This window comes from Vicugna pacos, chromosome 6 (genome assembly GCF_048564905.1).
Source record: "Vicugna pacos chromosome 6, VicPac4, whole genome shotgun sequence".
In the NCBI taxonomy this organism is placed as follows: domain Eukaryota; kingdom Metazoa; phylum Chordata; class Mammalia; order Artiodactyla; family Camelidae; genus Vicugna; species Vicugna pacos.
The window spans coordinates 17,212,365-17,675,651 of NC_132992.1; the positions used below are offsets into that span (position 1 = coordinate 17,212,365).

The 463,287-nt window shown below is 40.7% G+C and overlaps 2 protein-coding genes and 2 long non-coding RNA genes across 10 annotated transcripts; 2 read left to right on the forward strand and 2 right to left on the reverse strand.

Moving 5' to 3' along the window:
• Positions 1–1,572: 1,572 nt before the first annotated feature.
• On the forward strand, positions 1,573–107,386 carry CEP152 (centrosomal protein 152). Of its 6 annotated transcripts, none has more exons than XM_031672801.2 (27): positions 1,573–1,959; positions 7,843–7,936; positions 16,274–16,377; positions 16,603–16,675; positions 16,754–17,032; positions 18,076–18,241; positions 21,018–21,161; positions 22,803–22,942; positions 25,739–25,939; positions 31,326–31,473; positions 32,982–33,073; positions 33,774–33,937; positions 47,351–47,546; positions 52,701–52,823; positions 53,418–53,527; positions 54,250–54,378; positions 54,463–54,598; positions 58,667–58,852; positions 60,425–60,706; positions 62,926–63,057; positions 66,838–67,488; positions 70,556–70,682; positions 77,852–77,948; positions 78,506–78,609; positions 85,458–85,614; positions 85,826–85,929; positions 88,297–89,637. In XM_031672801.2, the coding sequence occupies exons 2-27, from the start codon at positions 7,850–7,852 to the stop codon at positions 89,322–89,324; spliced, it is 5,160 nt and encodes a 1,719-aa protein (XP_031528661.1). In that variant the 5' UTR covers positions 1,573–1,959; positions 7,843–7,849; the 3' UTR covers positions 89,325–89,637. The 6 variants fall into 6 exon arrangements, with proteins under 6 accessions (XP_031528661.1, XP_031528662.1, XP_072818589.1 ...); XM_031672802.2 differs by having other exon boundaries at positions 21,021–21,161; XM_072962487.1 differs by lacking the exon at positions 1,573–1,959 and adding an exon at positions 2,340–2,413.
• Positions 107,387–162,494: 55,108 nt separating this feature from the next.
• Positions 162,495–173,800, reverse strand: LOC116278010 (uncharacterized). 2 transcript variants are annotated; one of them, XR_012073328.1, is made up of 3 exons: positions 173,633–173,800; positions 165,261–165,388; positions 162,495–162,636 (listed from the first exon to the last, which is right to left on the reverse strand). It is a non-coding gene; the product is annotated as an uncharacterized lncRNA (long non-coding RNA). The 2 variants fall into 2 exon arrangements; XR_012073327.1 differs by lacking the exon at positions 162,495–162,636 and adding an exon at positions 164,333–164,880.
• Positions 173,801–173,921: 121 nt separating this feature from the next.
• On the forward strand, positions 173,922–412,468 carry FBN1 (fibrillin 1). The gene is made up of 65 exons (XM_072962489.1): positions 173,922–174,097; positions 204,388–204,470; positions 206,547–206,645; positions 215,908–216,003; positions 219,417–219,512; positions 279,558–279,755; positions 283,861–283,986; positions 291,277–291,402; positions 296,599–296,757; positions 301,144–301,323; positions 301,958–302,098; positions 303,955–304,074; positions 307,049–307,174; positions 308,761–308,883; positions 311,971–312,093; positions 313,181–313,333; positions 316,951–317,004; positions 318,536–318,661; positions 321,052–321,177; positions 321,742–321,861; positions 322,095–322,232; positions 323,096–323,146; positions 324,785–324,910; positions 326,964–327,191; positions 328,863–328,988; positions 329,124–329,252; positions 330,305–330,430; positions 330,717–330,842; positions 332,011–332,133; positions 333,264–333,389; positions 335,392–335,517; positions 343,070–343,192; positions 343,350–343,472; positions 344,952–345,077; positions 346,985–347,107; positions 348,815–348,937; positions 349,242–349,406; positions 351,679–351,747; positions 351,844–351,969; positions 353,181–353,303; positions 353,962–354,120; positions 356,832–356,903; positions 360,197–360,322; positions 363,164–363,286; positions 366,970–367,095; positions 369,026–369,142; positions 369,985–370,113; positions 370,733–370,852; positions 373,268–373,393; positions 377,219–377,368; positions 377,729–377,794; positions 378,073–378,189; positions 379,984–380,103; positions 381,554–381,676; positions 382,926–383,057; positions 384,885–385,010; positions 385,568–385,774; positions 387,437–387,562; positions 387,818–387,940; positions 390,507–390,623; positions 390,854–390,982; positions 391,629–391,748; positions 406,979–407,210; positions 409,793–409,967; positions 411,169–412,468. The coding sequence occupies exons 1-65, from the start codon at positions 173,934–173,936 to the stop codon at positions 411,556–411,558; spliced, it is 8,616 nt and encodes a 2,871-aa protein (XP_072818590.1). The 5' UTR covers positions 173,922–173,933; the 3' UTR covers positions 411,559–412,468.
• LOC140696801 (uncharacterized) lies at positions 368,541–373,998 on the reverse strand. Its single transcript, XR_012073329.1, has 2 exons — positions 373,584–373,998; positions 368,541–370,202 (listed from the first exon to the last, which is right to left on the reverse strand). It is a non-coding gene; the product is annotated as an uncharacterized lncRNA (long non-coding RNA).
• Positions 412,469–463,287: the final 50,819 nt, after the last annotated feature.

The window sequence follows — 463,287 nt, forward strand, 5'->3', positions numbered from 1 at the left end:
TTCTTCTTCTTCTTCTTCTTCTTCTTCTTCTTCTTCTTCTTCTTCTTCTTCTTCTTCTTCTTCTTCTTCTTCTTCTTCTTCTTCTTCTTCTTCTTCTTCTTCCTCTTCCTCTTCCTCTTCTTCCTCTTCTTCTTCTTCTTCTTCTTCTCCTCCTTCTCCTTCTCCTTCCTCTTCCTCTTCCTCTTCTCCTTCTTCTTCTTCTTTTGCTTTCATTCCTCTAAGACGCTCTAAGAAGCAGCTGTTTGTGGGCAGGGATTGCTTAGCAGTTTGCTGTAGCATTTCATCTTAACCCTTAGCATAGCACACCACACACAGCCTGCTGATGGTCTGCAGTGAGATGTGGAAAGCCCCCTGAGCCTAGATCTCATTCACAGACACCTTGGCTCAGATTTCAACTGCCTTTTACCTGAATGTCTTTTATTTGTTTTTTTTTTTTCGGGCACAAAAACCCTTCATTTGATTTGTTCATTCATTTACTCATTTATCAAATTTGTTCTGAGTGCCTACCAGGGACCACAAAGCATGCTAGGTGTCCACGAAGCAAAGTTAGTGCCTCAAGATAGTAACATTGGACTGAGTGTAACAATCACACAGCAACTAACTGCAGCAGATAATAAAGACTACAATAAGATACGCACACTGTGTCCAGAGGGAAGAAAGATCATGTCTAACAAGGGAGGGGGGTGTGTGTCATGAAAGGCTTCAGAGGAGGTGCTCATTTGTCTTGAAGACTGAGCAGCTGGGTAAATCAAGCAGGATAGTACAGATGAAAGAAATAGCTTGAGCAAAACAAAAAGGCACTCTGGGAACCACGAGCAGCCCTGTCAGAGATTTCACTCATCTATTGTTATGGATTAAGTACCTATTATGTGTCGGACCCTTATGCTAAGTGGATGGGGTTACAGGGATCAGTATAGCCATCCAGGGGTGGCATAATGAGGTAGCAAAGGAAAAGTCGCCAAATTATGAACAAACTTAAACAACCATTTTAATCTATACTAGTATATATGGGAAGTGGTTAAAAGGATGTTTGAACGTGGTGCTACCAACTCCCTGAAATTCGCTGGAACCCTTTTACCCCAGGAAGATAGATGCAATAATGGACTTTACCAGAGACTGGGCAGTGCTGTCTTCAAGGACAAGTTAACGTATACCTAAGCGACAAGAACATTCACACTCGAGAAAATTCAAGTAGTGAATAAACATGTGGAAAATGTGTCATCTCATCAATAATTAAAGAAACACAAATTCAAACATGGCGGGACCTAGTAAGCATGAAGACAGAGTGAAACAACCTCTGAAGCTGTTCAGGTGATGGGGAAACAGGCACCTTAGAGAATCAGAAGCGCAAAGAGAAAAACCTCCAAGGTAAGGGTTCGGTGGGGCAAGTGTGGGTTCTGTGTGCTGCAGCTGAGAACTGGGGCTTAGGAGCGGGGAGCGCAGGGGGGATGAGTCACCACGCCTTGTGGTGGGAGGCGGGGCCGGGGGCTCGGGCAAAACCGGAGAGTCAGCAAAAGCAGGAGGCCAGGTGTTTGGGCTTCCTCATGCAACCGATAAACCCGCCCCTCTGGAGTCGACCCTTTCGTAATTGGCTGACGAATCCACCAATGGGCGCCCAGGAGGAACTTCCCGCCACCGCTGGCGCCCGCTTTTAAACAGCCTTGTAGTATTTGCAACTGCAGGCGACTTCTCAACCTAGCTTGAGGAAGGCGGAGACTTCCGCCTTCATGCCCGGCCCCGAGCCGGCATGGCCTCGCCCACCGGGCCAGTTTCTAGCCAGCGATTGGAGGCGGCGGCTGCTCCTCAGTGCCCTCGGGGCCCCGTGGTTCGGCTGTGATTAGGAAGGAGCTAGCGGATTAGCGCCAGGTGCGGGGGATCCGCCAGGTGCGGGGGTTTGCTACCACTTGGTCTTCGGCCGGAGCTGGGGAGTCTCCGCGGTGTCAGCGTCCGTGGCGTCCGGTGAGTTTCACTTCGCGGCTGGGCTTGGGCCTGGGGTAGGAGGAGGTGCGGGGTCCTTGGGATTCTGGCTGAGGCTTCCCGGAGGACTGACCTGCCCCCTCCCCAAATCCCGCCGTGGGGGACTGCTCGCGAGCGGGGGTGGGGGTGGGGGCTCAGCCTTTGACTTTGAAGTGCCGTCCAGACCCCAACCCTACTTAGAAGTGGCGTCTGGGAAGCCCTCCTCGCCTCCTGCAGGCTGCTAGAGCAGCCCTGAGACCCTACCGTGGGGACCCCCGCCGCGGTCACCGTGGCCCCGTGCCTGGCTCACAGTGGGTGCTCTGTGCACGTGTGTTGACCGGGTGCACGTGACGCTGGCAGCCCAAGCCAGCAGCCGCAGGCATCCTGGGCTCCGTGCAACTTCGGCCTCGCGGTACCTGTTTGTTGTGCTATAGTTGACGCCAAACGGAGTTCCTTGGTAAGGTCATTGGTTTATTCTTCGTTCAGCCTGTGGGTGCCTACTCACTGCATTCTCTGGGTACCCTGGAACTATTTGTCCAAGCTGCTGTCAGTAGCACTGATCACAGACTCTTGTCATCATTTTTTAATACGTCTATTTTCTTTCCCTCCACCACACCCCGGTGAACTTTGTAATCTTGAACAGGGCTTGGCAAGTAATTGTTAAATGAATAAATAGGCCTCCTAAACCAGGTTATTGAAAATCTGAAACAGGCTAGTGTGCTCCGGCCATTTCCATTCGGGAAAGGAAGCTAGTATGTAAGTAGAATTTCCTAACTCCCAGGGTACTTAAAGACGACCCCTCTTTCCTTCCCCGCTTTGTGGCGCTTAACCTTTTCTATCTTACAGCCATAAACTTGAGTCTAATTTAAACTGAATTTCGCCATATCCTTCACAATGTGTGACAATTTATATGCACTTCCTAGATGTGAATGCACTCAATAAGAGGCCGAAATTGAAGCCATATAAAAGTATAAAAAATGTCGCCTGAAGGTATGAAAGAGTGATTAATTTCACAGAGGGAACAGAATTGGGAGGGCATCTTGAAGAAAGTGGCATTTTCATCCCAGAAAAACTTGCATTATTTAAAGGAAGGTTTCCCACAGGCTGCACGTTCACCTTTGTTTCTTGAACCTGTTTTGTAGCTGGCAGATTTCTCTTCATCAGTAACCATATCATAATAATAACGAAACTAAAATGTATTAATTGGTACGCAGTCCTAAGCACTTTATATACACTAATCTTGTATATAACCAGTCTTTGAGGTGGGCCCTGTTTTGACCCCCCATTTTATTAATGAAGAAATGGAAACAGTTTGTGCAAGTTTGCACAGCTGATAAACGGGAGAGCCAGAATTGAGCCCAGGTTGTCTGAATGAGTGCACTCATTCTTAACTACTTACAGCTGTGTTGTGTCCTTTACGCTCTATTCCTAATCTTAAATCAGTCTTTCTGTGAAACTTGTCAGCGTTTTCTTTTTAGGCATAGTTAATTTGTGCTTTATACTTTCCTCTATAACAGAATGTATTACAAGGTATCATTGTAACTATTAATTTATATCATTGTTTCCCTAAGAGACTATAAGCTTCCCATGGCTGGTGCCATATGTATGATACATTTAGGATATGCCTTGGCACACAGTAGGTGCTCGGTAAAATTTTATTGAAATAATGAATCTGTATAGAGCAAAGGGAATGTATTCATTCAGCAAATATTTGTTGTGTGCCTACTGTGTGCAAAGTGTGAGGGAGTTATATATTTTAATTCTGCTCCAGAGTGCTTATAGATGAGACAAAACAATGTTACTTTTGCTTTTTAAATACCCATCTTCTTTCTCATTGCAAGGAGGGCAAAGAAAACATAACCGGGCACAATAAGATGAGTACTGAGACTGAGCCCTTCCCATGTGAGTGTAACAAAATGACAGAACATAGTTTTTTTTTAATAGGTTCAGAAAAAGTTATCTATCCAAGAAGAAAGCATTAACCAGCTTGTTATTTTTGTACACTTATTCTGCATCTTGATTTTTTAATCAGTCAATATACATAGAAATGTTTCATTATCTTTATTAGTGACATAGTATTGCCAAATTTATTCAGAAGTACTTTTAATAGGGTAAATTTTTTTTGATATTTCAGCTTTAATAGTTTTCAAGATGGTTTTCCCAGTTCATACTTTCATCAGTAATTCATGAAGATGCCTGTTTCCTATAAAAGAGCCACCACTAGGTGTTAACCAATTTTTTTTTCAAATTTAGTGGTTGAAAGTCATGTTTCGTTGTTTAAATGACACTTTGAATTCTTTGTGAGCTTATGGTTCTTTTCAAGTTCATTGAGCATTTACATTTCTTTTTTTTTAATGAAACATCATATAAGCTGCCCATTTTAAACTGAGTTGCCTTTTTCTCATTTCTTTGTGAGAATTGTACATTGGGACTTTGTCCTGAGTTTTGCAAATATTTTTCTCATTATTATTTATATTTTTTTTAATTGAAGTACAGTCAGTTTACAATGTATCAACTTCTGGTGTATAGCATAATGCTGTTCTACATGAACATACATATATTCATTTTCATATTTTTTTCACTGTATAAGTTACTACAAGATACTGAATATTGTTCCCTGTGCTATACAATATAAACTTGTTATTTGTCTTCATTGTTTGTTATTATTTTATCTTTTAACTTTGTTAGTGATGTAGTGATGCTCTTTTTTATACATCTTATTTGACATGTTAATGATGACTTGCCTTATCCAGATTTTATTTTATTTTTTTTGTGGTTAAGTTTCTGTCATGTTTTTCCTTTATGGCTTCTGGGTTTATTGTCTTGCTTTTTTTTTTTTTTTTCAAGAATTTTCTAGACATTTATTTAACAATGTTTAGCTTTTTTCATCATATGAAATATAGACATGTATTATACACTCATTACTGTATTTTTTTAACTTTTTTTATTGATTTATAATCACTTTACAATGTTGTGTCAAATTCCAGTGTTCAGCACAATTGTTCAGTCATTCATGGACATATACACACTCATTGTCACATTTTTTTCTTTGTGAGTTATCATAACATTTTATGTATATTTCCCTGTGCTATATGCTGTAATCTTGTTTATCTATTCTACAATTTTGAAATCCCAGTCTATCCCTTCCCACCCTCCACCCCCCTGGCAACCACAAGTCTGTATTCTCTGTCTATGAGTCTATTTCTGTCCTGTATTTACGCTTTGTTTTTGTTTGTTTGTTTTCTTGCCTTTTTTTTAAGCAGCCTCTTCTACTGTTCTGAATATTATAGTAAAGTCTCTGCTAGCAGTGGTAATTAGTGATTAATAAGCAGAAGAAAAGTATTAGCTTTTAAGTTTTAGTTAATTACCTTTTTAGTATTTTTTTTAAATCCACAGTAAGTTTATCAAATTTCCCTTTATGCCTAAATAGTTTCTTAAGGCCTCTGGTAGTTTGTACTTTTCAGAAGGAAAGCCAGTTTGTACCTTTTCTTCCGCAGTGGAAAGAGATTTTGTTCTTCAGATATTTTCAGATTTCTTCCTTAATGACATGGTTTGGATTTAAAATGCCATTCAAAAAAAGATACAGTTTGATCTTTTACACTCTCTTAAAATGTAAAAAATACATTCACTTGAAAATGAAAATACCTTGTAGAATTCATTATTCTCTGAAAAAAAGTAGTTCTTTATTGAAAATAGCTATATTTAGCAAAAGGCTCTTGTAAATCTTAATATTCTTTTTTTTTTTTTAAAACAGGAATTGATGGCAGGTTAGTGAAGGGTTGGAAAAAAAAAAACCCTCCCTTCTTTTACCTAATAAAAGAAAGTAACCCAAATTCCATATTCTGGCTTTAACTATAAAATGTAGGGAAAGACAGAGAATATCATGAGAATTGAAAGCAGGAAAGATTATTTCTGCCTGGAGTATTCAAGGATGTTTTTAAGATCCAGCTTAATTGCATTTCTTTTAAGGAGCCAGGATTTAAATCGGCTAGTATTTTCATTATCTGTAGATTCTGTAGACTTGACGTTCACTTGCAATAATGAAAAAACCCTAGAGACATGAGCTTGTGTGAGTGTTTTCCCCTCACCATTTTAGCTACATCATATATAGGCTCTTTACCGCATTCAGATCTCCATCGTATGCTGGTAATCAAGAGGGTTCTAATAGTTGCAGGGAGAGACAATGTTTAGATTCCCCAAGCTCCTCTATTTTCCCTCTCGGTGAAAGTACATGTGTCCCTTCCTCCATGTAGCCCCGCCACAGGAACAGAAAGGAGCAGGTCTTATCTAAGAAGCAGAGGCTGCAAGGGTTTAGTTGATGTGAGGAGTCTGAATTCATAAAGTTGAAAGGGATGGGCTGGGTGTAGGGACCTGAGAGGGAGGGATAAAGAAGGTGGATTGCAAATTAGAGTTTGACCAGGAAACATAATTCAGTCTTTGGAATAAACAAACAAAAACTTGACATATGGGGATTTTCAGCAATGAAATTCATATTTATGTTAATCTGTAATACCATATTTCATCAATTCACTTTCTTTTCAAATTTTTTTTTTTATTTTTCTTAATGGAGGTACTGGGGACTGAACCCAGGAACTCATACATGCTAAGCATGTGCTCTGCCACTGAGCTATATATCCACCCCTGGCCTTTTCACATTCTAACATGGACAAAATTGGGCTGCGTTTTAAAATTAATGATGTGTCATGCTTTAATTGGCCACATCTTTTGCTTAGAGTGATACAAACAACTGTCATACAATCATGGGCACCTTACATGTGATGAAGCGGAATATCTTTTGCTATAGAGCCACTGGCTTACATAAAAGTGTGTGCTCTTAGTTCTTGACTGTTAACACGAGGAAGCGAAGTCCTTTATGGTAAAATGTGTTTGGATTGCCGGTCTTAGCTGATTTCACTTGCAATTTAATGACATTTTAGAGCCTGAAAAGTGAGTGGCTGAGTTGTGGCCTGGGCTTACATCAAAGTGCACGTGATTCGCATGCGGCATAGTGGACTGGATAGAGGGCAGTATTCGGCTGTGTAATTGACGACACCTGCCTACTTTTTTGGGTCAGGTTTGTTCAGAGCTTTTGAAATTCTGGGTATTTTCTGTGTAGTGTCAGGATCCCTACCTGTAACTCAAATCATCCACAGTCTCTTGACTGTGAGTACTTGGAACCCATCTCTGACTGCCAACTGTACCACAGCGGTGACTGTTCTCCAGGGAAGTCTCGCTGTTGCTTTTGGACAGTGATATAGCTTCACATCCTCTACTTTTGTTTGTCCTGAGTATTTTTTGCTAGAACCTGATTTTATCAAGTATAGGAGCAGGGCATTTAGCACATAGTTTTCTTGTGTGCCCTGTGGAGTTTACCAGGTTGTAAATGTTTTTTGGGCAGCAGTCATTAACTCAGGATTTAGTGACTCTCCTTTCTGTAAAACATGACTTGGATTTGTGATATTTAAAAGATGAAGCAAATTGTGGAGGATGCTACCTGTGCCATATTTAATACATCAAATTAGGAACTTTGCGGATTCTTAAAAATTTTTGTTTTGGCACGTTTTTAGATTATTCTTATATTTTGTGTGGACAAAAATCTTAAGTTTTAGGTTATACTTTCCCAGACTGCTAGAAAGGTCTAGTCCTAGGTTTATCAGCTTTTGGCATTATTTTCATTGTCATGAATTGATGTCATACAGCTATTTTCTGTGAATCACCATTACTTTGTAAGGACTCTCATTATATTTGGAATACTAACCATTTGTTCTACATGAGTTGCCTATTCTCCCCAACTGCTTTTGTCTTTTTTGTATGGCATCTCTTGTGTCGTTGAGTCTGGGAAATTCTATGGCATATGTAGAAACCAAACATCTTTTGCTCCCGCAGGAAGAGCATGTCCCTGGACTTCGGCAGTGTGGCACTGCAGACACAAAATGAAGACGAAGTGTATGACCAAGAAGACTATGAAAGGGAGAAAGAGGTAGGTTACTCAGAAAAAAAGATTCTAAACCCAATCTTAATCTTATTTCCTGACTCAAATTATATCATTTTGTGTCATTTTGAAACCCCTAAAACTTGGTCAGCATTTGGACTTCTAAAAAGTGGGTAAGTGGACTGCTCCCTTTTTTTGTGACCAGAGTGAAGCAACTGTGTGTGATGCCATCAGATAACTGGTTAGATTTTTTAAGGCTTTTTCACTTCTGACGTAGTGGTTAGCCTTGGAGGCAGAGGCCTGCGTGTGTGGAACTTGGCCTTGACCGAGTCCGGCAAGGTTCTCTGCTCCGGGTACCTTACACCCCAGTGGAGGCAGATGAGAAACAAGCAAAGCACATGAAGGAAAATAAAGGCTTTTGAGTGAGTGGCGATTTAGCACTGATAAATGATAGGGGAACAAAATAGGGTGACATTAAAGCAACCAGTAGGGAGCTGGCAGGGGAAGGTCTCTTGGAGTAGGAAATGTTTGCGCTGAGACGACCCATGAGAAGGAGCGCCACACAGAAGATCTGGGAGGAATATTCGAGGCCACCACCTGAGTGTAGAGCCTGGAAGTTAGGAAGAGACCTTAAGTATCTGCGAAACAGCCGGAAGGCAATGGTGTTGGGGTTGTGTTAGCAAGGGGTGCGTGGTGGAGGCAGGGGAAGAGGTGCTCTGGACCAGATCGTGGTATGTCACAGGAAGAGGCTGGTATTTTATTCCAGGAGCAGCAGGAAACTGGTGGAGGATTTTAGGCAGGGAAGTTTTCTGCTCACATATTTGAAAGGTCTTTCTGAATGCTGTGTTGTGTAAGTAGACTAAAGGAGAAAAGGAGTGTGAGGAGGAGATTGTATTATTTATGTGTGTGTGTGTTTAACAGAATTCTTAGCTCCATAGTAATAGTGGCAGTTGGTGGAAGTCCATCTGCTTGTTATGATTGTTTTTAGTTTGAATAAAATTTTTTTTTTTTTAAATTGAAGTACCATCAGTTACAATGTGTCAATTTCTGGTGTACAGCACCATGTTCCAGTCATGCATATACATACATATATCTGCTTTCATATTTTTTTCATTAAAGGTTATTATAAGATATTGAACATAGTTCCCTGTGCTATACAGAAGAAACTTTAAAATCTACTTTTATATATAGTGGCTAACATTTGTAAATTGAGTAAAATTTCTTGATTGACTGTGATAACAGGTTTTTGTACTGGGACTATGCTTGATAGGAACCATTTTCTAATATATAAAATAATCCTTTTTAATAGTTGGTGTGGATCATTTGTCTTAATAGGAAGCAAGGAATAGGGTCAGTTGCCCAAAAGGCTGGCAGTAGAGTTAGGGTCAAGACAAAGCTGGCAGCTTGGTGGATTTTGTCCATAGACATGTATTACTTGGTTGCACAGTGTTGTTAAAAACATTGAATCTCTATTTAAAGATTAAAACATTTCATATAACAATCCAGAGTTTCTGGCCTGTCTTGAAGTGTCCTAAGCCTGGTCTGCACGTGGCCTGTCTGCATGTGGCAGCAGGCGGGCTGGAGCTGAGCACTGGCTTTCCCTTCCCAGCTGGCCACAGTCCCCACCCCCAGACATGGGCTTGTGCACTTGGACCTGCCAGCTTCCCTCTTGTAAATTCTCTGCCAGATCACTGAGGGCACTGGGGTTTGTGACCCTTTCCAGGGTTTCCGGATTTTGACAGGGGCCTTCACAACAACTGCTGTGGCAAGGATTGGGGTGAGGGTTTTCTTTTACTTTGTGAACTCACAGCTTGAGGTTTTCATGACCCTGATGGCTTTGGATAGTTTGCCGGAATTTAGCTACTGGGATTCTTGAGAGGATCAGTTTAAGTGATTATTATAGTAGACTTTAAAAAAGAAGAAAATATAATCTGACAGGTGATTTTTTCACTGGAAAAGATGGGTAGGGTATTAGAACTTACTGCCAGGCGTATAGTGGGGTGAAAATTCTAAAGGAGGGTACTTAAGGAGGCAGTTAATTCTAGATGATCTACAAAGTAGCCATTGGGATTACTTCTTGCTAGATTATCTGCTGGGGTAGGGGATTTCCAGAGGAAAAGGCACTTTTAAGAGATGAAGTATCTGAGAATGAGCATTTGTAGCAAAGTGGAAGAAAAGAACATTTAGCTAACTTGACTAACATGAAGATTATGGTTCCTGTTAATAAAAAGTGTTCCATGGTAATAAGTGTTTTTACCTATTTTAAAAAGAAACTGCTACAAGGGAAGATGTGAGATCAGAGGTTAGAGAGTTTCAGCAACAAAATTCCAGATTATAAGAATTCAGCTGTATTTATATTTTGTCACTGCAAGTTAAAATAATAAATTGGCTGATCAAACCTAAGTTTGTTTTCCTGTCCAGGAGCCTGTTCAACTTCCTCAATCTCCCTGACCCTGTGATAGCAGAATAGTTTACAGCCTTAAGAGGTTAAAGGAAAGAATGGTGTTTTCATGCCAGCCTGGTTGGTAGCTTTGGGCTTGCCAGGTAGATTGGCATGTTAGCAGTGGGCTAATGCGTACTGCTTTCTCTACTTACTGGATCACTTTATATTCAGTTCATTTATATAGGAGGAATGCCTGCATCCCAGGGATGTGCTGTAGAGCTGGCCAAGCAGGCCATGTCTGACTCTTGGTCTACCCTGCTAAGGATTTGAGATCCCGTTTCTGTAAATGGCAGAATAATCCTGATTTTGACCGTCTAGTATGAACGGCGCATTGCTATACAACATGCTTTACTGAGGTGTTTGATTTTGGTGCTTCGGGGTCAGTTGGGACTATGTCCATAAGTCATTGAGTAAGCCAAGATCACATTCCAGCCTACGTACCATCCTAAATTAGCAGCTCTGCAGTGATGATGGTGCCTTTTCCTTCTGTTCCCTCTATTGTTTGCACTGAAGAATAAATGGAGAAAGTGCATTTAATCTTCAGAAAAGGAAAGGATATAATAATGTGATGCAACATTCAGAGGACATTTAGACCAGTGGAATCTCCAGCCACAGACCACCACAAAGAGACCCAGATTTTGAAACAAACCTCCAGGAATTTTGCAGAAAAGCAAGGCGCTATAATCATTTCTAAATTGCTACAGTTGTAAATGGTGTATTGGTAAAAGTTTCACATTGTGTGCCAAGGCACAGCAGAGGAGTGCATAACACACAGCCTCACCCCATGTTTCACCGGAAACTCCATCTCCTACGCGGTGAACAGAGCAGAATAGGGTGCAGGTGAGGGAGGGTGGTCATACCGTGGAGATATGGTATCATATCAATTAATATTCATATCACGTGTAGTCCTCACAACTTACTGGAGCACATTACTTTCTGTACCGTCTGAGAACTACTGGTGTCCTTGTCCTTCTTGCTGCTAGGTAGACCTCATCCAGAGCATTCTAGGCAAACTTTTGCTTGTAAAGCTGGCCCAGAGGAGTTCAAAAGTTCTTTTATTAACTCATCCGTAGTGTAACAATGTGATTTTTGCAAAATATTTTTCACCTAAAGTCACTGTACTTTGGGAGTTCATCACTGGCTGTTTTGTTACACAGAGTTGTTGTCGTTGTGGTTGCTGTAAGCATCAAAGTTATTGGTAAAGACACAGCTTAAGGCAGGGTTGTCATTTGGGATCTCACGGTTTGCTGGAGCATACATATACTCTCTGCACTGTCACCAGAAGTGGCTCTGTGATTATTGCTTGGTTCTAGATAGTAAAATCATGTATAAATGTATATATATTTTGGAGCCGGCAGATTGGGGTAGAAGTACTTAGTAATCTGTGGTATCAAGGTAATACTTGCTGATGGTCATTTATTTAGTGATGATAAATTTGAAACTTGGGAAATGATCTTAAGTAGAAAGGTAAGTGGTTTGAGTAGCAGTTGGCAGACAGAAACTTGGGCCTGGGAATACTGGTCCGAGTCCCTCTTAGTTTTGATATTATTTCTCTAATAAAATAATAAGCTCAGCTGAGCTTGGAATCGTGTTTTAGGGGTTAAGTTTGGATTGCATAGCCTTTCTTCCACTTTTAGCTGCCTTGTTTGATGTACTTAGGAAACATTTTGCTACTTTGTCCCCACTAGAGGGAGTTGTACAGTTAGTACTTGTTTACATTGTGTATTATTTGACTTATTTAGTGAAATTTCCTTGTTATCACCGAAGAAAAGCAAAGATGCAAATGGTTGAGTGTTCATATTACATATTTTTTTGATTTTTTTAGCATCTTCTTATACTTTATCTAGATTGTGCCTTTGAAATATTTTCCATAATATACAGGTTTTTTGCTTTTTGTTTTGTTTTGTTTTGGGAACTGCCACAGTGGGAACAAAAACACTGAACTCCAGCAGACTGATGCTTGACCATATACAAGCAGGTAGAAATAAGTGTCCTTCCCGTGACCACTAAATGTCATGTAGAAGCAAACAGGAGTCGGGATGGAGAGAGGCAGGCTCCGGGGCTGGGCCCTGGGCCGGGAAGGCTCACTTTTCGTGGACGTGCCCCTTGCCTTCCCTGGGCCCTGGCTTGCACACCTTTAGAGCGAGAGGTTTGGCTTGGAGGACTGCCAGTGTTCCTCCTGGGCCAGAGCTGTGTTACGTGTCACCTGCTGCATAGCCGGTACTGGCCTAATAAATGTTGCTCCATTTCTTTTTCAGATGTGTGGCAATCGAGGCAGAGTCTTCCCTACTAACATTATAAAATTTGTTTCAACAATGGAATGCATTTAAAAATATCTGCACATAGTATAATTCATAGACTAAGCTCTAGCTGCCAAGTTATTTGACCCTTTATCAATCCCATGTTGGGCCTTTTCAGGGGTGTTTTTAACTTGGCTCTTAGGCTCAAATGGAGATTCTACTAAGCGTGTATCCATGAAAGCATTATTTAATGATTCATATTTTTTATTTTTTATTTTTACTTTTTATTGAAGTACAATCAGTTACAATGTGTCAGTTTCTGGTCTACAGCATAATGTCCCAGTCATGCATACACATACATATATTCATTTTCATATTCTTTTTCATTAAAGGTTATTACAAGATATTGAGTATAGTTCACTGTGCTAGACAGAAGAAATTTTTTAAATCTATTTTTATATATAGTGGTTAATAATTGCAAACCTCAAACTCCCAATTTATCGCTTCCCACACCCTTTCCCCCGCCGGTAACCATAAGATTGTTCACTATGTCTATGAGTCTGTTTTAATAATTCATGTTTTTAAATATCAGAATCTTTTTAGTGTTCTTATGGGATAACCATTTCAAAAGGCAGATGAACGTTGGCCACTCCATTTGCTACTCTTCTCTGGGGAGAAGACGGACTGTATGGTTTGTAACCTGAGAGCTCTTGCTTTCATGACTTTCAAGGATTATAGACTCTGAAGACAATCTGTTTGATTAATTTAAGCCGAAAAACGCTAATGAAAGGTTTACCTGTTCTGTTTTACATTCCCCCTACACTAGGCTTTTTGGATATTCTATTTGGGTTATTGTAAAGTGTTTTGTTGCTGAGATTCTTTGAGTAAAATACCCTAATTTTCTTCTTTACTTTTCGGGAGCAAACCTGTGATAGTGAAGGGAGAACAGCTTATTGAAGAGTTTTGAATGCCTTTCGGTAGCAGACTTAGGAATGGCAAATGATCTTCTTTCTAGGGGAGAGATCTGTGATTATTAAACTCAGTTGATACTCAGTACTGTTCTGCTGAGAAGATTGCATCTGCAACCAGAAAGCAGTATGATGAATTTGGAAGTAATGAGTGGGATTAACTCTTGCCATTTATAAGGAGTGTTTTCTTTGTCTTTGAATCAGTATTTGGCAGTTGGGTGGATCTTTAATGAGGAAAATACAGTTTTTAAAATTCTCTGTTTGGTAGCATGTCTAAGTTGATAAGGTAATTTTGTGTTTTATGGCATAAGGCTCAATGACCAAGAGCAAAATCTATTTGACAGTAGACCTGAGGAGGGTGCACTCTGATCCTGGAAGTGGAAGCCTAGCGGGTGGGCTTTTGTTCCTGAAAGGCTTTATTAGGAGGACTCAGCTCGCTTAGCCTCTCTCTGCCCTCAGAGTTGGTGGAAGCCAAGGAATATGGCCCAGCTATGCCACAGAATTTGATGGAGAAATTTTTTGAAGGTGAATGAAATGATTTAAAAATGTTAGTATAGCTGTAAATATTTTTATAAAACACTAAATACAATTGAGATGAGCTTGCTAGTTGATAAGTTGGCCTGTGGTTCCAGGAGCATTTTGATGAATTTATTGCTTAAGCTCAAATTAATTTTCCTCCGTGGATGCCAGTTTTGTTAATTTTGTGGTGTCACAAAGAAAGCTGCAAAGAATTGCTTAATTAATGTGTAGCTTTTTCTATCTTTGTGAGGCGGGGAATGTATTTAAAAAAATGTTTAGATGTCCCTATCAAGGTTCCCTTGAGTTATACAGCTATGTACTTGAACCTCACTGACAGTTTAGAAGAAAATATTTCTTCTGTACAGGAGTCCTTACTTGATGTGAGTATAAAATATCTATGTTGTTCTTTTTCCCTGTGTTACATGTGGGTATAGTCTTTTTCCTTAAGGCAGAGATATGTAATTATAGACAAAATAGGTTAGACTACTTTTAAAAGACCTCATAGGTGTTTTTTTCTTAGTGAATTTTGTGTCTTTGTAAAATCACTTCGCTACCTTTCTCTTGAGTTACACATGTGGTATCCTGACGTGTTGATGTGTTCTGTTTTGTTTTTAGTGTTGTTTCTTATTCATTATGTCTTTGGGTCAATTCTGATATGGCTAATTCTCAAAATGATTTTTAAATTGCCTGCGTGAGCAGTTAGCCAGTAAGTCAGGGCCTTGGTTGTTAATATCAGTATCAAGATTACTTTTCATTGGAATAGAATATTTTCCTCTTGTTTCATTTTTAAAGAACCAAATAGATCAAGAACACCTTTAAAAAATAATCTGGTGAATATTAGAAACTGATTTATATGTATAGAAATATATATATGATTTGTATATCCCCCTTCCCCACCTCACGTACCCCATTTCCACTCCCAAATTTGATTTCACTAAAACTCAGTTAACAATTGGGGCATTCCTTTCAGACATTTCTTCGAATATTTTAATTTAACTTTCACCATATGTATTTTGTTTAAGGAAGTTTTTTGACTATAGATATAATACTCAGATGTGTTTAATAGCTGCATTTCATTTCTTTTATTCTAATAGCAGAAAAATGGGGTGGGGGGGGCGGAAACCTGCCAAAGACTAAGGAGCTTCTCATTTTTTCCCTCCAAGTTTTCATAGAGTATTTGATATCTTTAAAATTCACTCATCGCATAATTTTATGGGACTGATTTATGTACTTGGAGGGACTCAGTCAACTTGCTAATTTAACTGGTGCTTAATTTTAAAGAGAAGTCATCATAAGCAGTCCCCTGAATATTTAGGAAAATGTTTGAATCTTCTGATTGTTACAAATTTTAAGTCAACATATTGGGATTTGAAGAAAGATATTTACAGATGGATATTGAAATTCAACAAATTAGGCAATTCATTTATCTCTTTATCACAGTTTATCTTGAAACTTGAGTGAATTTTTTCTATGTAGTTTTTATAAGGCAAAATGCTAAAAATGTGAGTTTTTTTCTAGAAAAAAATTGGAGAACAAAGTCAGATGCTTTTATGTCAGTTTTCGAGTTAAGCTTTTGAGAGTGCTGTGTCTGTAAAAACCTGAATCTTACAGCTTTCTTTTTAGTCAGCTGTTTATATAAGATCCAAGTATTGTGTATCTTTTCGTCTTTGGAATTAGATGCTTGTTTACTAATTCGTCACTCCCCAAAAGCTTTCTATCCTATTGTTAGAGCTTTTGAGGGCTTCCAGGCCACCTGCTGCTGCTGCTGGTCTCACCACCTGGGCAAAGTGCATCTGGCTCCTCACATTCCCTGGGGGATGTCTGATTGTCAAGTCTTCCAGGTCTGGTTACTGGCAGAACAGGAGGATTCTGAGACTCAAATCTGCCCTGTGATAACATGATACAGTGATTGTACCATTATTATGACTTGCTGTGTTTGCATAAAGAAGTTTTAAAATACTGTTGTATGTGCACTTAAATCTAATACCTTTGTAGGAGAAAGTAAAGCCTTCTAATGTAAATCCTACTATTTCAGTATTCCTCTTTCCCCAAGTGCAATGATGAACATAATTCCTGTGGAATTTAAGACATTTATTAAATGCAGAAATTGGGAACTTATTTGACTTCTGGAGTCAAAATCACTCGTTCCAAGGCAGCTTTGGTTTGGCATCTTGTGTTCGAGTCGGTGAGATACTGACTGACTTTCCTGTCCCAGTTGCAGCAGTTACTCACAGACCTGCCTCACGACATGCTGGATGATGACCTGTCCTCCCCCGAGCTCCACTATTCGGACTGCAGTGAGGATGGCAGAGAGGAAAGGTAAGGACCTGACATCCCCTTCGCCTGCAAATCACAATTCTAGAAGTCTGTTTCTTTTGATTCTCTACAGGCAGTGATAATGTATGTGATTATAAAATTGTAGACCAGTTCTTAAACTTTAAGGTGAAGTTTGGAGGGAAAACATGTTAAAATCTTGGGGTTCTTTGGGATGTCTCTGTCCAAATAAATGATAGATTCTGATCTAAAGTACTGACTTTTTGTAAGGCCACATCATTCTGAGCAATCGGAGATGAACTGGAATGAGCATCAAGTGCTGCCTAAATCTCAGAGTGTAAATGTAAGTATCTGGTGTGGTAATGGCTTCGAGGGTGGGAGCAGGTCTCAGTGCTTTTCCTTTACTATTGCTCTCCAATAGGACTATAATGAAATTCGGGATATATATGTTGGAGAGAAGAGTGGCAATGTTTGGGAAGAGAATCAAAGCCGACCTGAAGACCAGCACCCCGGGTACCATCCTGAAGGAGGTGGAGACGAAGGTGGAAGTGGTTATAGTCCCCCGAGTAAATACGAACAGACTGATTTATATCACCTTCCTGAAAACTTTAGGCCATATACCAACGGTCAGAAGCAGGAATTTAATAGCCAGCCAACCAAAGTAATTACATTTTCGGATCCTCAAAGGAATCATTTTCAGGTATTGTAAGAACTTGACTTTCAAGAATTTGTGTCTGTGTGTGTTTAAGAAATGTATGTATGTGCAATGGTCAGATTTAAGTACAGACATTTCAGAGAATGCATTTATTCAGGCTCGTGCTAAATTAGTCATGCTGTTTTCTGTTGAGCTAATTAAATCATCTTAAATGAGAATTTTAAAATAGAAACTTGGTGGGAACAGTTAACTAAACATTAAAAGTTAAGACTGCCAAAGAGTAGCCATCTTACTGCTGCTTCTGGCTTCTTCCATTCTCTGTACTCAGGTGAGAAGCTGCTTTCAGGTATCCGGATACAGTTTGAAAGCAGTGTTATCACCTAGATGACACCATTCAGTTACCTTGATTGTCTAGCTCACTGCCCTCATCACAAATTTAAGGTCAAATACGTCAAAGCTGATCTCTCTTTTGTGATGATATAGTAGTAGACAGGATGAATGTTGAGGAAAGAACCCCCCCCCCCCCCCCGGGAAGAGTTTACTGAAGTAAGACCTTAGCATACAGTTCGCTGCTTCTTTGACTTTCTCAGTGACAATGAATGCCTCTTTTTGCCCATAGCTATTCTGTGTCACCGAGTGACACGATGGTGGTCATTTTCTTTTACTACCAGCTCTGTAAAATGTTATTCTTTCCACAAAAGTTACTGAATATTTATTCCACATGAGGCGAGTATCACATGTTCTTGTTACTACATCTGTGCATTTTTATGTTTCTATGATAGTGGTATCATCTAAATCATTCTTAAATATTTATATACAATCTTATTGCAATTCTTGAGTGTTATGTATGGAATTGGCCCCATTATATGCTCAAAAGTTCAGTTAAGTTTTGTGAAATTATATATTGCAGACTTTCAATGAGCAGTGGTAAATAACAATCAGTACTGTTTTTAAGGAAAGATGTGTGTTTAAAATTTGTAATTGTACCACAGTTAAGTTCTATAGCAAAATTAAGTTGTTTAGTTCAGATAATTTTTGAAGAAAAGGCCAAATCCTAATTGCCAATTTCATTTATCATCTTGTAATAGCAATTTGGTACGTCACAAGGTCCCAGTTGTCAACCTTTGGAATCGTATAAAGTAACATATAAACCTTATCAGTCTTCTGCCCAGAATAATGGCTTGCCAGCTCAGGACGTTGCAGGAAGTGACACGTTTGAAGACCTGCAACAACAGTTTTTAGGAGCTAATGAAAGTATGTATTAAGTCTATGTTTATTTCTTAATAACATAATTGGAGAATTTTGAGCACATGGAACATGTTCAATAATTTGTTTTTTAAGTATAATGGAATTTTTTTTTTTGGAATCCTATTTTGAGAGCTATGACTTGAAGTATTTATAAATAAACTGAAAAGAAGTCTAGAATTTACATCAAATATCATGTTGTTGGGGGCTGATGTTGGGTGAGGATATAGACAAAGCAGGACTGGCCGTGAGTTGACAGTTGCTGAGTCCAGGTGACAGGTTACTGGGATTCACTGTACTCTTCTTTCTACCTTCTCGTGTATCTGAAATTTTCCTGAAGTATTAAATTTTTTCAGCTGAATATTTAGTCGTTCTAGTTGGTTAAAACTTTATTAGCTTTTTTTTTAAACTGAAGTCTAATTTGGAAAATGAAATATAGTTTTCTTTTCAATCTTAGATTTTTGACTGTATAGAAATGTAATTTAGTAGGTCAGCCATTATCTTAAGTTTTTCTTTTGGTTTTTTAGGGTTCTAGTGGAATAAGTAGGCAACTATGACGTTAATTACTTTATACTCAGAGTTAAAACTGGACTTACATCTCAGGTTTAGTCATGTGACACTTGCCAAAAAAATTCCTTTTATATAGTATATATATATATAAATATGAATGAGAAAAGTGCTGCTAGAGAATTTTGAGGTGATCCAAACATTCAAAACCAAAAACCAAACTTGTACCTGACTGATCTGAATCAGTGTTTTAATATGTCCCACTTTTATTGTCATACTTTCTGGCACATGAAATAGCTTCTAGTTATTGTGCATATATATTTTTTAATTTGAGATATAGTTGATTTACAATGTTGTGTTAGTGTCAGGTGTACAGCATAGTGATTCAGTTATACATGTATTTTTTCATATTCTTTTTCATTACAGGTTATTACAAGCTATTGAATATAGTTCCCTGTGCTGTACTGTAGGACCTTATTTATGTATTTTGTATATAGTAGTTTGTATCTGCTAATTGCAAACTCCTAATTTACACCCCCCCCACCAGTTATTGTGTGTCTTGAAGAGCCAGTGTGATTCTAGAGTGTGACAGCAAGTTTTTTCTTTGTTTGATTTTTAAGAAGCGGAGGGAAAGTCCTGTTGGATATTCTGGGTTTCCTGGGATATGCCAGGGAGGAAACTGGACTTAGTGGCTTCACTTCATAGTCCTGCTTCCATCCTATACTCAGGCTGCAGGAAGCCTATGGGGGAGACCAAAACTCACTTTCCCCTGAAGACTCAACAGCAAATATGGGGGCAGCCTCTCTTTGTTCCTAAGTCTTTGTGGAGTGAAGAGATGAGGAAGTGGGCCGTGTGTGGGGCATAAGTGATTTGGGGTTGAGTAAATGAGCATCATGATGGTGGCCTGACATCCTGGCGTTATTTCATTTCTACTGTGTTATTACGTTGTATCTCCTGGTCTTTTTGCAAACATAACCTTGCATCACTTTCTTAAGGATCTGTATTTTATCAAGTTGATTTTTTCCTTGTCCAAGTCATTACACATTTGCCCAAATTTGATATTTGGAAGTTAATTAAATAACTTAACGGTTGTGCCAAATTTAGTGATTATAGCTTCTTAGTAACAGTAGTTTAAAAAAAGTTTGAAGAGAGGTGTGGCTTGTACACTGTTTATTCCTGGGTGAGCCCTACTCTAAGGCCCAAGCAGAGTTGACTTGTAATAAAGTTTTCAGTCTTCATTTTTTGGAGCTTAACCATATCTTTTAAAAAAAGAGGACTGTTTTATTCATTAGTAAGTAGAAGCATTGTTCTTGTAGGAAATGAAAAATATTGGTCATTGTATAGTTGAAGGATTATGCTTCTCCTGTGAATCACTTTTTTCTTTTATTCCCCTCAATGATTTTTTAAGTGGTCCTTAAAATGACTTTGTTTCTGAAAGAAGACCTCAAAATTCTTTACTAATCTATTCATTAATTCATTAATTCAGCAGTTATGTACCAGTATAAATATCAGTTCATTCCTGCTTAAAATAAAATATTTTGAGAAGGATATCTAGAAATTTTCTTTGACAATGGTTTTATAGAAGTTGATGCACTTTTAAAAAAAATTTTATGAGAGCATGGAGCTCTTTTCCATTGTAATTGGTATATGCTTATTTTTCATCAGCCAGAATGGTAGTGATTCAGGGTTAAACACTTAAATAGTGACTTTTCCAATTTTTCTGGCAGTGACCGTTGTAAGAAGTACATTTTTTACCTTGTGATATTCTCTGCAATACTTATCTATATAAATACAGAAATGAAACAGACATTTTACATAATAATATTTATACTACATGATGCATGGTGAAATATTCTATTATATCCTGTCTTGTTGTTACCAAACCAAAACCTGGGTCTGCTCACCAGCGCTCGGTAAAGCTAATCTACTTACACTGGGTTGTGGCCAAGGAAAGTGCCACATTGATTTTAAGGTGCCAGGTGAGGAGTCCGGGACAGCTAATAGTCAAAAAGCCCCAACTTTTTGTATGGTGCCGTACAATAAACACTGCACTCTCCTTCACCATAACTGAGTACTTTGGCTTTACTGCGTGCGGGTGAGCAGACCGAAGTCTTGGTTCAGTAACATTGTTCTTTAAAATACACTAGTCACAGTCCGCTGAATTGATCTCATGCTACTCTAATGAGTTGTGTTCACAGTTTAAAAAACACTGCCCTAAATGACCACAAGTTTATATTTTGATGTGCTCTTCTCTAATAAATTGTCTTTAATTCCAAAGCAGACTCTGTGGAAAATATGCAGATTATTCAACTTCAGGTTCTTAACAAAGCAAAAGAGAGACAACTAGACAATTTAGTTGAAAAGTTAAATGAAAGTGAACGTCAAATTAGATATCTGAATCACCAGCTTCTGATGATCCAAGGTAAGCTAGTAACTGTTGGGTGCTGCCAATTATGAGGTACACAAGAGCTCAATATCTTGTTTCCAGTAACGTCATTTTAGATACGAGACTTAGGGAGTTGATGCGCTTGGGCAGAGGGCTCATAGTGAATCAACCAAGAATGAAACAAAAACCCAAGGCATTGGACACCTTGCCTTGGATTTCTCTTCAGAACATACTATTTCAGGTCCTCATTTTCTCCCTTTTCTTCTTTCTCTTCTTTTTATTACAGTGTTAGTCAACGAACAGTATTTTAAAATGCTGATAGCATTCTGTTCTAAAAAGTTGTTGATTCCTTATGGAATTTACCTTGGACGAACTATTCCAATTCCCAGAGAGACTTGTGTTTAGTTGGCAATCCGTTTTCTGAGCTTACAAATTAGCACAGTGTTTTAATCCAAGTAGAAGTTAGTGACCCTGAACTGCGGTAGGTGTGCCAGGGGGAAAACGCAGCCATCTCCGGGAGCAGCACACTGAGTAAACACAGATTTCAAGTTACGATTGCTTACCCTTCGTGCTTTCTGTAGGTTTGGTTAATGTTGAAATTTCATTTGTAAAACAATTTTGTGACTGAACTCCAGCTCATTTCCAGCTTAATTGATAATGGAAAGGTCTCTTTCTGTAATGGTCCTAAAATTTGTTATTAGAGAAGAGCTTGTGAACTGTTACAGTAAAGTATGTGGGAAAAATTTAAGATTAGGTGAATTTAAGAGTTCACTGCAGGTATATATAAAAAGTAATTTGTCCTCGGACTCCTTCTTTGATTAGCAGGGGTTTGTCACAGCTATGTAGCTTCTCAAGTAACAAATGCTGAAATGATTGTTAGGGGCTCTTTTGGTCCCCAAAGGCATGCAATAAGATAAAAAATTTTTTTTCTTAATTGAAATTTTCTTTCTTTCAATTTATTTGTATTAGTTTTTTTAATTGAAGTATAGTCAGTTTATAATGTTGGCTCCATTTCTGGTGTACAGCATAATGTTTCAGTCATACATATACTTACATATATTCGTTTTCATATTCTTTTTCATTATAGGTTGCTATAAGGTACTGAATATAGTTCCCTGTGCTCTACAGTATAACCTTGTTGTTTATCTATTTTATATACAGTAGTTAATGTCTGCAAATCTTGAACTCCCGATTTATTCCTTCCTACTCTCTTCCCTCCCGGTGACCATAAGTTTTTTTTCTGTGTCTGTGAGTCTGTTCCTGTTTTGTAAATGAGTTCATTTGTGTCTTTTTTTTTTAGATTCCACATATAAGTGATATCATATGGTATTTTTCTTTCTCTTTCTGGCTTACTTCATTTAGAATGACGATCTCCAGGTCCACCCACGTTTCAGCAAAGGGCATTATTTTGTTCTTTTTTTTTTATGACTGAGTAGTATTCCATACAATACGATTTTTGAAGGGAGTGGTTCTGGTTCTCTAAAATTTTTCTGGTGTTACTCACACATTCTTTTTTGGAACTTTTCTAATTTTCTCCAAATCAAGTGAAGTTCATTATCTGAATGGAATTGAATGTGACAACATTTATGTGTGATGTAGATCTGATATTTGATAGAGATTGTGACAGGATCCCTCTACAGTAATGTATTATTTATATAAATTTGTTTAATATTCTAGATGAAAAGGATGGTTTGACCCTCAGCCTTCGAGAATCACAGAAACTCTTTCAGAATGGAAAAGAAAGAGAAATACAGCTTGAAGCACAAATAAAAGCATTGGAGACCCAAATACAAGCATTAAAAGTTAATGAAGAGCAGGTAAATATTTGGCCTTATTGATGATAAAAAGTTATTTTTTACAATGAAAAGTTAGTTCCTTAACGTTTGGTGTTGTGGGACTAAATTTAGAAGAACTTAGAACACCTTCTTCTCCCATAAGCCTACATTTCTCTCCCTTTCCTTGGAGGAGTGGGTCTCCCATCTACATAGTCATGTGTACACCAGAAATCTGGAGGAGACCTCACCTCCTCTGTTCCTCGTCATCCAGTCGCTGCTGTGTTCTGTTGAGTCTCCTCATTTCGGTCCACATGGCCCTAATTCAGGATTGTACTATATTTTTCAGAAGTCTCTTAACCAGTCTCTAATCTTCTTACCCCTTCTCCTAATTCTCTTTTATGGCCATCTGAGTAATCTTTCTAAAGTACAGCTCTAATTATGTCTTTCCCTTGCTTTAAGCTTTTCAGTGACCCTGCTTTACTTACAGGGCAAAGTATGGCATCAAGATGACCATCTGATCCCTGCCTTTCTCTTCTCTTACTCTCCTCAACCTCAACAGCTTACTTGTTGTTTTTATGTACGTTTATGTACTGTCTCCTCTCTCTGGAATGCCCTTTCCACAACACACTGCTATTTGACTAACAAGCCCCTGCTCAAGGGTTTGCTTTTCCTGCGTCTCCCTGCTTTCCTCCCCAAGCCAGACGATCACATCTGCTATAACAGACTGGGAACATCTTGAAGGCAAGAACGGGTTGCCCTCATCTTAGCCCTACCATGTAAGCCCAGTGCCTGGCACATAATAGGTGGTCTGTATTTTTCTCTTTTTGTATATATTTCTGTATTCCTGCTTTGATACTATCACAACTATAGCTTATGTTGTGTTTTGAAATTTGGTAAATAAGGGCTACCCTTACTATTCTTTAAAAAAATGTTACAGCACTTTTTCACGTTTTCCCTTCTAGATCTTGCAAATCAACTTATGTGCTTTGTTAAAAAAAAAAAAAAAAGCTTGTTGGGATTTTGATTATTCAGGCATTGTGCTTACCATTTTATAGATGAGTTAACCAAGTCTTGGAGAGGCTAAATTAACTTGCCCAGGGTTACAGAGCCAGTTACTGACAAAGCATCAGGACCTCAATTTTCTGACCCCAGTAGACTTGTCTTTAAAGTGGTGGCACATTCTTTGATTAAGGAAACAGGCAGCCGCTTGATTCCGGGAAATAGTCCCACAGTCACTGGTAGCCCAGCTGGGTGGTGGGTGGTTCATGAAAATAATACCATGTTGGAGGAAAGGAAGGTAGTTAACAATGAAGGTGACTCGGTTTTAGGTGAGGTTTGTGGCCTGTTCTGAAGACGGTTAAATGGAAGAGTTTAAGCAATGTTGTCTCATGTCTGGTTCCTTCTCATCCTTCAGATCTTTTTCAGAGAGGACTTCCCATCCACCTCCCATCTAAAGTAGCCGATAGCGTCACATTCCCACTCCCCTTCATCAGCTACGTTTGATCACTCTGTTTCAAAACCATCTGAAATCATCTCATTTGTTTACTTGTTGTTGTCTGTCTCTTCTCACCAGAAAGCGATAGGACTTCAAACCTCGGCCGGCTTGTCGTCCTGTCCTGAAGTACACACAGTGTCCACATTATTGAGCAAATGGATGCATGTCTTAGGCAGTTAAAGCAGTGTTGGGAGAAATAGGCAATCTCTGGAATAGAATGAAGAATAGGCCTTGTTTGAAATTTTAATTTTTGTGTGGAATAGATTATTATTTTCCAAAAAGTTAAAAATGATAATAGTTATTACAGGGTTGAATTGCTTTTCTGTGGTGAAAAGTTACAACTTTGTAATCTTTTTATCAGTTAGAAGTTGCATTTATAAAAAATAAAGTCGCATAAATGAAAAAATAAAAGCAACAGAATCACCACATATAGTAGTTTCCTGTTGCTGCTGTAACAAATTACCACAAATTTAATGGCTTAAAATGGCACAAAGTCATTGCAGTACAGGTAGAGGTCCGAAGTCTGACATGGATCTCGCTGGGCTAAGATCAAGGTGTCCACAGGGCTGCATTGCTTGTCAGAGGCTCCAGGGGAGGACCCATTTTTTTTGCCTTTTCTAGCTTCTTGTAGAGACTACTTGTGTTCCTTGGCAATGGCCCATTTCCATCTTCAGGGCCGGGAGTCATTGGTTCTGACTTTTCTGCCTCACTTTTCCTCATTTAAGGACCCTTCTGGATTGGGTCTGCTTGGTAATCCAGGATAATCTCCTTATTTTAAGGTCATCTGATTAGCAACTTTAATTTGGTCACAACATTACTTTTCCCTTGACACATAACACAACAGATTCACGGGTTTCGGGGATTGGGACGTGGGTGTCTTTTGGGAGCCATTATTTAACCTACCACACTGTTACTTTGCAACGACTACCGTTATAGCTTTCAAAACTGTTTTTAGTAAATGACTATTCACAGGTTTCATCAGTCTTTAACGAAACAGTTGTCATTTTCCTATGACCTAACAATTGGATTTCCAGAGAACGATGCAAACAGCACTGGGACTGGTGTAGTAGCAGCGGGTTCCTAGCCTGGTACCCACACTGTGGTACCCACAGTGCCATCACGTTGCACAAAATCGTCTTGCACTCTCCTTGAATAACTACAGACTTTTTTCTCCGTGAAGTGTTTCCAGCAACCATGGGCCTTGTAGGTCCCAGCTAGGGAAATCTTGAGGAACTAGAGCCCTGATGGGGAGACCTTTTCTTTACTCCTATTTAAGCATGGTTGGTTTTTAGAGTCAAAACTCAGAGTCCTGTAAACATCAGCATCTTGTGTGCATTTACTAGATGGTGAAGAAGTGCAGAACAACCGAAATGGCCCTGGACAGCCTGAAGCAGCAGCTGCTGGACCTCCGGCATTCGGAGTCACTTCAGCGTGCCAGAGAGCAGCACGAGAGCATCGTTACAGGCCTCACGAAGAAATACGAAGAGCAGGTGTCGTCCTTACAAAGGAAGCTGGATGCCACAGTTACTGCACTTAAAGAACAGGTTGGGATGATTTCACATGAGCCACTCTTACAAACAAGTAAAACTGGTTATTTTTTATAACTGACATTTTGTGGTTCGTCGTGTGGAAATTGTGGATGTTTGCAATAGGTGTTCAAGTATGAGTAAATGTAAAAGCCCAGAGAGGTTTATCTGTGAATATCCCCAGAAGGCAGAATTTTGGAAATCTTTCCTCTTGTCGGGTTGGTTAGCACCTTCTCGGTTCTCACGTTGCTAGTTCTTTACTTGTAAAGTATTTATCTTATGCATATTGCTCGTGTGTCCTAGGACAATTCAGACGGAAAGAAATGAGTGGTCTGGGAGCCAGCCTGGACTTGAGAGGCTGTCCTGGGAGTTTAACCAGTAGAAAGCCCTTCTTGGGTCTCCCAGAGTTTGGTTATTAACCTGTCAATAAAGATTGTCTAGAAATGATTCTTGAGAGAAGAGTTGATTTTGAGAATAGTATAATAAATAAAATAGGGAAGAGAGTCTGATCGAAAGTTAGTTAGATATGAAACTTGAGCATATTTCGCTGTTTCTGTTATGTTTGCCCCCAAAGGGAATAAAATGTTGTGGGCTGAGGGTAAGTCAGGTGATGGGTTTGCTTGTGCTTCAAAGCCCCAGGTAATCATTTGAATGAATAAAATTTCAGAGATCATTTTTCTTAATGTAATTTCAGAGTTTATGTAACCCAGGGAAAAAAGAGAAGAAAAATAAGATGTGAGGGTATGGAAAATCCTACCACACTGAAAAGTCACCCTGATTGTTATTTCTTATTTATACAGCTGACCCTAAATGTTTCCATGATTTAGGTAGAGCTATATTAGATGGCATGACTGGCAGTAATAATTGTTTGTATACCATTTCATTTTATTTTACTTTTGTATGTGTTTTTATTAGATTTATTTTCCTATCTGGCTTTTTATTCTTTTTATATAGAGAAATATTGTGAATTTGATCAGTGTGAAGGTTATATAGGAATGGGGAAAGACAGGAGCTGTGACAAATTATTGAAAACTCTACTTTATATAATATTGAAACAAATGGAATTTGAGCTATGGTTTTGTTAACCTTGGCTGTGTTTGGGTAGCAGCATGAAAGTTGGCTGTGGAGAGAAAGGAGGCTTGCATGATGGGAGGGGTGAAGCCTGGGGGCTTTTCCATGCAGGGTTGAGTTCTCCCCATTCTCTGCTGACTTAGGCACCATTACACAGGGGAGGGCTGGGAGCAGTTCTTCATCTGTTCAAGACTCCTGTGCCCACTCCATTCTCCTTCTCTCCTCCCCAGCTCCCTCAATAGAAGAATCCTAGACTAGAACACAGAACTAAGTCTTAATTCTGTGCTGAGTTGGCTTCAGACTCTGAACCATAAATTGAAGGTGTTGATTAAGGTCTTTTCCACTGTTATACTCTGTGAGTTTTTTTTTTTTTTTTTTTTTAGCAGAGCAGAGCATTGATGTTAGCTTCTACATATAATTGCATAACTGCTTTGCAAAGTGGTGATTCCAGAGTACCTGCAGTCTTTTGTTTCTGGGAATGTTTCTTCTGGTATCTCTTTTGTGCTGTCAGTTTGCTATGAGCTGTTGTTTTTTGGGGGGAGGGAGCCTTTATTTTTTAATTTCTTTTTTTTTTAATATATTTTTATTGAAGGTACAGTCAGTTTACAGTGTTGTCAATTTCTGGTGTACAGCACAATACTTCAGCCATATAGGAACAAGCATATATTCATTTTCATATTGTTTTAAACTATAAGTTACTACAAATATTGAATATAGTTCCCTGTGCTATAAAGTATAAATTTATTAGCAGTTTTTTAAATAAAAGGTCGATCTTTTTTTTTTTGTGGTGAAGGGAAGTGCAGCATTTATTGTAGGCGCCATACGTGGAGAATGGGTGGGTCATGCTCAAAAACCCCGAACTCCAAAGGTCAATCTGTATTACCTCGGAATCCAAACTGAGATTCCTGCTAGGAGAGGTGCTGTAAAGATCAACCAGGAGCTAGGGAGATGCCTGCCTATAATCGGAAAAATGCATGGGTGTGTTCTCCCCAGAGATGGTTGATTTAGATTTTCTTACAATAACTGGTAACCATACATACATACTGCATTTTGCCCTTTGCCCTCTTTTTCTTTGTAAAAGTTATTGAAGAGGAGCAAAATATTTCCCTTTCAGATAAACCTTTTCCTGTTCCACCCCGCTCAGCAGTTGACAAACATAAAGCAAATCCTGGAGAAGAGTAGTAAGGTACAGATAACTGGGTAATTTAGCAGATGAACTCGAATAAGTTTGCTATTGTCTGGATTCTGAGTGGCTCTCTTGTTAGTCACGCACAACTGTGTAGCTTTGTACTTGACCGTGTTAGCAGAGTAGATGCTCACATGTTGTAAGTTTGGCTAGTTACAGAGATTCTTCACCTCGCATCTCCTAAGGCAGTCCACGACTAGGCCCCCAGGAGGTGATGAGTCCTCTGAAATTGTGGGTGTGATTTTCTATAGGGTGTCAGTATATGCAGCTTTTTTTGGGGGGCGGGGTGCATTTCATTATTTAAATAATTTACTGAGGCGAAATTCACAATCTAGAAATTAACCATTTTAAAATGAACAATTCAGTACATTCACAATGTAATGCAAACACCTCTTCTATCTAGTTCCAAAACATTTCCATCACCCAAAATAAAATCTCTTACACATTAAGCACTTTCCCTCTGTTGGCACCCTCCTCCCAGCCCCTGTATATGCAGTTTTTGTGAGAAGACGCATGAGCTTATTCAGATTTTCCAAGAGATTCAGGTCTCCCTTTGCAAAAAGTTGAAAAAAATCACTTCTTTGTGAACAACTTGTTCTTGGGAGAAAAGGACTGTGGTTGGAAACTAATCCTATTACTTCATTTGTTCAGCAAACTTTTACTGAAAAACAGCTAAACATCAGGATGTAAACAGGTTTTATGTAGACTTAAGTATATTTTGAGAGACAGAACTCAACACAGGGGCTGTCTAGTTCCATGTGATGGGAGGAGTAGCAATCTGTTGTACAATTTTTTAAAAAAATTTCTATGTAGCTAATATTTTGAGAAATACATGGCTTGTAAAATTATATTTTTAATTTAGTGTTTTCCTTAAAACCATCAGCTTTTCTGGTAGAAAGGACTACACATCCTCCGCATATAGAGGTTCTTGTTACTTTGGCTGAATTCTTCTGAAGTCTTTTAGTGTAGTAGAGAAGATGAGAAGAAATGAGCTTCTTGGAGCTCATGGTGTTCCTTCACCGACAGAACTCTCTCACTGCAGACTGTCTCCTAAGCTCTCTCCTCTCATCTGTCTCTCCCACTCATAGACGTGTCATAGTGTAAGATCTCTGGTTATCTGTCCAAACTGTCTTCTACTTCCTCCCATTCGTATGAGTATCAGGTGAAGATCTCTGATTATCTCCTTGAAGGTATAAAACCTTTCTTCAGTCTGGTCTTCTTGAAATCTTCAGCTTTTGGTGAAGTCATAGACTTTGGTTTCTGTGATAAGACTTTCACCGGATCAATTTTCTAAATTTTTAAAAAATGTACTGAAGTACTTCCAGTTGGCTGAGAGACTCCCACAGACCTCTGTGTGCACATGTGGCCTAATCCTTATTTTTCTGTGTACTCGGGGTCTCTTCAGTTCTACTTGCTCTTGTGGACTCACCTGTTCTATCACTGCACTTGTCTCATTTAGTCTTAAAAGATGCCTGCCTTTATCGGTCTTGAACTGAGTGTTCTCACTTACGCTAATCATGGAAAAGATGGAACCATTTATTTTGTTTTCTTTCTTGGTATTTAAACTGCATAGTTTTATGAGTATAATCTGTTTGCTTGAACTTGTCACCAGGACACAGCATAGTGTAATTGACAGTTGCATATAGACAAATTATGGCCGCAGTCTGCCTTTTCTTTATAATGATCTTCATAGCTATCTTTCCTGGAACTTTTTTTGGCCAGTTCTCAGGCTCCTGTAAAAGCTGTTGTGACCTCCCCAGCACATAAATGTAAGCTGTCTCCCCACCTCCATGCACACACGCTCACACCGTCATTACCATTAGCTCATTTGCTGCATTTGCCATGTTACTTGGGTGCTTTTGAACTATGCTTTTTAAGCTGGCCTGGGAATCAGCAGCCGTGTGCCAAGAGGTTTGCACTGTTGAATAAACATGGACCAGTTTCCAGAAGCTTCATTTTGCTCAAAAATTTGGTAGAAAAACTTTAAAGCAAACATGGCTGTGTTATGAAATAGAATACAAAATCCACATAAATTTTTAAGCTAAAATAGGAGACTTCAGAGTCCCTTTCCTCCACTTAAGGATATGCTAGTATCCTCCTGAGGTGTACCTTCTATTTGTACCCCTAAGGCGTTGGGCTTTAGATTATGCTCTAAATCAGGCCTCAAATGTCCTCTATGCTTCAGAGTCCTTTCTTGATATTGCTCTTACTACTTATTTTCCCAGGCTTTTCCAGGTAACTTCAACCAGTTACCTTAATTTACTTCTCTGCCTCTCTCATGCTCTGCTGTTGGTCTGGAATTCAGCCTGTGCAGCCTTTTTTGAAGGGGAGGTGATGATTTCTTCTACCTGAGCTTGGAATTCCCATGGCTCATTACTTCCAAACACATTCTCTTTTTGTAGACATGTGAATATATCATATGCATGCCTTAAGTTTTCTGTAAATTCCCATGCAATTACACACACACACACACACACACATACACATATACACATTTATCCTGTTTATCTTTGTCATTTATTTTTCAAGTGTTTTTTTGTAGCACTGTGTATAAGGCACCTTCAGAGAGACTATTAAGAGAAATGACATGTAAAAGGTAGGGGGAAAAACATAGGAGAGAAGCAGATCAAGTTTAAGAGAAGTTCAGAAGAGGGAGAGATGATTTTTGGCTGCTCAGAATAGAATGTGTTTTTGGCTCTTCTGAGTAGAGTGAGTTTCCATGTGTTTGTCTGCATCTTTGCTGTCTTGGGATACAAATCTTATGGTTCAAAGTGGTGCTTAAATTTGAATACATATATTCATACTGAGAGCGTAAAATGCAAATAGGGGTGTAATACATGAATAAAATCTAATTTTAGAATAACAGTGTCTTGTGAATATAGAGCAGAAAGGGACTTTAGAAACCATCAAATTCAACCTTTATTAGCGTAATTACAAAAGAAAAAGCATACTGAGAACTTGATGGCTTGGTCATGTAAGTTTGTTCTTCTGACTCAGTCCTGTGTACTTGACCTTATAAAAGAGGCGATCCTGCCATGGGATGGTTTTATATTGGATTTAAAATCCAGTTATGTAAAATCATATTTGTTAGCTTCATAATTAATAACTGATCATGAAAATGACTTCTTGAATACTTTTTCTTTGTAGGAGGACATTTGCTGTCATTTGAAAGAACAGGTTAAACAACTGGAGAGGAATCAAGAAGCAACCAAATTAGAAAAGACTGAGATCATTAACAGGTTGACCAGAAGCCTGGAGGAGAGTCAGAAGCAGTGTGCCAACTTGTTGCACTCAGGTGGGTGTCCGGGTGGGCGGTGGCTCCCCAGAAGGCTAATGTCTGCAGAGAGAACATGGTAGGATTTTTGAATTACCATATAAATCCAGAAAAGACGGGAAAGATAATCAGTGGCAAATATTTTTTTAATCATGTATTTCCTTCAAGTGAAATGAACACATACATAGAGACAGTTCCCTGCTTCTGTGCATGGTGCATTTGTGAATACAAGTCCAAGCTGAATGTGCTAAAAGTGAACAATAAAATATGTATTATCAAGTTCTCTCCCTGAAAGCTGAAGATGATGGTGAAATCCCATTGTATTTTGCCTTTTACACTTGATCTTCGATCATAGAGTTCTGTCCTTTTGTATAGCTTCTTTAATTTTTCTTTTCCTCTCACAGTGGAATAGCCGCTTACCTGCTCAGCTGAAGCCAGTGAGTCACATCCTTGTCATGCTTAAGGTTTCTTGTGTGGTCTCCATACTGATAAGTGTGAGACATATGCTTCTTGTCAGTTCCAACAGTACTTCTACTTCTTATTTAATAAGATGACATTGGAGTAAAAGGCAATAAAAGACTTAAATGTTTATACAAACACTATAGTACCGACAAAACTGCCTGGCTTGTTGGTGAGGAGCCCTCACTGAGAACAAACAGCTCAATGGCTAATCGTCACCTGATACTTGAAAGTCAGACCTTGGCATATGAAGTCAATTCAGACTATTGGGTACAGCGTGTGTAAGAGTGGGCTATTCAAAAGTTGAAAAAACTGTGTAAATGTGTGTGTGTATTTTGGTGGAAGCAAAATTTTTATCCTGCTCCATTTAGGTGCCCGCTCTGTTCAGATCTGTATCCTTTTGTTCCACATGGCATTACTTACTGAGCCTTTTTTCTTGCCATTAAAGGCTTTGAAAATATGATTTTCTTTAGTTGCATAATATACCATCATTACTTTGCTTAACCATTTCCCAGATGCTCATTTTCTTTTGAGGAAACCCAGTAAAGTCCCTTTTAAATGGGAACCTTTTAACCATTTAAAATACTAGGTTTCAGAAGCACAGTGCTAATAGGCTGCTTTCACATGTGGAGGTGAGAGTGGTGGAAATAAAAGCCTTTAGAACAAAAGCTAAAGGCAGCAAGATGTAGTTTTCTTATTAGAGTGTAGAAATGGGTTCCAAAGAATTTTTGCTTTGGCTTTCTGTGAGCTGGAATGTTCTGTTCCTATTAAAGGACTTGCGGAGTGTTAAGGTCTGTAGACGTGGCTGATTTGATTCGTAGCAAGGTCACAGTAGCCCGTGTCTTCAACCTCCCAGGGATCTGTGGGGAGCCGTACTAAATCCTGGAAATGTCTGCACCAGACCTATGCCTTCTGGGCCCACTGGCTATACTTTTGTGCTCCTAAAATGATAGTTAAAAGGTCATAAAGCAGAACTCCTTCTGTCACCTCAGTTGACTCAAGTTCTTCTGTCCACGATCGGTACTTTGTTCCTTTCTGTTTGGCGTTGTCTATGGTTCTTTCTCCCGTAGGCTCAGTACAGGAGGTGGCTCAGCTCCGGCTCCAGCTGCAGCAGGCACAGAAGGCTCATGCTGTGAGTGAGAACATGAACAAGGCTCTGCAAGTGAGTGTTGCCCCGTGGAAGAGACTCTGGGTAACTCAGCTAGGCGGCGGTCACCTCGCCTTGCTGAACGTTGGATTTCCCTGTATAAAAGAGGTGGCCAGACCACCTCCAAACCCTGGGAGTTGTTCACAGCCTCACCCACACAGCTGGGTGGTCAAGCCCAGGTCGGGCTAACTGCAGAGCCAGGGCCCCGCCCCCTCCTGCACCTGAGATCAACAGGTGCGGGAAGCCTGCAGTTTAGCTGTGATTCTCTCACATCCTCCTCCAGCACTGCCTACGTTTTCTGTCGGAGGAAGACTTCCAGTATCACCTCCACCGGAAGGAGGTATTTTGCCTCTTCATCGCTGGCAGATGGAACTGCAGCACTTTCTTAGCAAGCCAGCCTACTCAGTCCTCTGCTTTAGGAAACCAAAATGTGCTCCACCAGCTTCTCGGCTCAAGGGGTGCTGGTCACGGAGGACATGTGTAAGGGAGGGCGGTGTGCGAGAGACTACCGACGGCCGCTTTCTCCTTCACTTACTTGTTCATTCAGTTCACTCGAAACCTGTATGTGCTGGCCTTTATATTTTTAATGTGTGCTAAAAAGATATGTGAAGAAGAGTTTCTGCCTTCTACTGATCATTAAAATGAATTTTTAAGAACAGATTTTTCTTTCTTATAAAAAATAATGAAAATAACTTTCAATAATTTTGTGTTTTAGGAAGAATTAACAGAACTAAAAGATGAAATTTCTCTCTATGAATCTGCTGCAAAACTAGAAATACTTCCAAGTGGCTCAGAAGGAGAATTAAATATAGAACTCACTGAATCATATGTGGATTTGGGGATCAAGAAAGCCAACTGGAAAAAATCCAAAGTTAAGAGGTATTGGGAAAATACTTTACTATAGAAGAATTTCCATTAATAATATTGATGGTGCACAGCAGACTGGTGGCACTAGGCATGAGGTGATGAGCTGCTTAGGGCTTCTTGAATGTGGGACCGTGTGTTTTAGTAATTTCTGATGAAGTGTAAGGGTCTGAAATCAGGAGGAACAGAAACCTCAAGTCTTGATACTGTGCGGTCTCGATACCAACAGGGCACATCAGTTTCAATAAGGTAAGAATGATCAATTTAGTTAAAATGTACAAATTAAATTCTACAACTTAGATTACGTGTCTGTTTTACTATTAAGGTGAGAGTGAATTGTTTTTTTTATTATGTTAACACTGTATGCTAAAAGCAGGCATTCGTCAATGGTATATGAGAAAATGAGCATTAATTTTCCCTAGGAACCTTATTGTGACCTTCTTTTTAGAATAGGGATTCTGTCTTTTATGCCACTGCTTAGCACAGATATTTTTAGCAGTCTTACGGAAGAGAGTGCTTTATTGTCCCTCCCAGGGACCAATAGGCGAGGGCTGGTAGTGGTACAAGAGACAGCACATTTAGATACCATTGAACACTTCAAAGATGAAGGAAGGAAAGGATGTATATTCTGAGGCACATGCTATTTGGAAAGGGCTGTGCAAGGCTCTGGGAGTAGAGTACAAAAGGAAGTTTACATTTTGTCTGATGGGGAGAGGGAGACACACTTGTAAGCAACTAAGTGCTACGTGCTAGCTTGCTGTGCAAAGGGGTGTTTATCCATTCCTCCTACTGGTCTAGGGAGAGGATGAACGATGGGGTATTTGGAAGAGATTGCATGCAGGCTAAGGAAAGCCTTTATTGAAGGCATTCTTTTTAAAAAATTTTTTTAATTGTCTTTTTTCTTGAGGGGGTAATTAGGTTTATTCATTCATTTGTTTTTAGAGAAACTACTGGGGAATGAACCCAGGACCTTGAGCAGGCTAAGCATGCGCTCCACCACTTGAGCTATACCCTACCCACTTGAATACATTCTTGAGTGAAGCCACCACTATCTGGTTTATAGTTTAAGACTAAGGTTACCATCATTACTGTTTAGTGAAAGTGTTTACTACCTGTTGTGTTTCGGGCATCATGCAACTAAATACAAATATATAAATCTCCTGAAGGGTTTGTTTGTTCCACAGTGCGTTTTAGAACTTACGTATTTTAGTACTGTGATTCTATTTTCAAAACAGTAAGATGAGACTCAGTAGGTGAAAATCTCAAATCAGGTAATATTGTGAAACAAGATGCTATGTTACTTTATTAAGATTCCATTTGTTACTGAACCAGACTTGCCTGTGTGCAATAAATCAATGTACTAACATTGGGTTGTGGTGAAAGAAAGTGCAGCATTTATTGTAGGGCACCAGACAATAATGCTCTGGGACAGCTAATGCTCAGAAAACCCAAACACCCTGATGGGTTTCAGGGAAGAAGTTTTTATAGGCAAAATTTGGAGGGAGGGCTGCAGGGTGTGTAACCCTCCTCTCATTGGTTGATGGGGAGGTAACAGGGTGGTATTCCAGGAATCTCAGTCATCGGCCTTCTGGTTCCAACCAGTCTGGTGTCCATGTGCTTATGCTCAGCCTGAAGTTACCATCCTCCACCTGGGTGAGGGTCCTAGTTCCAGTAGAAGAATTCAGAGATTTGTATCAGGTTGTTATGCACATTCCCCCAAGGGGGCACCAGGACCAGGCCTCCCCCACCTCCCCCCGGCTTCCCTATTGTTTCTTTCTGCATTCCCTCACTCCCCTAATTAGTAACTGTTTTAATCTGCCCTTTGGAACTCAGGGAAGGTCCAGAAGGCTGACATGTTTTTCCTATAAACAAGAAATGAGAGATGGGAAAAGGGTTTTGTGTCTTGGGGGGGGGGCCCATGGGGTCCTGTTGGGTTTCACACTTACCTGGAAGTCAGTCTTTAGGGACTGCATCTCAACAGGTCACAACTACGGTCCCGAAAGTGAAGCAAAGAGGCAAATAGCAGAACTAGATTATGGGATGGACGTACTAGGAGCCACCTTGCGGCTCTTATCCCAGGGCCATGTTGACTTAGATTTGTTGGTACCCCATGAGTTACCCGATTTTCTGCCTGGTCACAGAGGAACTGGGTCGGGTTGTTGGGAGAGGTACTGCCAGTGCTGCAGCCAGACAGCTTAGCCTCAGCAGGGAGAGAGGAACAGGAACCTGCGGTGCCGGGGCTGCCGAGCACCAGGGTACACAGCTTTGTAGATGCAGGCACCGTTGTCGCCCACATCAGAATGTCCACAATCGCGATCCGGAGTTGTCGAAGAAAGCCTTCAGCTTTGGTTAGTTAATTAAAGCAAAAGAGGATGAATGTGCTCTAAAACAGATTTACATAAAAATTTAAAGTTAAAATGTAGTCGTCTGGAAAATTTACTGCTGTGAGTGCCTCATTTCCTGTTAATGCCAGATTAATTCTAAGGGGCTAGTGAAAGGAGCATGGTCTTTAGATCCAGATTTGTTTTGATTCATAGTTTTGCGATTTATTACTAACTTTATGACCTTGGGCAAGTTTCTTGACTTTTCTGAGCCCGGTTTCTTATCAGGCTTTTTCTGTCAGGTAGATTATAGCATATCCCTTGGGGAAATTAAAATGAAGATTAAAATAGAAAATGAATGTAAAGGTAAAGGACCTCATGTAATAAGTTCTAGCAGTTATTAGGCACTTAATTAGTAATAATAATAGCTACCACTGATTAAGAGATCCTTGGTCAAAATATACCATCGATCAGATTTTATATTAATCCACATCTGATTCAACACATATTTTACAAATAGTTCTTGATCCTCATTTAAATCTTGGGGAAAACGTCGGATCCGTATTATCGTTTTAGAGTTGGGAAAACTGGAGCTCAGATCACCAAGCTTGTTAGCTCAAGAGGAAAGACCCTTAGCAACATAAATGGTACTTGAACCCAGAACTTTACTGTCACGTAAACCTGTTGGTTCATATTTACATGGCAGTCAGACCTTTTCGCCTTAAACTTCATTTTTTCTTTGCCTTGTATTTTAGAGGATTGAAGAGTTAGTTCTTGCCAAAAAAAAGATTTCCCTCCAACTCATTACTTAATTTGTGCCATAATTAGCCAGGGAATTGGGTAGAGAATACAGGTATATGTGTATAGGTTTATCTTTTCAAGTAGACTTACTCCATCACGGAGTTTACTAAAATGTATTGTCTTCCCTGCCCTTTCTGTTTAACTAGCACTCAAAACCAAAACCCGACAGTAATTTAAAGTACATTCTGATAGATAATAAACTTGAGACATCACGTGGTTATCGTAGTAAAAGGAGTGCCAGCCATGTTCACCAGGGAAAGTGGGGAGTAACTAAAGCGGGTGGGTAGTCATTGAGGCTCAGGAGGAAGATGGTCAGTGGAGTGCAGGACCAGCGAAGAAAGGTTAGCTTATGGTCATCCCTCCCACCAGCACTTTAATGGGTAAGTATTCAGCTTTGAGGAAAAAGTAAAAATATTTATTCTTAGTTCAAAGTGAAAGGAGATAAAAGAGAGATTAGGTTTGTACCTTTCCTCTGCTGGATTGTGGTTCTTAGAACAAAAGGGAGCGAGAGTTTTAGTTCTTTGTTGACTTGAGCTGCTTTCAAATCACTGACCCAAATATTAGCGGCTCCAAGTTTTCATTCCCAACTACCACCTCTCTCCAGCTACTGCCTAGTAAACTTGAAGGGTTTAGCCTCAGTGTTCTATTTCACATGCATGGAATCCGAGGAGCTAAGTCTGCGTGCAGCCTGCAGACAGCTTCCCCTCTCCCTTATTATACTTGGCTGCGAAGCTCAAGTCATAAACATTTAACAAGTGGAATGCCTTTCCCCTTTGGTCTTCTCAGCAGGCTTTGTAAGGGACTACAGTTTATTTGGATTCAGAGGAACCAACTTCCACAGGTCTCACTAGTGAGCCCAATACAGGGCTGGTCACCACTGCTGACTTTTCCCTTTTGGGAAAGAAGGGAAAATTATTTTAGCAAGCACTTTTTTTGCTCTCTGACTTGGCTCCCTCTAGGAGAACATGATGTGCTATTTCAGTGGTCAGTGTTGAGTAAGAAAAATTCGGGATGCATAATTTGTTAGCTGAGCAGAAAAAGTTAGTTCACCATGTCTTACAGCACAGGAAAGATGTGCTGTAATATAGCTTACATTTCTTATACAATTTCTGTTTCTTATATTTCTATATAATTAGAAGTGGTTTAAGCTGGTGAGATCTACTCATATTTCCACTATATTACACATCCAAAAGTTGTGTATATTGATAAATATGTACTGTATTGCCAGAGATTCCTTATATAATGTTAAAAAAAACCCATAATGTTTTGTTCATCCCCTTTCTCTCTATATATGTGTGTGTGTGTGTGTGTGTGTGTATACATTTTACTTCCCATGAAGAAAACCACTATTAACATTTTGATATATAACTTGTACATTATCTGTTTTGTGTGTTTCTAAAAGATAAAAATAATATTGAATGTACTACTTAATAATGTGTCTTGACTTTGTATATTATGAGATCTTTAGATGTCAGTAAATATTGTAAATACTTACTAGTGGATATGTAGATGAATGAACTATATTTTAGTAATGCATTTGTTTAAATTTTTTAAAACTGTAAGTTATGCAGTATTATTATTATAAGCATATCTGTAGTCGAATCTTTATTCAAATCTTTGGTTATTTCTATAAGGCGATATTCTTGTTAAAGAGTATGCATGTATTTGAGGCTTTTGGTACATGTTGCTAAGCTGCCTTGCAGTTTGCATTATCACCCACACCGTGTGATAGTACCTGTTTCCTGTATCCTGGCCAGTGTTGAGGGATATCACTTTTCCTGTTTCAAAATTTTATGTAGTTAGATCCAGCACTTTTTTCCCTTATGATTTCTTGATGGTATTTTTCTAGTACTTTTTTTTTTTAACATTTTTTATTGATTTGTAATCATTTTACAATGTTGTGTCAAATTCCAGTGTAGAACACAATTTTTCAGCTATACGTGAACATATATATATTCATTGTCACATTTTTTTTCTCTGTGAGCTACCATAAGATCCTGTACACATTTCCCTGGGTAGTACTTTTTATAGTTTTATTTTACTTTTTAAACTTTTTAAAATTGTGAAATATAACCCATAAAGGGAACGTAAGTGTACAACTTGATGATTTTAAAGTGAATTCCCGTGGAACCACTGCCTAGGTCAAGAAATAAACATTGCCAGCAGCTGCCCATATCCCTCTTTCCAGGCGTAACCTGGAGGCTACTACTTTCTTAACTGTTAATGGCAGTTATTTTCTGGGTTTTTTTGTTGTTGTTATCTTTTAAAATCTAATTATCCATGCCTACATACTGTAGATTAGCTTCGCCTTTATACAGAAGGAACTCATACATTAGGTGTGTCTTTTTCTCTTCCACAGCTTTATTGAGATATACAGTTGACTTGAACAACGTGGGTTTGAACTGCAGGGGTTCCACTTATACGTGATATAGTACCTGTATTTTTACAAATCTGTAATTTAAATGTGGGGGAAAAGTTTGTGTTCTACCAGAGCTCATATTGTAACATCAGAAGGACTAGGATTTGAGTCCTGATTCTGTCCACACTGTTTGAGCTTTCTGCCCTTGGCTGAGTGAGTTTTTGATTCAGAAACAACAGGGATACCAGTAGGTGGGTTTTTCAACTTGCAGGAGGCGGTGGGGGCGGGGAGTCGGTACCCCCGACCCCCTATGTTATTCAAGGGTCGGCTGTATTTCAAATACCAAAAAATCACACATTTGAAGTGTATAGTTAAGTGTGTTTAATATATTCCCAGGGTTGTGTATCCATCACCACAACCCAATTTTAGAACATTTTGATATCCCCCAAAAGAAATCCAGTACTCATCATCGGGCATTCCCCATTATTACAGCTCCAGATAAACACTACTTTCTATCTCTGTGGATTTGTTCTGTACATTTTACATAAATGGATTCATATACTATGTGGTCTTTTGCGATTGGCTTCTGTTACTTAGCATAATGCTTTCAAGGTTCATCCGTGTTGTAGCATGTGTCAGTGCTTCATTCCGTTTTATAGCCAAATAATATTCCGTTGTATGAATATACTACATTTTGCTTATTTATTCATCACCCGATTGACATTTACTTAGATTGTTTCTACCTTTTGGCTGTTGTTGAGTACTGCATATTTTTTAGTGGACATATGTTTTCAGTTCTTTTAGATGTGTATCTAGGAGTGGAATTCCTGGGTCATATGGTAACTTAACATTCAGCATTTTGAAAAGAGATCAAACTGTTTTCCAAAGTGGCTACATCACTTTACATTGTCACCAGCGATGAATGAGTGTTTCATTTTTTTTTGATTTGCTAATGATATGGTTTTTATTTGATGGCTCATTATGTTCAACATCTTTTCATGTATTTATTGGCCATTTGTATGTCTTTTCCTCATTTTTAAATTGGGTTGTCTTTTTGTTTAGTTTTAAGAGCTTTTTATATATTCTGAATACAAGTCTCTGGTCAGATATATTATTTGTAAGTATTTTCTCTTATTTAGTGGGTTGTCTTTTCACTTTCTTAATAGCATCCTTTGAAGCACAAAAGTCTAATCTTATGAAGTGCAGCTTCTGTATTTTTTTCTTTAGTAGCTTGTTCTTTTGGTGTCTAAGAAACCGTTCTCTAATCCAGTGTTCTGAAGATTTACTCCTATGATTTCTCCTAAGAATTTTATCTTTCACGTTAGGTCTTGAGATCCATTTTGAATTAATTTTTGCATATGATATGAGGTGGGAATCTAACTTCATTCTTTTGCATTTAGATATCCAGTTATTCCTTACCATTTATTGAAAAGACTATTCTCCATTTAGTTGTTTTGGCACCCTTAAATCAATTGACTCTAAGTATGAGGGCTTATTTCTGGGCTCTTAATTTTGTTCCAGTGAGCTACATGTCCTGATGCCAGTACCATACTGCCTAGATTGCTTTATCTTTGTAGTATTTGAAATTGAAAAGTGAGTCTTCCAACTTTGTTCTTCTTTTCCAAGATTTTCTTTGGCTAATCTGGATCTCTTGCATTTCCATATGAATTTTTGGATCGGTTTGTCAATTTCTGCAAAGAAAGCAGGTCAGATTTTGATAGGCATTGCATGGCTGTTTTTGCATTTGCATGGAATCTGTAGAACAATTTGGAGAAGTATTGCCATCTTAATGATACTGTGTTCTGATCCCCGAACACAGGATATTTTCCCACTTATTTAGGTCTTTAATTTCTTTCAGTGTACCATTCATATACTTTTATAGTTTTGTGGCTTTCAGTGTGCTAGTCATATACTTTTGTTAAATTTACTCCTGTTAAGTATTTTATTCTCTTGGCTATTATTTTTGCTGGATTGTTTTATTTTTAGGTGGTTCACTACTAATGTATAGAAATAGAATTGATACTGTATATTGATCTTGTATCATGCCATGTTGCTGAACTTGTTAATTAGTTCAAATAGTTTTTTTTTTTTTTTCTTTAGTGGATTCCTTAGGATCTTTTATATTCAAGATCATGTCATCAGAAACTAGAGATAGCTTTACTTCCTTCTTTCCAGTCTGGATGCTTTTCACTGCTTTTTTCTTGACTAATTGCTCTAGCTAGAATTTCTAGTACAAATGTTGAATAGAGGTGGCAGGAACAGGCATCCTTGTCAGGAGGCAATCAGTCATTCTCCATTAAGCATGAATTCTGGCCGTGGGTTTTTCATAGATACAGGTATTCTTTAGTTTTCTTTTTTCACCAACATTCTGTTTGTGACACTTATGTTGCAGCATGTAGCTGTAGCTCATTCACTTATATATGTAAATATGTGTATGTGTCTTTATTTGTATGACTATTCCACAGTTTATCTTCCATCCTACTGTCCATAGATTCTTAATGTCATTTCCAGTACAATGGGCATACATTTCTGTTGGGCGTATAGTTAGAAGTGAAATTTCTTGCAGTACTTGTGTTTCAACTTTAATAGGTAATGCCAAACTATTTTCCAAAGTAGTCGTGCCAATTTACATCCCCACCGGAGGTATATGAAAGTTGTAGTTGCTCTTTCTTCTTGTTAACACTTCATATTGTCAGTCTTTTAGTTTTAGCCATTTAATGTGTAGTGATATTTTATTGTGGTTTTTATTTGCATTATCCTGGAGTATTAAAGAGATGGAGCTCCGTTTAAAAAAAAGTCTATTGTGTTTATTGGCTTCTTGGGTGTGGTATGTATATGTGTTTTTGTGTTTCCCTCTGTGTGTGTGTGTATGTGAAGGACTTATCTCTCTTCTTAGTTTTTATGTGATTTTTTTGTATATGCATGTGTTCTGTTGATTTGTAGGAGTTTTTTGTTTTTTAGTATCTGTTCTAGATAAGAGCTATTTGGCTGTGTGTGTTGCAAGTATCTTCTCTCTGTGGCTTGCCTTTTTAACCTTTTAATGTGTCTCTTGATGAATGGAAGTTTTTAAACTTTAATTTAGTCAAATTTATCAAGCTTCATGGTTAGTGCTTTTTATAATCCTTTTAAGAAACCTTTCCTTCAGGGTCACGAAGCTTTACACTTACGCTGTCTTCTAAAAGCGTTACTGCTTTGTCTTATACTTTAGTTTTACCACCTATTTAGAATTGCTTTTCTTGTTGAAATATTTCTGATTATTCTCACTCATTTACACTTCGAAATGAACTTTATGATTAACTTGTTCTGTTCCAGGACAAAAATCCTAATAATATTTTTTTTACCAGGATTGCATTAAGTATATACATTAACCCAAGAAGAATTAATATCTTTATGACATTGAATTTACTTATTCAAGAATATAGCATGTCTTTTTATTTGCTTAAATCTATTTTTGTCTTTCAAGAGTGTTTTTTGTTTGTTTGTTTTATTTTTTAGTGGAGGTACTAGGGACTGAACCCAGGACTTTGTGCATGCTAAGCATGTGCTCTACCACTGAGCTACACTCCACACTTCCCACGGAGTATTTTGAAGTTTTTCAAATTTAGATTTTGCACAATTTTTGTTAAATTGGTGCCTAGATATTCTGTTTTTCAGTAGTGAATTAGGTGTTCTTTTCCATGATTTCTTCTGAGTATTGTTTATGATTTCTGTATTTTGTGTTATAACCTGTTGCCTTGTAATTCTCTAATTTTTTGAAGTAGTTTTTCCCATGAGATTTTGTTTTTTAAATATATCATCTGCTAATGGAGGTAATTTCTTCCTTTCAACTTAATTTCTTCCTTTCAACTTACGCTCCAATTGTTTTTCCTCTATGGTTGCTTTAAAGTTTCTCTAATAAACTTTATTTAGGTATTGATAGTATAAATGCTCTTTTCCAAAGTGGTCATACATTTTGCATTCCCAGAAGCAGTGTTGGAGAGTTTCGGTTGTTCTACACCATTGTTACAACTTGATAGTGTTAATCTTTTAAAATTTGAGCACTTCTAGTATGTGTATAGTGATATCTCATTGTGGTTTTAATTAGTGTTTCCCTAATGACTAATAATGTTAAGCACCTTTTGGTGTGCTTTGCTTTCTTTTTTTTTTTCTTGATGTGCTTAATTGCTGTTTGTATATGTTGTTTGATCTTTATATATGCCAGGATACAAGTCCTTTCTTTGTCTGGTAACTGAATATTTTCTTCCACTCCCTGGTTTACCTTATCATTTTCTTAAACTTTTGCTCTTTAAAAGATACCATTAAGTTTTAATGAATTCAAATTTAGTCTTATTTATAGTTCATGTTTTTTGTGTATTATTGTTACTCAGTGTTACAAAATTTTCTCTTATAATTTTAGAAATTTGATAGCTTTAGCTTTTATATCTACATCTGTGATCCATTAGGAGTTAGCTCTTTAGTACGGTGTGAGAGAAAGATTGATGTTCATTTTCTTCATTCCAATATCCAATTGATCTAATCCCGTTTGTCAGAAAAACTTTTCTTTCCCAATTGAGTTGTCTTGGTATCTTTGCTGATGATCAGTTGACCGTATGTTTGTGGGCCTGTTTCTGTAATCTCCATTCAGTTCCAGTGATCTTGTTGGTAGTAACAGTCTCCATACTGTAGCTTTATAGTCTTGAAATGGGTTGAACAAGTCCTTCAACTTTGTTGTTTTCAAAATTGTTCTGGCTATTCTAAATCCTTTGCATTTCAAAATAAATTTTACTCTTAGCTTGTTAATTTCTACAAAAAAGTCCTCTGGAATTTTAATTTAAAATGTTGAATCTATAGATCAATCTATAGACATCTCAAGAAATTGCTGTTTGTCAGTTATACCTCAATAAAGCCGGGGGAAATAAAGAATTGAGTCTTCTAATTATGAACATGCATGCTATGCTTCTTCCTTTATTTAGGGCTTTTCAGTTTCTCTCATTAATGTTTAGTAGTTTTCAGTGTAGAGATTTCCCTTTGATAGATACCATTTCCAGTTAGCTAAAGAATTTCTTTTAGCATTTCTCCCAGAGTATGTCTGTTGGCAGCAAATTCTTAGTTTCCTTATATGAAAATGCACTTAACGTTTGCTGATTATAGAATCTGGATCAACTGTTCTTTTATTTCAGTGCTTTAAAGATATGCTCTTCCACTGTTTCTGGCCTCAGTCATTTCTAAAAAGATATCTATGGTTATTTGAGTCATTGTTTCTGTGTATAATGTAGTTTCTGTGTATAATGTAAAGTGTAGTTTTTCTCGTGCTGTTTTTAGGATTTTTTTCCCCTCAGTTTTCAGCACGTTGAATATGATGTGTCTACGTGTGTTTTTCTTTTAGTTTATTCCATTTGGGGTTCACTGAGCTTCTTGAAAATGTAAATTTATTATATCTTTTGCCCAATTTGTGAAAATATTGACTACTATTATTTCAAATTTTTTTTGCCTCTATCTCCTTCTCCTTTCCTTCTGGGTCTCCAATTACACGTAATGTTAAATCTTTTTATATTGTCCCACAGTTCCGAGACACTTGATTTTTTTTCTTTTTCCTGTTTTCATATTAGATGATTGCTATTGAACAATTTTTAAGTTCACTCCTTCCTTCCTCTGTCATTTCCATTCTATAGAGCCTGTCCAGTGAGGTTTTTTTTTAAAACTTTTAGATATATTTTTCAATGATAAAAAAATTTGGTTCTTTTGAAGTTTTTATTTCTCTGTTGAGAATTCCTATCTTTTCATTTATTTCGATTATGTTTCCTTTACCTCATAAAGCATAGATACTAGCTGCTTTAAATTTTTAAAGCTCTTTGTGATAGTTCTAGTATTTGGGTTTTCCTTGTTAGTTTTATGTTGAGTATTTTTAGATTGTATATTAGACATTGTGATTTTTGTGTTGTATGGAGACTTGTGTGTGTTTCAAATCTTAGTTCATTTTTCTAAGCCTTGCCACATTGGTTTGAATCTGTCCTGTGTATGCACCCTTCAGGGATCAGTCTTTGTGAGACGTGGGTGTGTGGTTCAAATTTGAGTTAAATTCTCCAAATCTTTGTTGGTTTGAGGGTCTGTTTAATGCATGCATAGTTCAGGGCTTAGACTGAGGCTTGTTTATACACAGAATCCAGAATTCCTTTCTGGTCGTCTCCACCCCAGGAATCTCCCTGCACCCTTTCTTTATCATTGGTTTAAGGAGTTTGATGTTGGTATAACTTTGCTGGTTTTCTTCATGTTTTTGTTCTTGAGATTCATTGAGCTTCTAAGATTTTATGGGGTTTTACTTTTCATTAAGTAGAAAAGTTTTGGTCATTATTTTTTCAAATATTTTTCCTTTCCCCCTCCCCACTTTTCTTCTGGGGCTTCAACTACAATTAGGTTAGAAAACTTAATAAGCTGTGTCTTTCTGGTCCTCTTTCCCTGTGTGTTTAAATGTGCTATGTCTTTATGTCCATGGGTCTTTTCTTCTGCTGTATTAAATATGCTGTTAATCTCATCCTCTAGCTTTTTTATTTCAGATATTTAAATTTTTTTGTCTCTTCAAGTCTAATTTGGGACATATAGTCTTTCATTTCCCTTCTTGTTTTCACGTTTTTTTCCTCCACCTTCTTGAACATATGGAATATATTGAATTCTACTACCTTTTTCATTCCTGGGTCAGTTTCTACTGATTGATTTTTCTCCTGTTATGATTCCTATTTTCTTTCCTGCTTGCTTGAATGCTTGGTAAATTTTGATTGGATGCTGGACATTTTGAATTGTATGCTTTCGATGTTGGATTTTATTGTATTTTTAAAAATATCATTATCTTTTTTCTGTGACACACGTAAGTCACCCGAAATTCATTTGATCCTTTCAAGGCTTCTGTGTAGGCTCTGTTAGATCAGATTTAGAGCAGCCTTTAATCTGGGGCTAATTTGGCCTCATTTCTAAGGCCATATTTGATGCCCTGTGAATGAGGAAGCCTTTCTACTATGGTTCATTAAAGTACAAAACATTCCCAGTCCTGTTGTTTTCCTGTGGTTTTCCCCATGGCCTTGAGGTAATTTCTTCACATGCTTCCCAGATCTCTGGAGCTGTCTTTCTGTATAGCTATCTTTCCCACAGTATTTTTCCTCAAATTCTAGCCATTTTGGTCTCCCCATACTCGATTGGGCAACTCATTGACATTACTGAACTCTCTCTGGGTTTCCTCTTTCTCTGCCACAGGCTGGAAACTCCCCAGGCAGAAAGCTGCAGCAGTGAGAAGGCTCATCCGGTTTGTTACCCTTTTCTCAGGGTCGCTGTTGTCTACTGATTGAAAACCACTATTTTATATATTCTATTTGGTTTTCTCAATTTTTAAGACAGATTTTTAAAATCTGGTCTCTTTTAATCCATTATGGCAAGGAACAGAAATACTCATTCCACGTCTAAAATTTATTGACACACTCAAGTTGGGATTGAATTAGCATGGTGTTTGTTATTGTTACTTTTTTCCCCAGTTGCTTACATATCCACCCAGACCTGTGTTTTAGTGAAAGAGATACAGAAATTGTGGGTTAGGATAACTAGTGTTTTACGATTCATTTCCTCCTTTATTTTCAGATTGTTTCTCTTGGAGTAGTAAAGGACACACATACACAGCACGCAATTTACCAAAAATAAAAAGCGTGTGCCATATTGAAGTTCCCATGGTTGAACTCCTCTCAGTGAGGTCGCAGTTCTAAACTTAAGAATGGTCTTCGTGTGAATAAACTTACTTCTGTCTATGGGGACATGTCAGAGGCAATATCCTGGTGTACGAGTAAGCTTAAAATTGTTTCTGAAATACTAGCATACAGTTGTATATGTCACAAAACACGGTCACCACTGCAGTTAGTTGCTTTTAGGGAACAGCCGTGCTTGATTTGTTATTTGATTTAATACTAAATATAATCGTGTCTCCATTAGCGTTGTACAGCAGGAAGCCCCGAGTGAAGAGCTTTCCAAAGACGAGGTCATTCTGAGGCTGAAAGCGGAGGTGCAGCATTTGCTGGGCAGCAACTCGGTGAAGCGGCATCTGGTGTCTCAGTTACAAAATGATCTCAAAGATTGTCGTAAGAAAATCGAAGATCTCCAAGTGCAGAAGGATGAAAAAAGCATTGAGGTAGAGTTTGTAAGGCTAAAAATCATTTTAAAAAGACTTAATAAAGAAAAGACTTAAAATTTTCACATTTCAGTTAAACCTTTGTCTTTCAGGGATTCATTGGAGTTTTATTCTTACATTTGCACAGGGAACTATATTCAATGTCTTGTAGTAATCATTTGACTTTTTTATAAGTAAAGTTTAAAGAAGGAAATGCTACTTAAAAGAATATGCTTTCTAGTTACTCTTGGCACTGAGTAAATGAGAGGCAGTTAGGTAAAATTCCTTTACCATAAAGCCAAGGAAGCATCCTACGTAATAAGGTGTCTGCATTTCTTCAAGATTGGCTTGTACCAATAGCAGTCTAAAATTTGGTTAAGTTTTCCACGAAAAAATCCTGTAGCTTTTTGTCTGAGATTTCTCTAGCCCATGTTCTTAAAACAAGTCGTCTGTATGCAAAAAAAATTAATTACATGGTGGTGGTGTTACAGGTGGGAAAGGCACCAAGTCAGGTATGTCAGAGTCAATCTACCTTTATATCCTTTGGTTAGCATCCTTGCTTTATAGATGAGGAAAATGAAGCTGGAGGAATTTGTGGCCCTTCTGAGGTTAGAGCCAGTCTTTGGGCAAATTGAAACTAAAACAGTGGACTAATAAGTAGGTCGGAGTTATTTCCCCAAGAACGTGCTGTCGGAGATCTTTCGGGCTGCCCTCCTTTACCAGCTAAGCTGCCTTTTTCACCCTTTCCTATTTTCAAATCTCAACTCATCTCTATTCCCAACAGAAAGTCATACATAAAAGACCTAGTAACTAAAAGGAAAGGGAAGGTGAAAAATGAATGTAGTGTATTCCTTTTCCTTTTAGATGGAAATAACATTTTACTTCCTACTTTTATCTCCTGATCCTTTAAGCCAGGAGTTGTATCCATTAAAACAGTCCTATTAGAGCAAAATGTGCAAGATGTTCCCTGGTGCTTCTTCTTAATGGAGTTTTAATTGCATCTAGTTTATTTTCCAGAAATAATGCTGTGTTTTCACTGGGAAAGCCCTGCCTGCTGTGGTTCTTCCCTCTGAGTTACTGCATTTGATGAGCATGCTGATTCGAATGTTAACGATCAGATGAGAAATGGGACAGTGTGCTTCCCTCCAGCATGCTGAACATTTTTAAATCAAGCTGTTTCCTTATGTTCTTTAAAAGGATGGGAATGAAAGTTTGTGTCTCAATTTGTGTTAGAGTTGACTAGTTGAAGCATTTCGGTGAGACTGTGCTACGACCTAGGAGAGTAAGAGGCTGAGCTGGAGTCTGCACCTTAGCTCGGGTATTTTGGTACCTTGTGCAGTATTGAAATCACCAGCGGCCTGTGCTGGTAAGATTCACTTTCATGTGTGTGACGGTTGCTGGGAGCCATGCCTTATGTTGTGTTTCTAGCCTTTGCCGGTGCCTCTGTAGTCTGTTTCATCAGCAGAGCGAGGGGAGCGCTCTCATCTCTGAACCCTCTTTTTGTCCAGCTAGCCTTCTGCCGCAGTGATTTCTCAGCAGTCTACATGTAGCTTTTTTCTTGAAGTGTGCCGTCAGCCCTTGCGGCCATGTCTGTTCCACTTCACCTGATGATGCCGGGCTCTCTTGGGAGTATTGTCTTCATAACCCTCTGCATATTTGCTCAGTAAATATTTGTTGAATTACTACACATATTGGCTCACTTCCTGGGTGGGGAAAAGGGAGAGGAAGTAGTAATTTAATCAATAGGTGTTTTGTTTGTTGTTGCTTTTTAAATAGACACTCTAGTTCACAGCCATCTAATTAGCCCATGGACACCTTCAGACTTTTCCTTTTGCCTCCTATTTCCCACGTCTTCTCTGATGGAGCTTTCTCTTCAGTCTGTAAAGTCAGAAAGCGGGGTTAGGAGGTATGTAGAGGGAAAGTTTATTATTCAGTAAGCTTTTTTTTTTAAGCTGCTCTGTGCAATGTCTTGTGGGATTCAGTGATGAAGGAAACAACGGCCATTCCATGAAGGAACTTAGAATCTAGAGCATCACTGTCCAATGGAAACATAGTGGTGCCACATACATAATTGAAATCTCCAGTAGCCGCAGTAAAGTAAAATAGGTGAAATTGATTTGAATAATATGTTTTGTTTAACCCAGTATATAAAAAATATTATCTAATCAATCTGTGATTAGTATAAAATCATTAATGAAATGGTTTACGTATTTTTGTGGGTGTGCTAAGTCTTTGAAATCTGGCATGTGTTTGCTACTTACTGCTCATTTGTGTTTGGACAAGTCACATTTCAAGTGCTCAATAACCATATGTGGTTAATGGCTACCATATTCACTAGTACAGATCTATAAGGAGGTGGACATTCGTAACTCTGTATAGTTAGGAAGCTGCTGGTTGCAAAGTGCCATGAGAAGGAATAACTAACTGGGCTTGGGAATGGTAAAGCAGCCCTAGTGAAGTCTGCAAGGAGGGAACATTTAATCTCTGTCCTGAAGGATAAATCCATGGGAGACGGTGGAAGGGAACATTTCAGCCTGGAGCAGAAGTATATAAAAGGATGTAACAAACAAGCTAGAATTCTATATTACGTAAATTCAGTCTTTCTGAAATCTTTAATGAGGCCAAAGTCATTTAAAGGTCTCAGTGTCAACTTTTAGAAAGAATGATCATCGCTCGCTAGCATCAGATCCTGAGCTTCAAGAGATGGTGTTGAACTTCTGTCCTTGCTACAGGGATGTTAAGAGAAAGAAATCGTTAATATAAACTTCCTGAATGACTTTTTAGAGAGAAAGAGGCCATCAAAATCCTCCCTTAAAGCCTTTCTTCATATTAAGAAGGGCAGCAAAAGTATTTACTGTGTAGTTGTATTTGACATGATTCTCTCGTAAGTGTTTTAAAGGTACTGATACATTTATTGCTTTATATACATACCTTGTAGTACATTTTATATTCACTTCTCTCCCTCTTATATAGAACAGTTTCAAGTTATTGCAGAGTCAGTGGTTTTGTTTTGTTTTCATGTCATGTGACTACTCATAGCAGAGCTACTTTATGGCATTTCCAGGATAATACGTAGTGAAAATGAGGAGTCTGCCCATTCTGTGCAGACTGTGCGATGATCAGAGGTGGATCAAATACTGTGCTGTTCATTCCAGTTGAACAACTGGGCCATTAAGGTAGAATGTGGCAAAGGCCATAGGAAAACCAGACTGGCTTACTAGCAGTCAGGAACCACATCTACACTGAATTTTTTGTAAGCTTAATAAATAAAACACAGAAGTCTTTCTGTGTCTGATACTTAATAGAGATCGTTACCTTACCACAAGCTGTGGTTAAAGCTGTACTCTGATTCCAAGGGGCTTGATAGGCAATATTCAGTAACCAGCTCGGAAGGGTCCTAGCTAGAATCTTTTTAGATGTAGAAATTAGGAAGATAGTATGAGAGTTGTTATATTACATTTCTTGTTTTCTTGAAGATAATGTCTTCAGTATTCCTGCTTTAGAGAGAAATTTTATTGTGACGTTCAAATGGTCCTTCTCTTTGAAAGGTGTTCATAAGAGTTTTGCGCTAACAAGTACAAGTACCTCGTCCCTGTGTGCCTGCAGTGTGAAAATATGTCAGGACTGAGTGTAATAGATACCATGGAGGTTGTTTTTCAGGGTATCGGTAGGATGTTACTTTGATTCCTAGTATAAAAACTCACCAGTGGGGAAGCACAAATGAGTATCATAAATCCTCCATCAAGTGGAGGCCAGGTTAGAAAAAAATGAAAGCCATTCTAGTGAGTCAGTAAAGTCCATTGAAGCCTTATTAGCAGCCCCAAGTCTGGAGGCAAGCTAACAGGGTAGGTGTTCTTGGCTCTCCCCTCTCCTGCCTGGGCTAGGAGCAGTGGCTTCTGGGAAATGACGGCAGGTGGGAAGGGGAAGGCCAGCAGCTGGAGCCGGCTCCCTGTGGAGGAAGTGAAGAGGGAACTGGAAGACTGAGCCAAAGCCTTGGCGTTCTGTCACCCCCTGTAGGAATGAGATGCACATACCTCCCTCTCCTGCAATGAGTAGAATGAGCCTTGGTCGAGGGCATTCTTTTAAAATTGAAGAAGAGAAGTCAGAGTTGAGATAAACACAAAACCAACAAATAAAAATAGAGTAGATATTTCAAAAAAATTTTTGTGACCCCTTCAGTGAACAAAGAACTCATAAAAGTGGACAAAACCCGTAAGTAGTAAGAGGAAAAAGCAAAGGTATATGTATCTGGGAAGATGAAAAACAGATGAACAGCTGAAGGCAGGTAGGAGGTTCCCTCTGATGGGAGTACAAGAGATGCAAGTGAAAGAACTGTTAGAGACCCTCCCCCATCAAACACAGTAATTGTTTAAAAGCATCACTGCCATTGGCGGTAACGAGGGTTGGACAGACTTGCACTACCTGACAGTGTACGTTTGTATGAACTTTCTGGAAACAACTTACCAAAGTCTATAATGAGTACCTGCTGCATAAAATGTATGAGTTCATATTGATTAAATACAGAATTAGAGTCTGTGCCACACCTAGTGGGTGAGGGTATGAGGAAATAGAATATTTGCATAGTCTCAAAATACTTACTGTTAATTACAAGTGGCAAAATAATAACGTTGTAGTGGAGGTGCCTGCAGACATGACCTTCGACCCTTATCGGTTGATCACCAGTGATGAGACGTAGTGATGTCGTGTGTCTCCTGAAAAGCACACGCATCAGTTCTGTGGCATTTGTGCCAAGAATGCAGAACCTGAATTTAATAATGAAGAAACGTCAGAAAAACTCAAATGGAGGGACATCCTACAAAATAACTGATGGGTACAGGTACTCTTTAAGAACATCACGGCCTTGAAAGACAAAGACTGAAGAACTGTCCTAGATTGCAGGAAACTAGTGAGACGTGACAGTTAAAGGTAACATGGAATTGTAGACTGGATCCTGAACCAGGAAAATACTGTGTAAAGTCTGTGGATTATTAATAGTACTGCATCCTAGTTAATTTCCTTGTTTTGATAATTGTCCTGTGGTTATATTTGGGGACAGTAATAAAGGTGTATGGAAATTATTTGTACTGTTTCTGCAATTTCTTTGTAAGTATGAAATTCGTTCAAAACTAGTACTTAAATTTTTTAAAAACCTGAAAAACTCGTTTTTACTTTTAGACCAAAACAGATACCTCAGAAAAACCAACTAATGAATTATGGCCTGACTCTTCTGATGTGATTGCCAGAGATGATATTCTGCAACTTAAAAATGAAATTCAAGTTTTACAACAACAAAATCAGGTGATTAAGCTTTACTATGTTTTGTGAGAATTTTCATGGCCTCTTTAAAAGGCTATAACGGACTTTCAAAAATACAGAGGCAATATGAGTTAGTAGACATGGACATTAACAGATGATTAAGGACATTAGCAGGTGATTAAGGATTACTACTGGTCATGGGGCAGAGTCTTCTTTGGAAGGTAAGTATAATCCCAGTTTCCTGTCTGTGTGGTAGCATGGCTAATAGACGTGTTCTTTCCCCCCTAGCGAGCTCCTGACCAAAAAGTAAAATTGCCTTATTTATGTGGTTGGGAAGACTATTGCATCTAAGACTTATTTTAAAGCATCAGTTAGCCAATGCTTCTCGGCTGAATGTTTTCATGTATTTCAAAGTAAATACAAAATTTTAACTTTTACTCCTATCAGGAAGCTACTTGATACATAAATGAATCTGTTCTTACAAGGCGTGAGGAGACTTTATAGAATTATGAAAATGATGTTATGTCAAATAATGTTATAGGGAAGGAAAGCACAGAGGATGCCAGAACATGAGATTAGACTAATCAATTAAGATGGTGTTTATTTCCTCTAAGTGCCTTATTCTTTTGTATCCAGCAACTTAAAGAAACTGAAGAAAAATTAAGAAATACAAATCAAGACTTATGCAATCAAATGAGACAAATGGTACATGATTTTGACCGTGATAAACAAGAAGCTGTGGACAGGTGAGGTCTAGCAGAGGCCTGAAGCCTGTCCTCTGGGCTCCCTTCCCCTTCCCTCTGCCCCTAACCCACCCTCCTCTCCTGGCCAAAAAAATTCAAGAGAAACAATGGCATGGACCCTCCCTGTTGAAATCTTAGGTTGCAGAAGGTGAGTCCCTGGCTTCTCAGATTAGAATTTGGAACACATTTTCCATAGAAATAATGTTATATAGTAGGTTGCGTTCTATAGAACCATCAAAACTGTGGTTCATTGAAATAGTATAGCTTAATGGCTTAACTATTTTTTATATAGAAGGAATCTGTGGGAGGAAATATGTCTTCTAAATACGAAATCATAAACTTGGAGACAGACTTTTGGAACATAACTTACGTGTGAGTTGGGTACTTCAGTATTTGTGTTTAATATAGATGACTTGGAGTTTTAGAACCACACTCTCTATTTAATTTTTTTTTTTAACGTAGACTATTACCAGTTTGAAGGATTGGAGCATTCTCACATCCCAGGTTTCTAACTTTTCTGTAGACACATTTGAAGAAAGAACATTTTGAAGATTCTCATAGGATCAGCTGTTGAAAGTTAATTATTCCCACTTTTGGTTGGGGAAGTCGAATCTGACCTTAACTGTGATTTGCTTTAGAGGGAAGGAGTGTGGAGGCAGGAGAGGTGTTTCCGGTAATCTGGGTACTTACTGCCTTAGATTTCGCTGCCCTCCGTCTGTTTCTAGGTGTGAGAGGACTTACCAGCAGCACCACGAAGCCATGAAAGCCCAGATACGTGAAAGCCTGTTGGCAAAGCATGCTTTGGAGAAACAGCAGCTCTTCGAGGTTTATGAGGGGACTCGCTTGCAACTTAGGTGAGAATGAAAGAGTTTAGCTGCTCTTTAAGCTAAACTTAGGTGTTTTTGTGGTCATTTAATTGCTGGTTTTGTGTATCCAAGGTCCGACTTAGATAAGGTGAATAAGGAGATGGTGGCCGTGCAGGAAAGTTACCTGGAAGTGTGCAGAGAGAAGGATAATCTGGAAGCGACCCTCAGGAAGACCATGGAAAAGGAGCAGCAGGCTCAGGAGACAAAGGTACAGGACAGGTTCATGTTGTGTTCAGTTCATTTCATTTCTCACTGAAACCAGTACACTCGCTCTCCCGGGGAACAGGGAAGGCATCTGTATTAGCCTCTCGACTTGGGGCTCATTCACAATCATACAGCCCACAGAGTGCCGTAAATATTGAAATGATAATTAAAGCCCTCTTTGAAAGTGGCATACCCATAGGGGAAAGTGGTTCTTCCTTAGAGATGTATTCCAAGGGACAAAAGAGAGATCTAAAGATAAGCAAGAGTGGACACCAGTCACGTTGAGTCTGAAACCCAGGGATCCTCCCTGTGCGTGTGTTTGTCGGCTGCTCCCGTGCTTCTGCACAGCCTTGTGAGCACTGCACAGAGCATCCGCTCAGAGGCGTCTGCTTCTGACCTGCTGCTCTCAGTACCTAAGCATCCTTCTATTCTGGGAAAAGGGCGGGAGTTTGAACTTGGGTGTCATGATAGGGAAGGTGGTGACGTGGAGCTGTGGAGGGGAAGGTCACTGGGAGTGTGACCTCTTTCTGCGGCGCTCTCATGTTCCAGGGGGAGCTGGAGGGGCTGCAGTATCCTCTCTTCTCCTGCCTCAGTCCTCCGAGTTGCCCCTGGTGAGTGTCCAGGAGGAAAGTCACATGTAAATAGCCGCCCCTCCTCTCTCCTTCCCTGTCCTGGCCCGAGCCTCCTCCAGAAACACGTCTGGCTCTCCCTTCCACTTTGGACCAGTCTGCAGACCACAATTTGAAAGCCACCTGCGTCCAGATTAGAAAATATTTTTCAAGGCTTGAGCAAATGTTCTATACAGAGGTTTCTGAGTAAGTTATAGTAAAGCTGGCTCTTGCTACCACAGACAAAAAGAATGGTAAACAGCAGGTGGGGAATTCAGTTCATTTAATATTTTGATTATTTTTGAATAGGTTAATAAGGTTAAAAAAAATGCCATGTATACATACCATCTAGTGGAAAAACAACAAAAAGCAGCTGTTTGAGTTAGAGCTGGCAATGTAAAAGTTAGAAGGGCTCTTAAATTTCCAAGAAATTAAAGATGTAGCTCGGTGATGTTTAAAAAAATTAAAATAGGGAGAAGACCCAGTGTGAGTCTTTTCTTTCTTTCCTTCTTCTTAAATATATAAATTGGCAAGAACCTCAGAGCATTCTCTCAAAGAGGTCATTCTTTTCAGACATATTTTTGGGTACTTTTAAAAGAATCAATTTGGCTGCAAGGCTGAACCTCATATAATTAGTCAGTAGTAATTAATGGCTGGCACTGACTGATGTCCTGGCTCACGAATGCTTGTACATTGGGGCAAGAGGAGGGGTAAAACTGCTATTTGGCCCTCCCCCCAAAGCTTATAGATTAAAACTGTTTTTTAATTTTTAAATTGTCATACAGTAAAAATGGACTCGTTTTCATTTGGTGTACAGTTTCATAAATTTTTAACCCAGGTATGAAACAGAACAGTTTCATCAGCCTAAAAAAATCTGCCTTGTGCTCTCCCCTTGTAGTTTATGCTCATCCCCCACTTAAAGGGCCAGTGTACTTGAAGCATTAAAAACTTCCTTCCTTCCTTTCCTGGGAGTTCTTTAGTTTTCTGTGTAAACTTACACAGGCCTTTATAAAGCCTGGTAGTCTTCATAAGCCAGTCGGAACAGAACTTTAAGTGTAAGAGACTTTATCTAATCTTTTCCTATCCCCTAGAGGTGGGCAAATAGGTCTATACCAATGTGTTTTCCTAGAAAACGTTTCACACTCACATATGGGAGAATCTTAGTAACCTCAGGCAAGCTAGGGAACTGTAGGGTAGTCCTTCTCTGCAAGATGTAAGCCGTTTTCCCTGCAGTTGACCTTCAGGTCGGGAGCTTTACCTGGATACTGAATACATCAGACAGATGACACTGAGAGTCCCAGGATGTATTTTCCTGTTTCATATGTGCTCTTTCTTGAAATACTTTGTTGAGTCAGGCTGCAGGTTAAGTACAAGCTCAATTCCAAGTTTAATGTTTTATTAACACAAATTTTCCTCACATGTTAACCTGGCTTATTCAGAGAAAGGGAAAAAAAGTCATATACATGGGACCCTTCGGATTGGGTAGTAATCAGTAGAGACTACGAATCTGTAGACAAGGCAAAGATGAACAATATTCCCATTCATAATGCCAGTCCTGCACACACGAAGGCTCATTTATACAGTTGTAATCCACATTAAGTCAGTCCTTAAGAGTGTTTTAGCTATCTGAGACATGCAAGCAAGTTTTAATGTTTTAAAACTATCAATATTTGCTTCCCTTTACTGATAAAACCTTTTGAATTAGATATTCCTGAAGGATGTTCAAATGGCAGATCCCCATGGTCAATATACTTACTGCTTTTCTTTAGTGAAGAGAGGGAAACAGGGTTTTCTTCACTGTGCTGCCTCGTAAAAATGGCCACACATTCTTGCCATCCCTGCATGTGTGTCCACTTGCAATGTCACTTTGTAGCTATTCTCAGTAACAGGTGGTCTGTGTCTCATCCCCTGAATCTGACTTTGGCCACATGACTGACTTTGGCTAATGGAACATTAGTAAACATTATATAAAAAGACAGTTCAAAAGCATTTATGAGTTGGTCCTTGCAAGCTTGATCCTCATTGGGACCCTGTGACCAAGCACCATATGAAGGATCTGGGACAACCTTCTGGGTGGTGACACATGTGACCAAATCATTGCCATCTTCCTGGCAGACTTTGAGCAATGCCATCTTAGACCATGTAGCCCCAGTGGCCTGCAGAGATCAGCTGAGTTGGCTTAGACCAGAGCTACGTCCAACTGAACCACAGAATCATGAGAAATAATAGATGTTGTTTTAAGTCTGTGCACTGGCTGGTTTATTGTGTAATAAAGCTAACTGATAGACTCACAGACATACACACAGAAAATTGGTAGCAATTTCCTGCTGTTGGTCAAAAGGAGATGCAGATACATACAGAAACAACTCCTGAAGGACAGACATGCACAGATAAGACAATTTGGAGATTCTTTCTACAGTCACACAAAAATAGTAACAGTGATGTATGATATGACAGTGGACAACTTTCTCAATGACGTGGAAGAGACTGTCCTGTAGACTCAGTGCAACTGCAGTCCCCATGACCTGACTGAAGAAATGGGTCCCTCAGTTACTGGAGATTTTCCAGAATCATACAACCCTGAACAAACATGGCATGTGCCAGTGGTGGAGGGGGCTTGCATGACAGTTAAGAAATAAGCCAGGTCAGCTGTGAACCAGAAAAAAACCCAGACAAACCAGGTAGTCATGAGTCAGAAATAATGCCAAAGAGACACAGAGCAAAAGCTCTGTTGCCATGTGGGGGAGGTTTGGGAGGTATACCTCCTGGTGTTGCAGTTGGTGAGCTTTGGTGTGTGTCTTCTCGTGGCATCTCGGTGGGACCTCCCGAAAATCGTTTCAAACAGAAACTCTCATGTATCATTTTGATTTCTGAGGGGGGTTTTATTAGAGTTTTCAGATCAGCTGGGTTCCTGGAATAGAGAATATTGTATGAATAGTTCAAATTCTTAAATTTTACCTGACACTTGACAGTTCTTATTCGATAACACTTCAGCTAATTTTGATAAGAAATCTTGTTTTTGATACTGAAAAAAATACCAATCTGGATTTACCACAGGATTCATAGCTTTTAGAGTAGAGCAATAAGTTTTGGCTTATCTTGGCATACAGGTCTTTCAGAAATGCAAATCTTTCTGGGTTCTGATACCTGATGGGTCCCATGATGGATGGGGTGTCAATGTAAATGTCAGTTTCATTTTTAAAAAAGCATTTGGTGTTCTGAGAATGTATTTATTGTCTTAGATGCCTTTTCTTTTAATCTAGCCATCTGTAAATTTTTAATCCAAATATTTGAGATGTAAGCAGGTTTTTACAAGACAATTTATTCAACTGATTGAGTTAGCATATGGAAGATCACTTGTCTCTGGTGCTCTTGTCTGTTACATGCATATAACTTTTATCTTATAAATCTGACTTGGAGAATGTTAGTGTTGTATGAGGTATTTATTTGAATTTTGTTTAAAGAGACAGCTATTGGAGGAAAGAGAAGAATATGTAAGGAAACTGCAGGTGGAATTTGAAGAGAAGTACCAAGATACCCTTGTGATGGAAAAGGACAAGTGGCTGAAAGAACAAGAAAGTGATATTAAACAGCAGGTTGAAAATGAAGTCATGCTAGCCAAAGCTCACTGGGATAAGGAGCAGAAGGAGGTGTGGGTTAAAATTTCTTTGTAGTCACTATGTTTAAAAAATGTATTAACTGTTGAGAGACAGCTCTTCCTGAAATGACATTATTTTTAATTGCCAAGTATGTACATTATTACTCATTTTATGAGAATTGGACTATTACTCACACCTCTTGACTCTTCAGCCCAATTCAGGATACAATGAGTTTTGGGGGATACTTTTTTGATTCCTCGGAAATGAAACCATGATCGAATTACGTACTGTGAAATGATTCTGATAACTCTAGATTGATCCATAGTTGACAAATAAATAACCCACATTGTGGTTTAGAAGAAAGAAGTGATGACTGGGTAGGCTCAGAAGCACAAAACTACCTCTGTTACCTGAGGAGCAAGGGAGATTAGGAAATGCTCATGGCCACCAAGAAAACTAAGAACCAAATTATAATCCTAAAGACTTAGTTGGAAGTGAAATAGATTCGCAAACTTATTTAAACTCAATTTTCTTACCTATAAGGTTGCTATTAATTGGGGGGTGGGGTGTCTACCTCAAGATGAAATAGTAGACCATGGTCCTGTCTCCTGACCTCCCTACTAATCTCTCGTCCCCTCCTCACCCCAAATTGTATTTCTTCAGTCTAGTGCTGGCCCCTGAAATTCTTTCACTGGTCACTTTTTAATATAAAAGTATGTATTCTGGAATATCTCTATATAGCAATAAAAAATCTGGATGGCACAGAGCAAATCCCCTATTTTTACATTGTTGCAAGTTGTTTTTCAGTTGGATTTGCTATTAGTTATTTACCAGGGGGATGAGAGAGACAGCTAATGTTCTTGTGAGAACGTCAGGAAAGCATGAAGTGCCATACAAGATGGCCCTTTCTGGTGAAGCAACAAAGCCAGGGGCTGTGATAGCCAGGGAAGCAGTCTGAGAACTCTGGATACCCAGGAGGCGGCAAACAGGAAAAGGGAAAAGCAAATTTTGCTATTTCCCAGTTTTGCCCAGGACTGATTGTGTTTGGATCTATCCTGTGACACTGTTGAAAGTAGAATCGTTAAGACGTTCTTCCAATAATGTCCTCCTCTTGAATGCACAGTTAACTCAGTAGAATTTAGTATCACAACAAACAAGATTCTAATGTGTTTGAAGAAGTAAAACTGTTTTTTAAATTGTTCAATTACAGATTCATTAGTTATACTTACCCAGTGTCTACTTTGTGGAAAGCCTGGTATTGATGGAAAAACACATTAATAGCAGATGTTTTCTTTTTTTTTTTTTTAAATCATGCCATCTTTGTAGTCAATGCTGTCAAAGCTTCCAGAAAGGTGCATCTTGAGAGCAAGGTGGACTGATCTTAACACAATATACTTAAATCTTCCACGTGACTTATGTCATGTAAATAAGGTCAAAGAGTAACTTTCAGGAGTTCCTTGAGAATATATTCATTGACTAAATTTCTAAACCTCACATCGTTACTACAACAATGTCTAGATGGTTTTCAAACACTGCTGTGGTTGCTTTTTTGGCTAGCGATTAATTCTAGTTTTCTCTTATTTGAATATTTTTCTTTTCATACGATTTTTCTTCTGAAAACAGATCAAACAAGAAGTTACTCAACAGCTTGAAAAGGAGTGGCAGTCTAAGCTGGATCAAACTATAAAGGCAGCGAAAAAGAAGACCTCAGATTGTTGCAGCCAAACTGACCGAGAAACCACCATTGATGTTATTTCCAAGAAAGAGATGGCAATCATGATAGAAGAGCAGAAGCGAAAGATCCAGCAAAACTTAGAGCAGGAGAAGGAAGTAGCTATCAAGGGGGGCTTGAAGAAGCTTGAGGTTGAATTGGAGCTCAAATACTGTGAAAATATTGCCAAACAGGTAATAGGCAGATTTACTCCAGGACAGTTATTGGAACTGCTTGTCTGTTAATGAAAACTTGTGAAGTACTCCTGTTAAACTTGCTCATAACTTTATACTTAAAAACATAATGCATCCTAGTGTAGGATAGCAATCTTTTTTGGGAGGTGGGGGGAGGTAATTAGGCTTGCTTGCTTGCTTATTCATTCATTCATTCATTCATTTATAGTGGAGATGCTGGGGATTGACCCCAGGTAGGCATGCGCTCTACCACTGAGCTACATACCCTTTCCCCCAGATAACAGTCTTACATTGTCCTAAAACTTTCTTCATTCTGTTTCTGTCACAAAGCTGTCACCTCTCAGTTTTTCTATATATTCTTTCAGTTTACAAAATGGTTGCTCCTCTGAGGCCAAAGCATAAAGCCCAACTGAATTATGCATCTCTCATATCTAACTTTATAGAAAATATTCCACTGAAGTAGTTCTAGACAAGTGAGCTTAAGGTGAACAAGGTATTTAACAGTATTTGTGTGGAGACCTGAGGGTTGAATCTGCAGGCATGCCCCTTAAATGGAACTTTGTAAGTCTTGTGCACTGCCAAAAAGTGGTGCCATCACCTCCCCTTGGAAGCACTGAAACAGCTGGCTCGCTTGTAACTGGGACATGTTACTGGGTTTTAAGAAATGTCATGCAGAGAAAAGTGTAGCTTAGTGTCTACAGAATAAAGATGAATTGTTTGTTTTACCGATACTATGTATTGCAGCAGTTCTTGAATTTTTTTGTTCTCAGGATGCCTTTACAGTTTTAAAGATTGAAGACTTGAAGGAGTTTTTTTTTTGTTGTTGGTTGTATGTCTATTTACTGGAAAAAATCTAAGAAGTTAAAAAAGAAAAGCAAGAATCTTCAAGCACACTTGCTATTGGCTGTCAGAGCAGAGACATGTCACATGGCACGTAGCCTCTGGAAAAACTGTACTATTTACATGAAAGAATGGGAGTAAAAATGACAGATATGGTCTGAATATTATTTTGAAAATAGTTTGACCTCACAGACCACCTGACAGGGTTTCTAGCCCTCAGAGGTCCCCAGACATTAGTGTAATATTATTATTGTGTCGCTGTTATCTTAGACCTGTTACTTATTATAAAATCTTAAAATAATACCTGAAGTTTTAAAAATATCTACTCTGCTTTTGATAAATACTTGAAATTCTGCCTATTTAAGTTGTACGCGATTTTATAAGGAATCCTTAAAGTATGGAAGCAGGCAAATAGATGTAATTGTATCAAGGACATTTTCAGTCAGTTAAAAAAATAATTTTCTGAACTGTTTAAGGTTTGAACAGAGTTAAGAAAACGTTCTATAGACAAAGACGTGTTTTAAGGGTGCTGCTTTGGTATTTATACAAATACAGATCTTGTGAAGAAAAACAAATAGCATGATAGAGTAGAAAGGACATGTCCGTAATAACTTCTAAAGGAATATAAATTTTGATGAGAGCTTTATCTTTTCCCCATATTTTTAACTCCCTGGAATTTACCTATCAATGTATTCATCATTTTAGTGAGAAATTCAGCCCCTTACGTCAACTCTGCTTTGGGGTATATGTATGTGTATCTGTATATTTCAAACAAAAATATGGAAAGATTACTTAATAAGTGATCTGTGGTAACCTGTAACAGATTTTTAACCAGTAAATTCATTAAGTCTTTAATTTTTGCCTGAGTTGATGTATCTCCCTCATTCTACAGTCACTGACTCCTCGACAGCAGGGAAATTTGCTAGGTATGAGGTTCTAAACCATGTCGGTGCATGTGTGCATGTGTTTATACGTGGGGCAGGGGGACCGGGGAGGTGACGGGTATAGTGATTGGACAGCATCTGACAGCAAGCAGCCTTCCTACACGTCTTCTCCTTTTTCCCTAAGATAAATAGGAGTTTGTTGAAAATGACAATTGGTATTGTGTGTAAAGCTTTCTAATAATAGTAGTAGCCATCAAACGTGTATGGATTTCTACTTCCTGAGTTGGTATTTGCGTGGGACAGTATGGTAAGTTCAGAACAGAAGGATTAGAGTCTACAGTTTGGGATGAGGTGGGGTGCTGGAAGTCAGTGTAACCCATGTAATACAATACAGTGTAAAATACACATGAAATCATAGTGGCTATTTGCAAATGGGATCTTTCTGAAATTTTATACCTTACTTTCCCTCTTTCTCTTGCAATCACTATCCTGCAGGTAGAAACGGCTGTGCAAAATGCTCGCCACCGATGGCTGGAAGAGCTGCCCAAGCTCGCAGAGTATAAAGCGCTTGTAAGAGCAGAGCAGAAGAAGTGGGAAGAGCTGCAAGAGCAGTCTGTGGCCAAACGGGTAAGAGCCCTCCTGGGAAGAGGCTTCGGGAGGGCCGCATCTCAGTCCCGGGAACGTGTACCTGCTCACAGCATTGTGGAAGGACTAGACGTGATGATGCACGCTAAGCCTTAGCTCAGGGTCTGACTAGTGGTATCTGTTCTCATCTCATCAAATGATTGAGGGAGAGAGGATGTATTTCAGGGTCTTGAAACTCTGAGAATCTGGAAGATAAACTTACCCGTGGAACTGAATCCTGTTCTGTCTTGCCCTATTTTTAGGAGAAATTGAGAACAATTAGCTGTACGGTATCCTTTCACATGCTTGACAGTTGTTTTCTGTCCTATGTCAGTAGTCTTGTATTTTTTTTTGGGTAAATAACCAGCTCTCTTTCCTAGAGATGTCATGTTCCTTGACTAGAAACATCAGCTATTATAACCATTTGTATTCTCGTAACTTCATTTATTAGTGTAGACCAATTCTAATCACAATGCCAATAAACTGAACATAGTTTTGAAATTTGACACGATAATTCTAAAGTTTATTTGGAAAAATGAAAGGACTGGAAACTTTTTCAATGTTCTGGAAAAGAAATGGTAGTCCAGCACTAACACTTAATAGAATATGTTTGAAAACAATAATTCAGACAGTATTGTGCCACAAAAATAGAATTCTTTTTCATTTAGTGCTGTACAGACTTCAGAGATAGGCCCAACTGTGAAAAAAAGCTTAATAAGTTGTTTCAAAACAGGGGAATGAGGACTTATCCCATAATAGTCTTATGACAGCCAAATAGCACTTTGAAAGAGTTGTTTTCCCACCCTACGCAGCACAATAAACTCTACGTTGATTCCGAAGTTAAACATTTTAAAATGAAAGTATAGGGAAATCAGAAGAAATAGAATATCTCAGATTTGTATTGTAGTAATTATGAGGCAACAGGCATAATAGCGAAGATAGGTAAAGTGATAGCATAAAATACGCACAGACATTAAAACTTTTTTTGTTTTTGTAATAAACAAAAGTGAGGGGATAATAAAAATAAGGAAAGTAAATGAATCAAACAGAAACATTAATACTAATATATGATAAAAACAGTACAAATTTGTAAGAGGAACAATCTATAAATAAGTACATGTTTTATGCCGTATGTATATGTCCTCCCTTGATTGTAATACACAGAATATAATAGATGGCAGCGTTAGGCATATGCTGTTCTTCTGTTGTCACAGCCATTTTGGAAAATAGTGTGTGTAACAGACATTGTGAGTCAAACGTTGTATTCATAATCTTATTCCACAACTTACTTACGGAAATAATTCAGCATAAGTAAGAAATCTATTTGAACATTTTTCTCAAGTTATGTGGTAGTTCATAGGTGTTCATTACAATATTCTCTCTACTTTCTAGTATGTTGAAATATTTAAAAAGGAAATTTAAGAGGGACAGAGGAAGAGGAAACAGTATAATAGTGTGCATGTGTGTCTTAAGGTCAAAAGTTAAGGAGAAGAATAAAGCTGATCTTTCCTTAAGAACACAGAAGTGTTGCTTCTCAAACTTTAGCGGGCATGAGAATCACCTGGAGGGTTTGTTGAAGCAGATTCCTGGACTTCACTCCTAGAGATTCTGATCTGATGGCTCTAGAGTGAGTCCCGAGGATTTGTATTTCTAAGCAGCTCCTAGGTGACTGACACTACTGGTCTCTGGACCACACTTGGGTGTGAGGAGCACTATTCTTGCTGATTATTCAGCCACAAAACATAACAGTTAACATGTTACAAATCCTTCTTCCAAGCCAATGGGGTGAGCAGGAGCCAGTTTCATAGTCTTGGCAGAAGAGTTCTTTAAGGTTAGAGTGATCTTTTAAGATCTGTGGAAATTGAACGCCAGCTTCCAGAGTCCAAAAGTAGTCAAGTTGATTCAGTGGTTCCTAAACTTTGCCGCATACTGGAGAAACTTGGGGATCTTTAAAAAAAAAAAAATAGTGTTGCTTGGCTTCCCCCCAGAGTTTTATGTTTTAATTAGTACAGGGGGTGGCCTGGGCATCAGGATTTTTAAAAGCTCCTCAGGTGACTCTAAAGTGCAGCAGCATCAGGAAACACTGACTCAGTTAATACTGGCAAGTTCTCCTTGTACACTTTTAGTGAGATTGGGTGGGTCATCCAAAGTCCCTGGGATCTGCCCCCTCCACCCAAGTTACTTGGTAATAATTTCCAGGCATCTATTGTGACACAACCTCTTTTCCCTAAAGGCACTCTTCAAACATGTTTCACATCACTTCTGAATTATTTTGCTGGTAGCAAAAGAATCCTGCTGTGAATTCCTCTGTAGAGCTCATCTTAAATAGTGGGTTCCTTTAGTAAACTTAAAGTACAGTTCAAAATTTTTGGTTTATAACCAGCTATTCAGGAACATTATTGAATAAAGGTATACAACATGTGTCTAAGAATCCTAGAAACAGTTGAAGATGTTTGTTAAAATTATATAATAGCTGAGAATCTCAAAAGCCGGAGCATATACGTATGGGACGGGATCATAGCAGTCACCACTAACTAGGCCAAGCCTTTAGAGATGCACAATTTTTCTTTTAACTTTTGCATCCTTGTGACTTCTTTGAGTTTAGTCACTGAATATTAGAAGAGAAAGGGACTCGAGGTCATCATCCAGTCTGCTTATTATTTAGAAGCAAACTCTACGTGCAAAAGAGAGTAAGTTACTTTTCTAAGTGTGTGCAGCTAAAAGTAACAGTAATTACATAACATTTTTTGAGTCTTATTGTCTGCCAGGCTCTGGACTAAGTCCCCTAAATGAGTTATTTCCTTTAGTCATTTAATCCTTTAAAAAAAGCTGTATCAGGTAGGCATTGTAATTATCTCCATTTTATAGATGAGGAAACTGAGGCTCAAAGAGATTGAGGAATGGGCTGTGGTCCCACAGCCGGTGGGTTGCCTCCGGAGCCTGTTCTGTTAAGCACCGGCTGCCTCTGCAGTCAAAGGCAGGATTGGAGGCAGAGCTCAGGCTTTTGGATTCCCTATTACTTTTCGGTTATGTACTATTAGTTTCTATGATCTACTAGTCTTGTTAGCCTATTATAAAAGAAAATTGGATTAATGAAAAAAATGACCTTTTCTGTTTGGAACTGTCATTTAATGAACTGTTTTAACCACTAATTTTGCATAAAAATATGATTATGTTTGTCAGTGAGTTATTATAGGGGTATGTGTTATGTTTCCTTATGAGGTTGCTTTTGCTTCATATAGATAGATGATTCATTTGTTGGGGTCTTAGATCAAATTTGAGACAACATCTATATAAGAAAAACAAATATGAATTTTTTTCTAAAATAGTTTTGGAGAATTATTTTTTAGTCAATTTAAATTTCTAGTTATGCATACAGAAGCTGATGTTTTATTTTTTAAATAACATAAAACATAATATTAGGTGATTTAAAATAAAGGAAATAGGCGGGGAGGTTATGGCTCAGTGGTAGAGCTCAGGCCTAGCATGCATGAGGTCCTGGGTTCAATTCCCAGTACTGCCATTAAAAATAAATAAATAAACCTAATTACCCACCCCCCAAAAATAAATAAATAAAATGAAGGAAAAGATCCTTAAGTTTAGTGTAAGTACATTTTAGGACCAGCCAATGTCTTACCTAAATTTACTTTTTATGTTTAATTTTGATTTTAAATCTTATATTAATACATTCAGAAATTAAGCCAAAGATTACTTCAGTTTAACTTTTTTTTTATTAATGAGGAGAATCATAGAGTTTTCAGTGTCCGTTGTTATGCCCTTTAGATATCATTCGCTGTTTCTGAAGCTAAAGAGAAATGGAAAAGCGAGACTGCAAATATGAAGAAAAACGTCATACCTGGAAAGGAATTGGAAGAGAAGATTCATTCTCTGCAGAAGGAGCTTGAGTTAAAGAACGAGGAAGTCCCCGTGGTTGTCAGGGCTGAATTGGCAAAGGCCCGGAGTGAATGGAACAAAGAGAAGCAAGAAGAAATCCACAGAATTCAAGAACAAAATGAAGAAGATTACCGGCAATTTTTAGATGATCATCGAAATAAAATTAACGAGGTGCTTGCGGCAGCTAAGGAAGACTTTATGAAACAAAAAACTGAACTGCTTCTCCAGAAGGAAACAGAATTACAAGCGTGTCTAGACCAGAGTCGCAGAGAATGGACCATGCAGGAAGCCAGGCGGATCCAACTGGAAATCCGTCAGTATGAGGAGGACATCCTAACTGTGCTCGAGTTTCTCTTAAAGGACACCCGGAAGGAGCAAGCCAGTGGTTCAGAAAACAAGCACCTGGTGGAACTCGTGTCCACTTGCTCTTCGAAATGGGTGTCTGTGCAATATTTTGAAAAACTGAAGACCTGCATACAGAAAGCATTTCAAGATACACTCTCCCTACTTACAAAAACTGTCGACTCAGAATGGGGAAAGGTATGTTCCTGACAAGTGAAAAGAGCTATGATTCAACATTAAGGATGATTGTAGAAGTTGCATTTGGTGTTTTTTTCCCTTCTTCATTTTCTAGTTTAATAGATGTGTAAGACTCGTGTTTTTACGAGTGATTTAAAAAAGTTTTTGTAGCAAATTCAAGGGATTGCAATTTTTTTTTTTTGCCCCCAAAACTTTACTCCTTCATAGTGCCACAAATATGAGGCAGAGCTTTTAGCCTCTAGACATCTTTTTCCTAAAAAAATATATGCTGTTCTTTGTAAGGGCCTGAGATTTCAGAAACTGAATAACTTTCATTCCTATTTTTGTTTTTGGGGCATGACCACTTCAAGAAATATGCATTGTATTAAACTAGTGTTTCTTAAGAGCTTCTGAAGAGTTTGGAAGCCTATTTCTTGCCCTCCAGGAATTTATATCTCATGTTAGGCAAGAAATGCCAACCAAGTACGAAGAATACCGGTATCGAAACAAGCAAATAGAGGTATAGATAGCTCACTCACATAAGACTCTGAAGCCCAGTTTTGTTGGTGAACTGGATATGTGCATGTAGAATGAATTGGTTGTATTCTTTTAGTTGTGTAAGTCCTCTCTGACCCAGCTTTTACTTTGTGTGGAAGATCTGCTAAAGCCAAAGTCTTTGCCTTATGATTAAAGGAATTAGGTATGCATGAAAAATCCAGAATCATACTGTAGGCATTGTGACCAGCCAACTTCAGCATTTGGAATTTGAGGTACAAAAAAATGCCAATATTATAAGGTCTGTCTGATAGAAGAACTGAGACATAAGAGTTAAGTTTCGTTAAAATATTGTGATTAAAGATTTTCAAGGCCAGGGTTGAGTATTCGGTATTAATACCACTGGAAAGAGTTACAAGCTAGGAAAAAAAAAATCTGAGTTCCAGTCCCATACTTAGGGATAACTAGCTTATTACCTTGGTTGGTCATAAATTATAGTTGCTCATCTGAAAAATAAAATACAAATCCCTGGTCTAATTCCTTGGATTTTGGTAGGATACAAATAACACAGCCTGGTCTTTCTGCATCTTGCATTTGAAACAGCACAGAATTTTAAAGCCAAAGGAACCTGAAAGATCAGTCCACCCCATCCCAGTTCAACTCAGTTGTTATTTTTATTCTTGATTTCACAAAGATGTTACTGCTTAATGTAAAAATTACTGGGAAGATCACTTCCCATGAATACTGCTTATAATACTATTTACTGAGAATTTTTGGAAAAAGTAGGTAGCGAGGAAGAATTATTTATAGCAGACTTTAAGGATAAGAAGTGATGGGAAAATCATGTATCCTTTCAAGTTTGCTTTTCTGAACTAGAAAGGAAATTTTTCTCTGCTGTAAAAGTCAAGAAAATACAACATCTTTTTCCTACAGTTAATATACAACCCCGGGGTCTTTTTCTATGACTTTTAATTGTGCAGACACTGTAAGATCCTCTGAATGACTTTGTGTCTCACGTCTGTGGAGACAGAATCATACTATTTGGCTAAAACTTAGACTTTTGCAGCTTTTATTGGGTGAGATCAGATTCTGTTCCTGAGAAGAGGTTGGCTACAAAATACCTAATCTGGCATTTGTCACAGGAGATGAATACTTGACCTTCTGCTGTCTCAGAGCTAACTCAGCTGTGGACCTTGAGATAAAGCAATGATTATAAAGGATTGATTAGAAATTTGCAGTATAGGTGCCAGAAATGTGAAGGACTATGATTTATAATTGATTAAAGGCATAGTTTTTAGAACTGTTCATGAAAATTAAAACTGGAAAAAATAATACATAAAAAACAAGTCCTCACTGAAGTACCTTAGATGATCAAATTTTTTTTAGATGGAGAGGATACAATGAATTAAGAATACAGTTTCCAATAAAATGAATGCCTTATCAAATATATAATTCTATTCATATACTGAATATATTAATATAAGTTTGTAATGGATAAAAGAAAACAGAAATATTACTTGGAGCAAAATTTTCAAGCAAATTTAAGGATGTGTGTTTTGTCTTTTCTTACCACCGATGTCAAGTTAAAACTAAGACAAAAAGGTTGCTGCTCCTGCCTTTTTTTGCCATCTTGGCTTTTCTCCAGTTTTTAAGTAGAAACTGGAAACATTGGCTATCTTTGGGTTCAGTTTTATTACTTCTTTTGCCCTGAACCTCATACCATCTTGATTTCCTGGAGTTTGCATTGTCTCTGTACCTACTAACCTCTGCTTCTGTTGGGTTGTGTGGGTAGGTTTCTGACAGTGAAATGAGTTTCTCATAATCAAGGCTTCTAGAATCAAGCGTATATAATGTGTTTTAAGTAATTTAACAGGATCATTTTCTCAAGATCACTTACTTGTTCTGTTTGGGATTTAGTAGTTGTCAATAATATGAAAATATTGCCTTAAAGGAATGTCCCACCATTAATGAATTGAGTAGCTGCATTGCCAAAACAGAAACTAGTATGCAGAAAGTGTTCAATTAATATTAGGAAATGGTCTTGTGCAAGATGTTTCACTTAGATGAGCCTCATTGTCTCTCTTTAATACTGTCTCTCAATTCAACTGGCTTCCCTTGCAAAATTACAATATATATTGCAGTATTTAGAAATACAGTATACTCTGTAGGTTTTAAAAACTGTTTTTACTGTTGTTACATTTAATTCCTGGAAGGCAAAAGATTGGTATTATAGTTTCTAATGAATTTGATTCCTGCTGCAGTGAAAATGTTCTGGATTTTTAGGAACAATCCTGATTTCACATAGTCTGTCCCATGGTTTGATGACATAAACCATTAAAATATCTTAAAAGTACAAACTGTATCTCGTGTCTGTCCCTTAGCTGGCCCATCTTTGTTGGATAATGTTCTAATTTGACAAATACCTCATAGGAGTCTAGTTCATCTTAATGACAGCATTCACATAACACTGTAAAAAAGTGATTTTTTTCCAGGCAGTGTTTTCTTTTTATATTTTTAATATGAGCCTTTTAAATAGAGAAGTGTGTAAAGATGTTTTATACTAGACATTAACTATGAAGATAATCTGTTTCAGCAAAATATGACCAAGATCCCTAAGGATCCTGCCACAGGGGTCACTGGCAGGGGAGTCCCGGCGACCCTTCCTGCACCCACTTGTGGACGCCACGCTCAGCCCTTGGCCGTACGAGAAGCAGAAGCCGGTAATGGGATTTTGTTCCTACTGGTCTTTGCAACATCCATAATCATAGTTCCAGAGGGTTGCTTTGAGGATAGAAGGAAACCAAAGATGTGTACGGTTTTTGTGACTGAACAAATACGTGATGGTACCGTTACGTAGCCTGTGTCCTCTTCCCACGTTTCATTTTGCGTTAGAAGACAGGGTTGCTTTAGGCCCCCTTACTCTCGTCTTTTCATGGTCTTCCCTCCACTCGTAAGTGACTCTTATGAGAATTTTAGTAGAGCAGTCATGTTTTTACCCCTTGGCTTTGTTGAGAAATCAAGCGTGACACTGTCAAATCACTGAGACCTTTCCATTCAGTTTATTGAAGCTTACTTCAGCCATTTTTAATAGGAATCTTTCTGAAATGTATTAGGTATTTTCTGACGTATTTGTAGGTTTCTTGAGATTGGGAGCAGTGTTTTTAATGTCTTCCTCTCCACCACCCGGCACGATGAATAGCACATAGTTTGTGTTCCTTGAATATTTGATGAATTAATAATTTAATTTAGTGACTTAGAGTTGTCAGTATGAAGAAGAATTACTGCTCTGTGCTACAGCCCCCTGAGGTGCTCAGAGCACACTGCGCCGTGTGGGGCTTATGCTGGGATTTTGAACTGGGAATGGTCATGCCCTTTATAAGCTCCAGTTCTTTTAGGACACTGACCCCTTACAGTCTGCCCCCTCCCTCCACATACAAACCATGCAGATTCTTTCTGTTTCTTGTCTGCTGTCTGCCTTGTAACCTGGAAAAAAACCTAAGAATTGCTGGAGCAAATCATATGTATGAGGTCAGTAACCTTAGTTTCCACACATTTCTAATCCAGTAGGCATGTGACCAGAGCCGAGAGGCTGCCTTTCCTCAGAAGTCAGGTGATAGTTATTTTTCTCATTGTCCAGAGACCCTTTCCCCTTACCTCTAGGTTCCAGATGGCTGAGAATATCTGTTTGCCAATTAGGTGCAGGGTAATATTACTTTAATTGGTATTTTGCTTCCTACTTTTCAATGTCATTTTATATCTGTTGCTATATTTGGAATAACCTGAGAATTATTTTCTAAATTGTGAAATGCATAGAGATGAGTTTTAGATATTATTTGGCTTTGAGAAATCCAGTCAGTAGGAAAGAAATTAATTTGACTTAGGACAAATCAGACTATAAAATGATTTACTTTTCTTTCTTTAATCTTTTTTCCCTAAAAAAAAAAAAGAATAAATTCATGAATCAGAAAGGATTAAATAATCCAAAATGTGTATTAAGTGATAAAGTCCTTTACCATCCTACAGTCAGAGACCAGTACTATTAGTGGTTTGGCTAAATTCTCCTAATAGCTTACCATTTAAAAAAGTAGTTTAGACATTAATTATGAAATCCTGGATACATGCAGAGAATATACGTAATGCACATGGAAGTTATGAACCTAACAACCAGGAAGCCACTATCTGACTTAGGAATAGAGCATCACCAGTACTGCTCAAGGCCCCTGTGTGTTTCACCACAACTCCATTCCTCTGACTTCCCCATAATCCTACATAATAAATACTCTGATTTTAAAAAATTATTTCTCACTTTTCTTTATGTTTTGACCAAATATAGGTATCCTCAAAAAGCTTTTGCTTTATTTTGCTTATCTTTTTAACATTAGAAAAATAGTTTAATACTTGTTATAGTCTTTGTAACTCATTTTTTCCCCACTGAATATCAAATTTCTAAGATTTGTCTTTGTTAGTGTATATAGCTCTGGTTCATTTATTTTCACTGCTGTATAGTATTCCATTTGAAGAATGTACTATAATTTTATATCTATTGTCTTGTCAATGGGCATTTGCCTGGTTCCCAGTTTTACAAAGCAGTATCTTAAATTAAATATATTGCTGCCATGTATGGTACCAGTGGGATGCTTCATTAATCCTTTGATGCTTGTAAACATAAATGGCACCATTTAAATGAAACTAAAGTCAGATGAGAGCTAAGAATAATTTTGCTGGACCAATGTTTTTACATCAGTATTTTGGATATTGGCCTCTGAAACTGTACCAATTTGTATTTGTACTTTATTATATCAGTTATATTAATTGTAATAATCTACTTCTGTATTATTTTTGTATATTATTCAAATTTGATAAATTCTATGTGTTACTAATAATAGCAATAGCTATTACTAGCTCTATGCCAGGTACAGTGCCAAACAATTTTTATACATTTATACCTCCTGATAGTTTTAAATCTTTTCATTTGAGATTATTTCAAGCTTACAGAAAAGTTGCAAAAATAGAGTTGCAAAGAACGTTTATATACCCTTTGCCTAGATACACCTGTTGATGGCATTTGACCCACATGTGTGCTCCTCTGTGTGTATGTTTGTGAACAATTCATTTTTTTCCTAAACCATTTGAAGATAAGTTATACACATGAGGCCCTTTTACCCTAAAATACTTCAGGGTATATTTCCCCCAAAATAGGGATTTTTCTTGTATATCCCAGTACAGTAAATTTAACGTTAGATGAAAATATGTATTGTAGTGATCTACTGTTGTATTCTGATTTTGCCAGTTGACCCATTAAAGTCTTTTACAGCATTTTTTTTTCCCTCCAGTACAGCAGTTTGTCCAGGATCAGATATTTCACTCAGATGTCATGTCTCCTTTAATCTGGGATATTTCTGCAGCCTCTCTCTGCCTTACATGACATTGGTGTTTTTGAGAGACATATTCTTCACTCTCTCCAATATGCCCCAACCCCCGGCTTTTAATAGAACTTTCTTTATTTTGGTTTTGTCTAGTACTTCTTCATGGTTTGATTCAGGTTGTGTTTTCTTGGCTGGAACACTGCCTAGGGGATGTGTTACATCTGAAGGTGCACAATGTCCATTTGTCTTTTGTTGGTGAGGTTCATTTGAGCACCTGGTCAAGGTGTTGTCCAGTTTCTTCACTGTGTAATTACTATGTTTTCCACCCTTCACAAATAATAAGCAGTCTGTGAGGAGACACTTTCAAGACCATGAAAATATCCTCCTCGTAAAACCTTCCCTTATGCTTAGCAATCATTGATGATGCTTGTCTGATCCAGTCTTTACTGCGGTGGTTGCAAAATTATTTTTCCAAGTCCAGACCTCCCTCTACTTTTACCATTTGGCATTTGGTATGTTGTTATCATTGAGAATCTGCCTCTCTAGTTTGTCTGTATAGTTATTTACCTATTTATCCATCTGTCCATCTACCTGTGTACCTGCCAACTAACTTACCTATCCATCTGTCCCTCCATCCATCTTGTTATTGGTAGGATTTTTGGTAGGACTCGAGTTCCTATTTCTTCAGTATTTTTTAATTCATTACTGTACGTAGTGTGAAATTGTCCCAGATTCACCTAGTGAATCTGGCTCCTATGTCCTTGTGACATGCCTGTATTTTTGAGTAATTTCTTACTTTCTGGCACAGCAAAATATCCTAGTCTCATCTTGTATGTACCCTGTCTCAGTACCAGAGGCTGCTGTTCCTTGAAGATCCCTTATTCCTTTTAGTGGGGAATTGTATTCAGTATCAAAATCTGAACACTGTTTCATAGCAATTTAAAAAACAGATAGTATTATTCAGTTTTACATATTAAGTCTCAGAGAGGTTAAGTAATACACTCTGAGTCACACAGCCAGTAAATAGTGGATACAGGATTTAAATTCAGGTCTCTCTCTTAGACATCATGCTCTTTTCAGTTACATTGTAGCCTTTAGTCATGTCATCTGGTTTCCTTCCTTCCTTCCTTCCTGGTAGTTCCCAGTCGAAATTGATAGAAAAGTTTGCTGTCATTAATTTTTGCAGATAAGAAAAATATCCTTGCAATTAAAGATTCATGCTGTGGACCCTGCTTCCAAGAACTTGCAAAGGCAAAGCAGGAATGTCAAGATCTGAAAAGAAAACTGTAGAAATGCTGTAGGCATCTTCAGCATTTAGAAAGGAAGCAGAAAGCTGTAGTGAAAAGAATCAGAGGTCAGCATGTAACAGCACTGCTCCCAGTCTAAATCTCTTTGATCCTTGTTGAAATGTTCAAATGTGACATTTTAGTTACTGTAGGCACTGAATTCTCTTTGGGGATTAATATAAACTAATTTGGACCTATTTTTACTAATCAAATTATTATTACTGAACTCAAGAGGAAAATTGGAGCTCTGATTAAAGGGTCACATTCCTTTTTTGACTGAGTAGCTTTTGAGCGCTCAGTATTTGTCAAGCAGTGTTCTAGGCACTGGGGTTATAGCAATACAGACATCAGACAGAATTCTACTTCTGATGGAGATGTACAAGACCCTGTTCTCTTCCTTCAAGAAGCTTATCATTAAACAAGGAGAACTAAAAATGATGAATAAGTAATTCAGGATGAAAGAAAGGATGTTAATTAACTCTTCCTCCTTTTAAAGTTAAGGAAGCCTTGAAAGATGAAGGCATTTGCCAAAGAGAACAGCATTCTAGGCAAAGGGAGAAGACATAGACGAAGGCACGTGGGTCTGATGTGGCCTCCTTTCAGTCCATTCTTCGCAACACTGTCAGGGAAGTTATCTCAGAGGGATGTCTTCTGCCATTCCTACCGCGCTTTTGAAGAAGGGAGGCTCTTGGGCTCATGAGGCTGCACCTGCTTCCCTTTTTCAGTCTTCACTCCTACCCTGTGCTCCTCCATACTCTTCATATTCACAGTATTTCAGGTTCCTGAGCTGGTCAGGAGTTGTCTTTTCTGCTGGACCTTGCATACAGTGTTGTCACTGTGTCCTGCACATTCTCATTTCGGCCTCACTCTACCCCATCCTTTAGGATTCACCTGAGAAGATACCTGCAGAGCCCTCCTTGGTTGTCCCCCATCTGGGTTGGAAGGGCTGCTTCTGTTTGGCCCCAGAGCACTTGGCTCCTCCTCTGTTAACGTTCTGTATGTAACTTTTTGGTTACTTTCCTGATATCTTTTCTAACCTGTAAATTCCTTGAGAATAAGTGATATGTCTTGTGCCCATCACATACCAGACAGTCATGAATGTTTGAATGAATGAAGGACTGAAGGCAAGGGCCCTAAATAATGCACCATCCAGAAAGGACCAGGCGGAAAGGTTTGCTTTTCTTCTGCGTTCACCTGTATCACTTGCCTGCACAATAGTCATCTCTTTCTGCTTCCAATCTTGCCCTTTCAATCTGTTCTCCATCAGGCAGCTAGAGTGACCTTTTAAAAAAGCAAGCTGGATCATGATACTCTCTTATTTAAAGCCTGTCTACGGCTTGTCTGGCTCTCAGTATGAAATCTAAACACTTTAATGTAGTTTAAGAAGCCTTTCATGATGCAGCTTCTGCCAGCCCCTCAGCCTCACTCCCCAGCCCTCATTCTCTCCCGGAGCCGTGGTGTGGATTTCATCATCTCTTTCCTCTGGACCTCTGAGCATCTCTCCCTTTACCACAACATCCGTCTTCCCCTCCTGACCACATCGCCTGGCTAACTCCTACTCATCTGAGCCTCGGCACATGACTTCTCAGAGAGGCTCTCCTCAACTGCCCCGGACTCCGTTAGGTTCTTCCCTTCGACATCCCCCACAGCTCCTATGAGTTTTATAACATGCATCATCCTTGCAGGTTATTTATTGTCTGTATTCTTCTTTGGAGTCTGATGGTGACAAGGGTCAAATCTTGTCCCAGCCCTTAGCACAGTACCTGGCATCAGAGCACACTCAGTAGTCCGTTGTCTAAGAGAAGCCACCTACTTCCCCTACTGCTTCCCAGGTCTGTTAGAGATAGATCATGATTACTGTAAGGCTAGAAAGGGTTTTAGGAATTCTGAGAAAAAAATTTTTAACAACTGCCATTCCCATGGTGATTCCTTAATTTTTTAGCAGAAGCCAGGAGAGTAAGTGGGGGTAAATTTATCCAACTGTGGATGTAGATATAATGTAGCTATTGTGAAATTTGATAAAAATCAAGAGAAATTGTTTTATATAATAAAATGACCAGGGCAGTTACATATGATTATTATTTATAAATAATATTTAGCACCATACATCGTGATCATACAATAGTTTTCTATATAGTGCTTTTTGAGGCCGAAAACTTCTGTAATTTGTGGACTTAGAAATAATCCAAGAAAGTTGATACTTAGCTGAAAACAGCAAGCTGATAAAAGAGGTCAGGATCAGAATTTAAGTCATTTGATAGTTTGATTTCAGTGTTTTGTCTTAATATAGGTCCGTTAATAATCTAGTTACTATTGTGGTTGCTTCTGTTTTGCTTGTTAAATTCCATTTTCCACTGTCGTGGTAGCATTTATTGAAAAGTGATGAAGTAGGTGAGTGGTTTAAAAATATACAGGCTATATCCATCACTGGGGGAACAGAATGATTCATTCTCCAACTTACGAGGTGTGTAGAGAGGGTGGCATAGTAGGAAACATGGGGTGCCACGGTCATATTTATTAAACATTGATGTTGCCAGGCCTTGTATAAGATGCTGTGCATTTACTATTTTATTTCTATTATAACCTTCAAGGTAGGTAGCACTATCCCCATTTGACATGTGAAAAAACTCATGTTCAGAAGGATTAAGTACTTTACCTAAACACATCCAACTGGTAAGAAGCAGAGCTAGGATTTAAACCTGTGTCTCCCTGACTCTGAAGTTCATGCTTTGTTCTCTGTACCACTTGCATTCCACCAGTCTGCTTGTTTTCTTTTTAAAAGTTCAAAGAATTGAAGATCTTACCTTATTTCTGAAAATGGCACCTACTTAAGCTTCATTTTCTTTTCATTTTATATTGAGGTGCTTGTTCGGTGATCATTTACATGAGCAAAGACTGTATACCAGGGTCCACCAAGGGCACAGAATTAGAAAACCTACTGTGTTCCTCAGGGCTTCAGTCTAACTGGAAAACAGGACACATGCATATGAAACAATTGGAAGCCTATTCCAGGACAGTGTGTAACCGAAAACAGGATGGAAATGGAAGACAGATTTAAAGTGCTGAGAAAACAGAGCGGGGAGTGGTCAGATTAGGGCTTATCAGGGAACAAATGACACAAGAAGCAACTGGAAATTGCAGTTCCTCTGTAAACATTTATGCTGGGAATTTAAGGAAAAGAAAGACTGAGAGAAAAAGAGGTTAATTGACAAATATACTATAAACTTTCTTTTTTAGGAGAGAATAGTAAAGTTGTTGAAGAATTAATAGAAGAAAACAATGGCATGAAGAATAAATTGGGAGAACTGAGAACACTTTGTAAAACGCCACCAAGGTAGACTTTCACTATTTCAAAGAAATTGTTTCTAAGTATCTTTACTTAAAAAAAAAAATCAGTTGTATCCGTAGTATCATACCAAGAATATCAGTTATATTATATAGCAAAAAAGTATGAACAAGAAAATTTTTCTAAAATCCTTCCCCCAGGAGACACCCTTTATTAACTTCTTGTTTTATATCATTTAAGTGCCTTTATATACACACATGTGCACGTGTTTTAAAAATTGAGATTATTATATAAGCTATTTTGTAAACTTTCATTAATATTATAAGATAAATACTTCCCCTATGTCATTAGATAGGCTCCTATAATGTGCTTTTCAGGAGATGTCTGTGTTTTCAATATGTAGATTTATCATGGTTTATTTAAGTAGCCATAGCATTTAAGTTGTTTGCGTTTTTCTACTATCCTAAATAACTATAGTAAAAATCCTCATGTGAGAATTTTTTAGCACATTGCAGTTTATCTTATTGGAATATATAGATTTTTTTTTTTCTTGAATGAAGTTTTTCACTTAGAATCTGTTTTTGCAATCTTTGGTTTGTTTTTAGGTCATTGTCAGAAGGGGCCATTGAAAATGCTTGCCTGCCTTGTAGTGGGGGCGCCCTGGAAGAACTTCGTGGGCAGTACATTAAAGCTGTAAAAAAAATTAAGCGTAAGTACCTAAAAGGATTCCCGAGATTTTAAGGTGGTTTGAGTCTTTTTTGGAAACTAGCAGCAGTAATTTTGGGGTATTTTTCTGAACTATCTTGTTCAAAGATCTTACCTGCTTTTAGAAGAGATCACTGATAGCTTTTTAAAATTACGTAGTAAAGGGTGATTCTGCCTGAGTTAATTTGGTATTTTCCCCTCAAATTTTGGACGTGGCATGAGGATAGCAGTATTTTTATATTGTTAATTTTCCTGGGGTTTTTTTTAGACACTAATATATATATATATGTAAAGTATAATTGATACATACCACCATGTTAGTGTCAGATACACAATATAATAATTCAATATTTGTATATGCTGTGAGGTGATCACCAGAGTAAGTCTAATTTCCCCATCACCATACAAAGTTGCAAAGTATACAATACAGTAGCTCCCTCTTATCTTCAGTTTTACTCTCCATGGTTTCAGTTACCTGTGGTCAACTGCAGTCTGAAAACATTAAGTGGAAAATTCCAGAAATAAATAGTAAGTTTTAAATTGCTGGCTGTTCTGAGCAGTGTGATGAAATCTTGCGCCGCCCTGCTGTGTCCATTCCAGACGTGAATCATCCCTTGGTCCAGCATATCCTGCCTGTTAGTGACTCAGTGGCCACCTCGATTGTCAGATCCACTGTCATGGTATCATGGTGCTTGTGTTCATGTCACCCTTATTTGACTTAACAACAGCCCAGAGCACGAGAGTAGTGATGCTGGTGATTTGGAGATGCCAAAGAGAAGCCGTCAAGTGCTTCCTTTTAAGTGAAAATGTGAAAGCTCTCGATTTAATAAGGAAAAAAAAATCATATGCTGAGGTTGCTGAGATCTACAGTAAGAATAAATCTCCTATCCATGAAGTTGTGAAGAAAAAGAGATTTGTGCTAGTTTTGCTATCACACCTCAAACTGCAAAAGTTAAAGGCACAGTGGATGAGTGCTTAGTTAAAATGGCAAAGGCATTAAATAGGTACAGTAAGATATTTTGAGAGAGAGGGATCACATTCAAATAGCTTTATAACAATACAGTTATAATTGCTCTATTTTATTATTATTGTTAATGTCTCACTGTGCCTAACTTATAAATTAAACTATCATAAGCATGTATATATAGGAATAAATCATAGTATGTATGGGGTGCAGTATCTGTGGTTTCAGGCACAGGGCCTTGGAATGTATCCCCTATGGATAAAGGTGGACTACTGTACAATATTGTTCAGTATAGTCACCATGCTTTATGTTACATCCCCATGACTTATTTTGTGACTGAAAATTTGTACCTATTACCCTCTTATTTTGCCCAGCTTCCAATCCTCTTCCTTCTGGCAACTACTAGTCTGTTCTGTTCTTTTTTTTTTAAGATTCCACATATAAGTGACATCATACTGTATTTGTCTTTCTGTCTGACTTAGTTCACTTAGCATAATGCTCTCAAGATCCACCCATGTCATCACAAATGGCAACATTTCATTCTTTTTAATGGCTGAGTAATACTCCATTGTGTGTGTGTGTGTGTGTGTGTGTGTGTGTGTGTGTGTGTGTAAAACATCATCTTTATCCAGTCATCCATTGATGGACATTTAGGTTGTTTGCGTATCTTGGCCATTGTAAATAATGCTGCAATGAACAGAGGCATGCATACATCTCTTTGAATTAGTGTTTTGTTTTCTTTTGAGAAATACGCAGAAGTAGAATTGCTGGATCATATACTAGTCTTATTTTTCATTTTTTTGAGGACCCTCTGTACCATTTTCCATAGTGGCTGTGTCAATTTACATTCCTACCAACAATGTACAAGTTTTCCCTTTTCTCCAGATCCTCACCAACACTTCTTGGTCTTTTTGATAACATCCATTGTAATAAGTGTGAGGTGATATCTCATTGTGGTTCTGATTTGCATTCACTTGGTAGTTAGTGATGTTGAGCATCTTTTCACATACCTGTTGTCCATCTGTATGTCTTCTTTGGAAACATGTCTATTCAGATCCTTTGCTACTTGGTTAAATTTCTCCCTAGGTATTTTATTCTTTTTGATGCAATTATAAATGGGATTTTCTTAATTTCTCTATCTGATAGTTTGTTGTTAGTTTTTAAAAAATGCAACAGATTTTTGTATATTGATTTTTGTACCTTGTAACTTTATTAGATTTGTTTAATAGTTCTAACAATTTTTTTGTCTTTCACAAATAGTCACATTTTACTTCTCCCTTTTCAATTTGGGTGCCTTTTATTTTTTTCGTGCCTAACTGCTTGCCTTGAACTTCCAATAGTATGTTGAATAAAAGTTGTGGAAGTAGGCATCTTTGTCTTGTTCCTTAGAAGAAAAGCTCTCAGCTCTTTGCCATTGAATATGATGCTAACTGTGGGTTTGTGATATTATACAGAGATATGTTTTGGATATACCACTTTGAGAGTTTTTGTCATAAAAGGATGTTGAATTTTTCAAATGTTTTTCCTGCATCTATTAATATGCTCATATGGTTTTATCCTTCATTTTGTTTATGTTTCATACCATTCTAATTGATTTGTGGGTGTTGAACCATCCTTGCATCCCTGGGCTAAATTCCACTTGATCATGGTGTATGAGCCTTTTGATGTATTGCTGAATTTGGTTTGCTGGTATTTTGAGGATTTTTGTATCTGTGTTCATCAGTGTTATTGGCCTGTAATTTTCTCTTTTTGTGATGTTCTTGCCTGGTTTTGGTATCAGGGTAATGCTGGCCTTGTAAAACGTGTTTGGGAGTATTCTCTGGTTTTTTGAAAGAATTCGAGGAGGACAGGCTTTATGTCTTCTTTGAATGTTTGATAGAATTCACTAGTGAAGCTGCCTGGACTTTTGTTTGTTGGGAATTGATTACTGATTCAATCTTCTTACCAGTAATGGGTCTGTTCGGATTTTCTATTTCTTCCTGATTCAGTCTTGGAAGAGTATGTGTTTCTAGGAATTTATCCATTATTGCTAGGTCGTCCAGTTTGTTGGCATATAATTTTTCATAGAATTCTCTTATAAGCTTTCTTATTTATTTGATATCAGTTGTAATTTCTCCTTTTTCTTTTCTGATTTTGTTTATCTGAGCTCTCTTTTTATCTTAGTGAGTCTGGCTAAAAGTTTGTCAGTATTGCTCGTCTTTTCAAAGAACCAGCTTTTACTTTTTTAAATCTTTTTTTTTTCTCTATTTCATTTCTTTCTGCTCTGGTAGTTATAATTTCCTTCCTTTTACTAATTTTGTGCTTTATGTGTTCTTTTTCTAGTTCCCTTAGTTGTAAAGTTAGATTTTTTTGAGGTTTTTCTTTCCCAAAGTAGGCCTGTATTGCTATGAACTTCCCTTTTAAGACTACTTTGGCCATATCCCAAAGATTTTGGTATATTATATCTCCATTTTTATTTGTCTCCAGATTTTTAATTTTTTAAAAATTTCTCCTTTGACTTCTTTGTTGACTCATTGATTGTTTTGTAGCATGTTGTTTGATCTCTACATATTTGTGCTTTTTCTAGTTTTCTTTTTGCGATTGATTTTTAGTATCATGCCATTGTGATCAGAAAAGATACTTGCTGTAGTTTCAGTTCTTTAAAATATATTGAGACTTGTTTTGTGGCCTACCTTGTGCCCTATACTGGAGAATGTTCATGTGCACTTGAGAAGGATGTGTATTCTTCTATTTTTGACTAGAATGTTCTGTATGTATCTACTAAATTCATCTAGTCTACTGTCTCATTAACGGCCCATGTTTCCTTATTGATTTTCTGTCTAAATGGTCTATCCAGTGATATAATTGAGGTATTAAATTCTCCTGTGGTTACTGTATTGCTGTTGATTTCTCTCTCTACATCTTTTAATATTGTTTTATATGTTTTAGGACTCCTCTGTTGGGTGCATAAATATTAACAGATGTTATATCTTGTTGGTTTGATCCTTTTATCATTATGTAGGGCCCACCTTTGTTTTATTACTTAGTATATGTTTTATTATTTAGTATAGCTACTCCAGCTTTCTTTGGTTTCCATTTGAGTGAAACATTTTTTCATCCCTTCACTTTTAGTCTGTGTGCGTCCTTTCATCTGAAATGAGTCTTTTTTAACATTTCTTGTATATTCTAAACTTTTGTTGTTGAAGTTCTCTCTGTGTCATTCATGCTTATCAGTGAGCATCTTTATGACTACTCTGAACTCTATCAGTTAAATTACTTATCTTCATCTCATTAAGATTTTTTTTTTCTGGGGTTTTGTTTGGTTCTTTAATTTGGAACATATTTCTCCGTTTACCCATTTTGCTTGACTTACTGTATTTTTGTCTATGTATTGGGTGAAACAGCTACCTCTCCCAATCTTGAAGAAGTGGTCACAGGAAGACCGGGAGTGTGTTTCACTCTGCTGTCTGTGCAGTGCCCTGGGGTTTGCAGCCTGCCAGGAATTGTCTCTCCAGTTGTTTCAGTCCTGTGGGGCCCAGAAACACAAGCCCTCTAGCCACCCAAGCCAGGTGTTCAAGGGATGTCCTCTGTGTGGACCATGTATACCTGCCAGGTTTGAAGTGGTGAAACCACACTGGAGTGCCAGGCTGGGTTTGGCATGGTGGGACTGCTGGGAAGTGCAGAGGTGGGGCAGATGACTCTAGCAAGGCAGAAGGAGAGTGTACAAATGGTAACTGCAAGGGCCAGCACTAGTAAGGTAGAACATGAGTGCAGAAGTGGCCCCTACCAGCATCTCTGTTCCCTGGGAGACTTCTGACAGATCCTGCCTTTCTGGGAGATGCTTTAAGATTGGCAAGTGCATCTCCTTCACAGAAGGTCTAGGCTGTTTTCATGTTACTGTTTTTGCACTGGATTCCTGAGGTGAACGAGTCTGTGTGTGAGCTCTGTGAGAGTGGAATCGGTTTCCTATAGCACTTTGTGCGTCCTGGATGTAAGCTCCATTGGTTTTTAAAGCCAGGCGTTTTGGCGGCTCATCTCTAGTGCAGGTCCAAAGGGATAGGACATCTAATGTGGGGCTCAAACCCCTTGCTCCTAAGAGAGAAGCTTTGTTTTTGTGATATCCATCCTGATTGTGGGATGCTGCACCAAGGGTGAAAGTTTTGGCGAGATTGTCTCTCTACTCTCCTACTCATCTTGACATGTCCCCTTTATCCTTTGCTGTGGAGGGGCTGTTCTGCTAGATCTCAAGTCGTCTTCAGAGATGGTTATTCCATATATAGCTGTAGACTTACTATGTCCATGGGAGGATATGAGTTCAGGATTTTCTATACCACCATTTTGAGCCACTGCCATGATTTTTCTTGGATGCTAATATTAAACTGAAAATTTCATAATCTTACAACTTAAATAACTGGTGCCAAAGAAAAATGTCATATGACTTTAAAATGAGCAATTATTACTTCCTTCCATAAAGTTTTAAGGAGCATGGAAAATGGACGTAGTTAGGAATTGTTCTGTTTCCACAATGGATTATGTCATAGATCTAAATTTGTTAATCAAGTCCTTTGTGGTACTAGGTGGTGCAGTATAACCTACAGAGTATTTCTATGGTTTATTTTTTACTAGTAGGATGTCTACTGGTTTTTAATTGCAGCAGACATAGATAGTATGTATGTCCAAGAACAATACCAGTGTTTGTATACAAGAAGTGTGTATTTACCTCCTAAAGTTGCATTCATTTTTAACAAAATGAGTGGGAAAGGTCTCAAGTTCCAAATATAATTGGTAGGTCATCAGAATCATGTGTATCAATATAGAGAATGTGCTTCTTAGTTGTTGCTGGTGCCAACAGAGGCCATACTCCTAGAAACAAATTAACTTTTTGTTAATGATTATATTAATTGGAAAGTGAAATTTGAAGCTTTATTTTTTTTCATTCTAGCATGATAGCTTGTGTGTTTGTGTGTACTGTTTTACATTTTGGAAGTTGGTAGGATGTTTTGTATAGACATGTTAAAATTTTTAAAATTTACCCACTTGAAATAATGAAAAACAGTCTTTCATTAAGCATTTTTGCATAGAGTGTATAGTTTTCAGGAAAGAGCTTATTGATATTGAGGGAGATTCCTTCATGAATGGAATCCTTAATATAACAGGGATGGTGAAATTCTAAAAGTGGAGTGTAGCCCTAGATTTAGGACAAAATGTTGACCCTAAAAAATGGTAGTCCCAGTCAAAGCACATTGAGTGAAAGACAAAAGGAAGACTTAAACTGTGACCTATTTTTAAATGTAAATTTCAGGAGGCAACAGAAGTCTCACCCCTCTTCCTGCAGTGTCATTTGTACATACTTTTGATGGACTGTATTATTTTATTTAGTTGGATACTCATAAGTGCTGCTGAAAGAATTGAATAAATAATGAAACATGGATTTTTAGAGCCCATGTAAACAGAAGAATATGAGTCTCTCTAGCTTGTATTGCCTGCTTCTTTCTTCCTGCCTTCCTGCCTTCCTTTCTTTCTTCCTTTCTGCTTTACTCTTTCTGTATATTTTTCCTCTTTCCTTAACTAGACATAATATATTGAAGTGCATACATTTCTGTGCCTCATAGTAATGGTATTTTCTTGCCTCAGTATTTCAAAATATGACAGTTTCCCTGGGGGATATGCTGTGTTTCCTTACCATCTGTGCCTGTCATCATTGTAAAAGGACTTGTAGATTTCTCCTCCTTTGAGTCTACCAAAATGGCGGCCTGAAATATTCCATTTTAATCATTGTGGAAAGCTGTAACATTTAAACTATACCTCCAGTCGCTTCATCTCGTGAGAAATTGGTCTGAAGTCTACCTCTCCTGTTTTGGAAAAACTGCTAATAAACATGCATTTTGTGGGGATCCCCCCGCCTCCAGGTGATATGCTTCGTTATATTCAGGAGAGTAAGGAACGAGCCGCAGAAATGGTAAAAGCGGAGGTGTTGCGAGAACGTCAAGAAACCGCCCGAAAGATGCGCAAATATTATTTGATTTGCCTCCAACAGATTTTGCAGGATAATGGAAAACAGGAAGGGTAAGTTCTGTCTAAACAGTGTGTCCTGAGAGTACCAGGACAGCATGTTGTCATTTCCTAAGCATTTACCTTAGCTACAAAATTAAGTATATCTACATGATCAGCCATGGGGGGCTAAGAGGCTTAATGTCTGTGCTACCCTAAATGGTGGCAGAGCATATAGGAAAACAGGAATCCTGTCTCCTTTAAACATTCTGAAATTCTCCCACAGGGCTGAGAAGAAGATCATTAATGCTGCTAGCAAACTCGTCATGATGGCAAAGTTGCTGGAAACGCCCATTTCTGATAGATCCCAGAGCAAAACTACACAGCCGGGTATGTCAAAATGAGTTACTTTGAAGAATTTTTCTCTCCCTCTTTTTTAAATATATAATATTTTTAGTATGATAGTGGGGAATGTGAAGAGTGACAGTTACTTTATCGAATTGTATGCACGTTTTACTTAAACTGGAAACTTAACACGGAAGAGGGTGGAGCTTCCAGTTCAAGCAGGTGGACTGAGGACACCCACCAGCTTCCTATTGCTGCTTTCACCCCTAGAAATGTTAGAAAAAGATTTTAAACAACAAATACAGGAGAAAAAGGAAGAAATTACAACTGAGCTTTTAAAAGTTACAATTGATAAATCAGAAATCATGAGAAATCCCTGAAGGGAAGAAGATAGTGTAAGACTGAGGAATGAGGATGGAAAACTCAGTTCGAGATGATGCTGCCAGAAGATGGCTAGTTACAAGTAGAAGCAATATCAGAACTGTTCCGCATATGAAGGTGGTATGTTCCAGGAGAAGTAGTAAGCCTAGAGATGCCAGTGGGGTAATTAGTTGGTATTCTGGAGCAACTGTAACCAGATGGGGTCACCCTCTTGATATCTTCTCCTCTCCCTTCCCTAAGCCCAGTGTTGGGCTGGGTAAGAGCAGCAGGGGCAGGGAGTCTGGGAACAGGGCAGTGCTCCCGGTGGCAGCCACACCAAGGAGGAGCTGAGAGCCCACATGCCCCGAGTACCAGCTGTTAGGTCCTTCTACACTGCTGCTCATTCCTTCCCACTCCACTTCCAGCTCCTTTGAACAAGTAGCACAGACACTGTACTCAGGACATGTAAGAACAAGCATTCAACCAAGAATTATATATTTATAGAAAGCCAGCACCATGAAAAAAGACATCAAACTCAAGACAATGAAAAAGCCAACAGACTTTATACCTGAAGAAATAGAATTAATAAAACAAACAACAGGAGCATGTTAGAGAAGTACAGTATTCTCAGAAAGATGTACGAGGATAAAGTAGAGGAAACTCACAACATGCTAAGATTTATGCTGTTTTCAAGGAGATGATATAGATACTGGTAACTCTAGAGACTGCTAGAAAAATACACGTTTAAGTATGTATATTAAAATTTAAAGCTAATGAATAGAGAAATAGAATATATGACTTTCAAAGTAGTAAGGGAAAAACTTGGAAGAAAACGTTTTCAATCTAACAATCAAGAAAGAGGAGAAAAACACCTAGCACACATGGGTAAATAGAAACTAATAGTAGGTTCACACATCAGCAGTCACACTAAACATGAATTGGTTAAGATTGCTTATTAAAAGGCAACAGTTTTCAGTTTTTTAAAATTCTAGGCATATGTTATTCCAGATAAGAACATCATCAAAAATTCAAAATAAAGGGCTGGAGAGTGATATACCAAGCAATGCAGTGTTGATATTAGATAAATAATAGTATTAAATACGATATTCGGTAAGTTAGAGCTAGCATTAAACTGACCAAAGTGATAGTTCATAATAAAGAAACAGCCCTCCAGGGAGCTATAAATGAGTTCTTTCTGTTCATAGTAAAATAGCTTTAGAATATATATAAAGCAAAAGCTAATGGAAATACATGGAAAAATTGGTAAATTCCCAGTCACATGGGGAGGGGTGGGGTTTGGACATATCTGTGAGGAAATGGGGTTTTTGGACTTCTGGAAAGCTTGAAGCAAAGGTTGTTCAGGAATCCCCGAGTTTGACATTGGGAAACACTCTTCAAGTAGAAGCATACAGATTATTTGTGTAAATATTGGGATGGTGATGTGAACCTTGTTATATGCAGTGGCATATAACAAGAAAAGAGTTTTCTAGATTGGGGTCAACTGTGCAAATAATGTCCCCAGCAGAAGCAGAGCCTTTTCAGGGATGTTAGGGACCATGGTTCCCTACTTTGAGACATGATGCCTTTGATTCTATGCTATGTGGCTTCTCTGCCTCTGATCAGATTTAGAGTCTTAGCTAATTAAATTAGAGGCTATTTTAGCTTTGAGAGAATATGTGTGTGTATGTTGGATGGAGGATTCTTGCAGCAAACTTTCTTCATCAGACTCCATACTTGACATCAGAGCACAACTGGAAATAATTGCAATTAGCTCTTGAAATGCTGTACCATCTATTGCAGAAAGTACTAGATCAGGTGGATAGTGATAATTGTATATCAGATTTCAATAATTTCAATCAGACTTCAGAATTACCTGGCTTTATCTAATAGATATATGTAAAAGAATATTTTTAACTGTCCGACATTGATGTATTTTCTTTGACAATGATTAAAATATCTGTGCATCTCTTGGAAATATATAAAAACATAAATTTTTTCCTCTTCTTTCAATGTTAACTTTCTCCTAATTTTGTGTTGCCCTGTACATAACAGTACTGCCTCTGACTTCAGAGATGCTGACTGGAGTTGAAAAATCAAAAAGAAATGATGTGAATCAGAATATACCATGTCGCGTTGAAAGCAAATCAAACAGTATAAAAACTAACCCCAGAAGTACGTGCGACCAAGTCCCCAAGAGGAGGGCTGCTTGTAACTTACAAAGGCGGTTGGAGGACGCCGAGCACGGGGACGGAAAGCATGAGGGTCCCAAAGAGCCACATTCAGACTCTCAGTTTGGGAGTAACAGTTACAAACACCCAGACATTTTATCAAGGAAGGTTTCTCCTGAGTTTGTTCCTTATGAAGGTGAACGAGGCTTTGTTTTGCACAAGAAGAAAGACCTCCTCGGTGATACTGGCTCTGAGTCACTCCAACATTCAGCCACACACCCCTTTGGATCCTTTGGAAGTAAACCTTCATCTAAGTATACCCCTAGTCTTTCTGAATCCGAATCCACACATGCAACCTTTCGAGGTCCTAATGAAAGACTTGGTTTAAAAGTATACAAGTGTAATCCACTAATGGAAAGTGAAAATGCTGCATCTGAGAAAAGTCAAAGTTTGGGGGTTAAGGAAACTCCAGTAAAGGATGGAGGGGACTCTGGAGGCTGGCGTTTCAACAGTGCCACTCTACCCTGCCACTGTCGTGAAGTGTCACTTCTGCATGGTAAGCCGCGAGAAACTCTGGATACCCTCGGCGAATCTGTTAATTTCCAACAGTTTTCAGCAGCCACTTGTCTTTCAGATTCTGAGAAGAATGATATAATTCATCAACCTATGAAATGTCAGAGTGGTCACGTTCCAGACCTGTCAGATGAAACTATGTATTCCCAGTCAGGGAAGGTCAGCATGACTCTTGGACACCCACCTCATCATAAGGCTGATACGTCAAAGTCAGATTTCAAAGAACTGAGCAGTACGGCACCATCTGCAGCGTGTTGGCAGCCTTCGAGGAAGTTAATCGCTCCTCTGTCTGGCCAACAAGATAGTGGCTTTGATAGCCCATTTGTCAATCTAGACTGATTGCGGTGCAGTATTTAAGAAGAATCATAAATATATTGACAAGAAAACCAGAAGGGAAGACTTCAAACAGAAAAATTTGTGGGCTCTGCATATTCTCAGATGTTTAAATAACGTCTATCACATAAGTAAAGTATCTTCACAAAATTACTTGAGATATTAATGTTGCCTTAATCTTCCAAAGACTTAATGGTATATATGTAATCTGCTTCTGTGTGGTGTTTATATTTGTTCACTAAACCATCTATTTTTATACATATAAATAAACTCTGTGTGCAGTGTTAAATTATTTAAATAAAGTTGCATATAGTCTGTAGAATTGTTATGGATTATTTTTTAATTCATAATGTGGAAATGTTACATTGACACATTTGAAATTCATCCAGAAAAATGTATAAACTTTGATTTGTATGTCTGATCAGCCAGATTTAATTTTGGAAATCAGCCATGTTTAATGAGGCTATAGATTTACTCCACACATACTTTTCCTGGAAGTATCTACTTAAAATTTTGATCTTTGCTTTCAGTTAGTGGAAAAGAAGTATTGCAAGAATTACCGCAAAATATGTATCTGTGTCCTGGTTTCATTATTTCAGATATTAGTCTGAATCTTTTTAGTTGGCATGTCTGTTATTTCAAATCTCCTGTGACACCCATAGAATTTCTTTGTCTTTTATGGTTTCACAGTCTCTCTTTCATCTCAATTATTACTTCTTTTTAAATGGAAATAATAAGCTTTGTCATACAGCAAAAAATTTTAAACTATTAGATTTTTGTATTTGTTTATAGTACAGAACTGGCTAACTTATTAATGCTGTGGGTTGAAGATTGTATTCTAAATCATGCGGAAATGAATGACCACCTAAATATGGTTCTTTTTTTTTTTTTTTCTTTGGATTCCTAGAGATGGATATGCAAGTGCTTCCGGAAAGCACTGTATTTGTCCACCAGGCTAACTTGGGTAGTAGTGGTTGGATGGGTGGCAAGATGTGTCATCCCTCTGCTGATAACCATCTTTAAAAGCAAGAGCCTAGAAGTGAACCTTCTAGGGCTTGGAAAGCTCTGTCAGCTTAACTGGTGGCCTAAAAATCAGCACTTGAGTTGACGTGCAGCTGAAGAAAGGCACACACCATCTCTTCTTTCTTGTATTCCTAAAGACGTGATGCCTCTTCTCCAACAATTAGAGTGTCATTTCTCACTCTAGAAAAACCCCTAATCCAGCTGAATTTGTCTTGAACACATGGATCTGATTGATGTGTCATCATTTTAAGCCCTGGATGTAACTGAACTGAGAATCTAGCTCATTACTCTCCTACCTTTTCATTTTTCTTTTGTTTTAAAGCCTTGTCAGATATTTAAACCCTCAGCATCAAGGCTGAAAATGTAAATCTTGCTTTCTGCTTTTATGGTACCCTTAACTTCTTTTTGATATCCATAATTTCCATCGGATTAGGTTACTTTATTTCATATACCTGACACATAATCACCAAGGAAGAGCTACATTGATCAGTGTGTTACTGAAGGGGTTGCACAGCCAAACAACTGCAATTTAAACCACAATTTTCACAATTTAAATCTGATGGATGATGTCAGAACAGAAAGGAGTTAGGAGCCCCATAGATGTGGTCACATAAGTCTTCCTTCATCATGGTGTTCAATCTTTTTTATTTGTTGCTGGGTTTCATTTGCTAATATTGTGTTGATTTTTATGTGTATGCTCACAAGGGATTTTGGTCTCTAGTTTTGTTGTGATATCTGTCTTACTTTGACAAAAAGGTAATACTGGTCCTATAGGATGAGTTGGAAAGTTCCCCTGCCTCTATTTTCTGAAAGAATTTGCATAGGATTGCTATTATTTCTTCTTAAATTATTGTATAGAATTCACTAGATGAAGCCATCTAGCTTGGGCTTGTGTTTAGGGGTGTGGGGGGGAGGGAGGGTCAGATTTTTGAATAGTAATTCACTTTTTTTTTCTTGTTATACAGCTATTTCAATTTTCTATTTTTTCCTTAGTTAGTCTTGGTAGTTTATGGGTTTTAAGATATTTGTTTATTTTGTCTAATTTGTTAATATAAAGTTGGTCATATTATTCTCTTACAGTCCTTTTAATTCCTGTAGGGTTGGATCATCCCTGGTTTTAGTATTCTGTGTCATCCCTTAGTCAGCCTAGCTAAAAGTTGATTAATTTTGTTGAATTTTTTTTCCTCCAAAGAACTTTCGGTTTCTTTGATTTTTCTCTGTTTTTGTTTCCTATTTCATTGATATTTCCCTCCTCTGATCTTTTTATTTCCTTCCTTCTGCTTTGCCTTTGGTTTAATCCACTCTGTCTGTTCTTAAAATGGAAGCTTGGATTATTGATATGAAACCTGTCATTTCTAATGTAGGCACTAATATAGATCCTTAAACCTCTGAATTTTCTTCTAAGCACTGTTTAGGCCATAACCTCATAAATTCTGATCTGTTGTGTATTTGTTTTCATTTAGTTCAAAATATTTTCTAATTTCCTATGTGATTTTTTTGTTTGTTTTTGACCCATGGGTTATTTAGAAATAAGTCACTTACATCCCAAGTATTGGGGACTTTACAAATTTCTTTGTTTATTTGTTGTTGGAGAATTGTCCTTTTAAACTAGAAGCTTGTTTTATGGCCTCACATTTAATCTGTCCTGGAGAATGTTTCACATGTATTTGAAAATAATGCATATTCTGCTCTCATTTGATGAAGTGTCAAAAACTCAGTTAGGTCAAGTTGTTTGATAGTGGTGTTCAAATCTGCTATAGCCTTGTTGATTTTTGGCTTATTCTGTTGGTTTTTAAGAGTGGGACATTTTTACTTTTAACTACAATTGTTAAATTTTCTATTTCTCCTTTTGATGCTGTCAAGTTTTACTTCATGTATTTTGAGACTCTGTTTTCAGGTGTATATAACTTTGTTGTATCTTTTTGATATATTGACCTTTTATCATTATAAAATAGCCTTCTTTTTGTCTAGTAATATTTCTTATCATAAAGTTAATTTTGTTAAATATTAATACAGCCACTCTAACTCTCTTATGATTACTATTTGCAAGGCATTTTCTTTTTCTGTCCTTTTTCTTTTAATCTGTTTGCGTTTTTTGATTTGAAGTGGGTCTCTGAAAGACAGGACATTGTTGGATCTTGCTTTTTTTAATTACAATCAATGTTTGCTTTTGGATTGGAGTTTTTAGTCCATAAAATGTAACACAATTATGGTTGGACTTACATCTGCCATTTTGGTTTTTTGCTTTCTCTCTTTTTTGCTGCTTCTGTGTTCCCCCTGTGGCATGTGTCTGCTTTCTCTGTATCTTAATCCTTTTTTATTACTGGGTTGCTCCTTTACTGCCTTCCTTTGTGCTAGAAATAATTATTAGTGTACCATTTTAATTACTCTTGCATTTTTACTATTTTTGAGTTATTTTGTAAGTGTTTTCTCTGCATGTTACAATAGGCACCTAACTTAGATTGTACTTCAGATTAAAATTCACTGAGTTCTGGTAGAATATAGCAATTTTGTTCCAGTATAGCTTTCTTTCCCCTTTGTGCTATGAATTGCCATATATATTACATCTACATGCATTATATATATGTGGCAACAATACTATTGCAACTATTGTTTTATACAATGTCTTCTAAAGAATTTAAGAGAAAAAAAGAATACATACGTATATTTCTTTATATTTACCCACATGTTTACAGTTTCTGCTGCTCTTCATTTTCTCCTGTGGGTTTGAGTTACCAAGTCAGTTGTCATTTCCTGTCATCTTAAGGACTTTCTTTAATATTTCATGTAAGGCAAATATGCCAGCAACAAATTCTATTTTTATCTTATAATATATCTCAAATTAATTTTTGAAGGATAGAGTTTGATAGATTCAGAATTCTCTGTTGGCATTCCTCACTCCCCAGACATTTGAACATGTCATTCCACTGCCTTACAGCCAACTGTACTCTTGAATCTATCTAGGACTTTTCATTTCAATTATTTTACTTTCTGATTTTAGAAATTTTCATGATTCTTTTTTATAGTTGCAGTTTTTTTTGAGATTCCCTGTTTTAGTCGTTGTTTGAGTCATTGTCATAATTCCCTTTAGTTCTTTATTGTTTCCTTTAATTTTTGTAAGCAAATTTGCAATTGCTGCTCTGTAACCTTTTATTATTATTGTAGTATGTACACTTAACATGAGATTTTAAACAAAATTTTAAGTACATAACACAGTATTGTTAACTATAGGCACACTGTTGTACAGCAGATCTCCAGAGCTTATTAATCTTGCATAGTTAGCATTTTATACCCTTTAAACCCAACTCCCCATTTACTCCTCCCCCTAGCAATCACCATTCTACTCTCTCCATGACTTTGATTATTTCAGAATCATGCAGTATTTGTCCTTCTCTGAGTTGTAGTCTTCGTTTATTAAATTCAACGTCTGAGCACACATGTAGTTTTTCTTGGCAGCTTTTTGTCTTACGTATGCGCCTCACCTTCCTATTTCTTTACATACTTCATGATTCACTGTAAAATGGAGATTTTATGTAATATATTGTAGCAACTCTGGACTGATATTTTTTCCTTTGAGGGTTGTTGCTTCTATGTTGTTGTTGATTTGTTAGCTTTGAAATTTGTCTGGACTTAATCTGAAAAATCTCTCCCCTGTGGTATGTGTTTGCTGATTTTTCTGCTCCATTAATTTAATTTGTATTTTTAGTTTTTAAGCCTGGCTTTTTAAGGGATGCCCCTGCATCTGTATAGTTCAGTGGTCATCCAATAGGTAAGAGATTGTGCTCAAAAACCTTGAGTCCATAGGTCTGTCTCTTAAGCCAAAATGGCATAAAGTGAGAAAGCAACTAACTGCCTTAGCAGTTACCTTACCATCTTGCCAACCAATGCACAAAATAAATTGAAATAAAGCACAGATGTTCACAGACACTGTTCAAAGCTATGGCAGTTTGATGGTGAGGTTCTGAGTGTAGTTCCTATGGAAGGAGGTTGTATCTTTCTCACTACTTGGGGTGCCTACTGCCCTTATAAGGCCTCACTGCAAAAAAAAAAAATGTTGAATGCTATTTTTGCTTTTCACCTGTTTTCATGAAAGAAATCCTCTTTGGATTTCTTTTGGTTAAACAGAAACAGGTACTAACCTGGGTCTTCTGTAAAAACGAAGTGGGTAAAGCAAAGTTTCTGAAAAGCAGGAGATATGCATGCAGCCTCCCCACTCAAGCAAGATGTATAGAGAGCATATTTAGCCTTCCATTTGCAGGCTTTCTCCCTGCAGAATTTTAAATTAGTCTGACAATGTCTTGTCCCAAATTAGACCACAATCTCAGGTAAGCAGAACGATAGACCTTCCTTGTTTTTCTCTCGCTAACTGTTCTTTTTACTAATGATTACCACTGAGCCTGGGCTCTTTGCCTTCTACTCCAGATCAAGTCAGCCCGCCCTGGCAGAGAGCCTGTTGGTTTTCACTGCCATCCTGCCGCTTAGCACTTCCTCACCCGTCGAGCTGGGGAGAAGATTGGGAGGAACCCAGGTAAGAATCGGAGTCCCACTGATCTTCCAAAGTTCAGCAGCTTCTCAGTATATTCCACTTTGGTTTATTTCCAGAGCCTTGAAATGGTTGTGGTTGTTTTGGACAGTTTTTTTCCATTGTGAGAGTTATTTTGGGGGGAGGAGAGGAACTGCTGACCTCTTCACTCTATCAGAAGTTCTCTTATTTTTATTTATTCTAAGTATTGGTATTCAATCTCAAAATATTTATTTTTCTTCTTTTTTCCCCCAATATTCTATCCTGAAAAACTTCATAATTTATAGAAAATAAACACCTGTATACCATTCATTTAGATTTATCAATTGTTAAATTTTTACGTATGCTTTATATTGGTTTGTAAATATGCATATGTATACATATGCTTATGTGTAATACATGAATGTTTTTCCTTGGCCGTGAAATGTTAGTTGCAGATGCCATGACAATGTATTCTCAAGTGCTTTAGCATGCTTCTCCTAAGAACAAAAGAAGCATTTTTTCCATTAATACAATCATCATAAGGAGATTAAATATTGATCAGTATAGACACAGTCTATATTCAAATTGCACCAATTGTCACAATAATGGGTTATAAGTGTTCTTAGATTTTGGCTGTTTGCCTTCAAACTGAGGACTCATTGCTTTCTTCCATTATGAAAACTATTCAGCCATTAATTTTCATTCAAATATTTATGAAGTGTAACAATTGCTTGTTAATGTTCTAGGGGATACAGCAGTTGTCAAAACAGATGAGTTTATCCTCATGGCTCTCACATTCTCAGTTGGAGGAGAAAGTAAATGCACAAAATTTATGTAGCACTTTAGAAGCTGGTAAGTGCTATGGAGAGAACTAAGGCCGAATAAAGGGAAGAAATAGTGGGGAGGGGCAGAGGTGGTCACAATTTTAAGTGGAGTAGAGGGGTTGGATTACATGGATATGTAAACATTGGGGTAAAGGTTTGAAAGAGATGACTTGCTTCACCATTTTTTAGATTCTCTGCTTCTGAACTCTTACACGTATGATTCCATCCTAATTGTTCTTTTGTATATTTTTATCTTTCTCTGTGCTGCTTTGTGGAATGCTCAGTGTCATCTTCCAGTTTGCTAATTCTGTCTTTGTTTATTCCATTTACTGAGTGTTTAATTTCACTTCCAGGGTTTCTAGTTAGTGCGTTTCTACTTACACTTTTACTGCTTTTGCTTAGTACCTGTTTTTTAAAAACAGATTCTATTTCCTTATATTTTTAAAGACTTAAAAATATTTTAAAGTTGCTTCTAGAGTAATTATTGATGTCACTGGGGAGTGAGGTCATATCCAAATTGTTGCTTTTGTTGCCCTTAGTAGAATTAGTTCCCCCATGTGTATGGAATTTTAGCTTGCAGTCTTCATAGTGAAGAGGACTTTTTTTTTTCCCCTTCTGATTTATGTCTCTCCAACCTGTCTAGATTTTTGTGGTTGCTTCCACCTTGACTCCTGGGTCCCCAGTCCAAGATCAGGTCTTGTATAGGTGGTTTCTGACCCATGAGGGTTATTCTAAATCTAGTCACCGAGCAGCAGCAGCTTGGCCGAGGTCCTGGCTGCAAGGCTCTGCCCGTATCCTCCAGGCTCTCCGGGTGCACAGTTTATGTATAAACGGGGACCTCAGGTAGTGAGTGTAGTTTTTCGGTCTCCCTGGGGTGAGGGAGCTCTACTCGGGTTTTTAGTTTTAAACAGTTTTCTTGTCCTGTGTGCTCTTCAAGTGCAGTGCTTGCTGTTCTGAGGATTTCCTGGCCACTTCTGCTGCTTTTGGATCCAGAGCAGGTAGTAACATACTTTTCAAATTCTCAGTGACATCTTGTTTTGTAATGTCTTTTTTCCCTTTGTATTTTTTTCCATCATTGCTATGTTGGCAGATGTTGGGTTCACCCCAGCATTAACTTACAGTGCCATCAGTGATCTAAAATCTGCTTTGCCACGAACTCTGTGATCTTTGGCTATTTTCTTAGCATCTCTGAGCCCCAGTGTCTCTGTCATTAAAGTTGAGGCGTATCTCGCAACTAGCTAAAGATTCAGGTGAACCAGATCTAAGAGTGCATGAAGGAGAGTAGTGGGAAATACAGCTGGAAAGGTAAATTGAGACTAGGTCATGGGTGGCCTTGAATCCCAAGGCCAAAGAATGAGAGATTGAGTTCATAGAAAATGGAGAGTTGTTGAAAGTTAGGCAGCATGGTTTAGAGAGATTAGTGAGGCCATGCTGTAAGTAAGGAGCCTGCGAGGAGCAGAGGAAATAGAGAGGCGAGGAGGACAACGTCTTGGTATATTTAGGCAGGAACGAGACCAGAGCCAGGGTAGAGGTGGTCAGAATGAAAAAGTGACAAGATTGAGAACGTTACCGCGACAGGTTTAACAGGGTCTGCTGCCTGATCGAATACGAGGTCAAAGGAAAGGGGAGCACTAGAAGGGGTTTAGAGCCTGGGTGGCAGTGAAGATTACTGTACTATCAACAAGTATTGGGAAGTCAAGACATGGTGAGTTTAAGAGGCTGTGCCTTCCACTGAATACTGCAATGCTCACTCCTTTGGTGGGTACTAATATACAACTAATTTACAGACACTAACTTCATGTTTAGCATTGTACCAAGCACTTTGTTAGCTCATCTCATTCTTACAACACTTCTGAAGTAGGCTCCATGTGGGCAAATTTTTTTTAATTGAAGTATAGTTGGTTTACAATATTGCATTAGTTTCAGCTGTACAGTATAGTGATTCAGGTTTTTTATTTTTTGCAGATTATATTCTATTACATAGAATCTATTATATAGGTCATCATGAGATATTGGGTATTATGTATTATAATTATATTTTATAATATTATTATTATTATAAGATATTGAGATATAAGATATTAAGCTATATAGTAAATTCTTATTGATTATCTATTTTATGTATACTAGTTTGTATCTATTAATCCCATACCCCTTATTTGCCCCTCCCACCCCCTCCCCTTTGGTAACCATAAGTCTGTCTTCTGTTAGTTTGTTTTGTATATACATTCATTTCATTTTTTTTTAGATTCCACATATAAGTGATATTATACACTATTTGTCTATCTCTGACTTATTTCACTAAGCATAATAATCTCTAGGTCCATCCACGTTGCTGCACATGGCAATATTTCATTCTTTTTTATAGCTGAGTAATATTCCAGTATATATATATTTACCACATCTTCTTAAGCCAGTCATCTCTTGTTGGGCACTTGGGTTCCTTTCATGTCTTGGCTGTTGTAAGTAGTGCTGCTACAAACATTGGGGTGCACGTATGTTTTTGAATTAGTGTCTTTGTTTTTTTCCGGATGTATACCTAGGAGTGGAGTTGCTGGATCCTATGTTAGTTCTATTTATAGTTTTTTAAGGGACCTCCATACTGTTTTCCATATTGGCTGCACCAATTTACATTCCCACCAATAGTGTATGAGGGTTCCCTTTTCTGCACATCCTCGCCAACATTTGTTATTTGTAGACTTTTTGGTGACAGCCATTCTGACAAGTATGAGGTGATACCTCATTGTGGTTTCGATTTGCATTTCTCTAATTAATTAGCAACGTTGAACATCTTTTCATGTGCCCATTAGCCATCCGTATCGTATGTCTTCTTTGGAGAAGTGTCTATTCAAGTCTTCTGTGCATTTTCTGATTGTTTGGTTTTTTTCTTGATATTGAGTTGTATGAGATATTTGTATAGTTTGGATTTTAACCACTTATTGGTTGCATCATTTGCAAATATTTTCTCCCATTCCATAGGTTGTCTTTTTCTTTTGTTGATTTTTTAAATTTCTGCATTAAAAACTTAGGTTTTATAAGGTGCCATTTATTTGTTTATCTTTGCTTTTATTTCTTTTGCCTTGGAAAACTGATCTAACAAAATATTGCTACCATTTATGTGATACAGTTTTTAGCCTATGTTCTCTTCTAGAAGTTTTATGGTGTCATGTCTTACATTTAAGTCTTTAAACCATTTTGAGTTTATTTTTGTGTATGGTGTGAGGGAATATTTTAATTTCATTGATTTATATGTAACTGACCAGCTTTCCCAGCACCACTTGTTGAAGAGACTGTCTTCTCTCCATTGTATATTATTGCCTCTTTTGTTGTAGATTAATTGACCAGAGATGTATGGGTTTATTTCTGGGCTCTTTATTCTGTTCCATTGATTTATGTCTTTTTGTGTCATTACCACAATATTTTGATTACTGTAGCTCTGATCTGAAGTCTGAAAGGTTTTGCCTCCAGCTTTGTTCTTTTTCCTCAGGCTTGCCTTGGCAATTCTGGGCCTTTTGGGGTTCCATATAAACTTTAGGATTATTTGTTCTAGTTCTGTGAAAAATGTCATGGGTATTTTGATAGAAATTACATTAAATCTGTAGATTGAGTAGTACGGCCATTTTAACAATATTGATTCTTCTAATCCAGAGCATGGGATATCTTTCCATTTCTTTGAATCATCTTCAGTTTCCTTAATTAATGTTTATAGTTTTCAGCATATAGGTCTTTCACGTCCTTGGTTAAGCTTACTCCTAGGTATTTTATTTTTTAATATAATCTTACATGAATTTTTTATTTTCTGGTTTTGATATTTCATTGTTAGTGTATAAAAATGCAACTGATTTCTATGTATTAGTCTTGTATCCTGCAGTCTTGCTGAATGCATATTAGTTCTAACAGTTGTTCAGTGTATCACTGCAAATAGTGACAGTTTTACCTCTTAACTTCCAATTGGGGTACCTTTTATTTCTTTCTTTTGTCTTATTTCTGTAATTAGGACTTCCAATACTGTGTTAAATGGAAGCAATGAGAGTGAGTATCCATGTCTTGTCCCTGAATGTAGTGGGAAGGCTTTTCAGCTTTTCACCATTGAGTATTACTTTTTGGATAAATGAATTGAGGCTTAGAGGGGTTAAACAATAATTTGCTCAAGATTAACACAGCTAACACTTGGCAGAGCCAGAAGTCACACCCAGGGTGGTGGGTTTTTTTTTTTCTTTAATAAACTTGTGGCTTCAAATAATTTTAGATTTACAAAAACTTTACAAAGATAATGCAGAGTCTCCATACACCTCTCACGCAGATTCCCCTGTTGTTACTATGTTACGTCAGTATGATGTATTTGCCGCAACTAAGGAACCAATTTCATCTGCCCCCAGCCCCAGCTCTTGTTTTACTCTAGACTGGGGGTCTTAATCCCTATTCTGTCTTTCTTTGGCTTGGTTTATAGGTGAATTAGAATTCATTTTAAAGGGGAGTTCTTTCTTTTGTCCTCTCCTCCTAATTTTCAGCCCATGCTTCCATGATGGAAAATGAGTTCAGCAGGTTTCTCCACATGTGAAATTGGTTTAAGTTGCTTTCTTGGTAGGATGTAGGAAAAAACCAGGTCTTACTCTTCTTCAGTGGAAGTCTATGGACTAGGACAGTATATGGAGGTTATGTTGCAACTAGAAATTTACCAATACAGCCGGAAACCCCATAATGCAATAGAACCATCTTACGTAATTTTAAAATTCAGCCAGTAATGATTCATCTAAATAGGAAAATTGAAAGACATTTAGAAATTCCCTAGCAGTAAATACGCCATTCTAAATCTTCTTGATGTTATTATAATAATAACATTTTTCCTTAAGGACTAGAACAGAAAATTAATTACAAATCAAAATGGTAAATGTCATTAAAGAGAAACTTGTTTATTTTTAAAAGTAACAATGACATGGCTTCTTCCATGAAGTTCAGGAATAATATGGAAACTTTGAGATCACATTCAGTCTTATGCTCTTAAAAATAATTGTCTGATGAGTAAATTGATCAGAACTAACAGAAAATAGGGCTTTAAAATTTGTTTTGTTTCGATTCAGGCAGAGTCTTTGAATTTTTTCACAGTAAATTTGATTTTGCAGTTTTATTAATCATGTTGCGTACATTATGTCCTGCACCAAATTCTGCTTTCCATACTTCTCTGACCTTATGAAATACAGTTCATTTGTGTGAGAACATAGGGTGACAGCAGTTCATACATTATCACAATGGCCCTATAGATTACTGGTTACACTGGCTGCCAATGAGTTTTTCTGGAGATTTTTAAAAATGTAGTGTGGTTTCACAATCTTCTCTGCAAAGTCTCCAAGAATTTTATTATTCATTGAATGGTTACTTTGATTCTTGGATGCTCAAGTATTCATATAGTAATGGTTTCTAACCTTCCCATGAATGAATTCAAATTTCTGTTTTAATTGGCTAAAAGCTTTTCACAATTTTACCCATTAGGTTCCTTGAGGCTTAGCCCATGTATAAACACAAAATAATAGCTTATGCTTTTGGGGGTACTTGTAACGGTACCAGTTATCGTATTAAGCTCCGTACATACAATTTTTTACCAATCCTTCCAACGGTGTTTCAAAGTACACCTTATTATCCTCATTTGTTAGATGAGAAAGGAGGCTGAAAGAGGTGAAGGGATTAGCAAGGACTCTCATCATGTGGCTGAGCAGGTATCCAAAGTGGCCACAGAGTTACAGCAAGGTGGATATGAATCCATATGCTCACCAAGCGTTGTCTGTAAACCCAAACCATGTCTCTCTAGCATTGATATTGCTTCTTTTCCCCCAATATATGGAGATGCTACTGTGTCATAAATAAGGGGCCTCCATACTAAAAATGGTTAGGAGTTGCTGCACTGTCCCCCAGAAATGCCTTCCTAAAGCCAGATTAGGTCTGTGCTGAGTAGCTCCAATGCAGTTAATACAAAACAGACTTTTCTCAGGTTAGGAAACTGAAGGAATGATGAGGATCAGACTTTGGAATCAAAAATGATTTGAGTCTTTATTGTATCACTTACTAGTGAGCCTAGATTCCACATCTGAAAATGGGGATATGTGGCTGACACTTGATTGTGCACCCAACACTACTGTCTACTTCTTCTTTTCTGGCAAAGCCCAGAGGGGGCTGTCTGTTCCTTCCCTTCATAACTCAGTCCCAGCTCTGGAGCTGACTCCTGTTTGGTGTCAGCTAATCACAGTGGCCCCAGATCCTCTTGTCAGTGACTGGTGTACAGGTGAACATATGACTCAGTTCTGGGCACTATGATACAAGGGATGGCCAGAGGGCTTCTGGAAAATGTTTCTCCTTAAATAGTGTCCTCTCCACACTAGAAAGGAGAATTGACCTACAATGACAAGTGTATAGCTTCTAGGTCAGTGGTGTGAGCGACTTTCTAGATTTCTCACCTATTAAAAGGAAATTAGCATCTTCAAGTTGCCTTCTGAATAAATGTAGGAAGTTTACTTTTAAAAGGTCTTTTCCATGGAGCAAATTGAATTATTTACTCATATTTGCCCAGTCTGAAGCAAAAATGAACACCAATTGAAATTCTGAACTTGCTCAAAATGAAAACATGGAAGATTAACCAAGGGGCTTCCTTAGGAGAAATGAAAAGTTCTGTTGTACTTGGAAGAAGTCTTCAAAGATTATAGAGCCAAACACATATGGGTATGGGTACCATAAGATAAAAAAAAGGTCTCTAGAAATGATGTTTGTCTCTAAGTTCCTCAGAGTAATTAACATGTTGCTGTAGCTGGCAGAGTCCATGGCCAAATAGATAGAAACTTGCAAGTTGAAAAATTTGGAATCCTCTGACGTACCCCTCTGCCCGAGACCGTGAGCAAACGGCTCTCTTCCCCTTCCATCAGTCTGCCCAGGGTCACAGACTCCCGGAGAAGGTGCAGGGCTAAATGGCAGAGGGGCCAAAGCCCAGTGCCAGACTTGGCTTTCAGAATGTTCCCTGTGAGGGAGGCTCAACTCAGAACACCCCCTTGGCCAGAAAAAGTCTTTTGGAAACGGCAGAGTGACTAATGTTCTTCATTCTTTGGTGCTCATTTTCCAGCAGGGACAAACATTTGATTATATAATGAAGAAGTTATGTCTCCTGGCACCCAAAGAACTGACCTACAATGACAAATGTGCAACTTATTAAGCAAATTCCACTGAGCCTACAACACGTACTAGTCGTTTCCTCAAGACACGTAGCTGCTTTACCACCAAGAGCTTTTCCCAGTGCTTCCAGCTGGCAAGCCTCACTCTCATTCGGACCCACTACTTGGTAATCACACAAAGCTTCTCTGTGGGTTTTTTTAAAATCGAAAATAACTTGTAGTGCTCGCCTTCCCTTTGGCTGCCATGATTCTAGAGACCATAGATAATCATTTAAGCCCAAACCCATCATGTGCATGTCTATTGGAGAAAAACTGAAGAAACAGAGAGCCCCTCCATGACGTCACTCCTAGATTGCTGTGGGTGCAGCTTTGTTTTCTTCATCAAGATGCCCATCCTAAGCAGAGATGCCAGGATTCCATTTCAATGGCTACACAATGTATTCCCTTTGTTCTGGACCGCTCACTAAAGCTAGTCCAGAAACGTTGGCTCTGTATGTTATTGGGGTTTCTCTTTTTCCATCAAATCACGTGGGATGGGTGGTTGTGCCAATGGTGAGCGTAATCACTGAGCTCATTAAGTGAGCTGGCACAAATCATGTGTTTGCTGAGGAGGAATAGAATCGTGGGCGGAAATACCTCTGTGGGGTGTATCGCGGAGCTGTCATAACAAGTTAAGCTTTGGAGAGGCTTAGGAAAGAGATAAGGATTGCAGTAGCTGCCGGCTCTGTGCATTTTACTTCTATCCAAGGATGTGTTGCAGGTACAGTAGATAGAACGAGAAATTGTTCATAAGCCAGTTTATACTGTTTTAAAAATATCAGTGCACACAAACGGTAGGTTGAACATTGCAAGATGTATAGTGAAGAGCCTCCTTTCCAGCTCTGATCCTCAGCTCCCTCGTTCTCCACCGCTGAAGCAGAATCTGTTACTCTTAGCCTATGGACATAGATACACGTGCATATGGAGTCTCATTTTACATGGTAGCATGTTATATTCACTATTCTACATCTTCCTTTTATATCGAAACATTTAAATCAAGCATGTAAACAACAAATTGTCATGCTTTTTCAATGCTAAAAAATGATGAAAACCTGAAAATAGTGAAAAACTTGATTAAAAAAAAAGATCAGTCACAGAAGTATGGGTTTGTCCATCACAGATAATTTATGACTGAAGTGTAGGGTGACTTTCCAATGGGGACAGCCATTTTTACCCCAAGGTGGGATGGAAGCAACCTGGCAAAGGAGGACAAAGCTAAACACAGGTGTCCTCTGCTAGCCTTTTCCTCCTTGCTGTCCCACTCTGTGTCTTCCTCGAGACCTTCCCCTCTGCGCCTTTTCCAGACCCCCCCATCCAAAATCCCCAGTCCTCGCTAAGTCAGACTCATCCTAGAACTTGCAGCTATTTTTTTTTGCTTCACTGCTGCTTTTGTGGCGCCCTTCAGGAATGGCACAGGCAGAAGCAGGGCATTCCTTACCCTTTCTCTGACTTCCAGTTGGGTTTGGCCAATGGGTGGTGCTGGCAGGCGATAGGAGGGAAGAAGAGTGAAGTCCAAATGGTGGAATTCCCTGGCTCCAGCCCTTGGATTACCTCAGGATGCCTGTGTTCCTTAACTAAAGGGAAAGCTCACCTCAAGGCATTCTTTTCTACACCAGCACTCCTCAGGCCATACCTGGTAAAGGACCAGGTTTTGTAGTTTTCGTTTTCGTTTTCATTTCATCATAGACTGATCTTGTTTATCTTTTATAATAAGATATCACGGGCTTGGATGTCTCAGTGATGTTCAATTGTTACAAAAGTTTAAGACTATATACTTTGAATTGTTATCCTCTCCTCCCATTGTAGACCATTAATTTTGCAAACTGGAACCAGTTCACAGGCCACGCTTTGAGTAGCCCTGCTTTCTATGACTCACTTTCTCTGGGTCGGAATAATCTCTCCCTGCTCTTATCTCTTAGAGCTTGTGGGTGGTATCGATCCAGTGACTAGCGCTTGGCCTCCTGCATTAGCTCTTCTGCTTACCCCACATCTACACCTTTGTAACTAAACCATTCTCGCATCATCCTGTGTTGATTATTACATGTTTCCTGTTACAGATACAGTGCTCTAATTTTTAGAGCATATGAAATGGTCAGCCCTTTTACCACCATCTACTAATTGATCAGTTCAACTTATTTTTCATTTAACTGATACGGCTCATTAAAATGTTGATGTAGTTTTCTTAATTTATGCATGTGTCATTGAGTTATTTAGATCGTAAACTTTGGAATGCTAAGCTAATGCTTTGAATCTAGAGGATTTGAGTCCTATGGTATCCTAATGAGTCTGAGCTCTCTCTGGAGGATTAGTGGCTTTCTGGAAATCTGTTTGCAAGAGGGACCTTGCCTCCTAGGAGATAACTCATCCTGATGGAAGAGAGTCCTTGTAGTGGAAGAGAAATTCTGAATGTGGCTTGGTGTTCGCCTCTCAGATTAGTCTGTGGTTTAGTTCCTGAGGCCTTTGGATGACAGTGAGTTGTAAGTAGTCTCTGAAAGCTGGTTCATGAAAACCTTTTCAAAAATCGGCAGTACAAGATAGCCCATCTGACTGCTCCCTCTAACAATATGCAAAGCAAAGGAGATGGGAGGTGGCCAGCAGAGGCAGTGGCGCTAGGGACGTCTACGATGTCCTGTGGATGTGGTACAAACTGGAGGTATCAGGACATCATACAGAAACTTGCCTGACATACATGTGACTATCTGGGCTTTCTTATGTTGGCTCACATGCAGGTCAGATGAGTATGTCCCAAATAGTACATGGGGACAATTAGAATTTAAATTTGAATTTCAGATAAGCAGTAAATACTTGTTTAATATAGCTATGTCCTAAATATTGCATGGGACTGACACTACAAAATTACTCCGATTCAATAAGGCATCCTGTATTTTAGCTGGCAATCCTAGTCACTAATCTCTCCTTGGCCATAAAGATAGGCGCATGACTTAGGCCTGGATAGGGATGGGCACAAGACTCAAGCTCAGGCAATTAGAGTCTCCCTCTAGGATTTTATATATAGTTGTTGAAAGGAGGAGATGCTAGTCTTCCTGGGGTGATGTCAGTTCTGAGATGCTCCCCCATTAGCCAAATGATGGAAGCAGATGCTGTTAGACTGCAATACAGGGACTCTAGAATCACATGACAGAGAGAGAGAGAGAGAGAGAGAGAGAGTGAGGGGCAGACCTGATGACACTGTACACTTAACATCATTTGGGTTGGATTTCTGCCCCTGGTAACTGAAGTCTTGCTTTGTGTTCTGTGACTCAGGAAAGGTGACCTAAATAGCACCAGGTCACACAGTTAGAAGTCAGTTCATCTTTCTAAAATTTGTCCAACTGACTCCAAAGTTAATGCCCTCTCTACTTTATCATTCTGCAACTACTAAGAAAGTAATAAAAATTAAGAAAACCCCCTAGAAATAGAACTCGAAGAAAAGTGTGTGACTGGATTCTCCTAACACTTGGTCCTCTGAGCTGAATCTCCGGTGGAGCCCCACCAGGGCACCACCTTCCTTCTCCTGCCTCTGTCCCTCCTTCCTGTCCCCTGAAAATGGCTTCCTGATAATCAGAGCCAGAGGCCCAGGTCTCCTTCTAAAACTGAAAGTTGAATAAATTATATTAAAATTATAATTCTTCAAAGTAAAAGTATCAAGCCAATAGGCCAGGGGTCGCTAATCAGCTTAAGGTGAGGGGACCCCCTCCCTCACCCTCTGACATGAGGAAACTTCTTCGACCTTCGAGGTGCAAAGGACTAGGAACACATAAAATGTTCTGAGGTCTCTTTAAACATTGAACTACCCAAATGTCAGGAACACTGGAGTTGCTCTGACTTTCATTAAGAATTAGTTGTCTAGATGAAGCGTCCCTTCTGAATGAAGGATTAGGGAATGTTTCGGCCACTGTAACTCAGTTGTAAATAAAAAGAAACTAGAACAGGCACCCAAGTTCTAAGGAACCGCTCCGGTTCCATTAGCAAAAGTACAGAGAAGACCTAGACCCAGGCGGGGGGCTTCATTCCACAAAGCAGAGGACTTCCACATGGAAACTGTGATTCCCTCACATCTTTGTATTTTTAAAGCAATTAAGTCAGATTGATCAGCAACAATTGACATTAGGTACCACTCGCAAATATAATTTATGCAGGATACCCAACCTGAGTTGTGGTATCCTCTCATCTAATGTTTTACTCCCCTCTAGTGGATTTTTATATAGCACATAATATCCTAAGTATGGTATAGAATAGCTGATTTTAGAGGAAAAAATAATTTTTAAATGTATTTAAGGCATGTTTATGTTCTATAGAATTTCTATGCAATTCTACAGAATTACAAAAGTAAAAAAGATCAAACTTAAAGTTCTGTTCACTCTCTTCAATTTGCAGGTGAAGAAACTAAGACCCGGAAAGAGGAAATGACTCACCCAAGATCACACAGTTGGTTCCTAATAGGTCCTCTCATCATTAATGGCCATATTGAGTGTATAAGCCTGTGGTTTCCATGGAAATAAAAAGCCTACACATGTCCGCTCAGATGCTTACCAACTGAGGAAAGAATCATGTCTTGGAGTAAATTGGAAATCAAATTCAGTAAGTGTATTATGGGATCTGGGCTCTGGAGGGGAGGGAGAGTGTTAACAAGGATACCTGGAGATGAAAGTACGGACCAGGTGAGCTCTGTTTGGCTTCCTCTTTGCTACTGCTGATGGGTGCAGTACCTGCTCAGTGGTGTCCTTTGGCTTAAAGGCATTCCTGTTTCATAGTCTGCATTCTGACTGTAATTTTCAACTCTGCTTCATTCTACTAAAACTTCCATTATCATTCTCCAAAGAATTTCTGCTTCCCCCCTGCTCTCTATATAAATGTGAAGTTTCATTTTTTTTGTATGATAAGTTTTCATTTAAGATACAATACTAATAATTTTTAAAACTTCTTGATCGTAAAAGTAGTTCTTGTACTAGTGGTTATCAGTGGGGGGGAAGGGTGCAATAAAGAGGAGAGGGAGTGGGAGGCACAAACTATTGGGTGTAAGACAGGCTCAAGGATGTACTGTACAACACAGGGAGCATAGTCAATATTTTGTAATAACTGTAAATGAGAAGTAACCTACAAAAATTTTAAAAATTTAAACAAAAAAATTTAAAAAGTAATTCTTGCTCAATGTGGGCAATGTATTCAAGTATTAAAAAGAACATGAAATTCTCCCAGAATGGTGGTTCACTTCAAGAATGTCTGACTAAGATCCTAATAGACTTGTCTTGCCACAGATAACAACTATAAACTCTGGGCAAAATAAAATAAACAAATGAAAAAAAAAAAACCAAAACTACCTGAAGGCAATGGAGGTTGAACAAAATTAAACAAATTATGGTAAGAAATTAGCATTTGGAAGAAGGAAATGGTAAAAGGGTGAGCTTTCTTTTTATAGCTTTTAGCCTCAAGGCAGACTGCATTTGGTCACGTGTGACAGTTAAAATGCCTGTAGAAAACCAGTAGTCTTTCTGGCCTGAAGAACCAGAGAACAGAGATTAAGGCAACCACAGCCCCTAGAAAGTGAGGGAAGAATCAAAGCAATGAGAAAGCCAGACAGGGAACCAAAAATTCTGTGTAAAAATTGTGCTATGTAAAAAAAAAAAAAAAATCTCTGCTGATCCCAGATTCTGCATGAGTGAGCCAGATTCTCAGTGGCTTAAATAAGGATAGACTGAACTGAAATTTGGGTTAGTGAACAAGACATTAGAGTTTGCAGTTCAGGTCTGTCTAAGTTACTTACTTGTTAAATCGAAACCAACAAACAAAAACAAGAAAAGTAATACTTTTCCAAGGAATGTAGCGGAGTGCAGTTTCCCTAGATAATGTTCACAAACATCCAGGATACAACCTCAAATTACTGAACATAATAGAAACAAAAAATATGAAGGGAGGGACAGAGGGAGGGAGGAAGGAAGAAAGAAAAGAACAAAGGAAGAAATAGAACCTCAGGGATTTGTGGCACAATATCAAAAGTTTAATATGTATATTTGGAGGCCCAGAAGGCAGAAGAAAGGCAAATGAGACACAAAGAAACATTTTAAATGATAATGGCCAAAATACCCCTAGTTTTGTATGAATTATAAATTTATAGTTTAAAAAAGCCCAGCAAACCCCAAGTCAGAGCACCATCAAACTGCTGAAAACTAAGGATAAAGACAAAATCCTGAAGCAGCCAGAGAAAAACAGTGTTCCATATAGGGGAACAATGATTTGAATGATCACTGAAATCTCAGAAACAGTGAGGACAGGAGACTGTTAACCAACATCTTTAAAGAAATGCAACAAGGAAAACAACCTGTCAGCCCCAAATTCTGTAACAAAAATATTCTTCAATAAATGAAGGCAAATAAAGACATGTCCCATAGAAGAAACCTAAGGAAATTCAAAGAACTTGTCATCATAACTACACTAAAGAAATGCTGAAAGAGTTCTTTAGGCTATAGGGAAATCAGATGGAAACCTGGAAGGAAGGAAAGATATCAGAACTGGTAAATAAAAAATATTTTTTCTCTTAATTAAAAAAAAATTCGTGACAGTTTTAAGCAAAACTTGTAACACTGTCTCAGGGGTCTTATAATATACATTTGACCCTTGAACAACATGGTTTTGAACTGCAAGGGCCCATTTATTTGCAGATTGTTTTCAATAAATATATTGGAAAAATTTTGGAGATTTTTGCGATAGTTTGAAAATACGCACAGGTGAACTGCACAGCCTAGAAATATAAAAAAATTAAGTTAGGTATGTCACAAATGCATAAAATATATGTAGATACTAGTCTATCCTTACAAAAGCATAAGGTGAGTGATGTACTGTATGCCTCTCTATCTTGTAAGTGGAGAAACTGAGTATCAGTCTGTCATCACAGGTAAATTTTGTTTTTTTTTAAGTAATAATGTTTTCCAATACTGTATTGGACTAATATGACATGCCATAAATTTTTATAATGAGTTATTCATTAGTGTAGAGGCTAGGCTAGTATGAAACAATTATATCGGCTATTCTAGGCTGCCATAAAGCTGCTATAAATAATATTGCTGCTGCTTTGTTATAAAACCTTTAAGTAAATATGCATTTCTTTTTCACATTATCTTTTGATTTTTGACTTCTAGTTAGGAATACATACAATATCTACAGTGTTATGTATCATATAAGACGATATTGATGTAGGTACTGACAGACAATAGTTCATCTTATAAATAGATGGTGGAAACTTACAGTATCAATAAATATTGATGCAGTGCTATGAATGTATTTTCTCTACCTTATGTTTTCTTAATAAAATTTTCTCAAGGCTACTTTATTGTAAGAATACAGTATATAACATATATAACATACAACGATTTATGTTATCGGTGAGGCTTCTGGTCAACAGTAGGCTATTAGTAGTTAAGTTTTGAGGGGGAGTCAAAGTTACAGATTTTTGGCTGCACAGGGGGGTCACATTGTTGAAGGGTCAAGTGTATATACACGTAATACATACAACAATTTCAGCATAAATGGTGGAGGTGGCTGATAGCTAGACCTGTATGGCTACAAGGGTTTTACATTTTACATGAAGAGATATGGTGATGTATCTTGATAGCAGTTTGGGTTACACAGATGTGTGCATTTTTCAAAACTCAAAGAACGTACATTTCAGATGTGTACATTTTACTCTATATAAATTTTACCTCAAAAGAAAAGTACTACAAGCAATACTGAGCTCTAGTTAATAATATACATGCTGCAACATTTAAAGAGTTGTCTACTGATGCCTGCTATTTTGAAATGCATACAAAATTAAGAGAGACTAATGTATGGCTAGAGGAATGGATAGATGGATAGATATGTGATAAAGCAAGTAGAGTAAAATATTACCAGTATAGTCTACGTAGTAGGTGTACTGTTGTTCACTGACAATTTCATTTAACTTTGCTATATGTTAACTATTTATTTAAAATACTGGAAATATGAGATTAAAATGACTTTATAAAGGTTTATATTAATATACTCCTTTATTGATTTTTCCAATGTTATGATGGTATTTATTACTGGTTTAAAGAGGACTCTTTATTGAAGTATAGTCAGTTACAATGTATCAGTTTCTGGTGTACTGTGTAATGTCCCAGTCATGCATATATATACATATATTCATTTTCATATTCTTTTTCACTGAAGGTTATTATAAGATATTGAATATAGTTCCTTGTGCTATACAGAAGAAATTTGGTTTTTTATATATTTTTATATATAGTGGTTAACATTTGCAAATCTCAAACTCCCAAATTTATTCTCTACCCCCTACCCCTGCCTTTTTCCCCGATAACCGTAAGATTGTTTACTGTGACTGCAAGTCTGTTTCTATTTTGTGGATGAGTTCATTTGTTTCCTCTTTTTATGTTTTTTTTTTTTTTAGATTCCACATATGAGTGCTATCATAGGGTATTTTTCTTTCTCTTTCTGGCTTACTTCACTTAGAATGACAATCACTAGGACCATCCATGTTGATGCAAATGGGATTATTATATTCTTTTTTATGGCTGAGTAGTATTCCATTGTATAAATATACCACAGGTTCTTTTTTCATTTTCTATATTCTGTATTCCATATTCTATATTTCGTATTCTGTATTCTATATTCTATATTCTGGGTTCTGTATTCTGTATTCTAATTCTACATTCTGTATTCTGTATTCTATATTCTATATTCTGTATTCTACATTCTGTATTCTGTGTTCTATATTCTGTATTCTATATTCTATATTCTGTGTTCTGAATTTCATGTTCTAAATTCTGGGTTCTGTATTCTAAGTCTACATTCTGTATTCTATATTCTACATTCTGTTTTCTGTATTCTAATTCTACATTCTGTATTCTATATTCTATATTCTGTATTCTGTATTCCATGTTCTATATTCTGGGTTCTGTGTTCTGTATTCTAATTCTACATTCTGTATTCTATATTCTACATTCTGTATTCTGCAGTCTATGTTCTATATTCTGTATTCTCTATTCTGAATTCTATATTCTATATTCTGTATTCTGTGTTCTGTATTCTATGTTCTGTGTTCAGTATTCTATATTCTATATTCTGTATTCTAAATTATGAATTCTATATTCTATATTCTGTATTCTTATTCTATATTCTATGTTCTGTTTTCTGTGTTCTATATTCTACATTGTGTATTCTAAATTCTACATTCTGTATTCTGTATTCTATATTCTATGTTCTGTATTCTGTGTTCTATATTCTACATTCTGTATTCTAAATTCTACATTCTGTTTATACATTCTTTGTTCTGTGATCTGTATTCTACATTCTGTGTTCTGTATTCTATATTCTGTATTCTGTTTTCTGTATTCTATATTTTGTGTTCTGCATTCTGTATTCTGTATTCTAAATTCTGTTTTCTATATTCTACATTCCATGTCTGTATTCTGTATTCTATATTCTGTATTCTGTAATCTGTATTCTATGTTCTGTGTACTGTATTCTATGTCCTGTGTTCCGTATTCTATATTCTACATTCTGTATTCTATATTCTGAATTCTATATTCTATATTCTGTATTCTGTGTTCTGTATTCTATGTTCTGTGTTCGGTATACTATATTCTATATTCTGTGTTCTATATTCTATATTCTGTGTTCTGTATTGTATATTCTGAGTTCTGTATTCCATATTGTAAATTCTCGATTCTGTATTCTGTATTCTAATTCTACATTCTGTATTCTATATTCTATGTTCTACATTCTATATTCTGTATTCTGTGTTCTGTATTCTATGTTCTGTGTTCGGTATTCCATATTCTATATTCTGTATTCCAAATTCTGAATTCTATATTCTATATTCTGTATTCTGTATTCTATATTCTGTGTTCTGTTTTCTGTATTCTATATTCTACATTCTGTATTCTATGTTCTATATTCTGTATTCTGTGTTCTGTACTCTATATTCTGTATTCTGTGTTCTGTATTCTATGTTCTGTGTTCGATATTCTATATTCTACATTCTGTATTCTAAATTCTACGTTCTGTTTCTACATTCTGTGTTCTGTGATCTGTAGTCTACATTCTGCGTTGTGTATTCTATATTCTGTATTCTGTTTTCTATATTCTATATTTTGTGTTCTGCATTCTGTATTCTGTATTCTAAATTCTGTTTTCTATATTCTACATTCCATGTTCTGTATTCTGTAATCTGTATTCTATGTTCTGTGTTCCATATTCTATATTCTACATTCTGAATTCTGCATTCTGTATTCTGTATTCTGTATTCTAAATTCTGTTTTCTATATTCTACATTCCATGTTCTGTATTCTGTATTCTGTAATCTGTATTCTATGTTCTGTGTTCCATATTCTATATTCTGAATTCTGCATTCTGTATTCTGTATTCTGTATTCTAAATTCTGTTTTCTATATTCTACATTCCATGTTCTGTATTCTGTATTCTGTAATCTGTATTCTATGTTCTGTGTTCCATATTCTATATTCTATATTCTGAATTCTGTATTCTGTATTCTGTGTTCTGTGTTCTGTACTCTATATTCTGTATTGTGTGTTCTGTATTCTATGTTCTTTTTTTAACATTTTTTATTGATTTATAATCATTTTACAATGTGTCAAATTCCAGTGTTCAGCACAATTTTTCAGTCATTCATGGACATATACACACTCATTGTCACATTTTTTTCTCTGTGATTTATCATAACATTTTGTGTCTATTTCCCTGTGCTATACAGTGTAATCTTGTTTATCTATTCTACAATTTTGAAATCCCAGTCTATCCCTTCCCACCCTCCACCCCCTGGTAACCACAAGTCTGTATTCTCTGTCCATGAGTCTATTTCTGTCCTGTATTTATGCTTTGTTTTTGTTTGTTTGTTTGTTTTTGTTTTTGAACCACAGGTTCTTTATCCAGTCATCTGTTGATGGACATTTAGGCTGTTTCCATGTCTTGGCTATTGTATATAGTACTGCTATGAATATAGTGTGTGTATTTACTATTGTATATAGTGCATGTATCTTTTCAAGTTAGAGTTCCCTCCGGATATATGCCCAGGAGTGGGATTGCTGGATCATATGGTACGTCTATTTTTAGTTTTTTTGAGGGATCTCTATATTGTTTCCCATAATGGCTGCAGCAAACTACATTCCCACCAACAGGGTTCCCGTCTCTCCACAGCCTCTTCAGCATTTATCGTTTGTGGACTTCTTAATGATGGCCATTCTGACTGGTGTCAGGTGGTTTTGATTTGTATTTCTCTGATAATTACTGATATTGAGCATTTTTTCATGTGTTTACTGGCCATTTGTATGTCCTCATTGGAGAATTGCTTATTTAGGTCTTCTGCGCATTTTTGGATTGGGTTATTTGATTTTTTTGTTACTAAGTTTTATCAGCTGTTTATATAGTCTGGAAATTATGCCTTTGTCAGTCACATTATTTGCAGATATTTTCTCCCATTCTGTAGGTCGTCGTTTTATTTTGCTTATGGTTTCCTTTGCTGTGCAAAAGCTTTTAAGTTTAGTTAGTTCCCATTTATTTGTTTTTGCTTTTATTTCTATTGCCTGGATAGATTGCCCTAGGAGAACATTGTTAAGATTTATGTCAGAGAATGTTTTGCCTATGTTTTCTTCTAGAAAGTTTATAATGTCTTGTCTTATATTTAAGTCTTTAAGCCATTTGGAGTTTGTTTTTGTGTTTGGTGTGAGGGACTTCATTGATTTACATTCTGCTGTCCAGTTTTCCCAACACTACTTGCTGAAGAGACTGTCTTTTCTCCATTGTATATTCTTGCTTTCTTTGTCGAAGATTCGTTGACCAAAGGTCTGTGGGTTTACTTCTGGGCTCTCTATTTGGTTCCATTGATCCATATGTCTGTTTTTGTGCCAATACCATGCTGTTTTACTATTTTTTTTATTGAGGTATTGTCAGTTTATAATGTGTCAATTTCTAGTGTACAGCATAATGCTTCAGTCATACATGGATATACATATATTCATTTTCATAATCTTTTTCACCATAAGCTATTACAAGATATTGAATATGTTTCCCTGTTCTATACAGTATAAACTTGCTTATTTATTTTATATATACCAATCAGTATCTGCATATCTCGAACTCCCAATTTAACCCTTCCCACCCCTTTCCCTGCTGGCAACCACAAGTCTGTATTCTATGTCTGAGTCTGTTTCTGTCTTACATATAAGTTCATCTGTCTTTTGTTAGATTCCACATATGAATGATATCATATGGTATTTTTCTTTCTCTTTCTGGCTTACTTCACTTAGAATGACATTCTCCAGGGCCATCCATGTTGCTGCAAATGGCATTATTTTATCATTTTTATGGTTGAGTAGTTTTCCATTGTATAAATATACCACATCTTCTTTACTCAGTCATCTGTTGATGGACATCTAGGTTGTTTCCATGTCTTGGCTGTTGTAAATAGTGCTGCTGTGAACATTGGGGTGCATGTATCTTTTCAAATTAGAGTTCCCTCCAGATATATGCCAAGGAGTGGGATTACTGGATCACATGGTAAGTCTGTTTTTAGTCTTTTGAGGAATCTCCATACTGTTTTCCACAACGACTGCACCAAACTACCATGCTATTTTGATTACTGGCTCTGTAGTATTGTCTGACGTCTGGGAGGGTTATTCCTCCAGCTTCATTCTTTTTCTTCAGTATTGATTTGGGTCTTCTGTGATTCCATATACATTTTAAGATTATTTGTTCTAGTTCTGTGAAAAATGTCATGAGTAGTTTGATAGGGATCACACTACATCTGTAGACTGCTTTGAGCGGTATGGCCATTTTAACAATATTGATTTTTCCAATCCAAGAACATGGGATATCTTTCCATTTCTTTAAGTTATCTTTAATTTCCTTAATCAGTGTTTTGTAGTTCTCCATGTATAAGTCTTTCACTAATGGTCAGATTTATTCCTAAGTATTTTATTGTTTTGAATGTCTTGTTAAAAGGGATTGTTTCTTTACTTTCTTTTCCTGCTATTTCATTGTTAGTGTAAAGAAATGCAGCTGATTTCTGTATGTTAATCTTCTATCCTGCTACCTTGCTGAATTTAAAGAGGCCTTCTAAGGACATCTTATCAAACCCACTGTAAAAATAAACACAGATTCCAAAGATGTATTTAATATAGAAGTATCTCACAGATGGGGTGGTTAAAAAAATATTTATTTCTAATTTTCTGGAGACTGGGAAGTCCAAGATTAAGGTGTTGGTGGATTTGGTTCCTGGTGAGAACCTGGTTCCTGATTGGCAGACAGTTGCCTTCTGTGTGTTCTCACAGGTCATTGGGAGAAAGCTCTAGTCTCCTTTTCTGTTCTTATAAGGAAACTAATCTCATTATGGGGGCTCTACCCTCATGATCTCATCTAAACCTAATTAACTTCCCAAGACCCAGACTCCAAATACCATTACATAGGGGTTTAGAGCTTCAACATATTAATTTTAAGGGGAACAGAAACACAGTCCATAACAAGGAGTTACTAAAAAAAGGAAGGTCCACAAATTTCATCATACAGCAGTGTCACTTTTAGTATTTTTGTGAATTATCTTTCAGTATTTTAGAACGTTAATATATTCTCTCTTTATCAAGGTGATTTTATTATGATGTTAAATGTTTTTCTAAAATTTGATTTTCATGGTTAAATTATATGATGCTATCAAACTAAATTCATAATATTCCTGTTGTTTGACTTATAGTTATTGAATTTTTACATAAATGTTCACATAAAAAGAGATTGCAGAATAAGAATCAAGAATCAGAAAGGCATGAGACTTCTCTGTTGCAGTGAATAAAAATTAGAAGACAGTGAAACAATGCCTTTAAAATTCTGATGGAAAAGGGATTTTTCGATTCGTATTTCAGTACTCAGCCTGTTAATAAGATGAATAAGGCAAATTTACCTTGAAAAAACACTATGGGATGTGCTTCACCAAAACAAGGTGGCAAACAAAGTGAAAGACACTGAACCCAGAGAACAAGGAGCCAATGTAAATACAGTGGGAAAGGAAGGAAATCCCCAGGGTGGTTGTGAAGGGAAGTTCCAGTGGCACTTCAAGCCCCGAGTGGAGTCGGTCTGGAATAATGAAAAGGATGGACAGGGAGGGAGAGGAAGAGAGATCTTGGAGAAAAATGAAATGTAAGAATATCTGATGAATTTGAACTTGAGAGGGTGTGTTTAGTTCTATTGAAGAATTGTGGATGAAATAGGAGAGGTACATTAGTAAAAATGAAGCAGTATAATAGAGTAATATTTCCTTTAGAGAAAACAGAAAGGTGCATATGGAAAGAAGTCTTTTATAGGCTCATTCCTGAATAATATTTATTATAATAACGTCAACACTTTATACTGATTTAAGCAAGAAGAGTAAAAAGTTACATTGAGACTATCAGGGAGGAAAAGTAAATATATGTAAGGACAGGTAGGGTATGTATGAGCTAAAACTTTATTTTCTATAGTTGGAAATAAGTAGATAAACTATAAAAGGAAACAAATTAAGACAATCAATATAAACTTGTTTTTAGAAATAGGGGGGTAAACATTGAAAGACAGTTAAAGGAACTGAAAATTGGAGGACAATAATTAGAAGTAGGAAAGGATGGGGCACAGTTTTGCTCTTTTTCGCCATATGTGTTTTTCTTTATCAGTTTTCAAAAGCTCCTAGTGGGAGATGTGTATGCACTCTGCTAGTCCAAAAGTTGAGTTCCTCGTGTTCCAGGTTCCAAGAAGTTCTGAAGAGGGCATACAAAGCCTAACCACGTTATTCTGAACTCCACGTAATTGCCTTGCATGGTTATACGATGGCTTTAGTAGGTCCTGTCCCCTACATCTAACATCTGGGTTCTGGGTAGAATTTCTTAAATCATCACCAGACCCATACTGTGACATTGTCCACAGACTAAGATAATGGCTAGTATCTCAGAGGTACAGCTGAGTTGCTGCTGTGAAAGAATGACTCAATTGCAGGCATGCCAACTGGTTAAAGACTGGGAGGGGCTCCCAAGGTAGTGCTGGCCAGGGACCACCACAGTTCCCCGTCATGGAGGAGTTTAAACAAAAGCTAGATTAAGGCTTTAAGGCAGTGTTGTGGTGGCTTTTATATTAAGCATAGAATTGGAGTAGACAACTCTAAAGTGCCTTCACCCTGAGATTCTGTGAAGTTTTATTCTTATTTAGAATGGCTACTAGTTACTCTTTAGGGCAAAGATTAGAACCTAGTACGAGGTGTTAGTTACCTCTTTTATAACAGCATTGATTTATACTCAATATCTTGTGATTTTCTGTCAAGATGTTTCTTGTGTGTTTTAAAAGAATGTATAGAAGTCCACACTCCATATGTGATCATTTGATTAAGCTTGACATACATGTTTGTTTAAATTCTCTATGCCCTTATAATACTTTGTTCACTCAATATGTGACCTATTGATTATAATTTCTTCAAAATACTGCCTCTCTCTATTACCTCCTTCTGAAGCTGATTCATTGTTGTTCAAATTTCTCAATCCATGATCTATATGACTTCTTTTTTATATTTTCTATTTCTATATCCCTTAAGTTACATTCTAGTTAATTTCTTCAGCCCTATTACTCATGTCACAGTCTTTTTTTAACTGTGTCTAATATGCTGTTTAACTTGTCATTGAATTTCCAATTTCAGCTTCTAAACATTTTATGTGGTTTTTTAAAAAATGACTTCTATATTTTTGATAAATTTTTATTCCTTGCCATATTTTTGATTACTTTCATTTTTTTCTTTAAGTATATTAATCTAAGTTATTTTATTTTAGTTTTTGATTATTCTAAATATCCAGTCTTTGTAGGTGTATTTACGAAGTCTGTTGTTTCTTTTGCTTCTGACTCATTGTGTTTTGTTACTTTATGTGTTCGGTGATATGTTTTGAGAGCTCAAGTGCCTTAGAACTTTATCCTTAGAAATTTACGGAAGCCTGGGTTTAATCAATGTGTGCTACTTTGTAAAGAATTGTGTTTGCTTCTCAACATCTCTGTGGGGCCTTTCCAACCTGAGAATAGTTTAAATTAAAAAAAACAAAAACAAAACCTCTTTTTTTGCACCCAGTAGAAATTCAACTGCAAACTATGACTTGGGTTAGAAATTTCAAGAGAGAATTGTTATTTCCTTTTACCTGAGACAAGTATGATAAAATCAAGTTTCCTTTATAATTTACCTCCTTGGGGCTCTTGTTTCTTGGTTTTTCTATTTTGCCCACTAAGAGTGTTATCTTCCAGGGTTCTCACTTTATGTGGGAGTCTCTGATCTGACTCACCTTGCATGAACTCACCTGTGCTTTTTCTTCTATACCCCCTGCCCCATAGGCCACCAGGGATTGACAGATGGTTTTAGTGCAACATTTGGTTTCAGTGCTGGCTTACTCTCTCAATTCATGCTTTCTTGTCATTTTGGACCTCTGAAGATTTTTCCTAACTTTCTTTCCATATCAACTATTCATTTAATGACTTGTGGGTTTTTTAAAATACGTGTATCTTTTATCTAATATTTTGAAGTGTATTGTACTAGGAAAAAAATCTATGACTGTTTAGTTCAGCATATTGAAGGGAATATAAATACTTTGTTTCCTTTCATTCTCCATTTCTTTTTTGACTTTCCTCCCCTCTCTTTCTTCTCTGTTGCCTTTATTGTTTTATGTTCCCTTTTCATTATTCTATTTTTTTGTCATTCTAATTTTCACTTGTCTCTTTTTTCTTTCTTTTTATTCTGATTTTTTTTGTCATCCTTCTTGTCCTTCCATTCTTTTCCTTTTCTTTTTTTTCTATTGTTCATGTAATTTTTCAACAAAGGCCATAGAATTATTCTTGATTTAACACCGAATAATACTTTAATAATCTCTCTTTAGAAAATTAGCTTAGCCATCACTAATTAGAACAACAAAGTCCTATGTCATTGGAATGAGGTCAAATTTATAGGACCTTTCACATAGTAAGTGCTCAGTAAATGTTTGTTTTTGAGTAAAACTTCATTAAAGGTTCTAACTCCACTATGGTGAGCACATTGTGAAATCACAATGTTGCCAAGCAAACTGTACCTGTGACTCAGTCAAGCCTAACCCAGACTGACAGAGAAATTGATGGAATGTTAATTGATAGCAGCTGGATGACTGGCATGACTGCAGCCCCAGCAAAGGGCCAAGGATCTCTCAGGGAGTATAAAATGTACATTTATCCAAGACCCCAGAGGCTTTTTAATGAGAATGACCTCTGGTTAAAATTAGAGTGAAAGGGAAATAGAGATAGTAATTTGGAGACTTTTGGTCTTAGCATATTTTCCACTTAATAGCCATTGACTTAGAAAAGGAAACGCATGGAATTCTCCTGATAGTAATGACCTGGCCTTAATGATCTCGAAAACCCCATGAGATGGGTGCATGACTTGTTGGTTAGCAACCCTGGGAAATACACTAAGTGGAGAAAACAGGGATAAGTCCCAGATTTTAAATAGTCTTATCAGTGTCTTGGCTGATAGAAAACAGGCTGTGGTGATTGGTGTTGTCTCTTAGAGCAGCCTGAGAGAGATTGCTTACTCCCTGGAATTGAAAGAAACTCTAGATGGGTGTGAAGGAAGTAAGAGTGGGGTTTTTGTGGATTACTAACTGTAAGGACCTCCCGCTGGAGAAGAAGTCTTCATTTGATACTGGAATAAAGTCACAAGGCCAAACCTCAGTACAGATTCGAAGATATGTTTTGATGGGGGATCCGGGGCATCAATAGCACACAGTGTTGTAGTTCAGATGACTTTAAAATTAACTTGCATATCTGATAAGGGAGTTCTGCATCACACTTCCTCAGAGCGTTCTGAAAAATTCTGATTCCCAGGCACATTCCAGACCTACTTAATCAGACTCTCAGGAGAAAAAGTCCAAGAATATGTATTTTCAGAAACCTCCCCCCTGGTGATTCTGATGTTCAGCCAGTTAATACAGACCGATACCACAATATTTACCGGCTGTATAATATCCATTATATGGGCGTGTGTTTTATTGCTGTTATAAACAATATCATAACACACATTCATAGACATCTGCCCAACTATCTACCTAGAGTCAATTCCTAGAAATAAATTTTCTGACCCAAAGAATGTGCATATTTTTATGCATTTTGATGCCTAAGTTCTATTGGTCGTCTAGAGCTATTTAACACTCCCCCGTGTTATTGTAGAAGAGCACCCAGTACCTATGTCCTTCCCAGTTCTGAGCATTATATTTAATCTTTGCTAAATGTACAAAGACTATCTTACTGTAGTTTTAATTTGCATTTTATTGTATATATTTATGTGTGATGGATATCATTTTTAGATTGAACTCTAGAAAAATTATTTCTTTTGGGGAGAGGTGTATCTGTGTGAATTGAGACTAGAAGGTGTCAGGAAGAATGAGGAGGACGAAGCATGTCTTGAACTCATGTTGGAGTGTAACTCTGGGGGAAGTGGATTTGCAGCAATGATATGGTTGTGCTGTCTTCCGAAATCCCTGTTTGTGGGGGGAAAAGTTCTAGAAATTACTGAGGTTATTATCCTGGGGTGGGGTGGTCCTGAGGGAGGAGATCCTGTGTCTAAGAGGTGGAATTTTCTGTAAACACATGGACATCAGACGGTGGTTCTGGAATGGGAGAGGCCACCTAGGAGAAAACACAGGTGAGAGTTTGGAGTGGAGTTGGCAAACAACCAGGAAAAAGTAAGACTGTCCTAAAAATTCCAAGAAATATCAAATAGGAGACTAGATTTCTTACAATTACCTAAGATGGAGGTTTGAATTATTTTATTTACCTTTTTTTTTCAACATCTCAAGTGTTTATCCCTGTGTCAGATATGTTGCAGACATTTTCCTCAATCTGTTGTATCCCTTTTTGGTATTTATGGTGGCTTTTGTTTTTTGATATATAGACATGTTTTTTTTTTTCTTTTATAGTTTCCATCTTTGGTGCCTGGCTATTATTCATATTATTTTCCAGATGAAAATTTTAATCATTTGGATTAAGTTTTTAAAACAGCATTGGAATTCTGTGAAGTTGATTAATTTAGATAACACTGACATTTTTGCAGTATTGAATTTTTCAATTTGAGACATATTACATGTGTCCTTTTAATTTTTTATGTTTTCCAGAAAATTTTTGTGTATTGCTTGTTTCCTTTATGGAGGTCCTGCATATTCCTTAAGTTTATTCCTAGATATTTTATATTTTTTGTTCTATATTGTAATGTCTAATGGACTAATATTGGAATATAAGAAAGTGATTGATTTTTATGCATTAATTAGTAAAAACCTGGTTTCTTACTAGTTTTAATAGTCTTCCGGTTGTTTTTCTTGTTTGTCCAGAAGGGAGTCATCAACAGTAAACAATAATGATTTTGCCTTTTCCTTTTCAAAAAATGATTTTCTGATTGTATTAGCTAGCACTTCTAGAATGATTTTAAATCATAGTAGTAACAGAATCCATTTTTGTCTTGTACCTACTTAAAAAGAGAATGTCTTTTAGCACTGTTTCTTAAAGTCCCAACTGCTATTCTTTAAAAAAGAGCTCAGTAGTCAAATGTGTTTTGGAAACATATATTAGCATATTTAAGGCTCTGAAATATCTGTAGTGAATACACTTGTTGAAATTTGCTTAATATATATCTATCATTTTGTAGAAGTATTTAATAATGAGCCATAAACCCCTTATCACTTTTTTAAAACACAATAACTATAATCTTATCCAACCAGTGCTTGGCTTATTTAAGCATGCTATTGGATTTGGTTTGAAACAATTTTAAGCCCACTTTACATAAATGCATTTGATTCCTATTTTACTAGTAATTGAATGATAAATCTTACAAAATATATTTTAGTATATACTTAAGAGGGTTGAAACACATTCTTCCTTTGAGCAATATGATAATTCATATTGATAGATTTTTTATATTAAACTATCTTTGAATTCCCCAAATAAACCATTTCATGAGGGTGGGGTTCCATATCTTTGGTATTCTTCTCTATTTTATTTGCTAATAGTTTATTTAATATTTTTGGATCTATTATCACAGATGACATTGATCTCTAGTTTTCTTTGACATCCTGGTATCATGTCAGCTTCATAAAATGAATTAAAGTCTTTCCTACTTTCTCTATACCCCAGGCCAGTATTGTTGCATAAAAATTCTCTGTTCCTCAAAGACTTGAAAAAACTTTCTAGTGGAACACATAGGGTCAGGTGCATATTGTGGAAGCAGTTCTTTGACGGCCCTTTCAGTGTCCATCACAGTATATCCAGATTTTCTCTTTAATCGGTTTTGGTGGCAGTTTGGTTGCTTCAGAGGACCAAAATTAATGGCCTCCTTGTTCTTTACAGTGTGGCTATGCGGCTCTTCCCATCAAGATATGAATTCCTTCTCTGCATCTTAAATCTGGGCTGACCTTGTGACTTGCTTTGGCCAATAAAATCTGATGGAAGTGACAGTGTGTCATTTCCAAGCTCAGATGGACTTGTGTAATTCTGCTCTTGCTCTTAGAACCCTGACACCTCTGTGTAAATAAGCCCAAACTAGCCTGCCATGTCCCATCCCACCATCCTAGACCAGCCTGTCGCCAGTCATCCCCTAAACATGGGCAGGATCCCAGGCAAGATTAGCAGACGACTGCAAAGTAATGAATGAGCCTGAAAGCTCAGGGGGATGACACACTGACACACAGACTCACAAGCACTGCTAAATGCTTATTGTCTTAAGCTACTGACTTTATTATGCAGCAATAATTAGTTAATAGTTATATTTCCTTAGAAAATTATCCTTTACGAGGATATTTAAAAATTTATTACAAGAGTTTTATCTGGAATTCTCTTATGAATTTCCTGTATTTCCTTACTGATCTTCATTCTTAACCTTAAGGTTTTTCCTTGTTTCCTTTTGTGTGCAACTATGTGTTTAGTTAATTTTGCCAAAGTTTTGTCTATTTTATCAGACTTTTCAAATAATATATTTCTAAACATACTTAACTGTATTTGTGTTCTAGTATATAATTCTCTTATTCTCATATTTTCTTCTTTGTACTTTCCTGGAATTTGTTCTGTTGCTATTTTTTCCCTATGTTTTGGGGTTAAATTCTTACTTAATTTTTTTTTATTTAATGAAAAATGCTTTAAGCCCTTTTCTCTCAGTTCAGCTTTGTTTCTGTTTTTGTTGTTGTTTTGTTTTCAGAATCTCATGTTTTAAGGTATAATATTGTCATCCTTGTTACATCTTATATACCTACATTAGTAATTATAATCACTTTTATTTCTTGTTTCACCACAAAATTATATAGAAAATTAATTTTTAGTTTTTAAGTGTCTTTGAATTTTCCTACTTAACCTTTAGTTACAAATGCCAATTTTATGGCACTATGATCAGAAAATATGGTCATTACGATTTTGACGACTTGAGATTTTTTGGTGTGTGTGTGGCTTGGGATCGTATTACTTTCTGAAAATAAACCCCTTGATTTTCAACCAAAATAAACCCCTTGATTTTGCTTGTGGATTAGTAAAATGTGAGACTCTTTATAGGCTGGGTGTTCACTAATGCGTTGGGTAGTTAATATAATTTTATAGAAGAGAATTATAAAACTTGAAAGAGGTAATAGGAAATGAGCACAAGAAATGTTGATGGAATTGCCAGGATAAACAGGAAGGGAAAGAAGTCCTGGATAGCCCTGGTCTTCACTGGTAATGTTGCCTTACTGTTTTAGTTTAGTTAAAAAGGAGGTGAGAGCATGTTCGTTTTTCACCGAGTGGGCCTGTATTCAGTGAACAAAGACTCAGGGTGTGTGGATCAAGACACCCTGAATGTTGTCGCATTCCCTATCCCCTCTCATCCCTAGTCCGTGGGGATATAATTTTTATCACTTGGGGAGAAATAGCAATTTTGCCAGCAGGTACCAATAGGTATAGCCGTCATGGTGTGGACCTGTGTGTGGGCTGTATTGCCTAACTTGCCCTGGGGAGAAAGCTGTGGGTTTCCCACCTGGGCAGCTAACTAGGAAGTCGTGGTTCATAGTGAGAATATCCCACCACTAATGATGTAGGATGCCTGGATACAAGTAACTGCCAACCCTTGTGAATGATGTTACCAACAATATCTGTGCCTACATTCACACTGCTGCATTATGTTCAAGTTTCATTCTCGGTATATATGAATATGATCCTACGTCATTTTGTTTTTATTCACATCTTTGTCAATGAAAGACTGGATGTGAATTCTGATTAGAAAATCAAAAATAATTTCAGTTCTTTTAATTATCAAAATGCAATTATTTTCTTCCTTTTACCTCTGAGATTAAAAAAAATATGATTTCATCCAGTTTTGTTAGTTCTTAAAAATTAAAGAATCGAAGAAAAGAAGGGAATTAGTTATGGTCTGTTAATCAACTGGGGCAAACCATGCTTGTCAAAATGATGATTTAAAGAAGGAAAAGTACTTTGGGAAAAATAAGTCTTATGCAACAGTAAGTCTTGATTAGGCTCTGAAATAGATAAACAGGAAGTAAAATTATTCAGGTCTCTTTTTTAGAGGAAGAAATGTTTCTTTGCACATCAGACAGGAAACCACCAGGGGGCCCAGTAGTGCATAGGCTTGGTGAGCTGATGTTCCTGGTTAATATGGCTACATCCTCCACCATGTGCTGAGGTGCCCAGATCCCTTAGCAACTGCAAATGTCAGTGTTTTTATTGTCTTCTTTTTTCTTGCTAAATGTTTGTGAAAATCAAAACAAAACAAATCCAACACATTTAAACAAAATTCTATATCTGAGATAGAAGACCTGAAGTCCAAAGGGTTGAATCTAGATCTTCACTTAATAATTATTACATACATGAGGACAATTCTGAAAACAAATCTGTTTTAGTTGCAGGTTCAACTTTGGTAGCATTTTTAGTGGGGGTAATTAGGGGGTAACTACATGACAACGAGTATGAGTGAATCACCAGGAACTTGTGAATTTTGTTGCTGATTATCTATCTGGGTTTGATACAAGTCCCAGAAATCCCCATGTAGATGACCCTGTCCTCCATGTACCTCCGAGGCCCACGTTTAATGTTTCTGTGTGTCATTCCCCCAGTTTCCATAGGCTTTTGCTTTTAACTACCCACACCTCTCCAGAGGACTGCCCTTGTGTTCCTGGAGTCACTTTATTTGCAAGGACAGGGCATCCCAGTGCCCCCGCTGTGGACCCAGAGCCAGCAACAGATGGCATGAGGGTCTGAAAGCCCAGCTGCCTTGCCTCAGCTTAGGTTGCCTTCAGAGGTAAAACTGGTCACCAGGGCACTTCAGTGACATCTGGCTGAGACTAGAGCTATGCTAAAATCGTACCCTAACTTGGCTTCTTCCCTTTCCCAGTCCTACTCTCCTAACCCCTTAATGGTTTCTCCTAGAAGCACTTCCTTAATAAATTACTTGTATACAAATCCTCATCTCAGGCCTACTTCTAGGAAACCTGACCCAAGACACAGCTGAAGTAGTTTAAGAAGAAAGGGATTTAATACAGGGAGCTAAGTGCTTTCAAAATCATTGAAAGGGAGCAGAAATCAGAAGTCATCAGTAAGTTTAAGAATATATTACCATAGTCATAATCCAAGGGAAGCTGCCACTACCAGAGGCATGACTACCTCTCAGCAGCCAAAGCTGCTAACTGGACTTGAGAGTATTGTGCCTGGCTGTTGTCACGTAGATGCCATGTCTTTAAGACTGTGCATCCAGTTGGAACTACCTAAAATCTAGAGCAATTTGAGTCTGACTCAACTCCAACTTCCAACTCATGTTACTGAAGCTAACTTGCGGAGCCTGTTTTAAATATAGAACCTAGCTGCAAGGGAGTCTGGGAAATGTAGTTTTTACTTCCCAGTGTCAGCAGTGCCAGAAGACACCCCAGAAGTAAGTAGAAACAGAAGCTGGTGGCTAATGGATCCTAATCACCACTCTAGGGGTGACAGGAAATGAATCGACATGCATTAACTTCAGGGACCTTGTGCATAGCAAGGGATGTGGACATGTGTCTGCTGCTCTTTATCCCCACTGTACCCCAGGGCTGGCTAGTTGGTACTCATCTTTAGTGTCTGCTTTAGATCAGTGTTTTTCAAACTGTAGGTTATCACTAAGTAAAGGATCATTCTTAGCAAGTGGAAAAAAGTATAGAATTAAATGAAATAGAACATGAAAATTGTATTGTTTCATGGATGTCGGGGTTGGTTTTGTGTGAATATGTATGTGTGAGTTGGGTTGCACTCTAGATGGTATTTCTTAGTGTAGGTCATGGTCAAAAGGCTTGAAAAACAGTCCCTTAAGTGTAACTCCCTCAATTCCCTGGTATTTAAAGTCTGGGTGTGGTACCTCCTGTGTATTGCAGAGAACTGTGATTCACTCATTACAGTTCTTACTGCACACGCGCACACACACACACACGCACACACACACACATTCAATGCCTGTGCTCCTCATTAGACTCCAGCTCCCAGAGGAGAGGTCAGATACTGTGTTGTCTTGTTTTCTTTTACTTTGGCATGAGGTCTGTGACACAGCAGCTTTTTACACGTCTGTTGAATGAATAAAGGGGAAAGGGATTGTTATGGACTCTTCCATCCCTTAGTTACTCCTAGGATTAATAAGAAGATTTAAGACTCATAGTAGACTTTGAAGATGTGCATACACTAGGAATAATATTAATAACAGGAGAATTGAAGCAAAGCAAAAGATATCCCAGCACAGATCAACCAGTACTGTAGAGCAGGAGCGTCATGGTTCCTCTCCACAGAGGAAAAACTCTGACCAGATCAGCATAGAGAGTCCTCCTCTAGCCTCACTGAAAGGCTAGTCACCAGCTCTTTAGTGCAGGCAAATTGGAAGCATGTGGAAAACACATTCCAGTTGGGTGTGTGTAATTCATTGACTAGAGTTCTCATCTGAGTGTGGGTTCTGTGATTCTCAAAAAGTCTTTATGTATCCCTAGTAAGCCTTGAATTAATGATCCCTTAATGGTGAGATATGTAGATCCCTGTGCTAGGTGTACCTGCCTGACCACAGAGTGAAGAATCTTGTGAGTCAAGCCAGTAAACAGTCCCTTACTCCTTGGAGGAGCCTGCTGGAGGGCTGGTCTGTGCAGCTGCTGTGTTATGTAAGTGAAATGGGCTGATGGTGAGTTGGGTCATAGTATAACAATGTAGTAAAAATAATAAATGAATAAAGCCGGCCTATAGCAAATGCTCCTTCTGTGCCAGGGACTGTGTTAAGAACGCTATGTCAGGTCATTCTTAGAGCTCTTGGAGGGCTTAGCCATTTTACAGATCAGGGAACCCAGCCTCAGAGGGAGTAACTAACTTGCTCAAGGTGGCGGAGCAGGGGCGTGGCAGTGAGGACTCAAACCCAGATCCGTCTCACTCCTGTGCCCTTGCTCTCACCACTCTGGCAAAGCAAGTGATACCTAATTGTCTGATCCTTTTTCTAGCCCTTAATTACTGCTTTCATTTTCTTTGTGGCCTGAGATTTATTTTAATTTTTCCTGTGGTGGATGGCCCATGACATAAGATTCCACATTCATATACTATAATTGCAAAAAAGGCTTATGTGGATGGCCAAGAAAAACTTCCCCTTCAGATTGTAATCACTTGAAAATGCTTGCTTTTCCTGTCTAAGCTTCCATTTACGGTTGGAATGCATGAGCATTCCTAGTTATTCTGCTTGTTCACTTATCTAAAAACAAATTTGTTGAGTGCTTACTATGTGTCAGGCAGAACTCTAGACTTTGGAGATACTGACAAAGTCCCTGCTCTGACAAAGTTTACATTGCCACATAGACATGATCTTACTGGAGGAGACAGACAAATTTAAATTTGATGTGTATAATATAAAAAGTGGTAGGGGAGGGGCCATACAGGGGCAGGGGATTACAAGATACAAACTCTTCTGTATAAAATAAGCTACAAGGACATGTTGTACAATACAGGGAATATAGCCCATATTTTATAATAACTAAAATTGAGTATAACCTTTAAAAATTGCGAATCACTATGTTGTACACCTGTAACTTATACAATATACATCAACTATACGTCAAAAACAAAGTGATAATAAGTACTAATAAAATCAGTATTGGAAGTGGGGAGAGTACAGCTCAGTGGTAGAGCACATGCTTAGCATGCATGAGGTCCTGGGCTCGATCTCCAGTACCCCCCATTATAAATAAATAAATAAAGATCTAATTACTCCCACCTCCAAAAACAGTACTGGGAGATAGTGGCAGCTGTGTATGTGTGTGACTGTGTAATGTATTTTTTTCTAGAGTCGTCAGGGGAGAGGCTTTTATGATAAGATGACACTTGAGCAGGGACATGAAAAAAATGAGAGGGAGAGTCCTGTGGATATGGGAGGTAGCACTTTCCAGGCAGAGGACCAGCAGGTGTAAAGGCCCTGGAGTAGAAGTACATTTGGCTAGTTTGAAAAACAGCAAGGAGGTGGCTTTCGCTGCACTTAAGTGAGGTGGAAATGGGACAGATAAAGATAAGATGATATTTGGTCTTATGGGCTCTCACAGGGACTTTGGCTTTACTCAGAGTGAGACATTATACATTTATCAGGAGAGTGATATGATCTGAGTTACTTCTGTTCAGCAGGATCACTCCTGTTGCTGGGTGAAGGCTAATAAAGGAAGGCAACCATGGAGGCTGGAAGCCAGACAAAAGAGGAGGCTATGGGAGTACCCCGGGTGTGACAGGACTGGACTTGTGTGGCAGTGATGGAGCTGGAGAAAAGAGGTGGGAACCCGGATATAATCTGAAGATAAACTTATAGGATGTAGAGTTCAGGTGAGTGGACAGAGCTGGAGCTTTATCAGGGGAGTTGTTAGCATAGAGGTGGGACTGAATGAGACATCTGAAGAGGGAAGGTAGGTAGAGGGAACAAGAGGTTCCAGGACTAAACTCTGGGACCCCACAGTGTTCAGAGGTCAGGAAGGTAAGGAGGAGCCAGCCAGAACGACTGAGAAGGAGTAGGCAGTGACGGACAAGGAAACCCAGAAAGTGTGGCGTTCTGGCCAGAACCAAGTTCAGTGTTGCGTGGAGTGAGGGATCAGATGCTGCTGAGATTGAGTACTGGTGATGTATTAAAGTCATTTATTTTTCTTATTCTTCATTGTTCCAAAAGATAGCTGTTTGTTTATTACCATTTTAATTAATGGTAATGCCGATGCACTGGGTGACTGTGTGGTATGGGTAAGTGAAGGGAAGGACAGCGGTGTCGTAAGGGACAGGCGGAGGAGGTGGGGTCCTCTGCTATGAGGTGCCTGCACTGCATTGGAAGTGGAAGAGTGTTATTTGAAGGTGGACTGAAAGTAATCATAAATGTGTATTGCAAACTCTGGGCCAAACATTCATATTTCTTTTAAAAGAAGTAGAATTGAGAAGAGAGAAAATGGAATTGTATAAAATGTTCAATTAATACCTGGGAAGGCAAAAAAAAAAGAAGCAAAAAAGAAACAAAGAAATACAATGAACAGAAAACAGTTACAAACATGTAAGTTTGCTTTACACGTCTTTGGGTAAAGTGAAAGGTCTAGGACTTGGACGTACCATTGCCAGTTTTAAGGGACTTTTTCTTTAATCCAGCTCTCAGTTCCAGACAGGTCAGGTGTGAGGGCACCAGCTGCATTTGTGGGACATGGGGCAGCAGTGCCCTCAGGTTTGGGTTCTCTTGCCTATTCCTGGGCTGCTTTTGCCTTTGCCGCCTCCTTTGTGCAACTGGCTGGAATGGCACCCAGGGAATCTTGGACCAGGGCAAAACCCTGGACCAATCTTGGGGAACAGTTGTTTCTGCCAAAAGGAGCCTTGCTCATTTGCCTTCCCCATAGAGCTCTCAGGAAAGATGTCTCACTGAGAGTTTTCTGCTACGCTAATGTAGGTAGGAATGACAATTATTTCCCCCAAAACCCTTGGGGAAATAATCATACAACTTAAATCCTGGAATTCCATGACACCATCAACTCATGAGAACAATAAGCAGGTTCTGGCTCTCCACGCCCCACGCTGGAATAGTCTAATTTTCAGGTGCATTTGTCATATGTTAGTTTTGCCATAAGGCGTGTACCGTGAAGCTTCAAGACTCAATATTGATCTAATAAGTAGTCATTCGATGAATATACTCAGTTGACATAATGTTCAATTTGGGGATTCATGTGGAATAAGTCGAAGGGCTCTTGCCAGTTCAGGGGCTTCAGAAGGATGGCCATGTTTTTTCTCATCAAGCATATCCTTCCCACGATGCCTTCCCACCTCCTCTTCCCCTATTAAAATCCAATTTAATCTTTACTTTGATTGAAAAATTAAAATATGCTCATTTGGTCACATTAAAAAATGTGCAAGTGATTCACTGTTGTATTTAGTGGTCACTGAATTGAGTCCAGTCTATATTTTATATGGAATTAAGTTGATCACGATAAATGTGCTTTCTAGTACATTAGATGCCCAAGGATTACAACATTCCTGAGTGACCAAAGAGCCAGTTCTCACTATTCAGTTTTTCCTAGGGATTCCAAGAATATCTGTTAGAAAAAAAAAAAAAAGAACCTGCCTTTATTTTCCACACTCAACAAATACTGATCGGTTTATTTGCCTTCAGAGGCCTGTCAAATGTTTATCATTGTAAATTACCATTGCAAATGACTACAGCTTCAAGTTCCCAAGAGGACATTTAAAATATTTCCCATATTTTAATGTAGTCAAATGCTTTCATACAATTAGACCCACATTTCCTGAATTGGTGTTCCACGGGTGTTAATAGCTTGCGCAAAAGTTTTTCTCTGAAATATTTTTGAGGAATTGTACTAAAGTAATTTAAAAAAATTTTAATATACTATTTTACATAATGAATTTCTCAAAAGTTGTATGTTATTAAATACTTGGACAGTGTTTCATAGGACAGTTTTTAGAACTCCCTGCCCGAAGAATTTAGCAGTGAAAAGGAAGTTTTCTTTGTCATATTAATTTTTAGTAAACTTTTTCAAGGGAAACCATGATGATATTAAAACAGTTCAGGCAGGCTTCTCAAGAAACTCACACACAAAACTATCTTAGTAACCTTGTTTGTGTTTATTTTTGTGCATGAAGCAATCACTAATCAGGTAGAGACCAGGCTTGAAGATAAGATAAGGTATATGATACAGCCAATATTCTGGCTTAGTTGAAGAGATGTAGAAGATTCTTAGGACAGATCAAATACTTAGAGTAGGAAGCTGGAGGTGGGGGTGGAGGGAGATTCTTAATAAAGAACTTGGAAGTTGGAAATAGGTCAGGGGATTGGTGAAAGGAAGAAAAGAAATAACATCCCGAAAGTAATATAAAAGATCAGAGAACCTGGATCTGTTGACAGAACACCCAGAGATGAAGCAGTAGTGTCCACTTCTTGCTCCAGAGTGTTAAGGAGCCTTCTCAAGTGTTGGCAGCTTATGGAATCCTTTTATCCTCACCTGAGGAGGAAGAGACACATCCATGGCAGTTGATACTTATTCCTTGATGAGAAGAATAGAGGCGTCCAGAGAGAGCTCAGACGTGGTGAATAGAGAATAATGCATTTCTCCTGGTTATGTTTCCAAAACAAGATGTCTAGTACCAACCTGAGTAGCTGCCATGCACTTCTGCAGGTTAATGTAGAAGGAATTACCTTGCCTCGGGGAACACCGACTATCCAGTGGGTACACTCCTGAGAAGGAAGCTAAAGGGCATGTAACAGAAAATAATGAGCTTCGGAGTAAAAAAATCTGGGTCACAATATGGTCTGTCACTCACGAGTAGTGTGATTTAGAACAAGTTACTTAAGCTTCCTAAATCTGTGGATTTTATTTTTTTTTTCCATTTCTAAAATGGGGATGGTGTCTGCTTATTCAGAATGTAGTAAGATGTCTAGAATAGAATTTTGCACATAGAAACCACTTATATGGATACATTTTAAAATTTCCAAATATCTTTTTTTAATTGAAGTACAGTCAGTTACAATGTGTCAATTTCTGGTGTACAGCACAATGTCCCAGTCATGCATATACATACATATATTTGTTTTCACATTCTTTTCCATTAAAAGATATTACAAAATATTGAATATAGTTCCCTGTGCTATACAGAAGATATTTGGTTTTTTAAAATCTATTTTTATATATAGTGGCTAACATTTGTAAATCTCAAACTTGCAAGTTTATCCCTTCCCACCCTCTTTCCCCCAGTAACTGTAAGTTTGTTTACTGTGTCTGTGAGTCTGTTTCTGTTTTGTAGATGAGCTCATTAGTGTTCTCTGTTTTTCTTTTTTTTAGATTTCATATGAGTAATATTATATGGTATTTTTCTTTCTCTTTGTGGCCTGTTTCACTTAGAATGACTATCTCCACTTCCATCCATGTTGCTGCAAATGGCATTAATTTTTCTTTTTCACGACTGAGTAGTATTCCATTGTATAAATATACCACAGCTTCTTTATCCAGTCATTTGTCAATGGACAATTAGGTTGCTTCCATGTCTTGGCTATTGTAAATAGTGCTGCTATGAACATCGGGGTGCATGTATCTTTTCAAATTAGAGTTCCCTCCAGATATAAACCTAGGACTGGGATTGATAGAGCATAGGGTAAGTCTATTTTTAGTTTTTTGAGGAACCTCCATACTGTTTTCCATAGTGACTGCACCAAATTACATTCTCACCAACAGTGTAGGAGTGTTCCCTTTTCTCCTCATCCTTTCCAGCACTTACCATTTATGGACTTTTGAATGATGGCCATTCTGACTGGTGGGAGGTGATACCTCATTGTAGTTTTGATTTGCATTTCTCTGATAATTAGTATAAAATCTTGAAATATCTTTAATTAAGCTTTGATTAAAATGAAAACAAGAGGCCCATAAGTTATTTCAAATAAGAAACTTTAGAGACTAAGAAGCAGCATGTTTTTTAAAAGAATCAAAACATGACATTTTGGAAAAGAGGAAACTATGGAGAGAGGTTTAAAATCTGTGATTGCCAAGGGTTGTGGGGCAGGGGATGAACAGGTGGAGCAAAGAGAATTTTTAGGGCATGAAAATTCTCTGTGTGACACCATAATGATGGCTACATGTCATTATAAATTAGTCCAAACCTCTAGGCTGTACAGCACCAACAGTGAACCCTGATGTAAACTGTTGACTTTAGGTGATAATGATGTGTCATTGTGGTTTCATCAGTTGTAACAAATGTACCATTTGGCAGGGGTAGGGGGATGTTGATAGTCGGGGAGGCTATGCATGTGTGGGGATATGTGGTACGTGGGAAATCTCTGTATCTTCTTCTCAATTTTGCCGTGAACTTAAAACTGCCCTTAAAAAAAAAATATTTCAATTAAAAAAAAAACCCCAGAGCACTAGGTTAGTCATTAGACTTTGTTTAGATGGAGAAAAGATAGCAAATATTTATATACCAATTACCTTAAAGTTTAATTTAAATCTGTATCTTTTCATCATGAAGTTGAATTTCTATTTATTTACAAAAATATTTTTGTTTTAATCCTTTAAGGACTGCTGAATTGTGATTATGGATGCTGGTTATAGGAAACTACATTCATGAAAATATTTATGTGGAAAACTGTTCACTTAAAATATTAACCATACTTTAAGAGGCTGATTTCACTGAACAACCTAGTGAAAATTAACCCACTAGCTATGCATTGACTGGTTTAGTGTATGAACTAACCAGCATGAAAAGCCTGTACAGACTCTCTTAGAATTTATAGAGAGATCTAAAGGGCCACCTTTATTAAAAAATATATCTTAGATATAAAATAGAAGTGGCTAAAGCACATTAACTTTAAAATACAATGAAGAAACTCAGTTATCCCCAACACATGTAACACACTTGTCCTGGTAAGTCAAATCTGCAGCTTCTTTCTTATTCCTTGAAAGCTTGTATTCCACACGGTGCATGGTCCGGCCAGTCCTCAAAAACTCTACGTTAAATATTTTAAATTTGAGACGGGGGAGGACAACCCTACCTTTCCTCATTATGACCTTGCTTCTAAGAGGTTACAACCTAGGCAGCTGGCATGTTTTCTGTATTAAGAGAGCCATTCTAATTTAGCTGGGAAAGGAGGGACAAGGGGGAGCCGATATGCAGATTCTGGGCAGTCACAGCCATCCTACCTTTACGTAAAGTTTCCATTATCTCTGGGTTTGCAGCTGCCTCTGTTTTGATGGGAATCTTCTATACTGGGGTGTATGTATGGAGAAAGAGAGAAAATGATAAAGCATATTGGACAAAATATTAACAATTGCTAAATCTAATGTTTTGTGGGGTTTTTTTGTACTATTCTTATAAATTTTTTTTCATTTAAAATTATTTCACAATAAAAAGCTAAAAACAAAAAAGAGGCATGCCCCAAATTCCGTGTTAAGAGTCTCCCCAAACATCTCATGCTTGTTGGAGATTGATCTGCATGTGGATGGCCTCTAAGATAAGAGGTGGAATTGCCTCGCTTCCTTCTGTCAGAGCTGACGCCCCACGTTAGGTGTAGATCAGGGATTAGTAACCTAGGAAGGAAGGCGACTTGCCTAAGAAGACATACTGTGTCTCTAGTTCCTAAAAAAGCTGGGGGACATAATCTAGGCTCCTTGATCCTGGCTCTGTGAAGGTAATGACTGACTAGAAAGGTCTGAGGAAGGGCCTCTGCCATCCAACCTCAAACCTTAGTGAAGTTTTCTTACAAGAAGAGAAGAATAGTTTGTGTGTGTGTGTGTGTGTGTGTGTGTGTGTGTGTGTGTGTATAAGAGGGTGGCCTGGACCATTTTCCCACAACTCCAGCTTCATTCTATTAGTTCGTAGTCCTGGTGCTCACTTTCCCTCCCAGTCGCCCTCATCCCTGCCACACTTTTCTTTTAGGAAGGATTTCTAGCTTTGGAGGACTCCACAGCAACATGGCTCAGGTCCTTAGACTGAGTAGCCACAACATTTCACTTAGGAGCCTGGGCCCAGAAGGGGAACACATATGGCAGCAGCCCTGAAGCTGGAGCCTGGGCACAAGGAGTGAGATGACAGGACAGCCGCAGGCAGCCTGATGGGCGGTATGGATGTTCTTGCCGTCCACATCCTTCTCAGCGCCCTGTCCAGGGAACTTTAGGCAGGACCACTTCCTTTCCTTAGGCAAGTCCATTGATTGGCAATCAAACTTGAGCTCCAGTTGGCCCAATGCTTTAAAATATAGTGTATTAATAGGAAACTTGTGATACAGTGAGATCAACCTATCAGGAAGCAACTGCCATTGAAAAGATGCATTATTATTCACAGTTCCCAAAAGGAGGGGGTCAGCCATGCTGTGGCAGGGGTGGGAAGTGGGGACACTTGAGGAAGCACTGGGGTGTTTAAGAGGCAGAAGGAAAGGGAGAGCTGTTGGCAAGAGCCTTTATGTGTTTTCTGCAGGGATGGAATTTATAATTTGCATCCAAAGCATTGTCATACCCTCCATCTAACTGGACAAATTGTGTTACACTGTCATTCCATCATTGGTTTCTTGATGCACCCTAATGTTAAAAATAATGTAAAATATTCTAATTAGAATAGTTATCAGCATACTCAGAGGCAAGGGAAACTTCTATGTGAAGGTAGGATGGTTTTGACTGTTTGGAATCTGCACAGCAGCTGACTATGAGGAGAATTCTGAGCTTTCAGTGTAGTTGCAAAGCAGGTAGAGTTCGGAGACTTAAGACCATTTGTGGTCCCCGGAGAGTCAGCTCTGTGTGAATGGGAGTTTGAACTAAATGAATTCAATAGCCTGTCCTTCTACAGAAGCCATAAAATAACAGAGGGAGCAGCTCTAAGAGAGAAGACAGTAGGCCAGCAGCATCCATGGTCCACATCTTGGCTGTCATCTCATGAGTGCTAGACCACAAGGAGCTAGGCACCGCCTCTGGTCACAGTAGAGCCATAATATTTGCTGTGTCTCCATAGAGATAAGTTGCCGCTGACCTCAACCCCAACATGTCTTAAATAGGGTGGCCAGAGGACCCCCGGGCAGGGCTCGCTGGGAAACTGCATGTGGAATGAGCCACACTAGGAAGTGAACAGAGGCAATTTCATAATAGATCAGAGGATCCTGAAACAATGGAGAAGATGGACATGTTAGTGTCCCTAACCTAGGCATTTCTCCATGGTTTTTGGGTATTTGTTACTGCTTATTTTTCTGCAGCACTGTATAATAAACTGAAGGCTGACTGGGGTGGTGAGTAGCAGTCTAAGGGCCCTCAGGGACGACTTCTTACTTTTGACTTTGTGAATCTTTGCCTTGGATCCATGTCCTTTTTGTCTCCCTTGGCTACCCACTAATCCCTCCCAGTTCACGTGTTTCCCTAACAAACATCTGACTCATAACTGGCCCTCTAGAGAGTTGAAGGAACATTTTATACTACGTGCCTGCATCAGTCACCTCTGTGAAATCAGCTGGGGGCTTTGCACTATTGGATCATTTGTTTTTATCCCGGGCCACCTAAGAGGACATCGGCTTTACCGATATCTAAGTTTTGCCTTTCCCCTATGGTGTCTGGCTCCAACCTTCTTGTGATACCTCAGAGTATATCCCCCTTACACTTGTTTTGACCACCCAACTGCCAGCTAGAACCGAGGTGGCAAGATTTAATGAGTAGATTTTATTAATTCCTAGATAATAAAATTTAAGTCTTCAGATGCATTTAAAAAATGTCATGTATTATTTTAGGCATGTGAGCTGTGAAATAATGGCAATAATGATGTGTTTAAACCTATTAAATCATGGAGCTGGCTGAAAATGTTCCATAAAATAGAGTGGGAGTAATAGCCGTAGGTCAAATTGAATTCTGAAAGATGACCACACAGGGACTAGGCAGGCACAAGAACATGAGTAGACTCTGAGGCAGAAATCATTTTAATGGAATTTCCTGAGGTCCACAGGGAACACATGTAGTTTATGAGACAAGGTATGAAGGTCCAGACATTCAGTAACTGATGCAGAGGTCAAATAGGATGGCCTGCTGGGCTAGTCCTGCCATGGGTCAATGCTCCACACGCCCTCTGTGTGAAGGGATCTGGGAGGCACTGAGGAATCCACAGGTGATTTCTTCTAAGGTGACTTTATTGCATCCCATGCAGTTCTCTCATGAATCCTAGTGAGCTGGGCAAGTATGTCTCCCCATCTCACGGATGAAGAAATTGAACCCACTGATACCTCTTAAATGTTAACGCACATCTGAAGCAACTGGAGTGTCTGTTTAAATGCAGAGTCTGCTGCTGTAGGTCTAGAGTGGGGCCTGACATTTTGCCTTTCTAACAAGTTTCCAGAGGATACTGATGCTGCTGTGGGTGGTGAGATCTTACAGGGCATGGGTGATTCCAGTTAATCTGGCCAGGAAAAGTCAGAATGTTTCAAGGCAGAGTGGAGAAGGACACGGGCATCCTGCTAAGTGAGTTCTATTCTGAAGCTCTTGGCTAATAGTTAAAAGAATGTTCATTGCAGACCTCCAGAACAGAGCTTATCATGATGAACTGTATCTTACTGAATGCTGAGCTGCTTCCTTGAGCAGCCTGTAGGTCCCTTGAAGAGAAGTAATGGCAGTGGTATTGGTGTTCAGGGGGTGAGGTGGTAATAATTAACGACACAGATGACAGTCCTGACAACAATGGCTAAAGTCTATTGATCACTTACCTGATGTCAGACACTGTGCTAAGTCCTTCCCATTATTGTGCTCAGTGGTCATCACAGTCTTTACCACAGGGTAAGGACTATCGTATTCCCAACCGAAAAAGAGGTATTTAAAGGCTAGAGAAGATGCATAGCTTAGAGCTGATCTTCAAACCCACGACTGTCTAGTTCAAGACAAGGGCCAAGTCTTACTGGTCTTTGTCTTTTGACAGCTGGCATGGAGCTGGAGAGGGGTGCTTTTGCTTTTGTGAAATGGATATTTTGGGCCAAGAAGAGGTTGGGCTTCCTTATAACTGTCATGGCAATGGAATAGGCTGCCCTAAGGGAGTGAGTGCCCTGATGGAGTGAGCGCCCTGATTCTAGGGATTTTTGAACTGGGTGGGTGATTGGACTAACTCAGTAGTTTTACAACTGTGTTTTTACAGCATTGCTTCCAAGTGACCTGAGTGGAGTCTGAACTATAGACCTGAAGGGTAGGCTCTGGGCTCTCCTCTTCTTTTCCCAGAGTAGCACTGTTTATCTAATTTGTACATACAGGTCTGTGTGAAGTTGTGTTTGAATAAGGGTTTCCGATGCTGTGAAAGTCTTCAGACCAGTTGATCTCTAAGATCTTGTCTAAAATTAATGTTGCATAATGTCGCCAAGGTCTCATGTCCATGAGTGGCAGAGCTTGGACTAGAATTCAGGTCAACTGGGTCTTTCGTCTAATCTGTACTCTCCCGATGCCCAGACCTAGCACCCTCCTTCCTCACACAATTCACTGGAAGAGTTACTGCTCCAAGGCTCAGTCGTTTAGGAAAAAGAACTGAAAGTTGAGTAACCTTGGTAACAAAACCTGTCTCTTCCATTCATTAGCTGTGGAATCGTAAGCAGTCACGTATTTAGCCATCAAATATTTATTCTGTCTTCCTGTAGACCAGGCACTGTTTGGTGCACTGGGAATATAATGGTGAACAAGGCAGACAGAGTCCCTGCTCTCATCAAACTCACATTTAAAGGGTGATACAGAGGGGAGGGTATAGCTCAGTGGTAGAGTGCGTGCTTAGCATGCATGAGGTCCTGGGTTTAATCCCCAGGGTCCCCATTAAATACATAAATAAATGAATAAACCTAATCACCCTCCAAAACCCCACAAAACAACCCCCCCAAAACAACATAAAAAAAAGAGTGATACAGAGAATAAAAAGTAGATAGATAAACCAGATATTTCCTACTAGTAAGGACCACCACACACACACAAATAAAATAAAATGAACCAGATCAGACAGTGGCAGTGAGAACCCTAGAATGAGGGTTTCCCTTGGGCTGTAGCAGAGGCTCATGAAGAGCTCTTTACTTTTTCACCTTTCAGCACGGTGGAAGATTCTTAAAAAAAAAAAAACAAAAAAGAAAGAAAGAAAAAAACACAAGATCCATGTCTCTTCCTAGTTGGATCCATCCTTTCGGTGTTGGCTGACCATACTCACTGGGATGGAGCAGACAAGCTCAGATCTTCTGAGACCCCATTTTTAGAAGGCCTGCCCTGGGACCCTGAACAGATGCTCAGGTAGGAACAAGAAAGCCCCGGGTGTGGCTGCAGAGTGTTCTGGGTCTCCTCCCCGCTTGGTTCTCACAGCCAGCCTAAGCTGTGAGCAAATGTCGTAAGAAGCAGACGTCGGTTTCCAGGTGATTATGCTGTTTCCTCCTTCTGCCTTGTCTTGGCAGGAAGTTTGCTTTTGTAAAAAAAGAACACTCTGCCAGGAGACCTGAGCTCCAGCTACAGGTCTGTCAGTAACTAGTCGAGTGGCCTTGGGGAGTCCTAAAATTGTAGAGCACAGAAAGATCTTAGGGAAATTCTGTATTTTACAGATAAGGAAGTGAGATTCCAAGAGGTTGACCACCGTTCAAGGTCATTTGGTATGTGCAGTCAGGCCTAGACCCTTAGGTGTCATGATTTCCAGGGTGATATTCTTTTTATCGTAACATGTTCTTGTCCCTTCTCTGGGCCTCAGGTACCTCATCAGTAAGACAAAGGGACGGACTTGACTCATGGCCCTGAACAGTGCACAGATGTGTTTTGTCCGGACAGCATGGCATTGTAAAATCCTTTAATGGGAGTCCTTGGGGTAGATCGTCAAGTCTCCACTTTGACACGGACCCCGTCACTCCCATTCACCATTGTCATCGGCCCAGCCCCTGTTTGCAAGACTTTAGGACCTAGACCAGAGGATCTCTAAGATCCCTTTTAATCTTGAATGTGTCTGATCCCACGTCTTCTCCCTTCACATTTTTAGACAGCAGACAGGATTTCTGATGAGAAAAGAGAATCTTTTGGATGGACTTTGTCCCTTTCTGGCAAAAATACCACCCATCAAATCAGAGAGGAGTGAGAAATTACAAAAGTTGAGTCATCTCAACCCAGAGAGGCCAAAGTCTGACTAAAGACAGCCTCGACTTAATAAGTTTAACTCGTAGAAAACCACCCGGCAAGATCAAGGGGGTGAACTCCTTCGGGTTTAGGAATAAAGGGCCCCTTATAGCTAAAGCTCCACCCTTTCAGGGAGACCCCTGCATCACACGTGCAGAAAGTATGTGAAGCTGGAACACCGTGTTTTCTCGGATGGCAGGGTCCCAGTGGGTCCGATCTGAGGCTTAGTGCTGGGAGGAGTGATGTTGGCTGCAGACACTGGCCTCGAATGAAACAATGACTATGCATGCTTCAGGGAATTCTGCTAAGTATGAGATCACCCCGGCTGCGCCGGGCTTTCTTCACACAGCCTGTTATCTCTGAGAGCGGAGTTAGAAAAGGCAATGAGTTTAAATACCCCAGGGAGCCTCTCCCCTGCCCCACAGAGTAAACCCTCCTCTGGCCCTGCCGTACCCCTGCCCGCAGAACACCGGCCTCAGACACGGGGTGGGGGGTTTTATCTCACGTCTCTCCGCAGTAGAAATGCCAGCTGCAGCCTGGTTTGCTCTGTCAAAGGACCGTCCATCCATGTACTCATTTATTCAGCACTTACTGCCCACTCTGCCTGCTGGCTTACTGTGTAGCAGACATGCCAGTTCTTGGGGTCTGGGAGTGAAGAAATCAAGAAACAGTTTTTGTGCTCATAGTGCTTATGTTCTGTCTGTGAAACAGGTGGCTGTTCTGTATGGATCCTAAAAAGGTCCGGAGTTTTTACGAGTATCTTAACTGCCTGGCAGTGTCTTTGATGGCGTTTTATGGGATACTAAGGTCTAACACAGTTTTTCGCTCACTTTTCTCCTTGTACCCACAGTGACCGTGAGAAGCAAACATGATTTCCTAGATTCTATGCCTTTTTTTCTTCCTCAGTTTTACAACTGTTAGAAAGCCTCAAGCCTTAATTATCGTAGCCTCCACTCCCTCCCTAGATTTCTGAATGCCAAAAAGGGGTTTTTAACACCCTGCTTTATACGTAGAGTTTAAAGACGCTTCTTCGATGTCCATGTGGAAACTCAAGCTGTCTGGAAATGAGCTGGTCTCTCCACAACCAGCTATTCATCCTGGTTTCCATATCTCCGTCATCAACACCAGTTTTTTTTTGTTTTTTCCTCTCTCATTTTCCAGGTTTGAAACCTTGTCTCCAGTCACTTCTGACATCTCAAAACTAAGTTGGCTAATCTTTTGCCTTCTTTCATCTTGTTCCTGTGGCTGTTCCAGTCTCTTTGTTGTCACTGCACACCCCCACCCCACCCCAGTTCCTCTCCAGCTCATTCTTGGATCAGTACATCAACTCGTAGGGAACCTCCCTGACTTCAGACTCTCCTGCCCCCACTCCAGTCTCTCTGGCACGTGGACACCAGATGAATGTTCCTTAAACATTGCTTTCATCTCACCATTCCCTACACCCATCAAATTAAATCCCTTGCCAGGTTTCTGAGGCCCCTCATGGTCTGACTCCCCTTTCTGGACCTGACAGCCTTTTGCATTTTCCTCCACGCATCCTCTCTGCTCTTAGTCAGGTGGGTTTCTTAATGTCCCTCAAACACACAAAGCTCCTTCCATTTGTGATCATGCTTTTTAACCCCAGCCTGGGGAACCTTCTCCACTTTCCTTATAGATCACACACCTGTCGTTTGGCGTACAACTCAGGGGTCACCTCCTCCATGGATCCTTCACTGACCAGCTAAGAACCCCCTTCCTGTGAGCTTCCACAAGTCTGCAGTTTAACCACGGTGTTTAGCAGTGATTTACATTAGTCTTTAATAGTTTGTCCATTGTTTCACATTTTAATCACGTCTCCCGAAAGGAATCAAATCTCGTTGGCCAGGAACTGTAGACTCTACTTTGACACATATAGTCTGCTGTCTCCACTGAATCACACTGCGTTACACTGCATTATACTATACAATTTTGTACCCAAGCTTTTGAGCCTAAGTGTTTTGGTTGGTTGTATTTAGGTAGACTCTGCCCCACCCTATATTTCTCCATGACCTAGAATGCTATTGCACTTCATCGTCTGCGCAAAGGTAAATACCATGTCAAAGGTAATTAATTTATTTTTATTAAAAAAAATGTATATATAACTAGCCATGTTTATCCCATCTTATAGAATCCTCATTTATGTACACAGATATTTTATGAATTTTCAGGCACATGGTTTATTCTGGTGTTCTTGGTCATATCTTTTTAGATTTGTTTGAAAAAATTAATCAAATAAGAGTTAATTAAACCCCTCACTTTTTTACCCTCTAGTCATCTGATCTCAAAGGGGAAAAACAATTTTTTGACTGTACTGTTAGAAAGATTCGCTCATCTTCAGTAAGGTGTTTTCTTGTCAAAGAACTAAGGTTTTATAATCATTTACATTGAAGTCACTTGATGCCTGTCAACGTGAAAAATAATTTGCTTAGAAAAAAATGGGGATATGGTTATTTATCCTTTTGCCAGTATATGCAACTTCAAACTCAATGAGCTAAAAATCTGTTCCTTTCAGAATATAAATTGACTGTCAGGAATCTGTGTACCAAATGATTATGTGCTGCATGTTTCTCTCTTAATTCATGCACACCATGTATTGTATAGCATTACCTCATATGCCGTAATCATCATGTGTCACATGCGAGATACATAAAATACATCATGAATGTCCCACTAGATATCAAAGGCATCCAAGTCTAATTAACTTATTTTTACAGACTTTTGTAGTTCTTGTCCCAGAACATATAAACATCAGAAATCAGAAGTCAGTCTAAATGTTTGAATACTCTCTTGTATTAAATTGTAATAACTTCGTTTGCTATTCTTTGGTGATCTGTACATTTAGTCTGGATTTCTTTCCAGCATCCTTCTTGATTTTTTTTTTTAATATCGCTTTGGAGCAATTTAAAAGAGGACTCAAACAGGAACTCCTTTTCATTATTAAATAGGCTCAAGCACTGTGAATTATGGCATGTGGGTTGGTCACCATATTAACCCACTGTAGGTTTTTTCCAGAGTTAAAAGACTCTGTCTCGCTTCATTGCAGAGCAAAACTTATATTCTTTTTAATTTAGGAGAGTCCATAGGGGATAGAAGAATCTACAGAAGGGAGTAAAGCTGGTTTTCCTCGGAAATCTCAAGGACATATTGAGGTTTCTGGCCATTTGGGATCTGCACTACCTTACAGGAGGGTAATACCTGGAACTTAGAGGACACAGAAGGAAGATGCGTGGTGTGCCTTGGCCTCCATTGTCTTTTCATTGCAGGGTGATTGTGTCCACAGAACTCAGACAGAAGAGCATGTGAGCTCTGGCCTGTGACTCTGTGCCTGCCCCTTACTCACCAAGGGCGCGAGTCCTATAAACACATTCCTCCACCCCACTCCATTCCCTTCTTCTGACCCACGCCTCATGTACCCTTTGCTTTTCCATATACATCAGGGTCTGGAACAGCATAGGGGTAACACAGGCCAGGCAGGTTGGGGAGACTCTATGTCAAGGACAGTTATGTGCCCCTTTTCTGCCTTGTAGGAAATCGAAGTTTTTCCTCTCAAGAAAATTTGCTGCATTCAAACAAAAAGAAGTGAGAATTAGCAGTAGTCCTTATTCTTGAAAGGTCCTCACCCATTCCCGTTTTAAAAAGCAGGACCTTAAACTTCTTGAAACAAAACCCTCAGGCCAAGGGTTAAAACCTGTGGGCTCAGGCAGGCTGAAGTTCAGAAGTCCCCTCAGATACCTGTTGTCAGGCAGGAATCTGTGGCTGTGTGTTGGGGTTCACCAGCCATCCAGCCTGGAGTGGCTGGCTGTCTCCATGTTACCCCTGGTAAGTCTGCTACAGAGATCCCTAATCTCAGGGTGGAGGAAGCCCCGAGCCTTCCCAGAAGACCGCAAAGGAAAGGAAAACTCTAAGAAATCTGGCCAACTTGGATTGTAATTTCAGCACTTTTATGACAAATTCTTGTAATGTTTACTCATTTTCCCATTTTTTTTTTCCCAGAAAAGGGTACACTTTGCCTCCCAGGGTTTTGTAAGTAATGCTGACACATTTTTGTAGCAACTGTCATTGAATGATACTTACTTTTCTCCTAGTTTTCATCATGAAGTCAGAATTCATTGATGTGAGACATATGAAATATTTTTTCTGTGGTTTTGAGACCATCTTGGGGCGGCAGCACTAAAGGAAATGGGTGGAGAATTGTTATTAACTCTATTGAACTTGAGTTCTCCCAAATCGAACACATTATCTTTCTAGAAATTTATTCCGAGCTCCTTAAATACCAAATTCCTTTCTTTTGCTCATTCCAATGTTATATCCTCTCTTTTGAACTAATCTGAAATGTGAATTATTTTCTCTCCTAGTAGATGACATAGAATAACTGTGGAACAGAGCATTGCAAATAATAAGTAGTCAATAAATTGTTCCAGAATGAGAGAAATTCAGTTGTGGTTTTAACTGTCATGCTTAGGAGAGATGAATTCCCACAAATCATTCTTTTCCTGCCCTTTAAAATAATATTAAAATAATGTTTTCTAATGCATAGCCTTTGTAGTAAATTACAGGTAGTGTAAATGAGAAAACAAAAGATCACCACCCATAATGTCCTCATTACAATGATATTTTGATGTGTATTTTTGTATTTTATATATGTAAAATATATTAAAATATGTAATATCATATATATATTCACACACATACGTACCTACATACAGAGAGAGAGATTCTATTGAGGTAACGTTGGTTTATACTACTACATAATTTTCATGTGTACAACGTATTTCTGCTTCTGTATACCCTGCAGCATGATACCCCCTTTTCATTTTGGTCTCCCTCTGACCCCTTCCCTTCTGGTAACCGCTACTCTATTCTCTGTATCTGTGTGTTTATTTTTCTTTGGTATGTTTTGTTCATTTATTTGGGGGTTTTTGGCTTATTTTTTCTATTCCACATACACATGAAATCATGCAGTATTTGTTGTTCTCTGTCTGACTTATTTCACTTAGCATAATACTCTCAAGGTCCATCCATGTTGTTGCACATGGCAAGATTTCATTCTTTTTTATGGCTGAGTAATATTCCATTGTGTATATTTATACACATCTTTTTGATTCTCATCTATTGATGGACACTTAGGTTGTTTCAGTATCTTGGCTATTATAAATAATGCTGCAGTAAACATAGGGGTACATGTATCTTTTCAAATTATTGTTTTTGTTTTCTTTGGACAAATTCTCAAAAGTGGAATTGGTGGATCTATGGTAGTTCTATTTTTAATTTTTTGAGAAATCTCCATGCTATTTTCCATAGTGGCGACACCAATTTATATTCTCACCAATAGTACCTAAGGGTTCCCTTTTATTCACATGCTTAATGACACTTGATTTTTTTTAAACCTTTTTTTTATTGAGTTATAGTCATTTTGCAATGTTGTGACTGTTGATTTTTGACATCTGTTTGATAGTAGCCATTCTGAGGGTTGTGAGGTGGTATTTCATTGTGGTTTTGGTCTGCATTTCCCTGATGATTGCTGAGGGTAAGCATGTTTTCATATGTCTTTTGGCCATATGCTTGGAAGAAACGTCTATTCAGGTCTTCTGCCCATTTTTTAATTGGATTTTTAAAAATACTGACCTGTGTGAGTTCTTTATGTTTTGTATATTAGCCCTTTATTGAATATTTGCAAATATATTCTCCCATTCAGTAGGTTGCTTTTTCATTTTGTTAATGATTTCCTTTGCTGTGCAAAAGCGCTTTAGTTTGATATAGTCCCACTTGTGTATTTTTGCTTTTGTTGCCCTTGTTTGAGGAGATACACTGCTAAGACTAATGTCAAAGAGCATACTACCTATATGTTCTTCTAGGAGTTTTGTGGTTTCTAAAGTAGATTAGAGATATATCTAAGTCTCTAATCTACTTTGAGTTTATTTTTGTATAAGATGCAAGAGGGTGGTCCAGTCTAATTCTTTTGCATATAGCTATCCAGTTATCCAACACCATTTTTTTTGAAGTCAGGGAAGCAATTTAATCTATGTGCCATGAATCAGTCTAGTGATGACCAGGGTACAAAAGCACCTTGATAGATGCTGAACCACAAACATACCTTGTGCCTGTGGAGTCTGTGGATCTATTCTTTAATATTTAAAAAAATGAGCCAGGGTGAATGACTCCTCAGAAAGCATATTTTCATAGACTTCTGTGTGGTGATTGCTTTGTGTGAAATCATGTTTGGGTGATAATAGGGAAAATCAGGAGCATGTTTACTGCATTTCCAACAAAGCGCCTGCCTGCTGCCTCCAAAGGCTCCTGATCCTCCCATGCTGAGCTGTTCGCACAGAGTGGCAAATAATCGCTTAGCAACATCAGGGGGACAATTTGCACGCATCACATTTGTTATTCCAATTGCACTCGGCAACATGAGGCTACTGATTGTTTAATGCTCTGTGGACACTTGCCTAACACCATTTACTGAAGAGCCTGTCTTTTCCCCATTGTATATTTTTGCCTCCTTTGTCATGGATTAATTGGCCATGTAAGTGTGAATTTGTTTCTGAGCTCTCTTTTCTGTTCTATTGATCTGGTAGGTCCATACCGTTTTGATTACTATAGCTTTGTAGTATAGTTTGAAATCAGGGATCCTGGTACCTCTAGCTTTGTTCTTTCTTGTAATTGCTTTGGCTATTGGTGATCTTTTGTGTTTCCATATAAATTTTAGGATTATCTGTTCCAATACTGTGAAAAATGCCATGGGTATTTTGAGAAAGATTACCTTGACTCTGTACATTGCTTTGTGTAGTGTGGACATTTTACCAATAGTAATCCTCCTAATTCATGAGCATGGTATATTTTTCCACTTATTTGTGTTGTCATCAATTTCTTTCATTATTGTAATAGAGTTTTCAGAGTACAGGTCATTCACATCCTTGGTTAAATTTATTCAAATGTGTTTTATTCTTTTTGATGCAATTTTTTTCTGCATTTCTGCTTCTGGTAGTTTATTGTTGTATATAAACACAATAGATTTCTGTGTAGTAGTTTTGGATGCTGCAACTTTACTGAATTCATTTATTAGTTCTGATCATTTTTTGGTGGTGTCTTTAGGATTTTCTATATACAGTATCAGGTCATTGGTAAACAATGACAGTTTTTCCTTTTTCATTCCAATTTGGATACATTTCTTTTTCTTTTCTGATTTCTGTGATTTCTAAAACTGTTGAATAAAAGTGGCAAGAGTGGTCATCCTTGTCTTGCTCCTGATCTTAGAGGAAAAGCTTTCAGCTTTTCACTGTGAAGTATTATGTTAGCTGCGGGTTTATCATATATGGCCTTTGTTATGTTGATTTGTGTTCCCTCTATAAACACTATGTAGGAAATTTTTTACCATAAACGGGTGTTGGATTTTCTCAAATGCTTTTATTTTTTTGCATCCATTGAGATAATTATATGATTTTTAGCCTTTGTTTTATTACTATGGTACATTATGTTGGTTGATTTGCAGATATTGAACCCTCCTTGCATCCTTAAATTACACTTGATCATGCTGTATGTGCCTTTTAATGTATTCTTGAATTGGGTTTGCTAATATTTTGTTGACGATTTTTTGCAACTATGTTCATCAGTGGTATTGCCTGTAATTTTTCTTTTTCTGTGTGTGGTGTCTTTGTCTGGTTTTAATATCAGAGTGATTCTGTCCTTGAAGAATGAGTTCAGAAGTGTTCCTTCCTTTTCAAATTTTTGTAATAGTTTGAGAAGGATAGGTGTTAATTCGTCTTTAAATGTTTAGTAGCATTCATCTGTGAAACTGCCTGGTCTTGGATCTTTGTTTGTTGGGAATTTTTTATTTCTGATTCATTTCATTACTGGCAATTGGAATGTTCATATTTTGTATTTCTTCCTGATTCAATGTTGGGAGATTGTACATAGGAATCTAAGAATTTATCCTTTTCTTCCCGGTTATCTATTTTATATTATTGGCATATAATTGTTCTTGGTAATTATTTATGATTCTTTGCATTTTTGTTGTGTTTGTTGTAGCTTCTCCTTTTTTGTTTCTGGTTTTATTTATTTGGGCCCTTTCTCTTTTTTCCTTGAATAATCTGGCTAAAGATTTATCAAATTTTTTGTCTTTTCAAGGAAAGCGCTCTTAGTTTTATCCGTTTTTTCTATCATTTTTAAAGTCTCTATTTCATTTATTTCTACTCTGATCTGTATTATATCCTTTCTTCTACTGACTTTGGGCTTTGTTCTTCTTTTTCTAGTTTGTTTAGGTGTGGTGTTAGATTATTTGAGATTTTTCTTGGTTTTTAGGTAGGTCTGTATTGCTGTAAACTTCCTTCTTAGAACTGCTTTTGCTTCATCCCATAGATTTTGGAATGTTGGGTTTCCATTTTCATTCATTTCAAGGTATTTTTTTAATGCCCTCTTTGATTTATTTGTTGACTCATTGGTTTGTTCAGTAGCATATTGTTTAGACTCGATGTGTTTGTTTTTCCCAGTTTTCTTGAAGTTGATTTCTAGTTTCATATAGTTGTAGTCAGAAAAGATACTTGGTATGATTTCAGTCTTCTTAAATTTATTGAGACTTGTTTTGTGGCCTATCATGTGATCTACGCTGGAGAAAGCTCTATGTGCTCTTGAGAAAAATGTGTGATGTGCTTTTTTTGGATAGAGTGTTCTTTACATATATTAAATCCATTCTATCTAATATGTCATTTAAAGCCAATGTTTCCTTATTGATTTTCTATCTGGATGATCTATCCATTGATGTAAGTGGGGTGTTACAGTCCCCTACTATTATTATGTTACTGTCAGTATTTATGTATGTTAATATTTGGCTTCTGTACTTGGGGAATTCTCTGTTGGGTGCATATCCTCTTGTTGGATTGATTCCTTTATTATTATGTAATGCCCCTTTTTGTCTCTTGTTATAGTCTTTGTTTTAAGTCTGTTTTGTCTGATATAAGTATTGCTACACCAGCTTTCTTTTTATTTCCATTTGCATGGAGTATCTTTTTCCATTCCTGTACTCTCTGTGTGTATCTTTAGATCTGAAGTGTGTCCCTTGTAGGCTTTGGGTTTGGGTTTTTTTTTTTTTAACCCATTCAACTACCCTGTCTTTTTATTGGAGCATTTAGTTCATTTACATTTAAATTAATTATTCATAAGTATGTACTTATTGCCATTTTTGTTAACTGTTTTTTGGTTATTTTTGTAGTTCTTGTCTGTTTCTTTCTTCTTCTCTTGTTCTATCCCCTTGTGATTTGATGACTTTGTTTAGTGTTATGTTTTTAATCCTTCCTCATTGTATTTTCTGTATTTGTTATGGATTTTTGTTTTGTGGTTAGCATAACAGCCTATGCATATAACAGTCTATTTAACTTGATGGCCACTTAAGTTTGAGCATGCTTTAAAAGCATTACATTTTTACAACCTCCTAATGTTATGTTTTTGATGTCATATTTTACATCTTTTATTCTGTGTATTGCTTGACTAATTATATTAGATACAGATGTTATTACTACTGTTTTCCTTTAACTTACATATGAATTTTGTAGGTGTTTGATCCATTACCTTTACTATACGTTTGCCTTTACCAGTGAATTTTTTTCCCCAGAATTTTCTTGTTTCTACCTATGGCCTTTTCTTTTACATTTAAGAGGTCCTGTTAACACTTCTTGTAGGGTTGGTTTAGTGGTGATGAACTCCTTTAGCTTTTGCTCATCTGGAAAACTCTTTTTCTCTCCTTCAGTTCTGAGTGATAACCTTTCTGAATACAGTATTCTTGATTCTAAGTTTTTTCCTTTCATTCATTTGACTGTATCTTGCCAATCTCTTCTGGCCTATAGAATTTTTGCTAAAAAATCAGCTTATTTAGTATTATGAACATTATACATAACTAGTTTTTTTTTTTTTTTGCTCCTTTAATGTTCTCTCTTTAACTTTTGACATTGTAATTATGATGTATCCTGTTGTGGGTTTCTTTGTGTTCATTTTGTTTGGGACTCTCTGTGCTTCTTGGACTAGGATATCTGTTTCCTTTACTAGATTGGGGAAATTTCAGACATTATTTTTTCAGGTATGTTTTCTGTTCCTTTCTCTGTCTCTTCTCCTTTTGATACCTCTATAATGAAAGTGCTGCTATGATTAGTGTTGCCCCAGAGATACCTTAAGCTACCTTCAATTAAAAAAATTATTTCCCTTTGCTTTTTTTCAATTGGATGATTTCCATTACCCTGTCTTTCAGATAGGCTGATCCATTCTACCACATCCCTCAGTCTGGTGTTGTTTCCCTCTAGTGTATTTTTCATTTCAGTTATTGTATTCTTCACTTCTCATTGGTTCCTTTTTATATTTTCTATCTCTTTGTTGAAGTTCTCACTGAGTTCATCCATTCTCCTGAATTCAGTGAACGTCTTTCTGACTATTACTTTGAACTCTTTATCTGGTAAATTGCTTATCTCTATTTCATTTAGTTCTTTTGCTTAGGTTTTAGCTTGTCCTTTAATATGGAAGGTATTCTTTTGTCTCCTCATTATGCCTAACTTTCTGTGTTTGTTTCTATATATTAGGAAAATCAGCCACATCTCTCCATCTTGAAAATGTGGCCATATATAGAATGTGTCCTGTGTAGCCTGGTGAGTCAATGCCCTTGAAATCAGTTCTCTAGATATATCCTCTGTGTGGGCTATGTGTGCCCTCCTGATGTGGTTTGGCCACAGTTGCTGTGGATGTGCTAGTAGTTGTGGTTGGCCCCCAGGCCAGCTAGCTGGTAGTCCTGAGAGCAACTGTTACAGTTGTCTAATGGGTGGGGCTGGCCCCCAGCCTGGTTAGCTGAGATGTTGACTGCAACTGCTATGGGTCTTATGATATACAGAGCTGGCCCCCTGAAGAGGGAGCTGCTTTGGAGGAGTTCTGGTGCCAGCTAGGGCTGCCCACTGGGTTGGGCAGGGTGGGAGCTGCTTTGGAGTGGGGTCAGTGCTGGCCCATACAGGCAGGTTGGGCAAGGCTGGTCCTCAGGGTAATGCCAGGGCAGGGCACATGGTATTAGCTAGATTGATTCATAGTGGCGGAAATGGTACCCTCCAGCACTGGGCCAGCTAGGTGGAAGGAAAGTAAAAAGGAAATGGTTCCTGCCAGTGCTTCCACCCTTAGAGAAATTTCCACCAGCTCCCTGCCCCTCTGGCACACACCCTGAAATGAGTCAACGAATCTCCTTCTAATATGACCCAGGTGCTTTGCAGGGTCCTGCCCCTGCACTGGGACTTGGAGCTAGTGAGTCTGTGCATGAACCCTTCAAGAACTGAGTCTTGATTTCACGCAGCCCTCTAGCTCTCCTGGACATAAACCCTGCTGGTGTTCAAAGCCACACATTAGAGAGGCTCATTTTCTCAATGCTGGTCTCCTGTCCTGGGGGAAATGGGGTGGGGCTCAGACCTCTTGATCCTCAGGGGGAAACTCTGAGGTTATGACATCCCTCCTGATTGTGAGTCACTGCACCCTGGGTGTGGGTTATGACAGGACTATGTCTCTGCCCCTCCTTCCCGTCTTAATGTGTTCTTTTCTTTATATTTTTAGTTGTAGAAAATCTGTTCTGCTAGTCTTCAGGCTGTTCTCAGAGTTAGTTTTCTATATGTAGGTATGGTTTCGGTGTGTTGTGGGGAGGAGGTGAACTCAGGATCTTCCTACTTCTCATCTGGATCAGGACCCTCAGACAGCTCTTATGATACACTTCTGATCTTTTTGTCTCACCAATCTGTGTGGCAACCAACTCGACACAGACTTCCTCCAGCATCATTCAGGTGCGGTGGTGTAGCCCCTCCCTCAGGACAGCCCCATGGCTGATTCACATGCCTCTCACCCTTGCACACATCTGCCTCCCAGGAAAGCCTGCTCTAAGCCCATGCTTGAAAGAGTGAAAGTTAATGCCTTGTGGGGTAAAACGTTACTAGGTAAATGTTACTTCCTTTCTTTGCCAAGACGAAGTTCAAAGAAGCATTTAGTAGTGCTCTGGGTCCACTTGCTAACATGTCCTGTACTGAGTCTCCATCTGTCCCCATGCTGTGCCCCCCACTCCTCCTGTAGTAGGCAGTCTCTAAATGGCCCCCAGGGTTCTGCCTCATGGTATTCATGCCCTTGGGTAGTCCTCTCTCCTTGAGCGGGCTGGACCTAGGGATTCTTCTGAAAACAGAATATGGCAACAGTGGTAAGTTGTCATTTCTGAGGTTAGGTTATAAAAAGACTCTGACTTCCAACTTGTTTGCCCTCTCTTGTTCTCTCTCTCCCTCCTGGAACCCAGTTTTTGGGGAGGGCCACCTGCCGTGCTGTAGAGGCCCTTATGTCAGGGAACAGATGCCACTGACCAGTGGCCAGTGAGGATGTGAAGGCTGCCAGCACTGACCTAGCTGAGTTGGGAGCAGGTCCTACCCCTTAAGGTGACCACAGCCCCAGTAGGTGCCTTGACTACAACCTTGTGAGAGACCCTGAGTGAGAGGCACTCAGCGAAGCTGCTCCTGGATTTCCAACCCACAGAAACTGTGAGTTATTAAGTGCATCATTTTAAAATCTAAGGTTTGGGGCAAAGCACGTGTAATACAGCAGTACCTAATGAGTGCATCCTAATGAGTACATCAGCCCTATCCTTCACTCCTGCTCCCTGGGGTCACATTCCACAAGGAAGTGCTCACGTACTGGATTTTGTCTCATGCTGAGCTTTCTGGGAAACCTTGACTAAGACGTATTTTGTTCACGTTCTCTGGTATTTATTTGTTCGTCAACTCATTCTTTATGTTACATGCAAACCTATTTATTTATTTCTTTATCTTAGAGTGAGATAAATCCTTTTGATTTGCTCACTCTCCTCTTCTCAGCACAGCATCATTTTCCTTGGTGGTGTTTCTGGCTGTTGTTTCTGTACTACGGTTTGCTCATTTCTCTCTTGGGAATGCTTACAAGTTTTTGCCATGCGTCTCCCTTCCCTACCTGTTACCTTCTCTTTCCCTCTGTCTCATTTTAACTTTGCATTCTGAGATACATTCTCATGTTGGTTTTTCACATCTCTGATTCAGTTTTTGACTAAGTTAGTTATTTTCATTACCAGCTTCAAATGATAGTGACTTACAGAACTGATAAAGATGTCTTTTATGAAAAGCCATTAGCTATTTCTAATTAGGTTTTATATTGCCTTTTGTTTGGTTGATGATACTTTTGAGATGTGGGAGATTATGATAAAAGCCTAGAACCTTGGGGAACTCACGAGAGGATAAGTCAGTGCAGGACTGGGTGGCGATGGCTTGAGGAGAGAGAGTGAAGGGGATGCTGTGCGTGTGCTTTAGTGACAAGCACAGCTCTATCATGACCAGCCTACGTTTCCCAGGAGATTTCACCGCGAGAAGTGCCAGCCAGACAACGTCATCCTCTTACGTGTTCCTTTGAGGCTGCAGGTAGCCTTTCTATGATTTCTAGTCTCCTTCAAAGTGACACTTGATATTCATTGGAATTAGATTTCATTTATATCCAAATATTTAGGGTGGGACCACACTACTATGGTTTATTCCGAGTTCCACCCTCTCCCAGGAATGGCCTTGGCAGTAAGCAGGCAGTGTCTTTATTTCACAGCTGGGAAAAACTGTTTCATAGAGAAGTTAAGGAATTTATCCAAGATCAGAAATTTAGGAGAATGGCAGAGAACTTTATAACATTCTCCTATATGCAGAAATTATTCATTTTAACAATTGTACTGTTTTGAAATTAAATATACTGGAAAGTTTTTTTTTAAATTTAAATAGGGATGGCTTTTGGTGAAGTTCTCAAAATTCATCTTCAGTATGTCCTGTTTTACACTTCTATATTCTTTTCCTCCTTCCCTCTTTTTTCTATCTCTGCCTGTCTGTGATGTTTCAACACGTGGTTCCTTATCAAAATCTGGCCTCAGCAAAGGAGCTGAATCTATATCCTCATATAAGAGAATTATTTATTAATGTTTTAAGGTACTACTTCTCCCTAAGAATCACAAATAAGATTCCTAAAAATCTCCCTAAGATTCCACAAATCGCTAATTGTGGAATTTGAGAACTCCAAAAGCTGGGATAGAGGATTAGAGAACTGAGGTGGACAGTAGGGAAAGAAGTTTGGAAGAAATTTCTTGGTTTTTGGAACTTACCATGTAAGTGCCACTTACTTCTCCTGTTGTTGGAATACACCTTATAGTGACTAGCAGGATGCCCCAAGCAGACGACGTTAGAAATAGTTATCTTACTTGCTCAGGCTTATGCATTTAAAAAAAATAGATTTTATTTTTTAGATTAGTTTTAGGTTCACACAAAAAAAGAAGAGAAAGTACAGAGTCTCCATGTATCCTCTAACTGCCTCCGCCACAGGCTCCCCCACTATCAACATTCTGCACCAGAGAGGGAGAGTTGTTACAACTGATGACCCTGCACTGTCTGACTGACACACTGTCTTCACCCCAAGTCCACAGTTTACATGCGGGTTCACTGTCGGTGTTGTATGTTCTCTGCATCTGGGCAAATATATAATGACGTGTCCCCCATTATCATTGCACACAGAATAGTTTCACTCTCCTAAAATCCTCTAGCTCTGTCTGTTCATCTCTCCTTCCCCCAACTCCTGGCAACCGATTTTTTAACTGTCTCCATAGTTTTACCTTTTCCAGAATGTCGTATATTTGGAATCATACAGCACGTAGTCTTCAGATTGTCCTCCCTCACATGGTAATAATAAAGTTCCTTATATCTTTGAATGGCTTGATAGCCCATTTCTTTTTAGTGATGAATAATATTCCATTGTCTGGATGTATCACAGTTTATATATCTTATTTACCCACTGAAGGCCATTTGTTGCTTCCAAGTTTTGGTAATTATGAATAAAGCTGCTTTAAACATCCAGGTGCAGGTTTTTGTGTGGATAAAGTTTTCAAGTAGAATATGATTATTGGATTGTCTGGTATGAGTATGTTTAGTTTTGTAAGAAAAACTGCCAAACTGTCTTCCAAAGTGGCTGTATCATTTTGCATTCCCACCTGCAAAAAATGAGAGTTCCTGTTGCTTCACATTCTTATCAACATTTGGTATTGTCAGTCTTTTGGATTTTGGCCATTCTAATAAGTGTACAGTGGTACCTTGTTGTTTTACTTTGTAATTCCTGAATTACATATGATACAGAGCATCTTTTTATATGCTTATTAGCCGTCTGTATGTCTTTGGTGGAATATCTGTTCAGGACTTTTGCCCATTAAAAAAAATGTAGTGTACATTTTCTTACTGTGAAATTTTAAGAGTTCTTTGTGTATTTTGAATAACAATTCTTTACTGGCACTGTCTTTTGCAAATATTTTCTCCCAGACTGGCTTATGTTTTCATTCTCCTGAGAATTACACTTCTATGTATGAAAAATAGTTTCTTTTTCATGATCATTTACTTCCTGGTTCCTGAGAAGTAGCCAACAGAGCCGAAGTGAAGTGAAAAGGACATTATGTTCTGGCATCCATAGGGTATGAGAACCTGAAATGCACAATTTATTTCTTGCCTGTTTTCAGCTGCTGAATTCCATACATCTCATCACTAGCAGCTTATATAGAGGGACCAAGTAATGGGGTATGTGACTTCTGGGACTGAAGTTATCCCTGGGGATTCCTGCTGTATTCCTTGGAACTTCAGGACCTTGTTGTCTTGGCATTTTCAGATTCCAAACCTGTGTTTATGTGCCATATTCCCTGTCTCACACACCTACTTATCAAGAAAATGAATTAGTTCTCCAGTATGTACTGTATCATCATGGTTTTTATTTGCAGTTCCCTAATAACTAATGATATTGAACACCTTTTTATGTGTTGTTTTTATGTCGTCTTTTGTAAAATTTCAACTTTCGATCTTATAGTAACCTATAATGAAAAAGAATATGAAAATGAATATATGTATGTATATGTATGACTGAAATGTTACGCTGTATATCAGAAATTGACACAACAGTGTAAACTGACTATTTTCAATTGAAAAAACAGGTTGTTCTCTTATTGAGTTGTAGGAGTTCATTATATATTCTGATATAAGTCCTATGTCAGATACACACACACATATATAAAACACATAAATACATAGACCTAAAACAACCATTTATTCTTTTACATTTGCATTTTCTTAATAGTATCTTTGGTAAGCAAAAGATTTTAATTTTGATGAAGTTCAGCTTACCAATTTTTCCCTTTTATGATTAATGCTTTTGTTTTTCCTGTCTCAAAAATCTTTGCCTACCCAAAGTTCACAAGGCTATTACCCTATATTTTTATGTAAAAATTAAAAATTTTTATTTTTCACGTCTTTTCTGAGTTAATTTTTTTATTGAGGTATAGTCAGTTTACAATGTTGTCTCAATTTCTGGTGTACAGCACAATGCTTCAGTCATACATGGATATACATATATTCATTTTCAATTCTTTTTCACCATAAGCTATTACAAGATACTGAATATATTTCCCTGTGCTATACGGTATAAACTTGCTTATCTATTTTATACATACCAGTCTGTATCTGCAAATCTTGAACTCCCAGTTTATCCCTTCCCACCTGCCTCCTCTGAGTTAAATTTTTTGTATGGTATGAGAAAAATGTCAAGGCTCACTTTTATCCATGTGACTATTAGTTTTCCAGCATCGTTTATTGACAAGACTGTCTTTTCTTCATTGACTTACCTTGGCACTTGTATAAAAATCAATGGCTCAAATACGTGTGTGTCTACTTCTGGACTCTCTTATTAATTCCATTGATCTATGGAATATCCTTTCGCCAGTACCACGCTGTCTTGATTACTGTTCTGATTACTTAATCGTAGTAGAAGTCCTGTAACTGTGAGGTTTATGTTTCAAAAATGGGGAAATTCTTGTTCACCCCAGATTGCACAGCCCCATCCCGCCCAGCTCCTTCTCTTTACAACTAAAGATCCCTGGACCAAAGCACAATTACGAGTATAGGAATTCTCTAAAAGGTGGAAAAATGAAGGTGGACTACCTAGAGACTTTAGGACTTAAGGAAGAATGGGTGGTGAGTTTCTGAATTTCCCTATAACCTCTCATATATCTTGAACAGGGAGCTGCAGAAACCTCCAACCCAGAAGCCACCAACAGGCACAGGCAAAAAGCTCCCCCAAGTCCCCAAATAACACATAACTCTCTTCCTCCTTGTCAAAGAATGGGGAGAAGTGTGGCCTAACAACAAAAGACATTTCTGGCAACACTCGCCCTACTGCATCTAAACACCAATGGAAAAATCACAGCCCCCTCTCCCACCCTACAGAAACGGACTGTGTGTTCTAATCCCCTAGTCTGTCAGCTGGGCTGAGTTCTCCACTCCCTGCTCCGATTTTCACATCAGGGTAGTGTCTGCAGAATCCAGTGGTAAACTGAGCCTCTATGCAACAAAAATTAGAGGCAGTGCTAATCACCACTAGGTTGGAAGGAGAGATAGATGAATCCACAGTTATAGTTGAGGAATCTTCAATACCTCATTCTTAGCAATTGATAGAATTATTAAACAGAAAACTATTTTGGGTATCCTAGCTCTTTTGTATTTTCCCTATAAATTTTGAATCAGTTTTTCAATCTGCATAAAAGCCTACTGGGATTTCAACTGGGATTATGTTTCTCTATAGGTTGCAGATCTATAGGCCAATTTAGGAAGAATTGACTTCTTGGTATTAAGTCTTTTGATCTGTAACCTGTTACCTCTTTCTATTTATTTAGGTTTTAAATTCTTTTAGCAATGTTTTATAATTTTATTGTACTGATCTTGCACATATTTTATTAAATTTCTTTTTTTTTTTGTTAACACAATAGGAATTTATTCTCTCACAGTGCTGGAGGCTAAATGTCTGAGAGCAATGTGTGGCGAGAGCTGGGAACCTTTCCTTTTATTTATTTATTTTTTGATTGTATTTTAAATAATGCCTTTTTAAAATGAAAATGCCCTTTAAAAATTTTTTTCACTTTTATTGTGATACGGTTCCTGTACAGTAAACTACACATATTTCAGGTGTACAATTTGATGAATTTTGATAGATGTGTACACCAATGGAACCACCACCACAATCAAGATAGCTAACATTTCGATCACTCCCCAGGAGGTGCAAATTTCAAATTCCCTTTTTATCCCTTCCCACCCCCTTTACCCCTTGGTAACCAGAAATTTGTTCTATGTCTGTGAGTCTGTTTCCGTTTTGCAGATAAGTTCATTGGAGTCTTTTTTTTTTTAAAGACTCCACATACAAGCAATATCAAAGGATATTTTTCTTTCTCTTCTGGCTTACTTCACTTAGGATGACAATCTCCAAGTCCATCCATGTTGTTGCAAGTGGCATTATAAACTGAAAATGTCTTTCCTTAGCCTTCAGGATATTTTTGCTGGATATAGATTTTGGGGGATGACTTTTTTTTTTTGTTGTTTCAACTCTCTAAAGATACTGTTTCATATTTTTTCTTGCTTCCATTGTTTCTGATGAGTTTAATATTCATTTGTGTCATTGTTCCATTTCACTGTCTCTTTTCAGGCTTTTCTCTTTCTCTTTGGTTTCCAGCAACATCAGCATATTTTTCTTCGTATTTATTTTTCTTGCAGTTTACTGAGCACTTTCAATCTGTAAATATAATTTTCCCCCAAATAGGAACATTTTTGGTCACTATTTTTCAAAACATTTTATGTTCTTAGCTCTTTCTCTCCTCTCTATATGTCAAATACATGCGTGTTATATCTTGATGTGTTTCCATAAGTCCTTGAGGTCCTGTTAATTTTTTTCTTAGTCTTTTTTTCCTGTGTTCTTCCTCTTGGATAATTTCTACTGATTGATAGTCAGGTTTCCTGACTCTTTTCTTCGTCATCTCAATTCTACTGTTAAGCTCATCCAGGATATTTTTAAATTTCAGATATCATATTTATTGGTTCTAGAATTTCTCTTTGATTCTTTTTTATAATTCCTGTTTTTCTATCTTTTCATTCATTTAGGGCATATTTTCCTTTACTTCATTGATCAGAATTACATAATACCTACTTTAAAAATTCTTGTCTGCTAACTTCAGCATCTGGATCACCACCTGAGGGTTTGTCTCTATTGATTGTTTTTCCTCCTGAAAATTACTTGCATTTTTCTCTTTCTTTGTATCTTAAATATATGAATTGTATCCCCAACATTGTGAATTTTAAGTTGCGAAGACTTTTGATTTTGTTGTATTTCTCCAAAGATAGTTATGGTTTTGTTTTCTTTAGTAGGCAATTAATTTATTGGACTCAAATATGAACTCCTGTTTCTTTGGCAGTAGACCAAATTACAGTTCATCCTTAACTGGGTACGTTGCAGTCTGTCCACCTATGCAAATTTAAGGGTTAGGCAGATATTTGGGATGAATGTATACAGAAAATTTATGGCTCCCCTTTCCTCGTGTTCTCCTTTTTAGTATTACATCCTCACTTTCCGGCAGCTGTGTTGCCCTACACTTTGTACTCTATTTCTTAAGTCCAGAAAGTTTTAGCCAGAGTTTTAGTCCTCCCGCACAATGCTGGTCGCTGCTTCTCTTCAAACTTCAAGCCATGAAAAATGGGATATGCACCCCCTGCCACATTCTTCCTTTAGGTATCAACTCCCATCCATAATCTGGCTGCTTTTGTTCATACTCTAGTCTTTTAGATAATTTGTTGTTGTTGTTATTTGTTTTGCTTTTATATTTTTTCCAGATTTTCTTGTTATTATTTGTGGAAGGGTCAGTCTAGGAGGAGCCTATTCAGCCAAACTAAAAGTAGACTACCTGATGGTACTGTTTAAAAATTTGAAAATCCATTCTACATTATTTTTTATGCTAGCAAATAGAATTATGATAGCTTTTATAATAATGATCTGTGTGCTGTATCTTTGCTGAATTTATAGTTCTAGTCGCTTTTTAATAGATTCTTAGTGTATTCTATATACACCATCATTTAGAATATATAGAATGCACCATCATACTATTCCTTAACCTTTTAATGTCTGTAGAATTTTTAATAATGCCCCTTCTTTTATTCCTGATAGTGGTAATTAGTGTCTTCATTCACTTTATCTTGAAGAGTACTGAACTTACATTATCCGTAACAGGCTATTAGGAATGTTGAAAATATTGGACCACACCCTGAGAGAGGGTGTCACTTTGGGCTAGGCAGTTCCCTGTGGCCAAAGGCAACTTTCAGTTAGGGACACAGCTGTGAGCTGTTAGCAGTTAACATTCCCAGCAACTGGGGGGTGGGTGCATTGGTCCAGAAGAAGAGATCTTGGCAGAGAACTGCATTATCCACTTTGGAAGGGAAAGCACATTTTGAGTGTGAGATAAGTTTGAGCAAAAGCAGGGTGTTAAATAGCAAGAGATTGCAGACATGATACCGAATTTGGCTTGATGAGGGCCAAGGAGCAGAGAAGTAAATGTGGAAAGGGTCCAGAACAATGCCCAGCAACTTGGGTTCCCTGGGCCCCCAGGGCCTTGGAAGTTAGAAATGTCTGTCCTAGAAACAGTGAGTTTGCCCAACTAGCGGTAGCTTTTCTTTCTAATGCAGGTGGTCACGGTTAGCTTGTGCTGATTGGCACCTAGACTAATGGAAACGGATATGTAATTTTACTCAGTAAATCCAGAATAAAATCTTTCAAAGCATGGGTCCCTGGTGAAAAATTAATAAAGGGAGACGTTGGTGGTAAAAAGTTGGAGGTTATTGGCTTGGAGCATCAGGTGAAAGCATTTTGGTTTAAAATCAGCAGCAGGAATATACGTCTAGGTTTCTGACCAAGACATTAATTCTAATGTCCTTTCAAATCTGAAGTCCAGAGCTGCAAATATAATTCTGAAAACGTAAATTTGTCGTTACATGTTGTAGAAAGATTGTAAACAAGGAATGCTCTTCTCCTAAAAGAATGAAACACACTTTTTAAAGCTTTCTTGAATTGATATCATTTGAGTATTCACGTGCAATTATAATATTTATGTATTATCCATCCAGAAGTGAATGAGATACATGAATGTAGTTTCTTAACTATCTCCCGAAACTCCAACTACCGTTCCAAATGGAGGTGTGTAGGTCTGTTTTCTCCTGGTGTTTGCTAGGGGCAGAGTCCATTTCTGGTGTCCCAACTTTCCTCTTTTAATTACTCAAAATTCTCAGCCTGCTTGCCTTCAGAGTCTCTTTCTAGGAATGTGTCTGAAACTCAGAAAACAAATACTGCTTAACAAGAGGGCTATCCGTTCCAGATCCATTTGTAGGCTTATTAGGAATCAAAACTCTCAACTTTATGAAAATGTAATTTTAATTTAGCTGGTGAATATGATTTCTTCCAGATGCTCACAAATCTAAGCCCCAAATCTCTCCTCTGCGTCTCCTTTGCCTACTGGCTCCTCTGCCTTGGTCGAGCTGCCTTCAGAATTGCAACATGCAGCAAGAGTCAAACTCACCGTCTTCTCCCTTCTGCATTCCCAGTCTCTCTCCTCCTCCACCTCTCAAGTCTCTTCATCCGCCGTCCATCCAGCTTCAAGTCTCAGTGTCATCCCTGGTTTTCCGTCATCATCATCTCTCATATCCAATCGTTTACCCAGCCGCGATGGTCCTACAGTGAAATCACACAGTAATTTTTCTATTGGGTGTCATGGGTGCTGCCACATCCCTGGAGCACACCCTCGTCACCAAGGCCCAGAGGCTGCATTAGCCTCCTGAGCTGCTTTCATAAAGATTTCTGTTCTTCAGTCTTTCTAGCATGGTGACAAAAAAATTAATTTCCTAAATCATGTCACCCCCGTGCTCTAAGTTCTTTCATGAGGGGTATTTCCCTACAGTCCTCTATCTTCTGGCCCCAACCCATTTCCTAATCTTCTCTTTCACTCTCCTTCCCCTTTATACAGCCCACCTGGTTTTGTCCACCTTCTAAACAGGTCACATGCTTCCCTATTTTGTCTTTGGCCTTCCCCTGTACAAGAATCCCCCACCCCATAGGAGAGGAGGGCTCCACAATTTGCCTGTAAAAGATTTTTCCAATTTTCAGCACTTGGCTAATCTCTTTTTGCCATGACCTTTCTGGCTCTACTGTCTCTCGTCTGAACACCTACAACTCCAGTTGGCTGTCTACTTAGTATTTAAGCATATATTGCTTCATTTTGTGGGTTCCATTTTCTTAGTGTAGAGGGTTAAACATATAATATTAGACATAGCAGTGACTCTGGGTCTCCCTTCAACTGAAGGTGGATCCCAGGCTGATTATTTTCTTTTGTGGAACACATGGGAGAAGCCGAGAAAGGAGGGGAAAACTCTGCCTCCCCAAGGGCTGTGGTTGCAAGGGGAGGCTGCAGAATCCTAGGAGAAAGGGTAGGGGAGGAGAGGAAGAGAACCAGGGTGAAAACAGGTCCAGTAGTTGATCTGGGAGATTTGGCAAGAGTGAAATAGATTTCGAGGGAGAATTTCTGCAGTAGAGGAAGTCTTGCTGTGTACAATGTGGAACAAAATTCCCTTTATACCTCTTCATGACACCTTCAGTAAAGACTTACCTTATTTTTTAACTGACTAGTGTATCAGATGTTTTCTCATGAAGTCAGATTCTATTTCTGTGCTATGGACTGAATGCATCCTGCTCCAATTCATATGTTGATGCCCTAATCCCTAATGTGATTATTTAGAGATGGGGTCCTTGGGAAGTAATTAGAGTCTGATGAGCTCATGAGGGTAGGGTATGCATGATGGGATTAGTGGCTTTGTAAGACAAGGAAGAGCGAGAGATTGCTTGCTGTCATGTGAAGACTCAGAGAAAAGACCATCAGTGGCAAAGCAGGAACATGGCCCTTACCAGGAACTGCATTGGCCAGCGCTTTGATCTTGGATTTCCAGCTTCTGGAACTGTGGGAAGTATTGTCTGTTGCATAAGCCCCCCTGTCTGTGGTGTTTTGTTATGGCAGCATGAACAGACTAATACAGTGTGACACTGTGTTGGGACAGGCTTTCAGGTGAGGACACGAAGGGCTAACTGTGCACGCACATGTTCTCACCTTGTCTCTAAATTCTCTTGGAGCAATATCTTTGACTTTGCAGTATCTCGGACAATGCCCAGCAGTACCGTGAATATAAGAATCCTATTTGCTAACCAGGCTGTTTGTCTTTGGTAATCCTGGACTTTTGTGCCCCTCTTCGCCCAATTCCAATTCCAAGTAAGTCTCCCGGGGAGGTACACAGGTCCCAGTGACTATGCAGAAAGGTACATTAGGGTTTGGGAAGAAAATAAACTGAAAACACACACACACATACTCACGCACACAAAATCATCCTTTAGAACTGTAATTTTTTGTATGTTTTTATAATGTACATGCAAAGTAGAATAGGCAAAAATGGAAACGTCTTGATAATTACAGTATGAAAATGGAAATATCCTTCGAGAGGACGTAGTTCAGGATTCCCATTCCTGGATGAACCTCCGGGAGCCAGTCACTTTAGAAATACAGATTCCAAGGCCCCACCTCTGGCCTCCTGCCCCGGCCTGGGGTGAGTGTTAGGGGCAGGAATGCGAAGAGCAGTAAGCTCTGTGGTTCATCCCGAAGCAGCCCACTCATGGCTCGGTTTCCCACGGAAGTCTAGCCCCCTCATGCTCTTGATAGAGGAAAGTGACTCTTGGAGAAGTAACATGACTTGCTGAGGGCGCAGCCGATGAGTAGCAGAGCCCAGACCCGCATCCCTGCCTCTGGGTCCCAGGATTGTTCTATCCTACGTCAAGTGTGGTGGATTTTCAAGCCACAGGCGTAGTTTCCCAGCATTTCCCAGACTCTCCCTTCTCCCGTCCTGTCACTCTGGATACTTCCTAAGGGCTTATTATCTGTGGAAAGATATCCAACATGAGGTCATTAATATCACTGCTCGCAGAGTCAGGCAGAAACTGAGAAAGTTCAAGCTGCAGCCTGTTATGTTGCACAAATGACTTTGGTTTCCAGATGGAACTCACAGGAAGCAAATTTTAAGCCTCCTAAGTCACGTTGATTGGGATTCGAAAATACAACAGCATGTGAGCTTTCATAGATGTAAGAAACATGAAAGGAGGACCCATAGGTAAGGGGATGCAGGGTGGCCCCGGCAATTAAAATAGAGAATTTAGAGGAAGGAGCAGGTTTAGGGAGTTTCCTGATATGTTAGTTATCTATTTCTGTGGAACAAATTACCTCAAAATGTAGTGGCTTTAAAACACCACACTTTTATTACCTCGTAGTTTCTGTGGGTCACCAGTTGGGCACTGCTTAGCTGGGTGCCCCAGGCTCATTGTCTCTCCCAGCTGCTATCAAGGTGTTGGCTGGCGTTGTGGTCTCAGCTGAAGACTTCCAAGCTCACTCCTGTGGGTGTTAGCAGAATTCAGTTCATCCAAGGCTGTTGGCCTGAGGCCTCCCTCGGGTCCTTGCCACGGGGCCTCTCCTAGGGCAGCTCAGAGCATGGCGGCAGGCTTCCAGCAGCATGAGCAAGGAGAGCGCCAGAAAGGGCAAACAAGACAGAATCCAGAGTCTTCTTGTAATTTAATATGGGAAATGACATCCCCTTACCCCTGCCACTCACTGGGTCCAGCCTGCACTCAAGGGGAGGGGATTACCCAAGGGTGGGAGTTCAAGAGGTGGGGAGCATTGGGGGCCGTCTTGGAGGCTGCCAAGCACGCCTCGGGGAGGACTAGGTGGGGATACCCAGCAGGAACATGGACATCTGAATGTGGATCTCCTGGGAGCTATCTGGGCTAGAGATACAGATCTGGGAGTGAGACGCTTTTTATGAGCAGGAGGTGAAATCATGGGAATAGATAAAGCCAGCCAAGAAGAACTTTTTTTTTAAGGTATCCACTCATTGCTAGTATCCACTAATTGTTAACTTCTCCAAGAAACTTCAGATTGAAAGTAAAAACAAAAACATGTAGAAAATGATGTCACTAACCAAAGCGACTTGTCACTCCTAATGTGGTTAAAGCTTTCAGATTGGCCATGAAAAATCTGGGTTAGGGCATGTGGCACTTCCTGGTATGATTAGAATAGTATTAAGATTCTGAGAAAAGGCTCATTCCCCACAAAAATTCCATAAAGTAGGTGACTAATTGAAACCTGGAAAGTCTCCTGATGAAGAAAAATAGCCCAGTTTGTTCTCCATCAGTTTTGAACTAGAGTTCCGATGGATCTCAGGGTTTCCAAGTCCTGGGTGAGGAAGATTATAAATATTCATACCGTATGATTAATTGTAGTTGTTTAAAGGCCTCCTCCCACAGGCCCACGGTATGCGTCGCCTTCATAAACAGGCAGCCCAGGGCGTGTCACTGAAGCCCTGGAGAGCTAGCAGTGTGTCACAGTGAAGGATGGGGAAACACCGCATAGGTCACCTTTGGCCCATGGTCTTTCCTCCCTCTGTGACTGCCTCATGCTCACTGCTTCTGCCTGGAATCCTCTCCCCAGACTGTTCTAAGCAGCTAAATCCTACCCTCCCTTCAAGGCTCTGCTCAAATCCCATTTCTTCCATTAAGGCTTCCTGACTGGACCACCCCATCCCACCCCACCCCACCCCCTCCCTGGACTCCTTTCTTGATGCCACTTGTTATGGAGATTAATGGCCGGGAGCCATTTTCTGGGCTTGCTTTTTATCTTATTCATCAGGGTTTGACAAACCGTGGCAGGGGGGTGGGGGTGAGGGGGGCAAATCTGCTCCCACTGTCTGTTTTTATATGACCTGCAGGCTAAGAATGGTTACTGTGTTTTTAAGTTGTTGAAAACACTCAAAAGAAGAATAGCGTCTTGTTACCTGTGAAAATTATATTAAATTGAAATTCAATGTCCATAAATGTTTTATTTTGGTCACTAAAATGCTGGTGGAAATTGGCTTGCTTTTGCCTCTCGGCCCACCAAGCCTGAAATATTCAGTATCTCACTTTATGAGAAGTTTGCTGAGCTCTGCTACAGGCACTCAGTTCCTTTCCTCCTGAGAGGGGGTGTCGCCCTCCTGGGAGGACACAGTTTTGACACTTTCTGGTCACTTCTGCTGGGTCTACCATGGCCTGGAGCACAGAGCTGGTGTTCGGTAAATCCTGCTGAATGGAGCTGAGAGAGAATGTGTTTTTAATTTGTGATGGATACAATGTTATGTCCTTTCTTGCTGTCCAGGCCTTTTCTTTATTCCTTTCTGCTGTTGGGCTGGTATCTGTTATGTCTGGTAGACAAAAAAAAAGGGAATACCAGGGTGGGTCATAGAACTCATGGAAAACACAAACGAAATGAAGTCTGGGAACCAGGGCTTTTGTTTTGGGTGGAGAGGAACTGTTTGCTTTGGGGGATTGAGGTAATGAAAGTTATTTCAATAACATAATTGAACACTTGTACATGCTTTCTGCCAGAGTACAGCTGGGCAGACCTCACCCAGGGACCCCATCTGCAAAGTGCAAAGGTTAAACACTGAACGAATTCTCCTCCCTGTTCAGCAGAACATGAAACTATATACATACCTTGGTTATGCTATCTAAAATACACCATATGGTCAAAGACTAGAGGGGAACTGGAAAAATACAAATCGTTGTGTTAGGGTAGTAGGATTATGGGAAAATAGTTTAAAAAAAACAACAGTTTTCTTTGAGTAGCTAAAATATTTCTACAATTAATCTAAAAATGATTAAGCTGAAAAAAATTCTTTTTAAAAATTTATTTTTATTGAAGTATAGTTGATTTGCAAATTAGGTTAGTTTCAGGTGTACAACATAGTGATTTAATTAAAATGAAAAAAAAATCTGATTCCTTCTCTAGCATGTAAAATTTTTACCTGTTTTTTTTCCCTCTGTTTTTCACCTTTTCCCAACACAAAACCAGAATCTTACATTGAAGTGGGAATTTCTTAGGATCCTCAGTATACAGCCACAGATATGTACAAATTTTCCCTAAGAAATATCTGTTTGTGTCATTTTAAGCCATTCTCCCTTAAACCTTAATCTTTCTAAAAGATTAAGTAGGGGGAAATTACTAACCTGCTACTTAACAGAGTACCTGCATGACCAAGGCTTAATGATAGTTGTCACTGAAAGGCCCTCTTCCAAAGCCCTAGACCTTGTGATTCTTCCAGGCAGAAACGGCATCTCCTCACAGTTGAATCCTCAGCTTCTGACATTATGTCTGGCACATAGTGCTTGGCTCTCTATTAAAATGGTTAAGTGAATAAATTAAATAATACTTTTTTTAAAGGGGGGAAGAGGACATATAGGAAGGTATTCTGCAAGCAAGCAGGCATCTTAATTCTACCTTCAGTTCTTTTTCAAAGCCAAGACCCATTCATTCATGTCACATCCCAAGAGGGAGTGATGGACATGGAAACACAGCCAGGAGATGTGACATACCTGGGCTCCATCACAGGCTGGAGAGGTTTAGGCCTTTCCTTAACACACAGAGTGATAAGGAAGAATGATAAGGAAGGTGAGGTTTTAAAGTTGCCATGATTATCATCATCTTGAAAGGAAGTTAATGCATTCATCTGTTCATTCAACAGATATTCACTGAGCGGCTCTTTTGTACAGGGGATTGTGTTCTGTGTGATGGGGATGTGACTAGGGGCTAGAAACTGAGGCAGAGAAGCAGGGAAATTGACTACAGCAGTTCTCATGACCCCGTCGTTTCTGGACTATCTCAGTGACTGCAGCATGGAATAAATGGAGCTCTCAAATACGGTGAAATGCAGATTCAGATTGCAATGAAGCTCCAGAGATGAAACCTTAGCATAGCAGGGAAGTGTTATGGATACAGGGAGTGGCTCTAGCCCACAGCCGACCAAGATCTTGAGCAAGATTTTTGTGGCAGATGGACGAGACAGCGTGAGGAAATGAAAAGTACCTTTAACTTGTTGTCTAAGGCATGGTTTTGAATCCATCCCCGACTCTAGTTCTAGTTCTGTGAACTTAAGAGTGTTTCTCAGTGTTTCTGAAATGTGAGTTTATTCGTCTATAAAACTGAGACAACTATTTTCCCTCTGATGTTTGTATTAGTTACCTATTCCTGTGTACCCTAATAATTAAGTAGCTTAAAACTACCATGATACTGTGTATTTATTCTGTGGATTCCCTGGGCAATTTTTCTGCTGATCTGCTGGGCTCACACGTATGGCTACATTTAGTTGGTGGCTTGGTGAGGGTCTCAGATTAGCTAAGGCATACTTTTTCATCCTGGACTTCTTCAGGCCATGGCCATTTCAGGGCAACATCTAAGAGGGTGAGGGAGGACACTGCAAGATCTCTTAAGGCCTAGCCTTGGAAGTCACAGTGTCACTTCTACCCTATTGCCATTGGTCAGAGGAGGTCACAAGACCAGCTCAGATTCAAAGGGTTGGGAGAGAGACTCCACTTCTTGATGAAAGATAATAAATATTGAGCCATATTTTTCAATCTCCCATAAAGTGGTGGTGAGGGCTAAATGAGATTATGTATGGGAAAGCATTGTTTTGCTGCTATGCATATGGATGGTTCCTGGTAGCACTGTATACGTGTTGTCCTTTGTAACTGCAAAACTCTACAGTACTCACTCAGTTCAGTTTGATGATGTAGCTGGTTGTATTATGAATGATTCCCAAGTCAGGGTCAGTGAGCCATCTTGTAACCTGATAATACTTCAAGCAATTTTTTTTAATTTTGCTTAAATTGTCCAGAGTTAGTTTTCTTGTTGTAGATAGAAAACCCTACTGACAACATGTATTTATTCATGAGCTAGAAAGTGAAGAGAACGGCCTTGAAGCAAAAATATCAGAAGATTCCAACTGATCAAAAACAGCCAACAAACTGGTTGTTTTTTGGTAACATTTTCAGGACACTGTACACATTTCCTTGAATAAGGAATGCAAACTTGGCCTTAAGGATCCATAACCCACCTAGGGAGAATAAGTACAATGATAAAAAATATATATATAGTTCACCATAACAGTATAATAAATATCCCAATTGTCAGTGCCCAAAATGGTGCTTGGCACATAGTAGACACAATGACGTACTACAATTAACAAATTACTAAATGAATGATTCAGGTAGTAAGTGCAATGAAGTCTGAACAAAAGGGAGATGACATGAGAAAAACTCCTCATGAACAAGGAGGAATTTGAGCAGATTCTCTTAGGATGGGTAGAGTTTTTTGAAATGAGGAGAAATAAAGGAATTCTAGCCCCAAGGACTTATTTTGCAAAGTGTGATAAATTTAAAAACAAGTGGCTTCTGAATCACCTGGCATCAAGAAAATCTTATTGCAAAGACATAATTTTCTTTATTGCTACTGAATTTTGTTACTGGTAGCACACTGCTCTAATATATGTTGATTGCTTAGGTAATGGCCATATTGCTTACATATTTAAAAGTGCATTTCTGTTTCAGAAATTAGGTTTTTCCCCTTCTCCTTCCAACACTATGGTTAAGCCATGAGACTTACTGCCCAAAGAGGGGAGTATGTGGCTTAGAGCTCCCACCCAATATGAAGAGGAACTAGAAAGTCTTTCCTCTATTGGAGGAAGGGGAAGGATAAAAGAGAAGGAAGAAAGGACCAAGGCCAGACCTATGCATTTAATGTAAATCTCTCCTTTAGAGGTGAAACCCTGTAAAACAGGTTAGGGTTGGGGTACGAGGTAATAGAAATGTTCAGAAATGCTGAAATGGGGGACTTGCAGGGCTTCAACTCTTTGCTTCGTGGGCAAAAGCCTTAGAAAAGTGCTTTGTTCAGTTGCTGCTGTCCAACACGTCAGTGAGTGGAAGATTCTAAGCAAGAGTACAGTGTCTCATGTGCTGTTGGAGTGTAGAGAAAGAGGCAATTTCCAGATTCCCCAGAGGGTACGGAACAGTCCTGAAAACTGGTGGGCAGGACGAGGCCTTCGTGGGTCTCCAGCAGCCCTGCTTCTCCTGAACCATGGTCCCTCTGCTCAGACTCTTTTCCCAGTCTGAACATGCCCCTTACCTCTCCCTACCTGGGGAGCTTCTAAAAATGCCTGTGTCAAGGCTTCACTCCAGACTATTGAAATCAGAACCTCTGGGGGTTGAGTTCTGGTGTCAGGTTTGTGTTAAGTTCCCAGGTCATACTACTGTATAGCCAGGGTTGAGAACCACTACCCTCGGTAAAGTCTGCGTCTGGACTTCAGTATCGCTTCCTCAGGAAAGCCTTACCTGATCGGTCCCAACCTAGGTCAAGCACCCCTGTTATATATCCTTGAAGCAAGCAACCAGGATTTCTCCCTCTGGGCATTTAAAAGTTGGCTCATCATTTTGTTTCAAGTATGTCTTTCAGGTCTGGGAGTCTGCCTACTAGGTGAGGGGAGAAACATTTCTGCCTCACTCACCCAGGAGAGTGATTCAACATGCACCAGCTGGTACACAACTGGTGTTCAGTAAGTGCATCTCGAACAAAGGATCTCCTTTACTCAACCATGGGTGTGTGATCAAGGCTCCAATTCATGAATCTGCTAGGAGAATTTATGCAGGTGAGAGCTCATACTAGACCACACACTTACAGAGCTATGATCATTAGGCTCGTATTTTTGATAGTTTCAGTTTTCATCTTAGAGCACAGCAGTTCATTAGGCTTATCATCACCATTAAAACCCTGTGTGGTCAACATTATTATTCCCATCTTGCAACTGGAAAGAAAGTAAAGAACTTGCTTAGGTCCCTGTACCCTATTATCTAGGCACAAACAATTGCAAATAAGGAAACCCCCCTTCTACAGGATTCCTGCTTGTGCTGAGCTCTTATTTCTTGCTTGACAATTGGTGGCCACTACACGAGGATTTTCTGGGGGTCTCTAGTTCCAGTGGCCAGGGCCGGGAGTGCAATTTCCTGCCTTCCTAAACCACTATAGGGTACAGGCAACACAGGGCCTTATCCATATAAGGATATCATAAATACTGTATTTCCGGAGTCTCTGTGCCCTGCTTGTCTATAGGCACAATACTCAACAAGGTATTTTATAAAGAAGGGAGAGAGAGGGAGAGAGGGAGGGAGGAAGGGAGGAGAGAAGAAGAGAGAGGGAGGGAGGGAGGAGAGAGGAAGAGAGAGGGAGAGAAAATATGAATGTTTGGGCTTGGGAAGGTGAAATAGGATCGTCCAGGAGAAGCCCAATCTTAGCTATGGACTGGGAAGGAGGACCGTCCCTTCCCCGCCTCCATCCCAAATCCCAGGTTGCAACATTCACAGGCCTCTGAGTCGCAGAATCCCACCCAGATCCTCGGAGCATCTTGGGTTCAGCCTGGGTGGCTTGAATCGAGGCTCAGAAGAGCCGCGCCTCGAGTGTGCTCTCCACGCCAGGGGCAGAGCGGAGCCCCTCCCCCGCCCGCACAGCAGCCCCGGCCGCTGCCGCAGCCCCGCGACGCGCCCTGCCCCCGCGGCCTCCAGGCTTCTGGTCTCTGCCCCGTGCCCGGCCCGAGACACGCGGTGAGGCGCCGGCGCCGGGGGAGGCGTGGGCAACCCGAATGCGTCTCCTCTCGCCCGGGCCGCTGGGGCCGCTGGGGCCTCCGGGGCCGCCGTCTCCAGCGCGCGTTCTTGGTGCAGGTGGCACAGCTTTCCTCGCCCGCCGGGCTTCCCAGATCGCAACAGGCTAATCTTGGGTCTAGACCTCCCAGCCGCAGAGCGGGCGAAACCGCTACTCCACTTCTTCCCACTCCCTCAACTCCTCACCCTCAAATGCAAAATCCCAGGCCGGCAGGACCCGATCACCTCCGCCTCCTCCCACTGCGCTAATTCTGCGAGCGAGGGAGGCCCCCGCGCCGAGGCGGTGGCTGGCAAAGGGGAGTGGAAAGGGAGGATGGATGGGGCCGAGGGGTGGGGTGGTGATGAGGGGGATTTAGGAGGGGGTGTCATTTTCTTTTTCTTTCTTTTTTTAAAAAAAGTATTTCTCTCGCGAGAAACCGCTGCGCAGACGATACTTGAAGAGGTGGGGAAAGGAGGGGGCCGCGGGAGCAGCGGCAGAGACTGTGGGTGCCACAGGCGGACAGGCGGCCACAGCTGGGACAGCTGCGGGCGGAGCGGGGCAGCAGCTGCCGCGGCCAGGACCGAGGAACAGCCACCGCCGCCTCGGAGTCAGAACCGCCGCTTCTCCAGTGGGTGCAGCCGGGGTCCCGACAGGGGTCGGGCGGCCACCGGTGCTGGAGCTCCAGCCACGGAGGCTTTTGCGTTTGCGCCGCGCGGAGGGCAGGGGCAGGGACAGGGACTGGGGTGAGGGGCTGTCCCGGAACGTCCACAGCTGGTGCTGGCCCTCCCCTGCCTGACAGCTTCCTGGCCCGGGGCTCCTGGTGCCGGGCTCGGCGTCAGATGCTCCGGGGGCGGTGGCAGCGCCCGGAGCCGGCCCGGGACGGCGCGGCGGGCTTCCAGCCCCGCGGCTTGGCGGAGAGGACAGGCTGGGGAGCTGGGGCGTCAGAGCGCGCATCGCGCGCAATTCGTGCCAGTAAAAAATAAACCCAGCGAGCTCGCCCTGGGGTTTAAAACCGCTCGGGACATGGGGACTTTAAGGCGCTCTTTTCAGGCGGCGCCCGGGAGGCCGAGGGGTTGGCTGGAGCCGCTGCCGCCGGGGGCCTGGGCTTTTCAGCCAGCTGTGGATCAAACGGTCTGCACTTACCCAAAGTAACTGCGCCACGCGCAGGCGGCGCGCGGGTTGGGCTCGGGAATGGGGACCCCGAGGCTTCAGCATCCCGATTCCCTGAATGTCTCCCCCGCCTCGGCGATTTGTCTGTTGCAGCTGGCAGGGGCCGCCTGAAGTGGGAGCAGCGCCTGGAGAAGGCGGGAGGAGCCCGGCCCGGGGGACGGGCGGCGGGAGAGCAGGACCCCGGCGGCGCGGCGCGCTTAAGGGCGCAGCGGCGGCCGCGGACTGAGCCCGGGGCGCGGTGAGAGGCGGCGGGAGCCGGCGGCCGCTCGGCATCATGCGGCGAGGGGGGCTGCTGGAGGTCGCCCTGGGATTTACCGTGCTCTTAGCGTCTTACACGAGCCATGGGGCGGACGCCAATTTGGAGGCTGGGAACGTGAAGGAAACCAGAGCCAGCCGGGCCAAGAGAAGAGGCGGCGGAGGACACGACGCGCTTAAAGGGTAATGGAACGGGCCAGCTCCTTTGGTGTGGGTGTCCCCTCCCTCTTCTCCCGAGTATCAAGATCCAGAGGTACTGATAGAGTTGATTCTCGACGGTAGAAGAATCGTTGACAAGACCTCCTGGGGGCACCTTAGAGATGCAGGGGTTATCCAGTCCTCGCCGAGTTCGAGGCTAAACCACATTGCTTCTTCCCTTTAAGGATTTCTGCCCCAGAGGAGAGGTCATGGCTAAAAGGAATCTTGGGCCATTGTCGAGGCAGAATTTGGGAGGCGAGAGGGTTCTTGAGGAAGAAGGGGAGGAGCTGCAACTGAGAAGAGGAGCAGCCCGTCCTTTCCCTTCACACCAATTCCGGTTGTGTTTAGGGAAAGTACTTGCCCTGTGGGCATCTTTGTAGATGCTCTGTGTGTAAGGGAGCAAAGAAAGGAAGGGATTCCAAGGTCAGAGAAGACACACAGTTAATGGTTGGTTCTCCTCTTAAGTCATGCTTATTCAAGTTAAGGACTGAGTTTTCCCTTCAGATGTCTACACTGGAAGCCGAGCGGGCTAGTGTTTCTGAGAACTTGTTTCGGCGTTGTAGGAACCTCTTTATTTCACCTGGGCAGTAGTGCTGCTGTGGCCGGCCTTGAATGAGTGTTTTTAACCTGTTGTGTATGTGTTACGCACATGCAATTGAGCATTTCACCAACTTCCTATGCCCTTAGTACAGAATATGTTTCAGCAGGAAATATTTAAATTAAGCAGGTTGACGGTATGAGAATTGTCAGTTTCCTGAATTGAAGCAGGTTGGGAGTACACTTCCCTTAAAATTGGTCAGGTTGAGAGAGAAGTATTTCTTTCTGAGCGTGTTTAAATTCAGGCCTCCATAGGAGCAGCGGGATGGATTGTGAATGACCCATTTTGTCTGCTTGGAGGAGCCTGTAATGAATCCAGATAGTAAATACACAGAAGTTGCTATTAACTTCTTATGATTCTGATTGTTGCTCTTTTGATTAGGTTTATAGTTTGATTATATGACCCTGAGTGAACAAGTGATGGTACCACTTGGATACGTGGCTGAACGTTCCACATATTCTTTTTTGTTAAGGGCTGTTTTAATTATATATATGTAGTGAAATTTGTGTTTGTAGGGGCCAGGTACGGGAAGAAAAAAGTACCGTAAACTGAACGGTCCAGTTTTTGAGTCCTGGTCTCGATCTGGGACAACACAATTGTCAGAGCCAAACACTTAGGCTGTGGTGAAATCTGCATGATTTTCTGACCCTAGGAAATAGTTATGATTAGTTTAGTTCCATCTTGGCCTTTGTAGAAAATAAATCCAGGATTCCAACAGTGTTAGAAAGGAAATTTGCTTATCATGTTAAGCCTGATACTGATCAGGCCGCAGGCATTTCTTCCCCTATGTGCATGGCCCCTGGCAAGTTCAGTAGATGGAAACTCAAATTTTCACCCGTTCTCAAAAGGATTTGATTTAGTCTAGAATTTTTTCTTCAAAAAATATATCTCTGCTATATATATTATCTGAATAGCCTAGCTTGATGGCATTGCTCCTACGGAGAGAGCAGAGGTGGGGGTTTAATTCTGTGGATGGAGGTCCACAGGGAGACATTAGGCCTGGCCCCACGTTTGCCTCTTCTCTGTGTGCCATCACCAACCAGCGCGTTTCCTCGGCAGGCACAAAGTCAACGTGAAAACAGAAACTCAGCCTTACTTTGTAGCGTAACAGGATGTCCATGCTTTTACTCACACCAGCACTGCTTTTGGAGGGTTTTATTTTTCTTTAAGATTATGAAGAAACACCGCTCTGTGTTCCTCACAGTATTCGGTCACTGACGCGGATGTTCCCCTGTTGCAAGCTATTCATAAAGCCTTCCCCGAAAGATGATATTAATAGAACAGTAATTATGAGTGTTCCTAATTCTCATAAGACATCTATAAGATTTTGCATGTGTAAGAAAAGTTTAAAAAAATAATTATAATTAACCTTTGTAGTGTAATGTATCATAATAAACCTTTATAATATAAAGGTTTTTATTTTTATAATTATGTTATCTATAATGTTACATATATTGCATGCATATATATATATATATTTGGAGTAAAAGTAGTCATTTAAAAGAATAGACAGTTCAAAGTAAATCCCTCCTACCTCTGAGACTATTTTCTTATGAATTTCTCTAGAAATATTATAGACATATATATACATATGAATGTGTATACATATAGAAATATATACATAATGTATATATGTATGTATATATACACACACGCAGATGTGTAGGTGTCCTTTTTAATACATGGGATAGAGCACAAGACTGTTCTGAACCTTGCTTGCTTTTGTGTATCTTTAGTGCATCCACCTACTAACATATAGATCTACCTCATCTATATGCCACTCTCTCAGCGTATAGAATCCATAACGTGACTGGAACAACTCACTGATGATGGCTCCATAGATTATATTTCCTTTTGTTGCTACTATCAGCATTCTTCTACATGGCTGCTTGTGTTCCTGTGAAAACATGTAGGTAGTATAACAATAAAGGAAAGAAGAATTGCTGGGTCGAAGGTTTTCCCATAGATTTTACACAAATACCAATTCTGACTTTAAACTTGGCTAGCATTGGAAATGTATTCTCTCTGCTTATTGCTATTACAGTCTCACATGAATAAGTCTTTCACCCACGTCGGGCTGTGTAACTCATCAGAAAGAGCAGTCGTGTGTTCCATTTTTCCAGTTATTGCTTAAAATGGCTATTTTTGCTCGTTAAAATATTACCAGCCTCAAAACTAACCTCTCTGACGACAGTACAACCTGTTTACCGTTTTGATGGAAATGCACAGTTTATGAAGTGAAAGTGATTTGTAACCCCTAAGTCTGCCTGATGCCCAGTTGGTGGCAGCAACTTTCAGCACCTCACTAATATTTCCTCTAGTTAAAAGGTGCTTTAAACTCATCAGTGTCTGCTGGGCATTGGTCTGGGCTCTCCCACAAATTACTGCCTTCTTGTCTTTCTCTGATGTGACAGGTGACTTACAGGCTTTGCTTCTTGGGATATGTATTTCTTTCCTGTCAGCAGCTTTGCTTTGCAGACCAGGGACCTGCATAGTTTTTCCCTCTCTGGGTGTGTAGTCCTAGCTTGTCTTCCTTTCCTCCCATCCTGTTGCAGGTGTTTTTTTTTTTTTTTTTCCTTCCCACTGGGCAGCAGAAGTTGTTCCACAGTGGAAATTTAAGCATCCTCAAGTTTCTTCCCAGCTCTCGCTGTGTTTTCTTAGAGTAAATCGCCAATTTCTGTTTTTACAGGAAATCCTTTTTTTTTTTTAATGGAATGAGTGTGGTCCCCATTCACTCTGCAAAAATTGCGTGTCTCTCTATTTTGAAAAGAGACCTTTGCAAGTTTCAAAAAAGTTTTAAAATAATAAATGTATAGCACTTTTGGTCTGCCTAGGCATTGCTTGACATGTGTGAAACGACTTTATGAGAAATAATAAAATCCTAGCTTTATTGTTTAAATTTCAGTTCGCAAGAATTTTTCTCAGCTAACCTCTTAACTTCCGTGATTAGGCAAAAAGTACGGGAGAAAATCCAATTAAAAAAAACACGTAACGCTACTTGAATAGCAGTAGTTATGCACCGTTTATTTATGTTTGCCTTATTGCTTTAGCTCCCCAAAAGGGACATGTTACAGTTTCCTGTCAAAGGGAAAAATTCTTTGGAGTGAAACCCCCCTTTCCCAAATCTCTGATAAGATGGATTGAGAACTTCTGTCCTTGTGGGTTGGTTTATGAGTGTATGAGACTGGTTGTACCTCACACAATCTGTCCCCTTGTACGGGATTCCTTTTGGTCTTTGTTTATTTGTTTATTTTTTTCCAGGGGTCTTGTTACCAGAAAAATACCCATGGAACAGTTCATACACAGGATAGATTATGTGACGGTGAACTCTGAGGGATTAATTACACAGGAGTCTGTTATTAAAGTAAGGAGCTTTAACAGGGAACACAGAAAAAGTTCTGTGGACTTCATGAAATCCATTTTACTTTATAAAGAGAACTTTTAAGACTTCATCCGAAGTCAGATAGGCTAATAATTAACTATGGGGGAAAACTGCAAGTGGTATGGTTTGTCTTTTTATTTATTGAATAGATTAAGCTGAAATAGTGCAACACCGTTAAAAAAAAGGAGAGATTCTTAAATAGAAATTTTCAGCAATTCCACATTTTAAACAAGAAGATGGGGACAAAATATTTATTTGACTCATTTGGTAACATTTAAGACCATAGAAATTATTTACAAAAATAAGTAAGTTGCTGGTATCACAAATTGATTAAAACATACATCCGCTTACAGTGAAATGAGTTAGGGCTGATGGCAGTGGAACTGTAGACATTCAGGTAAGCTTATTTGGAATTTAAAAAAAAATAGTGAGATATTCCTTTGTCATCTTATACAGCAGATACTTAAAAAGATTATAATATTATGCCACTGACTCTAATCAAGCAAAATACTGGACAAATTATTAGGATATTCGCACATAGTTTATTTGCTTTTCCTACAATAAACCAAGCAACAAGCCTCACCAATTTGTGAATTTTGGCCTTAATATTCAAAGTGAAAATACAATTTTAATTTTTTTTTCTTGAAATAGAAATGAACTGTATCAACCACTTCTTTGTCTCTAGACCCAACTAATCCAACACATAGGCCTCTGCTAGAAACTTGGAATTATTTTCCCTGAGATTTTTAAAGAAAACTGTAATTAGTGATATATCGGGCCTGGGTTTTGTGGCAGGCGTACGAGAGTTTACTGCTTCAAGTTTGTTAAGCTTGATTGTCCCGTTACATTGTAAAATGATCAAAGGCAAGAATCCTCTCATCAACATTGTAATACTAACTTGTCTAAGATGGGATTCAAAGAGTTTGTTAATTCAAGGAGCCTTGATGAATGCTAACTTGAATTTAGCTTTGTGGAATGCCAGAGACTTATCGCCCACAGCCTGGAGGGGCTTAGTATTTGGTAGGAGAATCAGGTGTATTTACAGGAACCAGAAGGCAACAGAAAGACAGGAGAGGGCATGGGGTCTTGGATTAAGTAAAAACAAAGAATAACATTTGTAGCAGTGGTAGGTGACGTTTAGATGACATTGATGTGCCAGGCACCGCTGTCAGTGTTTTACATGTGATAGCTCATTTGATGCTTGTAACGTCTCTACTGGGGTGGATCCTTTTGTCAGCTTCCTTTTGCCGTTGTGAGAGCTGAGGTACGGAAAGGTTAAGTTTTAAAGACAAATTCTTAATATCAAATTTTCTTTCTCCATTAATTTTCGTTATGGTTTTGGTTTCCATTCCTCTGGACAAAAATGCAGGGCTCAGACATTGGTAAAATTCCACTTAAAATTCCTAATATTCCTTCGTGCTAGTTCACAAATCCCAGGTAGAGTTAATAACATAGCAATATTTTGTCAAACAAGAAATTTTCTCTGGTATTTCTGCTAAGACACTTGTGAGACCTAGAAGGACGTGTAGACTGTCAGAGCTGCGGGATCTTTGGCTAGCACGTGTGTTTTAGTATGACACTTCCATTGAGGTGGGAGGTGACCCTCAGAGGCACCCTCCTTCTGCACTGCCTACGGATCTGAGCTGGACATGTGCCTCCTGATGTCATTCAGGATCTCTTGCTCTCACGTCCCACGTGGGAAGTTTCTCTCGGACTAGAGTTGCAAGCGATGTTTCTCTTTCCAGGGATAACAGGTTTGTGTCTTAAGTTTTTATCAGTATGGTGAATTAATTCTTTGTTTTCATTTTTTTCACCTTGGTTGCCTGTAAGCTCAGAGCCATTAATGTAGTGTAATTTTTACATTAAATTACAGCAATAATGGTAAAAAAAAATAGCAGCTGTAGTATATCACTTACTGTTGCACTGTGCATCGATTCATTGAACACACAACTCTTTCAGAGGAAGATTGAACCTACTTGCCCATTTAACAGAGGAGGAAACTGAGGGATGCCGTTTTTCAGTAATTTCAGTTATTTCTTCAGGGGACATAAACTAGTAAAAGAGTTGGGAAATCTGGCTTCCAAGTCAGTAAGTCAATATTTTACTGAGTCTCAATTACAATAAGTCCTGTACCTGGCAACTTTCGTTCTTTCTTCCATATTCTTGCTATTTTCATTTCCCCAGAATCTTCTCCTTCTGTTGCCGTGGAGAATGACTCAACGTTTATTGGAGGCAGATGCGGTCCCACAATGAGGGAAGCATCGTTGTGGGCATGGGATTAATCAGAAAAGACTTCACAGTGAAAGTCTCTCAGGGGTCGGCAAACTGTAGACCAAGCTGCCTGCTTTGTAAATAAAATTTTTATTGAGACACAGTCATGCCCATTTGTTTACGTGTTATCTACGTCTGCTTTCACACTTCAGTGACAGGGTGGGAATAGTTGCAATAAAGACAGAAGGACCTGGCAAAACTGAATTATTTGCTATTTGGCCCTTTTCAGTAAAAGTTTGCTAACCTCTGATCTATCTGTGTGATAAAAAAAGTGACCAGTAGGACTGAGAACTTCTCGAGGACTGAGATTTTGTTTGTTTTATCACTAGGGAGACCTAGAAACTGGGTACTTAGTATGTGTTCAATAGACAATTTTTGATTGACCAATTTTAATTGGGTAAGTTAAGTGTATAAATTAGAGCTTGGAGGAAGGATAGGAGAGAAATAAGGACAACTCTGAGGGAAAAAGGCATGAAACAAAAAGGATATAAAGGGGGAAGGGTATATAGCTCAGTGGTAGAGTGCGTGCTTAGCATGTATGAGGTCCTGGGTTCAATTCCCCAGTACCTCCATTAAAAAAAAAAAAAGATACAAAGTGTTGGAGATAGAAGGAATTGAGGACAGTGGGCAGGGTCTGTACTGCACGGTTCATGGTGTAGCCTGTGGAAGTGGTGCCCCCTAGCGTTGTGCAGTATGCAACGGTGTGTGTCTTTCCATAGGTCCTGGTAGCAGAGGGACTAAAGGACACAAGATATTACTGTCTGATCGCTGTGAAAGCTGAGGATGGCGAGCTATTACAGGATTCTAAGCTGGGAATGAGATCAGACCTTTGCCAGTTGCGCTGAGGTGTGAAAGGTGCATGGTTTTGCGAGTAGGGAGACTAGAGGCAGAGACATATGAGAGGCTCATAGAGGAGTCAGGGTGAGAGTGAATGATGGCCAGCACAACAAGCAGTGGAAGGAGTGAAGAGGAGGCTCCAGTGGTGTTCCAGAAGTAATGCGAGCAGTGCTTGACCACTTGGTTGTGAGAGGCAAAGGGGAGGAGGCCAGGATGCTCCCACCTCCATATACATTAAAACTTACTACATGTAAAAACATTATAGCATCATCAATGAGAAACTCGAGAGACAGAGTCATTCCTAGTCCCTCCACTACAAGGAAACAAACTTTTTATTTGTGAGTGTTCTGGTTTCTTACTGCTATGTGACAAATTACCCCAAACTTGGTGACTTTAAAACAACAGCAATTTTTATTATTCCTTATGATTCTGCAGCCCAGGAATTTGGACAGTGGGGAATCTTGTCTCTGCTTCCCTCAATGTCTGTTGGGTCTGGAATGAGTAAGATGACTTCTCCACGTGTGTTTCTGGTTCTCTGATCGTGGGCTGGCGCCGGAAGCCCTGTTTACTTGGGTGTGGTTGATCTCAATGGATGGACAGAGGAAGGGAAGAAAGGAAGCAAAGAGCCACTTGTCTGGCTCTGCTGGGAGCCTTCCAGGTTTCAAAGCTCTCTCCTCTGTGATCTCCTGCCTGGACCTGCCCCTGGGGATGGGGCCACTGAGTGTGTTTTTGCAAATGGGGAAACTGAGCCCCAGGTGCAGCTATGAGGCCTGGCTCAGGGGAAGTGTCTGTTGGGGCTGGATCTTGAACAATTGCCTCTTCATCTCAGGTCACAGGTTTTAAAACCCCATATGTTGACCACAGACTGAGTTGAATGGCGAAGAGCTGGCTGGAAGGGCTTGAATGGGTTCATGTGTTATCAAGGTTGGCCGAGTTCCTTGGTTTTCCTCCATATAGTCTCAGATTGTCCCCCTCTCCACATGGACCGTCCAGCAGCATAGCCAGGTGTTTTTCCAAGGCAGCTCAGGATACCAGGAAAACAAAAGTGGAAGCTGTCAGACTTTTTTCAAACTTAGCCTGCTCCGAAATTCTGTGCTGGTCAGAGACCTTGCTTAGGTTCACAGGCATGGACTGGTGAGCTCTGCCTCTGGATGGATGTGAGGACTAGCCTGCGTCTGCAGGGAGCGGAGGGCTTTGGGGCCACATCTTAGGAGATTAGCTATCACCGTGCGGCCATGGGTGTATGAGCAGGATAATCAGATGTTTTAATTCTAACTCGATCCAGTCTGATTGACTTAGTTTCCTTTGAAGATGCTTCATTGTGTTTTGCTTCCTGTGACCTCAGAATGAAAAATGCTACATGAATAATGTATCTCCGTGATCTTTTACATTAAGGTTAAGAGCTTTGTTCTTACCTTGCCTGTAGTTCCGCATTTAAAGAACTCACAAATCCCAGGAACAAGGTCATAGTTCTCATAAGATCACAGTTCCTAATAAACTGGCAAGTTGTTGTTTTTCCAAATAGAAGAATTATAAAGCTCCTAACTTTTGCCCCATTTCCTTTAGCTTCTGAGAAACTCAGGGACAAATTTAATGCACAGTCACTTTAATTTATTAATTTAGATATCTGGTAAGTTTTACCTTCCCTCTATGTGGGACTTTAATTTCAATTTCTATTAATAGCCCCATTTCTATATATCTGTTGGTGTAATTAACCTCAGAAACACTTTCTGAATCAAGGATTATAATTAATGAATAAAAATAGATGCACGGTTGCCAATAAAATTGGCATGTAGAGAGCTGAACTCTTATTTTTTTTGCATAAATAGAGTAGCCACATTGTTAATAGAATAAAATTGGATTGGGAATACAGTCAAGTGTGGATTACAGATCCAAAGCTCCATTATATCAAACCGTAGTTTTAAGTTCTTGTGACTTTACCACATTCTCAAGTGGCTTTTTTGTTGTTGTTGAAGTTATCACCGAGTCTATTTATTCAGCCCCTTCAGCGCGGAAGGGAGAGAGGAAAGTCCCCTATCTCCACCATTCCCAGCCGGAGATGTATTCCAGACGGCAGGCAGACTCAGGGTGGGGGCACTGCTCCATTAGACAAGTGATTTGGTTCAGTGTTTTGAAGGCTTGTGAATTCCTAGACCATCAGTCATACTTACATTCAAATATAAGTATCCAAACACATCTAAGTCCAAATATAGTACAACCGTTTTATGAGGTTGGGGTTGGGAGACAGGATTTATGTCGCCTATGGACACGTTATGTCTGCTGTTGGGTTCGTGGTTTTGAGCTGAAGTATCATAATATCTCTGTTAATAAAGAGATGTATTCCAGAGATAGGTTGTTGTTTTATTTCGTTTTGTTTTTCTGTTTCTTCTCCTTTCTCCCCTTCTTTCTCGTTGCTGTTTTCTCCTCCTTTTTCTTTTCTTTTTCATCATTGTCATCGCATCTTCTTTTTCTTCTTCTTCTTGTCGGTAACTTCATAAGCTGAGCTACAAACAAAACAGGGATACTAGGAGTATCCAATAATAGTTAAAATATTAAGAAAGGTAAATTGTAGGTAAAATGTTCTTTTTTTTTTTCTTGGGTGTTTTGGGAGGTTCAAAAAAAAAAAAAAAAACCAGGAGTAAGGTTTTTGTTAGAGGAGCGAAGGAGAAAGATGGAGGGAAGTGGGAAGGGAGAGTTAGGAAGAAGTTCTGGAGTGGAGATTCCCATCAGCCAGCGGACCTGGGCAGGACAGAGCAGGTGCTGGGCTCTGACGGGTGCTGATGCCAACTCCCTCCCTCCTGGCAGCACTGGTTCCAGGCTCTTCAGGAGACCGAGGGCTTTTGGAGGAGAGTCAGGATATGAAAGATGCTAGGATGTCAGAAAAGATTCCTGTAAAAACATTTAGAGGAATGTACTGCTTTGCTGTACACCAGAAGCTAACATTGTAAATCAACTACACTTCAATAAAAAAAAAATTAAATTAAAAAAACTAAAAAAAAAAAACATTTGAGGAATGTAGTGGAAAAGCAGGCGAATCCATCATTTATTATGAACCTACATATATGGTGCTATGTAGTTTGGTGCATCCCCTTCTCGCCACGCATAATGCTTTATTGTCTACAATTTCCCCTACCCAATCGGTGCTAACTTATAAGAACGTGTAATCAGACCCTAATAGGTGGGTGCCTTTGATGAGTAACTTTTTAAAGACTCTTCTTATTTGTCCATGTTTTTTTCATGACTCAGAAGATCCTCCATAGTCAGGCCATCCATCTTTACAAAAATGTTACAAAATAGTTACAGTGGGACAGAGCTTAGAAATTTATAGATGCTGAAACTGAGGCCCAGAGTTCATTAAAAAGCTCTCGAGGTACTTCTTTTCTTTTCCACTTCATAGGCGTGGAAACTGAGCCACCTGGTGGCAAAAGCAGATTTAAGTCAAAGCGTGTTGTTGAAGGAGATTTTGCCTCCTGTCTCCATGCCCGAAAAAGGGTGACTGGTGTCTGAAGTCCTCAGCTGTGCCACCGATAAGCGAGCTTCCTGCACCATGGGAGCATGGGCCTGTTTCTTATTCTTGCTTATTTGGCCTTAGTGCTATCAGTCTCTCAGTGGTCAGCCCTGATGGCAGGCAGGGCACTCGTGTTTTAGCTCCGAAGTTCTGCCTTGCTGTCAGTGAAAGCGTCCAGATTAGGTGGGGTTGAGTGGAATGGGGCTTTGTAAGGGAGGTGGATGCCAGTGAGGGTAGCAGTGAGGGGGTGGGAGAAAGAGAAGGGAGCGTCTCCTTTCAGAATCTGATGGGTAACCCTCCCTCCCCAGCTCCCACACTGGTAATTAGCAGTTAGACTTGTCAGATTTCATGGAATGAACCATGGCAAAGCCTAGGTCTGTAAGCCCAGACTCTTATCTTATGACTTACTGACTCAGTTATCTGCAATACCAATTTATACATTTAGATTCCACGCAATAAGCATGCCAATGAAGAAAATAAATCTTGAATTCTTGCCTTTTCGTCTGTATCCTCTACCCCACTCATTTTGTAGGACTCCAAGTGACAAGTATTTATTGAGTATCAGCTGTGTTTGAATTGGACCTAATGCTGAATTCTCAGAATAGACACCCTGTCTCAAGACTGTTGATATTATTTACAATGATTCTAGGCAGAACTACAAGGGGAATATCTTTCTCCCTCTTTACTGGGGGGGGGGGGTTAATGTCCAAGAAGATGTGAACAGGTGCCTTTCAAGGAAGGACTTGATATGTGACCTTCAAGTCGACGGCTAGTTTTTAATCTTCCGTGGACAGCAGCTGCTACTTCGCACCACAGAGTTTAGGCCACTGACCTCAAGTTTGCAAATTTTATATCCCATTACCACCCTGTGAGCTCTGTATTCCCCAGGGCCACATAGTTGATGTTTTAGCTGGAATCTGAGAAAGTGTCTGCACATTTCCTGAAGAGCTGGCTAGGATTGATTTGGCAGTTCAGTCATAAAAACCCAGAGCTAGTGGCTGGGGTATACGTTATAATTACCTCACACTGTTTCCTATTTGAGCCTGGTTGTGGGTAGCTGGGTAGAGTGGTATTGCTTGTGGGATTATATTTTAAAGGACCGGGGAGTCATTTGCAATGAACACTAATAACCATCGGCTGTGTTTTCAGGGAGGCTTGGAAGTGCGGCCATAGACATGCCTGGGCTCAGATCCTGGCCCCGCCACCTACTAGGAAGAACCCTCAGACAAGTGGCTTGACCTGTTGAGCCTCAGTTTCCTCACTTATAAAACTAGATGATGATACTCTGAGTTGTCCTAAGATTTGTTGAGATAATACATTTCAAGTTCCTAGGGCAGTGGTTCCTGATGTGGTTAGCTCTGGGGAGGAGAATGGTTATAATGCTGTCATAGATAAGGAAGATGGGAGAAGGTGGAGTCACACAAAGAGACTGGATTTTTATGGCCAAAGCAAAAAGTTAGATAATCATTAGTATCTTGATACCATAGGCCCCACTTTTCATCTTGGAACAAATTATTTTTAGAAACCTAGGAAGCAGACTTGAACTTCAAAAATTTTTAGTTATAATTTTGTTGGAAACTTACTTCGTGGAGATCTGGTTGTACATACCTAAAGGTAATGTATGCGTAAGGTTTCTACCACCCCTGCCCTCCCACCAGACAATTCCTCTAAAGAAATTTGCTTTTTTTTTTTTAGGTTTGTTTACTTTTCTTTTTTTTAATGGAAGCATTGAGGATTGATCCCAGGACCTTGTGCATGCTAAGCACACGTTCTGAGCTATACTCTACCTCCAGAAGTTTGCATTTTTTTAATGGGCAGATGGAGCAAACAGCCTTGTCTCCTTCCTGATACACACTTTTTTTGTTCAAGAGCCTTTGTGAAAGGAATTTAGATTTTAGGAAATGGAAGGACTGGCCTGAAAACCACTTTCTTTGGCAGCGTTGCGAAGAGATACCCTGAGGGTTAGGACTGTTTTGTGGTGAGGTGGTTGGCCACTTTTGAAATGTGCTTTAATTGCTTTATCAGAGTAAGGATTTGGTTGTGATTGGGTAGACAAGTTGACCACCGTTATTTCCAAGATGTGCTGCCTTTCAGTTCATGATCTCAGAGGTACAGAGAGAAACTCCTTCCCAGCTTGCATACATCAGATCTCAGAGAGAACTCAGGTACAGTTCATGGCCCATCACTGTGGCCAAAGAAATGGGATACTTGGGCTGGCCAAGACTGAGGGATGCGGAATGGGTTCCTTTTAGGAAGGAGAACTTTAGGTAGCAAAGAAGAGGAAGAGATGCTGAGTGGGAAACACAACTCCCTTTTCCACAGACCTGGTGCTCCTTCATCTCATTCTGTCCCTGCTGTTTCTCTCTGGGCGCCTTGTGGACAGGCCTCGCTTGCGTGATCTGGGGCCAGGCTGACTCAGATTGGCCACCCCTGAGAAGAGCCATGGCCTTCACCTTCCAACTGAGCATTCCCTTCCTTTGGCTTCATGCCTGGCAGCAACGTAATGCTCAGTCAGTACAAAGGGATTCTTATTTGTTGTTTTTCTTCTGTGCCCTATTTCTTTTGAGAAGTTGAAAATCTCTTTAGTTTTTCCAGTTTCTTTTAATGATTCACAATTTGATTTTAACAAGAGTTGGCTTTCAAGAGATCTGAAGCTATATTGAACATCAGGAAAGCGGACCAAAACATACATTATCTTAATTTAGGCAAAGCTTTGGTAGAATTCCTGTACCCTGCACCCTAACACACCAACCTCTGGTTAACTGATTGGCTCTAAACTCTTAAGAAGTTGTGGTTGCCTCATATTCATTCACGGCCTGTAAAAATAAGACTGCTTTAAATAAGGATAGTTTAAACAGATAATGGTTATTTTTCTACTTGTCTTTAAAAATGTTCAAATTACCTAGTATCTCTCATTCCCTTGAGGTAAATCGCACAACCACCAGTACCATCAAAGTTTATAATAAAGCAAAGGTAAGAACACTCTGTTTTGCTGACTTCTCAGGAAATAAATACACCGCAAATAACAAAATAAGCTTTTCTTTTCAAAGTTCTGAAAACCTTTCAGGAATTTTGCAAGAATATGCAAGACCATTTTTTCCCTCTTTTTTTTTTTTTTACCCCCAGCAGTTCTGAATTACTATACATTGTTGAACATTTGACAGAATTCTAGACAGCAAGGTCTAGTTTGACCTTGGATTGACCTGTCTGCTTACTCGTGCTTGGGCCCTTCCTTGAAAACGGGTTGACATACATTGTCATGCATTGAAGAATCAGAAAACATATCAGGCTTCCTTGCTCAATTATTTCCTCCTTTTGTTTCCCATTTCCCATGACTGTAAGAATTCTGCTATTTGTGAACAGAAAAGCCAAAATTCAGCCCTTTTATAGACCTGATACAAATCAATCTCTTTTCCCTCAAAATCTTTTGTTAACTGATAGGTTTATGTATGTCATAATGAAAGATACGGTATCGGTATAAATGTCAAAAAGTAGTTCAGTACCCCAGGGAACCCGTCTCCTAGGCTGACATGCTTAATTATTTGCACAAATATGATTAAGTCATTTGTTCCTGGATTCCTCATCTAATGAACATTAACCTCATTGAGCAGCCACATACTTGAGATTCATGGAAGCATTTTGGTTAGCTCTTGCCACTTGCTTAAGATGGTAAACACATTGGGACTGGACTGAATGGGAGTCCCCATTCCACTGAAGAGCGCCGAGTTGCATAACAGCAATGGGTCTTCAAGTGAATGAGAAAAAGCAGAAGTGTGGTGTTGTGATGATATGTAGGAGAGCATGGCGAGGCTACAGAATGGTCTAGGCCAGGTGCTGCTGCAAAGCTGTCCTTTTCTAGCTTTTTAATATGGAAAATTTTGAATATGTGCAAAACTAGAGTGAGTACTACAATGGAGCTCCAGCTTTTGCAGTCATCGGTTAATGGCAGTCTTGTTTTATCCGTTCTCTTCCCTGCTGCAGATTATTTTGAAGTAAATCCCTGAAAAATAATTAGTGAAAATTCCAATATGCATCTCTAAATGATAAGGACTCTTTAAGAAACAAACACCAGTATCACTAATTATCAGAGAAATGCAAATCAAAACTGTGATGAGGTGTCACCTCACACTGGTCAGAATGACCATCATTCTAAAGTCCACAAATAACAAATGCTGGAGAGGGTGTGGAGAAAAGGGAACCCTCCCACGCTGTCGGTGGGAATGTAATTTGGGGCGGTCATTATGGAAAACAGTATGGAGCTTCCTTAAAAAACTGAAAATAGACTTACCTGATAATCCAGCAATTCCACTCCTGGGTATATATCAGGAGAAAACTCTAATTTGAAAAAATACATGCACCCCAGTGTTCATAGCAGCACTGTTTACATTAGCCAAGGCATAGTAGCAGCCTAAGTGTCCATCAACAGATAACTGGATGAAGAAGATATGAGATATATATATATATATATACACACACACAGACATATACACATATGTATACACATACACATACGTACACACATACACATACACACACTGTGCAGCCATAAAAAATGAAATAATGCCATTTGCAGCAACATGGATGGACCTAGAGATTATCATACTAAGTGAAGTAAGTCAATGGAGAAAGACAAATATGTGATATCACTTATATGTGGAATCTAAAAAAAAATGATACAAATGAACTTATTTACAAAACAGAAAGAAACTCACAGACATAGAAAACAAACTTACGGTTACCAAAGGGGAATGGAGGTGGGGGAGGGATAAATTAGGAGTTTGGGATTAGCAGGTACAAACCACTATATCTAAAATAGATAACAAGGTCTTAATGTGTAGCACAGGGAACTACATTCAATATCTTGTAATAACTATAATGAAAACAAATATGAAAAAGAATATACATATGTATTACCAAATCACTTTGCTGTACACCAGAAACTAACACAACATTGTAAATCAACTATACTTTAATAGAAAAAAAGAAAAAAAAAACAGACAATACTACTATCACATTTTAAATTAGCATTAATTAAAAAATCATCAAATATTCAGTGGGTATTTAAATTTCCCTGATTTGGTTATAAACTTTATTTTTTATAGTTCATTCAAATCAGAATCCAAATTAAGTCCACATTTTGTAATTGGTTAACAAGTCTCTTTTAAACATTTAAAAATATATAAATGGTCTGTCTCTCACTTTTTAGTATAATTTATTTATTGAAGAAATTGGTTAATGCTGTGTATCACCTCTGTATGAAACCTAAAAATGCTGACCTCAGAAACAGAGTGGAGTGGTGGTTTCCAGGGGCTGAAGGGTGGGGGACATGGGGAGCTATTGGTCAGAGGGTACAAACTTTTAGTTATAAGATAAACAAGTTCTGAGGATATAACCTAGTGAGTGTAGCTACTACTATCGTACTGTATATTTAAAAGTTGCTAAGAGAGGAGATCTTAAATGTTCTCACCATAAAAAAGAAATAGTACTTATGTAATCCAGTAGGCGTGTTAGCTAATGCTATGGTGGTAATCATTTTGCAATATTTAAATGTATCAAATCAACATGTTGTAGACTTTAAACTTATGCAATATTATGTATCAATTATATCTCCATAAAGTGGGCAAAAAAAGAAATTGGTTCATGTCCTGTAGAGCTGGGTTACTTAAAATGCCAGTCCATTAACTGCTTGTTATCAGTCCGTGATGAGATGAGAAGCATGTGCCAGAATATAAATCCAGCATGTCACTAAGCACACTATTTAGCAAGCTGAAATTTTTTCATAGCAAGACTTTCTTGATGAAGGAAACAGTGAGGTGATTTACATTCCAGCTTAAGCTCCTTGTCTCATTATAGACCCCTAATATATAGTGTGTGGATCAGCACTGGCCAGTCCTTGGACCACACTTTGAGTACAGAGCTGTAGGGTTTCTCACGGTCTAGTGATGACTGCATTCCAGTGGTGGTGGTGCTTATTGTCTTCCTCTTTCCCCTGTATTTGCTGTGACTTGCCAGTTAGAGCTAGAAGCTTGATACAATTCGGAATCAGCTTTCCGGCAAGAAGACTTTATAAGTGGTATTTGTACTTTTATCACGAGTCATATCATGTCTGCTAGTCTTTTTGCGAGGTTAGCAGCCATTAATGATCATTGTCTAGGTCTTTTCATTTATTAGTGTAGCCGAATGGGAATATTTGAATTCTGTCATTTCCTATTTGTTTCTTAATACCATAAAATCTGTGTCTAATTTTGAACTTACGCTTGATGCTTCACAGCCAGCAACGTCTGCAATGCTGCCAGACATGCTTTTTCTGCACTTGTCTAAACTGACCCATGACTTTGAGGGTCGTGGACAAATTATTTAATATCTAACACTGGGACTTAGCAATTATGAGGTCTAACATGGTGGGAAATGTACACAGTTGAAGCCAGGCACTTCATGGGACAGACAAGGAAGGCTGTCATTCTACAAGACTCCTTTCCTCTCCCCTAAGCCCATGGTCTTTTGTGAGAGTCAAGACGGAGGCGTGTATTGAGGTGTTATTTATTTATGGTAGGAGTTTCAGGCAAGGGCTCATAAAAAGTTGGTAAGTCTTTGGACTATGAGTGGAAAGATGTTTGCAGAAATTTTAACATTCAGAAGTGAGTGTATACTCATTTCAGCATGGCTTTCTCAGGAATACTCTTTTTAGTTAAGAAATAGGAGTTATCAACTAAACTTATTGACAATCATTTCACAGTATATGTAAGTCGGATAATTATACCGTATGCCTTAAACTGTATGTCAATTATAACTCAATAAAACTGGAAAAAAATCAAAAAAGAAATAGGAACTATTACAGCTTTAGTGATTCAAATGAAATATTCTGGAAAACACGGGTATAACCAGACCCCCTTGGGAAAGGAAGCTGCCCCAGTAGCTTCACTCTGATTGTTTGTGGGGGATAGAGTGCGTGTGTGCCCACACAGCTTGCACTCCCTGTGTGAATTTCATGTCAGTGAAAGATGTTTGCCATTCCTTGAAGCTTAACATGTTTCTACAGTGTGTTGTCAAACTCCCAGGTAAAATGACAGGTTTTTTCGAATGGAAGGTGTGTCTTTGGGATCTGCTGCAGAGAAGATCTGCAACCTTTTAGGTATGTCAGGAGGTCGAGTGGGTGGATGTGCCAGCACTGTCTCCTTCTCAGAGGTTGTCACTATGTGGAAATATTGTCCTGCTATTTAGCACACACTCTGATGAGGGCTTGAAACACGTATACGGTCACACTTTCCCTAGAGCCCAAAGGTACTGAGAGGACAGTGCTGGCATCACTCAGGCTGAGGGGTATCTTTTGGATTGGGTTTCAGGGAAGAGCTGTGCTTGGGTTTGGAGTGAGCATTGTCACTTTCTCTGTGTAATGGACAATGTGCCAGCAGCCTCTGAATTAAGTCATAGAGGCGTGAGTCTGGAGGGTTTTCTAGAACCTCATCTGGATCACCCTGGCCTTGGTGCAGCTTGTCTCTCTAAGCCTGGTCACGTAATTGCCTGCATGACCTTTTGATTTCTGCTTGAAGCTACTTTCCAAAAGCAAGACATACGGATGTTCAAGGGTATACACAAAATACATTCCAATGGCAGCTATGGGTAGGTTTTGAATTACCCACATTTTGAATCTCTACATTGCTCCCCGCTCACTCACTTCCCTCAACATCAAATGTGTTAAGAGCTGAGAGGTATTTTTACCAGAGGGAACAGGGTAGGATATTCACCCTGTAGGAACTTTTAGAAACAGAAATACCACTCTATAAGAGTGAGTGTTCCTGAAATGTAGTCCTTCTACCATTGCTTTCCTTTTCCAATACACTTTGTAAGGTCTGTCTTAAAATTTTTGTTTTTGCAGACCTAAGAAAAGAAAACCAGAGCACAAAAAATTATGCACAAGTGATTTTATATAAAGAACACATTCTCTTTGGGGTATTTATGGAAACATCTTTCTAATCTCTAATCTAAAAATCTTTAGTACTAGCCTTGGAATGTTTTATTAATAAATTCTTTTGGTTTTTAATTAGTGATTTATGACATGTTTCCATTGTGTGGCCTTTGAACAATTATTTCACTTCTCTGAATTTCAGGTTCCTCATCTGAAAATGAACACAGCAATACATGTTCTTGATAGGACTTGGGGAAAGGGTCACACAATCATGTTGTAAGTTATAAAGCTCTCTACAAGTTACTAATTATTATTTTTATTCTACATCATGACTTCACATGGACTAGATAAATTCCTGATTCAGTCAAATTCCCTCAAATTTAGACTATTTTATTAAAATTTTTCCAGATATCTAAATGTCTAGAAATAAATGCTTATAATTTTGCTTCAACTACAAAGTTAAAAAAAAAAGCTTGTCAAATTCTTGATTCCTAATATTATGAATTGTTCCTTTCTATGAAATAATCTCAAACTCTGCATGCCGTTAGCTAAATTTCTCTGAATTTTTAGAAACTTAAACTCTATTAATGATTTGTTTTCTTTTCTTTTTTGTTCCTTAGTAACAGTGTTGTGTCTGTTCTGATTAAAAGATTTGGTAGAGAAATGTTTTTAAGAGACCCATTGCCTGTTGACTCTTACGAAATAGTTTGAGATAGAAGATCACCAAAGCTTTTGAGGCTGTAAAATATTTCTAAATGATGCATCTGGAACGTGGGAAAGTTTTACTGTCATACCCCATGAATTTCATTTATGGATATCTTTTGTTATATATTTGACTTTTCATTTTAATTTTGTCAAATTTAAACAGGTAAATGAGATGATATTGATTTCTTATTAGCAATTGTCTTTTTCATTCCTTTATTTTATTATTTAATTTCTTACAAACATATTTATCTTTCCATTAGATGAAATGCTCACCACTGTGACAGAATCCTCTCTAACTTAGGTTGTCTTAGTCGGAAGAACATTTGAAATCCTAAACCTTTATTTGCCATTTAAGATGCAGGTATTGTGCTAGGTGCTGGGGTTGTAAAGATATATCTGAATTTTCTGTCTTTAAGGGGCTCACATTGCAAAAGAGAGGGTAACAGCTTGGTTCCAGGGGATCTGAAATGCTAGAATAACTTGAGGACAAGGGCGAGGCCCCCAAATAGAGTTCAAAACAGACCTGCTTCCTCGCTTCTGTTGGAAACTACTCTTTCTGGAAATGGCTCACTGAATCCTTGGGTCTGTGAACCAGACGTGGGTCCTGATTTTATATCATAGCTGCTGGTGGGGTGGGATCTTCTGGTTTGTAAAATAATTCAGGCATGTTGAGGATTAGAATATCCAGTTACTGCCCAGGTTTTAAGTTCCTGATTTATGGACTTAGGGATATTCCGTATTGGCCTAACAGGGGGTGGGGGATAGCACTGGGCCTGGGGCTGGGGCTGCCCCAGGACTGTGCGGAGTGGCCTGAGTTTAAGTGGGTTTGTTCTCACAGCTCACTGGGCAGCTTGCTGTAGCTGCAGGGACCATGGGCTTGAGTGGCCAAGTTTCCCTCTGGTTGCCTGCCGTGGAATGTGTTTTCCCATAGAAACAACATTTTAAGTTGTGGTCGGGTTCCCAGACCAGCCTACAATAGCCTATTTAGCTGATAATGCAGCCGAGAGACTGCTATTTGACTAGCCTGGGGACCAAACCACCATCTATTAACGTTGTTTCTATTGGAAAAACCATTCCAAGTTCTAAATACCAATATAGAAATGACATTTTGGAGCCCTACCTGTTTGTCAGTTGGGAGCTGGCAGTCCTGGGGCTGGAGTATTGAATCACCCTGCACTCCCAGCTCTTGAAGGACGCCTTATTTTTGCCTCCGTCTGACCCCACTGGCTGGTTTTCCTGTCTTTTCCTGAGGCTGCCAGTACATTCAGAAGATATTATCTCCCTGGCCAGAGCTCTTGGTTTGAGAACTTCTGGGAAGTGGTGAGAATCATGGTTTCCATCCCTCATTTCTTCTGTGGGTGGTAAAGAAGTGGGAAGGGACCAGTCGGAGCTTGGGGGCAGTGGACCCCGCAGACACCACTGGGCCTTCCTGTCACTACGCAGGTTCTGGATCACCCGCCTCCTTGACCTGTCTGTGTTTCAGTCACTGCTCGAGTTTTGCCCACTGTTTAGAAAAGTACCATATGGCTTTGGCTTGAGTAAATGGAGTGAATATTTCAGTCCAAGAAAACCTCATGCTGGTCCTTGTACTCTTAGGTAAAGCCGAGGGATTGCAGAGTTCTGGGAAGCAGTTCTTCCGAAGCATCGTGGGTTTTTTTGAAGCTGTCAGTCAAATCTTCATAGAGGCTGGAGAGATGCAGATTGGAGACAGTTTTTTTCTTTCTGTTTTGAGGAGACCCTTTCTCATCCCTATAGAGTCAAATAGTAAAGTTCCAACTTCATAAACCAATACACCTCTCCCAATGTTTAGATGGGAGTCCCTTTTATATACCCAACCAGGGGTGTGATGCTGGCGGGCCAGACACAGATCCCTTCCCTTAGAGAAAAGTAGGTCTAGTGCAGGTTAACTGTGACAGCAAGGTAGTCTGTTTGGGAGTGCCACCTGGGTGGTTTCATAGTCAGGGCAGACTCTCAGGGCTGTTTAACCCGGGGCATCAGAGGCAGAATGTGCCCCATGCTTCAGTGGGATCTGGACTTGCTACACACACACCCATGTGCTTCTGGTCTTCATGGTTCAATGTCTAGTTTCCTGTTCCAGTGCACCCTGTGGCTGTAAATTCTTCCTTTTTTTTTCCCCTAAAGAAAAGCACACAGATGCACATGTTCCAGTCACCTATGAAAAATTCCAACGGGATTTAAGTTGGCTGCCAGTCCAAAATGACCTTCCGGAGTTGGGGAACTGCCTTTGCAGTTCTCCGTTTCCTTAGCTAAGGAGGGCTGAGTGTGTGTGTATGAGATATGGTGACAAATTCTTTGACTCTTAAGATCTTGGGCTATTACTTTTGATCAGCACAAAGTCCTCACAAAAGCACAAGTTAGGGTATACTGCAAATGAAATTGTGGATGCCACACCCTCTCTGTGCTGCCAGTCCTGTTACCCTGATCAGCAGTGGAAAAAGCTTCCTTTCAAGAAGTGCATCCGGACCAACCTCTCAGGGCCGCCTGATGAACTTTGTGATGGTTGTCTTTAGGAACTGGCCACCCATGCTGGCTCCATCAGGGACTTTGATCAGTCGTAACAACGTGCTGTGAGAAAATACACGGAGACCTTTGTTGAGTTGAGTTGCTTTGGGGATTTTTGGTTTTGTTTTGCTAAAGAAGTAAGTAGAATAAGGTAGTCATCTCTGATTGTTTTCTCTACATTGAGTTTGTATTTTCTCAAAGGAAACCTATTGATCCCTGAGTTATAAACATTGGTAATATTACTCATCAGAATAAATGAATGATCAGCATGTCCACAAAATAACCAAGGCATGAAACCATTGTACATTAATGTTTAACTGCCTGTTACCTTTTAAATAGGCACGAAATATTCTTCCTTGAAGCAGATTGATTTCTAAGAACTAGTCTCACTAGTAGACAGTCTTCCATGTTAGTAGCATTTACAGCTGGGCTAGTTATAACACCGAAGAGATGGGATGAATCCTTGTTAACTGGTTTGTGCTTACTAAGGCCTTTAGTCTGTGTTACCTTCTGTGCTTCTGAATGGACTCCAGAATATTCTAGGCACAGCAAACATTGTTTCTCTGCTTGAGGAACAATTAGACTGGGATCAGAGGGGCTGGGGGAAGGTTTCACGGATAAGCATTTAGACATATAATTATTTAAACTATAGAATTACAATATAGTGTATGTTGGTTTTGAGAAGTATATCTGGAACTGTGTCGGTAGGTTGAAACACAGTGGCTTAATCAGGGAGGAGGGATTAACATGATGGGGGGGAGATGGAATTAGACAGTGGGAAAGATAGAAGAGCTAATATGAAGATAGGAGGAGGAAGGAGGGGGTATGTGCATGAGTGGAGGCTGAGTGGTTGAAGAGGAGGAGCGGAGGAAGGTGGAAGTTGAAGGTCAGATAAGATGAGAGTGAGCAGGGAGGATAGGCGTACCTGGTGGGGATCTGAAGCTAACAGTGAGACCTTTACTGTTTGAGGAGAGTGAAGGTCCTGCTCTGGGTTGTAGGAGAACAGGATGACGCGTGGTGAACGTGAAAAGACGCTTCGCTCCATTATCCTGATGGAATAGAGAGGAAATAGGAAGCTGGGAAAAAGGTGTGCTATTAGTCCAACAGTGAAACACCAGGATTTGGACAAGGAATTTCCTAATGGAGTTTGAGAATCTAAGAGGAATTTCAGCAGCGGGATGAAGTAAAACTAATGAGCCCTCTTAGCAACTCAAAGGAAGCATCCAGTCATAGCTCAGATAGTCCCCTTGGACGGAGCTCCTCCTGAATGATGAGGCCAAATGCCCTGGTTCGGGGCTCCCTTAGCTCCCCAGGCAGACCTTGATGTCCGTGTTTTGCTGTCAAAACATAGTAATATGCTCTGCATACATGTCTATCTTCTTCTGAGAGCAAAGACTGTGTCATGGTCATTTTGGGGGGAATGTAACAGTTTATTTATAATTGCATGGTTACTTTTCCATAAACTTTTAATTTTAGAACAATTTTAGATTTACAAAAAATCACGAGGGTAATACAGAGAATTCCCATAAACTCGGGACACAAATTCCTCTGTTGTTAGCCTCTTAGACTAGTTTGATGCATTTATTACAATTAACGAATCAATATTGATACATTTTTGTTAACTAAAATCCATTCTTTATTCAGATTTCCTTAGTTTTTAACTGGATGTCCTTTTTTTTTTTTTTTCAGTTCAGGATCCCATCTAAGACACCACATTCCATTTAGTTATCATGTCTTCTTAGGCTCTGACAGTTTTGCAGACTTCCCTTGTTTGTGATGACCTTGATAGTTTTAAAGACTATTGGTCAGGAATTTTGTAGATTGTCCCTTAATTGGGATTCTTTGGGAAGAAAGTCACTGTGCCCAGCCCACACGTAAGGAGTAGGGAGTTAGGCTTTGCCTCCTTGAAGGCAGAGGTATCTACACAAATTATTTGCAGTTTGCCAGCACAAGAGATTTCTCTCTTCTCTCCTGTTTGTTTATTCATTTATTTATCAGACTGGACCCGTAGACATTTAGTTGATCCTTTGGATTATAACCCCAGCACTGCTTTTGTTACCTTTTTGCTTAGGTGGCCACTGGGAGCTCTTCATTTGAATTCTGTATCCTTGGCTTGCCCCCATCATTGTGGGTATTTTTTCCTGCTTCGACACTTTCTTACTTTCCACTTTCTGTCACCAGAAGATGCTCCAGGCTCCTCTTGTGTATTTCTTGCTCAGCCCTGGGGTCAGTCAGGTGTCCCAGGAACCCTGGCTCCTTTTACTGGAGAATGACATCAGGAAGCAAGATCTGGGTGTGAAGTATACCCATCTTAGTCACTTTTATTTCTTATCTAACATTGTGCCTAACACAGAATAGACTCTTACTAAATATTGTTGAATGGCTTTGTGCTTGTGAACAAGGTGATTATTCCCGTGCCCTGTTGTGTGCCCAGCAGTGAACTTACTGGCTGCACAGGAAGATGAGTTGTGTGATCTCGGATACCTTGAGTTTGAGGTGGGAACAGAACGTTTGATTCTAGATGCCCTGAGAGTAGGACCTAAAGAGAGAAAAAGAGAGAGGGGGAGAAAGGAAGGGAGAGGAGGAGGGAGGAGAAGAGGAAGAAGGGAGGGAAGGAAGGCTTGAAAAACAGACAGACCTGGGCTTTGGAGGAAAGGGTAATGGAGTCACTAATCTTCCAGAAATGGGAGATAGCAAGAAGGGGATAAAGCTCCTTCAAACGTGACTATGAATGGTTCTTCTTTCTGTTCCTTTTGAGATCATTTTTATTAAGAAAAAGTGCACGAGGTGGGTTAGAGAGGTTGACTGGCTGGCTGGCTTCCGTCTTCAAAGGAGAAAACCAGGATTGTCAGTGTCCCAGCCAGGGCTGGCCCAGACGGTGCAGAAGTGAGTCCCTGGGTCTGGAGAGCCCAGCTGAAGCTTGAGGGGATCATGGAAGCTGCCTTCACTGCTGGGGTTGGAAGTTTCGTCACTTGGTTTGTTGTGACTGGCAGATGGGCTGGGACAGTCACGCGTGGTGTTCATATCACTGCTGGGAGATGTGACCTCTGCCTTCGGCTGCAGCTGCAGAGAGGGCCAGAGTAAAGGGCCGAAAATGAGGGGCGGGGGAGGTGGCATTTGCAAGGCTTGTTGGAGTAGTGGATCCCTTTGGAAGATAGTACTCATGGTTTTTCTTTTCACCTTGATAAAAAAATGTGCCAAAGAACAAATAAAATAACGAGGTGTGGCTCATAATATACGTAGCTCATTTGTGTGTTAACAGGTTTCTCAGGATTTACTGCATTTTTGATAGTGAAAGTTATAATTATTTTAAAACTCTGGAACAGTGTTACTTTGAGGCATGTTACACGAGCAGCTGGGCACCCTTCATTAGGTGGGGGCATTGCCTTTTTGAACCCCCTCCACACTTAGACCCAAGAGGACTAAATCATAACTTCTCCCCAAGGATCCAAAAAGCAGGCACACATGGAGCAGGGTCTATCTTATGAACCTTACCTGATGCTTCGTATTCTCCTTGCCCAAGGATTTCTCGCTTCAGAGGCTGAGAAACTCATGCACATGAAATAAGAGCCCCTTGGATTTGTTTTTACTATTCCGGTCTTGTCTGAAAAGGAGTTTGCACGTGGGATAGGAAGCCGAAAGGCTCTCTGGCTGTAAGAGAGGCCAGACTCACAAAAGAGGGTTCTGGCTGAAGAACGTGGACACACTGCAGACATCTTGCACAGAGGCCAGTTCTTGCCATGATGTGGTCAGACGTGGTAGAGCCCAGCTGTTTGCTCCATTGAGAGGGCCTTCAGCTTGCCCACACAATCTCTGAGTGCTGTGTCTGAACTGGCTCCAAACAGCCAGCCTGCTGCGGCTCACCCCTCCCCCACAGTCATTGTAGTTGGGTTGCTGCAGAGCACAATATTCAAAGCAACTGGTGGGAAAAGTGACAGAGAAAGACTTAGCAATGAAAACCCTGTAATCTACAGCAGTAAAGTGGAATATAAACATGTCTCCCTGTTTCCCCTGTGAACTATTAGGATACAAGTAAAAAACAATTTATACTTTATCTTTTGTCTACTGGTGGACATTTTGTGATTTTTGTTACTCATGCCACCATGATGCTACTGGCTGAATATTATCTTCTCCTCTGAACCCATCTTTGCCTTAACATAGGGACTTAGGCAGTACTCCGGAATAAGACTTCCTGAGTTCACACCCCCATTCTCTACTTCCAGTCTGTGGGACCTTGGCCACTTTGTTTAACCTTCCTCAGTCATAGTTTCCTTGCTGTAAAAGACAGTAATAATAGAATTTAGCTCAAAGGTTCGCATGAAGGTGAATGAATACATCTTTAGCACTTAGTATATTTTTTTACCTTTGAATTTAACCTTTGATTTACTGAATGCTACTGCCACTTGCCCAGAGCTCTAGCTCTGACTTTTTTTTTCGGTTGTGGGTTGGTGGGCAGGGCTGATGAAATGAAAAAGAAGAGGAAGAGGTATGAATGTTACACTTTGATTTACACACAAAAAGTAAATCGCTTCATTAAAGATTTGTCTTCTTTGTTAATGCTTTTTGCACTGAAACCTTAGAGTTAAATCTTTTGTAATGAAAGTATTCCAGCGTGTCTACTTCAGTCTTTACATGTCTTAGTGCTTTCCAACTTAAATAAGACATTCATTTATTTCAAGAATTAAAGCTGTTTTTTTTTTTTTGTCTGTGTATAAGGAGAACAAGTGCCACCCAGCTTGTTTGAACCTATTCTGTTAGTTTGCAGTTCTCAAGACCGAAGTCAGCAGTGGAGAAATCTTACACCTTTCTAATACTTTGCACTAAGCCATGAGACATAATAGTATGTAGTGTCATTAGAGAACGAATGGTAATGAGATGGAAGCAACTGTCATCTGAGGATGTTCGTTGAAATTAAATCATGTATTACTTATTATAAAGGACAAAGTTATTAAACTCAAAAAAGTCAGAGCATGCAAACGAAATAAATCATAATTCAACATTCTATAAAATTCTAAGAAATGCAGTGAAATGAAAATGAACAGTACAGACTGTTTCATTCTGATGAAGCAGAATGTACCCTGTTTATGAGATATGTTTTCATATGTATATATATTCTTTTTTTCTGATTCTTTTCCACTATGGTTTATTACAAGATATTGACTATAGTTCCCTATGCTATATAGTAAATCCTTGTTGTTTATCTATTTTATATATAGTGGTGTGCATCTGTTAATTCCATACTCTCAATTTATCTCTTCCCACCCCTCCCTTTTGGTAACCATAAGTTTGTTTTCTATGTCTGTGAGTCTGTTTCTGTTTTGTAAATAATTTTATTTGTATTATGTTTTAGATTCCACATGTAAGTGATATCATATAATATTTGTTTTTGTCTGACTTTACTTCACTTAGTATGATAATCTCTGGGTCCATCCATGTTGCTGCAAATAGCAACATTTCATTCTTTTTTACAGCTGAGTAATATTCCATTGTATAAATGTACCACATCTTCTTTATCCATTCATCTGCTGATGGACACTTAGGTTGCTTCCATGTCTTGGCTGTTGCAAATAATTCAGCTGTGTACATTAGGGTGCATGTATCTTTTCAAATTAGCATTTTCTCCAGATACATGTCCAGGAGTGGGATTGCTGGATTAAATAGCCCTATTTTTAGTTTTTTAAGGAATCTCCATATCATTCTCCATAGTGGCTGCACCAATTTAAATTCCCACCAACAGTGTGCGAAGGCTCCCTTTTCTCCACACCCTCTCCAGCATTTATTATTTGTCGAATTTTGGTGATGGCCAGGAAGGTCATACTTTTAAAGTAAAATTGTTACTTTAAATAAAAGATGATGATCAAAGTATGACAGCACATATTTTAAAGGTGAACGGTTATGGATGGGCATTAATTGAGAAAGCAAAAGAACTCTCTCTTCTTCTCCAGATTCTCATCTCTTAAGGCAACCAGTTTTAACCATTTCTGGTTTTAGTTCTTCTCATATTTATCCCCATGACCATGTTCTGTGCTTGTGCTTCTGTGTCTGGATTTAAACAGTACCTGTTGACTTCTTGCCATGAGAGATGGGGACATAGCTCACTTAGATATATCTATACCTTATACTCTGTCTTCTTCCCATTTTAAAAAAACAATTATAGAATGACTTTCAGTTATTGATATTTGAAAACATTGTATACTTAAAACTGTATTCCTTGGATCAACTGCTTTATTCCTCTCCATACCTTTCTTTCCAACTTGCTTCTGGATTTATGACCCATGAAGGATTAAAACATTTACATTTTGTTTTATAACCATTGTAAATTGTAACATCTTCCATGTTTTGTCTGTAGGTTGATTCAAAACATTGAAGAAACAACAAAGAGTGTCTTTATTTCTATGATTTTTCAAATACCTTGGAAAGCCTTTTGAATATCTTGCTACGTAGGACTAATGGCTGCTTCTGGACTCCTTTTTTTTTTCCTTAGCTTTTTCACCCTGCTATATGTGAATGAATATTCCATTAATGCACTCATTCTTGTCAGACAATATATCCTGCTTTTTGTTTGAAAACATGGTTGCTCCAACCACAGGACACCCTACAGAGGCTCAGGGGGTACCCTGAAGCTATTCCAGGATTTGGTCTGGGGTTGGACTGGATCCACTGGAGTTGTTGTAATGGGCTGTTGTTGGTGGGAAGCTTGGAAGTGGTTGACTTCGGCCTGGATTAGCATTTTAGATTGAGAGAAATTTTATGAAGTTTGGAAGGTTTGCGTGTCCCCCTGCCCCCAGCCTTCTCTCCTGCCCTTTCCTCTTCCCTTTCCAAAATTCTGAGTTGCCCTAGGATGTTCCGGGCACTCTGAACTGAAGTTTGGGGCACGACTGTATTACAGGAGAAACCAAGGATTGAGAGCCTTTGGCTTAGAATCCCTAATAAAGTCTCTCTTCCTTAATCACTTCTGGTTCCTCTGGCTGAGTAGCTAATTTAGGGCAGATGATTCCACCATGCTGCTGCTGCTGGTGCTGCTGCTGCTGGTGCTGGTGCTGCTGCTGCTGGTGCTGGTGCTGCTGCTGCTGCTGCTGCTGCTGCTGCTGCTGCTGCTGCTGCTGCTGCTGCTGCTGCTGCTGCTGCTGCTGCTGCGTGTTCCTTGTCATTGTCATACGCAGGCTTTTTGTGTTCATTATTTCATCTGATATGTGTACATACACGTGACGTGGACAAGGCAGACATTTCATTCTCCCAATTGTAGAGAAACTAAGGCTCAGAGAGGCCCTAAGGTCATGCACATGTTAAGCCTCTCTCCAATCATTTTCTGTCTAGCCGTGGAGAAGCCCTGGGCTGTTGAATATTTTGGTCCCCCTCCCTGGCTCCTCCATTCTTCTTACTACACTGTTCTTTCTGGCCTCAGCGTCAGTTGGTCCGAAGAGTGCATTTTGCCCTGCAGAGTGTTCCAGGTTCTGTGGGGCTGTAAGAGGAGTACAGGGCAGGGCAAAGACTTTACCTTGCTTCCCAGTCCTGCATGTGGTTAACGTAGTGAGTTCAGAGGAGATGCAGGAGGGCTCTGTGCATGTGCAGGGAGAACGTGCGAGTGCACCTTAACTGAAAGTACGTCGTAGCTCTGCAGTTGTGTTTAAAGACTGATGCTTGTGGGACTGCAGTGTTTAGACCAGCAAGCCTTGGGATAGCTCCTAGTTTGTGAAACTGATTGTAAGACGTTTGACCTGCCTTATCAGCCCCTGAACTCCAAGAACTAGCATCAATATTTAGGCCCTCAGATGTGGCAAGGTGAAAGAAATGGTTTCTTTCTGTGTGTTCCACCCCCTGCCTTTGTTTCTCGTGTAAAATTCGCTTTACTCAGTTGCCCTCTTAAATTGTTGCATATGGATCATCTGGACCCTGAATGGATCACAAGTGGAAGCTTTGCTCCAAGACATGTGACCAACTGTCTGTAAACAAGAAACCCAGAGTGACATTAACTTTATTTTCCTGTAACTATGTTTCCAAACTTTGGCTAAAGAAATATTTACATCTTTTGGCTTTAATTTTTCCTGACTAATGTCAGAGTTTGCATTCCTGTAATTCTGGTGAAAGGAAGAATGCAGTCACATTTTAGAGGTGAGCGGGACCATAGGAAAAAATGTATACAACTTCAGTGAGCAGAAATCTAAAATCCTATGTTCAGGAGATTTTATGATGATTTTTAAAACTAGATTGGTAAGTTTATTGTTTCAACTAGACTCACATGGCTCCAAAATTTTTACATCTGTGCATGGTGATAGGAAGCACTGGATTTTGTGTCTCTGGTTTTTGTTTTCTTGGTGTGCGATATGCATAGATGATATTAAGCACATCCTGATTGGTATCATTATGTTAAAGTGTCCCAAACTGCTAAGCCAGCATTGAGTCCCATGAGTTTACTTTTCTTGTCTGCAAAGATTCATACTGTTTTAGTAACTCAAGAGTTTTTTCCTTTTATTTGGTCATATGCTACTGTTTTTTTTTTAAGTATGGAATTCCTGTGATTGAATTTTTTTTGTTTTTATTTCAGACCCAATGTCTGTGGATCACGTTATAATGCTTACTGTTGCCCTGGATGGAAAACCTTACCCGGTGGAAATCAGTGTATTGTCCGTAAGTAAATAGATAACCTGTCACTTTTGCATGTTTTTTGTCTGTTGTTTTGGTTGCATGGTGATTCTTAGCATTTGGTCCTTTGTAACTGTTTATCATTGATATATTTATAGCAGAGACTTCCAGCTGGGAGATTTTCCTAATTTCTCTGAATCCAGGTTGGGAACTATGTTAACTTGGTCACACCACTGTTACACTTTAATGCAGTGACTTTCTTGAGAATGTTTCTGAGATAGAGGGAACAGGGCCACGGAGATACTTTGATCAAGGTTTCGAGTCATTGCATAGGTTGTTCCTGGCTGCATGGACTATATTATCACTTTGATGAGGTTTTGAAAAAAAAAGTTTCTCATTGCTGTTTTCCTTATTATAATTTCTAACTTTGTTGGCCACCCACAAATCTACCCAAATCTTGTATGTTGAATTTGGGTGGTCGAGGCCAAAAGCAGACCTAAGTTTAGATAAAGGGGAAAGGAAGCAGATGGAGCATCAGATGGAGATGAGGGGAAAGACTAGAGGAAGAACTCAGATGGTACCAGAGATGCCTTTGTTGCCCCAGCTGCCATGGCAACCTCCAGATTCTCATCCTGTCCCACAAATGGTGAATGACAAACCACATGCCAGACACGGTGCTAGTTAATGGAGATCCTAAGTCAAATTAGTTATGGCATCTGTCCTCCATGAACTTTTCCAGGGTGATGACTGTAAATGATGAATTTACAGGTGAATTGTGAAATAGTTCTCAGTTTTCAGAAAACTCATTAGCATAATGGGGAAATTGAAGACTGAAAGGATCTTAAGGGAGCACTTAATTCCCTCTTCTCTTTTGGCCGTGAATGGTCTGTGGAGAAGAAGAGATTATTTCAAACAACATTCTCTTGGTGACCTGGAAAAGTGAATCCCTTTCCCCATTCTTGATTTTGACTAAGAGCAGCTTATTCATTTGGCTCATTGTGGTTTATTTCAAGATCTAAATTGAATCACTAGAGAGGGATGTAATGGTATTTGGAGTTTTCTCAATGAATTTGACAACAAAACCTGAAAATTTCCCTTGTGTTCTGTAGAATCTCTGAGAAATGCTGACTTCGGGTGTTTAAATAAACACGCACAGGATCCTTTGACAGCTTATTTCGTATGGTTTTCAGTCTCTGTCCTAAGCTCTTCTAATGCTTCAGGGCACTTTCTGTCAAGGGTATTCTTTTTAGCCTTGCATATATCATTTGCCTCTTGCAAGGCTGTGGAGGAGCTTGAGGGAAGGGTGATGCCTATGAGTATAAAAAGTAGTGACCGACCCCTAGTCTTCTGAAAAATATGAGCCATTTGCCATTTAAACGTATTCTTTTGGTCACTAGCAGAGCATTTGGTACCAGTAGGATATTAGTCTTTGCCTGGCATGAAAATGTTACTACCTTTCTAAAAGACGAATGGCTTCCTGACAGTAGAATCAATCCTATTGAAGTGGATTGCACACATCTCCTCCCACACAGTTTATGTAATTCACAGCAGGATAAAAGTTGCTGTGTGGATCTTGTGTTCTCAACTGGCAAGATCTGTTGTAGGGAAGTGGTCTTAGCAGAGAACAGTATGTTTATAAAAATGACTAAACAGTAAGCATTTACAAAAAATAGGCTCCCAAGAATACTGCTGCAGTTTTTCTATCATAAAATCTTAATGTTAATATAAAGATAGAATATACATATATGAAATACACACACACACACACACACACACACACACACATACATACGTATACATATATACATGCAGGATTTGTGTTTGTTTTGTTTCCCCTTCATAGGATATCCTGGGCTTTTTGAAAGACTAAAAGCTGTGGAATAAACAAAGAGAGGCTGGAGAACCACTGAGATGGATAAGGCAGTTACCAAATCTTACAGCCTGAGTTTATTTAGTCCAGCAGATTTGTTTTACAGATGAAGAAACCTAAGGTCACATAAGTCATAATGGCACAGTTGACGAGGAAGCTGATAGCCCCGGTCTCCCCATTTGAGGATTGGGTCCCTGTAAATAACCATGTCCTGAAGCCATGTGCTAACAGACCTCTGATTTTATTCACAGCCATTTGCCGGCATTCCTGTGGGGATGGATTTTGTTCTAGGCCAAATATGTGCACTTGCCCATCTGGTCAGATAGCTCCTTCCTGTGGCTCCAGATCCAGTGAGTATAACATGTCATTATATATAATATTATTTTATGTGGTTATGCCCTATTTTCTCCTAAATTTGCTTTTGGCTTTTCTCTTGCCTGCAATACATTTTTTCATTAGAACATCTGCCTTCTCTGTTCTGCCCCAAATACTTGGAATGGTTTTCTTCAATCTGGCCTCTCATTTCCCTTCTTCACTTTTTATAGGGAAATTACCTATGGGACATAGTTACTATGAATAATCCAAAGATTATGGCTTCCTTCTGTGTAAGCATCACCTTATTCATCTGTGTGTCTCCAATGTAAACACCATAAAAGATGCTCAATGAAATGAGTTGTTAATGAACATTTTTGGCTCAAGAAAACTAGGCATTCTTCCTTGTGGTACTGCAATAAGAGTCTGATTAAACACTTTTTACAACCTGAGATCCCGGCCTTTGCAAGAAGAAAACGTAAGCAGTCCTTATGGCGGTTCCTGGGGGTGATTTATCGTGAAGCACAGATGTGTTTTCCCTTTCAGAATTTTACCGCTTTGTTCATTCTGTGATGCCAAATGAATACACGGGTCATTATTCAGAGCCTTTGCTTGCTTGTCCTCTGGTTTTTTTTGTTTTTCAATGTAGGGTGTGCTTAGCAGTGAATTAGGGGAAATGTGGGGGTTGGGAAGGAGACGCATCATTGGTTGTTTTTTTAAAAAAAAGTTGGAGTTCATGTCTATAGAAACAGCCCCTCAGCACCTCGATCATCTCCAAGGCAAAAATCTTAGGTTCCTTTTCCATTTCTCATTTCTGGTGTGAAAACACACTCCTCTTACAGTGTGTTCTAGTTTTGACAAGTTTTTTTTTTTTTTAAAAGAACTGTTTTTTAAATAGACTTCTTTATCTCTTTTTTTTAGTGGAGATACTGGGGATTGAACTCAGGACCTCATGCATGCTAAGTATGCACTCTACTACTGAGCTATACCCACCCCACTAGTTTTGACAAGGTTTTAAGGAGAAAAATATTGCAGAATAAGTGCTTTCTCTTTTGTCTATTGCCAGTAGAGACTTCAGTGTGATCAAGGTTCGTTACCTGTTAAGAGTCCTAACATCTAACCATGGCTCTCATAAATCAGTTAACAGGAGGGGGCAAGTTGTACAGGGTAGCAGACCCTCTTGGTGCCCACTCACACCTTGGCATTCATGGGTGAACGCAAGTGACTCTGCCTGAGAGCTTTGTCACGTTTTTGTGGCCAGGGAGCATGTGGGGCAAGCTGGAAAGGCTGAGGGGATTAATGGCCCTAGAAGCACCTTTTAACCAATGATGCAAGGAGAGTGTTGGATAAGCTTCCTTGTCTCCCAGTTTGCATCACTGCGAGGTACGTTTTGCACTGTCTTCTGAAGTATCCTAGTGGCTTTGAGCCCAGCTGCCCACAGTAGGAATAGGCTTTATAATGTACTTTATTAGCTTCCTTCTCTTTCCTGTCTCACTTTCCCAGTCTCTTACCAGTGTTTCCTGAAGTTATTTCTAAAATAAACGACTCAAATTTGAGTTTGTCTTGGAATTCGCTTCTGGTGGAAACCAAACAGAGACAGGCTAGTACTAAATCAAGACAGTTGCAGATCAGGATAGAAACTGCCCTAGGGCCTGGGACTCATTGGCTTATTGCAGTGAGTGGGGCGTGTTCTTACTTGATCTCAGCTTGGTTTTTAATGTGTCCTCCAAGCAGCAGTAGGTTCATTCTACATATCAGGAGCACCTGAGCAGGAGACATAGGACGAGGCGGAGACACCAGGTGGCCGTACTCTCAGGAACGTGTCAGATGTTTCCATCTCTGTCAGGAAGACCTCCAGGGTGCTTCTGAGGAGTGAGATCCTGGGAGTGGGGAACGAGGCTACATATCAGGTTGGGAATAGAACCATCCTTCAGACTGGTCCTTGGACCAACCAACAGCACTGCACTCCTCTGAGGAAAGAAAATATAGCCAGATGGCAAAACTGGGTATCCAGCTGGTCTTCAGTGACAGTGTGAGATGCTGATAATTTAGTCAAGTAAAAGTCGTGCGATGTGGAGAGAGGATGTTAAGGAAAAAGCCGTGGTCCTAGTGGTCTTCACGCTGGCAGTGGGGTAGGAGGAAGGTAGTGGTAAGGCCCTGGGGGCCGGATGAGGGGAGAGGCTGAAGTCTAAGGCATCTGGGTGGTGCTCTCTGAGGAGGTTTGGGTCCATCTATGGTACTCGGACACTGGGCGGAGTCCCCAAGCAGCTTGTGGATGAGAGTAGTGTGAGGGGATGGATCTGGTTTCATCAGAGTTTTTGAGACATTTGGAGCCTTTAAAATTATTGGCTTGGACTCTACCTGAACTCATAATGTCCAGATGGCTAGATGGCAGAATGTTTTAAATTAAGGGTAGCTGAGGATGATCGGAATTCACTTCTGATCTTTTGAAGTTGTGTTCTGGGGAACAGCTCTGCCATCCTATGGAACTTCCTGGCCAGGGTGTGGTAGATGATAAGTGTGGGCAGATCGCTCTGCTAACTCTCCTGCTGACAGAAGGATAGTCCAACTCAGTGAAATGTCTGCATTTACTCCCCGTGGTTCTTCTGGGAGGGAGTAAATTGAGACCATTTTACCAATATTTCCTACAAGAAACTGTATGCTTGCTATGTGATGAAGTCAAGGAGGTCAAGGCAAGTTGCAGCACCTCTGAGGCTTGAGTTTTCTCATTTGAAAATAAAAAGAATGAAAGGAAGGTTTTTCTTTCAGATTGTTTTCAACTTATGTCCTGTGACTTTTAAAATAGAAAATGACCTCTTAGCGGCCTGAATGAGAGATGGCATTTCCAGGAAGTCCAAACTGCCAGCCAGCAATTCCTTTGGACACCAGGAAGTCATGGCTACCCTTAACCTATTGGGAGTCTTGCCACCGGTCATTTGAGGCCCCAGGGCGAAAAAGAGGATCGGCTAGACAGAGTCAGCACAGTGGGTTTCCTCGGCTTCAGCTCCAGGTCTGTTAGGACTGTTCTCTGCTCTCTCAGTCTCTGAGGCTAAAGGTGGATCCTTAGCAACCCTCATTCTCATAAAGCCCTATCGTGGGTGACTGATCTATGAATTTATTCCAACTCTTCTTAAATATATATAAATATAAACTAGGTTATCTTCTTAAATAGTATACAACATGTTATTATAAAAGCTGTTCCCTAAATTTCATATTTTAGACTTTGGAGATCAATTTCATGCTCATCCTGTTTTATTTTTTATGCTTTCTAAAAGGATTTAAAAAATTAAACTTGAGATAATTGCAGATTTGCATTCAGTTGTAAGAAATAACACAGAGAGATTTCTCCTGTGTTAACATCTTGTGAAACTGTATCACAGCCTCACAGCCTCAGAGCCAGGATACCGACGTTGATACAGTCAAGATACTTGATACGCTTCCATCACCATAAAGACCCTTCATGTTACTCTCTTATAGTCATTTCCTCCTACAGTCTCCTGAATCCTGGCAACCACTAGCCTGTTCTCCATTTCCATAATTCTGCCATTTCAAGAATGTTATACAAATGGAATCGCATAGTGTGGAGCCTTTTGGGACTGGCTCTTTTCATGCAGTGTGACTCTCTGGAAATTCATCCCACTGTTGTTGTCGTAGATATCAGTGGTTTGCTCCTTTTTATTGCCGGGGAGCATTACATGCTGTGGCTGTACCATAGTGTGCTTAGCCATTCACCCATTGAAAGAAATCCGAGTTCTTTCGAGAAAGTTTGGTTATTCAAACAAAGCTGCTGTGAACAACTTATGTACAGGTTTTTGTGTGAACAAAAGTCTTCATTTCTCTGGGATAAACGCCCAGAAATGCAAATTCTGGGTTGTATGGAGGTTACATATTTAGCTTTTTAAGAAACTGCCAGACTGTTTTTGGAGTGGCTGTACCATTTAACTTTCCCACCAGCAATGTATAAATGACCCAGTTTCTCTGCACCGCACCAGTCACTAGTTTTAATTTTAGCTGTTCTGATAGGTTGGTAGTGATAGCTCATTGTAGTTTTAATTTGCATTTTTCTGCTGGCTTATGATGTTGAACATCTTTTCGTGTGCTTAGTTGTCACCTGTCTATGTCTTTTTGAGTGAAATGTCTCTTTGTGTCTTTTGCCTAGATTTTTGATGGATTCTTTGCTATTTTCCTATTTTGAGAGTTCTTTAATATATTAAATACTAGCCTGTGGTCAGATATGTGATTTGAAAACATTTTCTCCCACTCTGGCTCTTGCTTTTTCATCTTCTTAGTAGAGCAAAAGTTCTAAAATTTGATCAAGTCCAACTTATCAATTTTTCCTTTGATGGAAGAAGTCATGCTTTGGGTATCAAGTCTGGGAACTCTGCAGAGCCCTAGATCCTGAAGATTTTCTCCAGTTTTTTCCTAAAAGCTATAGAAGTTTACATCTCACACGAAACGTCTGTGATCCATGCTGAGGTACTTTTTGTATGAGGTATGAGGTCGAGTTGATATTAGTAGGTGTCCAGTTGCTCTAAGCACTGTATTCCTGAAAGGCTATCCTTCAGCCATTGAATTACTTTTGCACTTTTGTCATTGATGTGGCTCTCTCCCTTCTCTCAGACCATACAAGTCCTGATGACTGCACCTACATGGTTAGCTGTGAAAACTGAGTAGGCTGATTCTTCCCACTTGATTCTTCTTTTTCAAAGATGTTATTCTACTTCCCTTCCCTTTCTTTCCATATTCATTTTAGGTTCATCTTGTCTGTATCTAGAGAAAAAAATCTTTCTAGGATTTTGACGGGAGTTGTTTGTGCCTGTGTCTCAATTTGGGGGTATTGACATCTTTACTTTTTGCAGTCCCTTGTACTTGGATAGTTTATCATTTTTAATTTATGTCGGTTCAGTTAGAGTTTGGGGCACTGATACTCCCAGCACGAATCCAAGCTCTAAGGGTGTAGGGAGGCCACGGGGACAGTTGTAGAGTAGGGTGTTTGTGAGTTTGAGCAGAGGTGGTGCAGCCACGTGCTGCAGGCATGAGGACACTCAGTGGATGGGAGGGTGGAGGTGCAGCCAGTCTGGAAGAAGTGACCCTTGGAAAAGTTTTCCAGGAAAGTGTGAGATTTATCTGGACAGGCAGGAGAGGAGTGGATGGAATCTGCTCAGACTTGTCCGCAGAAACAGTTGAGTTCTTTGCTTTCTAGTCTGGCTTCTATGGAAGTGCCTTTATCACTGCTATCATGTAACTTGTCTTTCTTTGGACCTTTTCCAGCTCTGCTAGTTTTTTGTTTTGTTTTGTTTTGAGATACTTTAATGAAGTTGCCCTTTTGAATGTTGTGTCTTTAGGCACCGCAGGCTGTGTATGCACTTAAGGAAAACGTCATTGCTGTTACCTCTCCCACTGAAAATCATTTTTGTCCTGCGATGACTCTGGCTGTCCCTGTAGACTGCTGTCTCAGGTGTTGAGTCCAGGAGTTAGTCTAGCTGTTTAATTTGTCTTGTACTTTTCCTAGTGCCTGAGTTAAAATCACATGTCATGCAGATGATTATTTGCAAATTGCTCCCAAGGATCGTTCAGCCCCTTGCGCCTGCCAAGATAATGGAAGTTTTTAGACTCATTCCCAATCTAATGCAGCCCAAAGAAAATCATTACGTGAGGTAGAATCGTTGCTTTTAGGCCTAAGTGCCAGCCCCGCGTCTCTCTTGTTCCAGCAGCATGCTCACGTTGTTCTCTTCTGCTTGGTTATTTTAAGAACTGGTTTGTGCTGGGCTATCATCTAGAGAAAGTGTCTTTGACTCTTTCTGATGCCCGGCAAACTGAAATGACTGGCTGACATCTCCTGGAATGAACATATAAGTCGTTTGAGACTCCGTATGGATACAGGTTAACGGCAACATTTTCTGTTAGTTCTGGGATGTAGAGCCCTACTTGAAAGCCTTTGAGGCTGTCTGCCCATCTTCGAAGGGAAGTCCTCCTTGGGGCTGCCCGCATGTCGCGGCAGAGGTCTGTGCACTGACACTTGAACTCCCCTAGTATTTTCAGTCTCTGGTAAAATCTTAACGCAGATGGAGCTGAGGAATATATTCAGACTTGAGGTACTTAGAGCATCACGTGGGTTTAAGTGGAGCCCTTACTTACCATTTGGCTTCTTCCAGAGATGTAGAGCTCGGTCTCCTAACTGACAGACATCTGGAATTCCTGGTCACATCAGAGGAAATTTAGAATGTGCATCAATGGCAGGGCTCAATCAAAAATAAAGCCCATCTGGAACCTGTTCCTGCTGTGTAGTGACGCTACATCCCTAGTTCCTTTCATTCCCCACAGAAATCCTGAGTGATGGCGCCCACCTTTAGGAAAATATTTTTTCCCCTGAAGATCTAAGACTCACAAAGAATGTGAATTTGGTAAACATGTTTGTTGCAAAGTGGGTGATTAAGATCCTGTTACCCTTTGGCCCAAGGATTCATGATTCATTGGTTTATTTGGACCACCGGGCTAACCATGCCTCATTGTGCCACAAGTCTGACCAAGTGGCTTTATTTTTTAAAGGAGAAAGAATATTTTAAGCTGGAAAAAGTTCCCCTGAAAGATAGGGTTAAAAAAAAAAGTATAAAAGCATATCAGGGAGGTTTTTATTATATTACATTTAAATGTAAACTTACCATTCTTTCCAGAAAGAATTCATTCTGTTTTTCAATTTGAACAAATAATATAAAGTCACTCTTTAAACTACTGTTAGCTTCTTTATCTCAAAGTAGCTAAATGGCTTTGTTGCTTATGTGGGAATGGAAATTAGCTCTTGGCATGAGCCGCTTTAATTGAAATCAGTTTGTGGGCTGAGTCCCTGTGCTGCTTGACAGATGACATCATTTCCTGTGCTTTTCCCAATCCTCACTGTTTTGCTAAGATAGGATGAAGCTAAGTTTAACTTCAGATTTTAAAGCAACTCTACACCTTTTCCTGACCTACTTAGAATATTATCCAAGTTTTTCACCGAATCATTTCTTTTGTATACTTGTAAATAGTTTTCTAGTTAAAGAGCCTTTTGGCTGAGACGTTTTAATAGAATCCTAGGAGCCTAAAATAACAGTTTGTTTTAATCAGTTTCCTGGGTTGGTTGATTTGTATCACAATGCTCCAGCAGAGGAGTTATTTCTGTTTTCTTGGGGAAACCAATATAAAAATATTTTTAATAGCCACCTACTTAGTGCTGCGTAAGTGCTTGGGACACAGCGGGCAACTATGCAGTCTCAGTGTTTGAGCACAGCTTTTGATGTCATTATCATGGAGCATGAGTTAAGTAAACAGAAATGAATTTAGCAAGGTTCATACAGCACCTACAAACAGGCAAGGGATGCTCTGAGCACTGACGGGGATGTAATTAATATTCATGATGCTTCCCAGTCCCCACTCTCATGATGCTTTTAGACCCGTGGGCTGGGGATAGGAGAAATAAATTAAAAAAAATAGGTTTGATTATGTAATATGCATCTCCAAAGAGAAGTATTAAGTACTCTGGAGTCAGAAGAAGTGGAGAGGAAGGAGAGAACAGAAATCAGAAAAGATCAAAGGAAAGAAGCAATGTTCGCTGTGGGTCTTGGAGTGAGGTGGGACTTCAGTATTTGATGAGAACTGTGTGTGTGTGGTATGTTGGGGGTTGCGAGTCAGGGACAAAGAGACAGGTTAAAGAAGAGATTCCACGAAGAGACCAGCACAAACAAAGCGCCGGCCTGTGGTGAGGCACTCAGTAGGAGCTCAGAGCCACTTGTGGAGCGAATGATACATCCTACGACCCAGTCCCTGATCTGCTGTATTAGGAGTAGGCAGAGGAGCCCTGAGAGGCCCGTGGGTCCATCCTGAGGAGGGCTTTGAATGCTGGCGTGGAGGAGGTTCTTCATACAGTGGAGGGAGGGAGGGGGCCTTTGATGGTGTTTCAGGAAGTATGTGACATGTTCTTGAAAAGGTGCATCACTTTCAACTTGACTTAACTCGGTGGTGCTCTGTGAGGCATGGTGAGTTTTGGGTTCTGGCACATTCTTTTCCCTGTTGTCATGCCGAGAGGATTGTAGCTCTTTATAAAAATTGCCCTTTCTCCTGCAGTCAGCAGCCTCTTTGGGATACTGAACTGAGCATCCTAACGCGGGATGCTGAAGAACGTGGCTACTGCGAGCAGTCTTTTCCCTGCTCCTGGGAGAAGGTCTGGCCCCTGTGCTCCAGGGAGGCTGAGCACAAGAGCGAGCATGAGCAGCTAATCGCTGCTCTTACACAGAAGAAGGGCTTTGCTGCTCCTTATGTAACATCGTTGAGCCTTTTTCTTTAGGAATTTACTCTCCCAGCTGGGAGGACAGGACAGAGTAAGCCAAAGTTCCATGCCCGATCCTGGCCTCCTTACACAGGGATGTGTCAGCAATGATGAAGGCTTAATTGGATCAAGTCTTCAGCCTTCTCCGAGTAAGGTAGTTAATTGTTTCTAGAGGACTGAGGAACAGCCTGGGCTTTGGAACATGTTCCTTCAGTTCCTAAATTACCGAAGCGGAGGCAGCCTAAACCTAGAGGCACCAGAGCACACGCTGTGCGGTCCTGCTCGCTCACAGGTGTCTGTCACTCCGGCTCCTTCTAGCGTCTCATCGCCTCAGGTCCCAGTCAGCCTGCTCGTGGTCGTCCTGCCCTGGGCGCTGAGGCTCTCTCTCACTTCTGTAGGTGACAACATGATAAAGAGTGGATTTCAAACACTGTGGGTCTTAGTTGGTTTAAGGTTACAGCTTAAACAAGCAGCTCTTTCTGAGCCAAGTCCAACTGTCTCCATTATCAAAGTCTTATTATTAAGTGCCGTGTAGGTATTTTCTCTTCTTTCTTTTTGCTGCCTCCAAAATTTCTTTTAACAAAATCTCTTGGAATTTGTCACTCTGACTGTTTTCTGGCGCACCTACCTGGGACTCTGAATCTTTTAACAGGAAAGTATTGCCATTGTCATCTTGTCTCATTTAGTTACCTGAGGCACTGCTTTCTTGTTGGTATAAATGACAGAAATCACGTTGAGTGGTTAAATTCTGCTAAATGAGGGAAGTCATTTAGTGCTATTAGATATCGTAGAAACAATGACATTGCGTTGTAAATGATTTTATGGACACAAAAGATAACGTGCTTAGCATTGTCAGTTTATTTCTGCATAAATACATAGATCTTGATAAACCATTTTATTTTCTCTTCAAATCACTACAAATCAACTCCTGTGAACGACTGCAGTCTGTGTCCTTAAAGTGCAAAGCTAAATCCGTCTCTCTTGTTTTCCTTTTCCAGTCCAGCACTGTAATATTCGCTGCATGAATGGAGGTAGCTGCAGTGATGATCACTGTCTGTGCCAGAAGGGATACATAGGGACCCACTGCGGACAGCGTAAGTAACCATAGTCATAAGTGGTCTAGATGGTAACCTGTATAGACAAAGAGAACACAGAGATAAGTGCTGGTGGGTTTTCTTTGATTACCTGGGACACGGCATTTTTGCAGATGTCCAGTCACTCTTGTTTGATTCATTTTTCTTTCACTCACCTCCACCATCCTGCTTACCTCACCTCTGGTTTACAGTTACCACCTGAGGTGTAGAATCCTTGCTTACTCCATTTGCTTACTGAACATCTCCACCTGTGTTTTCAAGAAGTATCTCCAATAAAGTATTTCAAAACTCAACGTCACCTTTCACGTCCTATGTCTTGGTGAGTGGTGTCTGGGTCTCTCTAGTTTCCCAGTCTAGATTCTGGTACTTAATACTTAGCAAGCTGCTGGTCAGTGTTGGTTCGTTCATGAAAAATGTTTACTGCGTGTCTACTCTGTTATCAGTCCTGGTGCTTTGTGATGAAAATTCCCTTAAAAGAGCTTATGATTTTATTAAACCAAGATGAATATATATACTCCGCAGAAAATTCAGATAAGTTTAAAAATATAAAAAATAAAATTATCCGCAGTCCTGCTGTTCCAGATATCACCTTCTAGTCTTTAAGTGCATATTTGGTACATGAAGTTTGTATTCATAATTGTAGTCATAATTTTTCATAGGACTTTTCACTTAATATTTTGTTAGAAGTATGTTCCATGTTATTAAACATTTAAAATACATTGTAATGGTTGCATAATACTCCATTATATGGATGTTTCACTGTTTATGTAGTGAATCCATGATGATGAGCGTTTAAGCATGTGGTTTCTAATTTTTGCCATTGTATATGTATTTGCTGTGATGAATAATGCTGTGATAAATAGACCAAAGTTTGGGTGATGCCCTGCTGACTGCACACTGGCAATGCACAGAGAATGACGACTGAGTTTTTTGCAGCCCACTGCAGTAGCATGGAGGGAGGGAGAGGTAGGCTAGCCTCCCCGGTGTGGGAGACCCTTGAGCGGAGTGTTAAGGGATGGGTGGGAGTTGACTTGTCAGGTGATGGGAGATGGGCCTTTTGGGCAGCTGGCACAGCATAGGCCAAAGCACCAGAGCATGTCAGAGCACGGGATGTCGGACGTAGCAGGTGCTTTGATGTTACCCGAACTCAGGTGCTGAGGGAAGTGATGGGAAGGGAGACAAAGTCAGAACGGAAGTCATGGACCAGGTCTGGAGTGCCTGTACCATGTTTTCTCCCAGCGCAGAGCCAGGGAAGGGGAGTGAGACAACAGCAGCCAACAGCGTTCATCTGTGGAGTTATTTACTGTTTACTATATGCTGGGCACACTTTGAAACTCTTTTCATGGATTAGTGCATTTAGTGTAGCAACAGCCCTTTGAGTTGGAGGACTTTATTACCGTCTGTGAAATGATGAAGCCGGGGCACAGGGACTGCAGTATCTTGTCTCAGGCCGTCCAGGGAGTAACTGGTAGAGTTGGGGTTTGAGCCCCAGCAACCTCACTTCACAGCCCACGCGTTTAATGCTACAGTCCTGGCCTCATATGCTTCACCTGCAGTGTTTTACAATGAGAAAGATGACTGTGGCCACAGTGCAGAGGCTGCACTTGAAGGGGAAGACACAGGAAGCAGGAAGACTAGTATTAAGGTGCTGGTTACAGAGGTGGTAGGATGGGCATGGGTTCAGAGGCATTTTCAGAAGGAGATCAGGAGAAGCCACTGTGGGACCTTCCTGTTCCCTTTGATGCCCCCAGCAGGAGTTGAGCTCAAAGCCTGGTGCACAGCAGACACTCAGGTAACCCCTGCAGAATCAGAAAACCTTTCCTAGACTTCAGTTTCCTATTCTGTGAAATGGGAGGGTTGGCTTAGGCAAAGTCAAAATTTCTTTTCTGCTTAGACCCTCTTCATCCTTCCCTAACTGTAAATTAAGAGGCTAATCAGAAAAACGATTATACAAAAGCCTCCTTAATTTTGTGATTCCTGCTGTAATTCTTGGCTGTAAGGGGCTGTCTCAGTTCAGGTATTCTGATCCTGACAGATGCCAAGACAGAATCAGATGCACAAGAGATTTATTGGGGGTAAAAGCCTGTGAAGAATAAAGAGTCAGAAGAGAGAACCTTCAGACCACCATGGAAATCAGACCCCTGCGCAAGGAGAGAAGGAAGGGAAGACTATTACGATGGTGCAGAGGGAGCCTCAGACTATAGAGCGAGCCTTAAAGAAAGCCTTGGCCAGGCTGATAGGGAGCCGGGAATAAAGTTTGCCCGTCAGAGTAGTTTCGTCCTGGGCAGACACGCCCAGTCTCCAGTACCCCACCATGCTTAGTTGCTGGTTGGGAGCATCCAGGAGAGGGTGTCCTTGGTGTGAACATTGTAGTGGATCCAAAAGTGCAGCCCCTGGGGGCTGTCAGCTAACTAAGCTCCTCACAGTAGGTTTTCTTGGAGGGAGATCTAAGTGGCTCAGCTCCGTGCCTGCTACACGGGCACAGGAAAAATGTGTGGGAAACGCCTGAAGGAGGAGTGAATTTAAATGGAGGTGTTGGGGAAGCCTCACGGAAGAGTGAGGTTTGAGCTGGGGCTTGGAAGAGTGGGTGGGACTGGCACATTTGGCAGGGACAGCCTACCAGCCGTGGATAAAGATGCCTAGAAAGAGGCCATGCCACAAGCAAGTGGCAGGGAGTTGTACAGAGAAGAGTTGTTCAGGGCGTGAGCTTTCAGATCTTACTTCAATGCCTTTCTTAACAAGTAAAATGTCCTTCCCTCGAGGATCTCTGGACATGCCGATATTTTCCACATTCTGTCATGACACTCAATGGGGTCTTCATCCTGGTGTGTAAATGACCAAATGTCAGTATTCATGTTTTGTCATTTGCAGTTAATTGTGCAATTTAACATGCTGTGTTTCTGTAAGGATGACAGTCGAGGGGCCAATCTTTCTCTTTACAACTTGATGTATTTTCTGGGGAGAGAGATAATTAGGTTTTTATTCATTTTTAGTTTTTTATTTTTGATGGAGGTACTGGGGATTGAACCCAGGACCTCGTGCATGCTAAGCATGCTCTCTACCACTGAGCTATAGCTCCCCCATCCCCAGCTTGCCTTTAAAAGGTCGTCTTCATCCAGGGGTGTCCCTTATAAACCATTTTAGATTGGTAAAACTGAAAGCATTGCTCAGCTGCTTCTTGGAGTGGAATTGTCAGCATTCACACAGGTAGACACTCACCTGTTTGGGGGAGTTTTACCTGAGTTCACTGAGGAACATCTGGGGAGCTGCAACTGCGCAGTAACCAATGAAAACAAATACCAGGGCGACTGTTTAGGTCTTTTATTACCATCTTTTCAGGGGACAGTAAGTGTGACTTCATTAGCAGCTACTGTCAGGTGACGCCTCTCAGCCCCTGTCTCCTTATTTTACAGCTGTCTGTGAAAGCGGCTGCCTCAACGGAGGCAGGTGTGTGGCCCCAAATCGATGCGCGTGCACGTACGGCTTTACTGGACCCCAGTGTGAACGAGGTAACTTTTTAAAACGTATTGGTGTCAAGATGTTCTGGTGGCTAAAGCTGGTATTGATTCAAACACGCATGGGGTTCTTGCGGCCGCTTGGTGAATTTTGCTGAGCTTCCAGGGGGGCTCAGAATCGTCATTGGGAAGGTGCCTAGGATGATGGGCCAGTGGCTCTAAGTTGGTGCGGGTTAGTCAGTGGTTCTTGCCAGTGGACTGCAGCACTCAGTGGTGAGCCTGTGCATAAGTACCAGTTGGCAGCAGGATAAAAAGAGGAGAGTTTTCCATAGAGTAAGGATTGAGTTCGTTATTATCCCAGTAAATTAGGCGAGTGGCTCCAAATGAAACATCTGCATGGGAAGGAAAAAGTTCAAACTGAAAATAAAATTACACTTAAAGATCTGTCAGAACCTGTTGGCAGCTGTAGTGGCATGCAAGCTGAGCACTCAAAGGTAACTAGAAGTACTGATTGCTGAGAAACCGTGCTTTCACACACATGGTTGATTCAAGTGCTGAATGTAGTCCGCTGACTGTGTATCATCAGCCTCGCTTTTCTGTATGAGAAGATCAAGGCTTGGGGAGGTCAGGGGATCTGCCTAAGGTCACACACATAATAATAAGCTCTTAGTGTGAATGTGGGTTTTCTGTTTTCAAGTCTAATGCATACAACTGCTCCTGAGTAAAAGAGATGGCTACCAGATTTGCCTACCTATAAATGCAAATATGATATTGAGATGTATGTAGGTGTGCAGTATTCTTAAATTTCCTCCTACCCCCGACCTTTGCTTTGTTGATCATCTTGTTTCTACATTCATAGCCGTGTTCTCAGCATTCCTAGTTTTACAGTGAAGGTTTAGGAACTTCATTTCATACCAAACGGCAAAAGTACTCATGCAAAATAACTATCGAAAAATACTCATGAACTTTTTAAACTACAATCAACACTTTTATCCAGAGTTGTGTAAAGATCATTTTATTCTAAGATGGAAAGTAAAGCTTTAGTAGCAAATGTTGAATATATGTTATTTGAAAACAAAGAGCAGAGGGTGGTGTGTGAGAAATTGTTTTCTGATTCTGTTTTTTACAAGTTCATCTAAATTCAGTTCTTTGCTGATAAAGCAGCAATACATATTTTAGCAAGTAACTCTATTATTTCTGGGTAAATTACATTGTGTCTCTGTTCACAGGGCTACTGCATGGTTCTGATATGGGTACATCATAGAACTCTTGGCTGTAACATTGTACTTGGCATCATTTCGGAATCCTTTAAAACTGTTTCTCTTTACAACTTGCTGTATTTTATATATATATGTATGTGTATGTATATGTATATATATTCATTGAAGTATAGTTGGTTTACAGTGTTGTGTCAATTTCCGGCGCACAGCACAATACTTCAGTCATATAGGAATGTACATGTATTCGTTTGGAGCTAATGTATATCTAATGGTATCAAGAGTAACAAAGACACTGTTTTGATTAGGTAGTACCATTCTGTGGCCTTACATTTACTCAGTGAGGATGATAGGGGATTTAAATTGTTGAGATTAAAATTGTCAACGTGTAACTTGGGCAGTGGTGTGTGAGAATAATTCCTCAAATGGTAATAGTACATTTAATTTGTTTTAGAAAAACCACTAATAGGATGAAGCTACAGGGCACTTTACCTCTAAGAAAGTGGTTAATAATTTGCTGCAGTGAATACTGATACTCATAGTTCAGGTACTGATAACAGAGTCTAAAATATCTATCAGATATTGATAACAGGGCATGATATTTAACCATTCCGCAGTTATTTCTTCAAAGACTTGATCTTTGACCGAGATTAAGAAATGATGTGAGTGGGTTAAGTTACTAAATATTACATATTACACAGAGATTTCTCCAAGTTTTGGAGTGTTTTTAACCACTCTTCTCCATGATAAGACCATCCTGAAATTTGCACTAAGGTGGAGATATAGTTTGGAGATGTAGTTTATATAGAATTTTCGCAGTGGTGATTATCTAAATAAATTTAATCCCGAAATGGCAGATTTTCAGGCCTTTGTGGTCGTGGAGATTGGGGAGGAAGCAGGCTCTCTCTCCGTAGTCATCACCCTTTGCCCGTTCTCCCTATGAATACAGTCCCAAACCTTCAATGTGGGAAGGGAAACAGGAGTGTAATTTCCCTCACCACGTGGAGAGCAGCATCTCTTTGACCCCAGGATTGTGTTTCCATTTATGTGTCTTCACTGTTTTCTGCTTTTTTGGAAGTCATCTGACTTCTTTAAAGAATTAGAGGCAGTATATCCTTTCACTCAATACTAAAAATGTAGGACGGAGTCAGGGCAAATCTGTCCCGAAGCACAGGGAGGTCCTCAGTGCCGCCCCTGGTGGTGACTTAGTGTACTTACCTGAGTTGTCTATTACCTGGGCCAGTTGCCTCATGTTTTCATTGGGGTGCAGCTTTTTATTTTTAAAAATGAACTTCCAGGAAGTCTTTGCTAACTTCCTTTCCTTCTTCCAGGAGGCTGAGCCCAGGGTTGCTTCTGCATTCACCTTGAGCACTCTCTCCACATTTCTTTTTTTGAATGTGATACTGTTGACCCCATTCCTTGAACTCTCTCTTTGTACTTTCCTTTCTCTCTCTCTCTCTTTAATGGAGGCACTGGGATTGAACCCAGGAACTCGTGCATGCTAAGCATGCGCTGCACCACTGAGCTGTGCCCAGCCCCTCTGCACTCCTTATGTGACAGCTCTTACCACGTTATATTGAAATAGCAGGTGTCCATGTCCATCTCCCCCACTAGAGTGTAAGGTCTTCAGCAGCAATGACAGTTGCCTCATCTTTTAAATTCCCAAATCAAGCTCAGTGCCTGATGCATAGTAGATGGCCAATAAATGTTGAACTGAACTGATTTTGCAGCAGCAGGAAGTCTGGAGATAAGATGATCAGATAATGAATAAATATCTCCTGAAAGTAATAGCTGTTTGCCTCCTTGTGGACAATGCTGGATATGTTTCAGTGGTTTCATTTTAAGCAGAGCTTGCAGTGTTGAGGCCTGCTTGAATTCAGCCCGCTCTTTCAGATGTATGATCTTTCAGGGCCACAAGAACTGTCATCTTTCAGTTGTCAAGGATGTAGAAACAAAGGTATGTTTTGACTTAAACCAGATGGCAATAGACAGGCAAGAAACATACAACTTCATGTCACGACGTAACATCTTGGAAGGGGACATTTCAAATGTCAGTTACAAGTACTTCTCAGGATAAGTGTCTTTGTCCCTGGGACATCTTGGAACTTCACTTCTCTGCAATTACCTCAGAGAGCCCATTCAAGTGTAGAAAATCATTTAGTGGGTAATACTGGCAGGATGTGGATCACTTTAAGCCAATAAATGAATCTTTTTATTTTTAAGCCAATAAATGAGTCTTAATAATCCATGAACACACTATTTTGGTTTGTGATGGAGACAAGCGGTGGATCCATGCTTGGATGAAGAATCATAACATTCATTCAACAAATGCAATCAGACTGTGAAGCAGATTTGTCTCACTTGCAGCTTTTAGCCAGTAAAATAATACGTTTTTTAAAAAAAATTTTGGCTAGTCAGTCCCATTGGACAGGTGACAATGACACCATTGCCTGTCTCTCTCTACTCAGAGGAAGAAAAGTGGGGGCCTGTGACTTGTTTGGCTTGTAATGTTTACTTTGTGAAAACTGAATGTGATTACCTTTAGACATAGTCTTCAATTTGCCACAGCCCCCACCACTCCCTATTGTCATACAGCCTGCTGACGTTATTCATTTAGCTTGCTTTTTAGCCCCTGTGGGCACTTGAGTTTGCCCCCTCTTGCTGCATTCTGTATCAAAGATTGCATCTCTTTGTGTTTTCTTTCACAGCCCAGGTGTCTCTCATTGTTCCTTTTGCATGTTTTTACTGTAAATTTACATTTATGGTTTTCCTGATTGCCCCCTTCCCCTCATTTTTGCCTTCTCTCTGCTTGGGTCTTGAGCAACCAGTACAACTTACTCTTGCATAAGCTCAGTGGTACAGCATGGCAGCATGTGTTATTAGAATATTGAAATGATGTCAGTGCCTGTTTTGGCAATGACAGCCTAAGCTAGCTGTGTATTGCCGTAGCTACCACCAACAAGACTGTGTGGTATCACGGTTTCTCTGGACATCTTGCCTCAGAATGCAGACTCTTTAAAATCTTGTTAAATGCTCTTACATTAACCACGTGAGCAGGTGAGACCTCTCAAGGTAGTGAAGAAAGAGAGAGGAATGATGTGGATAGACCTGAACCTGGAGATGGGGAGGAGTTAATGACGATCAGGCTGAGGAAAGACAAGGACAAAAGACAGACACTGAGAAGCGTGAAGAGAAGCAAGAGAACCAGGAGAGCAGTGAGTCAAAGAAACTCAAAGCAAGAAGGGCTTCAAGAAACAGCTTGGCAGTTGTTAGATTCTTCAAGCAATCAAGAAAGAATGAGAATTGCCGAGAGGCCGTTTGAGGTAATTAGGGCGGGCCAGGCAGTGTGCTGAACATTAACTTTGTTGGTTTGCAGCAATCTGATGAGAAAAGTCCTATAATGGGTTCCATTTTATAGAGGAGTAAACAGAGGCGGAGAGAGGTCAAACAGATTGCCCAAGGTCAGATGGCTTGTGCAATCAAAAACTGGACTCAGCCAGTCTGGTTCATAAGCCTGTGTGCATAACCACCGTGCCACACTTGGGTTTCACTCGGGAAGAGGTCATTAGTAACTATAGAAAATTTTCTGAGGAATTATAAGAAAAAAAATCTAGAACTAAGAGTTTTAGAGTGGAAGTTATAGATTAGGGGGAAAAAAGGCCCTTCAAGAAATTTGGCTAGGTAGGTAGTTTTCCTCTCTGGTAGAGTTGAGCCAAGTTGCTTTTAAATAATCTTAAAAGCCAAGGAAAAAGAGTCTTGAGTATTGCTTGGATGTGTGTAATGCAGGGTTTGGAGATATTTATCTTTTTGATTGATTTTGATATTTTAAATATAATAATCCACCCTTGGAGAAAGGATGATTCCTGTCTGCAGTACATAGAAATTGATTCAAGTGACTGAACCAACATTCTTAAATGTAGACATACAAAATGAATATTGTCATTTAGTGCAGTTACCATGGAAGGTTAGAGAGTTTTCCTACAATATTACAAGTCTTCAAGCCATAATTGGAAACTCTTCTTTTGGAGTTACCTTTACAGAGTCAGCAATTCATTCAAATGAGTATGGAACCATTTTTTTTTCCCTTTATGGGAGTCACTTGAGTTTTTAGAAACAGCCTAAAATAGTGTCAGTTACAGTGACTACAGTGGATAGTCAAACACGTTAGTTGTCTGGGGTTGAAAATTGATTTAGATTAAAAAGCAGTGAAAAGAATTGTCTTGCATGACTCATTGGCTTAGTATTTTAATGTCAAACTTTATGCAAACCAGAGTATGAAGACTTAATAACAAGAAGTTTTCTATTGTTACTCCATCTGGAGATCCTCATTGTGTACCATTTGAATGTAAGCATGGACACGAATTCTTCTAAATCTTGAATCATTTGTTCAGTGTTCAATTTCTACCCAAGTCTAAACTGTGAAGACAATACTTGGATTTTTGCCAAATCAAGAAAGTCTGTTGGCTGTTCTATTGGCTATTAGTAGGAAAAGTATAGGGGAAAGCATTACTGAACTGATGGCTTTAAGAACAAGGAATGATGAGGGGGGCAGATATGGAGTAGAAAACAAGTGAACGAATGGTGCTCATTCATAGTCCATCAGAGCAACACGACAGTGGAAGGGGAACTGACTGTTCATTCACTTGTCCTCTTAAGGAATTCCAGTGGTAATGGAGCTGGAAAAGGTGTTTAGTGTTTTGCTTTTGGTTTTGTTTTGTTTTGTTTTTCAATAATGGAAGAATAGAATAGAGAATAGGTAGGTTGGTTGTACTTCTTTCTCGTCTATGCAGTTGATATATGAGAAACTCTGTTGTCCTAGCTTAGTTCCTCTGATGATTCACGAATGATGATTTTGCGCAGGGATCTTTTTTTTTTTTTTGATGATTTCATTGAACAGAGTTCAAGAAGCTCTCCTGAAAGCAGTTGACGAACATTAATTTTGTGAAGCCAGGACAGCAGTGTCTGCAGTGTGCCTAATGAAAGAGAAGGACTACCATATAATGATCTGAATATGTAATCGCTAGGTGGTGACTTTGAGATCCATTTTGCCTCATAAAAAGAAAGCAGCTCCATGACCTGCTCTCAGAGGCTTGTCTGGACTGCTTCATGGAATCAAGAGCTGGTTTTCTTGTGCTTTTTCCCTTGAATTGTTTCTGGAAGTCATTGATGAATTGTAGATTCTACACTCCCCCCAACCCCAACCTCATTTGGAAGTAAATTTTACAGAGCTGCATTTATGATGCAAATTTGGCATAATTTTACATTTTAGAAGGCAGTTCTTAAAGTTCCCAGAGTAAACGCCATGAACTAACTCCCATTCTCAGAGTGTCTTTGGAAGGCAGAGCTCTGTCAACCCTGCTTTTTTTTTTTTCTTTAAAAAGGTAACAAGTAATATATTGTTTCTAAAAAATGTGGAAGCCCTCTGTGAGCCTAGCTTTTGGCATTTAGTCTAAATAGAAAGTAAGTACTCATGTGTAGATAGCAGAGGCAGAATGCCTTAAATGCATCTAAAGCGGTATTGCAACATTTGGCAGTTGGTGGATCATTGAATAAACTTGATTTTCCTACAATAGTTCCAGGAAATACATCTGTTGACATAGACCTTCAGTTTCTGTGGTTGAGTAGCTGTGTGTGTGTGGGGAACACATGCTACCATGACTCCCGAGGCTGTGTGCGCCTCCTGTGAACCAGCAGGACTGGTGGGATGCAACTGTAAAGTAGTTCAGTTTTTGTCTCCCACTCGCGGTCCCCCTCAGCCCACTCAGTGGGCTGGTTTTTCCCCTGCTGGTGGATGAAACTTTCTGGTCCCTTTCAGACTTTCTGCCCCGTGGGTCTCTCACATGGGCAAGGCATCTATGTTCTTACTGGTCGCTTATATTTCCTTCCTCAACCTGGGGCGTCCACTGGTACCTCCAGCCATCTGGCCTTTGCGCTGCTCCAGGCAGCCCTCTGAGAAAGGATCTAAGCCCAGTCCACATCAGCCTTCTCTTGCAGCGGCCCACAGCTAGTTAGCAGAAAACACCCATGCATTTTTTGCCCCAATAAAGTGCCAGAGTGCAAACCAACTTTGACACAGTAACAGCCTCTCCCTTGAACCATGTCTGAGCATCTGGCCAGCCAGTTTCTAGGCATTGGACAGTCCCCAGTCCCCAGTGTCTTCCAAACTGCAGTGTCTGCATATCATGCTTCATGCAGGCTGAGCAGTCTCCCTGAAGCCCCTCTCATGACTTGTTATGTGGTGATCTTCCACCAGTTTCCTAGAGAGAGTGAGTGACAGTCAGCCCTCTCCCAAGTAACTCCCTTCCCGTCTCTTACTACCTGGACATTTTGATATTCTTGATATGCATGAGGGTTTAAGAGTCCTGTGACCAGACTGTCATCACCTCCTTTGTAAATTCTGTTTCTTAGTGTCAACTTGACTTAGAATGTGGCCTCTGTTGTCTTGTTCTCTGGCTGAAATTTCCATTTTAACATCCTCTAATATTATCAAAGTGAATAATTAAATAAGCCATGGAATTTGATGTAAAATTTGGTAAAATGGTTTAATCTTCAAAGACAGTTTGTTTTCAACTTTATTGTTTCTTTTTCTTTTTCTTTTTTCTAGCTCTTATGAACTTTAAAAAAATAAAACTATCTTTAAAACAGATACAGTTCTTATAGCTTAGTAGCCACAATTAATGTTTGGACTGCTTTTCTGCTTGGACACTCAGAATGCTAGAACAACACTCATAGAAATACAATGTGAGCCACATATATAATTTTAACTTTTTGAGGAGCCACATGAAAAAGTAAAAAGAAATAGGTAAAATTAATTTTCATAATACATCTTATTTAACCCAGTATACTCAGAAGTTTTATTTTAATAGATATTAAAAGCTATTGAGTATTAAAATAGTATTAAAAGTTATTGAGATGTTTTGCATTCTTTTCTCCATACGAAGTCTTTGATCTCTAATGCATATGTTATGTCACATCTCAGTTCAGGCCAGCTAATAGCCACGTGTGCCCAGTGACTACCATATTGGACAGCATGTTTCTAGAGCTTTGTTCCTGGTAATACACATCTTCACTTCACCTACGGTTTCTGTCAGGTCTCTTATTTTCTTTCTTCCTGGTGCTGTTTATTCAGCTTTTAAGAAAGCGAGTCTTAGGGGAATCAAAGCCTGTGGTGATACTTAAAAGTAAACCAGTTTTTAAAAAAACTACAGCACTAGGGACCTCAGATTAGAGTCTAATTTCTGAGGATATTTGTCTAGGTGAAATTTTGTTCAAATAAGAGTGATGAGCGAAACCTCTTGTAGTCACGTCAATTAGATGTAACAGCCATAGCAAATATTTCCTAAAGGCCCTGCCCTAAGCTAGGCACATGATGGAATCAGAAGGAAGTATATGGTTCTTGTCATCAGGGACTGAAAATCATTTTTGGGAAAGAAAGAAATGCATATATAAAAGAGTTAAAAAAAACCATGCAGGGCATAGATTTAGTGAGTCAGAGTAGATGAGCAAAGAAGTGGTTACCTACAGATGGAAGGAAGAGTACAAAGAGGCAGAGGCTGGAACTGACCAGGGTAAAGGGGAGGAAACAGCCACCCTTAGGAAGTGCCTGCTGTGCCAGCTTCTTGGTGTTGGGAGACCTCCTAGGAGAGACGAGGCGGGGACGTGATGTCAACTTGCTTAGCTCCAAAGAAGAGAAGGTCTATTTCTGATCTCTCTGTGGTGCCCTTCTGTTCTACTGGGCTGTGCTTCTGTGCAGTTTCTGTACAATGCATGGACTGAGATTTCTAAAAATTCCCCTTTGTATCCATAAATTAGTGAGTGGACTGATCTATTTCTGAAACCATTTTAGCTTAATCCTATGGCTAGCAGTCTGGAGACCCTTACCAATTTTACACGCTCAACTGAGAGACCTTGAAAATGCTCAGTGTTTCTGTTCCCTAGTAGTTATGGCCTCTAGAGAGTCTGTGCTGGTTTGGGTTTATAAATGTACACTGAACAAATATATGGGACTTTGTGGTCCAGATGATGTGCCAAAGTGCTTTTTGTAGAACATTAGTCCCACAGGGTCCCATGTAATGAAATTTCCATGGTCAATAGTGTTTCAGAAACTCTACACCATGTCATCTTTTTGAAAAGGCACTGGATGTATTAGCATATTAGCTCTTGGGATTCCTGAAGGGAGGTAACTGTTTTTACATCGTTTAATCCAGCACTTTCAGATCTATTAATTTTAGAATTAATAAAATTTTGAAATTAATTAAATGTAATCTCTGGGGTTTGGTTCTCAAATGTTCTAAAGTATGATGAATGGATAAAGAAGATGTGTTTTATATATATATTATTACTCAGCCATAAAATAATGAAATTTTGCCATTTGCAACAACATGGTTGGACCTAGAGAGGACTATGCTTAGTGAAATGTTAGGCAGAGAAAAACAAATACTCTGTGTTATCACTTATATGTGAAATCTAAAAAATCAAATATGAATACATATAACAAAACAGAAACAGACTCACAGATACAGAGAACAAAGAAATGGTTACCAGCAGGGAGAGGGAAGGAGTGAGAGACAAGATAGCGGTGTGGGATTAAGAGATACAAACTACTATGTATAAAATAGATAAGCAACAAGGATCTAGGATACAGCACAGGGAAATATAGCCATTATTTTATAATAACTTTAAATGGAGTATATAACCTGTGATAATATCAAATCACTATGTTGTACACCTGAAGCTAATATTTCTAAATTAACTATACTTCAATAAAAAATACAGTATAACTGAGGCAAAGTGGACTATCCCGTTAAATAGTGATCAGTTTCTGGTTCTGAAAGGTTTGATGTGGCTGGCGTGCTTGTCATCTTTCCAGCCCTTGAGTGGACTACTTACCAGAACTAGGAGCATCAGATGTCCTTGGAGCTAGAGCTTCCTTTTACAGATTGATTAAATATTTTCCTTCAAAGTCAAGTTTAAGATGTATTTCTTCCCCCATCCTGTCCTGACCATAGGGAGCTCCACCACCCAACCCCATCAATTTTGTTGCAGCTTCGCTGACATTACCACCTCTGGCTGCCTGGACCCCATTCATATGTCTAGTGAATGGTTAATGCATATAGTAAACTTTTGGTCTTTGTCATTCACTTTAAGTCAAATCAGCCATTTTAGTACTTTTATTCCTCTAATTAGTTCCTATTTTTCTTGCATTTTATTACATTTTAAAATAATTGGGCGACCTAGTTCTTATCTTTGGGGATGCTGTTTTTAATGATGTTTAGTGAGAGGTAAGGAAAAAGCATATTTACCTTGTCAAAAAACTTTTTTCCACGATACTTATTGATTCTTGAGTTGAAATAGTTACATCAGCATAAAATATCGAGAATCCTATTTCATGGCTTTTAGGAAGCCTTAAAAGCAAGTTGTAATATTTTAAGGTTTCTTAAAAATATTTTCTCCACTCAGTGAAACATAAATGACATTAACTCAAAATATAAATCTATGCATACACACAGATAGGAACATAGGTAAATATACATATTCAGTATTTTCTTTAAAAATGAAATTTGGCCGATTGGAATCCATGCTTTGGGTATTATAAAATTTGCTAATCTAGTTCTAGTGTGGGGAATATAAACTGCTGACTTACGTATCTTCTTCCAAAAACTGTACCTGGTACTTCTCCCTGCCTTATTGAGTACCAAGCTCAGTGCTGTGAAGAGAGTAGATGTTTATTAAATCTTTGTTAATTTCACTGTGGGATCTCGAGGTTGATGAGAGTATTTAAATATGAAATATATTTTAATGCAATTTTATATCTGTTCAATACAACATTTCTAAAAAAAGTTACCCTGAGATTAGTACCTACAAATCCACCTGTATTTCCCACGGAAACATGAGTATAGTGTGGATAACTGAAGTATGTGGGAAGTGATTCTGTGGAACCCGTGGAAGGAAATGTTCTCCAGCTTGCCCGCCATATCCCTTTACAGCAATCCCTTTTGTCTGAACTGTTTCAGAGGAGCTTCATAAGTAAACAGTAGGTTGGAATATGTATTTCCTCAGGAAAGAGAGAATGTCCTAATGGTGCAGTTCATAAAGTAGGCCTGTTTCGATCTCTGTCCCTGCAGAGCCTTGTCCTCTCGCCTGTCTTCTCGTAGGAGGCAGCGTTGACCTTCACCGTGGTAGGACACTCCACCAGGCAGAGAGAGAAGACGCACGGGTCTGGGGGCAAACTTTACCTACATTAAAAATGTTCTTATGAATATGTATTAGCACTTTGGGATCATTTCTTTCCTAACGTCCCAATGGAAAAACTTATATTCTGTTAGGGATTCCAGTGAAGCAGTCTTTAAACTGAAACTAGTGAGCTTTTAAAGACAAAGGCAAAGCCATGACCCACCAGAAGCAAATTTTGATTCACTCTTTGAATGGTGATTTGTAAGCTATACTTGCAGCATGGGGAATATTTTGGAACCTTCTTGTTGCACTGGGAAACATAAAAAGCTGAGGCGTACATACATACATACATCTTAATGATATAAAACTGGCTTTGGAAAACAGTGTGTAATAGATTTTAGAATTGCCCTCTTTGAGGAAAACAACCCTTAAAACACCACAGAAAAGTCTCTAATTTTTAAAAAACTGGCATCATGTGGAATAGACAGAGCTATTTCTCTTCAGACCTTATTTAGCATTCACTTCTTTCTACAGCGTTTCCCACACTGCCGAGCAGAACCAGCTATCACAAAACCAAACACAAGGCAGTGCCTCCGACAAGTCGTTGCAGCCCAGTACTGAGCCAGCCTGAAGGGTGCGCAGGTCTCCCTGGTTCTTGTGCCTCCTGAGCTGTTACTCTTTTGTTTTTTAATGAATGAGGGGAAATGATAGGGAAATTGTTTTCAAAACTAAATTTTATTCCAGACAAGTCCTCATTCCAACTGGTCAATCTCACATGACAATAATTTTTAATATTTTAATTTAAGATGCCTAATTAAGAGACATCATGCTTTAAAAAAAACCACCTGACCATGCCTGGGAAACTGGCTAAGAACGCAGACTCTGAAGAAAATCCTGCCATTTGTTGGCTGTGAGGTCTTTTCTCTCAGCCACAGTTTCCTAATCTGTATCACGGGGACAATAACTGTACCTATCTAGTGAGGTCGTTAGGAAGATTACATGAGATAATACACAAAGTACAAAGCATGGGGCCCAGCACCTACATAATACATGCTAATTAGGTATTTGCTGTTACCATTCTCATTCTCATGAAAAGTGAGAGTAATCTTGGTTGAAAAATGCTTCATAACAGTATCCTGAGACTTTCAGCTACCACCAAAGCCAACAAAATTCATCTAAATGTAGAGGCCCCATTGTGACTATGTTTTCCCACTTAGAGGTTTTGCTATCTTACTGGAACAGCGTATTTTTGGGGTCTTCTATACAGACGAAGCCTTCTCACTTGGGTATCATGTCAACCATATGCTTTTCTTTAGTACACACTGAGTTGTTCCAGTCACAGCAAAAGCTAACACCCCAGTAGTGCAGATAGTAATAAAGGAAGGAGAGAGTGAAGGGGTGAAATGCAATGACGACTGTAGCCCCGAAAAACATCTCTTCACAACAACTGAGCCAAGTTTGCTAAAAGGTTTTGCTTCCTATACGCACAGATGCAGAAGGGGAATGAACTTCCCTCTTCACAAAGGCCAGCAGGTAAATATAAGAGGTACATTTATAATAATATGAACAATAAATTAAAATAATATAAAATTTTTGAAATGTGGCTGCTTAAGTTTGGTGAGAGGTAACAGAAGATTATCCATCAGCAAATAAACTGAATACTTACGTGAAGTATTTATTTATCTTTCTAGGTGGGTATAAGCACTTGAGTCTATAAATAGGGCAGTCAGTTTAGGTGTGTGGAGAGATGCTTTTATTTGCAGAATCCACATGCCACTCTTCTTTAGTTGCGAAGGACTAAACGTGTTAGTCTTGGAGGACTAAAGCTAGAGGAGCCAAAATACGGGGTATTTTAAATCCATAAATTTCAAACCTCACTCACTAGAGTTCAGTTTTGCTAAATGTATCCACGGAAAGGTATTAAAGTAAGCTAAAAAGAAATCATTCTAAGAAGAGCTGTGAGTTTATCCGCCCTGCATCAGTTACATCCCGGGCACTGTGCTAAGGACTGGACACTTAACCTCTGTCCTCCGGAGTTACATTCTAGTGGAGGAAGCGGAGATTAAACAAGTAGCCACAGAAACACCTAAGTACCAATGTGGCGAAGGCCAGGAAGGAAAATAGAAGGAATGAGGGTGGAGAACAGTGACCCGTATGGACTGATGGTCGGGGTGGGGGGCTCTCTAATGGGGAGAAGTCGCCAGCTGTGGGCAGAGTGAGGAGAAGCTTTCTAGGTAAGTGGAAGAATACGCGTAAAGGTCCTAAGATGGCAGACGTCTGTGTGCTTGAGGAAACTTTTGAAAGCTTTATGGACAGAGTCCAGACAGTGAGAGAGTGACAGGAGGAGAAAGAAGCAGTGGTCAGGGGGACGTTGTAGGGGAGCTCTCTACACACAGCTCATTAAGACGTGTGCAGCGGTGCCAGGACGCCACCCTAGGGAATATTAACACTGTAGATTTTCTGCAGATGAGAAGCCTGGTGGCTCGGGTTGTCCTGAGAATCTGCCCTAAAGAGCCCCCGAATACTGACTCAGGATGGGAGCGTTCTTGTAGGTTTCCTGTGCCCTTCAAGACCAGAGGGGTCTTGAATTTTATGTTACTCGTATTGCTTTTCCTATCATCCTTGTGCTTTTATAGGGATTCTGACTCCCAGCTTTCCCCCAGGAAAGTAATTAAACTAGAACTTAGATGCCCTTAAAATACATAAAACAAGTACACCATGAAAATGGTTTGTTCAGGCATCAAGTATTTTGAGATAATGCATGCTTTTGAGTGGACGCATGCAGACTTGTCCCCAGGGTACGCCTTTGGATGTCATAACAGCAATTCTGGTGTCAATAAATCATTTACTATTTGGACAAGTCATGGCCACCACCTCAGTCACTAGATACATTTGTAATGGTTTCTGTGAACAATAACAACAACCACCTAGCAACATGCTGTTTGGTCATGCCGTTTTTACAATACCACATGTGGTTCTGTGGGCTTTGGATGGATTAACTGTCTAATATATCTTAGAAATTAAACAGCAAATATTAGTGGAGGCCCACTGTGCACAATATATGAAATCGTGCTGCATGGTGTGTGGCTGTATGTAAGAATGATGTATGGGGTTTTTTGCTAGTTTTTTTAGTACTTTTATGTTCTGTGAGGAAGGGGACTGCATCTATTTCATTTACCATTTTGTCTCTCATTTTGGGCACTGTGTAGTTCTATAAGTATCTGTTGAATAGATGAGTGGATAAATGAATAGTTTTCAGGAAAAGTTTATTTCTTGAATTTCTTAGAACTCAAATAAGAAATGAGTGATCTGTCATCTCTGCTTTTCATGGATGGTTGTCCCCTTGACCTTTTTTAAGCCATGAGGAGTGTCAAATCTAGCCAAGTGAATTCTGCAAAGTACTGGTACCTCAGAGAAGCCAAAGTCATGTGATCCTTTATGTCTATGCTGTGCTTTATTGACATGCACACTTTTTCATCTGGTCCTTGGAGCAATCTTGTGAGTCTACTCAAGTTTTATAGTAAAGGAAGCTGGCTGTGTCTCATCTAACTAAGGCAGGTATTTAGGAATGAGATGTGTTTTCCAACTCAGCCCAGACTATGGTGCATCCACAGTCTCCAACAAATATTTGCCTGGCTCTTGGACCGGCAATCACCTTTAGAATTGCTTTTAGCTATTTTTAATTATCTTTTTTATCTTAGCTCTATCTTTCTTCTTTCCTCTCCATCTCACATACCTCTTTGTTTTTATTTTATTTTATTAGTTTTTTAATTAAGGTTTAGTTGACTTACAATATTATATTAATTTCTGGTGTACAACATAGTGATGTAAAATTTTTATAGATTTTATAGATTTCATTTACAGTTATAAAATATTGGCTATATTTGCCAGGCTGTACAATATATCCTTGTGGCTTATTTATTTTTATACACAGTAGTTTGTATTTCTTCATCCCTTATCTCTTTCTTGCCTTCATCACTTCCCTTTCCCCACCAGTAACAATTTGTTTGTTCTCTATATCTATGAGCCTGTTTCTTTTCTGTTATATTCACTAGTTTGTTGTATTTTTTAGATTCCACATGTAAGTGATAGCATACAGTATTTGTCTTTTTCTGTCTGACTTATTTTGCTAAGCATGATACTCTCCAGGTCCATCCATATTGTTGCAAATGGCAAAATTTCATTCCGTTTTATGGCTGCATAGTATTCCGTCATATATATATGTGTGTATGTGTTACATATGTGTATGTGTATACACACACACACACACACACACATACACACACATCTTTTTATCCCTTCATCTGTTAATGGACACTTAGGTTGCTTCCATATCTTGGCTATTGTGAAAAATGCTGCTATGAACACTGAGGTGCATGTGTCTTTTCCAATTAGTGTTTTTGTTTTCTTCAGATATATACCCAGGAGTGGAATTGCTGGATCATATGGTAGTTCTATTTTTAGGTTTTTTGGAGCAGTTTCCATACTGTTCCACAAGTAACCAGTTTAAATTCCCACCAACAGTGTTACAAGAGTTCCCTTTTCTCCACATCCTTACCAATGTTTGTTATTTGTGGTCTTTTTGATGATAGCCATTCTGACAGGTGTTGGGTGATATCTCATTGCAATTTTGATTTGCATTTCTTTGATGATTAGTAATATTGAGCATCTTTTCTGTTGGCCATCTGCATGTCTTCTTTGGAAAAATGTCTGTTTAGGTCTTCGGCCCATTTTTAAATCTGGTTGTTTGTTATTTGGATATTGAGTTGTAGGAACTGTTTATATATTGTGGATATTAACCCCTTATTAGTCATATCATTTTCAGATATTTTCTCCCATCTGGTAGTTTTTTTTTTCTGTTTTATTGGTGGTTTCCTTTGTTGCATGCAAAAGCTTTTATTTATTTTTATTGAAGTACAGTTGATTTACAATGTTGTGTTAATGTTTGGTATACAGCATAGTGATTCATTTATATATATACATATATTTTTTTCATATTCTTTTTCATTATGGGCCATTAAAAGTTATTGAATATAGTTCCCTGTGATATAAAGTAGGACCTTGTTGTTTATCTCTTTTACATATATTAGTTAGTATCTGCAAATCCCAAACTCCCAATTTATCCCTCCCCACCCCCTCTCCACTTTGGTAACCATAAGTTTGTTTTCTATGTCTGTGAGTCTGTTTCTGTTTTGTAAATATATTCATTTGTACTATTTTTTAGATTCCACATGTAAGTGATGTTGTAAAATGTTTGTTTTTTTTTCTGTCTGACTTACTTCACTTATTATGATGATCTCCAGGTCCATCCATATTGCTGCAGGTGGCATTATTTCATTCTTTTATAGCTGTATTTCATATCTTTTTTATCCAGTTATCTGTGGATGGGTATTTAGGTTCCTTCCATGTCTTGGCTGTTGTAAACAGTGCTGTTGTGAACACTAGGGTGCATATATCTTTTCAAATTAGAGCTTCCTCCAGATATATGCCCATGAGTTGGATTGCTGAATCATAGGATAAGTCTGTTTTCAGATTTTTAAGGAATCTCCATCCTATTTTCTATAATGGCTGCACCAGACTACATTCTCACCAACAGGGCAGGAGGGCTCCCTTTTCTCCACAGCCTCTCCAGCATTTATCATTTGTGGACTTTTTAATGATGGCCATTCGGATTGGTGTGAGGTGATACCTTATTGTAGTTTTGATTTGCATTTCTCTGGTAAGTAGCGATATTGAAAACTTTTAAGTATAATTAGGGTCCCATTTGTTTATTTTTACTTTTGTTTCCTTTGCCTGAGGAGACAGAGCCAAAAAAATATTGCTGTGACTTATGTCAAAGAATGTTTTGCCTACATTTTTTCCTAGGAGTTTTATGGTTTATGGTCTTAAATTTAAGTCTTTAATCCATTTTGAGTTCATTTTTGTATATGATGTGAGGAAATGTTCTAATATCATTCTTTTACTTGTAGCTGTCCAGTTTTTCCAGCACCCCTTGTTGAAGAGACTGTCTTTTCTCTGTTGTATATTCTTGCCTTCTTTGTTGTAGATTACTTGACTATAAGTGCATGGGTTTATTTTTGGGCTTTATATTCTGTTTCATTGATCTATGTGTCAGTAACGTACTGTTTTGGTTACTGTAGCTTTGTAGTATAGTCTGAAGTCAGGGAGCATGATCCCTCCAGCTTTGTTGTTCTTTCTCAAGATTGTTTTGGCTCTTTGAGGTTTTTGTCATGTACCTCTTTGATTGTCAGTTGGGCTGCTGATATTTGCTATTTCCATTCTCGGTAACTATCAGTCTCCAGATCAAGTTTTAAAGTACTTAATTTTAGGTGACTAGGCACATCTCTTGGATTGAATTTGTTGGGGAGAGCTTGTTTTTCATTGTAAGCAGATCATAAGTCAATATTGTATGATGAAAACACTTTTCCCTAGGCATAAGATGAATATCAAGATGGATTGTGGAGTTTAGTTGAAACTGAGCTGTGAATAGAATAGGAAGAGAATGTAGTCTCAGTAGACCCTGAGTACACACAGGCATGGAGAATCTGGACGTATGAATGAATGTACTGCTCTGCTGTAATTTCTGTGACTGTGAAGTCAGATCAGCTATTTTTGAGTGCGTGTTCAGGGAAGGGCTTGGATTCCGTTTATGATCAGTTCATGTTCTTAATGCACACGTCAGGAGGTTTGCAGTTTCGTTCTTAATGAAAACAAGTGGGAATTTAGAGTCAGAGAATATCTTACCTAGAGCACGTGCTCCATGAAAACAGGGATTTTCGCCTGTTTTGTCACAGCACCTAGAATAATGGCTGACACATACTAGATGCTCAGTAAATACTGAGTAAAAGAATGGACCCAGCGGATACGCAGTCTGTCACTGTTAGAGACAGGACTGGGTTTGGAGTGGATGGAGTGATTTACCAGTGTTTGACTGTAATGATGTCTGAGCTAACTCTGCCTCACTTAATGATTGTAAGCTGAGTTGGAGCTGGTGTTTGATTCTTGTCTGCCCCACTGTACCAGTGCACACAGTTCTAGTCACTGTTTCAGTGGGTAGCTTCCTACCCCTCTGACTCCCTCTACTTGGTAATGAAATTATAATTAGCTTAAGTTTAACTCTGTGGACAGAATAGTAACTATATCAAATCTATGGCTGAAAATGGGATAAAAATGAAAAGCGTTAATGGATTGCTTTGGGTTGCCTGAAGTTGACATGGATTAATATGCTATCAATTTTCTTCCTCTGAGAAACATTTGGTCACAAGGAGATCTGGCTTTCAGAAGACATTCAAGTTTGGGTGTGTGGCTTTTGGCATAGTCTAGCATCACTGGAATGGTCTAAGTAGATTTTGTTTCTTTTTTTTTTTCCCATGCCCTTAACCATGGTTGCTCCGAAATACCCAGTCTAATCTCTTAACTGTAGGTTATCTGTCATCCATAAGCTGAATGTTACCTTACCAAGTCCCACTGAAGAGCCAGTTTATGGAGTGCACTTCGGGCAGTATTTAATAATATGTGAAGCATCTCAGAAGCCTGAAAAGCTAATATCAGAGGGGATATAATGTGGAATTTCCAAGGAAAGGCTGAGAGAGGAAGGGACTAATCGATCCATTGATTGATCTACAAAAGGCAGGGGATATATTTCATATTTCATACTGCTAGGAAGCTGCAAACTTTTAACAGCTGTTTTTTAATTGCACCAAGAAATCCAAGTGTCATGTTTGTTAGATTTTCAGGTCTAATGGTCTAAGAAACTCTGTTTTCTCTTAGCCATGGTGTGTGTGTAGTGGCTGTGTGTTCTTTGATAGTGTCACAGTCTGGGTAGGTATGAAGATCTGTTGGCCGAAAAGCAACTGGGAAAACTGGAGAGGAAGAAAAAGAAAATTAAAATAAGATGTTGGATTGAGAAATAACAAGAAGGGTGGATATTTCAGGCTTCCTTTTTTAACTTCAGTAACTGCAAAAAAAAAAAAAAATCCAAATGTCATAATTTCTTCAGTTTCAAAATTTACAATTTGTAGCTCTCCATTGACTCCTATATCCTTTTTAAACTCTGAATATACAAGGTTAAACATATTTCAGAAACTTCCTCTTCACTAAATAAGTATAAAATGCTAACATGAGGTTATGCTATCACAGCAAGTATTCTCATCCAAGGTATTTCAGAGAAACGACAGGAAGGCCAATTACTGTCTTGAGAAACAAGGAAGAACTTGTTCTTTTATCCAACGCAAATTTATCCTTAGACTCTTATTGTCTGGGCTCTTTTCCCATGTTATCTTTCATTCATTTGTTCCATCTTAGAAGAACATTTGTATTAATGTGGATTAACTGATTTTGGAATAAGCAAGTTATTTGTCTAATGGACTCCTTGTTTAAATTCAGGAAGTTCGTACTAGTGATAACCCTCTTAGTCCTAATGGTTGCTAAAAAGGATATGTACCCTACCACACATAGGGCAATTTGGGGGAATTGAATCAAAGTGTGCGTGGCTTTGATTAAGTATAGAAGAGGTATTCATTGACCAGGAGCACTTCCTAGGACATGGCGCCTGAATGTCCCCGATTTAATAACTTAATTTTTCTTTCCTTAACACTTTCTGAAGGGATAGGACATAGAGTGCCTTTTCTTACGTAGTTCTTCTCGAGTGAATGTAGGCTGAGGGAAGACTCGGGCTGGTTCAAAGAACTCCACATCTATGTCTGGAGAGTGCTGGAGGTCGTCTCTTCATTGTTCTTCAGAGTCCTGAGCTGTTCTAAACACCCAGAGGTTTCAGAAGGCTAGCTTCAGGGGAGTTGAGACTTTATAGAAGATAAAAAAAAAAAAAGAAATGAAAACACCTATTCTCTTCCTTCCCTGATTTTTTTTTTTTTGAGAGGGTGGTAGAAATATATGTTCAACTGTATGTAGCTGAAACCACATTACAAAGAGAAAAATTGAAAGGCATTTATTAAGACTAAGGAACAAACATACTGGGAATTGTATAACTATTTTGCTTCATACGCGAAATTAGTCCTAAATTCAATTAATATGATGTTTTTAAGAACTGATTTTTGCCAGGAAATTATCCATTACAATCTCACAAAGAGTAGTTTATCATTCTCCACTGTAATTGCTACACTCAGACATTTATCATGATACCCAGTAAGACTTTTCATTGCTCCTGATGGAATCTCTGGTCTTCACGTTGTTTCTGGACTGCCTGCCCTCCTTTCAACGCTGTGTCCACCACTTGGGTACATGGGCACTGAAAGTGTCTAAAAACGTCACCAAGTTGGAGATGCATTTTTTGCAAGTGACTTTTTTTTTTTTCACTTAGAAATCAATCACAGGATGCACTTTGGAGAGTACAGGTCTAGAAGTGGAACATTATCAGAGGATAGTCAAGCCACAGATGCTTCTAGCCAGCCCTGTCCACAGTAGTGCTACACAGCGTGAAAAATAACATTATTACCAGCAGAAGTACTGCCCTATCCTGTATTGTCTTATCCGTAACATTCAGTCACTATCCCCGTGAACATACTTTTTGAGCACACACGTAGAGGTGCTTCTTACCTTGGAGGTTTGAATTCTCTTCCTTATTTTTCTTTTTTAGTAAATAAACTAAAAATGACTTTGAGCCATTTGCCAACTTCAGAAAGTCTGACTTTAAAATATTTTTTTCTTTTCAAATATTTGAACTAACAGAGTCACTTTTAATTCCCTACTCCCATCCGCGGCCAAAAATATGTATTCTAATCTTCAAGTTTTTCTTGTAGATAGCCTTTTCCAAGATTGTTGGTATAAAGAGCAATATTATTTTAGTAATAGCTATGTGGCAACAGCTTAATTTCTTTTTGAATTGAATTCTTAAGTTACACAAATCAATCATTTCGCGGCGGTTGCTTTTACAACAAACTATGTATCATAAATGTACAAATCTTAATTTGTATGCCACCTCGGACCTTATGGGACAGGGTTGTAAGGAAGATGATCATGCTGTATTAGCCAGCTTACTTCCTAACTTTTCGTTAATTAATTCATGCGTTAGGGAGAATCACCAGCCACCGAAGAACAGACTGCACTGCGGAGGAGTCACAAGCTGTTGCCTCTCCACTCTTCAGGGAAGGAGGGGTGATGAGCGTTCTTTGGACCCCTGAATTCGAGCAGGAACAGACTTTGTTTATTTAGCAGGCTAGTTCGTCTGTTTCCTGATTGCATTCTTATTGTGCAAATGCCAGAGCATATTACAATAGATAAAGTGAGGGAAAAAATAAAGTCTAATTTAAGTGGGCCAGGAAGGAGTGGGGTGGCAGACGTTTGAATGTTCCCTTGGAATTAATCAGCGGTTCCTAAACCTAAATGTTTTATCTCAGGAACTGAGTTTCTAACTCAAGTTACAGAGGAGAAAATATTAGTTGGCCTGAGAAAGGAAAAACCTTGGTTCAGTCAGTTTGTACCCAGATTCCTTTATCATGGAAGAGTTGTGACTGGGGATTCAGAGTCTTGAGAACATGACTGTGACCTAGTTATTCCTGTGCTGCAAGTGCTCATAGGAGGTACTGGCTAGACCTGAAAATAATGAATTAAGAGATTCCAGCTGGGATATGATGAAAGCATTTTTGGGAATCTCTGTATCTTGGCTGGACCACATGGGTTATAACTTGGAGAGGCCTAAACTGGTAGTAGTATACGACAGATTTATAGCCCAATTGATGTTGGGCATCAGAAAAAAAGGCTGAGGTTAAAAAAAATGACTAGAGAATTATGAGCTTTAAAAGACTTGCCATTGGAAGGGAGGCTGAAGAAGGAAAGCATGAATTCCTTGTTTGAAGGGAAATAAAAATAATAAAGATTGATGGAGAGGCATTGAATGGGAAGCGTAGTAGTTTGTTTTTCACAGCAACCCTCTCCTCCAGACCCCTTATCCACCTCTGCTTCGTTGCTCTCCTTGCGGCGTTTTCCACCTAATACACTGTACTGCTTCTTTATGATCTAGCTCTTCCACTACCGTGTTATGATGACGTGGATTACTGTTTTGCCCCCACCTTCAGCTACTTTGTTGTATCCTTGGCTACCAGAGCGGTGTCTGACACGTAGTAGGCTCTCAATGAAAGTTTGTTGAATGAGTGAAAGAATGAGCTAAAAATTCATGTTAGTCTGTCTTTCCTTTATCCGTTCCTTTCTCCTCCCCTTTCTTCTTCTAGCAAGTACTTACTGGGATCTATCAGGCCTCAAAGACCAACAGACAAGATTCCCGCACTCCTGGAATTTACAGTCCACTGGGGCAAATCTAATCCTGTAAACGAGGGAGTCACTGTGTAAATGAGGGTGTTCAGGGCAGAGTGTAGACCTGTGCACAAGGTGCAATGAGAACCTAGAAACAAGAGCATTTAAATCAGACTGAGAGGGCAAGGGAGATTTTTTTGGAGTTGAAAATTAAGGATTTATGGAACCTGGAAAGATTTGTAGGAGCCGATAAAGAAGAAAACATAGCCTGGAAGAACAAAACCCCATTCTCAGGGAAACTGTAGGTAGCTCATTGTGAATGGAGAGATGATACCAGAGCATATGGAGTTTGGAGGTAAGAAAAATGGAGAGTGATTTGAAAATCATGGGCTTTACAAAGTGTTCCGTGGTGTTTTTCATTGAGTGAGACAAATACACCGAGACTTCATAATACTTCCCACAAATAGGTGAGATCACTCACCATGAGCATCTTACCTTTTTATTTCTCTCTGCTTGCCCCTTCCCAGCTCGATATCCTCAGTGAAGGATTAACAGAGCTCTAGTGCAGGGTTGCCGTTTCACTGAGAGCACATTATTTGAAGTGTGGAGATGTCTGTTTTAGCTTACAAGTAGCTGGTTGTAGGCTGTAGAGGTTATGCTAGGATGATGGTCCTTTCAGCCTAATTTTGTCTTCTGTGATTGTGGGCAGGGGTTATCTTTGAGAGAGTATTCTTGCCTTCCATGTTACTGACACATAAACTGTTTCCAGTCTGTAATCTGCATTGTTCTTTTCTGGAACCTGTTTGTATGTTCAGCCTCTAGGAATGCCTAGCTGTTGGGTAAAGTGGTGGTTTGCTGTTCATTTGATCTAGTATAACCTCCAAATTTTAGTAGTTTTATTATCAATACCTTTATATACGATGGGTTTGTCATCCATATTTTTTCATTTAAATTGATACTTAAGATTAACTGAACAAAGCAAAGAGATTTGCATAAAATCAGGTGCTATTTTCTGTCCTGCTTGAGTTTCCAAGCGGGAGACTCTTAATTGTCCTGCTCTCATGTCATCTGCAAGCCGCTGCATCCTCTTGGCCTTTCCCATGTTCTTAATCATTTTAACATTCCTTGGACTATTTTCTAGCTCATTAAATATATATTTGTCTTTTTTGTAATGACAAGAAGAATGGGAGGTGTTCAGGTTGTTGATGTATCTGTACATGGTGCCTGCACAAAGCAGGGGCTTAGCATACATTTATTGAATGGGCAGGTATTAGGTATTTTAAAAACATGCATCTGAGCATTAGCAGCTTCCCACTGTCTTCAGGAAAAAGCCTGGACTCCTTTGCAGGAGCCACCAGGCCATTTGCAATCCTGAACTGATAGACCTTTTCATCCTTATCTCTCGCAGTCACACCCAACAATTCACATTATGCAATACCTGGTCACAGCCCTGTGCCTTTACCCTTCTGTCTGACAAATCCTTTCTGACTTGCCGGATGTGAGAGCTGCCTCCTGGCTCTCCTGCAGAAGAATGACTCCTTCAGTGTTTCCAGAACAGCTTGTATGCATTTCCATGAGAATATCCATCTCGTCATTTCACTTTAAGTGCTTATTGCCTCATCTCCGCTGTACACCCGAGACATAGGATCTGTCTTACTTACATTTGTGTCTGAGGGTCTAATATTATGCTTCTGACCATAGCAAGGACTCAGCAATGTGTTCTGAATGATTAAGTAGGGGGAGTAGGCCTGTGTCGGGGCCTGAGGATCAGCCAGTCCTGTGGCCCCAGCTCCACACCAGGGGGCCCCGAGCCCTGCACTAGGGACAAGCGGACGGGCTGACGAGGCCCAACCCAGAGCCAGGGCATTTACCAGGAGGGATGACCATTGCCAGCTTCTAGAAAGCCGTGAGGTCCTGGCCTGTCTGTCCAGCTGGCCCTCTTCAGAGAAGAGTCCTTGAATGGTGCTGCCCTTGGTTTCTCGCCAGCAAAGTCTTTCCCGAGAGATCAGGCTCGGTCAGAAGCCTGAAGCCTCCTTTGCAGGGTTTCTTTAGTTGTTTGCCAGGCATCTGGTTAAAGGAAGCATGACAGACTTCAAGGGACTGATGAGAATCTGCGATCTCCTTGCTGGGCTACAAATCGTAATTGAGAGCCACGTCTCAGGAGTGAAATAGAGATGATTGTCCTTAGAACTATGATTTCACGTTTGCTGAAGCTTATTTAATACCCTGCCCATCCACTTAGCTTTGTAAAAGCCTACCCTTTTATAATAATAGGCATTGTGCTTTCTGTTTTTATTACATAATAAGCTGCATTGTTTAATTTGTGATGTATTAGATTCCGTTAGGATATTGGGAGTAATTGTGGTGTTTGAAATGTGTAGGAATGTGATTAGATGTCATTTGTTGAGCCATGTGAGATAAATGGGCTTCATCACATGAGCTACAGATATGAAAGTTCCAGCCCATAACTTGAATTGTGTTATGTATTCTGAGCCATAATGGTCACAAAATTCAGACTCTGTAGCTATAAACGTACATACAGAAATACAAACTTCCAAAAATTATTTAAGACAATCCCCAAAAATAGATCTCAAAGAAGGATTTCTTTCTTAATTGAAATGCTTTATTAGCTTTCTGTTTTCAGATAATGTTGAGCTTAGCAGACAAGACCTCTCATGATCTGGTCCTTGCCTGCCTCCCCAGCTCCACCCCCAGTGCTCCCTGCCCGCAAGTACCCTTCATTTGGCCGAGGAACCTTGCCCACTTCCTCTCTTTGTCCTGCTATTTCACACTTAACAGATTTTTTCCAAAACTGGTTAGCTTTGTCTACATTCAATGCCCTTTGACTACCGTTTTTAATTTTTTTTTTCAAATTTACCAAAGTACAGAGGATAATTGGACAATCGTGTATGAACTCTCCACCTGGAATTAACAGAAGTTAGCATTTTATGTATTTTGCCTCTATATGACGTAAACAAACCATAACCTATCCAAAGAAAGCTGATGTCTTTCTTTGTTTTTTTTTCCTGCTGGTTCCTTTGCCTTTTTCTCTCCAGAGGCAAATATTGTCCTGAATTTGTCCTATAGTTTTTCATGTCTTACTTCACTGTACAGAAGCTCTCATGGCCATATGTAAATGTGTAGATATTTTGCTGTATACTTTCTCCCCAGATTTTGAAAAGAAGGCTAATTTAGACAACCCAGTGCTACCCCCTTGGATCTCTTTGATTCCTGGGGTTTGAGGGTTCTTTGTTCTGTTTACTTCCAACAAACAAATTCAGTCGTTGCTTATTTTTAAAAAAAGTTTTCTAAAATTTCTGGTCTGGTGCTTCTTCAGAGATTTTGTGAAAGTCTTTAGATTTTAAATTTTACTGCAAAGTTGGTTGACCTTTCCTCTTCTAATCCCCCTCCCCCACAAATATCAATATTAATTATACATAATGTCTTTTTTTTACAGAAATCATATTACTTTTCATTAACTTGGTAGCTGTAGCAGTGAGAAGCTTTCATTTATAATGTTCAGAATGTTTCCCTGAAGCCTTTTTAAAATTTCAGTTCTTTGCTTAAAACTACCTAAAAACTACTTTAAAACTACCTAACGTACTAATATAATCACAGTTCGTACTTCCTTGATTTTATTTCCTTTTAGTTTTTATTTTTCTTAACATAGTCATTTACTTTGCAATCAGGATATAAATGTAGTTTGTATTACATGTTTATCCACATATAAACTTTAAAAAATATTACATAACCCTGTTTCCACTTTGTTGCACATTTGGTCTCTACCGTTAGTTTTCATTTTTTCGTGTTACATAGGCACGCGTAATGTCTTTGTACGTAGAGCTTCTTCGGTATTTAGAATAGAGTGAAATTATCTGGTCATGATCACGAGCACCTTGAAGCCCTTGACGCAGACTGCCAAGTGTGGTCATGTGTGCGTCTGAGTGTCCGAGTCCTGGTTTCTCCTTGTTCTTATCACCATACGAGTTTTTTAAATAGTCAAAAAGAAGATAAATCCTTGCTTATTTCCATCAACAGCCATCAGCTCTTTATAGAATTAAGTTCTTAAATCTTTATCTTATTTACTTTAAATATTTTTCCAGACATTTTTATTTTTTATTGGAGTACAGATATTTTTACTTAATGTTACTTGTGAATCTTTTCCTTCTGATTTCATCTATGGCTTTGGAGATTACAGATTTTAAATCCTCTTGCTTCCAAAGATTTGATAAATATTTTGATTTATTATCTTCCAGATTATTTTTATGGTTTGACTTTTTTAGATGTGTTTGATGCTCTAGTCCAGTTTGGATTTGCTGTAAGCTTGAGACAGTACCAAAGTACCATTGTTCTGCCGCGTCTAATTTAAGCCAGTGATATATGTAGTGGGGGGCGATACAGTCCAGGATTCAGCTTACATTTCTTTGTACCTGACTTTTATTAGAAGTGTTATTTAAATCAGACTGATGGATGTTACTAAGATGCTGGGCTCACCTTGGACTTCCCATACCCGTGATGCCCTTCTGCAGCTCAGTGGGAGCCTGGCGTTTGCCCCTGAAGGGCGCATTGCTATTGTTTTCTGATTGTCCTCCAAGCTCGCTCATGCTGGTCGTTGGCCTTTCTCTTGGAATGTTGATCTCTGTCGTCCAGCAGACAATTCACACTCAGCATTAGTCAACAGACCATTTTCCTTAGGCTCTGGAAGGTCTAAAACACAGAGTCATTCATCTGCAGACAGGATGCCTTCCAATCACCTTTCTTCTGGGACCTGCTCACCCATCTCCTGCGGCCTGGCCAGCAGAGGCCAGTCTGTCTGGCTTGGGCCAGCACACCCAACGCCAGCTCTCCCTCCTTCGCTGGCGGAAAGCCTTTTTTTTTTTCTAGCTCCCCTGCTGCAGAATAAACAGAAATTCTGTTTATAGCAACAACATTGTTTTTCTGTTTTAAAGGAATAAGTATGGTGCAAGTGATTCAATAACTGATTGAGAACTGACTTTAAAATAAGCCAGACTTTGTGGGTAAAACAGCTTTTGGAACCACCCACTTTAAATATAGTGAGCCTCCTTTTACCCGAAGTGTTCAACAGAGATGGGAAAACATTTTAAGAAATGGTGTACAAGAGAGTCAAGCACTTCTGAGGGTAACTTTTTTACTCTAATGTTCTTAAGTTATACTAGCATCTCGCGTCCCACCTCCTTTGTTCTTCTCAAAGTTTTTCCAACATTTATAGTAACAGAGGCCCCAAACAAAGTTTTAAGTTCTGGGGTCAGTCTGGAAAAAAATGAATTTTTAGAAATACAGAAAAATACGATTGGAAAATGGATTAGTTATCTGCCCCATGTGGTTAGAAATACAGAGCTTACTCATCCAGTAAGTAAGATGCACAAAGAGAGTAGTAAGTCCGTAGAGCTAAGTTTGAACTAGGACATCTAACTGCAGACTTGTGGGGTTTTGTATATGGCTCCATCAGTTGACAACATGTGCATCTTTCAGCTGTAAGCTTGAGACAGTACTAAAGTACCATTGTTTTGCTCAATATAAGAACTGATGAGCCAACTCATTTTTTTAAAAACAGCTTTATGAAGGTATAATTTATATACCATAAAATTCACCGAAGTGTAACATTCAATATACTTTAGTAAGTTTAGAGTTATGTCCTATCACATAATCCAGTTTTAGAACATTAACATCACCCCCAGAAAGATCCCTTGTGTCTGTTTTCAGAGAGTCCCTGCCCCTAGCCCCAGCAAGCACTAAGCTACTTTATGTCTCTATAGATTTGCCTTTTCTAGACATTTCACATAAATGGGATCTTATAATACATAGTCATATCTGGCTTCTTTATTTTACATAATATTGTAGTATGCATAGCATGTATCAGTAGCTTGTTCCTTTTTACTGCAGAGTAATGTTCCATTGTATGAATACACCACGTTTTGTTCATCCATTCACCAGTTGACGGACATTTAGATTATTTCCAGTTTGGGGCTAACAACCCTGCTGTGAACATTCATGTACAAGTCTTTGGTTATATGTGTCAGTTTCTCTTGGGTATACATCTAGTTATGGAATTTCTGAATTATATGCTAAGTTTATGTTTAACTTTTTAAGAAACTGCTGAGTTTTTTCCAAAGTAGTTGGACCATTTTAAACTCCCATTAGCAACATATGAGGGTTCTAGTTTCTCCATATCCTCACCGCCACTTGTCTGTCTTTTACATTGTAGCTGTTCTAGTGGGTGTGAAATGGTATCTCATTGTGGTTTTAATGTGTATTTTTCTTATGACTAATGATGTTGAGCATTCTTTCATTTGCTTATTCATATGTCTTATTTGGTGAAATTCCTATTCAGATCTTTTGCCCCTTTAAAAATTGGGTTATTTTTCTGCTTCTTATTGAGTTGTAAGAGTTCCTTATGATTTTTGATGCAAGTCCTTTATCGGATATTGCAAATATTTTCTCCTAGTGTTACCTGTCTTGTTTTTAATGGTATCTTTTGAAGTATAAAAGTTTTTTATTTTGGCTGTGTCTAGTTTATCAGTCTTTTTTTTTTTTTTTTACAAATTGTGCTTTTGGGATTGTATGTAAGAGCTCCTTGCCTAAACCAAGATCTTACAAATTTCTCTTTTATGTTTTCTTCTAGCAGTTGTATAGTTTTAATTAGAGTTTACATAAGTCTTTGGTTGATTTTGAATTAAGTTTTGTGACTGGGGTCAGGTACGAGTCATTTTTCCTTTTTGTGTGTGTGGATATCTAATTTTCTTGGTACCATTTATTGAAAAAAACTTTTCTTGTTGAATTTCCTGGGCATTTTGTTTGAAAATTAATTGACTATAAGTTGGAAGAGTTTATTTCTGGCTTCTCTATTCTATTCCATTCACCTATATTGCTATCCCTACTCCAGTACCGTAGTCTATTGATTACTGTAGCTTTGTAGTAAGTTTTGAAGTTCTCCAAATTTACTCTTCTTTTCCAAATTGTCTTGACTATTCTGGGTCCTTTGTATTTCCATATATTCCAATTTTAGCTTCAACTTGTCAGTTTCTTCAAAAAAATCCCTTTGGGATTTTTAAAATATATTTTTATTGAAGTATAGTCAGTTTACAATGTTGTGTCAATTTCTAGTGTACAGCACAATGCTTCAGTCACATAGGAACATACATATCTCATTTTCATATTCTTTTTCAACATAAGTTACTACAAGATGTTGAATATAGTTCCCTGTGCTATACAGTATAACTATTGGGATTTTGATAGCAGCCACATTGAATGTATAGATCAGTCTGTGGGGAATGTCTATTAACACTTTGGAATTTTCCATTCCATGAACACAGAATGTCTCTCCACTTATTTAAAGGTTCTTCAGTTACTCTCATAACTTTTTTTGTAGTTTTCAGTGTGCAGATTTCACACTTATGTTGTTAAATTTATTTCTATAAATTTTACTATTTTTGATTGTAATTGTGAATGGAATTGTTTTTTAAATTTTATTTTCAGATTGTTCATTTTTAATATATAAATAAAAGTTTGCTCTTTTTATACTAATTTTGTATTCTTTTACCTTGCTGAACTTGAATCTTTTGTAGATTGCTTGGATTTCATACATACAAGCTTGTGTTTTCAGCAAATAAAGATAATTTTACTTCTCTCTTTACAAACTATCTATATGTTTTTAATTTCTTTTCTTTGCATTATTGCACTGGCTAGAACCCCCAATACAGTGTTTAAGAGAAGTGGCAGATGGAGACATCCTTGCCTTCTTTCTAATCTTAAAAAGAAAATATTATTTCACCATTATTTATTATGTTAGCTGTAGGTTGAGAAAGTTCACTCACTTAGATTTTGTTAAGAATTTTATCATGAATAGACATAGGATTTTTATCACATTCTTTTCTTGCATTCATTGAGATGATCATGTGGTTTTTGTTCCTCATTTTATTAATATGGTGTATTATATTTGTTGATTTTCAGATGTTAAGCCAACCTTGCATTCCTGGGATAAATCCTACTTGATCATGGTGGATAATATTTTTTATATGATGTTGGATTCATTTTGCTAGTATTGTGTTGAAGGTTTTTTTCTCTGTTTTTAAGGGATGTTGGTTTGTAGTGTCCTTTTCTTGTGACGCTTTTGTCTGGCTTTGGTATCAGGGTAGTACTGGCTCATGGAATAAGTTGTGAAGAGAGCCAAGTGATGTCTTTTTTTAAAATTAGCCTGTAGACAGGAAGGAAAGATGGTATAGAACAGTCTTTCTTACTCTTTGTATAGTGACATTCCATTTAAAAATCATTTTCAATCTATTATGAACAATAAAATGAGTCACCAGAAAAAATACACAAAAATATACAAATATAAGATTCATTTCTAAAATAGGTTCAGTTTATATAAAATTACTCTGTCAAATTGATATGAAAGTTTCTAGAGGCTTATAACTTTTTAAAAATTATGATATAATTGACCTAACATTATGTTTTTTTCAGGTGTACAACATAATGACTCGATGTTGGTATATTTGTGAAATGATCACCATAATGTCTAGTTAACATCCATCACTAAACATAGTTACAAATTTTTTTTTTATTGTGATGGGAACTTTTAAAATTTACTAGGTGAGCAACTTTCAAAAGGCTTATAACATCTTAATCACTGTACTTAACCTCATCACAGACTGGACACAAACTGTTCTTGCAAATTTTGATGAGAACTGACTTTGAGTAGTACAAGTGTAGACTCATGCTTCTCAAACTATTATATGTACAGAAATCACCTGGGGATTCTGTTACCATGGATTCTGATTTAGTAGGTCTGGGACAGAGCCTGAGGTTCTGCATTTCTGTCGACCTCCTAGGTAATGCCGATGCTGCTGACCCACAGACCAGACCACACTTTGAGTACCAAGACTATGAGACAGAATGCTGATAATAAAATAAATGTGATATTTTTTGTAACCCTGTCATAAATTGCTTTGGGCATATTTTGGTTTTTGAAAATTGTTGGGTTGTTGCTCAACAGTCACGATTGTCTAGATACCAGTTGTTTTTCTTGGCCTCTAACCTTTCTGGGCCTCCAACTGCTCATCTATAAATTCAGGGCATTGGACTCGGAGATCTCTGAAGTGTCTTCCAGATCTCACAGTCTGTGATTTTAAGCATCTGTGTCAAGGGAGAATTCTGGCTGTATTTGCATTTTCTTTTTATATAAACTTAATAAAACATGAACCCAAAGTCTATATTACAACAGTTCTTAACAAGATGTTAAAAACTAACAGTAAACATGCTTTACTAAATTTTGGATGATATAGAAAGATTAATATCAACATTCAAGGATTTTTCCATGTTGAAGTCTTAAAAAAGTGGGTGGGAGTCTTGTTTAAACTTATAGTAGAAAATCTAATTAAAAAATAATTGACTTGCTGAAACTGTGGAGAGACAAGTAAAATAGGTGTTTATATTATGAAATTCAAGTTGACACAAAATAGCTGAAAGGCTTTCATTTCAGCCAAGTTTTCTGAAATGATCTCATTTTCCTTTATATTTCACTTTATTTACTGAGATACTTGAAACATTTTCCCCCGTTGCTTAAAAGCAAATGAAAAGGGTGGTAAATCAGTGGTAGAAATGTGTTGTCAAAACCTCCAGGGGCTGTATCCTCAGTCTTCAGCACATATTAGCGTGATTCTGCTATTCTTACTACGGATGATTACAGCACACCCTGCAATGAAGGGTGGAGGTACTTGGTCAGCCTCCAAAGAAAGTGACTAATAATTGACCTAATGTACAGAGCACATGAATAACATATTCTTTGGGAAAAAATATGGCTTATGGGGTGTGCGAGAGTTCATATCCCTCTTTCCACTTCTTCCGAAAGTTTTAAGATACTCATCTGCTTTATTTAATGTTTAATTCTTCAGTCTCAAACTCAGATCATGCATTAGATGCCACTAAGCAATTCAAGACTCCTGCCCCCAGGATTTTCTTAAATTAGTTGTTTAGAATTCTGAAGAGAAATCATATCAGTTTTGTTACATTTACATATGCAATGGCCTCACACAGTACAATGATTTTATTTACTTTTATATACTGTTAAGCGGATGTTTCCCTTGGTGAAGAGACTTGAAGTCTCCAAAAGATACAGTTTTTCTTTGCTAAGGAGCTCAGTGGAAAGTTAGAATTTTCTTTTTCTTTTTTCATTTAACACACTGAACATCACTTGAATAATACACTTACTGTATTTCTGTTATTCTTGGCTGATCTGCAAGATATTTTATTTGGTGAATTTCCTTTTATTCATTTAGTAAGAATGGGGTCAGCTCAGCAGACCTTTTTATTTTTAATTGACTGACGCTTTATTATGTTACGGGTTAAGACACATCTATTAATGTTATGAAGGACATGGGATCAAAACATTTTACAGTGGTTCTTTCTGGATGGTGAGATTCATTTTATTTTCTGTTTTCTAATTTTTTTGTATTTTTGGAATACTCTACAAGGGCCATTTTTTTAATATTAAAAAGACCACTACTATAAAGATTTTAAAAAATCTAGGAATTTCTAACTTGATTTCTCTAGAAAGAGAACTTTTCATATATGTGTTTACTAGAGATGATGCACCTACTATGCGCCAGGCACTGTGGTGGGCCTGGGGCAATAAGGCAGGTTAGACTCAGCTGTTATCCAGGATGTGCTCAGGCTCCGGTCATCATCTCACCGAACTGCGGTCAGTGGGGAGCAATAAATGGTACCCCCAATAAATTGTTATTACCTATGAGCTGGTAGTAATTCCATACCTCTCTCATGAGGTTTTGAAGAGGATTAACTGAGACTGTGTATGTAAAGTGCTTGGTCTAGTGGTTGGCACATAGGAAACTGTGGTCATTACTATTGTGCTTTGGACATTCATGGTGATGGGGGAGGTAGCCCAGTTTATGGCTGGACAGCATCGTGAGAAAGTGAGACCGTGCTCCCCAGGCAAAATCAGTCTCTCGGGCGCCTCCCCATTCCTGCCATTTCTGTTCCCCGCAGCATCCTTTTAAATACCACTGTCTGCTCTTTGGGCTGTCCCCTTGGTTTACTCTAAGCCAAGTTTCAGTTAGGATTTTTCTGAGAATGCATCCCTGTTTATATCATGAAGGAGAGTGAGAAGCTAGGATTTATTATGTAGTTACACAATTATAGATTGTTGTTTCGTAGATCTGTGAGGGCCACCTGGATTTTTGCCTTTAATTAATTAAGTTAGTTTTATATTATTAATAGAAAAATAAGCACTTGAGAAGACAAAGATAGAACTAGAAAAAAAATGTATGTGCTGGATCATCTCAAGTAGTTCAGATGAAGTCACGGAGTCCAGGAACTTCAATTCAGTTCCCTCCAAAATGTCTTTTCTCTGACCTCACAACAAAGTACACATAAAACCCCACTGGCTTCGTATCACAGAAATGCTTCCCTGTCCCCGCAGATGATTCCAGTAAGTTTGCTCTATTGATCTGGTTGCGAGGGGCACTGTCCAACAGATAATCCCATACAGTCAAAAGCCTTCTCGGGGGATCAGGGCGGTGTTGATATCTGTGTGATGACGAGGACGATGGTTGAGCGGAGTTCAGCTAATCACAGGTTTATTGTTCTACAGTTAAGCAGCCACAGCGTCACTCTCGAGCTTTCTGAATGCCTGCCTCCCATACCAAACATTACAGCCTTCCCCTAAAATTTCCAGACCACCCACTGTAACAATATAGTATATAAAAGGATCCAGATGCTCGGAAAGAGAACGGGTGAAGTGCAGAGCACGCGTGATACCTTCTTGTTTGTCCTTCTCGATTTTGAGCACGGTTTTTACATAGCTGGCTCACTAGAGAGATCAAACTTCATCTTCATGTCTCCTTTCCAGAGCATTTAAAATATATATACTGTTAAAAAATATATATATCAGGATTAAAGTCAACACCCAAAATACGCACATTGAGATTGTACTTGATTCAAGGGCCTCTGTGCCTTCCCAGCTTTGCACCACTCTTCAGTATCCCCTAGAGGACAGGGGAGGAACAGACTGTAGGAGGTACACACACGTTGAGCTGTAAAGATGGACTGGACACACGGAGGGGAGAGTGGAGAGTATCACATGAGAAAGTGCTAACCACGAGGAAAATGTACCAGGTATGTGTGGAGTATCCCTTTGCGAAATGGCTAAATGCAGATAACTTATTCTAGTTTAATGCCTCATTGCTTGCAAGTTTTTTTAAATGCTTCATTTTATACACATCTTGGAATGAGAATGTATTTGGAACTTAGGCCCCTTGGCAGCTTTGCATGGTTTGACTTGTGGTCTACGGCTTTGCAATAGTTTGTTCAAAACATACTTAATAGCTGTGACCCCCTCCCAAACACTCCACTCAGGACAGGTGATTTATAAGAAGGAATATTTTCATATGAGACTCTTTAATTTATTTATACCAACCCCTTTATTTTCTCTCCCCACTTGGTCTAAGGTTGTTTCCCCAGTCCCTCTTTATCATGATACTATATTAAAAAATTTTTAACCTGAAATGATCTCTCTCCCTCTAGAGTGTTAGTGTCAGGAAAATAGGAGTTGGCTGCCTGTTTCCTGTTACGTCTTCAGTGCCTAAAACAGGGCCTGACATACAGTAGTTCTCAATAAATATCGATGATAAAGCTTGGTCCATAAAGGAACTCCAGACAGGATTCTGAGGCAAATATCTTCTTCATTTTTCATTTGTCAGTCATTCATTCCTCAAGCATTTAATGAGGACTTGATATTTGCCAACAACTCTAGTGCGAGTTACTAGAGAAATCTTGCTCTGAAGGAAATGACAAATCGATAAAAACACACCCAACTATAATGCAGTGCAACCTCTTCACTAAAGGACAAACTAATACATACTGGGTTTAAAATGTTTCACTACAAATTTTCATTTTTCAAAATATTTCTTAAAACAATAAATAAAAAACTTCCCTTCTACTTAAATGCTATGGTTAGAGAGATGGTGAGCGCAGGGCTTGTGTGGGCTGCGGTCTCGGCCTGATTCAGCCTGGGGGCCCCCATTTGTAGGGAAGATGCCTTCCCCACACCATGGGCAGAGCTTTTCTGCCCCTGTGCAAGTTGACATGCCAATATTTGAGTGGTGACCAACCAGTGGGCCATCACTGACTGAGTGCCATCTCTAAAAATAGCCGAACTTTAATCCTTGAAAATGAAAATGCTTTGGTTTGAAAAATACGTTTCTGTTTCTAATGAATCCAAGGCTTGGAGTTGTTTCAAGGCACGCACATTTCCCTTTGCCAATGGCAAAAATCAAAACCTCCATGCCCGTGCTTGAAGGGCTGTTCCGTTTAGAATCGCCTGACGTTGACTCAGTTTCCCGTTTGTACTATGGTCACCGTTTGGCAAAAGAATAAATTTATGAAAGCAAAGAAAAACCACGGGTTACTATGTTGCATGCTCTTTCAGAATATGTCAAATTTCTCTGAAGTAGACACATCCCAGTAACCACATGGTCTCTTTGGGACCTGCTGTGCATCAGAGTTGCATAAGATGTCACAGCATCACAGATGGACCTCTGGAGAGGAACCTTATGACCATTTTACCCAGTTTCTGCCTTTTGTCAAGGATGCTAGGAGGGTGCAGTGAACCAAAGTTACTAGCCAGGGATCACACATCTAATTGGTGAGAGTCCAGGCTTGAATCTGTTCTCCTAATTTCCAATCTAATGTTTCCCAAAATGTGGTCTCCCAACCACGTGCATCCTAATTGCCAGGGTTGCTCAGTAAATATATGACTCCTGTCCCTCAAAAGAATCAGAGTTGTTGGAAATCCAATCCAGAAACTTGCATTTTAATAAGCCCCTCAGATACTTTTATGTACACTAAAATTTGGGCTTAAACTAAAGCAGCCTCCTTGCCCAAAACAACTTGCTTTCATATTTTGCTCTGCCAACTGGGTTGACTGTGTCAGCCATTTTAAAAACGAGCTTCAGTGGCCTAAGAACATGATTCTGGTTTGAGAGGTGAAGCCCTTCGTTTAGAGAGAGATTGGTTTTCCGTAGTGTAACAGCAGGAAACTTTTCATTTGAAGGTGGTTGATTCAGTGACTCAATTGGGAATTGCTGGTAAAGTCAAAAAAGATAAATGTGATTCTTTAAAATTTTGAATTGAGGAGGGAGGCTAGAGCTCAGCGGTAGAGTGCATGCTTAGCAGGCACGAGGTCCTGGGTTCAATCTCCAGTACTTCTATTAAAAATTTTTTTAATTGAGTCTCATGATGCTTGAGTTGGCATTTAATATATTCACACCTGCTTGTGTTTTCGTAAAAACCTTTATGGATGAGTGTTGAGGGCTCTAATAAAGTGGTTACCTGTTTGGTGGGAGGAACTAGGCAGAGGGTAAATAAATGAGAGGGGAAGGAGATTTTTCAGTGAATACTTTATAAGCTTCTTGAGTTTTTAACCCTGCGAATGTATTGTCTATGTTGAATTTTAAAATAATTTAAAGTTTTAAAGCGTTGGCATTCACTGTAGCAAAGCAGGTGATTGCTCTGACTCTGCCCAGGCTACATGGACACATGCTCTGGAATCTGGAGCTCCCTGTAAGCAGAAGGCAGTGAACATTTCCAAAGGTCAAGGCCAGGAAGGGGAAGACTGCCCATTCAGCTAGTTTTAAGGAAATCACTAATTGGCTTGATAAGGCACCGTGATTGTGCACACATACCCACAGTCCTAAAGCCCTCCCTGACAGAAACCATTCATCACTGGGAATTCAGGTGACCTTGGGCAAATCACTCAACCCTCTTGAGACTTAGTTTTCTGGTCTGCAATAATAATGATGAAAACTCACTCCTCTTCTGGTTTGCCATTATTTTACATAGCCTTCACAATGACCCTGTGGGGCGGGTAGTATGGTGCCATCTCTGTTGTTCAGATGAGGAAGTTGTGGCCCGGAGAGGTTAGTTGGTTTAGGAGGGGTCACAGAGGTGCGGGGCATCTAATTTCCACTACTGGATTTTTTTCTACTGTGACATGAAATGGCATTGACTGGACAATTTCCAAGGCCCCTCCCAGAATGAAAGTTCTTGAGTATATGAATTATTAGGGTTCAGTCAACTCTGGTTGGAGCCTTTTGGAGAAAGCCAAAAGAAATTGATGCCATGGGTCCTCAATTTTAGGAACTCGCATTGTAGTTATAATATCAGAACATGCTCATAGGAAGAAGACCAAGGAGGACTCACAAATTCAGTCCAACTTATAAATATATAAATTATGTATTAATTCCAATGATTAATTTTATAATTAATATAAATACATAAATTAGAAATAAATGCAAGTTATAAATATACTAGAAGTTCTCATGTCTCATAGCACAAACTGCATCTAACTATCAAGAGGGTGGGGAATTCTGATTCCCAGAGAATCACATTAAATTCTCTCATCCTCTCCACAAATAATAATAGTGTCCCTTTGAGCACCCACTGGAGTTAACACTTGTGTATTATCTCATTTATACCCCACCACAACCCCTGAGAAAAATATTATCCTACTTTTATAGATAAGGAAACTGAAGCTTAGAGATCAAGAGATTTGAATAAACGTTTTGTAGGTGGCGGAGCCAGTCACGAACCAGGATCCTTTACTGGTTTTGTATGTGTGTGCGTGTGTGTGTGAGCTTCATCTCATATCTGTTTCATCTTCCAGCTTGAGAAGGCATGTAGGATGGTTTCAGAAAACAGTGTGTCATAGAGAAAACGTAACCGCCCCCTGCCAACACCAGGGGCAAGCTTGGTTTCAGGCAGTGGCCATTTCAGTTGCCTTTAGTATGTCCATCAGGAAAGATGGCCCCATGAGTTCTGCATTCGTGCCTCAAAACTGTTTATTCTATCAGCCTGACTTCTCTTGCGTAGCAACTGTTACCTCATTTTGCCTCCCATGTGTATGAAGTAGAAGTAGACAAACTCCCCCTTGCGGATAATTAATGACTGAAAGCAAGTGATGGGCATGGAAACCATCTGACAGGCTTTGTCTCCATAAAAGGAAGAGTTTTGCAGATAAAGTACTTTCAGTCTTTCTCTTTAGTATAATTTGTTCATTATTTTTGTGCTACCAGATACGAGAAATTTCCTCTGTCACCGGCATCTTTTTAAATGCCATCATCTTGTTCAGTCTATTCCTCATTGCCAAAGTGAATCCCTTCCACGCTTGAATGCTACGGAAACCTCTTAACAGTTCAAAGTCTTAGCATTTACTCAGTCACTCTGGGAAGTGAGGACAGTTTACACAGTTTCCTTAGTTCACATGGACGCAGGCAAGGCTCATAGCTTGCCTGGGTTGGCAGACAGTCTTTGAGAACTGTAAAAACTGTGCTTTGCTCGGGACCCTGGCTCCGCACAGAGGTCTGCCTGCCTGTCCTTGGTCTGTGTCCTCGGCAGGCCTTTTACTTGAGTCAGACTCCTCTAATGAGAGAGTTCTTGGGTTTCAGTCTGGGGGAACCCAGCCTCCACCCGCCAGACTTCCTGGAGAGCTCTCTGCCGATGCTGAAAGTGCCTGGAGCCTTGAGGATTGGATCGAGCTGCCTTGCGAAGGGGTCTCAAAATTCCTTAGACATAATATATTTGTGGCTACAATTTGTTAAGAAAGGAACCAGGCTGTTCCAGCCAATAAATTGTCAAAGGAACACATACCTAAGATAGAGAAAATGGTTTGCAGTGCACAGTCCTCTTACTCCCTTTTCTGGTGCGCTGCATTCACTATTTCCAGTAACTTTAAGTAAAGCCTCTTTCTCAGCAGACCCCTGGTTTCTGCTCTTTGCATTTACCAAAACCCTTGGGGCATATGTTGAGTGAGGGCAAGGCTTTTTATTCACCTGCTTCCTAGTCTGAATAATAGCACTTCTTGTTTGCCGTGTGAATTCCAAGAGCTCTGAGACAGCTTTCCTTGTGGAAAATCAGGTAAGCGGGGCTTCCCTACAAGGATGTGCTTATGACCATGTATACAGTGCCCCACAGCTCACTGAATTAGCTCTAACGAGAAAGTCAGAGCTATAGCTACTCTTAGATGACTTCAGAGATCACGTGGCTTCATAAAAATTAGCAATCAGAAAAACAGACCCAGCCATATCACCCTACGGGCTTTGCTTCTTTGAAAACGCATTTGATGTCCATTCCCACTTAATCTTCTCCCTGAATCTGAGCCCTCCCTCTGCTATTCATATATCTGTTTTTGTATTCGTATATACTGTAGCCAGATATTTTATATGATTTTTTTTGCCTTTTCATAATTCTGCCCAACTTCGTAGGTATAGAATTTCCAAAGCTAGTTGTCAGTGTGCCAAAATAGCCTTTACTTTAGCAGAAGAACTTTATGCTTTGCTTGACTGGGCTATAAGGTGACTTAGAGAATTTATGCCTCCCTTTACCACACTTTAGGGAGTACCTGCTTAGAAAGTGTTTTATATCCTGGCTTGGAATAGCTCTAATAATTTAAACCCTCCCTCCTGGAATTACCAAGATATATCAAAAAAATTAAGCCTCACAGTAATAATGTTGAAATCATGTTCAAGATGATACCCAAGTATTTATAATTCTTTATATCCTGAACTACACTACTTAGATAAACTAAGGGAAGTTATTCTGGGATAAGAAATAATTGAAGGAAACAAATACGTATGCCTAGAAATACATGAAACGTGTTGCAAGATCCAAGCCTGAACAGTTAGATGGAGCAAAGAGAATTCAAAAAGGGAGCTGGGAAATGGGATTGGGTTGGCTTACCTCGCTGAGAGGACCCGGGATGTGAATTATTATTTAAGCCCAGCCTGTTTAGGAGGTATTCTTTTATAGGAAAACATACTTGAATGGAGAGAAAAAAAAAAAAAGCCAGTCTGACTTGTGACTTCGCCACCAAAAGGGCAGCCTAGTTATTCAGAACTCAAAGCCTTGATCCTGGCAAATAAGTGTCCTCACCAGGTACCTTAATTATATTTTAGGCACCGTGTTTAAGATGAGTGTTAAGTTTTATTTTTAAGTGAGAACCTTGTAAATGCACTCATAGCCAGTGATGGCTGAGATCACAGGGACCCTCTGCAACAGCTAATTAAGCTCAGAGCAGCCCCAGTGGGGGAAGGATGCTGTGGAGGAGAACCCAGTAGTTGCCTCGTACCTTTCCTTAAACCTTCACCCGATCCTTTTCTCTTCTCGTCTCCAACCTGAACCCATCTTGCCTCGTCTGCTCAGTGACTACTTGGCTTGAACTGAGTTCACTCAACTTTGTCGCGGACACGCCCGTTGTACTGACGGAATCCTGGCTTGAATGGGGCTTGCTCAGCTGTGCTTTAGACAAACCCTTCTGGCTGACCTGGTTTAAACCTGGCTTTCTTGACGCCATCTCTGGCATGTTCTGAGGTTAGAAAGGACTCTGCTGCCCCTTCCATCGCTCCCCTGGAGGGGAAACCAATTGCCACTTGGCACCAGAGTTTATAAGGCTCACATCCAGAGTCGTAACGTGATTTCGTGAGAACAGTACTGGACCAGGAGGCAGGAAACGAGTTCTAGCGCTGGCTCTGCTTTGCAGTAGCCGAGTGGCCTTGGGCAGATCATTTCCCTGCCCTGATCAGTGTTTTCATATGTCAAGGAAAGTCAGGACTTTCTTGATCCTGAAAGCCAGAGGTTCACATAACATGAAACTCATGAATGAATGAAGATTTTAGTTTTTAAGAGCCCATCTTTCCACCTACCACACCGCCACTTTTTGCAAAACACAGACCCTCTCTATTGTAGTTTTGTAGTGTCCATTCGAGCCACCTCTCAGTCTTGGGCTTTGGAATGTCAAATCCCTTCCTTCGCTGGTACAGTCTGCTATGAAAAAGGACAGCCTAAAAACTGTAAGTTGGGGCAGGTGTTTCTGCTTATTAATTTGTCTCCCTTGGATGTTTTACATTACTTTAAGAAGCTTTTTGTTAAGTTAAATCACTCTGTTATCGGCCTCTATTTCAAAACTATCACTGATAAAAACTCTGTACTTGGGAGCCTTCTAGGTGTTTTACAGACAATATTTCATCAAAACCTCAACAACTATATAAGGAGCTGCTGTTATCTCCACCCGACACATGAAGGAACTGAGGCTCTCTGAGGTTCCACAGCCGCACAGTGCTGACAGGTGGGGCTGGGATTCAGATCCTCTGTGTCGACAGCCTGATATCAACCACCATCTCTGCTATGAGAAGTACCAGCCATTGACCTAAGAGGTACCTGGCGTTTTGTGCAAGAAATCTCAGGGAAACTCTCTTGTTAAAGTCTCAAAGAAAATGATCTTTAACTGCATTTCAGATGCTTGGAATTTATGCTGTGCCAAGCACTTTTCCACTTAATTTTAAATCCATGGGTATTTCAAGGGGAATTTAACCCATATGTTTCTGATTCACTTGTACTTAACTCATCAAAGAGGATTGTTTTGTAAACCCAAGCCTCTTCTTATGAGCACTTTCGAGCTCATTTTTGGCTGGCATTGGCTGGATTTTGCATCTGCCATCGTTGAAGCTTGATTTTAAATCCTCCTTTCCAACCACTATTTCATGGTGGTTTTGTTCTGTGAGTGGATGGAAATTGAAGGTGAGTCATAAAGACTCTTCTAAAACTGTACCAAGGTTCCACTGATAGAAAAAGAGCCACTAACCTTTGGGGTTTGTTGTATTTACCTAGAACCTTACCCCATAAAGCTGTTGAACTATGCATGGAGGTAATCAATGAGGGTAAAACATGAAATCCCTAGATGTTGCATTTTCTCCTGAAATGACATAGAGCAAAACTGTCTTTGAGAGAGAAGATATTTATGGACCTTAGGTATATTACTACCTTTGTAAAGCCCTTTAGAATAGAATATTCTAATTGGGAGCTGCTTGAGTCATACAGCTAGTGGAAAGTTTCTTTCAGAGATCACTGTTAGAAAATGTAGCAGGCAGAAAGCTTGTTTATTATCTTAGCATGTAGATGAGTTGGGTACATTCAGTTCTGGTAACCTGCTGAGTTGGAGAATTAATTAACTTCACATGAGCTCATCTAAGGAATGTGTCTAATTGCTGGTAGTTGTGCATGACCCAAAGGGAAGCAATAACAACTTCTCGTACCCAGTTAACGATTTGGTTCAACCAACATATGTATTGGGTGTCTTCTTTTCCTGGCACTTGGAAATAGAGGGTGAGAGTTCAGGGACACACAAGAGACTGCCCCTCCTACTGGGGAATTTACCACGCAGTAGACTGTACCTGCGGTGCTTCTCTCTGTGCCACAAGGCCAAATGGTGTGAGTGCCAAATAGGCAGTGTCAAGGCAGTGCACCGAGGGAGCTCAGGAGACAAGGATGTTCACTTGGACTGAAACAGGGATGATCTGCTTCCTCAGACTTCCCCCCCAGATGAAGTGTTAGAGTTTGCGCTTGAAGGATGAGAAGGCTTTTGAAGGAGAAAGGGCATTCCAGGATGAGACAACCAGACAATGTTCTTGGACACTACAGACAATGCCAAATAGTTTTCCCAGGTCTCTGCCCTGTGTGTAGACACGGGGTGGGGTGAGTCTGCAGAGGTGGATCAGAGCTCTGAAGCTCAAGCTGGGTTAGCAGGGATTGTGTGCGTTCCTCAGTAACGAGCAGCTGGGGTCAGCGTGACTGCCTTTAACTGGGCACAGATTTTCAGCGCTGGGAACCTTCAGTCTTGGATCAAGGAGAGAACTGGGATCAAGGACGGGAATGAGACATGAAGGAACAGTGTGTGAAATTCACATAGAATTGGACACAAATACCGTATATTGGTGGAAGTAACATAACACATGATAAATGGTTTTATGTTTGAATAGTGCACAAAGGAGGGTCAACCCTATCTGATGCAGAAGAAACCAGTCGATAATGATGCATCTTACGTAGAAGATCTCTTCTATTCAGAATATTATTGTCATAGAATAAAAAGTGCTACTGTTTGATGCAAGATTATTTTACATACTTTATCCCATGTTATTCTTAAGGCTCCATGACAATCATTAGCCCTATTTGTAATTAAGAAAATTGAAGATCAGAGAGTAAATAATTTGCCCATAGTTGTATAAGGCATTTATTTCCACGTCAGTCTGCAGATACGATGTGAATGTATGTGGCTTAGCCTTTTCTCTTTCTAATACGTTTTCAATGCAATGTACAACGCTTTTAAAGACTATACATCGCATATATGTTAGTTACCAAGTTAAAAGAGTACACACTACCCAGTGTAAGCAGTCGAGCAATGCCGGTACCTGTTTGGGCTTCCCCATCCCACCTCTGGCTTCATTCCACAGAAGTTACTGCCCCTGTTACCAATTTTAAGGCATATAGTTTTCAGCTGACACCACAATTGCTCCTGTGTTATGATGGTTTAGGGTGAATATATTAATAAAAACAGAATTGAAATAATTTGCATTTCATGCAAACGTCTCAGTACTTCACTGAGGGTTTTAAATATACCTCGAGATTTAGGAGTATGAGAAGTAGGACCCTGACTCTGATTCAAACACTGTTTTAATTTCAAGGGTTGTGATTTAATCCTGGGGTACAGGGAGGAAAAACCATGAGACTGAAGAGAGGGTATGAAGTAACAGACAGGACCTGATCCAAGATGTGAGGGATCGAAGTTCTAATTCCATCTGCCATTAATTTGTTTTATGACATTGAGAAATTACTTCACCTCTCTGAGTTTTAATTTACCCTTGTATAAATTATATGATCTCGTTGAGAAAGGCAAAGTACTATACTGGGAAAAGCACAGATTTTAGAATCAGAAACACCAAAATTAGAATTCTCGTTCTGCCACTTAACCTTTGTATAGCCTTGGGCAAGTTTCTTTAATTTACTCTGAACCTTAGTTTCTTCTTCTATAAAAGGTGGCAGTAAAAAATCTCTTTCAGAGGTTTGTGAGAATTAGGTGAGACAGCTTATAAAAAAAGCCAGCACAATGCTCTATACATGTTTGTTTTCTTTCCCTTCTTCTATAAGTTTCTTTCGAGTTCTAAAATGAGAGATTCCAGTTGCTCATCTTAGACATAAGCTTTTGAAGCACACCAGCTCTTAATTATGGAATTTCCTGTGTTAAAGGGCTAAGCATTTCTCTCAAATCAGACTTGTCATTAGAAGACCTTCCAAGATCTGGATGAATCTTCAAATTAACAACTGGAATTAAAAAACCAACCAAACAAAATCCAGTTTCACTCACGCTCACAGGAATGAGAAGGGAATGAAAAGAAGAGTGTGGTAAAAGTTCATTTACTACACTTTCCCCTTCTCTGAGACAGAACAACAGATTATAAAGCTAAGAATGTGTTTTTATTGGTTGTATAGACCATCTGTGTTTGCACAAAGCATCAGCACCATTACCCTATTTAAAGGCTAATTCCCCATGTTAATGAAAATACAGTAATGACCTTCCAGTCTCTCCCTACCCACCAACCTCCTCGGCACTTTCCTAGCGCTTTGCTTTCTGTTTAGTACATTCTTATTGACATATAGTTTGAAATTGCCACTGTTTGGGAATAGCTCCAGAATTCCATTCATCCAGATGTCCACTGTATTTGTTTGTGTTTTTATGATTGTTATGGTAACAAATCAAATACATGTAACAATTGGGAACCTGGGGGAGGGGATGTTGGTCTTTATTTTCAGTTAGGGGAAGTATATGGGGCATGTCACACTGAAAATACCACAGCTGTTAAGAAAATAAAAGAGAGAATCACGGTCTTTTCAAACAGGTATTTGTGAGTTATTTTTAAAAAAAACAATATATTTTACAAATGAGAGTTGGCAGTAACTCTTGTGATGGTGATGATACATGTGACCATTTCTCTGTTGATTGATTTTAAAATGTGTGGGCATCAGAGAGCAGAGTATTAAGGCTGGTTAGCAGAGGCTACTCATATCCCAGTGTTAGACACCTTATCCAGTTGCTGGGAAGGAAGATTAAGTTGATTTGTAGAACATGAGTTCATGAAGAAACAATATCTGGAGTTCTCTTTTGAATTTGGGTGAAATATATTCACGCAGTTGATGGCCTTTGCTCAATCTTTTCTACTCTCCATCTTTAAAATGCGTGCTACAGAAAAATCCCAGAAATGCAATATCTTACTCTTGGATCCTTCACTCATATGCATGTCGAATCATGACAGAAATCCATGTACTTGGTATCTCAGTTAGAAATGAGTTTGGATGAAGTAACAGAAAAACCCAACCACAGTGGCTTGAACAAGTAGGGGTTAAGTTTTCTCATGTTGCAAATGGATTTGAGGATACTGAAAATGTCAGCAAGGACTGAGGCTCTTCTTTCTGCTTTACCACCCTGAGTGCGTGGACTTTTGTCCTCATGACTACAAAACGAGTTGACTAATGGACTCCCAGGCATTACATCTTTCTAAAAGAGTGGAAAGGATAAAGGACAAGGGGGAAATCCAGATGAATGTACCTCATTTTATCAGAGAATAAAGAGCTTTCCTTGACTCTCCACCCTGTAGACCTCCTCTTGTGTCTTCCTAACCAGACCTGGGCGTGTGGCCACAACTAGCTGGAAGGTGGCTAAGCAGAAAGTGATTGTGGAGGAGGGGGTGGGTCCACTGTCCTCCCGTGCCTTTGCACAAACACACAGCAAGGGCTTCATGAATGCAGGCGTGGCCCTGATCTGCAGGTCGGCCTTTACTTTTGCTCTGCTTGGCAAACCCCAACTGTTATTCACAAGCGGGGGCCAAGCAAGAGAGTAGAGATGACTTAGAACAAATCAATCAGCCCTTTAGAACGGATTAAAAGGTATATGTCCTGTCGTCTGTGCATCAGTGGCATCATCCATTTTTAAGAAGAGCTGACTAGATCGGTAGTCTGTAACCATGGTGTGCGTGGAAGGAAGGGAAAAATAGAACTAGGAGCTCAGGTGGGGATTATATATATATATATATATGATTTTATTTACTTACTCATGCAACCTCAGGTGGTAGAGGTAACCGATTTAAAGACTTACTGCTCACTGCCACACTGATAAAATTTGATGTAGGATACAAATCAAATGTGGTAGATCAAGCGAACTCACATGCAGTTATTTATGGCTTGGGCAAAGGAATAATGCAGATGATTATAAATTTAGACAAACTTGGGAGATAGGGAATTTTTCATATTCATTCATTAACAAGTACTTTGCATGTATAGATGCACAAACTATTCTAGGCCCTGGGGATATAAAGTTTCATGAGATAAATATTTATCCTTAAGGCTCACAGTCTGATGAGAGACAATCATGTAAGTGAGTGAGTACTGTGGAGTTTCATTAGTGCCACAGAGGAAGGAAGAGGAAAGTGGTCAGGGGAGGAATTTACTGGAAAAATCGGGGAGGAAGGACATTCCAGGCAGAGGAAACAGCCTTTGCAAAGACAGATGGATTGGAAACAGCGCCCTGAGTTAAGGAACTACATTTCACTCAGGATGGCTGCTGGCGGACTGCATGTAGGGGTGTGGCAAGAGATGAAGCTGGTTGGGGACTGTTTTGCAAAGCACTTTAGGTTCTAACTTGAGTTAAGTTCATTCCTGTGGGTTTAGAGGAAATGGGGATCTCCAACAAAGCACTGACTGTTGGGTTACAGAGAAGCAGCAAATTAAGAAGCTGTTGGGATGGTCAATTCTACAGGGTTTGTCCGGCTGATTGAGTATGAGGTGTGAGGGCTTCTGTGACACCCCCACCCAGGTTTGTGGCCTGGGTGATCTGGGCTATGGGGACGCCCTTCACCAAAATAACAAGTGTGAGAGGAGCAAGTCTGGTGGAAAAACGAACACCTATCAGACACATCTGTCCTATTCACACTGCCCTTCTTGAGTGACGGAAGTGACCTTCTTTCCCTGACGTGGCTGCTGCTGTCCTGACTCAGGCCAGCTGAAAAGTCACCAAGGCATCTGAATGGTCCGCAGCTCAGCCACTGGAAGTCCATCAGACAGGCGGGGTGCCTGACTCAGGATCCACAGCAAATTAGCTGCTGGGCTGACACTGGAAAGCAGGCCTCCTGACTGCGGAGGCTGACTGCCCTCCAGTGCCACCTCCACGCTGTATTCTGCCCAAACGGGTGAAATTAAATCATCAGTGGGTGCCTGCTGCCATTGGGGCATCTAGAATCACCTAGAACTCGGCGAGTTACTGAGAGTTAGCTACTGATTTATATGTGTCTGTGATAATTTTCCTGCAAGTTCATGCTCCTGTGTGGCCCCCTTTTGAGTTGCAGCGGAGGCGAGAGGACAGCTGGCCACGGTGGTTTTGCTTTGGGCTTCTGTTGCTACCTGGGAGGGGTTTTATAGTTTCACTTTTCTTTGAGAATGAAAAGTTATATATTTTATAAAACTCGGAGAAATCTGGACAAGTGATCAAAGTCGTGCTTCACTCTTATGAATGACTTTGTTAAATAGTGCAGAGGCTTCTTACCTTTTTTGAGCAATGAGTACTTCTAAGGGTCTGGTGAAAACTGTGGACTTTCTTCCACCAAAAAGGAACAAATGAATGCACTGGGTTGGGTGAAACTGGTTAGTTGCAAGTAAGGAAACTAGCAAACGAGGAAAGGGAGGTTTGCTCTGAAGAACCCAGGGGTCCCAGGACTCAAGGGCGGTGGTGCAGCAGGGCCCTCTTGAGGGCTGGAAGCAGCAGCCAGACGCTCCCTCACCTCTCCCCAGGGCCACGTGGCCTCTGTCCCTGCTCCTCCCTGCAGACCTTGTCCCTGCTCCTTGCCGGTGGTCTGCTGTGCTTCCTCTAGCACACACTGACCCACAGCCCCCGCATAACATCATCAGAGGTTCCAGCCGCCTCTAAAGAGTAAGACCAACACTTCTCAATACTATTTCCAAACTTCTGGAAGAGAACATGTGATCGGACTGCTTGGACCTGACACTCAGATACCAGGTCAACTTTACAGTGTCTCTATGTCTACATGTGATTTACACATAATTTCAGGGCACCTTTGGCTGTCCTGAGTCCCAGCTGGGATCTTCACGTTAAGAACCGCAGGCTACGGGGTAGGATATAGCTCAAGTGGTAGAGTGCATGCTTAGCATGCACAAGGTCCTGGGTTCAATTCCCAGTACGTCCTCTATTACCTCTTCCCCCCCCAAAAAGAACCATAAGCTAGAGAAACTTGGGTGCTAATAGGCCAGCAGCACCACCTTTTAGCTGTGAGACTCCTGCAGAAAATAGAACATGCACTGGAGTAGAAGGAACTTGCACAAGTCTAGAGCCTAGAAATATTTGCTCCACGCAGGAGCTGTGAATTTTGAACATCAGTAGTTAAATCCCAGGATGGCGAACATGATGCAGATTGAATGATAGCACTCTCCAAGGTCGTAGATATTATATTCCTAACTTTTACTCTTAAAGGTTTGGAAATTCAATTTTAATTATTGTTAACATGCTTCGTAAATGTCCAAGGGAATACAATATAGACCTGTTCATACATCCAGAGAGCCAAAATCTGGCTCGAGTTGTTTTTCCTTCCACAGTTGGAGAAAATTGTGGTGTTGGGCTTGCCTCTCGGGGCATGTTAAACCGCTTTTAATGCTGTCTCTTATTATTTTCTAACCATATGCACTTTCCACACGTATCTCACTAGCTGCCTCAGATGAAACCCCAGTGTCTGGCCAAGCTGATGTAAATCTTTAGTAAGTGGTAAGAGGGAGCGGAGTAACATAGTGCCCTTTGAGTGCTCAGACAGGACGCGATTTAATAGTTGTAGACCTCATGGTCTCAGGCACAACTTTAGATTTTTTTTTCAGTTCTATGGAATGGAAATTTCTGCGTTGTCCAGCGTTCTCTGCACTCAGCAAAACTTAGCTAAAAGTCAGTTGGCTTATCTGGTATAGCATTAATACTACATAGTATTATATTGGTCTGTATAGTGTAGTGTTAATATTTAGCTCTTCAGATCTTAACCTGGGGTGTCTGGGACAATAGTTATTACTTCCAAAGAGCACAATGCGTACGCATGTAATTGCTGTAAGACAGTCCTGTGCTGTGAGACAGTTTTCATGAACAAACGCATCAGTGTCCCAGAACATCAGCACTTGTCTGTTACCAGTGAAGCTGCCAAGAGGCCACCGTGACTGTCCAGCCCGTGACACATCCTCATTCCATCTGGTAGACCTTAAAAATGGATGACTGTAAAATAACAGCAAAAATGCAGTTCTGAGGTTCTGATGCTTTTCGCCTTTGGTCTCTGCCGCGTTTTGATTTGTGAGCGTGCACAGCCTTTTTGCCAGAAATCTTCTTTTGTTGATTAATTAAGCCTGCTGATTGGGTTTTGGTACCGCCGCCTCGCCCGTCCCCTCGGCTGCGGTGTCTGCCTTCTGCACAGTTCACTCACGTGTTCTGAGTAATGCTTGAGCTTTCTTCCAACTTGTCTGTCTTCAGTTGAGTTCAGCGCCAGACCCCGAGCTGGAAGCAGTCTCAGGAATTTTTCATTCATCAGACATTTTCTTCCAAAGAAAAATTCTGAGAATAGGAGGGTCACCTTGAGAACTACTTGGTAGTATATTAGCAGAGTTCAGTGGTGTTTGTGTGTGTGTGTGTGTGTGCGCGCGCGCGTGCACGTGCGTGTGAAAAGGAGGGAGAGGGAGAGGGAGAGAGAGAGAGAGAAGCAACCTATACATCACATGCCTATAAGCAAATGAATATTTGGGAAAGAGCCAACTCTAGAAGCACTTCCCAACCAGTTTAACCAAACTATCTCGTTGCCATTTATCTGTCTTGGTATTACAGAAAGCCCGTATTATATGAGGCACTTCTCAGTTGTGCTTAAATGGCTGAACTTTTGTCCTTAAGTTTTTCACCAGATCTCTGAGAACTGATAATATCCCTGGAACGTGGTATGTATCTGCTTCCTGTGGAAGGAACTCAGGGCTGGCAGCTAGAAGGCTAGTGGTCTTGGATCCCCTCACCCTGCCATTTCAGAGGAGCAGCACTGAAGTTCCCCGCAGGCAATCCCACCCCCCACGCCGGGATTCCGTCACACATTGTTGGTCTGGGCCACGCGTGCTTAACACTCAGGTTTCTGTGAGAATTGGCCAAACGTGTTTGAAGAATTTGAACCATAAGGCTTTTGTATAAATATCTGAATGTGATGTGACTAAATGCTTGCTCCCAAAGAAGAAGGAAAAGATGAGCAATTGAGTGAAAAAGCTAAAATACACAGACCGAGATACAATTTCATTATACCCAGGTTTTGTTTTGTTTTGGTAGCATCAAGATTGACAGAAAACAGCTTTATGTGAGGCCAGCCTCATGGATTCAAAGCACCTGTCCTTCCCTAAGAACTTGACTGTGAAAACGTGAAGAATGTTTATACCAGTTACTGGTAGTCAGAGCCTAGTCCTCCCTTAGGTCCTCCAGGTCAGTAAGTGACTGGCCTCATATCCAGCTATGAAGCCGGAAACCCAGGAGACAGACATCCTCGTCTTTCCATTTTCCCTCACCCTTCACATCCAATCCATCTGTAAGTGCTGTTGGTCCTGCCGGCCCCCGACCCTGGGACGTCACCCACCAGCCGGCTTCTCTCCATTTCTGCACCACCACCTTTGTCTAGTCACCACCACGTTTCACCTCATTTCCACTCTTGAACCTTCTAAGCAGCACTCTTTAAAAATAACACATTGTGTTTTCAGTGGCTTCTTGTTGAATTTAGAGCCAGATCCAAACTACTTACCGTGGCCGAGAATGTGCTGTGTAATTCCAGTCCCTGCCTAGTGTTCCTGGCCCATTGTGTGCCCCTTCCCCCTTCCTCTCTAAGCCTTGGCCACAGTGACCTTCCCTTGTTACTAGAGAAGCCAGGTTATCTCCCCACTGTCTCTTAAACCTGGAAAGCACTTACTCTTACTTTCCACAGCTGGTCTGCTCTCATCCTTTAGGCCTCCGTTTAAATGTCACCTCCTCTAAGAAGTCTTCCCTGATCACTCTGACTGAGGCAGGGATCCCCAACTGGCTTTTATCACAGCAGCATGTTTATTTCACTTGTAGACTAAATCACAACCTCAAACCTAAAATCATTCTTAATGTATTTCCCTACTTATTGACTATCTTCCCCAACCAGGCTGTAAACGCCATGGGGTCAGGGACTTTATCCCATGCTGCCCTCTGATACAGCACATTAAATATTTGTTGAATGAGTAAAGAAACTCTGATTGTGTTTTATAGTTGTAAGATTTACTCATTGAACCTGATCATTGAAGTCAGGACGTCTAATTGTATTTTAGGCAGCGGGATTTTATTTTTTGTTTTGGTGAAATAACACATACATAAAATTTACTACTTAGCCATTTTTAAGGTGTATGGTTCAGCGGCATTAAGTCCATTGACATAGTGTGCAACCATCACCACCACCCATCTCCAAAACTTTTTCATCTCCTCAAAATGAAACTCTGCACCCATTAAACACTAACTCCCTGTTTCTCCCTCCTTCAGCCCCTGGCAACCCCCCTTCTACTTTCTATCTCTAGGAATTTGACTATTTTAGGTACTTCATATAAATGGAAACTGCAGTGGAATATTTCTAATCAATTCATTTTTCTTGCCCCTTTACCAACACAGGCCTTTAACCCTCCAAATTTGAAAATGTCATTTATAATAATAATTTTCCAATTTTAACAACAGAACATCCTAGTAGGATCCTTCAGAAACTTAATTCACTTTTTGTAGAACTTATATTTGGAAATTAAGTAGTATTGCAGGGCACTTTTGAAGTATAGGAGTGGGTCTAAGAATGTGTTGGTCCTGGAAATTTTTCTATTGAATATCATTGGTCACAGGGCCCTTTACCCTAATGTCGTTAATCTTGCTCTTGGATGGTAGACAATGTTTTATACTTCATGGCTTTGAAGAAAACAGAAAAGAACAAATAAATCAAATTGTTATATAATACTATTGTTTTTGTCTTGCTGTTCAATAGCTGATGCTCTGTGGTGAAACTGCAGTTTGGTTTAACGTGGCACTCATACAAGCCATTTCAAAAGTGAATGAATCAGAGCCAGCTGGTTCTTTCAAGTCGAATTTGCAAACCATTAAAAATGAAGACACTGTGTGATTTTACTATCTTGATGGTAGATACATCACCCAAACCAGAATTTTACTTTCATCCACCCCCTCCCTGACTGTTTTGGGGTTTTTTTTCTAGTAAAAGTAGTTTAGAGATAACTTTGGGGGAAAATGGAAATCAGTGATGATTTTTAGGACATACAGTGAGGGAACAGATCATGTCAGGTAAGTGATTATTTGGAAATGAGATATTCTCTTCCCTGAACAAGATTGCTTACTGTTTTCTTCATCATAGAGCAGAATAAAATGTGGTAATAATTTTCTGTAGTTGAATTGCTGACACACAGAATTGGGTCCACAGAACTGTGGCCTGGATTTCAGTGAATTGCTTAGTCTGTGTGTTAGATTAAATGGTGTACAACAGATCACCTTGTTTCTGCAGTTTGGAATGATATTTACATTAAAGCTTATATGGCAATACCTTGAAATTATGAATTAAAGAAGTTGAAAATCAGAGAAAATGTTAATATAGAAATAGTCTTGTGCTCATTCCTATGCTTTACTTCTAAAATGCTTTTTGAAAAAAATTAGTGACAGTTAAGCTATATCTCAGATACAGTTGCGTAAAGTAAACATTTTGCATGATTTAGTAAAATTTGCCAAAGGGTCATATTCTTTAAACATCATTGTGGAGACCATGTTCAGTAGGCAGTCTTGCATGAAGTATTTTCTGGAAATGTATGGATTGGAAAGTTAGAGTCAAAATTTATTGTGTCATTAAAAGGAAAACACAGCTTGAATGTAACGGAGGAGGCACTATTGCATTGCAAAAGTCACCCTGAAAGGAATTCCCTCACCCCCTCCCCAAGAATTTTTGTTATGAAAAATTTCAAACCTTTCTTAAAGTTGAAATAATATAAAGTATACCTACGTACTTTCTACCTACATTAAATATTCATTTCCATTTTTCCACTTTTATACACATATACGCTCTATGTATATGTATCAATATATATTTGTGTATAATATATGTATACATAATATATAGTATGTTTGGCTGTTATATATAATTTTATGTATATTCAATTTGTATATATTGTATTTAAATACATATACCATATATATAATAATTATATATTATGTATATATTTGTGTGTGTATATATACATATATGTAGTCTGTTTTTCTAAATCATCTGAAAATTAAATTACATACGTCATGACATTTCACCTCTAAACAATAAGGACATTCTTGTGTGTAACTACAATACTGTGATCACGCATAAGGAAACAACAGTTCCACAGTATCATTTAATATCCAGCCCATATAAAAACTTTCCAGTCATCTCTTTTTGAAACAGTGTCCAATTAAAATTTGACTATTATGCCTTTTTAATCTGAAATAATAACTTTACCTTCTTTTTTTTGTATGTGGGCGGCCATTTACTTTTGGAAAAGTTCAGGCCAGTTGCCTTTGAAAATGACAAATTCTGAATTTTCTGGTCACTCCCTCATAGTGATATTTATCTTGCTCATCTGTCCCTATATGCCCTCTTGACTGGAGGGAGGTTAGGTCTGGAAGCTTGATTTAAGGTTTGACTGTTTTTGGCATAAACTTCTTAGACGATGTTTAGTACTTTATATGTCATCATATCAGCAGCTGCATGGAAGGATTTCAGAGTGGCGTGTGATAGTGCAATTCTGGAGGAAACTGAGTTAACTTTTGGTGTTACTGATCTTGTTTGATCAATGCGTTTGGATCCTGATTGGAGAATCCCGCTGGAATTTCACTTAGGTACCAGCTCCCACACTGGACAGGGAAGCTGGAAGTGGGAGTTAATGGTAGTGGAGTGATGTCATGTGTATAAATGTGCTTTGTAGCACTGTGAAGGGGGAGCTTAGAAATGAGAATTCCATTGACCATCGGGAAAGTGGAGTAGTCGGTAATTAGCCTTCTTAAACTTTGATTTGTTGTTTGATTTGGTGAGCTTGTGGTTAATATAATTAACAAGGAATATAATAAAGTTAAAGTGCCTCATAGTCAGTACAGTGGAAAGGAATACTACTTTGTTGTGGTTAGAATGTCAGTTTTGGTTGAGAGATACTGAGTTACGTTGAGTGGCAGAGATCTCGGTTTATGGGTTGTCTCACATTTCCGAGGTTAGACCTTCAGGCAGACAGTCAGCTATCTTGCAAACACTTTGCAAAGTCACTTTTGAGGGTCTTTTACAAAACATGGATGCCCAGTCTCCATGCTACATCTACGAAATCACATTCCATGGCATGGGGCGGGGGTGGGCAGTGGGAGGACAGAGGTGAAGCCCAGGCGTTGGTGTTTTGCCGAACATCCCCAGGAGATTTGGTTATGTCCTGAAGTTAAGAAAGATTGGAGTAAGAAGAAATAACAGCAATTATGAGACTTACTATCATCATGGAACTTCTTTAATTTTCCTCAGACTGGAAGTTCTCTGAACTCCTTCCTCAGAAGATTGTATTGAAATTCCACACGTTAGTAGCTGACTGTGTCCCAGGCCAAACAACCTGGAAGGAAGAAGCATGCGGTGACCCCCTCTCTCATGGATAAATTGATACCTCATTCTTTTGTTTGAAATTTTTATGAAAAGATGGATTTAAAATAATTGGAGCCTAGTGCCCCAAATTATATCCTTGTGCGTTCCCTGCAGTGTGTGGTTTAGTGACTGGGCGGGAGTGACAGGACTTCATTGTACCACAGAGTATTCTTTTTCTGTGAATGATACATTTGCTTCAGGGTGAAGTCTGATTACAAACGAAAGTCAAATAACACCGTAGGTCCCAGTGTTCTGAGCTGCAGAGCTGAGGAGGAGCTGAGGGTCAGAGGAGGCAGACGTACGTTGGTCAGATCCCAAGCCTTGGGGCCAAATCTGTTGGGACTGAGGAGCAATCCCTGAGCCTAACCACTCATAATGGGAACATGTGGACGCAGAATTTCCCATGAACTCGCCACACTAGAGTAAGCCAGTTAAAAACAATTAAAATTGCATTTTAATTTTAGAAAGTCTTGGCCTATTGCCCTAGTTCATGGAGGTCTTATAAGGAAGTGACTGTCCAGCAATTTGCGAACAGAAAGTATTTTTAATGCTATATTTTATTTGCATTAGGAATAATGATTTACGTCGAGAGAATGAGTCAGACATTATCCAAGTATTGAATTAGGCACATTCTCTGTCTAGAGTTGGGACTCTCTGAAAAAAAAAAGTATGTAAATTTAGCCTAGTATCACGTAAGTGCTATGGGAATAATTGTAAATAATTGGATTATTAGTAAGGAATTGGGAGCATGGGCAGATTTTTTCTGTGGTTGGAGTATTGGACTAAAATCAGCATAACTTTGGCAATCTAAATGAAGCACAGGACAAAAAGCACATGCTGCCAAATCAGAATGACATTTGAAAACCACGTTAATACAGCATTTACCTTCCAAAAGAATGATTTTTAGATCCAATTCTGTTTCATCCAGATTATGCCTCTCCCTCTGCAATCAGCCATTTTTGTTGAAAATACGGCTCTACAAACACACTTACGTCCACTGACCAAGCCTCACCATCAAATGAGCCGGCTCTTTTCTTTGTCCGTAATGATAAGGATCTAGCGTGGAAATGTGTTAAGTCCATGGACCCGGTTATACATACTCAAACTGTCTGCCAGATTTTTAGTATATTTAATAAAGATGGATCCCTATGGGCTCGAGAGATGCCTAATGAGTATTGTCAGAATTAGCAAGTGCTGTTTCTCTTCCATGTGTTTCATATTGAAATGAGGGCAAAGAGTTATTGACCCTGGAGAAGTCGTAAGGGTTATTTTTCTTTTGATGAAAACCTTCCAGTAAGGAATTCATGCCTGAAGTCATGAGCCAGTCTTAGATAGGACTGACTCAGATTTTCCTAGCATTTGCTCGTGTGCCTTGATTTTGCTGGTGTCACTCACGAAACACCGTATTTGTATCTACCCTGAATCTTTGCAGTCCTCATGTGTAATTCCATAGAGTACCTTTCCAAGAGGGAAGACAGACCCAAGCAGTGCTGAAGAGAGAACGCAGAATTAAAACTCTCGCTCCATTATGTCTTCTAAAGATAGCAAAATGGCCTGATGACATGAATCTGTTTGATGAAAGTATTTGCGTTCGTCTCAGTAAGTTAAGAGGAAAATAGGAAATAAGCCTAAATTTCTTTCCTCGTTAGCTAACATGGACGGTTTTATTTATTTTTTAAGTAAAAGGTTATGTTGCTGTGATCTTTCTACTCTCAACTATGAGGTATATATAGTCATAAAAATCTTGATGGCTGCGGCATAGGGTTAAACATTTTTCATCCTTAAAGAATTCATCAGTAATGTACACTGGATGTTGAATGTAATAATGAGGAGTTGGAAGCAATTTAAATGATACCCAGTAAGGAAATTATTGAATAAATTATGTTATAACTTGATGGAAAATTATACATTAATGAAAGTCATATTTTGGAGTAGTGTTTACATGGGAAGATGCGTTTGGCGATGTTAAGTGAAGAAACAGCAGGATTCAAAATTGTATATTTAGTATTACTGATTCCTATTTTGTGATCAAAAATAAAACACACGTAAAATTATGTGAGATAATAGACTGATACGTTATCAAAGTTTTCTTTAGGTGCAATTCCATGTGATACTCATTTTCTTATACGTTACTGCCCTTTTCCTAATTGTCTGAATTAATTTTTTGTTTTCAAATCAGAGAAATACATCAAATACGAAAATATCAAAGAAACACCATATATCAGAGAAGTATTTATTAAATGCCTATAAGCGCTTTGTGGAAGAATGGAGCCAAAGAAAGAGCAATGACTTTGGCCCTAGACTGTGTCCATATGTAGTTACTGTGTTTAGGAGCGATTTTGGTGCACACTGCCATGGTGCTGACTGACTTTTTCTTTACTCACAGAATGAAATGAAGGCAGAGATTTTATTCAACAGCTCAAGCATTTAATTTTTGTATTCTTGTTTGAATTCAGTGTCTGTGGAAGACAACAGCAGATTTTGAATAGACTTGGCATATTATGAAGGATATTGAAATATACTTAGAATTTGACTATATGAAAGTAAAAACTAATCAGCAGGGTTAAAAAAGATGCAGAAACAAAGTAAAAAGACAATCGTAAACTGAGGAAGTGTTGGAGATAGGGCTGCAAAGGTGGGCAGGGCCGGCACAGGTAGAGATTTCAGGGGAGCAAAGTCAAGGTTAGTTTTCTGAAGAGATCACACTGGTAGTGTTTATGTACCACCTACACAATTTCTGGCCTGTTTGCATATCCCATACTTAGTATTTAATGTTTTTCTTTTTTTTTTTTAATTGAAGTACAGTCAGTTAAGTGTGTCAGTTTCTGGTGTACAGTATAATGTTTCAGTCGTACATTTATAAACATACATTCATTTTCATTGCACATTACTACAACATATTGAATATAGTTCCCTGTGCTATACAGAAGAAATTTGTTTTTTTAATCTATTTTATATATTAATATTTTTCTTTAAATTGAATTCAGAGTTTTTTTAAAATTCATTCTCATAGCAAACATATTTGTGAAATCAGGAGTCTGGTATGTTTATACTTTTTAATAATACAAATTAAAATTAATATGTGACTATTAAAGCATGACAGTCTAAAATCCTCTTGCATCACATCAGTGATGTACGTAACACTCTTTGGTAAGCCCTGGTGTCGAGAGAGGGAGGGTGGCGATGGGGACTTGACGTTTTGGGTGTCCTGTCCATCTCTCAAGCGCTGCCCTAGTTTGGGCCTAGTCCTCTCGCTGCACTTGACTGGGTGAAGTTTTGTGTCGGGAATTCCTTAGACGGCTCGTCTTCCAGCATGGGCCTTAGGGCAGTGCCATTGAGCACGGTGGCTCATTCCAGCAAGACAGAAGGGAACCAGAAATTGATGCTACATTGAAAACTGACTATACTTCAATAAAAAAGAATGCAAAAAAAATAAATAAATAGAAGGGAGAGTAAGGAAGGTCATTTAGTGATGGGGAGCAGTTGGGGTCACAACTGCAACAGAGAGAACGGAGAGGCACACACACGGGGTGGAGGGCCACCAGCTGGTGAGGTTCAGCTCTTGCCCCAGTGTCGTCTTGGTTCAGCCTGTTCACTCCTGTTAGGACTGTAATAAAGAATTGTCCTCAGTAAATTGCGTATCATGTCCCATGAGCTACTTAAAGAAAGAACATAAAAATGAAAATTGGGCACACCCAGTGATCTTCACAGACCTGTGGAATTCAGTGGTGAAAGGAACTTACTGGGGTCCTTTAGTCCATCCCTTGGCTCATAGGAAGCACCCTGTGCACTTCCGAAAATGACACGAGGAAGCTTGCAGGGCTGGTAGTGGGTGGGAGCCCAGGAGTCTTGCCAGGGCCAGCTGCCCCCCCCCCCACCCCATCTGTCAAGGCCACTGCAGAACAGAAAGGGTTTTCGTGGCCCTGAGTTCTCTCACAGGGAGCTGGGGACAGCCTGACTTTGGTTCTCTGTGCTCATTACGTCTTAATCTTTCATGTCTGCTGGCTGTTGAATCCAGATTGACTTTGTCTCTTTAGAAGAAGAAAAAAAGAGACAGATTTTGTATCTGGTGAGACTGCTTCGAAATGCAACTTCTCCTGTGGCCTTAGCTGAGCCACGTTTGCTTTAAGATGATCCTTTTGCCCAAGGTTACAATGATTTCAGATCAGGGCCCTCACTCTTTAGAGTAAATACCTGATGTCTTTTGCATAGCTAACATTTTGTTGTTGTTTTTGTTTTGTTTTGAATGGGCTTTTTTGTTTGCTTGGTGTGTGTGTGTGTGTGTATGTGTGTGTGTGTGTGTGTGTATTTGAAATAAGATGGATCCAATCCAAAAGAAGCAGGTAATCATTTCCTTTTTTCAAGAAACTCCGGGGAAGAAGGTTCCATGACTTGCCTCATTGTAAGTTTTGAAATTCTTTGCTTTCTCCAACCTAAGTAGTGATAGACTGTAACCTGTGTGAGGGCAGGGGTTTGATCTCTTTTAATCACTGAAGCATCTATATGAGGCATAGAGGCTGATTCATAATAGTCGCTGATATATTTTCTTAAGTGAATGAATGTGTAAATTGTATTATTACGTTGCACTTGGACGGCATGTCACAGTTGTAAAGTATTTTCCGTTAGCTCATCTGATCCTCACAACAGCGTCTCCAAAGTGGATAGGAGCTTAGAAACTGGTGTTTTGATCCTCATTTTGAAGGCGAGGTCAGTGGGGTTCAGAGGTGGAATGGTCTGCCCGTGGCTTCACCCGGAGTCAGAGATGTGTGGGTCTCATCCTGGAGACCATTTCCCAATTTGGAGTCCAGCAAGATGGCACAGTACATCATTCCTCTGCGTGATGGTTCCCGCTGTTCTGGACTTTCACGGAGTTCTCCTTCTTGATTTTTCAGATTACAGGACAGGTCCGTGTTTTACTGTGATCAGCAACCAGATGTGCCAGGGACAGCTCAGCGGGATCGTCTGCACAAAGACGCTGTGCTGTGCCACTGTCGGCCGCGCCTGGGGCCACCCCTGTGAGATGTGCCCGGCCCAGCCCCACCCCTGTCGCCGCGGCTTCATCCCAAATGTCCGCACAGGAGCTTGTCAAGGTAAGCCCCGGGCTGATGGAGTTATGAATGGATTCTTCTTATTTGCTCTGGAGAGCCATTCTCCAGTGAAGCTGGAGAGGATGGAAAAGCAGCGTCAGTGGCATAACCTCACGATCTCGCTGACGGCATGATGTCCAGCTTAGGCTTTAGGAGTGCGGCTTAAGAGAGAGCAGCTGGTCCCCCTGGATTTCTCCCTGCCAGCAGTCCCCCCTCTGACCCCAGGAGTGTTTCCAGGAGGTGGGATGATTCTGTTTACAGCATGGCTGTGTGTCGCAGCCATGCTGTGTGTAAATGCAAAGCAAAATTTGTGAGCAAGGTGGTTTGTTTTTCTTAATTTTTTTTTGTTTTTGCCTTCATTTGAAATTGTTGGTGTTCCTCTCTCTCATGGGTTGTACTTAGTTGACCTGAAGAAAATTGTTCCTCTCTCCATTTTATATGCTGCATTATGCTTTTTTTTTTAACGAGTCAAAAATAAATTAGGATTTCTTTCACAGTTTTAAATATCCCCAGATGTCTCCTGCTTGCTTCTTCTGCTGCGTCCCGTAGAAGCACTCACTCTGTTTTTGGCTTTTACTCCTGTTCTTCCAGCTGTACAAATTCTTTTATTGTCTGGATGTCTGGCAGGAAACTGGAGGAAGTGAACAGAGGCAGCTCCGCACTAAACTGATGGGACTGAAAACTCCCAGGCTGTATCTGTTTCCTTTAGACATCTTCAGTGCTTTTTTAGCAAGTTGCCACATAGTCAGAAAATTCGGGGTATGCTTTTCTGAGGCAGAGAGATACCAGTTCGCTTTTGTTCTGTATGTTAATTCTGAGGATAATGTAAATATTATCAGATACAATAAAACAGAACTTGAGCTTAATCACACAGTTCTGTGAGTCTCCGCTAAATTGTGCTTCAATAAATTCCACTTCTGGTAAGCACTGTTGATGCTGGTCCCTGGCCTCTGTGCACAACATACAGCATCTTCATGTGATCTTGAATGTACCCTTCTGAATGTCAGGAGCAGCAAGAAGTCACTTGGAAACCCTAGAATTACAAAGAGGTATACTGTACAGTTTCATAAAATAAAGAGCACATTTTGTTTCCCTTTCCTTTGGTGCCCTCTTATTTTTCTCCTCCTGAGAAAATCTCAGGCATTTTGAAAAAATACTCGGTCTTAGTGATCTGAAGTCAGCTAATACCCATGAACTCATGGACGGTGACCAGAAAGCCAGACTCTGAGTGCCCCGCTGCCCGTTGGTGAGTCAGGGTCAGAGGTCTCAGTGCTAAGAGAACTGGGGGGAAGAGAGTGAAGAGGAAGAGGGGAGAGCGGCATCTCTTTCACTCTGATTTTCATTTCATACAGTCTGGACCTTTCCAGCATTTTCTTTCTGCTCCTTCTTGACTCTGCTATTCAGCATCCAAAGGGAAAAAAAAAAAAAAGGTTTTTTTTAAGAGAATCTATGAAAACCCACGGAACTGAAATGACAGTTACATTGCCACTTTGAGAATGAATTTCTTCATGTTTGATTGGCCTTTTGTCAGAGAGAGTCTGTTATCAGCTTGGGGCACTGTCTCCTTGCTGGTGTTTTTCCTCCTTAGGCCAGATATGAGGGGCTGTGGGCAGTGGGTTCAGAAAGCAGCTTATTCTGGCTTCAGTCTTGGGATGTGTGGCCAGCGGAGAAGTGTCCTCATGTATGTTTCCTCTTGGCCAAAAATCGTGATCAACAAGACTATCAAGTTTTGCTTATATGTCCAATTTTAATTTCAGTTAACATTTTAATAAACATACTCATTATATCAAGAATGGAAAATTCTGGTTTAAGACAAAATCGAGATCAGCTATAAAACATAATCTGATTATACTCACATATAATCATTCAGTTTTGCACCAGGACATTCCATTTAAAATAGTGACACTTTTATACTAAGATAAATTGTCGTTCCGTGAGTACCCCTTTTCCTGCATGGCAACTTGTTTCAAAACCGCAGATTATTAGAGATCTTATAATTGGCAGTTGCTCTCTCACTTTACTCAAGGAAGAGTAAGACTAAGGGGGTACACTACGTGTCCAGAAATAAGTATTTTTTAAAAATACCCAGAGGAAGAAAAGTTAGACTGCCTCCCTGGGGTTTCTCATTAAACCAGAGTTTGGTGTGTTATAGATGAAGAGATGGGGAGCGCATACATGTACTTTTAGAAAAATCTTTCTGATGCGCCTGGAACAATGACTTTTTTAAAAAACTGAAGTATAGTTGATTTACAACATTGTGTTAGTTTCTAGTATTCAGCAAAATGATTCAGTTACACACATATATACATATTCTTTTTCATATTCTTTTCCATTATGGTTTATTACAGGATATTGAGTGTAGCTCCTTTAGCTATACAGTAGGTCCTTGCTATTTACCTATTTTATATATAGTAGTGTGTGTCTGTAAATCCCAAACTCCTAATTTATCCCTCCCCCACTCCCTTTCCTTTTTGGCAATCATGTTTGTTTTCTATGTTTGTGAGTCTGTTTCTATTTTGTGAATAAGTTCATTTGTGTCATGTTTTAGAGTCCACAAATAAATGGTGTCCTGTGGTATTTATCTTTCTCTTTCTGACTTACTTCACTTTGTATGATCATCTCTAGGTCCATCCATGTTGCTGCAAATGGCATTATTTTATTCCTTTTTATGACTGACTAGTATTCCATTGTATAAATATACCACAACTTTTTTATCCAGTCATCTGGACATTTAGGTTACTTCCTATTGTCTGCAGTACTTCTGTGAACATTGGGGTGCATGTGTCTTTTCGAATTAGAGTTCCCTCTGGATATATGCCCAGGAGTGGGATTGCTGGATCATATGGCAACTCTATGTTTAGTTTCTTTAAGGAACCTCCTTACTGTTTTCCATAGTGGGTGCACCAATTTACATGGGATGATTACTTTTGTTCCTGGAAGGTTAAGATTTGGGGTTCCGTGTAGGACCACAGTTATTCGTTAGGTGCTGGAGATTCAGCAGTGAACAAAGAACCCTCTCTCTAGCAGCTTGTATTGAAAACGTTCAATTTATAGAACACAACGAAGCTAACAGATATTTACTAGGTCCGCTGGTCTTTTGTCCTGTAGGGAAGGACCGGCAGAGTAAGTAAGGTGATGAGTGACGGGGGTGAGGTGGGTGTTGCTGTTAGACTGGTGGGGGGAGTCCCTGCTGCAGCGAGTGGGGCAGTGAGAACCAGGCGGCCCTACAAAGGAAGAGTGGTCCAGGCAGGGGGGCCACCACTACAAAGCCCCGAGCAGGGCAACTTGGCTGCATTTGAGGAATGGCAAGGAAGCCAGTGTGGATGGAGAGGAGTGAGGGCAGGGGGAGGTTACGAGATGAGGTCAGAGAGTAAAGGGGTCAGGTAGAATCTTCTAGAACTTAGCATGGACTTGAGTGTTAAGCTGAGATAGGACATGATCCGACTTACCTTTCAAAAGATTCCCTCTGGTGGCTGCTCTGCTCTCACGTCTTGGCCTAATTTCCTGGGTGGTTTCATTTTTATTGTGCGAGACAATTCTCCAGAAGGGTGAACATTTTCCATTTCATTTGTATAAAAACATTAGCTGTCTCGTGTAGTCTGAGTGATCTCATTCAAGTAAATTCTGTTTGAACTGAATCACTCGTTACCACTCTTGAAGGCAATGTTATTGTAGAAATGTGTTGCATTTTGACTCTGAGAACTTCTTGAATACCTGTAGTTACTACTGTTACTCTTAATCACAGGATCCTCGTGCTCTGTAGCATGCATAATAAAACTCACAGAAGTCAGTACCAACATTCTCCTCTGCGTGAGGGAGGATGGAAAGGGGTAAATAAAGGATACTTGTGACTTCCAGCAGAACACTACTGACCAAGTTACGTGACTCAAATAAGTTATTCTGCATAATGTAATTGTGAGAAACAGTTTCTCTCATCATGTTCCAAGTACTGTGATGGACAAAGAACTCATTGATATAAACGTGGTCATATAATTGTGGACAAACTATCACATTTTCTTCTGCAATGAATTTTATATAAATTTCTCTCCCTCCCTCTCTCCCTCTCTCTCCCTCTCTCTCTCTCTCTCTCACTTCTAAAATCTGACAGATGTGGATGAATGCCAGGCCATCCCTGGGCTCTGTCAAGGAGGAAATTGCATTAATACTGTTGGGTCTTTTGAGTGCAAATGCCCTGCTGGACACAAATTTAATGAAGTGACACAAAAATGTGAAGGTAAGAAATATCATGCTTTATAGTTAAGAGGTGGAGGGGGCAGGCAAAACCCCAATCAGTGACAAGCTTTTTTGCAAATTGTTCCTAAATCCTTCTGTCTTTGTCATTCCCATGAATGTGTAAATATAATATTCTTACCAGGAATAATATGCCTTTGTGCTATTGAACCAGAAAAAGCCTGCAGCTTTTTCCACTTTTATAGACCCAAAATAAGAGATCCATCTGAATCAAATTAAATATTAAAACATGAAATATTTTTGAACCAATATTTGGGTTAAAATGTTCAAGACACATGTTTTTGCATAGTTCTAGAGACATGAATTTAAATTTGATCATTACATATCATTCAGAATGACATATCTTCTCATGTTTTTCTAGTTAAAATGTATGTTTGATTTTTTTTTCCTTTGGAGAGATCTATTAACTCATATTTATGCTCCCAGTACAAGTTTAGGATTTTCTTTTCTGCCTATCAAATGGAAACCTTTTAATGTTAATCAAACAGAAAACTGACTTGAGGTCAATTTATATATTTGCATTGAGTTTGTAGACTGAGCTTCTGAAAATGTGTGTGCAGAGAATGTGTTCATATTCACCACAACTGCTATTTGCCAAAAGGAGGCCTGGCTTCCAAGTGTAATAAATATTTTTTTTTCTTGAGAAGGAAACATCCAGGAAATATGTAGGCAGCGTTGAACTCTTTTCTTTGGTGAGTTCATGTAGCTTATATATGTAACGTCTGACAATAATGTAGCAGCGTCCTTAGGGCAACATCTCTCACCAAGCTGAGCGGAGAAAACCTCTTCCTTTGTTCTCAACTCGCTGTACTTGGGTGTGCGGTTCCGCTGAGACTCAGGCACTTTTGCTGAAAGCAGGTGCTGTCCTCTCTGTCCTCCTAAACCCTAGCAGTGAGGAGCGCGTCATCCTAAGCCATTTGTCTGTGTCTGGCTCGTTAATCTTTCTTTGTCGATCGCCGAGGTATGTCATACGTGCAAAAGGTGGCTTTACATATAAGGGAGCAATTCATACGTGGCATTCAAGAAGTTTAACATCTACTTGCCCTGAAACGGAACAATTTAACTCCGATAAAATTATCTTTATGGGTGGGAGTTGGCTTGAAGTTATTAATCATTGGATAACTTATAATGATATGTTCTTGAACATGTAATAGCTGTGCTGAGTTGAGGAAGCTCTTTTTAAGGAAATCAGGCTTCTTGGAAACGTTGTAGGTTTCAAAGAACAAGAAAGTTGACTCTCTCTAGACTGGTGTATTTTAGATGTGATATTGTGGATTAAGTTAGAAGTAGGGACTGTTGATATTGAAAGGGGCAAAGCACTTACCTGGTGTCACCCTTCTACGTTATAAATGAGGGCACTGTCTTGGGTATGTTATGCGCCCTGACTGAGGTCATCATATAGTGCTAAAATTTTTTAAATCTACTTTATTTAACTCATACTCTGGTGCTCTCTATACCACATTATATTGTCTTTTTCCCTGGATGTGAGCCATTACCTCTACTTTAATAACTCTACTTCCTAATATTTTGAAATATTTAAAATATTATGGCATAGATTTTCAGGTATCATCTTTTATGACATATCTTTTATGACAGTAAGAAGCTGAAGGTCTATTGCACGCAAAATCCACATCCATGTGGGTCGTGTGTTACATTTTTAGGTTTTCTCAGCTTCATATATTCAGCTCCGAGAAATACAGTCAGCGTCAAGATTTAGGGCAGTATGCTTCATGTGACTTGTACAGTCTCTGTTTTGTTTTTTGGAATTATGATGGCTTCCAGTTTAAATTAGAATTATTCTCCTGTGCCCTTTGCTTTCACTCAGGTCAGTCAGTTAACATTAGTCAGGATTGATCACCTCTCGTTGTGAGCTAGAGAGAAGATGCACAGATTTAATACTCAGACTGAAAGAAAAGTGATTCAAAATCCTTTTATTAACGCTGAGAAACCTATTATGGTGGACTATCCCATGGACCAAAACTTCAGTCTAAAAATTACTTAATCCTTTTTAACACACAAAATTTTTTTCTGGCTACATAGTAAAGTCAGTGGCAAGATAAAAACAGAATACTTTTGGCTAGACCTTTTTTTTTTTCCTTTGCCATCTACTGTTACATTAAATTCAGATGATGGTTTTTGCCCCCTTCCTTTTTATTTTCCTATGCAAAATTGATATTGGAAGAGAAGATCCCGTGAGTACTACGTGTACTCTGGCCTGCAGACTGGTTGGGAATTGTTACCCTGTCTTACTCGGGTAGCAAAGGAGTCGAATGTCCTCTGAGAAGGCGTGGTGAGCTGAGTCCTCTCCTTTGACTCCTGGCTGTTCCCCAGCTGCAGCACCTCACCACGGGATGGCGTGACTCTGGCTGTTAGGTGATCTCCAGGTGGTCAACAGAAGGAATTCCAGAAAACCTGGCCCTACCACAGGAAAGATCAAGAGCCCATCCATGTGCCCTAGGAAGATGGACAGGCCATCTTGGGGGTTCTGGGCCCTTGGGAAAATTGTCCTGGCCGCTTCGCCATTACTTTCCGTGGCTTTTTAAATGTGTCTTCCTCTTGACTTAGAGAGGAAGACTAGGTGCCTGGAAGCCCACAGGAATTTGTTTTTGTTTTTTGGGGGGGAAGGAAATTAGGTTTATTTACTTATTTATTTTAATGGCGATATGGGGATTAACCCCAGGGCTTCGTGCATGCTAATCATGCTCTCTACCGCTGAGCTATCCCCTCCTCACTAGAAATTTTTAAAAACTCAATAAAAATTGGTTTTGGCTAATATACAAGACGCTAACCTTCACTCCTTCAGTGATGGTGAAAGCTGCTTTGTGTGAGATCCTCCTTTGGCAGAATTCTTCCTTCTTAAAATATCCCCTTTTCCCAAAACTCTTTTAAAAAGTTGTGGGCCAAGTTTTATCTCCACACATACAGTGTAGATACCTTTGAAATATAAATTAACAAGCTGAGGTGATTAAATGAGAATTATTAAATTTTCATAAATTTAAGAAGGAAGAGGTTGAGATTTATAGCTGCAATTTGAGAACAAGGGAAACAGAGTTCATACCCATCTTTGTTGTTGATTTTTCCAGTGACCCTGGAGTGTGCACGTTGAAAGAACACATGAGCCTTTTCTTTTTGGAAACCAGGTCCATATTTGCATAGGTTACTGTGGGAGGAAATTAAGAAATAAAAAGTGTAATTAAAGGATTAAGTTTTATTTCTGGAAGAAGTCCCCTGGATTCCTAATTAACCACTAATATTTTGGGATTTAGATTATCGCCAGCCCAGCCTGTAGCAATTGTAATAGCCCAGCGCAATGCGAAGGACTTTTAAAAAATGTAGCTCTTAAGTCCATGCGCTCCCTAATATGTGAGCCAAAAGCCTTACGACTTCCCCTTACTGAAATAGTGGTATTTTTATCTGCTGGCTACTTGCTGTCAAGGGCTTTTATCCTCTGAGGCACCAAGGAGAATTCCTGGGGCTACTTAACCCATTGCTACAGGTGGGGCTGCATCCTCTGCAGCTGTTGCAGGTCCCAGCCCCCTGTTCAGGGTCACCAGTTGCTGAGCAAAATCCCTGTGGAGTAGGCACGAGAGCCCTGGGAATAAGGCAGACCCGGCCCTGGTCCTGGCAGTGTCCCTCATCGTCTGTGTGATCTTGGACAAGTCCCGGCCCTGAGTTACTTCACCTTTCAAATGAGGGTGTTGAACCAGATGATATCTGGGGGTCCTGTCCAGTTCTGCAAGCAGGCCTCCACCTTCGTATTTCTGTTTCTCAACTGTGATCAGACACAGCTGGTGCTGCCTGAGTGAGAAACCACGCAAGCTGCATGCACAGTGTGACTGTAAACTAGTATGGCTGATGGTTTTGTCGACATGACTTGAAGAATCAGCTTGCTTGCTTTTTTAGTCACGTATTTTTCACTGGATTTCAGGAGTCTAATAAAACAATCATCATAATCTCACAGGCTCAGTGGCATGCATAATAATTAGTGTCACATGTTGCTTTTAACAGCTGCCACGATTTCTAGTGTATTTTTTCCTCTCACTTTGCTAGTAATCTAGAGAGTCAGGATCTAGACAGTCCGGTTAGTGGGTTCCCCATCTTGCCATCCTGGTAGATGTCCATGGTCTTGGATGGAACTCCTGGTCAGCTGTATGTCCCAGGAATGCCTGTGCTAGGACTGGGACCCCGCTCCATCCCATCTGCCCTCCACATTCCTTCCTCCCCTCCTGCTAGTGGAGCCTCAGGATGGGGAAGAGGCCGAGAGAGGGGAAGAAGCTTGGGGAGAGCAGATGAGACAGAGGAATGAGAAGAAGAAGAACAAAGGACAGGGAAGCCAATCAGGAGGGAAGGGACCTACCGTTTGCGTCTCTTCTTGGGTTCACGGGCAGAGCTCCTCCCAGTAGCTGCCCTGGGGAAACAGGGGAAGTGTTCAGAGCACAGAAGTCGCTCTTCCCAGCCAAGTTCTACTCCCCTCCAGGCCCCTCAAACGGATTTACTTTTACGGCTGGCATTTGGTACAGACTGACTTACAGAAACGCTGAGAAATCCACAGATTTCAAATTCTCTCCTCCACGGGACCCCCTGAAATTCTCTTCAAAGAAGATAAACATAGTGTGCTAAGAGCCTGGAAAATTATTAAATTCGTCTGAATGAGTTTCAGAACCTAAGTGCTTTTGATTCAGAGGCTTTCTTCTAGACTTTTTACTGTCAGGGACTTCCACCGCAGCCTGGCCATGAAGTCAGAGCTGGCTTCCATTGCCAGGAAGTGATGGGGCTGGGGAGCGAGGTGGTTCAGGAAGGTAGGAAGCCCTAGACACATGAAAAAGGTGTGTCACTGAGGAGAGGACACTGAAGAGAATCCAGAGTCATTTAAGCACCTTCAAAGTGAACTGTTTGGCCTGGTACTTTCAGCTTTATCTGTGTGAAAATTAGGGAGGTGCCCGCTCCAGTGTGTTTCCTGACCTGCTGACCTGCCCCTGAGTGGACGCCCTACCTCCCGCCCAGCCTGACCCCTGCCAGTTGAAGACTTGGGCTTAACATCACTTTACACACGAATGTTTTTGCTCTAATTGTGGGTATGACTCACGCCAGCTTCCCGAAGGCCTCAGTGGAATGCAAGAGCCGTGCCTAGGCACCGGAATTATAGAGATCAGGCCCTGTGATCATTGGAATAGTGTGAGCATTGCAGGACTGGACTCACTCAGCATTTAGACAGTGCCTGGTGCCCAGTGCACAGCCACTCTTGGTAGCATTGTCATTCTCTTCAGTAAAGGCTTCAAACCGAACGCAGCCAGCGTGTGAGAGATGTCTCCTTCCCCCTGCCGAAGTTAATCCTTGTTTTTCAGTAACTTTTTTCCTGATACATGCTGTCACTTAAATCACCTCTCTGGATACTGCCATAGTTAAGTCGCCTTAATAAGGATGACAGTGATCATTTATATGAACAAGTAGGAAAATATTTCTTCTAAGAGACTGGATGTGCTCATGTGACTTTTGGTTAAGTGTTATGTGACTCAGACATCCCGCTTTAGGGACACTTTGAGACAGGTGCATTCATCTGAATACCTTTGTGTTGCAGGTACAACTTCCTCTGTCCTTAAATGAGGTCGTTGGATCCTCTAGGCTCCTTGATACACTGGTTTGGCTTTCTGTGGCTTTTAAGGAGGAGTATGGCTGGTAAATACAGAAGGATTTATGTTAAAGAACTGCCTTAAAATGAGCCTTGAGATTACGGTTAAGATGAGGGTTACATCAGTTCTAGAAGCCGACGCTCTGTCTCTCTGCCTGACTTTCCCTGAGTCCACAGTGACGTTTCTGTCTGTCGGAGTAGAAGATGCACCTTTCCCCTCATGCAGCTTCACAGGACGGTCTGTCTGTGTTAGGACTGACTCTAACACAAGCAGTGACATACTGTTTGGTTTAGCCTCCAGCCTGGCAGAGAAGAATGAGGGTTTTGCTTTTTAAAAGGTTTAACTGCAGGGAAACGGTGTCACTGCTACCTTTTTGACTAACAGGGTGAACTTGAGTCGGAAGACATTTGAGTCTGGTCCACGAAGAACTCTGTTTTGTTTTACAAGTGAAGAGCAGTACTTCATCTGCAGGAGGAAGTTTCTTATTTTTAAACTACTGACGGTGGTAGTCTGGCCCCTGCGACAGTCCGGGGAGGCTCGGGTCAGACTGTACCTCTCCCTCCGGCAGGACAGAAAGCCTCCCTTGTCTTAGGGAGGAGGCCACGCAGTTACCCTGGGCCCTGAGTTCACTTGGAGTCTCAGCAGGAAGTTCTCAATTTCTTCTCTCCCCTCACTGGTGCCACATCTCTCGACAACTGTCAGTGTCTGATGGCGGCCCTTGAAAAGCTCTCTGGAAGGAAACGGTCAGATTTGTCCTAAGCAACTTAAAGTTGCTTCCTTAAGGAGACCCGGGGGCCTCAGGCCCCGAGGACTAACCACAACTATGGCCTCCGCTGACCCCATGGGGAACTGGGGAGTTGGAGTGGTTTTCAGAGTGGTCGCCTTTGGGGCGAGATGACCAGCCCGTTACCCCTCCTGGGAAGGCTGTTCCCTCGGGTGAGGCTGCGCTCCGCGGCGCAGGCAGCCCTGGAAGGGGCTGGAGACCCCCTCCTGACAGCGCTTCCGTATCTGGGACAGCAGGTCACTCCCTGAGGGGGGCTCTGGATGGAGCATCCCGGCGTCCCCCACAGTCTACTCAGTGAACCCACAGAAAGCCGTCATAATGGCCGTTTGGGAGCCCCTGAGAACACGGAGTTGGCCAGGGTTTGGTCTGCACTCGGACCACATGGTCTCCTCTCTGGAATCTCAGGATCTGCTTTGTGGAACATGTGATTGAAAACAAACGCAGGAAGTGATGCAGAATATAGAAGTAAATACAAAGGGAGCTTAATTCAAGCAAAACATGGAGAGAAAAGGGGAAACAAAGTTCTAAAGTAAGTGACATTCGGAATATTAGCACGCCATAGGGACTTGAATGATTTTAAGTACAGTTTTAGATTTTAAAGGCAGAGTTTCTTTCATTTTTTTCTCTAATCTTTTGAATTTGGTATACATTCTATGCGTAAGCCTTTGTTGAGAAAAGAAACAGTCCTCTCTTTGAATCAACTATTTTATAAGCTTTATGATTCTATTTTATGCCGTTTTATTCTGTAAAGATCACTATTTCTGGAGACATGATTTGACTAGTATTACACCTGAATTCTTGTAGCGATGACCAGTTTTTAGACTGTGTTCTACAAATACTGACGGTCTTCTTGTTCCAGATATTGACGAATGCAGCACTATTCCTGGAATCTGTGATGGGGGCGAATGCACAAACACAGTCAGCAGTTACTTTTGCAAATGCCCCCCTGGCTTTTATACCTCTCCTGATGGTACCAGATGCATAGGTACGTGCAATTGTAAATAGCGTGCATGGTCTCTGTAAATCACTTCCATGATGGACGTCATTCTAAACAGTTTGTTAAGGGAGACACATCGTTTCTCACTTGGGGTAAACCATGCATTTATGGAAATCTGTTAAATAGTTGAGCACCTTCTTAAAGAACAGAGGCACCTGTGGTGTTCTTTTGGGATGATGGCCTCCCATAAATAGAGATGACCCAGCAGACCCTGCAGATAAACTCAGTCTGTAAATTGGCAGTGATGTGACCGTCAAAGCTTGGAGCCACCTTTGACTGTCTTTTTACCTCCACTTTTGGTCATTTCCCAGGACCTATGTTAATTTAGGTCTAAAATTTTGCAATAATCTCTTCATTGCTCTTCCTGCTTCCTGGCTTCTCTACAATCCATCTTGTCAGATTTATCTCCCTAAAATAGTGCTTTGATTAACTAAGTCTCTTGCTCAGAAACCTCTGGGAGTTTTCCATTAGGATTTGGAAATGAGTGGTTTTCAGTCTGTGTCCCAGGGATTGTCCCATTGCTGTAAAGCCCTCGAGGGCTGCCAGAGCTGGAGCAGGGGGCGGCAGGGGGAACAGGGACAAGGGAGAGACGGAGCGGAGCAGGCTCCCCACCCCCACCCCCCGCCATACACACACTCCAGGCAATTTGGCTTTGATCCAGGTGGGTGTTAAGCTTCCATGTAAAATATCAATTCAATAAGGGGTTCTGTTGTTTAAAAAAATAGATTTGACAGCTGCTGGTGTAATGGCTGCTAAGACTTCCCTCCCAGTCCAGTCTCCTAGAATAAAGTTCCTGTTCGAGAAGGGACAGCCCAGTAATGAAGGAGCACGGTCCCTGCTTCTCACTCCAAATGGGCCATTCACTGGGATTCGTTCGTGCCTTTAATCAGACGTGCTGCCCCAATCAGGCCACTCTCCTTCCCAGCCGAAGGCACCGTTCACACTTCCACTCAGCTTCTCCGTCTTTGACGATGTCCCAGACCAGCTCACCCAAAAGCAATTCCTCCCACACCTGAGAAAGAACCTTATTATAAGTGGTCCTATCGGGAAATTTTGTGTTTCTGTGTGTTTCTTTCTCCCTAATTACATTGTAAGATCTCCTTAAAGAACAGTGACTGCTATCCTTATATTCCCAGTGGTTCTCGGCACAATTCCTTGCATACAGTGGGCGCTCAGTCAGTACCTACTGAATACCAAAATAAGTAATCCATTATTATTAGGCGAAGCGAAGAAAGCTGTGGCAAAAGGCCTTGAGAAAAATGAACACTATCTTTTGATGTTTGTGTCTGGCCCGTATTTTCAAAGACACTCCGCTTCACATCCTCACCACAGGCCATGAATTTCAGACCAAAACTGAACGGCACTTGAAATTCAGAATTCCTTTTTACTTAGTCACACGTCATAAAAGCTGAGGGCAGCCTCTTACACTTCGTATTTGAGTAACAACAACTCATGAGGGAAGCATATCTGGACTTTTCCTTAGAAACAATGGTCAGTGGTGCCCAGACTACCTGATTTTCCAGAATCTATCCATAGATACTAAAACTGCAGGGAAAGGATGGCACATGCAATTCAAGTAGCTCCTTTTTCTCCCTTGACTGTCCCAATTAGCACGTGACCTCCAGGGATATGCTTAGCACAGTTCCTTTCCTAGCCAGATAATAGGTAGATTTTTTTGGGGGGGGGCCCTCACAGAGAGTCTCAAACAACATTAAAAGGATTAAAACACATTGACATATCAGAAAGTTTACATTTTTCAAATTTTTACCAAATGTATCCACAGTGACTTTTTACAGAGGTCACCTCTTAGGTGTGAGGTGTTTTAGAGAAATGATCTGACTTGATGTTCAAAACAGGACTGTAGATAGGAAGAAGCCGAGGTGTAGAAAGTTCAGGTAAGTGATTTGGTCCAACTGTTTAAGCAGTTAACAAGCGAGGGAGCTGAGAGTCCAACTTAGGCTGAGTCCCCAGCCTGGACCCCGCCCATCGCTTCCTCCCAAGTGAACAGGGGATGCAGTAATCCTTTGCCTGCCATCGCCCCAGGCAAGCACTGTTTCTCCTTCCTTGAAACATTATTGTATCCATAATTAGCAACTTGTTGTATAAAATGATCCGAATGACATTTCTGCCTTCCTTACTGCTTCTATTTCCTGCCATGGTAAAAACCACAGTGACCCCCCAAGTTACCCCTAGTGGCAAGAAAATACATATAGTCTCCAACTTAAAAGCAAATCCAAGGTTTGTTGGCAAGTCGGTTCTTTGGAATAAGTAAATCTAAGCAACAGGAAACCCCACATGTAGATGGTGGTGTGTAGCATCTTCCTTATATGTCCCTTTTAACCGTGGTACTCCTGGTAGCTGCATTCTGCCACTCTCAGATCCCACCAGGCCTAACGCTCCCTTTGTCCTATAAGCTCTGGCAGTATTATTGCATTTTCTTTTCTCTTCTGTCATCTTCCTTTGGCATTTTGTCATACTTTGTGTAGGGTTGTCTTTTCATATCAGCGTGCTCTGTTTCATCAGTTCTGGGGGGTCTGAAAGATGCCCTGTACCTAGTTTGGGCCTCACAGCTTCGAGCTCCTGGTTGGACACAGCAGTGATCGGTCAGGGGAGTCCTGCTGACAGGCTCGGATGACCTGCAAACACTTCTTTAGTCCATCGTATATTTATTTTGATATACTGTGATTTCGGGGTCCCGAGAGTAAGGGCCAGGTGGTTCAAAAGATGCAAAAGGAAGAAACTCCCCTCCTCCTTTCCTGCCAGATGTCTTGGTTGGGGCAGATTTAAAACAGAGGAAGAGGACTAAGGCCCCTGCTACTTCCCACGCCTCCAAATCTTAGCCGTCTCCCCCTCAGCTCCCGCAGGACTTCAGATTCCTTTAAAGCCACCCCTTGCGCTCTGGGCAAAGTGGTCCAGCGCCAGAGTGCTTTCCTTCCCACTTCCATTGGCACCACCATCCGATGACATGGAAAACTGCAGGCTGGTGTGCCCAGGGGCCCGCCCCTTCCTCTAAATTGTCCCTGGTTTTACAACTTTTCTCTGCCTTTACTTATTAGCCCATTGGTTTCCTTCATAAGTTACATATATACATGTGTGTATTTTTAACAAAAGGTCTTCTGCAAAAAAAAAAAATAAATTAGTAGAATGATTATTATATGTGCGGGTGCCATTTGTAAGTCAGGGATGGCTGGCAGCCCACACGTGCCTCGTAATTCTTTCAGTCCCCACATTCACCATTTTGTTCGAGAGTCTCTGACCCATTGCTTTATCATGCAAGTCAGCCAGATGGACAGTAAAATAATATCATGGATAATTTGCAAAATAATAGACATTAGCCCATTAAGAGTTTGCTATTGGCAGCTGTAGGTCCCAGTTTTGCTCTGAAAGATAGCCCACACGGAAAATTATATATACAAATTTTGGTCAAGTGTTTATGCTGGGTTTTGACCACCAGATTCATTTGAAGCTGGGATATAAGCCAGTTTTGAACATCTCTTCCCATTCTCAACAGCGTTTGGTTTCCATGCCCGAAAGATTAGTCTCGGAGAACATAAGGTATTAGTGGCTGTGAGGCAGTGCGAACTTGGAGGCAGGAGGTCCGGCTTCTCCCCCTCCTTTACAGGGGAGGTGACCCCCCCCCCCCCCGTCTCCACGGAGCATCCCTCGTCCGCAGCCCCTCTCCAGCCACTTCCCCGGGCCAGGCTGGAGGCAGACTTGTTCTGCCCCTTTGCTGAGACTGTTAGTCTGACCAGAGGTGCAGGAACTGGGACCACAAAAAATTTCTGGAAAGGACGTTTATCCTTGCTAGTGGTTTTAAGTACTTTTCAGAAATAATCTTGTATCCTTTCAAGCTGACCCATAATTTTCTTTTATGGTTTGTCTAGGTCGGTTGTAGCTGTCTTCACTTGACATTAATAATTTCAATGTTTCTAAGTTAGCCTAGTTTTTAAATTTTATCTCATTTTATTAATTTATGATAACCCTCAAGATTTCAAGACTTTGTATTTTGAAGAATAATGTAGATGAAAACAGTTACAGGTATGAGCCTCTCTGATCAAGTGGTGGTTAATATGCAGACTTACAGGAAACACACAGACAGATTTTTGACTACAAACAAATTTTTCGCCTTACAAAAAGATCTCCCAGTTATGTTCCTTCAAAGGAGGAGCATATTTAAAATACCAGCTATATTTCAAAACTTTATTTTGTAGGAACAGTAGAGATAAATTTTACTTGGAGAAAGGTACTCCCCTAATGTACGATAGTTAGGCCAGGTGTTCCCACTTAGCCACCTGCCTCTTCTATTCCACAGCATGACCTCAGAGGCCCACGAAGCAGTTAGCTTTCTTCTATGTCATGGGCTCTTTTCTGGTAGCCCAGAGTTTCACTTCAGTGTGTCAATGTTGTCATGACAGTCAGACATGATGTAACCCAATGAAAGTGATACATAGAAATGCCTTCCCCTGTTTCTTTGAGAAGATACCTCTCTGCTAAAAAAAACAAAAAACAAAAAACTTCAAGAACTATTGTATCCTCTAGGACTGAGAATTTGCCACTGTGTACATTTTGAACTTGTAAATAATTAGTGCCTTATCAAATCAGGACCTTTGGACAAAAGGAAATCTTGATTCATAAGCATTGGATCTGACTGCAAAGTGGCTCATTCCTTAAAAAAATAAAAACTCACGAGTCTGACTCACAGTTTCAGACTGAAAAATAAGAAAGATCTTTTAGAAATGGAGACTATAGCGCAGACTTCATGTTGTTTTAAAATAGGTTTATGTCAATATTTACCTAAAGTGGCTCAAATTAAGTGGTTTGAAACCAAGGACAACACAGTCTCCCTTCAGGATAGAGACATGTCTCTATACTAACTGTCACCACCAGTGATTTTCTTCATGTCTCTTTCCCTATGGCCCATATGGTTGTAATCATTCGTTCCCACCTTGGGGATGGAATGTGGGACTCGGGCCAAGTGCACCAGCTGGCAGGGGCCAAAGGTGTGAGACAAAGGGATGTCTGACTGCGCACCGTTCCTGGGCGGTGCACACAGTGTCCCTTCCAGGGCAGAGGGTCCATGCTTCCTGCCTGAGCCCCAGCGGGAAGTGTGGAGGTGCTGGGGCAGGAGCGGTCCCTGCAGGCTTGATCTCAGTGACATGTGTGACGGTTTCTTTGTCCTGTCAGATGTTCGCCCAGGATACTGTTACACGGCCCTGGCAAACGGGCGCTGTTCTAACCAGCTGCCGCAGTCCATAACCAAGATGCAGTGCTGCTGCGACGTCGGTCGGTGCTGGTCTCCAGGGGTCACCATCGCCCCCGAGATGTGTCCCATCAGAGCGACTGGTAAGAGCCCTTCCACTGATCCGCAGAGTATCCCAGCTCAACCCCGACAAGCCCAGGGGCATGTGCATGTGGCAGATTTAGTGGAAACCTGGGTAAGTGAGTAAGAGTGCAGAAAATAAAAGAGACAACTTCAGGGAAATTTCCCCCAGGTAACCAGCAGGGAAACTATAGAGGTGCATACAGATAATACTGTTTTCAGGTGCTGTGTGTTACATCGCCTGCCTGTTACCACTGACTAGCAGCCTGACTAGTCAGGAAGTACACGTTCCCTCTTATTCTCGTGTATTTCTTTTGGCACTCGTGTAGTCCTCAAAAGCTCAGTAGAATAAAACTCGACTCATTCAAGAGCCTTTCAGGTAAGTTATTCTGGATACACATTTCCTCCTTCTCTAACGTTTGACACTTTCCTCTTCTTTGTTGCCAAGTGCTGTTGATTTTTTTTCCTTTCCGATTTCTCTTTCACGTCACATTCATCTCCACATAAAGCTCATTTTCTCGCATCTGGACTGTCGCAGTAGCCTCCTAACTGGCCTCTATGAAATCCACGGTTGCCACATACCTTTCCCAACACATAACTCTTCTGTAGTTCAGTTTTAAAAAGTTGTGTTTGGGGAAAATGTAGAGAAAGATATCCAGAAAAAAATTTTCCAGGATGAATTCAGACTGTATCCAGTGGTCCTAGTCACTCCATTTCTTAAAAATAAAATTCTACTATTGAGCATAGTCTTTAGAGTCCTCAGTTCTGATCCCAGTTCATCTTTTAATTCTTGTTTTTTCACAATAGCTTTATTTTCTAATTCAGTTATATAATCAAGCTTTCCTTGAACCCAGGCTGAGCATGTCTAAGCTGAAAAGTTCTTTTTTCCTAGAACTTTCCCTGAGTTCAGGTCCTTACTCCCTCATCCCCACCCCTGCCAGGCCTGCATGTTAAATACCCTCTTGTTGGTTAAGGGGCCACTTAGCTCTGACCCAATCCACGTGCGTCCTGAGATGACCACGGCCGGACGTGCTGCCTTCTTGCTTAGCACTCTTGGTTTGTGCTGTTACTGTCACACGGATCCCATCTGCTCCGCTGTGTGCCTGTGTGTGTTCATGTGTTACCTTTTACTACCTGATCAATCTCATTAGGGGATCTCAGTCATCACGATAGTGCTGTATTCCTTCTGCTTTTTTAACACTTCTCCTGGTACTTAGCAAAAACCTACTGATGGGAGGCATTCAGGTAGCGTGCACACCTTATCAGGTAACATCTTTCCCACTAGTTCTAAGTAAAAATGGGGCTTGTGTCTCCTTCTCAAGCTGCTACACTGAAAAGTGTGTGTAAATCAGGAAATTTTTGGAAAGAAAATCAAGGTGAGGGTGGATGAATGCAGTGTTAATGAAATGCTTGAGTGTGCTGGTCACAGAACATGAATGTCCCATTATCACAGATATTATTTTTAAAATTCTGTTTAGTACTGAGAATTACGTGTGTGGATTAAAGAAAGAAGCAAGAAAACCTTTCAATATATTTTAACACGTAACAAGCCATATATTTTGTCTGATTTGCTTACTGTCTATGGGCTAAAAATATAACACACCCTTCTTGGTTCACTAGGGGACCATTTAGTAGGTCACGGTTTAGAAGCATGTGACTTTCCACTAAGACATAGCTTGGATACCAGAGAATTGCTTTTTAAATGCATATGTTAACTTAGGAATCAGCAGCACTGACATGGATTCCTTCCTGTGTTGAGCCTTGAATAGAGGCCGGAGGACTAGAGCAGGTTTAGCTGCCTGAGGACCGACTTTGGGACACATGGAGCAGAAGGCCTGGCTTCCCTAGGTGGCTTTGCAGGGAGCTGCCCTCCCGGGGGTCCCGCTGAAGGAAGCGCAACCTTGAAACAGGCCCTGAGCAGAGCAGGTGGAGAGAGCAAACTAATTTGTAGGTAGGCATGTTTGTTTAGGTGTTCCAGTACCAGTCCTGCAGAGCTCTGGGCTCTGAGCTCATGGAGAGTGGTGACACAGGAAGGGTTATTTCAGATTGGTCAGCCTTTCACTTTTTTAAAAAAAATAAGTATCATCTCCAAGGGGAGGTGGGACATCAGCTGAACAAAATTAGCCCCAGGTTGCTGGCTCTGAATGTAAAGGGGCTCGATGGAAAGTTATTAAGCTGAAAAAAGTAGGAAACTGTACAGAACCCAGTCTGATACGCTTTCCTGTAGAGGCTGATGACTTGAATGGCGTGCTTAAAGTAACCTATCCACCTAATTAGCAGAAATGCTGATAACCTATCCAACTGCTCTTATACAAATCCTAAAAGACTTAAAAAAAAAAAAAGGTTGCTTGGTGCTTGGAAGCAGAGTCCCTAAGTATAATTGGCATTCAATTAAATCCAACAGTTAATGAATTTCTCTTGTGTATAGTTTCCTGGATAGCACATCCCCATGATAATTGTGTAAGAAAGATCACCGTGGTTTGACAGGAGGGATTGTAGCATCCTGATTCAGGGACGCATATACAATACATAAATCCTTTATAAACACAGTCAAGTACTATAGAATCTCTGTGGGTTGAAGTTCCAGATAAAGAATAATGCAATAATAGAATTCTCTGAAAACGTAAACTTAACATGAGTTGGAAATGTCAAATGTGATTGAAAAAGTTTTAGTAATGGCCCAGAAAACAACACCCGGTACATGGTAGCTGGGTATATTTAGCCAAGTGTAAATGGACAGAATGTCCCATGAGGTTGAAATCCAAATGCATTTCGATAAGACACAGTACTGTGTCTTAGAACAAGGTGGATTTTAATCCACAAGGAAAGCAAAAATACTAGCCTAATTTCTATTGATGGATGAAGCTAGTGTGAAAAGTATGAGAGAATCCCTGTGTGACAGAGTTAATAAAGTCATCAATATTTTGGCAAGAAGGAAGAATATTTAAAACATCATATAGTTTACTTATAGAAGAGTTTTATGACCAAATATGGCTATTTGTAGGGAACATTAAAAATGGTTAAAGTAAATACATTTCTGGAAACCTGGATACTGTTTAAAAACACCTGTTTGGAAGCTGCCCCTCCCAAATGTGTCACACATCTAGATGATTTATTCCAGTAAAGGACTGGCATGGTGAAGAGTGGGAGTCCGTGTATGTGCAGTCGTAGGGAAAAACAGTCGACTCAGTCAGGGTAGACCAGTCTGAGGGATCATTATGCAGTGTTAACGACTGACTCACCACCCCTGGTATTCCTTCTGCCCGTGGGCTGCTGCTTCTGTGTCACTTTGTTGTCTTTTACAAATAGGTATTCCTCAGGGCTCTGTCTCCTTGCTCCCTTCTCTTCGCTGGCCACACCTTCCTTACCCAAGCGCATCCATCTCATAGCTTTAAATACCACCTACCCACTGATAACTTATATGCAGCCCTGACTTGTTCTCTAGGCTTCAGACTCTTATAAAACTGCTACATGACATCTCCATGTGGATTTCTGATCTCTCGAAATTCATATGTTGAAAATGGAACTTGGCTTCGACCCACCAGACCCCCGTCACAGATATTCCCATCTCAGTAAAGCCAGTTGCTCAGCTGGAAAACTTGAAGTCAGTCTTGATTTCCCAGTCTCTCAGCCCTGACATTTGCTCCTGCACCAAGCACGACCCATCTGTCTCTGAAATATGCTTCAAGTGTGTTTGCTGCTTTCTGGTTTCATAGCTGCCTCCCTCATCCAGACATCGTTATCTGGCCCTTGGCCTTCTGCAACAGCCTTGCCTCGCCTAGTACATTCTCCATACTCCAGAGAGAATGACCTGAAAATGTTCATCTGATCGTGTCCCACCCCTGCTGAAAACTTCCAGTGACTTCCCATCACACATAAAATAAAATCTAAGCACTAAAAAGTGTGTTCTTTATTTATTTTATTTTTTTAAAACATTTGATTATTGGGGGTAGGTAATTAGGTTTATTTCTTCACTTTTAGAGGAGGTGCTGGGGATTGAACCCAGGACCTCATGCATGCTAAGCATGCCCACTACCACTTGAGCTACACCCTCCCCCGACCAAAGTGTGCTCTTAGCTCTGTGGGATCCACAGGTGGAGACTGGGTGGAGAAAGTGGCGTTTTATTCTCCCTTGACATGAATTTTGACATAGGTAAAGACCTCCTATGGTTCAGGAGGGGCGTGTAGTACACACTCTGGGGAGTTTGTTTTCGATTTTGAATTATTGTTCCACTCTGATTACTGCTGTATTAGGAATGGGGATAAAATCAGTTGGCTTTTGTCCTTTTCTCCAATTGACCTACGTGGTTCGAGGATCAATTTTATCCAAAGATTTCTTTAAAAAGTAAGGAAGACTTCCATGGGCCTACTGCATATGCTGCAGCTCAGCTGTTTTGTTTTTTTTCCAGAGGATTTCAACAAGCTGTGCTCCGTTCCTGTGGTCATTCCCGAGAGACCGGGATATCCTCCCCCACCCCTTGGCCCCATTCCTCCAGTTCACCCTGTTCCTCCTGGCTTTCCTCCTGGACCTCAAATTACAGTCCCTCGACCACCAGTGGAGTATCCATATCCATCTCGGGAGCCACCAAGTAAGAATTCAAAAGTCATCTGGCTGTTTCTCCTGCATTAATCAGGTTAACTTTTCTGTTGTCGTTTATGCTGAAGTCATTCAGTAAGTTTACCAGTTCTTTGGTTAAATATTTGGTTTGCCTAGTGTTGTACGTGAATTGCTCAATTTGCCTATTGCCCAGAGGAAAATGGGTGGTTTCATAGTCTCCAGAGATTAATATCCTTTTGTTACTGATGTTGCAGGAGAGATGTCAATCCGGTTCACAGGGTGAATCGGGATAGGGGAGGTGTAAAATTGTATTCTGGGTTACATGTCGCGCAAAGCAGTTTTGCAAGTAGTTAAATACCAACAACTCACTGCCTTTGTTGTTTTCCTAAACTGGAAGCTTGAGGGTGAGGCAGAGAGAGGGGTGGGGAGACGCCGGCTGGGGAGCAGGCTGCAGCCGGGCTGCATGACCTGGCCGCCTGCGCCGTGGCCCCCAGGTGCTCTGTGTAGGCGGGAGTGGAAATGCTCTGTTGACACCAGACCACCTTTGCCCGGAGCGTGTCCTCCTTCCTTGATGATTCAGCATCTTGCCTGTGATGAGCAGATTAGGTGCTGCTGAAAGATGCCCTAGTTAGAAATCATGTTAATGGGGTTTAATGTTCCTTCAGGGGTGCTGCCAGTCAACATCACTGATTACTGCCAGCTATTCCGCTATCTCTGTCAGAATGGACGCTGCATTCCAACCCCTGGGAGCTACCGGTGTGAGTGCAACAAAGGATTCCAGCTGGACCTCCGTGGGGAGTGCATTGGTACGTGATAGACCACTAGGTTGGCACCAAGAGGCTATTGTAATTCTGTTCCATGACTGTACAGGTTTTCAATGGCCGCTGTAACAAATTACCTCAAACTTAGTGGCTTAAAACAGCACAGGTTCATTATCTTGTATTTCTATAGGTTAGAAGTCCAGCACAGATCTTACTGGGCTAAAATCAAGGTGTCGGCAGGACTGTATTCCTCTTGGAGGCTCTTGGAGAGAATCCATTCTTTACCTTTTCCAGCATCGAGAAGCTGACTGCATTCCTTGGCTGAGGGCCTCTTTCTTCATTGTCAAAGCCAGCAGTGTAGCATCTTCAAATCTCCCTCTCTCTGGTTTTCTCTGCCAATTCCCTCTTCCGCATTTAAGGATCTTTGTGATTACATTGGGCCCAACTATATATTCCAGGAGCAATGGAATTCCGCAGATCAGGAACTTCACTTAAGCCCCCTTGCCATGTAGCGGAGTCACAGGTCCTGCGGATAGGATGTGAACGTATTTGGGGGACCATTATCCTTCCTACTGTAGTGACTTTAACTTTCATTGTAAAATGCATTCAAGGCATTGCTGGTAACTCTGACTTAAATCATTGATCAAAGCCTGGTTGTTAAAATAAAGCATTAAAATATCCCCAAATTTTGAAAGTTTGCACATTTTACTATTTAAATGGATGACTTACCGCCTCTCTCCACCCATTAAAAACTGAAGCGAGGAACTTTTAAGTTCTTGACAAGGCAGTTAAGCCAGTGAAGGGAGGAAGTGTGACAGAAGAATAATCTGCTGGATTGGGTAAAAACACCCAGTTGCCCTCTAATTTTTTTTAAAAATCAATTGCTGTCTTAGTTCTGTTACAGATCTCTCTTTCAATTATGAATCAGGCAGAAATAAGTCGTTCTTGGTTCCTCATGCTTTATCCTTTGCTAGTGATGCGAAATCCCCCTCGAGCAGCATGTTAGGAGAGAGTCCTTCAGTCCTTAGAGGTCATCCAGAGCTGGGTAGGAAAGGGAACACCTAGCTCAGGGTTGTGAGCTCAGGCCCGCACCTGCCACAGAAAGCATGTGACTTCGGACAGGTGGGTTGTCTTCCATAAGCTTTTGCTGACTCATCTTTACAAAAAGAGGAATAAAAACCAACTTAACCTGTAAGTATGCTGATAGCTCTAAGTGACTGTAGAGCTAGTGGGAGCCTGTCTGAGAAACAGGTGGAGGTGGTGATAGCCTCCATGGTGGGTGAGGATTGCCCTTTAAATGACAGCCACTTCTGGTTTGTTGTAACATCCTTAGCGGAACTCAGCAGACGATGCTTAGATATGGTCAGACCTTTTTATTGAAAAATAGAGCATCAAGATATACTCAGAATCCTATCCAGAAGCCACTTCTGCTTGTATTGGTTTTTTTTTTACGAGGGGGAGGTAATTAGTTTTATTCATTGATTTCCGCTTGGAAGAGGTCCTGGGGATGGAACCCGGGACCTCTTGGGTGGGGAGCACGCGCTCCACCACTTGAGCTATACCCTCCCCCACAGAAGCCACTTCTGAAGCGTTAGTCCGTTTGATCCCCTTAGACCAGACTCAAGGAAGAGAAAACGTCTATCAGCTTGGAGTGCTGAGTTGCTACGTTACTCAGCATTTTTCTCTGGAAAATGACACAAGGAAATAATACACTTGAACTGCTCAACCAGCCTTCAGGTGGCTGGTGACACCGTTATTGTAGTGGAAAGATAAAGGATCTTTCGTTATGATATTTGTGTCTTAAAGGAAAGTGTATTAACATGTAAAGGAAACCGATAAAATGGTCTTGAGTTGTGTGTTATTGCTGTTTAGTTCTTGCTAAAATATACTGTATTTTGCAGATGTTGACGAATGTGAGAAGAACCCTTGTGCTGGTGGAGAGTGTATTAATAACCAGGGCTCCTACACCTGTCAGTGCCGCCCGGGCTATCAGAGCACGCTCACCCGCACGGAGTGCCGAGGTATGATCCTAGCTTGGAATGTGGGACGTGGATGCTAAGTAAGGAGTTGGTTGGAAGGAATTCAGTGGAGTTTAAGTAACCCTTGCCGGGAGAGGCTAATATAATTCCATTGCTTTTTGCACTTAATTCCAGATATTGTTACTCTGAAGGACAGCATCATAAAATCTGGCCAACAGTCAAATTATTTTAAAATATGTTTTGTGCCTGTGGGAATATCTTCTTTTTACTACTTTATTTTTTTGTCCCATCACTATTGTCTCTTAACTTTTAACTGGAGAGCTGGGGAATAGGGTTGTCCTTTGTTGGCACAGAAACTGAGGAAAATTTCAGGTGAGATTTTATACAACTAATTGCTTAATGGAAAGACCTAACAGATAAGAGGTGCCTGTAAGTTCTTGCTGCTAATTAGTCTGGCCGGCTGCAGCATCAGCTGGGAGCAGGTGGGACATGCAGAATTTCAGGTCCTGCTTAAGACCTCTGAATCAAAATCAGTATTTTTAGCAAGATCTTCCAGTGATCTGTATGCATATTAAAGTTTGGGAGGCACTGCTGTAAAGTTTCCTCACAAAAATGTGCCTTCAGGTTTGTTTATGAATTGACTTGGTAAGCCACTCAGTATATTTTTTATTGGATGACTTTGATGTACTGAGTTTCTGCAACAGAAATAATTAAGATGTGCTTCCCACCTCAGGGGACTCTAATATCTGTATCCCTATAAATTTGGCACAGAATAAACTGTTATCATCGATCCGGTAAAGCCAGATACAAGCAAGAAAACTCTCTGTTAAAATTAGATACAAAGAAAGGTAGGGAGGTTTGTATCACTTAAAACATTTGTCAGCCATTAAAGAGTTAATTTTCTTTGTCGCTTATAGCAAAAGCTCTTCTACACACTGAAGACATAACAGATGTTTTAATTTTTATTAGTGACTGTTTTCAAAATCTTTGAATTTGGTTTTGACTTAGAGATTTCTTAGCATCAGTGGATTTTAATAGACTACTTATCAATAACAATTTTGAGCAGAAAAACCTAGAAAACAGCATTTCAAACTGTTAATATTTCTAATAATGGTCTACTTACTGAATTACAATTATGGGTACTTTGAATATTTAACTGAGTGTAGAACTTTCTTAATATTATAACTTGTTTTAAATGGCATGTACAAACAGTATACTAGACATTTTGCAGTAGTGGAAAGTTGAAACCAGTGTTTCAAAAGCCTACACTGTTAAATAAGCAAATAGAAGACATTATTGAGAGTCCTCAGCTGGGGCAGGGGCCAGCCAGTGCACACGCATGTTATTATCATCAATCTGAGACTTAATTTATTAGAGACTGAGAGTTACCTAGGAGCCTCAAGCACTGTCTTCTTTAAGAGCTGGTGCTAAGTTTCTCCCAAACCCAAGAGGTTGATAACGTGCTCACATTTGGGGGTAGATGAAGGTTGCCACAGAATGCTCAGAAAGGCTGTGAACTTAGCTGAGAAGAAGCACACAAGGAGCTGAACAGAAGGGGACAGAAGAAACAGACAGAAACACAGTAGAGACTTTGAATGGCAAGCTTTTAATTTATTTTTGTAAGGCAGTGGGAGCCCGATGACATTTTGAAATGAGCGAGGAGAGAAAAAGCTGAACTCTTTCTACTGTTTATTTTCTCCTTGGGTCTCAAAAAGATTATTGAATCCTAAAAAAAAAAAAAAAAAGTAGATTATAGAATCTTAAAGAAAAAAGTCTGCTCAAGAATATGTGGCTTTTACTATTTTTTGGAGTGTGGAGCAGGTCAGATTTTAGCAAGGATTAAGAAATAAATGAGAGAGAAAAAGACTGTAGGTTGTTGGCACAAAGATCAGACAGAAGAAAAGCCCAGACGGCCTCAGCTAGTCCAATGACTCGTGTGGAAACCGCTGCTGGATCTGCCCAGAAAGAAAGTGCGTCTGAGGGTCAACCACAAGACACCGTGCAGACGCAGGGTAGACAGTCAGAATAACCAGTGCGCTGTGAGTGCACATTCTTGTCGTCCAGAGGATGTTTAGGGCGCTTGTACCCAGGCACATGTGGCCTCAGCTCTGCATGATAGGTCTGCTCCCATCCAACTCTGCTCGGTCCCCTGGCCTCTAGCTCCCGGGGAGTAAGCCCTCAAAGACTGTGTGCTCTGCAGATAAGGTGGTGTGTGTTCATCCAGGCATGGAGCCTAGAAACTGAGGAGGTTAGATAATTCAGGCTACCTCGTTATCCACTTTAGGTTAATTATTAATCTTTAAATGTGAGATCGGATGCAGGTTAGTTGAGTTACTGTCATTTTTAACACTTCTATATTGTGCTCTGTTGTCTACTTTGGCATAATAGCAAACACAAAAGAAAAAAGGGGAAATGCCCCCATGGTCCCAATTGTTTCATTTGGTAGGTAGGATACTCATAAAATTATAAAAGAAAGGCTAAGAATATACAGACAGAACTGCGCTTGGACCAGAACTGCCATAAAGAAGGTAGACATTTCAGAATCAAATGATGGATGGTTTTCAGATGGAATTAAGTTTTTATATTATTTTTAATGACATTTCTGTTTTATTGTTCTGATACAGCGGTCAGATCTGCCTTTTTGATCATGTGTTAAAAGACACCAACCAAAGTTCAATGTAAATAATGATACACACTGGCTCATCAAATTAGTTAGGAAAACGGTGAAAAAGAATCTGTTTTGTTTACAGAATTAAAATTTAAGGAGTCTTATTAGAAATTAGAGTTAGACTGAATGCTGTTCTGTGGGCATTTTTTTCCCTTTCATATGTCTTTCAAACTTTATTAGTAATCCTGAATTTCATACTATTTGATACTGAACTTCTGTTGAAGAATATTGTTTAGTAACTAAAACCCAAGACTAAGATGATGAGTTTGGAGAGGGTGAGAGGGAGGAATAAAATAATTCTCAGTCCCCTCAATATAGTTATTTCTTCTTCTTTAACTTCGATTTTAGACATTGATGAGTGTTTACAGAATGGCCGGATCTGCAATAATGGACGTTGCATCAACACAGACGGCAGTTTCCACTGTGTGTGCAATGCGGGATTTCATGTCACGCGAGATGGGAAGAACTGTGAAGGTAACAGGGCGTGATAATAATGACTAGAGGGCAACAGTGTTACTCCTCGTCTTCCATCGCAGTTCCAACATCAAAAGTCTGTAACAAGACCAAGCCAAACACTGAGGGGAAGGGTCGGAGTATCAAATATATAAACACCTATTCTTATCTGAGAGGAAGACTGGTTTTCAACAGTATGCATGCCTTTAATTCACATTTGTGTCAAATAACATCTTAAATATCAGAACAGAGCTTGCTATTTAAGGATCCCTGGTAATGGAACTTATGTAGCATAAGTAATTACTTCCAAACTTTATGCAACCAGAATTTCAACATTTGAAAATAATTCTAATCCCATATATTCTGTAGTCATTACAGTCATTTTGTTTAAAGTGTCTGTGCAGTAAAAAAAAAATACAACTAGTGAATATCTGGAAATGTAAAATTTGAGAGAAATGTTGACTACTCCGAGTGAGCCCTTTATAGTGCCTCTTGAATTAATCACCTCACTTTGAATTGGGCTGTTTCAAACATTTTGTCTTTTCCTCTGCCCTTTTTTTTTCCCCTAAACTGAAAATACGACAATTATTGATGAGTTTCCACTTCTTAGACCTTTAGCAAAAAAATGAAGAATGCTTCTTATCGTCTTTCCCAACGTCTTTGGGAAAGATCCCAAGAATCTATTCATACATTAAAAGAATTTCAAAATTGTTCTTAGAAACATTTTTGGCAGAATATTATCTCAGTGATTCAATTCAAAGACTTAATGCCAAAATTCTCAGTTGGGATAGGATCTTGTTTAAAAAAAAAAATCATAAATTACTTTGGTCTGACTAAAGCCTGTAAGTGAAAACACACCATGTCTAGAAGAGCAAGTGCCTCCTAAGACAGCTGTAATATTAAATAAAATAGCACACTGATGAATTTAAAGAAATAGGATCAAGGGATCCTATAGGTTAGCTGTACGCCACAGTCGAGTCTTGCGTTTTAAAAATACATTTTTTCCTACCCGTATTTAAATTGCTTCAAACTACCAGCTGTCCTCTGGTTTCCACTTTTTAAAGAATCAGGAAGTAGCTTAAATACATTGCAAATGTCATCCTTAGTTTTGAGGGTTTTTTTTATTTTCAGTATATTAGAAATCATAGGGATCTGTAGATACAACCATCAGGCTTTTAACACACTTTTCAGTTTGTAAACTAAACTCTTCCTAGAAAGAGTCTTGGTAGCTTTTATTGAGTCAAATTTCATATATATTTATATGAATTATATATATATATATAATTCTATATGAAATTAATATATACGTCTGTGTATATATATACACATGATATGTATATGCAAGTGTGTATATTTATGTGTATACATGTCATAAAATAACTTTAACCCTATAGCTTGCATGCACATGTCAAAAATTGAGAACTTGAGATGCATATTTCATACAGCTCTTCTTCTCTTTGTCTGCTTTATTTGGATGAAAATTGGCCTTAGACAATAATAACAAAAATAAAGCAATGTAAAGAAACAGAATTATATTGATCCAGATTGGCTTCCTTTGTAAACTTACTCATCCAGTCATCAGAAAATATGTCTTCTGTATTTTTCAGATATGGATGAATGCAGCATAAGGAACATGTGCCTTAATGGGATGTGTATCAATGAAGATGGCAGTTTTAAATGTATTTGCAAACCTGGATTTCAGCTGGCATCAGATGGGCGTTATTGTAAAGGTTTGTGCTGTAAAACTCTAAATCATATTCTTCACCATTTTTTCTCTTCTCTGCATCGCTTAGAGCTGCCACCTTGCCTTATTGATTCTCCTGATTTCAAGTACCCTGATTCTGGGTTAGGAAACTGGAGCTCCTACTTAAGTTCAGCCATCCAGAGAACTACAGTTTATGTCCAGAAGGCAGTTCTTATTTCAGAAAGGGTGTTTGGTGTCTTCTCAAAGGAGCCGGATAGGCTCCATAGCAAATGAATGAGAAGCTGCACTGCCATTTGGACTACCAACAGATGTGAGCATCTTTTTCAGTAAGCTGTCTTCTTCCTCTTCCTTGTAGTTGAGGAATAATGGCCCTTGGCTTCTTGACGACTGTCATTTGCCAACTCTTCCATCTTTACTAGGACAGACTATTGTAGGCTCTTATGGCAGTGATCTCTTCTTCATAATTTCCTCCATATACCTTAAGAAACACAATGCATTTAAGCTTTATCAAGTCACAGAAGCAAAAATGGGAAGGAGGTTTAAGCAGAAGAAATAAAGGAACTTTTGAAATAATTTCATTTTTCTGGGTAGTGAAGCAAAATGAAGATTTTTATCTGTGCTGCTGAAAACTGGGGTCCTGAGAATTGTCATCAGAGGTAAACTCGTGCTTAGTGGCTCCTGCCTCGAGTGCAGTCAAGGATGAGGAGCTATTGCACTTGTGTCTAAGATCTGAGTTGGAACCAGGCTTCTCAAGGAACCTCATGCTCAACACAGGTCCAGGAAATCTGCAGAAACCCTACGCTCAAAGCCTTCTGCTCATAGTTTCAGATGTCGAAGTGCAGAGCAGCAAGCTATTCAAGACTGAGAAGGCAGGAGAAACGCCTATGGTTCCCCTTCTCTGGGTGCCCCTGGTGGGCAGCTTTGGTAAAGAGGTCGTGGAAGAAAGCCTTGTATTGAGTCTTCGGCGAGATGTGTATTTTCTCTAGGCTTAAAAGAGCTTCTAGCCCCTGGTTGTTTACCTACGTGCTCTCTGACCTTCCTTCACATCAGTGGCTCCTAGTACTGTACAAATCTTCCTTCACAGCAAGAGAAAGTGTTTTTTTTCAAATTTGAAGTCAGACATTGGTTTCTGTACTTTTGAGCTATGTGCTGGGAGGAACTGACAGTTGCGAAGACAAGATTAACATGTGGAAATATTCTACAGTGTGAAGACAACATACAACAAAGCACTAAACTGTGCAGTAATATTAAGTGCTGTGCAAGTGAAAAAGAAAGGGGAAGGGAATGATTGCTGGAGTATTGGAACTAGGCTTCCAAACAAAATAACAGAAGGAAATGTGAAAGCTCCTTTGTGAACAGACCTTTTTCGAGAACACTCCTTTTACCTATTCACAGAGCATGCTCAGATTTCATTTTAGTGCCTATCGGCTGCTGGTGACCCCAGCCACAGCCTCTTGGTCATGGTGGCCAATAGATAATGCTAATGTAACTATTTCAGAGGATATTATGACCCCATAGGTGAAACCAGGTTTTGCAACTGTTTGCAACCAGTGAACTAGTATCTTCTCAATAAAATGGATTGTTCCGTTCATTTGAAAGTGCCTGCTGGTTCTAAAGCTCTGACTAGCATTCTGGCTTAAGAATCAGAGCTAGAGAGGAAGAGAGAAGGAGAATGGCCTGTATTCTTACCTATGCCTTCTTCTTTCTGATGTTTAGAGAAGGTGGAGTAATAAGAACAAAGGAGGAAGAAAGGAAAGGAAGAAATGTACGCTGAATTCTCTTCCATAATTTTTCTCTTGACACCAACAGGAAAAGATTTTTTCTTCTCCCTGAGTGCTTAGTTGACGCCACAAAAATGTGACTGCTCAGAGTTGAATAAGCAGAGCTAATTTAATGTCTACAGTTAACTCATCTGATGACCAGCATGGCCTTGCTGATCAGTCTCTGAAGGTTGAGGCCACTGTCTGTGAGGAGTCCCTTCTGGATCTGTTATGTCTCTGTCCCCAGTGAAAAGCCTTCGTGTGACTTTTCAGGCTGTCGTCACCCCTGTTTTACCATAGGTCTCAACTGGCACAAAAAGGTGACCCGAATAACTGAACCAATTGGAGTTCATGTATTTAAATATAACTGCTGTTTTAAAATACAATCTGTACACGGAATCTTGGACCATCAGAATATATTTTGTGCCAAATAACACAAGCCGAGCAAAACACAGAGGTGTTTCAGTCTCAATTTGCCTTTTTAAGGTCAGAAGAAAGGAAATAGTCACATACACTAGTTGTATATTATAAAGGGAGTTGTTATAAAATGACTTGCTTCAAAGTGTTATATGTTTTCCAAAACACAATTTTGGTACCATTTCTACTTTCCCACATTAAGGGGGAAAAATATCTGCTAATATTAGTATGTGCCCAATAAAGTCTTTTAGCAGACCTCCCTAAGTATACACATATGATACTATAAAATATTTGTAATGCTTAAGAGATTTTTCTTTGCTGGGTTCCAATTGCTTACAGCGCTGTTTTTGGCTAGAAATGGTCATCACAGGCATCCATATTCATTTTCTGTTCCTTTTTTATGGTGTTCCATCAAGACTTTAGTTCTGTGTCTCCTCATGTCATTCTAAGTGTCCCAGAGAGTGAAGGCATGAGTGATACTGGAATAGACACCAGTCTGGGTGTTGGATGCCAGAAGGAGAAGCTTCCAGCCCAGGTCAAAGATGCAGTTTATTATCAAGCTCAGTTCCTGACAGCCCTGGAAGAACGGCCATGTGAAACATCACACGAGACCCTTTGTCTTATAGCTGTCACTTCCCCTCTTCTTCCAATTCTGCTTTGCCTTTGTGATTCTTGTTTTGGATTTAAAAAAAAAATCTCAGAAGAATGTTATTAAAATAACTTCCTATGGAAAAGAAATAAGCTCAGACCGTTGCTCTCTCCCAATTTTTATTCCTCTTCTCTCAAAGGAAAACAAACTGCATCTCTTTGGGCTTTTATTGTTGATGCCGCATTTTATCTTGAATGCTCCCCGTTTTCAAGTCTCGGAATTGGAAATGTGTTCTGGTTGTAGGTAAAGTCACTTCATTTTTCATAAATGCTTTTCCCCACCACAGATATTAATGAGTGTGAAACGCCTGGGATCTGCATGAATGGGCGCTGTGTCAACACTGATGGCTCCTACAGATGTGAATGCTTTCCTGGACTGGCCGTAGGCCTGGATGGACGCGTGTGTGTCGGTAAGATTAAAGCCATGACTATACGTACGATGGAGATGCACCCTCTGTCAGTCAGTATCCACCAGGAACAAACGCACTCTACCATAGCAGATATGATACAGTTAATATTTGTGGGGCAACAAACTAATAGGATGAGTTCTCTTCTTGGATAAAGTGGATATTAATTTAAAGGATAGAACAATTAGCTGAGATAAATGAAAACCAAAGGGATCTGCACCCCTCCTTCCCCGTTGTCTTTCCTAATCCCCTAGCTATCCTCAATTTCCCCCAACCTTCCTTTATTGATAATGGTCTTTGAAACTGGCCTGTATATGCTCATTATCTCATGGTGAACATTTCATTTTCATCTAGGGAATTAAATGTCCAAAGGGAGCTATAGCAGGCAAAGGAGGATGTGGATAATCAAGAAACTTACATGATAATAGTTTTATGTGGCTTTATACAAAGTTTGAGATTTGTTGAGAAATAGATACAAGTTTTATCTGAATTATTTTTAGGAAAAGTAGTCAGTAAACCCTTTAAATTGAGAGAAGATTGGACATAGCTGGAAATCCCCTCCTGCTGGTAAAGACGGCACAGCTAAACTGACCAATATCTACAGATTTATATAAATGAACCTTTTACAGACTAAACATCCTCCTCTTTGAAACTATATCTAATTCAGATATTCAATAATCACATGTTTATTTTGAGGCAGGCCATATTTCTAATAAAGACCTTATATATTGTAAAGTGAGCTTGAATGACCATCCATCGTTCATTCAGCATTTATTAAGTGCCTTCTCTGTAGAAACCTGGGGAAGGAAAAAAATGAGTGTGATATAATCCCAGCCCTGGAGGACCTCCCAGTTGGGTAAACCGTGGTAGTCCCTAGAAAACTGAAAGAGTCTGGTGGTTGGTTGGAAGCTGAATGCCGAATGATTTGCTTTGTTTTGTTTTCTAGTGAGACCTAATACGAAAGGCATTCTGTGTGAGTTAGAACAGGGATGACGGCTATATAAAGCCAGCGTTAACCTTGACCTGGGGAGGGGGGGGCTCCCATCTGTTTGAAGCGACAGTGTGATGACAGCCGCGTCTTCCTGTTTAGACACACACATGCGGAGCACATGCTATGGTGGATACAAGAGAGGCCAGTGTGTCAAGCCCTTGTTTGGTGCTGTTACCAAATCTGAATGCTGCTGCGCCAGCACTGAATATGCCTTTGGGGAGCCTTGCCAGCCGTGTCCTTCACAGAATTCAGGTATGTGGTGTCGTGGGATGCGCTCGTGCTGTCGGGCTTCTGCCACCGCCTGCAGTCTTGGCATGTAGGGAAGTCACAGGGAAAGATACTTTATGCTCTCCAGGTACATCGCATGCCTTCCTGGGGGCTTGGCAGGGGGGCTGCTCAGGCTCTGATCACGCGTCACTCACCGACCTAGCAATCACTTGGATCAGGCAGCACATTCGTGCCTCCTGTCTGACCTCCTCCACCTCAGTAGGATTCATGCTTCTTAGGATACATGCATCTTACCTTGTTTCCTAACATAGTTTCGCAGTGTCTGCATTTTGCAAGAACTATTATCGAAGCAGAATTTTACAGAGTGTAAAAGTAGATAATTTTCAAATTACCTGAATATTTCCAGCATTTTTTTTTCCCCAAAAGTCCCTTTGTGAATTTTGGTCAAATCCTTTCATGTTGATTTAGGTGTGCTTTTCCTAAATGATTTTATTCAATCCTAGGGAAAAAATATTTTTCTCAATTTGAAGTGGCATGGCGTAGTGAAAGGAGTCAGAATTCTGCTCCCCAGCCACAGGCCAACAAATTACTTAATTGGAGGGTTCAGTTCTTTGTGGATTTTTGTTTATTTAGGAATTTTTCTTACCTACTTTCAGAAGGATTTGAGATGGCTTACATTAGTAAACATACGTAAAATAGAATAATACAGAAAAGGGATCCTTAGGTTTTTTTAATCTACAAAATGAATTGTCCTGGATAATCCAGAAGATCCCCTCCAATTGTAAATTACTTCTATTCATAAGGCAAAAATAGTTTATTGAAATGAAAGCAATAGACTGTCAACATTTGAACATAATTTTAAGGTAGCTTGGCAGATGACTTCTAATGTCCTAAAACAGAGTCAGTCCTAACATTGAAAACATGTAGCAACTGATTCGTTGGTTTACATCTAAAATTTAATTAATTTATTCCTGGCTTAGGTACAATCAATTCAAGAGGAACTCATGGTGTTTAAACATTTTCCATTTTGAAAATAATAGTTGAAATCAGACAGTTAGAAATTAAAATATATTATGAGAAATTAGAGAAGGTTAAATGGAAGAGCTGAAAGGAAATGGGGCAATGCCAGTTAAAGAAAGAAAGCTTTATTCTGCGTGAGAACTTCACCCAGTGAGTAATGTAGAAAGTGTCATTCTACATATGATTACTAATCAATTAGATACATGTTTACAGTAATACTTCAGTTTATAGTATACAAATATAATTCTGTCCAACAAAGATACTTCCATGTAACTTTATAGTGGTATATTATTAATATCATCCTTTTGTATGTTACTTGAACTTTTCAAAGCACTTTTCTTACATACTTTGAATTTACAAAATAGATAAGTATCCTGAAAAACTGGTGCACAAAAATATCAGTGATTTGTTCCTGTCTTGAATGGGTAGAAGAGACAAAACTTAGAAACTAGGACCATTGATGCATACAGTTCTCTGTTTTTACATTTTCCTCTGAACCAAGTACATCTCCAAAGAATTTGTATGATACAGAGGAAAATGAAGTAGCCTTATAAAAAGATGACTGAAAGAGACCAGATTTCTTTAAGCAGTAAAGCTTAAAGAGAGCTGTATTTGAAGCTCAATTCTGCTAGCTTCTGTTTTATATTTGAATGGATTTACACAGAAGAGGCCCATGTGTAGAAGTGGTTTCATTCAGTTTGGTTTCTCTGCTCCTTTGGTAGATGAAATTGCCAAATAACGAAGGGTTGAAGTGGAGGCTATCCCTTATTTCAGGAGAGAGGAGGGATTTTAAAAGGTACTAGAAATATCCAGAAGGACTATCTTTAGTCAATCTAGTCAACTCTAACCACCCAGCATCTAAAGCTCATCTTCATGCTCTGGAAGCCAAATTAGCTACATGTGAAGATACATCTCCCTGGCTGCTGAGCTTTTATTCTTGTAGAAATTGGTCAGTAAAACCCACAGAAGAGCAGTTACTAGGAATGTTCTCATCTGTCCTCATTCCGCCGTGTGCGTGGTACAGCGCGGAGTTAGCTCAGTAACACCTACCATTCACTGAGTGAGCGTGTTCTCTCAGTAAATCTGCGGAACTACCAAGTGAGTTGGGTAGCATTTTCTATGACTTACAGATGCGGGAACTAGAAGAGAGAAAGGACTTGCTCCCAAGACCCCCAGCGTAAGCACCGTCATCAGCATTCAAACCCATGCTGATCCGAATTCACTGCAGTTTTGAGTCTGGCACCAGCCCCTGCCTGAATGGAAAAGAACCATGACAATGATTTGCTTCCATTGAGACCAAACATCAGCTAATTTAGTGCTAATTACAAAACTGCTTTTGGCAAAAATGGCATGATTTTGTTTTTCCTGTTTTGTTACTTACACTGTTTCATGAGTGGTTTAATTAACTGTTGATGTGAAGCATACAGAGGATGCATTTCTTTCTGCTCCCAGTCCCTGACTTTCAAACCCAATGGTGATCACCTTCCCATTTGTTCCTTTTTTTTTTTTTTGAGATGATTGAAACATTAAGGGATTTCACCCTTTTAAGAGGATTGAAAAATTAACGAATTTCACCACTTTTCTCAAATTTGTGTTTGCTGGAAGACAGAGGCTCTGAAGGAGTCAACCTTCGTCTCTTTAATCTGTATAACTCATTTGCATCCCCTGTCATCCAGAATGCAATTTTCTAGCATGTGGATGTATAGGAACTATTTGCTTCAGCACTGAGGTGCAGTCGAGCTCTGTGAAAAAGGACCATGCCTAGTATTCAGTTCTCCTGCCCCTTAAGCACAAAGGAGCTGCATTTGACCATGAGACTCTGTAGTTGCCAGAAACCATGGACAACTAAGGAAGCACTTTAGTTTCTTTTCCTTGGATTGAGTATGATTCCTATTAGTTCTCCATTGTCATCAGTCACTCTTAGGTTCATCTACATCTTGTTGGGATTGTGTATAAAATATTGTATCCATTTTAAGAAATAGGAATCTGATTCCATTGCGAATTTGGGAATTGAACACACCTTGATTTCTTCAGTAAGATCTCACAGTTTTAACGTTATGGAATACTTTCCCTGTGGGTTTATCATATAGAATGAATGTAGTATCCTGATGAATTACATGTATTTAAAAATACAGGTAAATGCAAGTGTAGATACTTTGTTGTTTTTGTGAGAGGGAAGATAGAGAATTTGCAGAGAGAAATGAGAAAATGTTAAGAACTTGATTGTAACTGAAAAAAAAAAATAGCTCAAACTAGGAAAAAATTTATTCCCAAGATGGTGGGAGAAAGTTTTATTAACAGTTAAGAAACCACATTTTAACAGGCACATTTCACTGTAAGTGTAAAGTGTTCCCTGGTGAACAAAATCAAGTCATAGGAAAAACACCTTTTCTGAAAGTGCTTTGCACAAGGAATTGCTGTAACTTGCCTGTATCCTTAAAAGTCGTTTTCCACGGTGATTGTGGAGCCTGGTGTGACTCCCTGGGGAGATGCCTCCTTTTCCGTTACCACTTTATTTCAGTTCCACTCACTTTGGAGGAAATGATGTGTGCAAAGCCAAGGGCAGGATCGACCTGTTCTGCAAACAAGGGCATCACTTACTATCTGTTAATTTATTGCAGCGGAGTACCAGGCGCTCTGCAGCAGTGGGCCGGGAATAACGTCGGCAGGCAGTGGTAAGGACTCGTTTTGAAATTCACTACCTTCAGCATGTGCAGAGGCAGCACTGGGCCTTCCTGGGGGTCTCCAGTCGGTCCCTTTACAGCAGTCTGGTCTGACTCTCCGCTCTGGCCGTCGCTGCATGACGTACCTGGGACACCTAGAAGCCCCCAGTGTGGGGACAGCAGCTTGGCACAGTGGGTCCTGCCACTGCAGGGTGTGGGGGTTGGTGCTGAAGGATTGGGTGCCCTCCCGGGGTGGTTTATGTGGATGAGATGCAATGACTGTGGTCACTCATTCATTCATGAGAAAGGGCAGCCTGGTGGGTCTACCACTATAAAGTACAGTTCAGGGTTACAGACTCAAGTGAACTGTTTTCTGCACATTGGGAACGCTTTCTTAACTGTCAAGTGCTCAGTCATTATCAGATGGCAGTAGGGAGCCATGTTGCATTTTGTAGGAGCCAGTGTTAGCAATTAACTAAGTTGGAAGAAAATGAACTATTTAAGTGTAGGAGTTAGAATGGGGAAATATTGGTGCCATAAAGAGAAATTCAAGTTAGAAGGGGGAATTGGAATAAGTGTAAAAATAGGCGACAAGAAAGAGGAAGGGGTTATTTATATACAGTGAAATGATTTGATTCAAGAGAGTTCTGGAAGAAAAATAGACTGGCTGAACTGATTGTCAGTTCATTCTCTTGATTGAGTTCATCGTTACGTGTGGATGAAGAAGGGGCAGGGTGGGTATTTGGAGGAGAAAGGAGGAGAAGTAAGGAAATTGATAATGAATAAAGAGTTCATGGGGGACCTGGGGAAGAAAAAAAAGGTCAACCAAGATTTTTGGAAGAGTCGGGCAATAAGATTTGAGACTGGCGTTCACTGACTGTCATTTGGCATCACCCTTGACTATTATAGCTCTCAGGACCCAGCCTCACCTGGCTAGAGTTGCTCTTCCAGAGCAGGTAGTGTTAGAGCAGGCTTGGACCGGTGACTAGGTTTGCTGCAGACAGTCCCAACACAGAGTGGAGAGGGCGTGTGTGTTCATGGCAGAGTAAGAGATTTAAAGTGAATGAACAGAGTTCATATTTTAATTTAACCTTGAGAATATTATTGAACCTATGAAAGTCTGAATCACGAGAAGGACACAGTCACCTTGTTTTTAGGCTAAGTCTGGTGGCAGTGTAGAAGGTAGATCACAGAGGGATGGGCTGATGGCAGGGAGACCACTTGTAGGAACTTGGGCTCTGGATATGACCCACTTTTCCATCTTGATGTTTAGACAAGAAGTCCAGGGGTTCTCCTCTAGATTAAGGACTGGTAATCTTGTAGTTCTAGCTCAGATGCCAAATTCTCTCAGGGACTGGTGGAAGGAAGATTTGACTCAGAATATCTTATTGTAAGAAAAAGGGACCAAGCTTTCTCATCAAAGAGAACTTTTATTTTCACGAGGTCCTAAGAGCTTTTCATTTATTGTGATTTTTTTTTATTGTTCACTTGATGTTTACTTTAGAAAGTTACTGATTTGGGGCTTTTTTTGTGTATGGTGCAGATATAAATGAATGTGCATTAGATCCTGATATTTGCCCAAATGGAATTTGTGAAAATCTCCGTGGGACCTACAAATGTATATGCAATTCAGGATATGAAGTGGACTCGACTGGGAAGAACTGTGTTGGTAAGAAGCCTTACCTGTTTTCTAAGACGTTTCGTGCATCATGCACATCTTTTGTTACTTGAGGGAAACTGCTTGTGAGTAGCTTAAAGGACTGGACAAATGGATGCTCCACACTCTGGGTGTCTGCGTGGCACCTACATGTCTTGGTTAACTAAAATCTGCACAGCTGAATCCTGACAGTTTAGATCTTTTGTTCACTCAAATGGTGGGACATGGCGGGAGTACTGTCCCTCATACAGCATACAGTTCTCTAATTCAGCAGGTTGAAGCAGAGGCCGAACCTTCTAGCTGCCTCTGTTGTTAGGGCTGCCGCAGATTGTCATTATCTGCAAAGTAGACATAGCCATCCGTCATTTTCGAAAAAGCAGAAATCTTACTTTGAATATTTTCTTCTCCTTTCCTTCCTAATATGTGGCCTTTGAACACACATAAAAAGAACTAATAGCACATGAAAGCATCTTATTTGCTCCCATTTAAATCAGCTTTCACCCGAGTTTCAGGCTTAAACAAGTACCTAACAGAATGGAGAATGGAAGCAGGTCAAGGGAGCTACAGACTTATCACAAAACCCCTCTTCTTTCGACTACAGGTTTCTTTTTCTCTCCCTAACTTTTATTACTGGCCCAAACCTGGCCCTTCCTCCTTTATGGTCTACGTTGAATTTTGAGACATGAATTCTTCCTCTTTCCCACCCTTAATTTTAGGGCCCCCTTTTGGGCTTAGTGATCAGTTGAGAATGCGTGGTACTTTCAAACTAGTTTCACTCAAAAAAAGGTTTACTATTTCATTTTTCTGTAATAGCCTCTCTACATTGGCACAAAAAATCATAATGTATTTGGGCAAGCCACAAAGACACAGAGATGTTTTAGCATCATCCAAAAATCACCCCATGGGAAGCTCAAGGGAGAGTCTGGTGAGGCAGTGGGGGTTCTTCCTCCAGTGCTTTGGTATAGACTCCAAAGTCGGGCACATGGTCATCAGGTCCGAAGTATGTTCACAGTTCAGATCATGTTCGGAGGTAGGAAGTTAGGAACCAAAGGTCCACTCCAGCCACTTCCCACACAGAGTTCCAGGGACTGGCTAGTTTATATCTTAATCTTCCATTTCTCAACTTAAGGCTCCAGATTCTTCTGACGTGATCAAAGTTTAAGAATTACAATAGTGACCCTTTTGGGAAGTGTTAGCATTCCTTATATAATTTTGATAGAATTCTCAGCATGGTGTTTGCTCAGACAATAAATTAACTTTATACTTGATTTCCCCATATTTTAAATACTTTATAAACACTGCCCTCCATATCTGCAAGTTTTCCATTCAAGGATTCAACCAGCCTTGGATCAAAAATATTTGAAAAAAAAATTCCAGAAAATTCCAAAAAGCAAAACTTAAATTTGCCCATGTACCAGCAACTATTTACATAGCATTGACATTGTATTGGGTGTTGTAAGTAATCTAGAGATGATTCAAAGTATATGGGATATATGAAAATACTGTGCCATTTTATATAAGGGACTTGAGCATCCATAGATTTTGGTATCTGGGTTGGGTGTGCCTGGGACCCTGATCCCCTGCAGATACCAAGGGATCACTGTATGTTGCTTTTTGAGTGTATTTACTGTTGGAACCCGTGCGGCTCTCCAGTGTTAAAACTGTGTCCCTTAAGGGCTATTAGCTTGTTAAATGGTAATCTGAACAGAATCTCTCCATGGTAAAAAGTTCCTTGTGAGGTCTGTTGTGTGGTCTGTGACAGAGTTTAGCTCAAAGGGGTACATGAAACTATTTAAGTTCTGCACTTCCTAAATTATCTTAGTAATATATATCAAAAGTTTGATTTTGCATCAGACAGGCCTGTTATACAGCTGAAAGCAAAGAGTTTTCCTCAGCTCTCTGAATCTTGAGTCTACAGTCCTCATGACAGTTATAAATTCTACAGATTACTTCATACTTTATAAACATAACTGGAGACCATTTAAATTATTCTAAAGAAGAAACACCTATCCTGGAATTAACACATAGCGAAGAGGGATCATACTTTCTAAATATTGATTTAGTTCCTTTAACCAATAGGATTAGTCCTCTTAATTCTGGCACAATGAAACAATTACATAAAGATTAATGACTTCCAGCAATCTAAGTTTTCTTCCTGCTAAAGAAAGAAGTAAATTAAGCAGTGTCTGGTGACTTCAGACTTTGTGGACACCTAGTATAGGTCTAGCATATAGTGCAGATCAAGCCCCTATTTTCCTAAAACAGATGATTTTGGCAAAAGCCAAAGCCTCTTTCCTTGAATTAATCACATCATGATGACCTTAGAAACTTAACCTAAAATGCAAAGAAATTGCGTGCAAGGGATGAGCTCTTTTAAAAGTTCATGTTTTTCGGTTTTCCAGATATTAATGAATGTGTACTGAATAGTCTACTTTGTGACAATGGACAATGTAGAAACACTCCGGGAAGTTTTGTCTGTACCTGCCCCAAGGGATTTATATACAAACCTGACCTAAAAACCTGTGAAGGTAAGACATATTTTTGTTCTTACAGCAAGTACTCTGCCCTCTTTTGGAGCACCACTGAAAAACCACAAACATAAATTCGAGCAGCTTCTGTTTTGGACAGCTGTGTCACTTGGTTGAGATTCTGTGGTCCTAAATGACACTTGTATGCCCTTTGTAAGCTACTGATGACACTTATCTGCAATTGGCATTTTATTTGCCATTTATTTTTCATTCAAATGCCATTTAAAAGTATTCCTTTTGTATTTGCCTGCATTTGTCATTTAATTTGCCATCAATTAATAGTTGAAGAAAATATCAGATATATGCTGTTTGAGTTAGCAATTCAGAAATCACACTTCATTTGCTCCAGATTTTTTGAATAAAAAGATTCAGCCATGTGCTGACCATAGTGATGTGCTCAACTGTTATTTTTGGCATTTCATCTAGTCTAGAAAAAAAAAATCTATCTAGGCCAGCCTTGCTATCTAATGAAGAATATGTGGTAGCAATTGAGGCCAAAGTTTAAATATTCATCCACGCCTAAGTCTGGTTTTCGGCAGTAATGTAGACCCGTTTTTGTTTCAGACATCGATGAATGTGAATCAAGTCCTTGCATTAATGGAGTCTGCAAGAACAGCCCAGGCTCTTTTATTTGTGAGTGTTCTTCTGAAAGCACTTTGGATCCAACAAAAACCATCTGCATAGGTATTTATCTTTCTGAGACTGATTTTCCTATGTTTATCAGTGCTGCTGTATTTGATGTCCACTCTGATTGCAAATGAGTTTCAGTATGGGAGAACAGAATTTTAAATGATCATTATTTCTTGTTTCATGATACTATTCTTGCTGTAACTCCAATGCACATGTTTGAATTTTTGATATAGATCCTAATAAGTACCTATTAAATACACTCTGCCCTCCTCCCCCCGCCCCTGCAGAAACCATCAAGGGCACGTGCTGGCAGACCATCATCAATGGGCGGTGTGAGATCAACATCAATGGAGCCACGCTGAAGTCCCAGTGCTGTTCCTCCCTCGGTGCTGCCTGGGGGAGCCCGTGTACCCCGTGCCAACTCGGTAAGAGAAGGGGGTGCTGTGGCTCCTGTGCCCATCGCTTTGGGCACTTTGCTTAGAAAGGGGAAACCCAGAACTTTGTGCACGTAGCTTTACATGGGAATTTTAGAAGATTTAACTCCGATGACCTCAGTGAAACATATTGCTGAATGGGAAACTAAGAGAAACGTCAAGGACAATAATTTTAAGTGATTCGGTTAATTTGTCGTTTTCTATCACCACCCTGTAATGTGCTTCTGTGGTGAGGCTTTCCTAGATCAGCAGTTCCTATGGGCTCTCTCGGGAACCTCATGATTAGGGGTCCCGAGCTTTTGACAGGAACAGATTTTCTTGCAAAAAAAAAAAAATGCTGTAAAGGAGCCAGTGTTCATGACTAAATTAAAGTTGTTGCAAAGCTGAGGTTTGACAGCCTTGCTGATGATTTTGTTGATTCAGTGTCCACATACATAAGTGTGTGGATTTAGATAGTGTGAGTGCTGCAGGGCATGGGATCTTCCAGTTCTAGACTTTGTTTTCCACACTCATGTTACAGCAGTCCTGCAGTGTGGTTTGTATTTTGGGGCTAATAGCAAGAGAGAAATCGAGTCAGTTTCCTTCTTAGTCATCACCTTGGCTCAATCTTTAGGGTACCTCTGGGTCTTTTAGGATATCTCAGATGAAGTGAGCTTTATTCACGAAGACATTTCATTCTTCTTCATCACCTATGCAATCTCAGAAACACTTTGTTGTCTCAGACTTATTCATAGCAATAAAAGCGAATTCATGTTACAGGTCCTCTCTCGTGTTTCTTATCCCATGTCATACAAAGTCTGGATATTGTTATCTCAGATTTTTTTTTTTTGCTTTTTGTTTGTTTTCTTGTACAGATCCCATATGCGGTAAAGGCTATTCACGAATTAAAGGAACACAGTGTGAAGGTATTTATGATTATTTATAAACCATAAATCACTGTGTGCGTGAAAAATGCTTGTATTAACTTGGATTGGATAAAGCTGTCATGTAACTTCCCAGTGAGAAATATGCAGCAGGGAAAAAAAAAATGATGAAAACTGCCGAACAGAACAGACGTTAATTTCACAAGCGTATCTGCTAAGCGTATAAGCAGATCACTACAGCCACAGGGCAGGGTGGCTGGAAATGCTTTAGGCTAAGCCCAGTTTCAGGTGACTGCACTTTCAAAATACTATCTATGAAGAAGACAAAAAAGGAAGCTTTTGAGGAGGCTATGAGATTTGTATGTTTCTTGGCTTGTCCTGGTTTGTTGCTGTTTGTGTGTTTGTTTCACGGTCATGGATGATGAGAAAGGGACGTTCTCTTGCCTCATTTTTGAAAGTCTACGTGGATTCTCTCCAGTTTGCTATGATTCTTTCTCATAGTGTCCCAGATAGACATAGGTCAGGGTGACTAACACAACCTGACATGACACAGCAGCTGAAAAATTTTAAAAACAGCAATTAGTCCCATATGTGGAATGAAGTGAAGTTTCTTTCCCTAAAATAAAGAGGAACACTATAACCCCCACCCAAGTTCTTGCTTTCCAAATGATGACTGAATCCTTTGGCCTTTCTCTGGTCCAGACCCATTGTTAATAACTTATCTGACCTCAGCAGCACATTTTGGTATACAAGTGGCCAGAACAAGATCAAAACAAAACCCCGAAAGGTAAATATCCCCCTCCCCATTTATTTCTCTTATAAGGAAAGATTTAGCATTTTTCCCTCAACATCCCTGACTGGGAAAGTTATTTCTTCTAAGTAGAGACATAGTGTGTATGAGTTTCTTGACTAATGCTCCCCTTTTTTGGTGTTGCAAGTAAGTGCCTTTCTTTGGATTAACTTGATAAGTGAATATTTTTCCCAAAGAAGTGCAGAGAACACAATGTTCTCCAATAAGCACGCTGGGAAGGACTGGTACGTTTGAGACAGATGCAATGAATGATGAATGAATGAGCGTGAGCCTATTCCACCTCTCCCCAGCTCCAGCTGGGACCACCAAGGCTCTGATGGAGCAGCCCAAGACCACTGCTGAGATAGGACTAGATACAAACTGTCTTGGGACTTCTCAGCATTTCTCAAAGGAGACTCTTGACTGGCCCCACACATTCCTCAGTGGTGGATTTTTTTTTTCTCTGATCAGCTTTAAGCTGTTTTCTTCTTTGCTAGTTTGAAAGACCAAGTTTCTGTTTCTCTACTTACTTCCAGCCATCTGATCTCATAAAGCTAATTATTTAGCCCCGGGATCCTTACCTGAGACGTCTCCAGTACCCAGCCCTGTTCCCAAGAACTCGTACCAACTCCCTGTCTTTACAACTCAAACATTACTCCCTGAGACTGATGGAGAAACTCTTTTATCTTTGGTAGTAGGTGGGCTAGGTCTAGTTGCTTTTCAAACATCCCAAAAACTCAACATGAATTATTTGGAGGCAAACTAGTTTTATAGACGTATCAGGTTCATAGTAGCCTTTTCAGTTGTGAGAATAATATGACTCCACGAATGGAATAAAGTAGAATGATGTTATACAGACATGTTAACTTCATGCCTTTTTTCCTCCATAGATATAGATGAATGTGAAGTGTTCCCGGGAGTATGCAAAAATGGCTTATGTGTTAACTCTAAGGGATCATTTAAATGTCAGTGTCCCAGTGGGATGACTTTGGATGCCACAGGGAGGATCTGCCTAGGTAAAGACTGAGCTCATTACTTTTCTTTTTAAATTTGTTTTTTCTTTTTGTTGTTGTTGTTTGGTATGTGGGTGGAGGGGGGAGGTAATTAGATTTATTTATTTATTTAATGGAGGTGCTGGGGATTGAGCCCAGGACCTCATGCATGCTAAGCATGTGCTCTACCACTAAGCTATATACCCTCCCCACCGTGAGCTCATTACTTTTCTTTTTATTTATTTATTTTTTTAGGGGAGATGTAATTAAGTTTGCTTATTTACTTTTTAAAGGAGGGAGTGGGGATTGAACCCAGGATCATTACTTTTCTAATGAACATTTCTTAATGATCATTAAAAACTCAGTTAACAAGATAGATCTGAGTTCTTGGTTCCAACTATAGACACACATGTCCCAAATTCAGCATTTCTGTCAGGCTTCATGGTGGTTCCCTTGACAAATAGCCTTCCTCACTCAGCACTTTGCTTATTCTTTATAAAAAAGAGTGCAGAATATGTCAGTGAAGAGAAACTTTAGTTCTTTATTGATACATAACTATGCATTAAATCACTACCATCACGGTTATTATTCTGGAGCTCTTAAATCTGTCCCCCATTTGCAATGAACACAGATAGAGTACTAGGCAATTGGTGAGAAGAACATTTTTTGCTGAGTTGGAAACTGTAGCCCCTGCTTGCTAGGCATGCGTGCCATTCGCCAGAAGGACAGGTCCCTGCAGGAAGTTCTTGTGGGTATCAGGAGTGAAGAGTGTTACAGCCCTGAGGAGTGAACCTAAGGGAACGAGGGCTGTTACAGACAACAGTCATGGTGAGATCCTCTGTGACGACTGCTAGAACCCAAGGGACAGTGGCACGGAAGCTCCTGAACACCAGACCCTGAGTTCTTAGAAAGCTGCCCTGGGGACTCACGGTGGCAGCAGTTTTGAGATCCTACAGTCATGCTTGTGGGGTCTTGGGCTTATTCTGGGGTTACCACTGTGGCTTCCGACTGCCGGGAATATGTCCTTTGGATCACTGGCTTCTGAGTCCGTGACTCTGGAATGGTGCATCTGACCCTGTATGACACTGAAGAGCATCTTCAGAGAAGGACCACTGTAAGTGGCTGAAAGAGGGGCAGGCAGTTAAGGGATTTGGATCCTTTATGAATTAGGATTAATCGGCCTTAAACTATGGAACTTTATGGTTTATGATGTAAGCAATAGTAAAGGATAGAAGAGCTGGAATTCAGAGGCTGGAGTCCTTTCGTGACTCCGCGTGTCAGTCAGTCCCTTTCTGAGTCTTAGTTTCGTTGTATAGGAGAGATCAGCATTTGACGAGCACCTTCTTCCAGGTTCTTCCATTGAAAGATGCTTCAGTGTTTCATTTAGGATTCATTTTGAAATGAGGCATCTTTATAGAGGCAGCCTGAATGTGCTGTTGCTCAGACGCCTTCAGAAGCTTTTTAACATTAAAGGAAGCTCAGGGTCCCCCGCGTATCCAAGGGAATGTGCACATAAGCACACATCAGGGTGAAAAAAGAACTTGAGAAGAGCCGTGAATGGCTTTTCTTTGCTGTGCTTCCCCTTTAACCGCGAGGAGGGCAGTCCTCATTCCGGAGTTTACCCTTCCACCTCTCCGGAGAGGAAGTTCGTCTGAGCTGAAGGCGCTGGAGTCAGCTGAGGTGTGCTTTCCGCTAGGGAGGGGATGTCAAGACACCCCGGGGTGCGTGCATGGTCTGTGCAGGGGAAGGCAGCTCCCCAAAGGCCAGGGCAGGGTTTCTCAGGATGCTGCTCCTCAGGTAGCATTAGCAGAAAATGCCTCACGCTGAAAGGATACATTGCACGACCGAGGTGCAGATAAATCCGAGCTGCCGGAGAGAGTCTTTATGAGGAGGGAAGGTCCCCTGACAAAGCCTAGGTTCCTTTTGAGGGAGAAGAGTTCATTGCAGTCAGTAAGTTCGCAGGAAGCTATTATGTGTACGGTGCTTCGCCTAGCACGACGGGGGCAGTGGGGGGCAGCGGAGGCAGGGCGGCTCTGCTCTCCTCAGCCCCCCCCCCCCGTTCCCGTCCCCCCGGCAGATATCCGCCTGGAGACCTGCTTCCTGAGGTACGAGGACGAGGAGTGCACCCTGCCCGTGGTCGGCCGCCACCGCATGGACGCCTGCTGCTGCTCCGTTGGGGCCGCCTGGGGCACCGATGAGTGTGAGGAGTGCCCCGTGAAAAACACCCCTGAGTACGACGAGCTGTGCCCCAGAGGATCCGGCTTCGCCACCAAAGAAATTACAAATGGAAAACCTTTCTTCAAAGGTGGGTGGTCTCAGTGGTTGATGGCTCCTTTCTTAGATCCACCCAGGGTGCATGTGCACGAGCCCAGAGTCCCACTGACAGAATTACCATCAGTCTGGTCACCCCTTGATCACCTTAGTTGTGCATTCTTTGCTTTGTGAATTTTACACAGTGTTCACCCTGTCACAAGTTTTCTTTTTCTACATCTCAGGACTTCTGAGGATCTGGTCACTATTAAGTGTTAAAGTAGATTTTAATACTACCCGAATGCTAAGCATAAATGAAAGAAAGATCTTCCTGGAAAAATTTGAAGCCATCGGCTAACGCCCTAGATGTAAGCTCTGTCTGCTGATGTGAAGCATCCACGTCACTGTGGCCACCTGAGTACAGATAATGGCACGACAAACCCAGTGGCAGGTCCTCTTTGTCCAGATACAGCCTCTTTGTGACAGACACACTCCAGTGACGTAACAATATTTCACATTTCATTTTACCATGCTCTAATATAAAACCCATGTAAAAAATAAGAAGTTAAAGATTTAATCTAATTCCAAAATTGAGTTAACTTCTTAATGCACAATGATACAGAACTTGTTTACTTTGGCACATGGAAAAAGCATACTTGGCGTACTCAGGATTCCAATTATTCAGGGAGGCCCAGCTTATGTTCCCAGTATATATAGTTTTCTGTTGGTTGCCCATTGTGACTGGACCTGCTTATTATACTTATAACTAAATGAACTTCTACAAATGGGAAATGAGTATAGAAATGTCACGTAATTAACCTTACATAAAAAAGACATTTTTATATAGACTTTTTTTTTTCTACTGAGCATTTGGTTCAAGAAGCCCTGGTTAAAACTGTACCATCTAGAGAGACAGCTTCTAGCTTCTCTTAAGTAAATTCAGAGGAACCTGAATGATTTGCTTCCAAAGGCTGTGGCAATCCATTGCTGCAGAAGGACTGGACGGTCTTGAGGGCTGATCTGCCAGTTCTGTCTCTCCTGACATTTGGTGAAAACGCACTTGTGTGTCTTGAGCTCTTGCTGTTGCTTTGGAAAGGCCCCTATAAGGGGAAATTCAGATCACATGTTACATATGCAGTCTCTATGTGTACAAGAACTCTTTTAATTACATTAATGAAACCTTCGTATTAATTGAGAAAATATTTTAAAGTAGCATACATTATTTGAGAAAATGTTTTAAATTCTATACACTGTTTGCAAATAGTTTAAATTACAAATGGCACCTCCTTTGAAATTCCAGTAATTTAAGTATAAAAAAAGCATCAAAAAGTACAAATGAATATCTCATTCCACTGCATACTCAACTGGTTGCTGTGGGGCAATATATTTGAAAATCTTCTACACATTTTTAAGCATAGATGCTTGTGGTTTAGAATTTTCATTCTTTCCTTCAGCAAATAGTTCAGCGTTTGGTGTGCTGGGCGCTAGAAGTCCAAGTAAACAGGCTCTTTACTTCTTTAATAATACTTCCTAAACTGTAATAGTTTAAAAATCTAGAACTGTTCACAAAGTCCTGTCTCTCATGGATCAGCACACATTTTTTTCTCCAGTAAGTATTACCACGTCCTTCAGTGAAGACCCTCTAACTTGCTGGGTGTAAAATGGGGCCTTGGGAACTCCTAGTTGGTTGCTTCTGAACTTTCCCCACGTTTTCTTTTTCGTGAAGATATCAACGAGTGCAAGATGATCCCCAACCTCTGCACCCATGGCAAGTGCAGAAACACCATCGGCAGCTTCAAGTGCAGGTGTGACAGTGGCTTTGCTCTGGATTCTGAAGAGAGGAACTGCACAGGTCAGTGAAGGGGCTCTCCCCTGGGGGGACGCCCTTGGGAACTCTTTGTCTTTAACATGTTGCCACAAGAAGTAAAGCTACTCCGGCACTCATTTGCTGCCACTTACTGCTTTTTTTTTTTTTTTTTTTTTGCAGACATTGATGAATGCCGCATATCTCCCGACCTCTGCGGCCGAGGCCAGTGCGTGAACACCCCAGGGGACTTTGAATGCAAGTGCGATGAAGGCTATGAAAGCGGATTCATGATGATGAAGAACTGCATGGGTGAGTGTGGGACCATGCCATCGCACAGCACAGAAAAAACCCGAGAAGCTTTGGTGACTCACCGCCTGTGCCCCAGGTTCTTCCTGCTCCCCCAGTGCGCTGGTCTCCTGACCAGTGAGTCAGGGACTGGTCTGTGGCAGACAGAAACTGACATGTGGAAGGAATGCGGGAATTCGTGCTGTGGGGCGGTGGGGAGCCTCAGACACCAGTCACGGCTCCCAGGGAAGTGAGTCTAACGCTCGGAATAGACACCCCAGGCACGAAAGAACAATCCAAACGTAAGCTGTGTCGGGGGTCACATAAGAGGGTTTCTGTTCATCATTTCTAGAAAAGGAGATTGATTAAGATAGTTGCGTTAGATCGTGTTCCCTAGAAACAAGCCTGAGGTGGGGATTTTTTTTCTCTCTCATTTTTTAAATTGAAGTATAGTCGATTTACAATATATTAGCTTCTGGTGTATAGCATAGTGCTTCATGGATACATAGGTGTGTATATACATATACATATACATATATATATATATATTCTTTTTCATATTCTTTTTCATTACAGATTACTACAAGCCATTGAATTTAGTTCCCTGTGCTATACAGTAGGACCTTGGGGTTTATCTGTTCTGTATGTAGTAGAGATGGGAATATTTTTCGAGGGCGTACTCTTAGGAGGAACCCGTAAGGAAGTGAGGAAAGCAGCTTAGGGCAGGGGAAGAAGAGAAGCAAATTGTTCAGCTGCACTTTAGCTTCACCCAGATCCCACAGGGGCCCTGGAGTGTGAATGGCACCAGGGTTGTCCCGCGTTGGGGCGAGGAGGCCGAGATTTCCTACTGCCACGTCAGCTCAATCAGCTGTCGGCCGTGGGCAGCCCCCAGCGTGGGAAGGGGGACGTAGCCTCTCACCTGACTGAGGTGGACAGCAGTTCTCCAAGAGGGGAGCCTGTGATCCAGCCAGGACTCTCAGCACCCGGGCGGTGGGCAGTGAGCGCGCCAGCCTGGTCACGGGGACCTGGGCAGGACGCCACCCGCACCTCCAACAGGGGTCGCTTCCATTTTGCAGATATCGATGAGTGTCAGAGAGACCCTCTGCTGTGCCGAGGAGGCGTTTGCCTAAACACTGAGGGAAGTTACCGCTGTGAATGTCCTTCTGGTCATCAGCTGTCCCCCAACATCTCAGCGTGTATAGGTAAGGAGGAAGCCACTTACCTGTCGTCAGTCGTTCAGCCCGCATCTCTGCCAGAGTCAGAGGCTTATGGCTGGAGGCTTATGCTATTCTTGTTTTCCTTTTTCTTAAATTTTTTTGGGTTTTTTTTTTTTTTTTTGGTTTGTTTTCATTGTTATTTTTAGGAGGGGGGGTTGGGGGAGGTAATTAGGTTTATTTATTTATTTGTTTTTAAAATGAAGGTACTGGGGATGGACGCAGGCTCTAGCCCTGAGCTGTACCCTCCCCGCTATTCTTGTTTTCCAAACAGACATCAACGAGTGCGAGCTGAGCGCGCACCTCTGCCCGCACGGCCGCTGCGTCAACCTCATCGGGAAGTACCAGTGTGCCTGCAACCCCGGCTACCACTCCACCCCGGACAGGCTCTTCTGTGTTGGTGAGCTCTCTGCTTTGTGCTGTTTCTTATTTTCTGCCGTCTCTTTCCAAAACAGTCAAGCAATCTTCTCTGGGTTCTGTTTCCATCACTAGTTACTTAATCTTTCCTGTTTCCCTGGAGGTAAAATTCTCCTCTGAGTGGCTTGCAGGCTTTGGGTCTCACCTCCCTTGTCTGTTTAAAGAACGAGTTCGATGCAGGCTGTGGGGTGTTTAGCTCTAGCAAGTATAATTTGACCTGTGCTGCTTCGAATAGTGAACAGCAGCTTTGTTTCCACGAGTGCACACTGATTAATAACCACCTGAAATGAACGCAGCATGGTGAGTGTCTTGAGAGAGATAATAAAGCACAGGGTGTGATTCTTTGCCCTTAGGTGGTTTAGAGCAGCTCAGAGATTCCAAAGAATAATTATTGGGAAGAAGAGCATAGTGTGTTTATAGCTCATAATGCAATAGAGCCCACGTCTAGCGCGCTTTAGAAATTGGGTTTTGTGGCACAAGCATTTTGCTTTGTGGCTGGCCCTTGGGAGGTTTAGTTATGCTGGGAAGAGTGGCACAGAAAGCCCTGTGGCTTTATTGTGCCCAGAGTCAAAGTGAAACTCTAGAAACGGCCAGTTTTTGCCTGATTTGAGGCATACCCTATGTGGAACTGCCAGGTCTCACATGGTTTCCACCCCAAATCATAAATCAGCCCCAGTTCTTCGGAAGCGTGGCCCAGGACAACTCAGAGCTCCAACTCTGGTCCTTGAAAAGGACTGCTATCTAGGCCAAACTGAATGTCAAGTTTGTAGCCCAGAAACTTTTATCTGTGTGCCCATTGTTATCACTGAGATGTGTTCTAGCACCCAGCACTTCTCCTGCACGGCACGTGGTACACCACATATTGTGTAATTAATTGTTCATCTGACTCCCTGACTGCCATGTAACCAACATGAAGGCAGGGGGAGTGTCCATCATATCCACTATTAGATTCTCATCTCTAACACATAGTAGGTTTGTAGTTAATATTTGTTGAAGGGACCAAACAATGTAGTGACTTCCCATTGCCCTAGGATGCTTTTATAATTTTGTATTTTGTTTTGTTCCACCTGAGCTGCGCGTGCCTGGAAGCTTTAAACATGTACCATCATCACAAACACAGAGGAAGGTAATACTATTTTCCTTTTTCTTAGACATTGATGAATGCAGCATCATGAACGGTGGTTGTGAGACCTTCTGCACAAACTCTGAAGGCAGCTATGAATGTAGCTGTCAGCCGGGATTCGCACTTATGCCTGACCAGAGGTCATGCACTGGTGAGTAGGTTTGAGCCTCCTGTGAGCTCTCTCGATAACTGGTCCCTACATAGAGTGGTTCAGGGTCTGGGCTTTGGACTCAGACGGTCCTGAGCTCTGATCTTTGTTTTGTCACACATTTTAGCCGTGTGTCCTTGATTAAGATCCTTGGCGTCAGATCCCTCCTCTATAAAATGGGGTTCAGGTCGCCAGTGTGGGAGAGTACGTACAGCCCTTATCAGAGGACCTGGCGCGTGCTCATTAAATGGAATGCGAAATACATTTTCTCCGTGGATCAGAAGTCTGAGGGATCCCATCTTCTGGCCTATTTCAGTGCTACTCAGTTGTGTCCCCTGGACCAGCAGAGTCAGCATCACCTGAGAATACGTTAGAGATGCAAAATCTCAGGCCCCACCCCAGACCCACTGAATCCGAACTCCCGTGGGTGGGTCTCAATGACTTGCTTTCACAAGCCTTCCAAGTGATTCTGGATGCCTGCTACAGTTTGAGAACCGCTGGTCTCATTTACACGTCCTGTTGTATCCCCCTGGGCTAGAAGAGTCATACCGTCAGCAAGAGCTGGGAAATGGGAGAGGGTAGCGTGGGTTTTAATTTTGGCTCAGGTTAAGAAGAAAACTTAGGTTTAGGAACAAAAATTATATTACTAGACCTAGTAAAAATCTCCCTTAAACACCTTAGATACAAATTTGGCTGTAACAACCAAAGTTTGAAAATAAATATTTTTGCTAAAAATGCACCTGAGTAGATATGCTTATTTCAAGCAATTTTTACCTTAAAGTATCTGTAAAACAGCAGATAGCAAACAGAAAGCATTTAAATCTGGAAATTAGAAAAATAAGGTTCCTAATCATTTTTGGAGGATAAATTGATACGAGAGACAAAAGTGCTAATTGAGTGATTAGTGGTGTGGACCTCCATCCTGAACTCTATATTATAAATTTTGAAAACGGTTTTCTCCTTTTTCACTCAGGATCACCTGAGGGGATAATTTATATAACGCTTCATTTGGATTTGACAGCTCATAGTCTTATGCCAGCAGGCTGAACTTGACTTGGGCCAGTTAACTTCTTCATCACTGATTAATGGAACCAGTGTCAACAACATGCCATTGTTGGTTTTATTCTCTGCAGACATTGATGAGTGTGAAGATAACCCCAACATCTGTGATGGCGGTCAGTGTACAAACATACCTGGAGAGTACAGGTGCTTGTGTTACGATGGCTTCATGGCATCTGAAGACATGAAGACTTGTGTAGGTAAGCAACGAAGACAGAATTTTCCAATTTTTCTGGTTAGTTACAAACACTGAAGTTACGTAAAGATTTTGTTTGAGTACTTGATTGAGCCTATGGAAAGAGTAAAGCTGATTAGGGGCATAGAACTAACGTTCCAAAGCCAGCATTCCAAAGAGCAAGTTCCTTGTGACTGTGGTGGTATGCTCTTGTCAGATCTATTGTACGGACCGAGCTAACCACTGGGCAGCTCCAGAGGCACATTTCTTCTATGTCTATGCATTATTTCTGTCCTCTTAACCCTCCTTCCGCTCTGACTAGAGTTTAGGCTTTTAAAATGTTTGACGAAAGGCAGGCAAAATTTATTTCTGACAAGAATGCAGTGCATTTTAGAACTGGTTGATTTGGAGAGTTTCTATTGGCGTCTTCACCTCTGTTAAACTTTTTAATGCAATATCTAATCTACCTTTAATCTCATTCAATATGTTTTTAATCTCAGACATTGTAGTTTTAATCTCTCAGAGTTTGATTTGGGTCTTCTTTCGTATCTTCTGTGTCTCTACTTGATATGTCCAATCATTTCTTTAGCTTTTGAACACATGGACTACAGTTATAATAACTGTTTTAATGTGTTTGTCTACTAATTATATCACCTGTGTCCATTCTGGGCCATTTCAATAAATTGAGCATCTTTTTTATTATGGGCCATATTCTCCTCCTTCATCGAATGCCTGGTAATTTTTGATTGGATGCCAGACATCTCAAATTTTGCCTTACTAGGTGCTGAATATTTTTATATTCCCAGGAATATTCTTGAGCTTTATTCTGGAACATAATCAAGTTATTTGGAAACAGATTGATCCTTTCAAAGTCTTGCTGTTAAGCTTCTAAGCAGCAGTTAGGGTAGGGCTAATTTTGCTTTATTACTGAGGCAAGACCCTTCTGGGTACTCTGTTCACTTCTTAGTGAATTATGAGCTTTTCCAGTCTGGCTGGTAGACACAGGCACAATTCCAGGCCTTCTGGGAACTCTGATGATTATTCCTTCTAATTCTTTTGGATGGTATTTCCTCCAGCTTCAGGTAATTTCCTTACATGAACGTACTGTTCGCTACTCACCTGAGTGCTTGGCTGGGACCCCCTGCAGATCTTTGGAACTTGCTCTCTCTCTGTATATCTCTTTTTTGTCCTTTACTCTGCCCTATGAACTCTTGCTGCCTTGGCCTTCTAGGACTTCCAGCTTCATCCCCTCAGCTCACAGACATTGCCTGGTTCCACCCGTCATCCCCTCCCTATCCCATTGCCTTAAAACTCTTCCTGTACAGTCATTTGGGGGCATTTGAAGAACTCACCGACTTTGTTTTCTCTCCCTCAGGGAACACTGTCTTTGTTGCCTATGTTGTCTTTTTGTTGTTGTTATTTAATGTAAGAAGGTAAATGTCCCTATGAATCCATCTTGGCCAGAAACGAGAGTCTAGAATTGAAACTATTTAAATTATATCACATTTATATCTTTCAACAACCCTTACTTGAATATTTGTGAAGTCCTCGAAATTAAAGTGAATGTCACTTTAAAAAAGGCTAATTTTTAATTTGGAAAAGAAGTGAAGTTCGTAACTATCTGTGCTAAGACTGCTAGCTCATCTATCTTTTCTTTTCAAGTATGGAACTAAAATGTTCGCATCATGCAGTCTGAATTAAAATTTTCATCTTGCAGCAGAATATGCTGTTTTAAAAAGTTTTCTAGACTGTCACATTAACAGGCTCTGTGCCCAGCCTAGAGTCAATCAGTTTATTTGATCACTTAACCTCCTGCTTGTGGCCGAGATATAAAGCTAGCCTGCATGGTTAGCCTGCAATATAGAAAGCCAGTGGGAATTGAGATATGTAAATAGGCTATTTTTTTTTTTGCATGGAAACACCTCATCTTTTCTATTTATTTGTCATAGTTGCCTTATATCAGGGAGAAAGTTTTCAATGATATCAAACAAATGAGTATATTTATTAATAGTGTCTGTAATTTACAGATGTCAATGAATGTGACCTGAATCCAAATATCTGCCTGAGTGGAACCTGTGAAAACACTAAAGGCTCATTTATCTGCCACTGTGAAATGGGATATTCCGGCAAAAAAGGGAAAACCGGCTGCACAGGTAGGTGTTTTCAAATTGAACAATAAAACCTTACACAGTGAAGAGATCGCTACCATCATTACAGACTGATACAAGTTTAAAACTATTAATATTTTAAGTGCATTATAAAGCATTTCCTATAGGATTTTTCATTAACTTAGCCAGTATTTATTTGAAATTTGTCATACTTTGGATTTGATCTAAGCTGAGGTTTTTTTTTTCTTTACCTATGAAAAAAGGCAGATTGGATAAATTATCACTATAAATAACACTATAAACATCAACATTTTTATAAGGTTAAAATAACATTTTCACATCTAAGTAGTTAACATGCTAATTTCCGAACATTCATATCCCTTTGTTAAAGCAGACCTTTCCCAGTAGCCTCCATTGCCAACACCTTCATTTAAGGTCTCATGAGTTAAATTACTTCTTAAAGAAACATACCCACAGTTCATATATTTCATCAATTCTCCCCAGTCTTCTAGTCCCTTAAATGAGTGTGCTTTTGATATAGTAAGTTGCCGTAGCCCTCGTAAGTCTTTATTCCTGGGGTTTAGCAAATCTCCTGAAGTGACCATTAAACCATTGATTTTGTTTCTTTCATACCAAACAAAATCAGCATGTAAGAAGGTCTTTTCACAAAATTTGTAGGAGATTATTCTATTAAACATCAAATGGCAGAAGTCACTTTGAGTGAATGATATTGTTTTGAAGTGTTTGGTTGATGTTTTCAAACTTGAGGCAGTGATGTTTAGTACATGAAATGATAAAGTTTTACTGAAGTTACCTACAGTAATAAAACAGATCATGGCATACAACATAATTTAAAACCTAATGGCGATCATTGTGAGCTTGAATTAGGTAACTGCATAAATTCTTTACAAATGACAGACTTTAATTTCAAAAGCCAGTTTGGCGAGCCATTGTGACTTAAAACAAACATTAAAATATTTGCAGATTGGTGACATGGTAAATGTACAGATCCTTTACTTCAACCATATAGATATACAGATATCACCAATAAATTACTATTGGTTCAGAAATGACAGATTCTAGCCAAATTGTAAAACGAAGTATGACCCTAGAATGCTTTCGTCCTCACTATATTAGTCTTCATGTGAAGCATGACTGGGGTCCATTCTGATAAATGGCACAGAGCTTAAAATCTCAGGTCCTCATGTGACCTCTCAGGTACAAATGATGCTTAGCTCAGCATGTCTGTGGTTCAGATTTTATTTTTAGCTTCCAGTAAAAATACAGGACTTGGAGGTAAGGGGTGTTGGTCTGGTAGTAATACAGGGGAAGGTAGGGCAGCTCCATACTGTATTTTACCTAAAAGAGGCGAATACCATTGTTTGGCTACTTTGAACTCCCTGAAATTCAACCCAGAGGACCGTGATTCCTATGAAGGGAGAAGCTAATCTAATGGGACAGTCCTCATTCCCTATAAGAAAAAGGTCTCTAGAATTTCATGCTCCAAATTCCAGCTAACAGAGGCGCGGGCAGAGGCTGATTATTTTTAGGCCTCCTACCATGAAGAAAGCTCAGATTTTCGTGCAACATTAATATCAGTTTAGATAAATCAGATATAATGTATGTAACGCCCTTACATACGTGTGCTTGGCATGCAGTAGCTGGTCAGTAAATAGTAGCTGTGATTATCGGTATAAAATGCAACACACAGACACAGTGTCGAGAAGTCGTTTTAATTAAAAACATAACCTCCAGTCTAGCAGAATGTTATTTTACTATTTACTGATATGCTTGAAATCAGTTTAAAGAAGGAAACTCTTAGTCTGTGTATTAGAAGGCTTGTTTCCCATAATGGAGTTTGCCCGGAACCTAAGACTGCACTGAGCTGTGTACACTGTAGTAGCTGAGATGACACCAGTTTTGCATTAAGAACAGCAGTCTTCTAGTAAGTCCCATGAACAGAAACAGAGATTTCAAGTCCAAGAGATATTCTCTGTCTTTTCCCAAGGGGCCAGCAGCCCCCTTCCCACTTTTAAATTGTAGCCTGAAATGATTTTTCAATTTCATAAAACCCAGCTAGCACTGTAGTGGGAAGAACTGAGTTTCATGGCCCTTGCGATACCCTAGTGCCCTGACGGGTGAAGGTCTCATGTAGACGAGTAGAACTCTGGGTTTGATTCCCAGTTCTTTTCACTGATCCTTGAGCTTGAAGAAATCACCAGGGTGCTCCTTCGTTATGCAAGTGTTCCCCTGCAGCGAAGTGTGGAAGGAGGAGGTGCATAGGGCAGGAAGAGAAAGAGGTTCTCTGTAAATAGTGTTATTAACAACCAAGGGTATCACATTTGGTTGGAAATGACTTACACAAACAGGAATTGGCAGCAAGTTTGGTATACTTAAAAATAAGTTTTCAGAAATCTGAGCCAATTTTTTTTCTTAATCTCATGTAACTAGGGCTCTTTTAGCCTGCTTTTAGTTTAAAATTAGTGTCACTCACAACTTAGAATCCCATCGGGTTACCTTGGTGATAGTCACGTTAAAGACAAGTGTTTATAATGTCCCAGGCAACTAATGTAAATAGAGATGTGTCTCTTCACCTAATGGGATAAGCAAGCCTCGCAACAAAGAGCAGTGAAGAACAGACCTGGAATGATGTTTTTGATGACAGACAAAAGAAACACAGCTACATCTATTTCCCTACGTATTATATATAATATGTATACAGACCTATACATATACCTACATTTTAATGAGTACCTTGTAAAGGAATGGTAAAAATACGTATGCTGTTTCAGAGGGAGGGACTTCATCTCATGAGAACTTCAGAAAAAGTCCTCTGGGTTCCATTACAGCTTTGTCTAAATATTTCAGCTCACTTGTCATTACTGATTGTTTCCATTTTAACAAATAAACATGTTTTTTTTTTTTTTTGTCTCCGCAATCACTTTAGTGTTCAGAATCCACCCACTGACTTGCATTCCCAGCCCACACAGATGTTAAGGGTTTCTTTCTGTCTCCTTAAGCTTTATTCAAATCGTGGATATGGCTGAAGGGAACATTCAGTTTAATGAAGGGAGAAAGTATGTTTTCTTGAAACCTAGACCACAGCTCTTCTGTCCTTGGCTTAAGGGGGCTGGATTACGATGCTTCTGTGGCCCACACGTGCAAGGCTTTGGGTGCTCACTCCGCATCATTGTAATCAGACAACGAATTGGAAGAAGAAAAACTAGGCTGCCTCTAGGTGCCAAACCCGGCGGGTTCTGGCTTCCCCAAGCTGATCTGTAAGAACCCAGCTCCCAACGTGCGCTCCCTCAGACAGTTAGCGAATAAGGCGTACCGTTAAAATCAAAATGATTTTCTGTTAAAATTGCGGGACTGCTGGGCAGTTTCGTTTCCCAAATTTTCTGCTTTCCACGCAAGACGTGTTGCTAGGGGTCTTGGCAAGCTGGCAGTTTTGAAGTATGAGTATCATACTTCAAAACTGCCAGCACTCAGTGAAAATGTGTGCTTATTCCCCTCCCGCGTCTTATCACTGCTAATTGTCCTCCTCTGGCTGTCAGCCTGTGAAAACTCCGTGGGTGGGTGTTCAGTTAAAGCATCTTGGCTCAAATATGGGTTCCAAATTGAGAAATCCAAGTAGCCTTCACATTGGTGTCTCCATTCACTCTAACGCCCGCTTCCCCTGTGCCTCACCAAGGAGATTCCACAGGGTGCCCACCCTGCGGGACTAGAGTCCTCATGACTGATGCCCAGGTGGCGGGAAGGCAGGTGTTTGCGTGGGTGATACCGCCTCTCCCAACATGGCTGTCAGAGGGGGCCAGAGCGGCTCAGAGCACAAGCTCTTTCTCAGATGTCAGACGCAAGTGCGACACACCCAGACCCTGTGCATGGGGTCTGCTCAGACCACACCCTTGCCCTTCCGGAGAGCCATGCAGCTAGACCCTCTGAGTCTTTGTGAGGGAGCTTTGGTGGGGTGAAGGAGGTTGCAGTGTCAGCCCTAAATTTGAATTTCGTTGCTTTTCTTGGCTTGCACTTAATCTTAAAAAGGAATTTTCTGTCTGGAGCAAACTTGTGGGGGAAAGAGAACATTTGTGCAGAAAGAGATGTTCTTGGCAAGCGTGTGCTGTGTTTCCTTCACATTATTGAAGAGTAGAGTGTTTGAATATGTTTGAACACAGTGTTTTTGTTTGCTTGTTTCCCTTATAGCTCAGTTTCCCCTTCTGTTTGCTTTTTAAAATGAAGCCCATGTCTGCCATGGAAAGGATTAGTGAATGATAGTTGGTGTATGTATATGCATGCGCGTATATGCACGCACGCGCGCGCGCGCGTGCACACATACACAAACACACACACACACAGATGCAGAAACCTTTTATTCAGAGATGCCTTTGCACTTTATGACCAAGTCTTTCTATTCACTTGTAACATACAGGTAGTGTAAGCCATTGAGATAATGGCTTATGCAAACAGTCACAAAATGGGGAACTGAATATTGGCTCCTGGGTTACTCTCTCATGCTGTCCCAAAGCCCACAAGACATGGCCTCTTGCAAATATAATTTCTTTTCACCCTGAAAACTGCAAATATTTACTTGAATTAGAAATTTATATTAGCATATTATTAATGATAACAAAAAGGAGGGAGACTCTCCTTTAAAAAAAAAAGTTCTTAATTGCAAGATTAAATATGGAAGGTAAAAAATCCCCAGGAAGATATGAGTACCTTTGGTTATTAGAAAATTGAAAAGACAAAGATAACAGAATTACTAGATTGATAGGCGATGATCATCTCTGAAAAACTGGACTCCATAGAAAAGATTAGTGAATATTTCTGTAAGTCTGCTAATACTCAACCAAGATTTTGAAAGCAGGACGTCCAAGGATTTATTCTGAGCAGGACTTGGAGTAAAGTCCTGATGTGACTAAAGAAATCAACCTGGTTAGGCAGCTGTGGCCCAAGATCAAGAACACCGGGCAGGGGACAGGGAAACTGAGTTCCAGGTGCTCCTATGCCTTTAGGGACCTCTGTTTCCTTCTCTGAGAAGCTGAGGCTTGGGAAAGTCAAATTCTTTACATTTCAGAAAATTCCTTGATTCTGTAGCATCTGGAGATCTCAGTACTTAGGCAATTGAAGCTCATTGTTTCTAACTCAGAGATCATGACAAATAAAGGAGGGACACCGAGGCAGGACTCTGCAAAAGTGGTGGTTTGCATCATTAACTCTGAGGGGAGTGATTATCCGAGGAGGAAAGAAGTGTCCGCCACCCTCCTTGGGAGCTCTTAGGTCAGCCTTACTTTCTTGAATTCCGTGCCCGTTTCCCGCTATTATCCCTGGGTCAGCCTTTCTCCTCATTTCCTTGGAATGTGCCGGGCTCAATTAGTCAGTTGGTTAAAGCTCACAAGTTTAAAGCTGCCTGGTATGTGCCTGCCTTGACCTGGCCTTAATAACTCAATAGGTCCGTGCGGCTGCCAAGGTTACATTAAAATTCACCTATACAACACGCTGGAGCTGTAAGAACATTCTTCCAGGCATGTTTTCATTTCATAATTATTAGTGATCTTACTAAATGTTTTTATAGGAAAGATGTCATTATTTTATTTTATGTTTGCTCTGGAAGTTGTAAAAGAAGCCAAAGATCTCAGGACCATTTCAGAACTTCAGATGGAACATTTGGCAAACAGCGTGTTCCAAACACTTTCAAATCATTTAATTGGGCTTCTTAAGTAAACAAAAGGGTAAACATAAGTTGCTTGCCCAGTTTCTTTTTCATGCCACTATTCAAGTGGTCACTGAAAATTCCTGCAACATTGCACATGCCAAGGTTTGCCTTCTTAACCTAAGTTTTGTGTTAGACGTTGGCTTCCACGTAGAATCGTTGTTTCCATACCTGGGAGTTCTTGTTCTTAGTTAATGAAAAGGTTGATTATGAGGTTAAGTGCCTGTCTTTCATTATATAATAGATTAATTTTGGGAAATAAGGGTCTGGTACCAATTTCAGTTATGATCACTGACTCACTATCTTACAATTCAACTTAATTCTGACAACTGTCTACCTGGGAGTAGTGTCAGATCCCACGGGTTAAGGGCTCAGTCCCATAGAATTGTCCTCATTTCAGATGCCAGTTACAATTCCAGGTTGCTTGCTGCATGTGCTTCTGACCAATAGGCTATAAATCAGAGGCTCCCACTACCCCATCCTTGGGTTTGACTAATTTGCTGGAGTGGCTCACAGACCTCAGGAAACCATTAGATTATCAGTTTATTAAAAGTGTATAACTCAGAACAGTCAGATGGAAGGCACAGGGCAGTTATGGGGAGGTGGCACAGAGCCTTCACGCTTTCTCGGAGCATGCCACTGTCCCCAAATCCTCACTCTTCACCAGCCTGGAAGCCGTCCAAACCCTATCCTTTTGGGTTTTTCTGGAGGTTCCATTACAGGGGGCATGGCTGATTAAATCATTGACCTTTGGTGATTGATTCAACCTCCAGCCCCTCTCCCCTCCTTAGAGGTTGCCGGTGGAACTGAAAGTTCCAACCGTCTAATCATGTTGTTGATTCTCTTGGCAACCAGCCCCCATCCTTACTTGCTTTCCAAAAGTCACCTCATTAACATAACAAAAGACACCTTTATCACTCTCAGCACTTAGGAAATTCCAAGGGTTTTAGGAGCTCTGTGCCAGAAACAGGACAAAGACCAAATATATATTTCTTGTTGTAAATCACAATATCACTGGAAACAAAACATATTTCACTTTATAGCCTCATCCATAACGCTTCTGTGTTATAGAATCTATGTTGGCTAAATTTGGAAATGGAATTTTGAAGAGAGTTTCAAATGGAGAAGTTTTGAGAATTTGGAGTCTTTTAGCAGTGTGACCCTAATCTGGTTCTCTCTCCTTTTACCGAAAAATCTGTATTGAATTAATTTGAGTTTTACATGAAATATGCAAGAAGGATTGGATCCCAAGGTGCTAGGACTCTAAGAAGCTAGAGAAAAGATGGTTCACACACTGCCTTAAGGAATATTCTCTGTAAACACTTGAATTAGCAATACCTAAAGTAAAACTTCTACAGAAATAAAGCATGTTGAAATAATACAGTGTTTTACATTTAAGAATGAAAGATATTTAGGATAGAGACTATGACTGAGAAAGTTTTCTAACATGCCAGCAACATTGTGTTCCTTTGTAGGAGATATGAAAGCAATGCGCACCATTTCTGCATAGTTGATTTAATAAGAATATTGGGAGCAGAAACGTATGACTGCAAGTGCTAATAGGGTGGAGCGTTAGGAACTCACTTTTTAAGATCTTCCACTAGAAGGAGGCTCATTTTGTTTTGCAATGATTGGACACTTAACATAAAAATAACGGAAAATAATTAGCGTTACCAATATCAAGTAGCATCATATGGTTCTTTATAAATTGAGATTCAAAGCTGTTTAACATATGCACAGTGTATGTGTGGATGCTAAACTCACCTATGTTATACTGGGAGAGGTGTGAAAGCAAGTCAACTTTTGAGTATTGCTAAGTTATGTAAAAGACCCAAAAGGCATCCGTGCTAAACTTGTTTTTTAAACCACTGGTTGTTCTTCCAGACATCAATGAGTGTGAAATTGGAGCACACAACTGCCACAGACATGCTGTATGTACCAACACGGCAGGAAGCTTCAAATGTAGCTGCAGCCCCGGGTGGATCGGAGATGGCATTAAGTGCACCGGTGGGTTGGAAAATAACCAAAATTGCTTCTTATGCACTGCGTGGATTATAAATATGAACATACCGATTCTGTATAGAAAAAATTAATTTGTCTGAGTATTGCTGATTTTAAACGTCACATTTTCTGTTCACAATGTTGTGTAACCCCCTTCCTTAAGATCTGGACGAATGCTCCAATGGAACCCACATGTGCAGCCAACATGCAGACTGCAAGAACACCATGGGCTCCTACCGCTGCCTCTGTAAGGAGGGCTACACGGGCGATGGCTTCACTTGTACAGGTGAGCTGGTGTCGGGAACAGCTGTGCAAATGGCAGTCAGAAACGCAAGGTGCCCCGCGTCATTCAGACCACCCGTTCTTTTCTGAAGGTTGAGTTAGTTATAGACAACTTTGAACAGAAAAGATTAGCTATTTGAAACTGCATCGATCTGGAATGGAAATTTGTAGCCACGTCAACTAGGGAGACTGCAGAAACTAAGTACGTATTTACACATATGTATGTGTGTGTGTGTGTGTGTATGTATATATATATATATAGCTATACAGCTGATATACCTGCCACTGTATGTAGTGATGTCATGAGTTTAAAACAGATCACACTTCCTTTTAGATTCTCAGCCTTTATATTTTTGTGCCTGTTTCTCACTGCTGACTTGTTTTCCATACTAAACCCAAGAGTGAACTTGTGGTAGGAAGCCATGTGAGGAAAAGAAATGAGATGTTGTGGGTCAGATCAACAGCATATATTTTTCTCCCCCTCACCCTCACTGTTATCATTCCCCATTGATGTAAAGTAAGAGTTTCATAACTGCTTTGAAAGGAATTCATTCCAGTTTTACAATATGTTGATAACATTTTCTTCTCAGCTCTAATGAATAGTCAGAGAATTAATGTGAACTATTACATATATTTAAATATATATGATTGGAAACGTGATTGTATAAATAGGTGATGCCACATGTATACAGACAACACTCTGTGTCAGGGCTGCAGTATTAAATCAGCTATGAGATCCATTTCTTGCTGGCTGTGAGGTAGCATAGCTGCTCATGTGATTTGAAGCATTCATTTGTCCTGAGCAGTCTGTTCACAAGAAGTCATTTAAACATAAAAGAAGCTGAGGTCCACTATGTGATTTATCTGGACATTTTTTAAACTCATTAAAAGTTTTATCATATTTGAAATTATTTTTGCCTAAGCCAGCGACATTTTGTCTTCATACATCTCCCCATTTGCTTTTTAGAAAATATTCAAAGTTTCATGTATTAGGCATGTGCGGTTCCTGAGTTTGATATATCATGCCTCTGATTATTAACAAAACTCAGAAGAGATGAGCAGGGAACAAGTCTTGGTCTCTTCTGTAGCTGCTCTTCTCGGTCTATTGCTGCCCATCTGAGCTGAGCCCGAAACTTGAGAAGTAGGCACAAACCACCCTGTGATGTTTCCTGTCAGGGATGTGTCCCCATGTTGATGACCCTGCTTGCAAAAGCCTCAGCGAGAATGATCTGTTTGACTTAGCATCCATTTTGCAAACGTTAGAGATGACGTAGCATTCAGGATTCTCTAGCTGAACCCCGTGTTCACTGAATATTCAATACTAGCATTCAGAAGAGAAAAATAGGTTTAAACACATCAAGGAGAAATGATGGTGAAACACCACTAGCTTCAGGAAGGTGACAATGATAAAAAATTGTTGGACCTGAGTCTTCAAAAAGCTCCCAGCTAAGAAAGAGTCACCTGTGTTCCTTTCTGGCTGTAGATCTTGATGAGTGCTCCGAGAATCTGAATCTGTGTGGCAACGGCCAGTGCCTGAACGCCCCGGGAGGATACCGCTGTGAATGCGACATGGGCTTTGTGCCCAGTGCTGACGGCAAAGCCTGTGAAGGTAACTGATGGGGAAGCTGCCAGGGGTCTTGCAGGGCCCGATGAGATTAGGTTATTTAAACATTCCTGATGGTTTTCTGCTTTTTACACTGAGGTGTGTTTTGGCTTCCCATCTAACCTGGTCAGTTCAGTTGGTGGAGCGATTAGGTCTCCAGCTGGACCCTTTCTCTTTGTGCAGAGAAAATCTTAGATCTTTGGCCATAACATAAGCTGCACATCCAAGCTTGGCCAGATGGTTTGCAGGAGTCCACCCGCCGGTCAGAGGGGAATGAGGATAACCGTGTGTGGTCAGCTCAGTGTAGTCTGTTCATCCCCATTGCTGGGGGAAAGAACCCAAGGTGCTGGTGCCCTGATAAGGAAGGATTCTCTTTAAATACGGAAACATAGTTTTTAATCTCTGCTATGGTTTGGTTCCTAGAAATAAAGACTTCAAAATAATAGCAGAGCAGATATCTTGTCCGTAGGTACAGTACTGTCCTGGGGATGTCTCACATGGTCTCCAAATATCTAATATAGACGAACATGGAACAGCCTTTCGCAAATCCATTCAGTAGGGGACCCCTCGAGATAATGCCACATGTCATGATCTCGCTCAGTATAAGTCTCCATCTTTCTGAGAAGTGTCACTCAGACAGGAAGAGTCCTGAGAGCCTGTGGCTGAGGATGGATCCCACTAGGAAATGCAAGATTCTCCTTTTTACCCACACTTGTCAAATTCAAGAACTTTATCCCTCGTTGAGAAGTATTAGTGACCGCAGTGAACTAAAAAGATTTCAGTAGAAATAAATATACGGTAACAATTGACAGCAGAAGTTTAGACAAGACTCTGATTAATGTCTTAGCTAATAGTTGTTGCTTGTTAATTGGACATTAACTCAAAATCAGTCTTTAGCTCTGACTTGTGTATAGTAATTCCCTCACATAGTTCTATGTAAATACTTTTCTTTGTTATAGAACCATTGGCTTTTCTTTATCCAGTTTATACTAAATAGGAAGAGTCTGATACAAAGTTTCTCTGAGGCAAGAAAGTAGATTATGCTCTTGATCATGTGCCTAATGTCTTGTTTACTTCTGTGACTGCAAACATCCAAGGAAAACAGGTACCACGCCACCTCTGGGAACAGAAATAAGCACAACGTTTCGCTTCCCTTCATGCTATAAGGGAAGGTTTTGTTTGTTTGTTCTTAATATAAATCATCACTGACAGTGTTCATGGCTATTTAAAGCCAGTCTCAAGGCTGCAAATGTGCCTGCGTGTCAATTACACAAGCAGAATGTTAACGGGAGGCAGGGGGTGGAGGCCCGGGAAAAGCATCTGCGGTTTTTAGATCTCTGCCGACAATTGCACACCCATGCCATAGTCCTGCAGATACAGAGGACTAGAAAACTGAGGACAAAAGTTACCGCAAAGCCTTTGTGGTTCTTAAACTTTTTACTCACAACAAACACAGTGAATGTATAGATAAGAACAACCAAGGGGGGAGGGTAATAGCTTAGTGGCAGAGCGCATGCTGACCAGGCACAAGGTCCTGGGTTCAATCCCCAGCACCTCCTCTAAAAGTAAACAAAGCATAAGTACAGAATAAACAAACCAAGAATTTAGTCTAAGGTGGCTTGTTCGGCCACCATTACAAAAGCGATGTGGACCTACATAAAACTCCACAAATGAGATACATACACAAAAAATGCTTAGCCCACCGCTGGGCGTGTAACAGGGGCTGAGAAAAGGTATGTGCTCACCTAGGAGACTTCCTTAACAGGACAAATTGTCTACAAGTCTGTAGGAGAAGGACCTAGGCTGATGTCAGTCTTCGTTTTCTTAAGAATAACATCACTTGCCTAATTACATTAGGCAACCTCTTTAGTGGAAAATAATTTAATTTCTCCCCTTTTTCGCCCTTCCCCAAGATATCGATGAGTGCTCTCTTCCGAACATCTGTGTTTTCGGAACTTGCCACAACCTCCCCGGCCTGTTCCGCTGTGAGTGTGAGATAGGCTACGAGCTGGACAGAAGCGGCGGGAACTGCACAGGTAAGGCGTCCGTTCGCCTGGAAATCAGCTCCCGGGTGTCCCAGGGGACCCGGCTGTTGCGGCCTTGCTGGGACCACGCAAGGATATTCACAGAGTCACAAAAGAAAGGCGGGGTAAAGCATTAGGAGTCACAGAATACATTTCTTCGGACCTGGAACTGATTAGATAGATGTGAGGATACAGAGGAAAGAATCACAGAGAGCTGCAGGTGCAGAGCTGGTAGCCTTAGGATCAAGCTCGTGGCCATAGAGGAGACGTGCTGGGCCGGCAGCATTCCTTATCTCCTTGGGCACGTTTTTGGAGGCTGTACCCTGGGGTCACGGGTTTCCTCTTTCACTGCTTGGTTGAAACACCTACTGCTTCCCAGCCCCAGCCTGCAGCTGATCACTAGAGCGTGTGGTACACAGAAGTCAGCCACCCGTTTTGGTGGGCAGATCATTTTCTTGCAGAGCAGGGAGCTTTCCAGGAACATAAGAAAAAAGTGAGAGAAGCCGTAGGCACCCTGTAGCCCGTTACCTGGTTCGCTTTGGCACTGAGACTCGGAGAGCTATTTTCAGTTCTCCATCCTAGGGTGGATACCAAGGAGACAAGTTCCATTATGCATGGCATTTCAGGGAAAATCTGATTTTTCCAGCTACCTAAACAAGTCAAGACTCAGTAGTTCTCTAATTCTGACCACCACCACAACCACCACCCCGAAATTGCTCGGGACTCAGGTACTCCTCCCCAGGCACACATTCTTCTCTTGGTTTTTCAAAAAACTATTATGACACCAAGCCGGCCTCCAGCACACCTCAGGAAGCAGCCTCTGCATGGTCCGTGCCTTCTCCTCGGTGCCGCAAATCACCGCCAGCCTCCTTCTACCCACCCTGATTTGTGTTAGTCTGCCCTGTCCCTCCAAGTTCATGAGCGACGTGGGCAAAAGACTTTTCTACAACGGAACCTCCAGGAGGGTTACCAGGTCCGAGCGGGAGGACCCGAGGGGAAGGTATCATCCACCTTGCCCCGTCTCTCCTCTCTGGATCAGTTTGTCTGTTCTTGAGTGTTTCTCTAGTGTTCAGAATAGACACAAGGATTGCACAGGGGTGGAATTTGAGATACGTGGGATTCTGTGTATAGTTTTGGAGTAGAAACTGAAAGGGAAATATACTCAACCCAGCATCAGTGGCGGGAGAGGCCCTCAGCAGGCTTGCGGGGGACACGCTGAGCCCCGCGCGCGGGTCTGCGCTTGCTCGGAGCGGCACCGGGGCAGGCTCGCCCAGCGGGGGCAGCAGCGAGAGTCGCCTGCTCCTGAGGGTTCCCTGGGACATCTTGCTCTAATTTGATAAAATAACAAGCCGCACATATTAAATATATTTTCCTAAAACCTGTGTCTGAATTTTTGGTTGACCGAGGTCATGGCAGTGTTTTGCTTTCAGTTACCTTCACTGGAATGTTTTCCCTAGGTCCAAAGTTATATTTTCTCCTGATGACAAATTTGAATACTAAATGTGTTCCAGGGGGAAGAGACCAAAGTCTATGACATATTTCCTTCCTGAGGGGTTTCATTTCAGAAGTGGAAGACTCTGTTTCTAGGGGTGATTATAACTTAGAAACCCTTAAAAAAAATTCTAGTTGGGACCGCTAGATTTGGTGCTACCATTTTACGGTGATACCTGCCCCACGTTGGCTCTGGCGATAACTCTGCCCCTCCCTCTCTGGTTTTAGACGTTAACGAATGTCTGGATCCAACCACGTGTATCAGTGGGAACTGTGTCAACACTCCAGGCAGCTATACCTGTGACTGTCCCCCCGATTTTGAGCTGAATCCAACTCGAGTTGGCTGTGTTGGTAAGATCTTAAAAAAAAAAAAACTTCTCAGAGAAACATACTTTAGGTACTTTTTAAAGAAACATCGAACAATACATTCTCAAGTTTTGAAAAAGTAATAACTATAAAAATGTAAACATTTCTTAAACCTGGTTTATACTTTTGGGTCTTTTTCTCTAGGTAAATTCCCAGTGTACGTGTTGGGGCACTTTTTAGTTTCTCAGTAAATTGCGGCTTTTAAACAGTTTCTGAAGTGAGTTTGGATTTTCGGCCCTCAGGTAGAAAGAATGTGCCTGACACTCTTTTGTCTGTGTTTGGTAAATAGACACCCGCTCAGGAAATTGCTATTTGGATGTTCGACCTCGAGGAGACAATGGGGATACAGCCTGTAGCAATGAAATTGGAGTTGGTGTTTCCAAAGCGTCCTGCTGCTGTTCTCTGGGTAAAGCCTGGGGTACTCCCTGTGAGCTGTGCCCTCCTGTGAACACAAGTAAGTGGCCTGCCTTCTGTTTTTTATTATTATTATTATTATTCCAGCTCAGTCCAGTTCTCCTTTCTAGCTCCAGAGAACAGAAGCCACGGAGGGAGGGGGCTGCCCCTGGTCTCTACTCTTCAGTTAGGGAAAGGAGATCAATCCTTTCCTGCTGAGGAATCCCACTTCCAACCTGGGAGTCGGAAAGAGTCCCCAGGTGGCTGGTACTAAAAAGTTCAAGGCGGGGCAGGTAACATCTCACCTCTGTCTGAGTGAAAAGCAGATAGCATTATTTTAACAGAGATGTTTTTCTAGGCTTGGTCACTTACATCACATTGGGACACATGGATCTCTCTTCTTGTCGCCGATTGGCTAGTTTTAGAAGCTCAAGGGCAGACGGGAGTGTCCTTGGTTGAAAAAGAAGCAATCAGTTAAGCAATTGGGACATGGAAGATTATTCCGTTCTTGTGTTATGACTTGAAAGAAAAGTTTAGAATGATTTTGGGGACATAAAATAGTAAGTCTTTTAAAAAAAATAAAATAAAAGGCTCTCCCTTTTTCTAAGTGGGTGCTGTGTTATGACTCAGAGTCAGATGTGGCTTCATGGGCAAAGGTCAGTGGCTGCTGCCTACGGGGGATGTTGGATAGGAATTGATTCTTTCCTTGCTGAAGGGTCATTTATTCACTTTTTCTAAAATGACTTGCCGAGTACCTGGAGTATGAACTTTGGGTGTGCGGAGGTGAATTACACTACATCCTGCCCTCCAGGAGTGTACAGTCTAGCAGAATGTGACCCACGTATGAAAGCTGTAATTCAGGATAGACCTCCCTCAGTAAAGGGAGGAAGAGGTGCAGACTCGGGGCCACGAGTGGGAGGAAGTTAGTCCTAACTGGCTGCAGTTAGGACTCTGTCGCTTGCCACCCGTGTAACTTTGGGAAAGTTACTCAGCAAGCCTGTTTCCTCATTCATAAAATGCCTCATAGGATTAAATGAAGTCACTCATGCAGAGCACTCAGCAGAGGGGAGAATGCTTGGCAGGCACCGCCTTCTCTCCTTTCTGCAGAAAAGAAAGTCAGTTCGGGTTGGCAGTGGGTGGTGATGACTTGGTGCATTTTTTCATGTGGGGCTTGAAGGAAGGGTGTAGCGTGAAAGAGAGACTTAAAAAGAGTGGGTGATTGTAGAAAGAGGAGGTGAGAAAAAATAAAAGAGGATAGTTAATTTCCTCTTTGTTCCTCGGATGTTGAAAAAAGCAAACCAAGATGTTTAAATGGTGGGTGGAGTGGTCAGCAAAGCAGTGGAGGTCCACCCTACCTCCTGCCTTAGACTGGATCAGAGCTAGAACTGGAATATATCCGTATTTACATTTATGCATGTATACACGTGTAATTTCAGAAAGCCAGGAGAGGGCTTTTCAGAGCTGGGAAGAGCATGGTGATTATGAAAGAACTGATTCTTACAGATGCTGGCCAGGATGAAGCAGCAGATTAGGGTCACTCTCACCCATATGCTCCTGTTGGCATCTCACTGCTGGTACATGGCCCTGAGAGAAATGTTTCTGAGTGAAGTACTTGGATGACAGAATTAGTGGAGGGAATCAAAGGACCTGGTAAAAAGCTGGTTTTGAAATCCAGAGGAATCACTGTCGCCCTCAGTAGACACCGAGGGGCGAGAGAGATCTCTGATCATTAAGGAGAGCAGTGGGATGGGAACCAAGAAGGAGGAGCCTTTCCTAAGACTCTGTTTGGAAACGGTTTCGGAGATAAGCTGATGAACACTATTACGGGGAACTGTGATTCCCAGGAAGTAAGACTGAACAAAACAAAAATGAAGGAGTTTGTTACAAAATGAAAAAGGAAATACAATCTTTACAAAGAAATAATGACGGACATAGGGAATAAAATAGCTCATAAAAACATAAGGCCAGAGAGTAGGTAGAAGGTTCAGAGACTGAGGACAGTAACCTTCATGTTTGGCACACGTAGCCTTATGTATGATCACATGCATTTGGTGTGCCTGTGTGAGTGTGTGTGTGTGTGTGTGTGTGTGTGAGCTTGTGAATATAATCTAAAGTTCTGAGCATGTAAGAATAAGTAGGGAATTCCATTCGAAAGCCATTTGAAATAATAGGTATCCACAAAGATGTTAACTCACTTCCATTGGATGGGGGCAACTGCTAAAGATTCCTGAAAATGAGTATTTTCAGTTGGACATGTCAGTATTTCTCCTGAGAATACTATTTCTAGAAAGTTTAGATTCAAAAGAACTCAATCTGATTTCTCGTTTCCACAGCTGAGTACAAAATTCTTTGTCCTGGAGGAGAAGGCTTTCGACCCAACCCGATCACTGTTATTCTGGAAGGTAATTCTGTTTCCTTTATCTGAAAGTGTGCCCCTTTCGAACTTCCCTGGGTTTATTTACAACACTGAAGAGATGCTGTTGTCTTCATTTTGGCAGATATTGACGAGTGCCAGGAGCTCCCAGGGTTGTGCCAGGGCGGGAAGTGCATCAACACCTTTGGCAGTTTCCAGTGCCGCTGTCCAACGGGCTACTATCTGAATGAAGATACCCGAGTGTGCGATGGTAAATGGCCCTTCTGGGGTGATGAGTTCTTTCAGATGTTGAGAACTGACCTCCAAAACCAGCAGACAGTTAGTTACCAGGAAAACTGAGACTTTAGCAACATAGCACCTTGTTCTGAAGGTAAACATGGCCAGGTAAACACGCCCCACCTGTGGCAGTTTGTGCTAATGTTAGTGGGATCGTGTCATTCCCAGTACGCCCTAAGTCTCCCGCTTTTCCCAAGGAAAGTGGTTTGTTATCTTGAGCCATAGTCCCGTCTATGCCTACAGAGAGTTTTCCATGCTGTTTGGAAAAGCCATTTTTATTAGGGTAGCGCAGGTGTCGCCTCAGTGGCTTCTGCAGCCTGGGCAGCTCTGGGCTGCTCCTCTCCGTGTCCTCACCGCTCACCACTTGTCCTAATGCATCTCAGTGAGCTTCTCTTCGAGGGCAGCCCCTTGGGTTTTACGATATAAGTGATGACTCCTGTTCATCTTGTGTTATTGGAAAGATGGAGAATATTGACCACTGTTAGCTTCAGGGCACGTGGCCCACTGACCAGCACGGGGAAATGGTTTTCATCTACATACAGAAGTCACGAGACTGATGAGGGAAGAGACCTCTGCGTATCCCAGAGGAGGAATTTCCCTCTGGCTCTCCAGAAGGCTTATTAAGTGACTTCGGCAGTGACAGTCTTGCTGAAGATTAGTTGAGCATCACAGTGCACGTGACACAGCTTACGACCTGTGGAGTTAACAGGAATTAGAATCAACCCCTGTGTTTGTAAATGGGGAAGACGGTGTGATGTACCTACTTCTCAGCGATCTTACCAATGCAGAGTCATGAAGCCGGTTTTTGATGGCTTCGGGATCTGTCATATACTTCCTGAGATTTTGTGAACATATGAAGTATGTAGCTGTCTTTCTGAAGGACGTTTGAGAATGATAATTTTCCCACGTTTCCATCACTGCATGTGTCTGAGCGTGTTATGGACTCATTTATTAAGAACTCATATCAGAAGGCAAAATGTCCTTTTCTCAAACCCTCTCCTGCAGATGCACACATTAGCACAGACTAGGGACACTGACGGACTCGACATCCATTTCCTTATCCAGATTTCAAGTACCCTGGGGATTTTTCTCGTCCACTGTCAACATTTACATTGACCCTGAGTACCAGGCCATTCCAAAGAGTGAAGTTTCCATATTCACATGCCACTCTCTCTTGGATTATAGATGTGAATGAATGTGAAACTCCAGGAATCTGTGGTCCAGGGACATGTTACAACACCGTTGGCAACTACACCTGTATTTGCCCTCCGGACTACATGCAAGTGAACGGGGGCAATAACTGCATGGGTAAGTCCAGGCTGTTCTTTAGAATGCGTGTCTGGTCCTCATCTGCAAAGAGAAAAACAGCTTCCGAGCCCAGCAGTTAGTCCTCAGCGTGGCGTTACTCATCGGAGTGAGCGGTGCCATCCTGTCACCGTGACAACCTCCTCCCCTGTAAACCATAGGCGTGGCCTTTTTTCACCACCTCGTGTGGGTGGTGGGGAGTTTTCTTTAAAATGTAATGTTGGCAAATCGCAAACAAAGGTTTAATAGTACTTCTTTTGTTTGACTGTGGGTGTATCTTTATATAATTATATTTGCAGCACCGACCTACAGTATTAAAACATCCTGAGTCGGAAATGAGAAAATCACTGCCAAAGAGCAGTGGAGAATTGTTACTAGGAGACTGGGTGGAGAGTCGTGCAAAGTTTACTCGTGCTGCAGCTACATAATGACTTAGTCCTGTGGCACAAAACAGCACGGAGTGTTTCCCAGAGTCCTTTTTCTCGCAGCAGCCTAGGTAGGTGGAGAGCTGTGTGCAAGCAGGCTTTCCCTGCCCTTTTCCAAGTCCAGGTACGAGGCAGTTCAAAAGAAACTCACTCCTTAACCCCCGCCCCGCCCCGTAGGCTCTTCGTGTTGGGCTTCCCTACGGCCTCACCAGTCCATCGTCTCTCCTTTATTCCAGATATGAGGAGGAGTTTGTGCTACAGGAACTATTACGCTGACAACCAGACCTGCGATGGGGAGCTGTTGTTCAACATGACCAAGAAGATGTGCTGTTGTTCCTACAACATTGGCCGGGCCTGGAATAAACCCTGTGAGCAGTGTCCCATCCCGAGTACAGGTGAGTTTTGGTGTCACCGTTACCAAAAAGATAGCTCAGTACATTACCTGTGAATGGCGGAGGAAATGAATCTCAGTGAGGGAAGAAAAGGAGGCGTTGTTTATCTTCCTAAGAAAAGGTTAGCTCACAAAGACAAATATTTAAATTCGCAGTTGATCCTGGTCCTTCCAGCTGAAGATTGAGTCCAGGAGTATGCTTTCTAATCTATCTGCTAGTTCATTCACCAGACTTAGAGACTCGGCATATCACAGAAACATAAGCGTTGTTATCATTGTTTTGGAGTTCGCCATGTAACCCAAAGTCTGGGAACACTGGGCAAAGCAATATGACAGATGAGTGAACCACAGTCCTATTCATTTTACTTATTTATAACTAATCTTGTTCCAAAAAGAATTCACGGTGGCCCACAAGGGTGCAGATGTAAAATCAGAATGCCTAAGGCAAGTGGCAAGCAAGGGTGAGACACTTAGAGCAAGGAGCAAGGGTGACACACAAGGTCCAGGCTGGGGGTTCCGACCCACTTGCCGTGATGAGCACTGACTTGGGTGCTACACCTCCTAGCAGCTCATGTAAAAAGAGAGAGGTGAGCAAGTCTAAGGGGCTCAGTGGCCATAAAGCAAACTAAACACTAAAGAAAAGTGCAGCTTCTCAATGCTGAGATCTGGGAGAAATTTCTTCTTATGTCCTCATAGAGAAAAGTCTATATTTGGGGGAAAAAAAGGTCTCACTTATATCCTAAGAGAAATTGAAGCAAAAACTTTGGTGCCCTGTTCTTATGCGGTAGATGACATAGATCATGTATATCATGATGACGACATTTACTAATGGCTTGATTTAGACTGAAGGAACCACCACGCAAAGTATCAATCCGAGAATTGTGTAATACCCACTCCATTCCCCACGATGATACGTAAAATACTAAATCTGTTGTCTGGTGCCACCTGGCAATGCATGAAAGAGAAGATTCTTTTTCAGTGATATGTGCCATTCCATCCATTGTTTGCTCCAGAAATAATGTAATAACCCCCACCTAGAATTGCAGGTTACCCCCACTCTGCACGATGTCTCTGGACCAGGGATTGGCAGACTAGAGGCCATAGGCTGAATCTAGCTGACCTGTTTTTGTGTGGCCCACAAGTTAAGAATGATTTTTAAATGGTTGAGAAAAAAAAAATGGAATAATATGTCACGACCTGAGAATTTTATGAACTTCAAATTTTAGTAAAAGAAATTTTATTAGAAAACAGCCCGACTAATTTTTTTACATATGTCTATGGTTGATTTCATAAAATAGTTGAGTAGTTTTAACAGAGACTGCATGGCCTGCAAAAGCTAAAATATTCACTTTTCAGTCCTTTAAGAAAAAAATCTGCTGACCCCTAATCTTTACTGATAAACCCAATCAAATCTTTTTATCATACATAGCCATCACTAAAAGACCTGGGGGTTACACACACTTGGTGTGTGTATTTACAAGTAAAAGTATATATATGTGTGTATGTTTTTATATATTTGTTTTCAATTATATTGAAAAATGCATTTATTTTCATAAATTATTCTATTATAAAATATACACAAAATTATTTTTAATTAGATTTTTCAAAGACAGAAGTCCTAATATTTTCTTTTTTATCTTAATGGATCATTGTACGTTCCTCTGGGACCACTTTGGAGATCCCTGATAAAGACTGCCATTTACTTTCAGAAATATCTGTCTGAGTTTTAAGAATCTGCATACTCTTAATATAAAATGCAAGATTTCTTTTTCATGTTGAATATTGGCCAGATCCAGTCATGGCTTTTCATTCGCTGTGCCATCTGCACACATTTTAGGAGTCCCTGAAATCTGGGGGGTCAGCGTAGCTGGCGTGACACCTATTGGAAGTGGACACTCAGAGAAGAAGAAAATAAAGCACTAGGAGGAAAACATGTTACATTTTGATTAAAATACTTCCAGAGACCATTTACTAATTTTCAGTAGGTATGACCAATAAGGCAGTGGCCATCTTGAGCTTGAATTGATACCATGCCATATCTGCTACACTTCTGATCTGGAATTGCAGAGTCTCAGTTAAAAGGGGTCACAGATGACATTTAGCGCTTCCTTTATTGTCAACTGTGATGAATTCAGGTGAGAGAGATACAGGGTTGGGGGAGGGACAGTGAACTAGAGAGCTGCACCAAAAGAAATCCAGCTCCAAAAATTGAAGTAATGAGATAAGTTGGTTGTTTGACATGAATTAGTCCTTAATGGACCTGATGTCAAGAACTTGGCTAGATTTGCCACGGGTCTCCCCAAGGTGACCGAGGAAACGGCTTTTGTACGCTTTCATTAAATCCTCGATCCCTTACTACAGAGTGGAAAGAGGCACTCGGGCCGCTCCCTGGGTTCAGAGCTGAACAGCATCCTTATGGAAACCCAGATTCCTACCAGTACGCTCCCACTAATGAGTGTCATGTGATGTAGAGGCGTCTGCTTCTGCCTCATTATCACGTCAACATCAGGTCACTTTTCCGTCAGTGTTTGTCTTCAGGGCAAGGTTGCACCGTTTGTAGGAATTTTCAGATTTATTTTTTTATTTTAAATTCTTCCAAGCACGGAAAAGTACGTTTCGAGAACATTTACAAAGTAATTTCACTCAGCTCAGTTATGGCTCTTTGCTGACCCCCGTTTCCACCCCACTCACCCTCCCCGTGTTAAATCACTGCAGATGAGTTTGCTACGCTCTGTGGAAGTCAGAGGCCCGGCTTCGTCATCGACATTTACACCGGCTTACCTGTTGGTGAGTTATGGTGCCACTGTTGGAACCTTGTGTCTCTGCCTGTGTGTTAAGAGAAGGAAGTATACGCTGTTATTTTCTCAGTTTGCTTTCTTTTCCCCCTTAGAGGGAGAAACCGTTAAATAGTGCCATTTAGCTTTATTGAAACTCTAATTCTTAGTTTGAAACAAATTGTACAGACACCCTGTGTAGCTCCGCCTAATTGGCAGCAGCGTTTGTTGCTCATGATTAAGGGGACTGGAAAGCTTTTCACAAAATTACAATCAAGCTTCGTTAAACCAACCCTAGGCATCAACAAAGAGAGATTCTGGGAGTAGGGCCAGTTGACGTTTGATTTGACTGTAAGTCCCAAGCCTGCCTTCTGCCTAAGACATGGGTTTAATATGACTTTTCATACCAATCGTTATGTGTAGATTGTTCACATAAAGCCCCTTTGGTGGATCAGTTTTATCTCACATGGAATCTCCTCAGGTCATCTGCTTTGGGGTTTTCAGATATGAAAAAAAAAAAAAAAAGTCTTTCTAATCCGAGGCCCCCGTCTGGTAACTGGTGCAGAGACCACTGCAGCGCTAGAGATGCTTTTGCGAGATTCAGAAGTATTGCACAGCGTTCAGCCAACGGAAGCAGTGCCTTTGTGGTTTAAAACCAAATAACATAAAAGTAGATGGAAAGCTCTTGCATTCTCAGAGTTTTTCCCCAGTGAGATTTATATGCATCCTGAGATGCCCCTCTTAAGTCTGAGCGACTGTGTCTAGTAGCAAACATCACCCCTTGCTTTCTTCCACCTTATTCCTAATAAGTAAACTGAAATCCGCATCAGCCTTTCCAGTGACCTTGTTTAAGAAAACAAGGGTCTGGTCCAGCAATCAGCCCGGCTCTCTTAGTGCCAAATCCATATGGCTCCACAGTCTAGTCAACGTCCAAAGAAACTTCATGGTTTGGAAAGAAAAACTGCTAAATGACATTGGCATGAAACACCTGGCCCTCGCTGCTTTGTTTTTCCCCTTCCCAAAACAGATCTTTTCATCTCCCTAGAATCTCTGATCTGGAGATAAGCAGTCTTTAACAGTAATGGTCCTCCATGGACGGACCAGGCGTGTACCCCGGCAAGGCCTGCCCTCCAAGGTTGGCAGCAGGCAAAGACTTAAAACAGCATTAACAGCGTCCACTAACACAGCTGGAAAGGCCTCAGACATCATCTAGTCCAAGCGCCTCGCCTGACAGTTGGGGGGACAGAGGCCCAGAGAGGGGAAGGGACTCGGCCGAGGTCACCTGGCTAATTAATAACAGAGCTGGGACACGGATCCAGTCCTGACTCACAGCTTCCTTTGCCTCTAGCTCTTGAAAACTGGAAATGTGATAGTTAGCAGTATACTTATTGTTAGCAAATTCCAACATGACAAAATATTTAGATGACTGAGAGACTTTGTTTTATTTAAGCTTTATACACTCCTTCTGAAAGGTCTGAAGATTGTTGGCATCTAGAACCCATTCGTATGGGGTTAAAACTATAGCAAGTTTATTAATCTTGTCTTTAAATATAAACTTCTCCAAGTTGAAGTTCAAATGGAATCCAGACAGGAAAAGAAAATACAATTTTTAATCTATGCTTTTGCTCTCTTATGCCTAACAATGACTAGAAATTTGAGCCAGCCTGTTATTGTTAAACTTGATAATACATCACTTATATTTAAAACAAATGAATATGAACATATTTCATGTTTTAACCCATACATAGTACAAGAATGTCTGAATTTTTTTTTTGCTGTTTGTTGACGGTTCATAGTTGAACTTTTCAAGAACGTGAGTGACAAATGTGTGAAAAAAATCAAAAAACATAATTTCTTGTATTCAAAATAGAAATACATACCCTTTGATACTCTAAGCTGTTTCTTTTTTCCCTGAAAGAGGTCGATCTGTCTTCAGACAAAGTCAAACCCTTTAGAAAAAGGCCTAACGTAAATCTGTGGCCTGTCAGACTCCTCCTTTAGAACAGAGAGGCTCTAGTGTGTGGTTCTTCTTAGAGTGCACCAGCTCTCGTTGGTTCCTCTTAAGTCTCTGGCCGTCTACTTACAACTTACACAGACAGAGTCCCTTGCAGAGGCTGCTGACCACGATGTGTAAAGGAAAATGTCTCAACAACAGTAAGAGGAGACTAATGGACTGGAAAGACCAAAGCTTTATATCCCGGCTGGGCTTCTGAAGTGTTTGGCGAAACTGCCCCTGGGCTGGTAGAGGGCCCTCCGGGACCGCAAGCACCTTGATGATGGTTTCGTGAAGGCTGCATGACTGGGCTGTGGAACACCGTAAGGGAGGCAGGACGGCCTGTCAGCAGATTCCTGGTCTCAAATCCTGACTCTGCCTCCTTCTGGCTGTATGGTCTTTGGCAAGTTCCGTCCTCTGACCTGGCCTCAGTTCCATCCTCTGCATCATGAGGACAGTCCTGGTGCCGAGAGACCACCTCGTGGGGTGGCTGTGATGATGCAGTGAGTAGGTCCAGGCTGAATGCGTAAGGAACATACCAGGCGTACAGCAAGTAAGGCACCCCTGTTACTGTCCCTGTTACTGTCATTTTCCTGGGGGACATGGGACGGTCTCGAGTTCAGAGCCGGCCGGTCAGAGAGTGGACCGACCGGCTGGTGAGGAGACAAGACCTGCCCGCGTGGCTCCCTCACCAGCTGGCCAGCTTGATTTAGCGGCCTGGGTCCTGGCTCTGCTCTCTCTCCTACTTTAGTCCTGTTTCCATGCTCGTGAACCCCACTTCCGGGTATTGGTTCTTACCTGATTTAACCTCCTTTCCAAAGCCACGTGAAGGAGGAAGGGGGTGCGGAAGTGGAATTTGAAAGATCAGAGTCGACTGTGACCATGGACTCATTCTCTGTTCTTCACCAGCTCTCCTTTCCCATGTTGGCCAGATGCCACCACACACTTGGGGCCGAGAGACCCCTTCCTCTTGGCAGTCACTTTTATTCTACTCATCTGGTGCCCAGTGGGCACCAAGATGGTTCCTACCTGGACAAGGCTGATGTTCTGAAACAACCTAGAAAGACAGTCAATCCAGGTAGACCCATGAGTGTGGTGAGTGGTTTAGTTCTCTCACTTTGCTCTTCACTGATGCCCCCCACAGCACCCACGCACGCACACACACACACAAACACACACATGCGTGAGCACTTCCTCTTTGGCTTTAGACCTTACATGGAATGAGTCAGAAGCAGCCGACTTTCAATTCCAGTCGACCCTGCACAGGGGCCACGTGCCTTGCCGTCACTCACACGTGCCTGCTTTGTTTCCAGATATCGATGAGTGCCGGGAGATCCCAGGGGTCTGTGAAAACGGCGTGTGTATCAACATGGTTGGCAGCTTCCGATGTGAATGTCCAGTGGGCTTCTTCTATAATGACAAGTTATTGGTTTGTGAAGGTAAGAGATGCTCTCACTGTATCACAGCCAGAAATGAGCCAACTGATGAGCTCTGTACCCTCACACACGCTTGGCCAGTTTCACAACATTGGAATTTTCAGAAATCCATTCAACTCCAGCCGTAGTGAAGGGCACCATGTGGATCAACAGACATTTCATGCAAAACAAATTTCCCTAAGTCCCAGTGGGCAAAGCAGGACGTCCATTCCCCCGACCGCCCCCACCTCCACACACACAATGTGTTAGATTTCCCAGCTGATAGGAAACAGCCCTGAGATCCTGGGTGTGTCCAATAGATGGCTTTTGTTTCCTATTGCCTGAAAGTGCGCGTGAGTGGTGGGCAGTCATCTCGAGCTGAGTCTCAAAAATCAGTGTTCTCTTCCAAACGGAGCCTTTGCCACTCCCAAGTGAAAACAAGGTTAATGCAAATATTTCAGATGCATGAGAGAATTCCAAATGGCAAGAACAGCAAATTCGATTTTATATGAAGAATGTTGGCATGCCTGCAAATGGTACTTTTTTCATTTTCAAATTACCTCCCCCTGCCATGTGCACGTACTGTGATCCTGCACATTCCTTACCCCGCTTCATATTTTTCCAACATCTGGGGAAGATAGCGTTCTTTTACGTTTTAGTAAAAGGGACGTTACTGGTTATTAAATATACCATGGGCCCTAGGATAGCTAGAATAATTCTCTATTTAATATTAAACTTTGGGCCTCGAGCAGAATTTTTACTCATATTAGAAAAGCTTATTGCCTCTAAAGCATCTTGCTAGAGAACACAGGTCAACATTTTAATGTTAAAAAACTTCTCCCCCTAAACTGGGAGCAACTTACACACCATGAGTCAAGTTAGAGCCCCCAGCACATGCTGGTTAAATTCTCCTCACCAGGCTCTCGGGGACTCAGGCCAAGTGGGCACACGTCCCTCACTCTGCCTCCTGTGTCGGGGGTGGGGACGGGGTGGCAGCCATTCCTTCCTAAGGAGGTAGTCATTTCCGGCTTTGGTTCGGGCCCTGTGCTTGGGAGGCCATCGAGGATCAGGTGTCTGGGGAGGAGGCCTAATGTGGGGAAGGAGGAGGGTCCCCAGCAGAGGCTCTTCCTCGCAGCCACCGTCTCCCACCTGCCGTACCTGCCTCAGGATGCCTGCACCTCTTGCGGCATCTCCCTTTCTCTCACATGCAGAGCCCGTTACTTCACCCAGGTGCCTCTTTGGTACTTACATTTGCTGAAGCCGCAGCCCTTCGCCAGAACCCATAGGTAACACCACCACATGAACCGAGACCTTGCTGAGATTGAAACCCTGCAGCTGCACCAGCGTAAGGCACTTTGCTGTCAGGGTTGCATTCAGTGGATACGGAGATTATAAAGTGCTCCAACTTTTGGTTTCCATTTCACAGGATATCCATCTTCAGGGTGAATGTTTAATCCAAGGTCAGCTGCTTCCCAGCTCACTCTAAGCTCTCAGAATCAGAAAAGAAAGGTTGATTTAGTACATGCCTCAGCCACCCTGACATTGGAACGGATTCCAGAAGTGATTTAGGGAGCATCCGTGCGTCTGCTCTCCCCAAGTATGCATATAATCAGATGTTAGGCATCTGGTGCGTCACAGAAAGGCTTGTCTGGGACACCGTTTGGCTTCTCCAACTGCACAAGCTACCCTCTGTGTTTCTGTACACCCTTAATTCAGAGCAGGTAGCAGGCCTGGTGGGTGAGGTGGTGCTGGGTCCTGGGCCCGCCTACCCCGGGCGGGCACGCCCTGCTGCTGTATCAGTTGCACAGAGAGGCACACCCCGTATTAGCCAGAAACCCACTGACTGCCAGTAGTCCTGACGTTTTCCCACCTCAAAAGCACACACCTAGGAGGCCTAGGGTGATGTATCTGCCGCCCCCTTGTGGGAGCTTCTTTCGCTGAGCCAACTTCTGCTTAAAACCTCTGTACCGGTGCTGAGAGCTGACTCCCACCTGTGTTCCAGGGTATTTTCTTGACTGGATTTAGACTGAATGAGAATGTGCCCCAGGAGGAGGGGAAGGGAACGTGCATTTGCCCCATGGTGTAGCCTGGACTGTGCAGGAACTTTTGCAATGCCATGAATTTGAACTGTATTAGGTAGCTGTTAAATTTTTTAGAAGATAAACAATCCCCTGTGCAGTCAAAGCTCTGGAGCGCACAGTATCCACTTTATTCTTTGACAGTGAACGTTGGATTATCTTCAGTGGCTTTCTGTGCAACCTCTCGTGTTAAGTTTCCTTGATTTGACCGCCATGTGGCAGAAGTTTAAGCAAGAGTGTCTGCAGCCCTGCAGCTCAAAGCGCTGTCTGTGGACCAGGAGCACCCGCATCCCTTGGGAGCTTATCGGAAAGACAGACTCTCAAGGCACTCCCCAGACACGCTGAGTCAGAATCTGCCTTTCAATAAAATCCCAAGTGATTCATGTGCGCATTAAGGTTTGAGATGCTCTGCTCTGTAGACCTTACAGCCTTCCAGACAGAAGCAACCTGACTGAATGCTAAAAACCCTAGGCTTTGAGCAAAATACAAGATTTCCTAGGATATCAATCTATACCCATGTCACGTCCTGGCCCTCGCAACAGTTTCACGATGTTTTTTTTAGACTCTGGCATCGTGAGAGCCCATACGTGTTGATACATCAGGTATTCGCATTTATGAAAAAATATTTGTAAAGCAGAAAAGTTAGAAAATAAATTTTCCCTCTTCCATTGTTGGTTCAATAGATCCAATCAAAATATGAAAATACAAAATCTGTGTTATGTGAGGGGCTTCATGGACTTGACACCCGATCTCGCTCCCCTTCTAACTCGGTTCTCCCTGCGTGTAGATATCGACGAGTGTCAGAACGGCCCGGTGTGCCAGCGCAACGCGGAGTGCATCAACACGGCGGGCAGCTACCGCTGCGACTGCAAGCCCGGCTACCGCTTCACGTCCACCGGCCAGTGCAACGGCAAGTGGTCCTCCCCCCGGGCCGCCCGCCCCGACGCCGGGGCCCCGGACACGGACACCGGGGGCTCCGGCGCAGGGTTAGGGTGAAGGGTGCCTGAGCTCAGACTTAGCCGGCGGACTTCTAGTCACTAAGCTGGAAGAAGGGAAAACTGCTGAAGTATCTAAACACAGCTTCTTTCTTTAGAGCTGTGGTACTTCCACATTTGCCTCTGCTGCCCTGCTGCAAACACCCACTTCGGCAGATGCACACATACACACACATACACACTCTCTCTCCCTAAGCAGTGTTCAGTACGTAATTTTTGTTTCTCCCCTTTCACATCATGCCTCTTGAGTAGGTGAGATTATCTCACCATCCCAGCCACACACGCCAAATCTAGACAGCAGACCTTCCCTGAACTGGGCCAGGTTAACCTGTACAAACCGAGCAAGCAGAACCAAAAGCACCACTTTTCCTCCTCAGCATCTGATAGAACTGAAGGCAGCAAACATCGACAGTCTTTTATTAGCTATGCAACCTACAGTAAAATGAGAAACTATCCCCTAGAGGTTAGATTTTTGGGTGGTGGTTCACGTGTGTCAGGGATGTGGTAGGAATAAGAAGGATGTGTCCGCAATGAACTTAAATTGAAGGTAAAGTTACTAAGTATCTGGTGGTATCGTGTAGTCAGTGGTATCAAAATGAAAACACTGGTGTTTCAGCCCAGAAGCAGAGTAATACCTCAGAATGATTTTCATCTGGGTCTTTGAGTAATTATAAATCATTGTATATTTAGCAAGGAGGTCAGGGAGAATGTGTTATTTTGCTGCTGGTTCATTTCCCAAGGAGTTTCCTGGATATCGGATGCATTTGTGAATGAAACAACACCAGGGAACGTGGTCAGATTTTCCTTGGATTTCCTTGCGCACCAGTGACTAAGTGGTAGGAAGTGCGCTGCTCTCTGGAGGGTATTTTGCATTGTTTTATGAGACTTTGGTGGGAAGAGGGTGTAATAGCAGAACAAAAACTCACTTTGAGAATCGAGACTTGTTTTTCGGGTTAAAAGGAACATGTGCAAGTGTTTAGCATTTTGTCAACAGGGCAGTTGCTGAAAAAAAAAAAGAAAAACAAAACAGGACAGGAAAAGCGAGGACGTCTCTGATACGAGTCACAATACCCAGTGAGACTGGGCATTCACGCCACTTCCCTGCATTTTGCTCTTAATTTATATTTCTTTGAAACTGGGTGAAAGAATCCCAATCAAAATAAGGAATTGCTGATAACGTAGAACGTGTCATTTCACACCACTTCAGTTCAGGCAAGCAGTGGGACGGACTATTTATACATCATGACCAGACGTCCGACCAGGGCCTGCTGGGGCTTAGGCCCTGTCATATTTTCTTGCAGAACATTAACATAAATAAAGCTCATCAGACGCTAACCCGCGATAAGCACTTGTGAGGGAGTGCTGCTTGCAGCCAAAGCTTCATTTCCCTCATTCATTAAAATCCTCACAAGAAAGGAAGTGTATTTGAGCTTAAGTTTTGCAACTGTTCAGCCTCTAGGGCTGAAGACTTCCCTCTGGAAACGTCTTCACTTACATCTTACTCTGAACATTTTTCAAAATGTCTTCAAATACTATCCTACACGTGGCCTTTTTCAGCCATACTGTAAAATACCCCTCTCTTTCTGCCTTTAGGATGGGAAGAACTAAAATTTCCTTCTCATCATCAGGTTTTCATTTGAATTCGTAAGTGCACCATTTCAGCAGCTGGCCGCCATCCCCCCAGCGCCGCTGAGAGCTGTGAGAGAGCGGTCAGGTGTCTACGCCCAGGACGCTCGTGTGACCTGGGGGCCTGGGTCCTTACGGCACATGCGGCCGCCCTCTGTACGTCTTGCCCAGCGAGACGTGTCCTTCCCAGCCATTTCCTCATGGTCTCCTCTCTCTGCTGGCTGTGTGGGCGTCCCCACCACCACCACCCAATACCCTATTTATACCTCCTATCTCAACCTCAGACATAATCTCCTAGGAGTTTAAATCCTGGTGTTTGTAGAAACCTAGTTTTTCTGGTCTCAAGACAAAGTGAACTTCACAATTAAGTTCTCTAGAATTGTAATTTTTGGTTTCACCCATAGAACTTCAACGTAATCCATGTGTCATTTTTTAAAAAATTATCATGAAATAGGCAATTTAGGAAAGAAATCCCTAATTGAGCATCCCTTTCTAATAAGATTCTAAGTGCTCTCCATTCCCTGGGGGCCGCAGAGATAAGAAGGCCTTGTCCTTGCATCCTCCCGGACGCGGTACTACCCGGGGCTGAGGGTGCCCGCGGGCCGCGCCGGCTGTGGCGGACCCGCGACGCCCTTGCTCAGGGTCGGCTCCCTCCGCAGAGCTTGGCGATGGGGCTCGGTTTCCTCTGCCTATCCCAGGGAGCAGTTTGTTTTAAATCCACCTTCTCTGATGGGAGTAATCACAATTGACTCACTCGCATTTCTGCACGGGCTAGCTCTAGTTCCTAAGCTGCTCCACCCCAGTTTCCCTTCTTAATGACCCCACTTGAGACTTTAAGAGGACATGGTGATTCATCCTCTCTCAGTGTTCTGTATATTGGAAAGGAGTAGTTGTAAAAAGGGCAGCCTGAGTATGTGGATGGAGGGGATGTGTTCTGTGTCGTGGGAACCTCTGCTCCGTGCAGCGGACAGCGCCCACTCGGGTCGCTGTCCTCTCAGCAGACAGGGCAGGCAGGCAGCGAGCGTGGGTCGTTCAGCCGGGCGCAGGGTGCCGCGGCGCCTAGCAGCACGTACACCCGAGGCGCCTTTCTGCTCTTTGCTAGCTTCTGGGACAGTAGGAAAACCAGGGTGGCGCAGTGCTCTCTCAGTTACATTTTCCCTAAACACAGAATCTTGAGAGCTTTAAAAAAAAAAAAATGAGAAACATAAATAGGCATGTAGCTGTGTCCCTTGTGGATTCATGCAACAAATCTGGCCCCTCAGATAATCAGATTTCTGAAGAGCAGCAAGTATTCACTTGATGATGTATATATAATTTAGAGCCTAAAGACGGGCAGAAGGAAGATGAGAGGGCCTCCTTTTGAAAGAATATGAATAAAAAGGAAGGAATGTCATTAGGATTGTCAAATGCTGAAAGGAGCCACATACAGACACAAAGACTTGGCTAAGATAGAACCAAAGCTTCTAGGAGTAAGACAAAATAAGAAGGTGAATCTTGAACAAAGGGCAAAGCAGACTGTCCACCATGAAAATCTGCCTTAGCAGTGGGATTTGACTTTGATTTAAATTTCCAGAGGAAGCCATGAAGGGTCCATGATTGAAACATCAAACTTGCCTGGGCACATCCACAGTCTAGGACACTGCTGAGGCAGAAAACCAAGTGGAGTATCTCCCAGTTTGGCTTTTTCTTCCTCGTTCTACTTCTGAGTTTTCTCATCTTTCAGAAGATGTTCTGAATACTGCCCCTGTTTTTCATGGCTTGTATATTGTTAACGTGCTCCAAATATGACCAGTAAATGAGCACAAGATTTAACCCATTTTGAAGCAAAAATAAATATAATGTCAGTGTCTGTTTTACTGGCACAGTTTAGAGCTAGGGTTAGTTCTGAGAGCAATACCCAGAAGTAAGTCATTTGATTTCATTTTTGTCTTCTAAGTCTCCACTCAATGCTTAAGATACTTTTTATCTACAGATCGCAATGAATGTCAAGAAATCCCCAATATCTGCAGCCATGGACAGTGTATTGACACAGTTGGAAGCTTTTATTGCATTTGCCACACTGGTTTCAAAACAAATGCTGACCAAACCATGTGTTTGGGTGAGTATGTGACTATCATTTCCTTTTTTTGTCATATCCTATTGAAAAATTCCTTTGTATCTGCATATGTATAAAAGTTCATACTAAACCTTTCAGTAGTTGTTTTGCTGTCTGTAAAATAAAAACCCAAGCAGGTGTGTAACATTATTATCTTCTGGTATTTAATCTTTAACAGCCTGAACACCTTTCTTTGTGTTCATTTGGCTGTTAGTCCCTTTTCACTAAGGAATACATTGAGAAAGATATTAAGACAAAAAATTATTGTTAATAGCCTATTATTCTTTTATAATGTTTACGGGGTTTGCCGTATTGGAACAGAGTGCAGCTTTTGAGTGTTGGAGCATGAGCATTTTTTGAGAAGGGTCTGTAGTTTGTACCAGATCTTCAAAGGTAAATTTACAGATCACTTTTCTAGGGGGAGAGAGCTCAGGATTTTAAATCTCTTCCTTGGTTTCTGTCCTGAATCAGAATGTTGATTTGGAATGAACTTCAAACATGTAATCAATCAATTTCTCTCTTTCCCCCTTTTCTTTTTCTACTTTAAAGCAACATCCGTTAAGTCTTTTGGGGACTTCATGAACATGAATCAGCTTCACGGCGGGGAAAAGAACAATGAATAGAGTAATGCTTAATGTGCCTGCCTTTGGCTATGACTGGATTTATCCATTAGGGAACATTCTCGTAAAATTCTGTCATCTTCAGAGCAGATAACAAGTTTTAAGTTAAAGGATTATACTCAGCCCTGTTCATCACTGGGGAGATAACCCCTGCATAGTAATGGAATCCTGCCCACTTTCTTTCTCCTTCTTCCGTCTGACTTATCTAGAACCCCCTCCCAAAGAGCCTGCCCGACTAACGCACTTCACTTGCTTGAGTAAAAATGAACAAGGCAGAAGTCTTGATTGCTGGCAGGGTGATGACACATCTGGACACAGTCTTCAACCACAGACACATACGTTGGAGTCACACTGGGCTCAGCAATAACTTCCTGATTTAAGATCGCAGATAATTTATCTTCATGTCCAGAATTTGAAAGGAAAGGAAATCCCAACTCTAAACACTACATTTTGCTAACCTGAGTGTAACCATCCACTGCTTCTCCATCCCCTTGTCCTTACCCTCCCCATTCTGCCTCACTCTCACAAGCCAGCACTGTCAACTGTTTTCATTTTCTTATTTCCTCCTTAATAGAATGCACACCTACTCTTTATAAGAAAGATGTTAGCTGCTGTCATGAGATGCAAAGACACATAAGACTCCAAAACAGCTGTCTGGAGTATCCAAAGTGAAAACTCACAGACCAATAAAAAGACAAGTCATAATGCAACAGAAGAGCCAAACGAAGTGCCATCACATTTGGGATAGTGTAGAAGAGAGATAAGTCACCATCTGGTGGGTTTTGAGGGGTGGATTGGAGAAAAGGAACAGATGTCTAAAACTCCAGGTGGGTTAGAAAGCTAATTTATTTTGTTGCTGATTTTGGGGTAATATCAGGTGACTCACTGCTTTTTGGTAAACTGGAGTGAGAATCTTAAAGGCTGAAGTTTGCCAAAGGTGGCAGCAAATCAAGACCCAGATGCGCACAGAATTTTCCATTTCCAAGTGAAAATATTTGAGAAAAGTGGCAAGGGCGGAGAATTCTAGAAGTAAATAGAATAAAATAGTTCTTGTCCAGTTCTCATGTCCTTAGCTTGCCTCCTGTAGCAAGCCAATCAAGGAAACAATTTTCTCCCAAGGTTTAGAACGTCGCCTTTTGCTGGTTTCTCACAGGCAGCTGCCACTGCTGGAACTAATAGCAACATTGAATCTAGACGTTCTCAGCCTTCATTTGACACTCCGTGAATTCTAAGACGCCCTGTCACCCCAGGTAACCACGCGCCCTTCTCTGCTGTTACTAATCATGTTTTTCTATGTCCTTTGTTCCTGCTAGACATAAACGAGTGTGAGAGAGATGCCTGTGGGAACGGAACTTGCCGAAACACAATTGGCTCCTTCAACTGCCGCTGCAATCACGGTTTCATCCTTTCCCACAACAATGACTGCATAGGTGCGTGAGCGGAACAGTCCGCCCCCAGAGAAAGGCAGTTTTGTGTGTGTTCTTTGTAATTAGCATCCTTTCCAGTGTGCTGGCTATCTCGTTTAATATATGCCGTCTTATTATGCATGACAGTTGGGTAAAAGACTTGTCAAATAAAATGTGTTAATTAAGTGTCAGATATAGTTACTACATCTGTTACTTTTATTAGTATGCTCATTAGCAGCTATAATTTTTATGTTTTCTATGCTATGCATTAAATACATTTCAAAATAAATTGGAGTGAATATATTTTAAAACATATAAAAGAGATCCTTTGTATAGAAATTACGTAATTCAGGAGCAATGTGGATCTACTTGTCCAGATATTTCACTGCAGTCTCTCTTCAAAGAAGTAAATTATTGAATCTATAAAATCCTTCTTATGAAACATGCTATATCATTCATAAGCGAAGCTAAGGAACCATGTTTTGTATTGTGCTGGAGGCTAATTTTATGTACTTCTAATGATAAGAATACTTAATAATACCCTCAGCTGTTCTATTCAGATGTAAATTCAGTTTTAATCTTTAAAAAATGAAACCTAAAGGAAGATCAAGGTGAAACTCATACAAAATCCTAATACAAATTATTCATCCCTGATTAGTAGAATTGTGTCATCTTGTTAGGTTTTGATAGGTGGGTAGAGGCAGGTCTGCTGTTATAAACTAGATCTTCATTGGAATTTCTTAAGTTTGCCTGAGCCGGCAGACCACTGAAATTCAGAAGAAGTATTTCTCCCTTTAAAGGCTTTGATCATTGATGGGAATGTGACATTTCCTTTGGAATATATCAAAGGATTTTTTTTTTCACAGACGTTGATGAATGTGCAACTGGAAATGGGAACCTGTGCAGAAATGGCCAATGCATCAATACAGTGGGGTCCTTCCAGTGTCAGTGCAACGAAGGCTATGAGGTGGCTCCAGACGGGAGGACCTGTGTGGGTGAGTGCTGCCTCAGACAGACCCTGCGGAGGTCACTGCCGGAGACCACCCAGGGAACCGTGCAGGCTCCATCACAATTCTTCAGAAGCCTGCAGGAAAGAGATCAAAGTAGAATTACACTAATCCTGCCAGTAGACTTTGGGTGTATGTGTGTATGGGATATGTACCGCTTTCCCCCTTATCTTTTAAAAACTAAGTTTTTTTTTAACTTACAGAGAACAGTTCAGCTGTTCAGTTTAATAGTTAAATTGTTCTATAAACAACTGTAATTCCCTTTTTAAAATTTTTTTCCTTCAAAATAGCTTTGTAGTAAACTCTTATATAATCTTTTGGGTGCCCTCAAAAATCTTCAGACCCATTGACTTTTCACATGCTATACTTTCCTGGAAATATTTAATTTGCTGTAGATCAAATAAAACACGGCTGTTACATCGCACACTTCCGAAAGCTGATAAAGCTGATTTTTATTGAGTCGTTAATTTTTATCCACGGTAGAGTCTGTGGGCTTGAGGAGTTTTATGTAATTCTTTGATTTGAGTCCAGTTTCTCTGAATTTTAATTGCTTGATGGAAATCATGCCAGTGGGAACCTCCTTCTTCTTTTTCCCTTTTCTTTGTAGATATCAACGAATGTCTCCTAGAACCTGGAAAATGTGCACCAGGTACCTGTCAGAATTTGGATGGGTCCTACAGATGCATTTGTCCACCTGGATACAGTCTTCAGAACGACAAGTGTGAAGGTAGGAGGGCTGCCAGTATTTGAAAATGAACAGTACTGGTTACTACGTTGATACTGTCAAAGTCACATTTTTGAGGTGGTGGGATGGTGTCTCCATTTCGGAGGGCTTCATCAGACGCAGATTCAGGGGTAGCGTATTACTTACGGGCTCACAATTAGTTGGTGTGACAAGAACATCAGATTGTCATGCTAATCTCTGATGAAGCTGTTTTGCTCTGTGTGTATAGATGATTACATGACCCTGACCCTTTTCCAATGTGCTTTTCTGCAGCTTGTAAAAAAAAAAAAAAAATCCCAGATTACATGTGTTTAAAGGTCAATGGGTTGCAACTGATTGCAGTTAAAATCTTTAAGTGACCACATTCAAGGTTAGATGAATGTGGCTGTACAATTTGCCTGTGTTGTTTTGACTTGCAGAGTGGTAGAAATGTGTAACTACAGATAAATTCTCAGATTTTATAGGACCGCATTCCTCAATAAATAGATCATTGCATTAAATGAAGGCCATTAATTGCCGGAACTTCACAGATAAAGAGGGTGAAAAGGACTTTTAAGAAGTCACCTCGTCCATGCTCCCACCTTTCAACAAGGCTGTATCTAATCCATAATGAGTAAGAATTTCCCCCACTTTTAATATCATCGATGAGAAATGTTATTATATGTCTAATTTAAATTGCCTTCAAGGGATAATATTCTAAATGAAAACATTTAATCAAAATTAGGCCTAAATGCAAATTATTAAGTATTATTCTACCTCTATTAGAGATCAGCTTTATTCACTCCATGATTAATGCAAAATTACCCTAAAATGAACAGAATGAAAATGTATAGAAAGAAAAATTAACTTCCCAAATAGTCAGTAAGTGTGTTTATTCTAAATCTTTGTCCCTACGCTTACGAAGTTGGCACCTACAGTTTAATTTCTACCATAAGAGAAAGAACCATAAGAACAAAAACCACCACCAAAAGGAAACATCTGAGCATTTTTACGGAAGTTGACTTTTAAGAGAAGGTTGGATGTGGGGGTGGGGGGAGTGCAGGAATGGAGTCATCGCATCATTATCAGGGCTTCAGACCCATTAGTAAAACCACAGGGAAGACAATGCAATTGCAAATGCCACATAATAACGTGCTGTGCTGAAGAGGCTGGTTTTGCCTTGTGTAGGAAGAGAATCACTTTGCACTGCACATGTATTTCTAGAGTGTCTATTGTATGGCATTTACAAAATTAAGTCAGGATAACGAAGTCACTTTCCGAACTTCCCCTTTGTTGGACCTCATGGGGATAAAACTGTGAAATGCGAATACATTTTGGTGTGGGTAGAACTCTTTGCACAAACCTGAAAATAGAGAGTCCCAAGATACAAGAGAGATCTGTTTTGTTGGGGGAAAAAAAGTATTTCTATAAAAATAGCGTGGCTCAGAATCAAGACTTACCTCTTTTTCACTACAAATTTCTGCTGAAGGTCGGGGAAAAGATGGGTAAGTCTCTTGGAAAGAGTGGCCATGCTTTTTCTGCAAGTAGGATGAGCATGTGTTGACTGACCAAACCAAGACAGTTTTGAGGAGGGCACTATTAATAATGAGTCCAGGTCAACAGGCAGAAGCTAGGACTCTCCCAGGCAAGCTAGGACATGTGGTTACCCAAGCCATTCAGACTTCCCTGTGCACCACCCTTAATTTCCCCCTTACAGTAGCTAAGGTATATTAATATGTTAAAGGAAACATGTCACAATTATGTGTGTCGAATTCCTATTATCTCTATGATGAAAGAAAAACTATAGCCTATACACAGAAGGCATTTTTGTGTCTTCAGGAAAATTAAACTGCAAATGAGAGTTAGGAGCCTCCTCTCCTGTAATATCTTCAGATTACATTGCATAGGATTATTTTCCCAAGGATTAGTGCCCTCGTACACGTCACAGTTTTAGGGTGATAGCACGGGGTACTGGAGAAAGCACTGTGGATGCTGGAAGGCAACAAATTTGGTTCAGAGGTCTAGATCTCTCGCTGAGTAACTCATTGTCAACACAATTAAAATTTCAGAGCTTCTGCTTACTGTGGAATGGTGAAGTCAGACTCTAGAGTCTCTTCCTTCCTTCCTAGTTCAGGGTGTTTTGACATTACTCCCACTTTTTAAATTAGCCAAGACACTCAGTCTGGGTAAAAGATGTTTCTCACTGCATCCCTAAGAAGGCACTTGGAGATTCCACTTTTACAACAAGAACCATCAAAACTAATTTTCTAAGTCGTCACTGCCTAGAAGTCTACTCGCAGCATTAGGATACAGGAAAAAAATCTTCGTTATTGAGAGTCGTGAAACTTAGTTACAGGCTGCACTTCTACATTTTGCATGTGGTATCTGATGGTGTCTCCATTGTGTTTTCACTTTGTTTGACACGTGTGTTTCTTTCAGATATTGATGAGTGTGTTGAAGAGCCAGAAATCTGTGCCTTGGGCACGTGCAGTAACACTGAAGGCAGCTTCAAATGTCTGTGTCCAGATGGGTTCTCCTTGTCCTCTACCGGGAGAAGGTGCCAAGGTAAGTGCTTTTGCCTTTTGCTTTTAGACTTTCATTACTCTGTGTTTATTTGTTGTGGTTTTATTTTTTTAAACATGGCAAAGCTTAGCGTCTTTGTGAAGAGAAGATGGGAGACTTTTCATTCACCCAGAGGCCTAATGATTACCATATGTCAGAAAGTTCAGTTTTACTTTTAAGGTTAAAAACTTACCCGTCAAGTTACGGTTGCTTGTACAAAGACTGTCCTGGCACTTTAAACCGGTCTCTCCCCTAAGAACAGAGATGTTGATAGATCAGTCAGTGGGAGATCAGCCAAGAGCCACTGAACACGGCAAACCCGGGGTGGCAGGGGGAGTTCAGCTGCAGATTCTCTGCCTCTGAAGAGGCAACCTGTGTAAATACAGGCCAAAAGCTAGACTGTCGGACAGAAAAATGCAGAGTAACTCACTTGCTCCCAGGATATAGTGCCCACCTCTGACATCACAAGGTTTCTAAGAAAACAGAAAAATAAATTTGAACTGACCAGCAGTCTTGGTGGCCCATAGTCTGTTTTCAGGAATAATACTTCAAAAAAAAATCAAAAGGGAACTTAAGCATAACACAGTTTATTATGTCTCAGAAAACTGTTGAGGTTTTACTAATGCAATTGTGTGTGTCTGTCTAGTTACACAAACAAGCAGAACACACACACACACACACACACACACACACACACTCTCTCTCTCTCTCTCTCTCTCTCTCTCTCTCTCTCTCTCTCTCTCTCTCTCTCTCTCCATCCCCTACTCCGGCCTACCGTTTTGGGCTTTTGTTGTTGTTGTTTGTTGTTCAGGGTTTTTTCCTTGGTTATTTTGTTTTGTCTGTTTTTTTGCTTCCATATTACCAAATAAGAGGCAATAGATATATCATTTAAGATTCTAAAAATTGGGTTTAGGGATCCCAGCCTTGCCATTTTTAGCCTAGGGCAAGTCATTTAATCTTTTGGAAGCTCAATTTTCTTCTTCTTAAACGGCAATAATAGTACCTGCCTGACCAGTCACTGCGTGTGTGCCAAAGCCTTGCTTGTTTCTGAGTCCTTCATAGGCTGTTGTTACTGTTCTCCAAATTGACTGCTTTTCACTTTTCAACTAGTCATTTTGTCACCCAATATTTAGAAGTGTGAGAGGGGAGAGCTGAGAGTTCTCTACTGGTTTGATCTTGTAGGTGGGTATTAGAGGCCCATGTGGGTTTCTGGGTTGTGGGTGGGGAGGTGCTTGATTCAAGCAGATATTCTGTCTGTATGGTAAAGACCAGCCAGATAAATTCTAGCTCCTACTCCCCTGTTTTTGTGTGCCTTTGGCTTGGCCGGAGTTTGGAAAGAAAGCAGTGAGAAACCAGGTGTGAATCTGCCGATGTGGCAGGCCAGAGGAAACTCATAGGCTATTAATTCAATTTGCACTGGCCTGTCACAGAGCAAGCGAGCGCTGCAGGAAGAATCAGCCCAGCTGTGAGCGGCCCTGCCACATGCTCAGCTCCAAGAGGCAGAGCCAGGACTGAGGAATGCAAGCAGGGAAAGTGACTTTTGTAGTTCTGATGAAATTTCAAAGGTCATTAAGGGCTCTTGGCAGATGGACTGGTAAACAGGCACCCTACTGAGTCCAAGTTTAAGGATGTAGGCGCACACAGCTCTCCTTCCCAACGCGAGGCACCTTTGATGAATAAACCAATTCTAGACAACCACCACAAGCAAATGTAAATCTCCCACAGAGCCCAGATTTTGCTGGAGCCAGGGAATTAAGAGCCGAGTTTTTATTATAAGATGACAAATTAGGAGTCAGTCTTCTATTGCCCATAAAATGAGAAAATTCCACAGAACCACAGATAATGTTTTGGAAGGAATAAATGTGATATAAGAATGAGATGAACAGATCCTGGCACCTGAAGGCGCCAGATGTAAACGAGCCACTCCCACTCACAAAGTTCACAAAGGGAATTTGTCACTTAGGCTCACTCTAAACTTCATGCCTAGATTTTTTTTTCAGGGGTGACATGGTAGAGTGGTGTTGGGGAGATGGGCGAGGGTATAAGAGGAAGAGAATGAGAAAATTAACCAACACTAGACCAGTATTAGAACATGCCTGTATCTAGGTGTAAAAGAAACATTACAAGCTGGAAGACAAAGGAGTGAATTAAGTTTCGATATAATTGTTGAGACATTTTTGCGAGTAGTCACTAAATTATATCTTAAGACCGTTGTAGGCTAAATAATAAAAACAGGACCAATAAACACAAAACACTGTCTGTGACAATGAACTTGAAGAATAAAGCAAATCAAAAGATGTTCTTCCAGAAAGTACAATTTGTTAAATCTTGAAGCTTCTTAGCAAAACAAACATTTTAGTAGCAGAGATGCTGAAGGACAAGGACAGGCTTTTATTTCTCTTGACCTTCAGAAGAGTTGTCCACTGAAAGGTGCCTGGCAGGTCCCAGCCATAGCACATGTGACAGTGGAATAGAAAGGAGAAAGAGAATTTATCTGGAAGAGTTGGTAGCCATGAAGAGTTGATCAAGTTCACTGTGAAGGCCAACTGAATTTGACTTACTGGAGCGTGGTAAATACCACTGATTGACTGATTGATTGATATTTTCACTTTAATTCATGAAAAGTTTTCTGCTATGATCTTTGGCAACTCAGTTATTCTTATATTGTCTGCTTTGCCCTGAAATAAGAGATGGTGAAGTTGCCTTAACAGAAATCATAAATGGCTACGATAGCATGCTGGCTGGAATGGAAAACCAGTGACAGGGGAGGGCAGACCTGCTCAGACAGAAAGAAAGGGGACTTGTGCAAAATGGATATGAAAGCACTTCCTTAAAGCCTGCAGATTTTAGCCTCTGTGTAACTCCAGAGGAGTTTGCAAGGCTTTGAAGTCAAGTTTGAGGGAAAACACACCCCACGCTCTTAGATGAGCTCACTTTTTAAAGTCACCCAATTTTCTCTGTAAGAAATGGAAAAGTCAGTTTCCAAAATTATGTCAAGCGATATTGGAGAATTTTGTAGAACTAGATCCCATGTTCCATGTTGGAGTCACCAAGAAATAATTGATATTAAAGAAATATATTCTTTGAAAGAACGATTATTCTCTCTCCCATCCACCCACCTCCCTGCCTTCCTCTTTACCTTCCTCTCTCTCTGTTGAGCTAAACAGACTTCTGTGTGTGTGCACACATGTGTAAAGTCTGCCCAAAGCCCCACATGTATTTTGTAGACAGAAGCTGCATGAGTAGCTGCTTCAGTGAACGACCATTGAGTTGTATTTTTGCCAGTCCACAAAATTGACACAACTTTATTTGCTCTCTTCCTAGAATCTGGGGTTTTATTTGGCTCCAGGGCTTAGGGGACACAGAATAACAGCGTAGTGTGATATCAGAGTAAATACAAGAACTGGGAGGTCTACCTCAGGCTAGTGTGCTCGCTGAATGTTCTCCAAAACGCGTGCACGCAGAGCTATCAGTGAAGGGATCTTGTGAATGAGTCCACCTCTGAACGTCCCCATCCTGAAGTCACTGATGATGTCAGCTTTGAAATGTGGCAGTGCTGGTTTTTATTATTCACATCAGGTTATCTTGGAAAGTTGGATAAAGTGAGAAATAATAAGGTGAAAGCCATATAGATTTGGTCATCAGATCTCACTACAAAAGTTACCTCCAACTTTGAAGAGCTCAGCTCAGTTACTGTTATGATCACTTATAAAGTATGAGTTTAGTGATGAGGTCACATTGAACAGGATGGATTGTTTCTCATTCAGTATTACACCGTGATGATTTAGCAGGAAAGCAGCTGAAGGGTCCCTTGAATTTATGTTGCAGATTTACGAATGAGCTACTGTTACGCGAAGTTTGAAGGAGGAAAGTGTTCTTCACCCAAATCCAGAAATCACTCCAAGCAGGAGTGCTGCTGCGCCCTGAAGGGAGAAGGCTGGGGAGATCCCTGTGAGCTGTGCCCCACTGAGCCCGACGGTACGTCTGCCATCGGCACTTCTCTTAGGGTCAGTCAAGGTGCAGGCTGTACAGTCGTGGGCCTTCAGAAAATAAGACAACTTAATGTAAGTCTGATTAAAATCTTCACTCAAATTATTTTATCTCAGGCGCTAGGTAATTATCTTCTCCTGAACTATGTTATGACTCACAGCTGCCTGAGTAGTGGGCACACCAGCTCTGGGAGCCCTGGCAACTTCCTCTGGCTTCCGGGCCCAGCCTGTTCCTCGTGTTCTGACACGTGCAGCACGTGGCAGTGTGGCCTCCACATCACACCTGGGGAGGGGCCTGTGGCCAGCTGCCGTGGGTCTGTCTGTGAATGAGTGTTCGTCTCCCCCACAGAGGCCTTCCGCCAGATCTGTCCCTACGGGAGTGGGATCATCGTGGGGCCTGATGATTCAGCAGTTGGTGAGTGTCTCGTGCTGGATTCTCAGCGTTTCTTAATTTTCTCACCCAGCCTCTTCCTTGTCTTTTCTCCAGCTGTTCTCATTTCTCCATGTGTATCTTGGACAATTACACTTTACTTTTTTTGTCTTTCCCTTTAGATACCAATTCTATTATTGTATTGTAATACTAGCTATTTCATCGATTAGACACGGAAATGATAATTTACCTTTGTGCTTCAAAAAAGTTACCTTGTTATTCACTAAAAAATAGCGAAAACCTATTTCCCTCCTTTGCTTAAGATATGGATGAGTGCAAAGAACCTGATGTCTGTAAGCATGGGCAGTGCATCAACACCGACGGCTCCTATCGCTGCGAGTGTCCCTTCGGCTACATTCTGGAAGGGAATGAATGTGTGGGTGAGTAATACGGTGTTTTCTTCCCCTGGGATTTTTACAGGTTAGAAATTGAGCTACCCAGCACGCATGCTAAGAAGTGTAAGTACCAAGATGGGACAGAAGTAGGCTTTGTTCACTCATTCCTGGGTCAGCCATTCAGCAGTGCAGACTCTGTCCCCGCCGCGTACCAGCCACAGGGCTAGGTTCTGTGGCTACAGCAGTGAACCAAGCCAGCACGGCCCTCCTTGCCTGGGCCTCGCAGTCTGATGAGGAAGACAGTGAACACAGTTGAAGAGACAGCGGAAAGGGTAGCATTATAATGAAAGCCTTTGTGAAGTTTACAAGTGAAAAATTGTCAGTGGTCCTAATCTTCCTGTCTCAGTATGTACAACACAAAATTTACCCAGTTTGCTACACTTTATACTGTGAAGGGCTGTGTACAGAGTGTAAATTTCTCTTGTTTTAACCCCCTTATGAAAATGTCAAAGAATGGCTCCCATGGCAAATCTCTGACCTCTTAAGTCAGGACTAACTCCTGACTGAATACAAGCATTATGTCTGTTTATCGGAGAAACCCAAACCCACACCCACTCAACGTGACCTGAATTAATAATGGCGTAAGTGCTGAGGGTCTGTCTGTGCACGTTAGAAAGTGTTCTTCCATAGAGGGAATCGGGGCAGGAGGTTTCCACCTGCAGCCGTGGCTGTGGGAGCTTAAGCACGTGTTTTGGCCTTTCTCAGCCTTAGAATATAATACCAAATAGATGGACTGAAGTATTTCTTATTACCTTACAGCACTAAAAATCGATGATATTGTGATTTTTATTGACTTGAAGGAGATAGAGTATTTTTGACAGTGAAATGCGGTTTCGTAGCAGAACAAAAGCAAAGTTGTCGATGTTTTCTCTTTAGTATCTTCAGTTAGTGCTAAGATGTATGTGAGAAATAAGCTTCCTCACCAGGGTCTCTCTGCCATACCTCTTGCCTTCACTTTCTGACTTCAGAACCTGATAGATAATCCATCACTCTTCTGTGCTCTAGACCGCTAAGATAGCAATCTTATTCCTCCAAAATGTTCCTTTCCCAAAGGAAGATATTCTCCCCAAGAGATGTGTCAGAATAAGAACAGTCAGTATTCTAGGTGCACGGGTCAGGAGACATACATTTTTTTTTTTGAACTTCCTTGGTAAGACTTGTTCCCTCTCCACAGTTGTTTAGAGAGATCATACCCTAAATATATTTCTTTCTAGCCTTTCTTCTGCCTAATGTAAACCATCTGGTTTCAACAGAATCAACAAAATCTACTTGAATCTTGACTTTATCCAGTGTATTAATTTTACTTAACCTCTGGTCTCTTACTTTGCGTAAGTTTAGTCTTCTATTTTATATCTGGCAAAAATCCATCATGTTTAAGGCTTCTTGGAGAATGATGTAATGTAAGGCCAAACTGGAGAAGTATTTCTAGCTTTAAGTAAGTGAAAACTTTTGACTTGTGAGAGAAGCCTTGTTTTAACCCTTTGAGCATCTATTCGCAGTAGATGTACTTCTTCATAACGCAGGAGACTGGAACAACTCCTGGAGGAGAGCACCATGAGGGCTAGAAACCCAGGTACTGCTACTGCCACTTAGCAAGTCAGATTTCATAGCTGTAAATCTAGGTACTAGGACCTGTGCTCTCCTTTCTTGCAAGGACAGAATGAGGAAGCAAAACGTTGTACATCAAAGTACTCCAGTCGAATGAAAGGTGTATGCTGAGTCCAGGTCCATTTTTCTCTCAATTCTTCATGTGCTGACTGCATTCCCGATCCCTTGCAGATACCGATGAGTGTTCCGTGGGCAACCCTTGTGGAAATGGAACCTGCAAGAATGTGATTGGAGGTTTTGAATGCACCTGTGAGGAGGGATTTGAGCCGGGTCCAATGATGACCTGTGAAGGTAAGCCTCTTGAACACAGAGTGGTTGGTTACATGTTCTGATCACAGGGACAACAGTTGATTACAGTTGTTAATATTGACTACCATTCAGGGTGTATAAAGTAGAGGACACCTGGGCCTGTTGGGCCGTGCTGTCATTTCTTCTCATGGTGTCCTCTCTGCAGAAAGTCTCTGAAAGAGATGTAACTGCTTCAGGGCACAAGTCGCTGCACATCTCATGCAGAGTTCTTAGTGTCTACTACCCTCTTTCTTATTTTCCATTTCCCCCTTTTTCCCCTTTGTATCCCATGCTCCCTTTTTCTTTGCTTTTTTTCTACTTGTAGAAACATCTACACACTAAAATAACCGCCACTATCCTTTAGTCATCTGGGGGCAGTCACAGCAAAAGAGGTTGTCCATACTCTGTGAGCAGCTGTCAATGTGCCTGGTGGGATGTATGGAAAGAAGGGCGGGGAAGGGAGTATCTACAGCAGTGGTTCTCACAGGGTAGTCCCTGGAGCAGCCTCATTGGCATCACCTGGGAACTTGTTAGAAACAGGTTTTCACCTCAGACGTCCTGAATCAAACTCTAAGAGTGGGACCAAGCAACCCTCCAGGATATTCTGAGGAGCTCTCAAGTTGAGAACCGCTGGTCTAAGAAAACGAGGCGGATGTAAAGTTAGAGGGTAAAGTGGGTATTAAAGTGAGCTCCTCATGGGAGAGTGGCTCGTCAGTCCTCATGGTCGGAGTTGTTGGTGAATCTTTAAAGGCTCCGACTAAATCACGACCTGAGGGCTCACTGACGTTACCAGCCAGCATCGTGGGCCTTAGGGAGAAACATGATCATCAGAACAGTATGTTTTAACCCTGCTTTTTCCAAAACATTCTGATGGCTTAAAACTATGAAGTTTACAGAAATCACTTTTATCTGTTCTATTTAAGGCTATAACTTGCCCATTGGTGTGAACTAACCATCTCTTTAAGTACAAAATTGTTCAGAACACCATTTTCATTGGGCATAAGAATCACTGTTACTTCATAGGAGTCTCTCTTATATGGGGAAGGAGAGGTGGTTAACAATATTGGATGGGTCTGCTTCTGTTCTTGGCAGTTAGTTGGTTGAATGGGGTAAAACTGGTCCCCATTCCCTGTGACTTTAGGGAGTGGCAAGTGGTCTCCTTGAGGCTTCAAAGCCAGATTTTCAGAAAAGCCCCTATATATGTAGGGTGAGCTGTAATTTCTCATCCACCTAAAGAACAATTAAATCATACCAGGACAGTAGGCATAAACTGAGATTGATGATCACCCTACTTACACCAGTTATAAAGTAACCAACTCATTTTATTCCTTGAAAAATCAGACACTGCATGGTCCACCCATGTTTACCACAAGTATTACAACTTCTGGTGAAAGTACATTCCTTTTTTTTGGTTGATGCCTATGACCCATTATTTTACTACTTTTTGCTGCAGATATAAATGAGTGTGCCCAGAATCCTCTGCTCTGTGCTTTCCGATGTGTGAACACTTATGGGTCCTATGAATGCAAGTGTCCCGCTGGATATGTTCTGAGAGAAGACAGAAGGATGTGCAAAGGTGAGACGTTCATGTTCAAGGTCCTCTGAGCCACTCTGTCTCTGACGGGAGATGTCCCTCCAAAGCTGCCATTAACAGAGGAAGGCTGGGAATTGGGGAACACCGCTGTAGTCCAACGACAGTATGGAGATTGTCATTGCTACCTTTTCTCCTAAATTGTAGCTGAAAACATCATGAAGCTGAGTCGAGGGCTGCACTGCAGCTCCTTTTCACTATGCACTGCATGCCTGTGGCATGCCAGCTCTTTTGCAAGATGGGAGGATATTAAGAAAAAAAGACATTTTCCCCACATGTAAGAAGCTCAATATGAAGAGATTGAGACAGAGATATAAGTACCCATATTGCAGTATACTAACAACTAAGAACACAAAGGAAGGCATATGAATGTTAAAAAATAACCCCCATCACGAAGAGATATATTGCAAGAATGGGGTAGCACATGGAATCTACTTCAGTTAAACAATTTCTATTAAAAATGCTTGCTGAACACCTGCAGTTGCCAAAGCACTGGGCTAGGCTCTGTTACACAAACTTGGGTAAGTCCTGGGGCTTCTTGAAGAGCTCTGGTTTGCTCCTCCCAAGATCTTAAATGAGCCAATACCTGTTCTCTTCAAATGGCTTAAATAGAATTTTTCTTGATGGTGGGAAGATTTCCTAAGTGAGAGCTTGACATCACATGCAGGGTGAGGGGGAAATGCAACAGGACGGAAAGTAAAGAATGGGGAAGACCCACCCCGTGCTGGAAGGAAGGAAATGGAGGGAAGGACCAGTAGAGAAGATATTTGTGGATGCTTGTCTTTTCCTCAAAGTATAAAACCCAAAGCATGTATTATACAATGATTCTAATATTATGTTAATATTATATTAAGATATCATATTATGATAAGTGTTTATAATAGAAGCTTTGGCTTATTATTATAACATTGTGATGATAATGCTGTTGTTACAATTGTTATATTATGGAAGCTTCATACAAGGCCTTTTTAGTTCATTTCATCAAAAATAATTAGAAATCACACTTCCTGCTTTTGAAGAGGCTACTTGGTAGAGAGCAACTTCTTCATGAGTTCAAAGGGGTTTAGAAGACTCCTTCCCGTCTTAAGAGACCAGCACCCAACAATGCAAAAGGAAGTAGGTTAATGATGAAACACTGTCCATGAAAATTGATTACTTAATACCGTTTTATGTTTAAAAGGCAGGAAATTAATGCAGCTCCTTTTGTGAATGTGTGGTTGTACATTCTTTCCAGATGAGGATGAGTGTGAGGAGGGAAAACACGACTGTGCGGAAAAGCAAATGGAATGTAAGAACCTCATCGGCACATACATCTGCATCTGCGGACCTGGGTATCAGCGGAGGCCTGACGGAGAAGGCTGCGTAGGTAAGGGAACGCCTGCCACGGGAGCTTGGGGGGAGTCGGAAGTGACAGAAGACAGAAGGGACTCGGGCACTGGGTTCTTCTCGGCCAGAGCCATTCTGCCTCTCTGCATCTCACGACTCTCCGTGCAGGTCCTCTTGCCTGTCTCTGAATCCACCTGCACCCTCCTCCTCTCTCTCTCTGAGATGGACTTTGCCTGCTTTCGGGGCCCACTTTGGTATTTCCTCAAGTCCCTTCCTTTACTTTTTATACTCCTTGGTTGTCTTGGGGTTAGTTCTCTCCACCACATTAGAATACCTCCCTACTGATTTAACTTGGCTGCTACCACCCCAACACTGAGTGCACATGCCAGGCCCCTCTGGACCGGGAACATCATGAGACCAGTGGGACCTACCTCCAGAGAATCTGGTCTTGTCTAAAGTGGGGCCCAGACACTTATTTTTAAAACCTCCGCAGGTGATTCTCATGTGGATTCAGCACTGAAAACCATAGTAAACCAGGGATTGGCAAACCACAGCCCTAGCACCAAATTCAGTCTGCCAGCCCACCACCTGATTTTCTAAATAGACTTGTGCTGGAACATAGCTGTAACCATTTACTTACTTATTGTCCATGGCTGTTTTCATGCCACAGTGGCAGAGGAGTTGCAACGGAGACCATATGGCCCACAACGCCTAAAATACTGACCATGTGTTATATAGTAATACTGTAATTACACTGTTACTTACAGAAAAAGATTCCAATAGAGGTGGGGGGAAAACTTAGAAAATTCCCACATGCACCCTTTTTCCTTTTTAATGATCAGTGACATCAGGAAAGAATATTTTATGTTGTCAGTCAAGAAGTTTAAGAACCTCATTGTCCCCTTATTTTATAAGATACATAATTAAACGAAAGTTGAAGAGCAGACTTGAAGAGTACCAAAGTAGCATGTGGATTTATGGTCACACACTGGGTCTTCTGGGATCAGTGATTCTCAGTCTCAGCTGCACATCAGAATCACTTGGAGAGCTCAGGTCCCACCCCAGATATTCTGATTTATTTGGTCTAGGCGCGGCCTGGGCATTGGGAATTTTAACCTGTTTTAACACCATTCTGGATGTTACCTCCCACTCTGCTTCTCATAATGAGATCTCTGCCTCAGGGGCTCAGAACTGTTCTCAGTGAGAAGTGTCCAGGCAAATTATTTATGATCTTTCTAAATAATCATAAGACTTTCTAGCTTTTTTAATGCTTTTTTTTAACCTGGGAGACTAAATTATGATTTATTACTTCTTAATATTGTTGAAGTATTATAATAAGCATAATCTATATTGAATCAGAAGATTAGTGTAGACAGACACCCTCAGGTCAAAACTGACCATCACAGGCATTATTCTAATGAAGTACTGGAACATCTGACATATTGGTCTTATCTTTTCTTCTTTCATTTAAAATAATCCTTTGAGAATCGTCCTCATGCATAGATATGGAAAGTTTTAAACTTTAAGTGAAAAATGTAAGTGTACCTCAAATGCTGTCATCTGTATTTAAGTATATAAAAATGCTATCAGTGGAGGTGCACACACGCATGTGTCTCTGTGTATGGGCATAACTGATCTCTGGAAGGATACTTTAGAAACTGGCAGTAGCACTGGTTTGCTTCCCAGGACGGGGATTTGGTGGCTGGAGAAAGGGGGAGAGGGGGCCACTTTTGCTGAATATTCTTTTGTACCTTTCGGAACTATGCGAATAGGTTACCTATTCACAAACTAAATTTAAAATGAGAAAAGAACCCATCCTTGTGCAAAGCGGACAGATGACTCCTCCCGTTTTTGGCCCTTGACACAGATGAGAATGAATGTCAGACCAAGCCTGGGATCTGTGAGAACGGCCGCTGCCTCAACACCAGGGGGAGCTATACCTGCGAGTGCAATGACGGCTTCACAGCCAGCCCCAACCAGGACGAGTGCCTTGGTGAGTACAGACGACAGGATGCTTTTTAACTCCAGGGGCCACGCTGGGACTCTCGAAACCAGATCTCTTATCTGAAATAATATTTGAGGAAGAGTTAGAAAACGTTCATATTTTGGAGATGACTCAGTGACCGTGATTGTCCTTTGGGCTTGTTAGCGCCACCCTGCAGCTAAATTCTTCCCGTGCTAATTGTATCACTTGTTTGGAATTTCTTTCTCAACTGCCTTTTTAAGCCGTTGGGGCTCAGGATCAGCTTCCATGTGTCTCTGTGCCCCTCTCTCTAGCACGGCTCTTCCCCCGTATTTCTGGGAGCGGGTAGAGTTATAACAGTTTTGAGGCCTGTGTCTTTCTGTCCACTTACTGAATTTCTTGTCTTGTTTTCCCCAGACATCATCCTTTCTCTCTTACTGCTGCTTCCAGCTTTCCCTTCTCGCTCCTTCCCACTCAGGGTAAAGTGTTACATCCTTTTTGGGTTTTATATCTGGTCAAATTCTTAATACCTTGTTATGCTTCTAAAACTCCCTAAAACTCTCTCTGCAATGTCATGTCCCTTCCAGACAACCGGGAAGGGTACTGCTTCACAGAGGTGCTCCAAAATATGTGTCAGATCGGCTCGAGCAACAGGAACCCCGTCACCAAGTCGGAATGCTGCTGCGACGGAGGGAGAGGCTGGGGACCCCACTGTGAGATCTGCCCTTTCCAGGGCACTGTGGCTTTCAAAAAACTCTGCCCTCACGGCCGAGGGTTTATGACCAACGGAGCAGGTACTTCACTTATGGTCCAAAAATACTGGCAGGGCATTTGTTTCACAAAGAACAGATGAAAATACGGAATCTACAATATGGGCCTAGGCTGAGTTGCGTAGTTTAGGTAAAAAAAAAATGCTTCATTATAGTATTTTTAGACATTGAAGGCCATGTTGCCAACATGTCCTTGGTCTAATTAAGTTGTGTACGCTTAGGTCCCTGCTTTTGCATTACAAGGAGTCTTCAAGTTTTTAAGGTAAAGATATAAGTCAGTTTTCAGTTACTCAAAATATAATTTATGTAAATCTTGGAATGAATGATCACTAAGTTCCTGCACTAGTCCACCAGTATGTATTTTAACTAACAAAACTGGCTGGAATATACTGCATGAAAGAAGTATACAGTTAACCTTCCATATCTGTAGGTTCCACGTCGGTAGATTCAACCAACCCTGGATTGATACTGATCTGAGGTTGACTGAATCTACAGCTACAGAGTGCCACTGTACCGTTCCATTTTATATAAAGGACTTCGGCATCCATGGATTTTGGTATGAGCGAGGGGGTCCTGGAACCCATGCCCTGTGAGTGTGGAGGGGCAGCTGTACTAGCAATCAACACACAATGGTCTCTGGGAAAGTGCAAGCTGCTTTAACTTGAAAGGAATGAGGAGGCTGTTGTGGTGTCTGAGGCGACTCTGAAAAAGACTTCCAGGCCGGTGTTAATCAGCAGTAACTGCAATTGATTTTAGTCTCATAAAGGAGAAAGGAGAGAGACTTTTTGAGCTCCTTGGGAGGAAATTAGAAGTGAGAGGAGAAGAAGGAGATTAAATAGGGTGTGTGTTCATGCTAGAAAGATGTGGCTAAAGGTGGAATAACAGAACTGGAAAGACTAGATGGAGTGACCAAAAGCAACCTATGAGCCTTTGGAGGATGCCAAAATGAGATGGTGGAGAGGCTTATTTCTTGAGACCAATGAGGATATGTTAAATTGCATTTCTTTCAGAGTAAACTTAAAAAAATCAGGAAAAAAGAGCTGTTGATATAAAATGGTTACTTGATAATCAGAGGCTACGAACTCACTTGGTATTGGCACCCCACCAAGCAGTAAGGCGATAGATGGGTCAAGATGTGGGGGACAGTGGCTTTCACGCTCAGCGATGCATATTGACCAAATCTTCCTCCCTGTGGTGGAGCTGTGAGTCGGGGTCTCTCTTCCTAGCAGCCCAGTGATCCACTGGTGCCTCCCTCACCACAGGAGGGAAGTTTGGCTCCAATTCCCCAATGTTATGCAATTTGTTATTTTTCAGGATTAACTTTAAACACAACAAAAGGATAGAAGGAAAACTTTCCTTCTTATTTTGGACATATATCTTAGAAGAAAGGAGATTTCCGTATCAAAAGAATCTACTGCTATGATTCATTTTTGAGATGTCAGCAGGGAGCAAGAACCTAAATACGTCTAGATGAGATGGTTGTTCTTTAGAAGAGCAATGATTTTTTAAGTTTTCCCCTAGTCTCATTAGAGTCTAGTAAAGTTATTCATGTGCCTTTCAAGTTTGTTTCTTAGGTCCATAATATAGTAACACAGTTTACTGGTATTTATAGTGAAGTGACCCCTACATATTAATGTTGTTCATTTTATGTCTTTCTCATTTTATTTTCTATTTATTAAATTACAGATATCGATGAGTGCAAGGTTATTCATGATGTTTGCCGAAATGGAGAATGTGTCAATGACAGAGGATCCTATCACTGCATCTGTAAAACGGGCTACACTCCAGATATAACTGGAACTGCCTGTGTAGGTAAGTGCTCTGTTTTCTGAGCTCAGGTTTATTCCTGAGGGACAATTGTACATTACAGCAAAAAAAAAAATCCTCAAATTAAAAGTCTAAAAAGCCTGTATAATTTCATAGGGGAATGTAAGGCAATGATCAAAGACTACATAGAGTTTACTTTTTCTTTCCTCAAAACTGAGATTCTTTGTTAGACCCCATGGGATTGAGCATTTAGGCATTTTTTTTTAAATGGGCAGTCACACTGTATCTCTTTGATCACAGATCTGAACGAGTGCAACCAGGCCCCCAAGCCCTGCAATTTTATCTGCAAAAACACAGAAGGGAGCTACCAGTGTTCATGCCCCAAAGGCTACATTCTGCAGGAGGATGGAAGGAGCTGCAAAGGTAAGGTAGAATTTACCTTCGTCCACTCATCTGCCTTGTGGGCATATCGTTGTATTCCTTGTGCCTTTGAGGGATCCACAGGCCAAAAGTGCCTCCCTGCCACCCACCTCCTGTGCTGGATGGAGAGAGGCTGAGGCCAGGGAGATGGCAGAAGACCAGTGGCAGCAGCCATCCTGACCCCTGGGCATCCATGAGGACTGTGCATGAGGGTCTCTGCGACAGCAGGGCCAACTCTCCAAGGCCCAGGTGCATCAAATCCCTAAGTGACTATCTCCTTTCTATTTATGGCATTAATGTATTCAGTCTATTCAATGACTATAGAGCAGAGGTCTTTAGATTAATCAGTGCCATCATCCTGGAGAACACTGTGCCTAATTAAGTAAACCCTTTGTCTAGGTATCTGTCCCACAAAATAGGTCCAGTCCTGTCCCCCAGCAGCTTGAGACATAAATATCACAAAAAGTTAAACACCAAAACTCTACATGAATATTCCTCACCAACCAGAAGTCATCCTTTGCAAAATTATATTGGTGTAAATTTACTCCTGTAAAATCTTCCCCAGCAATAAGAACTTTACGCATTGAGTGACTAGTACAAGGGAGTCATACTGAAGGATAAATTGAAAAATGAGGGATTTGGAGGAGTGTGTTCTGCCAGGAAGGAGAAAAAGGGCAGTAAGGAAGTTAAATGGTAGGACGGAGAGGAAGAGGAGGGCGGAGAGAAGCAGGGTCCTCCACCCTATTCCTGTGTCTGCTGTACGGGGGAGAGTTGAGAGGTAACACAGTATAACACATGGACGATGCTGAAAATTTTCCTGTGCAGCACAAGTTCAGAGACTTACTCAAAAAATTCTATCTTAAATGAGTTTTAGTCTTAATCAGAGAACTTACTCTACATCACAGTGAGCTCTGGGCAGTGAAAGGCTACATCTCAGAGCCACAAACTTACTTGCGTAAATGAAGACCCAAATGCTAGGGGGAGATATCTCAGTTGTGTATATTATCTATAACAAGCAAAACAAATCTATAGCATTTTTCTAACGTGGGGATAGAAAATCCTAAAAATGTCTAGCAATTCAGAGATGAAAAATGAGAACAAAATGTACAGTAGTAATTATGTTCTCTCACAATGTATCAAAAAGCATCTCTAATGCTCTTTTTATGGTTTTAGGAATACAAAACGCAGCTGTATGATTTTTGCAGATCTACTTCCAATATAAGTCCCTTTCTCTTATTTTTCTCGTAAGGTCTAAATTCTCCTTCCTACCTGGCACATGTGACTAAGTACCAAAATGAGTGGTGTAGATATATATACTATTGAAACTAAAAGAGGCTAGAAGGATGGTCCTAGGAAAGTGTGGGAGCAGCCCCATGAGAGATTCTTGGAGGCGCAAACAGCTGGTGTTGCTGTTCTTAATGTAGTGTAATGATAAAACAGCACTGTAAGAAATCACTGAGTTGTCGCCCTTACCTGTTCGCAGGTAGACTTCTGCGAGGCCCCTTGGGTCATAGAGAGGAGAGGCCACCTGCTGGCAGGAGACATACAGGTGTCAATAATGCAGAAACCAGACAAGCAGACACAGCAACTCTCCAGCTGTGGCTAGAGCACAGGATTGGCTCAGTTTTGAGAGATGTCAGCACTGAGAGAAATACGGGCAGTTCTCTCAGTTTAGGGCCACCCCAGATATTACTCTAGCCAGGAACTAGAGCTGCAGCTCCAAGCACAGCTCTGCACGCGGTGACAGAAGATCCCAAGAAAGGGAGGGAGGGAGGCAGGCCAGATGGCAGCCAGCCAGGCAGGGAGAAAAGTAGGCAGGTTCCTGCATTCACACACACAAAGTTTTAATTAAAAGTCAACTAAAAGCTGGAACACACTTTGTCTCTCATGATGGTTTTAAATAGCAATGGAGTTGAGAATGAGCCTACAAGTTCCAGCAGTAAGGACGGCGGCGGCCTGGTCAAAGTGGAGGATTTTATGGAGAAGTGGAAAATAACGTTGCATAAATACTGTAGACAGTTTTTTAAAAATGCTATTAGCTTATCAGTGAGTTTTTTCTTTCCTTTGTTTCCTTCCTGATTGCTCAATTTTGTTTTATCCAAAGGAGAATCTCTAAGCAAAGACATCAGTTCGGTTTGGTTTGATCTGGTTTACCACCTCATTTGAGAAGATTAAAAACAATTAACAGAAAAGAACCAAGCTCAACATTTCTTTTTATATTTCAGCTTGAATAGATCTTTTCAATGCTCTAGAAAATTTTAAGGATCCTTGTTTCATTTTGTAATTTAAAATTTATAATTTATTTGCAATTTCTGCATTCCTATAACTGAAGGGAATTGGGTTTTCCTTGGATTCCCCTGAAGAACTGCATTTTTGGTCTAGACTGAAACCATATTTTTATCTTTCAGGCCCTTATCTCCTGGGTTCCTCCTAGCCATTTGCTGTGGCTCTGTGCTGGCCAGGGTCATCTGAGACATAGAAATGAAAACTCAGAGCTGCTTCGTAGGGCAGCTTCTAGGTCCCGGGCTGTCAGCTCAATTCCAACGGCCCGTCTTGCATTTTCTTACAGATCTCGACGAGTGTGCAACTAAGCAGCACAACTGCCAGTTCCTATGTGTTAACACCATTGGCAGCTTCACATGTAAATGTCCTCCTGGATTTACCCAGCACCACACAGCCTGCATTGGTAAGTGGGAGGGGGAGACCCCAAATGGAGTGTAGCTGTTCCTCCAAGGAATTGAGTGCTTCTGCTGTTGGAATAAGAGTAACCTCAAAAAAATGTGAATACATGTCTGTGTGTATGTGCATCCATGTATATGAAAAGTTATTGGCTGTATCTGGCCTTTTCTGAGCAAACCACCCTTCTCTCTTCCTTTTAAACAACACAAAGACTCCTTTCCCCACTGCTTCTTACAGATAATAACGAATGCACCACTGACATCAACCTGTGTGGGGCTAAGGGCATTTGCCAGAATACTCCTGGGAGCTTCACCTGTGAATGCCAGCGGGGATTCTCACTTGATCAGACTGGTGCCAGCTGTGAAGGTGGGTGGAGCCCTCAGCTTGATCCAGCTGGTTGGGCCTCATGGAGGTGGCCTCAGTGGCTGCCAGCACCTCACCAGCCCCCTCTGTGGGACATCAGGACTGAGGATGGGAAGTGTTTTGTCTGTCTGCACGGGTCCCGTAGAACACATGCTTTCCCTATGTGTATCAAGGCTTTTCCTGCTTCATAAAGAGTGACCCAGTCAAGAAAAATAACTAGATCCCTGAGTTTAGTTTTCCAGTCATCGGAGCCAGAGTCTTAAAAGGATTCACTCAAGGTAGATTAAAAATGTGAAGAATGTAACTCTTCTGCTAATATGTAATTCGAGGTTTCAATTATATTTTGGGGGATCTTGTCTTTATATTGACATTTCAGTTTCTAATCCTGGCACAGATAAGGAAATACGGATAATTCGCACAGCCAGCCCATGGAGTGTGCTCGCGCCTTGTATTAATGTCTTCATCATTTTTCTTTGTGGGCTTACCAAAAGCTCCAGAAGAGATATGCTTAAAATTTTGGGTGGTAGAGTAAGTTTTTAGGGGTCAGAGTTCCTACTAAACTTGCCTTTCACTTTAGCACGCATGTGCATGTTGCGTCAGAGAATCAAGCGCTGATGTGACTTAAAGGTGACTCTGCCTTCTTTCCCAGACGTGGACGAGTGTGAAGGAAACCATCGCTGCCAGCACGGCTGCCAGAACATCATCGGGGGCTACAGGTGCAGCTGCCCCCAGGGCTACCTCCAGCACTACCAGTGGAACCAGTGTGTTGGCAAGTAGTTTTCCCTTGTTAACAAGATGAATTGTCGGCTCCTATCAGTCAGAGTACCCCTTTCTTTCTGAAAACTTTAAACTTGCCTTTGAAGCAACAAATACTCATTTATATTGTCCCGACCTGGTTGAGACCAGAGGGAACTCATAGTCCTTGCAAAATAGCAAACTAAGAAAAAATAATGATAAAGGGTTGTTTGAGGGCATTTGAAATGAAACACCCCCAGAATTCTTTGATTCCCACTGTCCCCTTTCTCTTCTGCTTCATTGCTAGTCATCAGCCCACACCGGAGTTCTCTTGACCTTAGCAGGCCAACAAAATCCTGCTTCTGACTAAAAACTCTCAGCCAGCCAGAGGCGATTATGACCAACTCTTGGCCTGAGTTTGCAGAGGTGGTTCCATTCAGCGCTATACATCTTTGGGGCAGAGTGCAAGCAGCAAACACAGCCAAGATTTTGCAGGAAGGGACTCCCACAGGCTCTCTCATTAAATCGAAATAGTCATTTTTGATTCCACAGTGTCGTGGGAAAACAACTGTTTGAAAAATGTTTTGTATTGAAGTTTAGTCAGTTTACAACGTTGTGTCGATTTCTGGAAAATAACTCTTTAATGCATATCAGAGAATGCCAACTTTGTGAGTTTAGAGGGACCCCAGTCCGTCTAGCTCAAGCCCTGTGTTTTACTGATGCAGGCCTGGAAGCCCAGGGAGGGAAAAACAGTCTGTCCTCACCAGTTCTTCGGTGACATGACCAGAACTAGAACCCAAGGCTCTTAACTTCGTGATTTAGATCTGCCTTTCTAGCGTCACGTTCATTTGCATTTTCATTCAGCAAGCAAGGAGCACCGTGAGCTTGGCGCTCTGGGGATGTGTCCTGGCTCCAAACTCTTGGCCACAGAACCCTCCTGAGCAACAACGAAGGGACTGCCTCCTGGGTGGTGGCTCCACATTGCGATGCTTGACTTTTTACTCCAAATGAAGACAGGTTTGGTGTGTGTTCATTTATCAGAAGTGTGTCCCTCTCATCTGGTTTGATTCTTTACACAGCACAGGTTTGCAGAGGTGAGTAAGATGGGCTAAGATAACCCCAGTGCTTGAGCTCAGGCCGCACAGCCTCGCCGCCTCACTGTCTGGTTTTAATAAGAACGGATTTTAATTACCCATTTCTGACAGAACTGTTCACAGAATTTCCAGAGTGAGCTTTGTTGATTCAACACCCAGCATATGAGCCTGTCTGCCCCTTATTATGTAGGCGCCTTGAGTGAAACTGGAGCTGTGGAGGAAAGGTGAAAGATGTGAGGTCTACCACTGCTGGGCCTTTCCCTCCTCTTTCTAAACTCAGTCCAGAGATAGTAGAGACGGTCATGCCCTCATTGCCTGGAGATCCTGCTGTGGCCCCATGAAGGTCATCTCCTGACTGGGACGTGTAGAGGAACAAGTCGATTAAAGAACTGGGAAAAGAGGATCAAGGTGGTGGAATAGGACGATGTGGAGCTCACCTCCGCCCACAAATACATCCAAAATACATCTACACATGGAACAATTCTTACAGAAAACCAACTGGAAACTGGCAGAAGAACTCCTCTTCAACCAAAGCTGCAAGAAAGATCTCCATGTAACTGGGTAGGATGGGGAAAAAAGCATCAGGACGAAGGATGGGACCAGCACCCCTGGTAGGGGTCTGTGAAGGAGGGAAGGCCCCTTGCCCGCTGGTAGGACTGCTGGGACAGGTGGAGGGGCTGCAGGGGCCTGGACTCTGCTAATGAGGAATGTGCCTGTGCTGGCTTGCCAGCAGCCAGGGCAGGGAGAGGCAGGCACTGGCAGCTGCCACCTCGCTGTACTTACCAGTGCAGAAGGCGCGTGTGTGGGGCTGCTAGTGTGGGCAGTGGCCAGGTGCTGAATTTGGGGAGGACAGGCCCTGGGAGGGGACTTTCTAGCTGCATGGAGACAGCCCAGAGGTCTGGTGGTATAGTCCAGGCTGCACCTCAGAGCTCATTGTCAGCTCTCGCAAGGTGGGGTCGGGTCCAGTGGGGACAGGTCTGGCTGAGACAGACCGTCAGTGCACACTGGGTGGCGCCACAGAAATGCCTCTCCAGCAGACAGCCCTTGGGAGGAATACACAGCCCTTCCTTTCACGGTTCCAGCTTGGGGCTGGATCTGGGGCAGACAGGCCATGGGAGAGGACCGCCACAGAGGCAGCCCAAGTCCTAGGCAGCAACACAACCACCTTGATTCTTGCAGCCACAGTGCCCCGACCCCCAGCACCAGCCCAGTCCACAGCACAGCCAAGCACTAGGACTGGTACAACGCAACCTTGGTCTGCTTCTGGGCTGAACCACGGACACCTGCACAGGTGATGCAGGTTCACTGTGACCACACAGGCCTCACTTGCTCCAGCAGTCACCTCCTTTGGAACAGAGCGTGCACTCAAGAGCAACAGAGCCTTATCAAATCTGACCCTCAGGGCTGCTGCACTCAACAACTTGGGAGCAGATCCCCTCCCAGACAGGGCTGTGACAGCCACAGAACAAAGAGGAGACCCCACCCAATATACCATACAGGCTCTGGACACCACAACAGTAGTCACACCCCCTATCAAGAGGATAAGGGCCAGCACACTGGGGAAAGATACGGCTGGCCCCTGCACCAAAAATAGTGGACCTGCACCGTCTACACAGGGATGCTCCCCAAAGTAGACCTTCAAGACCACAGTAGATAAATGCTTCTCCTAAATTTGTAGAGACAGAGAAAGTTAAGTAAAGTGAAAAAACAGAGAAACTACTTCCAATTAAAAGAATGAGAAACCTCTTGAAGGAACAAGTGAGACAGACCTCACTAGTTTACTAGACCCCGAGTTGAAAAAGGAGGTAATAAAACTGCTAAGGGAATTAAAGATTATTGATATAACTGCAGGTTACTGTAAAAAAAAAAAAAAACTACAAACTATAAAGGGGAAGCAGTCAAAATTAGAAAACTCAATTAGAAATTAGAAAACTCAGTTACTAAGCTAAAAGCCACTCTAGAAGAAATGAATAGCAAACTAAATAACAGAAGGAGGGATAAGTGACGTAGAAGATAGAATGATGGAAATTGCCCAATTGGAAAAGCAGACAGTAAGACAAATGAAAAAAAATGAAAGCAACATATGAGACCTATGGAATAATATGAAGCATTCCATCCTATGCAGAATAGGAGTTTCGAGAGAAGGGGATTGAAAACATATTTGAAGAGATTATGGCTGAAAACTTCCCATACCTAAGGAAGGAAACCAATATCCAGGTGCGGGAAGCACAGAGTGTCCCAAACAAGATGAACCCAAACAGACTTACACTGAGATATATTACAATTGAAATGGCAAAAGTTAAAGAGTCAGTTACAAGAGAACCTTCATAAGGCTATCAGGCAATATCTATGCAGAAACTTTGCAGGCCAAAAGGGAGTGGCATAATATAGTCCTAAAAGGGAATAACCTGCAACATAGGATACTCTACCCAGCAAGATTATCATTTAGAATAGAAGAGAGAGAAATAATTTCTCAAACAAGCAAAAACTAAGAGTATAGCAATTTTAACCTACCCTAAAAGAAATATTGAAGGGTCTTCTCTAAATAGAAAAGCAAGAATCTTTAGGAAAGGGAAAAGTCACAATACAAAAGGCAAATACATAAAATAATTGAAGATCACTTAAATAAGCCAGTTCATAGATTTTAAAAAAAATTAAAACATTTTATAAAAGTGATTATAACTACAATTAACAGCAAAAGAATAAACATAAAGATGTAATGTTCATGACAATGTTGGGGGAGGGGAACAAAAAATGTAGATCTTTAAGAATGTGTTTGCACTTACGTGACTACCATTTTAAAGTAAGTAGATACTATTGTGGGTCAATATACTTGAAAACCAGGGTAACCACAAATCAAAAACATACAATAGATTCACAAAGACCAAGAAGAAAGGAACTCAAGCATAATACAAAAGGAAACCATCAAACCACAAAAGGAAAACAAAAAGAACAAATGAATTAAGAAGAACTACACTTTTATTGTCACTATTATGTGGATGACATGATACTATAAACCCTAAAACCTCCAAACTACTAGAGCTGGTAAAAGAATTTGGCAAGGTAGCAGGATACAAGATTAACATACAGAACAATGAAATAGCAGAAAAAGAAAGTAAAGAAACAATTCCTTTTAAAATCACATCCAAAACAAAAAAATACTTAGGAATAAATCTGACCAAGGAGGTAAGACTTAATACATGGAGAACTACAAAATATTGATTTAAGAAATTAAAGATGACTTAAATGGAAAGATATCTCATGCTCTTGGATTGAAATAACCAACATTGTTAAAATGGCCATATAGCCCAAGACAATCTACAGATGTAATGCCATATCTATCAAATTACCCAGGACATTTTTCACAGAACTAAAACGAATACTCCTGAAATTTATATGGAATCACAAAAGACCCAGAATTGCCAAGGCAATATTGAAGAAAAAGAACAAAGCTGTAGTAATAACCCTCCCAGACTTCACACAATACTACAGAGCTACAGCAATCAAACAGCATGGTATTGGCACAGAAACAGACGTATGGATCAATAGAACAGATAGAGAGCCTAGAAATAAACCCACAGACCTATAGTCAATTAATCTTCAACAAAGGAGGCAAGAACATACAATGGAGAAAAGACAGTCTCTGCAGCAAGTGGTGTTGGGAAAACTGGACAGCAGCATATAAATCAATGAAGTTAGAACACTCCCTCATAGCATACACAAAAATACACTCAAAGTGGCTTAAAGACTTAAATATATAAGACATGATAAACCTTAGAAGAAAACATAGGCAAAACATTCTCTGACATAAATCTTAGCAATGTTCTCCTTGTGCAGTCTACTCAGACAATAGATATAAAAGCAAACAATTAACAAATCTGTTAAAAATTAAACTAACTAAACCATAGGCTTTTGCAGGACAAAAGAAACCATAAGCAAAACAAAACAACCTATGGAATGGGAGAAAATATTTGCAAATGATGTGACTGACAAAGGTTTAATTTCCAGAATACGTAAATAGTTCATAGAACTTAATAACAAAAAACAACCCAATCCAAAAATGGGCAGAAGATCTAAATAAGCAATTCTCCAAGGAAGACATACAAATGACCAATAGGTATGTGAAAAAATGCTCAATATCAATAATTATCAGAGAAATGCAAAACTACAGTGAGGTATCACCTCACACCAGTCAGAATGGCCATCATTCAAAAGTCCATGAACAGTAAATGCTGGAAAGGCTGTGGAGAAGAGAACCCTCCTACACTACTGGTGGGAATGTAGTTTAGTGTAGCCATTATGGAAAATAGTATGGAGATTACTCAGAAAACTAAAGATAGATTTACCATATGATCCAGCAATCCCACTCTTATCTGGAGGGAACTCTAATTCAAAAAGATACATCCACCCCAGTGTTCATAACAGCACTATTTATAATAGCCATGCCATGGACAACCTAAATGTCCATTGGCAGATGACTGGATAAAGAAGCTGTGGTATATTTACACAATGGAATACTACTCGGCCATAAAAAAGAATAAAATCATGCCATTTGCAGCAACATGGATGGACCCAGAGATCGTCATTCTAAGTAAAATAAGCCAGAAAGAGAGGCACCATATATCACTCATATGTGGGATTTCTTAAAAAAAAAAAAAAGGACACTAATGAACTCATCTACAAAACAGAAATAGACTCTCAAACATAGTAAACAATCTTATGGTTCCTAGGAGAAAGGGTGGGAAGAGAGAAAATTGGGAATTTGGGATTTGTGAATGTTAGCTACTGTATGTATATAAGTAGATTAAAAAAAACAAATTTCTTCTCTATAGCACAGGGAACTATATTCAATATCTTATAATCTTTAATGAAAAAGAACATGGTAACAAATATATGTATGTATATGCATGTGACCTCGACATTGTGCTGTACACCAGAAATTGACACATTTTAACTGGCTATACTTCAGTTAAAAAAAGAACTACAAAATCTACTGGAAAACAAGGCTTTAAATGGAAGTAAGTTCATACCTATCAATGTCAATGGACTAAATCCTCTCATCCAAAGACAGAGTAGCTGATTGGATCAAAAACAAGATCTTAAACAATATGCTGCTTATAAGAGACTCACTTCAGGGAAAAAGACATACAGATTGAAAGTGAAAAGATGAAAAAAGGTATTTCATGCAAATGGAAATGACAAAAAAACAATACTTGGGTTAGCAATATTCATAGTAGACAAAATAAAATTTAAAACAAAATCCATAAAGAAAGACAAAGAAGGACATTATATAGTGACTAAAAGGATCAATACATGAAGAGGATATTATACTTGTTAACATATATGCATCCAAAATAGGAGCACCTAAATATATAAAACAAATACTAACAAACGTAAAGGGAGAAATTGACAGGAATATAATAGGAGACTAACACCTAGCTGACATCAGTGGACAGATCTTGCAGACAGAAAGTCAGTAAGGCAACAGAGTTCCTAAATGACACAACAGACCAGGTGGACTTAATTGATATTTACAGGACACTACATCCCACCCCGCAAAAAAGCCACCCCAGAATACATTCTTTTCAAGTGAACATGGAACATTCTCTAGGATAGACCATATACTGGTCATAAAATAAGCCTCAAAAAATTTAAGAGTATAGAAATTATTTCAAGCATCTTTTCTGGTCACAGAGGTATGAAACTGGAAATCAACCACAGAAAGGAAAATGGGGGAAGAATGAACACATGGAAACTAAACAACATACTACTAAAAAAGACCAATGGATCAAAGATGAAATCAAAGGAATCAGAAAATACCTTGAGACAAACAACAATGAAACCACAACCTTATAAAATGTACGGGATGCAGCAAAAGAAGTTTTAAGAGGGAAGTTCACACCAATAAAGGACTCCCTTAAGAAATAAGAAAAATCTCAACCTAATATACCACCTAAAAATATAAATAAATAAAACCGAAAGTCAGCAGAAGGAAAAAATAAAGATCAGAGAGGAAACAGAAATCAAAATAGAAAAAAATCAATAAAACCGAGAGCTAATTTTTTTTTTTAATTTGGGGGAAGGAGGTGATTAAGTTCATTTTTTTTTTTTAGAGGAGGTGCTGGGGATTGAACCTAGGGCCTTGTGCATGCTAAGCATGCACTCCACCACTTGAGCTATGCCTTCCCCCCAGAAACCAAGAACTAGTTTTTTGATAAATAAAATCAACAAACCTCTAGCCAGGCTCACCAAGAAGAAAAAACTGATGACCAAATAAACAAAGTAAGAAATGAAAGAGGAGAAATAACTACTGATACCACAGAAATACAAAAAACAATCACAAGAATACTATGAAGTTATATGCCAACAAATTGGACCTAGAAGAAATGGACAAGCTCTAGAAACACACAGCCTGCCAAAATTGAGTCAAGAAGAAACAGATCATTTGAACAGACTGATTACTAGAAGTGAAATAGAATCTGTAACAACAAAAACAACAACAACAAAAACTCCCTGCCAAAAAATGTCCAGGACTAGGTGGTTTCACTGGGGAATTCTACCAGACATACAAAGAAGAACTTATACTGATCCTTCTCAAATTCTTCCAAAAGACTAGAGGGAACACTACCAAATTCATTCTATGAAGCCACCATCACCCTCATACCAAAACTTGACAAAAACACTGCAAAAAAATAAAATCACAGGCAAATATTTTTGATTAATACAGATGCAAAAATCCTCAACAAAACATTAGCAAACTAAATCCAACAATACATAAAAAGGATCAAACACCACAACTGAGTTGGAATCATTCCAGGGATATAAGCGTGGTTTGACATACACAAATCAATCACTGTGATACACCACATAACAAAAGGAATGACAAATACCACGTGATCATCTCAATAGACACAGAAAAGCATCTGATAAAATTCAACATCCATTCATGATGAAAACTCACCGAAGTGGGTATAGAGGGAAGTATCTCAACATAATAAAAGCCATTTATGACAAACCCATAACCAACATAATACTCAGCAATAAAAAGCTGAAAGCCTTCCCATTAAATTCAGAAACAAGACAAGGATGCCCACGCTCACCACTTCTATTCAACATAGTATTGGAAGTCCTCGCCCCAGCAATCAGACAAAAGAAAGAAAAGGTATCCAAATTGGAAAGGAAGGGGTAAAGCTGTCACTGTTTGCAGGTGACATGATACTCTATATAGTGAATCCTAAAGACGCTACACAAAAACTGTTAGAATAAATGAATACAGCAAGGTAGCAGGATACAAGATTAATATACAGAAATCTGTTGCATTTCTTTACACTAACAATGAAATATCAGAAGGAGAACGTAAAAAATCCTATTTAAAAAGTGCATCAAAAAAATACTTAGGAATAAATTTAACCAAGGAGGTGAGCCACCTATATGCTGAAAACTATAAAACATTGATAAAGGAAATTCAAGATGATTCAAAGAAATGGAAAGACATTCCATGCTCTTGGATTGGAAGAATTAATATTGTTAAAATGGCCCTACTACCCAAAGCAACCTATAGATTTAATGTGATCTCTATCAAAATACCCATAACATTTTTCACAGAACTAAGAACAAATAATCCTAAAATTTATATGAAATCACAAAAGACCCAGAATTTCTAAAGCAATACTCAGGAAAAAGAACAAAGCTGGAGACAACTCTCAGACTTCAGACGATATTACAAAGCTATAGTAATCAAAACCACGTGGTCTCAGCACAAGACATACGGATCAATGAAACAGAATAGAAAGCCCAGAAACACACCCACACACCTACAGTCAGTTAATCTTCAACAAAAGAGGCAAGGATATACAATGGCGAGAAGACAGTCTCTTCAACAAATGGTGTTGGGAGAGCAGGAGAGCTGGACAGCTGCATGTAAATCGATGAAATTAGAACACTCTGTCATGCATATACAAAAATAAACTCAAAATGGTTTAAAGACCTAAATGTAAGACGTGACACCATGAAACTCCAAGAGAACATAGGTAAAACATTCTTGGACATAAACCGTAGCAATGTTTTATTAGGTCAGTCTCCCAAGGCAAAAGAAATAAAAGCAAAAATAAACAAATGGGACCTAATCAAACCTAAAAGCTTTATCACAGCAAAGGAATCCATCAACAAAATGAAAAGACAATCTATGGACTGGGAGAACATATTTGCAAAAGATGTGATCAACAAGTGGTCAATACCCAAAATATAAGAACAGCTCATACAACTCACCATCAAAAAAAAAACCTAATCAAAAAATGGACAGAAGACTTAAGTTTCTCCAAAGACAGACAGATGGCAAACAGGTACATGAAAAGATGCTCAACATCACTAATTATTAGAGACATGCAGGTCAAAACCACAATTAGGTGTCACTTCATACCTGTCAGAATGGCTATCAAAAAGTTTACAAATAATAAATGCTGGTAAGGGTGTGGAGAAAAGGAATCCTCATACATTGTTGGTGAGACTGTAGACTGGTGCAACCACTATGGAAAACAGTATGGAGTTTCCTTAAAAATCTAAATACAGAGTTACCATATGATCCAGCAATCCCATTCCTGGGCATATATCCCCCAAAGATGAAAAAATCCATGTACCCTAGTGTTCACAGCAGCACCATTTACAATAGCCAAGACATGGAAATACCCAAAGTGCCATTAACAGACGATTGCTTTAAGAAGATGTGACACACACACACACTTATATATATATACACACACATATACATAGAGACACCAGCAATATTATGCAGCCATAGAAATATTGCCATTTGCAGTAACATGGAGGAACCTAGAGATTATCATACTAAGTCAGGCAAATATTATATGATATCATTTACACGTGGAATCTAAAAAATAATACAAATGAATCTATATACAAAACAGAAACAGACTCACAGACACGGAAAACAAATGTATAACTTACCAAAAGGCAAGGGGGCGGGGGTAAATTAGGAATATGGGATTAACAGATACAAACTACTATACAGAAAACAGATAAGCAACAAGGACTTGCTGTATAGTAAGGAACTATATTCAGTATCTGCTAATAGCCCATAATGGAAAACAATCTGAAACGTGTCACTGAACCACTTTGCTGTACACTTGAAATTAACACAATGTTGTAAATCACCTATCCCTTAATTAAAAAAAGAAGTGGGATGAGGTTTATAGATTTTGATGACCAGAAGATACCAGTCCAAAGTGGCCTCATAATTCTTGGGAATTTGTAGGAATTATAGTTATCCAGAATGAGGACTGCCTTGGGCCAGAATGGCTTCCCCAGAGCCACACAGAGCCAATCTTCTTGGACTAGCCATCCCTAGATCCTTGCTCTTAAGCAGCCAGAAGTTCATTCTTAGAAGATGGGTGGGTTTAGGGTAAGGAGCCTCTGATTTCATTGCTTTCTAGAAGATTGCAAAAACTTGCAGGTTGAAGTTGGAACTGACCCATTTTGACCTAGAGAAAATTAGGAGAAGAAAGCCCAATCTACATTCTGGAGTTCTCCAAGTGGCTCTCCCTTAACGCCACAGCTAACACACTCTGCCAGCCTGATGCTGGCACTTTTGATTTTAGAGGACAGAGAGGTAGGTTTCAATCTCCTTTTAAGGAGTGTCTTTCAGAGACTCTAATGCTATTTCATTCAAATCAGAATTGTCTCCTTTAATGAAAATTTAAGTAACAACTGTAAAAATAAAACAAAGATTTTGTAGAGTAGAAAAATTCCTTGTAGAGCCATTTGCTCCAGGGTGCACACACAGGATGGAAAAGGTCAGGTAAACTGCAAAACGTGTTAGACAAATCGTGGTGTTTGTACACTGATAGAGACGGTGAATGCAGAGACTGTTTTCAAACTGTAAACATTGAACATTTGCCAATTTCTTATCTTAATCTGTGCTCCACTCCACCTCACCTCTCCAACTCATGTAAGTAAGTTTAATTTAAACTTTATTAGATTCTCAGAGAGGATAAAAGAAGTAAAATAGAAAAGAATGTGAAAAGGGGAGAGGGAGAGTTCTTGACTGGAGTAGATATTTATAATAACACAGATAAGCATTCCAAGTTAAGAAGAACCTTAGCAATGAGCTAGTCTGACTCTTTTCTAACATATCAGTCCCTCTGCAACCTCTCTGCTCATCTAAGTTTGACTTGAATACCACTCGAAAGGGCACTCACCTTCTCCCAAGATAGCCTAATCTATGCATAAAAAACTTTAATTCTTAGAAATGTCTTTTCAATAAAGAATGGATTTTTCTCCCTCCAACTCCTAACCATTGGTCCCATTTTTGCCCCTTGGAACAAAACAGAATAAATCTAATCTCTCTATTGACAGATATTCCTCACATATACCTGTGCCTTAGAGGTTTTGTCAGTCAAAGTCCCAGCAGGTAACAGATGGCTGAGCCCAACTGAAAGCAAAGACCACAGGAGAGGAGACTGTCAATGCTCCATTCACATCAGCCTCATAGGGCCGAGAGCAGGTGAGATGTCTGGAGGTGGACATGAGAGGGGTAAGAAGACATCCATCCCAGGGATATTCCCATCACCAGTCTAAACACCCTTGGTTCTTCATTCATTCTTGGATGTCCATGGTCTCCATGGGTCTCTATCACACAGCTCATCTCTAACTTACAATAAGGGGGAAAGAACAGACAATGGTACATTGAAGTGTTTTGTTTTAGGAATCCTAGAACCTAAGTGACCTTAAGTGGGTACTTGAGAGTCCTTGGGTATAAAGAATCTCAAACAGATGCATAGCTAGGCACTGAGCCATAGCAGGCAGCTCAACCAATGACTTTCTTAATGTGTATTTACTCCTCCTCTCTGTAACCCAGCATAGAAAAGAAGGAGGGTGGTGAGGAAGGAAGGGAGAGGAAGAGAGGAAGGAAGGATGGAAGGCAGTATGAATTGCCCTGCCTTTACCATTTCTGCCCACCTGTTTTCCCAATTTAAAAAAAACATATTTCCTTAGAAACAATTATTCTTTAAAAATGACCCTGCCTTTAACCTTCATTAAAAAACTAAAAGTAAGCAAAACAAAACGACAACCTATGGAATGGGAGAAAATATTTGCAAAAGATGATGCTGACAAGGGCTTGATTTCCAGAATATGTAAACAGCTCATATGACTTAAGGAAGAAACAAACAACCCAATCCAAAAATGGGCAGAAGACCTAAATAAGCAATTCTCCAGTGAAGACATACAAATGACCAATAGGCACATGAAAAAAAATGCTCAATATCACTAAGTGCCAGAGAAATGCAAATCAAAACTACAAGGAGGTATCACCTCACACCAGTCAGAATGGCCATCATTCAAAAGCCCACAAATGACAAATGCTGGAGAGGCTGTGGAGAAAAGGGAACCCTCCTACACTGTTGGTGGAATGCAGTCTGATGCAGCCATTGTGGAAAACAGTATGGAGATTCCTCAAAAGACTAAAAGTAGACTTACCATATGACCCAGCAATCCTACTCCTGGGCATATATCCAGAAGGAACCCCACTTAAAAAGATAAATGCACCCCAAAGTTCATAGCAGCACAATTTACAATAGCCAAGATGTGGAAACAACCTAAATGTCCATCAACAGATGACTGGATAAAGAAAAGGTGGTATATTTATACAATGGAATACTACTCAGGCATAAAAAATGATAAAATAATTCCATTTGCAGCAACATGGATGTCCCTGGAAAATGTCATTCTAAGTGAAGTAAGCCACAAAGAGAAAGACAAATACCATATGACATCATTCATATGTGGAATCTAAAAAAAAAAGACAAATGAACTTATATAAAGAACAGAAAGTGACCCACAGAGAATATAGACTTGTGGTTGCCAGGGGGGAAGAGGGTGGGAAGAGGTAAACTGGGAGATTGAGATTTGCAGATACTGACTGGTATGTGTAAAAGACATAAACCAGTTTATACTGCATAGCACAGGGAAATATATTCAATACTTTGTGGTAGCTCATGGTGAAGGGGAGTAGGAGGGTGGATATATGTACATTCACGTATGACTGAAGCATTGTGCTGTGCACCAGAAATTGACACAACATTGTAAACTCACTATACCTCAATAAAAAAAACTAAAAATAGACTTACCATATGATCCAGTAATCCCACTCCTGAGCATATATCCAGAGGGAACTCTAATTTGAAAAGATACATTCACCCTGATGTTCACAGCAGCACTACTTACAATAGCCAAAACATGGAAGCAAACTAAATGTCCATCAACAGATGACTGGATAAAGAAATTGTGGTATAGTTATATAGTGGAATACTACTCAGTCATAAAAAATAAAACCATGCCATTTGCAGCAACGTGGGTGGACATGGAGATCATCATTCTAAGTGAAGTAATCCAGAAAGAAAAGTACCATACGTTATCACTCATATGTGGAATCTAAATAAAAGACACAAATGAGCTTACTTACAAAGCAGAAAGAGACTCACAGTGAACCAACATGGTTACCAGGATGGGAAGAGGGTGGGAAGGGATAAATTGGGAATTTGAGATTTTCAGATACTAACTACTATATATAAAATAGATAAACAACAAGTTTATACGGTACAGCACAGGGAACTATATTCAATATCTTATAGTAACCTATAATGAAAAAGAATATGAAAATGAGTATCTGTATGTATATGTATGACAAATATTATCTTGTACACCAGAAATTGATGTAACTTTGTAAACTGACTATACTTCTATTTAAAAACAAAAAAATAACCTAAGAAAATAAGGTAAAACTAATTAAAAGAAAAAGGAAGTACCAGTTTAAATGTGGGCAGCTCTCTTGAGAGATGTGGTGGTACAAAGGGAAGCGTGTGACTTACACAGTCCGACGGACCTGGTCGTGCACCTCTGTCCTGCTGCCACTGCTGGGAGGTCTTGGAGGGGCTTCCGAGCCTCACCTTCTTCATCTGGAAAGCAGATTACAATGCCTTAGTGATTGATAGGCAGGTTAAGTAAATGGAGTAAAGTACCTAGTATCCTACCTATCACACAGTAGGCATCTTTTAAGTGTTATTTTATAATTAACTTAAATTATAATATACTTGTAGTTGCCTTTCTCCTCCTCCCTTCCATTGAAGTATTTGCCAAGTGAGGAGAAAGTCAGTATACGTGCAGACGAGTATGTGCCTGAAAGGCGGCTGCAGTGATTAAGAAGTGTCTTAGCAGCAGACTTCCATCCTGCCCCACAAAGGAAGGTCTAAGAAGTGTGTTGGAGATTTCAAAAAAGTGTAAATCATGAATAGTGAGAAACTTGAGCTTTTTCCCTTTGAGTTGCTTTGGTAAAGTTAGATTTCTTTTTCCTACTTATTACCACCAGACTTGGCCGGCCCCTGTGGGTAGCAGGTTCTGCCGCATGTGTCTCTCAGGGGTTTCCCCTAGTTACTGCCCGTGAAGTCTGCACTCCATCTCTTCCAGCCTTACTTAGCTTTAGACACAGACCAGACACCACAGACAGGAGGCTGGTTTGGATAAGCAGGCCAATTCATAGATGCGAGCAAACACACCAGAAGGCACCGTTCATCCCCAGGGCAAGCACCTGGGGTTTTTTTATGGATTTTTGAAACGGAAGTCCAAGCAGGGCAGACCCTTCCTGCAGGATGTCCGCCCTTGTCTGCTCATCCTGAGAAAGGAGGACTGGGAAGGCAGCCTCCAGCAATAGGGTCCATCTCTGCCGTGGAGATCGTCATTCCACTGCCGGGCACTTGTGAAGCAGAGGCACTGAGAACTGCCTGATTCCTGCCCTTCCACCCTGAACCGCGATCCTCAGCCATGAACCATCCCCACATCATGGGATGCTCCCGTGGAGCAGAACATACTAGTGCTGGCTTCTGATGAGGACTGGCGTCTGCTGGTCCTCAGAATGCCATCCTCTAATGCACTCGGCCTGGTGCACTTGACCTCAGTGACCACATTTGCTCACCACGTGGCAGAAGGCCACATCTTCTCCTCCTGTTCTTTTGCCCACCCCAGCCACCTCTGCCTGCCTTACTTTCATGAGAGCCTAGGTGAGGGCCAGCTGGCCGGCAGCAAGTGGCCCAGCCCACACTCCTCCATAGAAACCTCTGGCCGGTATCACAAATGTGGTGTCTCCTGGTTTTCCCTGCAGATGAAAATGAATGTCTCAGTGCTCACATTTGTGGAGGAGCCTCCTGTCACAACACCCTGGGGAGCTACAAGTGCATGTGTCCTGCCGGCTTCCAGTACGAACAGTTCAGTGGTGGGTGTCAAGACATCAATGAATGTGGCTCTTCGCAGGCCCCCTGCAGTTATGGGTGTTCCAACACTGAGGGCGGCTACCTGTGCGGCTGTCCACCTGGCTACCTCCGAATAGGCCAAGGGTAAGCACTGCTGTTTGTCATCATGGTTGGAGGCTGGCTCATTTATAACATAATTAAGTATATTTAACTCAAAATGACTTGTTCTACTAGAGGAGAACCATACTTTTTATGATCCTGGAGTTAACTCCAGTTAGCTCTGCAAAGGTTTTAGGTTATTTTATTTGAAAGGGGACATCTAGACTTGTAGAAGTTCATAAAGTGTCAAAGAAAATGATGACACTCCATTGGAAATACCTCGCTGTATGGCCTGTCTGTCTCATTCTCTCGATTGTCACATCTTGTTGGAAAGAGACTCATTTCTCAGGAAATGCAGGGACCACAGCCCATGACAGAACTGGCCCACGCTGCACATTGCTGATGCGACCTTGTCCTGGGGCAAGCAGGGTTCGGTCTTGACTTCAAGTGCCTTCTCGTCTAGCTCCTGTTAGGATAAAACAAAAAGACACATTTTAAAACTGTAAAGGACCCTGCAAAAGGTATTTTACATTTCAGACTTAAACTTACATTAAAAATCACCAAAAGATTATATATGAAATATAAAAAAAAGCAAACACAAATTTTATTTACAAGCCAGAAGTAGACTCACAGACATAGAAAACAAACCATGGTTACCAAAGGAGAAAGGGGGGATATTCTAAAAGTCACCAGAAGAGCATTAAATAGAAGAGTTAAAATAATGATGGTATTTTCCAGGTAGAATACTTCACCACATCAATAACATGTGAAAGTAGGGGCAGGGAAGATACACTTTTATTTTACTCACTGATTTAAAAGTTTAATGTTAAGTTTTCAAAGTTTAGGCCTTTTTCCCTGCTGAATTACTCTGGACTTGGTTGTCCATCTAGTTTTGGCTATCCTTTGAAGGATGTCAAATTTTAATTTTTAATTAGGAACACACAGACATTTAATATACATACACACGTATACAGACCCCCTCCCACAGTTCCATGTTCCACAACACACACATATATATGTATATATCAAATTGTTAATTTTGCAGTCTTTGATTTCTTGACACACAAACATCAAGTGATTCATTCTGGGGCGTGGAGAAGGTAAAAGAATGTTTCATGGGAAGCACACAGAATGCCAGCAATAGGACTCAAATTCCCAGATGTTTATGTCTGGCTCTCAGTAGACTCATTCTTTGTAGGTCTAATGCCAGAACCATTTTCCCAGCAAAAATTGTGACACTCCACACTGGCTTCTGGCCAGTAGGACTTTATAGTCACACTTCTTGTAAGTGCTGTTCCAGGGATATGAAAATACTGGAAAGGCGTTCTGAGAAAGGAACCAAAGCCTGCGGATCTGGGGTTTGCCCTCCAATAATTTAATCATTGTGTGAATGTACACACAGGATGAGCATTTATCATTTCATCCGTTTTATTGTTTCTATGCATTTCATGGTGCAAGATAAGGAATGCGAAAGGAAAATGTGTTGGGCTCTGGCAGGATAACAGAAAAAAGAAGCTGCAAAATACAAAAAGTATTAGCATAGTATTTTGAATTATATTTTGAATCTTAAGGGCATAAAGGAAAACGAGTTCTAAAGACTAGGTCAACATAGAAAGAGCTAAATGCTATTTAGTCTACGTTATGACCCATGGTAGAAGTCCACCCATTTATAACAGTTGGGTTGCTCTGTGAATCACTGGAGTGAACCCTACCCCAAAAGAAAGATTCTTTTAGGATCATTCAGCTATTTCAACACATTTTGAAAGAGGAGCCTCGTAAATACATTCCAAGTGGCCTATGAAATAGTAAGCAGAATAACAAAACAAGGTACTTGTGAAACATGCAAAGCCTCCCTCCGAAACTTGGCTTTAAAAACTGAAAGGCAAAGAAAAACAGCTGAACTAGTTCTCTCTTGGGCATGGGTTTGTTTATCCAGCCTCACATGAGTCAGAGCCAGTGGACCTAGTGGTTTTGAATGACTTGAAACAATTTCCCACAGTTGGACAAGCTCTGATACATATATTTTATACATTGCATATCTTCAGTTTATTTCTAAATCAACCTCGGGTATCACCTGGAGCTTTTGCCAGTGAGGGGTCCCATAATAAGAGAGATGGCTCAGAAGCTGGAGTGATGAAGGCTGGCGATGGTGGTGGGGGTGGCAATAGTGGTTATCATTTGAGCAGGAAGAGGGCAAGGAACTGAACAGTGATGTCTCTTTCCTTTCTTTCTCCTATGGAGCCTGTTTTGCAAAAAGAAGGCATTTTGATTTACCCTCCCAAGTTATATGGTCTCCCTCATCCCCTTTTCTTATTTCCACTCCACATCTCCCTCCCAGCAATACAGCTAAACGCCTGCCACCATAGGTTTGGGAGATGAAGGGGAAAATAAATATGCAAAACAGGGCCTTGAGAGATAGCAGAAAGAATCAGTCAACTCAGGGAACTGGGAATTCCAGGCCAGACACAGATGGCTTCCGTGTGGTTCTCAGAACCAGCCAATCATCCAGTGGACAAAACCTCAAGGGCTGAATGTCACCAGGCAGGGTCCAGGCTTCACCGGAACTCTTGCACCACCCTCCTTCGTCTCTCTGTTCTAATGAAAAATGTCTGTTCCCCTTTGGGCAGGCACTGTGTTTCCGGGATGGGCATGGGCCGAGGAAACCCAGAGCCACCTGCCAGCAGTGAAATGGATGACAATTCACTCTCCCCAGAGGCTTGTTACGAGTGTAAGATCAACGGCTACCCCAAACGGGGCCGGAAGCGGAGAAGCACGAACGAAACAGATGCTTCCAACATCGAGGTAAATCAGAAGGGGTTTTCTCCTGATGTCTCCTATTGCAGAAGGGCCTTCCAGAGTCCTGTGGTTTCCTCCGAGGATGCTCCAAAGTGTGAAAAAGCTCCCTGGGGAGAAAATCCAGACATTCCCCGAGCTCTGGGCTGCATTTTACAAGAATCTGTGGGGCTTTCTGAGTTTCTTGCTGCCTTTAGGGAGTGGCCATTCGAAGGTTTTCACATACTTGCTCATTTCCTCTGTCTCGCCAAAAAGAAAGTCAAACACCCACCCAACGTCTGCTGAAAGGACAAGGTCTGAGATCCAGAACAGCAAGTGGGCAGAACAGCAAAGTGACATAGTGCTCCCTCCACAGGGATGCCAAGTTCTGAAAGCTAGAGGCTCCTCTACTGAAGAGAGCCATGTGGAGTGTGAGGGAGCTTGGATTCTAGACAAAAACAACATGGAGCTCAAGCAGCCTGGTTTTCTCTGCCTACGGCTGCTGCAGCCTTTCAGTCAACTCAGAAATGCACAGATATTCACCCAGACCTCTGGCTGCGGGCCCGGAGAATCCAGCACATGCGGTCCCAGAGAGGCAAGCAAGAAGCCAGGTGAAAAGCATTGAATATTAGCAGATCATCAGAGTCAGGAAGTAGGTTCCTAGGTGTGTCCTTCGGTGGGGATGGTTTTACGTCAGTGAACAAAATTGAAATAAACTGGTTCTTTCTTAGCATCAGTGCTGTAACCCCTCCCCTGTGGTCTGGGAAATGAGATAAGTCTTTGGAAAGAAAATAATTTATTACAATAGTGGTTCTCAAGCTTGAGTGTGCATCTGAATCATCTGGAAGGATTTCTACAATAGATTTCTGGGAGACACCCTCAGGGTTTCTAATTCGGTAGGTCTCAGATGCCATCAAGAACTTGCATTTCTGACAGATTCCAAGATGATACAGATGCTCCCGGTCCCAGGACCACAGTCGGAGACCCACTGCATTAGAAAAACTCCAAATACAGGGAATTTCAACTTGACTTTCTTCTTGAGTTTATTTTTTAATATTATAAATATGTGCCTGTTTAACACATTTGTGGTTTACATAGTATTTTATGAATGTGCATTTCAATATAGTAGATGTAGCATGAGAAGAAAGTTGTGTTGGTGGGAGATGTGAGTCACGTGCTCTTTAGTAAGTGGCATATTCACCTTTTAACGTACTGCCATCTGTCTTCCCAGGATCAGCCTGAGATAGAAGCCAATGTGAGTCTTGCGAGTTGGGATGTTGAGAAGACAGCCATGTTTGCTTTCAATATTTCCCACATCAGTAACAAGGTCCGAATCCTAGAGCTCCTTCCGGCCCTTACGACTCTGACGAATCACAACAGATACCTGATTGAATCTGGAAATGAAAACGGCTTCTTTAAAATTAACCAAAAGGAAGGGATCAGCTACCTCCACTTCACAAAGAAGAAGCCAGTGGCTGGAACCTATTCATTACAAATCAGTAGTACTCCACTTTATAAAAAGAAAGAACTTAATCAGCTAGAAGATAAATATGACAAAGACTACCTCAGTGGTGAACTGGGTGACAATCTGAAGATGAAAATTCAGATTTTGCTTCATTAATTCACCATCCAGAGACCAAATAATTAAAAAACAAAGATAGATAGGTAGAACTGAATTCCCCCCACCCCAATCAGAATCTTCATATTATAGGTACAGTCTTTCACCACGTAAATTTCTATAAATAAGCACTATTCTTGTATTACAAAAGCAAGGTACAGGTGACTACCCTAGTTCAAAACAACCACTTTCTCAGGCTTCTCATGTATGTAGCTAAGCTACTTTGTCTCATGTGTTGATTCTTGAAAACTGGGACGTGTATTTCCATTGGGGGTTGGCCATCCATGCTGACGTACCATCCTTCCAGCAGACGTACAGGAATGTGCTTTCAATGGATGGACTGTTCTGTTTTTTTCAAATTGTAAAACTTTGCTTCTCCAAATACAAGTATTAGGTTGGCCATTTATACTATCTATTTGGTGCTAGTAAATTCTCAAACTAGATTTATAAATGCACTGTAATATTTACACAACTTAGAAACCAAATTCCAAGTATTCAGTTCAAATACTTCATTAATTTCAATCAACCAAAGTTAGTTCAGTAGCTTATCTCAGTTATGAGTATAATACATTACATGTAAATTAAGTGTGTGTATACTGTAATCGTGCTATTTTTTATCATTGAAACATTTATAAACTAGAATAATAATGCCCTTAATGTGAGGGTTTGTAATGGTGCTTATTAAGACCAAAGACTTGTTAAATGTATACACCAAGTGGTAATGAAATTTCTGTGACTGGCCCACACGTGCATGGAGGTCTAGGAGGACCAGGAAACAGCCTGAGCAACCAGAGGATCACCAGTGCATCCTTCGTCACACCTGTGCAATATGCCAAGATTACCCTCGGTCATTCCTGTCAACAAGGGGTCCATGTCATAAATGTCACAATAAAACAATCTCTTTTTTAGTGTACCCCTTGGCTTTGTGTTCTTGCATGGACGTGGGATTGGAGGGGCTATTCTGGAGCCCAATTAAAGTCTCCCGGAATTAAATTATCCTGGGTCTGTTAGCTACAGCTTGCCAAATGTATAACCACTAGAAGAACATTTACATATTTGAGTCAGTCCCTTGTTTTATTCATTCAAGATAGCAGAGTTATTTCTCACCAACAAGATATTTAGATTGTAGCATCATTCCTAAAACATGACCTAATCAATCCTGTGACTTTTAAACTACTGCATTTCAGTACTCAAAACATCAAGTTCAGTCATTGTCTTAGAGCACGTGTGTTTCATTACAAAAACTTTATCTTGCCCCCTCCCCTCAAATATACACACAGTGTTGGCAAGCGTAAAGTGTTCTGTCCTTTCTCCCCACCCCAACATCTGCTGTTAGTCAGTGCTAGTCTAATTACAAAGAGATAACCCCAAACTGAATCCAATTTGATGCTATAAATCATGTTTTCCGAATGTCCTAATTTGACAATGCTGCTTTAAAGTGCAATATTGAATATTTAACAGTTAAGCTCATTCAATTGATATGAATTTTTAAAATCCCTAAGGGCAGTAAAGGGTAGTGAAAATAAAGGTGAAGTGAGTTTGCTGCATGAAGGGAGAAGAAGCCACACAGGGCATGGAAAAGTCCTCTCAAAGTCTTTGGAAAGCTAGGCTGAAGATGGAGTAGGTATATTGTAGAGGACAAAACCAGGATCAGTCGGTGCAAAACTCAGTTTAGCACATACCATCTCAATTGTCAAGCTACCCACTGCGACAGTGGGTTTCCTTGTACTGTGGTGAGATCCTGGTACCAGTTAAAGTGTCAGTCTAGGCAGCCAGTGGACAAGGATGTTTTCTTCCACCTAACAGGCCATGAACATCCCCAAAGTATTTTTTCTAACCTCTTATTTTGCCATCCAAAAAAATCTTGCTCATAATTGATGCTCAATAGAGATGAGCTGAATGACTGTTTTGGAATGGATCTGTACCTTGGTTAGGAAGTTAAAATATGACTCAAAATTTCCTTCTATCTCTACACCTATGGTTCTGATGGAAGTGTACTATAATTGTTAGAGAAGAATATATAGCATATGGTAAACAGCTTGCAAATGGAAAATGTCTTTGATAATTTAACCAGAACTGCATTACATTCAATAATGGATTTTCTTTATAACAACAGAGCAAAATAGAGTTGGCACATAGTAGATCACTTTGATATTTTTAATAGTCTCAGTCTGGATTTTATTTATTTCAGAGCCAACAATTTTCAACAGCATATTTTCCGCGTTTCTGACTGTAACGAAACATTTTCTTCATTGTTCCATTGTAAATATTCCTCTTGTCGGAACGTTTTTTTTCAATCCTGAGATTTAAACCTGTACCTTTTAATTGTCTGTGACCTTTTGATTTTACTTTTGGTGGTTACTTTTGGTTGGTTTTATAAATCTCAGAAGCCTGAAAACATCTTGTCTGTACTCCTCAGCCCATTTCATTTGCCAATAATTATTTTGTAAGTAGGGTTGAAATGAACTCAGCTGGCCTTATGAAATGTTTAAACTTGAACAAACAACTACATTTTTGTTCAACAAATAGCACTTCACTCAGCCAAAATTGCTTTGGACATTGCCATTCCAAGTATTGTTTAAACTTCAGGAATCATGTTTGTAAAATTAGATGAGCCAAAATAACAATTAGGTTGATACTATATTAATACACTTAAAAGTTTTATACCTGTAAATTGTAAGAGTTTAAAAAAAATCAGCTTTGTCCACAGAATGTACTTTATTCTGATTTTAACTGTAGTTCTCAGAGATATATTACAAATGTAATTATTGAATGGTTTAAAGACACTATTTTTAAATGCTAGAAGATTGCAATAAGGAGAAAGATGAGTTTTCACATACATAGCAGAAGACAGTTATCTCCCCTTTGCCAATTTTAAACATTTCGTTTAAAAAAAATTTTTCCTTTGTTAAACTTTTTGAAACCCAATGCGAGACTAACATTATGTACTGCTAGGAAAGGATTCCCAGTATTATTCTGAGTTTACGGTAGAGAGAAACAAGGCGGCTATGAATTTGATTTTGCAAATTTCTGTGTATCCAAGACTGGGTTCACTTACAGGATTGGGTCTCAATGAATAGTTCTGACATTCTCACAAGTGTCTGTATAAACAAGAGGGTCTTGTACATTTGACACCTGACATACATTTGGCAGGACCTGGCAATGTCACAAAATCTGTTATTTCAACTAACTGCTAATGAATCCAAAATGTTTATTTGGCAAAGTCATAAACCTCTTTTCAGGACATGAGCTGTTGTGCATCCTTGATCCAAGCCTGAATTATGACTTCTGCCAATAGATGTCAGCTTTATTTTTACTGTTGGACAGTGAAAGGTGCATCCTTTTTAACTAAAGTCATAGCAGGTAAGTAAGTAGGTGTGATTTCCGACTAGCTCAATTCTCTGCTCTCGATGCATTTTTGTTCCACACAAATATTCATCGTCATTTTCAGTCCCTGCGACTATTCCCATTTCATAAAACAATGCAGCATTACCCTCTCTGTGCCCCCTCCTGCCCCTCAAGGGTTGGTTATAACGTCAACTAGAAGGTATCACATTTAGTGTATTTCTAGAATCCTTAGCTCGGGTTCAAAGTCAAACAACACTGAGGTAGTGATGTTTAGCAGAAAGCAGCTGCTCCCTTCAGCAGTTTCTGGGTAACTTTCATATCTCACTCGATGTGTTCTTTGCAGCTGTGCTGAGAGTTGCAGAAATCAGATGAGGTCTGTTCCATTTTAATGTAAAATTCTCTCCAGGGGAGAACTTAAATCAAACCTGAATGATTTAGCTTTTTCTTCTCCTGGAAATGATGATAACCACACACCCCATTGATCCCACCAGCCATTTACACAAGAACATCACAGGCCTGTGTGGTTGCGTCAGTCCGTCCGCATGGTGAGCTCTGCTCTGGGTGGCCCCCACAGCCCTACTGTGTAGACGGCCAGACTTGTCAGGAAAGATTAACAGGACCTTGAGGTATCAGAATTTCAAAGGCATGACAGGCTGGATTGGGTTTATGTCGGTATTTTTGTTGTTATGTAAAATAAGCATGGTGTGCTATTCGGTATTCCTGTCTCCGGTTGCACCGTGATTATTCCCCTTCAGCATGTTCCCGGCACCCGCCTCGGGCAGTTCTGTGATCCAACTCCAGAGACCCTGTGCCTCGGGAAGATTGCAAACTCCTGAGGCCTGCTGCTTCCTATACACTTGTAGACTGACTGTAACAGGCTCTCTTGTGGATCATTCACAGTGTCTGAATTGAAGCATTGAGCCCAGAGGTCAGTCTATTGCAGAACCAGCTCCTTTGGAGAAAACTGCTCCTGGCAATGCTTACCATGTCCTCTCTCACGGGCCTCGTACCCACCGGGAGACGGCATGGCAGCTGGGGGTACCACTCCTAAAGGCCGATGCTCTGAGTCTCAAGGTTTGCCCCCCCCCCCACCGGGGCCTGTGATTATTGATGCCTTGTCATATAAAGAAAGTTTGCTGAGAGTTCAGTCGAGTCCTGAGGTCCTCAGGAGTGCCTGGTCCAATACTATAGGAAATCTGGAGTCAGACAACCTGTGATCAGGAGATTGGCCAAGATGGCCTAGTAGACAGACCCTGAGCTCACCTCCTCTCACATACCCCTCGGTGGGCAAACCACAAACTGGAGAATAATTACATTGCAGAGGTCCTCCCAAAGCAGTGAGAGGTCTGAGCCCTGCACAGGGCTCTCCAGCCCAAGGGTCCTGTGCTGAGAAAACAAGCTCGCAGAGCACCTGGCTTTAAAGGCCAGTAGGGCTTGCTTTCAGGAGCCAGGGGGCTGAGAGAAAGAGAGATTTCACCCTTAGAGAGTGCACACAAAATCTCACATGCTCCAGGCCTCAGGGCGGCAGCAGTCATTTGAGAGGAGCCTGGGTCAGACCTGCCTGCTAATCTTGGAGAATCTCTCGGGGAGGCAGGAGGCAGCTGCAGCTCACCCTGGGAACACAGACTCTGGCAGCAGCTATTCTGGGGGCTCCTTCTACCATGCAGACACCGATGCTGCCATGTGCCACTGTGGAGCCCTCCCTCGAGCTCATCAGCACCAATACCTGGCCCCACCCAACAGCCTACAGGACCCAATGCTCAGATGCCTCAGGACAAGCAATTAACTTGGTGGGGCTGTGTGTCCCCACCCACCACAGATAGGCTACCCTAAGACCCTTTGCGCCCACGGCCACTTCTGGACATGGCCCCATCCACCAGAGGGCCCAGGACACGTCTTTGCCCACCAGTGGGCAGGTACCAGTCCCAGAATTTCCTGGGCCCTGGTCCTGCCCTCCAGGGAGCCTGCCCTAACTTCTGGACTAGCTTGACCCACCAGGGGGCAGACACCAGTCTCAAGAAAACCACAGTCCTTCAGCCTGTAAGCTTAGCCTTCCCACCAGTAGGCCAGACCCTGCCCAGACCAGCCAGACCTCAGCCCCGTCCACCAGCAGGCCAACACAAGCTTCGGGATGTCCCAGACCCTGGAGCAAATCATGTCAAGAAATGCCCCCCAACCAGAGATCTAAAACCAGCTCTGTGACCCATGAGTCCTGCAACCAGACTCCAGGACCTGGCCCTGCCCACTAACCTCAGGACCCGGCTTCACCCACCAGTGGGCAGACAGTAGCCCCAGAGTCTTCTGGATCCTGGCTGCACACCAGTGAGCCAGCCTAAGCCCCAGTGTCCCCTGGGGTTCTGCAGTCAGCTGGCTCATGATCTGGTTCTGAAAACCAGTGGCCAGCAGCTTCCACACAAGGCGGGGCCACCAACGGAACCAGAGGTCAACCAAGCCTAACGGACTCCTCAGTCGGCCTGCCACAGCCTGCGCAGCCTTCCTGGGGGGGAGCCCCCAGCATGCAGCTGGGCTGATGAGACGGGAGTGTGCTGCTGGACACACGGGATGTCTCCTACCGAAGGCCACTTCTTCAAGGTCAGGAAACATAACCTATCACACACGTAAAAATAAAAACAGAAACATGCAAAACGAGATGACAAGGAACATGTTTGAGGCGAAGGAACATGATAAAAACCTAGAAAAACTAAGTGATAGGCAATTACATGAGAAGGCGGCAAAAGTAATAAAATCATCGAAATCCACAAAAAGCAGTTAAGGGATACACAAGATGCTTAGATGTAAAATATGTTATCAAAAACAACAATCATGATGAGGGGAGGAGAGTACAAATGCAGGGTTGTTAAAATACACTTGAAAGTAAGAGACCAGCAATCTAAATCACATTATACGTAGACACACACATATATTTATATATATAAAGCTATATAAAGCCTCAGTAATCACAAACGAAAACTATGATACACACAAAAAAGGAATCCAAACAAAGACAATCAAATCACAAGAGAACAAAAGGAACAAGATACCTACAAAAAATAACCCCAAAACAATGAATAAAGTGGCAATAAAAACATACATGTCAATAATTACCATAAAATTAAATGGACTAAGTGCTCCAATCAAAAGACAGTAGCTGAATACATGCAAAAACAAGACCCAAAGTTAGAAGGAAAGAAATCACAAAGATTAGAGCAGAAATACATGAGAAAGACTGAAAAACAGAAAAGATGAATGAAACTAAGAGTTGGTTCTTTGGAAAGATAAACAAATTTAGTAAGTCTTTCGTCAGACTAATTAAGAAAAAAAAGAGGTCCCAAATATAAAATCAAAGGAAAGGAGATGTTATATCCAATGACACAGAAATACAGAGGATCATAAGAGACTACTACAAGCACTGACATGCCAAGAAAATGGACATCCTGGAAGAAACCAAAATCTTAGAAATGTACAATCTCCCAAGACTAAACAAGGAAGAAATAGAAAATATGAACACACCAATTACCAGTAATTGAATTAATAATTTAAAAACTCCTAAGTCGAGGACCAGATGGCTTCACAGGTGATTTCTACCAAACAGTCAGGGTAGAGTTAATGTCTATCCTTCTCAAACTATTCCAAAAAATCACAAAGGATTGCTTCTGAATTCATTCTGAAGCCAGCATCATCCTAATATCAACACGAGTCAAGGGTACCACAGAAAAAGAAAATTTAAGGGCAACTATCACTGATGAACACAGATGCAAAAATAAAACGAAATACCAGCAAACAAAATCCAACGATACATTAGAAGATCATACACCATGATTAAGTAAGATGTATCCAAAGGATATAATTTTTCACCATTTGCAAAGTCAGTGTTCTATACTAACAAATTAAAAATGACAACCCATGGAATGGGAGAAAATATTTGCAAAAGATGAGACTGACAAGGGCTTAATCTCCAGGATATATAAACAGCTCAGACAACTTAAGAAAAAAACAAATAATCCAATCCAAAAGAGGGCTGAAGAACTAAACAAGCAATTAAGCAATGAACACATACAAATAGACAACAGGCACATAAAAAAAGGCTCATTATCACTAATGATCAGAAAATGCAAATCAAAACTACAATGAGGTATCATCTCACACCAATCAGAATGGACATCATTCAAAAGCCCACAAACAATAAATGCTGGAGAGGGTGTGGCGAAAAGGGAACATGCCTGAACTGTTGGTAGGAATGAAGTTTGGGGCAGCCATTGTGGAAACAGTATGGAGATTCCTCAAAAGACTTAAAATAGACTTATGATATAATCCAGTGATCCCATTTCTGGGCATATATCTGGAGGGAACCTTAATTCAAAAAGACACGTGCATGACAATGTTCTTAGCAGCAATATTCATATAGACAAGAAATAGAAAAAACCTAAATGTCCAGTGATGCAAGACTGGATAAAGAAGTTGGGTATATTTATACAATGGAATACAACTCAGCCATAAAAAATAAAATAATGCTATTTGCAGTGACGTGGATGGACCTGGTTATCATCCTTCTATGTGAGGTAAGCCATGGAAAGAAAAACACCATATGATATCACTTACATGTGGAATCTAAAAAAAAAAAAGAATTTATTTATAAAACAGAAAGAGACTCACAGACTTATGGTTCCCAGTGGGGAAAGGTGTGGGAAGGGATAAATTGGGAGTTCAAGATTTGCAGGTACTAAAAAATTTATCTGAAATAGATAAATGACAAGTTCATACTGCATAGCACAGGAAACTATATTCAATATCTTGTAGTAACATATGGTGAAAAATGTGAAAATGAATATATGCATATTCATGTATGAGTGAAGCATTATGCTATACACCAGACATTGACACAACATTGTAAACTGACTATGCTTCAATAAATATTAATATATACAGAGTAAATTTAAAAAAAGAACAAAGCTAAAGGAATAACCCTCCCAGACTTCACACAATGCAATGTAGATACAGTAATTAAAACGGCATGGTACTGGCACCAAAAATGACATATAGACCAATGGAACAGAATAGAAAGCCCAGAAATAAACACACAGACATATGGTCAATTAATCTTTGACAAAGGAGGCAAGAATATACAATGGAGTAAAGACAGTCTTCAGCAAATGGGCATTGGGAAAACTGGACAGCTACATGTAAATCAACGAAGTTAGAATATTCCTTCACATTATACATAAAAATAAACTCAAAATGTCCTAAGGAATTAAACATAAGACAACACCCTATAAACTTCCTAGAAAAATAAAACATGGGCAAAACATCCTGATACAAATCTCAGCAATATTCTCCTAGGGTAGTCTACCCAGGTAATAGAAATAAAAGCAAAGAAACAAATGGGACCTAATTAAACTTATAAGCTTTTGCACAGCAAAGGACACCATAAGCAAAACACCAAGACAACCTTTGTTAATGCGAGAAAATATGTACAAAAGATGAGACTGACAAGGGCTTAATTTCCAGAATATATAAGCAGCTCATAGAACTTAAACAACCAACCACCCAACCCAATCCAAAAATGGACAGAAGAGCTAAACAGGCAATTTGCCAATGAAGACATACAAATGGCCAATAGGCACATGACAAAATGCTCAATATCGCTGATGATCAGAGAAATGCAAATCAAAACTACAATGAGGTATCACCTAACACCAGTCAGAATGGCCAGCATTCCCAAATCCACAAACAAGAAATGTTGGAGAGGGTGTGGAGAAAAGGGAACCCTCCTACACTGCTGGGAGGAATGTAGTTTGGTGCAGCCATTATGGAAAACAGTATGGAGATTCCTCAAAAGACTAAACATAGACTTACCACATGATCCAGGAATCCCAATCTTGGGCATATATCTGGAGGGAACTCTAATTCAAAAAAAAAAAAATACATGCACCCACCCCAATGCTCATAGCAGCATTATTTACAATAGCCAAGACATGGAAGCACCCTAAATGTTCAATGACAGAAGACTGGACATAGAAATTGTGGTATATTTATACAAGGAAATACTACTTAGCCATAAAAAGACTAAAATCATGCCATTTGCAGTAACATGGATGGACCTGGTTATCATCATTCCATGTGATGTAAGCCAGAGAAAGAAAAATACCATATGATATCATGTTTATGTGGAATCTAAAAAAAAAAAAAAAAAAGAACTTATTTACAAAAGAGAAAGACTCAAAGACATATTAAAAAATTATGGTTCCTGTTGAGGGGAAAGGTGTGGGAAGGGATAAATTGAGAGTTCCAGATTTGCAGGTACTAAATAATATATATGGAATAGATAAACAATTTTATATGTATAGCACAGGGAACAATATTCAACATCTTGTAGTAAGTTATGATGAAAAATGTGAAAATGAATATATGTATGTTTATGTATGATTGAAGCATTATGCTATACACCAGACATTGACACAACATTGAATACACTTCAATAAGTATGTATATATACAGAGTAAATTTAAAAACGGAACAATGATGGAGGAATAAACCTCCCAGACTTCACACAATGATACATAGCTACAGTAATCAAAACAGCATGGTATTAGCACAAAAACAGACATATGGATCAATGGTACAGAATAGAAAGCCCAGAAATAAACCCACAGACCCATGGTCGATTAACCTTTGACAAAGGAGGCAAGAATATACAATGGAATAAAGACAGTCTCTTCAGCAAATAGGTGTTGGGAAACTGGGCAGCCACATGTAAATCAATGAAGTTAGAATACTCCCTCACACCATACACAAAAATAAACTCAAAATGTCCTAAAGACTTAAACAAGACAACACCCTATAAACTTCCTAGAAAAAAAAACATAGGCAAAACATCCTGATATAAATCTCAGCAATATTCTCCTAGGACAGTCTACCCAGGTAATAGAAATAAAAGCAAACAAACAAATAGGACCTTATTAATCTCACAAGCTTTTGCACAGCAAAGGAACCATAAGCAAAACAAAAAGACAACCTTCGGAAAGGGAGAAAATATATACAAAAGATGAGACTGACGAAGGCTTAATTTCCAAAATATATAGGCAGCTCATACAACTTAACAAAGGAACAATCCAATTCAAAAATGGACAGAAGACCTAAACTGGTGATTCGCCAATGAAGACATAGAAACAGCCACTAGGCACATGACAAATGCTCAACATCACTAATTATCAGAGAAGTGCAAATCAAAACTACAATGAAGTATCACCTCACACCAGTCAGAATGGTCATCACGCAAAAGCCTACAAATGACAAATGCTGGAGAGGGTGTGGAGAAAAGCGAACCCTCCTACACGGTTGGGAGGAATGTAGTTTGGTACAGTCATTATGGAAAACAGTATGGAGATTCCTCAAAAGACTAAAAGTAGACTACATATGATCCAGTAATTCCACTCCTGGGCATATATCCAGGGGGAACTCTATTTCAAGAAGTTACATGCACTCCAGTGTTCACTGCAGCTGTACTTACAATAAATAGCCAAGACATGGAAGCAACCTAAATGTCCATCGACAGATGACTGGATAAATAAGTTGTGATACATTTATACAATGGAATATTACTCAGCCATAAAATGAATAAAATAATGCCATTTGAAGCAACATGAATGAACCTAGATATTGTTTTTCTAAGTGAAATTAGCCAAAAGAGAAAAATACCATATGACATCACTCATGTGGAATCTAAAAAAGAGAAGCCACTAACGAACTCACCTACAACACAATAAGGGACTCGCAGACATAGTAAACAATCTTATGGTTTTGGGGAGAAAGAGGATGGGAAGGGATAAATTTTGGAGTTTCAGATTTGCAAATGTTATCCACTATATATAAAAATAGATTTAAAAAACAAATTTCTTCTGTATAGCACAGGGAACTATAATATCTGTAATAAACTTTAATGAAAGAGAATATGAAAATGAATACATGTATGTATATGCATGAAGGACATTGTGCTGTACACCAGAAGTTGACACATTGTAACGGAGTATACTTCAATAAAAAGAAAAATCACATCAAATAAAATACTTAGAAATAAACCTGCTTAATGAGGTGAAAGACTTTTATATGCAGAGAACTATAAAAAATGATCATGGAAATTAAAGACGATTTAAAGTAACAGAAAGATACATGCTCTTGGATAGGAAGAATTAACACTATTAAAATAGCCATACTACCCAAAGTAATCTACAGAGTAAATGTGCTCCCTATTAAATTACTCATGACCCTTTTCACAGAACTAGACAAATAATTCTAAAATTTATATGGAATCACAAAAGACCCAGAATTGCCAAAGCAATTCTTAGGAAAAGGAACAAAGCTGGAGGAATAACCCTGCCAGACTTCAGACAAAACTAGAGCTAAAGTAATAAAAACAGCATGGTAATGGCACAAAAACAGACATATGGACCAATGAACAGAGAGCCTAGAAGTAAACCCACACACCAATGGTCAATAATCTTCTACAAAAGAGGCAAGAACATACAGTGGAGAAAAGACAGTGTCTTCAACAATTGGTGCTGGGAAAGCTGGACAGCCACATGTAAATCAATAAAATTAGAATACTCTCTCACACCATACACAAAAATGAACTCAAAATGGCTTAAAGACTTCAAATAAGGCAGAACACCATAAACCTCCTAGAAGAGAACATAGGCAAAACATTGCGACAAATTTTAGAAATATTTTCTTAGGTCAGTCTCCCAAGGCCATAGAAATAAAAGCAAAAATAAACAGATGGGATCTAATCAAACTTCTAAGCTTTTGTACAGCAAAGGAAACCATAAGCAAAATGAAAAGACAACCTACAGACCAGGAGAAAATGTTTGCAAAAGGTGAGACTGACAAGGGCTTAATTTCCAGAATATACAAATAGCTTATTCAACTCAAAAGTACAAACAACTCAATCATTAATAGGCAGAAGGCCTAAACAGACATTTCTCCAAAAAAGACATACAGTTGGCCAATAGGTATAGGAAAAGATGCTCAATATCACTATCAGAGAAATACAATTCAAAACTACAATTAAGTATCACTTCACACCAGTCAAAATGGCTATCATTAAAAAGTCTACAAACAATAATTGTTGGAGAGGGTGTGGAGAAAATGGAACCCTCCTACAATGTTGGTAGGAATGTAATTTGGTGCAGTCACTATGGAAAACAATATGGAGATTCCTTACAAAACTAAAAATAGAGTTACCATATGATTCAGCAATCCCACTCCTGGGCATGTATCTAGAGAAAAGTAACTTAAAAAGACACATGCACCCCAGTGTTCACAGCAGCACTATATACAATAGCCAAGACATGGAAGCAACCTAAATGTCCAGTGACAGATGATTGGATAAAAAAGAAGTGGTAAAGAAGATGAGTTACGTGTATGTACATATAGGAATACAATGGAATACTACTCAGCCATAAAGAAGAATAAAATAATACCACTGCAGCAACACGGATGGATTTAGAGATTACCTTACTAAGCAAAGTAAAGTCAGAGAAAGGCAAATATCATGATACTACTTATGTAGAATCTAAAAAAAAAAGATACAAATTAACTTGTTTACAAAACAGAAACAGACTCACAGACATAGAAAACAAATTTATAGTTACCAAAAAGGAAAGGAAGGGAGAGATAAATTAGGAGTTTGAGATGAGCAATATACAAACTACTATATATATAAAATAGATAAACAATAAGGTCTTACTGCACAGCACAGGGAACTACATTCAGTGTCTTATAATAACCTGTAATGAAAGAGAATATATATGTGTCTGTGTGTGTGTGTGTCTGTGTGTGTGTATACATATATATACAGAGAGAGAGAGAGAGAGAAAGAGAGAACTGAATCACTATGCTGTGTACCAGAAACTGACACAACATTTTAAGTCAACTATTCATCGAATAAAATATTTTAATTAGATTAAAGATCTAAATGTAAAGCTGGAAACCATAAAACTCCTAGAGGAACACATAGGCAGAACATTCTTGGATAAAAACCATAGCCATATTTTTTTTGGATCTGTCTCCTAATGTAAAAGAAGTAAAAGCAAAAATGGGATCTAATTTAACTTAAAAGCTTTTGTACAGCAAAGTAAGCCATTGACAAAATGAAAAGACAACCTACTGAATGAGAGAACATATTTGCTAATGATATGACAAGGGGTTAGTACCTAAAATACAGCTCAACATCCAAAAAAACCTGATTTTAAAAAATGGGCTTCAGACATTTTTAAAAAGAAGACTTCAGATATTTTTCCAAGACAGACATACAGATGGCCAACAGGCACGTGAAAAGAAGCTCAGCATTGCTAATCAGAGAAATGTAAATTAAAAGCACAATGAGACATCACCTCACTCCTATCAGAATGGTTATCATCAAAAACCCTACAAATAAATGTTTAAGGATGTAGAGAAAGGGAACACTGGTATACTGTTGGTGGGAATGTAAATTGATGCAGCCACCGTAGAAAACAAAAAAAAAAAAACCCCTAAAACTAGAAATACCAGATGACCCAGCAATTCTACTCTGGGGTATATATCCGAAAAAAATGAAAACATTGATTCAAAGAGGTACATGCACCGCACTGTTCATAGGAGCATTATTTGCAATCCCGAAGATATGAAAGCACCCTAAGTGTCCATCAGATGAATGCATGAAGATGTGGTATACACACTCACACATTCAAGAACTACTCAGCCATAAAAAAGAATGAAATTTTGCCATTTGTGACATGTGTGGGCCTGGAGGGTATTATGCTAAGTGAATTCAGTCAGAGAAAGACACACTTTATGATGTCAGTTATATGTGGAATCTGAAAAATACAACCATCTAGTGAAATAACCAAAGGAAACAGACTCACAGATATAGGTAACAAACAGATGGGCACCAGTGGGGCCTGGGAAGGTGGGGTGGGGCAATATAGGGGTATATGATTAAAAGGGAAAAACTATTATGTATAAACAAGCTACCAGGATATACTGCACAGCACAGGGAAGATAGCCAGTATCTTATAATAGCTATAAATGGTGAATAGCCTTTAAAAATTGTCAGTCACTATGTTGTACACCTGTAACTTATATAATATTGTCCATCAACTATATCTTAATAAAAAGGTTCAAAATAAAAAGCAAGCTGTGTTCTAGTCTCAGTTTCCTTTCTCAGCTATTTGGCCAGGGCCAGCTCCTTAGTGTCTGAGTTTTGTTTTCTTCATCGGTACTTTAGGTTTAATAATCAACACCTTTGCTATGCCCTCACAGAAGCAGTATTACATAATCCTAATATATATAGATTTATATATATAATAATACATATATAATATATAACACCCCAAGTTTTAAAAAGCACTTGTGAATGGTGTACCTCTAAACCGCATGTCAATCCTTGGTAATTATAATCCTCATCATGCATGAGTCCAGGTGTCTTACCAAAGGTCTCTTACCCAGAGAGGTAGAACTGAGACTAAAACCTGACCTGACAACACAGCGTGGACTCACTTCATGGTACAGGCCAAAATAAGAAGGGTTAGAATACAGCACATGAAAGCAAAGCAGGAACCTGTAAAGCTACAAATTAACATTCGTGATTCAAGACCTAGTCTCCCTTCCGCTCTCCCAGCAACCAACTGAAGTCAGAGGAGAGGATGAAGCACACCTTGCTCAGCCCTCTGCTTCCCTTTCCCCCACCTCCCTCCACCATCAGTAAATGCTCTTTGTGACCCTGTAACCCACGGCTGCGTCCCCTGCACCACGCAAGACCTCTGATGGCAGAGTCCGCCTTGTCCTTGTAGCTCCGCTGCCCAGCTCGGCGCCTGGCTACTGGGCTGTCCTCCGCAGGCCAGCCAGCCCTGCAGTTGCCCAGCCTCGAGGCCAAAGAGCCCAGAAACTGCAACAGAGGCATCAACGGGTTTTGTTAAGATTGGCTTTCCAAGTCTGAAGCAAAAGGCCCTAGAGACACACCCCACCACGGACAGCCAAAGGCAAGCAGGTCCTGGAAGCAATCTTTACTATCCGGGGGAGGAGGCGGCTACTGTGTGTAGGGGGAATGGACGTCAGGTTGCTCATCAGTTACCAGGGAAACATGGACTGGGGCGGGTCCCTCACAACCCCTCAGGTTAATGAGCATCACGAGGGCAGGTGTTTCCCTTTAGTAAACTAGCAGGTGCAGCCGTTCTGGCCTAAGGATTAGAATGATCACTCGCTGGCGCAGGGAGCCCGCACATTCACATGAGTAAGGTGTAGGCGAAGCAGGGAATATACAAGGAGCAAGAGAACAGCCATCTTGAGCGGCCTGACCATATGCTCCACCCCTACATACCCTGTACGACCCTTACAATCTTGGTTCACCCTCTTCACCCAGAGATCTCTGGGGTCAAGTATGTGGAGGTGCTCTGCAGCCAAATACCACAAATGCAATACCAACGACAGCAGCTGAAGAGTAACGAGAAAACACCAGACGCTTTTTGGGTCAATTTTTCATGGAAGTCCAGAGGACAAGGGCATTTCGCTGTAGACCCAGCAATCAGACTCACTTTGCAGTGAGGCCACAGTTGTGCCCCAGTCCTCAAATAGATTCCCTCTGTTCAGACTTGGGACCAAATATAAGGAAGGCACAGTACAGCGGAGCTACAAGGACAAGGCGGACTCTGCCATCAGAGGTCTTGCGTGGCGCAGGGGACGCAGCCGTGGGTTACAGGGTCACAAAGAGCATTTAGTGACCATTAAGCGAAATGCAAGTATAACAGCATCCTGAGATAATGCCACCCCTGCCTGTGCCCCCCCCCCCGCCCACGGTAACATACTGCCTGTTCACCCTCAATCCCCACAGCCAGCGTCAGACTCTGGAGAGGCAGTACAAGACCACAGAGCCAACGTAATGGTGCCTTTCCCCAGTAGGGGCCCAGATTAATTACCTGAGGAGTTTCAGTGGGGCTAGGTAGAAGACAGGTGAAGTCTGTTAGTCCTGTTCTAATTCCCTTCCCCACATGGCAGCAAACCCAAACCACCGGGGACTTACTGGCCAGTTCCAGGATCAGTTTGCAACATGCTCCCCTCGAGAGAGATCCTGTGGCAAGGGCAAAAGTAAGTTACTGTCCCGACCCAAAGTGGGCCACGGTCCTTTGGTGGCCAGCAGTTGAACTTGGATGGTGTTGACTAGTTGTCTGAGTTCACACGGCAAAAACCTGGGGTGACGGCCCCTGGGGTGCTCAGTTGTAGCTTCTAGGGCTTGAGTTAGCCTCCTGGCCCACACGTTGAGAGTGTGGGTTTCTCGTTTCAACTGTTAAGTAGTCATTCACCCTTTCTATTAGTCCAGCAGCAAGGATCGTAGGGCAGGTGAAAAGGCCAGTGTGTGTCCTCTTTATCAGCCCATTCCTGAACTTCCCGGCCAGTAAATCGGATCCCTTGTTTGCTATGGGTCCACGGGGGCCCTTATGTCCCACACAGCTGTTCTAGACCCTGAATAGCATTTTTTTGTGTGTGTGTTGCTCAATGACCCAGGTAGGCCTTTTGTAATATCTCCCACCTGTTGTAATGCATCACCAATGGCATATAGCTGCTGTTCCATCACACTGTATCATTGCTCTGCCCGCTTCTGCAGCTGGGACCAGAAGGCCAAGGGTACTTTTATTTTGCCATTGCCACAGGCCCCACAAACCCTTCTGGGTAACTGCCCACGTCCAATCCACAAGCCTATACTTGATTTAATATCCCTGAAGCCTGTGTCTGTAATTGTTCAGGGGTGGCGGTTGGGGGTATGGTTGTATTTGGTAGATAATCCAGGTTTGTGTGTTTTATTTTTGTCTCTATTCACCAGCCATCCCTGTGCAGTCAAATGAGCCATGAGCACAGGGCTGCTACTTTCACACTGGAAAGAGACTCTGGGGTTAGCAGGATGTCAGCAATAAGATGGAAGAGAACGTTCTCTCTCATGGTCGTCAGGTGCCACGGGGCCCCACATGTTCGTGGACGGTCACTTGAGGATCACCCCCACAACTTTCATTCCCCATCCCTATTTCCCGACACCTCAGTGCTCATGGGAGCTTCCTCTGCCTCGTAGCTGGCTCACCAACTGTTGGGCTGCACCTCACAGGCCTGCAAGCTCTGTGCTTGCCCAGCCTTGAAGCCGAAGAGCCCACAGTGACAGAGACATCAAAGATTCATCAGAGAGGGGTTCTTACACGTCCGCAGTAAAAGGTCCTGAGAGACATCACACTGTGCACAGCCACAGGCCGGCAGGCAGGCAAGACGAGGCAGCAGTCCTCGCTCCTCAGGGGTGAAGGAGGCTACCATGTGTAGGGGGAATGGACATCAGGTTGCTCATCAGTTACCAGGGAAACCGGGACTGGGGCGGGCCCCTCACAGCCCCTCACGTTAACGACCATCACGAGGGCACGTGTTTCCCTTTAGTAAACTAGCATGTACAGCCGTTTGGGCCTAAGGATTAGAACCATCACTAGCGCTCTAAATCTTCATGCCCAGGGTGAAAATAAAGCAACTGGGGAAAACTCACCAGGTAGCTCTCATATGCCTCCCACCCACTGTTGACACTGCTGTTCTATAGGATGTTGTGTTATCACATAATAACATTAATCTTGAGATTTCCTGACTCTCCAAACTGCATCTTTCCACTGGAGTTTGGGGTGCAGCATCAGAAGGGAACAATCAAGTGGCAGTGAGGTGTGCATATTGCCCAGTGGTTGCCTAGACCCATTAACCTACCCCGCGTCACTGTCACTCGAACTAGCCTTGGAGCAAGATTGCAATTTTTGCCTCCATTCTGAGTAGTTCTCAGGGAGCCAGTATTTCCAGCGTGAAGTCTGTTCATAGCAAAATGTTAGAGAAATCCCCTAAAAATATCAGAAATATGGTCCAGTTAGCTCAAGTTTCCTCATAACCATCTTCACAAAACTGGAAAATACAAATTAGTTCTTTTGAAGCAGATAGTAATCTGGAATGGAAATGGAAACTCTTTCTTTTCAAGAAACAATTAGTTGCTGCTAAGAGTTTGCAAGTTACATGGTGAAATATGGGGCCAGGCCACCACCAAGCCTGCTGACCTGCCTCCAGCCTCACACCACTCAACCCTGAAATACTGAAATGACATGAAGCCACTTACCAGGAATGGGTGATGCATTCTGTTACTTAAAAAGTGAACCTTTAACATGCCTCCCAAGAAGTTTTCTGGTTTGGAAAACCACAAACAAAACAAGAACTACAGCAAAGTGGGATGTTACTAATTTGAGAGTCAGAAAAAGGAACCTTAAATATATATTTTGAATAAGAATGCTCAATTATATTCCCATGTTCTTCATTTGTGAAGGACTATCCAACTGTAGACGACAGAAAAGATGTAAAGCAAAAAATCATTCCAAATAAGTTTAAATGTTATGCTACATTCAGTGCATGTAATAAATTTCCTATGTTGACTATGAAGAGATCCATTTTAATTAAAAAAATCAACTTCTGTCTCTATTAAGTAAATAATATTTAAACAATATTTAAAGGCACCAAATTATTAGCCTGCCTGGAGCAGCCACATGTCAGTTTAGCCTTCCCTGAAATCAGTAGAGCAGTTCAGATTTTAATGAACACACATTCAAATGATCTTGTTAAAATGCAAATGATGCATTAAAGTTCTGGAGTGGGGCCTGAGATTCTGCATTTCTATCAAACACGCACTTGACGCCAATACTGCTCCAATAAAACCTTATTTACAAAAACAGGTAGCCAGGGCAGTTTACAGTTGTGTTACCATCCCTCCCGAGTCAGTCCCAGTCAAGAGTCCTTCTACCCCGTTTCACTTACGTGAACGGAACGAGACCGAGTTCAGTTTGGAAGCAGTTCCTTGGTCAGAGAACCGAGCGGCACGAGCTCTCGCTCTGGCACCTCGGCTCTCCCGAAATGCCCCGCGAAGCCAAATGGACGGCTGCTTTATAGGGTTCTCGTCAGCGCGGAGGGCAGAGTTCTCGCGAGAACTCCCCACCTCGACGCAGGTGCAGCCCATCTGCCGGCTGCCCGTCGCCGCCATCTTGAACAGCAGTGTCACGTGCAGCTCTTCCGCAGGCAGCCCGCCCAGCTCAGGTGGTGGGCACAGCCGGTTCACACTAGGAACTCTGGTCTTAAGTGCGGCGAGGAAGGTCTCTGCATACTGTACCCTATGAGCAAGTGAAACCAGACTAAGCACAAAAGAAAGAAAGATGAGATTTTACCTTATTACCCAGATCCTATTTCCCAGGAACTATTAATGGGCTTTGCTGGTGACAAATCCCTCCTCCCTCTTGTCCTGCTCTTCATTCTTGGAGGGCACTGAGGGATGAAGGTCCCTCTTCTGTAACTAGTTCCTGCTGACTTGGAGTGTGGCCATAACCATGGGTGGAGGAGCAGAACTTCTCAGCTGCCTTTAGATGTGTTTGATTGTCACCAGGACTCAGCCCTGACTGTTTGCATCCCTGCGTGATCACCATTTGGAGTTTTATACATTCTAACCTTTTGGAGACAAAGGACACCAGACAACTTAGGATTCATGATCCAAATATTAGCAAGAGAATAATGGCCACATGTCAAATTTTTCCTAAAAATGAAGGTTTCTAGGTCTTTTGCCTGTAGGCAAAAGTGTTCCCTGACGTCAAGGCTCACTACTGTGGCCTAAATATCCCTGGTCATACTTTTGTTGTTTTTTGGAAGAGAAGCTTAAGGTCAGAGAGGTTCACATGAGTAGTCTAGGGAATTCATTGCACTAGAGCAGAATGAGTGGCTAGAATCACTAAGTAGGGTCTGTTCCCCTTAAGAGAGAGCTGATCTTGCAGGCTGCCAGTTTTCCAGATTTTTAGGTATATTCAAGTCTCCTGGCTAGAAGGAGTGGAGGGCCAGGTCAGTGGGTGCAGGCAGCACCTGGTTACCATAAGCAATGAGGGCTTTCATGGTTTCTCCTACATGGAAGGCATACTTGAGTTGTTCTATTTCAAAGGGCCTAAGTGTCCCTTCTCTCAGTCTTGGGGAATGGGTCCACCATACATAAGTTCAAGTGCACTTAAACTTACCTCTTGAAGCTAACCGCATGCAGGGCAGGGCAGTTGGGAGTAACTTGACCTAATTTTCCTGAGTTTCCTGGTATAGTTTGGTTAAGGTTTGCATAAGGTCTGATTGGATCTCTCTGCTTTCCTGGATGATTGGGGGTCTCCAGGCTGAGTGCAAGGTCCATTTTGTTCCCAGGTACTTGTTATCCCTTCTGTCACTGGAGACACGAATGCTGGCCATTATCACTTTGTAGGGATCCTGGGAGCCCCAGATCTGGGAATTATCTCTTTTCAAAATACTTCAGCCACTTTTGCTGCTTTTTCAGTTCTAGTGGGGAACACTCTGTCCACCCTGAAAATGTGTCCACTAGCACCAAGAGGTACCTGAAATTGCCTGGTGTTCTTGGCATGACAGTGAAACCAATTTGCCAGTCTTCCCTCTGACCTGAATGAGCCTTATCTGGGGGCCTCTGTGGGGCCCAGTGTTGGAGCTGTTCATTGTGCAGATGGGGCAGGTCTCCACTATCCGACTGATTATACTTTTCACACCAGGTGTTACCATGACCTCAACTAACCAATTATATAGGACTTGCCCCGTAGTGAGTTCCTTGACGAGCCTCCGTGATGGCTTGACAAGCTGCAGTCTGGGGAGAGAAGGCCTGCCCATGGTCATTAGCGAGCCACCCATTTCTGGCTTTGTCTAATTCTTCCTCTTTATAGGCTGGGGAATAACTGGATGGATCTGGACTCTTAGGTATGAGAGCTGGTTGCCAAATTACTGGCTTTGGGGTCACCATTTTGGCAGCTGTGTCTGCTTTGTTGTTTCCCTTTACGACCTCTGCATTCCCTTTTTCGTGACCCCTACGGTGAATCATTGTCACTTTTTTCATAAGCTACACTGCTTCTAGGAGTCGCACTATGTTTAAGCCAGGTTTCATCTGCTTACGTCTGCAGGAAGCATACCCTTTTCTTTCCAAATACCCCCGTGTGTGTGTGAGAACACAAGCATCCCGGGAGTCTGTGAACATTCAGGACCTCCCCTGTCTCGAGGGCTAAGGCTCTGGTGAGGGATATCAGCCCTGTCTTTTGGGCAGAAGCCCCTGGGGGTAGGTTTCAGGCCTCTATGACTTGGGTTTGGGAGGTCACTGCTCGTCCCACCGACCTTTTCCCCTCTCATAAAACTGCTACTATCTGTGAGCCATTCCTCTTCAGCGTTTGGGAGAGGCTCACTCTCTAGGTCAGGGCGGCAGACATAGGTCGTGCCCATGGTTTCTATACAGTCATGCTCCTGGAGCCCTGTTTCTGTGGGTGGTGGGGCAGCAGGAGTTAGTGCGTGATAGCTTTTTATGGTGGCCGCTGGGGGGTTTGAAAGCATAGCCTGAACTTGAGTTGACCTTCTGGGGGAATAGCCGTTCTGTGCCCTTGGAACTTACTAAAGCCCGGTGTGGAGTCCATGTAGTGACTGGCTGACCAAAGGTTAACTTTCCAGCCTTCTTTAGCAGGCTGTGGCAGGCAAGAAGGAAGTCCCTTCACAGTTTGACCTGAATGTTAAGGGAAATAAGCCACCATCTGAATAAGGGGTCCCAGTTCTTGAGTGAATACCCCAAAGACGATTCCCCTTCTCTCAAGAATATAAAGGTATTCAGATGTAGCAAAAACCTAGCCATCCCCAGGAAGCCACTAAGCTGTCCGCAAAGGGCTTCTTTCCTCTCCTGGGGTAGGCCTCTCTGACCTTCTGTGAGAATGAAGCCTAGGTAGGTCACCCTAGTTTGTGATACTTGAGTCTTTTTCTTGGACACATTATATCCTTTACCATCTAGGTGGTTCAGGGTGGTTACAGTATCTTTGTCAGAGAACTCCTTAGTAGGGCTGCCAATCAGAACGTCGTCTGCATACTAGAGGAGGGTGCCCTCCTCCAGATGTACATCTTTTAGTTTTTAGCAAAAGTTTCCCCAAAGATGGTGGGGAAATTTTTTGAACCCTCTGGGTAGGACTGTCTATCGGTACTGTTTTTGTTGTGTGTTTGGGTCCTGCCACTCAAAACCAAAAATTTCTTGTGACTCTGGGGCTAATGGAATACAGAAAAAGACATCTTTAACATCTAATACAGAATACCAGTTTCCGGTGGATGGTGGAGTGGCCAGCAGGGTATAGGGATCAGGGACTACTGGATGTATATCCTGAGTGGCTTCAATGACTTCCCTGAGGTCCTGCACCACCCAGTACACCCCACTGGGTTTCTTCACAAGGAGAATGGGAGTATCACAGGCTGACTGGCAGGGTCTAATGAGGCCCTGGTCAATTAGGCCTGTGTAACAGGGGCAGTGCCCGACAGGGCTTCCCGATGGAAAGGATACTGTTTTCCACTGGGTCATATGGGTCCAGGCTTCACAGGACTGGCTCCTGCAGCTCATCCCACCTGTTCCGGGGCCCAGACCTTGGGATTTACCCCAGAGAGGTCAACTTGCTCTGTCTAGAGAGGTTTATCAGCCATTAACATTATCATCTTGTGTCCTCTGTTTAGGGGAATGACAATCTCCAGTTTGTCTCCCATTAGGTGGATAGTAGCTCCCAATCTGTGTAAGACATCCCTTCTAAGCAGAGATATAGGACATTTGACAACATATAGGAAGGAATGGGTAAGAGTGCATTCGTCCAATTTGCATTCTAATGATTCTACGAATGCCCGTTCTTGGGCCTTCCCTGATACCTCCATAGTTTTACAAGTCTTGTGACCAAGTTTGCCTGATCTGGTGTTCAGAGTGAATAATACTGGTGTCATCTAAGAATTGGACAGGCTTTCCTCATATGTCCAATGTCAGCTTGGGCTTCTCACGGGTCAGTTGCAGTGCCAGCTCAGGAGCCCCTTGGCCCCATCATTCTTTGTCTATTTGGACCATCTGCCTTGGAGGGTAGTGGCCAGGATCTACCATTTCCAACCCCTTCAGGGTCTGAGGGGTGCTCCCTTCTAGTGTCCCTCTTGTTCAGGGATAGCCCATTAGGGTACATCCTGCAGAACTGGAAGTTTTTCAGGTGTCATCCCTTGACCTGAAAACATTTAATCTTCCTATGTAATCTAGCCTGGGCCCAGTACCGCTGGGAGATACGGAAAGTTGGCCCATCAATGGGTCTCTAAATTATAGCATTATTATTTTATCACCCAGACTCTGTTTTTATTTTCCGGGAATTGTTAATGGGCTTTGCTGGTGACAATTTGCAGTTCGAATTTTTAAAATATTCCCTATCTTGGTTACTGAGTGTTTTGGTGCACTCAGGCAGGGGGCCTCATAGCCTGGCTGCGGTCCTGGCCCTCGGGGCAGCCTGCAGACCCCTCTTCCGGTTCTGACATCCTGGTGGATTGCCTCTTTGTTTATTGTTCCTGGTCTGAGGCTGATTCACAAGCACTTCACTTTCAAAGTCATCAGTTACGCCTCCCAGCCTGCCTCCACTCCACACCACCAGTGCTCATCCCACACAAAAATGTGATTCAAAAGCCCAAATTTTCAAGAAGATACTGGGACGTGTTCTAACTATATATGTTGTTTCTGAAATCTAAGCTTTCCCGAGGGGAAATTCCTATTTGAGAGAAATAATTTTTCAAAATGCTTTACTACAGTTGTAGATGTTACATTTCCTGATGGGGTGTCTATGTGCACATGTGCACGTGGATATTCACTTTTTTTTTTAAATGGAGTCCAAACATAAAAAAAAAAAAATTTCTTCAATGGAGCTTCATGAAAAAAGTTTCCTTCCCACCGGTTGGGCATTTATTCTCTATCTTATTCTCTAACTACTATTATCAGAATAGTCGGGTGTTACTCGCATTTTCCTATACAGCTTTTGTCAGAAGAGGTTAGAAAATACATTCACATGTAAAAACCATGTCAAACATCATCAGACTTAAAAGAAGTTCCAGCTGCCTCTTCAGTAGTGGGGGACAGAGTCTGATTTTTTTTTAAGATAAGCTAAACTGTGTTGGCTTAAAATGATTGCAGATAATCTATCATTTCTTCATTGCTCTTATCCTTTAAATATGTGTCCTCCTTTTAAAAACACATTGACACAATTCCCAAGGTCTCAACATACCAATCTGATGAGACGGCTGATCTTCATTAACTCGATATTTTATCCTGGGCAGAAGTGTTTAGCAACATCTTCCAACTTAGAGATTTCATCATAAAACTCATGTCTACAGCTCATTTATAAAAGTATGAGACAAGGTCACCTCCAGCATGGTTTCCTCACTATCTATTTCCAAAGAGCTCAATAATTGGCCCCTCCCTTCCCAGTCTGGCTCCTGCTGCACTGGTCACAAACCACAAAAATACTTTATCCAAATAGATACACCCATTTACTCACATACTGAGAAAAGGTTTACACAAAAATGTACTTTAAAGGTTGTGGGTTGGTGGGAAGCCAAGGGAATGGGACTGGTGGGAGAGGGTCATAGATGGAAGAGAATAAAGGGAGCTGTGTGATGGGGTGGGTGGTGGGTGGCCTGGGGGGAGATCATCAGAGAGGTAGCCCAGGAAGACAGCTTTGCCTGTGTTTTAAACCAGGATGGTCTTTGCCTCTGAGTAAATATTTACTGAGACCATCTATGGACTCTGCACTGTGCTAGGCTTTATGGCAAGCACAGAAGGGGTCTACGTCACTGAACCACTGCTCAAGGGGTTTACGATCTAGGGGCAAGATTAACATACATGAAGCCACTGCACGGGAGCATGTGCACACACATAAACACAAACTTACAGAAAATATTTGGTTCCTACAATGTCCCAAGTATTTCAGAAATATTTATGCCTGACAACCGTCCTGCAAAGTCTGGTGCTATTGATCCCCCCTTATCAATGGAGAATCTAAGGCCCAGGAAGAGTAAGTAATCTTCCCAGCATCACACAGCTACCAAGCGGCAGAGGTAGGATTCAGCCCTAGATGTTTCTAGGCACCTCTTGGCACACTTCTTGTGTGTTTTGATTAGCGAAAAACTCAGCGGTTTAACCTAATAAAAGTTTATTTCTTGCCCAAAGCCTGAAGATGTTCCTGGTTGGCTGAGCTTTCCTGGAAGGTTTTCTCCAAGTAGTGACTCAGGACTCCGAGCCCATCCATCCTGAAGCCCTGCTATTTCCAACCTCTGGTACCCAAAATTGTCAGCAAAGAGGAAGAGCGAGCAATGATGGACATGACGTACTGTAATAACCCCCGCCCCAAACCAATATAAATCACTTCTATTTCATTAACCATACTTGGTTTCATAGCTCCCGTAAGATGCAAAAGGGTTGGGAAACAGAGTGCCTGGGTAGGTGTGTCCCAGAAACAACTTGACCTAATGGAAGGGGAGCAAATTTCTCTGGCGGTCAGTTAGCTCTCCCTGCTGCAAACTCCAAAGCCACCAAACGACACACTGCTGAGCCATATGAGGAAGAGCTAAATTATGTGGTGCTAAATTACAAGTTCCTGAAAGGAGTTCAAAGGAGTGGGAGATCACAGAGTTGGATCTGAAAGAAGGGAACCTGAGTAGGGTGCTGACAAGTGGGGATGAGGAAGACATTTCTGGCTGAGAAGAACCAGAGTGAACATGCAAGGTAGGGAAGATAATGATGCTCACAGTCATGTTACGAGATATATTTATGAGGTGTATCACATGCAGGGATATGTAATCACAGGCTAAGCTCCCAGGGGATGGCAGCTCTTTGGGAAAAACAGGGCTTAGTAAGCGCTTTTCAGCTGATGCAGACTGTAGCCCTCCCAGGGACTTCTCAAAATGTAAACTTGCAGAAGCCAGGCACCATGTTTTACATGCTATATTTTGCTCTTCAGCATCCAGCACCTGGCAATGTTTCAGAAAAGATGAATTATGAATGTTCCATGGAAAAAGGCTTTCAAAAGGTGTGCCAAGAGGTGGATAATCCAAGGTCTTCCATTTTCATCTTCCACTATGGGCCTTGTCATTACCTAAAAGAAGTTGTAAATTCCTGAGATCTGGTAACATACATCTTTTCCACAAAAGAAGTCCTGAAAATGAGTAAGGGAGTATGTAGTAAAGGTGGTGAAAGGTCACCGCCGTCAGAGGTGTTGGTGAAAGCTTCTTGGAGATGTGGCAGCCCAGCTGGACTTCTGCATGGACAGAATATCCTGCGTAAGGGCACTGCACTGGGCAAGGATGGAGCGGGCAGCAGTGCCAGCTGGCAGGGACAGTGTGTAAGGGAAGCAGGGCCATGAGGCTGTGATCACAGAGGGGCTAGAATGCTTGTCTAGAGTAATTTGGAATACAGTGGGTTGCTTTGGGGATATTAGGAATGTTAATCTAGCAGGAGAGCACAGGACTGTCTGCAAAGCAGAAAGGCAGAGGTGGTAGAAAAAATCAGGAAGCCTCTGACTCCCCTTTTTTCATTGCTCATCTGCAACCATTTGGCTAACGATGCCCACCTAACTCATTGGGCACTTTAGGCATGAAGGCAAGGGCTTCTGTCTCGATCGTTTGTTGAAAGAATGAAATCCTACGGGAGTCCAGGCAGGAGGCCTTAGCAAGGTGATGGTTTGGGGAGTGGCAGGAAGGGAATGGATTCAAGAGCACCTGTGAGGTGTGAGGCCATTTCCCTCACTCTGCTGTTCTGTTGAGTGACCTAGGGAGAATCACTTCTCTCCTTGTCTCTGTTTTTTTCACCTTTACCTGGTTCCTTATACAAGAACACTGGGGAGACTGGATTATGGAAGAGGTTATGGAAGACTAAAAGTAAAAGATCTTGTATAAAGAGAAAAGAAAGGTGAAGCCAATGTGGCTGGGGTCCCTAAGTTTCTGGGATGAGAGATAGCTTAAGGTGGTGGATGCCTCGGTGGCTGTGGAAGGCAGGACCCCGTGGGGAAATGGGAGAGATGAAAACAAACACCGCTCATCGCGTGTGTGTGAAATTAGTGATTGCAGAAGGTGGTCCTGCTTTGGTGTCTGGAAAAAAAAATTGTATTTAGGGAGTAAAACTGTTTTAAGCCTATGAAAGGCCACCAGCACAAAAGGAAGTAGGCGACCTAGTGTAGCAAGAGGAGGCGATAGGATTCTTGGTGGATCTGAGTCAGCAGGTGAGCCTGTCTGTGCTTCAACTGGGTCCGTCTATGAAAGGAAATGATACAGGAGCTTCCTGAAGGCTTCCCCGGGTGACCTCCCTCATCCACCTGCTCCCCCGTCTCCCTTCTCCGAGCCCACCCTCTGTGCTCCCAGCTCTCAGGTTCTGTGACAATCGACACCTGGCATGGCCCAGTTCAAGTCACTCTGCATTCTTCTGGTTTCTTTAGATGTTACAGAAGGGGTCCCAGCAAGGCTACAGGTCCCAAGGCTTGCAGACTGCAGTGGCTAAAGTGGTGCCTCTACCCCAATGTGACTTAAGTGATGTCACTCCCCTTTTGAGAGAACTGACACAGGATCCTGTGCTCCAAGGTTTGAAAAGTTCCCACAGCTGCATCCCAGGCTGAGGTCTTACACACTTGGAACACACTTCCCAACTTGCAAAGCGCTGTCATGTGGGCATGTTCTCTCCGAGACTGAGGATGATAAACAACCCGATGAGCCCATGATCTGGCTGCTTCATGTTCCAAGGGAGGGGAGGCCTTCCTGACAACGCAAGGTGCCCCACACCCTCTCTCCTTCCTTTCTCACAGCCTTTCAGCCCCCAGAGAGTGCTGGGGGAGATGAGCTAGTGCTCAAGGCTCTCCAGTCCGGGCAAGCTGTGGTCCACCCCCTGTCTCCCAACCACAGCCAGCTAAGAGGAAGGGTGTCTCAGCTCAGATCTCTGGCTGGAACCACGGAGCCTCTGGAGGCCGAGCAAGTTGGGTCGGACTTCTGTGCTGGGACGGGAGATCCCTTGGAGTGACTGGGTATGTGTCAGCCGCTAAACGACTCCACTCTTTTCTCCCAGCTCCTGCGCCGCCGCCCTCCCCTTAGGGAGCTCCGGCTGCCAAGGAGCACTGCCCTGCCCTCTGGCCGCTGCGGCACGTGTGTTTAATAATAATGAGCATCATTTATGGTGTCCTTAAAGTGGGCCAGGCAGCATGCTAACCACTTTACAAATGTGACTGGTTTGCCAGCTTGGGACATGAAATGAGGTCACATTCTCTCAAACACGAACATCAAATGCCTCTGCATCCATGTTACGTCTATGCAAGAGAGCCAAGGCCCCAGGAAGACTTCTTCTGTCCAAAGGGTCAGTCCAGATTAGTATTGCCTTAAGGCATTAAACCCAAATCTTGCCTAATCTGCCAAGGAACCTCATTCTTTTGGGCTGTGTTTGCCACTGCTAGGAGTCACTGTTGAGATTGTACAAAATCCCCTCAAAGAAATCAACAACCTGGCATCTCAGGTAGCCTCTGCTCATGCCAGGGGCCAGACCCCTTTAAACAGGCATTTCCAGTAATGGGAACAAGTCCAAAAGCACTGTGGATGTTCGATCATGCACCTGCTGTGCTCCACTGTCCTATGTCCATGTCACCTCAACTCAGGAACCCTTAGACATCAAACACCAAGTGCCAGGGCACAGCTCTGATTTTTATACATAGCTTTCTGAGTTCACACACAGATACTCCTCCCAACTCAGTCACCCGCCATACTTTCTATTAAGCTATGGACCTTACCCCTGAAATACTGAAGAAGGGACCACCTCTCCATATGTGACATCAACCCTATTTCCTATCTTAGTAGGACTAGCTTGTTTTTCAGGGAATCACCCACCTTACTATTTGTGGATTATCTTTTTAGATACACACCCCTTTGCATTATTAGCTCCATTTCACAAATAAGGAAACAGGTAGAGTGATATGATGGGATTTGTTCAAGGCCACACAACTTATAGATGGTACCACTGGGATTTAAACTCACGCCTGATTCACAGCACAGCACAGCTCCATCTCGCTAATGTGTTCTTGGTTAGGACATCCATCCAAGTCAAAATCAAGAGAAGAAGTTCCTTATACTACCCAAGGCAATCTACAGATTTAATGTGATCCCTATCAAATTATCCAGGACATTTTTCACAGAACTAGAATAAATAATCCTAAAATTTATATGGAATCACAAGAGACCCAGAATTGCCAAAGCAATATGAAGGAAAAGAATGAAGCTGGAGGAATGCCCTCCCAGACTTCAGACAATACTACAGAGCTACAGTAATCAAAACAGCATGGTACTGGCACAAAAACAGACATATGAATCAGTGGAACAGAATAGAGAGCCCAGAAATAAACCCACAAACTTTTGGTCAATTAATCTTTCACAAAGGAGGCAAGAATATACAAGGGAGTAAAGACAGTCTCTTCAGTAAGTGATGTTGGAAAAACTGGACAGAGGCATGTAAAACAATGAAGTTAGAACACTCCCTCACAGCATACACAAAAATACACTCAAAATGGCTTAAAGACTTAAATATAAGACAAGACACTATAAACCTCTTAGAAGAAAACATAGGCAAAACATTACCTGACATAAATCTCAGCAATGTTCTCCTAGGGCAGTCTACCCAAGCAATAGAAATAAAGGCAAAAATAAACAAATGGGACCTAGTTAAACTTACAAGCTTCTGCACAGCAAAGGAAACCATAAGCAAAACAAAAAGACAACCTACGGAATGGGAGAAAAAATACTTGCAAAAGATGAGGCTGACAAAGGCTTAATTTCCAGAATATAAAAACAGCTCATACAATTTAATAACACAAAAACAAACAACCCAATCCAAAAATGGACAGAAGAACTAAACAAGCAATTCTCCAATGAAGATGTACAAATGGCCAATAGGCACATGAAAAACTGCTCAATATCACTAATTATCAGAGAAATGCAAATCAAAACAACAATGAAGCATCACCTCACACCAATCAGAATGACCATCATTAAAAAGTCCACAAACAGTACGTGCTGGAGAAGACGTGAAGAAAAGGAACCCTCTTACACTGCTGGTGGGAATGTAGTTTGGTGCAGCCATTATGGAAAACAGTACGGCGGTTCCTCAAAACGCTAAAAACAGACTTACCATATATGATCCAGCAATCCTACTCCTGGGTATATATCTGGAGGGAACTGTAACTCAAAAAGATACATGCACCCCTATGCTCATAGCAGCACTATTTACAACAGCCAAGACATGAAAGCAACCTAAATGTCCATCAACAGATAATTGCATCAAGAAGTTGTGGTATATTTATACAATGGAATACTACTCAGCCATAAAAAGAATAAAATCATGCCATTTGCAGCAACATGGATGGACCTGGAGATTGTCATTCTAACTGAAGTAAGCCAGAAAGAGAAAGAAAAATACCATATGATATCACTCATAAGTGGAATCTAAAAAAAAAAAGAAAAAGAAAAAAGAGGACATTAATGAACTCATCCACAAAACAGAAACAGACTTGCAGACATAGTAAACAATCTTATGGTTACCGGGAAAGGTGCTGGGGAGGGATAAATTTGGGAGTCTGAGATTTGCAAAGGTTAATCACTATATATAAGAATAGATAAAAACAAGTTTATTCTGTATAGCACAGGGAACTATGTTCTATATCTTGTAATAACCTTTAATGAAAAAGAATATGAAAACAAATATGTGTATATATGCATGACTGAGACACTGTGCTGTACACCAGAAATTGACACATTATAACTGACTATACTTTAATTTTAAAAAAGAGAGAGGAGAGGCTCCTTAAGTAAGTAAATGTGTTCCTCTGGGGATGATGGGGGAATCAGGTGGAGGTAGCCAAGCTGAAAGCCCTTATCTGAACTCCGCTGGAGGAGATGGACACTCGAGTGGTTTGTGAGTAGCTGGGACACGTCAGGCCACGTGGGGGTGTGGCAGTTTAGCACACAAGTGGGCACCGGACTATGGCTTGGCCTGTTACTTGTGTTAGGCCAATGACCTAGGTTGAGAAGACCTGGGAGGGTAAATGTGAGAGAATCTAAAGGCATGAGTGCCAGCTACGAGCCTCAGTCCATTTCTAGGCTGGTTTTTGGCCTCAAACTCAGCACTGGCCTCCTTGGCCATAATAGCCTCTGTGCTGAGCCTGAGGCTTTTTGGACAGAAACCCATGGGAAGAAGGGCTTTATTTGGTCTCACTTAAAGACATTTGGATATATAAACTTGACTTTTCAAGCATCACCCTGATCACCCTCTTCCATCCCAGTAAAGGCCCACGACAGTGAAAAACAATCTGCTCCAAACAAGAGGTTCAGATGGAAAATATTTGAACAGAAGTTAAGTTTGAGTCCCAGACAAGAGCCAAGTAGCTGATGGAGAAATCAGAGCGCAAGGCTACGGGAGCAGAGAAGAGAAGAAGCAGGTGGCTCTGAGAGAGAGAGACCCATATTCTAGGGTGAGGGTGGAGGAATGTTAACAGGAAACAAGTGGTGAGCCGTGAAGCCAAAGCAAATACAGGATCCAAAGCTGCCCATATGGCCTATCCATAAGGAATGTTGCCAAGAAAGAGCACAGCCGGGCGGAGAGGAACTGAAGGTTCACCGGCACCTTCTTCAGCAGCCAAAAACTGGGGGTGGGGGGTGGGGGGGTGGCATCAGCAGTGCATTCTCAGCTCTACCTCTTAAGTAACTCAGATGGGGTGTTTCTGCCCCTTAGATCTGGGTGCAAGAGGCTAGAATCCTATCCCCACCCTCACCAGATTGTGGAAATTCATCACTCTCCCTCAGATTTCTGTGAATTCCTGAGGACCTCTCTGCCACTTAAGCTTCTACTTTCCAGAATGTTGTGTCATTGTGCACCTTACTGACCCAGATGTCAAACACAATGACCTCCCTCCAATCTCTGCACAGCTCTGCCCTCTTCCCCACTTCCAAAGGAGACTTTAAAGGATTTTGGCTTGAGGGGAAACGGAGGAGAGGAGTCACCATGATGATGTGAAGCAATTATTACAGACGACCATGTTCTATTCTTATTATATCTGCTTGCTACGGACTTTTTCAAGGAGTGAATACTGTGTTACTACCTATACCAAAGTATGATATCTCTTTCGTGACAGAGGGTGAGTGGGTTTTTTTTTCATATACGCATCAGATAATAACCATGAATATAGCTCACATTTATTGAGGATGTACTGTGTGCCATGTGCCAAGCACTATAAGAAATTTATACAGAATAATTCATTTTATCCTAACAACGATCATCATTTTACAGACTAGGAAACTCTCTATTAAGAGATTTAGTGGTAAAGTAACTTCTCCAAGGGTCCACAGCTCATAAATAGCAGGACTGGGATTTAAGCCCAGGTTGCCTGACTCCAGACCTTCATTTACTACTACTGCCCATCTAGAGTCCCTCTCAGGAGCTCAAACATCACTAGACGGAGAACAGGAGTGCCTGGACTATCTGTGCGAGAAGCAGAAGGTGGAGGAAGAGGGGAGGGAGACGAGAGATGCCGATAGATTATTAAAAGGTCAGTAGAATCTGGGTACTGAGAGAGAATGATCTACGTTACGAAGAGGCTGATTTTCTCCTGGTGTCATGGACTCTGGACCCGGATCAGAGCAAAGCTCAGAAAAGAAAAGCTCTGGTGGACAGGGAAGGTAACCTAAGCCTGAACCTGGAGCACAGGGCAAGAGAACCAAGCTGGGGACCCAGGTTTCTTGCAGGGCTGTGCAGGAGGCTGTCTCTGTTCCATGCTACAGACTCAGGAAGGTTCTTGGCCATTTGCCACTGATAATGAGAGTACTGGCACATGAGTGGGAAAAGCAGCCAAAGAGAAGTCTTCCTCCGGAGTCTGAAGATCTCTAAGCGTCCTTTGCTATTGATCTTTAACTTCTACTTTCTTTTTTAATGAAAAAAAATTTTTATTTTATCCTCTAGAAACTATTTTTCCCCCAATTGTATAAATGATATATCCTCTATGTGGAAAATCTGAAAAATGCAGACAAGTATAAAGAAAAAAAAAGGTAATCTCTCTGAGACTCATCTCTATGGGAATTAATCTTATAATAAACGTTGCACTGTAGGCCAACAGGGAAAAGTATATTTTTCAATAAATGATGATGTGATAATTGGATGTCCATTTGGCAAGAGAAATTGAGTCTTTCTTTGGGAAGATCTCTATCTTTCATCATCATCCCCATCTTTAAAAGATTTCTGGGTGGCCCAAAGATCTAAATCTAAAATCTAAGCTATATAACTTATAGAAAGGAGAGTATATATGTATACATTCATATATGAAATATATATATATAAGAAACTTATATATGTGTAAGAAATTTATATATACGGAAGAAATTTATATGAAATACGCAGAATAGGAAAATCTATAGAGTCAGAAAGTAGATTAGTAGTTGACTTGGGCTGGGGGAGTATGGAGGAACTGGGAGTGACAGCTAAGTGCACAGGGTTTCTTTTTAGGGTAATGAAAATATTCTAAAGTTGATTATGATAATGGATGCACAATTATGTGACTATATTAAAAGCCACTGAATTTCATAGGAGGAAAGACAAGGCATGCTCAGAAAGGTCTGAGTGAAGAGAGTTTAACAAAGGGCGGTTTACTAAGTGTGAGCAGGGTTAAAGGAACAAAAAGGATGGCAAACCACTGGGGACTTACAATGGGAGGCCCTCACCACTGCTAGGCCGGAAGTGGCAGGAGGAGGAAAGAGTCCCCCAGAGCCTTAGACGAGTTAGAGCAGAAGAAGAAATGCAGGGCAGCTGCTTCCAGAACTGTGGGGAGGCAGAGAGGAAGTCAGGGGAATTCATACCCCACGTGGTCTCCTACCCACCCCCGCCAAGCTCATGCTGTTGCCTCCCAGTGGCCAAACCTGACCAAGAGCTGGAGGCACGGCGGTCTGGTGATTTGGTTCATTACGAGGCACAGAGCAAGACAGAGAAAAATGAAGAATGGATCGAGGATGCAAGGCTACAAGCAAAATAACGGGCACCTCCCATTACCAGCAAGTGCACTCAGAGGTTTTAAACAGTAAAGAAGCTCAGTGCATCGTGCACAATGTGCGTGGACAAGAATGGTGATAGCACTGCTGTGTGTAGTAGACCCAGACTGGAGACGACTCAAATGCCCATCCATGCTACAGCGGACAAGTGGACTGTGCTACGCTCATTCACACAAAGGAACACTGAAGCAACAAATTAACTAACTGTAAAATGGCAAGGATGAACTCCACAAACATAATGGGAAGCAAAAGAAGCAAGAAAAGTATGTTTTCACGTATATGAAGTTCAAATTTGGCCAAAACTAATCTATATTGCTTAGGAATACAAACAGGAGATAGAAAGATAGATATACATAGATAGAATATATATAGTGATTATCATGAAAGCCAGGATAGTGTTCACTTTAAGGGAAGAAAGAGAGAGGACTATGATCAATGCTGTACGAGGGGAGAAGGTGGGGAGGGTGGCCCTTTGGGTGCTGTCAGTGTTCTAGTCCTTGATGTGGCTGTGGTTGCACAGATGTTTCCTGCATACATGTTCACTAAAAACATATTTTATCTGCATATTTATGATATAGTTACTAATAAAAATGAAAATGAAAACATTCTCATATAGTTTTTACATACTTTCTGGTCATATACATATATAATAATATTCAACATCTCTGCATTTGCAACTTCTCTCACTTAATAACAATAGAGCATAAAGACTTTCTGAAATCCATAAAAACGCTTTTCCAAGTTAATTTTAAGGCTATATGATTTTGCCAAATAGTATATATTGTAAATACCTAACTATTCCTCATTGGGAACATCTAGGTTACATCAGTACTCTCTCATTTATGACACTTCTTGTCTCTTTTAATGAGTAGTTATTTTAAGAAATTCTAACCCACACTTTCACACCAAGGCTTCATTTATGCAATGGGAGGAAAATGAAAAGAGTCTTTAGTTAAAGCTCCAGCTGACCCCCAGGCTAGGGTGTGTCTCCCTGTGATTAGCCCTTGTCACCCTTCCTACTTGTCCTTCATGCCGTTTGTCATCATTGTTAACAGTGTAATTAGATATCTGTGCACTTAGTTGTTTAATGTCTGTCTCCCCTCCTGGGAACTCCATGAGGGCCCAGACCACGTTTACTCTCTCGACCTCTGAACTCAGAGCCAACAGAAAACCCGCCTGACACAAAGAAGATGCTCAATAAATATTTATCAAAAGAATGAGTGAATGTATGAATGAACAAATGACTTTGTATCCAGTCTATCTGTCCTGTCCACCTTTGAAAATGAGCCCATTTCCTCCAGATAATAGCCTCACAAAATAGACACTACTGGGTAGAGAACACATGACCAGCTGGGAAGGACGAGGGTGTGGACAGAATCCCTTCACTGGTTGTGATTTGCAGTAGAGGTCTCTAAGGTTCTCACACCTCCCAAATCTTGGGGTTCGGTCACTGAGTCAGAGCCAGGACTCAAGACAGAAAGAGTGGAATTTCCTACTTAAACAGAAAGAATTTGTTTCAAAGTAACCGATGAGTTATTGGAAGCCATTTGCTTACTGAAAAAAAAAAAAGTAATTTTTAAAACTAATTTCTTTGGTTGCACAAGTAAATGAGCTTCAAGGGAATGAAAAAGAATCTAAACATCTTAAGTGCAAATAAAAGTATTACTAACATTTGAAAACACTTAAAAGATGAATTTTTAAATTATCTCAAAAAACTAGGCCACTGTCCATACTTCATGTTTTTTACAGTCTGAATTGAGAAAGGGTCAAAAAATTGAGTTTTCTCCCCCTTTATTGGACTTAGGGACAACTGACATTTCTTGTTAGAATATAAAACATTGTAACATAGTTCACATATGTTACATAAAATTATTTTTTGCAAAGAGACTCCTCTGGAAAGAGACAGAACTGTGTACAATGGAAAATTGAAAATTCTCCAATATCAAGATGAGTCAGCAAATAACTTCTCCATGACAGCAACCTGGGAACCCTGCTGAACAGACATACCTACTTTAGTGGGAAATCAGCTCTATTTCCTGGCTTGCAGGAACTATGGTCACTTGAAGAACATTTTAGGTGATATGTCTGTGTCTCGGCCTGCTGAAAATTATTAGGAACAGAGCATGATATTCCCAGGACAATATTTACCCACAGGAAAGGATTTGCATTCAGTGGAATGTGATTACATCAGGCCCCTTCATCCCACCCAGTCTTTCAGCCCTTGCTTTCCCACAGGGTGCAAGCTGCTTGGTGTGGCTGCCAGCTTTTAATTAGAAATTCTCATATTTGCACCTGGCTTCATGCTTACACCTCCCCCAAAACTCCCCCCAGAAAAAAGTATTAATTTCCCCCTTGCTCTAAAGGGAAATGCTTTTTCCAAACAAAATTATTCCTTAGTGACACGTTCACTCAAAGAGAGGTGGGGAAGGCAAAGAGGAGAGAAGGGATGGTGAGTTCTCGCCTCTCAGTTCTATTCGTCCAGGAAATAATTTTGGCCTCTCCTGGTGCTCTGTTTGGTGCCCTGATTTCTGAGATGTCACCGCCCACTAAGTTAATCACCTTCCTCGTCTTAACTGTTGGAACCGATGCCCTCTAGTCCCAACGGAATTGGCCTAAGAGCCTGAGTACTAGGGAGTTTCTAGGTCCGGAGGCAATGACACCAATCTGTTTAGTAGCTCCCTGTCTTCCTCCTAACTCTGAATCCATGTAGTTCTTTCAAATTTCATTCAGCTTAAAAATAATTTTCCCTATAAAAATGGCATCGATGGTGGCCAATACCTAGTTTTCTGTGGTGAGAACAGGACCAGCTGGAGTTGAGTAGATGATTGTTTTCCCCTCTGGCAAGCCCAGGGTTAATCAGCCACAGGCCCACTTTTAAGTGTTTTGATCACGTTTCATCTGTCTGCGCAGGAGCTCTCTATTTTTCTGTTAATAGCATCGCCCTCTCTTTGGGAAACTGCCTCTCCACTTCTCTAACCAAGTCGATCTTGTTGGGGCAGAAAGGCCGACTCCACTTGAGTCTGCCCAAGGTTCATCAGGGCTATCAACCCAGAGAAGCCCAAGGTATCAACCCTGAGAAGTTGTCTTATTTCTCTAGCAGGATGTCCAGTGAAGCCTAACTTGAAAACATTTTTACATATTTAAAATCTAATGTAAGTTGAATACATTTTTATGTGTTTACTTGTATAGTTTTTGTGCCGAGGTAGATGCAGAAAATCACCCCGGGACAGATCGTCCTCGGTGTTTCCCTGTAACTCTTGAGTGGTTTCAGTTCAGCAAACTCGACCACTCTCCAGGGAGAAGGGTATGTTACACATTTCAGTGTCAGAACCACTGGGATGCTTGTGGAGTTCAGTAAGATTAAAGCCCCTCCAATGGATCGAGATGGTCCTGACAGAAGTTCACTGGGACATGAAGAGCCCCAAAGAGGACCTCTTTATGCAAGAAGGAGGAGTCTGGATCAGTGGGCGGGGCTGCTGTTGTGAGGGAAGAGCCGGATGCAGAGGCACAGCTGATGTTACAACCTTCCTTGTTCATCTCAGACCAGCCACCCTGGTGAGGTTGGTGTGTTTGGGAAGCAGGAGCTGATCCTCGGCATGTAACTGAAGACAGCCTAAACCTTGGAGCCCAAGGGTGAGATGTGCAGGGCTCACGAGGGCCCCGCTGCCACAGTGCACAAGAGGCAGTGGATTCTGCCATCCACACCAGGATATCAGTAGTACAGACTTCCTGGAGCTTAAAAGCTGGAACAACCCATTTAGCCTGAACAAGACTCAGGTTTCTATACAATTCAAGTTGTGGGCAAAGGCTTCAGGAGGAGGCACCAAATTTCCTGCTGATATGGGCAGGTGGAGAAGATTGTCCAACAATTAATTGAAACAAAAATGTTCCAATTAGGGGCCAGATAAGCACCTAAATCCATCAAAAGGATCCTAACTAGTGACAATTCCCACACTCACCTCTATATCCAAATGTTCATTCAAAAGATCCTTTTTAAAATATTCACTCTCTGTCAATGGTATAAGAATTGGAAAATAGAGGGTGCCTTTGTATGGCTGGTTTATCAGTAAGGAGGTACTTGCAGCAGAAACTGAATGCACATTACTAGAAACTGTTTATACATCGCCCTCCATCACCACAATTTAACTGTGTCTATCACTTCAAGGTTAAGGCTGAGTCATTTCCATTTCTATTTTAGTGAAGATATATTCTATAAATGAAAAACTGAGACCTGAGAGGACAAATACGCAAAATCAAAACTTAATACTTCAGGGTACTGTTGTTTCAGCAGGGTGGTTTATGAGCATAAACCCAAAAACTAAACTGTCTTGGTTCAAATCCCAGCTTGACCACTTACTAGCTGTGTGACTTTGGGATAGTTACTTGAACTTTCTGTGCCTCTCCTACTCATAAAATAGAGATAATAATAGTGCCCTTTTCATAGGCTTGTAGCGAGGATTAAATGAGTGAAACATATAAAATTCTTGAACAGTGCCTGGCACAACAAACACTCACTAAAGTTTAGCCAGTATTATTACTATCAAACATATTTGCTGACACAAGATAAATAATTGTATTGAAATTGATAACAAAAGCATACATCTATTGTTTTTGCTGTCCCCCCAAATCCTCCTTATTCTGGTAGTATCACCTTTTTTTTTTTTTTTTTTTTTACTTTGTGGAAAATTTTAGTTAAGAGAAGGACACTTAGCCAAGTCCACTCAACAAGACATAGCCCAGTGAGTTTGTTGTCCTTTTTGGGAAATGGAGGATCTCTGCTAGAATGACTAGCTGGGAGGATAGTGTAAGACTGAGACTGCCCAAAGCTGCATCAGAGACCTACCTACAGGTGAAAGTATCAGAGTATATGGTATCTAACACCAGTTGCAGTAGGTGTCCATTGCTGCATAAAATATTATGTCAAAATTTGGCAACTTCACACAACACATATTATCTTACACAGTTTCTGAGGGTCAGGAATCCAGGAGAGGCTCAGCTGGGTACCTCTGGCAGTCAAGTGGTCATCAGGGGCTGCAGTCACCTGAAGGCTTGACTGTGGCTGGAGGACCCACTTCCAAAATGGCACACTCACGCGGCTACTGTCAGGAGACTTCAGTTCACTACCATGTGGGCCTCTCCACAGTGCTGTCCACAACATGACAGCTGGCTTCCCCTACAGTGAATTATCAGAGAAAGGGAGAGAGAGAGAGAAAGGGAGACACTGAGAGACAAAGACACTAAGAAGGAATCCAGTGTTATTTATAAGCTAAACCTGGAAGCAGCATATTATCACTTCTGCCATATTCTATTGGTCACACAGACCAACTCTGGTACATTGTGGGAGGGGACCACACAAGGGTATGACCAGAAGGCAGAGATCACTGGGGGCATCTGAGAGGCTAGTTACCACAATATTAGAATCAAGATAGGGAGGTGGAGACTAAGGCTTAATGACACTGCTTGAGCCCCTAGAACATCCATGCCTTATGTGAATCAATAAATGCCTTAAGTCTTGGGCTAGTTTTTTTTTTTTTTGATCCATTGCTACCAGAATGTTCTTGACTAGTACAAGGGGCTAACTTTGTTGATCACATACTCAATGCCATGCAATGTGCTAAATCCTTTTCATGGATTATCCCATTTAACACTCATGACAACTCCATGAGACAGGGACTATTACTACTATTTTGTTGAAGTATATTTGACATACAATATTGTGTTAGTTTCAGGTACACAGTATGGTGATCTGACAATAAAGTACATTACAAAATGACACATAGGAACTATTATTTTTAACCTTCTTTTCCCAGATGAGAAAAGAGAGGCTGAGAGAAGTTACATGATTTGGCAAAAATCATGCAGCTGGTAAATGGTAGATGCAAGTTTCAAATCCAGGCGGTCTTACTCTGGAATCAGCTCCTTGGACACAGAAAAGGTTACTCTTCATGCATTTCTCCTCTGGATTCAGTTTGAGATCTTTTCCTATGAGACGAGCTCTGAGCTTGGATTTTCTTGTGGAGTGGCTCACACGCAAGCTGAGACTAGGCTCACTCCCACTGAGAATGGGGTCCATAGCTCAGGACAAAAGCTGCCTGAATCACAGGAGAGAAAATGTTACCCTGCTAAACCATTCTCACTGTGGCATCCATGGTGCATATTCACCAGAGAGCAGGGCCAGCCAGTCATCCATCACCAACCCAAAAGATGCCTTGTTTCTGACCCCAGTAACTGAGGACACGTGTTCCTCTGCAAACAGTACTGATGGGAAATGGCTGATAGTTCTTCCCCTCTGAAGATTGGGAAATGAGAGGGAAGAGGAGGGGGCAAGGGAGGAGGCTGAACATGTTCATTTTCTTATGTTAACAACTCTAAATGATTAAGGGTAAGAAAGGAATGGCAACAGAATATAAAAATGCTTTGTGTACAGTTCACATTGACTCGCGCCGCTAACTCCACTGTGGTTTATTAGTTCATGGGAAAAAATGACAAAAAGGAATAAAAACCTGACTATGTATCCAGTATCAACAATTTGCAGCCATAGTAACAAAGAAAGTGCAATTCATGAATTGAAAAAAGGGAAAAAATAAGTGTGTGCGTGTGAGTGTGTCATCAGGAGGATGTCAGGAAATGGTTACTGAGTGAAGAACGCACTTAACCCCTTGAGGCTCAGCAAGGCAGCTCTGGATAGGCTGTGTACACGCCTGTGGCTAAGACTGTCCATCAGGCGTTGACAGACAAATTCTAACCCCTGTTTGACAGACTTTCCAACTCGGCTGTAAAAATTCACTCAAGGATAAAACAACATAAAAAGGCTCCGTCTAACAAAAATTCCTTTCTTTTTTATTTTTAAATTCAATTTGGTTTGCATTATTAGTTCAGCCCAGATTCATTACAGGAAGACAAAATGGTGTGTGGCTTTTTGTGTTTCCACAGCTAGGTCTGGAATGACTTGGAGCCACCTTGTGAATACAATTGTGGATAAAGTACAGCATCCCAGGGTTCAGAACCACAGCCCAGCCTCTTCACCTTCGGGATATGTCATTGGTTTCTTATTTGTGTAGCCAGAGGCCAGCAATATATTGCTCCAGGACCTTGGAAGGGAATTCAAGCAAATGCTAGTAGGTTTGGAGGTCTGGGGGCAATGACCCAGATGGGAGTTGTGGGCAACTTAGGAACCATCCAGTTATCAATCTGGGGGCTGGAAGCATCTTTAAGGGCCATCTAGTCCAATGAGCCATGTAATGCTTGAATTCTCCTTTTCCCCCTTAAACTTTGTGCCATGCTCAGACCCCACCCTTGGGAAGGAACTCTTCTCACCTTGAGGCAATCCATGTAGTTTTGACTGCAAAAGACTCAATTGAGCAGAAATCTTTCTCCTTGTAACTTACCACCCACAGCCCCTTCAAGAAGGTTGAATAGTCACATATTTGAGAATGGCTTTTCTGTCCTCAGAAGACCTCTCCAGTCTAAACGCAAAGAGTTCTTGATCATCCTGTATTTAGCTCTTCTCCTGAACACCTTCAGAAAAACTCCTAAAATATAGTCCCTTAAGAGCTCACTACTCAATGAATAATCTGTCCAGGGAAGAGAAGTAATGTCATTATTAGCTCCATCATTCTGAGATTTTATCTCTATTAATGTAGCCCCATATTTACATGTTTCTAAGAGCTTTATGGTATTTTGGACTCATAATGAATTTACTTCTCATTAAAATTTATGTGCTAGGCCAATTAACAATACTTCTGGTCATTAATCACCAATTCTGCTCTACTCCCCAGGTCCATGGGAGGAGCACATGCCCCTACCCCTTGAAATTAGCTTTGGTCATATGATCAGCTTTGGCCAATGAAAAATGGGCAGAGGTCTCATGTCAATTCAAGGTCGAGGCATTTAAGTACTGATTCTCAAGTTCCCAGCCCACTTTTTCCTGTCAGATCAATTGTCAATGCACGTCTTGATTAGGAAGTGTCATGGATTGAATCAAGCTGGAATGTTGAGCCAACACATGGAGGACAGATGCCCTGGCACATGGCCTGGACATACAGCACATTTTGAGTGAAAAACAAACTTTTGCTGCATTATATGTAAGAGTTGGGGATTATTTGTTATTGCAGTATAAACTAAACTTTCCTGACTCACTGTATAAATTTTTTTTCATAAGTAGAATCAGATTTCCCACCCTACACATTCCCCTACACTACTTTTCTATATTTTAGCAGAACTATATTAATATTCTGATTCAGGGACTTACGTTTTTCTTCTCATGAAAATTAGTTTTAATCATTTTAGTCCATTTTAGTTCTATCAAAAGAATTTTTTTTTTGTCTTTTGATTTTGTCAAAGGTATTCATTCTTCCCACCTCCCTTGCATTTAAAACTGATAATAAATATTTGAGGACTGGAAAGGAGACATTTCTGACAACATACTTTTCTTAGCTCTCCAGACTCTATTCTCACGGTTAATGTTCAGCCCTAGTGAAGACACTTCCAGGCTTTCTGGACTCAGTGCAGAGGTTAAAAAAAGTCACTGGGGATCAGTAATCATTGGAGATCTTACTTCTATTAGCTCAATAAAATTCCAGTAGTGAAGACAAGACAGAACTATGGGGAAATTATATAATGACTTCACTTTATTCAACTATAAAATCATTCTATTTTGAGCACTTTTGGGGGGACTCTAATGATAAATAAGACTCTACTACTATTCTCAAGGAGCCTAACACACAGACGTGTGAAAAGGTTTGCCTGAAATCACGTTGCTTACACAGAGAAGCATCTCTAGCAACACCATGGTGGAACACTGCTGGGGGTGCACCCAGTGGTCATCCCCCCAAATCCTTTCACGTGAACCAAACCTTGACTTCGTTCAGGTATCAGGAGTACATGGGCTTTAGGAAGTACCGGCCTCTTCCCCCTAGAGCAGTTACAGGAATTATACTTTCTTTTGCCAGTCTTTGGTTTGGGAATGGCTATGTAATACAATTTTGGCTACTGAGATGAAGGTGAAGTCAACAAAGAAGTTTCTGGGAAAATTTTTTTCACTCTCAAAAAGGGACACCAGGAAATAGGGCCTCTCCCTTCATAAGTATGAACATGTGAAAACATGGTGCTTAGAGCTGCCTCACCCATCTCTCATCATTAAAGGATAAGCATGAGGGTAAAAACTAACACAGTTAGACTAGCAGGTCAGAAAAGGTGGAAAGAACTGGGTTCCTTATTACATAGCTGAAGTGCTGAATTAACCCGTCCAGGAACTGACTCACCACTCAACTTCCTATGTGAGATAATATATTTCTTTATTACCTAAACCGTTTTGAGTTGAGTGGGTCTTTTGTTTCTTGCTGTTGAAAGCATCCTGATTGCTATTATCATTAAGATTTAGATCATTACAATATTAGCATGTTGTTTTATAAAAAGTAGAATCATCATAGGATGAGCAGGAAGCCCGCAGAGTAGTAGCAGTTATAGCAGAAACACGATAATACTGTCAAGTTATGAGAACCGACTTCGTATGAGGCACCATGAGAATCCTTTCAGATAGTGTTTTTCCTTTAGTCTAATTCAAGACCACATCTCATACATTCTGGGCTCACCGTGTCACTCTGCTCTGTCTCGTGTGCTCCTTTATACCTGGACTCTGACATTCAGAGAGACCAAGACACTGCGTTGTAGGTAGTTACCACGGTGCAACTCAGCACCGGTCTCAGTCCACTCACAGAGAAGGTACAATGCTGCATTCCGCTGGTGCTGTCACTGGGTTGTTCCCACTGGGATTTGCTGCTTCTGGTGCCTGATGGAGAAAGATGAGGTACAACAGCAACACAAATTCTTACAGGCCTTAATGGTGTCTGGGCACCTGAACTGAGGTGCGCACTCACTTGCCAGTGTCAGAGTCTTAACTCAGGCCTTCCAAGTTGGTCCCTGGGAGTAAGGAGAGAGAACCCACCACTGCTGCTTCATATATCCCCCTCCAGGCGGACACAGCTGCCAGGGAACTATGGCACAGAGAAACATGGGTAAACAGGGCGCAAATTGCTATTTACAATTTTCCTTCCACATTTCAGCAAGGAGGCCATCTGTAAAAACAGAACATTCTCAGTGTCATCACCCAAGAAAAGAAAAACAAAGGCATGCGGGCATTTGGGACGATGCTTCCTGGCCCTCTTGTCCCATTCCAGCTACTCTAGACCCAGTAAATAAATCGCTCTTCTAATTGGTCGTAAAATTCCAGCTTGGAAACGGTCATGTTTGTTTTCTAAGAAATGGCATTCTAGTGCCAGAAGTCACCACCTCAGCCACTTTATTCTGAGGGAAATGGGAGTAAGAAAAAGGAAAATGAACACGGAGCATGTAATAAATGTAAACAAAAAAATTAATCCCTGGTGGTTGCTAAGTACTCTCCGTCCCGAATAGGCACAAATACATAAAGTGAGGCCTGGTTTAATTTTAATTGTATGTTTAATTAAAATAAGAATAAATATGGTTAAAAAATAGAGAAAAGCTTTAAAGCAATAGTTTCTCCCTGTACCCTTCCCATCCCCCCACCGCCCCATGCCCCAGGGGCAAGCACTCTGACATTCATAATCTTGGGTAATGAGCAAAGATTTCTATTTCTTGATCTGTTAACTCTAAATGATACCAATTTACTCTTAAAGTGATGATTTAGCTCTTTAATGTGACTCTTCACCTTCTCTCCCCCTTATCCTCCTGATCTTCACTAATTATATTACTACTTTCAGCTTTTCCATTGGCTTCCTTTGTGCCTTTAAGTAACACATTTATATCACTATTTCATCCTCCCTCAACCTTAGTCAATGTTTCAGCACCTTTTTATAATGGAATCAACTACAACTACAGACATAATCTTTGCATTACCAAAGCTGTTAACATTTCTTCATACCCCAGTGCCAGGCATGTGTGCTGTCTATTAATTTTAAAAGATTAAAGTGAACACAAAGCGTTTATATTGTGAGTACATATTGCTCACTGCTGAACTAAATAGCAGACTAAAGATTGCATTTTCTTCTCGAAAGGTCTTCTAGGCTGTGTAGGGGGAAATAGTTTTAGTATCAAGGCCAAAAGGATTCTTTCTTATACATTATCAATTGCTTAAAATCATACCTCGTCATTATTTTTGTCATGTTTGGGCAACACTTACTTGTCTAGGTTTTTGTTTTCCCTGGAATTTATAATGGCTTTTGCTTTTTTTCTTATTGGCAAAAGAATAATGTGCTTTGATAATTTCCCCAAGTTTTATTCTTTTTTTTTTTTATATCCCTTAGTTGTGCCTGCAAGGCTGACTCTGCAAGCTGTGCACCCTCTGGTTTCATGACTGACATCTGAGACCCCCCTTTTTCTGCACTCTTGGGTTGAGCCTCAGTTTCCTGAACCCCATGTTTCTTCTTTCTTAGTTTTCTTTCTGATTTATTTTCTAACATGCATCCTTAAATAACTTCAAGCAAGGATGCCCTTGCCTGTCTGGGAAGATCTTGATTTTAACCTCACACTTACTGGAAACTTTGTCTGAATTCAAGATTCAAAATCCTCAGCCTCCCACCCAGCCTTGAAACAATTTTCATAGGCTGAGTTATGAGTACACGTCCATAAACGTTATCTCCCCAAAGTTTCATCAAAAATGAAAAGGTGCAATTTCAAAGAAAACCTCCTTGTGTTTCTGACTTCTGCCCTGTCCATTCATGGAAACAGGTGGTCCAAAGATCGCAGGGAACTGCCTCATCTAACAAGCCATCTTCTGGCTGTGAGCCAGCAGTGGTGACCACCCTTGAGTCTGCTCCTTGGCTTGGGAAGCACAGGTCACTTTGATAGGCAGGAACTGCAGGCCCTGGGGAATTGAGGATCCTGACTGGGATGGGAGAGAAGAGGGAGCCGAGGAGGGTCCGAGGAGGAGCAGCAGCACTGGGCTCCAAAGACGAGATGTGCAAGAAATGCAAGGAGGAGGAGGGGAAATATTCAGGAAGCGTATTTCCTTTCCCTCTCCCTTGTCCTCCAGACCTGGAATAGCTATGTCACTGCTTCTGGTTCTTCTGCGGGCTGCCTTTGTGACTTTATCTAACACATTTATATTACCATTCAGAGAAAATCACACTGATGTTCAGAAGGAAAAGCAGAGGGTTTGGCCTATCTGTGGATTGATTGGGCTAATATTTTCAAAATCATATTACTGAAGTCTGACTGACATGTAAAAAGCTGTACACATTCAAGGTATACAACGCGATGTGTTTGGAAAGAAATATACACCCAGGAAAGCACGACCACCATCAAGGCCATAAAGGTGCTGATCGTCAGAAGGGAGGGTGTGGGTGAGAGGGAAGACATGGCTCAAAAGAGCACACCTACCATTTGTGTGAGGGTGCCTGGGGCAGGCAAGGAAAATTGAGGTCTCAAAGGGCTTCAGTTCCCTCTCTATGCTCCACAGAGAGGCTCCAGGGCCTGATGACAGACACGACGGGTGCCAGAGCCTTCTACCTCCCTGCAGGGAACACAGAGTGCCCAGCGCAGCCAGGATCCAGAGGTGTCTGCTGTCACGTTGGCACCTTCAGGGTTCTAGCTTTGGGAGCACCTGGAAATAGCACGTTAGGGAGGGAACTGGTGCTCTCCAGAGGGGTCAGGGCTGAGGCAAGGTACCTCATTCAGTGGCAGATACCTGTGAGGAGGTTCGAACGGACAACCATCAGATCTAGGTGTGAGCACACGTGAGGTCTCCCTGGAGATGCCTGGGGAGGCTGAGGTCCTGCTTCGTGCACATGGGGCTCCAACCCTTGAAATTTGAATCGTGACTGTTAGCTCGGCTCTGTACCTGCAGCCTGGGGACAACCGCGGGTCCATGAAGCCAAGTTGATAAGGCAGAGAAAACAAACTGCTGCTTTACAATTTTTAAAGGGCCCTCCCTGGTTGGAAACCACGTGAAGCTGGTCCAACTTTCACAGTTCAGTCCCCAACTCTTCATTTTGCAGACTGAAAGAAGAGTTGAGGGAGGGAGGAAGGGAGGGAGGAAGGGAGGGAGAGAATACGATTTCTTCTCCTTTCTCCCCCCATCCCTTTACTTCCCCTAATATGAGAAACAAATAACAATTTGCCCAAGATTTTCATTAGGGAAAGTACTCTCACCCTGCTCCAAACCAGGTTTTCTGTGTGTAAAGGAGGAAGTACATTGTTTGAAATCATGTGGAGAGACATGAATTCAAGTGGAGAAGTCAAACTCAGCTTCCAGAGCTGCAGAGCTCAGGGGGAGGACCACGATCACCCAGTAAAACACTTTCTAGACCCGGTGCTCATTCTTCTTTCATTCACCTGCCCCCTCCAGTAAAAGAGAAAAAGTAAATAAATGGGACTCTGTAGCTACATGATATTGGAGAAAGCCTATCAGTGGACAAGAGAGGTTGAGTGCTGGAATGGAGAGTACGATGAGAAATGCCCAACCCCTTGAGAAGATCTGGAGGGCAGTAGAGGGAAAAAGACATTTTGCTTTGAGTTTAAATCTCAGCATTGTGAGATTTAAACAGAGAAGAGTGGCTGGAGGAATAAACACAAAAAGGAGAACCAGGATGAATAAGGGAGGATGGCACTCAGGAAAGGAAAGGCTGACTCCAGGGAAGGGAGGTGGGAGTGAAGGCTCCGGCGAGGAAGTGCTGGGTGGGAGGGGAGAATGCCCACGGGATGGTCGGCAGACAATGGGGAGCTGAAGCAATCCCAGCAGTGGAGACGGGCTGGGTGGGAGTGGACCAAGTCAAGACACTTAAGTGTCCATCCGGGGAGAGGCTGGGAGGAGGCGAGAGGTTGCAGAGGAAAGGCTGGCCGGAGTCCAGACCGCCTCACCCCCGGGGCTGTGAGCAGTGACTCACGGCTCTCGTGGAGGAGACTTGCCACACAGCCCCTGGGCTGCACAACTACTTGAAATCATCAAGAAGCTTAGCGCATGAAGAACTTATCGCAAAACACGAAGGGTAGAGCCAGCTGTTGTTGCCAAATCTGTGTGATTAATGTCATAGCAGTCACCTCTCAGCCCTTGGTGTCCACCTTGTCCTTGGCAGCTCATAGTCTCTCAGGCTGGTCTTTTCTTCTCCCACTCCAAAGCCCTGTGGCCCCCTTTCCTCAAGATCGTTCTCTGTGGAACTGGAGCCTCCCTTCACCTCACCTCATAGAAATTTGACCAAGTGGGCAGCGACGTTTGCATGGGGAGAAGGAGTTTACCAAAATCTTAGAAGACGGTATCTCAGCCTTTAAGGGACTACGTAAAAGGGAGGTGAGATACGATACAGTAACACTCTGGAAAGTAGAAGTTGTGGTCACAGTTTCCAGCCATGACAAGTCTTCAAAGGCACCACAGTTCCGCAGACAGACAGCATCTCCTTCTTGCTTAGTCCCAGTGTCACTAGTCACAGAATGATGGTGGGGTGAGGACAGGAGTCAGGTTGAACTAGATCAGAAATGGCTCATAAGCTTCTTCTTGCCTCTTGGAATATTTTCCTATGATGCTGCTGCGAAAGGGATTCTGAGTCTGCACCACGCTAAGTGGGAAAGGGTAACAAGGCTCAGCAGGAACAATAGCAACTTTTTGAGTATTCTGTGACAGCTGCTGTTCTAAGTGATTTACGTGCATTATCTCATTACCATGCCATCTTGTAGAGAAGGATGACGAGTGGCACCTGTCATGACTTTGAGAAAAATGAGACAGTGTAGGGGCTGTGGGTTTTTTGACTTCTGCATCAAATAATCTCTAAATTCTCTTTTTTCTTTGAATACTCTAATGATATATGAGCGATCTCAGCAGTGATCTGTCTTAGATTACTGTCCTAACAGGCATCCCTTCCTGCCACTACCCCTTCTTTCCAGGATCCTAAGAGCTTCGGCTTTAACTCACTGAAGCAGTCACAGGCTCTGCAGCAACTTTCACACAGCCAACCTGGGAGAGATGCTGCCACCTGCCTTGCTCTTTCTGCAGCCTCACGTAGGTGCACAGTCACACACACTCCACTGGTTGTTCAGAAATTCACCATTTTCCCAGCGCTTCCAGAGACCTGAGTTTGGCGACCACCCTCTGCTCTGTGGCACGTGACTGGTGGAGACGTCCCTCTTCCTTAAAGTCCCTTCTGGCACATGCTGGGATTCATGACCATAGGTTAGAGGTCATCTCTGTCTCCACAGCACTGGGAGGATACTGAGAAAAGGGCAGATCATTTTCCTCCTAAATTTGCATCTTGTATGCGCACCTCCAGAGCCATCAAGGTTTTAAGAACGATGATGATTTCCTTGGTGAGATACCTCTTGTCCCTAGCACTCTAGTGTACGTATTAGTGGCAACTTTAAAAGTATATAAAATGCGTAGTTTACCCAGTTCTTTCATACAATTAGCTTATTTTGCTTTTCATCCTCACAACAGGTTAAGCAGGTGTAATTAACTCCATCAACCCAAGAGGATATCAGGTCTTAGGGAGTTCAGACGATCCTCACACACAGCAGGACAGAAGCAGAGCCCAGACTGGCATCTGGGGCCTTTGACGGGAGGCCCACAGAATTTACAAGAGCAGGAAGTTGGTGGAAACTTGGAGAATGAATTGAGTAAGGGGATGGGCAGCTAGCTTCACTGTAGGTCACCCCCATCCCTTGCTCTGAATAGGATCCAGGAAGCTTGGGTTCAGAGGCAGGTCATGGGAATAAAACTATAATTACCAAGTGAAACAGCTGTTGAAATGAGCCGCAAACGTTTTGGCTTCCCCTTCCCTTTCAGAACTCTGTATGTGAGCGGTTTCCAGTCTGTGTCCTGAAGAGCCTTTGAGTTCGTGAAGTTTCCTCGGGGTTAGGATGACAGCACGGTGGGCCATCTCCGCAGAGCCACTCTCATCTGCTTCAGATACTGGGCATCTGCATGAGATGTAATTTGAAGGAAAAACTTTCCTCTACTTAGGAAACATTTTGAAAATCATCATGAATATTTAACTTCTTCCCCATTTGGTTCCCTGGGACAATCTGAGTAATTTACTGACACAGGGAGCTAGGATCTGGGCATAATGACCAGGCTTAAGATAAAGGATTTAGAAGCCACAGGGATGTGGTCGTCCACAGTCAAAGGAGGTGGCCCACCAAGTCTGTGATGGTGGGAGCTCTGAGTTGAGCAGGACCTTGTCAGGGAATGTGTGCGGTGCGAATAGGAACTGAAAATGGATGTAGGGGATCAAATTCCAGGTTTTTCTCATACCTACACCAGAGTTCTACTAGCTTCTAGCGATCCAGGTTGGGCTTCACCCCCAAAAGGCTTGATGCACCAAATTCAACTGCAAATACCACCAACCACGTTGAATAGAACCGAGTGTTGTCTTCTAAGCATTCTATTTTTTACCTGCCACTTTCATAAATGTGTGAAGTCAATGTTCAGCCCTGTCATCTGGCTAGACTTGCTGAACTCCATACATTCTCCTAGCAAGCCTGTCTCATTTCAGGTTAGGATTTAGGACTAGGTAAAGAATTAGAAGCAAGAACAGATAAAGGTGGAAATTTGATATAAAAATGACTAAATTAATCACAAGCTATCATCATCAGTATCCTGAACCTGTTAGAGAAAGAGAAAGTCAACAAAGTTTTTTTTTTTCCCCACTGCAAAGGAAAAATCAGAAATCTTGTCAGAAATAACTCTGGGGATTCTGAAATAAAGACATTTCAGAGGCATGAAGGCAAGACTAGCGGTGCAATTAAATGCTATCCTTTCCTTGACCCCTGGTATCATGGAAACAACAGCTGATATACAATATTACCTCGGAGAGGAGGAAAAGACCTTGCAGAGTTTAATCCTGGATATCCTTGGCCTGGGGTTCAATACCGAGGTGGAGCGCTGGCCTGCGCAGGAGTCGTGCACATTAATTCCCGAGCACTGCAACCACTCAGCCTAAGTCATCCCCTGGTAATTACATTCCCCAAGGCAGTGCCCTGGAAGCACTGTTACGTTAGGCAATTGTGGCGAGCTGGTAACCTGATAGCAGCACATTATGTAGTTATGTGGGAACTCTGGTTTCTGGAACGGATTGAGGTTCCCAAGCTCTGGTCTTGTGCCGATCGGGTGTGCCTTTCACGAAATACACTTTATGTAGAAAACAGACTAAAATACTGACACCATCTTTGGGATGTTTTTCAACAGCAGCATGAAACTAATCCATTCTTGTCAAAAAGGGAAAAGGTTGCTGAAAACAATAAACAGCTCCCTTCTCTGTCTGACATTTGTCACCTAGCTTGTTAAAATACTGCCCTTCTGGGTAAGCTATATTTTTTTTATAAATCAAAATGCAGTAAAAGAATGATCTATCATTGATGACAGAGGAAACTTCGGCTCTTATTTCTAAAAGGACCCACTGAAGTTGATAGAAAGGCTGAGAGTAACATTTCAGATTTAATAAAAAGCTCTTCAGC

Bases quoted from the DNA above. Each gene is read 5' to 3' on its own strand.
- CEP152 (XM_031672801.2), top strand. From the start codon at position 7,850: ATGTCCCTGGACTTCGGCAGTGTGGCACTGCAGACACAAAATGAAGAC. The intron at 18,242-21,017 runs GTATGTATTAAG...TTAATTCCAAAG, and splicing joins GTTTTTAGGAGCTAATGAAA to CAGACTCTGTGGAAAATATG. The intron at 33,074-33,773 runs GTGAGTGTTGCC...TTTGTGTTTTAG, and splicing joins ACATGAACAAGGCTCTGCAA to GAAGAATTAACAGAACTAAA.
- FBN1 (XM_072962489.1), top strand. From the start codon at position 173,934: ATGCGGCGAGGGGGGCTGCTGGAGGTCGCCCTGGGATTTACCGTGCTC. The intron at 328,989-329,123 runs GTCAGTGAAGGG...TTTTTTTTGCAG, and splicing joins TGAAGAGAGGAACTGCACAG to ACATTGATGAATGCCGCATA. The intron at 330,843-332,010 runs GTGAGCTCTCTG...CCTTTTTCTTAG, and splicing joins GGACAGGCTCTTCTGTGTTG to ACATTGATGAATGCAGCATC.